We start from the raw sequence: 490,234 nt of genomic DNA on the forward strand, positions 1-490,234 counted from the left end.
TTCATGCCGGGGAAAAAAGTTTGTAGTTTGCTTGTAAAATAACACTGAATAAAATTATTTGTTTGTGATAAAACTACTTCTAGAAAATGACATCATCAGAAAAACCGTTCGAGTCTGGCATGGGACATTGTTGCACCTCTCTCTTCCTTGTTTCCTGTCATCTCTACCCTACTGCCATATGGTAAAGTCGTAAAACGCCTTAAAAAATAATAATAAAAGGAAGCACATGGAAAGTGGGAAATCCGAGTTTCCAAGTAGTACGTGAAGGCGGCGGGAGCGTCAAACCTCCACCCCTCGAGGAAGCCGAGCGACATCCATCAGACTCTCTGTCGTAGGTACAGTCGAGCCCTCCTCAGGCTGCACCCCAGCAAACACCCCGCCGGGCCACCGCGCTGAACTCAGAGCAGGGCTGCTGATCTCTGCGCGGATTTTCCTCTCGATCGGGACTGTGGGAGAGATGCGACGTCTCGGAGGAGGAGGAGGAGACCAACTGGCCAGGCAGCAGCAGCAGCAGCAGCAGCAACAGCAGACACCTGAGAGCAAGATCTGAGTTTGTTTCCATAACGTCACAGAAAGGTAAGTGCCTCAGAGAAAAAAAAGGGAAGAGATGTTTCAGGAGCATCCCTTTAGGCTCGGGTAGTGTGTGATGATGATGCGGGTTTTGTTGGTTGTTGTTTATTGGTGCGTTTCCGTGTTATTTGTCGTTTCCAGCATCAGTAGAAAGCAGGCAGCGGCAGGCTATGAGTCATAGCCCGGCGCAGGGCTGCTGGAGGATCTAGTGAGGAGAGAAGTGTCCGCAGCCTCCAAACCCACAGTCCTTTATCAGCCGCTGCACATGCAAAGCGCCGCGCTTCCCTGCTCTGTAGGCAAATGACTGCCTACTCTGCGTATGTGTGTGTGTGAGTGTGTGTGTGCGTGTGTGTGTGTGTGTGGGGACGTGATCTGTCATGCATGTGGCTCTCTAGGGTTTGCGCACATTTTGTTTGTAGTTGCAGTGTGATATCCACAGGAGTTCATAAGAAACTAAGTGTAAAGCATTCCATTAACATTAATAGAATGTAATTTCTGAGGCTCATACACCAAAATATTATTCATGTACTTTTGTTTAGGCTACTTTTGCTCTGGGGATGTGCAATGAAGGGAAATCTTAAAGCTACAGCATACAGTGATATTCCATAGTTTGTCTCCAACTTTGCAGTTTGGGGAACATGACAGTGACCCCGTGCACAAAGCCAGCTCTGTAAGGAAACGGTTTTCCCAGTTTATCATGGAAGATCTTGACTGACCCCAGCCAACAACTTTTGGATGAACTGGAACACTGATGTGAACCAGTTCTTATCCAACTCGTCAGTAGCCGACCCCTCTAATGCTCTTGAGGCTAAATGAGAGCAAGTCCCTGCAGCCAGGTGCTAAAATCAGATGGAAAGCCTGAAACCAGAAGAATGGAAGCTGTTACAGCAGCAGCTTAATGTCTGTGGTTTTGGAATGACATGTTCCACAATCACACATACACACACAGTGTATAGGGATGTACTTTATTTTGGTGTCCACATACTTTTAGTCATGTATTTATACAGTATTTCCTGTTTTTTTAATAGTCTGGATTAAATGTTAGAATTGTAATGCAAGACACTGAAAAAATGACTTCGACCAACAAAATAAATGTTCAATTCTTGTAAGAAGAGCTACATGTGAAAAATTGTGACCAATATAAACTCAATCAAGGCTTGTTCCTCAGTGTACAAACAGGTTTATGCAGGTTCTGCAGGTTTATGTTATGGCTTTCTTTCTGAGAAGTCTATTTTTCTGTCAGTATGCCATTGCGGATGGTTCTACTATGATACCCATGAGCCTCTGCTGCAGTTGCTATGGAGAAGAAGCCTGTCAGAGGCATAAATTCAAAACACTTGGGGCCACGGTTATTGAATTCATCCCTAACTGATCCGGAACCCACAAATGAACTGATGTAAACTAGTGTAATCCTTAGCTTCGACTTGCTGTTATTGGAGCGCGACTGGATGTTCCTTGGCAAAATGCACCTTGGGAGATGTAGTTAACATCTTCTCCTTCTTTTTAATCAAAGAACCAGATATTTATTTCCTTACACAGCCGTTCATCTCTTGCACTGATGATCTTGCATCGGGGGAGTTTGATGTCCATCCAAGCCCTGAAGTGCTCGAACTGTCAATTTTCCTTTAACTAGAGTTAGTGGCAGTCACAATTCGTGGTGAGTAATTTGCTAATGTGCACGATTTTTCATCTTCTGTTACAAATCAAATACCAGGACTTTTCTGCACTGGTTGCTTGTTTTAAATTCACTGTAAAATGGTCAGTGAGGTGACTTCCTGTTTCCCTGAATGTGGGATGATATTTCAGAAACACACATGCACAAGAAGCTCCCCTGCCACCGTGACAATAATGAGTATCTCTCTGCATCCCATAGGCAGACTCAAGGTATTTGTTGACTCATAAATCAGTTTGTAAACAAAGATGGAGGGAGCAGGGGTAATTAGTGGAAGCAGCCTTTATTGGTTTGGTAATGCAGTCGGTGTCCCTTGAGCTGCTGGCAGCTTTATTGTTTCACGTCTCTGGTATCAACCCAAGTGGATTCATCACTGATGGGCTCATAATGGAAATTACAGATTACATTCAGCTCGTGGGGTAATTATCTCTGCTGGTGTTAATATACACTGAAGGCCCCTGCTTTCTCCAAATCACTATTCATTTATTAAAGTTTCATAAAAAGATAAATTAATCAGCAACATTTGCACATTGTCGTTCAAAGTGGAATCGTGACTGCAGCAGACGAGTGTTTACTACTCTCCTGCTCTGCCTGATGTTGCGTTCAAGTCCTGCCAGGTTTACTGTAAATACAAACTTCTTCCATAGAGAACTGTTTACATCAGCCTCTCAGCTGTGCTGCTCTCCAAGCTTTTTGTCTCGTTAAAAGCAAAGAAATGTGGACTTGTGACTCTTAAGCCCCTTTCAGACATGCACCCCTTAACATGTTGTTCTCATGTCTGCTCACTTTTATATAAATGTCACAAGGCAATCTTACTAGCTCGGATCTGGTAACGTTTCCATATCACTTTCAACATGGCAATAGTCTGAAATGAATGCTGTCAGATTAACGTGAAGGCTGCACAAAGTAAAACATGCAGAGAGAGAGAGAGAGAGAGAAATGCATGTCATTTCGCCTACCTCATCGCTGTAATGAATGTAATACTTCAATCATCATTTCTTACGCTCAAAATCTGTTTAATGAAGTAGGAAAAAGCCAATTTGAAAGTGTTGAGGAAATCACTCTTCTCATATCAGAATACAGTACAGTGTCACATCATAGGGTCTACTTTTCAAAATAATGTCAAATAGGTCATCCATGCCAACTGATGAAAAATGAGCAGGTGAGCAAATAGAAATGAGGCCTAAATGAGAAAAGCAACTTCATCTCCTGTCATTCCGGTCAGACTTTATAAATGTAAATGATGTAACCGATGTGAAAATGTGTTGTTAGATTCACCAAGAGAAACACACTCACGATGGTCACTGATTAAGAGTTTAACAGCAAAACAAATTTTGAAATCTATCAGTGATGCAGCCTGAGAACAAACAAACAAAAAGTGTCTCTCTCTCTGATTCTTATCATATGAGCATTGTCTCTTTCCGTAAGCATCCTGTCATGTCTAAATAAAGCTGTTAAGTACATTAAAGGATATGTTCACAATTTTTCAAGTTTTAAAACAATAATCAGGAGCCCAAATGAACATTGACACGTTTTTCTTCCTTCTGTTCATACTGATCATCAGAAGATCCTGTCATAATGCACTTACAATGTAAGTGATGAGGGACAAAATCCACTGTCCTCCTTCTGTGCAAAAATGTATTTAAACATCTATCTTAAGCTGATATGAAGCTTCAGTGTCCAAATTAATCAAATCAAGTAGACATCTTACAAAGACTTTTTAGTTCCAACTTCCTTCGTTTAGTTATGATCCTTCCACTGCAGCTCAACAGGGAAACACTGTCCAGGGAAAGATAAAGAGGTAATTCTGTACTAAAAAGACAGTCACTTTGGAAGATATACACTTCATTTGACTAATGCTGACTGCTGCTCATATTAGCTTCGTTTTAATACATTTTTGCTCAAAAAGATGACTGTGGATTTTGGCCTCCATCACTTAAATTTAAGGCTCATTAGAATGGGATCTCTTAATGGTCAGTATGAACAGAAAGAATGATTACAGCAAGAAAAACCTCTAATGTTCATAAGGGTAGCTGACTGTTGTTATAAGACAGACTTTGAAAAATTGTGAACCTATCTTTTAATGTTAAGTAACCTACATCTGAAAAAGCCATCACTTTAACTAATAGATGAAGCCAGTGATGTAACGTATTTCATGTCTGTGAAGCTGTGAGCGGTTCAACCAAGGAGGGATTTTTCCATCCCAGACTGTTTCATTAAAACAGTCCTGAAGTGGTAAAATTATTCAGTCTTTCACAGTAGACAAGCATGGTCTTGATGAATAATAATTTAGTGCAGCAGAAATGTTTTTTTCTGAACTTGTTACCCCTCAGGTTTATCTTCTGACCCCCAGGTTGGGAAACAATGCCTTAGTGGTGATTCACATTTCTCCGTCTGTCACTTCATCTTCCCACAGAGGACTCTACATGTTCAGCCCTGTAGACCTTTCATGCCATTGTCATTTAGTCTCCATGAGGTGCGTTTCCATGGTAATGTTTGAAAATCCAGTCATAGTATTTCTTTCAGTAGTTGAGGTTTATCCAGAGAGAATTACAGCTCAGAGAATTCATGTTAGGTGTTTTGCTGTGATGCTTCTCTGTGACCTTTTGGCTCTGGGACGGCCTCCCTATAACCAGCGTGCCCTTTTCTTCTTGCTCACTGTCTTTCTCTGTCTCTCTCTCTCCTCCCCCTGCTGCTCACCTACAGTGTATTGACCAGAAACAGCAGGATTCAGCCTTCCTAAGATGATTAATGAATAGATAAGATTTCCATCTGATAGAGGACCTGACTGCAGTTACACACCTCTCCAAGTCAAGCGTGGTGTGTGTGCTTTTCCTGAGAGGATTGTATGCTGGCAGAATTAATCCATAGTGATAGAAAGGTTTCTTGGCAGAAATAATCAGGTTGGTTGAGTTAAAGCTTTATAGTCAGTTGGAGCCAAAGAACTTTTTTTCCCCACTGAGCTAATTTGTGAATCTGAGCTGGAATGAATAAATGCTGGTCAATATAAACTCACACCTTTGTTGGTTGTCTTGCCCTGACTGTCACCTGCTTTTTATACCCCATAATACAGATCCTCCAGAGTCTTGTAAAATTGTATTTTTCAATCATGTGCAAACAAAATATGATGTTGTCTGCCCAAGATATTATCTTGTGGCAACAAAAAACATTTACTATAAATTCATTCTGCACCAAGCGGTTTGCCCACTTCAGATGCTCGGAGCCACCTCAAAAACTTTTATTTTTATTTTAGAATTTCAAACAATGACAATCATGCTGCTCTAGCATAAGAAACACCAGACATGTCATGTTAAGAATATTCAATGCTAAGTGAAGGGCTACACAGATTTACACCAAGTCATTCACAAGTCATTGCATGATCTGGAAACATGTATAGTTCAGGATGTTTATGAAATGCCAAAAATGTCTTCAAAGTAAGCTAAGATGGATCCTGCTTAGTACACAGACGGTAATTATATATTACATCTGGCAATTTACATAATTGATTAATTGTTGAAGTCATTTTTCAAGCTAAATAATCCCCCAAAGTTGTCCCACGGTTACTACCATTACTACAGTAGGGCTCTGTCTGAAGGGCAGCTCTCCAGCTGAATGAGCTGCTTTTGTTGAAACTGCTAGTTTGGCATAAGTGACAACTACCACAGCATGAGGTTGAAGCCAATGCAGAAGTACTTTAAAGTGCCACTAGATGCTGGCTCCAAAGAATCCCTGGCTCTAGTTGACCCCTATTCAAAAAGCATCAACTTCTTTCCAGAAATACTAAGTCAGTCATTTTTTTCAATGAGTCATTATGGTCTAAGCCGCTTTATTCATACCCTCTAATTTGTGTGCTGGTGGTCATTTTGGAAATTAGTGCTCTGTTAATAAGATTTGAAGACTTATAGGAGGCTTTGACAGTGGTGATTGACAGTTGGCTCACCTGTTGTTCTCCTCGGCTTCAGGACTCGCACTGAGTCTACTCAGACTATTGCTGCAATATTTCAGCAAGTTTAATGTTACTTATGGTACTTGCCCTGTTAGCATAATTTAGCTCAGGCAGCTAATGTTAGCCGTTAGGGTGCAGCGCTCGGTGTTCCCAGTAAGCTAGCGTTACATTGGGTCTGAGGTAGCAGGGCGTGTTTCCAGAGCGTGAAAAGCGCCAACCATAAGCTGCAACTCTGGGTTTTAAACTGGCTCCAATACAAACCAATGGGTGATGTCACACCTCGCTACATCCATCATTATATACAGTCTTTGGTTTGGCATTAGCATGAGCCTGTGGACTAGCCAGCTAAATTGCACAGCCACCAGAAAACTCAGTGGGAATTTTCAGACTCTTACTTTATATTGATGGAGTCACAGACACGTACCAAGTGATTACTCAGCCTGGAGAGTTAGCTGGCTTTTATTTCTGAGGACATTGGAAGAGGAGCACTTGTTTATTCCACTCACACCTGTAACTCCATCTCATTAACCAGACAGAGGCACCACCTAGTTATGCTACCTGGTGCTACACTCAAACCACATTTTCTGACAGTTGACACCATGCATCCCTCATCTTCTCTGTCTAATTAATTGACAATTGAAATAACCTGTCACCTGTTGTACTGTGGATGAGTGATCACCTGTTACAGCTGGGCATGTGTCAGATCCATCGATGGCAGGTGATTATTTGAACTGAATCTCCATGAAACTTCGCTCTTCTCTGTATTGACTGACAGAACCCAAAGGCTTTTTTTTTTTTACAACAGTTTCACAAAATTTTGACTGGCTCAAATACAACACACTGTGCTCCTTATATTATCATGTCTGACAATTGTCAACACATTATGCTGTGTGTACTACTGATGCAGTTAGTTTAAAGTAATCAATGACTATTTAGATTATGTATTATTTTATTATTTAACTTAGTCGTTTTTGATTCCAGCATCTCTGTCAATTGGATGGATAATTTTAACTTACTGTTAAAATACAACAAAATAATGAATTTTAAAAACATCAGTGTTGACACTGTTAACTTATCATGACCATATGAAAATTAATAGTTAATAGTGGCAGTCAAATTTATAACCAGTACAATCAAGTGTATTGCTTTAAGCTCTCTGTAGTGTTTGTAGTTGTCCTTTAGTTCAAGGATGTAGTTGCTGTGACACATTCGGGTTAATGATTTGATCACAAGTGTGTCGCTCAGTTCAGCCAGTCAGTCTGTATAATTTACAGCTGGATAAACAGTAGAAGTGGTGAGGCAGAGAGAGGATTTTAAAGCCTTGAGATGACAAAGACAGACAATCATACACACACACACACAGATTCTAGTCTAACACATAGTCAAGAATCAAACACAAAGTATCCAACTGTTGAACAAATTGAGCTCGAACAACTTACTGTAGCAGAGGAACCAGAAAAGACTGTCCTCATTAGAAGAAGGAAAACTTTGTATGTTTGTTCAAATGCAAACATACATAAATCAAGCGATGTTACTGAAGCGACCTCTTGTGGTTGTGTGAATAATTACTGTCTCTCAGGTGCAAAGAAGGAATTAGCTGCTAGCTTGTCAATTCTACAATGTAGTTTAATATTAAACTATGTGAGTTGTGTTCAAATTAATTTGAACAAATTGTGTGTTAGTTCTCATTCTTGATTTATTTGAAAAGTACGACTACTTTGACATTGTTGTAACAGGAGACTGATGTTCAGCTCTTGTCTACCAACAGTCACCAGTGGTTTCTTTTAACCATGTCCACGATTTTTCCTTAACCATAACCAAGTAGTTTTGTTGCACAAGCTTGGGACAAACTTTAAGGCTAGGTTAAACCTGGACAAACCACACACAAACATGGTTTCCACATACTTGCACAGATTTTTGGGTCTTTCACAACCAGAATGGGCATAAACATTATGACTGAGTAATTACAATAGACAACAGACTGAGTGACTTGTCAGTAACAACTGGAGTTCTGGCAGTAGACAACCCTGCAAATTCAGCAAGAACAGCAATTGTCAAGTGTCCTTGTACCAAAACAAACAGCAACCAGCTGCTTGTACTGTTTATATGCAGGGAAATTTGCACTGAAAAAGCAAAGAAAGGTTTAGGTTAGATTGTGGATGGAGAGGCATGGGTAATGTGTACTGTAGAGCCTACAGATGGAATTGGAGGTGAGTGAACTTTTTAAAAAAAAAAAAGACTGTAAAAAAAAAAAGAAACACTTTGTGTAGATCTGTGATCTTTATGTTGTAGAGAAATTCAATCTTTTTACAGCTTGGTCAGCTTTTACTCCTTTTCATTTCTCCTGAGCACTCTCACACTACAAACCTTCCCCTCTCTCTTTTATTTATTAACTGGTACATCATCCTTGGGTGTCACACAAATGACGTCATTGCTCGCCAATGTAAGTCCCAAATATAAAATATTTTTTAAAAAAAAGGAGACAACTGGCAGAAACTGGATCTGAAGACGATGGAATCTTTACATATCTCATACTACATGATTTTATCTGCCGGCTGTCGGCATCACGCCAGAATTATATTCATAACTGGCTCAACAGTGGTCATGTGTGTCCCTGCCTTTAGCTAAACTTAACCTTAGTAGTGGCAGATAAGAAAGACACTGACATATTGGATATTGGATTTTTGAGCTAGATAATGACATTTTACAGTTAATAAAAATAAAATAAACATGTCAGCACTCTCTGGTGGACAATGCAGACAGTATTTCTAAATTAGCACAGACATATCTTTGATTTATTTCTACTGCAACTTACTACCTATTGTTACTTATTGGCTGAAACATGCACACATGCCCTGTTTGATTTATCGGTCTAGCTGTATTCCAATGTGTTCCTACTATATGTTAAAATAATAAAGTCTACCACACTGCAGAGCGAGACAGACGCTGCGAATGAGAAATGAACAGTTTGAAAAAATAAGAGCAGGAAATCTGGGGATGACTGTAGGAGATGCTTTTGAAAGCAAAGAGGGATCAATAATGAACAAGGTTCTTCTGGACAGTAAATCAGCAGTATATTCTCTCCTCTAAACTGACACTTTTATCCCTACTCATAAATACCGGGATTACAGCTTCTCATGATAGGGAACTCTGTGCTGTGTTTTAATGATGGAGGCTAAAGACTATGTTGATTTATATACAACAGAGGCACACTGTTGTCTGAGGGATCTGTAAGATAGATAGAGCCTGTTTCTTCAGCCCTTTTGCTGTTGTGCCAACATCAAATCACAAAACAGGAAGAACAGATAAATAACAGGATAACATGAGTCATTTGAACAAAGTCAATTGTTTTTAAAAAATGAATATGGTTTAATCAATGTTTCCCCCATTTATTGTTACCTTTTTGACTGTTTTCATGTCTGAGCCAAATTAAACAGGTTTTCAAATTAACTTCTGAGATGCTTTTTTTCTCTCAATCATTCCATTTCCATGAAAGCCACATTTTGAGTTTTCATTTGTGCCAGTGGGAAGCAATGAGACATTAGTCATAATTACATGAGAAACTTTTAGTATGTCAGCTAATTCTCACCTTTGTTTTCTTCACAAGTTTTTGATTGGTTCACAGGTCAGGTGAATCAACAAACTTACATTGTAAAATTGTTAAGCATTCACTTAACACTTAATTGCTGCTTATAATGAGGCAAAATAAGTTCAATATTTAATTTGTTGGATGCCTATTAGTTGGCAACAGCTACTCTTCCTGAGGTCCATGAATCTTGTTAAAGCTCTTGCCATCAGCTGTTATGCTAGATACTAGGAAAATTTACAACTTTCACTGCTAGTGCTTTGAAAAGTTACATGATTATGAACATGTGATACGTGTCATTGTGGTCACGTTCAAAAAGGCCACCATGTCCAAATTCATTGCAATGGTCTGACATTCAAAAACTGTACATTGGTTGTGGTTGGTTGTTGAAGGGTTAAGCATGACATGATAATTAAGGCTGGTGCCAATATTGATATTTGAGAATTAAAACATACGATAACACTATATTGACCAAGAATTTTCTGTTCAGGGATTGGTACCAGAATATAAAATATACCTCAGACATATCTTTTACATTTTCAGTTTCTTGTTAGTTACTGACTCTTTGTCTCCTGTGGGACATAAGACACACAGAAGTATATAGAGCAATGAAAACTTGGAATTCTTTACCACTGTTACTGACTAAATTAACACACAGAAATCAATGTTTAGAAAGCAAATAAGGAAACTCCTGGGAACAACATATTTGTAGGATGCTATGCATATGCTGATCTGTAGTTTTTTGCAGTGTAAGATTTACTCATACATATTAATGTTCTCTGATATATGTTTTAAGTTTGCCAGTAGTGTTGGGTGTAATGTTTAATGTATGTTTTTAAATGTGGACTCCAGGAAGACTAGCTGTGCTTTAGTGCACAGCTAATGGGGATCCTAACAAATATACAAATAAAACCACAATGAGCTCCCTCCGTTGTTCCCCATCCTTGACAACAGAACAATTCATCAAGCTCATATAAGCTAGCTCGTCTGTCCCAGCTCAGAGCAAGGTCATTTAAGGTCTTCCAGGTTTTTTTTTTGCTTGGATCCCTTTGGGGTGTGATCTACTTCCATTTTAATCACATGTCCAACCCATTGCAGTTGCGTCTGCCTTATTTCAGCCATGATGTTCTTGCTTTTGTTTTTTCTGTATAATTCCAAGGTTGTGATTAGAAATGTACCGAATTTCTGTGCCAATAAGCAAAAATTATCTGTTTGTTGTGACCAGTACAGATATGAGAAATGATGATAGTCATCATACAAAAATATGAAGAGAAAATGTGTTCTAATACAACACCAAAATTTAGCCCATTCACCATCCTTTAATATAGAATACACTTATTTATTCTAAACCCACATACAAAAACCACTAAATTAGCTAAACATACTGATGACCTAATTAATGGCTACTTGATGCCTTTATACTCCACTGTTGATAAAAAAGTGCAGGTCCTTAACAATAAAGTGTTCAACAGCCCTGCGGCTGTCATCATTCATCCTCCCCCAGCTGTCTGTCTTCCTCCCTCTGCTGCTGGTGTGAAAAGACTCACTATCTACTGCTGGTAGAGAGGAGTGGCTGGTTGGTCTGTAAGATACACTGCTAATAAAACTCAATTGTTACATGAAATTAGTGTTCACTTTTAGCTCGTTCAGAGCTTCTCTGTTAGCAAAAAAAGCTCTGTGTGGCTGTAAATGAGAAGTGACTGGAAGTTTATGCAAGTTAATGTTCTGCTTGTTCAGCGGGTGTTAGATAAATTGCTCTTACTGTCTACCTAGCAGATTTTGTTGCACTTTAAGTCAGTTTCATTTTCTCTGCTTTGGCCTCTCTGCTCTGAAGCCACGCTGCTGTCTGCTGCTGAGTGTGTGTGTGTGTATGTGTATGTGTACATTTTTGTTACCTCATTGGAACCTTTTCTGGTATAAACACCAACCTTGTTGGCACCAGTGGTCCTCATGGGGACCAAAGTCCCTTCCTAATAAGGTAAAACATCATTTCTGAGGTCCTGGTTAAAGGTTCTATATGTAGAATTGTGAAGCAATTTAAATGTATTAATGGTTTATTATTTGCCAATGAGTGAACGGGTTGTAATGTAACACAAAAAATGAGACCTTCCCCGACTTTCTCGATTGTCAGTAACAGCCTGTAGACTGACTTCTATGTGAAGAACCTGGGGCGGATTTTCTGCGAAAAACCAACAGAAGTAACGTTTTTGCGCGCTCCGAGTGCCTCGCCTCTCTCCCGCTAACATCAGCAAACAACCGGCATAATGACACAACAACACAACAAAAAGGGTGCTATCCGATAAGACACACCCTGCAGATATTAGTTCTCCAGCTAACAAGCCAGCCTGCTACCTCCGTCAACCACTACACATTTCACAACAAAACACCCCCGCAATGACGTGTTGCCAGCTCCCAAAGACACACAACTAAAACAACATTATTTCCTCAACAAAGGAGCAGAAAACAAGCTCCAGAGCGATAGCAGAACATAACTTACCCCGTTTGTTTTTCCTGTTGGCAGTCCAAAAGTCATAATAAGCACACATTTCACACTAAAACAAAAAAAGTTGGCAGTCTGCAGGTCGGGTGGTTGAGCAACGCATATTTGTGTGAGTTGGGTGGTGCAGATCGGCTTTCACTGGCCAGCGGCCACAACCAAGCAGGAGCCTCTGTGTGTGTGTCTGTGAGCATGTGTGCACAAGCACGAGGATGTTGACTGTAGCTTATTTAACAGCCACAGATGTCACTAATGAGAGGAGATTTCTGATTCCTACATATAGAATCGTTAAGGTTAGGGTTAGGGTTAGGCTGTTGACAATGAACGGAAGTCAATGCAATGTCCTAACAAGGATAGCTGCACGATCTTGTGTGTGTGGGTGTTCGTGCGCGTGTGCATGTGTGCACAGGGCACAAAATTAGCACCAGCCACCAGCCAAATACTGGTAAAAGATGCAAGCGGCTGGTCGATTTTGCTTCACTCATCAGCCAAAAAACAATGGCAATCTATAGAGTGGTTGGTAAAATTTGAACATTCACTAGCCATTTGGCCGGTGGACAAAAAAAATTCATTTTGCACGCTGTGTGTGTATGCGTGTTTGTGTGTGTGTATGGCGGAGTACAAACACAGGCACTGACTGGCACAGAGAGCAGAGGAGAGGAGGGAAATGCAGTGAGGCGTGACTGTACGCAGTAGCATAAACTACACTAAAACCACATCCTCTGCTCTGCTTCTGTCTGTCCCCCTCAGTACTGACAAAAGACCTGACCTTATATAATTCAGAGTGGCGTCTCTAGTCTGCATCCAATGTAAAAAGGCTCCCATTATCAGACGTAGTTATCAGCTGAAATTCTATTATTGGAACAATAACACTAAATTAATTTTCTTATTTATCGGCCAATGATAAAGGATATATTTACCGTCATTGCAAATCAAGGATATATTTTGCATCCTTATTTGTGATCTTGTTAGGCCAGAAGATGCCACATGGCCTTCTCATGAGTCCATTGTGGAATGCTTCAATTCTTTTCTTACCAGTTTTGGTCTCCTACCAGCTTGTATGTTGTAAATGGTGGCAAAGATGGCAAGGAAGTCCAAATCTTCAGGTGCCTGTAAAGCGTCCACTGAAGGTCCACTGAATGGTTTTATATCTGTGGTTTGATCTTGTCGACAGTGAGGAGGAAGAATACTGCTGAAAATATGCAACCTGGTCTCACTCCAGACTGAAGGAGAAACCACAGAGAGAGCGTTTTCCTCATGATGATGCTGCATTCAAAGTATTCATAGAATGCAGATGATAGATACAAACTTTAATCTTGTTGGTTAATTGGGGACATTGTGTGATAGTGATATACAGCGTCTGTGATAAGCTGATATTTGATGATAGTACCAAATTTAATGGTCTGGTTTCTAGTTTTCAGTTTTCAATATCAGTTTTACAATGTGTTGGTAATTATCAAAAAAAAAAGATAAGGCTTAAGCATAATCTAGTGATGTAAATGCAACACATGAGCAGAAAAAACATGTTGCATAATAATCCTTGTAACTAATGTCACAGCCCGGCTCATAGGCTGCGACTTGATAGTGAAGAAGAAAAGATCAGATCAACCAAGGAGCCACAGAGCCGAGATCAGTTTTGGATAATCTAACCATGAATTAATAAACTGAAAAGCAATGAGGTCTATACGTCACTGCCAAGAATGCACCATGAGACTAAACACAATCTGTACTCGTTTGTCTCTTTCTCTCATCTTTCACTCATTCTACCTCTGTGCTTCGTTTTATCTTTCATGTAGAAGACATTTTATTTGCTGCTATCCCAGGATACGTTATCCCCTCCCCTAAGTTGTATGTCCTCTGTCTTGACATTTTGATCTGCTCAGTTAAAAAAAAAAAAAAAATCATTACAGCCCTCTCTAATTTGACAGGCAGGAGTTTGGCAGGGGGGCAGAGTGATCCTCTATTAAAGTGCTGCCTTGACATTTTGTGATTTTGTACCATCCTTGTTTTTTCCCTTTTCCTTGCCATGCTGTGGGAGGAAAAGATGTCTGTTTTAGCACTTCAGAGGGACATTGCTGCAGAATATAATTCATGTTCTTTTACCTCATATCCAAATGAGCCTAATGGAAGAAAATGAGCACAAAATGTAAGACTATCCAAGAATTGACTTTTTGCAACTGAGGCCCACTTGTCTTTCTCCTTAGCCAATAACTAAAACTTTTTAGGAAAAAAATGAGATGCAAGTGCTCATTAGTATGATGGATTAATCTACAGACTTTATTTTTGATTGATCAATTAATTGTTTGGCCTTAAAAATATCAGAAAACTGTGAAAAATCTCTATCACAATTCTCCACTGTGGAAAAATGCCACAGAGCTGAGAAATAAAACTTAAGATTTGTACTATAATGTAATTTTCTTTTTGTTAAAATGGATTCATAAAATTGGTATCGAAAAAAGTATTGTACCGATACTGGTATCAAAACTTTTTTGAATGATATCCAGCCCTATTCTCAAGACAGTAGTCTGTTTTTATTTCTCTGATGTGCATAATTTACACATAAGAGATTCAGCACAGCGAGATCCTATCACTGCCAAGGTCGGAAGATCAATTCCCCAGAGCAAGGCTGGAAGTACAGTTCCCTAAAAGAAGGCACAAACACTGCCAGGTTTTGGAAGTTCAGTTCTCTAAATCAAGGCATTAACACCAGCAGGTTTGGAAGTCTAGTTCCCCAGAGCAAAGCACTAACACTGGAAGTTCATCTCGATAAAGCAAGGGACCCACAGTATGAGCTTTGGAAGTTCAGTTCCCTAGAGTAAAGCACGAACACTGCCACAGCTGGAAGTAAAGTTCCCTACAGCAACACACTAACACTGCCAGGGTTGGAAGTAAAGTTCTGTCAAGCAAGACACTAACTAGGGTTTGAACTTCAGTTTCCTAGGAGCTAACACTGCCAGGGTTAGAGGTTCACTTCCATAAAACAATGTATTAACATCAGTAGGGTTTAAAGATAAATTCCCTAGAGGAAGGCACTAACATTACCAGTGTGTGAGGTTCAATTCCCTACCAAGTGTGACCCACCATCCTTCCTTACGAGCATCGTGTGATCACTATAACGGCAAAAATATAGTCTGTTTATAAACTAGTGGACGGATTCTGTTAAATGATTAATAATTTACATGTTAAATAAAAGTATCAAACATTACATTTGGGGATTTGCATTTGATTTCTGCTTTTCTTTCTCTTACCCAGTTGGTTGCACCAAAAAAATGCTGATTTAGACACCACTTTGTGCTTTGGGAAATTTTGACCGGCATCTTATTACTACTCTGATAGATTACTGTGGTGACCAAAATTGTGTGTACTGAGCATATTTTATGTATATGGGAACGTTCTGAGGAAGTGTTTTATTTGTCTGGTAATCAAACTGTGTCTATGCTGTAAAAAGCAGCAGCGGATTAGAATCTAATTGCAGCTTATTAATAATGAATGTAACCAGCAACACTGGATGTTTTTTGCCCCAATGGGAAGTGCTCAGTTTGTGTGTGTGTGTGTGTGTGTGTGTGTGTGTGAGTGAGTGGGAGTTTTGTTTTTGTCTCAAGTGTTGGATCTCCTCCTCTATGGGGTATGTGATCCAGGGTGTGTGTATGAGACTGTGTTTGTGGATGTGTGTGTGTGTGTGGCACAGAAAATCAGTAATGAAGTTGCAGGGACATTGTTCTGTTACAGAAACAACAGAGTGTCCTCTATCTGTGTTTACTGCAAGTTTGCATTCCAGCAAACTGATGTCCAAAACATTGTAGCAGGGCATCATATGATTTTCCTACAAGTTATGTGACAGGTGTGTTTTTGAAGATTGTAGTACACATGGGATGCAAGTTCAAGAAATGAAACATGAACTATGAAACAAATTATAAAGCATACAAAGATGGATTTTTGGGGCAGATATGGACACCAACAGGAATAAAAAAATCAGATAATGATGTAGCGGCCATCATTCATTTTTAAAAATAGAATTAGACATTTGAAATACAGTTCATTGCTTTGAGCAGTATTGTGATTTTGCATATATTTGTCATATTGTCCTATATGTAGGTATCAGAAAATATCTTTATTATTATCTTGGTAATTTCAAGCACATTGCCAGGTCCTATTTTCAAAGATGACAAACTTAATAAAACAATAGCTTGTAAACAGTGTATTTCATTAGAAATGAAATTATTATAAATTATGTAAACACCCCCCTCAACACACACACACACACACACACACACACACACACACACACACACACACACCTGTGGACTGTAAAAAAACATGAACTGTAAACAACAAAAAACACACAACACAAAACAAACTACATCAAACTTGAATGAAGAAAATTTAAGGTCACACATACTAAAAAATGCAGCCTTTGAAAGATTTATAGCTTCAATTTACTGCACAGTAATTTGTTTTTGTCAATAATTTAGCATCACTGGTGTACCTCATGTAGCGTCCCTGTAGTCAAGCAGCAGATGTGAGTGGTTTTGTTTGACTCTCTGCTTCTGCTTTCTTTAAAGGGGTTAAAAGGACACAGAGCTCTCAAACCTGAAAAAATGATGGCTGCCAGTTATTTTGTTTGTAATAATGTATGTAATTTTTCTATTATGTCACCATTGGTTGATGTGTCTTAAAAGTCCTCTTTATAAACATTGTTTGCCTCATTAGTTCCATTTCAGTTATTTTCCATAGGCCAATTAGGGTTTGATTAAGTGATTGATCACATTTAGTTAAATTCTATCCAATGTGACCAGGACTGGAGCTATGGACACTGAGGCCATGACCAAGTATTTTTCTGGGAACTTGGGGATTTAAGCAACCGTGGGAGAATTTACATTCTACCACTGAAAAATGTGGTAAAAGGCTTAATCCAGAGTTTTTATATCCATTACTTTTTTTTCTTTTTTTTTTTTTTTTAACAAGGATTCAGTATTTCTCCTCCAGATGGGAGGAGAATTGGGATGAATCAGTGAGTAGAATTTCTGTCTGTGCTGAAACCAATCATTAAACTGGATGCCCATGCTCTACTTGAATTGAGGCATATGGTACTGACAGTCCATAGCTCTATTTATTAAATATGTCATGTCATGAAATGACAGCTTTTCAAGGAGTGCAGTTCTTTTTTTTTTTGGTGTTCTGCCTTTATTTGACAGATGACAGTGTAGAGAGTGACAGGACACAAGGTGACATATACAGGGGTATGACATGTGACAATGGTCCCTTGCTGGAATCGGACTTTGCTGTTATGTGGTATATGCCTTAATCATTAGGATATTGGGGCAACCAATGGTTTAGTTCTTTTGTTATTTTTGCTCATCTGTGAAAAAATATGTTTCAGTCATATAGCTTGTTGTGCTGCATATCATAACCTCTTGACTTTGTACTACATTGCGAATTTCTCAAAGAACTTTAGTACAAACTCAAGAGGTTGTGATATGTAGCACAACAAGCTAGCAAAGATCTGTAAATGGAACAGCGATCCTCAAGCGCAGTTAAGCGTCACAAGAGTCTGCATTACATGGAAGTACTCTTCAGAGAACTACTCTTCTGTTATTAGTCTTTGGAGCCGTTTCCAAAAAAACTAAACCACAACTCTTTGTGGCAAAGGAACATGTCACCCAGTGCAGTGGTGTACCTCACTGATGTGTTTTTCATAGTTTTTGATCAACAACGTAGGAATATAGCATGCTTTGGATACACACACAATACTTGTAAGTAGGATCAATTCATTGTTGGTTTGGCTCTGCACATGAGATTTGTTTTTAAGAATTAATATACAAAAATGCCAACCTTGTCCTTTAAGGTTCAGGAAAAATGAGCAGAGCACTAATTCACACAGGACAAGAATTAAATGATTGAGGCGATTAATCAGACTGTCATCTAGTAACTAAATTGATCACAACATAAGATGAGTCAGGATTTGTCTAATTCCGCTCAGCAGGTAACAATGATTGATCAATCACTTTTGCTCGATAAGAGGAGCAAAAGTTGTGCTGCTGGTTACTAAGCTGAAGTTAGTGTGTTAGTTAATTTATTTGTTGTTTACTCACCAGCTGGACATGTTTCACCCAATACAGCACTTATCACCTCTGCTAACAACTCTCCTGGTCAAAACCCTGGAGTTGCCTCAACAGAAACATAAAAATGTTAATTAGATAAGTTAAATGTTTCCTCATTATATTAATAAAATAAATCTAATCCTGAGTCTTGTTATGCTACAAAATGCATTTGGTAATGCAAATTAGTTATATATTTTTTGGAAACAGGGTTCCTACCATAGACTGTAAAAAATAATGGATGCAGCAGATGTGACATCACCCATTGGTTTGTGGACTCCCATTTTGAATCCTCAAGTTTGCATTTTGACCGTTGCCATCTTGGATTTTTGGAGCCAGAAGTGACCATATTTGAATGAAAGGGTGAAGTTGACCCTAAGGCAAGACGCTATCTGCTAGCTTGGTTATTATGGTGCATTTACAGTCTATGGTTAACTGTGATAATGCTAATGCTGATTTTCTCTAGCGAAAAACAGGTTTAAACCCATTACAACAAAATGCACTTACTGGAAAAAGCTAAACATCCGACTCGTTAGAGGGTCTTTTAGTACAAACAAATGCTGAACAAGACTCTTTTAGGCAACCAAAATGTTAGAATTGACTTTTATGAACTGAAAAAACACTGAAATAGCGAAAGTTATGGCTACGCCTATATTCTGTGAATCTGGGATTACACCATGGTTACGTTACCTAACCAGTGTTGCTGTGGTAGTGACTTGCCTGTTGAAGGCACCCACCTGTCATTCAAAGCAGCCACACCCTTAATTATGCATAACTTTAAACCTTGATAAAAATTTAAATGGGTGAGTTATATAAAAATTCACCCCTGTACAGTTGTCATGAATGGGGAAATTAGCTCTAGAGACCAAAACCGTGCTTTGTATCATGCTGTAAACACGTTTATTTCTGCTGTAAAGTTGGGCATTTTAACATGGGGGTCTATGGGGATTGACTTGCTTTTGGAGCCAGCCTCTATTTGTGGGAACCAAGACTGCAGTCTTGGTTCCCACAAATAGATGAAGCCAACAATGTTACACATTCCATGACTGAAAAGGGTTTTAGTGATGTAATTGCTGGTTTTACAGGCATTTTCTAAATTTCATAAGCCAGCACAGTTTAAGATGCAAACGCTTGAGATTTTAAATGTTGATAGTTGAGAAAAGAATACGATGTAACTGCTTTTTGCTCAAGTCTTTCTGAGCAGAAACAAAAACCCTTCATATAGTGCAGAAGCAGGGATGGAGGGAGGAGTAATGCATGAGAAAAGGGGGAGTGTCAAAGATATGAGAGAAAGAGATAAAGCAGAGGGAAGGAGGAAAGACTAGTTGCCTGGTGACGGAGGCAGAAAGAGAGAAACGAGAGAGAAGGTGAGGAAAGGAAAGAAAATGAGGAGGAGGAGGAGGAGAGGTGTGGAGTTTTTTTTCCAAGTGCAAAGAGTTACTGGTCACGATCTGCTGCTGCCATCTCTCCTACTCTGCTCTCCCAGAAGATGAGGAAGAGATGTTGGCTCTTTCTTTTCACGTGTTGTGTGTGTCTGAAAAATGTCTAATTGTTGTATTGAATGTATATTTTCTGGCAGCCCAGATCAGATTATTGTCATTGTCAGACTACAGTCAGTTAGCTATAATGAAGGATGGCATAGGATTTCAATTAAAGCATCACAGACTTCACCTCCTCACATCTAATCAACATGCCTTTCTCTCTCCAACACCCCGGTGTTTTGTTTCAACAGGACATGCATCAGAATCAGAATCCAAATGCAGTTTCATTTGCAGTTTAAACACCACTCATTTATATTTTCTATATTAAAAATGAATCAAATGACAACATGTAATGTAAAAAGGCCACTTGTAGTCAGTGTACGCCATAGCAGGCTGCTCTGACTGTAAAGCAAAAGTTAGCAATTAGGCAACGGTTTGCTAACATGATAGTTGAAACAACTTTATACAGTGATAACATTTCAGAGCTGTGTGTCTGTCAGTTTGTGGAGGAGTTATACTGCCTCCTAGTGGCTGGAAATCCACCACAGTTAATACAGTTCAATCCTCAGTTCTGAGGATTTAACTGTGTATCCCAGTGTAACTGGGATATTCCAATAAGTATGTCCTCCTGATGTCTGTCATTTAAACTGGACAATGACCGACCTAGAAAGCTACCTGAAGGTGACGTGAGTCGAGCTTGACGAAATGAACTGAGTGGTGAGACTTTGATAATGAAATAAACCAGAAACAATAAAGGGGAGAAAAGTAGGGTTTTCAAAAGTGAGTAAGTGATTTTCAGACTTCCTTGCCTGGGTTTTTCCTGTCAGGTTTGGTACTGAACATGCCGGCCAATCTTGAGAAAGAAACAAAATAATATGAATTGTTTTTTTATTTTATTTTCTTCATTCTTTGTTTTTTTTCTTGTAGAATACCAGATAGTTTAACTATTCTGACCCCCAAAAATAATTCCAGTGATCATAACTGCTCACCATTCACTGACATATGCAACGTGTGATGAGGGGTTGCAAGTAGCAACTGCTTAAATTTCAGGGGTAAAAAGGCAAAAAGGTGGGAACCACTGATGTAAGTTACAGTTAAAATTGCAATTTCGAAATATACACGATTTAGCCCTGACTTTCTTCTCTCCTTTTCTTTTGATGTCTTCTCCCCACAATCCTTTCCTTCCTTCATCGCACACTCATTAAAGTCAAAGAGATATTTACCCTCAGATGACTTGAAATTCACAGGCAGCAGCCTAACAAATGCAGTCAGACTCATTTTCATCTGTGGATGGTTTGGTGGAGGGATCCATTATTTATGACTGAGGTCGTATAGAGCTGAATCCACTGGGAGTCATTGTGGTTTCCAGCTACACATCCACATTTTAGTTCCTGTTTCACCCTTCTCCAGACCATTGAAGGATAATATTTTAATACATTTTGAATATCAAGGCTGGAAACAAGTTGAGAAACCTTCGATTTTGCCTGTGTTTCTTTGAGCATGTGCAGAAAGTATGTAGATCTTCCAAAAATAGAAAAAAATCAGAAAGTCTTTGCTTATACTAACAGATATTATCTTTTGAGTGGAGATTTTTTAACCACCTCTTGCAATTTGATTAAATACATCTTGAAAACATGTAATTTGTGCCCTCAAATGAATAATATTACTTATTTTGCCAGCTTAATTTAGTAATTCATACCCAAATTACTTAATTTTACCCCTCAAATTATTTGGTAAATTGTGGCCTGTCAGAAAGTACCTCTGTAGCCTGCTCCTCATCTCCCAGGTTAGTGGTCCAAGGCTACATTAGCCGCTACTAACATAACACACCTGAATCATGTTTTCATTGCATTGTGGGTAATGTAGGTGCCATATTTTGACAAGGAAGAAGAAGATGTGTAATAAAAAAGCCTATATCTTTTACTGTCCATCATGAGTACTATGATTATACTAAATTTGTGGAGCATTCTTTTAAACTTGGTAAATCCACCACATAGTAACTCATTTGGTCTAATAATGGGCCTACGTTTCTAGGGATTTTATTGTTTGAATTTTTGCGATAATTACTGCCAATACGATACCTACATTCCGAAACAAAATTCAAAACCTTTTTTTTCATTTAACAAAAGAAACTGCATCTCTGAATTGTATGTGTAGTGATAATAAGAGTGTAAGAGTGATTGTGTTTCCAGCTGAAACAAAGCGTGAGTTGCATCATAACCAGAACCAAATATGTATTGTTGCTGCATTGCATTCTGGTCTTTTTCCTGCCCCTGTGGGTGTAGAAACGGCCTCTTTCAACATAAAGTTGTCCCTGTATGGTTAACTGACACTGAAAGATGGCAGATTTGAAAAATATCATGTAATGTAACATGTATTTTGGTGCTGGGAAAGTTTTCAGATCCTTGTCAGTCTTTAGAAGAAATGAACCACATCTGCTGCTTCATCTCTTGAGATGACTTAGTGTATGTCTTAAAACATCATGAGGGGGTAACAAATCTGAAATGTCAACTGCTATATTTAAAAAAACAGATAAGGGATGATACCATGACATAGTCTCTGCTGGTTGTGCTACTTAACCCTACTGAAACCACAACATGTTTTTTACTTGAGTTTTTGTACAAATATAATTAGTTTTGCTACCTTATGACAGGCTAGCTGTTTCCCCCTGCTTTCAGTCATCGTGTTAAGCTAGGCTAACTGTCTCCTAGCTGTAGCTTCATATTTAATGGGCAGATAGGAGAGTGGCATCAATCTTCTTAGCTAATTCTCCATGTCTGGCAGGTTAATTTTGTTATGTGTGGTTTTCCACTTGTGATGTTTTAGTGAGAGCTTGTTGTAAGTGGAAGCTAAGTGATTTTATCTGATCTTTTGTGATGGAGCATTTGGCTGTTTCTCTTTTATCTGCTGGACTAAGCATCAGACTCTGTTAGGAAGAACTTGAAATGAATACTTGTACGGCTACCATCTGACACAAATCTCCTTCATCTCATCCTCTTTGTGTTTCATTGTCACGTCTTCTTCCCCTGTCTTTTCATTTTCTCTTCTTTTTCTTTCCATTGCTTCTAATCATCTTCTTCCTCCATCTATAGAATTATTTTTCTGACACTTTCTTTGTCCTTCTTAATTATTCTCTCCTCATTATTTTGCCTTTCTGTTCCTTCTCCTGGTCTGCTTTTCCTACATCTTCCTCCTCTACCTTGCTTCCTCTATTCTACCATCCTCCTATTTTTTCCTCTTTCTTTTTCTCCATCTCTTCCTGCTCCCTTATTTCTTTATTTTTATTTCCCCTCTTGCCCTCCTGTGACTTCCTTTCCTCTCCTTCCTTTCCTCTTCTTTCCCTGCTCTCTCCTCTCCATTTGCTCCTCCTCTAACTTATCTTTTTCCCCTCCTCGGCGGTGTAGTTGTTTTCTCCTGCTGCTCCTCATTTGGGGACTCGTGACTCATACACTGAGCTTCAGCTGACGTGACTTTATTATAAGTCAAACAGAGGCGTCTCTTTCTCTCTCGCATACATATCATCAGCAGGAAGTGTGTGAAATGTGAGAAGCACAATCAAATCCTCTGGTAAATAACTAAATGACACGCACGCACAGAGCAACAGCAGCACATGATGCAAGACAACTCAGCCGAATAATAATGAAATAATCACAACATCACTTGTGTTTACTTCATCCTAAACTGTTCCCCGTTTGTCTGTTCTTCATTCTGACTGGTAAATGCTAACACCGCAGTGCTCCACACACACACACACACATACACATACAGGCAGTCTGCTGGAAGCTGGAGGCTCATGCATTTTTAAACTGCAGTGTTGTCATCAGCCTGTTTCCTCTGTCTCTTCTGCTTCCTTACCGTCTTTTTTTTCCGTCTGTATTTCTCTCCTAAATAAAAGGTTGTCTTTTGGAGTTGATGCTAGTAAATGAAGGAGAGTGTCCTCCCAAAAAAAAAAGACTGAATAAAGGCGGATGGGAGGCTGTTGTAATAGAGCCACAAAGTTAGCGTAAGGAAGATGTTGGGTTGGTTGGATTGGTTTGACAGTGCATTGGCTGCTGGTTGCTTCCTGTTTTCTACTGATGGTCCATGTTGGTTTCTTTTAACCATGTGTGCTGAAACCTAACCAAACCTTAACCAAAGCAGTCAGAAAACAGTCACATGAATCATTTTTGCAACAGTAATTTCATTTCATTCGTTTTGGAAGGCTCTGACCAATAATGTTGTGTTGCCAATAGGATCAGAAAACACAATGTGAATAGTGGATTGTGGATAGTTGTGGTAACCAATGACAGATCCTGTCGTTCAGTTTGGGGAGCTTGTTGGAATGAAGGGATGTAGGAGTAAAAGCATTATGAAAGAATTCAATTTCCATTGACTTTTCTATCAGCCCTGTAGATGGGTTATTAAATGGATCCAATCAAACCAGATTATTGAAGAAGTTATGTTGCTTTATGTAAACATCAGTGAAATAATGCAGGCAGCAGATTAGTGTTTTGTCAGGCGGCAAAAAAAAAATTATTTTCATTGTCCGTTAATCTGCTAATTACTTTCTTGATTAATCAATTAATCATTTGGTCTATAAAATGTCAAAAAATAGTAAGAAATGTCCGTACAATTTTCTAAAGCCCAAGTTGACACCTACAAATTTCTTGTTTTGATTTACCAACAGTACAAAACCCAACTGCAAATCCTCACATTTGAGAAGCTAAAACAAGGAGATGTTTGTATTTTTGCTTGAAAAATGACTTTAAGGATTAACTGATTGTTAAAATATTTGCTGATTCATTTTCTGTCAATCAACTACTTGATTAATCAACTAGCCATTGCAGCTCTTGTATTGTGCATGTACACATATACAGTAGTACAAGAAGAAGCAGGTACTGCATGGCACAGCTGAGGCTGGTGGGAATTTTGTGGGAATTTGGTCATAAACCCAAATTATTAATATAAATTCAAGTTTTGATCTGATGGTGGCACTAAATGAAAAGTTAGGGGATCACCAAAGTGATTTTTCTTCTAGACAACATGGATATCTGTACCAAATTTCATACCAATCCATTGAGTAGTTGTCAAGATATTGCACTAAAAACCAACAATGTCAGCCTCATGCTGGTGCTAGAGGAAAAGTCAAGACATCACCAAAGTCAGTAGGATTCACACTATAAGGATTGTATATGAGTGTACAAAATTTCATGGCTATTCATCCAATATTTGTTGAGCTATTTCAGTTCAGACCAAAGTGGTAGACTGACTGACTGTCATTAGCCAGATCAGTGCATCCCTGTTCCCTAACTCTGAGGTTTAATAGTTATTAACAAGGTTCAGGAGTTTGGAGAGGCGGCAAGTGACAAAATCATCTCAATGTTTACAGATTATTAAGGTGTCTGACTGGAATTAATCACTTCTCCGCTGATATTTCAGAGACATTAAACTCTGTGGAAACTGAGATTGTGAGATTTAGTCTGGCTGACTATAAGCAAAATATGACATGTATAGATCAAGCTTTTCTATGTAATCAACCTGACTGACATGAATCAGTTTTTCACTTTAACCCTTCAAAGTGTTAAAATAACCAATAATGTGAGGAATATCAGTATACAGTAAGATATTTCTCGTTCCTTTGTTTGAGTTCTTTTGTCTCTCATTTGGAATGCAAACTCTTCAAACACAGCTAATGTGAAGAATTAATTAAAAGTCCTGTAAACACAGTCCTCACAGATTGTCTTGATCAATAAATACAAATGCTTTCATTTGTCTCCATTAATCGATTTGCTGTTGAACACAGCTGCAGTGTTAAATAATCTAAAAGAAAACAGGATGTGATCATTACATCAGCGACAGCCATTTCTGCTGACTCGTCGACTCCACCGCGGCCTGTGAAGATTGTGACCTTGTGATATGATGATCAGCAGTCGAGCTACAATGATCTCCATTGTACTGGCAGGACACAACAATCTGAGCACTCCCTGAGTCACATTTTGCAACAATTAATACCTGTTCTCTCCATTTTGTGAGAAGCTGTTGTGTTACGACACACAATTCTGGGCTCATGCAGAATGTCTCATTTTAGAGGTGATGTAATCATCAAGCTGTCGTAACATCAGCATAAGATTTATTTAATTACTCTTAACTACATTCACTTCTGAGAAACCCCCCCCCCCCCATCTTGTCCAATCCCAAGTCTCAGTTTTTAAAACTTTCTTAATGTTTTCTGACAGCTGTGATGTGTTTTTTTTCTCTTGAAATATTGATAAGATACAGAAATAAACTTTACTGACTGAAAGATGAGACCTTCCTATTATGTGTAATCTGTAATACACCTGCACATACATGCATACAATGTGTAATATACTGAATATTACATTTTACTTTCTCCTGAACCACATCTAGAGTGACATCAATATCTGAATGTCACAAAATTCCTTAAACATAAAAAAGAATGAGATCCTAGTGTTGGATCCAAAGGTTAAGAAGTGGCATGTCTGTGCATATTTGGAGTCCCAATCTTGACAACTGACCAAGTTTACAGCTGTGCTTACGGCTTGGTCAGGCTGTACTGCAGAACAGTAGTACTTTGAGCCAAATGCTAACATCAGAATCACTCACAATAACAACGTTGACTAAAGTCGGGCCTTAAACCAAAGTATTGTGCAAAACTGTGGGGGGCATGAATATGTGTACAGAATGTCCAGTAGATGTGGAGATGTCACTCTGAACCAAATAATGCTAAATGAAGTCAGGGAAGAATCCCACCTTAGGCTCCGTCCTCTTGGAACCATAAACTTCTGTACAAAATTTTGTGGCAATCCCTTAGATATAGATGTTGAGATATTTTACAGAACAAGTGAAAATTTGACCTGCTGGTGGTGCTACAGGAAAAGTCAAGGAATCACCAAAGTAATTAAAATTCATCCTCTGGGCACCAGAGATATCTGTACCAAATTCCATGGCAATCCATCCAACAGTTGTCAGGATATTTCACTAACAACTAAAAATGTCAACCCTGAGGTGGCACTAGAAGAGAAGTTAAGGGATCACCAAGGTCATCAGGATTTATCTTCTGGGGATCATAAATGTATGTGATAATGAATGTGACTATGAAAGTACAAAATTTTGTGGCAATTCATCCAATAGATGTTGCGATACTTCATTCTTTTGCCATCCATAGAGCTGTGTCACTAGCATGTGTTTACAGTGCTCATGCATCCTGCATTAAAAACCAGCAACTTCACATTGACTCCCCTAATAGAGACATTCAGCAACTGTACCTTGACTACCTTTGTCTGTATGGTATGTCACAGCTAAGAGTTGCACAACATTATTTCTGTAATGTTGGAGAGTTTGTGGATTTCCAGTGTTTAAGTCTGAGATTTTGAATACAATTGCTAAAAAAAACAATAAAAATATTCTCCTGTTGTTAAGGACCACCTCGTCTTCATGCTGGGAATTGAACTGCTGACCTTTCGCTTACAAGCTGTCAGGTTTGCTTCTCATATGAAAAAGACTTGGGTGTTGTGTTCTGCTGATAGGCGAGTGTCTGTTACTGGGTAAACTGTTTTAAATAGGAAAGGACATTCCTGGAGTGTTTTTAACAGGGCTGTAATAGAAACTGCATGACTGACTAGAGTTTTCTAGAGATACTGCAGAAGACTGTAGTTGAATCAAGAAGACATCCTTAAACTTTGCCATCTATTTTGATCCTTAAAGGACCAGTCTGTTGCCTTTGCATGTTTTAGACCACAAAGTACAAATCCTGTATACTTTTCATTATTGTTATTAGATTTCCTTCCAGGTGCCATAGGTTTCACTTCATTTCCATGAAAATCAACCTACACAGTCTTTAATCTTATTGCAGATAGATGAGCCATCACAGTCAACTTTTAGTAGTTTCATTGTATTTCTAAGTTCTAAGTATAACTGTTTTGAAAGAGATTTGCTCAAGGTTTTTTGACAGCGACATAATTTTGTCAAGAGCTGTACTGCACTAGACATTTGCCATTTAAAAAATGGGTGAATAACCAAATGAAACATTGTGATGTTGTGTTCTGAGATCAGTCAGTGGCTCAGCTGCCACACACACACATGCACACACACACACACACATGCGCGCACACACACACACACACACACACACACACACACACACACACACACACACAAACAAACACATTCCCACTCAACACGGACTGCACGGATGGTCCAGCGGTCAAATTGGCATGAATGATGCAAGCTGAAAATTCACTTTGCTTTCTGTTTGAACACACTTAATGGAGTCCATCCCTGTCTAGACAAAGGGATGGAACCACACAACATACTGCTGAGGAAGGTAATATTGTGTGGCTGGGTTTTTAGTAATCTGTGTTGTTATCTTTCAAATTCAGTAGCCTATATTTTTATCTGTGGTGTTTGTTTTGACTTGTGCACTTGGTCAAAATTGTAAATACCAAAAAAAAAAAGGACTCTCAGTTTTCAGAGACAGCTAATGCTAGCTACCCGCCCTCCTTTCTATAACGCAGGACAAACACAGCACTGAGTGTTCAGGAGCTGCTGATGACTCACCAGGTGATGATATATTATGAACAGAAAGTAAAGTCAGGTGGTAATCAGTGCTAATGTCAGCAAGCTAGACTACCTAGCTTCAGTTTTCTGAGCGGTATACACACTTAGCAACATAATGGATCCTCCCAAATGTTGAATAATGGAAAGGGACAAACTGCTTAAATCACTTACAATGCATAACCAACAATTTGTGAACTTTGTTGGGAAAAAAAGGGGAAAAAACAAGGTTATGACATGTTCCAGCCAGTATAATGCACCACAGAAGTTCATCTCATAGCAATGCAGACTCTCAATTGTCAGTCAAACTCTGACATGGGATACATCCACCCACAGGTTTTCACAAATATGTTAAAAAATATTTTTAATCCTCTTTTGAAAAATGGAAAAAATGCACAATAGCTGCAGTGCCATTGACATTCCTGTTTCATTTAGACTCCCTATAAATGTGAGAAATAATTATTTTTTGCCACACGTCTGGCAGAGAAGTATGAGGTAAATTCGATCAGGCAGATAAAGACCAGAGGAAATGTTTCTACTGCAGGTCACCATACCTTATGTTGGACAGCAGTGATTTGTGTCTTTCCTGTGTCAGGCTGTTGATTTTTATTATTGGCAGTTATGGCAAATGGTTACATACTTCATCTTGGACACACAAACACACACACACACACACAGAAATACACACAGCATTCCCACCATTCACATTCTGCTGTCAAAACTGATGGCAGCAATTACTGTCGTATGACCAGTGAACCCTGTTAAACTGATGCTAGTTGTCTGTGTGTGTGTGTGTGTGTATGTGTGTGTGTGTGTGTGTGTGTGTCTTAGTTGTGAGCATTTGTACTCATTTACATCTCTGTGTCAGTTGCGTATCCGTACTCTGTACCATCCAATACATTAACTCTATTAAGTGCTTCTTTCTGGTTCATTGGGAATTGTGGGAATTGCGGTTCTCGACTCGGGGCATGTTTATGCTGAATGTCAAAATCTTAGCAGATTGTTTTGGACCCAGTTGCCCTTTTCACATTCGGCTAATGAGGGTTGAGGGATTGAAAATGTTTCCCAGTATCTCACTGTTGATGCATATATAATTGCCGAGAAGAATGAAAGAAAGTGTGCAATATACCAACTCAGTGATGTGAGTGCTTGTGTTGTTTCTGTAATTCCATTGTTTGGACCAGCGGCCTTTCACATCTCTGTGTGCCCTCAGTGCATGATCCTATTAAACAAATCATGTGGAACAGAATGAAAGGCTAAACTATCCTGTACTAAATTTATATAGTAATGTCATTGTCCTGCTGATGCTGCCATATTGACCCCCAACAATATTCACTTAGTGACAGACAGACTAGGCTGCTTTCCGTTACAACAGTCATGTCAGAATCAGGAGGAAATTGGACCAATTAAATGTTTTTCTACCAATTAATAATATAATAATAATGATAAATAATATATTTAATATGTAGAGCATAAGCACGGGACATCAATCACACATTAGCAGTTAGCATTAGTAAAGCAGTTCTAAAAAGGTGAGTTTTGAGTAACTTCTTAAGCTTAGATAGATTGGAGCAGTCACAAATGTGTTTGGGGAGAGAGTTCCAGAGGGAGGTGGCAGCTATGGAGAAGTCTCTGCCTCCCCAGGTTCTCCATGACTCCACAACTAAGCAAACTCCATCTGCAGAGGAAAGCCGTGAGATATGCTTGAAAGTAACACCCGGTTAGTTGACCTAAAATTGAGAACGTCTTGCTTGGTAATTGCTGTTATCAAGGTCGAACGTAAACCTTCAAGCTCAATCTGTAGATTATTTTATTTTTATATTAATTTGTTAATTGTTTGGTTTATAAAGTCTCAGAAATTGGTGAAACTGGCATACAGATATGCATTCCTACTGATATTAACATTACTGTTTATTGTTACTGGTATCAGATGTTGGTCACAACCTAGAAATTATGTGAGGGATAATCATCATGAGTATCCTGCTTATACCATGGTCATTTGCCAATAATAAAAAATAAAAGCATTCGCAAATCTTGATTACAGTTTTTCACTCAAAATCGAAAGGTTATGAAGCAAGAACTTACCGTTGTCATGACAACATGCCACACTGTACATGCCGCCAGCCTGAACCGAGGCCTAAAATTAAGCCTAAAATTAATTGTCGTTAAGCATAACTGCAGAGTATGTCTTCAAATCATTCCTTTGTTTTTAGTAGAGAAAGTCTCAGTATATTAACTGCCCATTTTTTTTTGCCTTTTTTGTATTAATCTCATCCTTCTCTTCCTCTATCATTTTAAGCTCTTCAGGTGTCAATTCCTTCTGCTGTTTTTTGCTTGGTTTCTTTCTTTTCTTCTTTCTTTCTTTTTCCTCTGCTGCGTCCCATTCTTCAAAACTTCATAACGAGTAAGCTTTGACAGCTGTGCTCTTTAATGTTGCTATGGTTACAGGTTGGGTAATGGATGAATTTAGAAGGATGATTAAACTTGAGTCGAACTATGTGTGCAATACACGGATTTAATGCACATCTGCCGGCCAATCAGAAAAGAGTATTCACCCAGACCATGTATAAGTGCAGTTATGTAAGGGAATCAGAAATTAGCAATTCAACTGACTGGATGTAACTTTGGATAGACAGTATGAATGACATTAGATAAAAAAAATATGAACAGTGGAAAATGGATAGAAGATCTTTGTCTCCAGATCATACCAGGAGAAATGATATGTTCCTGACATCCAGATCACCCTAGCATCACCTTTAACATAAAGAATAGAAAAGAACCAGTGGAGATCCGCTGAAATGAATGTAAGATCTGATGCAACAGAATATTGTATCCTGCTGTCAGTGCCTCCTTACAGAGCCAGTGATAGATCTTGTTTTGTCATGGTAACTGTCAGTGTTGTGGTTAGGTGGCCTTTAACATCACCTAAAGGTCACCAACATGAGCTGCATGATGCTTCGCCGTCTGGACACATGGAGACTCCAGACCAACTGAGATGGGAGAGGAGAGATTTTCTCTTTATTTATTTAAGCTCTTTCAGCCACATCTCTCCTGTCATCACCTTTATATTGTCTCCAAAAATAATGCATGAAGTCAGACTCTGAACAGTGGTGTCTGAGAAGGACAAATTTCATAAATGAAATATACTGTATGTTTGGGACACAAGAGGTACAGTTTATTATCAAATAAGATATTTCATATAAATCAATTAGTCCTCATGTTTTCATGTGACATTAGTATGATTTCAAATGTTTCTGGTTATGGGAACTGCCAAGGAAACAATCTCCTGTAATTATGCAGGATCATTTGGTAACCATGGTAACATGCATGTGCATCAGCGTATGAGTGATGGGTTGTGGTTGTGGAATTTGGCAGTTCTTGTATTCATTTCTTTATTAGCTTTTTCTGACACCAGAGAAATCAAATAAACACATAAGGTAAATGGACATTGCAATGCATTTATGTAGCACTAATCCAAAGCACTTTACAGTTTGACACACACACACACACACACACACACGCACAGATGTTAGCAAACTACTATGCAAGGTGCTGGCTTGACCCTCAGGAGCAATTTGGGGTTTGGTGTCTTGCCCAAGGACACTTCAACATGCAGAGAGGATCGGGGAGCTGGGGACTGAACCACCGCCCTTATGAAGAGTGGACAACTTGTTCTACCTCCTGAGCCACAGCTGCTCATTGACTACAGTGCTGCGTGACTTGTTGTTGGTCACTAGAATTTGATTTATGGTAAAGGCTTGGTCACACCAGCCTTGAAAGCAGCCAAATTTGCAGCAAAATCAATTAATTTTAATGGAATTACCACAATCAGTGAATTTGCTTAAGGGGCGAAGTAAATCTGCACAAATGTTCAACTTTGGTGAACTTTGACTTCTTCTGTTAACCTTTGAGGGAACAGAGTGCTCAAATGGAGCAGCTGTCATAGCTTATTAGCTGTTTGTCACCTTCTCATTTTTTAAGTATTCTGTTGGAGTATAAACCGCTTCATAAAAGAGGAATGGTTTATAGACAGTTGTGACACAGGAGCTGATGGTACAAATAAGTAAACTACATGAACTTATTGTTCTGTTTGTGATCGAGCTTCTCAACTGACAGTTAGTAAGCTTGCTAGCTCAAAGAGGTTTTTATAACTTTATTGAGTGACTCAGTGGTGTACAAGGAGGTAAAGAGCTAGTTATGTGGATGTGGACAGCATGTTAGCGGCTAGCCTGCCAGCTACAGTAGTTTACCAACTAGCCCTGAGAACTGTCACTACGTCACCAAGCTTCTGGCACCACACATTAGACACACAGATGAATTTCAGTGTGCCACTTTCTGGTGTGACCTGTCCATAATGAACAATGACCACAAACACTATACAATGAATGAGAGTACCTGTCAGCCATCTTGGTTTGTTTGTAATAAGTCAGCATGAACCCAAAACAGGAACTAAAAGGCAACGATGTACCTTTTGTATCTTTTGTTTCTCCTTTGTGTTAACGAAGTGAATCAAACTACAGGTCGGAAAGTGACACAAATTTCAACCATAACTTTAAAAGTAGCAAGAAAACTAATGTGCCTTAGAGTGTGAAGGGAGGAGGAGAGAAGAAGAAGAAGAAGAGTTGTATTAGATGTTTTTCACTCCCCCACCCTCTGCGTCTCTGCTGTCTCTTTGTGTTATTGTCAGTGTGGATGATTGAAGTTTCTAATGAAGCTGTGATGGCTGCCGGCCAGCTGAAGACATGCTGCTGCTATGTTGTCGCTCGGAGCAGACTGACAGAAGCTCAGGACTGAAATATTTGTTTCTGTTTGAAACAAAGAAAAACAGATTGTAGCTGGGAAGAAATGCTCTGGAAGTAGAAATATTCTCATTGGCTGCTTTTCTTCTTTTCTCGTCTTTCTTGTTCTCTCCTCTTCTCTACAGTATGATGGTGAGAGGTGGTTCAAGGAAATGATGACAAAAAATGGGAAAATAAGAGTAAATTTAAAAAAAAACTGCAATTATTCACAAAGAAGCAGTTGCCAGGTGTTGTCTCACACTAACACACACAGTAGGCCTCATTCACAAACAGTGCCTACACACAAATCTGTGCTTAAACTGTGCTTGCGAACGTTTTAAGCACAAATGCGGAATTCATCAATATGTTCTCACCTGAATTTGTTCTTTCTCTGTGAACAAATTTAGAACTGCCTTAGACCATGCATATGTACAAATCAGTCCCACACTCTGAAAAATTATATAGTCAATTTTTATTCAATGTAAACAGTATATTAGAACCACAATTATTTAAAAAAAATATTTGGCCTAAATATACAACATTTAAAAGTGGGAAATTGCTAATAATACACAACTTATTTACTAATTATAAAATTAATAGTTAAGATGGTGTAATCCATAAATCATCATCATAAATGTAATGAAATTATTAATTTATTTTGTGCGCAAGTAAGAACACACATATTACTGAAGGAGGCTCAATGATATCAGTAGATAATGTACCTTGTTGTACATTTTTTCATATGTTAAATGGTAAAGCAGCTGTACAAGAACTTTGCCTGAATAAATACAACTCTAAAACTGTGAATTTAAATAAAAAAGTGAACAATCAAAATGCAATGAGCACTGCAGCCTCTAGGAAACAGATTCTTTTAGGCTATTTTGTATCTGATCTCAAGAGTAACCTTATAGTAGATTGTAATTCTTCACTTTAACTATCATCCATGAGACTCCTGCTTTTCAGTGATGAGAAACATTGAATGTAAAATACAATACTTCAGTGGGAAAACCAGCAGCACCACCCACTGCTCTGCTGAGTAAATATCAATTAATAATAAGATTTGTTTTACTTTATTCACAATCCATTTTGAAGTCCCTGTGAGTTTTGCGACATGTATCAGAGTTGACTTTTTGTTTAAGCTTTGGATGACATAACATACAGAATGTGTTTCCTCCATTCAAGAATGTACCTGGGGCAGTATTGTATCATTTTTTACCTACTTCCTGTTTTACTAGTGCTAACAACACACACACACACACACACACACACACACACACACACACACACACACACACACACACACACACACACACACACACAGTTTCCTCTACCAACATGACCTGAGGCTGCTCTACTCTGCTCTTACTAACTGATAAGGGTGTGTGTGTGTGTGTCCAGAGCTAGCTTACTGTAGCTCAGCCCCACCCTCTCATTACACAGGGAAACAGAGTTAGAGACAGACAGAGAAGCAGAAAGTAGCAGAGCGGGAAGAAGGAAGAGCAGAAAGAAAGAATCCGGCATCTGAACCTCAGTAAGTAACAAGCCAGTCAGTGAGCTGTTCAGTCAGTAAGGCAACCAGTCAGCCACTTTTAGAAATTTCTACTCAGTCAGACTGTAAAAGTCAGTAACTGAGCAAACAGTGAACTAGTCAGTTAGATGGTTAGTCAGATAATCTACCAGTTAATCAGTTAGTCACTTGATTAGTCAGTCAGTTAGGTAGTTTTTAGTGTTTTTAGTTGGTTGTTCAGTTAGTCATTCTTGTAGTCAGTCAGTTACAGAGCCATTGAGTTGGTTGGTTTGAACTGTCAATCAGTTGGTCAGTTACTGAGCAGTTTTTGAGTCAGTTATTTAGTCATTTTTTCCTTCATTTTGTCAGTCAGTTGGTCGGTCAGTCTCTCGGTCAGTTATTTTGCCAGGAATTTCAATCAGCAAGACAGCCACCAAGACAACAGCAGCAAGGCAGAGCCATTAAACTAGTCATCCATCCATCCCTCCAGCCAGCCAGCGAGTCAGCTGGTCAGGTCAGTCGGTGAGGGGAGTGGCTCTTTCTGCTCTGCTGCCTCCAGCTGAATGGTAGTCAGTCAACCAGTCATCTAGTGATCCAGCCTCCCACTCACTCAGTCAGTCAGTCAGTCAGTTGGTGGATATAGATGCAGGACTGCTGGTCAGCTGCTCTGGACGGCTCGTATCTCCCTCAGGATCTGACACAGTTGAATCAGCTGAGGAGCCACCGAGAGGTAAGAGACTCAGACGCTCGGAAAGATGTTTGTTTGGGTAGTTTGCCAAGTACATTTTGGAGCTGTTTGTTGAGTTTTGTAGGCATGTGACCAGCCACAAGGTAATCTGAGAGAGACAGGGAGGGTTTGTACAGAAGTAGGAGTTAAAACGAGATAATTTTGAACAGGGAAATGCAATCTGTGGCTGTGGAATGTGATCACACCCTTTTCTTCAAGTTGATAACTGTTGGTGAGTTGTTTGTGTTCAGCTGCATCATCCAGGCAGCTCGTTATCTGAGCTGTGAGCAGCAAACCAGTTGGGATGGAAGTTGGTCATGAATTTTCTCTCATGCTCAGTCTCATGATAGTGGTGATGTGATGGAAAGCAGGTTTTCTATGAAAACTTGTTTTTATTTATGGTTGACTTTAATCAACTGAGTGCTGTGATTAGAAAATATGGCGACAGTTTGACTTTTTTTTTGTTTGAATTTGAATTTTTATTTGAGTCTGAATTTTTGGAAAATGTCTTTTAGCATCACCTGAAGCACTGCTTTGCAAAAGTTGAAGAAATGAGTTTAATCAAAATTTTTCTTTTTCTTTTTCACTTAAAAAAATATATTTATTTGTTGTATAGAAAATCTGACCCACTGAGGTTTTGTGGATGTGCTCATGACTATTTTAGCCAACTTAATGATTGATGACTGATTACACCTTTACAGTACATACTGGGTCCTATTGTTTCAAATCTTCAAAATTTTAAATTTTAGTTTTTTTCACAGTAATAATCATATTCATTTTTAAGTCCGGCACTGTTTGAAACAGTAGTTTTAAAGAAAAAAAGACACAAAGACAAATGAAAAAGAAAAAAAGTCAGACAAGATGACATATGAAAACATAAAGAAAGACACATACAAACCAGAAAATATACACTTCACATTTTAGGAAACCCCTACAGAAGAAGACTGATTTGCGCTGATTTGGCTTCTCTGAGAGTTTTAGGGAGGCTGATCTAAAGTCGGAGCTTCCACAGCAAACATGTGATAATCATGCTGTGAACTTGTGTGTTCTTTCAATAGATTTATAGATGGCATAACGGCTAGCGACCAAAACCAGGATTCAAATTGATGCAGCAGTAAAAAATGATATAATGCCATATCTTTAAGTCCTGGTCACACCAGTATTTAAAATGGTGAAATTGGTGAACAGTAGTTAACCAACTAGCTCTATGACTAGTCACTACAAGCATAACGCTGCTGATATTCTTCATTTTTCTTGCTGTCAACAAATCCCACCAAAAGACCAAAACCAACAATGAATTGGTCCAAAACTAACAAGTGTTGTCTTGTGTAGCCAAATCCTGATTTAGCTAATTTCTCTGCACCATAGAGCTCCAAAATAATAGAAAAAATCAGCACATCAAACAGCCACATTGTTGAACAGGGTGAAAACACAGCCATTGTAATTTATTTTGAATCAATGCCACGTATACTATCCTGCTGCAATAAATACTCAGAGTACTAAATGTGTATTAATCCACTACTACAGAAAATAGTCCTCAATAAATGTAAAATGTACTTCTGTTAGCTAAAAACTACAGCGCCCAGCTGTTTTAGGAAATTACTGAGCCTTTAACAAAAATAAACTATATATTTGTGAGCTGCATTTAAAGATTAAATGGTCTCATTGGAACCAGTGAGTTTGGGCTCAGTGCCACAGACAGGGTAGGAAAGTCAGAAAGTATTGAGAGACTGACTGACATGCTTTGGTGTTTTCATTGGACCAGACACAACAGTTGTTGACATATAATTCCGTAATTTGCTGTTGAACAACACACCTGATGAATATAGAGATGCTAAATCAAGAAAACCAAGCAGTGATTGATGTATAAAACCCCAAAATGAATAGTTATAGCTGAATTTCTACTCCTGTTTCTGTTTGGTGTCTTTAATTATCATCCAGAGCACATTCTTTCATTTCACTGAATACTGTTTGAATGATACTGGTAAACTGGGTTGTGAGAAGCCACGAGCTTTGTTTAAACAGTATTATCTCAAAACTGGTTTAACTGCAGAGGGAGAAAACTGTTGCAGGACACTGCTGAATATCGTGTCATTTGAAGCTTGTAATATGTTAGAAAACGTCCATCAGCTGCAGGATTCAATGGATGTGACTGAAAGTGTTGATGTGGAATCAGGTGAAATTCCTGCATGGGAATAAATGTTTCCTCCTTGTGTTAATGTATCAAAGCATTTCCTCTTTCATGATTTACAACAGAGGTTCCGAGGTAAATATTTGAGTCTAGAAATGATGAGTATGTTTGTTTGTTACCTTGCTCTTGGCCAGACTTTGAAGCTCTAAAAGAAAACATAATCAGAAAGCAAAGCGTTACCTTTTCTGGCTATTCTGCTGATGTTATAGGGTACATAAGAACCTGAATGTTGCAAACTCATGTGTGTGATAGTTTGGATCTTAGTAAGGCACAAGAATAACATTAAAGCAATGATACAATTTTAAAAAACAACTATTAGTTCATTGTCTCAGACCTTGTTCTGAAGAGACAAAGTGGCTAAAAATTGGAGCCAAAAAATAGACTGTTCCACTACTCTTTGTCCCAAAATATCAGCTTTAAAAGGTCCACTAACAGCAATTTTCTTGCTTCTAAGGCTTTCAAAATGCCATGTTTACCCATGTCCTCATCAGGCTGTAAAAGGACCTACCTACCTTCACTTTGTAGTTTTTTGTCATAGTTTGCACTGCACACACATTTCTCAATAACAAGGCGTTCTACAGACCAATTTTAGCCGACTGTCTAATAACACGGCTCCTCAAGACCAACCTTTTTTAGACTTAAGTTTCAGAAAAGCTAAACTCAACAAAGATTAATTCTCTTATCGCTGTAAAAAATACCATGTTTGTTTTACAGTGAATTGTTGAACTTGGCTTTAGTAAAACCCACTATCGCCTTAATCTCCCTGCAAAATAAATCATTACTTTGAAAACAGTTCAACACATATCTGTCAGTGTAGGGTAAAATGGGTGGAGTACAGCAATAACACAAATGTCAGCTTCACGTCGTGGAAAATGACATGATTTACAGCTGCAATAATCCATATGGTTGGGGAGAATTCCTTTATTACACTCATACCAGCCCCCTTTCCTCTCTGTGTCTGTGTTTAACAAGTCAGTCATATGACATATTAGAAGTGTAAAACTCCCTTCTGTTTATTCACAGTGGAAGACAAAGGTGTGTGTGTGTGTGTGTGTGTATGTGTGTTTTATTATCCCTTCTATTCAACTACTGATTCCCATTGTGCTAAAAAAAAATCTCCAATCAGCACTGACAGAAGCACCATGAACATAAAAAACTACACAAAAATATGCAACAGTTTATGTAAACAGAAGCACAATCAAAGCAACATGAAGAAAGACTAAAACACAAAAACTAAATGAATGTAGAATTATGAACAAATTTTCAATCTTGCCTGAAATCTCATATGATTGGGAGCTTAAATCTACAATGTTCTTCTTAAACAAGAACATGAATCATTTAAAGACTGAGGGTTTGTGGTTTTGTTTGCCTAAAATGAGGTTTTCACTGTTGTTATGGATGGTGCGGTTTGGTAACCATTTCCTGTGGGTGAGCCCAGTGGCGAGCTGGTTGTGGTTAATATAGAGAGATGAGGCCAGTGGCTGCAGGTATCAGCTTTGCAGCACAGCTCTTACTGATTACATTTAGTTTAGTGAACTGGTACAAATTCAACCTCTAAACCTGCAGTCCTACTGTAGTGCTTTGCTTTAACAATATGTTGATAAGTTCCCATACTAGAGTGCATTCTCTGATTGATGATCCATTGTCTTTTGATGTAGATTTAAATCCACATGGTGCAGCTTCACAGCCAACATGGTCCCACCAGGTTATTTGCAACCCTGTACTCAGGTTGCACCAAATAACACAGAGACAATTGAAAAAGTGAGTCTTGGCCCTCAAAAAAAGAAGAACTATGTCAAAATTTGTTGAGAGTTGAAAATGTAATCTGGAGGAACTACAGGAAAATGTCCCAAAACAAATTGTTTGTCAAATGTGATTTCTGATGTTTGCAGACAAGGTTCTAAAGTTCCTAAAAAGGAGGATCTGCAGATTTTCTGTGTCTTTTAGACACGTATGATACGAGCACACTGCATCTTTCACTTACTCCTCACATGCACTTTTCAACACACCAGAGTTGTCTTCCGGGCCAAATTAACAGGTGGATAAACGAGTTACTGTGATGGTGGTCAAAGGTGAAATCATTTCCAATTTACCCTCAGACAACAGGCAGTGACTGGGAGTAAAGAGATTAACTCCCAAGTGAAATGTCGACTGTTTGAAAAATGACCAGTGACATGAAAGTAATACAGATTATAACTTGTATCCTCGTAAACTCTGCCAGCCTCACCGGTCAGCCCATCATTACAGACTCATGCTGTGCAGTGAATCTTTGTTCAAACATATTGAACGTGGGTTTCCATATTTCATGTGTAAAGTGTAAATATCATATAGTTTCAATACTGAGCTGGAACCAGAATGAAACACAAAGAGCTTGTCAGGAGGAAATTTAAGAGCTGAGATTCTGAAGTTGTTGTTTTGAGACATTTTTCTTTATTTTCTTTTTACCAAAACTGATATTCTTTAGATGCCGTAGAGATTTTAAATTGAAACCATTGCTGTAATGAAACAGTATTGCTCATATGGAGAAATTAGAACAGTTTTCTTCCCCGGGCCCAGAGCCTGTAGGGGTTTTTGGTAGATTTTATATTCATTTGCTTGACAAATTTGTAATAAAACAACAAATTAAGCTTCACAATAGCTGTGAATTATCTCATTGTTTTCCATATGAAAACCCACCATGGACTTTACTCGCTCCTGAAAATAAAATACATAACTCACAATTGAAAACTCTAACAGCAGGGATCATGAGAAGTTTTGACCCTAAAATTGGATCACAGGTTACAAAAGGAAACCCGTAATTCAATTGAGAGGCAGCAAACCAGAAGATGATGATAAATTATGAAATTGTATTGGTAATTTGATTTTGCTTGTAACACTGAATGCTTCTACATGGTATACAGACTTCAATTGTTGTCTACTGTAAAAAAAAAGAAAGATTTTTCTCGTCTTGTTTCCACTTTTTAGTGAGTTAAACACATGACAACCGTCTGTTATTGCCAGCACTAAATATGAGGTCAGAGAATGAAAAAGGGAAAAGGATATATTGACTTAAGCTCACAAACAGGATATAAACCTACTAAACTGTGTAATGGTGATAAAAAACATTAACAGTTAAATATACTTTTATAGATAACCAGTCAGGGCACATCATTTTAACTTTAAGACCCAGAGGAAACCAGAGAGCAGGGTGGGCGCTGTGGCTGATAATGATGCTGTGTGGTTTACTGTCCCGGGGCCAACAACACGACCATAAATCCAGTCAGCTGACCGATCACATGACCTTCAACTCAAAAGCAATGAAGCAGAGTAGATTCAAGAAAAAGGAGAGAATAGCTGAGTAGAATACAGAAGAGAAAAGTCAAATAAGAGTCAAATGCAGGAAGTCAGAGTGGAGGTTGGTATATCATTACATCAGAAAGGAGCTGAGTAACACAGAAAGAGATGAATGATAGACGGATACTGGCTCACTATTATGACTTTCTGGGACAGCCACTGCTATTAGTTCTACTTGTGTTATCATTACTGTTATTAATTTCATCTGTGCTATCATTAATATCACTAGTTACACCTCTACTGTCACACTGTCACACTGACATTATTAGTTACACCTGTGCTGTCATCATTGGACCAAGAGTGGGGTTTTAAAAGTCCAATTTGGATCCAGTTCGAGGTTGGCAAAATATCCTCTGACCATGAATGAACAGTGTGTGTTTTTGTAGATCAACAAGACCAATAGAGTGTCTGATCTTCTCCGGTGAAACAATCTAGCTGATTGTGTCACGGCAGCTTCAGTAGTCAGACTTTAAACACTGTCTCTCTCTTTTTTTGGTTCAGTAAGGAAAAATTCTTCGTTTAAACCTCAACAACTTACAACTGTCCCATCCTCTTGTTGTGTACAAGTCCACACTTGTTAAATGAAACCAGGTACAATCAAAAACGTCAGGGCTATTGGATTCATGAGACCCGCAGGTTACAGCACAATGCCCAGTTGTGTCTCTCCACATTAGTTTGAATTCCACCATAACGTCGTTCTGTTCCGATTGTATTCGATAAGGTTTCATGTGGCTCGATGTAATGGCATTAAGGTCCTGCACTTGAAAGGGTTTGTTTATTTCTATCAGGAGAGCAGAGGCCTTGAAAGACACTTTTGTTTAAGAATGAATTATTCGGAGGGTAATTTTCTGCTAAGCAGTTTGAGTCTGAGGTGACTTATTTATCTTATTTCCTTTGTTTGGCCACGGTGGGTATCACTGCTCATGAGACCTTCAGAATTACCATGAAACAATGAAATGTTAAAAACCATCACTTCCTGCGGGGCAGCAAAGAAGTACCAGACTGTGAGAAAGGGAAATGCTTTCATGAAGTTGACACGCTGAGTCAGATCACTGCTGTGTTAAAGCAGAACATATTGATTTAGATGGAAATGTCACAGGTTTTTACTGCAATACTGTAAACACAATCTGTTCTTATTACACTGGTTCTTATTTGTAGAGTGTTGAGAGAAAGAAGATATGTGTGGGCAATTTATTTGCAATTTAATGATGTGATACATTTCAATTAATGTATTTTATCAGAGTTTTGAGCAGTCTGTCCATTTACCTTTTGATATTTTATGAAATTACCCCTGATATTCAGCCACTGAGCTTTAGAAGAAGGATGACAAACATTTCACTTCTTTTCGCCTTATTTCTGCTGTCACAAAGAACAACTAGTGTTGAAATGTGATTTCAGGATATTCCACTTTTCAGTCATTTCTGGATCATGTCAAAATATTGTGTTTGTCCAAGTATGAATATGTCCAATAAATGTTAACTCCTTTTTTTTTGCATGTTTTTGCATGAGTGGCAATTTCCCCTGATGATGGCGTTAGAGGAAAGGTCAGGTGGTCATCGAAATCATTAAGATTCATTATATGGAGACTGAGAATATTCAGAAGAAGTTTCATGTCCGTCTGCACAGCAGTTTTGGGATAGTTTCCTTGAGTGAGTGAGTCACAGTCAAAAAGATCAACCCATCATCTGACGCCACCATCCCCTCACTTGCTGGTTACTGTGTACATTAATGAAAAATGATCCAATAATGATTCCATAATGACCCCCGTCCCCCTACTCAAACTAAAATAACAAACTTGAGTTCTTCCATCATAATATCCCAGTAAACTCCAGATTTTAACCCCCAACACTGCCAATGTTAGCGCCTTGCTCTGGACCTACAGCACAGGCCCGACCCCTGCTCTCTGACCTCCTCGCCCCTCCTACCCTGCCTCCCAGGATCCCTACATCCATGCTGACCTTTCAGATCCAGCTGTGTTAGCTGTCTGTACAGATGTTAGCTTACCTCCTGCTGTGGGATTAGAGAGGGATTGAGGAAGCCTGGTGAGACTCACAGATGGATAAATGAATACATACAGTACACCTGAGTTGAGTCTGTCATATTTTTACTCTGATGTGGTCCCACTTTCAAACCAGTTTAACGTACTGGACAGAAACACTTAAATCATCAAGAACACACTATATCATATTATGTGTGGATTTAACTGTATCTGTTTGTCGTAGGCATGAGAGATATGAGCCAATAAGGAAAATGTCTTAATCATGTTCCTGTTGTGTTGACCAGGGGAATTTTGAGGGTGCACAGTTTCACAATACATGTTAATGTTCACACCAAACCAAGTATTTGCCAGTGGTTTGGCTTCTATGATCAAACCATTAGTAACTATGTAGAACTGATCTAAGACACTTACTAACAATATCTTGTATTTAATGTCAATATTTAACTTCCACACTATGTAGTAATCTCCCATTGGAAGGAACCAAGTAGCCCAAACAGAGAGGGGGGCTGTGTGATGCAGGCAGTTCAGTACCAATAAAAACACAGAAAAGCAACTTTTGTTTATATGCTATATTCAGGTTTTTTTTTTTTAAGGCTAATTAAAAACACTTATTGTAAAGATAGAATTTAACAACTTCTAAAGCCATCCAATCTCACATATTTGAGGGGGGATATGCTGCCTCAACTTGAATGGACACAACATCACTGGTGTTCATCTCTAAAACGCTGAAGTACATATGTGTAAGATTGTCATTGCAAACCTGTTGAGCAGTGGGGCTCTGCTAAAAACTGCAGATCTTTCTTTTACATTCTTAAGTTCGGTTTCCAAAGACACCAAATAACTCTGGACAGTGTGGACAGCTAGTATTGCCCCGATAATGTGATCAGTGAGTCACTATTGATCACTGTCTCTGAAAAGCAAAAAGAACTTAAAACACATCAGCAACAAATATTCTTGTAATTGGGTTAAAGCAGTGCAAAGAAATCCACCCGGCTGCTGGTTAGTTTCTCCTCATTGATCTTTCTGCCACGTCATCTCTAATGTGCCTCACTGTTTTGCTAAGTGGGTCTGAAATGCTGAAAGGTTCTGGACAATCTGCGTGGTAACCCCAGAGGATGTCTGGATAAATTAGATAATCAAGGGTCAATCTTCATCCATGTTAGTGGTTATTGATTGTTGACTTCGGAGAATAGATTGGTAACGACAACAAAGACCCTCGGCAGTATCATCTGAACAGATGGAAAACAAATTAGTTGTCTGATCTGTTTAAGATGATCCAGAGGTCACAACAGTCAAACACAAAGGTCTCTGAAAAATATCTGCTGACCTTTTATATATAATAGATTACTGTGAAACTAAAGTTTTTAAACACCAGTTTGAGAGAGATATTTGAAATACTTATGACTAGCCTTAATGCATTTTTGTCCATGAAGTACTGACAGCTGCCATCAAATGTCTGGTCAGATTTGTAATGTTTACTCATTCGTTGTTCAGATAGTTGATTACATTTGAATCATAATTTAGCTAATTTTAAACTATTTTATTCAGTCAGAATTCTTGTTTGGCTGCTAGTTATTGTTAAAATTATAATTTCTTAGTTTTTTTATTATTTTAGTAGTAGTCTTTATTGTTAGTTGCGAACTCACTACGCCTGAGCATGTGCTAATGCAAATCAAACATGTCCTGCTGTTGCTGCTTCATAATAAAAGTGTTCAACTGGCGAACCTCAGGGTGGCTTTTTTTGTGTGAAGCAGCCAACAGAATTCTGGGACTGTAGTCTTGAAATAACCACAGGTATCAACCAGGACTGAACTCATAGGATTATGACTTTAAATGAAAGAATGTGTCTGTAAAAAGTTTCTGTAAGAGTTTATACTTCTTAAAGTAAGGCATCAAAAGATGTCATCACTTTGGTATCAGTACTGAAACTCAGTTATATTAGTACTAGTAGTATTGTACCAGTATCGAAGATTTTCAAGATCAACGATACCAAGCCATACTTGTGTTTACCAATACAGAGTATCATTCAATAATAATTAGATGTCACAATTTTAGACCTTTTAACCTATTCAGCAGCTTCTCTACTGAAGCCAGGTCATCAGTTGATTTGAAATATCTGCACCCACCATTTAAAGTCAAACTAAAGACAGATTTTAGATGCTTGTTTCATAAAGTTTAAAAACATGCTGTGGTGCTTTGAGTAGCTTTCATGATACGAGTATTAAAAGTCTTTGGGAAACTATTGTAAACCACAGCGAGCATTTCCAGTGAGAGGAGACAGATTAATCCTGTCAGTGTTGATCAATAATTAACAGCAGAGACTAAGCTGCCATCGCTCCCCAGCTGCTCTCAGAAATTTTGAAAAATATCCATCTATAGTTTTTCCTGGGATGTTCCTCTGCACAAATTAGTGTTGTTAGATTTAAAAATTCAGCTTATTGTCATTTGGCTGATTATGTTGAAACCTTTAACTGATGGGTTTTTGGTGGACTCACTTCAAATTCCTCTAAAATCAGTTTGCTTCTAGTCTAGTCTAGCTTCTATAAGCTTAGAAAACTATCATGTTGTTGTGCAGCTCTAAACTCTACAAAAGTCTTTTTTTCACTTGGTGCCATCTGTTTTTCTGAGAATACAGCTAATTTGGAAATCTAACTTGGATTTGTATAAAACATGTTAAGCTGATATTAATTATTTACAGATTTAATTAAAGGATCAAGGTTTCATTATGTATAAAGAGCTAATGAACCCCAAAGATACAACACCCTCTTTATTCATCATCATTAATGTGTAGCTAATGAGAAATAGAGGATAACACAAAGTACAGACTGTTGTTTCTCTCCCTCCTAGTATGGTTGAATATATAATACTGGATTAAAAAACAATTTCACCAATACGCAGTGAATCATCACTTTTCTTCCTCTGTCCCTCTCCCACTCCTTCTTATATTTTTTCCAAAGCCTGTTATTTAGGGTTCAGACACGTCTCTGCTATATAATACCTGACAATGCAGAAAAACTCATGATGAAAATGATTTATTAATACAGCAGCTCTTAAGTAAACAGCACTCTCCAGAGTTACAGTTTATACAAGACGGGACATAAGCAGCGTTAAAACAGCTGCGTACAGAAATGTTTAAGAGAAATCAACTCATCATAAAACATACATTAATACAAGAGTTAGCTATATTAAAGGTCATCTTACAATGAAGGAAAGAAAATGCACTACTTTCTATGAAAGGCCATTCAGTTCAGTTCATTCAGTTGGTTGCAATCTGCAACCTCGCTGCTAGATGCCACTAAATCCTACACACTGGTCCTTTAAGTACTGGTGATGCTGCTGTTGCTTCACATTAAAAGCATTCAACTGGTGAAACACTGGGTGGTTTTTATTGTGAGGAAGCCACAGGAAACACAATGTATTTGTCAAAGAGGTTATCTCTGACCACAATCATATTTTAGAAATTCAGATCAGTTTTAAATGTAGCATAGTAATTAAATTGAAGAAGGAGCAGTCACAGTTAGAAGAAGCACTGCAAGAGGCTGCAAACCTCCAACTCCTCATCAAGGTAACAAACTTTACTGTGTTCTGCTTCTGTGTTTGTTTGGCAGCACTGTAAACAGATACATCACTTGATCTACTTTTGTATTTCTCAGAAGGTAGCTGCTCACTGAGTGTTTGCTGTAGTATTGAACCACGCTTGCCTTTACTACAGTAACCACTGGTGTTGCCAAATCAACCAGGACTGAAATCTTTAGGATTACAACTTTAAGAGGGGGTTTAAAAGCAGAGGCAGTGTTAGCTGACCTGATGCTAAGTGAAAGGCTGATCAATAGCTGAGAAGGCAGTAAAGCAAAGTATTTACTCACTGTAAGTTTTTAATATAGAACAGTTGAAAGATCCAAGTTGGAAGACCTGAAAGGCCTCTTAGGACTGTAAGGTGTTAGAAGTTCAGTTATACTCCAATGCCAGACCAAGCAAGGCCTTGCATGACTTTAAAATGAGTTCTAAAAGAGATGAGAGATGTCTTGTTAGTATTATATTTTTAAAAATTATCATCGACATCTTAGACATATAGTGTTTTACATCATCTAACAGTTGCATAGATGCTAAACAGTGAAGCCAGCTTGCTAACGTCAGTATAGTTTGAATTCTCATTTTATATTCATGTTATTTTCATAATGGATTCATATCTGTACATCATTGCCACAAACATGCTGTATTACACACTTATCTGCACTTTCTCTTGCTTGCTTGCTTGCTCAACACACAACAAGTAATAAATCTGTGTGTGTTTAGAGCAGCACAAGACTGAATGGTTGAAATTACACTCAGGGTCTGTCAGGTGGATTTATGCTTCTCTGTAGAGGTGTAGAGTCTCTCTCTCTGGCGTTGGGACTGATTTATACAACAGTTCAGTGTAGGATTTAACCCGCTGATTGTAAAAGCAACACCACGACACAAGATGGATGTGTTGCACATTATCAAGCTTTGTTGTGCATTATGTGCATCCATTATATACCTGAAGTACTGGGATGGAGAGAGACAAAATGGTTGCACAAAATCAGAAAATATATACGTCCTCAACAGCTTCATGCGGGCCTCACTCAACAAGCACCACCTGCATCGCAAAACCAACAAGTCCTCCAAACTAAAATACTGTACATGCCTTCCAAAGCAAACCATTACTGTTACCAGTGACTGTCACAAAAATGAATAATTTGACTGTTTTCTAATCTGTCACATCTATGATTAAGGTTTCGTTCAGCAATTGAAACTACTTAGTAGATGCATCTGTTCCTTTTTCACATTTTTTGTTGTTAGTTTTCCTTTTTATCCTTTCATTTAAGTTTTTAATGTTGGTCAGTCAGTTGGTCCACTACCTTAAGCAAATGTTAGCATGCTAAACACACTAAACTAAGACGGTGAACATAGTAAACAGCATACCGGCTAAACATCAGCCTGTTTAGCATTTTCATTGTGTGTGATGTTAGCATGGTTACGTTAGCGTTTAGCTCAAGCAATCCTGTGCTTATGTACAGCCTCACAGAGCTGCTAGCATGGTTGTAGCATCTTAGTCTTGTTGGCTTGAACTTTCTTCAGAAAAGGTGTCTTTCTGTCAGTGTAACATGTATTTATCAGACTGCTAGGAAATTGTGTGAAAACTTTGAAGACAGAACAGGAAATCGGTATTTTTACGTCTGAAGCTCTGAGGTCGGTCAGTGACGTCAGAAAGATGCGGACAGATAGGAACATGCTGTTTCATATCTGCTGCTTCAGATGTGAAGGTAGAATTTAATATCTCTGTGACGATTGTGAAAGAAGTCTGTGATACTTTTTTCAAAAGTTGCAAGTGAAAGTGCTGCATTTAAAGTTTTACTTAGGTGACAGTGTGGAGGTATAGAAATGTGTCATATCTTAGGAGCTTATAATATTAAATAAAATTGACAATATTCAATAACAAGGGTAATGAACAAAAAAAAGTCTGTTTTGTGTTTCTCAGTTTGTAATGACACATGATACAACAGCAGATTCAGGGCCAAATGTCACAACAACTCAGGCGTTTAATAGATAACCCAAATCTATACACATGTTGGATTTATTTATGAAGCTGCTGACTGTTTGTGTTTCTGAGTCAGACTGAAAGCAGTGATGTCTGTTTTTATCTCACAGATATGATGGATAACAGAGGAGGAAGAGCAAAACACAACTTCCTGATAGACATTCTGATACTGACACTGATGATGTGTCTTTCATGTCTTCTCTGTGCAGCAGGACTGGATTGGTGTAGACTCTGTCCTCTCTCTCTGTTTGTTTCCCCCCTTTCCTATAGTGTGTGATTGTTCATACATTTTTAATGCCTCGGTGTATTTTATGGTTTTGTTCTTGCTTGTTATTGAGATAGAAGGTTTCACAGGCACTTGGGAAAATCTTTCCTCCGCAACCTGAATGTAACAAAGCTGAAGCAGTATTTCTGTTATCTGTACATATTTCTATTATCAGGTATTCACTAGCTAATCCTAATGTATTGTAATCGCAATAAAGCTCTGCAATAAATCCTACCCATTTACATCAACAAGGGTAGAATAAACATTAGAAAACACATCTCAGTATAAAGCAATACTCAGGATTTATTGCAGTTGTATCAGACTGGATTAGTTTTAGATAATTGGACCTAATAAACTGGAAACTGAGTGTATATGAAGTCACTATACACTTCTGTTAAAGGTACACTCGGGACCATTCAGGGGGCGTGATACACATGTGTTTTGGTGAGAAACACTGAATGTAAATATAACTTTATTTTTAAAAGAAAATTTCACAGGGTGCCTTTAATAAAAAACTGATTAAACTGCTAACCTTTCCATGTTATTTTAAATGCTGTTTCAGTGGCTTTTCCACATGTGAGGTTTTTTTAAAGACCATAGTACACATTTTGAGGTCATGGCCACTAATTAATCCGTAGAATCATCAAATCCAAAATTCTAAACATGTTGATGAAATTCTCTATTAAAAGAAATTATTAATTTGTAAGAATCTGTAAGAATTTGTGAATCAATTCAGAATAGAAAAGTCTTTTTAATACATTTTTCCTCACGTTTGCTAGTGCAGCATAAGGAAATATATAAAAAAAACACACATTTTTTAAAAATAAATCCCAACTTTATGCTATTCTATTTTGTTTAGTTGTTTGTTGTTGGGGTGACTGTGAGTGGTGCTGTTCCTTGCCGTCAGCTGACCGAGCTGCTGTTGACTGTTTTACCCTCAGGGAATCATGACTGACACCCTGATCACACTACAAACATTCCTGGTTTTTCACAAATGATGACAGATCAATAGGCTTGACAACGCCCCCTTGTCTCACCCCCAACCTCTCACCTCCTGAGGGCTTCATCAATACCAGGATGGACAGATGCTAAATGTGTCAGAGAGAGAGAGAAAAGAAAAAATAAGGTTTATCTGTTTACTGTCATGTGGTGCTCCTACAAATAAAGACATCTAACTGAGTTAGAAGGACTGTTTTCCAGACCTTGTTAAAGGAGCAGACCAGTGTCTTTTTCACATACTGGACATACTAAAGACCATTTTGAGGTAAACCCTGCAATTTTACATTTGTGTTTTTCTTAGACAGGAAGCCATTGGTTTCAGTTCATTAATCCATCACAGTGAGGATTTGCTAATGCTGTCATCAAAGTTGTGTTATCATTATGTGGTAATGCATTTGAAAAGATCTTCTCTTTGTTAATGTGCAGTTGGGAAAACAATAGAAACACATAAAGACAAATGTACTTAACTATGTAGCCAAAGAGCTGCTGAGTAAAAGACTGAAAGTCTGCAGCTGTTTTATTCTGTACACATCAGAAAATTCAGTTTTTGCTTCTATGAAAATGAAGGGACAACTTTGCTATTTGGAAGTCCTTATCACTAGTGGGTCAAAAATCTAAAGGATTTGTCTTCTGTACGGTGGAGGGCATCTCACATTCAGCTTGTCAGGTTCAGATCTACACCAAGCCCCCAGGAAGTGTGCCAGGCTTTGAAGCCAATTTGACATAGTGGCCAAACCATGGAATCACAAGTTCCGGTTCCGACAGGGAACCAAAAAGCATTTTTCCGACACACAATCGTTGGAAAAGGAGCAGCTTTAAAATGGTCGATAGATTATTTTGAGCGTCCCAACACCCGTGAAATGACTCGTTTCGGTGCTCGGCGCTGGGGCCCATAGAGCATGAGCAGTATGTTCTCATCTTGGTAATTTCTTTACAACAGGAAGTGGCTTTTTTGGCTTCATGCGCCACCATGGACGTATAATAAGAGCTGGATAGGGCACGGCTCCTCAGCCTTGCAGCCAGTTTTTCCCAGTGGCCACTTGCGGTATTGCAGCGAAAAATCCCTGTGCGGCCCAAAAATCATTTTCCCCATAGACCACCATTATAAAGAAACGTTTGTAAAACTGGACACCTCGAACTGCAAACAACGTCAATTATGACTCTTTCTTTTATGAACTTTTGATCCATGGAGGTTTTATATTTGTAAAACTCTCCTCGAGCTGAGAAAAGAGTTTTAAAAATCTGTGATGTCATCACAATGTAAAGTCCATGGGTCTAGCGGGAACTCGCGGGCGGGGCCAGCGGGGGAAACACTACTGCGCATATTCAGTGGGCCGCACAATGTGGAAGCAAACCCGGAAGCTAGAAACTTTTTTTGGCGCCAGGCGAGCAATTCCTATAGGACTGAATGGGTGCCATTTTTAGCCCGGTATCCAGCTCTTATAATACATCCATGTGCGCCACTGAGCAACTTTCATAGGAATGAAGGTGGCCCCACCTCCAAAGCTGTATCCAGGTCTCTTTATACATATATACTCTACGCTGTCTGACTTGCTGAACTCTCATCAGTTTAAGCTGGATTCTATTTAGTCTCAACCGTACCTCAACATAAATACTAATATTAGCATGCCAACATGCTGATATAAACATGCTCATACAATATGAATGTTAACCACAACTTAACTAATTATTGGATGTAAAACTCGACGATGCTACATGTGCAACGTGCTTTGCGTTTTTGCACGTTACTATGCTAACATTACCGTGTTAACGTGTGTAGGCTTACAGATGCAAAATGCTAACATTACGTTGATATGTTAACATACAGTAAATTTGGAAAAATGCTAACATCCAGTGTGTTAGTGTAACATGGAGATATTTTGGATTTCAGCACATTAGCTCTTTAGCATGCTATGTTAGCATATATTTCAGTACTTTGGGTTTGCTGTAGCTCAGGTATTAGTGTGGGCTGGACATTAATTGGCTCCTCCTGTCCATGTATCGAAGTGTTGTTTAGGGGAAAAATATAGGTCGCTTTGAGCGTCTAATATACTATTTGTGTGGACTGCACTAGCATTGCTATTTCTATTGTAGATTACTGGAAATAGCTGCTATTTATACAAACAACTGATAAGGATTGCTGATCAAATATACTGCAGTTTAAATGTCAGTCTACTATCTTTGTCTCAGTCTGGTTGATGAATGACGTCACTCTGATTGCCACTGTACTGTCTGATGTACAGTGAGGTTATTGTGAGGAGCTCCGGGGTAGTCACTGTCCTCTCTATAATAAAGCACAGTGTTATACATGCTTCCTCTCAGCTGAGTGAATTAGAGTCTTATGATCGTCTGTCTAAATATACCACGTTTGGCCTCAAGGCAAACAGAGAGAAGAGTATCCCAGACTACGACTCACTGTAAGATACATGAACATGTTTTTCAGGAATTTCACGTGAGAACTGCATTCCTCTTCGTTATAGATACCATCTCTACTAGCTGAGATGCACAGGGGTATTCAATTAACTAAAATAAGTGGATTCTACTGATAATGCACTTTGGTGTTGGTGAAAGTTGATCTTGTGCCTTTATCAAACTGTGCCTACATGGTTGGATGAAGTCTGGCGATGTCCGTCTGTCAACAACTAGAGGTCAGATTTACATAGAATTTACTTTGGATATTCATGATCCCCAGTAGACGTAGCCTACTGACTTTGGTGACCCCCTGACCTTTCCTGTAGCGCCACCATTAGGGCAAAATCTAAGAGTTTTGGATGTAAAATCTTCATCTGGAGAATATCTTGTAGCTGTCAAATAAAAGTACATTTCCTTCTGAAATGTAGTCGGGTAGAAGTAAAGTAAAATAGCATACTAGTAACTTGAGTTAAATACAAGCATATCAAAATTGTACTGTGCTTTGGTATTTTCCACTGGATTTTTGTCATGTGATTTTCACTTGTTTTACTGCTCAAAATAAATACAAATTCCTAGATTTTTGCTTTGAATAATATACATGAATAAAGTGAATCTGGTGTATGAGTTTATTTATATGCTGCACTTTTTCACACAGACTCTTTCCCACCACAAACACACACACACACGCACACACACACACACACACACACACACACACACACACTCATCAGCACAGTTACTATTTTCCCAGAAAGTCATGTTCTGAATAGGGATGCCCTCTGATCCTCACTCCCATAATTCAAAAGGGGGTAGTATAAGAACACACAAAGACGCAGACACACATCATCATCTTTCTGTCACTGAGTATGTTTTTTATTCATTTGCTAACTTTTGACGTGTCAAACTGATAATATCAGTGTTCGCGCAGTTTCCTCTTTTCTTCTATTTTATTATTCATGTCATTTGCTACTTTTTCAAACACTCATCTGTGGGAACTTGAGCTATGAGTCTGTGTGTGTGTTTCTCTGCATGTTAACATGCATCTCTGTCTGTTTTTGACAGGTTTATTGCGGTCATCACTATGACTGATGGGGATTATGACTACCTTATAAAGCTCCTTGCCCTGGGGGACTCCGGTGTGGGGAAGACCACCTTCTTGTACCGATACACAGACAACAAGTTCAACCCCAAGTTCATCACCACAGTCGGCATCGACTTCAGGGAAAAGAGAGTGGTAAGTTTCCCATCTTTTACATTAAAAATGTTTAGGAACAAAAGCAGAGAAATATGCAAAAGTTTCTGGTAGGTTTTTAGATATTTCTGTAGCTCTTTCTAGTTTTGAATTGCAAGTAATTCATCTTAAAACTTCATCTCAACTAGATGTCAGTTTTCTGATACAGCGACGTCCACATGCTCATATTATATGCAGGTGATGAAAGCTTGGTTACCATAGTTACCATGGCATTTGCCAGGCATTTTCTCAGGGCTTTACTTATCAAAGAACAAACAGTTGGTCAGGTCAGGTCTGAATTTTCTGCTGCTTTACTCCCACAGTGGCTGCTGAGCTGAGTCACAGTCGGGCTATTTTAACTTGTACATGCAGATCAAACCTGGGTCAAATACACCAGTAACCCAGGATGAATTATCTGTGAAAAATGGATTAGGTTAACTAGTTAGTTGTTGGAACAGTGGTTTCAAACCTTTTTGGCAACTCCTCATTATAGATTGTAGCAGGTGCAAACATGAGTTGTGAGCAGTTTACCCACAGGGTGTTTTTTCTTTTTTAGACTGTTTCATCTGAAGGGTTTTCAGAGGAGTTTCAGAGCTATCCTATATTTCACAAGGACCCCGGACTTTTCCTTTAGTGCCACCATGAGTTTTTTTAGTGAAATATTTCAACAGTTTGATGAATTGTCATGAAATTTGGTGATGTTCGTGTTCCCAACAGGATGAACTCCACTTCTTGTTATTTTGTCCAATACTTAAGTCTATGTCCAAATATCTGCAAAACCAATGACATTCACATCAGCCTCAGCTGTACTGTTCTTAATGATGTGTTTGGTGCTGATCAGGAAATGTTAGAATGTTAACATGCAAAACTAATATGGTTAACATTGTTATAATTACAGCAGCTAATCATCAGCATGTTAGCATTGTTATGTCATTGTCACATTAACTGATGTTAGAATTTAACTCACTGTGTCTAAGTACAACCTGACAGAGATGCTAGCATGGCTGTAAACTCTTAGTTTTGTTTCTTTCTAAATGTATTTTTTAGTATCAAAACCAACAGATCGTCCAAACTAAACAACAAAATAAGGTGATTGTCAGCCCATATGAGTAGTTTTGAAGTCTACTGGAGGTTTTTATACTCAAAAGATTGATTTTGGGTGTACCACTGTAAACTATTGACTGAGACTTGTTGAAAACATTTACTCCTTTTACTGGAACCTTGTCAGGATAAATACGTCCAGACATTCATGTGTGAGATTCAGTTATCTGAATCAGAGTGGGCGGAGGTGTCAGTGGTCACCTTGGTGCTGCTCTGCCTTCCAAGGCTGAAATACTGATACTGCCGCTTTAATCCCAGTTCTCCAGATGACTCATAGGATTGATTATTGTTCTTCACTTCCTCTGTGTGCATGTGATGTTGTGATGTGCTTGTTTGTGTGTGTGTGTGTGTGTGTGTGTGTGTGTGTGTGTGCGCGTGTGCGTGTGTGTGTGTGTGTGTCTTAAGGTCACACCCTATTTTCCAGCTGTTTTATCTGGAGTCAAACAGAAACAGACAGATGTGTGATCACAGCTGTAGTTCACTGCTGTCAGTGGTTCTTCCTCAGGGTCTTTATGGGACCTGAAGCTGAATACAAGTTTGTTTAGTCTTTGTCTAGAGAACCAGACTTTGTAAACAAAAGTCATGTGACTTCCAACCAGGTCAATTATTGTGTGTTTTAGAAATAGTGGTATTCATGCAGTTTACAGTGAGAGATAAATATCAGATTATCTCGTCATTTAGTTTAATGTTACTGGCATAATGTTTAGTAATTCAAGGTATATTGTGTTTTTTTCTTTGAAGTGTAATGTAAAGTGTCAGGACAGATATTTCACTCATATACCATGTATCCTCAGCTAGCTTACACAACAGTTCCACCTGGCAGTAAGTAGCTCTAAGTATTTAGTATCAACTTTACAACTCTTACAAAACTGTAAGAACTAGTTTGTCTCTACATTAGTTTGGTCTCTGCAGTGACAAGCTTAGCAGTAAACCTGAAAACATTACATTACGTACAAACCCCACCCTACTAGAATAAGTCTAACTCAACACATTTCAGGACTTAAACTGCAAAAAGATTTTAAATAATTTAAGACTATTCTGCTTACTTACATGGTCATTCATTTCTTCAGTTGCTTTGATTTTAACAAATTCAGGGAGACAAGATCATATCAGCCCTTCTCTGCCCTCTCTTCACTGGTTACCAGTCAGTTTTAGACTTAATTTAGACATTTAGACATTTTCATGTGTTGGATCCTAGCTATACCAGTGAATTCCTGCTCTCCTACAAGAGCACACATGTCTGATCCTCCTTTTGAATCTGATGTTGGCTTTTCCTAAATCCCAACTCAAGACTGAAGGTGACTGGGCTTTTGCAGTCAGGGCCTCTCTACCCTGATTTAATTGTAGTTTCTGCTGTGAAAACTGCAATTCAGTAAAATAAAAGATTTGTTTTTACCTTGCCTAATTTAAAAAATGGTCTCATACTTGCAAAAACCGTATTAAGGGATTTATTAGTGTGACAACCTTTGCAGTCTTATTTCTCATCAGCTCAAGCAGAAAAATAGATTGAATATCTTGCTTAGAAAAAGTTAAACAGTCTACAGCAAATGGTGTTTGACAAGATTATCTTGTAAAAATAAGATTTAATTGTTAAAGAAGAAGATATCTTGACTGTCTTGATTTGACCCTTTTTCAATATGAGCTGAGTACTGAACATTTGGAATATTGACACCAAATAGTCACTGAGCCTCTGTTTTGCTGACTTATTCTTTGATTGGATACATTATGATTTTAATAATAATATTAACTTCATGTTGTATTTTATGTAGACAAGGTTTTTGTACAGCTGATTGTGTGTAGACATTAAACACTGATACAAGGTTTGGTTTATTTTGTTTAATAAAAAAAACAAAGGAAAAATATGAAAAACATAAGCAAGGTATTGAAAAGTACATACAATTATGACATTTGTGCCAAAACCCAGCATCATATTGCAGTAATACTCAGCTCCAATAACAAACAGCAGCACAGGTCTCACTACTGTGACCTCACACTGTCTGACATACAAGTGTCATAATTTGCCACCTGACTTGAAAACCAGTTATCACCTGAAAAACTGAACCAAAAGCTCCACTCATGATTTTAAAACAGCTGCTCTCTCATGATTGGTGCAAACACACCCTTAAAAGAGCGTCAGAGAAAGTGACAGAGAATGTCTCATCTGTGAGAGTCCAAGGTGTGAATGACGCCTGAAGCTTCCTGCAGAGACACAAACACAAGCAGCTGCTGCACAGAGTTCATCATTACAGAATCAGGAGGACCACCGACCATATTACTGTCAGTCAGATCTGTTGAGATATTCACACCTCTACAACAGAGCAGTGATGAAAAATGGGTGTAAGGGGCCTTCAGACCGAACACAGTACTGTCATAAAAAACACAAGAGCCCGAGCAGATGAAATATAATCTTGGAGATCCATTATAGGAAATCATTCACTTTACACAGTAATGTGGATGCTGTAAAAGTTCAACACATTTAATCCATGTTTGGCTGAAATGTTGATGCTGAGGAGTGAGGAGACTATAAAATTCTTGTTGATGTATATCTTCAATAATATTGCTCATATTTACACTCAGTTACCAGTTTATTATGTCCACCTAACTACTGTAGGAATAATTCAGCCTAATGCAACAGCAATGCAATAAATCTACCTGTCATGTTACTTTTTGGTCATTTTGGAAGCTGCTGTTAAAATGTATTATGTTATGCTGAGAGGTGTTTCTAATATTTTGTCCACCCCATTTACTGTATATCATTTAGGATAGATTAAATATTAGAAAGACCTCTCAGTATAATATAACCAGATACAAGGTATATGTTGACATGGAAAGTGAAAGTTTCTTGATTTGTCATTAAGATTCATCAGTTCAGATTACTGTGTGTTTATTGTACCTGGTGAATATGAAAACTAAACTAATGTTGTTTCTTTCTCTTCAGGTGTACACAGCGTCCAACCCCAATGGGACGACCACAGGGAAAACCTTCAAGGTCCACCTTCAGCTCTGGGACACAGCTGGACAGGAGAGGTGGGCTGCTCGTCCCATTGGGACTGGTTCTTAGTTTCCATCATGGGGTCGTCTGTCTGTCTACCTGTCTATCCATGTGTCACTGGTAATATTGGACTGATATGTTTAGATGACTTTAGGGAACTTACATGGTTTTCAAGTGGCGGCCACTGCAGGTCAAAGTTAAAGGTGCACTGTGGAGTTTTTTTTGTAAACAAATAAAAGTTATGTTTACATTGAGTGCCACTTGCTATAATGCATTATGTATCCTTGTGGTCTAACAAATATGTTGAGTGCATTTCCTTCCTCATAAAACATCTGCAAAGCCAATTTTTAAAGTATTTTCAATCCTGCTTTGTTTAGATCCGTGTTCTTCTTCTCTGCCTTTGCTGGCACATTGCTGTGTTTCTCGTGCATTACAGTCACTTGTAGATCATTGGAATAGTGTGAATGTGCACAAACAAAATGGGGACCCACTCATTAAAAAACTGCCTACCACAGGGTACCTTTAAGGTCAAAGCTGAAGTGTGTCCATTTGCTGCTTCCCTAATGTCCAGTAGATGCTGCTACAGGAAAAGTCCAGACTCCAGAAAGAGAAAGTTTTTCCTTTACAAGTTAGTGTGTCAGTAGTTAAACTCTTTTAAAGTGTGTTTTGATGGAAAGGCAATATTAAAGGGACATTTCAACAATTTGTGAAACGTGTATTCGCTTTCTTGAAGAGAGTTAGATAGTAGCTAGTTAACTTAGCTTAGCATAATGACTAGAAACTGGAGGAAACAGCTAGCCAGGCTCTGTCCAAAGGTAACAAAACCCACACAATCCACACAAAAACTGAAATGTGAAAACACATTGTGGTTTTACGGGGGGTTATGTGCTGGACTATTTCTTGGCTGGATGCAGTGACTCCCAGACTCCCCTTACCTGACAACCTGGTGACAACAATGCTCCAGAAAGTCACTACCAAGTCAGTATCCAGTATTGCCACTACCAAAAAATATCGAATGATGCCTTTAAAACCTAATAAGAAGAATGGTTTTGGGCCTGTCACTTCATCTTCAAAATTTCAGAATTACACTGGTATGGCTTATTAGTGCAAAATATTCAAATTGGCAAGTCCAGCTTTGGCAAAGTTTGTAAAATGATAAAGCTTACTGTTGAAATTCAGCATGTTTTATCACACTGATCGGTTGGACAGGGAAACAACAGTAAGAGCAGATGATTGTATGAGCGTGTGTGTGTGTGTGTGTGTGTGTGTGTGTGAGCGTGTGTTTGTGTCGTCTTTAATTGGAACGAGCCTCAATCTGTTGAATCTGTTTATAAAGTATGACTCATTGCAGGATGAGTCAGTGTTAGTTACATAATATTAATTCCATTTCTTCAGTGTGTAACGGAGCAGATTTCTTTATATTTTATGAACTGATCTTCATGATCATTGAATCGAGTAACTGAAGTCATTATTCCACCTGTATGATCAGTTCATCCGACTGTTTGCTGTGGAAACACCCCTGATATCTGCTGCTTTACCCTGATCGTTTTCATATTACATATTTGCTAATAAAGCGTCATAAGTATTGTTTACAGAGTTATTTTCCTTGCTGTGTTACACTCTGAAGCCCAGCATGCCACAGAACACACAAATGAAGTTAAAATCCCTTTAACAGCTGGTGTAGATAAAAACGACAGCACACAACACACTTAATACATTTTCTTTGTTTAAACCAATCACAGTTAATCATTAAGGCTATCGGTCTCATCCAAATGATTTTTACACAAATATATTTTGAAAGTGTTCAAATTATTGAAATATTTATTAAATAACTGTTCAAAACTGTACAATGAAGTATCACCACAGACTGTGTGGGTTGTAGCTGCTGCTGTAGTGGACCAATCACCCGTTGCATTAAATCAAAGACCGCTTGCAGTGATTGGCTGCGAGCAAAACTACACAAATAGTCTTTTTTTACAAAAAAGATTGAATGCGGGTATCATTTGGCTGGAGGAGTTTCTATGCTACTTGGTACTGGGTTATTTTGGTAGATACCTTAAAGGTATTGAGTACTGATACCCAGCCCTATAATTGGCCCTACAAAAAGCAGGTGTAGATAGATAAGATAGCATTGTTCTGCACAGACCCATAGTCAGTGTTAGAGACAGTTGAACCACTGTAGTGTTATTCAGTTCAGTGGAAAAAAATAAAGCATTGAAAATGTGCAGTATGTCAAAATATAACCTTTTTTTGGTGTGTGTGTTCCAGGTTCCGCAGTCTGACGACGGCGTTTTTCAGGGACGCCATGGGGTTCCTGCTGATGTTTGATCTCACCAGCCAGCAGAGCTTCCTCAATGTCAGAAACTGGATGAGTATGTTGTTAACGTCTCATTTTCTTAACGTGTTTTGAAACCTGCATTGCTTCAGCTTGGGGTCCTGTCTACTGCTGTAGCAGCAGGAGTTACAGTTTCATGTTTTTATTCATGTCCCCTGATGCATCTGTTGCACATTAATGTGTACCAATATACAGTGTTTCAGAATTATATTTTTAACATATGATTTGTGTGTTTTTGCTGTTTATTTGTGTTGATTTCCAGGCCAGCTACAGGCCAATGCCTACTGTGAGAACCCAGATATTGTGTTGGTAGGAAACAAGGCAGACCTGGCTGACCAGCGTGAGGTTCAGGAGAAACAGGCCAAGGAGCTGGCAGATAAATACGGGTACGTTTATTGATCATGTACAGAATTTGTGTTTCTACACTTTACGTGCAACCTTTTATGTTTACAAGATAAAGCCAGGTTGACAGGAACTGCTCTTTCCACTTTTACTGATGACTCCATTACTCCAGTGTTGGCCTATATCCTAATTTTTATTTCCATATATTAAATAACCATAATAACCAGTGTCAGTGTTTCCTGTAGCGTCTGTATGTAATGTAAGTCTTTTAAGCATGGGCTTGTGACAGGTAAATTAGTCATTCATTCATAGATTACCACTTTTCTTAAAAGATATACTAAACCTTTGTGTTATTTTTGTGTTATTCTGGTTTCATTCTAATTTCAGTGCTGTTCTCATGTCTGTCACTATCCTGCCTTTTTGATGTTTTGTGCTTAATTGTAATTTAAAAGCACTTCATATTTTTGTTTAGACAGTGTATAATCAAACCACATTTACTGAGTAAATTTGTCAGACATATACACATACAGTACTAGAGCATATTTTCATACTTCTATTTATTCTAGTCTTTAAGAAATAAAGTTTAGGCACTACTCTACAAAGTCTTCCAATGGACCTCCAGGCATGATTTGCTTTGACAATTGTGATGCAGCTCTAGAGCGTCTCACATTACACACACACACAGACACACACTGTAGAGAGAAATCAGGATGTTTTATGAAACCAGGCTGACTGTAAAGACAGGCAGTGAGACAAAACACAACATCACTGACACGTGTGCAGCACTGATGTCTTGACAATTTCTCCTTCCAATTTTTAGCTTTTACCTCATCTAACAGTAGAAGTTAGATGACTAAAAATCATTTCCTGGTGTCATTCCAGTCAGCCAAGATCTCTGTCTGATGTTGCCTAGCAACAAATTTCTGTTCCAGGAAGTAATAAGTGCTGTTTTAAAGTCTGGGGATTTTCAAAATGTTGAGGGCTGTACAGTAGGTGCAGTTCGAACATCAGATAAGTTAAATATTGAGAAAACAAATAATAATGTATCTACAGATTACATACAAAATATAAATATGCATGATTTTTAAAAGGTATCACAGAGTGTTAAGGTAATGCCATTTGTTAGTTGTACCCACTGAATGAAAGCACAGAATAATAATCAGTGTCAGAATATTGTGAGAATACTATAACACACTTCTATCCTTTATGCAGCACATAATACAGTGGACGGACAATCATCCACTTAGAGCTCTTATCTGTACAAATCAGACACTGTGCAAGCCTTTTATTGTTAATGCATTATTTATAAGCAAAGATAAAGCACAGACGAGAAGAGGTATTTTGAGTGTTATATGATCCAACTTTTTAGACCTTGTGAGGACTCTGGCAGCTGCGTTATGGACCAGTTGAAGACCTTTTGTTGCTGTCTTAGGTAGGCCAGAGAAAAGTGCATTACAGTAGTCTATTCTAGATGTTATGAAGGCATGTATGAGGATTTCAGTGTCTGGATTTGGACTATTACACAAAGGTGGAAGAAGGCAGTTTGTTGTATACTTGATATGTGGCTCAAATGTAAGGGATGGATCAAATACTATTCCCAGATTCTTAATTGTATGGGTCTGAGAAATTGTGCAGCCATCAAGATCAATTTATTAATCTGTAAAAAGCGATGTGAATCTAGCTGGACCAACAAGCAAGTCTTGTGTGCGTTCAAATGCAGGAAATTATTGCACATCCAGTGATGGACTTCTGACAAACATATCTCTAATTTAAGCAGCTTGGAGGCGTTGCTGACCGTTACAGGAAGATAGATTTGTGTGTCCTCAGTGTAGCGGTGATGCATTATGTTCTGTTTTTTGAAAATGTGACCCAAGGGCAGCAAGTAAACACAAAACAGAAGAGGACCGAGTACTGATCCCTGTGGGACACCGTATTTGACCTTAGAGTAGGAAGTTATAATATTATTGTATGTAACACTTGGTGTTCTATTACTCAGGTATGAACAAAACCAAGTAAGTGCCAGCCTCATGAGACCAATAAGGTTCTCAAGACGTTGTAGGTGGGTGTCATGGTCCACAGTGTCAAAGGCAGCGTTTAAATCAAGTAACAGCAAAACAGATGAGAGATCAGAGTCCATTTCAGTTAATAGATCATTAGTTACCTTGGTCAGTGCAGTTTCAATAGTGTTTGGGCCTGAAACCGGATTGAAACTCATCAAGAAGGTTATTACTGGATAGATGGGCAGTGACTTCACTGGCAACCACCTTTTCTAACAGTTTGGACATGAATGGGAGATTTGAGATCGGCCTATAATTGTTAAGAGTTTGTGGGTCAAGGCTGGGTCTTTTTAATAATGGTGTAACTACAGCTGTTTTAAAAGCAGTGGGAACGATTCCAGAACTAAGGGATTTATTGATATTGTCAAGAAAAGGGCTTCCTATCACAGTGGTCTATAATGAACAAACCATATGTGGTTGGTTTGGAGCCAGTGACAGTTTGAGAGAGAGTGTTTGAATCAACTGGATCAAACTGTAAAAGGTGGCTGATGGTTCAGTAATCGGTATGAGAAAGAAGTAGAAATGAGAGGGATCAGAGGAGAGGGACACAGCCTTACCAGTAATATCATTCCTGATTAGCCCAATCTTTCCAATTAAAAAGTAATTAAAGACCTCAGCTGTAAAGCAGGAAACCAGTGTGGGCAGGGTTGTTTTAATGAGCTTATCTATGGTGTTGAATAGGAATCTGGGATTGTGTCTGTTGTTTGAGATCAAATCCAAGTAATATTTAGATTTAGTGTGCATATTTGTATTTAAACAAATATTTCTGCTCTTGTTGCTCACAGGATCCCGTACTTTGAGACGAGTGCAGCGACAGGAGTGGAGGTCGACAAGGCAGTGATAACACTGTTGGACCTGGTCATGAAGAGGATGGAGCAGTGCGTCGACAAACCGCCTGCTGAGCCGGCTAATGGCAACGGGGCCACAAAGCTTGACGCTGCGCCGCCTAATGAGAAGAAATGTGCATGCTAGATGAAGAGCCGATTCAGGAAATGACCAGTCAGCGCTCCTCTGTCGTCTGTCCTTTCTACTTCCCTTCTTTTTTTACTTTCTCCTTCTCTGTCATCTTTTATTGCATGTTTCTTTGTCTTCTCCTCTTCACTCCCTTCTCTCCAAAACTAAACATTGTCCATCTTCTCCTCCTCTTTTCTTTATTTTCCACCCTTTTTTCTTCCTTCTCCATCCAAACTGTCTGCCACTTTGGCAATGAAACAACCCTATCCCCCTCTAGTGGATATTCAAGCTAATACAGTCCCAGCCTGTCTGCCCTTGGGCTCTATCCATGCTTGAGCTCTGTTTAGGGGGAAATTAAAACAGGAGAGGACAGTTTCATCACTGTCAGACATATAATGTGCCTAGTTTAAAACATGCAGCCTGGGAATTAAGCTCTGCACGCTCCCAATTTCTCTGCTCAAAAGTTGTTTTAATGATTTTAAATGGACCTAAACAGGCAAAGGAACTTTAATTTGAACTCTTTAAAGTCTTATCTACTCATCACTTTGTAACAAGGGAAAGATTTGACTTCATGTTTAGGCTGTCACTGGATGACAGGCTGTGTAAATTAAGTCATTGTCCCCTCCTGAAACTTTTCCTCCTGGACTAGAGTGAGCAACTGTGTGACCAGTGTGTTTTTATTTTTATTTTTTCCCTGTTTCACACTGTTTCCTGTGCTGTACCTGTATTAGCCATGTGTTGCAATTTGTCAGTGTTTGGATACTTTTACATTTTGATTAGTAGCCCTACTTCAGATTATTCAGTTTGAAAACTTTTCTGACTGACTCAACAGACACAAATGTTTCAGCTAGCACTTGTTTGCAGCCTGGCTGGTTATATTTTGCTGTTGAACAAAGCTAACTCTCTTAGACCTCTGTGATGCTGCCAGACTTGGCTGACTGCAGATTTGTAGACATTATACCATTCATGTAGTAGGGCCAATATGGATACAGCATGGCACATGTGCAACGGAGAAAAAAAAGCCAACATTGTATATCATGAACATTTGTTATAGACCAGGATAGACGCATTGTTCCAAACGGATCTACTGCCTTGGCTTTTAAAGCGTTATTTCACTGTGGCAGGACAGGTTTTAATCTCTGTGGGAGTTTGAGACAAGTCAGCTAAAAATATAGGCTGCTCTGGGGACCATTATCACCATGACTTACTAACATTTAACTGAACGTGATGTTGTAATGCAGCCTAAAAAAGATAAATGCTATTTTACAGATAGAACTAACGTGGCATTTTGAAAATCAGATAAAAATCAAATGGGGGGCGGGTAGTGAGGCTGGGGATCATGAAAATAGACCTGAGTCTGGTGACATTAGATCCTCAGTGCAGCTGATTAAATTTTGACCTCATCTCTTTTTATCAAAAAATCACACAAAGTGAAATATCGCTTTAAGGCCCCATTTATGTTAGAATATAGAGTGACCAATAATTTATATTAAAAGAATTATAAAACATAGATTATTATTACTGTTGTCATTTTTTGTTACATTCTTTATATTTCACACACCTATTCTTTTGTTATTTTCATGTAAGTCAAGAGAAAACTATCTCAGCTGCTTTTATACTTATGATTTTCACTGCTGTGTTCTTGAGCTCAGTTGTCAAATTAACCCAGAAATTACAAATTTATTGACAAAATGTGTCTCTAACGTGAAGAAAACACACTATTATAAAATTTTAAAGAAGTATAGTAGTAATTGTTTAAGACATATTTTTATTGTGTTTTGTTGCTTAACACTATCATTGTTTTTCCATTTGTTTACCAGACCATTTAACAGTTGCTGTGCAGAAAACCCAGCGAAATTAAAACTAAACTAAACTAAATTTCTCTTAGTTCTATTTAAAAGGCTGCATTTTTTGCACCTGGAGCACAACGAAAAACATTCGTCTTAAGAGGCCATGTAGACTTTAATTGAGTTGAAAATTTCTGTTTCTTTAAATGTACAAAATCTGCTTCTGGTCCAAGATTATCTCCTTTGTAACTCAACAATTTTCCTTAAATCAAGTAACACCCTGATCTGCCTTACATCATGAAAAAATGTTGAGATGTTGATTTGCACAAGAAACAAGAGAAATCATCTTTCTGCTTGCCACCTGCTGGCAGCTAAATATTTATTTTAAGTGCATAATGTTAAGAATATTAAGATCACTGCAGGTTGGTTTTCAAAGTGTACTGAGAGTGAAAGCAGTGGCAGCAGAATGGGTGAGCAGTAATGTTAAGTATACCCTACATGTCGCAAATTAACAGCAAAAGACTGCTGTGGTCTTTTAAATATTATAAAATTTCAATATTTGATTAAATATGGGTTTTTTCAGTAATATTTTTTGTATTGTGCACTCCATTAAAAGACTCTCAGTTTAGATGCCATAATACTTTGGCTTCACCTCGCTGTCACCTTTAATCTGCCAGTGTGCCGAAAAAAAAGGAAACACCACAAACAAGCATTGGTTTTCTATAAACCCAAACCTCATTCTGCTGTTCACTCAGAGAAAATTGCCTTCACATTTTAAAAAATGTTTGTGTGTGTGTGTGTGTGTGTGTGTGTGTGTGTGTGTGTATTTTTTGTTTGAAAGCCAAGTCATATGCCAACATCTGATCACAGTGCCATATTAAACACTCACCACTTTTTGATTACAATTTATAAAAACCTTAACAAATTGATGTAAAAAGACTTAGGACTCTGGCTCACATTCTAACATTATCTCCCAGTTACTGAGCTCCATAGAATAGTTATGATTTTTTTCCAGAAAATATTTGTGTAGGTTTGTTTGTACTGTTTCAGCTAATCATCTGCTCACTTTTTACACTCACATCAGTAGATTTTATCTTTTTTTCTGGTCTGAAGTCATGTAATCATAATGCACTAACCATAACTTTACATATTTCTAAAGTGTTACAGAAGCAGCTTATGAAATCCTCTTAATATACTGTAGGTTTTATTTTTTGTTTCATGAACCAAGTTCTGTTACAGTGAGGCAAGATATTTCAGTAAAATTGTCTCCAAAGATTTACCAGAATGATGGTTTGACTTAAAGCTGCATTAATTGAATTTTTGTCCACTAGGGGGCAGTGGAACAGCATTAACATATTATCAGCTTTTAAAGTTGGTGAATATGTTAAACTAAAACAGTTGCTTATTTACACATCCACAGAGCAACATTATCACATCATTGGAGTTGTGTTTGTGTCCATCTGATGAATGTAGAGGCAATATTCACTCTCCTTTTAGCTCAGGTTGGTCTCCACCAACTACTGAGAACAATATCTGTCTCTCTAACTTTGTCCGTCCAGCATGTGGTGCTGAGTAGGTATGTACAGCGGGTTTATCAGAGCTTGTTTGCTGAATACAGCTGCATCAAGACCAAAATTATGAGCTAAAAGAGGCTAAAAGGCTCTGTATAATGCTGCAGAGGTGGGTCCACCTCTGTGGGTCCACTATGAGTGCCAACTTTCACATTACACATAGTCGTGTCATCCAATTTTTCTATGAAAATATTGATTAATGCAGCTTTAAAACGTCTTACAAGTGTCTTTTAAAAATCTTAATCTTAACAAGTGTTGATTTCATTAAAACCACTAATCAGGTTTGTAACTTGTTGCATGTTTTTTTGAAAAGTTTCCATGTTTTTGGTAAAAGTTGGATGAAACATAAAAAAGAAATATTGGTTACCCGAGGCATCTGTCATGCAGAACCTTATTGATTAAAAAGACTAATTTAAGCCCAAATCTGTTGCCAGCAAAATGTTTACTCAGCAATTTTAGTTTATTTTACAATAAAAAAAAGATGACATCTCAGCTCAAATAGAGAAAGGAGACAAAATGATCTAATAGAAAACATTAACATAACTTAACAAGCATTGACAGAACAAAAGTAATGCGTTATTATTGGCACTGGTTTTCTTAGTATTTGAGACCTGGAGTCAAGATTTCCAAATCGAAAACCATTTTCTAAAAACCTAAAAACCTTGAACCAATGCCTTTTTAATGTGACAATCTTCCGAACCAATTTGTCAGCTTTAATCTGAGCCTTCCTTCTTGCGTTGCTCATCATATTTTCTCAAATTTCATGAAAATGTGTCCTCTGATGCCTTTTTGTTTAAATTCAGTATTCAGTTATGCCACACTTGTATCTTACATTAACTTGACTGTGTTGAAACATGTTTTTCCTGACGCATCTCCTCCGTAAACCTTCTCAGTCTTAAATGTAGTTTATGAATTCACTTTGAAAGTTTACACTGTTTGAAGAGTCATGTTGTGCCTGTTTTTAACTCTTCTGTCTGATCCTCTGTAAAGTTTGTGAGCTACTGAATATTTTAATGCATTGTTGATTATAGATTACAAAGCAGACGCAAAAGAGTACGGAAGTCATGATGTTGTTCTTTTGTGCTGATATATCGAGACAACTAACCAATCCAAGTACCTCTAAGAGCTTTTATTTTTGGAAATCCTCTGTGTGAATTCTCTCTGATGCCTGCGGTTTGTGAACGTTTCAGTTTTCACTGTTTGTATCGATGCCTGTGTGTGTTTGTTGGGTTTGTTGCACCGTCAGCATGTTTGACACCATGAGAATGAAATGACCTGTGATGCGTTCGGTGTTTCTGATGTCAGAGCTGCAAATAAATCTCTGTGTTTGTTTTATCCTGCGAGTTTTTTTCCACTTTTAATGTGGATAATGTGCACTATGTTTTTATCAGAAAAGTTACAAAATTTTAAAAGCTTTTCTTTGATTGATTGATCTAGAAGAGTCTGATAGCAGCAGCGGCGTGACGTTTCTATGTTGATCAGGCATTCACGAAGGCTTTCTGCAACTCTGCACAAAAAACAAAATACAAATTTTCTGTTTTTATCATCCAAGTCCTGAAATATTCATTTTTTAGCCAGGCTAGTAGCCTGAATCTAGGGATGGCAATGTCAGATGATCAGTTATTTAGTCCACCAGTTCGGTCTAGACTGAAATATTGCAACAACTTTTGGATGGCTATTGGACTACTGGATTACCATAAAATTGTGTACAGACACTCATTGTCCCCAGAGGATTAACCTCACTGACTTTGTTAAACCTCTCACTTTTCTTCTAGTGTTACCATCAGGTTGACATTTGTGGTTCCAAGTGAAATATCTTGACAACTATTGGATGGATTGCCATGGGATTTTTTATGGTTATTTTCCAATGGATAAATTCCAATGACCTTTTTGTTTTTTATTTAAATATCTCAATAACTATTTTGCTGATTGTCATGGAATTTAGTAGAGACATGCATTGTCCCCAGAGGATAAATTGTAATAACTTTGACTTTTGACTTTGTTTGACATTGTAATAACTTTTATCTAGCACCATCATCAAGTCAAAATTTCAGTTTGTCCAACACTTTGGTTTATGACAAAATTCTTGCATAACTTATGACAGTCCCACCAGCCCCAGCTGTTCTTTGTGTTTAGTGCTAATTAGCAATTGTTAGCATGCTAAGAGGCTAAACCATTGACTGTATATAAAGACGGACATCATGGCAGCTCCCCCAAAAGTGAAGCCAAAACAGCTCCATTGCCCCCGGTGGCTGGCTATAGTATAGGTCATAAATCCCCCCACCCCTCCATGTTAGCGGGAGGGATGAGCCAAACTAAAATATCAAAGTTCACGTCAAATACATTTTTCCCAAAGATAGTTTCTGTCACTACATAGTTCTTATCATGCTGAAGTACATCCAAGTACTAATTTTTCTGATAAGTTTGTTCTCAATTAGTTATTTGACAATATAAAAAGGGGGTGTGATGTCATGATTGACAGCTATGACAGCCACTCTCAAACCTCTGTCGGAGGGCTGAGGGGGTGTGTCCTGCTGGCTATCATCCCTGTGCAGACTGTGGCTCCAAATGACTCACTCAAGCAAGATGGCAGCTCCTGGAGAGGAGATATTTTGGCTTCACTTTTACATAGTGGTAGGAAGTGGAGACCTGTCGTCCATATTATACACAATCAATGGGCTAAACTAAGATGGTGAACACCCTATTGTGAGCATGTTGCTATGCTGATGTTAGCATTTATCTCAAATAGTGAACTTGTGCACACAAATTATTACCTTGTTCACAAAGGCTATACAATAACGTAACCTGTATCTTGAATAATACCATATTTCTTGACTTCAGGGGCTCTGTACAGTAGTGCCAACAAATCACTTTTGATGTTGTCAAACTGTGCTGAGTGGGAGGAAAATTGTGGATTTTGAGGCACTATAACAAAATGAATATGTATATTAAATGCATCTTTAACTAAGTAAGTCACTTGAAGAAACTCAAGTAAAAGCCCATTACAGTACTCTGTAGATAAAAGTAGTGATGTAGTAGTAAAAGTATATAGCTGTAAATAAATTAAGTAAATGGCAAAAATGTAACAAAAACAAAGATACAAAGTACTGCAACACTTTTGAAGGGCTGCTAGTTAGTTGTAACAGCTGTTTCTCTGGTTTCCATAGCAGCAAACTCCATGTTGACAAAGGATCTAATGTTCAGGGCAGTGCTGTTATTGTCATACACAATATAACTGTCCCGAGGTCTCTATTTTTACATCAGTGGATGTTCCTCTTAGCTCTCACTTTGTTTTTTTTATGTTTTCTCAGTGGTGACCTCATGATCTGCTTTGACTCTGACATTATGTTATAAATATTACAAACACTCTATGGGGCCAGCAGAGTAAAATATGACTAGTTTTGCTGCTAACTGTAGCTACTTGAATATACAGATTCATCATCAAATTTAAAAGTGCAGTGTGTAGAATTTATAGGCTCCAGTTTTTCCCCTCTAACCTTGGCACGCTAAAGTGGTATTGTGCTAACATTTGTTTGTATGTTAATATTTTACATAACCATACATAAATATGTTAGCATGCTAAATATTAGCTAGGGCTAACACTGTAGCATTTGAAGAAACATTAATTGTTTTATGAAATAATTGAATGAAACTCGAAAAAACATTAGTTTGCTAACATACAAGAAAAACCTTGTGATAGGACACCTTGTTGCTCCCATGAAAAAGAACCAATAAAGTCACAGTAACTACAGGACAGGAACGCCCCGCCATGACAATGACTATCAGATCATAATCAAAATTTCTGACATATTCATAAGACGGCAGCTTTGATGAGAGTTTCCCGACACTGATTCAGCTTCTTTCCTCACATTTCATGAAGTGTGAATTTAATACATACTTCTGTTGCTTTCAAACAGTGTGTCCTGTTTTAGTAAAAATATTAATACATAATAAAATCATTATAAAATGAAAAAAGATGGCTTTTTGGTTATGAAAGTGTTATAAACTGCAACTGAACATGTACAGTATGTTTTGATGAGTATCTTTGTAGAGTCACTTGTTTGCATTTTATTCAGCTAAAGCATTTGCTGTAGATGATGATTGACTGACTTTGCAGTAAATTCATCCAAGCATTGTGAGATCTGACAGCTGATTAAAGATGATTTAGTACTATAAAAACTTTGGAATATGTTGTGTTTGTTGTTTTTGCCTGCAAACAGAACATCACACTTTATCTCTTCACTGGGTGTGTATGTAAGGACACAGCTGGTTAGTCAGAGCTGGCTCATTGATTCAAATAAATAGGCGTTTGTTCAGGTTTTATTATGGTCACCATGTTTAAAAATATCACTGGGTTCCTTTCAGAGTCAGAAGCTGGAATCCCCCACCCCCCCCGCCCAGTTTTGTTTACACTGTTTGTATTGAGAAACGTGGACATCATAATGATTACATTTTCAATTTCACTAAGTCAGATATGTATGTATAACATTCAGTTATATTGCAGTGTTCTAATATTAAGGTAACTCGTACTGTAGATTTAGAAGCATGTCTGGTTTGGTCAGGGTCTAAGTTACTCTGTTACTGCAGCAATTTGGTCCAGGGAGAGAAATCTCCTGACCATTCCTCATGCACCATTACTAGGCACATCTCCACTTGTTCACAAGGGGATGTCTGCTGTGGCACTTGGGTGTTTTTCCTGCTACCATATCAGCTCAAGTTGGCAAGTTCTTTCTTCTGACAAGATGTCCAATTGTTATCCTTTGACCTGTGGAGTTCCTCAAGGCTCAATCCCTGGACCTATATTATTCCACTTCTAGATGGCATTTGTATTATTGCTATGCAGATGATATTCAACTTTCTGTGCAGTATATACAAATCTGATTAGCTCTGAAATTATGCTACTTTACATGCCTTGATGAAATCAGTGTGTGGATGACTCATAAATTTCACAATTAAATTACAACAGCTGTGGAGCCTCACTAAGATGTAGGGGTAAAATCCTTGTAATTACTTGGCTCCACCATATCAGTGATTTGATAACTCTTAACAGATTGTTCATTAATTATTTAGTCAACAGACAGAAAATGAATAGGCAACTATTAATTAAATTGAATCATTGTAAAGACATTTTTATGCATAAATCCAAAAGAGTACCTTGTTCCATCTTCCCAATTGTAACAATTGGCTCTTGAACTGTTGGTTGGACAGAAAAATACATTTGAAGATGTCACCTTTGGATTTTTATGAGCATTTCTCCCCATTTTCTGACATTTCTTAGATCAAAAGATTAATTGGCAATGAAATGAAAATGGGATTATCTGCAGCCTTAATTGAGCATTTTAAAATACAAATTTAAGATCTATTTTTTTCATGAATCATACCTGCCCTTAACTGACTTTAGGCCCCCTACCTGGTGTGTGTTTCATATATTTATTGAAATGTATTTGATCTTCTCTGTTTGTTTGTTTGTTTTTTGTCTTACAGTATCTGTCATTTGTATCTGAGTCACTCTGTAATCCAGGTTTAAGTTTTACTTACAAGAAATTGTAATAGAGTGACATAAAATTTAAAGGACCATACCAGTATGTTCAGTTTTGGCTCCTTAATTACGAACAATTTTGCTAACCATTTTTCAACATATACTGTATAGTTTTGAATTTTTGTATGATTTTTTTTCTTCTATTCCAGGCAGCCATTGATTTCTATTCACTTCAATATGGTATAATCATCAGTAAGAAGACACTTGCTTGAGCTGTGAAACTGATTAATTTGAAAATTCTGCACTGCATTACCTCAAAACAATTATGTAACCCCGACAAAAATAATGCAGACTTGATGTTCACTGTTTCAAGAGTCCTCTTCCCCAAATGACTTTAGACAGTTCTCTAACAACTAGGCAGAAATAGTCATCTGCCTTTTACTTACGGTACAAAATAACAGCTCTTACAGTAAAGTAGCCTCTTTATGTGAAGGTTTTTCATCTACATTTGGAGGAGAATCCATTTTCATAAACAAACACACAAACAATACCCAGAGTTCACAGTGGAGAAGAGTTTATTTAAGAAAGTTCTCACCAAAAGAGAGAATGTGAAAAACAAAAATAAATACCCAAACAGAACATTAGAACCAGCAGAATGTGAAGTGTAGCTATAAAAATAAGTCTGTGTATTTCATTTCTTTTTACATAAAGTATTTGCAGACAGCGTCACTTTCTTTTGTTATGATGAGAGATAAACCAAAACACACTAGTGACACCATCTCCCCGACAGCTGAGAATGTTGTGAAACTTTCAGAGAAAAAACTAAATACACCAACAAATGTAAACATAACAGAGAATCCAAACTGCATCTGAATATTAGCTTCATGTGTTTACAACAGACGTCCCTCAAGCAGAGAACATGCAGAATATCTTCTTAACAGGACCGGCTTCAGTTTACTTTCAACACAGTCAGAAGGAGGAAGTCAGTTTCCTTTAAACTAAAGTATCAAAGAAGCTTTTGGCCATAATCAAACCAGCAACTGATCCTCTGAGGATTTAATGACCCGGCCCTGTTTTTGAGAGAAAAAAAAAACTTTGCTCTAAACTAGAAAACATTGAAACTGTGTTTCTAACATAATAAACTGTTTTTTTCTTCTTCCACACTTTACTAATTTACTAACATACATCTTGTATCCAGACAATATTTACAGATTTATTTTACTTCTGAGAGCTCAAATATCTCAGTTGTTGCACTTTAAACATTTCCAAACGTATTTTGAGTAAACATATTGCTCTCCATCCTGAATTGTTTAGGTGCCCACAGTCAAAGATGCACATTAAACAAAGTGTAAGGTGAGATTTTCTTTTTTTTTACTTTTTTTTTTTTTTTGGTTTTGTTTTCTTTGTTACTAAAAGACCCCAAAATCTTGTCACATAAACAGTTATGTGGGAGGCACAGTGAGTTACGTCAATACAGCAGCAAACCCCCTAAAACACTTGAAAAACTGAGCTCTAAAATCATACATTCCATTCTCTGAAATTATTTTGTCCCGCAAGCGATTGCAAATACAGAAAATTCAATAATCTTCTATAATAAAAACAACAAACACAAAATATTCAATATAAATAATCTCGGAATTGTTTTCTGTGTGTGAATCAAAAACAACTACAATCACATCCAAAAGTGAGATCACTTCTCCACAGTTTCATCTTGTTGTGTGTTGTTACCCTGTAATATGTCAAAAACTGGTGTGGAAAATGTTCAAATACTGCAGCTGGATGTGGCCAGTGCACATTTACATGTGAAACTAAACAACTTTTAACACAGAGAATCCCTCCTTAACAAAGACCTGTCAGCAAAGCTCCATAAAATAAAAAAAAATAAAAAAATGCTGATAAATCTGAGAAGTTTGTAGAATTTGCAAGGAACCAGCAATTCTTTCTTTCTTTTCTAAACGTCATCAAACTCAAGTCTGTCGGAGTCCATTCAGACTTAAAGGCCATAAAGTTTTTGTGCAACTGGATGTATAAATAACAAAATCCAGCTGTCTGTTGTAGCAACTATAAAAACAGATTTCTACCTACACAGTACCTTAATCACATCCTTATCATCACCTTGTTGTCACCAGTAGGTTCTCCCTTTATGTGTGTCAACATCTCCACGTACCAGACTCTTGTACATTCATTTCATGTTCTTTGGTAAACAAGTAGATCATGATTCTAGTGCATGTTTAATGTGATAGAACAGGCTGTATTGATGATGATGAGTCTTTCACAGTGACAGTGAGGCTGAGTCCACCAGGAGCTTCTCTCCACAGCGCCGTTGTTTCTATGTAAATGGATACTGGCTACTGTTGTACTTTATGATGGTGACCAGGAGAGAGCGATACATCAGTAAGGTCTTAATTTCCTAGAAATCCAGGGGAGAAGAATATAATTTGGTACAAATTATATGGAAAATACTGTAGAAGAAGTTCACTTGGTACACTTTCAATGAATCAGTTCAAATGAATTGCTAGCATGATCATGAAAGATCAGTAGGTCTAAAATATCATGCATAAAATGTCATATTTTTGTACAGGCGATGATACAATTCAACATACATGGAGAATAAATATAAAAGGAGCAGTTCTTTCAAGTAAAATTAAGAATTTTGTCTTTGTTTCCCTTATCATCAGTACCAGATTACATAGTTCTTTCCAGGAAACCTTCTAGAGAATTATTAGGAAATTACAGGATCCATCAAATAAAGTAACACCGGTGAAGGAAAAGATCCTGGAGGACATATGCACATCATCACATGTAGCATTTTTGTTCTTATGAAGAAGCCAAAAAACTAACAACACCATTTATTTCCTGTGGCTGAAATGAACATCTGTTGTTATTTCTATGTTCACTCCTGATGAGTGAATATGAGTCAGAGAGCAGAATGTCTCTGGCTCAGGCTTTTGAGAGTTGAACCTTTCATGTTTTGAGCCGCTCCGCAAGGAAACTTTTACTGGAAGAATGTTTTTTCTCTTGTGCAACTTGCAGACACTTCCTGTGTTTTAACTGTAAATAAACTAGTGGTGACAGGTTTAAATAAATGTTACATGTGATCACATCCTATCTGCACTGTCAGTGTAAAGATGTAGCCTGTTTTATGCTTTTTAAAAACATAATGTACATGCTGGTACACACACTTGTTTTGCAATGAGAGATGGTGGAGCGTGACGGTTTAGACTTTGGTGTGGTTGTTTGTTTGTTGCGGCAGCTGCTGATCGTCATCTTCGTCATCGACGCTCAGGTCCAACCGCAGGTTATCCAGAGTCTGACGGATCGACAGAGTCTCCTTACGCCTGGTGAAGACAGAGACAGAGATGATGTTTCTTTACTTTGCCACAGAAATGGTGTGAAGGTAAATAAATAAGAGAGAGGGAAATGAGTATAAATATCATATATTTGTGACTATATTCTGCTGTATAGAAACAGTAGACCCTAAAGAGAGATATTAAAGACTATCTGAGAATTTACATAGTTCTGCCTGTCTAGGAAGATGGAGTTGTATACCACCTGACCAACGTGTGCATGTGTGGAACTGGCATACAGCATAAAAGACATGTACTGTTCTGTCCTCAGACACCTAATTTTTTTATGTGATAATTTTTATGTGAAGTTATTTTATACATTTGTATTGTTTAGGTATAAACAAATCTGACACCAAAAGGTAAATAAAGGTAACAGAGAAAATATGGTTTTTGTTATTTGGGTGAACTGTGTTTTTATTGTTGGCTAATTTAACATTTGGCCAAGGGGCAACAGTTAAAATTAGCTTCTTGGCTACACCAGCACTTTTACACTGATGTTGATTAATGTGCTTTGCCCCTGTAAAAAAGAAAAAAGAATAAATAAAAATAAATGTGTGTATGTACTTTGTCTGCAGGTGTTGGTCCAGCAGCTGCCTCTGCAGTCGCCCGCTGGTCTCTCTCTCCTCAGCCAGCTCTCTCTGGGTGTGGCGGTGCTGCGCCTCCTTCCTGCTCGCGTCTTCCTCCGCCTCATTCAGCTGACGCTTCAGCGTGCGGATCCTCTGGGTCATCTGGAGGACCAATCGCAGAGCTCCGATTAGTTTGGACAGACATATTAAGTGTAACAAAAGAGACATAAAAACACATCTGCTCATTTCATTTGAGGTGCTAGCTGACATGTGTATGAGTCATTATGTCATTATACTGTGTGCATGAGTCATTATCTCATTATACGTACAGTAAATGTCTCTATGCAACCTTTCACTGCATCATATGTTGCTTCAGAATCATACAAATATATCTCTCTTTAAAATGCATCAACTTCTCCGTGTCCAAAAGAGTTGAGGGAACAGAATGCAAAAAAAAAAAAAAAAAAAAAGAAATTTCCAAAAAGAGCCTTACAACATTTTCTCATAAGATAGCAATTCCTAAATTCCTAAAAATCAAATATTCTCAGAAGAATATCCAAGAAAAAAACAACTTGTCAATGTCAACAAACAAGTGAATGTTTCCAAATGGGGAATTGAGATGAAAGGAGAATAAACAAAGAATATGCAAATATTGAAAGTCTAAAAAAGTGTTTGGCATAAACAACAAATCTGCGGTCAGAAAGTTTAAATCAACTTCAAAGTGAGAAATTAGGAATGATTGATCTAGAAATTATAATTTGGAAATGTAGATGAGAAAACCTCATTGGTAAACTATTCACACATGGACTCCTTATGATAATACAAGCTCAGAGCTTCTTCTCAAATCCAGGACACTCTTGAAAAAGATGATTTAAGTGAGGCTTTTTGCTCTGGTTTAATGAAGGTTTAAACAGACTGAAGACACATGATCAGACTGTTTTGCGATGCTGTACTGCCCTCATGTGGGGAGTGTGTGTGCGTGTGTGTGTATTACCAGGTCTTTCTGTTCAGTAGCTACTCTGTGCTCCTCCTCCATCTGATTGTTCAGCTCGTTGATCCTCCTCTCCAGTTTACCGATGGTATTTGCCAGAACAGCTTTGTTCCTGCACAGAACACAAACATATTAGCCAACAACTCACTTTACAGGACTGTAGCAAAAGCTAAGTATTCTGCAAACCATGCTGCTGGGGTTTTTCTACCTTTTCGAGATGCTGTTCTGTACAGAATTGAAATCAATTAGCAGGCTTTTGCAACATTAATGAGTTCTGTAATCCATCACACTTGACATCGAGTTAGTTAATTACTATCAAAGTTACATTATGTGTGGTGTGTGGCGATGTAGCTTAAGTGCAGACTGCTGTTCAATGTGATGGACTACACAACCCAAGCAAGTTTCAGTTGTTTTTCCTTTTTTACAGTTATGAATGGAAACTAATGGCTGTTTGGAAACAGAAATCCAAAAATCTAAAATCTACTGTCCAGCATACATTTGAGAATGGTCAATTAAAATGTAACTTAAACAAAACTGGTAGGTAGAACAGAGGTTTGTTTTTAAAAAAAAGTCACATGACTGACCTCTCCTCAGTCCTCAGAATGTTCTCCAGCTCTTTGACTTTGCTCTCTGTCTTGGAGATGACGTCCTCCTGAACTCTGGAGCTCTGAAGCTCCTCCACCTCCATACGCAGCTCACGGAACTACACATACACACACACACACACACACATACACACACACACATACATACACAGATATTTTATTAGAGACTAGGTATTAAAAGCACTTTACCCTCTATCCTTTTGTTCCATGATTCTTAATAATTTACATGCTTACACATGAAGTTTTACAACAATGTTCTTGATATCATCTAAGGTATCTTTATATTTGTTTATGTGTTTATACTCAAAAAGTGAATATTGGTTGTGATACCCTTCTCTTATTTTTCAAACTCTTAAATATCCAGTATACGTCTAAGGAGTTTGAATAACAGAGACAGAGAGAGGTGTTGAGAAAAAGGGATGTCATTGACAGAGATCAAAAGGTCTAACTGTGTTAAGTGTAGATAAAAAAAGAGATGATACATACACACACACACACACACACACACACACACACACACACACAGTACCTGTCTCTCCATGGTGGCCTTCTCAGTTTCCAGCTGGTCGTTCAGATCTTTCTCCTGAATCAGCTTCAGTTGCAGCTGCTCGGTCTGACAGCAAAGGTGGATATGTGTCAATAACCAACAAAATCACATCAGTCAAACTGAATAATGAATATTTTCAGTTTACTCATTGTGTGTTTTCAGTGTGTTTACCTGTTCGATAGCTCTCTTGTGCTTGGCGGCCCATCTCTGCTCACTGTCTTGCAGCTCCTCCAGATCACTCTCCAGGTCGATTATCTTCTCCTGAGAGAGACAGTCGCAAAATAATAAGTCATCATTCAAACAACTCCACTTAACTTTTTTCAAACAGCTTCTGATCTGAGGTCACTCTCTCATGATGACAACTGTTTGTCGTCTCATCAGCAGAACACACTCAGGTTATTTAGAAATGGGACAGATTAAGTATCTTTAGAAATAGCTACATGATGAATATTTGGGATTATGGAATTAGCGCGCTGATTGCTAAACAGGATTTGCATAATTAATACCCCATTAACCCCAAACTCTGATGGTTTGCATGACTGATTAATTCAAGTGGACATCTCTCTGTTTGAATGATTAGGTCATGTGAGTAAAACACTGTGTGGATCCTCTGATCTGTGGCTGGAAATAGAAAGATGGAAAACTCAGGAAATGGAAAAAAATAGTTGCTATTTTTTAAAATTTATCCAAAACAGAAAAAAAGTGTTTGAACTAAATTATTCTTTAATTACAGATATCTTTTTGTCACTGTCAGCCTGATTAGCAGTTTGCAATCCTACACAGGTTAATCATTTTTGTGTTGATGCTGCTCATAGCTGAGATTTATACTGATATTTAATGTATTTATAGGAGCAGTCTGGTGATATTCTATATTTTCCTCATGTTCAACAAATCCCATAAAAAGAACAAAGAAGTATTGTGTGTGTATCTACATCATAACATATCTCATTCCTCTGTGCTTTGGAGCTCCAAAGTGATTGAAAACACATCAGTCAGCCACACTGTTGCACTGTGACATGTTCCCTCATTACCATGAACACACACATTTTTGACACGTCATTTTCAGTCCCACACACACCATCCTGCTGCTGTAAATACTCACTAGAGCTCCAAATGTGTATTAATCTGCTGCTGAAAATAGTCCCCAATAAATACACAACTTTCTCCTGGTTGAGTAACGTTTGCTCAAAGCTACAGTGGCCAGCAGTTTAAGGACACAGCAAGCCTTTTTAAAAAATGAATCTATGTGTCAGCTGCTTATATTTGTACGATTTACATTTGGAACAAATGTGTTTGGGGCTGAGAACAAGGTAGGAAAGTCAGGGTATTGAGAGACTAACTAATACATGTTTGGTTTTGTTTTTTTCATGTTGACAATAAGAAAAAAACATAGAATAATGTCAGCCTTAATTACTTTAAGTGTTTCCCAGAGAAATATGGTGCAAAAGCATCTGAAGCAGTATTTATCCATCATTCCATTTTCTTTTCAAATTTCCTAGAAATGTATATTATGTGATTCAATTTTTCGCTTTAAAGCCTTTAAAAAAAAGCGCACAATAGACAGTTGACATGAAATGAGGGGACAGGTGGGAGTATGTGGTCAATGTGTTAAACCCCCAGGCCACCAGGACAACCTTATTCCTCTGTTTTTAATACTTTTACAATATATTCTAGCACATAAGCACTTTGAAACTGTCTATGAATTGTGAGATATTAATTAATTAACTAATAATTGAAACCAGAACCTGAGCCTGTTTGAGTTTATGGATCAATACCTGAAACTGTTTGACTTGTTTGGCCAGGTCATCTTTGGCCTGGTTGGTGCTGTGCAGCTCCATTTGGAGGTCGTCCACTGTCCTCTCCGCCTGCTTACACTGCAGCTGTATCCTCTCTCTCAGCTGGATCTCTTCCTCCAGCGTCCGCTCCTTATCAATCAGCTTACCAGACACCTGCACGCAAAGACGGGAAAACACACAGATCCTGAGGCTGCATTCATACCAAAGATGTTCTCAGCCTTTATTCGAAGGAAGTTTTTCATCTCTTAGTTTCATTTATCCAATGACATTGAATCAAGATGACACCAAATAACCAAGATGCTAGAAAATGTAACAGGCTACTTTAGCATGTTAGAGTGGCATGCTTAAATTGATTATATTAGTGTATTACAGTATGTCTTGAAGTACAGCTGAGGCTGACGGGAATTCATTCTGTCGTGAACTCAAGTGTTGTACAAGTGGAAATACCTCTCCCTGCAGTCTGTTCACGAGAGCCTGTAGTCTCTGCAGCTCCTGGTCCTTCTCCAGCAGAGACTCCTCCAGCTCTTCCACCCTCAGCTGAGCGTCCTCACGCAGCTTCTGCTGCAGGTTCATCTGTGCTGCAGACTGCGTGGACACCTGCAGGGCCTCGCTCAGCTGGAAACACACAGAAACACATCTGTAACTGCACACACAAACACATACACTCACTTGTGATTACCAGCACAGCTCTAAACAACCTTCCTTCATAGGAGCATGATAGTGTCTATTGTATGGATTCCCTGAGAAAAATGTGTTTGGAAATAAAGATTCAATCCTTGTTTGTTCACTAAAATTTGACTGATTAGTGGAATTATACTTTGACATTTTCTGGTTTTCCTTTGGCCAAATGAAACTGTCTCTGTACCTCGGTCTCCAGTCTGTGAATGGTGTTGTTGAGATCAGACGATCTCTTGTCTCTGGTGTCTTTGTCGACCTCCAGCTCCTCCAGCTGTCTCTCTGCCAGCCACAACTTCTCAGCCAGTGTCTTAGCGTGCTGCGTCTGCTTCTCTAGGCTCTCCTGAACACACACACACACACAAACACACACACACAGTTCAGAGCTCTGCTTCCTCATACAGCATGTGTGTGTTACTGTTTGACTGTTGGAGATTCCCATAAACACCTGAATACACCAGTAAGAGGGGGTTTTGGAAACAGCTCATGCTCACAATTGCTTTCCTACGCTGACAAATAAATCCAGGCATGATGTCGTGATAGATTATCTGAAACTGAGCTGAAAAGATTCATGGAGAACAGCTACAGTATGATGTTTTGACATCATGTCTTCATCTTTTTCAAAAATAGTGTGTGCCTCCTTGCCAGTGCATATGGGGATGTGCATACACTATGTCGTAGCTGAAACATTTAAAATCGATTGTTATATTTGGTCCTGAGAGTTTTACGCTTGTCTGGAATCTGCAACTATTTCATTGTGAAAAATGAAAACAGGAGATTCTGCAGTTTTTTTTAAAGAAACTTGATTACCTTGTTACCACTGTCTTGTCAAACTGTGATATTTCAGAGTTTTTCACGGTAAAATATCAACTTTTACAATTATTTATTGAATAAAAATATTATTGAATATAAAATAATATATTTCAAGATGTATTTTCATTTTTACCACTGCTGTACTTGACTCCAACAGGATGTAAAGAAGCTTTTAGTTGAACTTTACAGCCTTCGTTATTTTCTTGTCTGTGTTCTGGTATAAAATTGTATCTCTGCACAGAATGTGATGCTTTTTTTATATTCGTTTAATTATAATGAACATAGATGATAAAAGCAATTTTGTTTCTGCATGTGTTTCAGGTTCCACTGTGATCTGAAGCATCAGTCAGCACACATTTGTGTTTGTTATCTAACTGCAGGTGTGTATTCTGACCTTTAGTCCAGGGTTTCACTATTATATATTATATCACACATAGATTTAAGGGTGCACATTTTGTCATTTTCACAGTCTTCACAAAGTCTTTTTACACATGGTTCTGCAGCTTTCATTCTCTCTAGTTTTTGATTTTGGTTGCAGTTGTGTAACTCAGCGTACCTCAGCGTCCTGGATCTTGTTTTTGAGGGACTGCTGGAGGAAGTTAAAGGCGTACTCCTGAGTGTTGGCCTCCACCATCAAGTCCCGGGCCTGCTTCACCTCAATCTGCACACAACAAGACAAGAGTCATCATCCAAACACATGCATAACTATAGCATCATCCATCTATCCATCCATCTCTTCACACCTCCATCTCTCTGTATTTCTCTCCCATGGATTGACTCTCTCTCTCCATCTCCACCATCTGCTCTCTCATCCTCTTCATCTCAATGTTCAGCTGAGTGTTAGTCCTCAGCAGGTCCTCATTATTCACCAGCAGGCCACGCATCTCAAACCTTCAGAGAGAGACATTTATCAGACTGTTATGTGTCAAACTTTGGGTTTACACTGAGACCACAGAGAGGAGAGAAGGCAAAGAACGAGAGGAGTTCAAGAGTAACTTAATACCGTCTCACTACAGTAAAAAAACAGTGAACTAAGGGTGTGATGAGTACACTGTTACATCACTTGTGGGCATGGTTACAGGTGCAAAAAGGCTTAAAACTTTCAAGAGAAACTTAAAGGGAAACTCCACTGTACTCTTTTAATGACATTAGAAAGAGAAAAATTAGACCAAACAGGGAGGACAACAGGAAAGACAGCAAGTAGAAAGACAGACAAAAAGAAAAAGTGAGCAGGCAAACATGCAAACAGGAAAAAAGGAATAATTTCTGACCTGATCTGGTTCCTCTCCTTCTCCATTTCCACACTCTCTGCCTCCAGGAACTGGTTACGCTGGAGAGGACATGCAGTACACACCATCAAATATATTGTTATATATATATCCATCTAGAGTAACAATAGGTTCAAATCCCAAAACCTCTTAATGCTTCAGCATCATCTAGCCGACATTCTGGCTCAATATTCTGGCTGAAGACTAGTGCTAGGTCTGCTGAAATAGTCTTGTTAATATTACAGATCTTTAAAGCTTCATGTATCAGCGCCCTTCTCTCAAGCCTCAACCATGGTCTGGCATCCATATGACACTATGAGCCCTACCTTCTGGCAGGCGCCCAGCTGTTTGGTCAACTCCTCTATGTAGTCTTTTTTATTCGGCACCCCCAGAGTCGCAGAGCGCATGCTGTAGTGGGTGGTGGGTATCACCTGCGGCAACGAAAATATATATATGAAGATGAAAGTAAAGTGTGGAAGAGGTGATAAGAGTGTGTGTTATCTGTGTGTGTTTCAGTAAACGTACAGTGTTGTTGACCTCAGTCCTCCTCTTCATCAGGGTATCGTAGGCGGAGAATCGGGTCCGGGGAGAGATGAGGGTGGGTGTGGTCATGCCCACAGGACTGCTGCTACGACTGTTGAAGCTATACAGGTTCATCTCTGAGGTGGAAGGAGACAGACCACCCTGCCCCTGCTGAGGAGGAGGGGGGCACGGAGGAGGCTCAGTAACCTTGACTTTACATTCTATTTAAAATATCAGTCCTGCTGTTGAAAAAATCTGACAAAATATTGTACGTATTTGAAGGGGTTTCCTTGGTAAACCCAAATTTTACTAATTTAGTCAGTTTGAAATCAGTTTATCATGTTTATTTTACATTAAAGGAGACAGAATTTACACACTTCCAGATCTATAATTATATTCTGGGTCTCTACTGGAATATATTTGCATGTTTTACAGTTAAAAAAAACTCCTTTTTTAAAGTCTCTTTATGCAGCCCCTCAGTTCAGCCTCTGTCTGAAACAGGTGGTTTTAGCTCCTCTCTCTTTAAGGCCCGCCTCCCAATTGTTCTGATTGGTTAGCTTTCGGAAGCTGTGTCATGGCTGATTTACGCCACTCGGGAGGCTACGTCACAAATATGAAACAATCTATAGTAGCAGGATTTCACTACTTTTTTTCGTTCTTTACTTTAAATGTCAAATTCTCAAATACAGCTGTACATGTTTGAGCGAAAATCCACTCAGAAATATGTGAGTGTACAACACATACAACACATGGAAAGACCTTAACAAATGTCACAAATGAAGCATTCAGAGCAGGTTGAAGCCCTGGCTTTTGATATGCAGGGAGCATTTCTACATGCATTCAAGTTTTGGAACTTTGACCATGTTCAGCACATGTGTAGACATCCGACATCATAATAGTATATAAATGACAGAAAATCACTAAAAGCATAATATGGCCTCTTTAAGATTACTTCTAAAGCTAGAAAACTGAGGCACTAAAACAAACAAAGTAATCTATATAACACAACATTGTAATAAGACACATTTTCCTTTTACTACCACATTACAAACCTTGAACTCAGACATCCGGTACATGGGGTTGTAATCCATGGAGATGGCTGTGCTGTAGGGACTGTTGAACACTCTGGGAGGGCTGTCAACAACACCCTGCTGTAAACAAACAACACAACACCGATGTCATACCACCAATCAATAATGAAAGAAAACAGAGAGAGAAGGAAAACAGAAAGAAAGGACAAGAACCAAAAATCTCTTCAAGTGCACAGTGAGGGCAAATTCATAAGCGCAGGTGTAGCCAAGATTGTTGCTTTGCTGAATTTGGTTCTCATTTCAATATATGAGCAGAAATAATGAGAAGCAAGACTGCAGCAAAGACAGTGTTTTAAACTGCTACAATGCTGTGCAACAACCCTGTTAATGTAATGCATTTTAACACTGAAACACCATGATTATTACAAAAACAGGAAAAAATTATACTAATGGTAGCTAAACAATTATACTAAAATACATTCATTACTTTAACAGGATGGTGACATAGCTGTAAATTACAAATGATTACATGTGGTGAATTATTGTTGATCGAGTCAGTTTTAATTTATTTGAAACAGATGCTCATATATGATAGTAAATACTTGTATTTAGTGAACCATGCCATATTGCCAGTTTGCATGAAAGGTGCCTTTAAAATAGTTGATTACATTAGATTAGAGACTTGTGACTGTGCATAAATCTGAGTTTCTCAATCATAATTGAACTTGACAAAAAAGGATCTAAAAACAGAGTAAAAGGCCGGAAGAAGTTGAGAATAGGCAAACAGGACGGCCAATAAGAAACCTGATGTTTGTGTTCTCTCCAGGAGATGTTGATGTTCAATGACTGGAAAGGAAACATTTTTATCATTATATTAATGCTAAATTAGACATCAGTCACTTTAACAGGATTATGACATTAAAAGCTGTAAATTACAAAGACTTACATGTTCTAAGTTATCGCTGAGTCATGTGAGTCAGTGTAGTTACTTGCAGTAGTAAATAACTACACTAATAAAGGATACATTTCTATTTTTGTCATTTGCTGATTATTACAATGTTAACTTAGTCATGTTACAATGTCAAATTAAAGGTGCCATATCTATTTTTTTTTTTTAAAAGATGGATTTAACATGAATAGATGCAGGATATAGGAGTTCTTAAATTTACATTACATCACTAACTGTTTGAGGTCTTGGGAATTTGAGGATCTAAAAAACAAACAAGGTAAAAAGCCAGAAAAGGATGAGGAAATAGAGAAAAACCTTGTGATTTCCACAATGGAAAAGATCTCCACTTTTCCAAGTAAATGATGTTTATTATTGAGTCCCAAAAGTCTAATTCCTTGAAGTGAATATCAGCATTTTGGAACAAGACAGAATACTGGAATAAAGGAAAATGGCACTTAAATTTAACAACACTGGCAGAAGAAAATAAGACTTTTTGGTTTGAAAATGACCTGGTTAGATGGAAATGTTTGCAGTGCACAGCCATAACAGACCTTAAGTCTGTGTTTTGTCCAGGAGATGGCACTGTTTAATAACTGGTTCAGTGTTTCTGAATTCATTGCTGTTCAGCAGTAAAACAGAATGTGATTATCATAAAAACTATCTCTAATCTCGCTGATCTGAATCACATACACATTCTCACACAAAGTCCCTGGTCCACCTCACCCACCCGATCAGACATAGTGTCCCAGTCCCGCGAGGCCAGGGACTCTAGAGACCCTCGAAAGTGGTTCGTCCCCAGCCGGGAGGTCTCCCATCGTGCTGGCCTTGGGCTGCTCTCCCCCACCGACCCGCTGCTTCCTGGACCATCTGCATCCCTGCTACTCAACCCGTTGGTCTTCAGCTCGTTGTTGAGGAACAGCTGATATTTTGGGTTCTGGGTGGTTGGCGCCAATTTGGGTGTGGAGGGCTCCTCCTCTGATGGGCTGTCCAGCTGCTTGTTTGAATCTAATTCAGACTCCTGGAGGAGATAGGATGAAGGTTGGGAAAGGGGGATGAAATAAACCTGGAAGAAGGGGTGAACACACTCATGATGTGCACATAAATACGCTGATTATCCTAGGTACAGAGACATAATGACACTGACACTGAGGTACAATATATTATAGGGGAAAGTAAGAGAGAAGTTATTTGAAGTGCAAGGAAACTAAAAAAAATAGCAAGTTGAAAAAAGTGAGTTGACACAATGATTTAACTTTATCAGGGGAAAAAAAAGGAAAATTAATGAAAACCAGGTTGCACAACTCTACCTGTGTAACACACATATTTTAAGCTATAGTGCTTTTATCAAGGTGCTAAATGAGGCTTCTTTAAAGCTGCATTTACTGACTTTTGTGGCCACTAAGGGGCTAATGGCGCCACCACAAGCTGACAGACATACATCACTGAAATATTATCAGCTTGTATTTTGGGTCATGTGCCTACTTCCACATCCAGCAGACACAGAGCAAAGTGATCATCCCATTGGACTTGTGTCCACCTGATGAATGTAAGTTCAATATTCATTCTCCTTTTAGCCGAGTTTTGGTCTTCATCAACTGGGAAAATATACTTCAGCTGCTAAATGCTGGGAAGGTGGCAGTGGATTTATCAGAGCTTGTTTGCTGAGAACTGCTCCTTGCTGCTGGTGGAAATGAAGTTGATTACAATGCCAGACAGAAGTAAACAGTAAATGTGCTGTACAACCAAAACTATGAGCTAAAAGATGTTCAAACACTCTGTAGAGCTGCAGAGTTAGTGATAATTCTCTACTATTCTACTCTTTGCTACAACTTACATGAAGGGAAATTATCAAAAAAAACTTTTGGGAATTTGGGAGAAGACTTGATTTTTTAAAAATGTATTTCAAGGAAGAGGTGTGCAATTCATATCACTTAGGATGACTCAGACAAGAATCATGACTCATACAGTAAAGTACAAAAAGACTTGCACAACTTTACCACCAATGATTCATGACTTCACTTGGACTTTTGCCTCTTGACTTGTAATGTCTTCTCCCAACACCCAAAGAATAAAATTGATGTAACTATGTAACTCTTTATTTTCCTGACAACATACAAGGAAAAGGTGTGTTTGGCAGTGTAGACAGAACAATAGACACAATAGAAGACTTGGACTTGGCTTGGAACTTGTTGAACTTGACTCAGGATGTCACAGCCACAATTGAGACTTACTTGTGAGAAAACAATGACTTTTATTTTATGGTACTTTTAGGCATCAACTGTTCCTCCATAAAGTTTGCATTTTACTTTGTGTGTGATGTCTTCATTTGAAACTGATGAAAATTGAAGTTATTTTGCTCATACTGCAGATAATATGCCACAAAGCCACATTAAGCTGCTGGACTCCTGGTTTCACCACAAGTGTGATTGTCAAACAGAAACTCAAGCAAACAAGTTTTATCCATCCCAATCATATTTCATGCAGTATAAATCAACACAGTCATAGCATGAAGGTTATTATTATTATTATTATTTTGGGCCAAAGACAAAAATGGCAACATGTGAACAGGGAAACAATCAAAGAGAAGAGTGAGAGTTAGATCTGGGAGTGAATCTGAAGGAATTTTGATTGGTACGATTGTAGAGGACATGCTTTAGTGCCTCGCCGTGGTTTCATGCTTTCGAGTCATCATGTTGATTGAGTACGGTGCTTTAATCATGCAAAGAGATGCATTTAAAAAACCTGCAGTGCCATGCTGTCATGCTGTCTTCACGCAAAGAAGATGCACAACTTTTGGTCTCATGCAAGGACGGTCGATCGGTTGGGAGTTTTTTTGTTTGTTTTTTTTGCTTACCGATCCCATGCCAGAGTCAGCAACTGAGTCTCTACCAGAGTCTGTGGTTTGTGTTTTGCTCCTTGCATCTGAATCAGCCTTCTCAATGCTGCCTCCTACTGGACAGTCGATTCTTGCAGTTATCTGACTAGTTCTTCTGCCACTTTGAGCCCATGCGACCTCGTTCTGATTGGTTTCCCTGAACGGAGGAGTCACAGTAATTCTGGGAATTGGACTCTCGTCTTTTCTACTGATGCTCGGTGTGGATGGACTCGACTTGGACTTTGGAGACTCAAGAGCCTTAGTGGATGTAAACTTTGGGACTTGTCCTACTCCAGAAGAAGGGCTTTGTGGGGAACCAGAAGAATAGATGTGATCCGGACCCGAGAATTTACTGATCAGGTCTTTAATGCTGCCGGCTCTGCGCAGATTTGAACTACGTGAGAGGCCTGCAGCTGGTTTCTTCTCACTGACTCTCCAGGCCTGCCCTGCCTCTTCTTTGTTGGTGGTTTGGTGAGGACTAAGAGGTGACTTAGGTGCATGCTGAAAGAGGCGGACACAATAACAGATTCCCCAAAAAAAAGTTAAGCAGGAGTCTGAGTCATGAAGTCATAAAGTCTATTAGACCAATGTGAGCAATGTTGCAAATCAATTAGCAAGGCGTTTTTTTTTGGCAATGTTGAATAATTTGATGACAGTAAATTTACATAAACACTAAGGAAATCTTCAATGAGCTGTTAGATCCAAACACATCATTCCTTTTATTTAAATTTACACTTGAAATGACTTCCTGACCCTGAAAGCAGCACTTCAAAATCAAGTCTCTAACTCTGTGACCTTTGTGTTCTTCTCTCTGTCTCTGTCTTGACAGTGTGTAGATGTTGACTGTTGAAATGCATACATAATGACATGAAGCTCAGTGTGTGTGTGCGTGTATGTGTATGCGTATGCGTGTTATATCCTGACACAAATCCCTCTTGAGAAACTGCAACATCTGCTCGCTCATCTGAAAAATCACCCCCTCCCCCAACACAACACCCCACTTTCTCACACAGAAATAATTAGTTTAAAACGATATGTAGAGACACCGACTCCAAAAGTCCACTAGAACTTAGAAAGCAAAAAGGGAAAAGAAGAAAGGAAAATGGCAACAGATTTATTTATTTATTTATTTTTGCCAAAAGGCCACTCGAATAAATCCAACTTTAATTAACAATCATAACAAGAAGGCCGATGCCGCTTAGAGAAATGAAGTGGCTCGCGTTCAGGGGTTTAACTTTAGGGGAGTCGAGAGTCCAAAGCAGCGAGTGGCCTTAATCCAGGGACTCGCCTGGCCGCCTCCCCCAGGGACGGTGAGTCGAGGCTGGGGTGAGAGAGGAGTCAGGCCCTGGGAGAACTGAAGGGGAGGGGGAGTGTCTGGGGTTTAGGATCACTGCTAATCACTGCGGTATTAAAATGTTTACAGGCTGTGGTGGGATTAGCTGTGAGCTGATGATTTTTAATGTTATTATTTTTACCCTGTAAGCTGAGCGCGCTCATATTGGACTCTCTGAGCCTCAAGGAAGGAGGAGACGGGGACACAGTGGTTGGTGATGAAATGCGCGTGTTGTGACGTTTCTGTCAGTACATTTATAGTGATGAGGAAAATCCTCCATGTGGAGACACATCAGTCAGCTGTCTCCTCTTTCAGGTCAAAGTTTCTCAACCTCCAGGTCATGATGCTACAAGAGGTCACTTGATGAGCAGATAGGGTCACAAGAGGTTTTTAAAACTGATGTATTAAATAAATTATAATTTTTTTGAAATAATCATAATTTGTAATCCATTTTGATGTTGCAACTAAAATCAGAACATTTTGTTATTTTACAGCTTGAGACAGAAGTTTCCAGACTATGTGAGAAATGTTTGTCCTAGTAACATTTATTTTTATACACTGAAGACCATATTTCTTTCACATCAGCTTGTATTCAGATTTGACTGATCAAAGTGCTCAGTGCTACCTACAGAATGATGATTCATGTACAGTATATATAGATGTGATGTAAATGCCTTTTAATATGAACACGAAGGTTTACACATGATTTTGAAGCTAGTTGTTTCAGAAATTGCATACACAATTAGGTTGTTCATGAATAAGAACTTAAATTGTGTTCATGTTGGGAGATGAAGAAACAAATAAACAAAACAGTCACACAGAAAGGCGGTAAGACCGAGTTTCATTCAGGAAAACCAGGTCCACATTCCCCCAAAGTCCTGAACACACACATACACACATTGGTCCTCCATTCCCCGTGGCCTCACTACAGTACAGACATATGGTGGAGAGCTGTACACCATCTGACCCAGATATAAGACAGAAAAGCACCCTGGGAAATACAATGAATGCCTCACTGATGTTTGGTGCAGAAGCGCTCAGGGTTTTTCTCTTGGATAAAAGTTCAGGGGAGGCGGTCAGCACCGGGGATGTTTGAAAGGATTTTCTATTTTTACCTGACATGATGACATGCTGCTCTGATTTATTATCAAACAGTGCTGATGATCCGAGTATGAAAGACTATCATTTCAAAACCAGTTATGACTGATACAAATATCTGTTTTTTAGGTGCAGTATGACAAGTATTTTTTTAAATCATTTACAGATCCCTTTCAGTGATACTAAATGAGAGAGAAAAAAACAAGTCTTTTGAAATTAAACCTTACATTTCTCTATAACATCTATTAAAGGGGTCTTCCACAGATTTTCGTTGGGTGACTCAAAATTGAGGCAGAAGAGGGTAAGATATTCTGATTTTTAGTCCCAAGTATGGCTCAAGCTCCAAACCCTACATCCTACATTTCCCACAATGCAACTTGATAGCATATTTTTGTTAGACCTTTCCATATCTCACACCTCCAGTATGTAACACAGCCTCTCTGGAAAAATGTATAGTCTCCAAGCCCAAGCTGAGATAACCTTGATGACATCACTATGAGATCATCAGGCTCACTTTCTAAAAGCTCGTCCAGTCACAGAAGACATTATACAACTGTGATGTGCAAAATTGGTGGTGCCCCTTTAACTGTGCACCATTCTGGCTCCATCTTCTAGATATCACATTTGGTATAGAAGGTGGAAATGTTTGGTTTTATGAGAGATTACATAGATTTCTTTGATAGACAGGCTGGTTTACTCAGAGATCACGCAGAGATTCAGCTCAAGACCATCTGCACACCAAACAATAGAGAATATAATGATTTTTTAATTTGGAAACGATAAATTTGGTCAACAAACCTTCAAACATTTCATTATTTAGTTGTTTGTGGCCACCTGAGAAGCTTTGAGGATGATGATCTCCTTTTTCTCAATTTAAGCAAAATAAACATTTCACAGTTGCACCGAAAATGCACAAAAAAATGATTATTTACAGCTTTCAAATGCACTTCAGAAAGAATATTTTTTTATGAATGTTTTCTAATGACAGAAGAGAACTACTAATCTTAATCATGATTGTTTTCCTGCTCCTTCTATATATTTTCTAGATTCTTCTGGTTGTTCTTTAGCTTCTTTAGATTGTTTTCTTGCTTTTGTGGTTGTTTCCAACGTCTTTCTTTTTGCTTCTTTAAATTGTTATATTAACTTCAGGTTCATCAGGTTATTCTTTAGTTTCTCTGGGTTGTTTAACCTTCTTGCTTCTGTGGGTAGTTTTCTATTTTCCTCAGGCTGTCTTTTAGCTTTTAGTTTAGGCTTTTTAGGGTTGATATGTAGCTTCTTCAGATTGTTTTCTAGCTTCTTCGAGTTTTTTCCAGCTTCTTTAGGTTGTTCTTTAGCTTTCATTAGGTTGTTTTCTTGTTCCTTCTAACTGTTCTCTAAATTCTTTAAATTATTATTTTAGCTTCTGACTTCTTTGGATAGTTTTCTAGTTTCTTCTGGCTGTCTTCTAGTGTTTTAGCTTTTTAGGGTTGCTACGTAGGTGCATTAGATTGTTTTTTCAGGCCATTTTCCAGCTTCTTCAGGTTATTTTCCAGTTTCTTTGAGTTGTTTTCTAGTTTGTGTAGGTTGTTTTCTTGTGTGTTCGGGTTGTTTTCTTGCATCAATAGGTTATTTTTCTAGTTTTCCCTGGTTCACTTTTAATTGTTTTCTAGTTTCTCTTGGAAACTGTTTTCATAAGATACTTTACAGCAGGGAGCAGATGATAAAACGCCTGCCATAATAACATGTAGTCTGTGTATGTGTTTGATTACTTCTCACTGTCTTCAATTCAAACTGTATTTCAAAACATTCTCACAAGCATGACTTTTACCCTCAGTGTTACTTCAAGCTCACAACTTTTCTCACTTTGTATTTCACTTTTCTTCACTTTCTTCTCACACTGACACCTCTCACAATCTAAACACACACTCAAGAGTTATTAATGTGAGACACATGCATCACCGTCACATCAAACACCGCAATAATAACTGTGTTGTCCAGGTTGCTGGAGTGACACACAGATGTAAACAAGCAGATGCACTTAAACGCCACACCAATGCAAAGCTGTCACTGTAGCAGAGAGAGAGTGAACAACAGCATTATAAAAAATAAAATAAATAACCAATTAGTGGCAGCAGTCTTGTGTTGGACACGTACGTCTCTCACAGAGAGCAAAACGTCGAGCTACGTTTGGCCCGAAGCAATCTGCTTGGCAATATGTTCCTGTGTTGTTGTTGTTGCCCCCCACCCCTCCCCTCTACATGGCTGTAAATAACAGATTCATCAACCAACCGGCGGTCTGTCCTCGCCTTTAGGCCTGCCCGCTTTTACACTTTGCTTAGCCGACAATTATCCCTTCAACAGGAATATTTGTTACAAATCAGGCTGAAATCTGTCAAACAAATCTCTTTATTTATAATGTGGGAATAATAAAAATGAGCTCAGATATATGATCATTAGGTTTATTTCATTTGAGTAAGCCTAACAAATATGAAAAATCTATTAGTGATATATTAAATATGGATAATTAAAAAACAGCTTAATGAGGGTCCCTGCATATGTTGTCTTAGAGGCAGTAGATAGTCTCAAAGGATAGCCAGAGAGCACAGAGCAAAAGTGCAAAATGCTTATTTTTGGTCTGCAGTGTGAAAACCTTTAAATAATATGAAAAAAAGTGAAATACTGTATTGAAAAACATATGAAGAAATAAATGTATCATATATCTTGTAACCTGATGGTTAGATCAGCAAACTATGTGATTATATATCGTTTTTTTGTCAAAAATTGTCAATAAAATCTGAAGATGTATCACTTATGCTCTATCAAATATTAATGTAATGATTGTGAAACCATTCAGGAATATGTCTCTTAAATTTAATACTTTTTCTTATTAATCAGATCAACCAAATCCAAAGACTAATGAAAGCTGTAAAAGCTGTATATATTACTATATTAACCTGTACATTAAACTGGCTAGAAATGCAGAACAATAGTGTGTTGACTATTTGAAAGTGTTTTTCATGCACGTGAGAGCTTTGTCCTGCATCTGACATTAAAACTTTGAGTCCTTTTAAAACCCTACAATAGAACCAAATCAGAATATTATCAGACTAAAATCATCAGTCCCTCTCATCCCAGGCTGCTCTTTACAAAACATATTTTTCCAAAACATTTCCCCATGAGCATGAAGCGCTGCAGAGGTTTTGTCTGTTTTACAATCCAGATGTTCTCAACTGATGACTAACTACACCTGTGTCCAACCTCTGAAGGAGAAAGGATACATTTTATCAAACTAAATGTACTTTTTTTTAATTTGTTAGTTGTTGTTTTTTTTGAGGTTTTGAGTTGTGTTTTTTGATAAATACTCAGACTGTTTTTCTGTCTCTGGGTGCAGTTTTAATGAACCTGGCCTCATTCAGCTGCGCCGCTCAAAGGTCCACAATAGCTGGTCCAACAAGACTCACACTGTAATTTAGAGACAAAGTCCACACTTCAACTCATAATAAAGAGATTATGACGAGTCCATATGAACTTCCTGGGTCTTTGGATGTCTATAGCTTCTCTCTGTAAATAAATAATAAATTAATAAATTAATAAAGCTGTCTGATCTAATCTAATCTGATCTACGTGTGACACAGAAAGTTTTTAGAAGTCAAAAGATCCTGTCGAGCCTAACCTACATACACAGTATTTGGAGTTTGGAGTGGAAAACTTTAGTAAAATAGAATCAAAATGCTACCAGACCCTCATTTTTCACTTTTTCATTTCTTTGTGTTTTGGGAGAAAAATAAACTTCTTTTAGAACATTTATTTTTAAACCTTTTGGTAGAAGCTCTGGACTGACTTGTTGGTTTATTATTCTTACCCACAATGCAATTCTGCATTCTGTGGCTCAGGATTCAACCAATTTTTTTTAGCTTTTTAAAATGATGTGGATGTTTCAGCTTAATAAATGTTTACATAAATATTTTGATGGTGTAACATATGAGACAAACACAGACATACTGACTTCACATTCAGCAGACTGCACTGCATTTTAGAGATTTCCTCTGTGGCTGTATGTGCTCAAAATGTAGTCCAACATAAAATCACAAATCCAGGATGGATCACTGAATCTACAAAACCTTTTAATTAAATCGAATCTAAATCAATTAGATTTCTATCTAATCAAAATGATGTGTGATTATACAAATCCTGGCTCATTTTCGGACAGATTAGCCATAAATAATCTGATCTAAAAGGTTACTAAGTCTCTTTTAGGGCAGAGTGGCTCGTCTAGATTAGCGGGAGGAAGTGTGAGACCGCGGGTTAAAGATGTCGAGTGTTTGAATCCCCTCACGCTCCCTGTCCACCGAGTTCTCCTGAACAAAACGCAAACAGCAGGAAGTCATTTGCCTCTTGCTTCATGAACAAATTATTTTGGGTTAATCAGGGTTAAAAACTGCCACAAGCCAAATTCTGTCAGCTGTAAAATCCAGTTTTTCACTGAGTTGACCTATTTCCATTTAAATCCTCATTACAAGTGCTACAAAAGCTAACAGTTTGGTAACATAAAGGAAGGGGTGTTTGTATCTTCTTGTATACTGTACCCTTGAGGAGACTAGCTTAAAACAAGGCACATTTAGGTTAAGAGGCAAAGCAGGAGGAAGTGTGAAGTTCTTATTTGACTGTAAAAAGTGTCTTGCAACACATATTGGCCGAGTCGTAGAGCATCGCATCAATTGACACGCAGCACACATCCCACGCACTATACATACAGAAACAGTGAAGTTATAGTAGCAGAGTACTCCCGAGAACAATGACAGCATCAGTCATGCAGAAAAAAAAATACAAAAACAACATATGTTTACATTCAAGGTACAAAGACCTCTATCATCTAAGAATTATGACTCCTCTCAGTTGGGAGCAAAGGAAGAAGTAGTGTAACAGATGGGGCAAAAAAACACCAGACTTTTGACATTGATGGCTGCTGTTTGCTTCCAGTTTAATCCCAACAGTCAACATCGGTTTGTTTAACTATGAACACAATCATTCCCTAACCATAACCAAGTGGTTATTATTGTGATCATGATGACGAAGGTCCCTTGATGTTAACCAAGTCATTTTTTTAAAACCAAACCACGACCTTTCGCTAACCCTTTTGTGCCTAAACTGACCAGACCTTTACCACAGCAGTACAAAGGTGCAGGTGTTTTAATGCATCATGTCGCCGGTGTTTGTTGTCCTTTAGAGACGGATGTACAAAGTGTCTGACTTCAACAGCTGAGGCCTGTTTATGTCCTGTCTCCTGCCAGCAGTCAACATTTGTTTCATGTCTCTATGAGGGTGATTTTTCTTTATAGTTTTAGTTTTAGCCTAAAATTAACTGGCCAGAAATCTCACATATGGTTGATCTTTTGAAAGCACTGACACACATTTACTTTGTCCTTTAGGTATGAAGACTTGTTGAGTTAAAAATAACCTTCAACAACCAGGCGCCATCTTACCTGACGCAGATCTGATTACTGAAACAGTGTTACTCAGTAAAGCAAGTACAATGACTGACTATGTGGAGGTTTCTGATTCCTTCTATGTTAACACAATTCTTAGTGTCATTAAAACTTTTACAGTGTACAAGAATTTTGTTAAAGACAAGACATACTTAGCTTAGTGAACTCGACATACAGTAATCTTTCTATACTCTGAACAGTTCCAACTAGACTTTAAAGACTACTCCACTCCTCAAAGTTTCAGATTTTCAACAAGAGTTGTATTTAGTCATATTTTGGAGAAAATGTTTTGAACAGTCATGTTTTGATACTTATTTATCCACTGTGATCATCGTCACTCGTGACCAAAGCAGCTGTCAAATGTGAAGAATCAAACCACAAACTTCTAACTGCCGCCTATCAAAATCTGCTCAAATGTCACCCAAATGACGATGCAGTTTCACTTTTAACTCTTCTATAAAAATGTGGTATTTTTCAGTGAAAATCTGTACAAACTGAAAACCATGAGCCTCATCTATGTTCTTTGTTGTACTTCATGTTGTATTTCTGTGCGGGACACACAGCGTGTTGGCAGCCGGCCTGTCTGCTGTTTGTGTTTAAGCTTCTGGAGTTAAACTGTGATGACACTTTGACAGGTTTCCTGTTATAATAAGACTCCAAACCAGGTTTCTTCCCTCATCATTTCCTGTCACAACTGTGTCAGTCTATTATGGGTAGTTTTTTTTTTTTAGGGGAAAGATGCTAAAAGTGTGTGTGTGTGTGTGTGTGTGTGTGACAGGCATAGCCAGATGAGCAGGCAGATGTTTCCTCTGCCTCTACTCCGACTGTCTGAGAAAGACTGACAACAGCTGGACCAGTGCCAGACACACACAAACACACATGCACACAAACACACACCTCACACACACACACACACGGGACAATGTTCTACCTCAACAAAACTGCACTGAGAGGTTTCTTTTCGTGTTTTATTTTAGTTTTGTTGGTTATTTTTTGTGTGCTGTATGCTGAACTTCACTTTGTTGAGCAGAAATATTTTGGTACGTCACATTCAGTCAATGTCAAAAGCAACATTAGCTTTTGTTGCAGTTATTTCTGTCCAAACCTGCCCTGAAAGTTCACTTGTCAAATGATAGATGGATTTACCTCTTGGGCATTTTAAAGATACTTTAATAATTTATCGCTTTGTATCAAAGGGTTATAACTCAGACAGGTTTAGATGATGCCTTTACTCTATTTGCCATGTTTAAACAATTATGTTATAAAATTAAGCATGAATCTGCTACTTAGCCCGTTTGTTACTTCAAATGATTTCAGATACTAATTTTGTTAGATTAATAATTTGACAGCCGAGGGAGTCATGTGTCTGTCCAATCTGATGAAGGACGACTTCAGGCTGATATCTCAGTGAACTATTGTACAGCAGCCGACTCTAAATGAGCCGATGTATCTAGTGTGAACCCCAGCATGACATTTAGATTTCAAACCTCTCTCTGAGCCTCAGATTGGTCATGATTCTATGAAACATGATTGTTCAACTGGAACGTAGTTCTCTAATAATTATTCTTTTCATCAACAATTAAAATATTAGTTATGGATTTTGGTTGGGGTTGCTAGCGAGCCATGACGAGTTTGGTTTGTAGTTGGTGAAGTTCCCACAAAATCACATAAAAATTCTACTTAATGCGGTTTAAACTGCTTTTTTGCTCAAATTGTTTTAACAATTCTGTCAAGCCTGTGTCCTCCGTGAAAAAGCTACTGTCAGAATCAAACTGAGCCCAACTTGAAAAGATCTCTTGTGTTTCGAGTTTTAGCTGAATCCTAACCCTATAAAATGAAAGGTAAACATAGTGTTTTATTTACAGCAGCGTTATTTTAGCGTCAGCAGTAGCTCAGTTTATCCCTTGGTGTAGCTTTCAACACAAAAACCAAACCATGTGTTGTTGGTTTGGTTACAGACCGCTGTAAGGCCCAAAATTGCCTCTACAAACAAACAATAAATACTGTTAAGCCCTGTTTTTCATGCATTTTACTGTGCCAAGAATGAGATGGCAGAAGAAAACTCTGAAAAGTGACGTTAGACACAAAACAGAAGAGAGTTCTGGATGCTGAGAGGGGAGTTTAGATGTTAAGTTTAACTGTACCATGTTGTTTTCTTGTTCTGTCTCGTTTTTTCCCTGCATGCTGCGTCCACTCGTTGTGTTAGTGAAGGTTTCCTCTTTGTCTGACCTGAAGGACAAATAAAAAGTGAAATATTTCAATACGTCATAGCTTTAGATGGGAAAGCTTTTGTTTTAAACAACTGACTGATCACAGAAAAAGAAAACAGCTCTGTTATGTTTTATGAATAAAGTAAATGAAATAAACCAAAGTTCAACTTGTCAGAATGTGGTGTTCGGTACCTGTGGGATTGTTTGAGTATTTTCTGTGTGAAACAGGTCAGTCTCTGCGTCTCTTCCTGGTACCTCTGCAGGTCTTGGGTCAGTAGGTTACGGAGCGTGCTCAGTGCCTCCTCCTGGAACACCAGCCTCTCTGATTCGACCAAATGCTCGGTGATGGAAGCCTGAAGCTCCTGAAAAGCACACAACTGAAACTGGAGAAAGAGGGAAAATAATAGACAACAGTTTTATGAATAGGCTTCTCTTCTTCATGGGACATTTACTTTATTATTTTGAGTTTTAAAAACACTTCCCTGAGGTTGTCTCACTTCTCACTCAGAGAACAGTTTGTTGTTGTTTCCTCTTGTTTGACCGGCTTTTGATAATATTCTTATCAGCAATGTTCAATGTTCAATCAATGAATAACAGATAGTGAGATACTGTCGAAATCTGCTTCCTTTGTGACCTGACGTTTTGTTTTGGTTTCTTTTTTAACCCACCATGACCAGTTAGAGTGATATCAGCTTCCTGCTGTGGTCTCTTACCGTGGATGTCTGAAGACTGGAGCTCCTCTTCAGCTCTTGTTCTGTTTGTTTCTTCTTCTCCTGAAGATCAAACAGCTCAGTGTTCAGCGGCTGCTGGCGGCCTTTAATCCGAAAGAGTCTGACAACACACAAAAACATTTACTTTACAAAATGCACTTAAACTCCTGCCTGAATTAGAATTCATATCATTTACTTTTGTATGTGAATAGGCAACAAGACCTAAATAACACTAAATAATTATAATATATATAGTAACTTCTTCTTTTGTCCAAATTAATTACAGTGGTCATGGACTTTGTAACTATCTGCCTCATTATATGTGATTCAGATCATTTATTGTGGAAATTGTGAAATGAGAAAATTTAGCCAGCCGAGAAATTCATAAAATTCAGTGATTTGGTCAACTTTCTGTCCTTCTTTTATACTTTACTGCTAACTTGTGTACTGCACATGTAAACATTATTGATTTTACTAAAAATAAATAAATACTAGCTAATTGCACAAAAAGGACATTAAATGCCCACATGAACATGAAAAAGGTCTCTCAAAAACTTGTTTTTGGCTCATAAAACACACATTAATATACAGACACATATAATCAAGCTAACATGAAGCACATGCTTAAAAAGAAAGACGATGTCAATGAGCAACAATTGATAGAAAATAATGCAAACATGTATGATTTTATAAATGCACACTAGAAGCCTTTAGTCCTTCAGGTGCTGCTGTTTTATGTCTTTCCCCTGAACAACCAACCTGAGCAGCTCCTGAGCTCAGTCAAACAGGTAAGGACAGACTTCTCTGCTCTCTGTTTGTCTTCTAGCAGCTGAGAGATTTGCTTGAGAAAACATGCATCATTTTGAAATGACTGAACAAGCTTTCATACTTTCTTTTTTTTTTCTTTCTCGGGAGTTGTTCATGGATGAAAGCTTGTTACTCATGGTTTTGGGATTTGAACCATCAACCATCTGGTGCGACTTCCTGTTACCTCACCCCTTTCACTGTCCCTCACAACAGTCTCTGCAGGTCCAGAAACTTGAACAATCAAGTGTTCCTGACTGACATTAACCTCTGAGTTCCTGTCACTCTCTTTAACGTGAGACTGTTCTGTCCTTGAACAAACACAGTGACGCTGTCATAGATACACACTGAGATGAACAGCTCATGTAGAATTAGTGATTAATACTTCCTGTTTAAAGTCAACAGCAGTCAAATATTCACAACCACACACAGGTACAGCAGGTCATGTGACTGCTGTGACTGTGAACACAGCACGAGTCACAGCATCATGTATTAGTGATCGCAGTAGAAGCTGTAGCTGGAGTAACACTAGCAGCTACAGTACAAGCACTAAGAGCAGTGTAGTACTGGTAACAGTAGCATCAGCAACAGCAGTGGTGCTGGTGGTTCCACACTGCTACTACTGTAGTAGCAGTAGCATTACCAGTACTTGTACTAGCAGTTCTACGTGTTACAGTAGTAGCACTGGTGATAGTATGATTATCAATATATGTAGCAGTGTAGTAGTACTAGAAACAGTGGGAACAGTTGCAGCTGTAGTAGCAGTATTAACAGTATATACTAAGTATAGTATAGTAGCAGTATTGGTTATGATAGAAGTACTAGCAGCAGAAGCGTAATAGCCTACCATTAGAAGTGATAGTGTTTGTACTGGTGACACTGCTAGTTGTAGTAGTTGAAGTGTTAGTAGTGGTAGCACTACTAGTGGTACTAATTATTGCATTACCACCAGTAATACAACTTGTAGCAACAGTATAGAAGTATTAGTAAGAGTAGCAGTAGTATTACTTTTAATATTAGTCATTGTAGCAGTGTAAAGTAGTAGTAATAGTACCAACCGTACTACTATAGCTGTTGTAGCAGCATTAGTAATGGCTGTGCTATTAGTTGTAGTAGTACAAACCCTAGTACTAATAATAGTTTTCCTTGTAGCAGAGATGTAACAGTATTTGTAATGCTAGTGCTAGTACTTGTTCTATTAACACTGGCAGCAGCAGTACTAGTACTAATAACACTAGTAGGCAGAACAGGCTAGTAGAAGTAGCAGTAAACAGTGAGGAGTAGTAGTTAGACTAGCAGTAGTGTTAGTTGTAGTAGAAGTAGTGGATATAGTTGTAGTATTACTCATTCAGTTCTGATGGTATTAGAAGAGCGGTAGCACCCCTACTGACACTTGTGTAGTAGTAATAGCAAGTGCAAAAAGTAGCTAGTATGGTAGGCAGCAGTAGAAGTATTACAGTAATGAGTAGGAGTAGTGGTAGTAGTACTAGTGGCAGCTGTAGTAGCAGCAGAACAATGACTGTTGTACTAGTCCAAACAGGGAGCATAATAAACATATTGATTTATCTCCGTCTACATATCAACTCATATGAACTCTACAGTCAGAAGCAAAGGCCCTTGCTCAGTAAAGTTTCATTCAGACATCACGGTGTAAGTGACTATCTGTCCACTGGGAGGCGCTAAACCTCTGTACCAAAGTGTGGGAACAGCAGGTGATAAGACCTCAGAGAAGTGTTTTGTTTGTGAGGAAGAAGAGGAGGCTCATCTGAGGGAAGCCTTTGATGAACAAGCTGAAGAAGTGACATCAACATGTAGAGAAAGGCAAATTAGTAGAAACGACACAAACAACGGCACAGAAACACAAAGGCCCTCTGGGAAATATATTAACATTCTGTTAATGAGGTTTTCAAGGAGGCGTACTGACTCTCCTGTGTGTGTGTTTGTGTGTTAGGAGGACTGTTAGGAGGACTGAAGTAAATCTAAAACAGGACAATGATCTTTGATTTACTTTCACTCGGTTCTGCAGGAACAGAATGTTTACACTGATGAAGCAAATTTCTGATGACAAAAAATTTAATAAATGTTGGAGCGTATGTGTAAATTAAATTAAAAGACGTCCATTACAGGGAATGAACAAGTTTCTCTGAGGATCAGAGCATGGAGCTGTTTACAGTCAACAGCTCAGTCACTGAGGAAGAGATTTATTATTTGATTTTTTTTCTTATAATTTCTGCACTACTTCTTCTCCTTTTTTCTTCACTTTTTCTTAAAAACAACTCAGGATATTTTACTATAAATGAGGAACCTTTTATTGTGATATTAATATGGACATTTTCCAAAATCAATAAATGTAACAATATGGAAAATATATGCAAATCATCACATAAAATAATCAAATTAATGTGTTTTTATATGAATGTGAACCAAACATATACATACATACACATGTTTCAGAGCGACTTCTCAAAGAAACTATTTTGAATAGATTTTGATGAAAGCCTGTTTATACATTTGTAGATCCATAAGATGAATCGATCATGAAAGGATTTGAAATCTGCTAAACATAATGAAATTATCACGCAGTCAGTCCAGAATACTAATAGCTTTATATTTCAAAGAGTATTAAAAATGTTCTGAAAGCACAGATAGTCATATTCAATATATTGTCCTTTTCCACATATGTGTTCAGTCACAAATATAATAATATTTGATCCTGACGGCACTGCAAAGCTCCCTCTGCCTTTTAATGAAAACAGAGTTTCACTGCGGCCATGAAACTTTGTTGTGCAATAAGCAACAAGTAAGTCTTGTGTCCAGTTGCCTGAAGCATCTTGGGAAATATTTTTCATAGTAGTTTTAATAAAAGTAAGATTTGCACAAATTTAATGTCTGCCCTTGAAGAAAATCCTTATATTATAATCCTTATATCAAATCCTTATATTTCTACTTAAGTGCATTTTGGGGCAGTTAGATCAGTTTTCCAAACACATACAGATTCAAAAAAACTACAGCACTAACAATGAGGAAAACCACTTGATGTAAAATCTTTTCTTGAGTGAGTCTTTTCTCATTGATTAGCTGAATGAAAATGTACCAAGCAGAGTGTTTGAATAAAAAAAAATTAAAAAATAAAAGCATGCGGAGACTTTTATCCTGTCAGGTATTTCTGTCCACATTAATGAATTCAGACACTTTCAGATTTAATTTTTCAGGATCTGTCTTTTTTTTCCAAATTCATTTATTCATCAACTCAGGTTTCTTCTCCTTTGAGTCCAGCCTCATATTTCTTTCTTTTAAATTGTAACTATTTGTAGTTAATGATTGCATGATACAGATTTGAATGTTAAAATAACCATGCCACCAAATCACCACCAATAAAAGATTTCTGTTGAAATCAAGATGTGATTCACCTAAGCAGGAATGCAATACCATGACAACGGCTGCTTACCATAAGCCTACTCCTGCTGGATCGTGGGAAATCTCCCAGTAATTTAACTTTATCTCACAAGTCTTGCAAAGATGTTTCTGGTAACATCCTTCAGTATGACGTTAAGAAGAAATGAACGTTGTGAGAGAAATCTTGAGGAGATTTCAAGACTTTGAAGTTCATGCAAATGAGCAAATTTGTCACCTGTCAATCACAAATCATCTTAACCAATCACACGACTTAATTAAACCGCTGTGTGTGTGTGTATGTGTGTGTGTGTATGACGAACGACGAGGAACATCATCCATCACACTGAAAAGGCCATAATTGTGTGTGTGTGTGTGTGTGTGTGGTGTTGACAATTTCAGAATCACATACACACACACACACACACACACACACACATATTTAGGTGAACATGCAAACAAACAGGCATATGCCACATGGTAACAATGTGTCAAATCCCTCTCTCTCTCTCTCTCACACACACACACACTCTCTGCCAGCTGTCAGTGTGTTCTGATTAGGTGCTTATGTACTGAAAAGCGTGAATAGGGCTCCATAATTACGTGAATGTATGTGACAAACACATTTCACTCCATAATTGCAGGTGAAAAATGTGTGGGTGTTATTTTAGTCTTCTTTTTTTTTTTTTTTACATTAATGTATCTCACCACTTGCAGCCTGTCACATATAGAATTTTCACTGTGTCGAGGTTACACAGGATGTATACGCTGTGTGTGTGTTCATCCTGCCAACAGAATTCATTTTGATGCATAAAATCTACTCCAGAAAGTGTTTCAGTCATGGACAAAGGTGGTCCACCTGTATGTAAATGAACATAAATATTCATATCTGACTCCCCTTCTACTTCACACTGATTGTTAAAAATGTTTATGTGTACAACATATTTGCAATCACAAATAAAACTAATGCTCCTAAGTGTAAACAGAGGTTACATTTAAGTCATTCGTCAAACAAAAATACTGATTAATCTGTGGTTGCAGCTTTTCCAATGTGAGGTTTACTTTTTAAAATGTTATTAATTGATTATTTTTTCACTATGTGTTTTACAAACTAAAGGGTTCATTAATTTGTATGAAAAATAAATGATTTGTTCATGAAAATAACTGTTAACTGCAGCCCTTCATTGATTTTTTATAAAACGACGCAGCCATAAACAGCTTTGTTATAACTTCAAAATGGACAAAACTCGAATGGTTGTTGTGCTCTTAGAAAAAAAGAAGAGGATTGGAAATGAAAGATATAGGAGGGAGAGTGAGGGAAGAGTGAAAAGGATGAAATGTGTATGAAAGAGTTGAAAGATTTTTAGGAAAATAATAAACAGCTGAGAGCGAGGGAGGTAAAAGAAGATCAACATCTTGAAACAAGAAAAAGGGAAAGGAGGAAAACAGGATGAGAGGAATGCAAGGACGAAGCCAAAATGTTTTGACAGGGTGAGGAGGAGGAGGAGAAGGAGGAGGAGGAGGAGGAAGATTGCAAATAGAGGCAGTTGCTGATTAGGAAAGGAAGTGAAGAAAACTCTGCTGTGTCTTTAAATCAGAAGGAAAGAGAAACAGAAATCAACAATAAAAGGAAAGAGAGACAAAGAATGACAGAATAAATAAAGAAAAACAAACAAAAATGAAACAATCTTGTAAACAGAAAGTGAAAGAGAAAAAATAAAAATGGGAGTAATAATGAGAATAAAGAAACAACAAAGCTGCTTCATGCTTCTCGGAACTATAATTCCAGACTATAAATGTCATCATCTCTTCTCACATCACTGTGACCTCTGACCTTTGTGGTTCTGATGTTCTGTAGAAGGAAATTAAGCTTATTCTGGATAAAAGAGTCAGATGTACTGGGATAAATCAATGAGGCTTCAAAGCTTTCTCACCTTGTTGATCAATTTCATAGTCAATGTCATAAGAATTTGAAGATACAATGAAGTAGGAAAGGATGATTGTTCAGAGAAGAAGAAGAAGAGCAAGATTAGGAGGGGGTTGATGGAGTTCAGCTGGGTGTCTTCCAAACTGCCAGTCTGCCTGTTAGTCTTGGCAACAAGCTGAAGTCTCCTTGCGTAACTGGACTAAAGACTCTGTTTCTGTCTATCTATGGGAAAATACCGCTGAAAAACACATGAAATCCATCACAATCAGACTTCATTTATTCCTCCATCATGTGCTGCTCAGTCCATACTGGTCTGTACTGCTGTGAGCTTTTAGCCCATCATGCTCTGCTGCAGATAATAATGTTTGTATTATTGTTTTGAAATGAAGCAGGTTAGGTTGTGATTTGTTTTGAGATACTTCATTAAACTTCTTATAGAGAATATAAGTACTTCGATTAGTATTTGTCCAGGTTTTGACACAATCTATCTGTTGATTGCCTGTGTCTGCATCCCAATACAAGGGAGTTGAATAGAATTTAGTTTGTGGTGCTGACAGCACAAAAATTGACATTTAGAAAAGTCAACATGTAGAGCTGAAATAACTAGTTGATTCATTTATTAGTCTATAATATGCCATAACATTGACAATCCAATAATCATTTACTAAAGTGATAAACTGTCTCTGGTTCAAGCTCTGCGGTTGTGAGTATTTGCTGAGCTTTCAGCTGCATCTCACAGTCTACATCAGTGGATGGGGTTGTCATGGAGATGGCTCAGTTACATATATACTCCGCCAATATAAAACCACCTGTTCCTTATGATGATATTTTGTTTTCTGTCAAACTACTGTTTCCAAGGTCAGAAATTAACTTTCATACTCAAATTACTATTATCTGCATGCTACTTATTAAAGGGTCAGTGCACTCAAGTAGTCCTTATGGTATCTCCATGCAGATAGTTTTGGTTTTATTTGTCGACGTTTTGACATAATCTGTCTCTGGGATTTCTGCCTTGATTTCTGCTTATGTCTTAAATTGGACATCTTTAATCATTTGAAGATGTCTTGAACTTGGGATCTCAGAAATTGTGATGCATATTTTACACAATTTTCTGACATTTTACAGACAAAATGATAAAGAGACTGATGAAGAAAGTAATCAGCAGATTAACCGACAATGAAATGCTGTGTTTAAGTTGCCTCTTCTTTAACAAAGGAAAAAAACATTGGGTGTTTCCCAATGCTGGGTGTTGATAGAGAATCATTGTGAAATTCCAGTCCACCATGTAGCTCTGGATGCTTCCAGCAATAAAAACACTAAGTGTATTTATAAAGTGGATTTCTGAGAAAGTAGGAAGATAAACATCACAGGAATGGCAGCCATAATGAGAAAAGTTGGAATGTTTAGTGGTTGATTTATGTGTATCACCAGTTTAGATTCAGGCAGCTCAATTACAAATAACACAGAGCTTAAAGAAACAAAAGTCTTAAGAATGAAAAAGGAAACATGTCTGATTCCAGTTTTTGTAATTTTATCTGAACATGACAGATCTATGTCTTAAATGAGTATGAAAATCCATCCTGGCTTCATTTTATTCTACTCAACGGCTACCATCTCCTTTTAAGGTTAATTTTCTATAAACATACTAGTCTTTAAACCTAAATGAAATCTTAATGGAGCATCCATTTTCAAAATTAACACAAATTATTGAAAGTTGTTTTTGTGTTTAGAGCAAGACATTTTTCCCCATTCAGACAGGAAACAAGGGACAGTCACAAGTCAAAGCATTTAACTGTCACTGAAATTCACTTGAATATTAAAAACAACAAGCTGTTTTGTTTCTTGATGAGCTGTGATCAGATAACAGCCTAACAGCAGTAATACAACAGGAGGATAAAACAGGACACCGTTATGTTCTCCAGACAGCTGCAAACAGCAACGTCAAAGCAAAGTCAAAGGCGCTGAGGACTGGAGGTCAAAGCTGTAAGCCAAGCCTTTTTTGTAATATCAAATGGAAGTCAATAAAGCTTGTTGGATTGAACAGCAGTCTGCAAGGCCTTTCAACTACAAATGTCTATGTGTTGTGTAACCAGGCAACAAGGTCATAGTTTTCAATGGAGATATGGGCTCCAAAATGAATGAAATTGAATTTTAAATTCCCAAATACACTGAGCAGCACTACATTTTGCATTGTGAGGGGGTGGCTGTTATGATGGCGCCTATTTTGAGGTGAATTTTGTGCATCTTAGAATAACAGAAGTCATGTAACTACAGTATAAATTGTCCGATCCTACTGGGGTTGAGCAGAAACTTAGTTTTGTGAATGTTTGCATTCTGATGAAGACTTTGGTATATGAGTGCTTTGTAGAATTGTAATGCTTTACCTAATGCTCTTCATCCTACTTTGCCTCACTTAGTTTGAGGAAAGTTTGGTGCGAAAGCCCAGTAAGACCACATCAGCTTCAACACTTATCCATGGAGGTTACTGCTTGGTTGGGATTATGTTCTCACTTGTAAAGCTCACTATGTTCTCACTTGTAGAAGCACAGTTCTGTTGTCAGAAGAGTTGAAAAGGCATCATTATCACCTTTACAAAGAAACTCAACTGAAGCAAAGTTTAGAAAAACTGTTCCAGAAGTGAATGGTGTAGAAGCTGCTTGATTGCTGCTGCTTTTAAGGTTCACTCAAAAAAAAAAGAATAGCCTTATCTCCGTTCCTAAATGTTGCAGAGTCTTAGTTCAATCCTCTTTCCTGCACAAAACCCGAACCAGTGTTGGCGCTGTCATTACCACATAAGCCTCCCTTAAAGCTGAGGAAAACCCCAGTAAAATGAAAGCAGAATGACGTCTTCTTCCCATAAGCCAAGTGGAAGAGAGGAATGGATATCATTTTGGGCAGGGGAACAGGAGACATGTAACAGTTTAATAAAAAATATAAATCTTGTCAGATTAAGCCCTTGATCCAAGCTGTGACTGGAGGCTGTCAGTCTTGGCGATGAGCACCAATGTTGCTGAGAAATTTGAAGATTTTCTGGAAAATCATCAGAATAGTGTGTGTGTTTGTTTGCGTGCGGGTGGGTGGGTGTGTGTCTGCTGGCACACCTTGAATCCTGAAATGTGTTTTAGCTTGTCTTGTCTGACAGAAGTGAGACCAGTTGAAGTGTTGTTCTGCCAAACTACTCGTCATGGCAGGAGTACAGAGAGTAGGAGCGAACAGGGTGAGGCAGCAGCCACCTACTACCATCTGAAGATTTACTGTCAACACAGCACAAGAGGCAACGAAATCTGAAAATTCACCAGGAACTTTCATTTTATGCTTATATTGAAAGTGGACTTCAAACATTGTCTAACTTTTGACTACACTTTTACAGTTTTATGGTGATGGTGATTTATGGTGTTTGTCATAGAATCACAGACAGTTAATGATGATGATTAGGATAAATAGGGATACAGCAGACTGGTTTCAGCACCAATAATGACCCTACAAAGCAGATCCGATATCAGCCAGACATGACAAATAAAGTTAGACATTTTTCCATTCATTTGCTGTAGTGAGATAACACTAATGCTTGACGCATGAAGCTACTGCTGATACTACGCCATTCACTCAATGTGCTGCACAATAAATGCATTTTAGTGTGAAGGCAGAGGTAAGCCTTTAAGGCTTTCAAACAAACTTGTTTGTACAAAGTGTTGTCCAACCACATCTGACAGCAAAAGTATTTATAGGTGTTCAGAGTGTTCCTTTGAGGGCGAGATGCAATAATCGCTCAAATAAGGCTAATGATGCACACGTCAGGACACTCTCTCCTCGGAGGCATTTATGATGTTGCACATGAAAAATGGCAGGAGTACTAGTGTAAAAAATGACAAAAATAAGAGTTCATAACCTGCTTACTTTCTCACCTCTGCACACCTGGCCGATCACTTTGTGAAGTGGGCGTAGTTGTCAGATTGCCAGTTTTGGGTAAGTTACAAAAATGTTGGATGCAGCGCCCTTAATTCTGACATTGGAAAGGTGTGGCAGTAATGAGTTTTCAATGCGGTTTCATGATCTAACAAGCAATTAATTTGAAGCATTCTAACGCCTTATCTGTGAAACCACAAGTGTTGACACTCAGTTAATGTTACCAAAGATTAACTCCATTAAGTTTTTCTAAAACTAGATTCAGACATTTTTCGTTGGGAGGTCATTTTGAAACATTGCAAGATCAAAATAGATCTGAAAAACTCAATGTTACTGTTTACCTTATACCTGGTTGGTGAAAAGACGCAGGAGTCTAAAATTACACTGAATAAAGCCTTTTCCTTTACCTGCCATGTAGACACATGAAGTAAGTGCAACATCAGCTCTGATCATTCTTAATCACATCAGCACAGTCCTGTTTGTCAAGTCTGTATCTGTACACAGCACCAGTGATCGTACAGCATGAGCTGTGTGTTACATGTATCAGACAAGTTAAACATGATGGTGTTTCTGTCATTACTAGCTTGATGCAATGTAATGATACAACTTCAGAAACCTTCTGAACAATCTCATTACATTTGCCAAAAAGCCTGTAGGTGAATGAACTGATGTGTAGTTACACATAGAAGAATGATGTTAATCTGTTCCACACAGAGAGCTTATAGATTTTAAATTGCAGGAAAAAAATGATCACTGGTTTCACATCTGTGCTCATATCAGCTGATACAACTGTTGCATGCAACCACACAAGGAAATTGAAAACAATATATAGATTGAAAATTAAAAAAAAATTGAGCATAGACATTCATTTCTGACTGTTAGGAACAGGGTATGTAACAAAATCTCACGGTCTTCAGAAATACATAAATGTATTGCAATAAATACATTTATTTATATGTTCATATCTTTGACACACAAGACGTGAGGACTAGACAAAATATCCTCACTTACCCAGTCTTAATATGAATTTGATAGATTTACTGGAGCACAAAACCACAAATGCCTGAAAGAACCATTCACTTTCATTTTCCCTCTTTTCCTATCCTTCACTCTCTCTCAAACACACACATACACACACACACACACACACACACACACACACACACACACACACACACACACACACACACACACACACACACACACACACACACACACACACGCATGCACACACACACAGGCAGGCAGGATCCTGTTGTTTTCTCCAGCAGAGCAGAACCTGCTGCTGTTATGAGATACAGTAAAACTCCCACAGTCGTGTTCCAGCTCTGTGACAAAACCCCACAAACCAGCACAGAGCTGCCTCCTACTCACATGTTCACACACTACACAGCACGTCCTGATTTATATAAAGAGGAAAGTCCAGTTTCCTAACAATCAAGGGTTTTCCCAAAATGCTAAATTTATATTTTTAGGATCGTGAATATCTCTAAATGAAAAGGATTATCGAGAGAGGATGGAAAGTTGAGAAAAAGACTGTAAATTTGAGACCTTTTTCAGTAAAACATGAAGAATTTTTAGTTAATATTTTATATTGTCTCATATTGTGTTTATTTGTATCCATTAGTATTACAGCCAATACCCTTATTGTATGTCCTGCTTACAGAAACAACACTTTGACATTTGAGAGATAATTCTTATGACCAGAAACATGCATGTTAATTGTTAATTGTTAACATTTCTGGAGGACACAGAGCAATCTAATGGAATCAACAATTTATGTGCATTCTCATACATACAGTAGCTTCATTGTACCAACCACATAATATGTTACCGACTCACTGTGTGTGTATGTTGCTGAGCTCCTGCTCTGTCTGTCTCTGCAGCTGCTGGAGGTGAGAGGTCAACTCCTCACTCAGAACGGCAAACCTCCACAGTCCTCCTCTTCTAGTGTCCGACTCACTCACTGAACCCTAAGACAGAGAAGTTGTTAAAGTGAACAAAACTATGCTTGAGTGGAGACCAAACATTTCATCACTGATCCAACAAACTGTTTACATGATGTCAGTCTGCTGGTCATAGTAGCATTATTGTTGATGTGATTATCAAGCTTATATGTAGTAAGTTAGCATATTAGCATGGTAACATGAGTGTCAGCATCTCAGTGAGAGATGCAAGTAAATGATAAACATTGCATAAAGGCACATTAGTGTGTACATTTCTGTAGCCGCCATGAATGTGTGTTAAAAAAGGATATGAGAGTAACTTCCTGAGTAAATGTTGCTTGAAACATAGTGGTATATAAAGTAGACCTGGATGTTCTTCTGACTTATATTATGTGCTAACTAGCCTTTTGGCTAGTTTGCTCAGGTTTACTGAGTCATCTCATTTATTAGCTGCACTTGTACAAATTTAAAGGGCAAAACATGTCCATCATTTGATGCCAGTAACGTTAGCTCACACCGGACATGATTGTTAGGCTGGATTTATAGTTATAGTTCTTTCTCTAGATGACATATCAAAGAAGACATTTTTCTTTGTTAGCAGGGTGAAAGGGTATACTCTTACACACTGCATCTAAAGGGAAAAACAGTGTTCTCACACTATAACCACGAAACAGACAAATGTTTCATTAATCCTCATAGATTATACAGTCTGGTGAGCATTTGAATAAGAATGTACCTATATAACATTTCATCTCTCAGTAGTCTGTTGTCTCAGTTTGTCAGACATAGCAACACATTGAGTAAAACAGAAAAGAGAGATGAGTCACCAGTTGAGGGAAGAGAGGGGGAGCGGGAGGGGAGACAGGTAGAACAGCAGACAGACAGGAAGAGGTGAAAAGAGACAAACAGAGGATAACTAGAGGAGACACGTGAGGGCATGATGAGAAAAGATAAAGTTGGTGGAAATGACATGTAACGTGGTGTGTCTGAACTCGTCGATTCGGCAGAGTCGTTCAGTGAGCGGCTGTGGGCTGGAAGACAACAGACCGACTGAGTCATCCTGGCAGAACATGATGATCACCCTCATCGTCCCCCTACGTCTGTCTGTCTGTGTCCATGTGACTCAGTCTGAGGGGACAAACTGGCACTATGTTCACACAGCAGCCAAATCTGATTTGTTTTTCAAATGTGATCTTTCGTCCTCATTGTCTACATTGAAACTTGCAAGTGGCTACATAAAATTGTGTTTTTTTGTGTTTAGCATGGTCCAAAATGAGTAAAATTGCTGTGGCTTATTCAAAAAAAGCACAGGTTTTTTTTCTTTTACTTGCATTTCCAGATATCATGTTTATTATTATAATTATTATTATTATTATTATTATTAAGGCTTCAAAAAGAATGTCTGAGACTTATTCAGTAGAGTAAATTGGATTTGAGCTGCCTGTCTGAACATGGCCTCAGGAAAGCTCAACAAAGAGGAGAGGAAAAGGGTGAAAGAGAAAAATAGACAAAAAAAGACAGATAAGGACACAGATTCCCACAAAGAAATGGAGAGAAAAATCAAGCAACTCACATAAAGACAGTGCCGATAAAAACAAACTCCTGTGTAGACTGTAAGGAGGAATGCAGTTAAGGCAGTGTTGAGCAATTAGACCTGTACCCTCTAGCAAAGATTTACATTTGAAAAAACATTAGGTTAAAAAAAAACAAAAAACGACTAACTCCAACCTCAGCAAAGACACAATGATACTTGCTGCCTTTGCTGAACTGCTGATAATCATCTAACTGTTTATTACTGGAGGCGTCATGTTTCAGATTCCAGTAAAGCTGCTCTCAAACAGTTTCTGTCCACCTTCAGTTTAAATTGTAGATATTTAACTCATCAAAGTGTAAAGTGTTTTGTTCAGATCTGTCCGACTGGAAAACTCTTTAGGTGATGCTCAAACTCACCACTGAATATATTAAACTATCTATTAATCTATTAATAGATTAATATTAAACCTACATATATTAGTTCACACATTTTCTTTCCACTCATCCAGTCATCATTTGTTTCTGTGCTGTTTTTCATCTTAGTTGTATATTTAATTGAAGGAAATTACTCAAATAAATTACTTTACTGATAATTTTTTTTTAAAAAAAGAATAATTTAAATACACGGTAATAACATTATACAACTTGATTTTGGCTCTTATAAGTGGCAGGCGACTACTGCATGAGGAAGTCATTTACCTGTTGGTCCTCAGTGATAGTGGATTGTAGGATGTGAACTTTGTCTTCAATCAGTTGCCGTAGTCTGCCCAGCGAAGCAGGGAAGTCCTCTCTGTTTCTCTGGAACACTGGAGACTTCAGAGAAAGAGAGACAGACAGAGTATTTTGTTATTTTTATCAACTTTCATCACAGTGACCCTCATACAGTAAATCCGCCTGATGTTTCACAACCAGCTGCTGTGGCAACAACCAAACACCCCTGGGAGTCTGATCCAATTGGCCGCTGAAGAAGTGAAAACATCTTGTAAAGAAATCTACTATATCCCTATTTGGACTGAGCACTTTGGTTGTAGATTGAATGGATGTTCAGGTGGGCTGTGATCACACCTGCACATCGAAGAGCCGAAAAGGAGGCTGAGACTGATCAGAATTCTGTTGTACGCATGTTCAGTTATTTGAATTGCTCTAGTTTTTGTGGTTTGTCATAAAATATTTTTGCAGTCTATAAGAAATTGACTTTATTTGATACTATCATCTAAAAGACATTTTGCAAATTTAAAGTAAAGCCTCATAGTGACTGCTTTGCCTGACTGTCTGGATGCCATCGCCGACCAGAATACAGGCGACATCAAATTAGCAAAACATCATTCTCTGAATCTTGAACAGGTGTTTTTGTCAGTAAAGAATGGAGAAAGACAGGAATGATGGGAGAGAGAAAGACTGAAATGTAGTGAATCCAGCTCTCCAGAATCACCTGTGAGACTTCAAAGACATACACGTTAGCTTGCCGATGCAAAGTGAACGTGTCCTAAATACCAATACACAACTGTTTCCCATCTGACACATAAAATGCATCAGTGGACTTAAGTTTATCTGTGGTTCAGCCAGAATCAGATAGACAGAGTAATCAGATTGGACCAAAGAAAGTCTGGAAAGTTTAGAGCACTAAAATAGGACAGTGTACAATTTTGGGCTAAAATTGACTTGACATGATGGGACACAACACAGCACGCTACTAATCACCATCAGTTATATCTGTACAGTTAAAGATGCTAAACATTTGAGTAAAGTGTGTGATCAAAATAGCATTTTGGCATCAGAATCTATGAATATTGTGATCTTTGTTTACTATGTTTACTTGTAGTAAACATAAGTTGTATTCTTTCCTGTTGTAAATGCATCTAAATGTTTTTAATTATTTATAGACCCAAACAAAAAAGAAAAGAAGTAAAAATGCAACTTTTCAATCTTAATTAATCCAGTGATTAATCCAGTCAATTAATCAATTGTCACTCAGTCTACCTATCAGAAGTTCTGAGAACCAACAGTCTAAAACCAAAAGATATTCAATTTACAATGATATAAAACAGAGGAAAGCATCAAATCCTCACATTTGAGGAGAGTTGAGGAGAGTTTTTTGCTTGATTAAAGGAGCTACTCAAGAGATTTAGTATTGTACTTTGATAAAGTTGGGGGACTCACAGGATACAGATTAAAAAAGAATGGTCTAAATAAGAGGCTGAGATATCCGGTCTTTTAGTCACTGTGTATGAGTCATCTCCAAAAACAACAGATCCCACAGTACATTTCCCATAATGGAACGTCTTTCATCAGGCCGCCCCGCCTGATAAGCATCCATGTCTTTCAAACTCTACATCCCCAGGCTCTCTGTTAAAAATGTGAAGTCTCGAACAAAATCCATGATAACCCTGATGACATCATCAAGGTTATTTCCTGATTATTCTACTGACCTTAAATCGATGGAGTACCACTTTAAACCACAGAAGGGATTATTCAGTTATGAAAATAGTATGAAAGTAATCGACTCATTATTAACTTACAACGACACGAACAAAAGAAAACAATATATCGACACATGTGAACTAGTCTAAAATGTACTGTGTGACTAAAGATGATATAACAAAGTACATCAGATAATATCTCCTTTCTTTGGTGTCACTTTTGTTATTTAGGCTAGCCATTACAGTTACACTTGTCTTGAAATGAACTGCTGTCCTGACTAGCAGACACAGTAAATAAATACGCATGCATGTGACTGGCAGTTTGTCAAGTAACATGGTCTTTAGAGAGATTGTGTCCTGGTGGAGACTTCCTTTCTACCTTTAAGCGTGTCAGGTGAGTGACAGGAGACGGGGTATGTAAAAACATGACCCCTTGACCCCATGACAACCTTTGCTTTGACAAAGCTTTGACGTTTACTATGATGGATTACCTCGCTCTGTGGAAGCCATTATTCAAATGTAAGGCAGAATGAGTGGAAGCAAATGAGAAACACAAACTGTCATATAACCAACAACTAGGCTGACTTAAAGGACCAGTGTATAAGATTTAGGGGGATCTATTGGAAGAAATGGAATGTATGTTTTCATTAGTGTATAATCACCTGAAAATAAGAATCGTTGTGTTTTTGTTACCTTAGAATGAGCCCTTTATATCTATATAGGGAGCGGGTCCTCTTCCATGGAGCCCGCCATGTTGCACCACCATGTTTCTACAGTAGCCCAGAACGGACAAACCAAACCCTGGCTGTAGAGAGGGCTTTTCACATTTTCTGCGAGTTTCAAGGCCACTGTAGGTTCTCCTACATGCTTGGCAGGGGAGGGGGAGGTGTATTCAGTTGGTTATAATCTTCAACCTCACCAATAGATGCCACTAAATCCTGCACACTGGTCCTTTAATACAAAAAAGCACAAGAGGAAAACTAAAACAACAACAACAACAAAACCTGAATTTTCCCTCGTTAAAGCAAGAGAGAACCTTTTCAACATTTTTAAGTCAGTTAAATGTCAATGTTCTCTACTTTATAGCATCAGAAATGTTCAATATTGTTCTAAGATGAGGATTATAAATTGGGGATGTTGATAACCTGAAGACAAGTCTGTCCACCAAGCAGAATCTCAGCTTCCCACCCACCACTGTTTGAAAACCACTACAAAGAGCCATTGTAAGCCTGTACAGAAGCAGCTAACCTGGGTGGCTCATATGTGTGATTTTATCTTAAAGAAGGAAATCAAACCTCATACATATATCTTAACTACAGATGGACAGCAGGCAATTTATTCCTCACTCGCCATATGAGTGTATGCATTCGTAACATGAGTGGGCTGGGTGTTCATGACACAGTGAGTCTGTGTTGTCTGATTTAAATGCAATCAAAACAAGTCCATTGTGTTTTAATCCCTCTGAGAAAGATTACATGTACCAGCAGGAGCTTGAGGGAGCAGAAAGGGGTATGTACTTGTTAAATGGATGGTGGAAGTAAGGCAAAAAAAAGTTCACAATTTAGATTATTGAAGTAGCATATGACAGTCAGTGGACCCTTTCTTTTAAAAAAATCTCTTTATAAAAGTAAAAATTGTGCCTGATGAAAGTGGGATGCTGTAATACTCTCCCTGCTTGACTGTTACAACCCTGTCCAACAGAAATTATGATTTTATGATACTAATTTGTTTTCCCAATTATGCTTTGCTGGGAAACATAATTGGGAAAACAAATTAAGGAAAATATAAACTAGAGGACTAGAATTTCTAGGGGACAAGATTACACTGTCAGAATAACATGGATATTAAATCAAATCAAAAATGAAACATCAAGATCTTATTTCAATAGTAATGTCCTAAAAAGACTTAATGATGTCTCCCAGTATTGAGGCTTAAATGACCAAAACAAGCTAAATGTCATATCATTACTTTGGTATTAAAGCTATGTCAAAGTGTAGCCAAATGTTCCAATACCTACGCTTGAAAAAGACCAAATTTACTCAATTCTCTAACTATAAAGGTTTTAAAAAGACCAACTATAGCTAGGTATACCAACTGAAGCAAATGTTCCAAATGCCTTTAAAATATCAAGTGTAGCTACACAGAAGACACAACTGTCCTATCAGCATCAGTGTAGGCTGTCAGCCCTACATTGATGTTGTTAATGTTTGACTAAGTCACCCACTGGGCTTTAATCAACTTTAATGTCCCATTACTAACCTAAGTCATTCCAAACAAAACAGTAACGTAAACTCTTCAATACTAAAAAAGCATTAAAAAGACATAGTTAAGCTAACTGTAACTAACTGTAATTATAAGCCTTCAATACTAAGCTTTTAAAGTTGCTGTTTAAAGCCCGCATTTAGCCGATTGTCAAAATACTTATACTTGTAAATTAGCTCATTGTTTCATCAGTAAAGCTTTAAAAAGGCAAACTTTATCTCACTGTCTGATATTTAATAGTTTTTTAATCTGTAAAACGGTTCTAAAATACTCACAGCAGGACATGGAGAGAGAGGAGGATTCATGATGACAGACAGACTCAAAAGTAATTTCCTGACTGAGCTCAGACCACAGGGGGTTTCTGTGTGAGTGTGTGTGTGTGTGTGTGTGTGTGTGTGTGTGTGTGTGTGTGTGTGTGTGTTAGTGGGTGGGTTGCACTACTGTGTACATGGAGATGACCCTAACTACAACCTCCCCACTGCCCAGAATGGACAAACAGATAGAAAGAGAGAGAGAGGGACTGGGTGAGAGAGAATGCAGGTTTGTTAGTTAATATCCGGCCAGAGTTTGTCAGGGTTTGTGTGCCTGATTGATCAGGTTACTGAACCTCTCATTGCATGTGTGTGTGTGTGTGTCTGTGAGAGAGACAGACAGATAGAGAAAACAGAAACTATGAAGGAAGGGAGGAAGTCTGAATTTTGTCATTGCTTTTTTTCTCCAAAAAGTTAAACTGAACTGAACCAAACTAAACCAAAAAGGTTGAGTTTAGCCTCTCACTTTTGCTCTACAATTTCACAGTCTGCTTTACCAATTATGTTCACATATGACTGAATAATCCTGGGTTTTGGAGAAAAGTAGGTACTGGTGTTCTGTTTGTAGGTAGGATTATGTTCTTTGAGTTTATTAAAAACCTGTAGCCACACAGCAGCAGGAATGATATTAGCACCTCCAACTTAAGAATGGGGCTGTGCGCATTAACACACTAGGCACAGTAGGGGTATCTTCATTAATTATTTGTAATTATTAATAATCCCATCATGGCGACAGGATCAGTCAGGATCTAAGTGACATTCTTTACTTTTCTGAACATCACACATAAACTGTAACACACAGATTCTGAGTGTATTCGGTCAAATCAATTGAAAAAGCAGCTGTCCTCAAGATAAATCCTGAGCTCCATCAAAGCTGTTTGGAAATTTTTATATTAATGTGTGCTAATTATTAAACCTGGAGTACAAATATTAAATATTAGCCAGAGAGCACAATTTTTTTTTTTTCTTCCCAATGACATCCCCTGGGCTCCGCACTTTTGATCCACAATGTAAAGCAATGTATTGCAACAAAAAAGTCTTAAATCTGAAAAAAGTATATGTTTTGTAATGGAAGTATGCACATGGAAGAAACGATATAAAATGGCCTAACTATTTGTCCAATAGTTTAGAAAGACCATTTTGGTTATTACTGTACAAAAACACACCTTAACATAAACTAAACAGAAACAATTCAACAGTATGATAACTCACAGTCTTCAAGTCCAGTCATGTTAGCACTAAGACTGAATAAACCATGACTAAGGGCCCTTTCACACCGACCTCGTTTGACTTTCGGACTTTTCAGTTTGATCCGAACCAAAATTACAAGTGTGAAACATCCCCCAGTCCACGGTCCAGACCAAACAGCTGAACCTTGGTCCGATGAAAAGATTGTGGTCTCGGTATGGATCAAACTCAACCATGGTTTGGTTTGTTTCTTGTGTGAAAACATTTTTTGGATGGTTTGGACTTTCAGACCAATTACAGTAAGTTTCGGCAGGCTATCATTAGAACTGTAAAAAGCACATGGGGAGAGGAGGAGACCAAGCTTTTAATTTAAATATGGTCTGATGACGTTATAAAAAGTAAACTGGAAAAATGCTGACATTTTCCAGGTATTTTCGGGGAGGATGAGAGAGGGGATATGAGAGGACAGGAGATCAATGCCACCTGAAGATAAAGAAACTGTAGTATATATAGTATAATAATATAATATAGTGACTTTTATAGAATGTATAGACTTTAAGGTGTGAAAAGGCCCTAAGTTTGCGGTTAGTCTGGATCACAGGGTTACAGTTCTCAAACCCCACCCAAGTCAAAGGAGTCTTGATCCCCATCCCAGAGTGTGTCTGGGTGTTGCCTAATTACTGTGGCAGGACGCCAGGTCAGACACACCTTAACAAGCAGGCAGGTATGAGGGTGGAGCCTCCCTGCGTGTCTGCAACTCTCTCTGCCTTTTTGTTGACTTTGTTCTTTTCGGTCCTTATATCTGTCTCTTACTCACACACACTCACACATGCAGGAGTTTATGTAACAAGACAGAAAACTATACAGAAAACTCTGCAACAGTCATTACACTCAAAATTATTACAAGTTTACATACTTGTGATTAAGCCATTCTTGTCTCACCAGAAGTGGGGGCTAAAAGTGAAAAGTGTGCCCTGAGGGTGGCGCTTGAGGAAAGGTCAGGGGTCACCAAAGTGATTAGGATTCTTCCTCTGTTGGATATAATTATTCACAGCAAATTTTACAGAAATCTAGAGATATCTTGCTATGGACTAAAGCTTTGGGTGGACAGACTGACCATTCTGTACAGGGTTCTTCAATATTCAAGAAGTACTGTTAGCACCAACACGTTTGAAATATATAGTTGCTCTATTTAATATTCTGTATGAGTTAAAGTTAGTTCCACATGATTGCAGAGAAAAAGGAGCCAATGTGGCTTCCTGACTGTAAATATTTCAGGACAAACACAATTACTCTGCAGTGCTTTATTTATCTTAGAATTTACTACCAAACTGACGAAATGAAAGATCTTTAAAGTAACTCCAACTTAATTAAAATCTACTGATATGAAAATAACTTTCCCTCCCTGAACGCTCTGGCAGCAGCTCAGAGGAGCGTCTCATTCTTTTCAGATGAGACACCGCAGACTCTCCCTGTTTGAACAAATAACATTATACACTCAGGTGAGGCTGCTTCTCCACCCACAGGAAGTTATGAATTATCCAATTATCTTTGTGTAGTACATCAATACAATCTGTTTGTTAATTGTCACTCAGAAATGATAGGTTGTGCAGGTTGTTTATATATATATTTGATGATTTTTATTTATATGAAATTTTGTATTATTTATATCGTATTTTTATATATCGTATTCTTTCTTTTTATCATTATCTTTATCTAATAATGTCTTCATTTTTTAATCTTGTTTATTTATTATAATAGTTAATAATAATATTTCAAAGGCCTTCATTTCTGTTTCGAAATGTACATTTAAAATAACTCTGATTGAGATTGTAGGACTAAATGTTTTACATTCTAATCATCTGTAACTTTTAAGCAGATTAAAGGTCAGAGGTCATGCATCTCTGGACTTGCACTGTCATGATAATGACACTCATTACTCAGCAAACAGATCTGTGTTTGGTGAGGTACATCCATGGGTACATCAGGGAACTCCCCTGCCCAGCATGCCTTGCCAATGACTCACAGCTGTGGTATGTCACCTTGTATACTAGTGCACTTTGACCCAGCAGGCACTTTAAACTGGGAGTGAATTGCAGGAGACGCCCTGCAGGCTCATTTACTGACCAGGAATGTTTCATTATGATGGAAACAACTTTTAACTACTTCTCTGAATTCAGCAACACTGTAAAATTTACACAAATGTCACTAAACATGCATTTATCACCATAAAGATTCTATGTGGATGTTCATGATTAAACTTTCCTCCATCATTTTACAGTGAAGTTCCAAATGGTAAATAATAGTTAATAGTTTACTAAATCAGTGTAGGTGTCTGCAAAGAAAAGTATTTTGTTTTTTGTTTTTTTTTGGCAAATTAATACATAGAGTAAGAAAAATGCAATGGAATATTTTAACTGCTCACCCTCGTTACTTGTGAATGAAGTCATTAATCTTTGCTTCTGGCTGGTAGCCCCCAAAAGGACTTAAGAGATTTGAATGCAAAGAGAACACCCAGAGCCTGTTCCTTTCTTTGTTTTACCAATATCTACAAATATAATACTTTGCAGGCTGAATGTCAACTATTATAACCAATACTTTTTACCTGATTGTTATCTCATAAAATATATTTGTGCAACTCAAATTATGTTTAATGTACCACCTGTACTAACCAATTTCCTGTGGAACTTTACCATGGGAATTATTACCATGCTGGAACAAATGCCTGGCATAAGGCTTTCCGCAGGTTTGGAACCTGCCTGCAGCCATTTGCTTCCACAACACACAAGAGAGTTAGTGTTGATGGACACTGACACTGTCAGTGTTCCAGTTCATCTTCAAGATGTTGGGTGAGGTTGGGATCAGGGCTCTGTGCAGGCTAGCCAAGTTCTTCCACACCAAACTGGGAATACCATTTCTTTATGGACCTGACTTTGCACACAGGTGCACTGACATGTTGTCTTTCTCAAACTGTTGCTACAAAGTTAGAAGCACTCAAATACTATTGTATGCATTAAGATTTCCCTTCATTGAACTAAAGAGCCTAGCACAACCCAGGAAAAATAGCCCTGGAGCAAAAGTACACTTAAATAAATAGACAAGGTTGTCCACATACTTTTGGCCACACAGTGTTGGAAACTTTGGGATCGCGACTTGAATTTGAAATAAAGCATTCTTGAGTTTGTACAAATGAACCAAACATTTACTGTTCCTCGCTATACATTATAAGAACAGGGTAGGTTGGTCATACTGTATCACACAGTTTAATCTTGGACTGTGCAGTGTGCTGTATAGTGGCATGCACCTCTCTTTCTCTCTATAAACACACCAACTCTATAAAAGAGTAGAACCAGTTTGTACTTAATGATGCAGTGAATAACCAAAATATCAACTATCTTGTATTTGCTCTCTCACTCTTTTCTCCTGCCCAGTTAATTGAAGCGAAGTCGAACCAGTTTGTCCGTATTTAACAAATACACGATCACACCTCTCTCACTCTCTCCACTATCATTATCTCTGTAAAACTGAACAAAACAACCAGTTTTTGCAGCCTCTGTGTTTCTTCGAAAGCACTCACACAGAAAATGTGTTAATTTTTTTTTTGGTCATGTCCTCTGTAAGGTCTGACTGTGATAATCAGACTGCACCTGACTATTATAATGCATACTATAATAGTTATATCTAACTATTATAATGCATCACTTCCTAAACTACCTCCCTTGTTCATTACAGACAGACTGGATAATTCATGCATCTAGAAGAAGATGAAGTGAAAGGGAAATAAATTTTGCAACCATAGAAAGCTTACAGCCACAGTTACAGAGACCTGATTTTCAGGATTTTAATTTTCATTGAGTCTCAAATACAGTGTATGAAAGATAATGGAGGGTAAAATGTGCCAAAATTGAATTGAATTGCAGTCAGTTATTGAAAAGTATTAAGACGTGTTCTGGCAGTATCACTGTATGCCTCACACTTTGTGTACACTACACTGATTAATGGCATATTATTATTGCATAAAAGTGTTACCACAGGTTATCTGTTATCTTAGGTTTGGCACAACACACACACAAATACACACACAGGACTGGTTTTGTAACTTAACTGATCTCCTCCCAAAGTCTTGCCCCAACCCCCCCCTCCCCCCCCAAAAAAAAGGTAAAATATCTCTCAGCTGTCATTTGTCAGATAGACAAGAAAGGAGACAGATAGGATACAACAAAGAGAGAGCAAGTAGACTCGCAGACAGACAGAGAGAGAGAAAAATGGATATTCAAGCAGACATATACTTTTAAACTGTGTGATTAGGGTTAAAATGTTATGTTAAAATGTCTTTTGACCATAAAGTAGGTCTGTATACCATTTCATATGAATTGTTTTTGACATATTGGCATAGACAACCAACCTAAGCTGTCATTTAGGTATAAGGATTTGGAATATTTATGATTGATGTGATGTATGGTTTACAGCCAATGGCGATGTTCAGTTCCCAAGCATGTAGTTTAAAGTTCCCACAGTGTAGCTACATGAAATGCCATATTCATGTCATATCAGATTTATTCTAATTACCAGTTTCCGACTTGAACATCCAACATCCGAGCTGTTATTATGACTGAGAGGTCCGATATATCCAACTTGGCCATTGATAATAAGAAAGTGCCTTAAAGGGCAAACAAATATGTCCGCCTCACATCAGGCAACACCTGTCACTCAGGTATTTAACCCAGATTTAAAGGATATAGTGTTATATTGACAATGCACAGTATTTTAACCCTCACACGATCAACTCTGCAATCATACAACAGTAATGAGGTGTCCATTGGCATGAATGCTTGCAAATGGTAAACATGGGAATCATTCCTATCACTACCATCTTCCTACAACAAGGGTGTGGAAGTTGAGTGGTGGCGGAGCATGTAATGCATTTGATGTACATGACAAAGGCTTGCTTCACATCCACGTTCCAACTTGTTAATGTTGTGTGCAGGGTTTTTCGTTTGTTTTGGTTTTGTTTTTTTGTTTTTTACAGTAAATCACTTAACAATGGTCTTACCTGAATTTAACCACGTAGATTTTGTTTCCTAACATTAACCATGACTTAAACATATGCAGATATTCTGGTATATTTAACTGAAAAAGTTCAAAATCAATGGTCACAAATGTCATCAGTGAACATGATCTTGAGTCTGGCAGAATAATCTATAATCAATGTTCTGTGAGATTAGTGTGTGACAAAAATGACGATCACAAATTGTTTTATCAATATTCAGATCCCTATTATCACATCTATTCTTTCACCAAATGTTTTATTGCTCTTGAACAGTCTTAATTAAGACTAAACTGTCTTCAATTTAACACCGTATTTATTTCATAAGCCTCCAAATAACATTTCAAATTAATCAATCATTAGATAAATATTGGCTCTGAAATTTAATCAAAGCTCCAAAAACTAAAAAAAGAAATCACAGCATTACACATGATCAAGTTTAATTAAATGTGTGAGCAAAAACTGTGATTAATTTTGGAACAGTAATGTATACAGAAAGAATGTGTTTAAGAGCAAACAGACAGGCGGGTAGAAAGATGCACAGATGAGGAGGACTTGCTTTTTTAAACTCTTTCACCTTCTCATCTTTTAGATCAGTTTGAAAACTAGAACATCAACAAAAACAACAACATCTCTCCAAGCACTGCAGCTCCCACCCAGCACCCACCCAGCCTGCACCCGGCCCTCTGACGAGGCTTAATGAGTAATAAGCACTGGGTGACCACAGTGTTGGAGTCAAGCCAACTTCCCCAGATGCCAAATTGAAGCCTGGAGGTACTGTATAATGCAAAACAACACTCATTAAAACTTGGAGGAAAAAACAAGGAGCTATAAAATGCAAAAATGCACTAAGATGCATTTCAGGAGAAGCTCGGTGGCAGTTTCTAAACGACGGAGATGAATAATTAGGACTCTCAGGCGTCCATTAGCGGGAGAAATTACAAGATGTAGAAAATGGGCTCTAAAACACAATCATGACCCTAAATGGTTTGGCCTGAACATTATGCTAAGGTGCGGAATGTAAGCTTTGGAAAGGCTGATGAAATGGAGTGAAAGGCAAACAAAGTGAGATTTTCAGATCCAGAAACATATTGCGAAGCATTCAGATGATTCAGTTATATGTCAGTCTGCAGTTTGCTTAAGTCAGTATGTGTTTTGGAAAAGAGAATTTAAGTGCTGTAACAAAAAAAAAAGGATTGTTTAATGACAAAACAGGAAATGTTTAAACAAAAATGTAGGTGTACAAATAAGTACGTGTTACTGCAGCCAAATATCTATTGAAAGAACTGGAATATTGAATTGTTGTTCATGGCCCACTGTACTATTTCTTCATTTTAATCACTCTTTTCTACCAGTTTTTCTTTTTTCCTTGATGGTCCCAATCCATAATAAAAATCAAACATTATAATATTTGTAATGACAACAGTGGGCAGCGATTGAGTCAGAACCAAATGATTCAAATAGTTGCACACAAGATTTTATCTCCCAAATGTCAACACCAACTGAACCAGACTGGAGCAGACGTGGGTCAACTGATGTGATGCCCAAATCATAATTTACAGTCAACTCCACAATCCTAATTTATGTTCTGACCTTAATCAAATATTTTGACATTTTGGGAAGCATGTGTATTTGCTTTTCTTCTGAGAGTTATGAGAAGATAGAGAAACACTCTCATGTCTGTATGCTAAACATGAAGCTGAAGCCAGCAGGGAATTAGCTTAGCCTAGCATACAGTTTGGATCAAGAATTAAACAAACAAGATATAATGTGGTTATTTGTCAAATTTAGAGGTGCTAGTAGGTGGATATTTTAAAAACTTGGGATGGGCAAGGCTAGAAGTTTCCCCTTGCTTACAGTCTTAATGCTAAGCTAAGCTAATTGCCCGCTGGCTGTAGTTTCATATTTAGTGTACAACAGTACAGTAAGTACAGCAAGTGGTAGAAGAACCATAATGAACTCCGGTGGCCTAATACAGAAAATAACAGACTCGATGGAGAAAACATTGAGTTTGTCCTTGTTTGTCACCCTGTAATACATTATTCTTACTTAAGCAAACACTGTGATAAATTGCTGTAAAAATACAGCCAAATTCTAACAGTAAGGTACTGTTCTTTCTAAAGATGGTAAAATACTGTAAATGTTGATGCTTTTGGAGTCAAAACCAAGAATGGACATTAACAGCAGACTACTGTAAAATTTGACAGTAAAATACAGTATTTTGTGTTATTTTGTGTTCTTCAGTTTGAAGTTTGAATCACTGGTATTTAAACATTATTTACACTGCTGCTTGCAAGTCTAGTTTAAAGATTATTTTTGGATAACTGTTTTGTCTTGAACTACACATCAGTGAATGCTAACGTTAGTCCGGCCTGGTCTATACCTACACCTTGTTTATTCCACTTGCATTTCATAATTAATAATAGCCTTCTATCTAAAGCACATAACAATTGAAGTTTATTCAAATATGTAGCCAAATTGACTAAGTTATGTTGGCTGCTGAGCCCCGAAAGACAGAATATTGGTTATCTTAGCTTAACCCAAGTGTGTGTTACTAAGTTCTAGCCAGGTTGCTGCAAAGATGATGTAGTTTGTTGCCAAACTGTATTAAAACCTGGGACATAATACGTGATGTTACATGTTGTTCTCAGGTACTTCATTGTGATTAACCTGAGAGAGGAACAGAGGCCAGTTGGGGAAAGTAATTCCTAAGAAGACAAACAAGTTTCAGTGAATCCTCATCACCACTCTTCTGAAGAACTTGACGTCACTCCATAAAGGGAGGTTAGGTGTCCTTGTATAAAATGCTTATCTCTGCCATTCAGTTGTTTCATTTCTCTTTCTCTCATTCTTTTCATTCTTGTTTCTTTCTCACTCAGTGAGCTGTGAGCCTGGAGGCCTGGACGCCAACCTTCTGCCAATTAAAACAAAGGACATTGAAGGCATTACAAATTGTGTATCCTGCAATCTGTTTATTTGTGCTTTTATATTTTTTAAGCGGTAGTTAGCAAAGCAGTTGCTGTTCAGGATATTATAATTAACAGATTTACATTGACCCCCTTTGAAAGGGCATGAACCTTGAGAATGATTTTTTCAAACAGGCATACTTTAACATAATTAACATAATTGAAAGCCTTTGAACAAATGCTCAGTTCCATAAAGCCGTCACTTGTCTCATCCTCTTTTGCGCTAAATGTTAAGAGTTACACATTTTTAAATGTAAAACTGAGCTGATCTCATTACTGGACCATTATGATTGAAAACATGTTGTTATTTACAGTATATGTCTGCCATTTATAGTTGTTTTTATAAATATGAATAAGAAGAAAACTTTTCGGTTGTTTACTGCAACATTTACAGTAAGAAACTGTTCATGTAGATTACAATAGCAACACTGTAAAATACAGTAAACCTCACATTCTACAGCAGAATACTGTAATATTTTTACAGCAATTAACTGTTAAAGTAAATTATGGTAGTGACACTGTAAAAAATGGTAAAATGCTAGCAATTAGCTGCCAGTAGTTTACTGTAATTTTACAAGGAAATTTGTTACAGTGAAGCTAGATGAACAGGCTGTTGATGATTAGCAGTTTGTTGTGTTTAAATAGACAAGAAGAATAAGAAATAAGAAATTTAAGAGTTTGTTGAAGCTTTTGCATATGAGATGTTTTTGTTTCATACAGCGGTCATGTTTCTTACAAGTGATACAGTGATTTAGTCACCGGACACCTCTCTTATGTTTCTCCCTTAGGCTTTATTCTGTTTCTGATATCACCATTGAAGTCTCTGTTTAGTGTACAACTAGCCATTACCCCTTCTTTGAAGCAGAGTGCCCTGGTGAATCATTGGTATTCCAGGAAGTGTAAATGTCTCAGTGCCATCAACCTCAATACTTAAAGGAAAAATTACCCCTCAGATCATCTGCCAGGACTATATATCCTACATCTGTAAAGTTCAATGCATTCCAGGAGTTATTGTACTACTTTCTCCTGCTTCTGATTTAGAAATGTACCATGCTGTACATCAACACCAGCTTTTGTGAGTGTTTGTGTTTTTTCATGGATTTTTACCTAGCTTTCATGTCAGCAGAGTGTTACAAGATATTAGAGCATTATGATAATGACCCACCATATGATCAGAGCTGATATAGAATCTGCTCAGATCCATCAGAAGTCCACTAAGATATATTGACACATAGACCCAAAACTCACGGAAATACAAAAGAATCATACTCGGGAGGTTGGAAATTAGGAACTGAGCGGGCCTCTAATGTGTGTTAAAGTGGTGAAAATCCAAAATGGTGGTCCTAGATTGTACTGTAAAATGTGTGCACATTTGAGTGATTTACAGTTTTGAATTATACTTGATGTAAATTAAAAAAGGAACTTTTTTGGTAGTATTTTCCAAACATGAGAGTGGCACAGATGAAGGTGTGTGTCTGCTTGCATTTCCAAATTTCAATTTGCAGTGTGACATGCTGTGAACCTGTAAGACTGCTGCTGTTGCAGTGTGTAAGGGCCTTGAAACAAAGTAATGTATACATGTAAAGCCTGATTACAGGTTGAATCTGTGTGTGAGTTATGAACAGGTCAACCATAGAGTGTTTTTCTAGGAAATGTCAAAAGACATGACATGACAGCAATGTGAATTCATGCAAGGAGATCATAATAGAAAGGTAAGTTTCGCCCAGTAGGACTGTTTATCAGATTAGATAACAACATCCTTGCCTGTATTAAAAAACCTGATGTTTGAATTGCATAACACCACACTGATATGGTCACAACAAACATCACAGAGTTTAACAAAGAACTCTCATTTACAGGGTGAGTCCAACATGTCAACAAACACACACGCAAAAGCACACACATAAATTAATGGAAATATTCAGAGGTATGTCATGTTACCATTCCGTACAATTTTGTGTGCGTTACCATTTTGCTCACACCCTCATTCCTAACATACCTGCCATCTCCATTCCCCTTCCTACTTTCCCATGAGTCACTGTTGAGCTGCAGTTTGTGACATTTTGTCACATAAGGTCATAATCTTAAGGCCAGTAATAAAATCAGCCTGTGCAATGTTCGCTGCAACAGATCATGATTTTAGTAAAGAAAGTTTATCTTAACAGTGAGAAGAGAAACTAATCTATACATCATGTGACCCACATTACCACAGTAACACTTAAGTCAACTGTGATGAGTGACAGTAGCCTTACTGCAAACACCATACCATTCAGGTTGTTGAGTGATATAGACTCAGTGCTAACAATTTACATCCCCTCTGTAAAATGACAGCACACTATAATGACAATCAACCTTTCTCGAGTGAAAGAATAAACACTAACACCATATCATTGACTCCAGTGCTTCATGCTAACACTTTAGCACTCACTATTTTGTGTGATTCTGGATATTTCTTACCAAAATGCACTGTAGTTGACTTCTACCCCAATATTTCTTTGTACACAGGCTTGTTCCTTAAACCTTTTATCAAAGAACCAGATATAATCTAATGCAGTTGTTAATCTTTTGTACTGTGGATTCAGCCCCGAGAAATTCATGCTAATCCAAGCCAAAGTAGTGCTCCAACCATAGACGTAGCAAGGTGTGGTGTCACCCATTGGAGCCGGTTTGAAGCCCAGAGTTGCTGCTTACGGTGCCTCAGACCCAAGCTAAAGGTAGCTTACTGAGAGCACTGAGCACTGCACACTTGTGCTAACATTAACTAACTAACACAGTAGTTACTTAGTAGTTACTAGGAGCCAGCACCTAGCGACCGTCAGTGGTATTGCTCTTTAAGGTACTTCCACATTGGCTTCAATTTCAAGCCGTGGTTGTTGCTGCTTTGCTCCAACTGTGAATTATATAACATGTCTGGGGAAAATGAATTGTACTTTTACTTACAGAACCAGATGCCCCAAAAATCCTCCCACTTTGCAACTCAAAAACAAACACAGACTAACACTTTAAAATATACTGCATTGATTTCCCACAAGCTCCATTCTAAAACTTTATAATACACAGTGTTGAGTCATAGCAGGCTTCATGCTAACAATTTAACATTCACTGTCTTGATTAAGGCTATAGTATAGCAACCTCTTTGCTAAAACTTTAGCATACACTGTGTTAATTGATAGCAAGATATTTTAAGACACTGTGTTGATTTATAGCAAGATTTATGCTGACATTTTAACACCCACTGCGTTAATTTAAGTTCTATGCTAACACTTTAGCACACACAATGCTAGCAAGTACCAAGCTAACAATTAAGCGTTCACTACGCTCACAAGTCCTATTCTAAAACTTTATCATACAGTGCTTTAGACTTAATATTGACTCACTCATCATTACTTAGAGGTTTTTCTTCACATAGCACAATAAACTTGTCATTTTAATATCTTTCCCTTAATTTCTACACAGACTGATCCAAAAATTAGCATTTTTAGTGAAGCTGTTTATTTTTAATTGCTCCATGCACTATTGTTGGTACAGTTAATCTCTTTAGTTCCCAGTTTGGCACTAATGTCCTCAATTTCAAATGTTATTACTGCCAATCAGTTCATTTTCAGGAAAGCAAAGGATCAGTTTGAAAATCTCAGACTGACTTTGACAATTGACTATTAAGAATGAAAAAGTAGATTCATGTCAGATCTGTCACAGGGCACAGTGACCCATGAACTGCACAAAGAGGCTTTTTTTATGTGAACATTCTTCTGCTGTAAATGAATTCCATTGCGTTAATGATTGATTGGCACCAGATGCCATCTTGGGGTGTTTCTCATACCAGACGACAATAGACAGCTTGTTCAGTAAGACTTTGGGGCGGCAGAAGCTAAATACTCATACTGTTGTGAGACCCACAAACATGGGCAGAGGAAGAGGAGAAGCCCCACCCACCAACAACAACTGAAACCCTACTGGATTTAAGTGGTTACATTTTTTTAAAGATTTTATATCTTTATTTTTTAGAGACTTTTTCTGGCATTTTTGCCTTTATTGGACAGTGTGCAGCGAAGAGGCAGACAGGGACATTGAGTTTATGTGGCATGCACAGTAACCATTCGGCTACTGGAGCGTCAAATGGCATCAGCTGTTTGAAACAATACACTTCTGCTGGGATAAAAAATACATTTAGGGTTATTATTTTGATGATTTGAGATTTAGATCAACTAACATTTTTTAAATACTTAACTTTTTTGTGTTATTAGAAATTCTTCTGAGAGCAACATCCACTTTGAACAAGTGCTCTATACCTAATTTAATTAACATTTAAGAAAAACACTAATGTTTAGCACATCATTTTTCAGATTTCACATGAAAAGGGATTTTCAAACATGTTACTATATTTTGTACAAAAAATGTTCTTTCTCAGACTGAGTTCTATTGCTCAGCTCTATAATGGTTTTTATGGTGCAGGTATTTACTGTATGTTTCGGTTGGGTTGTGGAACATGTGCTATCACCTCTGTAAACATGAGAGAAACAGATGAGGAGCTTGAGAAACAACAAAGACAAACACAGACAGACATTCCTTCCTTTAAAACACACTGACGGCTGACAGACAGACAACACCCTGAACAAAAACTCATCACATAGCAATGGAAGTACACTACAGCATAATGATACACATTTGTCTTCTTGTCACTGTGAGAAAATTTCACTGACCTGTGTACAAATTTGATGCTTAACTGCTCCTCTCTCTGGATAATGTTTGTTATTAATATCAGATAAACTACGGATACTGCACATATCTGAAAAATGTTCACATCAAGGTTTTTAAATGTCTTTATTCCTAAAAATGATCAAGAAACAACTTAAAAAGACACTGAATACATATTTTAAAAAGCTGAGCATGCACAGATTTGGAGTGTTTGTGGCTGTGTATGCCTGTCTATGCATATAAACTACAGGCTATGTGTGTATATGTAAATAACCGCATATCACCACACTGACGAGGTGATGGGGCAAGTCACAACCTCTCACCGCTGTTTTCAGCCTTGGATCATCATTCTCCTTTATCACATAGCTAATTGCTAAGGTAATGGAGGTTTCGGTGAACGGGAGTACATGCACACACACAAAGCACAAAGACAGGTATGTGTAGGATTAGAAGCCAGTTTTCAAAAATGATGACATCATCTCAGTGCTTATTAAAGTTTCTCTCTCTCCCTCTCACACACACACACAACTGAACTTGTAAGGACCCTCATTGACATAATACATTTCCTGGCCCCTAGACCTACCCATAACCTTAACCTAATTCTACCCTTAACCCTAAGACCAAATCTTAACCTTCAAACAAAGACCTTCAGATAAAATGTCCTCACTCTCAAGGTCCAAAACTCATACTGGACCTCACATACATACACACAAGCGAATGAGTGTGTAATTCAAAGTTTGTCAGTTACATCACAGCCACAAAAAGTGCATGTAACCCTAGCAACAATAGTGATGCTTAAAGCTGCTATAATCAATATTTACATACTAAAGGCCCAAATGCACTGAAAGCGATAATTGATGCACCTCATTTGATGTACGTCAATTGATGCTCCTATGACACACTGCATCAGATTTGAAATGCCAACACCACAGAACCAACACAGATTTGTCCTGCTGTTCTTTTATTAACCACTGCATTAGTTGGATGTAATGAATGAATGAAAAGGAGAAATGCAGAGGAGGAAAATTAAACTGAAAGCGTCTGTTTCCACAGTAAATTATCTGTTGAGTGTTTGATGGTTATTTATTTCTGCTTTAGAATGTGACCACCATGAAACAATCAGAAAATAATGTTTCATTCCTCTTGTTCACCAGCTTTGTTCTCACCAATGTTCCCTCTCCTCACTCGACTCTCTCTCTCTTTCTTTATTGGCTGCAGAAAAAACAGCTTTGGTCGCTGGGTCCTCATTTGATGCTCCAAAATGGAAACAAGGTCTGAGTAGGGCCGTCAAGGCTGTTTGACGTGCCTCCTAACATTTTTGGTGCGCATTCAGCCATTTAAAACAATAGGTGTACTTCAAAACATGTGTGTCAGACACTCTCAGTGCGTTTGGACCTCAATAATTGATCACATGAGTATGTGAATTTGAAAGGTGTCACTCTAAGTGACAAATTCACAGACAGTTATCACCCAACTCTACAATTCACCTCAGGTCTATGGAGTGTTTCAGCGTCTTTCAACTTATTATTTTGGTTTTAAGCATCATACACAGCAGACAGCTGTAAGTAGTGATTGTGTTAACATTTGTGCTATTATTCTAAAGCACCATATACTTGTTATAATCATAACTTTAAAGCAGGCTATCCAGGTCCAGTCTGGTTATGTGTTGAACATGTAAACACCATATCCTGCTTTCAGAAACCTGGACAACCCTATCTCAGTTTAAAGAAACCTGGTTATGCTAGCTGGCATGCTCCAGCTGAAACTGAGATACTGTGGCATGTAAACATAGCCACGGGAAATAAGGGTGTGCGGGTGCTCCCCCAGGTGCAGCACCCGCACCTCCAGGTGGCTGGCAACCTATAGGCCCATTTGCGTTGTTGCAATAATTTATTTACTTCTATTGTGTGCGAGCCAGTCCGGCAAAACCCTGTGTGTAAAGATAGTGGAGTGGGGGAAAAGAGCCGGAACATGACGCAGCTGCTTACTGTGGACATTACACTCCACCTGTACCAGTCCCTGCAGGCTATATATATATATACATATGTATATGTGTCTGCGATATTGAAGCAGCAAAACTAAACACTGTAGTTATAAACTTGACAGGACAGAGGAAACTTTCCAGGGGAAACAGAATTAACCTTTTAGCTTCTGAAATAAAACATTTTAGACAGCTCTGATGGAGCTAGAGATTTATCAGGAGGACGACTGCTTTACTCCAAACAATTTCACCATATGACCCTGGACTGTGTGTGTATGTAACAGCTGACCTTTTGGATGTGTAGAAGAACACAGAACATTAATTACCATTAGATCCTGACATCTTTTGTGTCTGGAGATTTAAATAATCAATGAAATTACGCATCGCTGTGCTTGTCTGTAAGTGAAGGCAGCGTGTCTCTGCAGGGGGATCGCTGCAGGAATTTAACAAAACCATTTTTTCATTACTTGTTATGCATGAATGTTTGAATGTGTACACCTCAGGTATCTGAGGGTACAGAAATGTAATGGAATCACAACACACCTGTACACAGACGATCAGAGATCTAGATAACGATATGATCATGCTGAAGGCTATGTTCAGAGTTGTCTGACAGGTGAAAGTAATGTATCTATGGGGTAAACTTTCACACAGCTTACTTTAACATCTTGTAGTGGAGCAGAATATCAGACCTCATATTTTTTTGGTACTGACTAAAATGTGTTTGTGACACAGAGCATTGAAAACTGTCAAGTGCCTAAAGCTGGCATCAAATGTTTGCCATTACTTTGCCAGTTTGCTTTGCCAGACTGTATTGTATTCAGGCAAAGTTCCTGTATGACTGTGTTAAGACAATATTTAAACATCTTTAAGAGAAATAAATACATTTCTTAAAGTAAGGTATCAAAAACATTGATTTGGTATTGGTACAGTATATGTTTACAGCTATATTGAAAGAGCCTTAACGCACAGTGAAATGTCCTATTTAACATGTCTCTATTTCTGGACTCCTTGGCCAATGTGTGTGAGAGACAGTGTGGAGGCGAGAGAGAGAGAGAGAGAGAGAGAGAGAGAGAGAGGGGTGGGTGTGTGCTGGGCAAAACTGTGAGAGAGAAAAGTTGTGTTTTCTTGTTGGTCTGGTTGGTTAACTGTCTGGACTGGAGTCAAGGGAAAGAATGTAGCCCCATTAAAACACATTAAAGAGACTGAGAGAGAGAAAGAGAGAGAGAATGGGTGTGTGTCCTTGTGAGAGATAGAGACATGATAAGCTGAATGAAAACAAGCAGATATAAATTGTAATACAGGATCCACTGCCATACTCTGATTGTTGTCAGTCAACACACTCACAAACTGGCCCTGCAGATATTTGAATTTGAAAGAGTGACTTAAGGAGGCAATGAAATAACCAAAGGAATAGAAAGTGGTGTGAAGAAAATTGGTGAGTGATCAGGGAGAGAGTGAAATGTGGAGGGACAGAAAGGGAAAAAGAGACATGAGGAAATACAGGAAAGAATGTTAGTTGTGACATGGGGACAAAAAACGAGAGAGAAGGATGAGGAAAGAAAGAAATCATGAGAGAGCAGAAAAAAGGAGTGAAGAGAAATAGAGGGAAATGTCCAACCAGTAAACTGGTTTTCAAAATATAAAGTGGTGTTTAGAAGTTCACATCTGCTGTATATAGTAACAAGCAGATGCTTCCTCCGTGTACCGGCTCAGTAAGTGTGCAAATAATAAAAAACTAAAATAAAACGAATAATAAAAAAGGGAAAAAAATTAAATAAATTATCAAATATACAACGACAAATGATAATGACAGATGCAATCAAAACAAAGCAAAGCAATGTGTGCTGCACAGACACACAATAGCTACAACAAAACATCCTGATGGCAATAAAAAAAAAAAAAAAATGTATAAAATGCTGTACAAAATATGTTTGAGTGACAGGAAAGAAATATGGGGAGAAGGCAAAGAAAGTGAAATATGCAGGAAAATTCAGTGAAAACTAGAAAAAGGAAAGTGATGAAAGAGACGTGTCAGAAAAACACAGAGGCGGAGAAAGTGAGAGAAGAGGGAGATAATCTGAGCAGAAAAAGATGGGAAGAGGGGAGATAAGAGAAGACAGTAAAGAGCCAAAGTGAGAGAGTCAGAGATGCTAACAACTTATATTTCGTCAGGGTTACAGCATTCCTCGGCCTGAGATAACACTTACACATGCATGACTGACTCCTCTGTAAGCTTAAGTGTCAGTGAGACATCACAGCAGAATGCAGGACGACAGCTGTCTGTCTGTAGACTTGACACATACCTGTGCGAGTCCATTTAGCTGCTTTCATTCACAGGATTTGAATCAGATGCACTAACGCTACAATATTTATCCATTATGAAGAGCGTTAGAAAAAACTAAGTGTTGGAAACACCAGTTGAGTGTGAGTTTAAGTCCAATTATCTCCCTTAGGTCAAAGAGCAACATTAGCATCCCACTGGAAACATGTTTATAACCACCTGATGAACACAAGTCCAATATTCACTCTTTTAAGCTCTGGTTTTGTCTAAAACCTCCTGAGAAAGACATCTAGTGCTTAAATATTAAACTTTCTTCACCAGCTATATTGCTAACTGTCATTTGGAGCTGGGCAGGTCGTGTACAGGAATCGGTTTATCAGAGTGTGATTGCCGAAGGCTGTTGCCTGCTGAGGTAAAGGCATATATAAATGTGGTCTGCTCAGGTATTGTTATTAACATTGCGGTTGTCAATAAATAACTAATTATTGATAGCGCAGCTCCATATGCAGCTGGTGTAAGAGACATTACCTCTCTCGACCCATCTGACATGAAGATAATGTCTGTTTCTGCAGCTCTCTTATCGGAACACAGAGCAGAGTACAGTCAGACTCGCCCTTTGACTAGGCACAGATGGCACTTGCAGAACACACAACAACGTATTTCATCACTGTTTCATTAGTAGTGGTTGTTAAATTGCCACAAGTTCAGTCCTGCACAGATTTTCTTTTTTTCAGTCAGATTAGAACAATGCTAGTGATGGTGTGTGGAAACAGCTGCATCAATGGAAACAGCAGGATAACAATGACAAGATCACAACAATATCATATATATGGTGCTTTATGGAAAGTTATTTTAAAAGTGCTTATTGTTTTCTATGGTATTTTTTTTCACCTGTAGCATTCATATTAGTTTGTGGAACTACATGTCACGGCCAAAAGTAGGTGGACACTGGACCATTTCATCCATATGTGTTAGCTGAGTATGTAATTCCCAAAACATAGGCTTTAATCTGCTGCTCTAACAGACTCCTCTTTTCTGTTTTCAGGCTTTCCACCAGATGTTGGAACCTGGCTGCAGGGATTTGCATCCATTCAGCCATAAGAGCATTAGTGAGGTCCAACACTGATGTTAGGTGATAAGTTTTGGCCGCTCCAGTTCATCCCCAACATGTCGGATGGGCGGTGAAGTCAGTGCTCTGTGCGGGCCAGACAAGTTCTTCCATATTAAAAACTGGGAAAATAATTTCTTTACGGAGCTGGCTTTGGGGGCAACGACATGTTGAAACAGGAAAGTGCCTTCCCCGAACTGTTGCATCAGAGTTGGAATAACATCATTGTCTGAAGAATCAGTCTATGCAGCAATAAGATTTTCTTCCATACCTTTGGTTTGATATAGTCTACACTAGTCTAGACTTTGTTATGTCCTACAGGATTCATAAGATATTATACTGATGTTACCAAACTTATCAATTTTCTCATCCTCCATCCAGTGATAAGTCTTTGGTTTTCAATTGCACGCTTAACCTGACAATGAATGCTTTTATGCTTGTTACTACAGTCAGTCAATAACTTTTATGTTTTTTAAATCTTTGTTATGATTTTATTCTACACTCTGTGCTACTTTATGGAATATCACTGTATTTCTCAATAGGTTTATAATGATTTTATGAAAGTTGAAAATACTCCTACGAGATTCAAATAATATTTCCTTTGTGACTTTCTGTGCTGTAAGAACTTTCTGTCAGTGGTTCCCCCGTTACACAAAACTGTGATTATTTGGGACTTTTTCAAATCTTTGCCTTTATTGTGAAATACTGAATACTTTCACCTCTTCACGCCCAAACCTTCAAAAAAAAAAAAAAAACAGTATTACCATAACTTGTAATGTGAGGTCACAAGTAGACGTCTCCCAACAAAGGTTGGACTCATACTGGCTTACAACGTTTCTGTTGGCAGTGACAGTAACCTATGTACATGACCTACTAACTTTTATTATGCTTTATAGTATTTTAATCACCAGTGTGATTGTTTGTGATGGTATTTATGGACTTACAGTTTGTCTGTCAGTATAAAGTTACACATCAGCTTTAATAATTCTATTTGATATTTAAGGCTTTTTTGGTCCAAATCACCAAGTTGTTTTATTCTAAAGGTACTTAACAGCAGGCTATGTTTGTATACTGACCAGGATTTTAACATACTTTATAATCTTTTGTTGGTGTTTTTCTCTCCATAAAGATAAAATCTAAACAACATGTATATAAAAACTGTGACGAGACACTGACCTTGTCGCACTTTGTTCATGTCCTCCTTTCATAGTTTGGATCTAAAGCGGTTTCTGTGATTTAACAGTTTTTCCTGGCAGGTGTCTGCTCAGCAAGTGTCCCTCAAAAAACATCTCAGGAAGACTAACTTTTCTGACCACAATCAGCTTCAAGAAACTCGTCAACTCACTAAGTGAAAGCAGATTTCTGACAGCACAACACTGCGCCCCGCAAACAATGACGACAAGTGAGCGCAGCAGGCAGGTTAAAATCCAACATGTGTCCAGGTAAATCATCAGCCTCTTACCTGTTACTTTGTTCCCTCTGCGCTGCTCTGCTGCCGACTGACAGGCTGCTGTTTCTTGCTGACAGGAGTTTGCCTTGTGGGTGTGTCCGGGGCTACACCTGCGGCACACCGTGTAGCCGTGCGTAATGACCCCACGCACGACGCAGCTGACGCACGCAGAATAGTTTTACCTGGCCGCCTGTCAGAGCTGATGAACAGGAGGGAAGAGAGGAGGGAAAAGTGATGTGAGGGACAAAACATCCAGAGTCAAACACAGCAGTTACATTCTCTGGCGGTAATCTACTGAAACAGTTTCAAGAAGCATGTTAGCCTCTCTCTTTATCTCTCTCTCTCTCTCTCTCTCTCACACACACACACACACACTCTCTCTCTCTCTCTCTCTCTCTCTCTCTCACACACACACACACACACACTCTCTCTCTCACACACACACACACACACACACACACACACTCTCTCACACACACACACACACACACACACACACACACACACACACCATGTTTGGAGATATCAAGTATCAGTTTCTCAGCGAAATGCAACTATTATAACTATTTCAGGAATGTTTGCCTCCCTGGAGGCGTTTGTTTTCTGTGTTCTCACTAATGCCACTAATGATCTTCAGTCAAAAAATTACATCTATATAAATCGAAGACTAACACACAGGAAAGAGTTTTTTTTTAATTCAGGAAAATGTTCCTAGACAGCAAGAAAATCTAGTTAAAAAGTCTTTTGGCAGTAGCAAAGAAATAAGAGACGCTTTCATTTCTTCTCTTTGAATACTTAAATTACACTGCCTGTTCAGGCTGGCAACCCAAACAAGAGTTTTGTTTTTTTTAACATATCCAGACTTTTATCATGTCTGGGTGACAAAGTAACTGACTATATATATAAATACATGTAACAAATATATAATAAAGTAGTGTGAAATTGATCTGAGATTCTTCAATTAACCCCTTCCAAAAAGTATAGAATCATCTAGCAAATAACAAACTATGATTACATTGTTTTTCATGCTTTCTATAATTAACAGGCCATGTAAATTACTGCATTATAATGCATTAAAATAACTACACAGATTTCCTTGATAAAGACCTGATACTTTAAGATACATAATTTTATGAAAAAAAAAAAAATCTAACTACTGTCTGAAATGCCAATAATTTACCTTTAAACTGAACAAATAATCTTTTATTTATATCTCTTACTGCATTATCTTTGACTGATGATCAGTTCTTAATTGCTGTGAGCCCACTGTAACGGAAGGTGACTCAGAATATTATCATATGAGCATATTAACATTTCGATCGACTCAGAGCTAAAATAGGATTTTGAAAATGAGGGGGACATGTCCCCACCCATCCCCAGTGGAAATGAAGCCTTTGGTGGCAAACCAACATACAATGCTGTCATTTTTTTTGGGTAAGAACAGGCTGGATGCCTGACATTATACCTGACCACATGTATAAGAATAGCTCTAAACTTTGATCACAAGATAGAAACTTGTGTGATATTCCTGCAGTCTAAACACACTAGTGAGGTTTGGAGTCACCTGTAGATGAGTGTCGGTTAAACAGCCACTGGTTGCTATGGTGTCAGACTGAATGCAGAGCAGCTTTGTGTTGTGACACTGACAACCACGCCTCACATTCCTCTGAGCTGGAGCGGGGAACACACCCATTCAGCAGGTTATACTATGGACTCTCTCTCTCTCTCTCTCTCTCACACACACACACACACACACACACACACACACACACACACACAGGTATGCAAACGGCACTGACTAATATCCCATGAATATCTTTTGTCTTTTATGTAAAACACTTCAAGAGATTCAAGATTCAAGAACATACACTACTGTTAAATAGATAAAAACCTATAATACAGGGAAAAAAATCTATTCAATCGACAACGTGGTGCTCTAAACCTCCTCCCTGATGGCAGTAGCTGGTATCAGTGGGTATCACATAGGATGGGTCGGTTACTATCTTGTGATAAAGCTGTTAGTAAAAAGACTGCTTTCTGAGGTTCAGGTTCGGGTTCAGGTTAGACTCACCTGAAGAGGGTTTTAACAGATCTATCTTTCTATCTGAACTGATAAAAGTGCAACACGTGGCACTTTATCATGGGCAAACCAATGCACATGCCTGTTCATGAGCTCAACAGGAACAACTGAGACAGAAGCATAAAGCTGTATTTATATGAAAATGTCAGTGTTTGGATGTTTCAATGGATGTTGTGACTTTTTTCCCCAAACTGATCACTATTAAAATTCATTTTAATCCAATCTGAACACAGCATCTCTGTGAGGATACAGATTAGTGGGGTAGTCAGTTTAAATGGATGGGAAGTACAAGGGGCAGGATAGATCAAAAACCTGTGATGAGCAGGTCAGGAAGGAAAAGAACTATCATATAAAAGTACAAGGCAATAAGAATTAATTTAGTATTGCACTTTCATTAAGTTTGGGGACTCACAAGAGACAGATTAAAAAAAAAAAGAATGGTCAAAATCTAAGCAGTGGATATCATGACTTTTTGTCCGTACTGTAGTTTGGGTCAACTTCCAAAACATTTCCCTTAATTCCCTCAGTTGACACTCCCTGCTTGGTAAATACCCACATTTATCAAACACCACATCCCATGTGTGTAACACAGGCTGTCTGTTCAAAATGTAGAAGGCTCAAGCCTAATCCCTAGTGACATCATCAGGGTTATTTTATGCTCCTCCAAAATCACAGAAGACAAGATACAGTTTCTACTGGCTGAGCACCCCTTGTGACAAATAGTTTTTAAAAATATATTATAATATATTATATTCGAGGCACCACGACCGACTAAGACATCTTAAAATCCAAAATGATGCCTTTCTGTTGACACCAGCCCTCAAGCATTTTACAGCCCATTTGGTCTGTTTTACCATATTAATTTTGTTTCGTAATTTTGTTTTCCCAGGTCACCCATCTCCTCTTTCAAAAGGTCTGCATATTGTCCTTTTAAGGTGATTTCTTCCTGCTCTATCCACTGCTCCAAAGTCAGACCTCCAGCTGACGTTTTATAAGATTTAACGGTAGCTACAGAGTGATAATAAAAAGTACAACTGTCATTAAATGTCATAGCCATGATATACACTCATTATACCACGGCTATCAACCAATCAGATTACAAGATTTTAAATACCTGTTTTTGTTATTTATATGTGTTTGTATACAGAGCACCTTTGGCAAATTTTTCTTTCAGGATGAATTAAGTTCTATATTATCTCATTTTCAGCTTGTAACTTGAGTGTACAATGGGCAGCTGCGTCATTTAGGGAAATATAAGTAACAGACTGGACGGCAGATATACAATACAATATCACAAATCAGGGCCAAGAAAAAATTGTGACATCCCTACTAGTAGTATGAAAGAGCAAAAACAGATGTTACGGTAATAAATGTGGATAAAATCCTCCTCTGTATGAAATATTGAATGATAAAAAAAATTTTAAAGGGTCAATATTTGTTTGTTACATGATAATTAACATGCTGATTAAAAACTTCAGTGATGCTGATGTATCAGAAATTACAAACTGCAGAATTCTACTGGAGATCTCAAAAGTTTCCAAAGATACCAAATATGACAATGATGCAGCCATAAAAACATGAAGTTTTGGCTTTGACTATCAGAGCAGAATAAGAGGCTGTTTCCAACCACAAAGCTACTTAAAAGGAAATGAAAGGGAAAACCGCATTGTAAGGAGTTAATTTAATCACCTCACACACCTGTTTGCTGTTCTATGGTTGTGGATAAGTTCACACAGAGCTGTACATGTTGTGTTGTGTCACCTGTAGTTCAGGGTGTGACTGCAGCTCAGTGAAAAGCTGAAGATGGGAGCGTCCGAGTGACACAACCTTTACTCACACATTGATAACTCACGCTGCTGCAATAAGTTACATAAGACATTTGAGCTGATGTACTTCAATAGTTATGCAGATAAGTCAGTATTATTCTTGCAATTATTTCCTTATTCTCTTGCATTTGTGCAATGATTCTTTTTTTCTTTCCTTCTGTTAGGTTGCTTGGCGTGTTTCTTCTCTTTTTGTGTGTTATAGTATTGGGTGAGAAAAAACATTCAAACTGAAACTGACCCCTCTGTGGTGGGATTTACTCCTTTCAACCCTTTGTTTAACCAGGTGCCTCTGATGAAAACAGATTGGTCAGGAATGATGAAAGACAAAACAGTATAATCCTAAGATTGATATGAAAGTTACAAAAATACACCCTTCAGCAATGTACGAGGAAAAAAATGTTATCATAAACAAATAGGAGGGGAGTGTGATGGTAAACCAGCAGACTCAGAGAGATGATTTGTTCTGGGTTTATTCTTATCTGAAGGTCCGTTCAAAAACAATGTCAGTGTTGTGTCTGTCAAGGTCACAGAGATACAGCAGATACAATAGTTTAATGATGTTATTAGACAGAAGGAGAACACTGTTTTTGACCCCACTGTGTGACCCTTTTTTTTTTCTTTTAAAGATATAATAGCGAGTGGAATGCTGCCAATATACTGCTACAACTACCACTACTACTATTACTTAATTCTCCCTTTACTGCAGCTCATTCTGGTACTAGAACTGTACTTGAATCTGTAATTATTACCTCTAGCTTTCCTATCTAGTGTTGGTTGTATGTTCAAATAGCTTAAAACAACGTATGTTACGAACAATAACAAAACAGGAAGTCACATAAAACTCTTATAAAACGCTTGTAATGGTTACCACGATCATTAGTTTAGCATGTTAGCATGCTAATATTTCCTAATTAGCACTAAACACAGCTAATTAATTACAGTATTGCACATATTTGGACAAATTAAAATTTTGACTTGATGATGGCGCAAGCTGAGAACTCAACACAACACAAACACAAATGTCAATGCCGAATTTCACGGCAATTCATCCAATAGTTGTTGAGACGCTTCACTTGAAACCACTAATGTCAACCTTATGGTGGAGCTGGAGAAAAAGTCAGAGGGCTTCATTCTTTGGGAAACATGGATATTGGTACAAAATGTCATTTTTGAATTTACTGATCAATGACCCATTTTGTTGTTTAGTGATGAGGACTTGCTGTACTTCTATTGCTACTGTTAACACTACTATGAATATTCATGCAGTATTGATAATGTTGAATTGTTATTTTCATAATGTGGAATCATAGAGACAGAGTGCAACGTGCTCTGAAAACCACAACCACTGGAGGGGAAAACATTTGGCACCATAATATGCAACCGAGGGCTGAGACACTAACAAAATGCCTGTAGCTAGCTAAAAACATTACATGTCAGAATGTCAAATGGGTATTTTATCTCTATATATTAACTATGTCTACCAGAGAGGAAAAGGTAGTTTAAAGCATAGGCTGAAACCAGTTACATTGTATTTGCAAATATGCAATACATGAATACAAAGGTTGACATCACGTCTACAGTGGTGATAGCACAACTATATAGCAAACTCCACTACATAACAGCCTGGCATGACACTTTTCATAGCTGATACAGCGAGTACAGGTTGTAAACATAGGCAGGAAATTACACGCACAGACATGCAATCATTTCCCATTCAGGCTCTTTTTACAGTTAGCATTTCAGCTGGATGCAGGTTAGCTATTCTGTGATTTAAACGTCTACAAACACCTCATACCTTTAAATTAAACAACTGTTCTGTTTTTACTTTCATGTGTTTTCTCTGTGATTAGCAGCATGTTCAGGTATATGTATCATTTTCACTGAGGTTTTGGAGCTGCAGGCTGTTTTTCGGTTTGGCAGCTTATAAAAACTTAGTTCTGGGTTCTTTACCCTGTTGGTAGTGCATCCCACCACACGGCAGCTTTTTGGCATTTTTGTGTTTGCTAGCAGACAGAAATGACAAGGAGGCACCTTCACTCAATACAAAGTCACTGGAGAGCGATGAACTGTTTTCCCCTGCGGGGTGGGCAGGATTTAATTGCGCTCTGCCTCTATAGTTGCCCTGCATATTTATTGTTGGTTGGAAATTTAATGATAGCCATTCATGTAAAATAACACACTTAAGAGAAGTTAATGTCACAATTATGTAATTCCTGAAAAGTGGTTCATGTCCTCCAGAACGACACATAAAAACATTTTATGATCCGACTCCACTATCGTCAGGAAGACATCACTGTTTCAAACATAAAACCATTTTATGATCTTAGACTGCTATGGATAAGGTTTGTTTAGTTTCAAGTACCAACAAAAACTTGGTAATCGTTAGGTAAAGATCATGTTTTGGGTTAGACAAACTACTTGGTTAAGATTCTCCTTCTCAGACCTTTGCTTTGCCACTATTTATTTAAATGCAATTTTTAAACTTATATTTATTGTAAATGTGTTTATTTTTTTAAACCTGACTGAGTGATTCACACAAAAAACTCCAATATGCATGTACCTTGTGTCTGTGCAAATGGCATTAAAGCCTCTTGAAAAGTCTCTTGAGAATAGGGGAACAACTGGTCATGGTTAAAAGAAACCACTGCTGACTGTGGGAGGCGGGAAACAAACAGTGTGTCACATGTTAAAGTTTGATATTTTGTTGTCCTGTCCATCCACCCCAAATTCCTCCCTATGCTGACTTTGTGGTTCTATAACAACGACACACTACCTCCACTACTTAACTCCCGATGGACTCACTTGAACATACGGATGTGTAGTTTTGGGGCATTTGCTGAAACGACTCACTGATAACATCTATTTAGCCCAAAACAATATCAAGAGAACCACTAAAAGATGATCAAAGATGATCTATGATGAGAACAGTTCACCAGAACTGGAAAACATCCATCAGCCACACCTGATGATTTGTGACAGGAAACCTTGTAACTCTGCCAGGTTCAGGTGAAAAAATGTTCCAACAGAGCTGGAAAACAAAACCTGTCAGATGAAGAACAGCAGAGCTCTGGTCAGTGTTTACGAGTGGAGACAAGGCCAGAGCACCACCTCTCTGTGATTTATTGCTTCTTTTTTCCTCTGTAAAAACAGAAGTGGTGGAAGAAATATTCTGATCCTTTATGTAAAAGTAGCAATACAGCAATATAAAAATACTCCATTACAAGAAAGCTTACTTAAGTAAAAGATTTTGAATTTAGATTTAGAGAAGTAGAACATTTCCTCCAAATGCCACTGATATCTGTTTAACAGTTTTTGAGATTTCCAGCTAACTAGCAGAAAAACAGATTACACAGTGACTCACATCTGCAGTTCTTTGCTCTTTCCAAAGAAGTGACCTCCAGTGCATGAAAAAGCTGCTCATTTAGAGTCATCAGAGTGCTTGTAATCAGTATTTTAACAGTCCTGGTCTAGACAACCAGTTATCTCTAGAGTTCTGTTCTGCTACCACAAATGTCTGTATGATCTTTATATTCCAGCAACTGTGGCTTGTAGAAGTCTAGATATTTTTAATAAGTCAATGACACATTTTTCCTCGTGACAAAACCACAGAAGAAGGAGTTTTTTCAGGTGTCAGAGTTCCAGAAAAACAAAGTTCATGTCTCGTGATGATTGATAATTGGAGCACTTCAAGCTTGGACGGACATAAAACTCTCCTGGTTGAATCAAAAGATACACAACTGTGGTTCCTTGATGAAAAACATACAAGCCTGAGGAAGAAAGTTAACTACAACCTTGAAAGTGCATTCAGTAAGAAAAATACAGTCAGAGAGCCTAAAATTATGTTGTGTGTGCTGCTATGGGCCAGCTGAGGCTAACAATCACGTTTTATAGAAATCTGATAAAACATTCAGCAACAATCTTGGTCAACTTTGGATGAATTTGGTTACTTCGACTATGTGTTTTGTTCCCCACAACAAAATCTGTTGAATTTGCCACAATTCTGATTCATGATTTTCTTTTTTCGTCTCTATGACAGCTGATGCTCATGAGTATCATTCTATTTAGGAGCCATCCACTAAACCAAACTCAGAAAAACATGATTTCTGAGGAAAAATACTCCCAAACTGCTGCTATTCTATTCGTTTTTCCATAGAAAACAAGTTCCGTGTTTTCCAAGTAACTATGATCTTCTTCCGTAGGCTTAAATTAAAATCTCCCTGACGTCACTTCCCATCACTTGCAGCCAGAAAAAACATGAAACCACTTCAATGACTCAAAACAAAGAGTCATCCTGAGCTGAAAGCACATTTCACTACAGACACATCATCACCTCAACAGGCAATACATTCAACTGAAGAACAAGTTCCTCTAAACTCATGACGTGATGTGAAAGCCTGTTCATGCTTGTTACAGCAACCTGATCATATAAACCTGTAGATACATGGGATTAGTGTGAACTGATGACTTCATATACTATTTCATATACTGTTTCTGAATGAAACAGAAATCACCAGAGTCACAGAAAAAGTCGTAAAAAGTCAAGATTTAACAGTTGGTGTTGGGTTTGGTGTTACAAAATAAAACAACTGAAGAAAATGAAGATTTTCACAGAATTGAAATTGAAATCATCTGTCTACACTCTACTGTGCTCATCCTGTTCAGGCTCACATAGGACCTACAGCCCACTGCAGTATGCACTTGGTGAATGCATCCAATGATACACCCTGGATAGGATGCCAGTCTATCACAGGACTGGTACATATAGACAAGCATATTCACACTCACACCTACAGGAAATGTAGTATTGACCTTACCTGTGTTTATTTGGACAGTGGGAGGAAACTGGAGCACCTGGAGGAAACCTGCAAAGACACAGAGAGATCAACGAAGTCAAATAAAGCTTCTGCATTCATGTTAACTTGTGTTTTTCCTGATTGAAGTGTTGTTAATCAATGCTAATCAACCACTGTTACCTCAACAGGTGATGGGATTTCAAGCTTTCTTAACAAGCAAGCCGGTACCTCAAGCTATTTGTGTAAAATAACAAAGTACATTTACTCAGTTACTCTACTGAAGTACAGTTTTGAGGTACTTTATTTTTTACCTCTCCACTACAATTAGTAAGATATAGTACTTTATACTTCGCTACATTTATTTGACAGCTAAAGTTACTTTTCAGATAATACTTTTTTACATACAAAACACACATCACCTTATAAAATATGACACATTGTTATAGATTAAACTACCCAACAGTAAAGTAGTTAAAAGCTCCACCTTGACTAGCTCCAACATTGAAAAGCTGCTTAGGCTGCATGTTAAGCCATCAGAAATTATAATTCACATTTGTAATATGACTGTGAAAGGTCCTAAAACATATTTCTCCAATCATCTTCTTACTGTAAGTGTTGTGGGCTTACTGGAACACAAATGTTTTCTGTGTTGCTGTGTTTATTGGTGTTCTTCTCACTGGCTTGAGGTGGGTGGGACTCTGTTGAGTGATGTTTGGTGCTTCTGTGCACCAATCGGAGTTGACTCAAACCGCAACAGCTGTGGGTGTGTTTACACATGGTGGCAGCGCTGTCAATCAAAACTGGACAAACCACATCCACTCAGTCCTGATAAAGCAGATTAGCTGAGTTTAGTGTCACTAAATAAATAATACATAATAATGTTTTTGAATTACAGTTATCTGACTGAGAGAAAATAAAATTATGGATGATCTTCTTGGTATGGGACATACAATTGGGTCTCATCCGCGTAGCAATGGAAATGTCATGCCTATGCATGATTTGCCCCAGGGGTAGCATGTATATAGTGAATAAGAGGGAACCCAAAATAGACCCCTGGTGGATTCCACAAAAGAGAGGAGCACAACAGGAGCAGGCATCTCATTACAGAGAAGGACCTGTTCGACAGATGGAAGATCAACATCACACATGAGCTAGCCTCACAGAGATCAACGCTATCAAGAATAAAACCAGAGGACAGAACAATGTCCAGGGTGTGTCCCTTTAAGTGAGTGGGACCCTCAACTGACTGAGCAAGATTAAAAGAATGCACAGTGTCTATAAAATCCATAGCAAAAGTGGAACCAGTGGGACAGCATACATGTATGTTAAAATCACCTAAAATCAAGACTCTGTCTTGAGGCATAATAAAGCTAAAAGATTAGAAAATTCCTGAATAAAACCAGAGTTCGATTTTGGGGGTCTGTGCATCAAAACACAAAGTGGTAGGGCCTTTCCATTTATCATAAAACCAAGTGATTCAAATGAGGAAAAGTTTCCAAGTGAGTAAGGGGAATATTTAAAATTCTCTTTGTGAATCACAGCCAGTCCACCTCCATGACCTGAAACCCTAGGCTGCTAAAAAATGATTAAAACCAGGAGGACATGCTTCATTCAGTGCGACACAGTCACCTGGACTTAAGTCTTAGTAAGCATAAATATATCTAACTGCTTTGATACCATGAAATCATTGCAGAAAAATGTTTTATTTGCCAGTGATCTGGCATTCAACAACCAAAACACCACTGAGTTGGGAGATGGAGATGGAACAGGAGGCATGGGGTGAAGCTGCAAGGTCGACAGGGACCAGATTATTAGCATTCACTGTTCAGTTACACTTCCAGTGGGGGACTGATTTTGTGAAAAGAAAGCAAATAACCATATTTCCCAAAATGATGAACTATTCCTGTAACTGTATCTGTGAACATACATTTTTTTTAGTTTTTGTTAATCTGAGCAACATAGAAGAGTTTAACAAACATCCACCAACATGCCATTTTCCCTTTGCACTGTGAAGAATAAAAAGAAAGAGGCTTTCAAAGCGCTGCATTATAAAAATGGCACATTTATTGCTACAGAACGGTCATGAACATGAACTTCATTGAATCACTACAAGATGAGAACCAACAGGCAACGAATGGCCAACTGTTGGGCTGGTACGAGGAAGAATAAAACCTTCAGCACAGAAATAAAAAATAAGCTGTTCCCCAAAATCTCCACTGATCTGGAATAAAAAAGTGTAATAAGAGCAACATCAACAATAACAACAACCAGAACCAGACACTTATAATTATATAAAATAAAAAACAAAGTAAAAGAATGCAACATTAACCAGAAGTAATTATGAAATGGAAGTGTAGGAAAAACGTTGCACGGAAAAATACAATGAAATATTTGAAGATTTGAGGCACTCAGCCACACACTGGAAATAAAAATCGAACTGCTGTGTTTGTGTTATGTTTAAAAAAAAAAAAAAGGATGTTTTGTATCTTCCCGCTCTGTGGCCTCTAACCATGATCCATTACACAGAAAACCTCACAGGCTTGTCTTCATTAACATATGATTTAAATAAAACATATTTAAACATAGCAAAATAAACTAGCAAATTCTTTTAGATATTCACTTTTGAACATTTCCAAAAAATCTACAAAGTGGAATATTTCATATTTGGAATATTTGTAATTAATCTGACTTTTATTTGTTCTTTCATTTATTTTTGTCAGTATGTGTGGTATAAAATGATTGCCCTTGCAAAAAATAAGCCAAATTCATTGTAATATTCTATTAATTTAGTTTAAATTTAGCTTCTACAGGGTGCACTAAGTCTGCTCCATAGAAAAAGAGCACTATAGGAAAGGAAGCTTTAACAAAAAGCCCAGGCACTGATAACAGGATAAATCTGCTTTATGTATTTTTTCCTTTTCCACCTCTTCACTGAATTGCATCAAAAGGAACGAGAAGAACGAAGACAGAACGAAAAAGGCCACAGTTCATGTATTTTCACCATTACATGATCATTATAACACTGAAAAATGAAGCATGTCTTTAAAATAACTAATACTTACAGCGAACTGCAATGACTAAATAGAGATGAGTCAAAATCATCTTTACATTAGTGCTTGTTGTTCATACTGTTGTTAGAAACTACAGAGCCCAGTGGAGATGGGGATTTTTTCCCCCCAATATCAATAATTTATGTATTAAAATCACTTTTTTTACTTTTAGTATTTTGGCCCCCCAATTATAAAATCATATGTCAAGTGTGGATGAGATGGATGCAGCTGTACAGGTTGTTGTTAGTCCACTTACAGACATTGGAACTCTTATGTAAATTAACATATTTCTTCAATTAGTGTGGAAAAACAATATGTGAGCCAATGAGTTTGATTTTTAGGCTTACTATATCATATTCCCAAATCTCTTCTTATTTGTTGAGGGTAGTAATACGTCTTCTCCAAGGAAAGTCAAGGATTACATGATGTTGTGTCAAAATCTGAAATATATTCACATCTCTGTCAAACATAAAGTGGACGTTGACAAATCAATGGAAGGTGTTAATATTCATTTGGAAATAGCTCATTATTTTGTAATTCAGAAGCACAAATTTATAGTTTGAGGCACCTAGTTAAGTAGTTTAGAGAGTCCAAAGTAGTAGATTAGACCAAGGACCTGATTCAGTGACCAAATTAAGCTTTATTCTTATTCTTGCTGGAGAACGTGGATGATAAAGCAACTCTGGACAAAGTTATATGTAATTAATTCAGAACTTTTCAAGGAAATCATACAGTTTCCATCCATCCTCAGCTCCTCAAAAATTGTTAGTTCATCCAAATCACAAATAAACATTTTCCTAGGTAGCTGTGGTATCTGTATAGAAATCTGCCTCTGAGACATTGGGAGCTTTGTTTCTGCTGCTGAAAATCAGCATCAGCTCCAAAGCTGTCAGATTTACATGCTGTATCTTGTTTAATGAACAAATGTAGAAATAGAAATGGAGAAATGAGACACTGTGGCTTTAGAAGCGGTTAACATTTGTGCTATTTGTTGATATTAGCCCTGTCCTAACTCAACTATCAAGGACACTCAGCTGACTGATGGATTGCTGACTAGCTTTTTAGCTAACGAGATCTATCATATAAATTAGACAGCTCTGGAATGGTTGGAGGATGTATTTTTTCTCTTGTATTGGGCTAACAGTTTGCCCCTGGTGACGAAATAATTTAGAATGTATTGTCGTAATAACTGATTGAAAAACAATGGCACTGTCCATCAAAAATATTACCAATTAACACAATCCAAAAGCCAGATGTAGAAATTGCAGTAGAACCATAATAGAAAAAAAACATTGTCCCAAAAAAGCTCTATATTATTTTTTTATATAGTCATTCGTTCAGAGGCCATTATGGAATTTCATATTGTGTGAATCTCAATTTATGAACTGAACTGAACTTACTCTATATGTCTTTGTCAGCACAATTTAAGAAAAACTAAAATACTAGTGTGGTTAAGAAACTGTAGCCCTCAAGACTAAATTAATTATTTTGAGTCTGAGTTTTCAAAAGGTAAGAACTATACTTCAGTATAAAACATTTCTACTGATTTATGAATATGAAACTGATAAAATAACAATGTCATAAGTGAAATACTCAGGACGAAAAGATTGAAAAAATTGGCTGCAGTTTTAAGGTATGTTTTTTCATGGCAGTGGACATTTGTATGAATTAAACTTTCTGATATAATCACATGAAAACAGGCTCCTCTGATTGCTAATTTTGCCATTTTCTTTTGCAGGGACTATAGTGCTTTTCTGCAAAAGAAGTGCCATATTAACATCTATACTGGTCATTTGTATAAAATGTTTAAAATGTTTTTTTTCTGTATTCTTTTGTATGGAAAAAATACAAATTAATATGAGTATACTTAGTATAAATGTACCAAATTTCAGATTTGTTGTGCTACTGATGTTGGTTAGTGCTCTCTGGAGTGTAAACCCGGGTGTATTTGTTCAATTAAATGTTAGCTGCTGTATCATGAGGAAAAAACTTTCTGTTTCTAACACTGCTGGGAAAACAAAGGACAAGAGTGGCAATTTTGAATTCAACTCATTATTGCAGTAAAACTGGTACAGAGTAACAGATTACAAAGCTCATGGCACAGTCACTGAAAAAGAGAAATGAGGTGTGTATGTACAACAAGGAGGGAAAAGAAAAAAGTTAACATTTTGGCTAATAGAAACATCAGGGGTAACATAAAAATGAAGATACTGTAATTCGGGAGATGACTTGATTATACAACAAAGAGAAAATATGAAATGAAGCATCGCAAAAATAACATTACTTAAAAAATACATTTAGCACTTACACTGACAGATTCAAGCCTAGTGTTTAACCTAGGTCCGATTCAAAGCAGCTTTTCCTTTTGACAAAAAGCTCAATTTTTATGGCAAACACTAAAAACAAATGACTGAAACTGTCTTGCACATGATCTGATATCTTTTTGGGGAATAGCTGATAAGATTGTTTGCTGACGACCTGCTGATTTATATTAGCAACACTCCAATGTTTTACAAATTTTTCATATTTTAATCTTGAATCAGGTGCTGAGGGTCTTTCAGTTAATTCACATTTACAACCCATCTCGAAGAAATAAATGTAGAGGAGTCAGAGCTGGCCCAGAGCCACCAGGGGTTGCCAAAGCGCTTTGAATATGTGAAGTCTCAGTTTTTGTCATAATTTATGTAATTAAACGGTCATAACCTCATCATTTTTGTTATATCACCCTATAACACAACTTCTGAAAAGTTGCTTTGACAGATTCTGTTATAAAAGACATGTTATTGGATTTTTTTTGTTCTAACCATATTTTTGTTCTAACAAAATTTTGGGATTATCAAAATACATTTTGGGGATACCTATAAAACCAGGTAGTATATTTTAAAGTTTTTAAACAGATTTCTTATGAATTTTTGTATTTGGACGATTTACAATCCGCATTTTACTTCACATGGCCCAAAAAATGTCTTGGGCCAGCTCTGACAGGAGTGATTCTTGGTGCAAGCAAAGACAATAATTTGAGTCACACTTCAGATGTTCGGCAACCGAAACCACATACAGTACTGAGCACCACTGACCAAAACTAAAAGTTGGCACCTGGCTACTGTAACCGGACGAATATAACCTCACTAGAAATCAAAACAAATTCATCATCATCATCGCCTCTCACTGGCAAGTCCTCACCCCACAGAAACCCCACAGAAAATGTTTTATGACTATTTACACATTTCTCTGCAAAAAATACAATTAAAAATGGTAATGTCATGAGGCATGGAGAATTAAACAAATATCATATATCTTTTATGATTTGATTCCTCCCGAGAACCCTCAAAATGTTCCCCACAGATATAAACATAATGTTGAAAAAAAAAAAAGATTTCTGAACTTTTGACCTCACTACATTTTCAATGTGACACATTTTTTCAACACACACTGAATTTTACTTTTTCATCTTTTAACAAAAAAACCGATACAACATATTTCTAAAACACAAAATAACAACAGTCTACATGTAAAAATATAACTTTTACATACACAATTTCAAAATAATGGTTAAGTTTGCCATTTTGTTGCATACAATTTACAAACGTCTGTGTGTCGTTGCCTTGGATAGATAGCAGTGAATGGAGCTGTTGGAACTCCGGTCCCATTTTGTCCTGCGCAGGGTGCCGTACTAGTCAGAGGGTGTTGTCATGGCAACAACAGAGGACACAACAAAGTCAGTTGAAAATTTATAACACTGAGGGGCCTCGCCAACTTTTGCCAGTTCAGTCTTTGAGAAAATAATTCCTCCCCAAGAAAACACTCCTTTGCAACAGAAAATAAAAAAATAACAAAAAGCGGCACCCTCCTCATATATCGTATATACTTTTTTGTACATTTATATATAGATTGATTTATTCAAATAGATTCTTTTCCAGTTTCCGTGCCTTCCTGTTGATTGGGTAGGATTTTAACCGCGTCAAAATGACCACTGACAGAGAACAATGCTGACGGATAGCGAATTGTGATGTTTTTTTCTTTTTCTTTTTGTTTTGTTTTTTTACATTTTCTGTAATAGACATGTAAACCAGAACAGACAAATAAAAAGTAATAAGAGAAATGATTTTTCTTAAAAAAGAGAGAGAGAGAGAAAAAAAAAAGAAAATCTGTTTTACAACATACAACCACACACTTTGTACTGAAGACTACATTGGCTTACGGACAAGCCGATCAAATATTGATAAAAAGCTGATAAGCTATAATACAAGAAGAGACGCGTTGTTCACCATGGGAACAGGGCTGGGGCTTGGTACAGGGAAGTGGGGTTCAGGGTAATGTAGGACTTTAGGGGGCGGGGGATACTGGGACGGGGGCTTGTCTTGCTAAATCAAGCGTCTGTCCCATTGGCTTGAAGCCAGAACACGCTGTCTACTTACATATAAGCATACAGTACATTAAATACAGTTTAGTTTTTTATCCAAAAAATACTTTTTTTTCCTTTTTAGCTTTTTTTAAATTCCCAGGTCTGGTAAAAAACCTGACTGCATAGAACCTAACGACTAAGAACAGGTTTCCCTAAGCTTGCATCCTATTAAAAGACCAGGTAAATGTCCTCCTCTGGCAACTCGAATGATATGAACTCTAAAAAGGCACATTGGTAGAAGTGTGAATGTTCAAATTGCATCTGTGGGACCGCTTAGGTGGGACAAGAAGCTTGGGAGGGGGGCTAGGGCTCTAGCTTAGGGCTCATAAGGCTAGGGTAAGCAGAGAAGACAGCACTGGGACTGGGGATTAAATTTAGGGTCTGGATTGAGGAGGGTTAAAACTGGGGCAAGAGCAGGGGGCTTTCAGATTGACATCGAAAACAATGGACGTTCTCTCAGATATTCCAGCCTTGTCTGTTGTCAGAGAGCAGACATTTATTGAATAGCAATGCAATAAACATTAAAGGTTTCTTCCTGACCTATCCGGATTTTATTTAGTCCCCTTCCCACCAGGTCAAGGCTGTGACTCTTGCCACTGCAAAGCCCACCTAATCCAATCCTGCCACTTTCTTTCCCATACCTTGTATCGCTCCAGAGTCAATGTTGACGATTACAGACCTTCTACCCAAGAAACCTGGGTAATTCTAAGTACAAAAGGCAACACGTTGAAATGTTAAAATGATATATTATTGGCTGGGCTTCTAGCCTCTTGAACCTTTCTTGGATCTTGACTAAGGATCTGGCTTCAATTGATTAAAATATGCCTATTATTTTTTTTTACAAATATTCAGAATTTATATGTATATTGACCAAACCAAGGTAATCAAAATGACAAGACCTATCAGCAGACTACATCAGGCATGTCTGATTGCTGCATTCACACCAGATTCATGACTCATGAGAATACATCAGTGCTATTCTGGGGGCTAACACTGTCTCAAAGCAACTACGTGCTGCCAATTGTGCCTTCACTCAGCTACAATTGGCCTGACTCTAACAGGAATTACAATGCTGTTGCAAAGTTCCAGGCAATGCACAAGTAGGTTCTTGAAATTTTATCCAGACATCACTGCAACACCGTCAGGCAAAGGATTGCAAGGCTAATGAAATTTGAAGCAGATAAATGAGACTTTATTGACAGTCCCAACAACAAGACACCTCAACAATGACATGGAGTCCTCCAGACAGCAAATGTCAATCAGAAAGCCCCACAAAGTTTGGTACTCGGGGCAGGGGAGAGGTCTGAGGCTGTGGTTAGAAGTTTAGGGTTATGGTCGGCCAGACACTAAACTGGGAAATGAAGGAATCTAATGAACCCAACGCAGGAATGCTTTGACTACTGCTGCTTGGCCCCCAGAGGAAAAGTATATACCCTTCACCCTGATGATTGTTCCCTTGCTTTCCCCTGCAGCGTCATCATCACTACCGGAGCAAACTCTCTCTTTGTCCATTTAGAGCTCTGGATTATCAGTTTGTCTATCTCTAACTCCTCAGGAGGTTGGTCCACTTCAATCCTGCCATGAATCCCCCACCTCAGGACATCGAGAGCACTCGATTCCAAGTGGAGCGATCGCGATTCAGGGAATGTGCTAAACGTGGAATAGAATTCACTTCAGTGCTCAGTCCAGCCCTCTTCACTCTCATCCAGCCATCCATCTACCTATTTTTTCTATCATCTGCCCATCCTCTCAAGCATCTGCCCAGTAACCCTTTGATTTAATAATGTCTGGACACCAGTTTCAAACTTTGCCAGCTCTGTCCATGCTGTTGAATGTCCAGCAAAAGACTCTGATTGGGGATGTTTGCCAGAGTGCTTTCTTTCTGTCTTCAGTTTTTGCATTTGCACTATGAGACCACAGCAGCAGTCTCAAATGAAGATATCAAGAAAAGTCTTTCCTTCCTGCCGCATTTAGAAGTACACTTTTTCATTACTGCATGATTCTTCCTTCTGTAATTCCTCCGCCTTCAATAATTTAAATACCCCAGTCCCTCTGGAGCCACTCACTGATTGATTGATTAATTGATTCAATGATTGATTCTCTAGGTATTCTCTTCCTCTCAGTAGATACACACGGGCCATTTGGGTACAACTGTCCAGGGTTTTTGTATTTGCACTACAAAGTTATCATTTTGCACAATTTTGCAGTCTGTTTACAGAGTCAACGTGGCTATCATCATGAAACACTAGTGAATATACATAAACATAAATATTCCAATTGTTTTACACTGACAATTGAAATGTTTGCAGTCTAGGAGGGAATGCATTAGAAGGGGAAGAACGTGTTACTCCTGTTTTTCTTGTTAAGCTCCAGCTCTTTCTAGGCATCTATGATAGTCAAAAAGCAGATTTTTTTTGTTCCAATCACTCAGCAATTCAAGCACCTCTGAAAAGCAGAAGGGTTGCAATAGATTTGCTTCTTAATCTTTATTCATTTTAATTTATACTTTAATCTGAAATGCGTGGTTTGTAAGGGGATGTATGAGTGTGTAGCCTGCATCTGTGATACTTCCTGGCATTGTCCTGTTCTTTTTTGTTTTGTTTGCTTTGCGTATCCGTGTGTATCTATCTGACTGGTTTGCATCCAAGAGGAGATCAGGCACAGCTTCATCCACAGTGTGGCGTTAGATTGCCATTCAGTCAGAGATGCGCTGAAGCTGTGTTGAAAGACAGCTGCGCAATGTTGCTTTTTTTTTTTTTTTTTAGAAAAAAATCTCTTTTAACACTTTGTGATATGTTTTGTTTCGTTCTGAACAACCCTCCCCATCCCCTACCCTCCTCACTGCCTGTGTCCAGTTGCGCTTTTTTAACAAGTTTTTTTGTCATTTTTTCCTTTTCTCATATATATATTTATATATATATAGTTCTATATATATATTTATATATAGAACCCCTTTGTTCTTTAAAACTGGGAATGCTGATAAAACAAGTACAAGAAGAAGAATTTCTTGAATGACGTGATTCCAAACATTTTTGTCCATTGCTGTCACTTTGTGTCAAAAGCTCCCACAAACTGCCACTTCGTAGCAGCCATGTTACAGCGGCCATTTAACGTCTCCACAAAGTAGCATCCAGTTCACTTCAGCTGGAGATGCAAAGTGACGAAAGCGACTAATGTGACTCTGCAGTTCATGTTCTCGACAGAAGAAGTAGACAAAGGCGAAGAGGAGGATCAAAGACGACAGACGAGAGGAAAGAGAGAGAGGCTGATCTAATTGGTCAGGCCGAAGTTCCAGAGAATCTGATTGGTCAGGCTGATGCAACAACGGGACTGATCGATTGTTGGGTTGTCATGGAAACGTCGTCAGAGGAAGTGGTCACTCATCATCTTGATGAACTCTGGCACCTTGGACCTGGAAAGACAAAGAATAAAACAAAGAAAGAAGGCATAAGGAGAGAAATTCTCCACACACATACATACAAACAATTATATATTTGAAAAGGCTGCCAAAAAGTATCTGTGCTGCACTGCCAAGCAGCAACTACCACAGCCTGAGGTTGAAGCCAATGTGGAAGTAGTGCAGTGCCACTGATGGCTGCTTGATGCTCCAACTGAACCCCAGTCAAAAAGCCTCAACTTCTCTAGAAATTCTCAATCATTTTGTCAATGAGTCATTATGGTCTCAATCACTAATTTCAGGCTGTCTACTAAGTGTACTGATGGTCATTTTGGAAATCATTGCTCCTTTAATAAGATTCGAAGACTTATAGTAGCTTTGATATCTGCCGTGTGAGCATTGATGATTTTGACACACCACGTCATCAGAACTGACAGAGTCTGCTTGGATCTAGTCAGGTTTTAAACTTGCAGCAATACAACAGGATCCTACCTGACCTGATTAGACAAAATCTAATATGGTCCTGGACTGATTTGGGTCGTGGGTCGGGTCTCGGTTAGAAGGAACCGTGTGAAGACCTCTACATTAATGTGCTTAGTAAAATTCATGTTAACCAAGGCAAAATGTGTTAGCCTTGATTTTAATATTTGTTTTGCACAACTATACATTTTGGCCTGATGGTTGCAGCAGGAAATGTCTGAGGGTCAGCCAACTCATTAGGATTTATCCTCTGGTGACCATAAATATCTACACCAAATTTCATTCTGGCAATTGACATTCTAGCGGGTAAGTTCTTGAGATACCTTCCTCTGGAGACCGATTAGTGTTAGAAAGAATTTTCTCAAAACTCCTCTTGTTGGTATGTCCAAGAACTTTCCAAATTTAGTTTGAAAGTCCTTGACAGTAGTTCTTGTTGATCTGCAACAGAACAACCAAATTCACTGAAATTCACTATGAACTTTAATAAAACTATTATGGAACTTGAACTTGACCACTGCATTTGCAGGAATATTTTAATCCATTTTTTAAAAATTTAATTCATCAAGTAGGGTGATATTTTCACTCTCAGCGATGTGATGTCAAGTTCATGCCTTGACCTCTCTTCACTTGAATACACAGGAGATGTAGTCATATACAACAAAAAGCTTAAATGCTAATTTAACAGATTTGCCAGATTTAAATCCCCCAATGCTCCTTTCAGTACTGCAGATACTCGGCCAGACGTGACAATACACTTCATGTCATTCTTGCAAGTCACTATTATTCAGCTCTATGCGCAGTGTGCAGCAAACTTCAATATTGAATAGAAAATAATCACAACATGCAATAGCACAACGTGATGTCATCATAAAAATAAATAAGGTACAGTACATGCCTATTTGTCAGACTAAGAAAACAGTCTGCTTTGATGACAGACTTCTGTCCTCTTTTTATGCTTTCCTGTGAAGAGGTCATCCGTGGTCTGTCACCCCTCTTTTACCCACATCTGTGCAAATCTCTGAGCAGGGAAGGAGGCAACCCCTGGTCCATTTACTGTGTCATCACGTAGCCTAGACACGGTATGATCTCTATTGTCACTCACTGTCCAGTCCATTTCTGATTTTATTGCTGTTTGCACTAACGACTGTTCTCACATTGCAGCGCTTTACTGAGATTAGGTGCCAAATAGGTCACAAGGCTCAATTAATGGTTGAAATAGTACACAAATCATGCTATGGCCTTCACAGTCACCAGATCTCAACCCAGCTGAACACCTACACTGTGTACTACCACCATCATCAAAACATCAAATGAAGGAATATTTTTTGGAAGTACACTGTTCATCCCTCCAGTAGAGTCCCAGAGACTTGGAGGATCGATAACAATGAGCAGTGAAGCAGTTCTGACAGTTCACGGTGGAACAACACCTTACTGAGATACTTTATGTTGGGTTTTACTTTCATTTGTCACCTGTATGTACGTAGCTCATGAATGTTTTTCAGCAGATGATGTGTCAGTTTGGTGAATGCACCACCAAGGAGGATTTCAAGTTCTTCCATTTTCTTTGACTATAATATAGCCCTGAAAACATTTTTTGTCTCAGGTCACTCCTGCTTCTAATCGCTAACAACTTTTGTTACCATGACAGAACATCAGAAAATAAGCTCAATGAGACATTTAACCTGCTCCTTGATTCACATGCAACACAAATACAATTTGGCTGTTTAAGAGAAAAAAGTTGTACAGACAAGAACAAAAACAACACATATTTAATAAAAACAAGTGACACAACACGCAATCACACATTAAAATCACACTTACTGCCAATCTGTTGTTAAAATGTACCCAGACCAGACAGAAACTAATTCACGTTCTCTGCCAGACTTTGGCTGTCAGGAACTGACACAAGTTCATTCAACTAAGGGGGAGAAATTTTGCCTAAATTAAATTTTGGGCTACATGTTGTCTGTGTAAATTTAAACTTTTTTCCTGCATTAGTACCACAGTGGCAGACATGACAATACAACTGGATTGTTTATTGATTTACATCATGATGCCATGATGTAGTAGTAGAGAGTAGAGTATGAAGTATGTAGTAAGTAAATGAGCAGTACAGTAACCAAAGGGTGTCCCCTTCTTCTATGTATCACCAAAGATGAATATTAATGTGAAAAATCACCTATTGCCCTCATGTAATGGATCATAAATCTGTAATCATACAGATTATATATTTTTTGTAGGTGGAGCATTTCCAAATAAAATTCCAAATGTTACAAACTTTTTCATAATAATGATGAGATCGCATCTGAGCTCTCACTTTTTGAAAGCAATACTTAATTATGGACATATCTGTTTTTTTAAAAAGGGGCATTTCACTGGAAGCAGTGCTCTCTTTTCTGGATACAGTCCAATGATACTAACAAAATCCGTTTTCACATATGAACTCCGGACAATGTCTGGAGGATCAGGCCTGGACATTTTCTGGGGTTACCCTTTTACACATGTAGCACACAGCAGGAAACTGTCTGTGTCAGACGCATCAGTGACGTGTCAGTCTCTCCAATTAGCGCTAGCTTCACAGCTGAGTATTCAGGCCCAGTCAAAACAATGCAGCTTAGCTGCTGTGTTTATCCAGCGGCAGTCGCATGTGTAAAATAGCAGCTGGGGATAAAAGGGGAGTTGACTGTTGGAAGTCAAAGAAGTTGTATATAAGTTTATGTTCTGCTTGTTCAATAGTTGTTTGATAAATTGCGCGTATTATTGCTCCCTTACTGCTGGATTTTGTTGCATTTATGGCAGCGAGCAGTTGTAATCCACTTGCTCGCTGTGAATTCTCCAGAGAATTCACTGTTGTATTCACACATGGGCTCAATTGGACATTACACAGACTTGGTACGAGGGAGCTGGCAGAGTAAAGTCCATTTAATGTCTAGTCCAACTGATTTGGACATTTGCGTTCACATATACAGCTCCTCCGGATAATGTCCGGAAAATTTCAGGTTTGCAGTGCATGTGTGAAAGGGTCTTTAGTTACAAACTTTCATATTGGTTTAAATGTATTTGTAACTTTTAAGCTTTTGCACTTTTTTTTTGAAGGTTGGACACCAAACAGGTAGTACTGTTTTCATAATATCTGGCCTATAATCCTGGCCAGTTTAGTGCAGCTATCCCCATTAAACAGCTGTTGATCAAGTTAGGTTTTGGTTTTGTGATATAAAGGGGTATCTTTCTAGTCGTATTGTCATTTCAGCCACTATGATTCTATTCTGCAGTAAACTAATGGTTCAAAAGTACACGGACAACATATTAATACATGTGGATGTTGTAACAACTGATGGACAAAAGATAACTTGGAATGTCCTTTTCCAATTGATTCAGTGAAAGCCAAAATGTCAAAACATTTAAATTAAATATATCTCAAGTAGTAAGCTCAACTTACTTTCATGGGAGGCATGTTTTGTTTGCTGTAGATTTTAAATTTTGTGACAAATGATAAGATTTATAAAATTATTTCTTAACATTTCTGGACTGGCTTCTGAATTACGCCTCTTTGGTTTGAGTTAAAGGTACAACAGCAGATTAGTGAAGTGAAATCTTCTGACCATTCAGGGGGGAGGAGATGTTGCTGCGTTTTACATTTGTCCCATGGGGTTTGACCCGTCGCCCATGATGGCGGCGGCGGCGTGGTGCGCGGCGGCCAGTGAGAGGGGAGCTCCGTCTGATGTTGCAGTGACCTTCTCCTCCTCACGGCGCTTCAGACAGGCCGCTTTAGGGTTCAGGTTTCTCTCTGGAGGGAGAAAGAGAGATGGAGAGAAACTATTAGTATTTCTAGAGACACAAAACGTGTCCTGACTGAGTCTTCTTATCCTCTTTTTTCAGAGAGGTATTTCTTTATGTTGGATCAATAAGTCAGCAGTGAGACTGAAGCCAAAAAGCCAAAAACTTCAGCCTGGTTGAACACAATCAACAGGTGGCACTGCTGCCCTCTCCTGGAGCTTCAGGAACACTGAATTTCACCTTGACTTTCCCCTTAAGCAGCTTGTGCATCATTTTAAACACTCTTCCCCATAATTCAGCTTGACATTTTTGGCATCTTTGGGAACTTTAGAATCTCCACTCGAATGTAACATAAAGTTTTGCAAGTTTGAATAAACCTTTGCTTCACAGCATGCATTATTAGAGATGGTGCATTCAATCTGGTGCAGTATCTGTGGTTTATATTGTTAGTTATTGAGGTCAAAGGTCATGCTACTGTATTGGATACTGACCTCGGACTTGTTGCTCCAGACTGAGGATGACGGCCACGGCCTGGTGCAGGATCAGTAACTTGGTCTGAGGTTTGTCGCTCTTCAGGTGCAGCTGGACCATCCTGCCCAGCTCCTTGAACGCCTCATTGATGTCACGGACGCGCAGGCGCTCCCGCGCATTGTTGGCCATCCTCCGTTCCCTCTCTCTCTCCATTTTCTGCTCTGGAGACAGGTCCTCGTCGTCGTTGTTGCTACGGTGACCAATGATGAGGACGAAGAGGAGCAAGGGAGGAGGAAGCGAGGGATGAGGGTAGGAGAGGAGGATTTGAAGATGAAAGTTCAGTTCTATATTTCTGTGTGTAGAATCTCATTTTAATACAAACCTGCTGTCGATGTTGTATGTTTGTACAACAAGACGACCTTTACAACATGATCAATAAAGTGACAAAATAAAAGGGAACAGGGCTTGGGGACATAATGTTGTGCTGAATTCTGGATATTTCAAGTGCTAGTCTGCCATAGTAATCAGGAACTGCTGTGATATTTGTGAGTTCACTTCACTACAGGTTTTTCACTATAGGATATACGCTAAGACAAACTGATGTAAATCTTAAGTGCAGAATTTACAAGAATAAAGAATATAATTAGAAATAGGTCATAAACAGTGTTTCAAAATGGCTCGTCTTAGAAGAGCAAAATTCAACTGCCCACTGTTTAAAGGGAGTTTTGCAACTTGCTCTAACAGAAAGTGAATCAGTGTCATTTTTTACTACAGTTGTCAAGGTTAACAAGTTATAAAATATTTATTTGCCTTCATTCATGATTTTAGGCAGAATCATAGGTTAAATTAGTCAAAAATGAACTTGATCAAGGGCTCTCAGCCCAACAGTGCTAACCATTCAGTTAGCACTGGTTGGTAATATCTCATTCACTCATTTACTATTTGCCACCTTATAAATAATAGTTTACAGGGAGTAGTTGATCGAGACACTCAATTAAAATGAAAAGTAAATAAAGTACATTAGGTAACAATTAGTAACTATTGGCCACAAGCACACTGATTTACAGCTGCCAACACGTCCCCAAACCCTGTGACATCATCATCAAAATCATCAAAATCAATTACATCATCATCATCATGACCGCCACCATCATGTACAAATCTCTGGGTTTGGGATCCAAATGTTTCTGATTTCAGTCGACATGCAGGTGAAAAGTAAACATGATAAACGGTTTGTTTATCGTCGGAGGAGTGAAGGCTGCTCGGCTGCATTCAGGACGGCAAATCAACATTGTGACCAAAACTTGTTGACACTTTTGATTGTTCTATTGCTTCAAACCATTGTTTAAATTTACTGCAGGTTTGTAGTCTCTGGCCAACAGCAGGAATATCTCTGTTGGTGTGTATTTTGACGCCCTGAATGCGAGGCAGCACTTCTTTGAGAAAATTGAAGGTGGGCTCTACTCTGTTGTGTGAGAAACAGTTAAAACCAGGCTCAAGACCATGGAGAGACTGATGGTACCAACTAGGAGCTTCATATCCACCAGGAACCTCTCTTTGTCTTTACAGCGCTGCATGGCTTCTCTCTCAACAGCACTGTCTTTGCTCAAACAAACGTACAGCAGCCATGTTGAGGAGTTTAAAAAGAGAGATGTCTGGTGGACATGGAGATTTCATCTGTTAACTGATATATTTAGCTGCTTCTCGTCACACTTGGTCACTTCATCAAAGTCCAGAGGCTGGTTCCCAAAACACTGACAGCTTCAAGTCCTTCCTTGTGTCCTTACTCTCCAAGAACTACTCATGGTTTTAGCAGTTTTTACAAAATCCAGTGACGACCAATCAAGTGGCACAGTCTCTGTCTCCTAGAGATGTTTATGAATGACAAGTGGAACTAGGAAGGACTCTGAGCATGGAGGTGCTTTGGGAAAACGCATGTCCCAGCCCAGCTGAGGGGTTTGATGGAAGCGAACGTCTGAGATGGGCGGGGTTACCTAGATCTTGACCTATCAATAGCTTTGAGATCCTTGCTGTCAACGTCCTCCTTCTTGGAGTCCAGGGGCTTCGTGTCCTGCAGGAGGTTCTCATCTCCTTCGTCCTCAGACTTGATCTCCGAGCTGACGGAGGAGGTGCTCTGGCCCTGAAGGCCTCCGGACAGGGCTGCAAGGAGGATGGGGAAGCAGGAGGGGAGCAAAGGAGAGGAGGGGTGAAAAGGTGGATATTGATAAATACAACATATGACTTGTTATCACATGATCAAGTTGCACACCTAAGTCATGTTATGACACCTGACCCTGCTCCATTCGCTGAGTTGTGAATTCTGTGAGATGTGGTTGAAAGCTCTGAAAGCTTAGCGTACAAATACATAAAATATCAATTGGATTTAGCTTCCCTTTATGTGCAGGTTGAGGCCTAGAGACCACAGAGGAGGATTTGTTACAGAAAGGGTGCTGGTTGTTGGGTTGAAACCCAAAAAAGGGCAGAAAAGATGAAAGATGCCCTCCATGAAAAGGTTCTCAAAAGTGGGAATGAAAACCTGGTGCCTACATTACCCACAGTGCAACTCAATTGCCGATAGTTTGATTGAAGATTGAGGTGTGTTATGCTAGTTGTGGCTAATGTAGCCTGGAGCTGCTAGTTTCAAGTAGAGATGAGGAGCAGGCTATAGAAGTCTGGCAACCTCACTTCTTTCTAACTCCACACCCCCAGATTTTATTCATTTTGTAGCTCCAACTAACACTGACTCAAGTGACATCACTTGAGGCAATTTATCAGATTTCACACAGCGCCCCCTGGAGTCAGAAAAGGCTTTATACTACTTTTTCATATATGCAGTCGTACTTCCCAAGACCTGTACACAGACTTTGATGTGTAAAATTTCTGGACTTCCCCTTTAACCAAGTAGCCTTAGTTCCCTAAACATAATCACATCTTAAACACAGCAATGGCAAATGAAAAAAAACAAAAAAAGAGTCCAGACAGCGCTAAGGAAAACTGAGGCTTCACTTCCAAGAGTAAACATGTATGTGACATGTAACTATGTAATGAGATACTGCTAAATGTTTAAGAACAATGTGAAGGTCAACAGTTCTTACTAAATACTAATTCTCTAGTTGACCTCCAAGATGGCGGCATGGGAGAGTTGTGATGCAAACGTAAACGCCTCTCTACCCTCTGTCTGTCTCTCTCCTCAGTAGAACAGTGCAGTCTTTATTTGACGTCTGTATGGATCTGTCACTGGGACGCTGCCAACTTCTCAGTCAACACAAAACACTCCGCTCTGTTCCCAGACACACACACACACACACACACACACACAACCAACTGTCGGCCATTTTGAATCTCCGTCTGCCTGACTGGAGGCATTTTGTGTGCAGCTTTGAGTGACCGCCTGTGTTTGGTTTATGTGTGCGCGTCTCTTGCCATACAATCGCTGTGTGTTAGTGCATAAATAGTTGAATTTAAATAGCCTTAAAACTGTGAAAAGTGACTTTGTGCTTCTGAATGTGCGATTGAACCCAGACAGACACAAACTGACACTGGAGGAGACTGAGCACAAAATTTGGGGATACGCCTCAGTTTTAATTCATGCAGCTTTCCCAGTTCTTCTCACGACTGTCTCTTTTTCTTACTCACTTTCTTCAGTTTCTACACCGCCTCAACATTGCTTCCTGGCTTTCTTCATATCTGTGTCCCATTTGTAGACTATATCCTCTACAAAATTCAATAAACTGAAAGATGTCAGTACATACTGTAAACTAATAGGCTTGTTTTTGTGAGTACTATTGATGGACTACTGTCCCACAATGCATTGTCTAATGGAAATGGAGGAGTTGCTCAAATCTGTAAAACAGTGTTTTGTGTGGATGTGAAACAGCTCCGCATTTCAGAAAACACAAAACTATTCAATCTTTAGGATAAACTTTTTTCTTCCTCTTTGTTAAGTTTAAATGGAATTCCAAAGTCACAGTTTGCTTGACATTACTGTAAATACAATGAAATATTGTATACTATCAAGAACATATACTATGATAATTCAGCCCAGTATCCAAGAAACCACATTCACATCTCATGATTTATGTTCAGTTTTCAACCTTCAGTGCATGGTACATTTGGGTGAACTGACCCTTTAACTTATGTCTGCAATAGAAATTCAGTCTGTGTACTGTAATATAAAAATCACCAAATCTCCTCTCGAGCAATAAAACCTGTCGGAGAGATTATAAATAATATAAATGTAATATCAGTTTAAAGTTAACATACTATAAATACAGTATAAATGCTCACTGTTCATAATAGTTTCAAAACTGAGAGAGAGGAGAAGAAACCACAGCTCTGCCATGGTATTCATCTTTGCTGCCAAATACATTTTAATACCATTTATTTACAGCCCCTACACTACTACTCTACCCTGAACTGTGTCTGTGTGTGTGTGTGTGTGTGTGTGTGTGTGTGTGGTCGCCGCTGGCTGAACTTTGCTGCCAGCAGACTCATTTTCAGCCTTTAAAAAAGAGCTCAGGGCTAATTTGCTTCACAGTGCGCTCATATACACTTTCCTCCTCCATATTCATATCACACATACTGTATGTTTTTTTTAGGTTTTTTACGGCTTGGGCGGTGAACTCAGCTCGCCAGCTGAGATGTGCGTGCTTTATAGTTTCTTTCACTGTTTCTTCTGCTTCTCATTTGTGACTCCTTCGTCCCTTTCATCCTCTTCATTTCTTCCATTTACATTTTTTTTCTCTCTCGACTTCTTCATTATTGTATTTCCTTCCTATCTTTTTGTTTTTTTCCCCTCTAGTTCATTCTTATTTCTCCTCCCTCCTCAGCTTCCTAATTTTTCATAACTGTCTTCAGTCATCTCTTATTTTTCTTCTTATTTCAAGCAGCTTTTCCCTTTCTCTCTTCATTTTTGTCACCATTATCATCCTCCTTTTACCTTACCCCCCCTCCTCTTTGATTTATGTCCCTCTTCCTCTCATTTTCTCGTATATATATATATATATTCACCGTCTCACTTTCTATATCCTGTTCTTATACTTTTGCCTTTATTTTACTTTCATCATTATTATCATTACTACTTTTATGTAGGGTTGGAAATGTTCATTTTCTGTGTGTGCGTGTAAACAAGTGCATGATGGGATAGCAGCGGGACGCCTGTGCCTACATGGAAACACACGCACTCATGAACAAAAACAACAGATGCCAGCAGTTTGTCCATCACTGACTCTTTTTGTTTGTTTCTCTCTCTGGTTGTTGTTCACTAAATATAAAATCTGGTACAAAGTAAAGTCACTTATGTAATTTTTTTCTTGTTGTGTGCATACATTTGAATATGTGACTAGCAGTATTAGTAGGGGAACATCCCACAAACCCCTAACTGTTGACGCGTGGAAGCTCATCACAGTTTGTGTGATGTTGTTTGTTTAGTTAGTTTAGTTTACTGATGTTTGAGAGCGTGGCGAGACTTACCGCGGTACGGGTCGGGCTGGCTGAGGTCCGGCGAGGTGGCCGACTGAACGGGCAGCTGAGGCACCGGCACCTGGCCCGCCATCGAGTGTCCGCCACGCAAACCACCCACGCCGCCACCGTCTTCTCTATGAGAGCCCACCTGGAAAACAGAGAGAGAAAAAGATGGAACAGCTGTTCTGCTTCTGTCTGCAGGTAATAAAACACAACTGTAACCAAAATGATAACTCCTAAAACCAAATATAGTCTGGACCTCTTTCAGGCCTGATCTAGTGGGTTCAGGCTTCGCTGAGGTTCTTTATGCTTTTTGGCAGTTTCCCCTTCCCTTCAATAAAAGCTTGTGCCAATTTGACCATTTAGTTCTACTTTTGTCATTTACTTTTTCTGAATCGAGGGTCTGAGGTGCTTTACAGATGACTGACCAGCTGATAACAAGACAGCACTTCATGTAATCATTAAAACAACTTGAGACTAATACACACAAGAGATATAAATAATGAAAATATGATAATAAAACCATGAAAATAGATTTTAAAAAATGACACTGGCATTATTCTATAATTTTCTTCGTCTCAAAACAAATCAAAATAAACATACAAGTAAAAAGAAAAAAAAAACAAACGCCTAATTTCGAATAGCAGTAAATAGTGTATTTTGTTTATTTTCAGCGGTGGATTAATACATATTTGGCGCTCCAGTGAGTATTCACAGCAGCAGGATGGTGTGTGTGGGATTCAATCAAAGTAAATTACAGTGTCTGTGTTCATGGTAATGAAGGAACGTGTCACCCAGTGCAACTGTGTGTTTTATTTTCTATGATGGCATTGTGCAAAAAATAAAATTAAAAAAAAAAAAAAGCAAATGTGGTTTAGATTATAAAACTCTCTGAGACATTACTGTGATTTTTTTGTTATATAATACAATTAACTTGACGTGGCTCATGTATTACTTCTGGCTGTGGCATTTTGTGGTATTAATTATCAATCCTGTAATTACATAAATTGCTTTAATTATTAAATGTTTATTAATGTCTCTTGGTTTTAAATTTCAGCCTGCTTTGCTGTTTGTATTGTGAAAGTGATTAACTGACTGGTATGATTTGAATTTATTATTGTTTATATTTGTTTATTGCCCCTTTTAGTCAATTGAGTATATAAGTGAGTATGTGACTCATATCTATTGACTGAGTATTACATTCATATAGTTTCTACATGAGAACAGGAGAGAAAAACAGGAAAAATGTCTCTCTTCAAACACTACTGGGCACATGAGATGGTCATAAAAATCAACACTGAAGAATCAATATTACACAGCAGGATTGTCTACAAATATGAAATGATTCATCTTTTTCACTGCCTCTTTCTTTCTTTCTTTCTTTCTTTCTTTCTCCAGATGTAGTACTGTCTTTGGCCTGTTGAGGGCATCCTCTACCTTTCTAACACAATGGAGATTGCCCTCTCTCTTTCTCTCTCTCTCTCTCTCTCTCTCTCTCACACACACAGGCACACGCACACACACCCCATTCCTTCCGAAGTTTTTTTCTCCATCTTTTTTCCCCCTGTACAGTACAGCTCAGGTAGGAAAATTGTGCTCTGCTCTCTCAGACTGCCTGTGTCTGTGCGTATCAGTGTGTTTGTAAGAGTGTGTGTGTATCAGTGTGTTTGTAAGAGTGTGTGTGTATCAGTGTGTTTGTAAGAGTGTGTGTGTATCAGTGTGTTTGTAAGAGTGTGTGTGTATCAGTGTGTGTCTGTGGGTTCATATCTGCATGTCTGACATGTATATTTACTTTTTTTTTTAACTTGAGTGTGTCTTCTTTTTTTTTCATGTGTGTTTTCAGGGAAATACTGTATGGGTGTGTGTGTGTGTGTGTGTGTGTGTGATTGGCTGAATCCTATCCATCTGTCTGTCACACACACACACACATGCGCAAGCACACGCACACACGACAGCACAACAACTGACAATTATCTTAATGCCCATATGTTTAATTGTGGGATTTCTAATTCCCAGAGCACCAAGCAGCTTCCAGCAGGGACTCACTGTTTTGGTACGAGATGGGCTCCCTTTATATGTGTGTGTGTGTGTGTGTGTGTCTGTGCGCGCGCATGTGTGTGTGTGATGCCAGCTTCCTTGTGGCATCCTGTGGTTCAGAATAGTCTCTCTCTCACCCTCCTTTTCCCGAGCTTTGTTGTACTTGAACATATCAGCAGGACAGTTGGATATGAATCATGTTAGATGTTGTGAGTGGTGAGGTAGTATAGAAATGTGTTCAAGTTTGGAACAGCTAAATGGCGGGGGTGGGGGTGGGGGGGGGGGGGGGGTGGCAGTGTGGAGGGTCTTTAATAGCCTCATAATCAGACTGAATTGCCATTTTGTTTCATTATTCAGTCTGACACTGTGTTCATCGTTTGCCAATTTCATTTTAATGGCGGGGGGGGGGGTTTGCTTTGCCTTGACCAATCAGTAGCGTTTGCTGCATCTGTTCAGTCGAAGCCATTTTTAGTTGACACAGGAGCTGTGGTAGTGGTTGCTAGGAGCATTAACTTGTTTGTCACATTCATCAAATAAATTGGTCAATTTAAGAACAGTAATTTCTCTGTCCGTGCTCCAACTGCAACACTCTCATCTACACTTGTCTCCATTTTTGCTTTTTCACAGAAAAATGACACCGTCATTCTTAACCCCGCCTACAAAGCTCTGATTGGCTCTGTTGCTTTTCCAATTACCTGACCCCAGGTTTTCTCTGTGACAGTTAAAGGTAATTTTATTGGAATATGCACCAGAACAGTCCAGACTAAAATACTACAGATATTCAAATTAGAAGTTGACAAAAGGCCTCTCGACAAGGCAACAAGATCAGCTAGTAGTGCAGAATTTGTCTCAGCAGATACGGAAGTGGTGCAAATTTGCAATTAATCGGATTACTAAAACCAACTGACAAGCAGTGAATGCAGGACTTTTAGAGCCCCTGGGGATGTTGGGCCTTGGGGCAGTTGCCTGATTTACTGGGTTGGGACTCCAGCCACTGAGTGTAAAAGAATGGAGAGGTGAAGGAGAAACGTTTTTTTAAATTTTTAATTTAAACTATGTTCATTTTTGAATCCAAATCAATGCAGTAAAACTGGAAACTTGTGGTTTATTACAGCAGGGAGAATGAGATGGAGAACAGCGATGCTCATCAGTTCAGTCTGTTTGTTTTTAAAATGTACAGAACTATGAACAATTTAAATCATTTTATCCAACAGTGATGTTATTCTAATAAAATCTACTCTGTTCTTAAACTCAAAAGATGGTTACTATAGTGTAACATACAGATATTTTTAAATTGTAGTATTGCCTATTATCTGTTTTGACTTTTTCTGATGTATTGCATGATAACCACAGTGTAAATAAAGTGGTTTGAAAATCAAATCCTTCTGTCTGTCTGTTAATCCAGCTGGCTGACAGAGAGGTCTTGCCCACCACACCACATGCCAAACTCCCTTCTCGCTCCATGCAAATATCACAAAATGTCGACCGGCTTGTCAGCGTGCATGTGTGTATCTGTGCGTGTGTGTGTGTGTGTGTGTCTTTCAAACTGAGTGTCCTCCATCTATCCGTCCAAACTTCTGTCTGTCTGCTCCCTTATTTATTATTTGCCCCTCGTCTTTCTTTCTGTGTTTTCCTTCCGTTTTCTGCCTTTCATCACCGCCTGGATTCCCAAATGTAAAATGGCAGCAGAGAGGAGAGAGAGAGAGAGAGAGAGAGAGAGAGAGAGAGAGAGAGAGAGGGCGGCGTACATTTTTAATGGAAGGCTTTTATATTTTAACGAGCCTCCCTTCTCTCTTCCTTAATTTAGTTCAATGAGGAGGGAAGACGAAGAGACAGACGGAGGAGAAAAATATAAATAAATTACACGTAAACTGATCTGCTGCACGGGAAGCTTGTATAGTTGCCAAGAATCACAGCCACGCCTGCTCACCCACCGTCCATCAGGTTCAAAACATCTGATTGGACGGCGGATAGACTTCATTCTTGATCTCGGAAACAGTAGTCTGATAAATCTTTACTTTACTCAGTGTGTAAAACTCCATCCTCTGAGGAAGGCTATGAAGCTCAGCTGAAAAACTAGTAAGCGGACCTTGAGTGAAGATTATTTTTTGTAAGAATCTTGGCACTTATTTTGGTTTGTTCAAATTTTTGTTCGGTTGAATTCAAGGACACTCTGACGTTTCAAATCTGAGATTCAGCTGCTGGAGGGCATCGCATTCATCTGAGCTGAATCAAACCCAGATAACAAACAAGAGACACACATACACGCTGAGAGAAGGATAAAGAGATTTTTTTTTTTTCTTTAAAAAAAAAAAAAGTTGCTGTTCAGCAGCCAATTCTGAAAACTCAGATGTCAGAGTGTCCTTGAATGTACCAACAGGGAGAGTTTTATAAAACAGTCACCACTCTTAACTGAATTATCAGTCACAACTACATAACAAAATAAAAATTGTTATGAAAACTCTCTTTGTTGGTGCTTTCAGGGACCGTCCAAAATCTGACAGCTGGTTGCTGAATGACTAAATTCACATGATTCTTTTCACAACATTCTGTGAGCTACTTTATGTCTGTCAACATACAGTCCAGATACAGATCATGAACATTTTTCAGCAACCGATACATACATTTTGGATGTCGGCGCTTTCTGAATGCACCACGATAATGTAAAGATTGAATATACTGACTGTGAAGAGTTTCACACCTCTGTAAAAGAAATCACTGTAAATACAGATGGACTATTTGGAAAATGCAGAGATTTATTTGTGGTAAAGCAAATAAAAAAAAAGCAAATTGAAGTTTAAAAAGAGCCAGAGCAGGAGACAGAGGAGGAGGTGCTGAGTAACTATCATCTACAATGTTGTTGATCAGTGGGAAGTGTGTGTGTGAGAGAGAGAGAGTGAAGGAGCTGATTACACAGGAAGAAGAAGAAGAGAAAGACACCAAATTCTGGGTCAAGAGATGACACACACACACACGGCTTTTCAGTTCCTCTCTCTCTCTAACACACACAGACGCACACACACACACACAGATTTGTCATGCAGTTGTAAACAGTGGGGACAAGTCTGTCTCTGCTGCTGCAGTAACACGTCTGAGAGGAGAAAAATAAACTGTCAATTTGCTAACTCAAATTGTAAATTGTAATATTTCACCCTGTATTAGTCGGATTTCTGCAATTTCCATTTGTCGTTTTCAATTATCGTCGCAGCCGCCCCCCCCCCCCCCTCCAAAAAAAAAAACACACCTCTGCAAAAAGACATTGAGAGCAGGGGGAGATGAGATGAGGAGATGTAACATGAAGCAGGAGGTGCAGTTTGAAATCTTACCAGACACAAAGACACCACACAGCTGAATTTTATATACTCCAGACAGCAGTATAGCACTATCATACTTGCTACAGGAAGAAGTCAGAAGCTTTTAATGTAAAGTTTGTCCTGAGGGTGGTGTGAGAAGACAGGTCAGAGGGTCAGGAACATCTAAAGGGTTCATCCTCAGGGGAGCAGGAACGTGATCGGGAACTTTAATCAAAAACAGGACGTTAGGTTTAGATATTTCTTGTGTGCTTGTGGAACGTTTTGGTTTAAGCGTGGTGATAGAGGGAAAGTCAGCAAAATGATTAGTAATCCCAACGCTGAAGAGCATGAATACTCACAATGGATTAAATGAAAAATCAGTCCAGTAGTTGTTGTTGAGGTCTTATTCTGGATGTTTGTTTTCCTTTTTAGAATATTTAACACAGCAGATTTTATGAATGTTACAGTTCTTCTTCCCAGTCAGAGGAACAGTTGGTAATCATTTTTATTATATTAACAAGACAATAAGTTGCTGCTCATTTTCTCTTCAGTGTGCACAAAGAATGTATCAAAGAAAACTAAAACAAAGACAGAAGCGGATTGGAATCACTGCAAAATAGAAAAGAGGGGATATTTTCTCACAACTATGAGAATTACAAGATTTAATTATAATTATGGATCTCATATTTATACATTATGCATGTCTTGTGTGAGATCTTCATGAAGATATGCTAAACCGCTAACAAGTCATAATTACAAGACAACTTCCAAGTTTTTTTTGGTTCATGCGATGCATTTCTGTAGATGTGATAAACTGTACATTGGATATCTAAACTGTAAATAAAGCGGAGTAAACACTGGTCTAACACACACTCATTCATGCACACACACACACACAGTGGAACATTTCCCAAACTGCACAGCCTCTCCTCTGTGCAAACTGAACACTTGACAGAAAGCACCTGCTGTAGCGACGTCAACACACACTCATATACGCGCACACACACACACACACACACACACATAGAGCTCACTGTTGAGGTTGGGGACTTCCTTGGGAGGAAAAGTACAGCAACATTTTCCAGTGGTGTGATATGTATGTATTTGTTTATTTTCTGTGTAATGAACAGAGTGAAGGACGACAGACTCTGTTGCATAAAATGTCAGTGAAAAAATGAAAAAAAAAAAAAAAAAAAGAAACAGAGGAAAATGGAAGGTAGGGAAAGAAGGAGGCAATGGGAAATATGTCGTTTGGAAAAATGTTGTTATGAAGTGAATTTTCTGAGCCAAGTCCATCTGGATGATCTGTTATTACTGAATAAAAAAGGAAATGAGAATTTATTCTTTTGTCATGCTGCCTTTTTGCTTAGTTACATATGAATAATTTGAAATATTATAAAAAAAAATTGTAAGTTTTAAAGTTTGAATGCACTTTGATCTATAAATACATATGTTTGATATTTAAAAATGTGTGTGCAGATGTGAAAAGCTTAAAAAATAATTAATACCTCTATGTTTGAAATTCACATTTTCACGTTTAAATGTATGATTAATGTTTTAGTAAAAGGACATTTTATATACATACATTTTCTGTTTTTTTACCCCCATTGTTCTGAAATTCATTACCTAAACAAGGTCAATGTATGTAAAAGGTTCACATTTCAAATTTTGTACAGATAAATATTCTTTAATATTGGAGTGTCAAGCTTCATTCAGGATCTTGAAAAATAGTAGTTTGACAAAGATAATGAACAAACAAAAATAATGTACAGTAAATTTCATTCTATAAATATGTTATATTTTCTATTCTTGAATTATTTTTTAAAGTTACATGTATTAGTTTTTTCTTTTCACTTTAAGTATATTTATACTTTAATAACACTTCTTTATAGTGTAAGGTGTATTGATTTATTTACGTTTTGTCACAGTTGGTCTTCTATACTTACTGGTCAAGATTTTTGTATATTTTTTGCTCCACCTGTGACTTGAAACCATGTTGTATTAACCAATTATCACGGTTGTTAAAGTTTATTTATCTAATTATCTTCATGAACACAAGGCTGCACACAAATGTCCAATGACCACAATCCTTTTTCCTCATGAAAATTCATATCACACAGCTTTTGAATGCAAAGAGTGAAGGGAACCACAATATTATCATATGATAGTGCTGTACATTAACATACAGAAACATATGTGTTGAGGAGAAACACAGCAGCCCACGATTATTAAATGAATAGTAACATCCTGAAGATTTTTAAAGATTAAAACCCAGAATGGTTTTCTTAAAGCTCTGTTCATTTTTCATGGTATTTGCGGTTGTTTGCTTTGAGATGATCACCATCTGAAGGTCAGAGTTGACACATCTTTTTGTTTAGCATTACATCACTGAATAAATTAACAGAGAAATCTAATTAGAACACAAACGTGAATAAATTGACTGAGCCTACCACTCTGCATGCTGTATAACCAATGAATTCAATAAATTAAACGCTGTTTGTTTCCCACCGCTTTCCACCAATTATTATGCTACGTGGCGGCCAGAAGTATATGGACACCTGTACATTACAGTCACATGTGATAAGTGAACATTCCAAAACTACAGAAATTAATCTTTTGCTATTACAGCCTCCAGCAGCCTCTTCTGGGAAGACTTTCAACAAGATTTTGTAACATGGCTACAGGGATTTGTTGGAAGCACACAATTGTTTAAAACATTATTGTATGCTGTAGCATTGAGATTTTCCCTTCATTGGAACTACAGCCTAGCCAATAACAAAAGATCCAGACCAAGACGAATGTTTTGGACAGGGGTGTCCATATACATTTGGCCACATAATATGAGGACAGTTTTATAAAGACGCCATGAAAGAAAATGTATTTTTATGAATGTTTGACTGAAGTTAAATGGCCGACAGTAGATTTCCATCAGCTTATAGAAGTGAATTTAGCGAGTGAGAGAAGAGATGAGAGGCAGAGTATTAAAAGGCATTAGTGTGTTTTACAGCAAAGTGATGCAGATTACGATCCATTTCACTCAACTCTGCTTAGCAGAGAGAGAGAGACAAACATTTCTCTCTCTTCTTACCTTTCCCCTCATTTCAGACTCACCCTCCCAAACTGAGCAGTGATGAGGTAAAATAATTCAGAAAAACGTGATGTTTCTTGTGACTTAAACACATCACCAGAAGCAGACAGCAAGAACAAACTAAACACCACCTTGTGTTTGTACGCCTCCGCCAACCAGTCAAGTTGTAGTTTACACGTCTGTCCAGACTCATGATATTTGTAATGAAGACTTTAAAGGAATGTAATAAAAGGTATTAAGTGTATTTAGTGGCGAAAAGGAAGTTATTACTACATTGGCGTGTATAATTACAGTGAATAGTTCAGCTCTGGCTCTTCACCCAATCATCGCACGATCATTTTCTCAGCTACTGTGGTGAGCAAACCTCCCTAGTCAAGACGTTCCTATCGCTGGCGTGGAAGCATAAAAAAAAATACATAAAAAAAACCCTTCAGGGAGTCTGGAGAAGCCATGTGTTTTCTTCTTCTTCAACTTTTTAATTTGAAATCAGACCGCATTCACTTAAATGTCATATGACTCTACGATCACCTAATCTGACACAGCGACCTTCTCAAAAGACATATTGTGTCGTCCGATCCAAGCACGTTGGTGGAAAATCTCTACGTTCATGTCGTCTTTTAATCTCATTTAAGAAGTACATGTGGGAATGTTCATTCATTCTGAGAGGATTTTTTTTTTTTTCTCTTCTTTGTTTTGAGGAATATTTTAGTGCTTTTCTATTTCGGTTTGAATTTTTTGGGAACAAGTATTGCGTTTAATGACTGAAAATAAAAATCTATGACAAAAATGAGAAAAGCTGGAACATATGTGTGTATCTAATTCTGCATTAATGTGTTTATGGGTTCGAGTGTGTGTGTATGGTGCGTTCACGTCTATGCATAAGTCTCTCTCTCTCTCTCTCTTTTTCTCTCCCACATCAGTCTACCACCTGTTTTCCCAAAGTTATGACCTCAGCCTGCAGGCGTCTCTACCTAACACTGCTAAACTACATACAGCTGTGTGTGTGTGACTGAGAGAGGGAGGGGGTGAAATAAGTACATCTAGACAGGAAGATGAAAACAAAAGTGACAGAAAATATGTAATAAAGTAAATATGTAATAAAATGTGTGTCAATAATAGAGAAAACGTGTGTGTGTGTGTGTGTGTGTGTGTGTGTGTGTGTGAGACACAGAGCTTAAAAGCAGGAGAGAATAGTCACATCTGCCAGGAAGTCGATGGAAAAGACAGAAGAGAAAGCAGAGGTGAGAAAATAAAGAGAAGAAAAAAAAGAAGAGAGAGAGAAAGACAAGGAGAGAGACGAGAGTAAGGGAGAGCGACACGGGAAAGTAGAAGGAGAGAGAGAATGAATGTGCATGAGAAATAGAGAAAAAGCCTCAGCACAAACACAATGGCTTCATTTTACTTCCTCTCACTGTATTATTTCTGTTTTCCACTTGTTTCTTTTTTCAGTGTTTCTATTGAGTCTCTTCCTTTTCTTTTGGTTCAGATTTCCTGTTTACTCTGTTCTGTGTGTGTGTGTGTGTGTGTAAGAGAAGCACAAAGAACATACATACACACACACATACACACACACACACACACTGCTATTTCCACTGCTGGAACTTAACGACCCCTAATGTGGAGCTTCCCATAACCTGAACTTGTAAGTACCCATAAGGATCTGGTTCTGGGTCCTGGTTTGCTTTTCCACTGTGTTTTACAAACTGGAAAGTTAAGGTTATACGTCAGTGAGAAGACGACACCGCTTCAGATAGCAGAACAAATGTCATCGTTTGATTGTGGTTCAATTGAAGGCCACATAACAATAGAAAAAGTGGCACTAATTAACATTTTTTTCATGTTTACATGTAATTGCATGAAAATGTGAAACACACTTTTTTTTTTGTAGCACTTATCTAAACACAAGTCTGTGTTTAACATGATGCAAAATGAGCTGCTGCATTTCTTTTCCCCAAGAGAAGCTAGAACTGGATTTAATGTAGGGCTGCAACTAACAATTATTTTCATTATCCATTAATCTTTGGATTATTGTCTTGATTCATCGTTTGGTTTATAAAATGACTCCTAACACAATCACATACTATTGTAAAGTAATTTAAAAAAAAGTAAAGTAATTGTAATTGTAAGTAATTTTGTAGTTAATCTAATAGTTGGCAACTACTCAATTAACTCATTGCAGCTCTACTTTAGTACCATCTCTTGAGTAGAGCTGAAATGTAGGTTTGGGAACTTGCCCAAAAGGCGGAGCACAGTGGAAACCAAAGCACAACCTGTGACAAAGGCCACATCTTAAGTTATGGGTTGTTAAGTTCCTGAGGTATAAAAAAGGCCTATTAAATAGTACAGAGAGCTGAGAATCAATCATCAATACTTTTTGGAACTAATTGAAAATATGTCAACAATATGTCTGTGCAACTTCCTGATGTTGTTTACTTATTCTTTGACCAGACGTTTACTGATATAAATCAAGGTTTTGCCTTTTTCATATTGAACAGTAACTATGATCAAGATCAACCTAAACCATAGTTTATTTGCCATTACTACAAGCTTGTGCATATAGTAGAAAGCAAACATTTTTCAAATATTTCCATTGGATGTACAAAAAACCAGAACCAAAACCAAAACATTGCCACTGAGTGTAATCTAGAGTTTTGCAGAATCCTCCAATATGGACACTCTTGTCTGGCAACAGGGTTGAGAAAAAAGTATAGTTTTGGTGTTTTTACTAAATCTCTGGTTTTGTATCAGCATTAGTATTGAAAGTGTCTAACTGGCTTCTTCTCTTTTTCACCTGTGGAAACTGGGTATCACTGTACTTGTACCATCCAACCATATCAAAATAAAAGCTGATGGCCATGACATATAAACCTATAGTATCATTATATTATCAGGGAAGCTCGGGTGTTTCTATGTTTGGGAATATTGAGGAGATCATTAAAAGCAAACTTTGGGAAGTACATCTGGTAACAGCAGCTCCTCTGATTTCACTGCTCTACAGCAGTGTGTCCCTACAGTGTCAGTGGGCTGTCAGGTTTGGGTCCCTACAATGTGATGTTAACCATCACATGCACCCCTCCACGATGTGTGTGTGTGGTTATACAGCTGCTGTGTTTTTAGTCTTAATGAGCCTGCTTTTCTATTAGCCAAAAAGTCAGTGCCTGAATAAACACACACTCACACACACACGCGCACACACACACACACATACGGCAGGGTCCTAATGACAACAACACAAGGAGCGATTTATGAACTTCTGTGTGTGTGTGGAGCCCATAAATAAAAAGTGTTTTTAAGCACACGTCCTTCACTTCACTTTATTCTCTTTTTCCAGTGGTTACGTAAGTAAAAAAAAAAAAAAAAAAAATGCAGACGTACAGTATATTTGGAATCATTTCAAGATTAAACTAAAAAGTAGTTTCTAAAAACATTTTTCTTAACAAAACTTTGAATGTTTTCTTGGGCTAAACCTTCACTTCACTTCACGAAGCTGAATGCCAAATTTGTGTCTGTTGACAGCCAAAGAGCAGCAAAGTGCTTAGAACAACATCCAAATGAAGCTGAAAAGTTTGCAAATATTTCTCTTTCTCTTATTTTCTTTACCGCTAACGTTACATCAATGAATCCTGACACACTGTTTTCTTCTCTCCACTCCCACAAGTGAAATCTTTCATTAATTTGAAATGCTTTCTTAATAGTCTAATTATTTAGTGAAGTTATTTAGTTTCATTATTAGTTTCTTTTAGTGTGACGTTCAAATGACTTTGTAAATCAGAATAACAAACTTGTCTTTTCTTTCCTTCCTTTGTATACGTCGTTAAAAGCAGATACGTCTCATGAATGAACCAATTCTGTTAGTTAAATAAATAATTAATCTTGTTCTAATTACATTTTACCATTTGAATCACAAAACCAAGCCTGTGTGTTTCCTCCAGAAATGTCTTCCCGAAAATTTCAAATGTCTTTAAACATCTCAAGTTAACCTTCAAATTACTTAATCACACCAAATTCTTCTTTCTTGACTTTCATTACTTCTTCACAAGCTAGTCGCTAACTTCCTTCTTTGTTGCTAGGCAGACGAACAAGGTAGGTGAGAGCTGTGAGACTCAACCATACAGTACATGTGCCATAAAAAACAAAACTATGAGCTAAAAAAGGCTAAAAAGGCTCTTTGGAGCTACAGAGTTTGTGATAATTCTCTTTGAGATCATAACTTTGAGTGACACTTTGCATGTTTCACCGTCAATTGATTCATTGTTAAAATATATTGATCAGTGTAGTTTTAAGTAGGAAGAAGCAATGAGGACAACAAAGAACCTGCATGTGAGCTGAGAGGTAAACAAATGCGAGTGGAAAATGTGTGTGTTTATCCTAGACAATGATGCAGTACTGAGGTCCAGGAGAGAGAGAGAGAGAAAGAGGGAGAGAGAGAGAGAGAGAGAGAGAGAGAGAGACAGCTGGACAGATATGCGTGAGAAGAGGATAATCTCTGTGGGAGCCAGCCAGCACACACACACACACACACACACACACATGCATGCACACGCACGCACACACACACACACACACACACACACCCCTCTACCACAGGTGGTCTCCATTTAGAAAACAACACTTCAAAGTAAATACTTTAACAAAGAGCAGAGGGAGAGTCACAAAGCTCCTGAACTACTGTAGCGAGGAGAGTGTAAAGTGCTGCTAGTGCCTCCTGGAGCCTGCAGCGTTCAATACAGCCACACAGTATAAAAAACTGCAGGACAGAACGGCCCACCGCACATCACTCCTGTCAGTGATAACGCTACACTCGCCGCACTAATAGCTGAGATCTGGGAAAACGGTGACATCACTGAAAAGTCTGACATGTCAAGAAACACGAGCTCCCGACTGAATCTGAGTGAGCTCAACTGAAATGTAGCAGAAAGTTGGTCTGTAAACGCTGATGGATGTTTAAAGCCAACAGTTTGACTGCTAATTTTACTGTCCACCTTAGTTTTATCTCCGTTTGTCTGACCTGGAGGTTTGTTTCCAACCTGCTTCTTGACATCTTTTTATTGATGTTGCCATGTTGACTAATCTTAGCTATTAACGGTCGAGTACGATGTCATTATTACAATTACTGACACATCTACAGAAAGGGAACGGCGAAAAAAAAGCCTGATGGCTGATGTCACACGACGACGACGAGGCTACGGTTTTCTACAGAGAGGTGTTGAGGTTGTGTCTTGTGTGTGTGTGTGTTTGCGTGAACATCTGGTGTGTGTATGTGTGTGTCTACATGTGAATATGCACAAATGTACAACACAAATAAACAAAGTAGGTCTGAATGAACATGTTCGGGCATCTGAATGTGTTTATACTGACTGCGTTTTATAATACTTTCTTTCTTTCTCTCTCTCTTTCTCACTCACCCTCCTTATGTCACACAGCTGTTTGGTTCTTAATGTTTATTGTTTCAAGCTGACAAAAACAAGACACAAGTCTTAAATATGGAAAACATTACGACTGTCTTACTTCATGTTTTCAATTCTAGCACCTCTCCTCTTCTCTCCTCTCTCCTCTCCTCTCCTCTTCTCTCCTCTTCTCTCCTCCTACCTATGACATCACTCTTGCACTCATCACCACGGTATAAAAACGTGCTCTCAGGTCCTACCATGAGGGGGTGTCTGTTGGCTGACAGCAGTCCCGTCCCGTACCCGCTGCTCAGAGCGCCCATGGCGCCGTTGTGCGTATGTGCGGCCCCGATGAGGCTGTGCATGTCGCTGTGCCCGCTGCTCATGCCCGTCGAAGGTCCCACTGCGTGGCTCCGCAGTACGTGTATGGCATCGTCCAAACGCTCCAGACGGTCCTCGATACGACTCTGCTGCAGAATGTAAAGACGCAGAAAGAAAGAGATGAGAAACCTGCTATATCCTTTCCTATCTAAGTCAGTGACATTAGATAAGTTGTGTTTAAATACATTTAAATGCTTTAATCTCAACGGTGTCCAAACCTCAGCAAAACCCTTATTGGGTGAAGTCACCCTTTAAAAACCCTCCCATATATATTTCAGACATGTACACAATGTGGTGGTGTGTGTCTGGGTGTGCATACCAGTGAGTGCAGCGGAGCTTCGTAGTTTGGCGATGACGCTCCCTGTCCGCCATTCCTGGACCAGACAGCTGAACTGGCAGCTAGGAAAAAAGAAACAAAGAGACGTGATCAGGAGAGGATATGTCAGTGGAACATTAAAAACAAGGATCCTTCTCAGGAGTCAGAGAACAGGCAAACATGAGTCCCAGATAGGACGCGACGTTGCATAAGTAGATAAAAATGTTCTGAGTGAGTGCAAGTGTAAAGAGAAAAGGGACATCAGGCGGAGATAAAAAAAAAAATGGATGCCAGTAGCTGACAGGAGACATTAGTGGTAAGGAGATTGGTTATTAATCTGTAAAGTTAACAATCATGTTTAAGATTCGCGGGAAACCACAGTTGTCTTTGTTTAGTTGAGTTCAAACTGACATGACTTCATCTGTCTGTTTCGTATGTTGTGTGATTGACTGCCTGCCTGTCTGGAGTGTAACCTTCCTCTCACCCAGTGCATGCAGGGATAGGTTTCAGCCCCCTGTGACCATGCACAGGATAAGCGTGAAGAGAGAATGGTTGGATATCTGTGGGTGGATTAGAGCCAAAACCTCCTCTCCTTTTATATGTCGAAGAAAGAAAGCACTCCACACAGGACGCCAAACGCCAGACAAAACGTCTTTACACACGAGGAGTCTCTCATCATATCCACTTGTGGTGCTCGGACATAATAGACGCAGGGACGAGAACGAAAAGACAAAAACAAACCAACTCATATCTCATAACAGGAATGCTAATATCAGACTTTTGTCTTTGAAAAAGGTACAAGTGGTTGATTAGCATGGACCCTCTGCAGAACAAACAAAGCTTTGTGTCTGTTCTTTTCCCGCTTTGTGTGTTTGTTGTCGCTCTGAAGGGTCGTATCTGAATCAACAGGTCTCATTAGCTGGTAGACAGAGGAGAGACAGCGACTTGAGTGAATTCACATTATTATGAAGCTCGGAGTGATAACAGGCTGCTGTATGGAGGACTTTCAACAGTGTCTGGCTTCAGAGGTGGGACCAGCTTACAGATGATTCTTCTGAGGCTCAAGTAGGTTTCAAATACATTTTATCATCATATATTTCAAAACAAAAAAGCATAACAAGGTGCTTGAATTGTAAAAAAAAAAAAAAAAGTGCCAGTACTTTAAATCAGCAGCCTGCATAATATATAATAAGGCTGAAATTTACTATATTTTTCTTATTGTCAACAAATCTCATGTATTGTGTGTGTATCCAAATTCTGATATATCTTATTCCTCTGTGCTGTAGACCTCCGTTGTTGTTCAAAAACTATTAAAACATGTCCATGAGCCACACAGGTGCACTGGGTGACATGTTTCTTCGCCCCAAAGACAACCGTAGTTTGTTTAGAAATGGTCAGTCTCATGAGAGTAGTTCTGTGTAAAGGCCTTTATACACCAGGGATGTGATGAATAAACCACACAAAAACTTGCCTGCGAATATTTCACATCAAAACTATTCATACCGGCAGCTATACGAATTACTGGACAGACAAACTGCCTTCACCAGGCTGACTGACAGCAGAAATTTACTCAACCAAAATAGTTTTCATGTCGGCTCCACGGGAAGACCTCGAGAGTGTTTGTATTTATTGATTCATTGATTTTATTCCCCCGCCCACTGTAGTGAGTGAGGAGAATCCGCCTGTAGTGAAACAGGCGCCTTGATCAATCAATGTGGATATGGTAAATAAGTTCAAAACACATATACAGCAGGATATTTAGATATTTGTATGATTTAAACAGCTGTCTGTGCAGATTACTCTTCATTAAACGAGACAGAAATAGAGTTGGAATGTAAAAACACACACAGGGGGTCTCCATGTCCTTTGTCCTTTGTCATATAATACAGGGTGATGAGAAACATAATCAACAGGTCTGACATCGTCATTAGGAGTTGTGACGTGACATCGGTTCTACACAATGTGATTGGTTGATGCCTTTATTCGCGGTATGACAGCTCAGACCTCGTTCCAAAAAAAATGATGTCGCTTTTTCGCTGATTCACAATCTGTGTGAAAGCACTCAAGATGGCTCACTATTGTATATTTAGCACAAATATACACGTTCACCAAAGTTGAACTCACCAGGAAAAGTTCATGCAGACTTTGCCCTGCCAGTGAATCCACTGATCCTGGTGATTTCAATATAATTAACTGATGATACCCTCCAACATTTGCAGTTTTAACCGCTAGTGTGAGCAGGCCTTAAATCACCAGCTCTCAGCAACAGCTCCTCTGCTGATGCTGATGACATCTCTGTTACTGCATTCTCACAGAGAGTGTTTTTTTACTACAAGTGAAATGTTTGGAAACAGCAAATCAATTCTGGCCGAGTCAGAAACACTGTGGACAAATTGGTTTTGTAGATATAACATGAAGTACGAGGGCCCACCTCTCCTCTCATATTTGTTAAAAATAGCTGCCGTGTTCTGTTTGAAAACCAGAAGCAAAGACAGTCCTGCGAGTGATGCGTTCATCCAATGAGATGAAGGAAGCGTTCATGTTGATTCTGACGGTTCCCTTTTAATTCCGACCAGCTGGAACCTGCCCAGGTAGTCCAAGCAGCCGGCTGGAGCTTGATCTCTTATTTTTTGTTTCCTCTTCTTTTCTCCTCTTGGCTCTTGTTTTCTTTACTTGTTTCCTCTCATCATCTTTCTTCTCTTTTCTTAGTCCTCCAACATATCCCTTCCCTTTTTCTCCTCCTTTTGTTTCCTCTCCTTCCCTTTATCCTTCTCTTTTACCACCATCATATCTCCTCTCGTCATCCTTTATTCTATTTTCTCACCCCTCCATCTCTCCTCTTCCTCTCTGCCCTCACCGCTGATCTCTCCCTTGTAACTCTGATCTCATCTCATTAGCTCCTGTTTCTCTTTTTTTTCATTGTCTTCCCATTATGTTTCGCAGTCTTTTCTCTCCCCACTCCTTTATTCATATTACATGCTCATTTCCATATGCTAATTAATGAATAATCACCTGGGTACATTCATGTGCAAATACAAATATATGTATTAAACGGCAGGGTAAATTATTCTGAGTCCAACACTGTAAAACACCCTCGCAGAATTAGCCTTGGATATCAATTTGCATGTAGTTTGCTCTAATAGGCTTCATTTCTAATTTGTAAAAAGTGGAGTAACTCTGACACAATGATAAACACCAATTATGGTTTAGCAGGCAATATCCCAGGCAGCTATAATGACGAGGAGGAGGAGGAGGAGGAGGAGGAGGAACAGAGGAGGGGGCTTGTGTTCGCAGAGCCGGTAGGTTTGTGAACGATTTGTCGAAGTGGTGCTCGTAATTAAAGCTATCAGTCACGAGGCGTGGCAGAGAAATATCAAACGGTGTGTGTAGCAGCGACAATTAGAGACAAATTCAACACAACTATTATTAGGAAAAGTCATTTTTCACTTTAAGGAGCAGAGAGTACAGCATCAGCTGGGAGGAGGAGGAGTAACTGGTTGGAAATGAGAGGAGGAGGAGGAGGAGGAGGAGGAGGGGTACAGAGAGGAGACACAGCAATGATTGTGTTGTTGCTGTTACTTTTATACTAAGCTATTGCATATCTAATAAAGAACGCAATTTTCTTTTAAGTATTAAACCAAAAAGAAAAGCTTTAGATAAATGTGTTTGTGATTTGTTTATATATTTTTTCTCTTTTTCGTGACACTTCCTCTTTAAAGAGCTGTATTACAGTAGTTCAGTCCAAGTCAAGTCAAGTCTCAAGTCATTTAAAACAAGTCCAAGTCAAGTCTCAAGTCATTTAAAACAAGTCCAAGTCAAGTCTCAAGTCCTCATTTTTCAAGTCTGACTCCAGTCCACGTCTCTAGTCAGCTCTGCTTCGTCAGTCTGTGTTGATTCTGTGATGATGATGTAGCTGGTGAGTGGTGATTGGACGGTGAAGGTCGCGCTTACCTGTGAGGGAGGGCGGGGAGCCGACTGGGGTGGAGGGATTGGACGAGTAGCTGTTGTTTGTGTGGTCTGGAGAGTAGATCTGGAGGGAAAAAAGTGCTAAAAAGTCAAATGGCAAGCTGGAAAACATCATGAAGATAAAAAATAAATGAATATGATAAACTCAAAAATTCTTGAAAAGACTTGAAAAAAAATGTAAGTAACATGAATTATAAAATCATCTCACATTAATAGGAAACTGAGCAGGTCTCACATCGGTATGTATGTGTATGTGTATGTGTGTGTGTGTGTGTGTGTGTGTGTGCTGTACTTGCCGATGCGAGTGCTTTCCCTAAGGCGTCTCCTGTCTGAGAGCTGCTGGCTGCTCCGCTCTGTGCTCGGTTAGCTGTGACACACACATGCGCGCACACACACACAGGGGAAAAAAAGAGGGATGCAGGATGTATCCTTGTTAATAAGGATGTTGGCAACTAACATCTTTTAATTATTCTGTCTATAAGTACACCATCAGTCCATCATGAAGATTGCAACACATATTCATTAAGACTAAAAAAACGGCAACTTCAGCTGTCCAGCGTGAACCATGAAGGCCTGGAAACTGTAACCAGGTTAACTGCATGTTTCATCCACCAAAAATTCCAGCTGTGTTACTTTGTCTTCTTTGGCCACATGGACACACATTTTTACTCTTTATGTGTTCTGTCTTACACTGCAGGGAATAAAACATGTAGTAGATGTTGTGGTGGCTGACAGTAGTATATAATAAGCATTTTTGCTAGTAAAAAATGATGTTGTTACCCTCCTGTATGTGCTAATATATACTAATTGGATGGTGTGACACAGACTTTCAAGCTCCACCTTTCCTCGAAGGTCAGGTGGTTTAAAATTGGCACCGCTGACACGTCCATTCCATTCAAATGAGTTGCTTCAAGCGTCTGCCTTTATAAACTACGTGTGACCAGACTCTTATTTAAATAATGTGACAAGAAGCAGAAACTGGATCCAATAAGACAGAATCAGACTTTTAAATCCAACCTGACTCTAACCCCACGTCATCAACACTGCGCCATCTTACATTTTGTGACAGTACAGTTTTACCTACAATCAACATTTACATTTAATCTCATTGTAAGTGACTGACAGCATGTGCTAGTATGTGTGTGTGTGTGTGTGTGTGTGTGTGTGTGTGTGTGTGTGTGTGTGTGGAAATGCTGGCCTTAAATACAACTAAATCTGTTTCACACACTTGAAGAGCGCTGAGGCCAGAGAGGAAGGAAGTGACCTCACAGTACCAGATGAGCGCCCACACACACGCACACACACGTACACACACACACACACACACACACGTACACACACACACACACTGAGGCAGAGAGACTCTGACATGCTCACAGCTCATCTCTCCTGATAGCAGATCCCAGATGGAAAGTTTACGCTCGCACACACAAGTTAGACGCACGGACACACACGCGCGCACGCACACACACACACACACACACACTGCACAGCAAAAACACATCCTTTCATGGCAAATGAATCCATTACAGAGATTGGCAGGACTGGACTTCTTTAAGCTGTTAGATAGAGAGAGAAAGAGAGAGAGAGAGAGAGAGAGAAGGAGAAAGACAGATGAAGAGAGAGAGACAGGTAGAGAGAGACAGGAAGCAGCATATGTTTTGGGGTTAAAGCCTCATGTCTCACTCACGCCACACTACTGGCCTAATAAACCATCCAAGGGATTACTGTTATACACCATACACACACACACACACACACACACACACACACACACACACACACACACACACACAAAAACAAACTCAGATCCTGACTTGATGCATAATTTAGAACATATGCAGGAGAAAATCTTTTTCATAAATGAGAGCTTGTTACCACAAAGGAGGAGAGCGTTCAGAAGATGAAACCGACTTTCTATTATTCACTTTATCTGCATCACCAGTTCAAAGAAAAAGATCTTGTCATTTTATTATCTTATTGCATTATTAATGTGTGAATCAAATTATTATTTTGCTTTGTATGTATTTGATCATTATTTCTTTATTTATATTTTATAAAGCTTGCGCCCATTTGCTAAAAACTTGAAATGTCCAGTTTCCTTCACTGTGTCAGAATCCATACCACATACAAACTGTATACAGTGTGTACTATATACTTGTTTCATACTGTTTTTGTATACAATTAGTATAAATGAACTTTAACCTTTTGTGCTAATATGAAATTACGCAATATGTGTGCTGATAGTGTCACAGTGTCCATTTCCTCTGAGCACTGCATTATGGGATCATCAACAGCACAAAAATACATTCAACATTTTCAAAGCAGTAAATACTCAAAACCTAGTAAAGAAGGAGTCACTGGTGCAGGTGACAAACACATGATCCCTCACCTGCTTCCCACCAGTTGTGTTCATGGGAGCATATGACCAAGCCAGAGACTGAGTCTGGGGTCTCTGTGGTGTAGTTGCCCTCCTGACCCTTATCATTTTAAATCCAACAAAACTCCTAATCCTATTACTGGACTGAATGTGACCTTGTCACACTGTTCCTGTGGACTGAGAGGTGGCTGTAAAGTTAGTAGTGTAGTAAAAGTATCAATACATCACACAGAAGATTCACAGCCTACTCCTGCAGTATGGTCCACTCCTCCTATGACTCAGTATTTCAGCAAATCTTAATCCAACCCTCGTACTAGCTCTAACATTCAGACCCGCCCTCACCTTCGCCACAGTTTTTACTTCATCTCTCCTCTTCCCTACCATCCCTCTTTCTCTTTATTCTCTTCCCCTCGCTTGTTTTCTACAAGAAAACCAGAGCGAGGCGAATCTAAACCAATCTAAACACCGCTGTGCGTCTGTGTTCAAATGTTCATGTGTGTGCACACGTGTGTCATATGTTTATATTTAAACCAACAGCGTCATGTTTTTTATTAAGTTCATCTTGTGTTTACACTCATCCGCTCTAGCTTGTGTGTGTGTGTATGTGTGTGTGTGTTTGTGTGTGTTTGTGTGTGTGTGTGATATCTTTCTGGAATGTTGGAGATATCTTCCCATGAAAACAAACTTTCAATCTGTTTCTTATTGCTGTCCTATTTGTTCTACGGGACTCAAAGCAAGGGGTCCATATGGCATGCTGTGTGTGTGTGTGTGTGTGTGTGTGTGTGTGTGTGTATGTATGTGTGTGTGTGTGTGAGTGATGTCAAGGTCAAGCCAAAATGGAGTACTAGTGTTCTTCTCAGTTCAGTTTTTGACTGCCTGTCTAGTTTTTAAAGCCTCTTTCACACATGCAGTCTTTCCCTGAAATGTTCAGGAACATTTCCTGCATGAGGTGTGAACGGGAGCAGGGATCCATATTCAGGGAAATGTGTACCGCCAATTTCCCACCTCAACACCTAGTAACATTTCAGGGAAATGCCGGTACGGCTGTGTTGTGAATGAAAGCAGTAACGTTACAGGGACAAGCATGTAAAGGGTTTGTCTGATGAGAGATGCTTCCATGTGGAGCGAGCAAACCAATCACAAGACTCCGCTGATGACGTATTTGAATCTGCGACTTGTTTACGATTGCTTTATCAGTGCTTTCGTGGGAGATTTGATAACTAACAAGCAATACAACTTATTTTCTTTGCAAACATGCTACTTTTTTCAAGATTGGCTCGAAAACGGACAGGTTCTGAAATAAGGGAGCATCTCTCAGTCCGTGCAGAGCGGTTGGCTTCCGTAAGTGTTGCATGACCACCGTCTCAATCCCAGTAATTTAGCGGGAACTATGTGTGAAAGAGGCTTCAGTGGTTTAAATCATCTTGTGTCTAATCACAGCATGGACGGTTATAACGGGTTATGTGGTGGTAGATAAAAATGTGGATTAGCTGATATTGTCTTCTGACTGATGGACTGACTTAAATAGGAAAATAGTAGATGAACTGTGGATTCTTTTCAGAACACAAACACAGAAGTGCATCCACTCAAACATGAAGAAATCAGAATGATCAGTAAAAGATTCTCATCAACCCACAAAGAGCAAGTAGAAGTTACTGCTGGTAGTGTAAATGTAGATGTATAAATCAAATCAGAGCTTTTGAAAGTTTTTTGGGAAAGTCTCGAGTCAAACGTCTTTCAGTCTTTCAGGTCAGTCTGAATGACTAACTGCCCAAGTCAAGCTGCAAGTCTTCCTCAACCAGGTTAAAACATGAAGTCTGTTTGTGCTTTCAAGTCTGAAGTCAAGTCTTTAAGGAGTCAGGGTCAAGTAAGTGAATTCCCACAGCGGTCCAGTCAAGTCATTGTTGTGACTAAAGTCTGACTCAAGTCCCAGCCTGAAGTCTACAGCTCTGACACATTCATCTTGTTTGTAGACAATAAAACAAGTGAAATAAGTCATGACACATGACCTCACATCTGTAACCGCATAATAATCGCAGATGAGCAATCATCTCCGCTTTGTTTCTTAATGTAAATATCCAAATTCTTAAAAGAGGTTGAGTTAAAGAAATTAATTAAATCATCCTTAGTTTTTATTTTCTGTCCAATCAGATAAAAAAGAGGCAGGTCTTTGTTCTCTGTCTGCCTGTATGGACATTGTTAACCTTGTTTGCAACCGAAATGGCTGTTCTTCATTTAATTAATGGCATTAGGTAATGTCATTATCTAGCCACTGACTGATTAACAGCAGATGACTTTGCGGTTAAGGATGCCATCAACACGAGTGACAGTTGAGCTGTGTGTCTCTCCTTTTTTAAGGGCTGCAAAGTTTGTCCTTGTGTGATCAGGTGTAAAGAATTCTACGTCTCCTCAGCAGGTGTGAGTTAGCCAGCTGCAGTGGGCGGGGCTGAGCAACCATCAACGCGCGCTGATGGTTGATTCATTATCCAAAACTAGTGTTTTATCATTTAACTCAATTTGAAAAGCAACCTCATTCCTTCTTCATATGCTTTGCTTCAGTAAACAGGTATACGTCCACGCAGGCGTCTTACCCATGACGCTGTCTGTGCCGTTGGTGGGGGCAGTGCAAGAGGCGGTGCTGTAGTGATTGCCCCCGCCTCCGCTCCCTCCCCCTCGGTGGAAGCTGGACATTGGAGGAAGGCTGGAGCTGATGTCTGCAGACGAGTGCGCTGGGTAGCTCTGCGGAGAGAGAGAGCGACGGAACGAGATGAAACTTTAACGAGAGACTGACACAGCGCTGCAAAACAGAATAATAAAAATACAGAAGGATAGAACGCTCCGGTGATAAAGACCAAGCCTCGTCATTGGATAATTATACAGAGCTCTTATTGGTTAGCAAAAATTACAATCTAATGACCCTTGACAGATTTACAGCCCCACATGTGTGTAAAATTAATGAATGTATGTCATGTGCCCAGATGTGCAAATGTACATTCAGTAAGCATAAAGAAAGTTAAAGCCGACTGAAGATAATTGGAAGAATACAACATGTTGAATACATTATACAGTGATCCTATGGACTTTAACTGGTACTATTATTGACTACTGGTAGATTCAACAGATGTTAGTTTCTTATAAATATATGACTTTACTGCGGTGGTGACTATGATTTTAACTACCATAGCTTCAATTACTTGGGTATTTAAATTGTTGTTTATCACATATTTGTCTGGTTTCGCAGGTCATTGGCCAGAAAAACCGCCAACTATTCTCAACAAATGACTCAACATTTCCTTGTGTTGTCATTTTGTGAAACGAGGACTCAGTTTAAGTTGTTGCCTTTAAAGATGACTGGAACCTGAATTAGTTTTGTTCTTTAAATGTAAAAGTAGGAATATTTAAAGCCAAATCCTTGAATTTAACATCTAAAGCTAAGGATGAACGTGAAAATATGTCTGATAACTGTATTTCATGACTGGAGGTGAAAGAAAAAGATCACTACTGCCACGTATCATCCAGACTTAGGTTTTTGGACCGGATGACTGACGGCTCTGCTCACCAATCTGTCGTGAGGGTGAATCCCGCAGTAGGAGGAGCTCTGGGCGGGGCCGTGGGACGAGTTCCCACCCCCCAGCATGCTGCCGTGGTAACCCTGCTGGCTCATACTGCTACTACTGCTGCTCCAGGGATCGCCGCTGTGGTGACCATCTGATAGAGAGACACAGAGATAGACGAAGAGAGGGAGAGGTCAAGCGTGTGTAAAGACAGTCCACCAGGTAAAAACACACTGCGGTTTGTCTCCGCTCAACTACTGTCTGTCAAACCTTCCTGTGACTCACTCAGAGTGTCTACATATAGTTTAGTTATCTGACCCACTTTGAGCACTAACCTGATTTCACTAAACATCCATGTAAATGGGACACCTGCTTTCCTTCTTCAGGTTCAAGAATAACTCAGTTAACACAGATCAGTGCTGGACAAAGATGATTTCTGGGAACCTTTATCCATGTTTGTAAAGACTTTTGGGAGTGTGCGTATTCACACGCAAGACACCAAGGAGAGTGTCTGGAAGAAAATACTAATATTTGAACCATCATGAGCATTGTTTGTAGTGAACAGACACAGAGTTAGAAGAACTCTCAAACAGTCGGATGTGCTTCAACAAAACCAGTTATAAAACCATTACACTGTGTCCACACAAAATACTTGTCTGATTGGCTGGCAAGTGTCCATTTAAATGAAATAACAGAACACCTCAAACAAAGTTCTTAGCAAAAGTTTAACCACCTCTGTACATCAGCTCTGATGTATATGAAACTGCAAGTAAAGAACTGTTCTGCTTGGTTTAACTCTTACTTGTGAAACCGAAACAAACAAACAAACATTAAAATGACTCTTAAAATAGCTTCTCTTTTCACTTATGGTGAGTGACTACAGAATAAATATAATAAAACACAGCAAAGTGTCCTGATATGTATAAATAATGGCCTCAAAAAAGGAGAAAAACCTTGATCTGGTGTGGTAATTTTTATGGTAAGACACCCCTTCCAAAAGTGCAAGCATGAGGTAGAGCATTTGATATTTACCATCCTACAAATCAGCAAAAGTTCCAGTCCAATCAGAGAGAGTATACATACAGACAGTTCAAAGATGCACAAAATTAACTTGCAGCTCCCGTTAATGCCAGAATGATATTAGAGGCATGTTGTGGAGGTCAGACGTTTAATTCTCCGGGAAGTGTCGGATGCTACAGTACGGCTTCTGCAGCTGATCAGGAGAGTTATTGAAAAGACTGGTCTTGATCTGTGTATTATCGCACTTTAGATGTGAGAGCAGGAATACCTAACAACAGCTGCAAAGTTCGTAACAACCATGTTGACATCTCTGTTGTCTCCTGAAAAAGATGAATGTCTTATCTCGGTATCTATTACAACAAGCAATAAAATGCACGAGTGAAATATTTTGCTGATTTTAATCTGAGAACATCTTTCAGCTTAGGGCTCTCCAACTTATTTTGTCTGTGCTCCAGTATCCAGTGTAAGGGAGTTTTGATGAGGGACAGACCTGTGTGTGTGTGTGTGTGTGTGTGTGTGTGTGTGTGTGTGTGTGAGTACCTGGCATAAAGAACGAGCTTGGGAAGCCAGCGCTGGGAGGTTTCGATGAGGGATAACCCGGTGAGTCCCTGTTGTAGTCGGCTGTACTGGCAGACGGAGCGTACACCTGCAACACAAACACAGAAACACACACAACGTCATTGCGAAGTCAGAACACTGATCAAAATAAAACATCTCCCGGCCAAACACAAACAGCAAAACTTCCATTCTCTCATTTTTCTCCTTGAGGCTCAGCGGTGATCGTTTTCAGACAGACGTCGTTTCCATGATCTCACATCAACATCAGCCCTTCTTTCACCTGATTGGACGAACACAATACTTCCTGAGCTGTCGTTGGCCTCCGCTTCTGATCTACAGGCTGGAAAAATACTTCAGCTGTTCTGGAAACTTTGTCCAAATTCAACTAAAATCACTTTGTGAATAATAGAAAGACAGGTTGATTCAACACAGTCTGCAATTCTTTATAGTTATTAATGTCAAAAATATGTTTCTTTATAAATATTTTAGGCTTATTAACTCATTAATACTTTTAAAGCTAGGTTATGCATGAATTGATATCTTTATTATTTTACATTTTGTAACATTTTTTAACTTTTTAAAAATCATTTTCAAAATAAACTTTTTATTTGTACTGTAAATAAAAATTAGCAGATAAAAAAAAGCATTTTGAATAATAATAATAATAATATAGTATAAAAATATTTAGGTTTTTGGTAAAAAAAAAAAAAAAAGCTTGTAAATTATTATTAATTTTTAAACTAAATTATGAGAATAAATAAGTATTATTTTATTTGTTTTTTTATTTTCAAAAAAATACATTTTTATGCTCTTTAAAATAAGATTAAAAGCTTTTAAAACAGACTTTTGATTAAATGTTTAGCCTTAAACTTTATACTACAATTTTTTAATTTTGTAAAAACTTTCAGGTTTGTCAATGCAAACCTCAACACTCCAGTCGTAGCCATGGCGATCACTTCTATAGCATCTACAGCGCCCACCACTTTAGCTGCAACGACTAGAGCATAGTTCCTAACATAAACATCAGCCGCAACACGTTTTCTGTCAGTCGTCCTCTCGCTCAGACTAGTTTGACGGCTAAAAAAAAAAGGAACAAAGCGGTGATTCTTGTGAGCGACTCCTCTCAGAGGGGGAGCGGCAGCAGCGGCGCAGCAGTCATGCAGCAAACATGCAGTAAAACGTGAGTCTGCAAGCAGAACCAGCAGCTTGTCATCACTCAAAACAGGTGACGTTCTTCCTCACTAACACAGCGGCTGCATGAGAACACAATGCCTGTGTTTGGTCATGCCTTTGACTGGGGGTCCCCACAGCATGCCTGTGTGTGTGTGTGTGTGTGTGTGTGTGTGTGTAAGTGCGTGTGTGTGTGTGTGTGTGCATAGCGTGCGAACACTCAGCCATGACGCAAACCCTGGAACAGCTGTTGAAAGCTCTCTTCTCTACGTCTCCCCCACTGACTCACATTAAAATGAATAACACCGCTCCATAGCTACACCTAATCTACCTCTATCCCCCAAAAAAGACATGGGTTGCTTTGTTAACTTTAGAGTATTTGCATATGAATGGAACACAGATGTGGTAAAAAATCTCATGATAAAACACAGACAGAAGAAATAAAAGAAAAAGATGAAAAAACAATCACTTGGGGGCATTATAAAAAACATCATCTCACTTCCCACACTCCCTGAGAGAAATTATTAAAAACAGAAAACGGCTTAAAACAGTTTCTGTCAAACAGAAACCTGCTGACAATTTTCCAAATCACCAAAAAGGCTCAATGCTGTGCTGCCGCTTTCTGCTTTTACTTCAGAGAGGGAAAACTGGCACTGATTCCCTTTAACTAGTTGTGTTACCGTCCTGCACTCTTAAAGGTACAAGGTCTTAAGAACAAACAGCAACATGACGGTCTATGCTAGTTTCTGCAGCCAGGTGTGCACAGGTGTGAAAATGGATGGAGGCAGAAGAGGTAGAAGATGTTCTATAAAGACTGCATTGATTTGTACATTAACATGTTGTCTTCTCTTGATGAGTTTCCTTTAGTGAGGCCGCTCGCGATGTAATTTGGAACATAAAAGAAGTGGTCCTCCGCAAGGAAACAAGGGATAAAGTGAGGATGATGCTTACAACCAATAGAAAAAGCTTTCAACATTCTGATAAAAAGCACGGACTCTACACCTTTAGATGGTGTTTTCAGGAATCAAGGGAATAAAACATCCACAAGCTCTTCTTACTTCACCTCTAATCCAACAACATCAAACCCAAACTACATCTTCTGACCTCTTATTACACCCAACATCACAGGTGTGACTACAAGAATATTTCAAATGTTAAAAAAAATGTTCTGAAAGGTTTTTGCAGAATCATCCAAGGTTGCTTTGCTGCTTTGTTATTTTAACTTCAATGTTTTTCCAACAGTTTCAAGCATCCCTTGTTTTGTTGCATTATCATTAGGAGGTTATGCAATGTAGACTAATTATATGCACTGATGATTAAGTCTACACTCATCTGCACTGTAATGATAATGCTACTGACATAAATGAAAGCAGGCCTGATATTCAGTGTGATGGATTACACAACTCTTATTACTCACTTATTACAACAAGTAAGTTTCAAGAGGTTTCAACCGATAGCTGACTCGAATGGTAGGAAAAAACATATCCACAAATCTTCAACTGTACGGCATGCGTTCAAAAATATTCCGCACAAACAAGTATACGTAACTCGCGGTTAAGGAGCTAAATTTGCAGACACATATTTGTTGCACAGAGTAATTGTTCAGCTGCTCCTGTAAAGTAAAAGTTATGTTCCAGAGCGTGTCGACTGTGTTTACTTCCTGAAAACGACTGGTCGCGGAAAGACGCCAACACAGCGATAAACGGCACAACAATCAGGAACGCCTGAGGAGCAGGGAACACTGGGAACTGTGGGAATGAAAGGCTGAGGTCAGGAAACACCCACCCACCACCCACACACACTTACACACGCACACACACGCACACACACACACACACACACACACATGCACACACACACACACACACACACACACACAAAAAAACTTGACACTTATGGGGCTAAGATAAATTAATCAGCTGGGAGAGGTTGGTACCTTCCCAAAATGCACCTTGCACAAGTTTAGGGATCCAAATCTTTCAGTCTCAACAGATACATGCATGCAGGCACATACGCACACACACACACACACACACACACACTAACACACACACAGTGTCTGTAGATGTCATTAGAGCTAAACTAAAATCCCCTCAAACTTCCTCCTCCTCCTCCTCCTCTTCCCCTCCCCTCTGAGAACCAACTTTGTGCTCTGATCATAAAACCACATTTATTGACCCAAAGCCTGTACAAGAATATACACACATACATACACACACACACTACACACACACACACACACTAAAACACAGATACTTGTGTTGTTCCTGTTGAAAATATTTGGATTTATGTCTCATGTCCTGCAGACATATTTTCCCATCGAATGTGTTGTTAGACTGGTGACGAAAGGCTGTGATTTGTGTGTGTACGCACGTGTGTGCATGTGTGTGTGTGTGTGTTACAGACAGACAGGAACAGGTGCAGAGTGTGTTCAAGTCTGAAGAATGTTAGAGAGACACAATAACAGCCTCACTTCCTACACACACACACACACACACACACACACACACACACACACAGCAGTATCAGTATTCCCACAGTTAGCGAGCCGACCTCGAGCCAATCAGAGAAACCCTTGACAGTGTTGTCACTTCACTGACAAATGGCAAACCACAAACCAGAGAAAAATAATTGGAGCCACGATAGAAACCAGTCGAAACACTGATGGAAACAACAACTGTATCTCTGATCAATAACCTTCATATGTGGCTAATTTCCATAACATGTCTCATCCAGATATTCCCACCAAAAGTTTGTTTAATCCCATATGTCAAATAGTTCCTCTGAGAATGTAATCTTTTGATTAAAATATCAGCATTTTTACAACAATAGAAGTACAATAAAAAAAAGTGTAGTGATATAAAGTACAAACCAGCCAAATTAGATCACTTAACCACAATAGAGTCATAATAAACTCCCTGGAAACCAGTTTCACCAGTTCTCAATGTCTTGACAGAAAAACAACCGAAACAAGTGGAACCGCTTCTGCAAAATAGTTCACACAGTAGAAACAAGTGGGACCAGTGGTGTCAAAATATGATCTGAAACCCCCCCAAACCAGTTCTACCACAGTGGAAACTGGTTGTGTGATGGGAGTCTCATCGAAACCAGTTGAACTAATTCCCTGTGTAATGAGAGAACCATCTCTTTATTATATGCAGAGATGGTTGCACAGTTCAAATGGAAACCAGTTGGAAAAATGATGATGTGTGACACAGTGGAAACCACTCAAAGCAAATCAATAGTTATTGTATCACAGTTGAGAGCTAATAGAAACCAGTGGAATCAGTTCCTTACTATCTTGGAGTAACAACAACAACAAACAGAACAGTAAGAGCCCTTATAGAGACCAAACAAACACTTCTCTGTGCAGTGATAGAAGTCCAGTATAAACAGGTGGAACCAGTTGTATAAAATATTTTTTGCATACCAAACTGGCTCTTAGTACCAAACATGTGACCAAACTTAACAGAAACCAATGGAACCAGTTGTAAAATTATGATCTGTACCATCCAGAACACTAGACACACTAGAAAAACCAGTAGAACAAGTTCTGTACAGTTATGGTAACCAGTAGAGTCAGTCCCCTGCATTGAACCATAGTAGAAACCATCTGAACCCTTTGATAGAACCCCTAACAGAAACCAGTGGAGTCCTTTGAGGAAGATGATCATCTGCAGCCCAGTAGAAACTCTAATAGAACCCAGTAGAAGCTCTGTCGTGACGTTTGATGAATTCAGGGAATCTTCACAGAGCACAAAACATCACAGATTTCATCAAAGCGTCGCCCTTGGCAACAACAGGAGAGAATAAAGACACATTCCACTGAAAACTGATTCCTCACGGAGCTAACAGCACACACACACACACACAAAATTATTTCACAGCAACCAGCTGTTTAGCTCGCTGATCTGAACCACAGGTAGAACCACAGAAGAAACCAGTCTGACCAGTTACAGAACATTATGAGTACCAGAATAGAAACAGCAGCTGAACTTTAATTGGAGAAAGAAAATTGTGAATGAATGATTTTTTTTTTTTTTGGAGCAATGATTCGATCTTCAACCGCATTGCACAATCAATGTGGTATTAAAAGAATAAGAGAGAAAAGAAATCAAAAAAAAAAAAAAGAAGACAAACAAACTTTCTTTTCTTCGCAGTGTTTGAGAGAAGTTGTTGACAGAGATGGGAATGCTGCTGGGCCCTGGAGGGTTTTGTTAGAAAGAGGATGGAAAAGCAATAAACGGAACAAAATGAAATGCTAAAAGTTGGACGCAGATAAAAAGACAGTAAACGGAAACAAAAGGGAGAAAAATGGGAAAAGAGTAAAGAAAGAAAAAGAAGGAGGCTTTTTGTCTTTGTTTGGTGTTTGATGCTTCTTCTCCTCGTTATTGTCTCCAAATGTGCGGAGCATCTGCTCAACTTCTCTGTCTCTCCTCCTCCTTCAGCTCCTCCGCTTTGGTAGAAACGAGGAGGGGAGAAAGAGGAGAAGAGGGAGCTCCTCCTGCTCTTCCTCCTCAGTACTGTTTGATATGCCCCGTGGTTAAAACGAGCCTAAAATCACCTTTTCTTTTACGCCCGTAGCTCGATCCTCACACTATTATTCTTCCATAAAGTACGTTGTTCAAAAGTGGCAACACATGCTAAAGTGTTACAAAACAATAGATTACAAAATGATGACATTACTGGATAAATCTGTGGAGATGTGATGATGAGATGGCATCTGTCATCGATGCAAAATTAAAAAATGACAAACATTTGTCGTTCAAATTCCTCAAAATGACTAACGGTACATCTTCCAGGAAACTCTAGCGTCCTTGTCAGTTATGAAAAGGCAGAAGAAGTGTGATGTTGTTGTAGCATGACAAAACCTTTCGGTGGGGGGGCTGAGATCAGCCATGCGTTAACAAAAAGTGTTGTTTCAAGTACTGGTGCAACCATGTGTCCCAGAAAATACGTTTATATACTACTAATTTGTTTTTTCGGTTAGGTTTCGGAGGAAGTGTAGTGGCTGCCAGGATTGTGTTCACATTGTTTTTTTCAGTGTGTAGTGTGTATACAGAGTGCAGGACTTCACATCCTGAGTTCTGCTCTTGGTTAGATATAGACAACAGTGAATTAACCGTTTCTGTTTCGACCTCCATAGACTTATCATCTAGCACTAACCTTTACCAAGTACTGTGAGCCAATACATAACCATACAAACATCCATTTGTCGTCGACATACATATATATTCATTAAAAACATCCCCTAATTATGTCGCAGTAGTAATAGTATGTGAATATCATTTCTAGAAGGCATGGTTGACGAGAATTACGAGACAGGGTTTTTACAAAATGTAGAGAGATATCACTGCAGCTGTCATTTCATCTTTTGTTGCTATGACTACCAGGTAAACTGTAGAAATTTGGTTACTCATTACTCTACCATCAATGTGTGCTTGCATGTATTTGATTGGCCAACGTAGCATCTTTCCAGATGACACTGCATTGTGTTAAAGGCAAAAAAGTTGAGCCAGGTTTATGATGTATGTTCGGGTTTTTTTTGTAGGAGCCATCTGGTTTTCAACCCCCTCTGTGACAATGCAGTCATTTGTATCACAGTTTTTAGTTAAACTGTTGACTGATTGTTGTTCGGTTGATATGGGAGTCAGATTAGAAAATGCTAGTATGAATAGCTCTGGAGGACAGTGAACAACAATGTTTTGTAATGTTTAGTTGTTGGAAGACTTGTTAGCGACGGTGCTTAGCAACAAACTACCCGCAGCCTTCAACAGGACACACCTACATCTGGCTGTTAGGCTCCTAATGTCTTCTTCACACTTCAGCTTCCAGGTCAAACGCAATAAAATCCTGCTGCCCCTTTACATGCCACGCACAAGGATTTGGAAACCAAAGGAAGACCCAAGTGCCTGCTGAAATATCATCACACACACACACATATAATTCCTCATTATTCTGTCTTCACCGCATCTCAAATCTCCAACACTTGCAGGTTAAAAAGGTTCTGTTAGTGTTGTCGTTAATATGACTCCAAAAATACATTTCCACGGGCAGACAAATAAGAATACTGCCCAATAAAAGACTTTAAAATGTTCCTGTCATGTTTTTTCTTCTCTCACTCTCTCTGCCTCCCTCTCTCTCTCTCTCTCTCTCTCTCTCACACACACACAGTTTACCATGCTTCATCCAAAGCAGATGTGCTGGAATGTGAACACTCAAAGGAGCAGTCACGAAACCTCTTGACAGACACACACACACACACACAAATACATGCGCACACGCACACACACACACACATGGCTGCACCTGTGCCTGTCCAATTTTTTTCTCTCTTTGTTTTGCTCTCTCCCTCCCTCCTCCTCCTCCTCCTCCTCCTCCTCTCTGTCCTCTGCCTCTCTCATTTCTAACTGGCTGGTTTCACTTTCATCTCGTCTTTTATTCACCCTCACACAAACATTTTAACACCGCAGGAAGCAAAAATAACGGAAATGTCTACAACTCAAAACCTATTATACAGTAATTCTAATCAATGAAATCATTTTTCATGTCAAACATTCTGCGGTTAGCTTCTCGGATGGGAGGATTTTCTGCTTTTCTCAGTTACAGTGTAATAGCAGAACACAGAAATCATTACCGCGCTCCATCTATTCATTTACCGCATCTCTCTCTACCTGTCTCATTCCTCTCCACCTGTAGACGCGCTCGTTTCATCTCCATTTAGGGCTCATGCCGCTCCGCGCTCTGAGCCAGTCCGGAGGCAGACGTGGGAAAGCGAATCAAACGCGCCGCAGACGGATCAAACATATTTTTGGGGGGTTTCTGTTTTTTAGATGTATTTTTATAGCGGAGATCTGAGCCGCGGCCTCGGAATCCTCTGAAGGTTAATTATGTTCCTGATTCAAAACACATGGGGGGAAAAACTGTGTGTGTGTGTGTGTGTGCCTGTGTGTGTGTGTGTGTGTGTGTGTGTGTTTGTGAGAAAGCGGAAGGAAATCCCACCCACCACCTCCGAGCCGAGCCCTTTATTCTACCAACCTGCAATTGCACTAATGTGAACCAGATGTACACACACACACACACACACACACATACATACATAGAGTTTTGAGCATGGCTGCCTAATTGACTCCATATGATGCAGTACAGAGAGAGAAAGATTAGGAAAGACAAAGGGAGAGAGACAAATAAAGGGGCTGAGTATGGAAAGAAAGAGAGGATGAGGGAGAGGAAAAAATGAAAAAAGACTGAAGGAGTTACAAAATAAAATAAATTATAGACTGAGAAATAAAGAGAAAGAATTAAAAAAACAGCCAGCAAAGGATACAGGTACCTAAAAAAAAAAAGAAAATAATTCAAGAAAAATAAAAAAAATACAGAAAAATGAAAAATAAGAAAAACCGAAAAAGAAAAAAAGGTGAGAAAAAAGAAAAAGTTTTTATTTTATGCAAACAAAGAAATAAAGAAATAAAAAGTAGGAAACAAATAACAGACAGAGTGAGAGAAACAGGGTGATAGAATGAAAGATAGACAGATGATAAAAAAGATACACAGTGTAAAGACAGAAAACACACACACACACACATGCGTGCACACACACACGCACACACACACACACACGCACACACACACACATCTGCAAAAATACTTGTGTGTAATTGAAAACATGCAGAGCCATCACACACACAGAGTGAGTTTCATGGACCGAAACACATTCTTCAACTCACTTGTAACTGAGCGCGCACACACACGTACACACACACACACGTACACACACACACACATACACGCACACACGCTCCCTGTGGAGCTCGGGCTTCCTGTGGCTTGATTAGAGCCCCCTATGCGAAGACAAGTGGACTCAGCGTGTGTGTGTGTGTGTGTGTGTGTGTGCGTCTTAGCCATTCTGCACCTGTGACTGAAGGGGGGTCGAGTTACTTAGACAGAAAACACTGGGGGGGCGGACAAAGAGAGAGAGAAAGAGAAAGAGAGAGAGAGAGAGGTGTGACACATGAGTGAATGTGAGCCGCGGTTGAATTTTTTCCTGCGTTTAAAAAAAAAAAAAAAAAAAGCTGTGTGTGTGTGTGACTGGAGGATGAAGAGTGTGTAAGTGAGAGCAGGAAAAGGATAAATTGGCCTGAGTGTAGAAGAATACTTCAAGGAGGGAAAAAGGCGACTCATGACGTACACACACACACACACGCACACACCTTCATGACGCTTTTCCTTTCATAGATCAAATGAAGTTTCCATTAATTGTAATGAAGGATGTCTTTTGTCTCCTCAGGCAGCAGACTGTTTATCTATTATTTACTGGTCTTCTCCATCAGCGGTAACCTAGTTAGTCGCTCCTCTTTTCTTCACTTCAGTCACAAACCTGCTGCACTGCTGCTGAGATTTTCATTGATCTTTATACTCCAGTCGTTGACCCCGGTGAGTCGAACCGCTTCAACATCACGGCCGACGGCGAGGATGTTTATGTGTTTTTTGGTGGTACAGAGGAGGGTTTCCAGGAAAATATGGTGAGACACAGCACAGTGTTACCTTCAAATGACTCGTTTTATAGAGACAGTAACAAAATAGAAATATAATCAAATGTCCTGTTCTCAGTCTCACTTCAAGATGCAGTCATTAAATTAATAAAAAAAAGTCATTTTATTTCTAAAGAATTATAAATAAGTAAATAAACAGAAAAGGAGAATCAGTCAAACCACAACCAACAAAGTACCAAACCAGTAAAACGCAAAACAAACAAACAAGCAAACAAAGAACAAAACAGATGAAGACATCAAAATGAGTCTGCAGAAAATCAGTCACGTTCTTGCTTATGTAAAAGAAGAAAGAAAGAAAGAAAGAAAGAAAGAAAGAAAGAAAGAAAGTCAAGATGAACAAATGAAGAATAGATTTTAAAGGAAATAAAAAAGGAAAATAAGGGGAAAAAAGCATCATAACAGGTGAAACAGAAAAAAAAATGCTAAAAAATGATTAGAATAAAATCCAGAAAGTGATAATCTCAAGAAGTCACATCTGCTCAAATGAAAGACAGAAAGTAATGAAATTGCAAAATTCAAGTATCAGATCAGTGAAACAGATCAGTTGAAAGTAAAGTAAAGAGAGTGAGCAGAGAGAGAGAGAGAGGAGCGGGAGCAGAAGGTCCGGTTGTGTGGCGTGTTTACACTGCAGCCTGTAAATGAATTCAAGATGGCGTCTGGTCTCGCCAAGAGCCACAACATCAAAGAGTCAGACAGCCAGTGAAGTCACAGCGCTTTAATTGACCACTAATGACACTGTATTAACTCTGAGACTGAGTATGTGTGTATGTGTGTGTGTGTGTGTGTGTTTTCTGTGGCCTTACTATATGTATTTTGGACTGGACTGACTGTGTATTAACATGGAAGTGTATGTATACTCTATACAGCATGTGTGTATATTCAACTAACTGTATCAGCTGGTCATATATCTGAACAGAAAATAACAGCAGTTATCAATAATAATATCACCAGCTTGGCTTATTCTTATCTCTTTTTCCTGACATCTCCATCCATCCATCCCACACAGAACCTCCCTGCATACACTCTCACTGACTCTGATGTGCAGCCACCCGGTTAGCCCCGCCCCCTCCATCGAATTCAACACACCCTCACAAAAAAAGTAACAACCAAACACTGGAGCAGCTCATGAGGTCGAACGAACAGGACAGTGTGTTTTTTTTTCACCCTTTCATCCATTTCATTTTCTCTCTCACACTTCTGTTTCATTCATTTAACCCTCCTGGTGTCCTCGGGTCAATTTTGAAACGGTTTCAAAACAGTATCCTTATTTTAACTATAGTTGAGATCAGAGGAGAATATGTTGATGGATTAAGGCAGACTGGTATATGTAAACGTTTAGTCAGGATACTGTTTTAAAATCATTTCAGTTTTTTTGATGACAGCACATAATGACACCTGTTGTCCTCCCGGGTCAAAACTGACCCGAGGACAAACATTATATTTTGACACAAATTTTCTTCCGTACATGTCACCATCAAATCCTTAATTACTTGGTTTATCACTCATAGGCTAATATTTCAAGAACATAGTTACCAATAAAACATTTTTACCTCAATTTGGAGCAGATCCTCTCCCTGGATTAGCCTGATTATGGGACTGAATCGCTATTTTGTTTAACTTAATTCATCCAGCCTGACATCCTGTTAGCCTTTTTTTTTTTTTTGTCGTGAGTAAGTTTTCTGTTCTATTCATCCGCTGCATCCATCCCATTCACGCTCGTCACTATTTTTACGTCGCTGTTTTTCATCAGTGTAGCTATGATGATGATGATGATGATGTTCTACCTTCTTGTGGGTGGTGATTCAGAGGTACACATGTACGTTGTTCTTTTACAGATGCAAACACTACTGTTGTGTGGTTCTACAGCTGACCGCGATGACGCAGAATGATGATTAAGCGTCTGAAATCTCAATTTGCTGCTCACTATTGAGTAAAACTATTGAGTGTATGTTATAGTGAGCATGAGTGAATGAGAGAGTGAACTCAGCAGAACAATCTGTGTCATTATGAGCTGAATTCTAGAGCTGCTGTCACATTCCAGACTGTCACATCCTTCCAGAACTTAAAGAAAGATGATGAAACATTGATGTGAATTCTATCAAATATAACTGACTCTTCTCTGAGCTTTCTGAGCATGGTTAAGGTTTGTTAGGTTTAGACACAATAAGCACTTTGGCTTAGGTTAGGAATAGACGGTGTTAATGGTGTTAGAGGAAGATGAAGTGTGAAAAGCTGTCTACAGTATCGATGTCAGACACTTCAGCTGAAGCAAGAATAATCATTACTCTCACACTTGCCAGGTGACAGAGACGGAGACGAGAAAGACGGAAAGAATTAAAACAAAAGAACAAATAACAAAGAAGAAAGAAAGGATGAACATCCAGAGTTTACAGATTATTTCTTTTACAGACACAGAAAGCGATCGTCTAAAAACATATCTATAAATCAATACTGTCCTGATCAATACTGCAGCTCATCTGTGTGTTCTGTTTCAAATGTTTCACTGAGACTGATGATCTGTGTCTTCAAAATGCATCAACTAAACCACTCTGTATGTGTGTGTGTGTGTGTGTGTGTGTAATATCATGGCCTTTCACATCTCCTTTCCCAGGAAATTGAGTACGGTCTTCTCATCTCTCTCTCTCTCTCTCACACACACACACACACACACACAGACACACACACGTGCACGCACACACACAGGATGATTTCAGTGATGGGGGAATATGGAGGCTCATAGCGAACATAATGTGGCTTTATAATGTCCCCCCTGACACAGGAAATAGCCAGAGGTCTGGGACTCAGTGATGGTGTGTGTGTGTGTGTGTGTGTGTGTTTGAGAGGAGAAATACCCATCAGAGGAAGGAAATAACGAATCACACTGCGGCTGTTCAGAGCACCGAGGGCTCCATAACCATGCGCACACACACACACACACACACACACACACACACACACACACACAGAGACCAGTGTATTCTCATCACCATTAATCACATATTTTCAATTTTTCTCCAAAAAAACATGACAGATCTTTCTTTCATAAATGTTCCACCACGCAATTGATTTGAATGAAATCTTTTTTTTTTTGGACCTACAGTAGGCCAAAATAATAATCCAGAAACCATATTGAACATTAGTGGTGCAAATTCTCAAACTAATTTGCAGTTACTCAAAATACCAAAACCAGTTGTTGCAATATCTCATCAGGGTTTCACTCACTTTAATATAAAATCCACTCTGGTCTGAGATGAATGAAAAGACTTCATTACTTTCACATTAACATCAGGCTCAACACACACACACACACACACACTGATGTACAAGCATTTAACACAACTACACACACTACAAATATAGTCTGAATTCCTTCTTCACTGGTTTAAAACAGAAATGTCCCAGTTAAGCCATTAAGACGAATAAAACATGACAACAGAGAGTTCAACATTTTAGGAAAAATGGATCAATCAAATTATTTTTTGTTATGACATTGCTATTATTATTATTATTGTTATTAATAATAATAATAATAGCTTCATAACCTCTTTTTATTTTGCAGAAAAAAATATCTTTATTCTGAATCTATTGTGTGTAAATGTTTGTATACGTGTGTATGCAGACTACTACATCTGTGTGTGTGTGTGTGTGTGTGTGTGTCTGCATGCTTTCCCCATGTGTGCAAGCGAATAACGAGGCGGTTTTTGCACGTCTATCTGCACACGTGAAAACGTGTGTGTGTGCATGCATGTGTGCGTGCGTGCATGCGTGTGTATGTGCGTGCATGCGTGTGTGTGTGTGTGTGCGTGTGTGCGTGCGTGCGTGTGTATGTGCGTGCGTGCGTGCGTGCGTGCATGCGTGTGTGTGCGTGCGTGCGTGTGATTGCATGCAGGTTTTCAGGCCGGAGAACAAAAACATTACTCCACAGGTGACGGCTCTTTACGAGTCTCCTCCACACTCATTTTATTAGCCTCCCATTTTCCTTTCAACCACCGGGACTTTTTTTTTTTTTTTTTTTTCTGGAAAAGTCACCACACAGACGTTTGTTTTTTTTTTTTTTCTTTCTTTTTTACCAATTTCCTTTGATTTAATTACTGCCACATGCTGCCGGCTGCCAGCGATCGTTAGCGAGAGAACTGCTTGGACCAACGCAGAGTCCTGACAGGTCTTATAGGGAAGACACAGAACACGCACGGAAATAAACTAGAAATACTGCCTTGTGGTTATGCCTCCGCCAACCAGTCAAGCTACAGTTTACGTCCATTCGTCTGTCCAGACTCATATAATATTTGTAGTGAAGACTTTGAAGGGATTTAATAAAAGGTATTAAGTTTATTTTCCTTGTATGTGTTCACTATATAAAGCTCATATCATAAAGCTGATTCTGATAGAACACTAAGTTGTAGCCATGACAGCAGATGATGCTTCACACACATCTTCATCTATCTATATACAATCACCACAGTTTCAAGGTGAGCACCAAGATTAGTGACACCAATTCAGTATCTGACCAAATGTGAAATATGGTCACAATCTCCCCTTCTGTTCCTGAGTTATGGTGTTGAATAATGGCCAAAAAAGATGTCACAGTGAAGCTGACCTTTGACCTTTTGGATTTAAAATATCAAATACTTCATCATTTTATCCTATTAGATATTTGTGTGAAACTTTGTCATAATTAGTGTATGAATTCTTGAGTTATGGTCAAAAACCTGTTTTGTGAGGCCACAGTGACCTTGAACTTTGACCTTTGACCACCAAATTCTAATCAATTCATCTTTGAGTCCAAGTGGACACTTGTGCCAAATTCGAAGAAACTCCCTCAAGGCGTTCCTGAGATATTGCTTTCACGAGAGAGGATGGACCCAAAAACACACTGCCTCTGGCCACGGCATAAAAACATACTTACACACACACACACACACACACACACACACACACATATATATATTGATGGATTCACAAACCAGAATGTGTGTGTGTGTGTGTGTGAGAGAGAGAGAGAGGGAGAGAGTGGACTTTCTTGTGGACCTCAGTTGATTCCCAAAGGAGAAATGTGTATTTTTTCCTCCTGTCACTTTCTTTAAGAGGTCAGAGGTCAAAGGTCAACCACCTGCAGCTGATAAAGATTCAGTGTCTTTTGCGAGAGCACCGCAGCAGGCCAGATGCTGAGTGAATCAGGACTTTGAACTCTCACCCTTTGCTGCTTTATGTGTGTTTGTATTTATCCATTTTTGTTATGTTTGTAACAGTAGTTTGTCTCTATAAACGTGTCTGGTTGTTGTGTAAAAAGTGGATTGTTCTTCATGAACAGGCTCCTGGGAGCGATTGAGAAAAAGAAAGAAAGAAAGAAAGAAAGAAGGAAAGAAGGAAAGAAGGAAGCCATCGTCTTTGTTGCAGGGGCAAACAGGAAGGCAGACAAGTGGAAGAGAGATGAAAAAAACAAAAACAACAACAACACACAGCTCAGAGGTAAAGAGTTGGTGTTGAGCCAGTTGGCTGTCTGACAGCTCATTAAGTGCTTTTATAAATAATCAATTGATGAAGTAATTAACAACAATCTCTAAGTTTCAGAGAGACACACAGAGAGAACATTTCCATGGGACTTTTCTGTGGGGGGGGGGGAGGGGGTAATACATAAACTGTCCATCACTGATTCACACACACACACACACACACACACACACACACACACACACACACACACACACACACACACACACACTCTGTTTGCTGTATTTATGAAACAACTACAGAACATGTTGTTGAGCAGAAGGTTGCTGGTTTGATCCCCTGAGCTGCAGGATGAATCTGAGTGGAGAAAGTGAATCACTTGCCCCCAAGACTGCATTTACAGTATATAGTGCCTTCACTAACACACACACACACACACACACACACACTGATGACAGCATCTACCGTGCGAGCTACTGGCCAAACCATCAAGAGCATGTGGAGTTCACAGTCTTGCTCAAGAACCCAGTGATTAATGGAGACCTCTGCTTCCTCCTGAGCTACAGCCTCCTCAACCTGAACCCTGCAGCATGTTGCTCTGAACACAACCCCGCACATGATCAATACACAACACTTATCAATAAAAGTGTCCGACTGTTGTTATTGCCTGTAAAAAATCATTCAGGTTCATCACCATGATGCAGGCTACAAGCAGTCCTGCCAACAATGACGTCTGGACAACTGACCTTTGACCCCTGATCTGGATTCTTCTTGTCTTCTATAATTACAACGTAGAGAAGCCAGACAGAGAGTGAATCAGCACATGGAGTGGATTTTAGAAATAGTGAATTATAGACCATCTATTTTAAACAGTGGTTGACATCATTTATGGCCTGTGACCCCTTCAAATGAAGCAACGTCTACAGTCACTCTTTATGAGTTGTACCAGCAGAGCTTTTTCCTTTTATTAGACTTCATTATTAGACGCACTGTTAGAGGCCTAAAGAGGTGAAAATATCCAAAACTTTGTGAGAAAAAAAAAGCACAAATGAAGAGAGAAGCTAGAGACGGTAACAGAAAGGTTGTTTTGAAATCATCTTGTGACCCCTCGGATTTATCTCGGGACCCCTCGGGGGGGATCTAACCCTCAGGTTGAGAACCACTGCACTAAGAGACAGAGAGGGGATTGATTTCAAAAGAGCCCTTTATCACATGACTACAAAGGTGAATAAATTCAAAGAGCATCACCTGATAGTGATCATCATGTGAAAAAAAGACGTAGAAGACGGAAAAAACAAATAAAAAAAAGAGAAGAAGAGACGAACTTTAAGAGACAAAGAGAGAGAGCTGTATTTTGATTGGTTGTTTGCTGCCACCATGACAAACAGACTCATCACACACACACACACACACACACACACACACACACACACACATATACAAATGTGTTTTCTCAGCTGGCATGGTGGCAGCCGGCCCGACAGCCAATCAAAACGCCCGTTGCAGGGCACGCAGCCAATGAGACCTCTGCTCTCTGCGGCAGCCAAGCTGTCAGGGTGAGAACAAGAGTGTAGGAGGCAGCGAGTGTGTGTGTGTGTGTGTGTGTGTGTGACTAGAGACACACGCGTTTATACCTCTGAATCAGGCTGTCAGTCACTTTCCAGTTTCTAGTTAGTTCAAGTGAGTTCACTGAATATTTATGGCTTCAGTAGATTTTTCTTAAAGCTTTTGACAAAAAAATAAGAAAAAAGATGTTTTCAAAATATAACTTATTGTCGTCTCTTCTCTCTCTGCTTTTTATAATATGGTTTTATTCCTTTAATCACTTCATTTTTGTATTTTTTCAGGTTTTTATTTCACCTGTGATGAATGATCTGAACAGCAGCTGCGTTTATCGGTCGCGTTTGCAGACAGTTTCTGTGTCTTATTTTATTCTTATGTTTTATTTTCATGCGGTTCTTCTCTTTGATCTTTTGTAACTTGGCGCTGGTCCACGCTGAACCTGTTCTCCCATATAAATCTTCATAAATAAATAATCTCTGTGTAAATAAATTAAAACTGATGACAGATACATGAAGGTTAGGAGTCGAACACGTGGGCGTCACCTTGGATACACACGGGACGTCCGACATGCTGAGCTGCTGTAAACAAGCTGCAGGAAAACTGAACACAAAAAATGTTTTATAAGTTTATATTTTTAAAAGAAATTGATTGTTTAGAGATGAAAAGTTATGTATAATATTATAATGTGTGTGGCTGTGATGTGATGTGATGTGTGTGTCTTCATCTTCATCACCTCCTCTAAGATGGCTGCCATGCTATTTTAATCAGATTGTGTATCCCAACTCAGAAAGTTGTTAGTGCTCAAACACGACCGACGTCACCAGAGCAATGGGTCGCAGGGACCCCGTTGCCGAGGCAACGCGCCGGCAGGCACCTAAACCGAGCCAAAAGCTAAGATGGCTGCCGTGGCATGTTAATTATTGAAGAGGGTGCAGACGGAGAGTCGGGAGCAGCGAGCGCGGCTGCTCGCCGGGATGCTGGGTCACAGTGATCCCGTTGCTACGGTGATACAAGCTGGCGACGGGCACACGGGTGTCATTCACCCGTGTAACATGGCAACCGGAGCATCCAGCACCACGCACCAAACCCTAAACCGAACCCAAAACACTAAGATGGCTGCCGCGGGAAGTGAGTGACGAGCGGAAAGTCACACGTTCACATGCTGATGAAGGATTCACTCATAGTACAGACAGAAATAAAGAAGATAGAAGCAAACTGTGAGGAAAACTTTCAATCAACAGAGAAGTTCAGTCAGTAGAATGAAGCTTTTGCAAATTTCATGCTAAAAACAATAGAAAACCTATTTTTTATTTGTTAAATTGTTACTATTGTTATTATTGTTTCTTTTGCAGCTGCACATTAAATCAGTTGAAGCTTCAGTCATGTCACACATTATGATATAACTACTGTAAATATGAACTGACCTGTTCAAGACATACAGAACAGAAGGTAGTGACAGTATCATCATGTACATTTAGTGTGTTACATCGATAGAAATCTCTAGAATGACAACTAATGAATTAATCACCAACTATTTTGATAATTGATGAATCATTTTGAGTCTGTTTTTTAAGCGAAAAAAAGTAAAAATGCTCTTATTCCAGCTGTTCAAATGTGAATATTTTCTAGTTTATAAGTCTTCTTTAGGTTGTGGACTGTTGGTCGAGACAAAACAAGACATTTGAAGACGTCGTCTTGGGCTCTGGGAAACATTTTACACCATTTTCTGACATTTTATAGACGAATCAACCAATCAACTAATTGAGAAAATAGTTGAGGGATTAACTGATAATGAAAATAATTGATAGTTGCAGCCCTAAACGTACACCTACAGTTGTGATTTATAATATTGACCGATGGTAACATACATGAGGCTGACTGACAGTGTTTTTATGAATGATTTTAGCTTAATTATCCTGTTTTTTTTTAAAAATGTAAATGTATGATTTGGGTCCTGCTTTACTCTGTACGTACTTACTTTCTCATGTACATTTACATTAAACAGTCAGCCTCTCAGCCTTTTCAAACGACTGAGCTTCAACTTCTCATGTTGACTTTAAGGGTCAGAACCATTTTCAGTGTTAATCGTTCACATAAAAACACGTCCAGCTCAGAGTCAGAACACGCTTTAAATTCTGTGTAAATACACCTGTTTTTTTTTTTCTTCGTTATTATTTTACAGTAAAAGCAGGACGCAGCGACAGCTAAAGAGAGAGAGAGAGCACTAAAGCCATAAACACACAGACATAACACACTTAATCCTTCATCTTCCGTCATTTTTGGCTCGCAGGGATTTTAACCCTTGACCTCTTCGTGTTGAGAGAGGGTGCGCAGCCATTAGACCATCCGGCCGCTGCGTTACATCACCAGATCTCTTCATAGCGAGCTCACGGAGAATCATTTCAAAGGTATTTTATGTTGGGTATGATGGTGTTGACAGACCTGAAAGTTGGAATAAAGCTGAGGACTGATGAGCAGGTGGCAGCTATGTTAACCTGCTGACCTACACTGACTGGAGCATATCATGAGGACCAGGAAGAGGAAACAAGAAAAGTTGTGTCCTACAATATGTACTGTCAAATGGGTTTACAGTTAAAAGAAAGTTATTTTTAAATAAATTTTCAGGAAAGGATTAAGTTGAGATAGCTGCATCTGAGGGGCTTGAAACTCACCAAATCTGGACAAATTAAGCGTGATAAACTAACTCTGACAGAAAGTTTGTGTTAAATCAATCACAGAAGATAAGTCTTTCTTCCCACATTGAAATTTGTTTTGCATGTCACACTCCAGCGATAACCCACAAAACTTACAACTAACTTTAAAATCTAATTACAAACACCAGAAAAAAAAAAAAAATGGAAATGACTCACCATGCGAGATGTAATTAAAAATGCAAAGCGAGACCTCAGTCAGTGGAGGGGAGAACGTTTCCTAAAGTTGTTTATATCATCTGATCTAACATTTCTGCATCTTTTTCCTGCAAAGCTTCATCATAATCCAACCACTTTACTTCTGTTTGATTGCAGTTCAGTTTCAAAAAAAAAAAAAAGAAACGAAATTCTAGCTGATGTTCGAAAATATTTGGGAGAAAAGACCCAACAATAAATCAGTAAATAGAAGCCAGAGGATGCGGAGCGCTTGATGCTCTAATTTCTCCTGAGATGTTACAGCTTTAGAAGGCCGTTCCAAGAGCCTGACAGCTTAAATCAAGCGCACCTTAACTGGTTCAAACGGAGCGGACGGTTCCTCTGAACATCTGATTCTGATTCCGTTCAGCCTGGTGATCCATAAAAATGTTAATAAGGATTAGAGTATCGGCCTCCTGTGTGGACTGACTCACTGAGCTCTGGTCCTGTTTCCACTGGGCTTGAAAACTTCTGCTTTGCCTCCACAGTTGTTTTACTTTCTTTCTGGCTGTTGCTAAAAAATATCAAAATGTAAAGTTTGTCCTGCGGGTGGTGCTGGAGGGAAGGTCCAGACGTCAATAAAATCTTGAGGGTTTATCCTCTGGGGAGCAGGAATGTCTCGATCTTCTACACACATTTAAAAATCAGCCAAAAGTGGGGCACAGGAGTGGGAGGAGCAAGTGGCGCTATGCTAGGCTAGCTCATTAGCATCCCTAGCTGATTTTCTAACACTATGGAGAGTGATAGGAAGAGCAGAACTTTACTTCCTGTAGTTGCGGGCCATGGTCAGACTACCCCAAAGTCTTCCTTATGACATCATCAAACAGGGCGGGGTCAGTTTTGCGATTTCCTGACCAGGGCAGGCCACGAACTCCAGTTCTAACCCCCCCAAAATGATACTGAGAGTTTTTATCTGCACTGCTGACAACACTGTTAACTGAATTCTCAAACTTAACAACATTCTTTGTGCTGAAATACACTTAAAAACATTTCAGTGCATTCCTTAACTTTCTATAGCAGTTAGTGAGTTACCTGAGACTGCTACTCCTCAAAAACCACCACAGAAGAAGTGGTTTTCAGCAGCAGTGTGGAGACGCAGCCGGTAAGAGCCTCTAATAGCCAACATATGGAAGCTCGCTGGTTGCCAGCAACACAATCAGGACTGCATTATTTGGCCCACACTGGAATAATAAAGGAGCCAGATCAAAGAGCTGATTACTCCAGAACTCCGGAGCTGCAGGATTCTTTTCTGTTTGTTCTTTCTTTATGTCGTCCTTTATTTCTCTTTGTTGTCTTTGACTCATTCTTCTCTCTTTCTTTAATTCTTTCTTTGTTTCTCTCTTTCTCTCTCTCCCTCTCTCTCTCTCTTTCTCTCTCTCTACGACCAGGTATAACCCCTTTTGGAAAACGAGGTCCATATGGAAGCTTGGTTACATCTATCACCATGGCTATTGATGGATGTGTGTGTGTGTGTGTGTGAGAGAGAGAGAGAGAAAGCAGTGATGCTGTTGGCTGGAGTCGCATTTGAGTACAAACAGCAGCATAAAACAAATCTAAATGGATGGAGAGTGAAAACAGACAGCGCCATGTCCACCAGATGTTCCATCACATGTACAACCTTTTTCTTTCCATAGATGGATGTTTTTATTTAGCATTAATATGTTGTTTTGTTTTGGTTTTTTGAAAGAAAAGTTTTAAAAAGCTTGATCTTTTTGTTCAGAGGATGCAGAGCTGTGCGTTTACTCAGTGACAGCAGGGGATGTGGAGCTGAAAACAGTGTTATTGTGTGTGTGTGTGTGTGTGTGTGTGTGTGTGTGTGTGTGTGTGTGTGCGTGTGTGTGTGTGTGTGTGTCTGTGACCTATTTGCATGCAGCCTGGCAGAGCCAGCGCGGGACAAAATGGGCATCGAACCAACCGTCCTCTCAGTGTGGCACCCTGACGGTCACTACAATGCCCCAGTGTGTGTGTGTGTGTGTGTGTGTGTGTGTGTGTGTGTGTGTGTGTGATGGCCTGCTCACACTGAGCAAGGCACTAACACTGCAGGGATCGGGGTGCAAATATCCATATTTAAAAAAACAACACAATGTCTTAAACAGTTCATTTGTAACTATTTTGCAACAGTGGACGACATATTCATACAATCTCACTGAAAGCACTTGCAGAATATTCTCCAACAGTTCAACATCTGCAGATATCTGAGTTTAATTTAATAATTTTAAGGATCTTTTTAAAGAGAAGCCAAATTGAGAGGTTTTAAAATACATACTTGTTCTGTAACGCTCAGCTCCATTAAGGCTACATGTGCTTTAAGACAAAGAGGAAGGTAAAAATCATGTAAGCATCCTTTTATAGTCCAGGCTTTCATACATAAGAAGCAGGATTTGCAAAGAAAAGTTCACTTCCATGAGCGCTGACATTCTTAAAAACATCCATCTACACCACGACTCTAGAAATGTCGGCTATCAGTAAATCTCCACTGACTGAACTGTCAACGCCACGTCAGTGGGTTGTTAAGTTGGATTCCTTCTGTAAACATGATCGTACCTGAAGGCATCATTTGAGGGACAAACGCTGTACAACACAGCGAGGCCGTTCAGCTGCGCTGCATTGTGTTACAGTTTTGTTGTCTTGTTGTTTAAAGTGTGACAGCTGTCCAGTGTTTATCAGCCAGTCCATGCAGCCTCCCTAACAGCTCACCACAGCATGACTGACCCACTAAAACACACACACACACACACACACACACACACACACACACACACACACATACACTTGCTTAACAAAACCGACAACCACCCCCATTTTCCACTTTGATAATGAAGACTGGGTGGGTTTTATGTGTGTGTGTGTGTGTGTGTGTGTGTGTGTGTGCGTAGAGGGGCTCTATACTGTGAACAAGTGTGTCAGCCATGGTTTAGAGTGGTGTTTTATACACACACGTACACACACAGATTTGCTTTATTCTCTTGCCAAAAATGTTAACTTACTTAAGCTTGCCTTTCTGCACTGAAGCTTGTGCTTAGTACATATATGAGAATAGGCTTTAACACACACACACATACACACACACACATGGAAAACAGCAAATCAGCCATTGAAAATCACCAGTGTTCCCAGCTAACAGTAACCGGAGTGAAGGTCTGAGCAGCAGCAGCCACACAGCAGAGATAGCTCCTGATCACAGAGGAACCATGGAGGATAGACCATCACAGCACAAAGAAACAAGAAGCAAAGTGATAATGCACTACAGACAGTGTTTTACTACAGTACAGGACATAAAATCCCAGCTGGGGTTTTGTTATGTTTCATGAAATTGAAGCTGAGTGACAAAAACTCATAACAAAGACCTGAATAAATCCTGTGCTATAAGCATATTGTTACTTCCTCCAGTATTAAAGGTATAATGAGCAGGACTTTAGCTTACATGAATGGCTTTCAAGATAAGAAGTCTATTTCTATCTGATGTTGAAGTATAGCATGTTAGCTTACTAGCTAACATAGTACAGTAGCTAAAGTAGCAACAACAGTAGCCTAATCACACAATAGCAATATCCTCTCAGTAGCTGTGGGCACTTCTGTTGTTGATAGCCTTCCTAATGTTGTAGTAGTATTCACTAACACTACAATACCCATGAGCCTCCGTTCAGCCTTTGCCATACAATGGCTTGTATCATATTAAGAACATTTCGTTGCTGTAATCAGGACCAAAACGCTCCATATTAACTGCTAAAGCGATCAAAAGTTGATCCAAAATCACATTCTAAAAAGCTAATGTCACAGTAAGTATTACTGTTTGATTTACTGTGTTCATTCAGTCCCATGCCAAAATGGCAACCAGTATGATTCCAGTGCTGTGAGCAAATTCAGCACAGCTGGTGTGAATTTGCTAACATCAGTGTTTTAAAGATGTGTCTTTTGGATAATTTAATGACATTATTATGATGTTCTATGATGTGACGTTCCTCGCAATTGTTTCACAATATTCCACTGAATTACATATGACGTGCCAAGAAACGTAGCATAAAGTGCCAAGGCAGGAGAGAAGAATGGGAGCGAGTAGATATGGATGTAAATGCAAATTGTTCAAAAAAAAATATCTCAATCTCTAAATGTTTGTCAGACCTCAAGGATACACACAAATTCATTGCTGCTGTTTCAAACTCATCTTTTTCTTTTGTTAGTTTCTGCTACTTGCAATTTCACATCTTCTCCAAATACTACAATACCCATGAGTCTCCATTCAGCCTTTGCCATAGAAAGGATTTTATCATAATCAGAACACTTGGTTGCTGTAATCAGGACCAAAACACTGCACCACCACTGATTAATTGATCAAAAAAAAAAAAAACCCAGAGGTGAATTTATTCATAGCAGACAAAACCAATCAGCTAGATCCTTGATCAAATGATCAGTTCCCAATCAGAAACGTACAGACATAAGCCTATCAGCAGGTCACAGTCACTGCCAAGGTCTCTACACCTCCAATATGGCTGCCAGAGGCCCTGATGGTCAGTGTGTGCATACAGCCAGCCAACCAGACACATGAACCATCGTCTACTGCTGCTGATGCTGCCTGTCCCCCCCCCCCCGTCTGCCAGCTGACCTTGATGTTCATAGGTGTGATCAGGCTGGCAAGGCCCTCGGTCACACACACCGGGAATCAAACCTGTGACTCAGACACACACATAGATTCTCTTCCCATGGACAGTTCAGGGTGGAAATTCCCAGCTATCCAAAGAATGCCGACCCATTCTGCTGTGTTACAATCCATCATCCCATATGCAACACACACACACACACACGGATGACTCACTGTTTGACTATGTGTGAGTGTGTGTGTGTGTGTCATTTTGGCAGCTGCGACCTCACGCATTTAAGTCAAGAGTTTATAAAGACAGAGTGAGAAAAAGTGACCAGAGGCTGGACTGAAGGTCTCTGTTAAACAACCTGCATATTATCAATGTCATACAGTAGAACATGTGTTTATTTTCTGTTTTTAACGAATTCCAGTTGCATTCTGACACATAATCACTGGTATACTGGGTTTATGAAAGATATTTAAGAGCGAATGTAAATAAATGTAACTGATTATAGGCAGTGTGAAGAGAAAGATCTCAGGCAACACAAATGAAGCAATGTTTTATATGAGGGCTGCACTGTAAATATGAAGTATCAATAGATAAGTCAGACATCAACTGTTTGGCAGCATCATTTAGTCTGGTGTTGATCAAATGCAGGTGATGGAAAAGAATTAAATATGAAAAACCTCCAGACTAACTTAGAATATCTTTGAAATGTTGTTTTTTCTTTGTGGTGGTATCTAATTTGTTGATATTTCTTTTTAAGGCCCACCTTTGATTACATGTGTATTTCATTAGATTGGTATTTGTAATGTAAAAAATATGTCCAGCCTCCAAATCTTCAAAGATCCAGTCTAGGTTACACGTGTATTTTATGTTGAAAGGTTTTAGATATTTTCCTATGCAATAATATATGTGGAGCTTGTGATCATACGTTGGAGTCCTCCATATAAACACTGTGATATGATCTCAATTGGCAAACTTGCAGGAAATGTTATTTTAGGTTGCACAAAACTTCTGATTCTGCTGCAGGAGAACTCGCCTTATTCTGACAAAAAAAGAAAAAGAAGTGTACATTCAAGACAATTTAATAACTTCTAAGGTCTGATTTTTTTAAATAAAATTAATTCTAACATTTTCAGGCCCTGCAGACATGCTTTGATGGAAGATACATCTGTAATATAGAATACAGCACATCTGCAAAAACAGTATAAAACAGCTCATATTCATCAGGCCTTTCATCATACAGCCTGTCTCTTTTCACTGCAATTTTTCAAAATAATAAAATAAAACAAACTCGACGTCGCGTTTTTTTTTGTTTTTTTTTCCCTTTTTACGTCTGATGACTAATAACATCACGCATCGTTTAAATCTCACAGCCTCGTTTTAATAGGACACAGACTGAGGCTGCTTTAACTATACTGACCTGTAACACTGATGTGCAGCTATTAAATCTGACACCTTTACGCAAGATTACGAGAAAAGATGGAAAAAAAAAAACACACACATCCAGATCATCACCAACACATCATCAGCTCTTCATCAGCAGCCGCTCTGACACTTACATTTCAAAAGACGTGACGATTACGACATCACTAATGACCTACTAATGACCCCTACATTAGTAATGAAGAGCAGAAATATACAAGAAATGATGAAGGAAAGAAGAAAAGTCTCATCCCTCTATGAATGACTGTTGATATTAATCAGTCTGAAAACAGCACACGTCCAGAGAAACACACTGTAATCACTACAAGTTCACACCAAAGCTTTACACACAACAGGTAAACATAATAATAACTAATATTAGAAAATGATGCAAAGAAAAACAAGAAAATATCTGGGTTTTTTTAAACATGTGACACCAATAAACCCTTTTCTTTATCAATTTATCTGTTTGATGGTTTAACAATGACCAATAAAATGTCAAAGTTATCAGATATATTTTACAATTTCTTCTCCAGTTAGATAAAACCCTCAAAATATCCAAAGAAAAGAGATATTTTATCTTGATTATTACATAAAACCAATGACTTACTATCAGAATTCAAATTCACTCAGACTTCCTCATCCTAAAGGTGGGTCAGTGAATGCATCACTACATACTGTGTCTTTTTTTTTAACTACTTCCTGTTTTCTCTAAAAAAGAAAACAAGAGTTTAGTGTGTAAAGATAGCAGTGTGTGTGTGTGTGTGTGTGTGTGTGTGTGTGTGTGTGTGTATCAGCAGCATCAGTGTCAGATAATCTGATGCAGAAGGATTAAAGTTTAAGCCTGAACAGTGTGTCGGGTTTTGACCAGCCGGACAACACACACACACACACACACACACACACACACACACACACACACACACACACACACACACACACACACACACCCTAAACCTAACCGGAAACCTTAAAGAGACCGGAGAAAAACCCAGTGACCCCACTGAGACAAGGCAGCACACACACACACACACACACACACACACACACACACACACACACACACATATATAAAGAAAGATATCAGCCTATTTAACAAAACACACTTAATGTGCACAAACACATAAATAATGACATCATTTCATTGTCAGCATGGTGTGGAGGGAGAGCTTCAACCTCACAATGAATGAAAGTGTGTCATAAACTACAAACACACACTCATCAAACAGACACACACAGATGTTTTTCAGCCTTTTATGAAAATTTTGGAAAACACAAATATGAAGAAAAGAAACAAACACACACACAAATAAAAAAAATCGTTAAGAGAAATCACAAAGTTGATGCTCGTACACATGAACACACACATTTAGATAAAAAAATGACACCGACACACGTTATAAAATTGGATTTTTGAGTTGTTCAAACAGAACAACTGAAGCAGATGGAGATAGAGGCCTGCACACACACACAAACACACACACACATACACGCACACACCCTGCACGCACACACCCTGCATGCACACACACACACACACACACACACACACACACACACACACACACACACAAATGCACACAATGCGTCTATTTATAAAGTTATAATTGCATAACACGCTGTGCTCTAATTCCAGCCTACTGAGCACACAGGATGTCCACACACACTGGCTTCACCATCACACACACACATACACACTCACACACACACACACACACACACACACACACACACACACACACACACACACACATTTACTGTTGTTCAGTCTTTATGTATAGAAAAAAACTGCATATGAACACATGAAAAAGACACACACTCATTTTGTGCTTATATGTAAAAGAAAATGTAGGGGGGAAAAAAATCACACACACACACACAAACACACACACACACACACACACACACACACACACACAAACACACACACACACACACCCTCCACGAAATAACAGCGTCAATATTTGCTGCTGCGGGCGTGTGAAGCTTCTGTCAGTTATGTAATTAGTCATTTTAATATTTTTACCAGATATGATTTTGAAATGTTTCTATGAGTGGAGGCAGATTCTTTCAACTGACATAAACACAACAAATATTTTATCTTTTCTGCAATTTTAATCCTACATATTTGTTGCACTTCTATGTAAAAACACATTCTTTACAGGTTGATGTCATCATGTTGCTGTTTGAAATATTTTATATGAAGCTTTGTTAGATTTAACCCTCATGATGAAACAGGATTTCATTTAAAAAACACAAAATGTGTAAAAACTGAAATGAATCATTTATATAAGAGAACTAGATAAAATCTTATTGAAGACAGTAATTTTAGCAGGACAGTCTGGCCTTGACCTTTGACCTCCTCTGGATGTGCTGTGGTTGTGAATTGCAGCTACTCGCTATTTAACAGTGAAAGGACAAAAAATTTAAAAGAAGATAGTTTTTCTAATGAAACAGTAAATGTGCGGTTCTTAGCTGAAATATAAAATCCACTCCAATATAAATGTGAATATTTCCTTTTTAAATTAATTTGAAATGATAGAATAAACACATTATTTTGTGTACAGCTATAACTGCAGTACATTCACTGAAAAATTATAAATTCGATATAGAAATAAATTAATTCCTCTCATATGATGAGTGTCGTTTGTCTCTGAAAAGCAGTGAACGCAAAATCAATTGCAGACAAACAGCATCATCAGTGAAAGTGTTTAAAATGTGTTTCCTGTAGCTGCACATTGAGAGCGGACTGCAGGATTTTGGCAGACTGCTTCAGGACTCTCCTAATTAAAACTTACTGAATATTCAAATGCTGTGTTAGCATAACAATAGCCGGCTGGCCGGGCCGGCTTTAAATGAGGCCTTTTGTTTTAGCCGAGCTTTCTGCTGCCTCATTAAGCCGCTGGAGCTTAAGTTAGTGAGCCGACAGCCGCTAACCGAAGCTCAGGCCTCGGCCCTCACCCTCCTCCTCCTCCTCTTCTCCCCCTCCGCCCTCCCCCCACACGCTCTCCCCAAACCAAAGCCCCGATTCAGCCTCCTCAGTGTTTGGTCTCTCTGGGCCGTGGCTCGCTTGCTGCCGCAGCAGATCTGTCCGAGTGTTTCTGTCTCTTCTCTAAAAAAAAAAAAAAAAAAAAAACCCCCCGACCACTCTGCCCCAGTTTCCCCCTCGCTCCACTTTTGTGCCTCCGTAACGCGATGAGTGGCCTGAATCTGCTTTCACACAACCACAATATCACCAAAACACCTTCAACCCGAGCCAGCGAAAGCCACTAAAACAGGAAACAAGAAGACAAACAACATTACTTTATTACTGCGTTTTTTTTTTCCTCTTATCAGTATGTTTTCTCTTTCTTCCAGCGGACGGCGAGTGTAAACAAGCTGTGACACAGACAGACAGAGTGAGACAGGGGGGTAAAGTGAAGACAGAAAGGAGCTTGGCACCGGATCAAGACCGTCGGCACAATGTGCCATCCAGCAGCCAGCCGCCAAACAAAGCGGTGCCACGCCGAGCCCCGTGGCAGCGCTGAACTGGAGAGCTCCGGCTCCGAGCGAAGCTGGCGAGATACAAAGAAGGCTCTGAACTACAGGGAGAGAGCGGGTACAAAAAGCATAAGGCTCCGGAGCCGATGGTCGTCGACGTAAGGGCTAAAGCGCCTGACGGGCGAACGGAGGCCGGAGACCCGGCAGCCACCGAGCAGACAGAGGCCGACTGTTGGTGAGGGTCTGCAGCAAGCATTAAACAACAGAGGCTCTGTTTACGGCTGCACAGGTCACATCAGATACGAAAAACATCTGAACCCACATTATTGTTAGTTCACGTCTCTGAAGACTGGAAACTACAAGATTTAAGCTTGTAAACGTGTCAAGAAAATCAAAAAAAGTCTGTTTTTTCACATATTTTGCTATAAAAATAAACATATAAACAGAGAGGATGAGCACAAATATTTTGAAAATATAAATTAAACCACAAGAATTAAAATCAGATTCATAAATCTGATAGAAATCAAGGTCATGGACATGTAAAAACTACTACAAGTGCACCTTTAAATGTATTTTCTGTAAAAATCTTGTCATATATTTTCTCTATAAAATCAATAAAACTGTAATTAAATGTTTGCTTGCTATTTTTATTATTCTTTATTTTTGAGGATAATGTTTACAGCTTGTGTCTGATTGATTCATCATCTCAGAAGGCCTGAAAGCTGCAAGTTCAGACTCTTTAATATTAATTTAAAAACTGTGTAAGTGTATTATTGTTGAGATCTTAATTAACTTTCTTTTCCATGCTTATTTCTGTCATCATTTATTTCTCATCTCCTCTTTAATTTCCCCCCCTTTTGTCTCTTCAGCTCATGTAAAGCAGTGATTTGAGTCAAAGGTGAGACAAACGCAGACAGACAGAGAGGGGGACAGACAGTTCACTGACAGGTGGATCTGCAGGAAATTCCCGCCTTCCATCTTCATTTGCACCTTGCGACGTGCAGACATTCCTGCTTTACGCCAGGAACCTGTGAAATTCATTCACCTTCCCTCCGCTTTACACCCCCTGTTCCTCATTCCTAGCCTTCACTTCATCCCCTGCCGTCTCTCTCTAAATCACTTCGCCCTGGTGTTTTACAGGTGTGGGTTACTGGGAGACAGACAGACAGACAGACAGGTTCACAGGAGGTCAGACAGCTTCATACTTGCTTGGATGACTTTCTCAGATGTCATTTTCTTTTCATTTCCAGAGAGAGGTTTATGGTTTTTAAGACATTACAGAGCTAATTAATATTTTTTTAAGAGACTATGTCTTTACATTTAGATGCTACATATATATTATTTTAAAGGCATAAAAATAAGAATATAATTTATAATAGAATATCACTGATATTAATATTTAATGCAAATTAAGCACACTTATTTTCCAGCTCTGCCATATTTTCCAGGTTATTAGAAAATTAACTACTTCAATAAGAAATAACAAATATAATTCGAGGCCGGTGTGTGACAGAAAAATCAACAATTTAAGCAGTTTGGGGGGAAATTGAAAAATTTGAAAAGCCACAAGTCCCTAAATGACACACACAGCCGAACAAACCCCAAAACCACAGGTGTGTCATTCCGCCTGAGAGCAGAACGCATTGATTCATTCAGTAATAAGGCTCTTATTTAGATGCGTTTACGTCCATTTAGATAATTTGAAAATAAAGCGATGGGGAGAGAAAGGAAATAAAGCTGCGTGGCGGATTATTTCAAGTTCAATCTAGAAACGTCTGATGCGCTAAAAAAAAAAAAAAAAAATCGGGAGACAAAAACAGAATTTTATAAATGTAAATAAATATATATATATATTCGAGTACACACACACACACACACACACAGAGTAAACACAGACACGTCATATTTCAGAGGAGTCTGTCCAACCTATTTACCTCGCAGTCTCTAGGCACTACAGCAGCAACTGTCACTTTTCCCGCTCCACACATACACGCACACACGCGCGCTCTCTCCCTCTCTCACACATACAGCGCGCGCGCGCACACACACACACACACACACATTCACACACACACACACACACACTTTAATTTCTCCCGATAAACAACTGCTTTTTCCAAAAATAAACCCCCACAGACAAGCAGAAAGGGAGGAAGAGCTCACAATCCGTTCGCACTTTGACGCGCGGGCGGCGAACCGACGCGCTGTTAAGTTGGTGCGTAAAAAGCGACACTCTTCACCTTCACACCTCCTCTCCCTCTCTCCCTCTCTCCCTCTCTCTCTCTCTCTCTCCCTCTCTCTCTCTCTCTCTCCATTTCTCCCTCTGACTCCCAAACCCTCGCGGAGAATGAAAAAGAAACACTAGAAGGGATGGAAGAGTCTGTCTTACCGCTTTGCCGTTGTAGTAGTACATCAGTGAGCTGCCTGTCATCCCGGGGATGGTGTACGCACAATACATCGTTCCTCTCCTCCGCAGAAAGAAGAAAAACTCTATTTCTCCCTTTCTCGCTCCGCTCGCTCCCTTTCACTCTCTCTCTCTCTTTTTTGGTTTTAACGCTCCCCCCGCCTCTTGACTTTCCTTCTACTCCACCCTTTCTTCTTTTTCTTCTGGTGTTTTAACTTTTCTTGATTTGTTATGATCTCAAACTCTCGCCGCTCCGCTCGCGTGTCCCTGCCTGCGCGTTTTTTTCCCAGCCGACAATTCCTTCAGTTGCATTTTCCCATATGGCCGAGCCGAGGCACGCGGAATATGCAAAGTAGGCAGAGAGAGAGAGAGAGAGATGTGCCCCTCCCCTTCTCTCTCTCTCTCTCTCTCGCTCTCTCTCTCTCTCTGTCACACACACACACACACACACACACACACACACACTGAGCGAGAGAGAGACGCGCGCGCACGGAAAATGTACTGAAAGACAGAGGTTGAAACGCAGCTGACATTCCCTCTCTTGGACTCGCGCACATATAGCTAAACGCACACAGACATACTCACACACGCACACACCGCGCGCGTGCCCGCGAGCGGTCGCCGACACTCTTTCAACTTTCCACAGTAAACCTGGAAGCCATCCCTCCCTCCTCCTCCTCCTCCTCCTCCTCCTCCTCCTCCTCCCTGCTCGCGCGGAGCCGCAGTTCGCCGCCTGCCTTTGAACTGAGCCGACTGTTCACTTTTTCCACCGCTTTCATAGCGCGCGCTTCTTTCTACACACTCTCCTCTTCTCCTCCTTTTTTCTTCTCCCTCTCTTTCCTCTCTTATTTCCTCTACCCCATATCCTCCTTTCCTTTCCTCTCCTCTCCATCTTGCACTCAGATTAAACACATCCCGAACACTCCTTGGCCAAAATTTTGGTCATCTGCGGTCCCTGGTCGGAGGCTTTTTTATTTTATTTTCTGTTTTTTTTTTCTCTTTTCCAAAGTTGCAGTTTATTGTTGGAGCAGCTGCACAGAAAAAAACAGCGTGGTTTTGGGAATTTGCAAATGAGAAGATGCCTATATCTGTCTAATAAAACTGGACAGCATTTAAAAGTTTTACAGAATAGAATAAATGTCTTTATTTTCAGTACGAAGAGATTTAAGGTGCAACTTCCTGAAATGTGGTAGATAAAAACAGGATATAAATAGAACTACACGAATAGAAATGTAAAAAAAAAAAAAAAAAAACACTCTTGAATATACAGTTTCATATTCACACCTCAGATATACAATGTGCTGTCACACATCCAGGCTTGTGTGCTTCAATAATAATTAGACTTAGATGATAACCTGTATTTCAACAAGTTCTACAGGATTTTATAATAAAAGCATTTCAAAAGTAAGATGCTTTACATACATTACCTTGTTATTATATGGTTTTATAAGTGAGATGCTACTGCAGTCATAGTGGCCTGTTTACTTCCACCAACAATCCAGATTTGATCATTTCTGGACACATTTAAAATAAAAAGTGGACTAGAGATGTTATATATTTTTAGATTTAAATCTTACACATTTAAAACATGTGTAAGGAAGCAAAGAAAATACTTTAAAATGAGTAGATAGTATCATACAGTTTATTTTATTGTTATTAATCAGATAGATAATCTGTGACCATTTTATTTAGAACACACACACACACACACACACACACACAGAGGTTGTATAAGGCCAAAGAGTCTGACATGCTACATCCACCACATGAATTTCTAAAAATCAGTTCAAGTTAATTCTCTCCTCTTTTCTAATTTTTGCAGCCGTTCACTCTTCCTCTCTGCTCTGCTTCTTTGGGAGGTGTGTGATGGAAGCTCTGAAGGATGATGGGATATTTGGGCTGTATTCAGTTTCCTCTGTAGCCTTTAAGTTGAGTTAAAATCCCTGATGTTAAGAGTAAAATTAAACTTACAAATGGCAGAAGTAAGTCTTCATGTAAAGAGATATTTTTCTCTTTTACATGATCAAAAGTCCTGTATTGGATGTAAATAAAATCCATAAAACAGATATATTTTGTAAAACATTTAAAAATGGAATTATATAAGAAATATTTTCACTTTAGTAGAGTAAATATTATGTATCTTTACTTTTCTCTGCTCTAAATCCCAGAGCTACCATACACGGGTTGCCATGGTGACATGCTGTTAGCAAGCATCAGATGGTGGCACTATAACTGATCAAAGTTTAACTCATAAACCAAATGTCTGAGTGACAAGAGGCTCAGGAGACATGCTGTCAGCCTCCAATCTCCATATTGGATTTGTTATAAATTTCACTGTTAAAATTTTTTTGTTCTTCAGTCGAGCTTTCAAATTTTTTGCCTCGTTGACACCGGATTGGTACAAAGTTGAAGCAGATGTGGATACAGAAAATGAGAGTTATAAGAAGTAGAGAGGCAGTGTATAGCTGTCATCTCAGTCATGACCAGTTTTCACAAGAATCTTTAAATTCATTCACTGGACGGAAAAAAAATGTTAAAATCGCTTTTGAAAGTCTTTTGAAATCGGCCCACAGATGGCGCCACGGTTGCCTGAAATGTATGAACGTTTGAATTTTTCCTGGCACACAGTGTTACTTATGAACATCTGGCTATGATTGTGTAATGCAGCCTTTTATCTAAATATAATTGTTAAAACAAACATTGTGTGTGAGGAGCTGTTCAGCCGTTTATTTGCAACATGATCACAAAAGTTTCATTCAAACTGGTCAGATGGCTTTGTGAAAATTAAAGGTAAACTTAGTAATACAGCTGAGCCTCCGTTGTAAGTCTGACTGACAGACAGGTTTATGTGCGGATCCAGAAATACTGACTTCACAGATTTACACCCAGCCCTGCCATGATGCAAGCAACACCTGCCAGGAAGAATTATGATATTTTGAGTTGCTTATGATCAGATTCATTCAATAAGCTTTAACATTTTGGGATCTGTTCACACCAGGAGTGCTACAGAGATTAAAGGGATACTTCTCTTCAAAATAAGATAAGGCTAACCTGAAGGCTTGTTTACAACCTGAAACTGAATGAGAACAGTGCAGTTATTACTGAAACTGTCCCTTGTGAACATCCACCACAGTTTAACACACCGACTTCTTGCTTTCACTTTATTTTCCACAAAGTTCGCCTGTGATAATTTGGGTGTACTTACTTTCTGTTTTTCTTCCAAATACCTTCAGGAACCAGACAATGTGCAGACTCTTTGGTTTAAGCCGGTGATTTAGCATTGCACTTTTATAAAATTGGGGTAATCACAAGCAACTGATTCAAAAAAAGAATGGTTAAAATCAAAGCAGCAGAGACTGAAATATGACTTTTTGTCTCTAGTATGGGTCAAGCTCCAAAAACAATGCACACTACATTTCCCATAATGCAGCTCAACAATGTCTTTAAATTAGACCCTCCCTAAATGCCCACATCTTTCAAAGTCCAGTTGTTAATGCAGGCTTAATGTTATAGTCTAGTCTCTAAGCCCAGGCCGAGACAACCCTGATGACATCACTATGACATCACGCGGGTTATTTTCTCAGACGCTGCCTACAGAGCCACAGTTGACATTATACGACTGTATTCATAGGCAGAGCGGTGCTAACCCTGACAAGTACACCGATCTTTGTGCGCAAAATTGGTGGATTGCCCCTTTAGAAGACATCAAATCACACTGAAAAACAGAGGGAGGAGGAGAGAGAGCGATACAGGCAGTCACCAAAACAGACAGACAGTGTTTCGGTCTTCCAAATTTCATATTAACATCGTCATCATTCATCCTATTCAAACAAATAATAGACTCCAAAACAAGCGAGCAGACCTCCCAAACCCCTCTCGCTCTCTATCTCTCTCTCTCTCCCTCTCTCTCTCCTCTTCTTTCGGCTTTAATTTGATTAAAAAGCGAGCTGCAGGAAGGGGAGGGAGGGCTGATGCACATCTAATAAGTGGACCATCTGTCTGCAGCGCTGGCTGGCTCCCAGCATTGTACCCAACCAGACTGCATGGGAAATGAAGGGAGAGATGGAGGGATGGAGGGAGGGATAGAGAGAGAGAGAGGAGGAGGGAGGGAGGGGAGATGAAGTGCAGGGGGGGAAAATATAGAACCCAAAAAGAGTGACCCGGTTGAAGAAAAGAAGCAGAGACAGCATTTTTAATTTTGTCTGACGCTTGCTTGGTCAACAAACCTGCAGAGGAGACGAAGAAGAATGAAGAGCGGAGGAAAGCGAGAGGAGGAGGAGGAAGAGAGGAGGAAGGAAAGAATGTTAAAAGGAGAGCATTAGGGAGACAGTGAGGGGGGGAAAACGAGGAGAGGAAAAAAGGAGAAAGAAGAGGAGAGGAGGAGAAGAGGGTCAGCCGAGAGGAGGAGAGAAAACGAGGGAGAAAAAGGTAGATGAGAGGGGAGAGCAGAAAGGCAGGAATGGAGGGAAGAAAAAAGGAGGGAGTAGAGAAGAGTAGAGGAAAAATTAGGGAGAAAAGAAAAGAGGAGAAAAGGAAGAAATAGAAAAGTAAATAGGAGAGAATAAGGAAGGGAGAAAGAAGGGAGGAGAGCGGAGGAGTAAAGAAGAGAGGAAAGGAGAGGAGATGAAAAAGAGGGAGGAAGGTAAAGGAGAAAAAGAAAAGAGGAGAAGAGAGAGCGAGGGAGAAAAAGGAGGGAGAAGGAAAGAAGAGAAGAGATGTGAGGAGAGTAGGTGGGAGGAGGAAAAAGGAAGAGGGGAGAGACTTTTAGCTGAGTGTTCGTTTCTCTATTTAAAAATTTCAGCCAAACTGACCTTTGACCTTGAGGCAGTACAGTCTATTCCAAGCACATACACCCCTGAGCTTTGATGTCCTCATTATTTAAGGTGGACTGAAGATAGACTTTGGACAACGGCCACTGTTTAAACTAGCAACCACCAAACTACCTTAAATGTATTTTTTGATGCATGACCTCTGAATAATACATCTGTGAATACAACACAGAGGTCAGAAGTCATGTGACATGTTCTTCTCTTCGTCCTCCGTCTTCCTCCCTCCTTCCCTCTACTTCAACGACACCCCCCCCCAAAAAAAGTCTTCTTTCTTTTCCCTCTCTTTTTCTCCTCCTTTCCTCTTCCTCTCATTTTCTTCGTATCTCAAATCTCTGGTTCTTTTTGTCCCTCTCTTCCTTCCTCCCCCCTCCACCTTCTTCTTCTCTTCCTCCTTCCAGTCAACCTTCTTCCTCCTCTTTCCTTCCTCCTTTCCCCCAACTTCCTCACACCCTTTATCGTCGTCTTCTTCCTCCCACCTCCAGCTTCTCTCCCTCATTTTCCCCCCTTCATCCCTCTATCCCTTTACCCCCCCCCACCCCCTTCCACTTACACTTCTTTTCCTCCTATTTTCTCTCTTGTCACTCCATTCTTCCCTCTCTCTCTCTCCTCCCCCTTGTCCTCCTCCCTGGTGGTGAGATGACAGCTAATCCCCGCTTGAATTATAATCTCACATTTCATCCTGATTTCACGCAGACGGGATTTTCCTTCACATTACGACACCCAGTTGTCAATCTTTCTCTCTCTCTCTGCTCTTTTGTCTTTGTAGCTGTCTCTCACCCCTTTCTCTACATCTCTCCGGTTGTCTCAGCTGGTCTGGCTTCAGTCATTTCCTCCTTTCCTTTGTTATGTTGTCTTTCTTTCCTTCTTTCTTTTGTTCCTTCCTTCTTTCATTTGCAATAAGTCCTTTTTTTCTGTACTTCTCTCTCTCTTTCACATGGAGCAAAAGCTGGCCTTAAGGCCTATGAACACTCTCTCTGTGTCACACACACACACACACACACACACACACACACACACACACACACACACACACACACACACACACACACACACACACACACACACACACGCTTAGCACGACTGCACTTTGTTCTCTTCATACAGCCACTTCCTATGGTGAGCCTTTGATTTGAGTCTTTTTATGTTGCAGGTCTGAATGTACAAACAATAAAGTTATCGACGGGATTGAAGAGAGTTGAGAGCAGGCAGCCACACCCACACACACACACACACACACATACACACACACACACAGGAACATGAAGGCACACACGATTTCATTTGAAACAGAGGTCTATATAAGTGCTGAGAGGCATATTGATAGTGTGTAGGAGACAGGTGAGATCAATGTATTTCCATCCAACTGTTGCAGAAGTTTTAACCACTTCAACCCCACTGAATCCTCAGTAAAGTGTATAAAATAAAAAAGGACATCTATAAAAATTCAATTTGATTAATGAACCCATGGAACCTGATTGACAAAATCACACCCCTTATACTTTTATTTAGTTATTTGGATCCCTATTAGCTGTTACCAGTGTAACAGCTTCTCTCCCTGGAGTCATAACTCAGCCACTCTTTGCAGTGATAGTATTTCCAATGTCCACTGTTGATACATGCACTGTAATATTGTAATGATGTAACATATAACTTCAGGTCTCGCCTCACAATCATCATGTTTAGATGTTTTTGTTCTGTATGAGGTACATTCAGGACTCATCATGCTGCAAAGTGTAATGTAAACAACATGTGAAAATGAACAGTACTCAGTTACAGCAGCCCACACCTACATCACTGACTCCATGGCCTCATCCAAAGCATGACAATAGAGTTGCAAAGGGGCTGCTGGTTCTGGAAGTGTGAAACATGTTTGTTGCGAAGTTGTAAACAGGAACCAAAGTTTCTGAATTCACTCAAATGTGACCCACAAATTAAAGCTGAACCTACTCATGCTGCAGATGTAAAATCAGTTGTTTCAACACTGTAATCTTTAGCTTCCGCCAACCGTTAGAGGTGCTTGTGACCAAATTTTAAGCTCAGTGATTGGCTGTTTCTTGCCAAAATGCAGCTTGGGAACCATAGTTAACTTCTACCCCAAAATCTACACAGTTTGTACCTTTGACTTTTTTATCTAAGAAAAAGATGTTTTTTAATGTAGTTGTTCATCTTTTATACTGACAATTTAAGTAGGAGAGTCTCATGCTGATCCAAGCCGTAGAAGAGCTCAAACTGTGTCTATGGGAAAGATGAATGGAATTTTTACGTCTGGAACTGGGGGCGCCTGAAATAGCTTCTCCCATTTTGCAACTCTATTCAGGGGCAAGCTTATTTGCTGTCTTACCAAGACTTTGATGGAGGATTGATATTAATTTAGTCTGCATGCGTTCAGTGCAGGGACATGTTAGCTTAGTGTAGGGCCTGGACGTGGAGGAATCTGCCAGCCTTTGCCAGAAGAAGAGAAAAATGTGACTCTCTGTAACAAATAACTTTCCCCCCCAGTAATTCCACAGTTGTCTTATATACATGTCTCTTCTTAGCTGGCTTGCTAATGTTGGGAATCAGTAAGCTTGCATTCTGGAAACAGCAGGGTTTTGTTCAGAGTTGGAAGGTTTGTGAACCCCGCAGCTCCACTGTGAGGACAAGACATCTGAAGTGCTGCTGCTAAGCTAAGCTAGCTATTGATGGTCAGTAAATACCTCCGAACCGTTGGCCGGCTTATCTTAAACCAAAATTCCTCATTTTGCTTGCTCAACCCTGCTCACATTATGACATTTCTGAGTAGCTAAAATATGTAGTGACTGTCCCATAAGTTTGGATGGATATATAGGACAGACACGCTGGGAGAATAAAGGAATGAGAGAGAAGAAAGACAGAAAGACAGAGTTCTTCATTATCTCTCCGGTGTAATCAGGATAAAAAAAACCTGATGTGGCCTCAATTTTGACGGTGAAAATCAGATGCTAATTTTCCTCCAAAATACAAACTGAACAGAGAGAGGGAGAGTACAGAAAGTGTTTGGAGAGGGTGGGTAAGTGTGTCTGTGATGTGAGCGTTTGAGTGTCTGAAGAAGGTGTGTGTGTGTGTGTGTGTGTGTGTGTGTCTGGCATCCATCAGAACCACAGCTTGCCGAAAAAACAGTAAGCACAGTGCAGAGAGAGTGAGCGAGCGAGCGAGCGAGAGAGAGAGAGAGAGAGAGAGAGAGAGAGAGAGAGAGAGAGAGAGGCGAACGAACGAGTGCTGCTGCACACTAATTATGTATGCATGATTTAATCTGCAACTCAATAATATGCAAATATGTTAGTTTCTTAATTAAAAATGCAAAGCAGCCCTTATGGTGATTTTTCTGTGATTTTCTTTTCAGCCTAACAAACGGAACATTTCGAGAAATTCAACAAATTGGAGGGAAGCGCTACGGTGGGGGGTTAACAAAAAAAAACTTCCTACTTCAACTTCCTGTAGTTTGAGAATAAAGGAGGGGCAGGAGGAGGAGGAGGAGGAGGGGGGTAACGGTGAATGAGGGAGTTCGTAGTCATACCACCTTAAGAATATTTTAAAGGCAATTATTAATTTATTAGACTTAAACAGACATTATACTTTACATTGAGTTACTAAGGTTATGCATGAAGTAGGATAATAAACAAATATATCTTTCAAGTAGCCTAGTTCCATCCACGCCATATGGAGTTACTATAATTGTCAGTTTCTGACTTGTTCATGACAACAGCCAAGTTGTATTTAGGACAGATATCCAACTTGCTGCTATATAATACAGAAGTGCCTGTAAAATCAAACAAACACAGATGCCTCATGTCAGCTAAAGTCTGTCTTCCAAGGTAATTTAACACTAATTTAACAGATATAGTGATGTATTGACCCTTTCTCTACCAACCCTGCAATGATCTGTCTTGAGTTGTATGATGATGTGTCCAAACTTTGGAATCTTTCCCATCACTACCATCCATCCAACAGTACAACGCTCATGGGCTTTGTTAAATAAAAGTTACTAATTTGTCTGAGGGCTATAATAGTAGCTTCCAACCCATGCTAAGCTAACATTAGCTAATTACTTGTTGGAATCACCAACTGTACTTTGAGCATTAACTTCATAAGGTGTTTGGAAATTTGCCTTCACATGACTGGTTCAGAAATGTCATAAATTGTTTCACTGCTCCCACTGATATATTTAACCCTAATGTTATTACGGGTTTCACAAGACAGAAGGCCTTTCTTGATACAGAATTTGAACTTGCATGAATAAAAATGGAAGGATACAGTATACATCCAATTTCCAATGAGGACAACAACATTTTTGGATGGCATCACTAGCTCAGCTCAGGAGAATACAACACAACATGACTGTAAATGAGCTCAACTCAACAACAAGGTCCACTTAATGAACTTTTCCTGAGCTTTCAAACAACAATGAGATGAGATCAGAGTATTTCTTTATTAAGGTGTGGTATGATACAAGCCAAAAGTACAAAGAGGAAGTGCTATTGTACAATGTTAAATACCAAATAACAAACTCACTTCACCTTCAGCCAAACCCATTTGGTAGTTACAAATGTAAGTTTTCAACTCTGAGACCAAAGACTATCTTTAAAAACTAAGGAGACATCAGTGTCACTGGTAGATTACCAAATATTTTGTCTAGATAGGACTGTTCTCCATAGAGATGTTCACGGAGGCTGGTTGTCTCGAGAGCTTGCTGTCTCGAATTGGATGTTTTATCTTGACTGTGCAGAATGATGTGGGTTTGATATTAACAGGTGTAACTACGATTGTGATTCGTGACATCACAACTAGTTTGGAGCCAATCATGATCCTGTATGCAAATTACACACGTATGATGAGGAAACTTGAAGCCTCCAGTGCACATATACTGAGAATGGACTTCATAGTGACGTTGGAGACATCGTGTGTGTAGCAGTTAAACAAAATCAAATGACAACTATTACTAATAGCTTACAGATTGTGAAATTTTGAATGAATGAAGGAGAAGGAGACTTTACTGATTTTAACAAGGTAAACTGAGCTTTCTTTTATGTTTTAAAAAAAATGTCTGGTGGGGATCTTTAATTTTTCACCATAAAAATTTCAAGACTTGTAAGTAAAATATTTTGAAAGTTATGAGCCTGGCTCCTGTCCTCTACTATTTTTGCTGGTCGATGTGAAATGCATGCTGGGATACTGGTTTACCACAAGTTTACATAAGTCAGCTCCCAAAACATCCTGGATAAAACAGGAAGAGCAAGTCCACTTTTTTGCAAAAGTTCAGTGGCAAAGAGCTTGTCTTTCACATTTCCTATCTATTCTTGGTGCATATCTGTGCTTCACAAAAAAGCACATGTCAATTGAATGTTTTCACATGTTATATGTAATGTATTTCACATCATTCCTAAGGATACACAGATGTGGGCAAAGCCATCAAATCTTTCTTTCATCCTGTAAATTTGGTTCAACCTCCAGTGGTCTTAAAAAGCCCACTAAGCAGTTCAGAAAAGATCAGCTCAGTCTGTTCACCAGTTCAGCAGTAAAAACCTAAAATCAGTTTCTTGGGTCTGACTCTCTTCCTGCTGAGCAGACCATCCAGCGCCATCCAGTGCAACCTGCTGCTGAAAGAAAGGCCCGCTCAGCGCTTTGTGCTCAGGTATACTTTACACAGAGCGTGCTCAGAATGAAAACAATGATTAAAGATGAAGCTAATCCACGGCACCAGCATGCATTACAGCCACACGACAGGGTGCGTGTGTTTTATGTGTGTGTGTTATGAAGCTGATATTCAGATCGCTAAGACGCAGGCTTTGTTTAAGCCAGCGCTCTCATTAGAACAAGGTTTAAAAAAAAAAAAGCTTGTTTTTAATTGATCTTTCTTTCTTTCACTTTCTTTCAGTATTGTGTATAATGATGTTTCTCTTCATTCCTTTCTTCCCCACTAAGTTCTAAAGTTGATTTCTATGTAATTACTAATCTCTAATATAACATAGGTTGTGTTTTAGTTGTTTTAATATATGGAAATATATGATTCCAGTCCTCAGATGCACTATATGTCCAGTTCAGATTGCCGGTGGATTGCTGATGGAGCCTCTTCACAACCTTTCAAAACCTCCTCAACCTCCTGCAGAAACCTTTAAACTGGCTGCTAAAGCTGATAAAAATCATCAACTGTCTGATAAATGCTGCTAATTATCTCTCACAGTTTGTTTTTCTGGAGTGATGAATTATTTTTTTCTATGAGAAAAAGGTTTTGACAGCTTGTCATGTTAAGATCAGAGCAATTAGCTGTCAGCATGCATTCAAGGAAGCTCTGACATCTGAGTATTGACTGAACTGCAAAAAAAATAACTCTGTTAATTAAATAAAAAGTTGGTATTTAGGAGTGTAAGGAAACATGGTTGCTGTGAAAATGACTTGTTGGATGTTGCTGCGTCTTTGAACGCATCACAAAGACATTTCATTGTGGGGGAACATCATCTTCACTTATTCCTGCCCATAATAAGTTATCTGAGCTGTATTTTGCAAAGTTTTATAAAGATTTAGTAGCTTATGAGCAGAAAAATAAATATTTAATATAATTTCGCTTCCTTAAAGGTGCAGTGTGTAGAATGTAGTGGCATGTAGCTGATTGGACTTGGCAAAAATAGAATATAATATTCATAAATATGTTTTCATTAGTGTGTAATCACCTAAAAATAAGAATTGTGTTTTGTTAACTTAGAATGAGCCATTTATATCTACATAGGGAGCCCGTCATGTTGCACCACCATGTTTCTACAGTAGCCCAGAATGGACAAACCAAGTAGACTCTAGAGAGGGCCTTTCATGTTTTTCGTGAGTTTCGCGGACACCGTAGCTTCTCCTACACGCTTGGAAGGGGAGAGGGAGGGGAGGGGAGGGGTGTTCAGTTGGTTGCAATCTGCAACCTCACCGCTAGATGCCATTAATGCCTACAGACTGGTCCTTTAAGGAAACTAAAGGAGAAAAAAAAAAGACAAAGGCAGGACTGAGTTTCACATTATAGTGCAGCTGAGCCTGGGTAACTGAGAAATATTTAACACATTATCAGCAACTTAAAGCAGTTTTGTCACCACAAGAACAGGCTTATATGTGTGTGTGTGCGTGTGACAACATGTGATATTCATCGTGGCCTTGGAGCAAATCAGAGAGCCGCTCTCTGCTGCCTGTTACTGCAGCCAAATATTTGGGCTCAGGAATGCACAAGGGAACATTCACATCTGCAGCAGGCATTCATGTGCGTGTGTGTGCGTGTGTGTGTGTGTGTGTGTTTGTGTGTGTGTGGCAGTGAACATCTACAGGCTGAGGTCATTTCATTGACAAGGAACTTTTGAAGCACAAGACATATGGGGAAAGAAAAACTCCAATCCTTTTCTAAAGTAAAGGTCAGATGGAGGTGTCAACAACTAACTAGCCAACTTGGCAAGTCCAACAGCTAACTGTGTAAAAAGCTAGGGCTTAGTATAAAGTGCTTGTTAGAATGTCAAATAGCATCTGTAAACCCTCTGAAATTAAATTAAGTTTCAAGCATGATCCAAAATTGTGCGAATGCACCATGAGGTGCAAAGCAGAAAGAACAGGAAACTTATGATGTTATTTTGACTTGAGTGCATTAATGTATTATTCTGGGATGGAAACCCTCACTGCTAGCCTCATAGACTTTAGTCTCTAGTTTTCTTTATTTTGTTGCCTATAATTATAAGTTAGCTGAGTGCAAATTTATCTAAAAACATGCACAATGTTAGCAAAATATATCAGCTGACATGTTAAAGATGTTACCAGATTTTGACACTGTTCCAACCTAGATGATTAGGCGGGGCCTCTAAATTGGATAAAAATGTAGGAGCTGTCTTGAGGCTTTTTCCATTTCACTTTATTTTAATTAATTTATCAAATTACCACAAACTATTACTGCTACACAGTAAACCAAGGGCCTTTGGCCTAATGAGGGTCTGGGGACCAGGGGCAGTTGCCCAGACTAAGACTGGAGATATTCTTGCTTTTTAACCATGTGTTCGCGTAGACAACCAGCTGCATCGTGAATGGAATTGTTCACATACTTGTCTATATACTTGTGTGTTACTGGAGGATTCCACTAGAGGGCACACCAGAGAACTAAGGATATAAATAAAACTTCCAGATTTGCATGATGTCAACAATAAACAGGGCGACACTCAAGGAAGTCACTATTTGTTAATGCTGAGAAAAAAGCGTCAGCAGCGCCATCCTAGATAGTATGTAAAGCCCCTAAATCATATATGTCAAGCAATGACACAACGTACAGATGTGGGTAATTCCAGACTTAGTCAATTAACTTGTCTTCAAACCTTTCCACCATTGTTGTTGCTGCTGACATGTGACCCCTGACCCTGTTACATCTCCATACTACCCCTACCGCTCATGTGTATATTGCATCTTACGATCACGTAGTGTTAATTTCTGTGGAAGTACACAACCAACGCTCCGAACGGACACAGCGTACACATGTGTATAGTGTAAAAGCAAGTATATCTCTGGCCTAATATCAGTCCAACTCCTGGCACATAGCATTAGAGAGGCTAAGCTAATGGCAATACAGTATCAGCTAGCAGAACACAAAAGCTAGCATAACATTAGCAAAGATAAAGGCAACGCTTTATATAACAGGACACAAAGGTAACAGAGCGTTAGCAGGGCTAAGCTGCCGAACAGTACAACATCAGCTAGCTATCATGATAATAAACCACAATTCTTTTAGTAAAAGTTGTGACAAAAAGTGTGAAACAATGTAGCCTTGGGGAATAAATGTAAAGGGGAATCCTGAAGAGAGCCTCACATGATTTAAACTTAAATAAATGTTCTCTGCAAAGGTGTGTTTAAAAGCACATATGTGTAATTTAAGTAAGTTTAAACATGTATTTTATCAAAAGTAAGTCAACTAAATGTCCTCAGAAATAAAGTACCACTGTGTGCTTTTCTAAACTATATCTGTTTATGTACATACCATAGAAGTGTTGTGTGTGAAAGGTCTAGGCTTATGTCAAACAAATATCTCTTTGGGGAAAAGGGGCTCTGCACAAACAACATGTGCACACGCATGCACGTACACACACACTCATACACAGCACCACACACAAACGGATGCCTTGTAATTCAATTAGTCAGTTTCCCATCTGACACAAAATGGCGGCTGTGGTGCAGCATTTTGGGGCCGAGAGCCAAGCAAAGAGCTTATACACACACACACTCACTCACACACACACACACACACACACATGCACGCACAACACACATTCAATCAATTAAAGACACTTGTTTTTAAATTTTATGATTGATATAAACGTATTAAGCATGTTAGAACCGGTTCAAACTCAAACAGACTCGACATATAAAAGGGAAATCGACAGACAGACGGATAGTTTTTAAGGCATTTCTGTAGCTTTTTCAAGTGGAATGAGTCATTTAAGCATCCACACAACATAACTGAACACGCAGCTGTCTGTAAATGTGTGTGTGTGTGTATGTGTGTGTGTGTGTCTGGCAGTTAAACCATGAGGTCATCCCTGGCTGAAGCTGCTCTCTGGGTTTCTTCAGTATAAACACTGAAGCTGCTGCTGAGCGTCTGTGGCTGCAGGACAACGCCACCATTCACACCTAAACTCAAGTTGCTGCTTTTTCTCCACAGAGTGCGTTATTGTTTTATATGCGGACACGTCAGAGTGCGTTATAGCTCACATATGAGGATCCTACTCCGTGGTTTAAAAGGTGTTTGCAGTGACTTTAACCCCTAGTTTCCAGTGGGTTAGCTACACTTGTCACCTGTCAGCTTTACCATAAAGTATCAGGGCTGTTGCCATGGTTACCTGCAGTTTCATATACATTGCGCACTGACTTAAATCAAACAGTTGCTACCAGGAGAGGACACACATTACCATCATATGATGTTTTTTACCCCCCCCCCCCCAATACACGTCAAAGCTGCATACAACCGCTCTCTCTCTCTCTCTCTCTCTCTCTCACCCTGAGCTCCCTGTAACCATTTTTTCATTTCATCTTCTGCCAAGGCCTGGTACCACACCGTTAATTTGAGCAGCATGCTAACACACACACATGCACACACACGCACACACACTTCATTTTCAGCACCACTTCACACATGAGGAGGGAAGGTCGCTGTGTGTTTTTTCAGATGGTCGTTTATATAAAACTGCAGTCGGATAAAACTGAGTCGACACAGTTTTACATTTTGGTTTTATTCCCTTTTTTCGCTGACCTGCTCAGGTTTTAAGATGAAGTTTACGTGCTGCTGGGAATTTTCATGATGCACTTCCTCAGTGTCGTTTTATTTACCACTGTACACACACGTACACACGCACACACACACACTGATAAAACAAAATAACCAATCATTTTTTTGTTTATTAACGCTACACTCTATGATCCAAATGCCTGCTGTGAACACAGATTGGACAAATAAATACTAATATGTTATAATATAAATTATATGTAATTATGATCAGTTGAGACTCTAAATGTTGCTTTTTGTCGAAACTAAAAGTAAATTAAGTGGGCAAGACTGTCCATTTACTTTTGTGTACTTTTAGTCTGGAGCTGTTTTTCCTGGTTTGGGCCTCTTATCATGTTCTTCCAACTTTGTAGCAACAGTTTGAGGAGGACCCTTTCCTTTTTCAACATGTCATTGCCCCCATGCACAAAGCCAGGTCCATAAAGAAATGGATTTCCCAGTTTGGTGTGGAAGAACTTGATCTGACCTCACCCCCATCCAACACCTTAAGGATGAACTGGAACACCAACTGTAAGCCAGACCTTATCACCCAACATCACTCACCTCAAACACTTAAAACATCAAACAACTTAAAGACTGGACCTTTTCTTAAAGAACTTTGTCTGAATTTGTTTATGGATCTTTTTTAAAGCTCTTTTGTGAACCCAAACGTGGACTAGAAACAGTTAACAGACACTAGAAGCCCACAGTAGTTAACTGGTAGGGTCTTTGGCTCCTCTGTGGTACCCGGGGCTGCCTGAAGGGGGCAGTATGGCTCACCAAACCGATTCCCTGCACCCCCTCCTCACCACCACCCTCCACCCCCCCCCCCATGCCTCCTCCACCCGCGGCCCACCGGGGACCGCCGGCACTCCTACTGTGCCTTCTGCAAGACCTGGCTTAATTTAATTAACGCTGTCGACTTTAAACAAAACCACATCTGAGCCGAGGAGAGAGAGAGAGAGAGAGAGAGAGAGAGAGAGAGAGGGAGGGAGAGAGCAGGAAATAGCCAGAGACGAGAGCAGATCACCCGGTCAGATCGCTGAGAGGATTTAATCAGCTCAGGGTTTGAAAATATTTCACCTATGTGGGGTCTGGTTTCAAAATGAAACCCTAAACAAAGAAAAAGAAGAAGAAGAAATCTAAGGATTCCTTCTTTAAGTGACTAATATCAAAGGTGATATGAAGTGATATGAAGAAGAGCTGAAGATAAGACTCTTCCCACTCTGGATCCTCTAGATTAATTAATATTATTAATATTATTAATTATATCATTTATACTAGATTAATTGTCATGTTGAAAATTAGGTCTCTCAGTGTGTTTTGGTTTATACTTTAAGAAAACAGCACATAACACACTGCTTTCTCAGTGTTTCAGACATGATGATAAATGATTTACAGAAGTGAAAAGTGATGTTGAGTTGGGGGAAGAGGTGAACAGGAATGTTGAAATTTCTCAGACATTTGGATTGTGTAAATGTTGTGTTTTGTTTCCAGAATATTTTGTACATGAAGTAACTGAAGCAGCTTCTAGTTGAGAACTTTTGCAGACCGGATGCTCTGAATTTACAAAAGATAATAAAATGATGATAGAAATTTATCAGACTAGATACACAGCAAAGTGAGGAACGTAATGAGACACTTGTACAGTCTGGATTCTCCATATTTCACATATTCTGAAAGATAAATAACAATTTATATATGTATGTCCTTTCAGATTTATCCCTTATTTGACTTTGTGTTGTTATGGAAGTTAAGTCACACAACTGAACATAATTCACAAAGCAGATCCTCTAAAAATATTCAGCCATTATGTTTTTCACCTTTTCTCTCAGTGGATAAAATGCAGCATTGACAAAGCAGAAGCTTCACATATTTGACTTTGATATATTGAATTATTCATAATAAAGTCTTAATTCATCTCATTGTAAATGTTCATGTTCAGACTATAATAAATAAAAACATTTTAATTTTGCAGAAGAGTGTATATTGATATTAATGGAAAGAGCAAAAAAGCTGAATATCTGGATTTAAAAACATGATAATTCATCAGGATTGATTCTGTTGTTTTGCTTTGAAAATGATCAGGTTTTTTTCATGTTCACTAACATCAAGTTCCAACATGCTTTAAATAGATTTTACACAAAAAACAGTCAGTTTATCTCTGAAATGCATGATGATCCAGACAACATAACAACATTTCAAATGCCAACCAGCCTTTAAAAAATAAAAAACTTTTCCAGCTTTTCCAAAAATAAAAAAGTAAACATCATTTTTCATCCTGTGTGTGCAGCTTCCACTTTACTAAAATTACAGATATTAAAAATATGAAATAAAGCTTTTCTTCAACTATGTCTTAACTGTGTTACATATTCATATCCAACCATCCTCACATATAAACACTCCCTGAGTACAACCAATCACATTGATGGATTCACAAACCAGTTTAATGGCTGGTCCCAGTGTCACCGTGAGAGAGTGTGTGTGTGTGTGTGTGTGAGAGAGAGAGAGAGAGAGAGAGAGAGAGATGAATATTAAACACGCACATGCTGACACATATATGTCAATTTATTTCTATTTCCTTTAATGGCTGTATTTTCATGGGTCCATTACAGACATTTTGGGGGATAATCTTGATATATGTGTGAGCTTCTTTGTTTATTCAGTCAGCATTAGCAAAGCTCTGAGGACGAGTCAGAGACTCTATCAGCCCCAACAACAAATTAACTAAAACAATGATATCTAAAGAAAAAAAAAGCTGTTATACTCCAAACACCAACAAAGAAAAACAACAGCGAGATGGCTCTCTGCAACCTGCTAATGTTAGCAACTGATGCCTAATTTCCTTTTGATTACAAAGACGTCCCACGCTCTCCTCTCAAGTGACGTTTAATTGTTTCTCAAAGTAAATCATCAACTCAGCAAACTAAATTTGACAAACAACAATAACAAACTTGCTGCGCAGGGAGATGAGAAAGGAAAAGGGGGGGGGGGGGGGGGAAGACAAATGAATTAATTAAAAGAAAAGACCCATCGCCCGCAGTGGATGTGAAACAGAGATGAAAGAAAAAAACACGCAAGACTTTTTGCCTTAAATGAAGTGTGTTCACAAACTGAAGCATATGGGAGGGCAGCAACAAAGAAAACAAGTTTAAACACACTAAAACAGCACTTAAAATCTTTCTGAATTCACCAGGAAAAGTTTAAATGACGATGGAAATGCAAAAGCAGAAAAACTACTGTGTTCATGTTCTTTATGTAAAAGATCAACATCAAATAACATCATAAATATCAAGCACAGACTGATTGAAGGCTCTTAAACGTCAAAAAACTACAAATTTACAACCAAAATGCCACCTTAAGATCCAGTAAAGTGATCAGATGAAGCAAATAGGAGAAAAGAAAGCAGTTCAGTGTACAGAAAGCTGTCAAATAAACACAGAAAACAAGCTTAAAAGGAACTAAAATGACACTAAAACTCTTTTAACACTCAGCAGAAAAAGTGTGAGAGAATGTAGCAGCTCTGCTCAGCTTTAGGCTCATGGATATTTGGATTTTTTCAAGTTTATATTAACACAATACTAACATATGTATATTTAGAGAGTTATGGGTCAGTGTAATCATTCTTCCTCTCTGTACTAACTGTGACGCAATGTCTTCATAGCGTGTTACTACACTGTAAGAGGTGGAGAACAAAATCAAGTCCTTGTTCTGTGCAAGCATGCATTCTTAAAGATCCCCTCCGGACATGTTTTAGGACATATAAAAAATCATCTGCTTGGAATAATAAATTATGTCTCACATATTTTTCCACAAAACATGTTTAGTTATCATGTTAAAAATCCTTAAAATGACATCATCTCCTTCTACCTCATTAAAAATCCAGAATTTATTAATATGTAAATATGTTTAATTTCAAAAGTTTAACTGCTGGATACAAGATGTCTCCTATTTCACTGTAAAGTCTCAGTGTTTGTGCACTGGAGGCTTCAAGTTTTCACATCACACTTGTGTAAGTTGTAAATTGGACCAGAATTGACTTCCAAACTAGTTGTGATGTCACAAATCCTGCTCTTGGGGACGCTGCTTAACCCAAACCCTATAACCCTAACCCTGACCCTTCATTAGATGAATGTGAAAACAGTCTCCTGCACAAACATCATTCTGCACAGTGAAGCTCAAACATCCAACTGAAGGAACAAGAAGAAAAACACATTTTTGAGTGGAGGGGAACTTTAAATTTATCTGAAGTTAATATGAGGCTTAAGCTATCTCAGTTAGCCAAATAGAGTCATTCTGTTCTTCCTGGTAGTCGGGTAGGTTTACTGACGGTGTTTTGTCCCAGAAATGCAACTAAAATGATGTATCCCTCCGCCACAGCTCAAGGAAACAGTACATTTTGTTGCAAAAAGACTGTAACCAATCAATTAGGCTAAGTGAGAAGCTTCATACTGTCTTTGAACTTACAGTGAAGTCGTGGCACGAGGGAATCGCCTCATGGCCAGTGTGAACAGAGGATTACAGTGACCAAGAACTCTCTCAGTGTACAGATATAGTGGTAATATTGTAGTTTAGAGAATCCCAGCTTATCCTCTAAGGTTAGGGTTAAGGACTGGGGAATAAATTATTATCAATGAGGGTCCTCACCTATTTGGATGTACAAATGTGTGTGTGTGTGTGTGTGTGTGTGCGTGCACGCTGTTTGCGCGATTACGCAGTTTTCTCACAAAGAGATGTGTGTTAAAATAGAACCGCACACACTCACACACACACACTTACATTACAGGCATTCCTCTGTGAAGCTGTGTTTGTACTCAGAGCAGGTGCAGGCTGGGCAGAGAGAGAGAGAGACAGAGAGAGAGAGAGAGAGAGAGAGAGAGAGAGAGAGAGAGAGAGAGAGAGAGAGAGAGAGAGAGAGAGAGAGAGAGAGAGAGAGAGAGAGTGTGTGTGTGTGCAGTTACATTCAGTATAAAAACATGAGATTCTCTGCAAGAGCTCACAGTGCGTTAGATAATCTATGATGTCCAGCTACTTCATCATCATCATCATCATCATCATCGTCATGCAAACAACAGTAGGAGAGAATTCTACTTTATATATTTGATTATTTTGGCAGTCATAGTGTTTTCTGTTATATTTATTTATTTATTTTTTCATTGTTGAGCTCTTGTTAAGGAGTCGGTGTGCACCAGGTCAGCCGGTGCTCGCTTGTTTTTCAGATCCCTCTCCTCCTAAAAATCCACATCTTTATTTCAATCCCCTCAGTCTGGTATTTATCATGTTTCTGTCTTCAATTATTTTATCCTGATATAATAAATTGGACTACATTTCATTTCCACCACAGCCTGCAGGTCCTGTTGTAGTTGTTGTGTGTGTAAATCTGTTAATTTTATAGCTCAAATAACCAACACTTTTTGTAAATTCTCAGTATATTTATTAAAAGGAGATGAAGCTCAGATCATTTATATTAATAGAAATGACTGGATGACTGATTGAACCGTTAATAAAATGCATACAAACTGGACGAATGCTTCATGAGCTTCCTGCCAACATTCAAAAATCTGAAAATATACTTTTTATCTATCTGCATATTATAAGCACATACATAAGAAGTACATGATCAGAAGATGACATGACAGCATCAATCTAATGTCAGTTAAATTATGAAATACTGTATTTATAATAATAACACTAGTGGTAATATTAACATCAAATAAATATAAATAAACAACTACATTTAAAATATTTCCTTTAAATAAATAAAAAAAAAGATTTTAATAAGCTTCACTGATGTTGATGCTTCCTTCAGGATGAATACATGAATTAAATGGATTCCGTGGAAAAATTCCACCGGAGCTGTTTTTTAAAAAATGTCATCGTACGTCAAGCTCAATAAAACTGTTGAGACAAAACAAAAGAAGCATCAAAAGATTTAAATGTTGGATTTTCTGATTTGAAAAGACGATGACAAACAGCTTTGTCGGCTGCTGTGAGCAGGAATGAAAACACGTTTCAGCCTCATCGTTGTTGGCAGCAGGTTTGGAGTCGTCGTCCCCCCCCCCTCCCGCCCCACACCACCACCACCACCCGCAAAAAAAAAAAAAAACATTACAGAGGGGAGCAGGAATCTCTGAATGCCAAGCTTTAAAAGACAAATGAACAACTGACAGAAAAATCTTTGTGGGACTGATGATCTGCTCGTAACACAGCAACAATATTTTTTTTTTTTTGAAGCTTTTGATTGCCGACATGAGACAATGTGCCATAACAAATGTAACGTCTACTGTTGCATTCATGCAGTGTCTTTCTAGTTTTCTTTCTTACTTTAAAAAAAACAGTAAGTTCCAAAAATCCATCTCATATTGAATAATTTACTACTACAATAAGTACTTTACCAGTTCTAGACAGTTTTCATGACATAAAAAAAAGTTTTATACAATTTGAAATTGAGTGTTTGCCAAGAATTTTCAACATGTGACAAATATCTGGATATGAATAGACAGAGGGGAGTGACAGTGTTCCAGGGATGTGAGAACCAGAATGGTGGGACACTCTGAGTCTTAGTAATGTCATAAATACTGCTGCATTGTGTAAAACAAAATAGCTCACAGCTTTTTTTTTCTTCAGTTAGCTGTTACTTACTCGAATCAGCCTTTTTTTTTTTTTAAATTATGTTTCTTCACATTTTGCTGAATCTGCACCATTACCTACTAGCTGTTCCTGTCCTGTAACCATGGAAATATGACTGTTTTTGTTGTCCGTGTTTCACAGTGTTTTAGTCTTCAGGAAGCAAAGTTTAGAGCTCTTCCTCCATGACTTAAAACATAGAAATGAATCTAAAATCAAAACAGAAGTCATTATGAAAATGAGCACCTGTCAGCAATCTGATGTTTTCTCTGAATAAAAGCCAGAGCTCTGAACAAGGCCTCTGTGCTGTAACTGACTCCTGACACGACAGAACCTGGGCTGCTGCTGTTAAAAGAAATCTGATATAAAAATGGAATGGATTGTATAAAAAAAAAAGGTACACCTAAAAAGCTTCCAATTCACTCTCGGCTCTCTCTCACAAATGAAACTTATGCCAACAAGCCGACAGAAACCGCGTCTGAATCAATTTTTCTGCAGTCGAACCGCCTCTCCATTTCACAGGCAGCAGTTTCTCTCCTCATCCGTTTTCTCTTCATGTGAACGGGGGATGGGAGGGGGGGGAGTGAGGAGGATAAGTCACATCACAGAGGTGGAAACAGAGAGGGTTACAGCAGAGGGACGAGACAGCTCAGAGCACCGCACACATGCAACACACGTACAGAGATCCAAAACCCCGATCACATGACTGTCGACACAATACTTTTACAACCGTACTGGTTAGTCAGATTATTGATGTCAAGTTTAGGACTTTGACACCAGAGACCAGAGTTCATGTCCTCTGTCCCACCTGTTGTTAGGTTTAGGCTATTAAAACACAAAGGTTAAAGGTGCAATATACAACATTCAGCCCCACTAGAAGTCAGCAAACAACTACTTGCTATGTAAATATACAGTGTAGTAATGGTGTCCTGAGCAGAGAATGAAGTCACACTCCCTCTGTGTGTGTTGTTATCTGAGCCTCTCTGTTCTTTGTTTTGATAGCCAGTCTGGCTGCACATGCATGTTAGTGTGTCTAAGCGTGCATGTTAGTGCATGTGAGTTCCTCCATGTCTTCCCGCGGCTGTTTCCAACATGGCGACCACGTCTCAAAGTTTCTCAAATTACACCTAAACAGTAAAGTAAAATATGTTTCTGAAAACATTTGAGGTGAGAAATAGGCAGCGCACTAACAGAATCATGATCCATATTTGATGAGCACTGCCTAGCTTGACAGTTTGATCTGAGCCCCCCCCCACCCCCCAACTTTATTGAGTAAACGACACGCACAGTTGCTTGGAGATGCTGGTGCTAGTGCGACATCTAGTGGGGCTGAATGTCGTATATATTGCACCTTTAAGGTTAGAAAGAGATGGTGCTTTTGGTTACAGTGACTAGTGTTTCCACTCAGCGATTTTTTTTTTTTTTTTAAATAATTAACCACCATCTTACACATGTTTAATGAACACCACAAAATGTTCCCCAAATCTCTTTAAAGAATAACTTAACACCCTGTGGTTTAACTTCTCACCTTGCTGCAGTGATGTAGCAGTGTACTTCAGGACCCAGTGACATCACAGTTGGATGTGGTTACAGGTGCAGCATAGCACATTTCTGACCACATTTAACAATGACGCTGGGTATAGTCAGAGGTGAAACACAGAGGACACTGAACCACTGCTGCTGTTAAGCGATTTAGCATTTTAAAATGCTGTCAGAATCACGAAGGACTGTAAAAATAGTGTCAATATCAAAATTGACGCAGCATAACCAGAGACGTTGTCTTTTTAATTCCAGGCATAGTCGTTTTCCCTTACACCAACAAAACAAAACCATACAGGAGTACATCAATGTGATTTCTATTAGACAGTGTGGAACAAATAAAGTCTAAATTGAAGCCGTTTGAATGGTTTCAAGGTTTCACTGCAGTGGGGTTTAGTGTCTTTATTCCCACCATAGGAAAACAATGGCTCTCATAGAGTCTACATTCTACTGAAGCAACCATCAGATAACTGTCACAGAGTAAAAAGTAGAAGGATTTCAGTACTTGACTAAATGAATTTAGTTTCTTCCCAGCTCTGGAATGTATATTTCACTGGTGAAATAATGGTTGAAATAAAGCAACAGCCCCTATCGTTTGACATCACATCTCTCTCCTACACAGGAAACATTTCATCCTTCAATTCTTGATGCTTCCTCCTTGCTTTTTCTTTTTTTTTTTTGTTAATGCCTTCCCTTTCCTCTCCTGGTTTCCCTTCATACCCCCACCCCCCCTTCCTCCAGCTAGTGAGGGTGATGTAGACAGAGAGGCAGAGGGAAGTGGGGAGAAGTGGGGACAAAGCGAGCCGAGGCCACAGAAAGCCGGACTCCTGCCGAGTGAGAGAGGCGGCTGACACGCAGCACATTCAGCCGTCGTTAACTGGCGATTAATGAGGTCAGCCATCAAAAAAAAAAAAAAAAACAACCTCTCCAAAGTCAAAATTACAAATAAATCTAACAAAAACTAGAGCTGCTATCCATGTCAAAAAGGACAAAGCCAAATCAACCAAGCCAAATATAGATTCAATTTACAGTAAAAAGAAACAGAGAAAAACTACAAATCATCACAGAAAAATTTGTAATTAAAAGTGAAATCCATTTTCACAAAAAAACACACATTGACACAACAAGAGCATATAATTCTTGAAGCCTTCAATAAGTGTTAAAATAATATGAAATGTTAAACAGACTGAACTACTTTTAAATGACCAAAGAGAAACAAACACTACCAGAAGAGGTAAAGCAAAGACTCCAGAAAATAAAAAAGTGAAATATGTGAAACATCAGCAAACGTTCTGCTGCTTCTGATTCAAAGAGCAGCCGAGCTTCAGGCCTCAGAACAACAGCTGAGTCCAGTTCAAACAGCTCAGGAGGAAGATTTACCACAAATACTACAAACTGATCAGATAGAGAGATATTTACAAATTGGAAAAATAGCAGAACAGAAATAACTTGATTCATGGATGATCTGTTTAGTGATGCTTATTTTCATTTCATGCTTACTTTATTCCACAAATCATTTAGTCTATCAAATGTCACGTAAGAAGGTTCAGTTTACTATGATATAAAACAGAGAAATGCAGCAAATCATCACATTTCAGAAGCTGGAAGCTGCCGATGTTTGGTGTGGTGAAAGACTTTTTTAGTCAACGGACTAATCGATGCATCAGCAGCTCTGTTATTCAGTGGATGAATTTTCTTCTTCTTCCTCTCTAAACTAAAATCTTCCAACCATCAGCCGAACAGATCGACAGGTAGAGGTTTCACTCTAAAATACCTAAAATCCACCACAATACCCGATGAATGAATCACCTCACTAATCAATACAGTAATAGAGGAAATCAGCACACAAACTGAAACGTGGACATCATCAAAAAGAGCTCAACATCATTCTCTCTGCAACCACTCTTTCTCTTTCAGCAGATTTCTAAAAACAGGAACTGACAACACAAAGCCGGCAGCTGTTTGCGTCCAGCTCGTCTCCGACAGCAGCGTCGTCCTCATCTCCACTAATTCATAAAACCAGCACACCAACATTTGCACATTTTTTCTTCTTCTACAACTTTATGTCGTCAAAAAAAAAAAAAACAACTTCCAATCAGCAGCCGAGCAGATCGGCTGGGGACAGTTTCAGTACAAAATACCAGACGTAAATCCAAACCAACAAATGATGAATTCATCAATAAATGAATCAAAACCACGGAGATGCTGCACTTCAAATAGACCCAGAATGTTATTATGTTTTTATATTGATCTTTTCTTTTCCATAAATGTCATTGATATTTCATTTTGCACTTGTTTTAGTTCATTGTTATTAAATATGTGCTGTGATTCATTTAGAAAAGTAGAAAGGTCTCCAGTCTCTGCCAATAAATTCATTTATATTTAGAGGAATAAATGTCTTATTTTCATGTTGACTTATTAATTCTGGCTCGAAACTATAAATAGGAACCAACGAAAAAAAAAAAGCCGTGAGCTGTTTGTGTCCAGCCCCGCTCCGACAGCAGCATCATCATCATCTCCACCGATTCACAAAAGCAGGAAACGTTTGCACTTTTTCTTTTTACGACTTTTTGGTTTTTTTTTGGTCTCTGCTACGCAACCAATTAGGTGATTCCAAACATGCAGGAGCATCGGCAGCCCTTTTTTTTTTCTTCAGCAACACACACTTGTAGCAGCGATAATACCTTGGAAATAATAAAAAAAAAAAAAAAAAAAAAAAAGGCATGTTATCACTTACTGAGGACGGCAAGCCAGGAGGGACCTTCCGCACTTTTTTTGTGTGAATTTCTGAAAGAGAAAATAGAAGAAAACAATACATGAGGGTTCAACAGGCCAAGCATGCTTTTATTTCTCTTTTAAAAGGAAGTTCTGGCTTGATTTGTTTGAATTTAATCGATCACCCGTAGAGGGGAGAAGCGAGGCCACTTTTCCCACCGCAGTCGATATATTTACAAAGAAAGCCTTCACGGCAAACAAGCCGCCACACAATAAGATGCAGAAAATAAAAAGGCAGGATACAAAAAGCACAGGGTTGATTTTTTTTTTTTCTTTATGGTTTGATAAAAGGAAGGAGGGCAGCTTTTGACATGTTTATATTATTTTTCAGGGTTTCTCTCAAGGGGAGCCAGGGAGCAGCCTCTTAACTGGGAAGGTGAGATTTTGATGGAAAAATGAAAGAGCGCTTTTTTGGAAATTGGCCCAGAGTCATCGTGTGTGTGTGTGTGTGTGTGTGTGTGTGTGTGTGTGTGTGTGTGTGTGTTTGTGTCCTCTCAAGGCTAACGCTACCAAGGCTACACCGCGGCCACTATTGTCCTGCTTTTTAAAAGACTTCCCTGTATTTTTTTTTTTTTTTTTTTGCTTAAAGTCCCCTTTGAAAACACACACACACATACACACAGACAGGATGGTCACACAGAAACATGGATACACACTCACAATGACTTGCCCTCTGAAAAAAAAAAACACAACAACCATGTTTCAGAAAAGTCACAGGGGGCTGTGAACTGGCATCAGTCTGGGTGAAAATGTTAGAATCGCTGTTGTAACTTGTAAGTAATGACAGGAACGTCAGGGTGTATTTTTATCAGGTTCATTAAGCTGAGATGTGCTGTCAGAACGTTCTGGGCATCAGATGGAGTTTTGCTATTTATGCAGCAAAACATTGGAATGCAAATACAAAGACGGACAAAAATCCATCCTAACAACTCATTTTATAAATATTCAGGTTTCAAGAATTTTATAAAAACAGGAAAAAATTCTGTCAGATAATTGCCATTGTTTCCAGTGCAGTTTCCATTGTTCAGGGATGTATGAATCAAATGAGTGTGTATCTTGATCACTATTGTTATTATCATCAAGGAAATGGCACATGATTCTGGAAGATTTCTTACAGAAGTTTTAGGACTCAATTTTTTTTTTTCTTCTTTTGTGGAGAATTAATGTGTTGTTTATTAAATGGGTGAAAGCCAAACCCTCCTGTTCAGACTACACACTTTCAGGAAATAAAAAGGCGTAGCACTATGAGCACACTTTTTAATTGTTAGTTTGGGAGGTTCAGCTCTTATTACTGTCCAGTTTGAAGACGATGTAATATAACCTCAATTCAAAATGACAGTGTTGAGGTCAAAACAGCCTTCAAAACTACATACTTTTTTATTAATGTAAAACTAATTTAACTAAAAATTAAATATTCAAACTTTTACCAAACTGACTTGTTAAGTTTGTCTAAATGACGACATGAATGAAAGGCTCGCATGCCTCAAACATAGCTCTGGTCAACAGTTCATCCATTGGTCTAAATCAGTGATCAAGCTATGTCAACCTTCAGGTAACCATAGCAACAGTGCTGATGCTTCAAGCTCCTTTAGCAGTTAACTGTCTACAACCAATCAGAAAAGGTTTAGGAAGCTCTAACTCCTCCACTCATTGTTAGACATTTTGTAATGAAGAAGCTATTCATGTGAATGTCACTGTGACACTCTGTGTGTGTGTGTGTGTGTGTGTGTGTGTGTGTGACGCCTCACCCATGGAGTCCATATGCAGTGTTCTCTTCCGCGGGTTGGAGCTGTAGTGCTGGTAGTACTGACCGGCCGGCTTGGTGGGCGATGCCGCTCCAGGACTCCCCAAACCCATCTCACCACCAAGTATCGACTGGTTGGGAGACACCAACACACAGAGAGAGAGAAAATAAGAGAGAGAGTGTGTTAATTTAGCTGTTGATCAGGAAAAACCATGTCACTTTGTAGCTCAAAGGCAAAGAAGGGTCTACCACTCCTCACAAGGGAAAACAGGAAACATCAATAAAATATTTTTGCAGGTTTGTGAAGATATGAAGACTGTAGCTGAGCCAGTTAACATAGTTGTATAATGGTGATAAATCAGAGAGTTGAGTGAATCTGATAGGACTCCAACAGGTGTGGCACTAGTAATAAGATGAAAATCTTTCAATACAGGTAGCTAATATATAGTTTCAGTTTCAATTTTGAAAAAGGCTCAGTAATCTCCTAAAGCAGCTGGGCACTGTAGTTTCTAGCAGTGATACTCAAACAGGAGTAAATAGTGCCACCAGCAGAATAATAGGCATGGTTGCTCTAGTGAATACATATGCTGTACGTTAAGTTTGATGCTTGAGTTGGAATGTTGTCAGTAGTTTTGAAGAACGGTGTAATGTTAATGTAAGAATGTGGACGATAATATTAAAATAATGATGATAGGATTGAAGATGAGGACTGTTGAAATGTTGAGGAATATTGATAATCTTTCAAATATTCAGCACAGCTATCATGAGGATGTTACAAGAGAGATTATTTAATTGAGTCAAAAAAACATCAGAATATTAACAAATGTATTAAAGTATCTGAAATATAAGAAAGATGCTGACGGTTGAAATGTTCAGCACGGCTGTCGTTGTTGAAATATGGTGGAATGTTGAAGACAGTTACAGTGAATGGAACTGGAATGTTGATGGGAGTTGGAGTTATCCAGACGAATTATCTGGAATACTCATCAGGATGAATGTTCAGTAAGGCTGAAGTATTGTTAGTAGTGGAGCAGAATGCCAGAACGTAATGTATCTGAAATATTGAGTAGAATCTTAAACGGTGAGGACAATCAGGATATTGATTGCTGAACCGTTGGAATGTTGGCTTGTTGAAGAAAAGCTTGAGAAACATGTTTCTGATAGTCAAAGCCTGTCATTCAAGGTGATTTAACCTAGTTTTAATGGATATAGTGTTATCTTCACATGACCCACTCTTGTAGGAATATTCTACCAATCCATCACATAGTATGACATGAAGGCATTATAAGCAGAATATTAATGATGGGAATATTGACCACAGTTGTAATGGTGTCTATAGTTAGTTTATATTTGTGTGTGCATGTGTTTATGTGTGTTACAGTATTTATCTCCATGTATTACTGTCCTAAATAGCTTAGCATAGCATGTTATATTAAGATATTTACGGAAGTCCAAGTGTGCCAATATTAAAATCAAATCATTAATCAAACTGAAATTTCCTTTTAAATTTGTGTGTGCGTGATGTACAGTATGACAACATGAAAACTGAAATAGAAAAAGCTGGCTTTCATTTGAATGATTGAAAATGCATACTTACTGCCAAAATTAAAATTAAAGTCCACTGATGAAAAAAAAACTCCACTAACTAATAATTTGTAGTGTAGTCCAAAGCCTAATACTGCCTTAATGATGTTGTAATTGACTGTGACACACTGTAGATAGATTATCCATAGATACTGTAGAAGTTCTACATCAGAAAGACAAATGAATAAATAAATAACCGCTCTTTCGATTCAATTTTAAACTTCCAGGAACAAAGCCAAACCTAAGACACCTCGAACCGAGCTGATAATGATAAATGAAACCACGTCTGTGATATAATTTACCTCCGTGAGAGTGACCTCATGCTGCTCAGCGTGCAGACGTTCATCTCACAGCTCCCAGTCTAACTTCTCCTTCTCTGCTGCCTTTTTCCCTCTTCTCTAGCTGTGTGACTCTGTTTACGGCTCAAACTTAGCAAACGGCTCACACATTGTCCCGCTAATTAAGTTCAATGATTCGGCAGCAACAAGTGGCGTCTGGGGCTGATTCGGAGAGAAGAAGAGAACTCCAGAATAAAAGACAGAGAGAAGGATGGAGGAGAGGGTTTTTTTTTTTTTTTTTTAAGTGGCACAAAAAGTTAGTGAGGAGGAAAGAGGTGAAAAAGAACCTGCCAACCCCCCCCCTCCACCACCACCACCCCCATGTAAATAGACTCCTCCACTACTCCGTTAAAGTGTAGATTTTTTCCCCCAGCTTTCTCGTTAAGTAATTAGTGTGCAGTGTATTTAAAGCAGAGGGTGGAGGAGTGTGTTTGGAGGTGGTGGTGGGGGGGGAGGTTGGATGTTTTTCGGGCTAATCTGAATTCTGATCAGCACGTCCGTCCTCTCTGCGGCTGAAAACAAGAGTTAGCTTGGCACTGGCGGGCCGAGGAAGGCTTTTCTCATGCTAAACAGGGCCTAAGTAGGCCAATTACAGGGCCAGCCTCGGTCTCTGAGCCATTCTCCGGCTTAAAACAAAAGGGCCCTTGTCTTAAATAAAGTCAGTCACACACACAGAGAGGGAGAGGGAGTCAGACACAAAGGCACACACACACAATCACACACCGATTCAGTCATCCTGTTCCTCTGTCCGTGTGTGTTTCAGTATGTGTGTGTGTGTGTGTCGTTAGGGGGTAAAAGGGGGTTCCCACTAAAACAAAAAGGGTCTCATTGATTGTGGCGCTTTTCTTTCTTTTCTGCTCTTTTCTTCCTTTTTTTTTTTATCTTCTCGTACTCGAGCATCGAGTGAGGCCGGCCGGTCGCCCCGGCAACTAGGAGAGCTGGAGGAGAGACAAAATACCCATCTGTCTCTCTGACTGTCTCTCTTTACCTGTTTGTCTCGCTGTCTCCGCTTGTATTATACACACTGTCTGCGCGCTATAATGAAGTTACCGTGGAGATCACGATTAAGGTGATGGTCAGGTTAAGGTGAATCAAAGAAGCAGAGGCAGAAGTATCCTGAGAGGCCAAGCTTCAAAAACACTGGCTGTATTTCCCATAATGCAACTTGATTGAGCATCTTTTTCCCTGCCTGGTAAATGCCCATAGAGTATACTCCATACCTCATATTTGCAACATACTATAGGCTTTCTGTTATCAACGTTAAGTCGGCAAACACAAGAAATCTCAATGACGTCATTATGACATCATCAGGTATTTTTTTCTGACTTGACAAAGCTCCTTCAGAGCCACAAAAAACACATTATGCAACATTATTCACAGTAACTTTCTGGCAAACTTTCGCAAAAGACAAATGGACAAACTGTGTGTTTATTATTTGCTGGATTACACCACAGCAAAACTGATTTATTGAGAGGATTTTTTTTGCAGTGCGGAGGAAGTCATGTGTCTTTAACTTTTTTCTGTTCTCATGCTTACACAGTATAACACAATAAACCAGTTTGTGTGCAGGATTTATTAGGCAGTTACATTAACGACACAGAGGGTTTAATTCTCGTCAACGACTCATGTGAAAATGAAGGAAAAGGAAACCTGCCAGATCTTGACATGCATAAAAAAATACTGTTTTAAGAAAACAGACCCAATCTGAGAGATACACAAGGACACTCAGACCCAGTCTGAATAGATCCAATCCGAGTATGATGTGTCACCGATTAACAAGAAGCCACGGTCAAAATGTAATTTTTTCCTGCACTTCACAGTTTACACTCATCTCTCAATCTGGCTGAAAAATATGACAAAGAGTCTACAGCTAGTGGCTCAGAGAGGATGTACTCCAGCTTATTGCTAACATCAGTGTGCCAACATGCTGACAGTGACAACGTGAGCATACTGATGTTTGGCAGGTATAATATCTAACGTCGTTCATTTTGCAGGTATTTGGTTATAGATCAAACTTTGGACAAATAACAGTTTTGATCTGGGGTGTCCTGATAGCTGAATGGTCAGAGCACATGTAGACATAACCGCAACGTCCGTGGTTGGATTACAGCTGGACCTTTGTTGCATGTCATACCCCACTCTCTCTCTCTCCCTTCATTTCCTGTCTGAATCTATACTGCCTGCTTTCAAATTAAAAGCAAGAGGCAAACATTTTTTTAAAAAGCATTACAAAAAAAAATGACCCACTGGTGGTGCTTAAAAAGTTTTCCTCCACTTTTTGTACCTTGAATAAAAAGTAATCCGATTACACTATGTTCATGGACAGATGAGGAAGAGCTGGATCATGCTTCTTCATTTGCACATAAGTGTATGAGTAGAAGTATCGTTCTGTCATACTTTTACACCTTGTGTCTATTCCAAAACCACCTCCCAACAGGAAATTTGTTCGTCCAATCAGCTCGTTCGCGTGCGAGGCTGCAACAATATGTTGCTGAGACTTGGGAGGTGCGTGCGTCGGCTCCTCTGCGACCTACAGTCACCCATAGCTCCCTGCTCTGTGTAGATCCACAGAGACGTTTGTGTGTGTGTAGTCATAGAAGTATAATTCCAGCCTTACACTGTTGTGATAATGGTGATAATGGTCAGGTTCACTCCTCCTTTCTGTTTCCCCCTCGCTCTGTCGCTTTCTTCTTACATTATCTTGTTTTCGCTATGACCCTCTCTATGTCTTTCTGTGTGTGTGTGTGTGTGTGTGTGTCTTGCTCTCTCTCAAACACACACACACACACACACACACACACACACACACACACACACACAAACAGAGGTCTGTTTCTTGCAGAGCTGACTGGCCTACGGTACCCAGCTGCTCACAGAGACGATATTAACTAAGATAGATTACCAGAAAGAGAGAAAGATGGAGACAGAGGGAGAGAGAAAGAAAGACACATTTACACACACACAGCCAGAGAGAGAGAGAGAGAGAGAGAGAGAGAGAGAGAGAGAGCAGTAAAAAGAGGATAAGAAGAGAAAGATGGAAAGAACACGAGACCAAAATGGAAACAAGCAGACACAGACAGACATCAGAAAGAATGCAATCAAACACAATAGTCGTCATGATAGACGGCTGACTGTGATGTGAAGAGTAACTGGCAATCTTGTTTTCGGTTTAACCTTTCACCTTTACGCAGTGATGTGGAAGTGTACTTCAGGGTGTGTCGGTACGCTGTGACATCACTGCTGGGTGTGATCAGAGGTGAAAGTGGCTATAACCTCCAACCAGAGAGAGCAGGAAAACACTCAGCTTGGTGTTAAATTACTCTTTGGTTCATCATGCAGCACTTAACAGCATTTTAATAATACAGGTTCTGTTGGAAATGACACAGGTGTCAACTTGTGAAATATATTTCCCAGTTGGCCTGGGTTATATATCTCAAGAGTCTTGTAAAGCTCACAGATTAACACGTTGTATCATTTATTTTATCTGAACATTAACAGAAATGTAAAAGTAACAAATTATGGTTTTAGGATGCTGAAACTATTTCTTGACGATGCTCTCTGGCATATTTAGGTTACCATATCGTTGAGTGCAAGTTTTGCTTTTGGTGTAAAGGCATGATGATACCGAACCTGGCAATGTCACTGTAGAGCAGAAACAAGACTTCAGGAAACTGGTGCTTTTACATGTCGATTTATATGCAGAATAAAAAAAACAGCTTTAGAGGTGTTTATAGGTGTATTTTTGAACTTTGGACAGAGTCAGGCTAGCTGTTTCCACCTGCTCCCAGTCTTTATGCTAAGCTAAGCTAACTATGTCTTGACTCCAGCTCCATAGCCTACTTATTGCACAGAAATGAAAAGTAGTATCAATCCTCTAATGTCATTCTCACAAACACAACAGATTTACCAAAAAAATATTGAACTATTCCTTTCAGGATTTTAACTTTAAAGTCAAAAAAGGTAAAAAAAAAAAAAAAAAGAATATAATTGTTTTCTGTCTCCCTCTTTGTCCACCCCCCCCCCCCCCCCCCCACACACACACACACACCACACACACACACACACACACACCGCCCATTTTCTCTCTCTTCCATTTCTTTCTCTCCCACTCGACCCTCTGTCCTCATGTGACTGAAAAACCAAATGCTCAGATGTCATCAATTTCCACCATCACAAGGATGAGAGACAGAGAGAGATAGAGAGGAGAGAGAGGGAGAGAGAGAAAGAGGAGGGAGAGAGAGAGGGAGAGAGAGAGGCAGGAAGAAGTCATTAATTACTAGGAAGTGCTGGCGAGGCAGCGGCGCACCTGTACGCCAGCTTCGCTCCAGCTGACACACACACACACACACAAATGTATCCACGTTAACACACACGTACGCGCACTAACACACACACACAGACTCCTGAGGGAGTGAGGCCCTGAGGCTGCTACCAGAAACAGTAAAAACCAGCAGAGACAACGATGAAAACTGGACTCACGGAGCCACAACACTGTACCATACAACACCATACAACCTGTAATGTGTGCAAAGCCACTAGAACAGAGTGAAGCAACAGACTGCCCGGTAAGTGATTCAGCCTCAGCCATCAATTTCATCTGAGTGCAGTAACAACATATCTTGTGTTCTGTTTTTAATATAAATCACTGCTAAACTTGCAAATCAGACCGATGCTGCTAAAGCACACATTCAAGGTTACTTGCACAATGTCCAAAGAAATGAAGGCATATTTGTTTTAATAAAAGTCATGCCAAAAAAAAAGAATAAAAAAATGCAGGAACATTTACATTTTCTTCTTAGAAACTTAGAAGATCATAACACATTGACAGAAAGACAGTGATCCTAAAACACAACGTTATCAGTGAGCCACTTCAATGATGGAGAGCTAATTTTTGATCAAGTGATGAATTTGTTTCATGCCATCTGTTGGATGTGATAGGATAAAGGGGCCTTTTAAAGGGACAAAAACTATAAATGTATACATATTTTTTTTCTTCTTTACACCAGTGGTTCCCTCATGATGACAGCTGAGGGGGGAAAGTATATCCTTAAGCTCTACATCTCTGTTCAAAGACAATCACAAACTTCAAAGACAGTATAATTCCACCGTTAACTACACATTTTTTAACAATGAAGCCCAATAAAGATTTAAACAAGGCACTCATCTGCCGGGGTTAGAGGTTCACTTCCCTCTGGAGGGACAAACAATAAAAAGACAGTTAGTGTAACACAAAGACACAAAGTTTTTGCAAGTTACAACAACCAATCACATCCGAGATAAAGACTGAGACAGCTGATTACGTTACGCCATCGAGGTTAAAGACTGAGACGGCCAATCACGTCGCAGAACCGCCGTGACAACACAAATAGACAAAGAAATGGCCAATCAAATCAGCGCACTGCGATCTGTGAAACACCTGCTGCTGCTGTGTGTGTGTGTGTGTGTGTGTGTGTGTGTGTGTGTGTGTGTGTGTGTGTGTGTGTTTACTAGAACGATGTCAGAGAGAGAAAAACCTCGGGGACAGATCACAGCACACACACACACACACACACACACACACACACACAAACCGCAGTAGCACTTGAAGCAGCAAGGGATCGACTCGCCAATGACAACTTCCTCCATCTTCCAACCGCTCACCCCCCCACCCCCCACATACACACACAAAATTACACACACTCCTCTCAAAAACACACCAATCACACACACACACACGAAGCAGTTCAAAGCATTTCTCCTTAATTAGCGCTCAACGCTTGGCTTGACAAATAAATAGCGATCATTTAAGAACACTTAGAGAGGAATCAGACAGCACATTACACCTCACAATATCTGGCAGCTTCCTGCACGCAATTAGAAGCAGGGGAGGAGGGGGGAAGATGGGGGGGGGGGGGTGAAAGGATGAAGGATGAAGGATGAAGGATGAAGGGGAGAGATGGCAGTTCAGAGGGAGGAAGTAGAGAAAGGTGGGAAGGATAGAAGTAAAGCTTTGGAGTAAAGACGTGAAGTAATTTGGGAATAAAGGAGGTTAGGGAGGGGAGAAGAGAACAAAGGTGGGAGAATAACACGGGAGGAGAGATGAGGAGTGTCTGGAAAAGCGACCAAATAGGTAAGAAAGAGGTTGGTAAGAGAGGGAAGGAAGGAAGGATAAAAGTTGAGAAGAAGAGACAATCGAGTAAGGAAAGAAGGAGGGAAAGAGGTCAAAAGAGAGAGAGGGGTGGAGAGAAAGACAGTCAAAGGAGGAGGAACTGAGGGAGGGAGGAAAGATGTCGGAGAAAACAGTTGTTGAGGGAAGAAGGGGAAAGGACAGGGGGAAAAAAGGAGAGATGAGTAGAGGAAAGGAGGAGTAAAGGAGGGAAAGAGGAAAAAGAGAAGGAGGTGGAGAATGAAAGAGGGAAGCAGAGATGAGTGAAGGGAAGCAGGGAGGAAAGGAAAGAGGAAATGGAAGGAGAGTTTTTGAGGGAGGGTGGAAAAGAATGAAAAGTAGGAGGGATGGAAGTAGAAAGGCAGAATCAAATAAGTAAGGAAGGAAAGAGAAAGGAAGGAGAGAGTAACAGAAAAGAGAAGAGAAGGATGAAGAGAGGGAGGGAAGGAAAAAGGGGACAAGAAAGAGAAGTTGGAGGGAAAAACAGAGGAGGGATGGAAGAGATTGAAGCAGAGACACCGGGAGGAAGACAAGGGAAGGAGGGAATAAAGACGGCAAGAAAGAGGCAAAGAGATAAAGGGAGAGAGAAGAATGGAAAGAGGGGAAGAAATGGGTGGATGAAATGGGAGGAGACAGGAAGTGAATGAATGATAGATGGGGAGACAGATTTATATTTAGAGATGAAAAGAGAGATGAAAAGAGAATGAAAAATAGGCTTCCCTGCAGTGCCATCTTGAACTGATGACTCCCATCATGCCTCAGTCCCAGCTGCCTTCACTTTGCAGTCGTTAGAACCAGGAACAAACACAGACAGGAGTGTAGAAATAAACCTTGTAGACTGGACATACTTCCATATAAAACACATATTAACCCAATGAACATGTAGCGGGAGAACAAGAAGCCACCGCATGGCTAATCTTTAAGTCAGAGCCCAAGTGTTTTCAGTCGCAGTTCCTCTGATGTCCACTAGGTGCTACTCCAAGAAAAACTAGGACTGTATTGAAGTGAATAGGAAAAAGCCCTGATGTTTCTTTAGAAAGAAAAAGTTCCAGTATGTTTTTTCATGCACTTCTGTATTATTTAGCAACGTTGTACTTATCAGAGATTTCAGAAAAACAAAACTTTCCAAATTTGATGTTGACGTTAGTAAGTACAGTCACTCCAATATGACGTGAGGGTGGCGTAACTATAGACGGCTCTGATGGCTTCACTCTCGCACTCAAATTAGGATTTGAGTGCGAGAGTTTGGAGAGATTTTCTGTTTTCCAGTGACTGGCAAAGAGCTATGACAAAACATTGTCTATGGTTAATACTGGAGTATCTGAAATCACAAGCAGTTAAATGTTTGTTGATTTAAAGCTACGGCGTGTTAGTTTTTTCTCATATTTTAAGTTGAAATATGTCAATATATATCTATCTGCATTAGTTCAATCTAAGAGCTCTGTTACCTCCAGTCCCCGGAGAGAAATCAATACATCAAGGGCATGTGATTACGTAAGAGAGACAATGTCAGAATCTTAACTCTGTTTCAGTAACACACTGATTGAAAAAAATGTATGCTGACGATTCATTGGTTTATTCATTAATTCATCTGTTTTACAGCATGTGTTGTTAGCCATAAACTCTCTTTTTCTGATTTGTTGACCCCTGATCTGATGAAAAGAATGATTGAGAATCATGTTTTTGTTGCTTCCCGTTTTTATTTGTGTGTGTGTTGACGTGGGTAGTACGCTGTGAGATATCTTTTGCTTCCTCTTTGATTTATATCATTTGTCTTTTGAAAGAAGTTAATATGTACAGTTGGGTTTGAGGAAAATTATATTCATAGAATATATCAGTATATAATAATGACATAAATTGAGATAATCTGATAAACTGTCATTCACTTGGATTTGTCATTTTGGATTCATTTTCTTATTGCACTATGCATTTCAATCTAATTTTGCATCATTTTGCAGGTTACACGAATGCTTTCGCTCTCAATATGTATGTCTATATTAACCCTTGGCGTGGATGGAGCTCTGGAGAGATGAGGGATGAGGTGGTTTAAAGTATTTATGTGCTTTTAAGAGCTTTTAAAGCCATACGTCAATTTTCAGAACTTTCCAAAGCCTGGGTCGAATTTCTTTCTCGTTTAAAGGAAGTTTAAGGCCTGTGGGATCCAGGATGTTGTTGCTTCATCTGTCACAGATAAGAATCCAAAAGTCTTGCAGAACTGAGCTCTGATGAAGGAAACACATGAAAAATATCAACTCGTTTTCCCACATCGCATGGATCAAGACTGGTTTACTCATATGAACGAGTGTGTGTGCGCAAAGACACACATGCATCACTTGTGCATGCATCAGTATGTGTATTTCATGCTTTTTGAATGTGTTTATTGTATGTGTGTGTGTGTGTGACAGCATACTGTTTGATGTTAGACACATCAGAGTGGGAAGAGGGTTAACTTCACTGACAGAGACAGAGAGTAACGCCCTGCTTTGCCTCCGTGATGCCTGATGAGAACTTGTTAAACAAACACAGAGTCAACTGCTGCAAGTATCGATTTCATAATTTGACCCTTTTTACTTCTGCCAAAAATCTCAACGAAAAAAAAACAGAAAATAAAGAAACACATCAATTTTTATGTGGCACTACAGTTTTATGACATTGTGCTCTCCAAAGGAAGAGGGATCAATTGCTCTTTAGGGATTATAGATTGATTTTGCAGTGTTGCTCAGGATGAGAAGGTGAGTAGGTTATGCTATTATAGTAGTGTAGGATACAACTTAACCCTTTGTGCCTGAGTGACGCAATTTGCATCACAATTTGTACCCCTTAATCTAAAAATCATAACTCTGTCAAAGAGGCAACATACACATGCTGTAAACATTTTATAAATTGAGATCTTGGTTCATAATCATGAAATTTATAACTTTTTCTCCAGTAAAAGTAACTCAGTCAATCATTTTAGTGTTGAGAAGCAAACACAGCATGTAACTCAGTGAAGAAGATTCACCATAATTTAATAAAAGGAAAAAAAAAGACGTGACATCACAACTTGATATCAATCAGAATGATGTCACAAAACCTATTAATGCCTCGCTGTCTGATACAGAACAATTACAATCAACAAAAGTGATAAAATAAATGAAAAAGGTGTTTCTGTATTTTGTTCTTTTGGATCCATCAGTGCATTTTTTGACTTTACTAAGGCTCAGAATGTCCCATCAACATAGTTCTTATATCTTCGGACCCCAATCAATCTCCTCTATCCATTCATGTATGGATATTTGTCTTATTTTGAAAAATTGTGGACATAAAGACAAAAATACCCAAACTTAAATTTACAATATTAGTTATTTCCTAGAGCATGTATAGTACTACTCACATGCAAAATGATAATAACTTGTCCTGACAAAGGAACATATAGCATGCCTGAGTGACACATGTAGTTACTATTTATAAGTCTATAAATGAAAAACAAGCAAACACAAACACTATAGGAAGGGTTGATGCTAAATTTAGGATTGCTACATTAGTGAGGTAATGTGCCATTAAAGATGAGCTTGTTGCATGAGGTCATATTGTGTATTTCACTAAAATGACAATTGTTGTGTGCACATATGTTGCTGCCTGATGCTGTGCAGTGTTGTTGAGCCTGTGATCCAGCAGTCAAGACTTCTGAGTCTCTGAGCGACATCAACAACAAACAGAATTATCAGAATAAAGAGTTATGATGAGAACATCATGATAACTAATGTTCCAGCCATCCATGATCTTAATTTTCCACTAACTTTAAGGTGCAATGAAATGATTAAATTCTCGGAGATGCCAAAATTTTGCGATTAAAAATATGTGTATGTCTCAAAAACTTTATGACTATAGAAACCCAGTAGCTCCATCGAGTCATAATGACACTGGGTGGTCCTGACACTCAGAACGTTCATATAATGCATAACACACACACATATAAACTGTCAAATGTCATAGCTGATGTATCAGTATGGCGAAATTGAAAACACACACACACAGTTTACATAGTTTGTGTGTATTTGTGATCAATAGTAAAATAAAATAAAGTGTTGATCTATGTGGCCGGCAGATGAGACTAACGACGGCTGAAGGTCTCCTGAGAGCAACAAGCAGCTGGATCAGTGTGTGAGTGTTTGCGTGTGTGTGTGTGTGTGTGTGCATGTTCAGAGCTGGAGAGCAGCTGTGAGAAGAACATCTCACCACACACAAAGATGCACAGGATGAGTGGATATAAGAGGAGAGAGGAGTTATTTATGTCAGATTGATAGATTTTATTTATTTTGTATATATATATAATATATATTGATATTTCCCGTCATGTAAACAGTCTTTGACTTGCCCTTGTTTTTTTCTTCCTTGACTTCAAGACCAGCTGTTGAGGGCTTGTATTTCTGGCTGCTACGCCATTGGTCAGTACGGACTGAATGAAGTGATGAACACACACACACATACTCCCTTGGTAACCAGATTCCACTGTAAAGCCCACGCACAGGAACTGTCGGCCTTCCAAACACACACACACACACACACACACAGAGTTATGCCTGGCCTTCATACCGACACATTCCACAGATCTGTGGAAATATTGCATCTTGATAGAGAGAGGCAGCAAAGCAACAGGGATCAGACAAAAACACAAATTTGCAAATTACAAATTTGTTGTAAATCAACACCTTTCATACTAAAGCAGCTGTAATTTTGGAGATACCCACTTTTATTGTCTGACTCTTCGTCTGCTGAAGCTTCGAATTAGCTTCAGCTGAACCTAGAATGCATTTTCACACAGAACCAGGACTGTGGATTTTGTCCCCAATCTTTTACACTGAAGTTCCCATTAGACGTTATGGCTACACATACAACAACAAACCACTGAAACAACATGCTGAAATGACTTCATACCACATGTTTTCCTTTCCTGCCATTGCACAAAATCTCAGGTCAGTTTTGCAGAGACGATCGTACACTCCCATATAACCACTCAGACATATTAAAGGCTGATAAAAGGGACATACTGAAAAGCAGCAGAGCATCAAAGGACTCATTGTGTTTTTTATACCTCAAACAAAACCTACTTTTATAAATATATGGGGAGATTTAAAAAAAAAAAAAAACAGCAAATGAGAACTAGCGATAAAGACAGAGATAGAGACTACAGAGCCGCTGTCTGCTTCAGTAATAGGATGACTCTATCTCTCTCTGCAGGCTCTTGACCTGTCAGAGAGGTGTGGGGGTCAGAGGTCGGTGTGTTTGGAGAGCCCCTCAGAGTGTTTAAAAGGACCGGTTCAGCTTGTTAAGGACTGCTGAGGAGTGAACGGGAAGCTGAGGACGACACACACCTGCTGCAGTCAAAGCAGGTGATGGAAAGTCAACACAGCTCGCGCTTTAGATTTGAGTCATGTAGGTAATACTGAGTGGAGCTGCAGAGCTTTAATTACTAACAGATATACCTGCATATTCCATAAAAACATGAATAACATTTTTAATTTATTTTAATATAGTGTGTGTGTTTGCAAGAGAGTAAATGTAAGGTTGTGGAATAACATATCTACATACATGTGCTTAATATAAGTGTATGTATGTGTGTGTGCACCTTTTTTTAATAGGTAAATGCAGCTTCTAAGCTCCTCTGAAACCTCACACAGCTTCAAAACGGAGCCTTCAGCACTTTTTACTGACAGATGTGTGGTTGTGTGTGTCTCTGTGTGTTTGTGTGAGAGAGAGAAGGGTTAAAGGCTTTTTTTTCATGTTGCATTCCACCAGAACCTCACATCCAGACTGCTGCTGCCTCAGCTGTAGCTGCCGGCCGACAACTAACCTACTGATCTGTGAGGCGATAACTGGATGACAGGCACACTTTGGTGTGGCTGAGAGTCCGTGTGGCTGAGTGTGTGTGTGTGTGTGTGTGTGTGTGTGTGTGTGTGTACGGCTGACACAGTGGCTTTGGCTTGAATGAACGACAGAGTGAGGGGAAACTGAGAGAAGGAGAAAAATGTTGAAAAACAGCAAGACAAGAACATATAAAGAGTGTTTGTGAGAGAGGGAATGATAGACAGTAAGAGAGGGCAACAAGTCCTCACAATTAAACATCAAAATACATATTTTGTAACTGCATTTTCTAATCAGCAGGACGACGTCTGTGCCTTCCATAACTGTCACATATCGGACAAATACATCAGTTTTATGATCTAACATTTGGTTGGGTGTAAAACAAACTTGGCTATGTTTAGGGAAAGATCATGGTTTGGGTTAAAATAAGGTTACAAAAACTTCTTGGATTGAGTTAAAATTATCACTCTGTGGCCTGACTTCCTCCTTTGTTCCTGATGGACCAGAGTCATAATTCCCACAGGTGCTAGAGGGCTTTCTTATCTAAATGTAAACATATCTCTCAAAGATAGCAGTGGTGAGAACAAGAGAGAGAGAGAGAGAATGAAGGGGGAGGATCATCTTCTCCCATCCTTTCATCCAGATGATGTGGGTTTTTCTGCTTATGTAGACAAAATTTCCCTTTAGATAGCAGCCATAGAGAGGCCACATTGTGGGGATGTGAATCTGTTGACACAGTCATGTTGTGGGGACTTGCCTCCCTTATGACGTAAATCATTAATTTTAGGGTGAAGACTTGGTTTAAAGTTAAGGTTAGTTGAGGGTTATGTTAAGGTTAGGGTTAGGCAAGTAGTGGTTATGGTTAAGGTTAGGATAAGTCTCCAGGAAATTTAAGTCAATGTAATGTCCTCTGAAGTGATAGAAACATGACTGTGTGTGTGTGTGTGTGTATGTGTGTGTGTGTACTGTACATTAATTCAACCCATGAGGGTGTTTCAACGGTGGTTATGGGAGCTCAGGTGATACTCTCAGCAGCACTGAAGCCACAGAAATCTCCATAAAAACGCGGTGAGAACAAACAACATACTGATGATGAGGCTTGATAGCAATGAACCTAATAAATTAAGATTGTATTGAGGGTGGTGCTCGTGGGAGGGCCATGATGCCATCAAAATCCTAAAGGGTTCATCTTCTGTGGAGCAGAAATTAGATCAGAACATTTAAAAAAATCTGTTCATTTGATCCTGATACCAAATAAAAATAATCAAAATCTGGTCAATAGTTTTTGAGATATGTCACACATTTTCAGGTAGGCCATGTTCAACAAGCCCTTATGCCTAAACAACAAAAGTGGTCCGTTTTCACTGATCATTTTCTGATCTGCCATATAGTTAAAGTTTGGTTGAAGACATATATTAGTTCAATATTTTGGCAAATGCGCTCATTTGCCTCCTTTCTCAGAGTGAAATGAGTTGTCCAATATCAGTCTCATGCCTGTGTGTTAAAGGTGCATCCCAGCATTTTAGCATTGAACTGTCATAAAGTTGCTGGACTTACAAAAGACAGGTTTTTGAAAATAATGGTCAAAACTGGACAGCAGAGGCCAAGATATCCTGACTTGGCCTCCCTAGTATATGTCAAGCTCCAAAAAGCTGGATTCGATATTTCAGATAATGCAACTAAATAGTGACTCCCAGGCAGGGAAAGACTCCCTGCCGGGTAAATGCACATCCTTCAAACTCTGCGTCCCCCAGACACAGCATTTCTTTTAAAAACTTAAAGTCTCAAGCCCAATCACAGACGATGACATCATCAGGGTTATTTTCTCAGACTTTGGAAAACTCCCTTCAGAGACACAGAAGACATTACACAACTGCTTTCATAGGCTAAGTAGTACTCTTTATTACAAGTAAAAGGTGAAAAATCGGTGGAGTAACCCTACAACCCTACAAACGTGGAGTCAGGATGGGGTTAGCCTAGCTTAGCATAAAGACTGGAAGCAGTGGGAAACAGATTGTATCTCATTTGTTTTTGGTTTTAGGGGGAGTTACATGTTGGAATGATTTCTTTACAAACGGCAGTTTATCCATCTGCCCAGTACATCTTTGCAGCATCTCCACAGGTTGCCAGTTAACCTCACTGTGACAACGAAATCCAGGAAGCGACTTCACCCCACTGTTGTTAGCCAAGAAATAGTTCCGGAGCATAACTCCCCCATTTTTACCATCCCAAAAAGGTTGAACTATTCCATTATTGGTTATTAGGCAACAAAAATTACTTGGATAAGGTGGTGGTCATGGTTAAAAGAAAGTAATGTTGTCTACTGATAGGTGATAGGATGTGAACAGCAATCTCCAGTGTCAAAGATGGACAATAAGATCATGCGATATGATCGATATGAACCTCGAGATGATACTGTTTTGTCAACTACTGCTAGGTCAAGAATGAGTATTGTCTTTATGAACAAACATGAACAAGAAGTCCTTAAAGTTCTCAGATAAAATTAAATAAACATCTACACTTCTATGACAACTGAGCAAATCTATCTGCTGATGAAGATCATGTATATGATTAAAACCACCAGAACAGCTACTTCACAGACCTTGTCGTGGGACTGTTAACTGCACTTTCATGCCAACTCAATGATTAATCTTGCTACAAACCGCATGAGGTGAACAAAAATGAAAGTAAAAGATAGTTTCTGGTATGTCTATTACACACAACTACATTAAAATATGTATAATTTTGAATAAATGTAATTTCACCTGCAAGTTAAATTACAGTAAATACATAAACAAAAATTCATCCATGATGTCACCTGTAATCAAACAACAGACTCAGTCCCTTTCCATCCCTGGTGTTTTGAATGTATTCATGCCACCTTCAGCCAACAGACGATGGTTTTTGGAGGGTGTTTGGATGTTTTTAGGGGAGCAGGCTGTTGGGGGGTTGGGCTCGTACATTGGCAGGAGGCCATGTTTCCCAGCCCCCACCACTCATTTACAGCTAGGAGAGAATCACTATGGCACTGTCAGCTTCAAATACAAGCAGTCAGTTCATACCATATACACATCAGTAGTGGAAAAGAGAAGCTCTGTTGTGCAGAAAATAAACACTGTAGTGTATTTTTCTCTTGGACAGAAATTAGACCATTAGACACTGATGGACTATCCATCCATCCATTGTCTACAGTGAAGTCAGACAGAAGGGCTAGTTTGAAAGACCATGTGGAAATCAGTACAAATAAAATTATTTGAAAAACATCAAAATGATAAATAAAAATAAAATGATAATAAAGATAAAATCATTGTATCTATTTTGTTTAAGTGTTCTAGCACCTCCTACAGGCCATTAAGCATGGCTTATAAAGAGAACTGGATACAATGTTGGAGGCGGGGCCCCATTCATTCCTATGAAAGTTGCTCAGTGGTGCATGAAGCCAAAGAAGCCACTTCCCGCTGTAAAGAAATTACCTGGATGAAACGTACTGCTCATGCTCTATGGGCCCCAGCGCCCATGGGGCATGCTCACTGGAGACTTCCGCCGGTTGAGATGGCTAACGTCCAGTTTAGTCCTCCAGCTAACTTGGACGTTGTGACGCTCAGAAAATGTATTCACCGCTTTACAGCCGCTCCTTTTCCCATGATTGTGTGCCAGCCCAGAGGTTGTAATTTCACGGTTTGACCACTATGTTAAATTGGCTTCAAAGCCCGGCGCACTTCCTGGGACAGCATGGTTTAAGACCTCTGTTTTCATCCGGCTCCATCCACCTGCTTTTCACTACTACAACTAACTTGACCACATGGAATACAACAATACAACCAGTGCATGTTGACAAAACTCACTTTATGCTCCTTCGTCATTGACGCTACCTAGTGCTACTTCAGTTGAATCGGAGTGTCACGTTATTCCTATTGAAATGATGTAATACAATTTATCTAAACTTGCGCCTGACACAATCCTGAAAATAATTCTCTGAAATGATGATTAACATTTTCCTAAAAAGTTTTTGCACCACATAAATTCTGCATCAAACTGGATTAAAACCAATCAAAATTCAGTGACAGAACATTTTGACTATGTGATGACAAAACTCCCCAATCACATCACCAAGAGCTAATGGTATGGCAATGTCAGTTGGTCTACTGCTTTAGTCCAGACAGAGATATCTTGACAATTATTGGATCTAGACGCTGCCCACAATATTTTTAAATAGATCTGCTTTTGTGCCCAGTGACGGCTGTTCCTGTGGTTGGAAATACAATCAAGCCAATCAGAGCTCTGTAGGTGAGCTTAAGGATGTCATCTTCCTGTGCCAGAAAAATGTCAACAAACGTAAATGGGGGGTAACATGAACACAATGTCAGATTGAATAATATAGTGAACCAAAATTACAATTTAGTCTGATAATGAGGCTGAATGTTTTGGAACTCAGCTGGAGGAGATTTGCAGATTTGTGGTTTTTATTGAACACAATAACAAAATTTTGTAAATTTAAAACTTTCACACTCTAAAACAAAAACTGGAGCCAAGACGTAGAATCGAAACCTAAATTACCTCAAAACACCAATGGTACAAATCTATTTGGTTTGGTCAGAGAATTGAGGAATAAACTGAGGTCATTGGAAATCTGCCTGCTGTTAGCATTTGAGCTCATCCTCCCCTCTAAGTGTTTTTTTTTTTCTTTTATTACAAGGACAGAATTTTCACTAACAGCCGAGGATGAAGCCAGAGGATATTGGACTTCAGCCCAGCATGTAAATTTATCTGCCATTTCCAAACAATTTCCATCAGGAGCCATTCAGACTGTGTAGAAGGATAATTTGACAGCAGCCCAGTAGGAAAATGGCCAGTGAGGCAGTAATGTTTGATTTATTTCATATTTTTGTCCTCTAAAGTTTGCTATAGCCTCGTACAAAGGCCACAGCTGGATATCAGAGGTGGTTATAAATAAAAGATCAGCGAGTCTGTGATAAATGGAGGGATGGATGGATGGGTTGATGGATCAGAGAGCGATCAAGTCAACAAATGAGCTGACAGATGAACAAATGAATACAGTATATGGATGAATAGTGAACTAATGAGTGATCAGATGGATAAATGGGTGGATTTGTTGGAGAGTGGTCAAAACAACAAATGGACGACAAATGGACGAAAGCAACAAACGGACCGATGAATGAACAAATGAAGAAGGGATGAATGTGTGAATGAAGGAGTGTTTAGATGGGGTGATGGATAAATGGCAAACAGAACCTTGTAAATGAATAAATGAACAAACAACCAAACAAAATGGATGAATGGATGGTTGGATGAATGAATCATCTAATGAATGTATGAGTGAATGAATGAGTGATGGTCAGATGGTCCAATGGATGGATGGCTGAGCATAGTAAATGAATAAATTACCAAACTTCCTGATGGCTGTGTGTGTGAATAATTGAAAGAAATAATGAATGAATGAAGGAGTGAATGATGGAATGATCAGATGGACCAATGGATTGATGGTTGAACGCTGCAAATATATGACAAACTACCTAATAGATATATGGGTAAATAATGAATGGATGAATAAATAGAAGAATGAATGAAACACCTAATAAACGAATGAATGTATGCGTGGATGAATGAGTGATCAAACCAAAGTATAGGTGGTTGAACATAGAAAATGAATTAATTAACCACCTCCCTGATGAAAATATAAGTTAATGAATGAATGTTTCACTGATTGAATGGACAGCCCATGTAACAAATGAATGATTGTATGAGTGCATGAATGAGTTATCACATGGGCCAATGGATGGATGGCTGAGCATGGTAAATGAATCAATTAACAAATTTCCAAACGGATATATGGGTGATTAACTGAATGAATGAATGAATGGATGAATGAATTTCCAACTGAATCAATGGAGTAATCGGATGGACCAATGGATGGATGGTTGACCCCTGCAAATATGAAACAAATATCTAATTCATATATGGGTAAAGGAAAGAATAGATGAATGAATGAAACACCTAATAAATGAATGAATGTGTGCATGAATGAAAGAGTGATCAGCTGGACCAATGGATGAATGGTTGAACATAGTAAGTCAATAAATTAACAAACTTCCAAATGTATACAGGAGTAAATAACTGAATGAATGAATGAATGAGCAGTCAAATTAATAAATGAACAAAGAAATAAATGCATATTGACACTGATGAGGTAAGAAATGGCCAAAAAATCAAACAAATGAATGAATGAATCAAATCAAACAGATTAATCTCAAGTACCACAAGAAAAAATGAATCAGTAAATGAACAAACCGAGGAGTATTTGAATGAATGACCAGATACATGAACGTATAAATGATCCAAATGAAAGAATAAAAGAGTGAATACATGGAAGACTGCACAAATAAATGAACAAATCAGCAAATAAATGAATAAACAACTGATTATTCTGACATAAGAATTCCCAAAGTGCTGAGTGAGAAAACAAATGAAGTTGTGAACTGAGTGAGGCTGAGAGGATATTTTAAACAAACTCAAACTTGACCAGCAGCTATATATAATTCCGCCAGTGAAAAAAACATCGGTATGAAAATTATTCCAATACAACTGACACACTTGTCATGAGGCAGACATGACCATCATGTTTCTACTCTTTGTGTGTGTGTGTGTCTGTCTGTCTTTGTTGAGAAAGCAGTCAGGGCCAAATCCTGTCCTTAGGACAAACAGAAAAAGATCAAAACCAAAATGCATCAAGGTCTTTATGGTACTAAAGTCCAAAAACTATTACGAGTCCTTCAGATACCACACTGGGATTCTTGCTTTCCTTCACTCTACTTTCAGTATTCTCTTCATTCACATGGCTTGACAGCAACAGCTGTCCAGTTACCCCGGGCAACCACATTTGGACCACCGTCAATCATTTTGTTTGGTTTGATCACCCCTGTTGGCAACCATTTCTGCTGTTATTAGACAGATCCTCTGTATCATCATCACTGGTGTTCATCTCTAAGCTTCCGTCAAAATGAAAGGGAAAGACATTACGTGGAAAATATCTAGTAAATCCAGTTTGATATATTTTTCTCATTTTGACATCAAAGCTGAAGTTAGTTGATGTCATTAATAAACATTTTGAAAATCTGAATCTCAGTAGAAGTGTGTTTGTATATTCTGTACAAACACACTGTACATTCTAAACTTCCTGTAAACATCCTCCCTGTACTAAGCAGAGACACTCATGCTTCTCTTCAAGCGCTCGTCTTATGCTGAAATTAGACCCAATAATTTGTCTTTTGAGACGGTCACTGTGTCAGATTAGGCGTAAAATAGAGTCAGAAATTCTTGCAGAGACTTGGCTGAGACATGACAGACTACAAGTTGGACCCCAGTGAATCACACCGTTCCATCTTTCACCAATTGTGTGATCGGTGAGCAGTGGTGGAGGAAGTACTTTCAAAAATGTCACTTAAGTAAAAGTATGTAATAGTAGCAAAATGTACTTAAATATGAAAAGTAACTTCAAATTCAGTAAAAACTACCCCTCTGAGTATTATACTATTATACTGTATATAAAACTATTGGATTGTTATAGCTGAAGCATAGTGTATGTAGCATTTTAGCATTGTATTTCAAAAATATTGGGGACAATCCATAATCGCTGGAAGTTTAAACTGCATTGAATAATAGTAGTGTTAGGTTCATTCGGCTGAATATTTTGTTGCTGTTGTAGGTTTCGACTTTTGTACTTGATTTATTCACAGAGCATCCATTCCCCGCCTTGGGGTCAGCTAATTTGCTAAAAAAAAAAAAAGATAAATATAGAAATGCATTTTCTAAATTTAAGTGAATATGAAGTTAATCGTGTTTATTTTAAACATTTAATTTAAATTAGAAAACTTAAGAAATCAAATTGCTTCAATTATGTTGAGTGACCTTTGACCTTCAAAAGACTGCATGTTGATGAGATTTGGCATTAGGGGTGTAACGGTTCTGAAACCGAGACCCAAACCACCATACAAACATCCACGGTCATGCGGAGGAGGAGTCCTTTGCAGATAATTCAGCAAAACCTGCTGAATGTCTGGATCTCAAGTTATCAGAGAAACAAGCTGAGCAAACGTTAGCAGCAGCACAGCTAACAGCCCCTGCCAGACATCCTATGCCCACCAAACAGTGTCAGAAAAACACAACATTTTTTATGTGAAACTGCTTTATTTAGTGTTTTTACCTGTTTTAATAACCAGATCAGTTTGTTCTGGAGAGGAGGAGACCTCTGCGGATAATTTGGCTCCCGGTAAAAACATCCTGAACGATGAACACTTAAGTAATCCAAACCCGAAGAAACTGGTTGTTAAACAATGAAGACAACAACTCCCATCATCCCACGTTACTTCAAACCATCTTTTGTTATTGTTTTGACCGAGAGACCCTCAGCAACAGAAATTACATACTCTGTGTTTAATAAAACCCAGAATTTTTTCCCTATTTCTCCTTATTATCATTACTCACAGGTAACACTACAGTAGGTGCTTTAACACGTACGACCCTCTCTGCAAACTTTTACTCGTGTGAATCTGGATTTAATGTTCTCATTTGCATGAAATCAGCCCGGGCTAGAAGTGACGGATGAGATAAGACTGACAGTCTCGACTACAGTCCCGCCTTTCGAGTGCAGTACAATGTGCGGGGACAAGCAGCTCATCAGACACGGTGAGTTATAATGAACATCAGTGTCAACATAATGAGCTTTAGGACTGTGGTAGCATAGCGGTGACTGTATAATAAAATATTCTTTCATAACTCTTCATTACAATACCTGTCTATTATTAAAAAGGTTTCCAAGTCATCATTTTGAATTGCTAGTTTATGTTTGTGCAATATTATAACTTCTGCCGTCTCAACCCAGACTATTAAAAGTGTTACTTTCTACATGTCACACAGTTCCACTGCAACTATGAAAGGCGTAGTGATCTATATATCTGAATTACTGAGCAGTTAAATAATTTGATCTAATTCCCCACAGTGATCAATCACCTTTCATCTGATCGGAAACTCAAACATCATGTTCTGCAAAAGGAAATGTAATGCCTTCATATATTCATCATAATCCGTAACATCTTCTAGCGTGACTTTGACTTTCATAAGCAAGGAAATGCACTTTCTTTGATAAGCTTTAATTAATAGATGTTCAAGACTCAAAGATAAGGAAATCCATAACATCAGACTCAGCCGGTACGCGGAACAGCCTGCGTTCGAACGGAACGTATGTGATTTTTTAATTTCAAAAACCAAAAGGTGGTTGTCAATTTACAGCGAGCACATCAAGCCCGTCTCTCTTTAATATTCCGCCGACAGAATCAAACACCAACATATGTATATTTTCTTAATTATTGCCGTGCATCTTCTCATGAATGCATATGGTCCGTGAGAACTGAGCGGGAAAACTGCAGTGTAGATTCAGACCCAGCTATTACCAAAGTCCTCACAACACCTGGCGCCACCGCCACAGATACATATTCCTTTTAGAACAATAATCCTTAAAGTTAAAATTAATATCTGTTTGTTTTATGAAGTTGAGAATAAGTGATAAAGTTAGGCATCTCTGGAAAACATAAAAACATAAAAAAACGTACGACAGCTGTTGTTTTTAGTAGCCATGAGAGTGATTGACACATAAGAAGCTGTGAATGCTCTGTGTGAACTTTAAATAAATGATTATGCAAGATGATAAAACAACCAAATCACCTGTTGGTTCTGCTACCTTTAAAGACACAATATGATACATAAAAAACACATATCTGCAGGTAACAATATCTGCAACCAAGTCAAAGACCCTTTAAAGCATTAAAAGTGAATGAAATTACAAATACAATTTCTTGAGATGAACCTACATAGAATTATCACCAAATTTGAAGCTTTACTGAGCTTTTAGCCTCTTTCAGCTCAAAATTTTGGTTTTCCAGCCTGCGTACTCTCCTCTTATCAACCCTGTTTCAAGCATCAACAGGCAGCTGTTCTCAGGAAACAAGGTCTGATAAACCTACTGTAATACTTGTCTGGTGCCAAACTGCAGACAGACAAAGTTAGTGATTATGGTGAAGGAAGTGGAACATTTGACTGATTTTTTTCCCCCCCGAGTGACCAAAACAGAGTGATAAGGAGAGTGAATATTGAACTAACATTCATTAAGTGGAGACAAGCATGACTTCAGTAATGTTGCTCTGTGTCTGCTGGATGTGGAATTAGGCTAATGTTTGCCATCTTTATAAGATAGTAATATGTTAATGTGTTCACACCTTGGCCGCTGCACCCAAGTGGCCAAAAAACAATCAAACAAACAACAACCAATGCAGCTTTTAACAAGAGTATTTCTCCCATATAAAAACATATGGAACAGTGATCACAGACAGCGATGTAGCCTTCAATAACTTTCAATACCGAGTGAGTCTAACAGCAATCAGAGCTTCTTTCTGCCATTCTCTGCTTTCAATGACACACTACAATAGCAAAAACCATAGGTTACTAGCCACTCTATAAACGTTTAACAAAAGCAGCACCTTAAAACACTTTAGGTCTGTCCTTGCTGCTTCCTATTGGTTTAGACCCAGATATTTTCCATCTACAGGATGTGAGCGTTCTTGCCTTGCTAAAGTTCAGCAGGCTGTGTGCTTGGCCACATGAACACATTTCCTGCCGTCCACTTTTACACAACCGTTCACAGTCATTAAAGTCCAGGGCCAGGGATGAAGAGTCAAGTGCTTAAATCCCTCGTCTCCGGGACTGAACATCCTCTACCACTGACCTCAGAACAAACCCAGGCAGAGTTTTTCTCTCCTCTGTCGCCCTCACTACATTCACTGCTTCCACACAAAGAGAGCACTAAAGCTGAGTGACATGCCCACTCTGCTTTAAATGAAATAAGGCATTTAAAGTGAGACTGACCTGGTGGCAGTGTGGGTTGGACTCTCTGCCGTACGAGTACGAACTCCTCTCTGTTTTACCTGCAAGAGGAGGAAAGAGAAAAGAGAGGTGACAGTTAGTAGAGGGAATATATAGTATAAACAGGTAACAATAAACAAGACAACACAATACAGCATGATTATTCAGTCATTTGTCCGTTCATACATTCATTCATTCTTCACTGACTTTACTTAGATTTAACTTAAGAAGCTGTTTGTGGAAAATTGGGCAACATAAAACCTGCTACATGAGCAGCTATTTACTTCATCCATTCATTCTCTCATTTAGTCGCCTCTTTAAATAACTTAAATGTATGAGATGGTAAAATTAGTTTGATTATTGATTCCTAAATTGACCAAATCACTCAACACTCACTGATGTATAGGATGCACTATATTTGCACTATGGATTTTGACTTTACCCAAAAGGGACATACACACACCAAGCAGGTTATTTGGAACACCTATGTCATCTAATGCAATCCAATACAACAGCTCTGCCTTTATGCATTTTCAGTTCTTGTTGACATTGTCAGAAAGGTAAAAATAAAGTATTATACTGAAAAGTGCTCCTACTATTTTGTCCACCCCGTTAACATACATGAGGGGGACAAAATATTTCACTGGGACATTAAAAGCATATTTCTTTCATAAGGTTATTCATTTGCAATTTGTTTTGGAAACACAGTGAATGATGTTCAGTAGAAAACAGCCAAAGCCAGTTTTCCTGATCACAGTCTTCACAGTTTGTGTTATGTATGTTTTCTGCTTGCGGATCTCCCAGTAGCCTACTTTGAATGTAGCTACAACAAAACAGACATCTGCTGTGCCTGCAATGCATAGATCCATATACGGGGGAAAAGAACTCTTTATGCTACAAAATCCAGCTTTGAAAACCAAAATAGCACTTTCATTCTCTACATTCTTTTAGGTCTGTTTAGATTTTAGATTTAGTCTTTTTGCATGTACAGACAAAACAAAACAAATGTGAGACAAGATCTACAGTCTTCAGGTGACAGTTAGAAACATCTACAAGAAAAGAGACAAAATCCTTCTCAGCTAGCTGTTGATGCTATAAAACCATTGAGTTTGTAATGTTTTACAGCAGAAAATCATCTATTCAAATCACCCCGAGTGATCTAGACGAAAAAATTCAATTCAACTCAATACAACACAACTTTATTTATCCTTGTAACTGATCAACAGATACACACACAACAAATAGACTATAAACTTAAAAAACTATATGTAGAATTGGTAAAAATAATTTTCATATCTAAGAAAAAAAAAGACAAAACTCAAGAATAAAGTACACTACCCGTTCTGAAGGTTTGCCATACAGTCCATGGCATTGTTCTCTACTTCCCTCACTTTCTCCCACTGGACAATTGTTGGTCCATGGAGACTCAATAGTTTACTGGACAGGCAACCCCCTTTTTTAGGGGACCACATAGTGCATAAATTTCACTCTAAATGGTCAGACACTAAAATACAGTAGTGAACAATAAATATAGTGCACTGTAGTAAATGAGGAGTCATTTCAGACATGGCCCAAGCATTTACAGATGTCCTACCAACTGCTTGAACATTGTAGCAAAGATGTAGCAACCATGTATGAACACAATCGCAACTACCTGGAACACTCTAAAACTCATTAGCAACTAACATTAACACCATAGAAACCACTGAACAACCACCTTGAATAGAACCAATCACAATGTTTGTTGGTGCAACGTCACAGTGATTTGGTCTACACCCTGGTGGGTATCTTATAAAACCCTGCAAACCACCCTAAACGTCATAGCAACCACCTACTAGTAACCTACTGTAGGAAAAATCCATCCCACTCACTCAATTTTATTATTACAATATTGATATATAAATGTACATTGATATATAATATAAAATATAGTAGTGTTTTCTGGAAAATCAATTGGAGACTTTTTGATATAAAATGTTTTATAATAATAATATTTTTGGAGGGTAATCCGGTTAAGTAAAAGACAAACTAAGGTACTTCATCACATCAATGCAAAAATAACAATGCAATACTGTCATAGATCAGTGATGCTCATTGATTTGCAACATTACCTATGATGGCCAACAGAGCAATAATATCATCAGCAGCCAACCCTAACCTAGTGACACCCTAGCAACCTACTTAAACACTTCAGATGGTGTCTGTACTCCCTTTGCAGCCACACAGAAACATCTAGCAAAGCCCTGAGGCCACATTATACTTCTTATAGTTCCAGCTGTATGCATGCATCCTCAAACTGCAGGAGTTGTGACATTTTACTTTATGTTTTTGTATGTGCAACTGCAACATTAGTGGTGAATTTGACATTATTTACAAATCATCTCCATACAGAAATTAATTGTTCAATGTGACTTGTGCGGTCATCGCAGTAACCCCGACCACTGTTTAAGTTTGGAGATGGTGTGCATACCACAGATACTGTTGTAGCATAAAATAAGCTTCAGCCTCCAACCAATCAATGCCCCATGATGTGATTCTTAGTGTTGCTTTTATGGTACAAGAACTAAAGATGCTCTCTTGACACTTTCTTTTTGTAATTTTCACCATATGAAGCATTTAGTGAACTGTGATTTTCTATCAGTTTGTATCCTTTTTGAAGTTCTGTCCTTTCCAGTGTGCATGTTCCTTAAGCCTTAACCCTCCATCTGACACACATTTAGTGGATGTGAGAAAAAAGGCTCCCCTCACCTTCCTCAACTCTTTATAGAACATCTTGGGTCAGACGTTTGTTTGAATGAAATCAGACACCGGAACTCTTTAAATGCGGGCCAAGGATTGATCAGTACATGACAGGGAGGTGAAGCCTCTTTGGCAGGTAACCGACCATCATTTTAAAACACAAACTGAGTGTGAGTGGCTGGGAAAAAAGGGCGTCTGATGAATTTTCGAAAATGCACCGACTGCGGCGGCGTATAGACAACAAAGCTAATTTCCTCTCCAGCTTCTGAACAGGCTTTCCTCTTCTCTGAGCTGCGGGACCACTTTCCAGCCTATTTTTACCACACAGACCTTCTTTTTGGATAAAACCTTAAATCTTCAGCCAGTCTAAATATCAAACCACGGTTAGTGTGTAATTACATTCTGCGGTCGGTGCAGCCGTACGAGATGAAATGGAGGGGTTTTATAGCGAGCGTGTGTGGAGGAAAATAAAGCGTGTACGTGGTGAAGGGTTTGAATCAGGCGTGTATAGACCAGCGCTGAATACACGCCAACGTGGTAGTCGATGCAGAAGAGGTTGATAATTACAGGCGTACAGAATGGGAATGTGGTCGACTGTGTGTGTGTGTGTGTGTGTGTGTTTTTTTGTGTGTGACCGATACAGCGGCCTCGGCTTCAGCTACGACTGATGCCAGCTGGACCGGTTTGGCACGTATACAAAGACTCCCACACACACACACACACCACAGCATACAACACACACACACACACACACACACACACAGAGAAAGTACTGGAAATCACTGGCACAGATGCACACACGAACACACACACACACACACACACACGCGTAAATGTGTACAGTATACATATATATAGCCCCGTATAGACACACAAACACACATATGTAAATGTACTTTTGCACGGTACTGAAATAGTGCATATCCATACACAGAAGCACGTGCATTTAAAAATACTTATTCAGGACCACACACATACACACACACACACACAGATCCACTTAAATTTGACATTACACACACCTCAAAATACCAGATCTCACAATGAATCCATAAAATCATTGAACCATTGCACAATTTAGATGCACAATTTGCACTTAGATTTCTACAAATACATTGTTAAAAAAAACATTATATTCAACACTAATGATTGTAGAATTCTCAGTATCAAAAGGCTGCACTGTAAAGAAATTAATGAATGTTTTATATCTAAGATATTTTAAAGGATTCATCCATAAAATAAATATATGAGGACAAACATGTATTTGATTATTTTTTCAGTTTCTGTTTTTCCTCTCACACACCCACAGATGAATTCATTCATTCTTCATTGTATCATATCAATTAAATTTTACTGTAAATACTGTGTATAAAAATGGGAATATATATATAATCAGTGGTATGATCAGTTATTAGCTTCATTCATTCATTCTTTCTAATATACAACATGCTATTCAGTATGACTTGAAGACAATGAATGGAAATTATTAAAATTATGATTCATAATTGCTCACTATGTCACACTGATTAATTTAATTTTAAACCAGTATCAATGGCAAACTTTAACTTTCTTCATTTATTCATTCTTTCACTCATTCACTTATATCTTTAAAAAACTGCTTAAAAGTCCTTTAATTCCTTAAATAACTTTTTTTCTTGCGAGACGGTAAAGCCATAAATAAGCCTGATCATAAGACAAAAATAAAGGAGATAAATAAAAATCAATAAATTAATATAAATCACTGAAAATTCTGCATTCTTTTTTGCGTCTGTGAGACATCTCTCTTCTTCAGTACTGACAAAAGAACTTTATTAAAGCCATCACATACGCAGCGCTGAATCCACTCTTCACATTACTTCTGTCTGGTTGCAGATACAAGACCTTGTAATGGAGGAGGGGGGCCGGCTTTGGCAGGAGTTTTGTCCCTTCTGCCACAGCAGCCCTGAATAAAATATCCCGTTGAGCACCGTATGTATGTATAGATGCAAATATCTGTATGTGAATGTGTGTGTACATGTCTATGTATGTGAGTAGATGTGAATGTGTATGTTTAAGTGTACACAGGTATAATTATTGTGTGTAATTGTACATTTTTAATGTGAGACACTAACATAACATAAACACACCAGTGGAGCTGATGAATAGGTAAGGTTACATGCTTTTGAAGGTCAATAATGTCATTTCTACATATTTCTTTCTTTTTATTTTATTTTTTTTTAATCTCTATTGGCAGCCACCACGACAGCTGCTGCATTACAAAGAAAAGAAAAGAAAAAAACCCCAATAACCTACATGTATAACTGTCTCCACTCTCTATATAAATGATAAATTATCCTCCCAAAAAAACACACAAGACACATTTAGACAATATTAATATTTTGCACTCTGTCAATATCTTACTATTTTATATTTAATAGAATAATTGGGCATATTGACGTCACATTTATAGCCTTTCATCAATTACCCAAATCACAGACGATGTGTGACGTGTCATTACAATTACTATACATATAATAATTAATAATCACCTGCAAAGAATTTATGAATGTGTGTGTGTGTGTGTGTGTGATCATGTTTTGTGGTTGGAAAACAACAATACAAAAGATTATCAATACAACATCAATATCAATACCTGATCTTTCCATATAATTGTGATACAATTCATATAAGGAATTATTATAAAGGATTGCTGACAACTTAAATTTTACCAAAATGAACCAGATTTAAATGCTTGAGAACCTACAATGCTTTTGCAAATTGAAGGATTTCTTTCCATTAAAAATCACAAAAATAAACAATGTCACTAAATGCTGTTTATCATGGAATTTGGATTGTGTTGGTCATCATCGTCTTTATTACATATCAGTGAAGATAACAATGACCCCAGTAAATAACCCACTAGATTCTGAATTGAGGATCTAACAACTGTACAACCACAGGTCTTTACTTTGGTCCAAACACGGCAACCTTTTCACCTCCACCGTCTCAGCCGGCCGAGCTCATGTTAAGCACACACGAACAAAAATCCCTGGTGTTTTAATTTGGACGTTTAAGACAGAGCAGCATTAAAAAACAAAGCAGAACAAAAAAACCCTGTCACAGTAGGCGGTGATTGGACACACACACACACACACACACACACACACACAAAAACTAACAGGGAAGCATCCCATTTCACTGCCTTGAACCACAGAATGCATTACTTGATAAAAAAGGAGAGTTTATAAATAAAAGACATGACAGCACAAAATATGTCTCAGTAAAAAACATGATATCCTTTTGTTTTTAGATTATTTCTTTGAAAGAGGCCTTTGACAAATAATGGGTATTTAAGTTCCTCTCAATTATGGCCACATAATCGATTCAGATCAGATCAGATAACCCATGTTATTATGATCTTAGACCAATAGTATCATCCATTTAACAAAAAGAGAAACATTAAACAAAGTGAAGTGAAGAAAAGCACACAGGAGGCAGTGAAAACTCCTCAGTAGCTACAGAGTTCATCCAGATAATCTAATATTTACAATTACAAAATACATTTAGCAGTGCAGCTGAAGGACATTACTGCGGCAGTGTTTTTTTAAATTCCTATGTCAATTTTATACACAATGTTCCCTGATGCTATCAGACTACTTTGGACTGAACCCCAGCAGAACCTCCTCTCTTCTCTCCTCCGCTCTTCAAAAGAAAAGAATTTCAAAAAACCTTTCTGGGTTCCTTCAGATTGTGCCGAATCTCATTTCGAGAAAGGCTTACTAAATAGGAAAGCACTTCAAGGAACCTCGTCAACTTCGGAGGGCTCTTTCACAAACCCCCTTTTTTTTTTAAAGCTACACCTAGCACAATCATATCAAGACATTTAAACATCAGAGAGGATGTCCTCAAGAACCTCCACTTCAAGAAGAACTGAGATTTTAACCATTAACAGCAAAGATGTGAGCAGGTACTCCTCAAACCTCAGAGCATTCATCCAAAACCCTACTTAAAGGTGTTCTCAAACCATGTCAGTGCTTCAAGGATCCTTGGACATTTGCATTCTTATAAAACCGGCTTCATGAATGGTTCTCAAACCACAACAATGCCTCAACGAACACTGAAAACAAAGGTGTTCTTCACCCATGGAAGACACTTTTGTAATCAGTTGTTGAACTTTGTCAGTTTCTAGAAACCACCAACAATCCTCAAAAGAACAAAGAACATTACTTGTTTGAGAGCTAGGCTGTGCCTCTGCCAATGCCTCTGTGTAACTGCTCCATAAAAGATTAATGAACCCTGTTGTTCCTTCAAGGAACCTTGTCAGCCTCAGAAGAGTCATGACAAACTTATTTTCAAAAACGTTGACTTGATCTGACAATACTTCTAGGAACTCATATCAGGTGTTAGAAAATTCAAACATAGAAGCAGTGGCTCTGAGACCCGATATGTAGCCGCACATAAAAACTTCTCAAACCCTGATGCTAATTCTAGGAATCTTTGACAATTGTGAGTTCACAGAAAAAAACAACGTGCTTCTGTGGACAGTCACTATATGGGGGTTCTTCATCCTTAGAAACCAACTTATAAAGCAAGCCTGTAATAGTTTACCCAAAATCTCCAAAAAATGGATGTTCCTCAGTCTTTTGTGGATTGTTGAGGAACTGACTGCCAACCTCTACGATATGGGCTCTGAATGCTCTGAACATTCTTAGAAAACCCTTCTCAAAAGGCTTCTGAAACCAGTATGGTGCTTCCAGGAATCTCCGATGATTTTGGGAGTTCTTAGAAAACTACCTTCATGAAGGCTTCTGAAACCACAAGACAACAGGGGATCTTAAACCTCCGAAAGCTCACTGACAGTCATCTTTGTAATTGTTTCCTGAACACTGACAGTTTCTAGAAACCTCAAACAAATATTCTTCAGTTTTTCAAGTTTCTTCACCAACTGCTTGGCCGTGTGTCTGTTAATGTCTAACATTAACACGGTTGCTCATCCTTGACGTGTCCTTTGTGAAACCGTTTTTTAAGGGCCAATGAATTTTGACGGTTGTGGGGCAAGTGCATTTAAAGCAAATGGAAAGATGCAACTAGACATGAATTTGGTCTAGGTGGTGTGAAATGTGAACGGCCAATCACACCTTAACAGTGTGTACCCTGGAAACCAATGCTGAAATGATTCTTGGATTAACCAATTTGTTGATCAATGACAATATTAAAAATCTACTCAGAGCTTAAGTCCCTTTTCAAGGGACAATTCCAAAAGTGTGCTCATAACAGCTTCATGATTTCCTCCATTTAATATCTTCAAAAACTGAACAGCTGATATTTTGGGGATTTTGGGGAAATAAAAGATGAAAATAACTGCTGGTAACAGCCTTACATGCAACCACATAACCATGACGTAAGAGGTTTGAATCAGACACATGATCATTCAGCTCTGTCTGTTTCTAAATCATCCCTTTTTTTTCTCCACTATCAGCTGTCACATAAAGATAAAAGAAAGCCTCAAAATAATCCAAACACAAACATTGGACTGTCTCAAATCTCAAAAGAAAAAGAAGGTTTTCAAACTCGACTCTACTTCCGTTAACCTCTACATTTTTCAGAGGAACCCTGTGGTGACATTTTTTTTTCCCTGGCGATGGACCCAAACAAGCTCATTGGCTGTGAGGAGGACCCCCAGACGAACCGCTGCTCGTTAGAGTGTGTTGGCTGCAGAGGTACAAAAGGTGGAGGAGGGGAGGTCAGCACACTCTGCTGTTTAAAGCCCATAGAGAAGTCGGTGAGCCAGGAGGACCAAATCCCTGCTAATCCACAACGCCGAGAGACAGGGAAGAAACACAAATCAGCTCCATTACAAGCTGAGAGCTAACAGGAACTGGGATGCTCTGCAGACTATTAGCTAGTATCACACAGGCTCTTAACAGGCCCTTGACTAAACTAACTCTCATTAACTCCATCATAATTCAAAATTTGATCCTATTGCAAATCTTGATGTGAAATGATCTGGCAGATTAGACAGTAAATGTGATCTTGTTGAGATCATCAGATGCAGCAAGGATTGTGTTGACATCTGAGTAAAGTTCATTTTCAAACACTTGTAATGAATTGAAATTTAAACCTAGTTTGGGTTTCAGGAACAAAAAAGGCCCAAAATTTCCATTCAAGTGTGATCATCAATTCAATGATTACTAAAGCAAGTTTTATAGTAGATCCATAGCACAATGCGAATGTATGTGAATTCTAAAAATGAGCGACATTCCCCTTTAATACTCAGAATGACTTTGTCTATTAGCTAAAATTCCTTAACTAAAACCAGACATTTGAGTTAAGATGAGAATCTATCATATGTGAAATACTATTTCACATGTAAAAAAAATCATACATAGGCACATGTGATTATCAGATATTTCACATATGAGATGTAACATCACTTGTGAAAGAACTGATTTTATATAAAACACCAAATACTATGTTAACATTTAACATGTGGTTCATCACATGTGATAAAAACACATACACTGTTTTCTGACCATTCTCATGTGAAATGTATTCAATTATTTTAAAATATAAGATGTGTGTTTTTTTGTATAGATTAAAAAAGGACCTGTTTCAGGGCAATTTGTGGATATTTTTGGTGATATACGTTTTCCTTTTTCCCTATAAACCAGAACCCTGGTCTAATATCAACATGAGAGTTATTTTAACATTAACCCTTCCTCTACTCTACTTATTTTTGTCCTTGTGAATACATTAAATTCTTATTTAGTGTGAAAATTCAACAAAGAAACACACTGGCTTCTTCCTGTCTGTTTTTCCTCCTGTATTCGACCCTGACTTTGCCACATACGGAACAAACACAAAAATACCTTGAATTCAGGCGACTTACAAGCTACAGAAATCTCTCTGCCTCTCTCCGTATTTGGATGAAGGCCAACCTCAGAAACCAAAAAAGCCTGTCTGTCTCATCAGCGCCTCAGCCTTCACAAAGAGACCGGTTCTCACTCTCTTTAACTTCACCACCAGTTTTTTTTTTTTTTTTTTTTTTTTTTTTTTAAAGGTCATTATCATCGATTTACTGTTTTCTTCTGTGTTTTTAAGCGGCAGGTTCATTGGAAAGTGTTTCACAGAACAAGGCCGACACAACACACAACACGATACGAAACGGAGAAAGAAAACACTCAATACATGATCCAAAACCAGAGACACACTTACTGCGTGTGTGTGTGTGTGTGTGTGTGTGTATAAATAGAGGATTTTGTTGGACTCGCCCACGCAGCAGAAGCCCACAAACCAACATCGCTTTGTATTCTGGTCATGTCTGCCTCCTCGAAGGCCGAATAAACTCTCAGACCTGTAGTGTTGTAGTCTTTTTCATTTTTATTCTGGCGTTTTTATTCTTGGCATTGTTGCTACATGAGATTTTTGTTGCTGTTTGTTTTCTTTTATTTTTACCATCCTTGATTTTCTGTCTAACTTTAGTGATTCATGAAGTTGGGGGACTTACAGCAGATACCTGAGTTTTGTTATTGTACCTGAAGGTCACCATCCAAAAAAACACTCAATACTACAGACTTCCAATAATGTGACTAAGTTTCGTTAGACCCTCTCTGACAGGGAAACACCCAACACCCATTTCAAACCATTGAGGGTGGACGTATAAAGCTCACCACTTTGACACCAGAGTCCAGCGTTCACCTCCTCTGTCCCATGTTTTGTTAGATTTATGCAACTAAATCACTTCAGGAAAGATGGTGGTTTTGGTTAAATACTAAAAAGTAAACAGGGAGGGAGTTTATTGTGATAAACTGAGAATCAATCAAACACCAAACAATATCTGATCAATATACAAGGCAACAGTATAAAGGAGAGCTGGCTATTTTCCTCTTCCTCAATTAGCTCCTCCATGCTAATATTAATCTTAATTACTTTAATAAAGTTTTATTAACTGCAGCGCAACAACAACTAAACAATCACATCAGTAGTAGTGAACAGCAGTAAGTGCAACCTTAGCGGTCGACACAACGAACCACAGACGAATTCATCTGTCAATCGTTCGGATCAGCTGTTCAGATCAGTTGTCAGTAGGGAAGTGAAGAGAAGAGGAAAGGAAACAAAGACACGAGAAGCGAGTGAGCAGGATAACAGAGGAGACAAAAGAGAGAATAATAAAAAAGAGAGAGAGAATGGATAGAATAAAGGACAGACTAGAGAAAAGAAGAATGACAAGAGAGAAGAAACAAAAGAGAGGATATATAAAATATAACAGCACATTATTCCACTGCATTATTGAATTATTACATTTTATTTATAGGGGAGCAAATTCACCAGATGAGCTTTTTCCCTTCTTATTTGATTTATTTTAGTTTATTGTTTTATTATTCCGATTCACCAAAATGTAGTTGTTCTAAGAGTCAGATCTAGACTTCATCAGTTTAGCATCTTTTCATCCAGACACTGTTTCTCATTTAATTCCTTCAATTCTATTTATTCATTTCTATATTTTGTTGCTTTTTATTCAGATTCTCCAACATGAAAAAAAAGATGCCGTTGTTCTAAGAGTCAGTGACGACGTCGATTGATTTCCTCCATCACTTTGACATCTTTTAATACATCCTGACAGTTGTTTTGTTTGGTTTAGTTATTTTTTTGTTAGAGGAAGAGGAAAAAATAAAAGGATGGAGTTTATCTTTCCCTACATCAACTTATTTTTCATTTTGTGTTCATTTTTTATTCTATTCATTGTTTTCAATTTAATTAATCAAGAAAAACAAAACAAAGGTGACTTCTTTCTCTTTGCTTCTATCTAATTTGTCCATCACATGTGATTATCTTTCACTTATCAGTTTCAGGTCTGATTCATCAGCAGGAGGACAGAAAAGCAGCGAGATGGAGTTGTTCTAGGAGTCGATGTCGAACGTCTAGACTCTTTCTTTCAGAGGCTGAGAGACACGTCGAGTCTTTCTCTGCGTGAAAGGAAACACTCACAAGACGTGATCTCCTCTGACATCCATATAATGAGTCCATTTTAATAAACTATGTGACTAATAGTGCGATTTGATGAGGATGGCGAGATGACGGGAGGAAAGAAAGAGGAGAGAGAAGAGAAAGAGAGGTGGGGAAGAGGGGTGGGGGGGGGGGTTGAGAAGATGGATAGAAGAAGGGTTAAACTCCCTCTTCTTGCATGCTGTGTGTGTGTATGTGTGTGCATGTGTGTGTGCGTGTTTGTGTGTGTGTGTGTGTGATGGGGGGAGGGTTGGACTGTGCAGACATGAATCATTCTGAGCGATTCAAGCGTTTCCATGACACCGCCGGGCACCGGTCCAGAAGTTTCTACAAAGTCTGAAAGGTACCGGCACACACAAACACATTTACACACACACACACACACACACACATTACTAACAGCATCACACACTCTCTAACAGACACTCTGAAACGTTTCCGCCAGTGCTGAAATTGAAATAATCTATATATTTATTCATGGCGTTGTCTTCCCGTGTAAAGCGTAACATTTTTTTGGGATCAACATTAATTTAACAGACGATGGTCGATGAGTAACAGTCGTCTAACAGACACCCCCCCTCCACCCCCCCCCCTCCCTACTTCAATCCCAGCAGGCATTTATTTCTTGGCACCGGAGTGAGTGAATACATCAAACAACAGATGAACGTATACGAGCGTCGAGGACGACTCGAGAGACGCAGCATCCAGCTCACATCTGTCGGCTTCTACCTTCCGCCATATCAGACCAGATCAGACTGCTGATTGGACCACAACGCTGATTCTTATCTTCCATTTATTTTTTAATCTTATTTTGTTTGTGTGTTTGTGTATCTGAGAATTTCATAGAATCATTTTTGAATGTAAAAAGTAACTTCTAAATTTAACTCAAGCATTCTTTTTTGTGAAATAGTGAGAATATTGGCAACGAACTTGAAGCAGAATCTACTTTTAGCTGTTTTCTGTATCAGAACCAGTGTTTTGATTGGTTCCTCCAAATATAAGACAAAGTTTCTCTAATTGTCTGCAATAAAAAGTATTTTAATATCCACTTGGAGCTGAACACACACCTGTTATCTTGTGTTCATCTTAACAAATGTAATTTGTAAAAGTGTTAATTTTGTAAACAGCACAATGAAGTTACTTGACATCACAATTAGACTTTAGACTTCACTGGGCAGACCTCTTGAATAAACTTTTAATACAAATATAGTGATTTCCTATATTTTTAGGACATTTGGTCTGAAAAATAAACAAATAGAGTGTTGTTGTGTAGACAGTTGGATATGAAGCCAACAAAAGGATAATAAAACAGTGGAAAGTGTTGGTGGTTACCTGAGGAAACTTTTTCTTGCTATTAAAGTATTAAAGTTATAAATTGAAGACAGTAGCTGTTGGTTTTTGTGTACAATACACACAGTGTGTCCTGCCCACACAGGCGTAACAACACAACAAAACGACTGAAACCAGACTCATAAAAGAAGCAAAATTACGACACAAACTCTGAACAAGTTGAACAAAATAGTTCTTCTCTCGGAATAAAAAAAACAACATCTGCTACAAAAAAAAAACCACATTCCTACCCCCATAAAAAAACACAAAACAAAAAAACAATACCACAATTGACTAATGTTTGAGACTCCAGTCAGAGGAAACCTACAGAAACATGTTAGTGATCTGATGAAATCGTCATTTAACGAACAATAAAACAGAAAGTGAAAGTTCGTTTCTAATCTCACGCTAGCCCTCGCTCACATAACGCGCTCGACAGTTGACTCCATTTACACAATACTGAGAAGTCCAGTGAGATTTCACTCATCACAATCATTATCATCTCACACCATCACTAAATGATGTCATGTAAATCACTTAATTAAAGTAAAAAGCAGCGTATGTGCCGTCAACGCTGCTTTTTTTGTAGCATTGTGGGACTTTTTTAAGGCGCCGTATAGTATGCGGTAAAGTGATTTTGGACACAGAAACATCCTCTTGATTTTTTAAATGTGCTGTTGAGTGATATTATTGTCCCACAATGCAATACAGAAAGGAAACGGATGAGATATTTACAGCTGCAACACAATAAAAAAAATAAAATGCTGATGGTAGTGAAACAGCTCCAGGAAGATCTCAGGAAATCATTTTGCTTTAAACTCCTGTAAGTTTAAACGACAACTTGTCTGCACATGTATTATATTATTACTAATTAGTAAAGTCATACAGTGCATTGATTTCTTGTATACTATTAGTAAGCAATATTGTACTGGGACACAATGAGAGACACGACTCTCTGTTGAAATCCATGCATCTCCAATATGCCAACTTTTTAGAGAGAGTAATGAATATTTGTACTTTATCTACTAAAATCAAAAAATTATATTGAAAAATTGTGTGTTTATTGTTTCAAGGAGAGGCTATCTTCACATGCACGTATTGGAAAGAGTTGGTGTGTTTGGTGTGGTTGCAGACAGATTAAAATTCAGCAGCAGCCATGACACTTGTTCCCTGTTCATGTGAATGAGACCCAAAGAAAGGCCCCCCCCCCTCCCTCGTTACCAAACAGCCTTCATTATCCAACACCCCCCACACCCCACACCCCACCATCCCATCCCAACACACACACACAGTCACCCCTCCTCCACCCTGGATTTAATAGACAAACAACACAAACAACAACGAGGCGACAAACAGGGCGACACCACCGAACCCTCCAAACAGCAGGACTTCAACAGGAGAACTACATTTTTAAATGAATATCCCAAAGCAGCGTGGTGTGTTTGTGGCACTGCAAAAAAAAAAAAAAAAAAAAGAAAAAATAATTGTCCAGGGGTGTCTCTGATCTATAAAGAAGAAAATAAATTTCCTCCTTTGATTTGGATTTTATTTGACTTCAATTTTTGAACATTTTCTTTCACGAAGCTTCGGTATCGTGCAGGAAAATGTCGCTGATTTGAGAGTGTGTCTGTGGCGCGAGTGTGTGTGTTTTTTTTTTCAGTGTGTGTGTGTGTGTGTGTGTTGGTCTCAGACAAAACAGGGGCTGCTGAAATGCGGCAGGCACTGCAGATTTTTGTTGGCTGGCTGACAGCGCCGTGCTGGTGCCAAGCCCCGACGGCGGAAACGACTAAAAGACGCATAAGGCTGGCATTAGAGCCCCAAATCTTCTCTCCCCCTCCATCCCTCCTTCTCTTTTCTCCTCTTTTCTCGCTCTGTGGCACGGCGTTTACTTTGGTCGGGGTCTGACTTCGATTTGGCAATGTTCACACCCGTCCGTGAATTTATCAATCTGTCTTTATTTCGCTGTGATCTGATGGGAGGAGGGCGGGGAGGGAGGGGGGGGAGTAGAAAACATGGCACCTGAAACATGGCAGGAGGTTTAGGTAGACTGCCGCGTTGACGTGGTTTTCTTTTCTTTTCTTTTTTTTTATTTTTTGGATATCACCTTGTTTCGTGCTTCGGTTTAACCCCCCTCCCCCCAACCCCCCCCCAGGTCCTCCTTTCATAACTGTCGCCGAATGAGAATTTCGAAGGATTTGATTCTTTCCAGGGTTTATATTTTCCCCACCATATCTGCTGCCTTTGTCTTGAGGATTTCGGGCAGCACTTCCACAAAAACCTCGGACACAATAGCATCTGGAGTTACATCCACGAGGCTCTGAGCCCATGTTTCTCCTAAAACCTAAAACAAATGACGAAAACAACATACTCCAATTATGCTCCCGAGACAATAAAACACAGTAAAAAAGAAAAAGAAAAAAAAAATCTCCTGTAAAACATTCAGGATTACCTAAAACTAAAAGCCTGATTCTGTGTTTGGAGTCCATTATTGATGGAACAATATTTAGCTGCAGAGTAAACAAAGGCGGGATGCTCCAGTCGTAGATGTAAATTGTGTTTGGGTATTGTTCGTCAGACAGATGACGACTGCTAATGTTGAATTAAAAAGGTTCTTAGAGGTGGATTTAACACGTTTCCTCTTGTCTTCGGGGTTGAGACGGAAGGCAAACGACGCGGGGAGACAAAGGGAGAGGTAGCGACGAGAGAAAAAGGTGTGAAATTCTGAATTAGCGGCACAATATGGAAGTATTAAAGTGCAGCACAATGACACAGTGTTGCTCACTGACACTGTCTGACTAAATAAAGACGCGACGTTCAGGCTCACCAGCCTTTTCACGCGTCAAACAGAAACAGGCCCAGAAACAAACTCTATGTTTCACACCAGCATGGTTAAGCTTTAGCAAATAAAAATAGATGTACATGTTTCCTGACCTCTTTTCTGCAGGGAAACACTTTCCATGTTCTGAATATCTCACTTTCATATTAACCACTAAAATATTATGAAATACCATCTATGTTTAAGTGAAGTACAGATGTCTTGATTCTCACTCACTTTATTTATAGTCTCTTAGCAGAGATGCTACATGTCATATATTGTCATTTTCAAGCTAAGTTGGGCCACTTAGAAATACCATCAATTTACATGTGAGTTGTACCACAAATGTTCTATAACAGTTTTTTTTAAAGAAATAAAAATAAGTTAATTAAATTGGTTTGAGTTTTCTGCCTTTATGTCCACAGAGTTTCAACATATTTGTGTTACTGTTCAACAGATATAAGAACTGTGTTGTTTTTGCTTTTTCCTTACATCTATTTGGGCTAATCGTGTATGACGTTTTGAAACTACGCTTCCCATAATTCTTTGGGAGAAGCATGCAGCAGGTATTGCTATTGTGTATGGGCTACACCTTGAGCCTGTATTTATTTACATTTTGCCAGTTTTGCACCATGAAAAGTGCTAATTTTTACATCATGACGAATCAGCTGTTAGCAGTTTCGGTTTTCTCTGTGACCGTGGATGTACAGACAATCACTGGATTAGTTCTAATATAGAAGAAAACTTGACGGACATGTGAGATTTGGATATTCCTTGCAACTGTAAGTCATGCTGAATCTTAGAGTATTTGTAGTATGTTGTATGTGTAAGAATGAATATAATATGGTGTCAACTGGTTTAATTTAAGCCTGAAACTTGAGCTTGTTTTGATGAATGTTAAACTGGTTTCCAGGCAGGAACAGAAAAGCAGAGCTAACAGATCTAACAAATCTCTAAGCTACAGTAGCACATACAGTAATGCAATTTTCCACATAGTTTTATGTTGACAGTTTGAACATATCGAATCAAAGAGCAAGCTTTACATCTTCATGATAAAGTGACTAATTACAGTAAAAACAACCTCTAACAGTCTTGAGTTTGCTCGACGGCTCTGATTTCTAAGGTCTGAGTAGAAACTGTGAGAGTGTTGTTCAACCTCTCTCTCTGTGTGTGTGTGTGTGAGGAGAGGAGGAGGAGGAGGGGTGACCCTGGAGAGATGGATGATGGGTCAGGTGCTGTCAGACTGGAGGGGTCAAAGGATCCTGAGGTTCAGCATCACACTCTGATTTTCTCCTGTCACTGTCATGGAGACATGTCTGTCTCTAATCCTTTCTCCCCCCTCCCCTTCTCCTCTTCCTCCTCCACTCTTTTCTCATCCTATACTCCCCTTTGCTAGAACGATTTTTTCTTTTTATTTCCTTTATTCATCTTTTTTCTTCTTCCTTGCTGACTTCCGTTCTGCCTTTTGTTTGTCTCTCACTTTGTTTTATTGTACTTGAAAGCTCTTTATGTCATGTTTGTATTATTTCTTCCTTCCATTATGGTTTGGGTGAGTCGAGCAGAGAGACAGTAAAGATAAAATATATATATCTATACTGCATCACTCTCTTTTTTATTTGCATAATGTGTTGTTTTTAATCAGATTCTTTGTTTGATATTTCCTACTGAAGAACAGCACAAATATAATCCACGCCTTTTACTTCCTGTAGTAGTATTTTGATGGGTTTTGGGTGTGTGTAAATGCAGAATGGATAAATGTAGTGTAAGTTTAATAATAATATAGCAATAATAAAGCATTGCAGAAGACGAGGGTGCAACGAGATGAGGAAAAAATCTTGGGAGAACATGATGGAAATATGACACTTGTGTTTGTTTTCTTTATTATTTGGAGGACATTCTGCTTTCTGCATTCAGCTTTGATAAACCACATTTCCCACCTGAGCCATACATGAAAACATTTTTGCAATATCTTGACTTTTTTCTGAATTTCTGCCATTTTCACTCAGATCTTTCTAAGCATGAAAATGCGCATAAAAACGTGTGGATGGAAATGCACCTACAGTGTCCTTGTCTGGCTCTAGTTTTAATATACAGTCCTTCTATAAGAATATGAAAATGTTAATCTGCTGTTCTCTGCCACTGTAAGGTACTATGCACTATTCACTTTTGGATGGTGGTGCATCAGAGTATATAAATAAATATATATATATGTGTGTACTCATGGATCAGGTCCAATATTTTGGATCTGTGAAGACTAGTTTGAACTGACCTCCCACGTGTGAAATACAACATTTCTCCTGACTTTCCTCTCCCGTTTTCTCTCTCCCGCCATCAATGACAGACCTCCTCCTCCTCCTCCTCCTCCTCTTCCTCCACCCTGACTACCAACTTAATACCTGTATTTAGACTAATGTGATAGCGTTTGAACACCTGGACGCCTGTAATATGAGTGGTGTGGCCGCAGATCTGGGAGCTGCATCATACCGCTGATGTGCTCTGTGTGATTTCAGCGCGACCACCTGGCTGCAGAATAATGACATATCTGCTCCCACACACTGTTCAGGAGCCGGTGATCAGAGTGGCTTCATCACAGCGGGGCAGACCCCACCTGACATCACACAGCGAGGGAGAAGAGAGGGAGGGTGGAAAGAGACGGACGGCGGGAGAAAGGACGGGGACAGAGGAGGGAGTAGTCATCTGAGCGCCTACATAGAAACTCTGAGAAATGGTAGTCACCTGCTTCCTTTAACAAATTGCAAAATAAACCAAAATTTTAAAAGTTAATATCCAAACAACAACAAATGTGAGCTGTGGGTTCCATTAAGGCTTAATTAAAATCCATTCACCACAGGTCAGAAATTAAAATCAGTAGCAACCAGCTCTTATTAGCTCAAATGCTCAGAAACAACAATGACATAATTCCCTTGCCACCTGCTGAAATGCAAAGAAACAAAAAGTGTAAGAATAAAAAAATCTCTAATTGGGTGAGACCTCAATTTACCTTTTCAAAAACCCATATGATTAACAAAATAAGCTACATGAGGATGCCACACTGGATAAGATCAGCAGAGGGTCAACAGGGCAGACTAAATCATCCAGACTGATCAAAATATTCAAATTCATGCTGAAATTATTCTTCTATCACTTCTGCCACTAGTTCTATGTTAACATTATATCATTCAGACTGTTATTATGACCAGCCAAATGGGAAATACTGTTCAGTCTCTTAGTTGTAACTCCAAGTTGGAGATATTGGTTATCTACAGCGACTGCATTTGGCCAAAAGAACAACAAAAGTATCAAGAAAATGGTCAACATGTCTTCAAAGCCACATTACTGGTAATTATAGCTGAATAAAATGCAATATAAACACTAATACAATCATTTCAGCTAAGTGAAAAGAAATTATAAATAAAATGTTTTTCTTTTGTTTTGAATAAATTATACATTTATGAACTACAAATAAATAGTATATTACACACAATTATCACTATGAAGATTAAAACAGAAGGCTTTCAATTATCATCATCATCATCATCATCATCATCATCATAATGGAAGGATAAGTCCTTTTGGAAGCCACAGTGCTGGTGTATAAAGTATCTGTCTAAACGTTGTCCTTGATCTAGTGATCTCACTGTCACACTGTCAGACTTGATGGACTTGAGCAACTCAGCCGTCAACGTCAGTGTGTCAATACGTGAGGATCTGATGATGACTCTGAAATTGGTTTGCTTGTACGTATGGCTGTAGTGGTAAATAAAAGCTTGGCTAAACCCTACCTTACCTCAGTTACACCGTCTATATGCTCCTCAATATAGATCTATGTTTGTAATATAACTAAATAACAAAATGGACTTATGGGGGATTAATGTGCTTAAACTTAAAGCTAAATCAAGACAACAGTTTGACTTCTAGATGAATCAGCATTTTGTCAGTTTTAGTGCTGTATTTATAAGTTACTGAGGTCAACAACCTCTTAACAGCTTAAGAAAACATCATGTTTAATAGATGCCTGCATTCACAGATCTGTAAGTCCTTTTATAGCAAGTTTCAATCTCGTGCTTTGACTTTTGTTTGTTAGGATGTCCTTTAGTTTACATTCCGATAACAGATTGTGCTTTTAAAAATATTTACATAGTAATTCATCTAGATACAGGTGGAAGTCAGACCGTACCAGTTTTTTCTGCCTCCTGCTTCGAATGTTTTCATGTCTCTCTGTCACCTGACGCCTGGGCTGCTGCTTCTATGTGTTTCTCTCTCCTCCTCAAACTTTTTCTATTAATCTTGAATCAGTTGCACCTTCTTCCTTTTGAATCAGTTCTTTACTTTCTCCTTGTTTTTCTTTCTACACCATTACATCCTGCAATTCTTCCTCTTCCTCTCTCCTGATTCCTTTACTCACTCTGGAAATGTAAAAAGCTTTCTGAACTTTAACTTGTGTGGTGTTAATTACAATAATGGTGACGAAATGACACACAGTCTGAATGCATGAGCAGTCAAGCTATCCAAACTATCCAGCTACATCAACATCACTGTAATGTAAAGCAGCAACACTATTGTTAATTTAAAAAACTTTAGCTCCACTGAAGAGTTTTTCTAGCTACTTACTTTGTTATGTTTTGTCTGACATTATTATTTAATGGTGCACATGAAAGCAGCTCCAGCAGCCTGCTAGCTTCAGCACGGCAGGTTTTGTTTGTTTTGAAACCAGCATAGCACGGGTGGGCGGTAGTGCTAGCTAGCATTAGCAGCCTTCAGCAACCTGCTAATGCTAACTAGCAGCTTTTTGATGTTATTTTTTTTATCTCCAAACCAATCAGCTGTACTTCAAACGTACAAACTTTTACCTGACAGCATTCTGTCTTGACAAATACCTCGTCTTTATGCTACTTATTCTCAGTTGAGTTGTCTGATGGCTAACCTGTGTGTTTAGCTGGATCAGACTGAGCTGGTTAGCCAACAAACTTCCACATACACGATTAAAATGTGACAGAATACAAGTTGATAGAGACTGTAATGGAGCAGTTAACATTTGTCATGTTGATCGGAAAAATATGTCAATTTAAGAGTAATTATTTCTGAAAGCTGACTTGATCTTGTCCATGCTAAACACTATTTTCGTGACCGTTTTTCTGTCATTATATATTTTTCTGGCTCCGGCACAGAAAGATGACATCCTCATTATTAATCTCACCTACAAATCTCTGTTTCATTGATTGATTCTCTAATCAAGAAAACAGTTGTCACCTTCTTGGACAGACTGTTGTTCTTTAGTGGGAGCTGACCCACCTGACAGTGTCACTGCCTTGCTCCACCTACCGAGGTAGAGCGGGAATTGAACCAGTCACCCTGGTTAGTTTGAGGCAGTTTAACACTAACAGCATGGTTTTTCAGCTCTTTGTCAGCTCTGTTCCCATTCAGAGTGTGCCAGCAGAGACTCTGTCCGCTGCTTTCACATGGCACTGCCCTGAAAGCGTGGGAAAAAAAGGGGAAAAGCTACCACTTTACTCTCGTCTGCTGCCATGGAAACCAACTAACGGTCGGGACATTAAGGCAGTGATACGCAGGGAAACTTTGTGGGTGACACGGGCAGCCTGGCTGCTCTGTTTTTTTTTTTTTTCTCTCAGGTTCCCTGCTCTCTGCACCCGTCTCCTCCTTTAGTTCTGTCTTCATTTTTTAGCCTTTTGCTCCTCACTCTGGTGCTCCTCCATCATGGAGGTCAGCCTGCACTCTGTGTGGGATGACTCATGAGCAACACTGTGCAAGCTCCTCACTGATGGATTTTTCACTTGATTTCTTAATTCTTTTCTTGTTGAGTAAAGTATTTTTGAAAATTTTATCTACAAATCTATCATCTTCTGGATTAGAGCGTAAAACAATGAGGATTTGTTTACCTTATTTATGTTATATATTCATGTATTTTTTACATTTATGCTAGCAACTAACAATTAACTGTTAATCAGATGGTTATTTTGCGTACAAAATTGTGAAAAATGCCAGTGCAGTTTCCAAATTCTCAAGTCTAAAACCTACAGATAGTCAGAGAAGCAACAAAACATTTTAGAAGCTGGAGCAAGTTTCTGTGTTTTTGCACTGTGATATATGACAAACACCTAACCAATTGTCAAAATGTTTGTCAATTAATTTTCTGTTGATGGACTAATCAGTTAATTGGCTAGTTGCTTCAGCATTACATTTCTCAAGTTATATTGGATCTAAAATAAAGGACTAAATTTATACCATTAATTATCAAAATGAAAAAAAAAGATCTATTAATCACTTCATTCATTGATCAGTCACATGTCACATGTGTGTGTGTTATGTCTGTTCCTGATCGATCACCTCTCTCTGGTTCTGTATGCAAATCTCTCCTTTTTCGTTTATTCATGTGTTCAAATGGATCCCCAGCCAGCGCCCCGTCTCCCATAATTACACTGTGTGTGTGTGTGTGTGTGTGTGTGTGTGTATGTGCATGTAAGTGTGAGTGTGTGTGTGTGGGGAGCAGGTGATTGGTTGGCAACAGCTGGAGAGAGAAAGGAGAACACAGCTGCAGGGAGAGAGGAGAGGAAACCAGAGGGAACAGGAGAGGAGAGGAGAGGAGAGGAGAGGAGAGGAGAGGAGAGGAGAGGAGAGGAGAGGAGAGGAGAGGAGAGGAGAGGAGAAGAGAGGAGACGAGAGGAGAGGAGACGAGAGGAGAGGAGACGAGAGGAGAGGAGAGAGGAGAGGAAAGAGGAGAGGAAAGGTTTACAACTTTACAACTTGAATGTGGAGTTTATGTTTACATTCAATATTAGTCACTAAATTGTATTGTGTCCATCCATGAGATCTTACAAATCTGTTGAGTGCATTTCCCTCCTCATAACACATTTGCAAAGCCAATTTTTTAAAGTTAGAAACCTGCATTGTTTACATTGTTTGGGCTGCTAGCACTCTTCTTCTTCACTGCCTTTTTTATGGCAAACTGTGTCATCAAAGTCTTTCTGCCACATGACGATCAGTGGAATAATGTAAAATATGCAGAGGCAGGAACGTGGATCACGTCACCCACATGTTTATGTGCATACATGTGCATCCTCATACATGGAACCACAAGCAAACAAATCAGGTATCCACTCATACAAACATTATTCCACTGCACTACTTGTGGTCAAACACTGCACAAGGTACTTTTATGCCAGTCCCCAAGGAGGAAGAATTTTACTCTTTTGCCTGCTTATGCTGGGATCGTACTCCATGAAATGTTTCCATTTTGAGATAAGCACACGCCAAGCCATGATAGAGTCTCAATGACTTGGCCGAAAGAAACTGCAGTTATGGACCTTCTCTTTCACGACTTCCTGCTAGTCTTTTGTCAGGACATCAGGAGGTGTGCTGCATCGGTTTTTCTTTTACTATGACACACTGGTATACTGTACTCTGATCCTGACACACACACACACACACATACAGAGAAGTAGAGTGAGAGACAAGATAGATTTTTGATGGATTTGTCAAACAGTTTTGGTCAGTTGTGTATGGATGTAAGTTAACTCAGGGGAAATGTTAGAAATGTTTCTGCGCTGTGATGCAGATGACAGCGATGCAGCAGTACAGTGTGTAGGAGGCAGAGTCGAGTACCATCAACAGTCCCAGTACTCCCAGAGACTCCAGTAAAGAACGTCCTCATGGGTATTATGATTTTCACAACATGTGCTATTTGAGAGGTTTACATGAGATTTTATAGTGAAGGAGACTGTCACAGATGACCATATGAAGGGATTTTGCACCAATTTTAGCATGATTTATCCTGCTCTAATGTCCATTTCTGTGATTTAATAACAGTGTTTTTGTATCAAACTGCATATGTACAAGCTTAAACTTGATATAGTTGATACAACCGGAACAAAAACCAGAAGAACCGTCAGAAAACAAAAAAAGTTTCTCTCTGCAGGAATGAAAGCACCATCTCGTTTTGACATACAATCACTGTCTCTTGTCTCATGTCTTTGTTCCCGCTCTCCAATCACTCCACTTCTCAAAAAGGGACGCAGGAAGGATGAGGACGAGAGGTAGAGGAGGAGACATCCTGTTCCTGTCTTCTGCTCTTTTTTTCCTCCTAAACCCAGTTCTGCTCATCGTTTTGTTTCCGATAATGATTTTGAGGACGGTGCCAAGGATAACAGAGGGGTTTGTGCTCAGTGAAAGGAGGATCGCTGATTGGCTGCAGGGAGGAGGAGGTGTCCAACCCTGATCAGCATCATGACTCAATCATAAGGCTTTCAGATAGTCATAAATATACCAATGATCATTAGCACACTCACACTGACAGACAAAAGGTTTGAAATAAAAACAAAAGGGAAATATATTTTAAATTCATATTATTCAGTTTCTATTCTAATTTGACAGCAACAGATATTAAAAAATCACTTACTACTCATAATACTTCTCAGCTCTTTATCTTATCATTTCAGTCCATATTTGTTCGTCTTTTACACAACCTGACCTTTGAAGTCCTCATTATGAGTTATATTGTTTATCTAGCCAGCTGGTGAAATGATTACCATCTATTTAAAATAAATCTCTACGGTTTCAAGTATTAATCTGCCATGTCTTCAGAGTATTTTCCCTAAAAACCTAAATTACTTAAGATGACTAAAATCTTAATGTTATTCTGCATAATGATGGTCTGTGACTTCTCTGTATATTCACACTCAAGTCACTAGAAATTGTCACCAAGACACCAGTTGACCCATGTGATTGGCTGGTTTGATGCTATTTTTCCATTTCTAATAAACGGAGCAGAGGAGGGTATATATGTGATCAGCTGATCATCTCTGCCTTGTTTTATTTGGGTTGCAGACAAGATGCTGGAAATCATTGTTGAAAGAAACCTCTTCAGATTAGATTCACCCTTCTGTACCAACCAATCAGATCGTCCAAATGAAACCACCCGGAAGTGACCACCACGTCGACCAGGATGAATGACGTTCAGTGTGTGTGAGAGAGAGAGAGAGTGTGTGTGTGTGTGTGTGTGTGTGTGTGTGTGTGTGTGTGTGTGAGGGCACGTTAGGGCTTATTTAGCTTCATGATCCCTCATCCCACAGCCGAAAGCATCAGCAGCCATCATCCCACACGCACACGCAAACACACACGTACCGAGACAGCGAGCAGCGAGCTAGCGCTTAAAGCAAAACTGGGCTTCCATGGCCATCCATTATCACTGACAAGCTAAATGTACCATGGTACACCATATGGTACAGACAGAAAGAGAGAAAGGGAGGGAGAGAGAGACTAAAGTAAACCGGAGAGAGAGGCTGAGCGAAGCGAGAGAAAGCTAAAAGAATGAAAAAGAAAGAGAAGAAGGGAGGATTGCATACTCTAATACAGTTAAGGTGTGTTTTTTTTTTTACTTCATTTCACTGTTGTCTTTTAATATTTCATAATATATTTTCACTGAAACGTATATCCCTACAAATAAATACAGTCACATTTAAAGCAGTTTCTTTTCAAAGCTAAAATTAGCATTAAAAAGCCCAAAACTTAGAATATGTGTGACTTTGAATTGTGAACTTCTCCTCCTCCAAATTCCCAGAAATATCAGAGGACACTTGTTTCTTCGATGTTAGCTTCGACCCCGACAAGGCTGCTCATTATGCCCCGCGCAATTTGGCAGAGAAATCCAGTATTCTGTTGTCCAAATTTTGGAAACATAATCAGTGTTGTCTTTAGTATCCCCAAAAATCATTGCAAGCCAGTCACGTGTCATGATCAGGTTAGTGGCAGAAACTCACAGTGAAGTTTTTGTAGATATTTTAAATGTATTTACAAAAGAGGCGAAACATGCATAAATATATATATATATTCTGTTTCAATCAGGCTTTTTAGTGTTTGGTTTGTTTTCTGTGAAAAGTAGCTCAACCCCTAACTGAATTATTCAGGCAGAGTTATTCTGTATGTGTTCATTGTCTGGTACAAGTGATTCTTCTTATTACTTCTACTTGATGAATAAAAAGAAAAGAAATCTTTACAGACTGCTCAATTTGGGAGGTTGGCCCACCCTCCCTTCAGTCCTCCTGAGGGCTACACCCTCTGAGTTTGGACAAAGCCCCATGGGTACCACCTGGCAAAGCTCTCCAGCCAATCACAAGACAGAGCTGTACCTGTCACTGTATTTCAAACACAGCTTGACAGAAAATCAGAAAAAAATATTGCCATAAAATTAATAATCTAGATGCAAAACCCCAAATGTAATAATTCTTTTTTTTCTCATTACTATAAACTACACACACACACACACACACACACACACACACACACACACACCGTGTTGGGGAGGCTGTTACCATAAAGCTTGCCGCAGGAAACATCTGTGCAGACAAAACAGACACATTCAGTTTAGACAAAACCACAAAGAGAGCACCTCTACACACACACACACACACACACACACACAAACACACTTAGAGTGGTAGATATAATGAAGTGAGACAATTCCTGCAGTTACAAAATTTATCAGAGATATTCATGTAATTCTGCCTCTACAAGAGATACCTTTATTTTTTGATTATAAAACACATGTGTCAATCAATCAAAATCAAACAAACTAAAAAGGAGAGATGTGATTATTTCAACATCTTAATGAGAATATTGATACTTTTTTGTTCAGTCTGTTCCACATAGAGAACATCAGCAGACATTAGTGAATTTTTAAATAATTCACTTTCAAAGAGAAGAAGAAGAAGTGTTTCAGGACAGCCATTTCAATTTACAGACACCACCTTTTATTATGGTTCAGTATGCTATCATTCATATAATCTGTCTTGTTGTTTAACACTGTAAACACTGATGTCAGAGGGTAGAGGTCAAAGGTCAGTTACAGGGAAGTGACCCACTATTATACATAAAGACTACAGGTTCATAAGAAAAGAAAAGATCAATCGATTGCTATCTGTTGCGAGTTTGGAGAGGAGTGAAGGAGAGACGTAGAGAAGAGGTAATAAAACAGAAGGAGGTGAAGATCATGAGGAAGGAGAGAAAAGCCAGAGTGAAGGAGGGGAAAAAGGGTACAAGACAAATGAATGAAGGGAGGGAAGGACTGATGGAGGAAAGGAGGAAAAGAAAGCAGCAGAGCAGACTGATACAGAGAAACAGAGGGCAGGAGGAAGAAATGAAAGGAAGGAGAGAGGAAAAAGAGGCAATAAAGAAGGGAGGAAGAGTGAAATAATCGATAAAGATGAATGGAGAGATGGAGGGAAGACAGAGAAAGAAAGAGAGAGACTGATGCACATGCTACATTAGTTTAGCCCCACCCAGCTCTGATTATTCCATATCTGAGGGAGTAAAAATTCCCAAAATGTCCCAAACAAATGTTCCAAACAGTTATAAAGAAAAAAAACACCATGTCCAAAATCTGCCAAAATCAATACAACACACACACACACACACACACACACACGGAGACAAAAAGCAGGACATGTCGAATTTTCACATTTCAACATCCAAACGCTGAGTTTGTCTGAACAAACGACTGGTTTGTTTCAACATTTTCACTTTTTTTCTTCTTTTTGGATACCTCTTTTTCCAGGGCACGCACACACATACACACACACACACACACACACACACAGACACACACACTAAATAGCACACACTCACACACAGAGCCAGTTTCACAACAAAGACAGAGACTGTGCCATGCTGCTGCAGAGGGGGCAGTGCCACGTTGGCAAAGCCCAGGGGGCAACTGCTATCTCGTGCCAACACTAAACACACACACACACACACACACACATGCAGAACATATCAGTATTCCAGCATCGTTGCAGAGTCGACTCCTCCGCCTGCTTGTGTGGCTTCATGTTCGACACTCTGCATGATTTTCTACAGAACCTGCGTTAAAAATGTTCATATTCTACCTGTGCAGAAACATTTCTACATGTGTATTTTAGGGAAAACATATAACTCTAAAGTGAAGAACCTCCGATGCTTATATTTGAATAGTCTCTCTGTAAAACTGTACAGTTTAGAGGAAGCTAAGACGATGATTACTTCACAGATCTGACATTTACAAGATAAAGTCTGGAAGTGTTTTGCAGCTCCAGGTCACCAGATTAAACATCTGTATTAACATTAAAGACTGTGAGAGAAGATGTTCTATTTAATATTTCATCAGAATGAGAGTGTTTATTGTGTACATGATTAGTGTCGTCAGTGTATTAAATGTATTTTTGACTGTTTAACTTTAAACAGACATTATCAGGAGGTTGAAGCCGACAAACAAACAGCACTTTACAGAGATTATCCTGCTTTAACCTGAACTAAACCAAAAGCATCTAATCTGTAGAGTGTTATTCTTCCTATGGATTAATGTGCAGATCCCTCCTTTCTCTCTTTTATCTACTAAACTCTATATCTCCACAAATAAATTTGACTGGATACTGATGCTTTTTGTGTTTAAATAGCTCACACACTTAATTTATACAGTAGAGCACGTTTCAAGATCAAGACACTAAAGCAATTTTACATATTGAAAAAATGCATTCAAAGCTACAGAGTTTAATAAAGTGACTTTTTATATAATTCACTAACTCAAAAAGTAAACTAAGTGACAAGTTACTGCTTATAACACAGACAATACTTCTACTTTTTATCTTTCAACACCTGCACAGCTAACTGTGTGTGTGACTTGTGCTCAACTATCTGGATTTATGTTCTAGACACACACACACACACACACAATATGCAGTATCTAATATATTAACTGTGATATTGTCCTGTTTGGAAACTCCACATCAGCATTGTCTGAAAACTGCACCGAAACCTCCGTTGTTGTCCAAAAACTATTAAAGACGTGTTAATGAGCCATTTCATTGGTTGATATGTTCCTTCATTATCATGAACACACATTGTAGTTTGTTTTGAGTCAATCCCACACACACACTGCCCCGCTGCCAGAAATACTCACTAGAGCACCAAATGTGTATTAATCCGCCTCTGAAACTAGTCACCGACAAACGTTCCTCCTCTTTGAGTATGGTTTGTTGAAAACTGTGGTGCCCAGCTGTTTAAAACCTACTGAGCCTTTTTAAAAAAATGTTTTCTAGTGTTCTAGTGTTTTGTTTGTTGTTGCTCAACCATGTAAAGTGAAGGAACCATCAACCAGAACAGAAGAGGTAAAATAAACCTGATCAACCATCGGACCTGATCGAGAGGTTCTCCAACCAACCGACGCACACTGATGGACACGACAACCACATGTTTACTGCAAAACCTGCAGGATGTCGAGAGCAGCGCTGCCGATCAAACTGACATCATGTTGTTGAATATTGTTATTACAGAGGGTGAAGACAATTACAAGTTGCTGCAGAGTGAAGAGCAAAATATCACTATTATCTGTGTTCAGGTGCCAAACCACAGATACTGCATTCTGTCAGTATCATCACCAAGACAACCCCAACCCCCCCACCACACACACATACACACACACACACACACACACACACACACACACACAAGCTCTTAGAGAAGCTCTAGACTCCACATTTTCACAGGTGTACAGCAGCATTCTCCAAAGACAGTCTCCCCCCCTCTCTCTCTCTCTCTCTCTCTCTCTCTCTCTCTCTCTCTCTCACACACACACACACACACACACACACACACACACACACATATAAGCATGCTACATAATGTTCAAACCAAATAGATTTTCTAGGGTAATACTTAACTTATTATACACAACTTGCACATCAAAACACCTGAATAGACACATGTACACAGGAATTAAAGCAAGAAAAGAAAAAATTTGTGAACCTGAAATGTTGTCCAGGAGGAAATATGTACAATGTATTGAAGTAAATATGATATGAATTTAAAACTGCTCTATGCCTGAAATCAGGCGTGATTGTAAGACCTTTCTCTTCTTCACCACAAATGGCAGCTGACAAAATTCATACAATATGTCTGGACAGAGGAGAATGATTCACTAATCCATGAAATAATATACAATTTCCTTGGTATGAAGCAGTGATGAAAGGCCACAACATAAAAGTTACTGCCTGAGCAAACTCCACCGATTAAATGGGGCTATTAGTCTCACCAAGATCATTCATTCCACCGTAGCCCCACCAAGAAGTTACCAGATGTTTGATAAGTCAAATTCAGTCTGATTTCTTTTATTTGGGGTGCTGTTTGTCCCATTCTGCAACAGTATCCCCACTTGTAGGGGTGTGCCTGAATACAAATACATTATTCAGCAAAGCACAAATAGTGGGTTTGCTACGAATATTTGTTTCATACAAATATTTCAAAAATTATTTGTTCTCAGGAAGAAAAATAAACCATGTCTAATACCAGAGTGCAGGTCGGTTACGTCGCTATCTCAGTGTCTCTCCTCTGCTTCGCTGTGACGTCTATCAGTAGGTCTCAGTGAGGGGAGTCACATCCACCTGCTATGTGACGCATATTTCCTAATTTGGACACCACTCTCAGAGTTGGGAGTGTTCCCCAGAGATAAAGCTGAGCTATAGACACACGCTTCATGAACACTTATTTTAATTTACGCTTTTTAAAAAGCGTAATAAAAACAAAAACAGGATTTTTAAGCCTCTGTCCACTTTTATTCGAATACAAATACAAATAATTTTGCTGCCTTAACAAATACACATACAAATACAAATACTGGACTCTCTGCACATCCCTACCCACTTGCCACAGCAATCTTATATGCACCGGAGTTCACGTTGCTCTTGACACACGAGTTGCACTGTTTGCTTTGGTACGGTAGCAGCCTGAGAAAAATGCATTGGTTTGATACCAGTTCTGTCAGAGTGCTGACTAATATTACAGAGGCGAAACCTGCTGTATAAAAAGTCAGCGAAGCACTTGCTGCTGCTTGTTAAACTCATTGCTGGGAGCACACTGCAACAACCGACGCAAATCATGTCAACATTTTTATCACCAGAGAGACACCAGAGAGATTTAAGCGAGTAAATCAAACTGAAACTGTAAAAGAAGAAGGGACAAAATCAGGATTTATAAAAATGGATACAAATCAATACTTATTAAATAGACCTAGTAGTAGTATCACAGTAACAATACTTTTGGCATCGATCTGTCCACTCAAATGTTTTCTTTCTCTCCACCATTCGCTCTCTACGTCGCTCTGTTTCCCTCAATTCATAATCTTTTCTCATCTCCTTTCTTTCTTTAAATGTATCTCTTTTCACTCTGCACGCTTTTCTGTGACTTCCTGTATCAGTACTGGTGTCCCTCTTTTTTCCTCCATATCTCTCTAGCTTTTTTCTCTTTCTCTCTCTCTCTCATCTCCGCTGTTTATCTGTCTCTCTCTCTCTCTCTGCCTGTCTTCCTTTCATCTCTCGCCATCTGCCTTCCTCCATCTCCATTTTCTCCTCTCTCTTTCCCCTCTCTCTCTCTCTCTCTCTCTCTAACTTCTCTTCTTGTCTCACTCTCTCTCTCTCTCTGTGGCTCTCACCCCTCCCTCTCTTCTCCCTAAAAACTTGGCAGTGATCCCTGTCGTGTTTTTTTTTTTTTTTTTTTTCCCTCCACTCGTTTGGGGGATTGCGAATGAATGCGATCCAATCTAGACCTCAGCTAAGAGACATGAATTTTCATTAATTACAACCTTGTCAGCAAAAGCATTATGGGAGCTGAATATGAAAATGCTAATGAGGGGAGCTCATTTGCATATTTTTCTTTGTTGGAATGTCATTAATTATTACGTTTTATGATGATGAATGCAGCTGTCGATGGCTGGCCCTCCATGCCTAATTAGCTATCAGAAAATCCTCCAATCAAAAAAATGGATAGGGATCCCAAACTTTACTTTTCATTTCACACCTCTTTCACTTTCTCTCTTTGTCGCTCTATATTACTGTATTCTTTCTTCTTTTCTATCATTTCCCAGTGATACAACTTTACACGTCCTCTCATTTATGATCATTATATATCAGCTGTTCTCCCTCCTTGTTTCTATGATTTTCATTCTTTGCCTTCTTTTTTTAACACATGTAACTCTGTAGGATGGGCCATAGTGCAGATTCTTTGAGGCGAGCTGTCTTTGGTTGCTGAAGATTTAAATCGGCCGGTGCTGAATGTGTTGCGCAGTGTGATATAGCACCTTATTCTGGATTGTTGACCAAAGATTTCACCATATCTCACATGATCATCAACTTTTATCTGGCGCAGCACAAAATCAATCTTTTGCTTTAGCTCTAGTTGTTTCTAGAACCACCTCTAGTCCTTCACTTCAAGCTGCTTCAGATAGTCCTTTAGCTGTAGCTCCTAGCCTTCTAAACTAAATGCCTGCTCCTTTGGTTTGTTAGCCCTTTTAGCTCTCATCCTCCAGTCATCTTTCACCCCTCGCTCCTTTTCATAAGGCTACATATTTTTGGTGAAAATGTAACCCTTTAGTCTTCAAGCTCCTTTAGTTGTAGTCCTTCAGTCTAATCTAGCTGCTTTTTTAAGCTCCATTAGCTGTTTTTAGTCCTTTATGTATTAGATCTACACCTTAGTTTAGATGAATCCTTCAGTACTAGCTTCTTCAGGCTTGATTTTAACCTCGACTGTTCTTAAAAGCTTCTTTAGTATTAGGCCTTTGGTCTTAGCCTTTTAGTTCTGACTCCTTTAGTCCTTGCCCCTGTAGTCTTGGTTCGTTACATCTAACCTGTCTCCCATGGCGCCAGTTACTTTTATTCATTTTTAAGTCCTTTAATTCTGCTTTATTTAGCTGAATTAATTGGTGATAGCTCAGTTTGTCGTAACTTCTTTTCTCCCAGTGAATTCATCCTTTGTCTGATACTTCTAGCTTGCTTAGTCTGTTCCATTCAGCTTATTGTTTTAAAACTATCTTTTCTTTACTAGCATCTACTCTGATACTCTATTCTGTGCTGTATCAGAAGAATCCACATGGCACACTCAAGCTAAGCTGTGCAGTTGTAGTTCTATGTAGTTCTTGTTTAACAACTAGCAGTGTAACAATTACAGTTAGCTAATCACATGTATTTTTAACATAGGTAGCTGCTCTGATTATCTCTAGATTACCAACTAACTACAGAGAAGGTCAATCAGATGGATTGGTGATGAAATGAGGTCAGGTCTGTTGAGATGGAAAAGTTAGCGATTGGCCAATCAGCTGATGACATGTATTGTTGCCCATAAGCTGAGGACGTTCTGAGACCACATAACATCACCTGTAAGTCCTGTGTTACTGCCCATGTCTCTCCTCCTTGTTGTTGTTCCTTCCATCTCTCTTTCTCTATTGTCTAAAAAGTGTAACAATGAAGACTTAACAAATTCCCCCTTCCAAAAAACCCACTAACGAACACCCCCCTCTATAGGCTTAATGAATGCCAGGCTTAATTAGAGCACCATGATGTCAGAGGCATTAATTATCAGTTGGCTTCGTTTCAGAAAACACACACTGTCTCTCTGTCTGTCTCTCTCTCTCTGTCTGTCTCTCTGTCTCCATTTCCCTCTGCATCTGTTTTTTTTTTTCTTTTTGTCTCTCAGTCACGTTCAGACTGAGCTTTCTGTCCCTGATGTTTAACTCACATTTGTTCATTTAGTAGAAGAGACTCAGAGTGAAATCATTCCAGATTTACACACATTTTTTGACATGCTCCTAAATCTGATACATATCTCATTTGTGGCGACGTCAGTCTGAAAAGTCATATCTGAATTCATGTGACTTTTACAATGCTCGAGCATTTGTGGTCTGGCATACATGATGATGCTGGTGCTTATAGGGAAAAATGAAGGACAGCTGACGGAGGTCGTCAGTGGAGGGGCAGCTGCCAACACAATAAACATATTATTTTATTAAGTTGTAATGTTGAATGTGTTAGCAAATAATTGTCTATTAAAATGTCATTATCATCCATTTGGAGTCATGTTTGTGTCCACCTGATGAATACGTGTTAGATATTCACACTCCTTTTAGCTCTGGTTTGGCTCCTAAGAAATATATCTTGCTTTTTACAGTAACTACGAGATGTTAACTTTGTGTAACTATGTCTGCTGTTTGGTGCTGGGTAGTGGAGGGTGGATACTTGATCCAGGCCTGATGGGACCTGACAGGTTATAAAAATGATGTTCAGATTTTGGTCACGTTCGGTCACGTCAGCTGGGCTATCCTACTTGATTTTTGATGACATTGTGTAAAGTGTGTGTGTGTGTGTTAAAATAATCTACCTATAACCTATATAAAACACTGCCTTTTGATGGTTGTTTACAAGATGCCCACACATGTGTAATCAGGGTAAACAGGCATTCTGTAACCATGGTAACAACACTTGTCTGACAGGGTAACACAAACTGTGTCGGGCTCAGTTACTACTCTCTTGGACTCGGGTTGGGTTCAGACAGAAATATAGCAGGTGGCTTTATCAGAACTTATTTGCTGAAAGCAGATACCTGCTGATCCTGGAAACTGGGTTGATGAGCGTGCAAACCCATGTGGTGAAAGAGTCTAACAATATGTAGAGCTGCAGAGTTGGTGACAGTTCTCTGCTACAATTACACATAGTCACTTAACCCATTGTTAACATGAAAATATTGACTAGTGTGTGTGACACGCAAACCGTTACACTGGCGGTATAGACAGCTGTAGTGATTAACATAGAATTGTACTGTTCTGTCAGAAGCGTGTGTGACGGATGACTCAAAAATGCGGCTGAAATGCTTTAAAAAATACGTAAAAGGTCCCAAAATATCCAAAGTTTGCTCCTAAGCTATTTAGGTTCTTTTTTAGTGCAAAAATTCAAAATTATTATCAAGAAAAGGTGGATTAAAATATATTCAAATAACACTGGTGGGTAGAATGTAATCACCCAAAACAACAGATCAGAAGAACTACATGGCCTAAAGTATGTGGACATCTGAATATAACACATTACAGTACATGTGATGGTTGATTATATCATTCCAAAACTATAGACATTAATCTGCTGCTAGCCTCTGCTCAGGTTCATTAAGCCACAAGAGCTTTAGTGAGGTTGTACACTGATGTTGGGCGATAAGGCCTGACTCACAGTTGGTGTTACATTTCCACCAAAAGGGTTTTGTGCAAATTCATCCACAGAAAACAGGGAAAACCACTTCTTTATAGCGCTGTTGTTGTGCATGGGGTCAATGACATGGTCAAACAGGAAAGGGCCTTCCTCAAAATATCATTGTATGTTGTAGCATTATCATAAGAGCTTAAAGCCCAACACCATAAAAACAACAGCCCTAGACCAACACAATATTTATCAAAACAAGGTTCTAGCTTCTAAAAAAAGAGGGAATTTTCCTTTAAGGCTTGTAATGTAAATGTAGCCCCTCTCTCTCTCTCTCTCTCTCTCTCTCTCTCTCTCTCTCTCTCTCTCTCAGATGATAAAATACAGTTCATCTTTGGCCTCTGGGAGCCACAGTTATAACTGAAGAGCCCTCTCTCTCTCTCTTTCTCTCTCTCTCACAATAAACATACTGTTTTATGCCGCACATCTCTATCTCTCTCTCTCACCTCTTACACACAAACAAGCACTCTCTCTCTCTGCCCCACACACACAGACACACACATACACACACACACACACACACCGTAGCGTGGCTGGCCAGATGGGACTCTTCCACATGACCAAGCCGATCAATCAACACTGAAGGGCCCAGGTGCTACTACGCACCATTTCACAGTCTGTCACACACACACACACACACACACACACACAAACACACACACACACACATATATATTATATACACGCACGCACAAGTTGTACACACACATAGCAGCAGAGACATGCAGAGATAGAAAGATAAAGGACACGCACACACGGAGGCAGGAAAGACACACACACACACACACACACACACACACACACACACACACACACACAGTGTAACATGAATGACCCGAGCTTGGTCTCTAGAGGCCTCATCTGGATGGATGACAGAAGATGGAGAAGACAGACAGATGGATAGATAGACGATGGATAGATGGATAGATGGATAGATAGATAGATAGATAGATAGATAGATAGATAGATAGATAGATAGATAGATAGATAGACAGACTGAGGAGTCATACTGTATGACATAATATTTGCATTTTTATTGGCTGATGCAGGAGCAAAACGTTCAAACTGTTTCCAATTAAAGCTGATAATTTCTCGCAGCTTTTAAGTTGTTTCCAACTCTGACGGGTCATGTAAGAGTTTCATACATCAATTTGAAATAAGTTCAGGTTAAATTAAGTTACCAAAAACCTTTTATACCTGGAACAGAAGCTTTCTTGCCACAGCTTTGACAAATGATTCACATCAAACACATAAAGGGAATCCTCAGTCTGAGGAAGTCCTTGTGGAACCCTTTCATGTAATGCTAACCAACAATGACAATGACACCCATGGTTGACTGTTGTCTTGTTATTTTATGGGACTCTGGGACTCTTTTCACCATGTTGGAAGGAGGGTTGCATTAGCTTTTCACTTTTACAGATTTTGCACTCTTCTTCATCAACATTTGGTGACGCTGGAATCAGAAGATTTTATCTGCCATCTGAGTGATTTTAAGACATTAAGCTTCAATGTTTTCACATCCTAGATAGCACAACTGATGTACAGTAATCTGTACCTATCACAGTTTTGAATGGGGTTTTCAAGATCACATGAATTTCAGATAGAATATTCTGAGAACTTATTTTCCGTTTGGATTTATAAGGTTATATCTGCTGAGGCTTCACAGAAAGCAATGATGATGAGGGCTGATGTTTAGGGGATTATGATATAAGACATTTTTGTATTAGTGTACATCTGATGCAGTACACAAGTTAAACACACACATTCTCAGTTGGGAGCACGGTGGCGTTAGCATCCCATCACTAAACTGTTCACAACAATTACTAGCTAAAAAGATGAATTTGTCTCAGATTAATACATGTTAAATGTTTTGTCTCCATTGCTGTCATCTCTAAAGTAGTCACAGTCATTTGAGTTACTAATAATAACGTTAATTATTGTCAACAAAGAGTAGCGTAAGCTGTGTAATTAACATTAGCATGCTAACTATCTAGCATGGTGGTTAACAGCAGATTTAGGCTATATTCAAACATATAAAAGGATTTTAAACTTAGCTGCTATTTGTGTCAGTGTCATTCATAATGTTTTTAATAAAACTGTCAAATCTGACATTTCTAAACTTAAGGCTAAGCAACATTTTATGATCTTTTCAGCTTCTTTAACCTCAGTTGCAGATAATTTTAGTATCTATGACAGTTTTATTTAGTACACCTGTGTTCACACAGACATACAGGCACAAACATGCTCAAAATGCCTCATTCCTGCAGTCTTTTTCTTGTGAAAGAGGTCAATTTTGGCAATAAATCCAAGTAAATACTAAAATCTCAGTTTGTAGACTTGAACACCACTAACACCACCTGCCTCTAAAACTGAAGACCTACAGTATAGCTCTTCCCCAGCCTCACTATTTCCTTTCTGACTCTTTTCAAAAAGTGATAGCTAATTAACTGACAGTTCCTCAAGAAACCTAAAAGGGCTCTTGACAAAATACTCCAGGACATTTTCCCCCCGCGGTCAGGAACGCTGAAGTGCTCCCCGATGAACCGTTCTTTTCTGAGTGTATGTTTTACATTTCCACCCTCCGCCCTCTCGCCTTGACGAGACCTATTATTATGATGTCAGATCTAATTACACAGACAATTTACATGTGATACACAGCCCCTTCAAAACAATAATATAGCAAATACTCCACAGTGGCTTACATTGTGCGTCCGTGTTAATGCGACAAAGTCAGTTCAGCGCTAATCAATGCATGACATCCATTCAAAATACTGAATGAGACAGTGGCTGTTCTGTTTCAATCAGCAGAAACAATAGAAACAAAATCACTGACAGCGGAGCAGGAAATACAGGATATTAAAAGAAAAAAAAACTCTTGTTTTATTCATATTTATTTTATTACATTCTTGACTGATACTTGAGACTCGAGCATGGAAGTTCATTCTTGACCCTTGGGAGCACTATGTGTAACTAAAACAATCTCAGCTCAAAGGTCTACTTAATAGCTTTTCAGAGCTTTCAACAGCATCTCATGGACTTCATTCACTGTCATTCATTGATTGATAGCTGATCATGGTAAAAATTATGTTACCAGATTCTCCAATGTGAGTTTTTTTCTGATTTTCCTCTCCTCCCCTCTCCTCTCTTCTCCTCTCCTCTCCTCCCTTCCCTTCCCCTCCTCCCCTCTCCTCCTCCTGTCCTCTCTTCTCCTCTCCTCTTAAACATTCTGCACACAAAGACCCAGACCCAGCAGGGAGCGACAGGGGGATGACCTTGGCACCACACCCAGCTGAGGTGAGGGGTTCCTGGGGTAGAGAGGGAGACAGGAGGGCCTGGTCTCCGTGGAGGAGAGATGGGGTGAGAAGAGTAGATGATGACACAGAGATGGGGAGAAAGAAATTTTTTTTTTTAAAAAGAGAAGAGAGGAGAGAGGATGGGAAAAGGAGAGAATGGGACAAGAGGGGAGAATGACAAGAGGGAAGAGAAGAGACATATATGATTAACTATGATATGATATATCTAGAGAGGAACGAAGAAAGATACAAGGAAAAGGAAAACAAGAAGAGGAAGAAAAGAGAAAAACAAAGAAAATGAAACAAAGACTGGAGGAAATTTGGAGTGAGCGACAGACAGAAGAAAAGAGAGACAGAGAGAGAGACAGATATATATTTCTATATAAAGTGTCCAGATGTGACCTCCGCAGAGGGGGTCCAGCCTCATGGCTCAACACTCATTAATAAGGTCACACAGAGGTGAGACAGACGGCTGACTCACTGCATTTCAACAAAAACAACAAGAGGAGGAGGAGGGAGCCAAGATCATCAAGTTTATACCAGTTTTTTTAATATACAGTGCTGTTTAATGCTGCTCTCTCATTATATATAACAATGTATTCATACATTTAATGATAACGACTTTATATTTTAAACTTTTAGAGAATTAGAGCCTGATATTTATGACTGTTTTTAAAAAAATACAGTATGTGTTAATTTTCTTATCCTATTGTCTTTTCCAGTAACATTTACTGCACAAAATTCACTCTTTATTGTAAGTGTTACTGTAAATTTAAATAATTAAGTTTACTATTCATCTAAAGTGGGTTAAGGTTAGAAGAAAATACACTTTTCAACAACTTCAAAGCTATCTGATTTAGATGTTGCATTGTGTTTATTGAACAGGTTTAGAAATAGAAAGCAAGCAGGTTATTATGATGAAATTAGCATGTAGCTCAACGTATCACCGTTGCTAACTGTATCCTCATAAAGCTGCTAGGATGGCTGTAGACTTCTGATGGGCTAGCAGTTTCCCTCTGCTTCCAGTCTTTGTGCTACGCTAGGCTACACATGCACTGGACCTATCTCTGTCTTGGATGCACAGAAGAAGCCAAGAAAAATAATGTCCTTTAAGATGCCCTTGCAAAGCACCGAACGATCTGAGAAGACCCGCTAGCTGACAACCACATTACAAATTTTGACGAGTGCGACACAGAGGAATTCTTGGGGAAACATCCTCCGTGCTCCGTCACCTTCACTTGGGCAAATTAGATTTGAAATTACAGAACGGAAGCGGTAGAAGCTGGTAGTATGAAGCTGCTGTGCATCACAATCAGACTGAAGCCACATCAAATCGTTTATTTATAACAGAACAAAATGTGCTTACGAGCTGAAACCACTGAGCCTCTCATTTACTATGTAGGTGACAGTTACTGGGGCGGGAGGCAGGGTGGTGCACCTGCTCTGCAAAGCAACTAGGATCAGGTATACACATACACACATATACTGTAAAACCACATATACACACACATATATGCTAAACTTAAATACACACAAACCAAAGTGCATAAATACACTCATTCATACAAAAAACACACACACCTCACTCCTAACATCATACATACTGTACACACAAATGCATGAAAGCCAGCATCACACACTAATACAGTCACAGACAAAAAGTCACACAAACACACACACATGCAAGCGCACACTCACGCACAACTACATACACAAAAGCAGCAAAGAAAAAATTATGCACACACACACAGAACATGCAAAAAATATACACAAGCACAAGTTTAGAGAAATATTCATTTACACAACACACACACACACACACACGAGAAGCAACCATCACCAACAAATGTCTAAATGAACTTGAACACACACATGGAACAATTCACTAGTACAAGAGCACATCCACTCATTTACACACACACTCCACACATATAATCACATGAAACCACATCCATACAGAAGCTTACATCAAACACTCAGACGCTGACACAGTAACCTGCCAGCCCACAAGTAAAATACACACACACACACACACACACACACACACACACACAGCGGTTGGCTTAAGTCACTTTTGGGGACATTACATCGACTTACATTCATTTCCTGGTGACTTACCCTAACCTTAACCACTGACCCAAAAATCAGCATTTTACCAATTGGGGACACAGCTTTTGCCCCCAGTCACACAAGTCATCCCCAATCAACTGGTCTTAAGTCTGGTGTGTGTCCCTGAAAGTGACTTAAGTCATACCCACACACACACGCACACACATACACACACAAATCTACACATTGAGACACACAAATTTACACACAAACCACTCCAAACCCAAAGCAAACACATGAAGATACACACCAAAACACACATACATCCATCACAACTGTGTGTGTGTACTTATATAAACATATATGTAAGTGCAAGCTCACATTTACACACATCTTTTGATTGCTAGATCGCTCTGTGTGTGTGTGTGTGTGTGTGTGTGTGTGTGTGTGAGGCGGCAGATTAATCTAGTAGGGTCGCTGAGATGACACTAATCCCTTCGCTGATTATCTAGAGCATAACATCACTCTAATCTGATGGTGGGGGGGTTAAGAAAGACAGACAAGGTTAGAGCGAGGGAGAGAGAGACAGAGAGAAAGAGAGAGAGAGAGAGAGAGAGAGAGAGAGAGAGAGGCTGTGTTCACACTCAACACGCTCAGGTTGTTCAGGTTCATTAAACAGTCTCAGTCTTTCTTTCTTTTTTTTTTTAGTTTTAGTTCATTTCAGGTGAGAATCATGACTGTCACCAAATAACAAATCTCCAACCTCAGAGTATTTCAGACAAACTGTAGTCATTCCCCACAAAATGCAAGGGATTATAGTAACATTAAGTCCAGCCATCCTGACCACCTCTGCACTACATAAGAACAACGTAATAAAAGTAACAGTAGTTGAATTTGGGACAGCACTGCACTGTCAAGTATGTTTTCAAAAGCATAAAGCCACACAAAGATGCGATTCATGTTTTAAGGGAAGTGATCTCAAGCAGAATGTTTCAGTTTAAACATACAAAAGGCTTAAAGGATGAGGCCTAACATATTAGTTTGGCAAATATAAGCTGGGTTAACTTTCCCACCTCCAATAAAGAACAGAGCATAGCAGCTTCCTTAAACTTTTTAACACGAAACATCCATGACTGTCTCCTACGCAGCGGATCAGACAGTTCCACATGGGGCCAGTAACACCATAGCAAACACCCAAACAAGTGTAAAAACTCACCAACACATGACACCCCAGTAGCTGCAAAGCAACCACCTAACAATACATCAGCAATGACCTAGAAAGCCAAAGCAAGCACCTCGCAATGCCCTGCCAAGGAGTTGTTAACTGTCCAGCAACCATTAAGAAACACCTTAGCGACACACAGTAATGCACTGCAGGCAAATCAGATTTGTTTCTCAAAGCAGATCTTTAAGACAGACTGTCCACACTGTTATTAGCAAGTGATCAGATCAGATTTGTGTGTCCAGACATCACCAACCTATCTGCATGGGTTGCTGTGGTAACGACGTAGGTGTCAGGAACTATGTACGTCGGTGACGTGGTTTTCTAATGTGGAAGCGTGTGAAATGGAGAGCCATCATCGGACACACCGTCTCTGTGTTGTCCTCCATACTGCTCTGCTAGTAGCAGCATGGATTCTGCTCAGCCACTCTGATGCACTTCCATCACTCTGGATTTAACGTTGTCGTTGTATGTCGCATTGCGAGTGACGCAAAAGACACTTGGTCTGATGGTTTTTTGCTGTCCAGACTTTCTAAAATCAATCTGGATACAATCTGAATATGCAAATAAATGGATTTGGGCTGGCAGTCTGAACAAGGCCAAAGTGACTTTAGTTTGGTCAGAGAGAACAACATACATACACTTTTTTTCAGAATCTTTTTAGCATATCACGATAGTTTTAAGCTGTCAACACTGGAGAAAGTCAAGTTTGTGCGTTAAAAATTAAAACCTCATGAATATTTTCTCCCTCTCTGTTTGTGTGGCTAACATTTGGGGGAATAAGTAAGGTCAGATCACTCTCTGGAACTTGCAGCTGGGCAACACAGCCTCACTGATTTTAATGAAAGCTCTGTGGTTTTAATATTGATACTGAAACACTGCATTTGCCATCAGGACACACAATGAGTTAGAGAGTGACAGAAAAGCCAACAGACGCAGAAGACAATCAGATTTTACCAGACCAGCTGACTGAGAAATGATTCTGTTAAACCACAACAGTCACGGGTGGAAAGTGAAGAGCATGTTTTCTGGAAGACTGTTGGCAATGGTGGAGTGCGTGTGTGCGTGTGTGTGTGTGTGTGTGTGTGTATGTGTGTGTGTGTGCTCCATATCCATGGCTGTCTCTGTCTCTTAGTGTTATCATTATCAAAGTAAATTGCGGTTCCCGTGTGCCAGATGAAGAATAGAATATTTCCATTTCTGACTCTGGGCCGTCTCTTCCTCTCTGCCTGTGCAGCTACAAACCATAATCACAACACTGTCACAACACATCGCACACACAATGGATCATTCCTGCAAAGGATCCTGAACTCTGAAGTTTTATATTTCTTTATAATATATATATATTGTCAATGTGAATTCATGACTTACTAGACAATTTCCAGAATTATCATTTTCCTAATTTTAAAAACGTTTATACTTTTAAAAATATTTATTTTTATTCATTTTCATTTGTGTTAATTTGAAGTAACCGCTGGATTAGGGATGTCATTTTCGATTAATTTTGCTTGTGACAGACCAACACCCATTATCTGAAAACTAAATCTTTGAGAAATGTTGTAATACAATGTTAGTTTTCATCTGTGGTGGCTGTTCAGCAGTCGGTGGTCAGAGCTAGCTTGTCTGCCCTGGTTAGCTTGACTTTTAGCTCATCCTTCTCCTGAAAGTGTTTTCACTGCGTTTAGTCACAGCTCTCGATGGTATGACGTAACGTTACTCAGGCTCGAGTTACAAATATAATATAATATAATATAATATAATATAATATAATATAATATACTATAATACAGGCTGTTTTTGGAAAAACGTTACTTTTTGAATATAATTTATATAATAGTATAGTTACATACTCACTCAGTCTCCTGTCAGGCTCCTGGAAGCAGTTAAAAATTATTTTCTCCAGTAGTTAGCATTTGTAAGACTTCCTGTTTGTCTTTTTGCGCTCCTTATCATCTGTGACAGCGGTATTTGGCAGCTTGACATATTCTGTGTCTGCAGTAGAGACGTCGGCAGACGCTTTGGACTCGTTTTCACTTGTCATGAATTTATTTCCTCCGTGGCAGAAAAACACGTAACACGAGCCTTCAGAAAGTGCTGCAGGTTAAGCTGGACTAAGGAAACACTTTTAGTGCTGACTGACTCTAACACACTCACTGTAAACAGACTTTAAGACACTCGCTAGCCTAGCAACATTAATGCTACAAACAACCCATAATGCAACGCTCCGTGTAGAAGTCAGTTTTACACTGGTACTTTCTCCATTCAAAAAGAATATCTGATGTTGTGAACAGGTCATTGTCTAGTCGTTAGCGGAGTGTGTATACAAAATAAAACAGGGACAGACATGCGTAACTGGTCAAAAATGTTTAACGGTTAATTGTTGACATCCCTACACTGGATATTTTGAAAGAGAATCTCAAGTGGCTTTCATTTTTACACACAGAATTTATTTTAATGTGTACACAAATGAAAAACTTTTTGTTAGCAATTTCCCTCATAATGAAAATGTAGGGGGAAAAATTGCTTTTTCCATTACTCCATGACTCATTGATCTGTCTGAAACACATCTAAATGGTTAGAATGGTTTAAATATTAGCTGTTATCCACCCGAACAATGTCCCTTTTTTTTTAGTTCCACTGAAAGTTAATGTTTGGAGATACAGCCAACATTAGAGTACTTTTGGTCTGGAGCTGTTTTTCATTATTTGAGTAAATTGCTTGGATCCAATGGAGGGAAATATAAATTATATTTTAGACATATTTTAACAGGATAATTCCAACTTTGTGGCAACAGTTTGGGGAAAGCCCTTTCCTGTTAAAGTGTGACAATGACCCTGTGCACAATGCCAGCTCCATAAAGAAATGACTTTTCCAGTTTTTAATGTGGAAGAACTTGACTTGCCTGCCCAGAGCCCTGACCTCAACCTCATCCATCACTGAACTGGAACACCAACTGTGAGCCAGACCTCATCATCCAACATCAGTGTTAGACCTCACTTATGACATATTCAACTACTTCACATAGAGCTGTAATGAATTTTTGTTCACATACTTCTGCACATATAGTGTATATATGAGTATTGTCTTGTTGCCAGTCTATCTAAAATGACAAAACACACACATACACACACACAGACACCTGTTTACCACTTTCTGGCTTCAAAATAAAAGGTTTTCGCACCAGACCTTAAACCAAAATCAAGAGTTGAGAGACTGAGAGAGAGCAGGTAGAGTGAGATAGCTAAGAGCTGACATCTTCCATATTTGATGCATCCAGTCAAAGGTAATTAAGCTCTGTGTTGTGTGTGTGTGTGTGTGTTTGAGTGTTTATATGTCTCTGTGTGTGTGAGTGAGAGAGAGAGAGGCAGATTATCTGTGTCAGTGGCCATTTGCTCACAACTGGCGCCACATCAGAGAGAGCCAGAGGCAGAGAGCATCATGGGTAAATGAGCACACACTGCCTGGCGTTTTCCACACGGCGGGCAGGGAGATAGAGAGAGAGAGGGAGAGAGAAATTGCATGCCAGATGACCTGTCTCCTCCAGTGTACACTAGTGTTTCACTAATTCTCTGCACGCACACGCACACACACACATACACACACACACACTATCAGAACAGAACCCAACACAGCAGTGAATCCGAAGTTCACTGCAAGAAAGAAGTGCAATGTAAAATAATAACAACACACACGCGCAAACACACACACACACACAGTCGGCAGCATACCTGTTAGCCTGGAGTTGGCGTACGGAGGTGAGAGGCTGTCATGTGATGCCATGTACTGAGATCCATCTGCATAACTCTGGAGAGAGAGACAGAAACGTGGGCTGAAAAATGATTTCCACATTCTATCCTGTTGTAATTATTAATAGCAGCAGGAATAGTAGTGATAGTAATAACTGCAATTGCAGAGGTAACATATAGCAGCAGATATCAGCAGTACTATCTTTAGTACTAACAGTGACAGAACTAATTGTAGTACTACCACTATTAGAAATACTGCTGGCCTGATCAGGCGTGTTTTGATTTAAGCTGAAAGGAATAATTTGGTATTTTGGGAGCTACGTTTATTTGCTTTTTTTGCTGAGACTTACATGAGAAGATCGCTACCACTCTCAACCTGTATGCCAAATATGCTACAGCCAGCAGGTGGCTAGTTTAGCCTAGCCTAAACAGGTAACAGGTAGCTTAATACCACTGGAATCACCACCTAACATGATGTTTAATCCATACAAAAAACAAAAGGTACAAATGAAAAGTTTTGGTTTTACAGGGGATTATGTTGGGGACTACTTCTTGGGCTGGGCACAGTGACTTCCTTAAGTCTTCCTCTGGAATCCTCATGATGACAACAAGACTCGAGGAAGTCACTGCATCCAGTCAAGAAATAGTTAGACATGACAAGATAATATTTTAATTAGTGAGTTTTAGGTCTTTTTTTTAAATCTTTGGACAGAGCCAGTGTGTTTCCCAATGCTTCCAGTCTTTATACTAAACTAAGCTAAGCTAAGCAAAGCTAATTGCCTGCTGGCTATGGCTTCATATTTACTGTATACAGACATGAGGGTATCAATCCTCTCATCAAACTCTAGGCAAGAAACCGAATATGCATAATTCCCAAAATGTCAAATTAGTCATTTTATATTATATTAAATATCAAAACTATAAATATGTTCACAGCCATGAAAAATATTCTTTTCTCTGGACATTAAAGTGGTCTTTTCTGATATTTATAAGCAAAAATACAGTAGATTAATTAGAGATGCACTGAGATCTGACAGCTGAGTTTTCTATAGATGTTGAAAATATGTCAGTACATGTGCTGTGGAAGTAGCTATATACAGGGTCTTGCCCTGTGTAACAGGACACTTCAAAAATGATTTCATCAATAGTTTAACCACTGTTCATGCTAAGGGCTCAAGGTGTAAGTTAGATAGAGCAATGAAGTGACGGTCGTTATTTCAGGGTTCTGGAAACAAAAGGCTGATGAGCAACTATGTTAGAAAACATCAGGTTCCTTGATAAACAGTCAATGGTTATAGTAAAGTAGAGCTAATACCAGCAAGTAGTAGCAGTTCTGAATAAATGGCAACAAGAGAAATAATAATAGTGCTAAAAGCAATTACATTTAACAGTAGTAGTAGTAATCATTATTAACAGTAGTATTGTTGTTATAGCAATTTGTTACCTTGGAAGAACGACTTCCACTTGCCCATGATCCTGCACTCGTTCTCTCCTCCATATCTGTATGAGAGAGAGAGAGAGAGAGAGAGAGAGAGAGAGAGAGAGAGATTAACATTTGAATGACAGGAAACTAAACACAACATAGCAATGATGGCAGTTTAGGGTCAGGAAAGTGAAACAGAGAGTTGATGATATGGAAAGAAGAAACATTTACAGTACATACAGTACAGTCTTCTGATCATATTGGTTGAAAATTAAACCAAGAAGCAGAAAAATAATTTAGAAAAAACCATAATAATAATAATGATCAGCTAAAGTAAACAATGAATTCATTAAATAGAATGAGAAAAAAATCCCCACAGCATTTCATTATACTTGATGTTTTAAACCACTGATTTTATACATATACGTCGTTTTTGTTTTCATTTACTCAGCAGCTGACATACTAATCCTTAGTCCTCATATCCACATTTTTATCACTCACATAATCAATATCTTTCATCACTTTCACCATAAACCTGCACCAACACTTAATACTACATGTTATTGCTGCATTGTGTCTATAATCAACTACAGCAGCGTGAATCATTATCTCTCTATGCTTCATGTCATTAAACATTATTGATTATGATTGCAGAGCCTTTAATGTGTCTCTGAAATTTAATGGTCTGCTTCCTACAGACCACTAATCCCCTCTGTCATCACACTGCATCCAGGATATCATATCGATCAAAGGTCAGTCTGTTAACTGAGGTCACAGGTTTGATTCCTGCTACAGCCACACACTGCTGGAGTGTGTTTGAGCAGTACTTCTGTGTACTTCAATATGTAGGTAAATGAATACCTTACTTCATCGGACATTCATTTGGCTTTTACTAAATCTGGGTCTTTTAACATCTTGAAACTAGATTCAAAATGGAACCAGCAATCAGAAGCCAAACATAGATGCGACTATTGATTATAAAGTTTCCCATAAAGAAATTTAAAATTACGCAGCATTCTAGAGTGTCAGAAAGCAGAAAGGGCGTCAAAGAGATTATGAAATCAAGAGCAGAGCTGTTAATAAAACATATAGAGGAGAACAAGAAGAAAGAAAAAAACATACACAGACATACACTGTATATAACCCTTTAAGGAAATGGAAAACATAACATTTCTGGTCTCGTGAATGTTCAGTGTGTTTTGAGTGTTCATGTTTTGAGGTGTAAAGCTTAAAAAACTGGTTGTATTTTATTTGTGCAAAGAACATGATAATTATGTGAGAAATTATGACAATACATGCATTTAATGTCTCTCTGTGCATGTTTAAGCTTGTGCTGCTGCAGCCGTTTACATTCATCTGAGTATTCAATCCAGACTCGTGCCGTGTTGGAAGTGTTGTAGAAATGTTACCAGGTATACGACTACTATCTTGACTTTTACATAGAAGTGACTCGAGCTCTTATTTATACATGAGACCGACATTATAGATTGCCATCACATATACTTAACGAGGTGCATGTCTGACATATGAAATAAAGTCTAATGTTCTCTTGTAGGGTTGGTCAATAACAAGAAAAAAACATAGCAGGAGACCAGTATGTGATTAGATTCAACCCCAACTATACAATCATACAGTTCCACCAACAGTCAACGTTATTTTCTTTTAACCACGACCACAATCTTTTCCTAATCTTATCCAAATAGTCTTAGTTGCCTAAACTTAATCAAACCTTAAGTAGAAGTGGCAGATCAGACAACATCATTTTCGCAGCAGCCATAACACACTGACAAACAACCTGTCTTGTCGTTTGAGTATGAAGACAGATGTAGAGAGGTTCAGACACACTGACATCAACAAAGAGGGATGTATTTTGTACATGACAGGTAGATCAGTTCATTCAGGTCGACTGAAATGTGCAAACACAGCTCTCGCTTACAGTACACACGCATATACACACACACACACACACACACACAGTCGTCTCATGTATTGTAATGCACAAATCTCTCTTCAATAGGCTCTCCATTGTGTCAGTGTGTGTATAGTGAGCAGCTTACATTCATTGTCGAGTCATTTGGAATGTCAGCTTATCTGTGTGAGAGGGTGTGTGTGCGTTTGTGTGTGTGTACGCGCTGGTGCGTGTGTGCTAGCACAATAGAAATAAAGTGGTTCAGTTACAAAAAGCCTTTTGAAGTCAAACCACAAGTCTCTACCTCAACACCTCTCAAAACCTCTCAGCCTTTAGGCTTTCTATTGGTAGAACAGAATGGAATAGAATAGGATAGAATAGTATAGAATACAATAGAATACAATAGAACACAATAGAATAGACTAAAATGCAGGTTTAGTGAAGATTAGGCAAAAACACTTGATGGTAAATTGGATTTAGGGAACACACATTTGATAACAAATCCAACAAATTCAAATTTAAGGAACTCACATGAGATTGGATGGATTTAGTTATTAAAGACTTGATCATTGGAATTTAGGGAACCAGGTAGATTTAGGCAACATACACTTGACTGACTGAATTTAAGGAACACACACTTTAAAGAACATATACCTTTAAGTTAGGTGAATTTTGGGACCACATCTGAATTTGGGGAACACATTACATGATTGGCTGGATTTTGGAAACATATAGTTAATCACTTAGATCTAGGGAACACACACTTGATATGTTGGATTTAGGGATGACATTATGATCAGTTGGGTTTAGGGAATACACACACTTTCATAGGTGGATTTGATTTCCCTAAACACCAATCAGATTGATTTTGGTAGCAGACAGTTGGTCAGTTGGATTCAGGGAACACACATATGATGAGTCTGATTTGGGGAACACACTTGATAAACCAGATTTAGGGAACACACACATGATTTGTTTGGAATCATACTTTATCAGACACACTTGGATCTTCGAACCCACAGTATTGAGGAATTTAGGGAACATTCACTTGAGAACAGATATTTAATTGGTAAGATTTAGGGAACACACCATGGATCGTTTGGATTAGGGGACCGTACAGTTGACATATCAGGTTTAGGGAACACACACACTTTATCAGTCTGATTTTGGCAACATAATCTTGATCATTTAGATTTGGAGATAACACACATGTTCAATCAGATGATTTGATCAGATGGATTAAGGAACATTTGAATATTTGATTCGTATGATTTAGGGAACATACCCTGAATTGGTATCGGATTTAAGGAACACACACTCAATTGTTTGGGAACATATTTCGTTAGACACTTTACACACACGTTGAGCACACATTCTTGGGGAACACATTTGATCAGCCTAATTTAAGGAACACACACTTGATCAGATGGATTTGGAGAACAGACATTTGATTGGTGTGATTTAGGGAACACACCCTGGATCGTTTGCATTTGTTGAGATCACTTTAAGGAACACACTTAGTTAGACATTTTGCACACACTTTGAACACACATTGTTCGGGAACACATTTGATCTGTCAGATTTGGGGAACGCACACTGGAACAATCAGATTTAGGGAACATATACTAGATCAGATGAATTATTAGAATATGATGAGCACAAAATAGTATTTAACAAGTAAAAAAATTAAGTTAGTACTGAAATGGATGACTTGCTACCAGTATCAAAACCAAAGTTTTAGTGTGGTGAGATGAAAGATTTGTTTGAACCAAACTTCATTGGCACTGCTGACCAGAACAATTTCAAACTGTCAAACCGAACAATATCTACTAATAATAACTAGAATATTCAGGGGGTGAATGAGACAGTTTTGCTATCTATTAACAGATATTGTACCATGTTCTACTACCTTGGAAACACATATTTTTGTTCAGCAAATAAAGTCTGAGGAGAGGAGAACAGAGGAGAAATAAAATTAAAGTAGAAGAGGAGAGTTTGAAGATAGCTGGTCCAGATGCAAGAAAAGTGGAGGTGAAGATGGAGAGGATGAGGATGAGGAGGACAGCAATTAAAGAAAGAATCCTTCAGTATTGAAAAGTAAGAGGAGGGGAGAGATTGGAAGAGAGGGAGGAGAGGAAAAAGAGTAGAGAAAAATACAAGTTGGTGTGCAGGAGTTGAAAGACGTGGAGGAGGAGGAGAGAAGGAGGCGTCCATGTGTCCTGCACCTGATAAGGCCTCCGATTGAGGGCTATAAATTACACCAGAGAGAGAGAGAATTTACACACAAGCAGGAAAACACATTCTTAAAAGCACACATATTTCTCTCTCACTCTCTCTTTCTCTCTCTCTCTCTCTCTCACACACACACACACACACACACACAGTGCAGGTTATCTATCATCAGTTAATGAACTTAGACTGACAGACAGCTCCATGTCTCTCACACTGATCCTATTAAGACCTGCCTGACACAAAACAGACTCTTATTAATACAGTTAGCCTGTGTGTGTGTGTGTGTGTGTGTGTGTGTGTGTGTGTGTCTGTGTGATCACTAAGGATTTTTATTGACTTATTTATATTGATTTATATTGATTCATCATTGTGCATGTACAGAGCAGAGACAAAGCATGAGAACTGTGAGGTTTTTCAGTGTATATGTTATACTATATATACATAGTTCCTCGATTGTAGGCATCAGAACAATGATTCTAAACATACAGACGAGGCAACCAAAATGTCTTTGTGGCCAAAAAAGAGAAATCATCTGGTCTGGTCTTAAATGTCAGTTGCTACAGAATCATGGGAAAAGCAAGCTGTTAAGGACAAATTACAAAACCACTGACTGAATGCTAAGATTATGAGGTCACTTTCACACCTGTAGTTCGATTGTGTTGGTCCAAACCAAAGAAAAAAAATGCATTTTTGGCTTTTAGTTCTGGTCCATTTTGAGTTCTTACTGACTTATTATAACAGAGCTGTAAACATAAAGTCAAGTAGGTAACTCATTCATTGGACAGTTATGGTGACTGTCATGCTACACTTTACTGAACATTTTTGTGTTTATTCATCTTCCCAAGTGTCACAAAGAGCAGAAAGACATAACTGATTATGAGCAATATTAGTCCAGACTACAACTGCATTTCATCTGTTAAGCAAGTCTAACAAATAAACTACAAATATGCCATTTCTAACTGCCCTTTAAAACTATACATAGAACTGTCTTCTGATCTCACACAACTATCAATAGGAGATCATTTGTCTGTCAATTCCAAAACCATTGAAAAATAAATCTCTTTTATGGTGTGAGAAGCTATGGTTCTGGATAAGTTAGGTTTAGGCGCAAACACAACTTGGTTAGGGAATGATCATGGTCTGGGTTAAACCATTGTCTCAGGAAATGACAACAGTCATGGTTAAAATGAATCCAGTGTTCAGGGTTTTTGGAAACAGCAAACAAACAGTTGTCTCCCATGTTAAAGTCCAACATTTTTTTTTTAACTAGTCCAACCACCCTGACCCCCCCCCTCTACAGACTTTTATTGCTCTATAATCACATCACCTGCCTTCCTCTTTGGCTCCCAACAGACACGAATCATAATTACTAAGGCCTCTAGGGGGCGCTGCCACTATAACGTAAACACATGTTGTTTTGGGGCATCTGTTATGAATAATGACAAACACGTAGAAACAGAAAAACGGATTCTGTGTGGTCGCTTTGTTTCACTCACTTCCGAATGAGTAACTGATAAAACATGCAGCCCACCTCTGATAAACTGCTTTTCACTTTGATGAATCAGGGAAAATTGCTGATTCATATGCTGATGCACATATGTGTTACCACAGTCCCGTAGTTGTTCTTTTACACCACGAATGCACCAGTTCGCTTGAGACTCTCCTCTTCAAGCGGTCTAAGCCTGGTTGTTTGGTCCACAACAGAGTTCAGTTGACAGCTTTCACAGCATGAACTGGACCACACAGGAAAATGCACTGCATCTCATTTGAATTGTACCAATGGATCTCTGTTCACATGCAATGTCACACACCTGCTTCTACATCACTGCTCTTTTTTTTTTTTTAATCTTGTTCCACAGCTGTAGATGCATCATGTACCAGGTGACTGGATACACAGACAAAGAGCTTCTCCTCAATGACCACAAGATGACCAAAGTAAAATCTATCAGAAATCCCACCTGCATTGAGCAGCTTTACTTTTAACTGTGTGACTGTGACACACATTCACCATGAAGACTTTTCAACATGTTGTTTATGTAAGGTAATGATAACTGAAGACCTTTATTCACACACGCATAGCACACACACACACACACAGACAGACACACACACGGTGATGATGGTAATAAATGGTCTCTGATTGACAGAAATGAGGACAGTGGTCATGCTGCGAAAAAATCAAGTGTGTGTGTGCACCTGTGTGAGCTGTATAGCCCCACTGTTCTCATCTGGTCTCCAACCAAACTCTATAATTAACTGCAGGCCAGCCCCATCCCCCAACACACATACAAGAAACCACACACAATCAAATAGCGTGATGATGATCGGAAAAAGTCCCGTCATCTAATTGATTTAGGTATTTCTTAATATCTTCAAATCAAACAGACTCGCTCAAACATTGAAATGTTCCTGAAAATTGAAAAATAAAAATACAGTAATTTTCATTCCTTGTTTGGAATGAAAATCATCATCAGAAGTAGACATATGGGTCTCGGCTCTGTATAGAGACTCATTGAAACACAGCAGATAAAACTCAGTAACGGTCGACATAAAGAGAGCTCTGCATGAACAGTGATATAAAAACATTCTGTTTTTTATATGAGATGAAAAAGATACTGGTGGTTTTCAAACCTCCGTATTCACTGAAGATACTCTGAAGTCTTGTTTTCAGCCAAACCCTGCTGTGTAATCAAACATTTTACACCTGTCCCAACTGGGAACATTTCAGACACTACATCTCCCATGGTAATGGTTGCAGCCATGATGAGCCATTACAGCCTTGAAGTCAACGTTTACTGGGATTTACTTGAAACATAAGAGCTCTGCCTCTAAATGAAAATAAAGCAATGTTCAACATTTCCAGCTGGTTTGAAAGTGGACACCACCAAAGCTGAATGTTCATGTCAGATCTGAAGTGCTTTGAGCGGCAGTTGGCTACTAGATGCTGCCTCAAGAAGACTGACTGTACTGAAGTGAACGGAGAAGCTTCCAACTTCTCTCCATAAATAAGAAGTCAATACACTCTCTCCACAGGGTGTTGAACTGTTTCATAGCTTTTCTTATGTGTTAATGTGTCACTTCCAGCTCTTTTTATCACTTCATTTCAACTGCCATGTTAACTCCTTTCAGTTTCAACTGCCACTTCAACTTCTATCAGTAATTCAGTTTCAACCATAGACTGATGTCACTCGTTGGTTTGCAATAGAAACCCAGAGTTGCAGCTTCATCTCATCCGTTTGGAGCCAGGACCTTCCAAATAAGGAGTGTGGGTGTTGCTTTTCACTATCTGAAAGCACACCCCACTACCTTGGACCGAAGCTAACGCTAGCTTATTGGGAGCCCTGGGCGCTGCACATGTTGGGCATGTTTTTCAGAATGAAGAGAGCACCGTAAATTTCTTCTAAAGATTTTGCCTTTGAAGCTTCAATCATTGCTAAAGATAGAAGGCAAAAGGCTTTTATCATTAACAATAATAGAGCCCAAACTCCACATTTCAAAATATCCCATCAGAAACCTGCCATCAGTGACTACAGTCATGTTTTTATATTGTCTACAGGATGGAAAAAAAAAACACCAGCAGAAGAACTTTGTAGCTGACATGAGCAGTGATATACAACATGGCTTAAGAGAACAAGGCATCAACAGAAATTGAAAAGAAACAATCCCGCCCATGCAGTTTGATTGACAGGAGACAACTCGGAAGTGAATGGACAGAGATGGAGAAAAAATGAAAAGGAAAGGAAATGAGAAGTGTTAAATCTTTATCAAAAATAATAATAATATGTTAACAACAACAATTATGAAGCAAAAAACAACAGCTGACATAAAAGATGAGTGACAGAAAAAGATGGAGGACGGCAGAGACACAAGCATCTAATTCAATCATTTTATATAATGCAAAGAGAAGCTTCTTGTACTTTCACTGAACTACATTCATGTTATTATCCTGGGTAATCACACACACACACACACACACACACGCAAAGATGAGACAGTAAGAATTAAGAGTCAGATTACGTCTCTGTATCTTCTCCTTTAAAGCCGCTTAAACTGTCTAACACCCACAATCCTACTAAGTGTGTGTGTGTGTGTGTGTGTGTGTGTGTGTGTGTGTGTGTGTGTGTGTGCGCGTGCGTGTGTGTGTGAGGCTGGACAAGCAGGGGAAGTGATGTAATGATCACATCCAGGAAGTCTACCACGTCCTGTTTTGTTACATGATTGGTGCTCTCTTTCCTCATCTCCCTTCTTTCCTTCCTTTGCTTCCTTCGTTTCTCCCTCACCCTCTTTTTCTTTTCATTTCTTTCCTCCTCCTCTCTCCTCAATCTCCGTTCCTCACTGCCCTCTTTTCCTTCATTTCCTTCTATTCATATTTCCTTCCCTTCCTCTCATTCTTTTTATATATCATTTATTTATTTCTCTCCTTGCCTCCCTTCCTTTACTCCTATTCTGTCTCCTTCCCTCATTCCCTCCTCCTTTCTTTACTTTTTAAAATTTCCATTTTATCCTTCTTTCCTTCCCTACATATCTCTCCTTCCTCCCTCCTTCTCTTCCAACTAATGCTATGGTTTCTTTCTTTCTCTCCTTGTTTTCTTTCTTTTCTCCTCTTCTTTCCTCTTCCCATCCAACTTCCTTACGTTTCTCCTTCACCTTTATGTTATTTCCTCATTCTATTCATTGTCCTTCCCTTCCCCTTTTGATTCCTTCCCTTCATCTCTGTCCTCCTCCCTTATTTTATTGCTGTTATTTATTTATTTCTCTCCTACTGAGAAATCAAGGTCAGAAAAGAAGGATTATGAGCAGTGTTGCTGTTTTGAATTGAGAAAACCTCCCTCTAACCCTCCCCGAGGAGCCTTTGAGCAAGGCAGGGCAGCAGACGGCAACTCCATCTGAGCCTTCATACACAAAGCTTGAAAAAAAAAAAAACCCAACTCTTCTCTCTATCCGTCTCCGTGGTTACAGAGCTCTGATCGAGAGGACAGTTGGAGATGAGGATGGAGATGCCACATCAATTGACATCTTGTTACCATGGTAACGAGGAGAGAGAGAGGACAGGAATGACCATCATCAAGGCTACTACTGACCAAAAAGCACGCGTCTGTTATGAAAATAAGTTTCCATAGGGCATTTTTATTGACTGGTGGTTACTGATTATTACTGATGGATTTTTGTTGACTTGTGTTTCTTTTTTCTTTGTTCTTAAAGGACCCAGGGATCATAAAACCCACATGAAAGAGAATAAAGCAAACCTTCCATGAGCAGAAGAAAAAATACTTGCACAATATTTTTTCTCTGCAACTGAATGCTGATTTATTTTGGCGGTTGTTTATTAGATCCAGTGATGGAATCCGATTTTTCTTTTTTTCCTCAAAGGCCTAAAGGTTGTGAACAACTATGAGTGAAGTGAATACAAAACTCACAGGAGTTACGTTTGAAATGTGCCTGAGAGCTGAAGGGGGAAAAGTAAGGTTTTGATGATCATCACATCACACGCAGGTTATAACTGCAGGTCATTACAGCCTACAAAGCAGGCTGTAAGAACTGTTAGACAATCCATTGGGTTTTATATTCTGTATCTTTGTCATGTTTTCATACAATAAGAACATTTATCTTGACACGAGACAAGGCTACAAGAAAGGTTTGACTTCTTTAACCAAGCCAGACTCATAGGTGGATCCATGTGTAAAAAATATTTAACCCGACAACAATCTTCCCCTAACATAACCACACACAAGATGTTAACCCCAGTTTCTAGTGTCAGAGTCCTGAGCTTCGTATGCCAACCATTTAATCCGACCACTATGACTTGCTGCTTTAAGTATTTAACCTCAGTGCTTACCAAAATGTGTCTGAAACACTGAGTATCAAAAGATGTCAACTGAAAGTTGGCATCAAACATCTGATCAGATTCACAATCTTGATCACTTTCTAATAGTTCCTGAGCACAAAACTGAGCACATAATCTTCTTGTACTATCTTGACCAGATATCAAAAAGTGAGGTTTAATAGTCCCTCCCACTCTCATCACTGTGGGCTGATCACCTGGAAGACATGTCCTGCATTTTCATCACGAGGGTCAACATTACAAGGGTGTTTTTTTAATATCTGACAGGAGGTGGGAAGGGAAGCACACTTTCACTGTCTGTGTAAAACTGTACCATTCTTTTTCAGAATTTCTATTTCATTTGTTTTCTATTTATTTCAAATGTTCCAGGTGGAAATTTTCAGCAGCATGCACACACACGTTTTCTTCGGAAAACCCTTTTCTAGTTCAGACAAAGTTCTTGTACATTTAACATTTGAAAACAACTTTGATTATTACGGTAGCTAAATGAAAAAAGCGTGATTTGTAGAAAAGAATGTATATATTTTTCAAACTGAGGTCATGAAAAAGAGTTCAGATTTGATCATACTACCGAGATTAAGACATCACTTTGAAACTAGCAGCAAAAAAATTTCAAACAAAACAAAAATAAATGCCAAATAAAAATTTTACGATGTTGAAATATGTAAGACTTAATTTATGGTAATAGTGCATCCATAAAAGAACATTAAGTCTTGGTTTTGAATATTTCACTAAGTGTAAACATCATATAGCTTCAATGAAGAGCTGGAACTAACTGATAAACAATATATATATGTTGCCATCGAATAGAGAGAGGGAAGGTTTGTATCAAACTTTAGAACTAGTTAAGGGATAATTTAAGGAGGAAATCAGGGTTCAAGAGGTTAATGATGAGAATTTCATTCATGTTTCTGTCTCACGCACATTCAGTCAATGTGTTAGTGTGTCTGTCAGTAACTTTCTCTCTTGCACATGCATGCACACACATACACATGTGCACATACACAGGGGCCAGCGCTTCCTGTCATTAGGCAGCAGAGCTGTTCTATAATTAGAACATCTGGACCCAAGTAAGTTTAGTGCCAGTGCCCTCACACACACGCACACACATGTGCACACATTTTCATAAGCATGCAACCAATCATACAGACACACAAGAAAACATTTGCAGCCACCAACACACACACACACATACACACACATAACAAAAACAGTACATGGCTTATTTTTAGTCACTTGTGTCTTTTTTTTTTTTAAGTTGCCTGTTTTTCTGCTCTTTTGTTCAAAAAAAGCACATTCAAGCAAGAAAACAAACAACAGCTTGGAGAGCTAATGGCACGCTAAATGAAGAGAGAGAATAGCTCATGTAGACAGAGAGAAAGAAAGAGAGAAAGAGAGAATGGGAGGGAGAGACAGAAAAAGTAAGAGAGAAAAAAACATTAGCAAGTTCAAACATGGCTTTCTTGAATCAGCGGCGTTGTGTTTTTTTAAAGACAGCCGAGCTCAGAGCCTACAGATGCCTTTCCAAAAAGAGAGATTAATATTGATAATAAGAAGGCCGTTCCTTTTTGTTTTTTCTTTTGTTTTGTTTTTTTTTCTCCATCTCTGTGGTGGAGGAAGAATAAGCGGCGCAGGCGATTCCTTTGACAAACCCCCTCGTCTCTCCACACAGGCCCATGTGAAGCCGAGCCAACTGTGGCTTAGATCTCTACACACCATCACAACCAGAGGAACAAAAGGAAATTCAAAAAAAAAAAAAAAAAAAAAAAAAAAAAAATTGTGCAAACTGGTCGGAAGCTAAAAAGCAGCAGAGTTAGCAAAACTTTTATAAAGACTAAGTGAGAACAATGCACATGAAGGCACAGTGCCAAAGGCTGGCTGGAAACTAGTTGCAAGCAGAATTAAAAAAAGAAAACAGGGTTTATTGAAGTGGTTACTGATTTAAAGCTGGGGTAGGCAGATTTTTTTTTTTTTTTTTTTTTTTTTGGCGTCATTGGGCAAAAATTCCATAATAACCTTTCAGCATATTGTCATTCAAGTGGTCTGAGAGAATACTAGACTTCCGCACCTCCTCTTGGCTCTGTGTTCCGGCTTTAGAAAATCTAGCCTGTGACAGGAGATTTAAGCCAATCATGGGTCATTTCAGAGAGCAGGCGTTCCTATTGGCTGTTGTACAAATGCAGATGCATGTGCACGTCCCTTCAGATGGTCTGATTCAATGGCGGAAAATCCTGGAGAAAAAGCTGTTATTCCAGCATTGGCAACAACTGCCTACAAGCATCAAAGCAACCGCAAAAAAGGAAGATGGACTTATCAAAAAGAGAGTCTAAAAGACAGTATGAAAATAAATGCAATAAAACACGTGTCAATATATCGGCAAAGCGTTTCAGAGATGGAGAGAACTTTGCATCGACCTAAAGTTGGATTCTGAGCTTGTCGTTCTTCTCCGGTACAGGTAAGCTGCTAACTTCATTTTCCCGCATGTGTTGTTTACCTCCGGTAAAGACGTGTGTACAGCGGAAACTTCCCAAAATTTTTCAGTGGGCTCATGCAGGGCTGTTGCCCAAAAAATTGCCCAGAGTATCCCTAATCCAAGAATAGTGACAGACTAAGCAATAATACAGACAATTTCTGTTGTTAAACAGTACCCTAAGAGTTGCCTCAGCATATTGGATAGATTTTCAACCCTAGCACTCACTGCTGCTTGTTGCCTGCAGCATTGCCCATAAAATTGTTGAATCTATCACTACCCTAAGCTCAACCAACATCAATAACTGAGGGGAGTTTATGCCTTGTTAGCTAAAGCTAGATATTTTGCTAGTGCCCTTTAAATATAAAAAGAAATCAAATGTCTTTTTGAATCAAATATTATTTATATTTACAAAAGTTGATATTGGCTTTGTGGCCTGCTAGCTTGTTCATGTTTGCTACCTAGCAAAGTTTTAGCTATTTTAGCTAGGCACACTGTAAAAATATCAACATCTAAATATCATTTTCAGTTTGAACCAGAAATATAGCAATGCTCCTCAGTTTTGGTATAGCAATTCGACTAACTTAGATCATCTTTGCAAGCGAATGTTAGCTTACTTCCATAGTGGCTAATGCTAATCTAAAAAGCAATTATGCATTTTAATATCCTCATAGTAATATAGCTGTACTAGCAGACTAGTGTAAACTAACTAATAAATTTGAAAACTTTCATGTTGGTCTCAGCTTGTAACTTGAGCCTCTTTGCACAGCTATTTTTACCTGACATCAGAAACACTGATTGGCTGAGGCAGTTGTTGTCCCAGGGCTATCATACAAAATGTTGATCTCAGGACAACAACCACTTGGCAAAATCAGGGCAGTTACACTCGCAGTGTGTTTAAGGCAGCAGCAGGCTAATCGATTCGTGATTGGTGAGTTGTATTTTTCATGTCCACCAGTTGAATGTGTTTTAGTATCCACCAATTAGGCACTTCTACTGGGACTCTGGTTGTCGGTCACCACTTTGTGCGGCTTGTGTTGCTTTCTTCAATTTACACAATGATCTAGCTACAGTCAGGGGTAAGTTTTCATTCCTTATCAGACGTGTTTTCATTGCAGATATTGGCCTTTATGGATTTTCTTATTTATTGATATTGACTACTGCATTACTTTTTGAACTGTCTGTCTCATTTTACCCAAATTGTCTGTGTGATTTCAATCATTGCGGACCGGTGTTTTGCACCATGTCACCTGCCACCACGGACCGCTACCCGAGAGCCACAGCGACATCTGGACTGAGCAAGACTGCACACAGGACCTTAATCTGTGGCTGAGGGATGTGGAAAAGTTTTTGCCTTTCAGGTAAGTGTATAGTTCATTTTTAGTAATAAAGTGTGTGTTCATAATCACATGGTTCACTTTGGACATATCAGGTGAAGAAATAAGAATGTATTTTATCCTTTTATTATTAGAGAAAATATATTTAAAGTGTTTTATAATTTGCCATTTGTACTACATGTAGATCAACTGCATAACTTGAGTCATTTCACAGCCACATCTTCATGTGCGCTTCCAAGAGGTTCTTCTCCAGCCCACCTGTGTATGAGGCCTGGATTATAACCATCATGTCCATAGACCAGCAATGAAAAACAGGATTGACGTTTTGCTGTACGTTATACCCAATTACGTTAATAAATCCCTGACTTACATGTATTTATAATTACAATTACAAATTCAACTACTACAAAAACTACTACAATCAAAGGTGTCATCATGTACTTATTGTTGTGTCATGTTTTATCTTTTTTTCTTTAGGTACTGCAAAGTCTGGAGCTTATATGCTATGCAGTTCCAAAGGACTATAGTTACATGCCAGACCTGCAGAGCCCCATCATGAGAAGACAGCTGGCTGATGACGAGGGGATGCCCAGAAAGACAGTGATGCATCCCTCAGACCCATGACAGCTTGGGCTCATCTCTGGAGTTCCAGCTCTGACCACAGAGCAGCTCCTAGAGCATCAAGTCAGCAGGTGACTTGGAACAGGTAGACTGACATACTTTACTGGAGCAACACACCTAAACAAGCGAGCAGGGCACCTGCACTGTAATAAGTGTAATAAAATTTAACGGCCCTATGAAACGGAAGTTAAAGCATCGCTAGTTTCTGTGTTGTGATGTATTTCCCAGTGTACAGCGGTGTAAAGTTACAAGAGGGATTTCAGTCATATCCTGCATTTGATTGGACTACTGAAAAGTGGGCGGGCCTTAGAGTTTGCATTGCCAAACTGTAACACTAAACTAAGGCTAACTACGATCTCTTATTTCATATTGTGGCAACTGTTTGTAAAAATGTATGTAGTTCTTACCTGTGAGGATGATGTTTTACAAGTAAAGCATGATGTAAAACCCAACAGAAAAGCTCTGTTACTTCCAGTCCCTGGAGAGAAATCAATACAGCGGCTGCGCGAGTTCACAAGGACACAGGTGAGGGGTGGGGCGGAGCTACGGAGCAGAAACAGGGAGGGGGGGGGGGGAGCGGAGCTGCTTCCGTAGGAGTCTCATGCTAAAGCTAGCTTTATTTCCAGAAGTTGCCTACCCCAGCTTTAATAGCGACATGATTGTGGAGTAATGACTGGAACATTAATGTTTTCAGTAGCAGGAAGTTATGCAGCCTTCTAAAACTTTTAATTAGTCCGACTACTTTCATCACAAATTAATTTTAGATACAAATATATTTTAAAATAACAATAAAAATGATAATAATAATGATAACTGTAAAATATTTGCTCCTATCTATCACATTAAACCGAACTTTTATGAGTCAGGACACATCATCAACTACTAACAGTAATAAGCATTATGATGTATTTTCTAAGTAACACCAATTCCAAGCAATATACCCATTTCTGGCAGGTAATTGTAACAGGACACCTGAAATATACAGTATGCTCCACTTATAATATCAAGTGTCTAATATCTGGATAAAATTCTAATGAGATCCTAACACGCTTTCACTTAAAGTGGGCACGTTTGTGTATCTCTTTCCAGAACTGTGAATCTGATCAAACCCACCTTAGTTTTCTCGGCTACATGCAAATCAGGGTCGGCTCTACTCCAGTCCAGAGAGTGGTGGTTATCCACCCGAAGCTGTTTGGTAACAGCTACAAAATGCCAAAAGTAGAAGTACTTGTGCTAAAAAAAGTTAAGCTAGCTAACGTGTTCATCAACTAACATGTGGATGACTTGTCAGACAAACTAAGAGCGAGAAAAAAGTTGTGGTCACCATGATGCTCACTCACACCTCTCTCGTGCACACAGGTCATGCAACACTTGCACTGATTATTATGTCTTCTGTATGACTGTATATATTAAAGTTGAAGCTACTTATTTCGTTTTCACTTTAACGGGACTTAAACACCTTTACTACTCCCAAGTGAAAGCAAAATGACACTGAAATGACTGAAATGACTCATCTTTCTCTCTGTGACATTAAAGTGATGGGAACACAACAGAAAGTTACAGTTACATTTTGAGAACGTGTCATCCTAAAATATGAATTAAGAAATACAGTCAAAACACTCCAAAAATGACATACTCCCTGGAGGCAAACACCTGCGTCACATCTTATTTTCCAACAACTCGTCCCTGAATTCCCCTTAAACAGTCTCAGTGGACGCCAAAAAACAAATGAAAGACAGACGGATAGACAGACGGGTGGACAATGAGGCAGTGAGACAGTTAAGCTGTCACAGAGACAGACAGACCAAGTTTCGGATGAGTTTTTGTCTCAAACCGACTCTGGGTAGATTTGTGTTTGACAATTCAATTAAGGCTCCTGTCTCTCTGCGGAGGTTTTTGTGTTTGTTGGCTTTATAAAACTCTATCTCATAGACACCTGCCAGCTTAGAGCTAATGCAAGCAGAGGGACGAACAAGACTTAATCATACAGAGAGAGAGAGAGAGAGGGATTTTTGAAACTGGAGAAAGTCCAGTGGGTTGGATGAGTAGAAGCAAAATGGTCTCTCAACAAGTGCAGAGAAGCCTAGAAAGAAAATCAGGAAACAGTTGTGCTGCGTTAAACAAGCTCAGTTGTACCTTGACATCTGCTTTTAATTAGCAGGGAAAATAAAAAACAGCCTTGCATCTTATTTTCTTCTTTTTCCCTCTCCTTCCTTCTTTCAGCAGTGGCAAAGTGGCTGATTCCTCCCTTCATCCCTCCTTTCCTCTCTCCGAATACAACAACAGGTCTGGAATATTAAATCTATTGTGTTTTTTGTTTGTTTTTTAGTAACAACTTAAAAAAAAAAGCTGCTTAATCCAAAATGCTCAGAACGTTCCAGTACTTGGAGACCTTGAAGGGTCCTTCAGGGGGTTCAAAAAGTGTCAACAGGAAATGAGGAATCATTTCATTTGATTATGATTCAATTCACAAGACAGTTGTTCCAATTATCGTATGAACAAAAACATGTTGGTTGGCAACTAAAACTATGTGGTTAAGGTTCGGGAAAGATGGCGATCATGTATTGAAGAAATCAACACTGACTGCTGCTAGACGACGTGATCTTCAGGGACAAAGTCAGACGCTTTGTGCATCCAACCATCTACCGCGACTTCCTCCTTGAAAGGTTTTGTGGTACTGTAACAATGTCTTGCTATGTCCTCTTTGAAAGGAAAATGCTTGCCATTGTATATGTTTGAACAAAGAGGGCAGGTGCCACATGCATTAAAACATTAGCCAAGTAATATGATTAAATACACCATTAGCAGTCACCAAGAAAGACTTAAGCAAGCCAGTAGATCTTCTCTGCTTTCCTGCTTTCCCCTCACTTATGCATCAGACTTCTTTTCTCTTTTGAGAGTCACTTGAATTCCCATAATGCTGCAGCATTTTTGAAAAACGTTATGGCTGTTTTCACATATTTTTTACCTATTTTTCACCTGCTAGACACATGGTTTCACTGTGGGGGTGTTTGATTTGTATCACTGGGTTGCTTGCTGGGCGGTACATTAATTCTGTCATGACAAAATGCATTACATTTTTCTTCAGTGAATAAAAACTAAACAATATTGTGAAAGACGGATGAATGGACAAATGAACTGAATTAATGTCTTAGTTCAAAGTTTTATTCAACAACCTGCATGCCTCTGCGGACCCTTAAGGCTCTGGCTTTGGTTCCATGGTTAGGTGCTTCCCCATCTTTTGAACTCTCTGCCACATATGAAACCTTTTTCATGTAACCTCGTGCGACTAAGTTTCATCAGTTGCTTTGTGTATCGATACGTGCCGTGGACCTTTTCTACAGCAGAAATTCAAACCAGTCATACCAGGAAACACACCAGTGAAGCTTGCGACATTAATGATGACTCACATAAACGGGATGCAGCCGATAATATTATAAATTACACGTGTGCTTTTAATGCTATAACATCTCAAAATATCAGCCATGAAAATGATGCATTAGCTGATAATTGCAGGGGATGATAATTGTGACCTAATTCAATTAAAACTGAACTTTTTTACATTTCAGTTCATACAACAGCCAATCCAATTGCAGGTATGGTGTTTACATGATTTTCAGTTGGCTGGTTATTTACTATGATCAACTGACGAAGCATAAACAACAATAAATGGCAAACAGCTTGTGAACCATGAGGAAAAAGAAACACCTCGATTGAGTGAATCCAAGGTTTCCAGCTGAATGGTTTAAATACATTCCCAACAGCACCCTCCTATCTAAACGCTGATGTTATAAAACTCAACTGTGTGCTAACAATTGCTAATGCTAACAATCCTATAAAGAGCAGGTTTTATTTAACTGAGGCTTCTAATGTAATTTTAGCATGAAGCTTTAAGGTTAAATTTGTCATCTGAGCATCACCGACACTGTTCATCCTGAATCAACCCTTTATCAGATTTCATTAACACTAAAAACAACCTCTCCTCCTCTCAGTCCTCTTTCCTTTCTTCTCCTCTCTCCCTCACCTTCCTCCCCCCCTCCTCTCTCTGCCCCCCCCCCCCCATCTCTCTCATTCCCTCTCTTTACTTTCTTTCTTCTCTTGCCTTTTATCTTCCGCCTCTCCTCGCTCTTTCATGGCGTCCTGTCGTCAAGTGTAAACATGACTGAGCGCCGAGCCAGAGGGGTTCGACTCCTATCAGCTCTTCCTCTGCTCTCGTCCTCCAGTCAGGACCCTCCCGCTGATACCGCCGAGGAATTGGCGAGGTTCACTCCAAAATAAGAAATCAGCCGCTGGAAAATGTGACAACTGCTTTTATGAAACAAACAGCTAGAGAGATCTAAAGAGGAGCTAGTGCTTTTGAAAAGGAAAGCAGGGAACTTGGTTCATTTTTAAAATCTTAACAAGCTGAAACCTCTGTTCTAGAGATGATTTTACTGTCCTTTTAATTAGTTACTTACTTGCTAAATCACCAAATGGCAGTGCCCCTTCATCATGTTTTTTTAGCCTCTTGTAGCTCATAGTATTGGTTTAACGGCACATTTACTGAATAGTTCAGTCTCACAGTTCTCAATAACCTTGTTTCCAGCAGCAGCAGGCAGCTGTTTTCAGCAAACAAGCTCTGATAAACCCAATGCACACTATCAGCCCAGCACCAAACAGCTAACATGCAAATATAAGAACTAGCTGGTGAAGAAAAGTGAAACACTTAGCAGCTACAGAGCTTCGGATATTTTACACTGTAGTTGGTGGAGACTGAGCAATAACCATTCTACTGAGGTAGAATGAAGTAGAAATCCTGGTTAAAAACTCATATTTATGACTTGGCTTGTTAAAAAAAAAGTCATTTGAACCTGTTTTACTTTCTTGCCATGTCCATTACACTGTCCATTGCATGTTGTTTGCTTACTTATTCTTCCAATGTCATCGATTTGATCTGTTTTAGCCATAAACATACAATTAGGCATAATGTCTAGTATTATTATTATTGTTTTTACATGAACTGAATGTTGAACTTCCCTTTACTGTTTTGAAATATGTAGCAGTAGATACAGCTACTGTAGATATAGGTTCTTTTCTTTCTAAAATAGGTAGAATAAATATGATTTCCATTCTCCTGTGACTTTTACCCATAGCAGTATACTGTAATGACTAATCCACAAGCATTTCTGACATCCATTACTCTTGTGCTTCACCCCCGCTGCTGTGGCCATGGAAATATCAATGAATCAATAAATACAAACAGGGTCAATTTATTCCCGTGGTGCCTTCACGAAAACTTTTTTGGTTCCGTAAATTTCTACCGTCGGTCAGTCTGGCCAGCCGCTGTCCTCTCAGCACATCAGGAGCTGCTGCTGACAGACAGCTGGTTGTGTGGACAGAGACGAGACATCCGAACGCTGGTCGGAGTTGCTGTGGATTGAATGGATAGAACGCTTCAGTGGCACTTACGCACCGCTCACATCTCGATTTTGAAGTGGATTTCCAGTTAGTGTGTGTGTTTGCAGTATATCATGGTGATAGTAGAGAATAAAGACTTAAACTTCAAAGATCTGACATAAAAAATGAATTGGCATTTAATTTACTGAACTATCATTTCTACCTCGCTGTGACCTTTGACCTCCTTCCTAATGGCTCTAATTTCTTGTTACTATACACAATCCTTTAGACTCCACATTTCAGCAGATTTCAATTCAATGAGTCATAATGGTTTAAATGCTGTTTCCTTTATATATTGTGACTGTAACACACACACAAGCCTCTAGGGGGCGCTAACACGACTTCATATTCAACTGTAATTTTAAAGGGGACCTATTATGCTCATTTACGGCTCTATATTTTTATTCTGGGACCCCACTAGAGTAGCTTTGCATGATTCACAGTTCAAAAAACTCAAATCAAAAATTTATCTTGCACTGACCCTTTATGCAGCCTCTAAGTTCAGCCTCTGTCTGAACAGGCAGTTTTAGCTCATGTCTCTTTAAGGCCCCCCTACCAATGAGACTGACATTAAACATTAAAATATGTACAGCATATGCTAAAGCCTGCCACACAAGCTGTACATAAATCTATCAATGACAATATGACATAAAACCTAAAGATCAAACCCAGTCATCAATGCTTAAAACATCATCCACCATGAGAGACTCTCTCACCCTGTTAGACCTGGCCTTTGATAATCTGAATGTCCGTCCAGAGGGAAGCTCCAACTCTCCATACGGAGGATGAATAGGACAAAAATGGCTCGAGCCTTTGAAATTGCTCACTTGTGGAAAATGTCAGACAGGTCTGGCAGTTTAACACTGATGATCTCACTGGTTACTTTAACTAATTTTGGTTTTAATAATTGACTTTAGAATAAAAGATGTTCAAATATAAATTAGCACACATTATTGGCCTCTGAGAGCTCCAACACAATCCAGTGAGGACATTTCAAAATATCCATTCAGATGAACCTATAAAGTTGAAACCAGTTACCAGTTTTTTAATCCAAAATGCTTTTATTCCATTAATACTTTGTGTTTTTAGCTACTTGTGAGCCACATTAAAGACAATTTCAAATTCTTTGTAATGGATATTCCTTGAAGTCAACCAGTTTTTTCCAGTTTCACACGAATCTTAAATTTACTAACTGCTGTTACCAGTACCATCATGTTTCACACAGTGCTACTGAAAAGCATGAGTCATTAATTCATCTATCCAACATCTCTGTTACGTCCGTTGCACCTTCTGGTGGTTGAAAAAGAAAACAAAACGTATGATTTTCCCAATCATTTCATCTCAGAATGAAGCAGCAGTGAGACTCTTTTCCAGTAAATGTAAAGAAAAATGTGCTGCTGCTGCTGCTGCTGCTGTGGCTACCACAGCCTGACAAGATAAATTTGGGTGTCGTGAATCTTTGCGGTTGGGATTGGATTAAAAATAGCCGCACGCGCACACACACACACATACACACTCTCACACGCGCACCACATGCACCTGTACAGGAAGAGCCCTGTGCATTAGTTATGTAGCAGTTGGTTTGCGGCAGTGATGGGGAAGTGAGAGCGGGCCTCAGGTGAATTCCATCAGCTCTGGTCCAACCCGCTAATAATAGATGACCACTGAAAGCAACACAGCATTAGCAGCCATTTACTGAGAAATCACTCACACAGAGTCAGTGTGCGGAGAAAGAAACATCCTACAACCTACACACCAAGAACCCTCATTTCTCTTTGTTCCTCCTGATGAGGCACTAAATACTGAACACGTCAGTCTCTGTCCTCTAAACAATTTACTCTGTGGGAAGTAATCCCAAGACACAAGGAATTGTGGGTTAAAGGAGACAGATGCAGTTCTTCATGCTTAAAGAGTCAGGAAGAATTGACTGCTGCTCAGTGGTTTCTTACAATCAAGTCCATCATGCTAAATGCATGTTGCTTGGAATGACTTGACAACTTACGGTCAGACGCTACACTGTGCTGTTTTATTTTACATAGTTTGGATGCTCATGGGTAAAATACTTGTAACAGGTAAAAACAATAGGTATTTTAATTAGATGCAGGTGGGCCAAAAGACAAATAAACTTGAGAAACAGCCAACCAGACTGACAGTCTACAGCCACGCTAGCTGCTCTGTGAAGCTGCATTTAGGTACAGTGGTGCTTTAAGCTAAATGCTAACTTAGTAGGTTAGTATAAAGTTTACCACCTTCATGATCCTAGTTTAGCGTGTTAGCATGCTGACATTTGCTAATTAATACAAACTACAGCTGGAATTGATGGGTGTGTCATTAGTTTTGCAGGAATTTGGTTGTAAAGTAAAGAACTGGACAATTGATGATGGTGCTATATGGAACATAAAGGGATCATCAAAGTTGTTCAAATTCATCTTGATGGGAGCGTGAATGTATGGATCAAATTTCATGGCAATCTATCAAATAGTTTGTGGAGACATTTCACTAAAAAACAAAAATGTCTTTTCATTTCATGGCAATCCTTCCAATAGTGGTTGATATATTTCAGTCTGGACAGTCTGGTTTCAGTGGTGGAAAAAGAACGAAAATTATTTAGAAATAATTGTAGTTATGTGACCATGATACGAGAACCAAAACACAGCGCATGCTGTTGCTGTTGCTGCCGCATGTTACAAAAACAGAACAGCACGCTTTGCCTTCACAAGATCCAGAATATCATTTTGTGGGCTAGACACAAGTATGCACCCTTGTTTGTTACTTTGTCCATAAATAAATCCTAATCTGTAATACCTCAGCAGGTTGTAAATCAGAGTGTTGCTCAAGGACATAGTGAGTTGGACATCAAACCTGCAACCTCACAGAACAGTTTAACTGTTTACCAGCCAAACATCAGCACTACACACAGACTGAGATGAGGAAGACTTGGTTTAAAGCACAATTAAAGTACAAGACCTGATGAAGAGCATTTAGAATAGAGCTTCTTGTTACAAAAAATGCTCAACAGGCCTAGGTAACCTTTTCAAATCGTTTGTTTTGTCTAACCATCAGTCCAACACCCGAAGATGTTCAATTTACCACAATTTTTCTTTTATAAATGATTTTAACAATTAATTGATTATCCAAATCATTGTCTATTTAATAATTCCCCATCTATTAACTAATAGATTCATTGACACATTGTTTCAATATTCATCTAGATGAGTCCATTTTCATACCTGGAGACTGCTATCATTGATCAAAGACAAAAGAAAAACAGTGATTAAACAAAGACAGGAAGAAAGAAAGACTGAGAGTAAGAGACTCTGTGTTGTTAACAAAGTACTAACACTGCTAATTTGGCCTGCACACTCTTTCTCTCGCACAAACACGGTGATTATAAGTGAGACTGAAACTAATGTGTTTGTCTGTTTCTCTCTTCCAGTAATTATTTAGAAGCCTGTCAACAGAGATGTGAGGAGGAAGAATCTGCACCTCCCCCCCGCCTCTCTCTGTACACCACATGGCCAAAAGTATATGGACACCAAAACGTTACACCAATCTGGGGTTATCTAATATCTCATTACAAAGCCAATTTTCTGCTACAACAGCCTAGACTCTTCTGTCTATTTTTGAGCCTGGCTGTGGGGATTTTTCCATAAGGCCTTACTGGCGGTCAAGTGTTGGATGGAGTTGAGGTCAGGCCAGTCTAAACCAGCCTCAAACCTAAACTACATTACGTTGTTTACAGATCTCATGTGTCCTGATAGCTACAAAACAACATTTGAATGTTTTTTTTATCAGCTTATCATAAAATCTTAAAAGGGGACATATCATGCTTTTTGTGATTTTCTGTCTTATATTATTCATTGGCTGTTATAGTGTCAGATGTTGGATGTTAAACATGGTCAAAATTCCAAAACTTGAGGTGACCATATATAGACAAACTCCCTGAAAGTCAAAAGCCAGGGCTTCAGCCTGCTCTGAACGTTCTGTTTACAAAGTTACCTCTACTTCCTCATCAAACTGACATCAGATCCCTTCCATAGTCTTTGTTGCTAAGGTTATTGCGATTGCTTTGGGCTCAGACGTCAACAGATGTATTTGAAAAGTTTATATTTTGAGTATAGAGCAAGAAAAAGAAGGCAAAATCCAACTACTACTGTCTGTTTACATAGCCTCCTGAGCTGCCGGGAGTCAGCTGAGATGCAGCTTCCTTAAGCTGGCAAATCACAACAGAGTAGGCTCATCTGGAGGAAGGCCTTAAAGAGACAGAAGCTAAAATGACCTGTGTCAGACAGAGGCTGAACTGAACTGAGGGGATGCATAAAGAGCCAAGATAAATAAGGAGCTTTTGAATGGTAAATCATGCAAAGATATTTCTATAAAGCCCCAAATTAAAAATATAGAGCTGGAAATGTGCATACTTCCACTTTAGCGAAATACTATGAATAGTCTGACTTACCAGGAACTCACTGTACTTAAGTTTCCACTTAATGTCAGGTCAAGATAAAAAAAATATAACTGTTATGACATTATTTCCTTTCCTCTTTCTATTTGTTGCATCGCTTCACTGATTCTGCTGAGTCAAATCTAAGACACTGCAACATCTGAGTCAGTGGAAAATTATATCTGCTGCATATTATCTGCTCTTGCAGTATGTAAAGCACTTTGTAAATTTAAATTATTATTGTTACTATTTTCATATGCTGTATATTTTCCTATCATTCAGACTGATGGTTTTTCGGGAAATTCTGACTAGAATTTAAATAATTACTCATGATTAGATACTGATTAGTTCAGTATTTATAAGTGATTATTGAAAGGTGTCGCTGAGAAACAGTAAAAGGTTCAACCTTTCTGTAAAATGCAGATTCCGTGTTTTCTCCCCTGACGAGGTTGTTACCAACGGCGACCGTTAACGCCGACTGGGGAGAGGTGCATCGTGGGATTGCCACCTGGATGGCACCTCCTTTTCTGGAAACGAGGAGTGAGAAGCCGCTAACGAGTTAGCATGTCTGCATGGGTGCAAGGCACACACACACACACGCACACACACACACACTGACACACAACCAGCATGACACACACACTCAGACCGAAAGAGCAAACGCACCCACACAGAGCAAGAAACACAACATACACACACTCAGAAAGAAGCACACACACACACACACCCACACACACACACACACACACACACACACACACAGATATGTAGCGCCTGTAGAAATTCACTCAGTTTCTTTGGACTTGATTAGATTTCTGAAGAAGAAGAAGAGTGTGCTCACTTCTATCAGAGTGACAACAAACACTGCATTATGGGACATTTTAAAAATCATTGTTGTCTCATATCTACATCCAGATGTTATAAAAATACATTTAAGGAGCAATTATTCAGATGTCTATATACCATTACACAGAGACAGCAATGACTCAAACGCTCCACCAGCAGCTGAGAGTTCTGACATTCAGAAATCACGTTCTGACCTGTCACTCTGCTTTCAAAAAAACCTTCACAAAAATCTGCACACCTTGAGGAGCCTCCTCATGTTACAAATTCCTCCTGGATGGACCACACTGCAGACAAATGCATATTTAAAGGAATATTCCACCGAAAAACTGTTTTGAGAATCAAACATTGACCCCTTGTAAGCCTAAAAAAAAGACAGCAAAAGAAAAGTATTTCTCTTGCTGCGCCTTGAAGGACGGCAGCTGCTGTCAGCTTGGATTCACTACAGTTACACTGGATTCTAATGGAGACAGAAAAATATGCATAGAGACCTCTCAAACAACTCCTTCAGCATAATCCACTTCTGCACTACCCATCTGCATCCTCAGTGTGTCCCAAATACTCAAAATACACACAGCCCCAAAAACCCAAAATATGGCTAATTACACAATAACTTCTGTTGATAGAGTTGGGTTACATTAGATATTTGGTTGAGTATTCCCTTAAAGCTGCTGATGAGAGGGAAACATGGCTCACCTGGTATCTGGATTGGCTGAGGTCTTTACAGTGAAGCACCTTCTCATTCTAGATACAAGCTTTTGGTCAAATTGAGAACATCTGTGTCATAAAATGATGCAAATGTGTCAGATGACCAAGAATAAAATAAAAACAAATGCACCATTTTGGTCACTTTGTAGGATATTGTCTTGTTAAATAATAAAAAAAAAATGTTCTCACACATCAGTACAAGCAGGAAAAGCACAGGTGGAACTGATAACATTAACAACACCTCAGTTCCATTCATACTGTTTTTCCTGCTTTGACATGTCAAAGTGTCTGCTGTGTGAAGTCTATTACAAATCAAATCAATGGTTCCCAACCTTTTATTGGCTTGATACCCCTTCACACAAACCAACATCTACTTACAACCCCTCACAAGGCTGCATATGTCTTTGTCTGTGTGAGCAGTTAAACCAAACTGTGATTTTCTCTTCTTAGATTCTTTCACATGAATCATATTCATCCCATGGAGGCAAAACTATCAACAAAAAAAAGCAAACATAAGGAAAGAAAATGTGGGTTGCAGAAATGTGTGTTTCAGTTCTTCATTTCATAGATCTTTAATCTTTATATAAGATGATTTTTTCTGCAATTACCCCATCAGTAACCTATTTTTGTAATATTATATGTTGAGTTACCGTGACTAATATATATAAATCATACATATATATAAACATAACATCCTTTTTAATACAATATATAGCTATTTGCGTCATCCTTCGACACAGCTGGAAGAACTTATTAACCTTAAAGATACCCTGTGGAATTCTGGACTACTGGCAGCGCTATAGGGGAATGTCTTACAAGTGGGTCCCCCTTTTGTTTATATCTTGCACTCACATGAGGATACACATGTGTGCACAAGAATACAGGTGATACTTGCTGCGGGTGTCAAGGAGCATAGCACTGCGTCAACAAAGGCTGTGAAGAAGAAGACTGCAAGGTTTACTTAGTGCATTTAAAAAATGCAAATAAATCAATAATTATGAGAAAGGAAATGCATTAAACACATCTGTTAGACTTCAAACATGTAAATGCACTGCGGGTTTTGATTGGTGGACTCTCTCAATGTAAGTTTTATGTAGTATGCTGTCAGTGCTGTTGACTAATTGAATTTTACCTGATAAAGATCTAAGAACAGAAACATTGCTATTGACTGACAGTGTGTGAGACATGTTGGTTCCTACTAATCATCTCAAGACCCAACAGATTTACTTCACGATCCCTTGGGCGGTCCCCAATCCCCAGGTTTGGCACGCCTGCTCTAAATCAATGTTACACTTTAGGAGGTGATGTTAAAAACGACATCTTTCTGGTGTTAAAATCTCACCTTCCCCTCACTTCTATCTCTCTCGCTCTCTCTCTCTCTTTCTCTCTGGGTCTCTCACCCCTCTGCCTCTCTCTGATTAGTTAATCATGCTCTGTTTCTGTTCTTGCCTTATTAAGACCTAATGCAGAGAACAACAGCTCTGGTTTAAATCAGAGGCTGAGACGAAAATCAATAAACAAAAACCAACCTCTCTCTATCTCTGTCTTTCTCTCTCTCTCTCTCTCTCTCTCTCCCTCTTCACTCTCCCCCAACCTCCCCCACCATCACCCACTCTGTGTTTGCTGCAAATTGTATCCCATGTCTTTCACTAACTACATTAGAGAGCAATTACAGCTTAATGGCTGTCGAGATCCATTATCGACATTCATCTAACCTTTAAATATTTCAAGATAATACCGCTTTAATTTGTGAAATTTAATGGAGAGACGGAGACTGAGAGAGAGACAGTTTTCTCTTCTTTTCCCTGGTGAGATCTCTCTCTTTCTCTCTGCTTCCACCTTTTCCTTTTCCCCTCTCGCCGCTCCTCTTACTCTCTTTTCCATTTGTTTTTATTTCCTTCTCATCCTGGTCCCTTCCTTCTGCTCCTCCCTCCCTCCCCCATCCTTTCCTTTTGCTCCTCTTTCCTCTCCCTCCTCCTGCCATCACTTGTGTACTTTCAACAGCAAACTTTGAGGAGTTGGTGCATGAAAAATGCCTGAAATTTTTAAATATCAGAGCGATACTCAGGTTCATACAGATACCTACAGTAAAACACATGTGACAATAATATCATAGAGACGTCTGCTTCGGCCGTCTCCACTGCGTCTATTGTATCTAGTGTTTGTGCTGACAGTGAGGAGACTGAAACCTATAAAAGACCTCAGAACGAAGTTGTTCCTCATTTGGCCTGCGAGTCCCTTACTGAAGGACCCTTGGGACGTCCTGAAAACCCCCAACTTCTCTGAAAACAACCAAATAACTGAAGCTACTGTAAGCAGCGGCCACTTCATGAGAACTTAACCGTCCACGATTTTATTAAATTCGGTAACTCTGTAGGGCTAAGTTTATCTCACATAAAATCATTCAACCGTTTAACCATTTGACTTTGAAGGAAAAGACTGGAGTGTGAAAATGCAAATATCAACCTTTACTAATGAAAAGTGAGAGAAACGTTCTTCCTCCGATGGGAAAGATCAGTTGGAGGTGACGTAAACAGAAACAGGAAGTAGATAGTTATAAAGAGGGTGGTGGAAATTTATCGTCACCTGACCCGACTTTCGACCTTAACACGGACTCAACTCGTACAACCTATAAGTGTCACACGAAGGACTACCATCTTTTTTTTTTTATAAGTGAGCAGTCTCCACTTTTACCAGAACATCAGTAGATATGTTGATAATAAAGTCCACAGCAAAACTAGTAAGAGGTACAATTTTCTGGTGCTAAGTCTCCACCTTCCCTCCTTTATGCAAACGTAGAGCTGCAATGATGCTAATGATTGTTTTCATTATTGCATCTGTAAACTGTGAAAAAAAATGTCCATTTTCATTTCCCAAAGCTCAAATTCCTTGCTTTGTCAGACCAACAGTCCAAAACCCAAAGACTTTAAATGAGAAAAAAATTGAGGAGGAACTGAAACCAGAGAATGTTTATTTTTGATTGATAGGTAAAACAATGAATTGTTGTCGACTACAATCAACTTTTCCTTCGGTTTCAGCTTTAATACATGAATACTATAGGAATATACTTCATGTTCCTCCTTTGACTCAATAAAATAAATATACAATAAATTTTAGGGGGGGCATTTTATGTCTTTATTTGACAGTCGACAGTGGAGAGATGACAGGCAATGAAGGGAAAGAGAGATGGGGACTGAAAAGCAGAAAAGGTCCACTTTCATAAAGTTGAAGGACTCACAGGAGACAGATTAAAAGAAGAAGGTCAAAGTCAAAGCAGCTGAGGCCAATATATCCTGACTATCTCAAGTCTCAAGCTCCAAAAACACTGGATCCTACATTTCCCAAATGAAACTGGATAGTGTCTCTTCATTAGACACCCACATCTTTCATACTCCATGTCCTGAGTTTGTGAAACAGATTTCTGTTATAAATTCCAAGTCCAACCTGAAAATAACCATGACAACATCAATATGACATCATGATGAGTGATTCTGTCAGACTTGACAGAGAGCCACAGAAGACGTTATACATCTGTGTTCACAAGCTGAGTAATGAGTATTAAACTGATTTTTATGTGTAAAATCAGTGGAGCGGCCCTTTCACTTCACTAACCGGTAAAAATAATAATAATAATAATTTGCCTCAAAACAAAACAAACTCTTAATTTCAGTCAAAGTTCCCACTATCAAACTCGGATTTCACTGTGACACTGTGTCTAAACAGAAACAGAAACACAATACATGAAAAATGGTTCCACTGGAACACAGTTTAGTTTGTTTGAGTCTGCAAAGAGAATCTGCGGCAGCCTCAGCAGAGTGAGAATGCAGCTTGTTAAGGAAACAGGTAAACATTTCTAGTGCTAATTTGCTCCAGTTTGTTTGCCATCAGGCCAATTTGTATTGTTGCAAACCCAAACTCCACATCCTACCACAGATGAGATTCATAAAGTGTGGCTGAAAACAGCAGCAATCCAATTAATTCACACTTAACATGCTACACGTGTGCGTGTTTTTTCATCCTCTGAGAGACTGCTGTTATTGCAATGGGCTGCAGTTACTTTTAAAATATCCACAGTGAGAAATATGCTGCAGAAATAATCCCCAGGATGGCGTTTTTCGTAGTGATTGCGGGAAAACTGTGGTGTGTGGAGGTACGAAGTCCTCCCATTAATCCCAATAAACAGCAGCCCTCAAGGGTATTTTGGCTTTTATGTGATGCTACCAATGTGCACTGCTTATAATGCTTACTGTGAAGCTGTGTATGTACAGAACAACAACAAAAAAGTACCAGAGCTTGAAAAAGCTAACTAGCTAGCTAGTTTCCAGTAGCTGAATTGGGATCTAAAATAAAAAGATCAGTAAAGAAAGCCATCTTGTATCAGTAACAGTTTATAGCCCTATTGTTTTACACACAACTACACAATTCAGAGAGGACAAACATCCTGAACTATACTCTAAATTTCACACTCTTAAGGTTTTGGTATAGGCGTTGTTGATTCATGTTGTAGAATAAAAAACAGATAGGATAGGAAAGAGCGTAGACAGGGTATGTAAACTGCAGGAGCTAGCCATGCTAGCAAATAAAGTGTTTACATATTAATTACTTTTAATTACTAAAGAATCCAGTCAATTTTAGACTAGAAGATGTCTTGTCTAGTGAAATGCAGTGTGACAACACTATTCGTCTGCATCTGTACAGCAATTTACACCTTTTAGGGCACTTTTAAGCTAAATACTGCATGGTTTCTATGGAATGTGCACTTCCCTGTTTTTAATTGCTGGGTGACATTGCACGGAGCAAAGTTAAACCATTTTGCTGATGATGCAGCACTTCATGTGGTGGCAACACAGCAGTCATATTGAAATGAATGACGAGTCTGCATTGTTTTGTACAGATGCTACTGTCAGTCTGATGCAGCCTTAGCTTAGCACTGTCAAAGCATCATGGGAGCTGCAGTAGTTGAACACTAACAAAAATTGCTGTTTGAATTTTGTTAAGAGACAAGATTTGGCTGAAGAAAATCCCAGGAACATCTTTCAGGATTTCAGAAGGACTGATGAACATTTTATGAGAACATACACTGAGATATAGAAGCTCATGGAAAAGAAGCTAGCTAGGTGAGGATGTGGAGCTTTGGCTGTTTTGAAAAACAGCTGCTAGCCTAACATTTCTTCAGGAACAGCGCTGAGCTGTGAGGTAATTTTGGCATAGTGGTCACAGTCAGTATTGCAGGTCACATGACACAAATGGCCCAAAAAGACTCCCCATACAAAACCATTTCTGAACAATCCAAACACTCTTTGTATTATCAGAAAGGCCTGATTCAGACAGGGAAGCTGCTGCATGATCTACACTGTATAGTTTACACAAAGTTCCTCTGGTGGTGCAGCAGCAGTACAGCGTGCATGCTACACTCAAGAGGAGGTTGGTTTACAACAAGTACAAGAATATTGGCAAGGTCTGTCACACAGACGCAGAATGGTTAGTTAATCAAACACAGACATGCATGCACTTTAACACACTTACACACACATACACACACTAACACACATACATACGGGGGGACTCCAGAGGTTTCAGGGACCAGATGTCACAAGGGCAGAGCGTGACACTTGACTAAGAACAGGCCTCGCTGGAGAGAGTGTGTGTGTGTATGTGTGTGTGTGTGTGTGTGTGTGTGTGTGTGTGTGTGTAGTCAAAACCCGCTGCTCTCTATAACTGCATTGATCTCAAGAAAACACCCACACCCATTTTACACACACACACACACACACACACACACACACACGCACACTAAAGTGAAGGCTTCCCCTTTGAAAACCACATAATACTTGTCTGGGCACGCAGGAAGGAGAGCTCTGCTGCTCTCTCTAAACATATTAAAGCATGTCCATGTGTATGTGTGTATGTTTGTGTGTGTGTGTGTGTATGTGTGAGTATTAAACTATCCAAAATGACAACAACAGCACTCATTTAAGGACAAAACTGAATTATGTTCCAAACAGACCGCTGGTCTTCCTGACTGACATAAACACTAACTTCACACAACAGGTAGTGTGTTTTGGTTAAAGTAATGTATGCTTGTGAGGACACTGCTTATGATCAAATAAAATAATTCTGCAGTGCAAAAAGCTTTTCCACATACACTACTATTGTAAAAGAAATGTTTTTAAAACTATTGACAGGACACCTCTAAATTTTTTGAATTCTGATGGTTTAATATTTGTAAATCTTTTGCACTACAGTAATACACATTTGGAGTGTGCATATGCGAGTTGATTGGAGAAGTATTTTTATTTATGGTGAATGGGTATTTATGGAGAAGCCAGCAGTTAGGAGGGAGACACTAGACACAGCACAGTGACAAACAATGTAGTTGTTCTCTAGAACCATTCCTGTTATGGACTGTATTAATTGTTTTATTTTATGTAAAATCTTTTCTGTACAGTTTTCAGCCCTGTACTGTATGTACTATGAGAAGAGAGAACTTCTTTGACTGGTCAGCAACTTTCATTTAAATAAATAGATACCATTTGGAGTCTGGTATCCAGCTCTCATGGTACTTCCATGACATTGACCTACAAACACTCTATGAACCTAGGGTTGATATAATTCACATTTATGCAGAGCTGCAGTAACAGTAGGTGGTAGTAACCTGCTGTAAGAGGTAGGAATGTGCCAATAAAGAAGGAGATGAGGAAGAAGGCCGCAAGTTTATGTAATTATGCAGGTTTAAAAGAAGGTTTTGCAAATGTAGGATCCAACAAGTTTCTGGGGATGAGATTACTGTCAGCAAGGCAAAGTGCATACACACCATTTTTGAAAAAAAAAAACTTTGAAAAGTAAAGTTCTATAAAGCTTACTTCTGCAAACAAGTTGGTAAAAGATTCTGCAAAAAATGGAAATTAAACTGTGTAAAGGAAAAGGATGATAAACAGAGCACATGTTTATCGTCGCTACTTAGGAACTACTTGGAAAAAAATAGGATTTTCAGTTAAATTTCATGAGTTTGTGGTGGGTTTTTTCCAAAAGGATGGTGTTACTACAAAACACGGTGTGAGTTTGAGTAAAAATACACAGAGTGGGCTGCATAGACTGTGTGTGTGTGTGTGTGTGTGTGTGTGTGTGCGGGGCTGTCAGACTCTATAACTGCAGTCATTATGTTAACAAAGAACAGAACCTGCTGCTTCACATTTCACATTATTACTATTAAGAGAACCGTGGTCTGGTGTACACACACTACACACACGCACACACACAAATGACCTTGCTGAAAAAAAAAAAAACTGCATTCACGTGGGCTCACAAACACAAAGACAAAAACAAACCACAGTTGAAACAGTATTAACCACGTATATATGATTTGCTATATATGGTTAGAGGAGATTTGAACAGTGGAGAATGAAACCAAACAACCAGTAGATTCAGGAAAACTACAGTTTAACGTGACCTTTGACCAGCTGACTGATTTAAAAAATGTACACCACAAACAGAGCTCACAGTAGTTTCTGAGGACATTTTCTGGTCTAAATACAAACTAATGTGGTATGTTTAGAGTAGAGAGTCATGGTGCAGCGATGCATGTGGTTCAGTGCTGCAGCAGGATCCTGCAGGACACACATGTTGCAGCACAGGCAGCATCATCAAAGTTCATTCATATGGAAATCTGACAGGCTGTAAGTACACTGTGTTCCAGTAAACTGTATGTCCTCAAATATGGCACCAAGTTTCAGTCTTAGTTTGAGTTTCTCTCTCTGTTGCTCACTCTCTCGCTCACTCTCTTTTAGACCGGTTACATGAGTGTAGCATAAACATTAATAAAACAACTTAAAACATCTGAGTTTTCTCCACTGCTTGCATAATGATTAAAAATCCTGCGTGAGTCAACAGGATTATGACTGAAAAAAAAAGCCACACTCACCCAGACGTGTAGTGTCTGCAATATTACCATATCACAGATATATCTGTGTTTGTCCATCAATAAGTGATAAATGATAGTACCTCTGAGTCAGTATGTATGCAGGAAGGATGCATGTAGGATGGCAACAAACAAGTCAGCAACTCTTTTTCTCCAGTTTTTTTTGCCATGCAAAAAACTTTGTTGATCCCTTAACTTTTCATCAAGTCAAAATTCCAAATTGTCTAATACTTTGTCTTATTACAAAATATTTGCATAAATAATGACATTTCCATCAGCCTCAGCTGTACTTTGTGTTTAGTGCTAATTAGCTAATGTTAGCGTGCTAACACGATAAGCTAAGATGGTGAATATGCAAAACATTACACCTGCTAAACATCAGTATATTACCACTGTCAGTGTGTTAGCATGCTGACATTAGCATTTAGCTCCGCTAGCTGTCAACCACAAACATGTGAAGCTCATAAATATGTATCCTGATTCTATGATTGTTGTTTTTTTTAATCCTTGCATAAGACTTCAAAGTTACAAAACAACATGCTGCCCTGGAAGAGTGACGAGGCTGTCGATACTGAGGAGACAGGAAAGTGTCCAGAGCAGAGCAACAGAGTCATTTCAGTATCTAATTGATGTATGGATCTCAGTTTGAGTCATTGCTAAAAATCACGGAAGGTTACATCAAAAACAACTATTGTCCGTAATAGCAATATGTTAGATACAATGCATGTCACCTCAAGGTAAGCTCATCTTTAAAAAAGCTTGTGTTTCTCCAAAAGTTCATTAAAAAATGCTGATTTCACTTCTGTTGACAGATCCAAAAAAAGAGAGAGAGAGAAGGTGTTGTGAAACCTTATAGGATGTACAACAGTTAGATTTGGTGTGTATGAACATAAATAAAACATGAAGTCATATTTACCTTCAGACAAAAAGAAGAAAAAAGATGACCTAAGACTTTAAGACAAGATTTATGCAAGATGACTGCCACTGTACACATATTCATTCACACACACACACTTAAACACACCCACATTTCTAACACGCAGAGCTACAAATTAGAAAGAGCTGAGTAAATGTGGAGCAGGGCCGGGGGTAGAGGGGTCTGCAGCCGCGTGAGCGTGGGCCGTGTTCGGAACGGAGAACAGTCACTACTTGTTTTATTGCCTCATGATGAACACCTGCACCGACTGAGGGGGAGAGAAAAAAAAGAGGTCGAGGGCAGACAAAAGGCTTACATCTGAGAGAGAGGGAGAGAGGGAGAGGTAGTGTGGGAACGCCTGTGTGTACATGTGTGTGTGCATGTGTGTGTGCGTGTGTGTGTGTGTTTCTCAGGTTACATTCTTGCAGACAGGCTGCCAAATGAGACCGTCTGTACACATGCAGCTTGCACGCTACGACACACACACATCCACATACATGATAGTAGCTGGAAAAAGCTACAATGCACAAGTAAAGTGCACTATACGGCCAAAAGTATGTAGACACCCTCGTCCACTTACTTTAGGGATTGTTTGACCTGTTTGGGGCTTGGCCTTTTAGTTCCATTGAATAAAAATCTTAATGCTACAGGATACAATGATATTTCAGACAATAGTGTGCTTCCACCAAAGTGGCAACAGTTTGGGGAAAGCCCTTTCCTGTTTCAACTTGACAATGACCCCGTGCACGAAGCCAGGTCCATAAAAAGATTTTCGCAGTTTCATGTGAAAGGTTTTCGCATTTCATGTTCAGTTTCATGTGAAAGAACTTGACCTTCCCACACAGACAGCTGACCTCAACCCCATCCAACCTTCAGCATGAATGGAATGACATGTTCAACAAACACATATGGGTGTAACACATGGTTGTCCACATACTTTTGCAATGTACGGTACTTAAAGGAACGGACATTTTGGGAAATAATCTTGGTCTCCGACCCAGAGTCTAATAAAAAGACAGATATCAGTTTCGTCTCTGTGCCTCCAGTGGAGATGTTGAAGATGATAGCATGTTTAGCCTAAATGATGCTGCATGCAGTCATCACACACTGATGGAGCTAGCTCCTAGTTGCATTTGTGCTAAGCTAGACTAAACACCTTCTTTCTCTGTGCTGGACACAAGAAAACGAAACTTACATCCTCTCATCTGACTCTGGGACAACAGAGAAGAAGACTGACCTAAATGTCGGAATGCTCCTTGAACAGGTACAATCTCTGATGGGGAATGTGTTGCTCTAAAGACGTAAGTAATGTGTATGACTAGAGTAAAAGTGAAAAATATTATCAGATAAAAATAAAAAATAAATTTCTTGCCATTTCGGAGCATAAAACCCTTCGCCTGTGTTTGAATTTCTATCTTTTCAGTTCATTTCCCCAATAAATCTGTCCTCACCTATAGCTCGACTAAGTCAAATTACTCTTCTAATTACTTTTTTTTGTCCATGTGTTCTTGTATGTTGAGAGCACTGCACTCAAGAACATATGCTCTTGATCCTCAGTGTGTCTCCTCCAAGTTCAAGTAAAGGCTGAATTCAAATTTATGTCTGAAATTCAGGGTACATTCAATGCACCAGAAAAGGTAAAGACTTCACAGCTTAAACACTCATTCAGTGGCGGAAACAGTTTATTGAGGAAACAGGGAGTGGAGCGCATGTTTTCCTGAAAATATGGCCGTGCCTCATAGTGAAGATTTACTGATCTTTGTTCCAGATTCCTGCTTCCCAAACACAGACCTTTTTTCCAACGAGGTACAAGGAATGATTAATTTGGGGCAACAAGGTGGTCTTAATCAAATTGGACTGTTTAAACAGTCACTGAAATACACTGGGTTAACGCTCACAGATGTTATTACCCGACACACACACGCGCGTGCTGAAGTGACAGACCCCTGGTCTCGCCTTGCCTCCCCTCTTACAGAGTCACTGAAGCAATTAGTTCTGCTTCCTCAGTCAGGACTGAAGTATTTAAAACCTCTGGCCGCACCCAGAGCCTTCTGTATGAAAAAGTTACGCCAGTGGAAAAACAAAAAAAAGAAAAACCTCCAGAGTCCCCTTATATATACATCCTTACTGTATGTTTAATCAACTGATGTTTCCAAGAGACAAATACAACTTAAAGTGGTTTAAAATAGAAAAAACTGTTCTGTCCATAGAAAGATGCTCTCAATAAACAGCCGGTGCTGCTCCAGACTGCAATCTTCAAACAACAAAAAAAAAGAAGTATGGAGCAGTATGGAATATATAATAAAAAATGTTTATTGGTTGCATGGCTTGGTCATGAGACGATTTAAGAAATGATCGGTTTTGACGGTGTGAATGTTTTAAACCCTGATGAAGACCTCCAGGACGTTTGCCTTTTGTTGTTTGAGGAAAACCTGTTATGGCAAAAATCATGTTTGGACCAGAGTTCATCTACAGGAATGATCAATAAATCTGTGAAACATAAAAAATATTTAAAATTTAGAAAATAATCATTACCTAAAATTCATTTGATATGTGTGTGGACACCGCTATCGACATACATTTGGCCTCGGGCTGTTTTTCATAGTCTTGACTGGTCTTTTTTATTCTCAACAATCTAATATGGGTGTAATGTTCATGCGTCCATATACTTAGAAATGTAGTGTATGTATTGTGTATCAAGATTTAAGTTTATTTTCACTTTTGGTTTTAGATTGGCAGCACTGATAACGAAGCATCGTAATGCAAAACTGTTTTTTTTTATTGTTTGTTTTGCGAAAGGAGGTGTCACATCCTCACAATTGGTGATTATTTCTTTTAAAGCTCCAGTGTTATAAATCTTGTCGATATACACCTCTGCCTTCCAAGAACACAGCAGCCGGGAAACAACTTTATAAAGCCGCATTTATTGGATAATTGGTCCTTCAAATGGCTTCAAGCTGTCGAAGGATGGCCATCCAACAGGCAGCAGGCTGGAAAATGAGAGAAAAAGAGGAAAGTCGGGGGGGAAGAAAATCCCCCGAAAACTAACTAATGTCCTCTTAAACGTCCTCTTAACCAAAGGCTAAAAACACAATGTGAAAGTGGAGGTTTCTGCCTGGAGTTATTGCAAACACAAAGCTGTCAAATAAGACAAACAACCACAAATACACAGCAGTAATTCTCAATTTTTCAAATAAACATTCTGTGGTGATGCATGGATAACTCAGCCTAGCCAGGCAGCCAGTTTAGAAGATTAAGAAAAAATGAGTTTGAATCTCATTCTAGTCCAAGTCACGTCTGATATCATACAGGACAAGTCAAGCTATTTGAGACAAGTCCAAGTAAAGTCTGAAGTGATTTGAGTCAATTTCAAATCAAATCAGTTTTTTTTCAAAGCATGTCTCTGGTCAGGTCCCAAATCTGAATCAGGTTTCAAGTTTTTCTGTCTCAAGTCAACGCTCAAGTCCTTCGGGACAAGTCCATGTCAAGCCTCAAGTATATCAGAGGAGTCTCGAGTCAGGTGCCAAGCCCAGCGAGACATGTCCAAGTCAAGTCTGAAAGGATTTGAGAAAATTCCACGAGTCTCAAGTTTGTCAGAGTAAGTTAAGTCTAAAGTCAAGACTCTAGTCCTTTAGGACGAGTCCAAGTCAAGTCTAATTATTTAAGACAAAGCAAAGTACATTTTCAAGCCCTTTAGGCTATATCCAAGTCACATCTGATGTAATATGAGTTTAAGTCAAGTCCCAAGTTTTCAGGGACAAACTGCTTGTCAGAAGTCTTTCCGTGTCCTGACTATTACATTTTTATTTCATCATGTCTCTTTAAAAGTTGTGTTAAAAGTGAGTTTTATACCACTGGATGTAGTCCTTTTATATACAAGTCTAATAATCAGTATTTAAGATGTGTGACTCAGAAGGGTCTCATGTTTACAGCTCAGTTCCAGTCTTTAGAGTTTCAATGCATTGGTGTTGATATTGTGCAATTAACTGAACACTAATCACAATCAGCTAAAAGCTGTCCGTTTATGATGAAGACAGTGTATGAAATTTGCTATGAAGTTTAAACGGGAGTAAGGGAGGGAGACAGAGAGCGAGCGGGGAGAGACAGAATGAAAAGAGAGAAAAGAAAGTAAGAGGAAAGAGAGAGAGGGAAAAAATGAAAAGACGAAGGAAGAGAAAGAGGGAAGAGTGACAAAATGAAAGAATGGAAATAGAGAAAAGAATGAAAAGAGGAAAAGTGAGGGAGAGAGAAAGTCAGAGAGAGAGAGAGAGAGAGAGAGAGAGAGAGAGAGAGAGACTAATGTTTGGAGTGAGGAGTTCTTGCTATTCAGAGTCCTGACAGTTTGGAATGTGAGAGGGGAGATCAATGTGGTATCTCTCTCACACACACACACACAAACACACACACACACACACACACACACACACACACACACACACACACGCATACTCAGACTGCCAGATGTTCTTTAGCCAATGAGGAAGAAGTGGTCTGGTCTCCTCAGGTCAACCTGCATGTGTCTCAGAAACACACACACACACACACAAACACGCACGCACACACACATGCACGTACGCATGCACAAACACACACACACACAGTCAAGATCTGACCCATTGTCCTCTCTTAAGCTTTCCTTCCAACATTCACTAAGTTTGCATTTGCCAAAATTCACTATTTTATCAATGAAAGGTTCAGTTTGCAGCTCAGTTCCCATACACAAGGCACTAACTGTCAAGATTAGAGGTTCAGTTCCCCTGAGCAAGGCACTAATATAGCCATGGTTAGAAGTTCAGTGGAAAGTTATGACCGACCATTCCTTCCTTTCTCAAGCAACACTGTCTTTTATTATCAACGGCTGCTGAAGTGTCCTCAAACAAGCACTTAACCCAGTTGGTTATTTTACCAAGCAGAGTGTCAGTGTGCTACTGTATTCAAAATTTAAAAATGATAAAATGTAAAATAAAATAATAATAAAACTACCAGAAATAAGGTTTAAAGAAATAGATGTTAAAACAAATAAAGACAAAAAAGCAAAGCTAAAACAATTTCTACCGTCCCTTCCTCTCATATCTCAGGCCTCCAGCAGCTTGAGCTAGTCAAAACAAATACTCTGGTAATAAAACTCAAATCATCAGAGGAGAAATCCACAACATCAGAGGTCAAAGGTCAGGTCAGCTACAGAAATGTATCAGTGAAGCTTGTAGAAAAATCACCGACTTGTTCCAGGACACTTCAGCAGGGCTCACAAATCCCCTGCCTGTCATGTAGGAGTCCATTAGAAAAATGTCAAAAACAAGAACTAAACTAGATTCACACTGGACCAAAACACCAATCAAACATCAGGGAAGGACATCCAAATGAACACAAACACAGCCAGAGATGGTGGCATGAATTTCTGCTGATACTGTTGTGTGTGTGTGAGAGAGAAAGTGTGTGTTTTGGACACTATATTTGTCTTCTCCCCCCCCCCCCCTTCTTTTTACTTTTGCACAGATGAACAATCACACAATAATGCCACACACACACACACACACACACACACACACAAAACCATAACACGTATGCACACTTCCCTCTTCTCCATTTTCTCTCTCTCTCTCTCTCCATGCACACACACTTACAGTACACACACACACATACACACACATATACACTCTGTCTGGCCTGTCACAAGACCAGATGGCACTAAGGGTGTTCCAGACAATTTACAGTGTGTATGTGTGTGTGTGTGTGCTTGTGCATGTATGTCAGTATGTGTGTGTATGTGTGGAAAAGGGGGGGGGGGGGGTTGGTTGGAAAATATCTCTCTCTCTCTTTCTCTCTCTCTCTCTCTCTCTCACACACACACACACGCACACACACAGACACACGCACACAGGGACTTGGCAGTGCCACTCTGGTGCCAGCGCTGCCAAAGACTGAGAATAAAACAAAAGCTGGGATGAACCATTGTGCTGCTTCCCTCCTTTATCCCACCCCTAACTCTAAACCAGATGGTTTAACCCGCTGGTCTCTGCGGTGTAAAGATTCAGTGTGTCTCTGGGAAGTCAACTTACGTCACATTTGTACATTAAACACCCTCAATAAACAGACTCAGACTGCATATGCTCTACAATGAGAATATACGTTAAACTTGCAAATCTGCGTTTGTACGAGTTCAGGTTCGTTTCAGTCTAAGGTGAATGACTTGAAGTAGGAAGGGCAGAGGAAGAAATGGAGGAAGCAGAGGATGAACATAAGGGAGGAAACAGGATGTTTTGAATTTGAATATGCTAAAATAGCCTTGATTATTTCCAAGTTATATCACGTAGAGGTCTTGTTTTGATGTAAGCTGCAAAATGGCTTTTGGTTAAGTAAAAGAAGAAAATGTAACATCTGTGCAAAAAAAAAAAAAAAAGCATCAAAGGTATTGTGGTCAGTGGTGACCAGCATGTGATGTGATGTGTGATTTCCTCTCCATCTTCATCATACCCTCCCTCCTCTCCCTCTATGTCTTTGCATCCTCTTTTTCTCAGATGCTGCAGAATAATTAACCCCTTGAACTGTATAAGCAGTTTGTGCTCAGTTTTGACTTGCTTTATTCACATTCATGTGGGATAGTCACTACATGTCTTAGTTAGGCTTGCCATGTATTTTTATTTTTATAAGTTTGGCTGCTCAGTTATGCATGCGCAAAATGAAATGGCAAAACTTTCCAAAACACTCCTATGGAAGCCCACTTACGTCACATTTTGACCTATCATTAGGCCCTGCGCTGGGTATCAGGCTGTGCTGTTATAAATCTCTTGAGCCTTTCTGACAGGTGACACCATTCTCTAGCCCTGACCTACCTTTAAGCTGCCTTTCAATCCTACTCTCACCCAAGCAAAGAGCAGATACTCAGCCATGAATGAATGTGTGTGTGAGTGTAAGGGCATTTTCAAACCTATGGTTTGTTTGCTCTGGTCTGAATCAGTGAATGAGTTGATGAATTTGGTGCATTTTCCACTTTTCAAACAGAGAAAAATCCAAGTGAACCAAAATGCAAAAGCACTACAAGCCACGTAAGAATGTTCACTCCACTTATTGTTCAGATGTGTCTGGGGCAGGAGTAAGGACACAAACACAGGAGGAAGGTCCTGAAGAAAGTCCACTGCTCAAATACAAAGTACTACATTGCGCCAGTCCAGGTCGGATCTTGATTCATTCTCCAGCTAACCGTTAGCAACTGTTAAATTTCCTAATCTGGATCCCAGTATGCAAAGCACACCTGGCTGCAAGAGCTGTTTTGCTCAAACTTATAGAGTACACCTAGTAGTTGGATTGTATCAAGGTTGGATCAAGTTCCCAACACAAACAAACCACTCCAGAGTTCATTTGGGACCTGACCGAGACCACCTTTTCTAAAGGATCTCTTGCAAGGTTATTTTGCCCAAACGAATCACACAAAGGGGGAAAAAGAACCATGGTCTGATTCAACTGCTGCAACTGCTGCTTGCTCATGGGGGAATTGTTGGGTCTCTGTAAATTAAAGAGTACGGTCTTGACCTGCTCTATGTGAAAAGTGCCTTGAGATGACTTTTGTTGTGATATGGCGCTATATAAATAAAAATTGATTGATTGATTGATTGATTGAATTGAACTGGACTAAAAACGCAGATCTGAAAATGCCCTAAGAGCGCAGGCGTGTCTACAGGGTCTTCAGGTGGGCGCCCAACAGTGTTTTCCAGTGTCCCAGAAACACCCCCTCTTTACCTGCACCCACACACTCAGCACAGCCCTCCAAAGCAAGCTATATCCCTTTCTCTAACATCACCGGCTAACATCATCAGTGAACAACATGGTAAGCTACGCAGCAGGTTGCTATCACCTGCAGCATGTTGCTCACACCACCAAGCAACAGTCAGATAATCAGTCCTCACCTAGCAGGCAACACAGCTTACAATCCAGTCAGATTTGAATGCATAGCCTACAAGTTAAGGTCAAAGAGGAGGAACTGGAATAGGAAGTGTGAAGTAAGAGCAGGAAAAAACAGTAAATGTTGAAGGTTGGAAGGAAATATTAAGTAAAATGAATAAAAACAAACACGCCACATGATTGCAGGATGTTTTGCACTTAAAGTACCCGAAGAGCCTCAATAGGAGACTAATTTTGTCTGCAGTAACTGGCAACAGTATGAGGACAATGTGTGAGTGTCAACAACAGTTTGCTGGTTTAGCTGAAGCTGGGAAACTCCGAGGAGGAGGAAGATGAATGGGTGGAAGGAGAAGAGGGAGAACAATTTAAGGAGAACAAAGGGGGGGACAAAGAAGGAAAAAGACAAAGGTTGAAGAGGAAAAGGAGGAAGTAGGATGAAGAGGAAGCAGAGAGAGAAGGGATGATGTTAAGGAAGAGGGAGGAATAAAATGGAAATGAGGAGCAGGGAGAGAAAGAGGCAGATGAGGAAGAGGAGAAGGGTTATGATGTAGAAGAGGAGGAGGGAGTGTTGAAAACAGAGAGAGAGAGAGAGGGGAGGGTGAAGAAGACGACAAGTAAGGACAAAAAGGGGATGAAGCAATAAGACAAAAATGAGGTGGAGGAAAACAAGAAGGAACAGCGATGGGGTGAAAACAGTCAGGAGAAGAAGAAGAGGAGTATGAAAAGAGCCAGCTGAGGGACAGGGGGGAGAAAGAGGAGGAGGATGAAGAGAAGCCAGAAGAAGATGAGTTGGGAGGATGATGTACATGAGCTGAAGAGAGAGAAGGAGGCAGTGGAGGATGACGATGAAGAAGAGTAGGTGGAGCGATGGGGCATAAATAGTGGAGGAAGAGGAGGCTGATGAAGAAAGGCTGTAAAGGGAGGAGAAAGAAGGGGGTGATGAAGGAATAAGACAGAAATGAGGCCGAAGAGGAAAAGACAAGTAAGAAGAGAAGATGAGGTTTATGAGGAAGAGGAGGTGGAGGAGATGGGGCAAAAACAGCAAGGAAGAGGAGGAGGATGGTAAGAGGACGAGGGCGTGGGTGGAATCATCTGCTCTGACTTCGTCGCATTTGATTCCAAAACCCTCGTCTTCTCAATTAACAGCCACCATTTTCCCATAACACACCTCTTCTGCCTTCATTTTAGCCACATTATTACCCCTCGTCTGCCACACGCACCGGAGACAAATACACGAGTTTCGATACCGACACTATACTCCCAAAACAATTTAGCTTGTCACACACTTGCACTTACAAGCATAAACACACACACACACACACATACACACTGCCGCCTCCCAGAATAAGTTGGCTGCCTCTAATTGGAGTGATGTTTGTTGCGGAGAGGTGTTGAGCGCCGCTGTAATTGCCAGGCAGGCTGGTTGACGTTCCCTGTCTCTTTATTTTTTAAGGACTGGGTAATTAGGCTCGGTGACTGCGATTGTGCCGCCGCCGCCGGTACGAGTGAACAGGTGTGGGAGCGAGCGGCGAAACACACAACACCTCGTCGACGTCACAGACCGACCGCCGAGCGAGAAGAAGGGCTGTTTACCGGTGATGGAGCGGCCCAGAGCCGTGAGGCTTCACCAAAACACACTGAAGATGGAAAACTAAACCACGTTCACGACAGGGGGGAGGGGTAGCAATTCAGTAACCGTTACCTGATTGGAAGAGAGGAAATTAGCAGATTGTGTGATTGAGCTGGAGAAAGAAAGATCACTAATAACTCACAGGAACATGTTCATGCTAGCCACATTGAAGCTTCTTATTTTTCAACAAGGGAAGTCAAGTAAACAAGAAGCTCAGCATTCAAGTGGTTAAAGTTATCAGAGCGGTGTCACTAGGTGACTGACACAAAAATTAACGTTGCCTTGGTGACGGAGTTTAGTGATTTTGGTATTTCAGTGACATGTTTATTTCATGGGCAAAGACGGGTAAAAACAAGCATTCAAGAAGTTGTGAATACCTAATCTGTGAGTGGTTTAAACATTTTCATAAACACAGAAACACGACCGCAATTGAAAGCATCATACTGTATTATGACCATTGACAATGCTGGTTTCTGATTGGCTGGCAGGTGTATGTTTAAAATCTTTTACTGGGACACCTCAAACAAACGCAAGCTGCATTTGAAATCATGAAAACGTACAAGACTAGACGTACATGACCAATTTGTTCAGAGATTCAAATAGGTCTGGTGTTGGACTCATAATGGCTGTTTCTGCCATTTGAAAAAACAACCTAGGCCAATCATAGCTGTAGGAGGGCTAAGGAATTGGGCGTCTTTTTATGCCATAACCAGAAAAAATATTGGCAACAGAAAACTTTGTGCAGTTCAGTTTGATAATCAAGCTAATTTCTGTCAGGTAATAAAAAATACAGCCATGCTAGTGGGTCTGAGAGGCTGCACTAGTGGTTCAAGCTAAATGCTAATGTGAGTAATGTCAATGAAAAAAAAGTGATGTTTGGCAGGTATGATGCTTACCATGTTCAACGTCTCAGTTCAGTGTAGCACGCTAGCATTTGCTAATAAGCAAGAAATCCAAAGTGAGGCTGATGGGAATTAGCTTTGCAGGTATTTTGTTGGAAACCAAAGTATTGGAAAAACTGAGGTTTTCACCTGAAGATGATGCTAGTTGAAAAGTCATGGGATCACCAAAGCAAGGACATCAGTGTCTATACCAAAGTTCCTGGCATCCATCCAATAGTTGTTGAAACATTTCACTTAAAACCACAAATGTCAACCTCATAGTGGCACTATAGGGGATCACTCAAGTCAGTAGGATTCATCATCTGGGAACCATGTCTGTGTACAATTTTGTGCCAATCCATCTAGTAGATGAGATATTTGACAGGATAATTGAAAACCTTGATTTGCTGATGGTGCCAGATGAAGGAGATCACCAAAGTCACGAGCATGCATCCTCTGGGGACGCTGAATGTCTGTGCAACATTTCATAGCAATCCCTCTAATGGTTGTTGAGATATTTCAGTCTGGACCAAAGTGGCGGACCGACCAACAGACTGAACGACCAGCCGACCATTCCTGGAGCTAGCATGTAAGCAATACATAGAAAATCAAATAGTTGATAGAGAGTTTATTCATAGACATATACCTTTCTATAAAAGGTATGGACAGCTAGCCGCTCATTAAAGTTTTCTGCCTGTCTTCCATCACTAACCACTCTCTGCGGTTAATGACTGGCTTATGTATAAATCCGACAGGTAACCTGCTGCAGGTGTACAACAGATGCCTCTAAAAACAGTCACTTCTGACTACAGCAAAAAGCTGATGAAGACCAGCAATTAAACACTGACAGTCTGTCCACATTTAGTCAACTTATTATGAAGTGCTTCACAAGGCAGCAAAACACACAAACTGACTGCCGGCACACTGCGACACACACACCCAGACTCTGACATCCAGTTATAATAGTTAAAATAAAAGTTTCAATGGCAAGTGAGAGAATTGGGCTAAATTTTTGTCGAAATGTTTTTAGACATCTAGGTTGTATGTAACAGTCGTTCCAACAGAATTTCAATAAATAAATTTAAATGTTTCTAGTTTTAACTTGTCCGCACTCAAGTCAAAAGGTTACATGATGTAGGCATCTAAAAATGTTGACAAGTCACCCAAATTTAACCCAACTGAACTTATTTTTGTGGTCCTCTGATTGGATACTTAAGTTAGTATCTACCAAAACCAAGTTTAAGATATAACCTAAACTAAACTAAACAAACACATCTAAAGCTACAGTAAACTAACCTAGCTATACCCAATAAAACCAAATAGAAACCTGCCCAAACATGTGCAAGCTGAACTCAAACACAGATCTGGATTACCAACCAGGCAAAGTGGACAACTCTCCTAGAATGTCAGACCCTAAGGTGCCCAAAGGCCCCATATTCATTGGTTTGTTGTTTTTTTGATTAACTTCAGTTTTTTGGGGGGAATAAACACCACAAAAGCACCATAATCAACTCCAATGATAAGTTTCTTAAGGTCCTGTACTATTACCTGTCTTGTAGAGAGGCCCTCTGTCAAAATTTACATGAATATGACTATGACTAAATACATTTGGGTTTAACCAAATTAAAACAGAGTTTCAATGGGGGCCTGCAGCTCATTTTTAATATTACTGTAGTTGAATACAGGGCTGTATACAAGTTGCTGCTGAAAGAAAAGCTTAAAACACACCAAAAACTAAAGTTAAGAAGTCAAACTAAAACAACTTATCTTGATTTCATTTGAGTCAAAGAGACCAAACTGAACAAAATATAAACTAATCTAAACTCAACAGCCCAGCTCAGCACATCTCAGCATCGTCTTTAGGGAAAACATATGGAGATTCGACTCGGTAGCGAGTCGGCCCGCCGAAGCAAGTGGCACGTCAATCTCCTGAGCTTTGAAAAGGAAAAAAAAACATAAATCCATGCTGAGTTCTAACAGACGTTAACCTTGAAATCACTGCCATTATTAGCAGAGTCATTATTAGCATTAGAAAAGCAAATGGGGCTAATAATATTTGCCATTATGGCTAAAAACGCCTATTAATCCCTAATCCGCACCACAATTAAGAGCATGGTTGGGTGTTTTTGTTAGTCGTTCTGCATCGCCTTGCTGGGGAAACGAGACAATTTAAGAGCCTCAGAGGCAGAGAGAAGGTGGGAGGGTGAGGTATTAAGCAACTGGCTCCTGCTCTCCATCTCTATTTTGAAAGCGATCAGTCGGGGTGTTTTTGAGTGACGGGCGTAACGGAGGCAGATTTGACTGAATAGAGACAAGAGGGTGGCGGTGGGGGCGTTGCTCGCTGCGTTGAAGCGCGTTATCTGTCTCGGTACAAGTGCATCAAATCAAACGGGAGAGGGGATATTATTAAAGCAACCCCCTTTTTACTTCGCTGTGAACTGTGACTTAATAAGCTATGCCAATTAGGGGAACAAAAATCAGGCGTGCCATCGGGGCTGTATCTGCCCTAGCCCAAATTTCTCTGCTTATGCGTGAAGCCTCGCTGGCAGAGGTGACAGTGCTGCTGTGTTTTTCTGTATGTCTTTGGCTTTGACAAGAAAAAGAAGAAGAAGAGGTGGAAGGTAGGACAAAAATAAAACAGAAAATGATAATTTGGTGATGGTCTCCATGAGAGCTGATGGTTTTAAAGGATAAGGCTAGTGATATTCTATACATATATTTTTTACTGTCAAAAAATCCCATAACAAGAAGCCAACAATGAATTGATCTCACTAAAAAGTAATGTCTGTGTAGCCAAAGACTAATATATTTTATTCCTCTCTGCCAAAGAGCTTGATTTTTGTCCAAAAACTGTCTATTACCATGAACATGGCCATTTAAGTTCAGTGATTTCTTTTTAGCTTGTGACCCTTTAAAATGAAGTAATTTTCCTTCCTCAGATGTTTCATTTAAATCACTTTAGATATCTGAAAATGTCTGAAAACTATCCAGTATCTCATAAAAAAGTAAAGACTGGGGAAAAATACCTGAATGCAGAAATGCTTTTTCTTTCTTTCTTGAATGTTATTAATCATTTAGCAACCCCTTTGTCATGACGATAGATTTTGTAATGTGTACTGATCTACAAAATTCTGTTGTACAAATCAATTATTCTGAGGAAGTTGTAAATAAAAACTAGAGATTGTTTGTTTTCTCCAACCAACAGTCCAGAACCCAAATATATTCAATTTACTATATCATAATACAAAGGAAAGTAGCAAATCCTCACAACAAAGAAACTAGAACTTGAGAACATTTTTGCGTTTTTGCTTGAAAAAAATGCTTCATACTATTATTTGATTATCAAAATATTGACGATTAAATTTCTACTGATCTACCACTCGACTTGACGTTTATGTCAAAGCACAATTAGTTATTTTTTGTTTGACACATGTAGAGTTTGGTTTCATGGAACACAATTCATTACTTTTAGCATCAGTTCAATTATTTTATGCAATTTGGAACGCATTTGCCCAGAATCCCAGTCTAAAAGGTCAAAACCATTATTGTAGTTTATTTTAACTCAATCCCACATACACTGTCCTATTGCTAGAAATACTCACTAGAGTACCGAATATGTATTATTCCGCCACTGAAAATAGTCCACAACAATTTCTCTAATTATTCCGGTCTGAATAACTTTTGCTAAGAACTACAATGCCCAGCGGTATGAGGAAATTACTGAGACATTTTTAAAGATTCACATCATCAGCAGGAACCAATGGGCTTGGAGCTGAGAGCCACAGACAGGATAGAGAAGTCAGAAAGTATTAAGAGACGGACTAATGCATCTTTGGATCTTTTCATGAGAAAAAAAGAGAAACACCTGGACAACAACAACTAGACTGTCTTATGTCTTAACACTCGACTTATCCTTTCCTTACTTTATTTCACCCATTCTTACTTTCTTCCTTCTTTCCTTTTCCTTTCATTATTTCTTTCCTTTGCTTCCTTCTCACCTTTCTTTTCTTTCTTCCTTCCCCCTTTCCTTCTTTTCATTTTTTCCACCCCCATTTTCTCCCTTATTTCCTTTCCCTTCTCCCTGCTTTTTCTTTCTTCTTTCCTTTCTTTCTACCTTTATTCCTTCCTTCAACCTGTCCTTCCTCTGTTCTTTCCTTCCTTTCTCCTTCTCTTTGTTTCTTTCTGCTGACTCTTTAGGAAACGTTTCCTCTATCTCTCATTGCCAACTTTAAGTTCCATGGCAACGGGGATGAAATGGTTTGCCCTCCAACCCCCAAACCTCCTTTTCCATCCCCCCATTCGGTCCCAACTGCACACACACACGAATGCTCACATATCCTTGTTTGTTCGCACACATATTCAAATATCTCTTCAAATCTCTCAGGAGCACTTTTATATGCTCAACACTCATTCTCTTACGAACATGCGCATTTACACTGTTTCACACACACATACACACACACACAAACACCTCGGACCCCTTCCAACACCGTTGACAGGGAGACAAACAGCGCATCTGAGAGGTTATAACAGTGTTAGACAAAAACAAAAAAGAGGAAAAACACCAAAACCAGCCAAGACCTGAAATAGACGAGTGGTGGTGGTTGACAGGCAGAGTGAAGCCGCTCGCTGAACGGCTTCATCCAGGAGGAGATTAGAAACACACACAGAGTTTGAAGTGTGCATTATCTTTCCAGGGATGATCCCAAAATAAACAACAACGACGGCAAAATCTCCCAATAATTAAAATGCCTAATCCACTTCCTGGTTGGTGATGACCGTGGGCTGAGCGTGTCACCCGGGAATCGTGGGGGAATTGTGCGGCATTTATGTTTAGATGTTTTTTGCGTCTTAAGGTGAATTTATCCCCCAAAATAGGTCTTAACATCGAATGTGGAGAGGGCTTGAAAACCAGAATTTATTCACAGCATTGTGTAAAGATTGTCATTTCAAAATTCAACCTTTACATGTTACACCAAATCCTCAAAAGCATCAGATAAACCAAATCCTAAAACCTGTTTTTATGCATCTGCCTCTCTGTCTGACAGGTTTTTCAACACAACACTTCTGTGTTTCTTGCCTTTATCCAAGCTTGTCTTCTTTACGTCCTGATTTTGCTGCTGATGTTGTCGTTTCTACCCGTGTTTAGCTACCTCTACCTCTTTTCTGAAGCATTTGGGAACTATGTTTTTTGTGTTTATAAATATATGTGTAGCAGCAAAATACCTCTGTTAATATATGGAACTAAACAAGAGGAAATGTGTTTAGTAAATCTAAATCCCTGTGGAGAAAAAAACTGTTAGGTACTGAAAACTGACATCAAACATCTGCTTGATTCACATTCTTGTTTAATTCTTTGGCCTTTCAGTATTTACTGATTTATAACAAAATTTAGCCAAGTTTAGATTATATTTTACTGGGAAAAGTTTTTGTATGGCTGCCTGTATTAAAACAAGGACATCATTTTCAACCACTGTCTAAGTCACTGGTCATAGTTTACATTTTAGCAAGGGGTAATAAAAATGTACCAACATTTGTTTGAAGGGGAGCTATTATGCTTTTCCTTATTGCATATACATAGACATATATATAATGTTACAATGCTGGATGTTCATGTTAAAAGTGGCCAACGTGTCAAATAATGAGGTAAACATAAATAGAAGTAATCCCTGAGAGCAAAAAGCACTGACTACAGACTGCTCTGAATGCTTGCTCAGCGTTGCCAACTATTTTCAGTGGGAAGTAGCTAAAGCCTGCAGGAAGTCGCTAGATGTTGCTCGATGATGTCACATGCTAATTTGCATACCTATGGCATCATGACGTAATTACATGCATATAAGATTTTAAGAAATATAATGAAAATTAAGTTAAATTAAACTAAACTTACTGTAACTAGCTGTATCATTAGTTTTTTTTCCAAGCAGCTCCTCAATATGCATCTAAATCTACCTCTAATAATAATATTAATGCAGACTGTTGTATTAACTCTAACTGAAGTATCATGAATAGAGAGATAATCATGCACTGGAATAAATTCACTGTTGTTAACTCCGTCTATTTTGACAAAACAAAATCAAACTTAGTAAAGTTAAATCATTTAGTATAAAAACAATGAGGATCAATGATTGGTCATTAAGTACACACATTCACAGTTCATTCATGTCTGTCTGGCTGATGATTGGTTCACTGAACGTACCGCGGCTCTGTCCCACCCACTCAGTCAATTCAGAGAGCCACATTAGCTCTCATTCACTGAGAAATACTGGCGACTCCCTTCAAGGAGAGGAGTATAAGTCTGTCCAAAAGGTCGCTAGATATGTCGCTAGCTGCTTTTATGAAAAAAAGTCACTAAAGGAGTTCAACTAAATTAGTGAGGAACACATTTCACTCCCTGTAAATTCTTCACAATAACTCCCGTTATTTAGCCATTTAAAAGCCTTTAATATAAAGCAGTAAAGCAGGAAATGTTGGGTTTGCATCGGCGGCAACTTAACATGTCCGTGATACAGCTGCCCCTCAGCAGGCTTCCAGAAATCTGGCCAATCAGAACAGACTGGGCACATCAGAAGGGGGGCCTTAAAGAGACAGCAGCCTGTTAGAGACAGAGGCTGAACTGAGGGTCCACATAAAGAGCCAGTATAAGATAAATAAGGAGTTTTTTGAAATGTGAATCATGCAAAGCTACTCTAAAGTCCAAAAATAAAAATATAGAGCTGGAAATTAGCATAATAGGTCCCATTTAAGCTACCACTAATAAGCAATAGTAAGTCATAATAGTTTAATATATCTGCTAATATTTCCCTCAAGACCATCCATTCAAACCAATCCTCTCCCAGTGTCTCTGTCTCAAACACTGGGTAACCAGGGCAACAACTGTGCATCATAGTTTAAGAGTCTGGCCAAAATGACACCTAGTGCTCCACATTTTTAATCACAATAGAGGTAGACGTGTGGATGTGATGATGATGTGATAGAGATTGTCTCAGTCAAATTTTAGCATGGTGTTCCCAGAAAAATAACGTGTTATTTTAAAAATGTATTTGTGGATCATTACCAGGATTATTGCAGCAGGACTGCCAATTCATGTCACAATGAATATCACTATGAAGATTAATTGCAATGAAGGAAAATGAAGAAAAAAAAATACAACGTGCAAAACACCAGACCACATTTTAAATTCTATCTTCATTTTATTTGTGGCACTGGTGAGGTATTTAGCTGCAGGTGGTTATTGTATAGATTACTGTGATGCCAAGTAAAATAGCACACTATTAAGCAAAGAAAACAGCATGGCCGTCAAATCTTCAACATGTCCAGTTGTGTGATTTCAACTTATATGTCAGTATATCTGATAACTCTTTATGTCCCAGACAACAATAATTGTCCTCTGAGGAAAACTCTCCAGGATTCCCAAGCTGTCAGTTCGTCATGACCGGAAAGCCCTGTGTTTAAAGGGATGAAAGTAGTGAATGTCATTGTCACAGCCTCTAACACATCCACCTGTAATGTATGATAATGTATTCTTTCTGATTTCACCCCGTATCCAGGTGCGCCGGGTTAGCCTGCCATCGAAAAAGTGCAATGGCACACCCGGTGTTCACCAGAAAAAGAGCCCTGTAACTCCAGTTTTAGGGGATTTTTAAGGTCTACATGCTCGTCCATTGATAAATGCAATTTTTATCCCCTTAAACCCACAAAAGTTTATCAAATCCCGTTGCATAATAATAACAACAACATACTGTCATCAAGCTGAAAGGACTTTTTTTTCTTAGTTGTGAAAAGTTGACATCTTGGAGATACAAAGTTTTTGTTGTTGTTTTCTTCATCATCATCTTCTTGCCAAGATAAATTAACCCCATGCAGGGAAATTGCTGAGCATAAATGATGAGGAGCAAGTAGAGAAGAGTATGAATATAACATTTCCTGCATCTCTAAATGTATTTTTAAACCTCTCTGATTTCTACACCAAAGTCATGACTGTTCACACAAGGCATGTGGACCCAGTTCAGTGTTGGCGTGTCCCAGCCTCTGGCCTCGCCCCAGCATTTGGAAACCACAGCTCTCATGGTTGTGTAGGTCTATAGAGTTCTAATTAGCTGCATTCACAAACAGCGCCGGGCTCATCAAAATGCCGAGGCCTGCAGAAAGCCACAGCAGGGGTGAGCAGAGCGTGTGTGTGTGTGTGTGTGTGTGTGTGCGTTGCATCTTGTGGGTGTTTGGTTGTTTGTGTGTGCGTGAGATTTGTGTACAGGGATGTCTATGTGTGTGTGTGTGTGTGTGTGTGTGTGTGTGTGTGACACCAGTGTGTGTTTCTTTATAAAAGAAAAAAAAAACAATCCCAAAATGAAGATACACATCGAACCAGCAAAGCGAGGCCTAACAGCCGCTACTAATTCTACAAAAACGGAGCCTTTTTTTTTCCAAAATCGCAACACTTGTCGTCCTGTTTCACATTTGTATGCGCGGCACGGGAGCAAACAACACCACCGAAACCGCAGTGCACAAACAACAACAACCAAACGACAACGCAGTAAACAAAGAAGACGTCTCTGCATCTCTCTGTTTTCCAGCCAACAAACAAAATGGCTTCCGAACGCCGCTTAGAGGCAAATAACATGAGCGGGAGCAACAGAAACGACCCGGGTGTTCTCTGTGAAAACCTTCCAGGAAAGATTTCAAACAGAAAGTATCCTTCTGGTCTGATGGGCAGAGGTTGTGCTTGTTTAGTACACACTGATCAGACTGGATGAAATACAGCATGATGCAGATACAGTATGATATATGATCATAACAAGGAGGTCAAATATAAAACTGGACAGCCAGCCACAAGGTAGAGAATCTGTGTTTTATAATAAAAAAGATTACACCTACAGCTAGTTTTACATCAGTCAACAGTTTTCTCTCTTTGTGATCTGACACTACTGGAGCTGCAGGGCTGCATATGGTGCAGTACTTTTTATCATCACTGCAATAGTCATTTCTGCAATATACTCAATGTAAATATTGTCAATATATAAAAAAAAAATGCTCAAGATTAATTTAGCAACTTCTTCTTTTTATTTATAAAGAAGTCTGTTCCTTTATCTAGTGATTGGAGCTGATCAGCTGACAGACTCACTGGCTGAGCAATCAAAAAACTCAATTTATTGAAGGCTTTAACAGTACATTAAAATAATATAAGCAACAGCTCTCAACTATAAAATGAATCATATAACATGAGCAATTATCAGCAGTCAGCATTCCAGTCAGCAAGTATCAGCAAGATTTTTTTTAAAGGTGGAGGAACTCAATTACATTATAAAAGTTGGAATGCTTACACTTATACACTCACTGCATACTGTATATACACATACAGTAGATACACATAGATATAACTCAGTCACTTGTTTACAGCTCACTGACTGACTGAGTCCTTGAGCACCCGACTCACACACTCACTATGTGACTGACTGACTTAATCGTTCAATAAAAACACTTACACTACTGAACTGTTGTGTTTTCAGACCACAAGAGTGCATGACGGGCCAATGCTGTATGTGTAAAGTAAAGCTATTTATGTTTCCTTAACATTCCAAAATATGAAGTGGTAATTGTTTTACTTTACTTACTGTAATAATTATGTTTATGCTTTATTACTAACAGGTAGTAAAAGCTGTCTATCAGTCAAACTGCAGCAGCGAGTCTGAGCAGGAACAGTATCCACAGGCTAACAGGCTGACTAGCAGTGAGTCTTACTGTCTGACTCTGGTTCATGAACGAATCTGTTGAGCCAAAACCTCTGAGAGGACTCTTCGTTATTCTTCGGCAGGGCTGTTATCAGCAGCCGTGGAGTCGAGTGTACAGGTTCATAGTACTGAAAAATCTGAGCGAACGGGAAGCCCGGAGGGACAAACATGTTTCAGTCAGTAACCACCTGCACTGCTTAAAGGAAGCTAAACTTTGTCACACAGTACTCAAGTGAGTTTTTATCACAGTTTAAGGTTTTAAAGTTTCCATTTTGATCACTGGCTGCTAGTTTAGTAACATAGAAAAGCAGAGAAGAAAGTGTTGGACTGTGAAACTCCGAAAGTGACTGGATGAATGAATTAGGCTCAGCGTAGGAGTGAATGAATGGCAGATGGACACATGAAGCAACAAACAAACTCACTGACTAATATAGTAACTGACTGACTGGATGGCTGAAAGCATGAATAATTGAGTGAATGAATGACACTTTATGCAACGAACTCATCTCTCACCCACTTATTAGCAAAGTAACTGACTGGATGAACTGAATCAGTAACACACTCCACATACACTGACTGACACACTGAGGCCCAATCCCAATGTCCCCCCTACGGCCTAAACCCTGAACCCTCACGGACTGAATTGATATCACCTGGTAAGTGCTTGAGTGTGAGAGGCTGCACCCGCACTAATCGTTTTTTTTTTTTAATAACGCTTCCGGGCTTCCCCTGGTTACCCCGTATTTGTGTCACAGCACTATGAACTGTGGGTAATTCCCTCAGGCAAAGTCTGCAGAAATGCAGACTTACAGAAAGTGTGCATAAAGGGTGACTTTGACAGTGCGACAGCCCTCGCGGACTTCGCAGGAACGCGCCTCAAAGTCCGTGCGTCCGTGAGTGTGGACACTGGGACTGGGCCCAACAAACTGGTTGCTTGAGTTAATGACTCCTTTACAAACTTGATCCACTAATTAACTCACTATTTATCTGATTCAGCACTGACTAACTTTCACACTAACTCTCAGACCGAATGCACTGACTAACTCACCGCTGACTGCACGGCTAAACTTTATATCTATAAACACAGTCGATGCCACCATGTTCTACCACTGATAAAACCAAACTGTGCCTGTTCAACACCAACAACACCCACAGTGTAGAAAAACACAGTGAGCTGATCTCCACAAAACACACACACACACACACATACACACACACACACACACACACACACATACACACACACACACACACACACACACACACACACACACACACACACACAGAGGCAGGAAAGAATGAGAGCAGCAAATCAGAAAAACAGGAAGTCTCCTTCAGGAATGAACACAAGAAGGTAAAAAACAAACTTGTTGTCCGAAAATAAAGAAAGATGAAAAATCACATCATGACAGTATTTTATAACACAACCTTCATATGTAATTTACTGTCATATAGAGCAGAAATGAGCACAGTACAAACAGGTATGTCTCAGGTAATTTGAAAGGATACGTCACACATATTCACATAATAATCCATCTGTTTGGTCAAACTAAGCATCTATAAAAAATATCTCTGCCATTATAAAATACAAATGTACTTGTTTTGCCTTTGCGTGAGTTTTTATTTGAACTTCTTAAAGTGAAGTTGCTTCATTTCCAAGAAGATCTATTTAAAAGGTTGACACTCTGGTGCAGTGTGGTAAAATGCTACTAATGCTCTAGACTTTTCTTATTGTCAACAAATCCCAAGGTAAAAGCAAAACCAACAATGAATTGATCCCACTAACAAGTATTGTCTGTAGTTTGAGTCAATCCCACATACACTGGCCTGCTGCTGTAAATACTCACAAATGTGTATTAATCCACTTCTGAAAATAGTTCCCATCAAATACACTGTTTACTCCTGTTTGAGTAACGTTTGCTGCTCAGCTGTTTTGGGAAACTATTAAGCCTTTTTTTAAAAATGAAACTATACATTTATGACCCATTTTGTAATATTTACATCCTCAGTAGGAAGCTGTGGGTTTGTGGCTGAGAGCCACAAAAAGGTTAGGGAAGTTTTCTAATGAGCAAAAACACAATCTAATCATAAACAAAGTCATATAATCAGACCAGGCCACTTGGGTGTTTTCACAACATTCGATGTATGACGCAAATTTTTTTGTAGAAAAAACAGCGAGCAGCTCAACAACAAGGCCGACCAGAGAATACAAAGAATTTATGAGCATGTTAAAATCCTGCAAATCTTCAAGTCTCCTTCAAATAAAAAGTGATCCACAAAGCAAAAACAGCAGAAAAACCAAAAACCTGCATCTGCATGTACAGAACATGGTTACCCACACAAGAAAAAAAAAAAATTCAAACAGCAAGCGAAGCAGCAGCAAGCAGGTGTAAGAGGAAGGAGAGGAGGACGCTTAGAGGGGATTTAAGAAAAGAGAAGAAGAAGAAGGAGGAGAGAGAGAGAGAGAGAGAAAAAAAAAAAAAAAGAAGAAGGCTGACGTACTTGAGCCGGAGAAATGTCCGCTCCCCAGGGAGGTCGGCCCGTTCTTTCCACTGCTAACAGGAGGGGAAAACATCTACAAGACAAACAGAGCGCACATTACCTCCGAGAGCACTGACACTGCAGACAGCAAGACACATCTCCACAGAAGCATCACTGCAGCTACACATGAAAAGCTTCATTCCAAAATGCTGGGGCGACATTTGGCTGAAAAATGCTGCTGCCAGATTCACATCACATTAGGATTGTTGAGGAAATGTCTTAAATTGAACGGTGACATCACAGCATCAGATTGTCTTGTCGTTTCAAATGGTAGATATTTTGGAAGGAAACTCTTTGTGTTTTAACTGGATAACACCATCATCAATAGGGCTGGGTATTGTTCACCTTTGTTTGCAACATTTATACTCATAAAATACTTCAATTTTGGTCCCAATGACACAATTATTTTTTGATATATTACTCTGAGAAATATAAATGTTTTCCTCTTTAAAAAAAAAGAAGCCAAAGTCCTGAAATATTTTCTTAACATGAGCATTCATACAAGAACTTTGCTTGAATAAATTACAGTCTAAAAATGGCAACATTCTGATTGAAATCTGGAACTGTCTGATCAGTCGGAGTGAGGATATGATGCTAGCAGAGGTGGAACAAAGTCTCTGTTTTATGAAAGTCTCAAATCTGAGTCAAGTCTGAAGTGATGACAGTTAAGTCCCAAGTCAAGAACAGAAAGTCCTGAGTCTGAGTCAAGTCCCAAACCAAACCAGGCAAGTCCTGAGTCAAACCCAAGTCAAGACTAAGTCCTTAACTTCGTGTTCTGAGTCTTAAACGAGGAATTTAATGTGGTTTAAATTTTTTTAAACAGAGTAACATTTGGTATGAACAATTTACAGAAATGAATATGCCTAGCTTCTATTTTGTATTTCTATTTATTACTTTCAAATACATTTTCTAACATTTAAATTCAAACTGAGCAGGTGTGTGTGTGTGTTATTCCTGTGACACTGCAGTTACATTAAGTTGTAACATCTGAGCTTTATGTTTTGCATGTTTCTGTCTGTTTGTTGTTGACCAGAGCAGACTCTTTACATCTGAATGTGATAATCTGAGGTGTCATCTGCTGTCTGTCTGCTGCTCTGCAGTGTTACATGCACCTTTCTCTACTGTTCGTGCACCCGGATTGGCTGCTGTCAGACACCCATTGTCAGGAAAATTAAGAATTTTTCAAAATAAAATAATGTATAATCTTTAGGTTTGATAAGGATAACAAGTCGAGAGGCTAGAGTCTAAGTGAAGTCACAAGTCACTGGTGTTGAGTCTGACTCAGGATCATGTCACATGACTCCAGTCCACAACGTCTGATGCCAGCTTTCAGACTGTTCTAAATGCTCAATGCTATGTATGGACACATTTTGGTCGGTGCTCATAATGTATGGTGGTTTGATACCCAGACCTAGTCATCACACAGACTCTCACTCAGAGCTGTACACAGATACCGCTATGAAGAGTTCATCTTCCAAAAAAAAAACAGCAGGAATGTGTTTGGGAAGCAGAAACAAATCAAATTCCTCATTCAGCATTTGTGAAAAATAAAAAGGATCCGTTCACTTTGGCCAAATGTTGGACATCTCATTTTGGAATGAAACTCTTCATATCTACTTCAAATCTGACTTAAACATATGAGATAATCATCAGAACTAGTTACCATCTGCTCTACAGATCTACAGGAAAATCAAGCCCACGTTAAGACAGAGACTGAAGCTGAATACTGATTCCTGCTGTGCTCCATCTACATGCTGTCTTACTGTACGAGCTACTATAAGCTTCACAAGAGGACAGTTCATCTGACCCCCGATGGATAACCTCTCTGGATAAACATCAGGCCCGTGTGTCGGTGTGTTTGATGGTGAGATCTCAGTGATGATGAGCGCACGCTGAGCTTCACATTTTCAGATGCTAAAAGCTTTTCACGATTTAAGGTTTTGAGGGATTTTTTTTTTTTTTTCTCTTTTCTTTTGAATCGACCGTAATTAAAGTCGATTAAAACCCTGACTCTGATTAGACGACTGAAAACAATAAATACTTGATTTGTCATTGTGCTTAATACAGCCTGTTGGGCCTGTGAGTGTGTATGATGGAGACCGAGGTTGCTTGTGCATTCGATCTCCCTCACAGCTGCGGCAAATAAAGAGAAAACAAATGTTCGGGAGATAAAAGATCTAATTCGGATTATTAGCAGGTCTATCGATATCTCTGTCGAAGCACTTTGAGCTGCTGGTGTCAGCTTGTGGGCGTGCAGAGACAGATGATCGCATAAATTAATGTTTGGCCTGCGTTTATAATGAGAAGAGACATTTTAGCTGCTGCTGCTGCTGCTGCCCTCCTTTGTTTGATTTTTTTTTTTCTTTCTAAGAAATTTAATTTAAGACAAACTGACTGGCATTTCTGGAAACTTGTTCAAAATGAAACATAAGAAAAATGTCTATAATATTAGTTTTATATATCTCAGGGACTCAAGAGCATGTTTGTGCTTCTAAATCATGATTTATTTATTTTTTTGCACTTCTGTCCCAAAATATATTCTTATAATATTCTTAAAGTAACTTGACAGTACATGTGTCACTAAATTATGAGTTTTTTTGTGATTAATTAGATTTTTTGTCACCTTTTAATATTACTATAGAGTGTTTTATAGTATTGATTAAATAAACAGACTCACTGTACTGTATGTATAGCTATATACAGTGTATATTTGCATCTCTAGAATATTCCTACAGAGGCCTGTTATGTCTATGTGGTTCTCAGTGATGAATTTAGTGATTGTACTTTAAGCTTTTTTGTAATAAAGGTCACAAATGTTCCAGTAATCTTCCTACAATGTTGTTATAGTAACTTTAGAGTACATGTGTGCCACTAAATTAAGTTTATAGTGATTTTATTGGACTTTTGTGGTCCTTTTGTCACCTCTTATATTATATTTATAGGGGCTTTTTACAGTGGCCTCACTGTATTTATTGTATACACAGGCCTTTATAGCCAATACATTACACCTGTTTTATTATTATAGTATTGTCATAGAGGCATATCATTTGAAGCCCTGAACTCTGACGGTACAGTGACCTTATTGTGAGCCCTTTGTTGAAAATCTCACAATAACAGTCCTATAATATCCCTGTACTATCCAGGGATTATTGTAGTGAGTTGATACCTAAGCTATGACCTATGTTGTCCTTATAATATTTCTATAATATTGAAAAATTAGTATAGTGCATCTAAAGGAGCTTATAGTATGTGTTGGATTTCAATGGTGATGTTCTTTTAATAGCTTTTGAAATCAAATCTCCTGTGATATCTTTATAATATTTCTATGAGACTCCCATATAATCAATTACAGTGTGCAGGCCTCAGCTGTGATCTTATATTTGTTTATTGCAATAAGCTGCAATAATTCCTAAAGAGGCTCAAATGAACGTTTGTAGGGATTTTCCCTCATATTTTAACATCTCATGCAGCATCACTAGCCTCGTCCTTGTCTGATATGTTAATAGTGCCTCCTATGACATTACTAAAATATTCATATAACACACTTACATATATATAGTCACTTGCATTGTGTATGCAGGCCTCAGCTGTTGACTTACACTACTGAAGATAACATTTGTATTTTTTTTTTCTCTCCTATTTTTGCATCTCAATACGGAATATTATTATTTATGGTGTATATTTCCTGATATCATGTTCATGCTGTCTCTACGTTTCATAACAGGATTAATATAAGTCCGTTTTTTTTTCTCTCTTCATTTAGGGGTGTATCTTTTTTTTTTCTCTCCTCCTCTTCAGACCAAAGTTGCTCCCAGAGGGAGGAGAGGCGCAGAGAAAACATGGCCGAGAGCGGGGACACATTTCCTGTCCGTCAAGTTCACAACACAGGCTGTTCTCTCTTTAAAAAAAAACACTCACTTTGAGACAGAGTCATGAGTTTGGACATTTAAGCGGCTGGTGAATGAACATTTAAAGTGCGGAGAGAAAGTGTGACACATTTCCCTCTTTTCGGCTGCCTGTCTGTCTGTCTGTCATGCAGGTTCATGATTCAACATCGAGCCTTTTGCATCTGAAACATTGAGTAAAGCACGGTGCAGGGTGCATGGAGCAGCCTGTAAAACTCACACAGACAAAAATAACAAAAAAACATTTTCATTATCCTATCATGGGCAAAAATCAATCAGGCTACACATGAAGGAAAAAAAGGACTTAAAATGAGATATACTACCATGGATGTTGGGAACATTTTCAAATCGCTGTTTCGCATCTATAAGACAACAAAATTACTAATGCAGCATCACAATTCTCTGCACACACACACAAACAAAAATGAAATTACAAAACCAACAATATGCACTGACTTTTCTGCAAGTTACTCTACATAAACACACAACTCGTGTGCAAACAGTTGAAACACTTGAAGTGAAAAAGCTAAAATATGCAGGTTATGTGCCGTGCAACTCATACATTAAAAATGTAAACAGTGGTCGCTGTATGAAGCCTACAGGACGCGTTTATTCTCCTCTACGGCTTGTTCTGTCATGATACTACACATCATATTCATTATAACAAAAAAGAAGAAGAAGAATTTCCTTACCGCGCTGAAATCCAGTAAGTCACTCAGTTCCTTGTCTGTTCCCAAAGCTGCCATCCGCTGTTGATGATGCATTTTAGCAAAATCGCACGGACCTAAAACATGGAAACAAATGGAGAGATAGATAGATAGAACAGGATGGGTAGACAGATTGATAGATGGAGAGATAGAGGGAGAGAGAGAAGAGAGGAAGAAGACCTCGGCTTTTTGCGCACCGCTCCGCTCCGGATCTCTTTTCCTCCACAGCGAAATAAATCCAGTAAAACAACCTCAAAGCCTCGATCACAAATCTAGTTTTCTTTCATCCTCAACGGAGTAGGGGGTTCAGTCCCGGGTTCCTGGTTTGGCAGCAGGAAATAAATCGCAAGAAAAAACTGACAGGAAATAAAAGAGGGGGGCGACAGGACGGGAGTCTTTTTCGCGTGTGTTTTGGTGTGTTTTCCCCAGCCAAAGAAGTCCGACCTCTCCGCGTTAAGACGCAGTTTGTCCACCGCGGCTGACTGTCAGGCTCACACACGATATAAATAAATAAGACGGCGAGCCTCCGTGAGCCTCTCAGGGAAGAAATAAGATCACCTCAGAAATGTGTGGTGGATGTTCAGTGTGTGTATGTGTATGTGTGTGTGTGTGTGTGCGTGTGTGTGTGTGTATGTGTGTGTTGTGTCAGAGGAAGAGTCCAGGCAGGGTGAGCGCTGCTCCTGACCGGGCTCAGGGTGCCCTCCGCTCGGCTGCGGGTGCTGAAGATCCCTGGGTACGCAGGACGGAGCCCATGTGCGTCTGGCACAGCCTCGGTGTGATAAATGTGTTCGTGCGGCCACCTAGCTTACATTCTCGTCTAACACCATCGAGCACCGAGCTGCTGCTGCTGCTGCTGCTACAGGAGAGAGCGGGAAATCTGCAGGAAAAATAAATAAATTTTAAAGAAAAATTGGATTTTTGGTTTGATTGACTGGCTGATTGATGCGTTGATTGGCTGGTTTGATTTGGATTGGGTTAATGGGACTAATTGAGGCTGGAAAGGATGACTTCTTTTTTCTTCCTAATATGCCTGAACCTGGAGAAAATAAAACTTTTTATTAATTTTTTTTTTGAATGTGTCTGAAATAGATTGTTTATTTATTTCATATTTGACTTTTTAAATGATTTGTTTTATTAAAGTTTATTCCTATATGTGTTTACATTTTCATATTTGTTCTATCTATTTCATATTGATTTCTTTTTTTTTTTTTTTTTTTAATGTGGCTATTGTAGGTGTTTGTTTTTTTCCATTTCATTTTAAAATTTCTTTAGAAAGTACATGGTAACCCCCTATGGGTCGCAACTTAAACCACAGCAGCACCAAAACCCTCTCTGGAAATACTTTGCTTTTTTTGCAGCCCTCAGCCTGCAGGTATAAAATGACTGGCCTATTTCTGCAAATTACACCCTGCATGTTGTGAGGGAAATTATTATATGAATATGTATAAATGCTTGTGTGAACTTGTGAAAGGTTAAAATGCTTAGTGATAGTCATAGAAACCATGTTTGTACGTCTGAACAGTATGTTCCTGTGTGAAAGAGAAACAAAGAACATCTGTTTATTCTGAAACAGATCCTGCCATGTCTGTTTGGGTATAATCATGCATAGAGTAGTCACAACAACTCCTAGAGGTTGGTGTGAAACAGATTAAGAAGTATTCGCCCCACTGTTCAGGGCTCACTCCTCTACAGCAGCTCGTATGTCTGAGTTTGAGTGTGCCTGCTCTGAGCATTAAAGAAAGTGTGACAATACTATGTAGAGAGTTGTGTCTGTCCTCATTGAAGTCAAGTGCAAGAGGTAAATTGCCACAGCAATGCGGGGGCTCGTCCTGGATGCCAATCTCATTCAATCCATTCTCCTAACAGGTCAAATCTGCGCAGCTGGTGAAGGGACTACAAGTCGACTAGGACCCAGGAAGTCAATCTCCCCTGAGGAAGGCTTGTAAATGACTCCCAGGGTGAGAAGAGACTGCCTGTGATGATTATAGACAGCGGGTTTCTCTTACAGAGAAAAAGCCAGTGAAAACACACAGGTGCAGGTATGACATAAAGGCTTATTTGTTGCAGTACAAAGTGGTCCTGCCTTCAATCTCAAACAAACTAGTCGCCATGTAACAGTTTATACAAAAAAAAAAAAAAAACAGCAGCAGAGACCATAGATCCACTTGTTCTTGTTACAAACAGTTGCTGTGTTAAAAGTGTTGGCAGAACAATCTTGTCAGATGAAGTGGACAGTAAACACATCTCAGCTCTCTTTATCCACTTCCTCAAGGCAACACACACCTGACAGACATTACATAGTGGAAACTGCCCCAGACCAAAAATCCCAGATCCTGTGGGTTGTGGAATTTTGAGTAATTGCACATTTGGTAGGGTATTTGCACCAGTAAAGTAGAATATAAACCAAAGGAGTTCCTGGACCCTGTCATGCAGAGGGGCCCTCAAAATGTCCTCAGTAGGGGCCCAACAACATTTTTTTGCCAGCCTGGCCAGCCCATGCCTTTTTGGGTCCCTAAAAGAAAAACACACCACACCACATCACAACCCTTACACTATGACAATACATGAATTGAGTGTTATACTGTCAGTATCACACTCAGCACACACACACAAAAAAAAAAGTTTTGCTATATTGTCAGGAAGTCAGCCTGGAAGGAAGGAAATCCATCTTAAATGTCAGCATGTAAAGTTATGCAAGTTTGAGTTAATGCAAAATTACTAAAAGAACACCTCACCTAAAGGACATTAGTCAATTATTTAAACATTTCAAAATAGCCCGTAAGGGGGTTTTCTGACCTGGTTCTGCATCAGTTGGACAAAGACACAACAGCAGTACATGTTTCTACTGCTACTAAAACTACTTGGTTATGGTTAGAGAAAGTACAGCTTCATGGTTAAAAGAAACCAACAATGAAGAAGCACTAAGTTATAACCCTACAGATTTCAGCTCTGGTTGATTTGGTTATTGGTGGTAACTAAAGGTGTTTTAATGATACAGGTCCCAGAGCCATGTTAGAAATGACTTGTGTATCAACCACTGAGGACCACAAACAGCTACTCTGTCAGAAATACAACAGAAGAAGAGTAACTGTTTACAGCATAGTCAAACAGACTGGGGACTGAGAATATTCGTCACTTTGTGTTGTTTTAATAAAAAGTCCATTGTTGACTATGACAGTCAACAATGTCGTCTGACAAGGACATACTGAACTCATGATCAAATGTTGTCTTCTGTATTATGTAAAATGTGCACAAGTATTTGAGAATACAGTGTGTAGTTAATTGCAGAAAAAATATGACCACAAATACTATCTAAAATGGGGTTTGAAGAATATCTTAAAGCTGCTCTAATCAATGTTTTATATTAACAATGAATCGAATGATTTTGTGTAATATGATAAATGTCGCTCTGTGATGAACCCACAGAGAATCATCACCTCTTTGAAGTTCCCCTACACAGCTTTGCAGCCTCTTTTAGAAGGTAGTTGTGGTTTTACGAGACATGTAGCGCATGGATCAGTCTCAGCTATCTCATCAAACCTGTCTCTATCAACAACATCCTGCTGGTTTTAGCAAAAAACTTTGATAAACCCGCTGATAAACCCTCTCTGTCCCAGCTCCGAACAGCAGACAGATAAAGTTAGCAACTAACTGGTGAAGCTAACAACTGAGCCAGATATTTTTTCAAGATTTGGTGGAGACCAAACCTGAGTTAAAAGGAGGCAAATATTGTTAATGTATCAATCAGGTGGACACAAACGACTCCAGTGGGAGGATAATGTTGCTCTGTGTCTTCAGGATGTGTAAATAAGAAATTGTTTAACAACTTTAGATTTCACTGTTGTGTTTACAGCATGTTCCACTGCCCCCAAGTGGCCAGAAAAGAAGAGAAGAAAAATCTATGAATGTTGCTTTAAAGGCCCCAAAACACTATTTTCTTAATCAGGTTCTTCAGGTTCTTCACTATTTTCTGCTAAAGTTACAACAGTTTTGGTCATTTCTCAGGAGAGATTTCTATATATCCAATTTTTCCCCTTCTGCTCTTCTCACTGGTTGGAAGTTGGTGGGGTTCAATCAAAAAAGGCAATGTCACATATTCGTACACCAATCAGAATTCAGTGACATTTGAATCAGAAACTGATGACAGTTGGTTGGTTGTTTGGTCACTGTCAATCAAATCTAATTATAATAAATTTATAATAAATAATAAACTATACTTAAAGATGTTTTTACCTTTGATTGTTGTGTATTTAATCACGAATATTTATTATTAGAGAGGTATACTTAAGATTTGAAGCCAAGTTTACAGGGGCTTTGAGCTTATAACATAAGTAATTTTAAGCCATTGGAACAAATGACTTATGGCACTGGTAATGTTCGTGATGAGGACAGTCATAAAAGAATGAAATGAAGAAAGAAAAAGAAAAGCAATGAAGAATCAAAGAAAAAAGAAGACTCTGGGAGAAAAGTTAATCTGTTAAGCTGTTGTTCGAGCTGGATTTTAAAGAAGATTGTCACCAGGTTTACATCATCTGTTTACTTCTGGCAGAGATCAAGAAAACATTTAGCTTCTCATGGCCTGTGATCCGCTATATTCTGTATTATATTTGCATATCACCTACAGTATATATCGTCTTTTTCTCTGTGACTAAGACTGAGTAAAATGTGAGCAGATTATTACAAACATTTGCTTTCTTAATTTCTTTTCCATCAGTTCAGAGGATTGCATGACCCTAATAGACATCTCAGATTCGACAAACAAAAAGAAAAAAAAAAAGGAAAGAAGCTAAACTGAACTGTCAACGTCTCGCTGCTTTTCTTTCACTATCAGCATGTGAACACAGGGAAGAGTTATGTAACATTCAAACAACATATCCTGGTTTAGTCTGAGCGTTTTAACCTTGAAATAGAGCAGGAACACACAGTTATGGTCTGACACAGAACATAGTACGTCTGTCACATCTGGGTCACAACTGAGCTGCGAAAATCATCCTTGATAGACAGAAGTTATTACATAATGAGCTGGAGGAGAAGGGACATGAGGGACATATTTCCTGGTGTGACTCAGTTAGTGGGACAACATAGAAAATAACACCTAAAGTGAGAAAAAGCACAAGCACTGTAAAAATCTCATAATTAACTCTATTACTAATGTTAAAGAAGCCATGGTTGGAACTATTTCTTGACGAAAAACAGTGTATCCATCCACCAAGCTCTCAGAATCTGCCAGAATCTCTGGCTATAGGCAGGTTGCCAGAGGGTTGTTCTGGCTTTGGTCTCATACAGACACAATGGTACCAAACCTGGCAACCTCACTGAGAAGACCCTGAAGCTCACTGCACCCAGCTGTTGTTTGCTCAAAAATAGTTCCAGCACATAACTTTCCTTAAAACCCTTTTTTTCCCCCTAATTTTTTTTTTTTTTTTTTTACATTTTTAGTTTACATTTTGGTTTTGATTAAACAAATAAGATACTATGTGTTAATCAGTGAGCTTTAGAGGTGATTTTTGGTGTATTTTTAACTTTGGATTGAGCCAAGCTAGCTGCTTCCCCTTATTTTGAGTCTTTATACTAAGCTAAGATAACCACGTCCACATACTGTATCTAAGAGATTAATATCAATCTCTCCAATGGGCCACTTCTCAAAGACTTCACCCAAAGAAGATACTGGAGCACACGATTCACTTTAGCAATTTATTAAGGTGCAAACGACTAACGTGTGTCTTCATCAGAGTCAAAGAGTAATGGCATAGATTAAAAAACTACCACCATACACAGAACAAACTCTAGTTAATAAGGTTGGGAGGTAAGCAATCAATAAACCAATACCTTGACAGCACTCATTCAAAAAAGGAGGTGTTACAATGTGAAACAGCAATCAACCCCATGTTACTCATTACAGAAACTGATAGGTAGCAAAATCTTAAAACAAACACAAATTCCTCTTCTTGGAACATAGACCACTGAAAACATTTTTTACCTGTGTGTGGGTGAAAAAAGTGTTCAGTGAGTTGGAACAGTGAGTACAGTTACCGCATCTATAGAAACCAGAGTGGGCAAACTTTTCCACTCAGTTTTAGAAAGAAAGTTGAGTAATAGTATTTCGCCAGATGTTGAACTATAAATATTCCTACTATTCCTTTTAAGCATTTTGCATTTACACAGAATCAGAAAGGAAATGCGAGAGCAGAGAGAGGGAAATGACACATAATTTGAACGTTGTGTGCGTCTTACACCACTATGCCATCATGGTGCCCTTAAAAATAAAATCTTATAAACAGACAGTGCAGTTCTTTACTTTTGTCTTCTAACAACTTTGTTAGGAACCAATAACTAATTTATTAGATATATTAAAGAGCCCCTCCAGACATGTTTTAAGACATATAAAAATACTCTGCTTGAAATAATAATAAACATGTTTTTTCCACAAAAAGTTAAATCACCTCATTAAATTCTTAAAGTGACATCTCTTCCTTCTTCCTCTCTGAAAAATCCAGAATCTATGAAAAAAACAAGATGTGTCCTACTTCACAGTAAAGTCCATTCTCAGTGTTTGTGCACTGGAGGCATCAAGTTTCCACATCACACTTGTGTAAGTTGCATACTGGACCACGATTGGCTCCAAACTAGTTGTGATGTCACAAATCGTCTTAAACTCAGATTTCAGGTGAACACAGAGAAACTATGGTGGCCCTGAAAGCTCAATGCACTGCAACTTTAAAAAAAACACACACAAAATAGATTAAACAAAGAGCAAATGGAGAACACACCAATTTGACAACACATGTGCAGCATTTAGGAGAATACGCTGCAAAATGAGAAAACACAACACAATACAGAAACATTGTAAGTCACACTGAAGACAAAGGAAATTGGCTATTAAGCAACAGAGGTTTATGCCAGGCATTTGCAGCGCTTAATATCTGTATTTTGTTGTGTGTGTGTTTTTGTTTTTTTTATTATTTGGTTGTATTTTCTGCATTTGGAGTGCTTTTCTATCATTGGTTGTGTTTTTCTTTGTCTCCTGTATTTGCATTGTGTTTTCTAAGTTGCAGTGTGTTGAGCTCTCAGGGCCGCTGTAGCAAACAGTCTTCTAGTGTCAAACTGCACATACACCATTCTGTACAGTGAAGCTATCTAGGAACAAGAAGAAAAACACATTTTTGAGTGGAGGGGGACTTTGAGTTGTGACAACCATGTACCACAGCATACCAGCTGGCAGCCATATTTGAAGTCTTCTGCTCTTGAGCAACACTGGATGCTGATTGTGTTTATAAATGAAACCAACATAGACAAGACAGGAAGATACAAACTTGAATGAAGTCTGAGAGACAGACGGGAGAAAAAAAAATGACAGGAGTGAATTTAAGGAAATAGCAGGAAATAGCAGGGCTGAGTCACTGGGAGGAATTAATAGTATAAACACACACACACACACATGAACACACACTCCTGCAGGGAGTCTGTGCAAGCAGACACACACTAAAAGCATGCATCCTCACATGCATATTCATTTTTTTTCTGTCTCACACACACACACACACACACACTCACACACACACACACACAGCCCCTCTGCGGTCTCTAACAGTGTGTTTTTGCCAAACACCTGTGTAATCGTACAGCTGTGGAGAATGCTGGGAAAGGACCGGGGGAACTGAACACCGCACAGCTAATACCCTTTGATTCCACCCGGATCACTGAGTGTGTGTGTGTGTGTGTGTATAAGCATGTGTGTGAGTATATGAGTGTGTAAAAGTGCGAGTGCTTTTGGAAATTGGGGAGAGAGCGAGAGAGAGGGGGAGGAAAAGCAGAGAGTGGATGAGTGTTGGCTCAAGTTTGTTTTGTGTGTTTTTGTGGTGTGTGTATGTGTGTGTATATGTGTGTGTGTGTGTGTGTGTGTATATATGTGTGTGTGTGTGTGTGCATGTGTGTGTATAATCTGTCCTCAGTATCAGCATTCTGGAACATTCCTACATCCTCCTCCTCCAGCTGAACTCATTGAGCGCCCTCTTTCTAAAAACACTCAAACCATCCACCACAGAGGAAGAAGCTGCTGTCACAGGTTTTTTTTTTCTTTTTCACAAAAAACTTGTTCATATATATTTATGACTGTTCAGCTATATTTAATTAGATATCAATTTCTATGTATTTAAAATATATTTAACATGTTTTACAGGATGGTATGTTTAAAGATCGCGTTATGAGACATGTGAAATAGTAAATTAACTGCATTTATAAAACGCTCTGCTAACGTTAGCAGAAGTACTTTACAATGTGCCTTTAATTCACCCATTCACACACACACACGTTCTGACACTGATGGTGGCAGAGCTGGGCCAGAGAGGCTGTTAAGCTACTGTATGTGGCAGGCACAGACAACAATGTTAAAACAATAGACAATATCTTCACAGGGTTGCAGGACCATATAGACTGCTGATAAAATGCACTATGAAAAGTTACCTCTGATACACGACTATCAAATGTAGCATCTTTTATATGAAAATGCATGTTAGAAAAGCTCATTAAACCATGCAGCAAAGATATTAACATGTTGGCACAGCAGCAAATGGAGAGAGATGACATGAGTTAGCATATATGAAGGTATATAAACTGCTCTGGTCCGACCACATGTTAAGCAGACTGGACTGATTAAATGCCTTGGGGCCCTGCATGACTTGCCCTCACTCACCAGAATCTAGTTCCCCCACATGGATCAAAGTAGCACTGATACTGCACGATGACATCACCAAAACTATCCAATCAACAGGTTACTTGTCAGTCCATTTGACTTCATGTTTACACTGCTAGATTTGTTGGCAAGTCAGTGTGCAAACCAGAGCAGACCAGTACTAAAAGGCAACACCTTATCTTTTTTTTTTTCCTTGGTTCCTTGGTCTTTTTCCAAAAACCTCTCTTCAAAACAGTACTTATGGTGTAGTCATGCAATATGGCACAGAAAAAAAATTGAAAATGCAGAAAAAGAAGATTCTAAAATGAAGATTTAATGACAGCATTATCTACGGTACTGTGCGAAAGTTTTAGGCACTAAAAGTAAAGTGGGAATGCTTTCAAAAGTAATTCCATAAATAGTTTCTATTTATCAATTAACTTCAAACAAGGTTTTTCAAGGTATTTGGCAGGTCAATTGTTCCTGCATCTTGGAGAAGTTGCAACAGTTCTGTGGATTTCGGCGTCTCAGTTGCTTGTGTCTCTTCATGTTAATCCCAGACTGACTCCATGATGTTGAGATCAGGGCTCTGTGGGGGCCAGACCATCTGTTGCAGGACTCCTTGTTCTTCTTGTCACTGAAGATAGTTCTTTATGATTCTGGCTGTATGTCTGGGGTTGTTGTCATGCTGCAGAATAAATTTGGGACTGATCAGACGCCTCCCTGATGGTATTGTCTTATGGATAAGAATAAAAACATATAACGTACTTATTCCCTAAATATAAAGGTAGACTGCTCTGTCAAGGTACAAAAGTTAAAAGGCCTTTATTATAGTTGCTATATAATGAAAACAAGACCAATGTGTACCAACTGCACACTGGTCTTCCTCAGGGTCATATGATCACAGACAAGTAACGTGTGTGAAGCTTGTACTTGATTTGTCTGAGTATGTGATTGTTTGAACCTTTTTTGTGGACATTGGTTGCCACTGCATCAAGAGCACCTGTTTTGTGTCACATTGATGTCAGATCTGAGAAGCACTCCCTCATTTGTTATTTAACTGCAATATCCTGAATGAAATTAAGGGATTTTTTTTGGTGGTTGTATCAGGCATGAACACAAGCAGCACTGTGCCAGCACTTCAGGAAAATACGTTTGTGCAAGGCTCGTAATCTTCACTTTTCTTAGATGCAGTTTTTACCCAATACACTGCATTACTGCTACCCTGAGTAGTACAAAGCACAACTGATCTCTAGTGTTGGACAATCTGCTGAAAACATTCTTTCTACATGGTGAAGAGTAGCTCAAGCTGGTCAAAGGTCTCTGTGGCAGCCATGTTTCCATATGTTTTTTATGAGTTGGACTTTTGGTTCACACAGAAGCTTCTGTAATACAAATTTCCAACTTCCATATCTGACTGGAATGTGGCTTAGCGGCCCCACCTGCTCATTCAGGTAAAAGTGATGATTATCAACAGTTAAAGACCTGAAGAGGAACTGAGGTTCTTTTCATTTGGAGAAACTCAGCAGGTCTCAAATCTCATGTGTTTAAGCTTCTCTCCCGCAGAATTCTTGGTTTGTGTGAGCCCATGTGTGTGAGAGTGTGAGGGTGGATGTTTCTAGAAGGCATGTGTGTGTATGTGTGTGTGTTACGCCTGGCCTGGGTGTTTTTTTGGGATAAGGAGGCGGGTGCCAAGCAGATGGTAGCAGTGGTTTACACAGGTGTCTCCAGTATGTATATGGGTGTGTGTGTGTGTGTGTGTGTGTGTGTGTGTGAATCCACCATACTAAGATTCTTTCCATGACCAACTCCATCTGCATGGAAACAGCAGTAGTTAAAAAACATCTTCAGTGGATAGGGCATACTATCCGCATGCCTGACCACAGCCTATCCCACCAAGCCCTCCATGGGCAACTCAGCAATGCAAAACGGGCTGCCGGCAGACAAAAGAGGTGCTATAACCAGTATACCAAAGACCTCCTGAAGGGCTGCAACATAAACCAGATCCATATTGAACTTGATGGATCATCCTGGCAGGTCATGTTTGCCAGGGTGACCGAACAAAAACATTACACCAACCAACAGAGAAGGACCGGAAGACCGGAAGACATGCCCAACGACATCAGAGGGTTTCCGGCATTACCCAGACATCTGGGTTCCCTTGCCCCACCTGTGGACAAGTGTGTGACTCATGCAACCGCCCCACCAACAATGAACAGCTAACAGTGTGTGTGTGTGTGTGTGTGTGTTTGTGTGTGTTTAGGGCGAGAGAGAGAGAGAGGAAGAGTGAGAGAGGGCTTGGAGGAGGCAGCTGCGGTCAAGTTCAGGCCGCTCCCTTCTGTTTTTCAAGTAAAGTTGTTCTTGCAGTAAGTACTCAGTAATTTGTATCCTCTGGTGTTTATGTGCATGTTCAATATGCCCATAAAATTTTCTGAATGGAAATACTAGAAAGTTGAAGAAATGTCTACATATTGCAAAAAAAAAAAAAAAAAAAATCATACACTTAACTGTGGTGGAAAAGTTGGCGTATGGTCTAAAGAATAATCACAGTTTTTTTACATCTTGGGTCTTATTATCTTAGTTTTGTCCAACACTTCTACCAGTGACAATAACACCCCAAAGTAATTGTTGATATCTGGGAACATGGTGACATCACAAGAATGAAAAACGAGAGCATCAGTCTTTTCAGCAAATGGCTAAAAACTATATATGTTCACACTCAAGTGATAAAGCCTCGCTGCTGTCCGTCAGAAGCAAAGGAGCAAGTGGTTTGACATTATAGAGCCACAAAATCTGTCCCGTCCAAAGACCTTAACACTGGAGACAGCCGGCCGTTTCCTCTCACTCCCTGACCTTAAACCAAGTAGTTATTATTTTAACAAAGTAGTAATTTGAACCCAAACCACAATGTTTTTCTAACCTTAACCAAGTCTTTACTGTCAAGGTCTTGGGTAAACATGTGGACATTCCTGAATAGAAGGAAAAGTGTTGTTGTTTATCCTGTCAATGAAGAGAGTTGAGCTGTTGATGATTAGACTGTCGGTTTAAGTTCTTGTTATGTGTATGTGATGTTTTAAGGCTGAGCCGGCCCTGACCGATTTGGTGCCCTTGGCAAGATTTTAGCCGGTGCCTCATGCATCGCCACCACCAATGTTCATACACTCACACAGAAACTGTGTAACCCCACAAAATAAAAACAGAATTAAAGAACATGATGCTGCATTGCGGGGCTTGTCTGAAGTGGAGGGGACAGAAGTGTTTGATGCTGGATCGTTGGAAGGTGCTGAGGTGGAGAAGGTATCTGCAGGTGGCTCAGGATTTACAAGGGTAGGATTAAAATATTTCAAAAGTGAAGATGAATATATGTGACCATTGGTTACATTATATTAATTTAAAAAAGCTGCTGATGGTGAAACCCACTCAATAATAACACCTAAGCCCTATTATAGCCTATAACATTCTAAACACAAACAGCTTCAATGTGGCTTCAATCACCATCATCTTCACCATTATCATCACCATCATCCTCATCAGTCATCAACTCCTCTTTATCCATCATCCTAATGTAAATGTCATCACCATCATCATAGTCATTAACCTCACCATCTCTATCCATCATTATGTAAATCATCATCATCATCAGTATCATCACACTGCTAATTGATGACATCATCGCCATTGTCACTATCACACCATCATCATCACTTCTATCATCATTATCACAATCATCAGCCACATCATAACAATTACTGTCTTATCTACATCATCATCATCGTCCTGATATCATCATCATCATCCTGACATCATCATTACCATTAACCCCATCAGATTCATCAACCTTCATCATCACCAGTTTATAATCTAAGCAGCATTATCGTCATTATGGTACAAATTGGGGTCATCATCTTCACTTTCACCGTAATAATCACACGCCGATCATCATCACCATATCACCATCACCTTCATCATTCACATCTTCATTACTATAATCGCATTATTCAAAATCAACATCATCAGTCTTCACTATTTATTATTGTTGTTGGGTTGTTTTTATCAATACCATCATTATAAGTTTCATCTTCAGCACCATCATGACTGTTGTAGATGATGCATGTTTAACACTGACTACATCATATTATTTATGTTCTCCCATCCTTCTTCATCTGCTGAGTCCACTCTAAGAAGGTAGACGTGTCCAAAAAAATCATCCTAAAATGACCTTTAACCAAAAGAGCAGTTTATTATTTTTACCCTCTCATGATTTATTAACCTCAAATGTAGGTTGCTGTGTTCGACTCAAACTTCTGCTGACTGGATTTGGAAGACTCACAGCAGCCATGTGGTAGCACATTTGAATATAACTATTGTGCTTAAGTGCAATGTTGAGAGTAGTGTGTGTGTGTGTGTGTGTGTGTGTATGTGTGTGTGTGTGTACATGTGTGTGTTGAGAGGTTTAAAAAGGAAGGCAGTGGTGCCGAGTCAGCAAACAGAAAGGGGAGAGAGAGGGGAAAGTTGAGAGATATTCTGGGAGAAGGAGAGCAAGGAAAGAAAGGGGAGAGAACGAGAGAAGGAATGACCTACAGAGAGAGAGAGAGAGAGAGAGAGGGAACAGTAAGAGTAGAGAAAAAGGAGAGAGAGGAGAAAGGGGGAGATGGGGAGCAGCCTAAACCAGGGATTTGTTGGTTTCCACCAAACTCAAGTCAACACACACACACACACAAACACACACACACACACTCATAGATAGATGAAGAGAGGCTGTTTCATTTTGCCACCACATGCAACCCGGCCACGGCTGCCGCTGAGGTCTGCTCTTTGTGGTGAGTGTGTGTGTGTGTGTGTGTGTGTGTGTGTGTGTGTAGCTGTGCTGTGCTCTGATGCTGTATAAAAAGAACAGAGCCACTTCAGTCGCAAAGCTCAGCCTCGACTGCTTCAGTTGATACAAGGAGTGTGTTTGTTAGAGCCGCAACACACACACACACACACACACACACACAGTGCTCTCCTTAGGGTGTACTCAGTGTTTTGAACTACGACCCTTCTTATGATGTACACCACATCCTGTGAAAACACACTGATACGCACGTTCACATCACTGCTGATCGCAGTTTAAACTGCAGGTCTTGCTCAAATCAGATACATTTTGCAGCAAAATCAATTCCAATGGTGTAGTTCAAATTAGTTTGACATGTAAATACCCAACATTGGCCAATAATTAATAATAACAATGATTGTACTTAATCTCCTCCGCTTGAGTATAAAATGCTTCACAAAAGAGGAATGGTTTGCAGATAGTTGTGACAGGCTTTGATGGTAGAAATGCATCCTCTTTGTATATCTGCAGGTTTTTTTTTTAACCTTGAACTCAGGACTGACAAGTTTTGACTCCAGCTTAGAGTAAGATTTGTTAAGATACAAGAGAAACAGAGAGACAGAATCTCTTTCCATATATTTTCTGCTTTTTCATAAAAATATAACAGGTGCACACGAGTCCCTGCCTCTTTACCACATCTCCTGCACGTGTCATTGTCCTTTAGTTTGGCCAATTTACAGGAGCTCCAGTAACTTCTATCGGTTATTTTATGAAGTATTAGCTGAGATTGTGCTTCATGGAAATAAATATGCCAAGAAGCTATAAAGTTCTTCCAAGAGTCATCAGGGATCCCTTGACCAGCATCTTTTTCCCCAACCCATTTTTAACCCTGCCAACCGTGGCGATTGAGTGCCTCTAATATATTCATAAAAATGTGTAATTTGTTAGAATCTGCAGAAGTCTGAGGTAGGCAGATTATACTTGTTTTTAGGATCTTATAAAGATCTAACTCCTCCGTCCTCCACAAGGTCATCAAGAATCTGTGTACCCGAGCTGACCCATCTTTCCCAAAAAAGATAGATTTTCCATCTATTAACAGTTTCTTGTTGTACCATACAGAGGCGCTTGCTGTGGCATATGGATTGGACCTTGTTATCTGATGTACCACCCTCCATGTTTCTTGAGTGAAAGCTAATGTAGGGTTTTGAAACCGAACTGTAAGGCCTGGTAAGGGGTTTTTTTTGGTCGCTATTTTAACACTGAATCAGAGCCTGCTCTCCGCTCCACTGCTTTTCTATTTTTTAAAGTGTCATGCTGTAATAAATCACACATCAGCTGTATTGTGTAATGAATTAGTACAGTTTAGGCTGGGTTTAGTTTGCACCTTCCACTGTTGGACCACCAGAGGAAACATTTATTTTTAGCTCATCTCTTTTATAATGAACACACATCTAAATGAACGGACTCAAATTTTTTGGCAGCCGAGAGCCTGGGCACCTTCTGTGTGTTGATATTTAAACAAAAGGTCATTCATTGTTGGAAAGCTTAGCTTCCAAAATCTAATCAGAATATGTGTGTGTGTGAGTGTGTGTGTATGTGTGTATCTGTATATATGTGTGTGTCACTGAGCAGATTGCAGTATAATCTCCTGTTGATCCTTTTTCCTTTTTCCTCTTTCTGACCGTTAGTTCCCAAACTGAAATAATTCTCATTAATTACATTTAGACTTTTCATAATAATCAGTATTGCTCAGTTTCATCCTGTTACACTCGGTGTAATCCTGTGAATGAAGATGAGTGTAGTTACTGTGGACCTGCTGTACTGAAATAAACTGTAGTCTCTTGATTGTTAATATTTATTATATTGTTATCCACTCTGTCCCTGTACTCTTCCTTCTTTTCTCCATAAGTAGTCAGAAAGTATTAAGAAATTCCACACATATTTGTACTTATATATTTCAGAGAACACTCAGTGACATAATGCATTCCCTAACCTCTGACCTGAACATTAACCTTCTAACCTCACAGAGCATCTACAGATCGGTGACAAATTAAAGGAAAAACTGGTCCATGTCTGAATGCTTGACCCCTACAGTGAGGGGATCTGGTGGTTCTGTTATGCTGTGGGGGGATTTTGCTGGCATGGTTTGGGTCCACTTGTCTCCTTAGAGGGAAGAGTCACTACAAAGCAATATAAAGTTGATCTGAGTCATCACCTTTATCCTATGATGAAACGTTTCTATCCTGATTTAATTACCACAAACTACATTCCATTCACCTCCATTGAAATATCAGACACAAATATCACTATACCTGCACTAATAAAACTATCTGCATGGATGTCACTTGGTGAGAAAGTCAAGTGAGAAAATATGTTTTTGTGATTTGGGTGTACTGGCCCTTTAAGCCTGAAAAAACACTTTGGTGTAGTGAGTACTGGGCAAACTGTCCTCACTCTCATGGTGTTGGACTTTAATGAGTCCTGACGAGGACAAGAAGTACACGGGAACACACACACACACACACACACACACACACACACACACACACAGAACTATTTCTCCCTGGTTTGACGTGAAACTGAAGTTCATCAATAATCTTTCTTCATAAGAAACACACTACTGACCTTCTGACAGACAAACACACAGACATCATTTCTGTTTTTGTCACATCCAATCCTGTACTGCGTCACTATCACACACACACACTCTGACACCTGTGGAAGCAGCCACAGTCGGTCTGTCCTCTTTCAGAATGTTCTGTCTTACAGTCAGCGTGAACCCAGCACACACACACACACACACACACAGACACAACATTCATTCATTATGCAACACAGTTACAGAAAGTGTCTGCTTTCTCAGCATTAGAAAAACAGAGAAAGTTCATGTCACAGGTGGAAACTGTAATATCTTAAAGATAAGAACAGTGCAGTGTTTTATACAAGGCCACACCTGAGAACTATGATACAACACTAAAACATTTCCGCTTTTTGTTGAAAAAATAACACGGCTACTTCTTCTGTGCTTTGAGTCATTTTATAGTATGGTTCTTTGCCAATAGCCAGCAACTGAAACAACAGTTCACTCAAAACCCTGCACCTTGTCCATTATTTTTGTGGATTATGTCATAATTTGAATCTTCCATCATGGTATCATTTTATATTATAGCAATATACTGTATATCATGATGAGGTAGCTTTTCTGGACGTTTATTTAGTAGAAAAACTGTTTATATATCAAATCACCATCAAGATATTTTATACCACTGATCCACAAGGACAGAAAATAAGACACAAAGATGTTTTATTATGTTTATTTCTGTTCTTTCCTTAGAGGAGCATGAATGTTTCAACTAGACTGAATGGCAATCCATAGTTGTGTCACTTAAAACCGAACCACTAATGTCAACTTTATCATGACACTAAGGGATCGGAGTCACTGGGGTTAATCCTCTGGGAATCTTAAATGTCTGTAGCTTCTTAAGTACTGTTGCTATGTTTGAAAGTGAAAATGTAAACACCGCCAGTGTGATTGCCATACCAAGTGTCACTTTTACATATCCCAGAGGCATTTCTTTGGACTATCTTCAAAGTGTCTTTGTAGTTTGTAAAGTATAGCATCAATGTAGACCCTTGGCAGTCGAGACAATGGATTGAAAAGATTATCAAGGTTGTACGACTTTGTTTCCCTGTGATTGGTGGATTGAGGGAAGGAAGCGGTGCTTACAATCAGTCAGTTATCAAGTCTGCAGCTCAGCTTTGTAGCCTTATTTAGCTCATCATTTTGGTTTTATAGCTCATTTACTATGTGGTTCAATCTCAGCACTTCCAACAACCCTGTTAGCAGCAGCAGGCAGCTGTTTTCAGCTTGTCATGGTGTTCTTATGCCCTTAGTGGACAAAAAGTATAATTCTTAAGGGAAAGCTACCATATAACACTGTCCTGATGAAGTTGAACCACTTATCCAAACAAGTTTTTTACTCCAGATTTAGCAAATGAAGAGGACGACGAAATTAGATAAACAAAGGCAGCAACAAGAGTGTGTGTGTGTGTGTGTGTGTGTAAGCCCTACAGATGTTCAGGTTTGAGCTCCGAATCATTAGCATCACATCAACTAAACATAATTAGAAGCTGTAATACAACTGCAGGCAAAAAATCATCAATGACTTTATTGTGAGTCATTTTCCTTTTTGTTTCTGCTTAATATACTTTTTAATCATCTATTCATCCACAGAAAAACAGATGAAAAAGCTTTTTTTTTTCATAGTGTGTTATTATCCCAAAACTATACAGATTCATACTTGTCAGTTTGACTGGCGATGGCCACAAATGAATAGCAGAGAGGCATGAGAGTCAGGTAGAATGCAAAGAACCTGTAGTGACATTTATTGACTTCCGCAACTAGCTTTACCTTTCATACCTTTCCTGCTGCAGATTATTAGTTGGAGGAGACCACGACTACATTAAGTAAAATTATGAAAAAACAACATCAAATATAAACAGAATGTAAATAATAAATATTTACATAAATACAAATCACAAATAATTAAATAGTACACCGCAATCACATAGTTACACAAATCTGTATTGTTTCTGGCTATACTCCCCCCTCATTGCAATGGTTTGCTACTGGATTGTAGCAAACCATTGTTGCTCGTCTGTGCAAAATGTGGAAGCAGAAGCTTGATGATGCAATGACAGGGCCAGTTGGTGAACCACTATAGCTGGTGAGCTAACCGCTAACCAATTACCCAACATGGCCCGGTTAGCACTAGTCAGTCACAATATCTCCCAGAGCTTCCCTCTATTGTTCTGTTCACCACTGCATGCCATTTTGTTCAATGAAAAGTTAGTGAAGACGGTTAATAAAGCTTGCTGTGCTAACAAGCTTGCTAACAGTCAGCTAGCAAATCCATCAGCTCATTAGCATAGCTCTGTCAGGACAACATGTTCAAACTGTTTATCCAAAAGACATACTTGTACCATTGACTCCTTTCTCCTGTCCAGTAAACCATTCCTCTTTTGTGGAACAGTTATAGTATAAATGAAGGTGAATGGTGCAACACAGTTAAGGAGCTTGCTATCGGTCGATGGCGCATATTCATGGGTTAGAGTCCACCAAAGATGATCTTGATGAAAACTATGCAAATTCACTTTGCCACTGTAAGATTATCCAATGTTTCGCTGTTTTAAATGCTGGTCAGGCCTTTAAGCAGGTGCTCAGGCCTGCTTCACTCCCACAGCCTGCCGAGGAGACAACAAGGAAGAGGCGAGAACCACAAAATCACTTCATTTGCTTAGCGAACTTCAGTTAACTGTTGTTGAAATGTCTTAAGACTTTAGTTCACAACACAACATATTACATCTCAGCTGTAACTGCTACAGATATAAGGTTTCTTCTCTACACAGGTCGGATTGCAAATCTCCCCTTTATTCCCCAATCAACATCTGCAAAACTCCAGACAGTAACAAGAATGCTCAAAAACCTGCGGTGGTCAGGAAGAAAGGCATGGAAAAGATATTGTTTATCTCTGTTTTATATGTCTTGTTAGAGAGGGCGTTCAGATGAAAGTGAATATCACGTTGCCTCATACAGTACTGTGGGGATGTGCAATACACGGCAACATCAAAGATTTTACTGTGCCGTATTTTCTGTAGGAAAATGCAAAAAATGTTGTTGAATGACTAGGACCAGAATCAAGTGAAATTAAGTGACAATACATATCATTTATAAACTCAAAAAATGGATTCAGTGTTATGTTTTAAAGCTTACTTTAAATAACAAACTTGACTCATAATGTGCTGCAAGAAAACAACTAAACTATCTGCTTCTCATTAACCTTTTACTTTTATAGGTTCACATGTGCATTCCTTTTTGCTGGTCAGAACAGACACACACACACACATATTCTAAAGTACACACATGCTCTAAGGCAGAAGAAAAGCCTTGTTTCACAGCGACTAATGGTTTTAATAATGTGTGTTTGTACGAGTTGGCGTGTGTGAGGGAGAGACACCAAAGCACTTTGCAGAGATTGCAGGCAGCTGCTGGGAAAATACCTTAACACACACACACAGACACACACACACACATTGGGGCCTTTGAACAACCAGATGTGGCTGTGCAGCAGGTTGGGAGCATCAGTGCACCAAAAACAGAGTTAGAGGTGGGCTGGGTCTGAAACTAAACCAGTTACAGTAATGGAATACAGATTTCCTCAACCTGCTGCAGCCTGAGGACACACACACACACACACACACACACACACACATATGCTGTTGTCTTGAAAGTCGAAGACTGATCTTAAAGGATAATTCCAGTTTATTATAACTTGGGTCTTATTTTTGCTTTGTCAATCATTTCTATCGATTATTATGTTCTCAGCTAATTGCTGAGATCTGGGATCACAGCAACAAAGAACCCGTCAAGAAACACGAGTAGTCAGACAATCAGACAGGTTGTAAACAAACCTCCGGGTTAGGCAAATTTAGAGAAAACAAAAGCCAAGAGTAAAATTTTTACAGAAATTGTCTGTTGTAAGCATCCGTCACAGTTTGTGACATTCAGGGCCATGACTGACGTAGTAGCCAAGCTAATCTGCTAGCATGCTTGCTGCCAGCTGACCACTGCTGGCTTTGCCAGCTGTTATTACAATGTTCTCTCATAGACCACACACACTGTGGCTTTGATGATGTTGTTTTATAAGTTTTTAACAGAAAGTGGTTGTTGATTATTATGTCTTTTTACAACAATGTCATTCCGCTCTTTTCATTGTCTTTTATTTCTCTACAGACATTCTGAACAGAGCTGGTGGAAATCTTTTTCTGGGTGACAGACCTACACATTAAAGGTCCTTTGAGACATCAAGCGGTTGCTGCAAGCAGAGAGGGGGTGGCTGCTGATCCAGTGAAACCTGTGGGTATTTGCCACTGCCGTCAGAGTTTATGATTTCAATTTCTTAACCTTCCGCTAAGCTTGACTCAAATATGACAACCACAGTGATGGAAACAATACACAAGCTAATTTACTGGTATCTGAGTTTCCTAAATTTTACACCTCTTCACCTCCAGCAGACAGCAGACAATAAAGGTCACAGTCTGGGATCAACATCAAACTTTGTTTATCCAGTCTGGACCAATAAAAAACATTTATAATATTAGTTAGCAAAACTTGCTATATTAATTGTATCATATTGCTAATCCTTTCCTCTATTTTAAGCTAAAAATTGCTCTATTTAGAGAACCTGTGTATACTGCTGCCGATTCAAAATACATTAATACATATAATTTTCATGAATGTTCATGAAGGGTATCACGTCATATTTAGGGGGGAGGCTGGCTTTATTTAGTTTGTTTCTTTCATAATAATTGTTGCATTAATTACAGTAGAATCACAGTGATAGTGTGCTGCTTTGTCAAACCTAAATAGAGGTGAAAAAAATTAAGAAACACCCTTTGCTATAGAGACTGTAGAAGTTGTCTTATGCACTTCTTCACTGATAGTACAACTAGATGAGCTAGCAAGGCTGCTGAAAAACAGCCGTTTCTGTCCATCACTGCACGTTAAAGTAGTCCCTTGAGAAGCCCCCAGAACTTTACAGACTGACTTCCAGCTTCAACTTTGACCTACCATACTCGATGTAGTTGAGTGCACACAGTTTTCCTGTGCAGTGAGGGATTATTACTGACATTTCAAGCGGTATTACCTCTAAATAAAGTGGATTAGATAACCTGGATAAACTGCTGTCTTGTTTTAAAAAAGTGTCTAATCGTCTGACTGCGTGCGTTTCCTGACTCGTCTGATTTGTTTTTAGTGATGTCACTGTGTACTCAGGTCTCCGCCATGATCTCGGTGAGAACAATGTTAATGTTTTGATGTTCTTGATAAGGAAGTCAGTTTACATCAGGATCTTTTATCAGTGAAGTTGTTTAATTTCAGCCTTTTTCAGACTTAACTGAATCAGGAAACAGGTAATGCGCATCTACTGGATTTTGTTACTCACACACACACACACACACTGACAGACACTTCACCTTTCAGCAGAGAACAAAGCAGTGTAATTAAAAGTGCACACAGTCAATTACGTCTTATTTTGAGGTGTGTTTTCACAAAGCCCGCTCTGTCAGGAGAGAGAGTGAGGAGGGGCGTGTAGGCGCATGGAGCTCTGCTCTGAGCTGCAGCAAATGACATGTTACAAGTTATTTTCTCTCTTCTTTACCTTCCTGAGTGCTCTTCTTTTTCATCTCTTCCCTGATTCCTGAACTTCTCTCTGTTGATTTTACTCGTCCCTCTTTTAAATTTGCTCATCTACCTTTCATCTCGGATCTCCATGGCGTTATTTTCTCATCCCGCTAGTGTCTTCCTCTTCTGTATCACCTTCTTTCTTTCTCATCTCCATTTTTTTTCCTACTCTTACTTATTCTCCTCTTTCTTCTTCCTTCTCCTCCTGTTCCTTCTGCCCCTTCTCCCTTGACCTCTTCTTCATCCTAGAAAAGATCAAATTTGATTCGTAGCAAAGGAACTTTTTTGTGGATATTTTGTATATATGTGACACTAGAGGAAAAGTTCAATTCATGAGGATTCATCCTTTGGACATCATGAAAAGTCAGGGAATCACCAATGTCAGAAGGCTTCATCATCTGGGGACCATGAATGTCTGTAGAGAATTGCACAGCAATCCATTCAGTAATTGTTGAGATTATAAAGTGGTGAAGTGACCAACAGACTGACAGACCATTCATAGAGACACACCTCTAGCATGTCTAACACCAGAAGGGACAAGAGTTAACAGCAGTAGATTGAGTTTGAGAAATATAATAAGAGTGCATGATAATAATAATTTTCAGTCTGCAGCAGTAAGGAAAATTGGGATGACTGATGGAATTAGATTTGTTTTATTTCCATTCTGTTCTGTTAAATCTAAAAAATGCAAATAAACTGCACAAGAAACTCATGAATACACCCAAGAATATTACAAGTTATTACTTTTTTTCTAATAAGCTCAGCTGAACACCCACTGACATATTAATTGCATTAACGAAAGCAAAGAGAACGACGCAACAACAGCAGCATGAGAGGATGAACAGCAAAAGGAGACTAAAGCTGTGAAAGTGAGACTTTCTCACCTTAACAGCCTCTTTCTATAAAAAAAATAAATAAATAATCCCCACGTTATATAGTCATTCAAACTGCAAAAGATCATTCAAAACTTTCTGGGTGATTAGACTTGTTAAAATCAAGAGAAGCTAAGTAGAAATGTCATTATTCATTCATTTGATAAACATTTCACTTACAAAGTTGTAAATACATGATGAGTAACTCAGTGTTTAACCACTACCAGACCTTTTGGATTTGAAAAAAACCCCAAAAAACAGTGTAACTTTTGTATTCTTTGTAATGATGCATCACGTTCTGACCAGAGTCAGTTTCACATAACACTTAGAAAGATCCAAATTTTTAATTTGTTTGTAATTCAAGACATAAATATCTAACAAAAGTTTGTCTTTGCAGATATTTCAACTTCTGGTCTAATAACACTAACATGAATCAACTCGCAAGTACAGTATAAAAAAATGAAGAAGATCTGCAACAATGCGACAATAAAATGTTAAGTCCAAATTTCCTGAAACAAAGCTAGTTAGGCTCTGAAAATAAGTCTGAAAATAAACAGTTTGAACAGGCGATAAAATTCTCTTCTAAGCTCGTTATCGTTTCCTGCAGCGAGTCAGCGAGCTGCAGCACACCTTTGGGGGAAACTTGGCAGAACTGATGAGGAAGGTGTGAAGACGAGAGGAGGAGAGAGGGAAGGAAAGAGAGGCTCCCTTTGGGTAGATTTTCACCTCTAATGAGGGAGGAAGGTGAGAAAAGAAGAGAGAGAAACTCAACGAGAGGAGGAAGAAGAGAGGGAAAGCTCGAACGAGAGCATGAAAATCTCAAGACTGAGCAGAATAAAAAGCTGCGATGTGAGCTGATAATTTGATCTCTACCGGGGAATTATTTATTTCCCCCCGATTATCATGTTGTTGTGAAGGTGTCAGAGAATAATCGTCCACACTGCTCATCTGAGTGGAAAACTGTTTATTAGACTCTAATAAGAAGATGACACCTTTTAAACAAATAAACACATTTCTCCGTAACAAGCTACTGACTGCAAATCGTCATCATTTACACATGTGTCAGATGTTCTGATGTACAGAGGTTTGCAGACCTAAACCCTCCTGCAGGTATTTATAATGTATTAGTGCTGTACTCTAGAGGGGAGGTAGCAGTACAGTAGTAGTGGTAACAGCACTTAGCAGGCTAGTTCCACCAAATAATCTTAAGTCCACTTACTAGCTTTTTCCAGAGCTTTTGACCACATCTCTTCATAAGCAGATGAAATTTGGTTAGTTGTCTTGAAAATCAATCATCACGTGCCCTAAGTATGGAACTTTGGAGTATCAAACCATGTGTATGTTTGACGCTCTTTGGTTCCATACTTATGATGACAATGATAAGGTAACTCTGTATTATGAGCATGTAATTCCATATCATAATAATGTAGTTCTAGCTCATTATATAATGCTATGGAATAGTTAGGTATGATAGTGTAGCTCTATAGTATAGAATTGTAGCACTAACATACCAATATAATTCCATAATGTGATAATGTAGCTCTATCATACAATGATGTAGTTCCAAGGTATGACAATGTAGTTTATTAAAGTAGTTGCTATGGAACACTAATGTACTTCTACAGTATGATAGTGGCTCTATAGTGTAGTTCTATAGCATGACTATGTAGTTTTATAATATGATAATACATTTCAAAAGTATGGCAACAATGAAAATGTAGTTTATAGTTCCATAATGTGGCTCTGTGGTATGAGAATATAGATTTATAATTTGATAATGTAGTTCTATTGCATAATGTAATGCGATGGAATACTATTACTAATACTACAGTATGACTGTGTAGCTTACCAATGTAATTCCATGATATGATAATGTAGTTTCATAGACAATGTAGTTCTATAGTATGACAATGTATTTCTATGGTTTGAGAAAGTAGTTGTACTATAGTTTGCTAATCTAGTGCTTCTGTAGTATGACAATGTAGTTTTATGGTATTATAATGTAGTTCTGTAGTATACTAATATTGTTCTATAGTATAATAATGTAGTTCTAGCATAGTATTAGTTCCATGATCACGTGGTGCCACGGGGTAACAATGTATATCTACTTTGGTGATGTAGCGCCAGTCATGTAGTGTAGTTTAATTGCATAATAATGTATTTCTGCAGTATAATAAATTAGCTCGAAAGAATAATGTAGATTTCTAATATAACAATGTAACGCTTGTTGTTACATATAGTTCTTCATTATAATAATATGATTTTACATTATGTGTGTAAAGCTTTTGTCCACCTGACAGCTCAAATCTTGTCTGAGTCAGCCTGTCAAACAGAACTTCATTAAACCACAAATTACAGGCTACAGACCATCTGTGTATGTGTGTGTGTGTGTGTGTGATGTGAAGTCCATATGAGAGCTCTAATAGAGTGGAGTGTGGGATCAAAGGGCTCTGCAGCCGCTGTGGTCTGGTTCACCACCGATACTGACGTCAACACACAGGGAGAGAGGGGTGGGAGAGGGGGTGGGACTTCATCAGGCACTTCATCAACACACATGCACGCACGCACGCACACGCACACACACATACACACACACACACACACACACACACACACACAGATTTAGTCAGTGTAACTCTCATTTTCTCCATTACAAAAATTACATGTAAATTCACCATCTGACAAATAGCATTTCACCTGTTAATTCATATTCAGACACATGGATTTTGGGAGAAAAAATATGAAATTTAGTGAAAAGGTGAATTTTTTATGTAATACACATCTTGCATTTTTTTACAAATCTTCTTCAAAAAGGCACTGGTAAGCTTTTCATTTTTCTTGAGCCTCATTCACAATGTATTCTGGGAAATGTCTTCCAACACTGGCTTTGGTTTAGAGTCTGCATGTGGAAATGTTCAGTTTGGAGGAACATCTGGAGGGCTTGATGACCAGTAAACCTCCATCCCAAATAAGGGACACCGATGGGAGGGGGACAAAATATGAGAACATGCACTAAAACACATGAAACCAGAAAGAAGGACATGAAACACACAAAAATGTACTGAAACACACAAACCACAGAGTGAGATGTCCAATGAAAACACACACTGATACATACACACATATTGCACCACACAGTCCACAGGTGGCTGCTTGGGACCAGAAAAAAAAGCTGCTTATTTTAGATCCTGTCAACCTTGGCCCCCGGGCATTCACACACACACACACACCCAAAGCCTGTGAATGAACTCTTGTCAAGGGAAAAATACCTGTGGGTGCACAGTGAGTTGAAAGGTTTAAATGTGTAAAAAAAAAAAAAAAAAAAAAGGAACCATTTTTATTTCCCATTTATACAAAGTAGCTCAGTGGCTCTGAGTCAGGAATGTGAACACTGACTTGGCGCCACTGGGCACATCAATATTAAATCAATAATACAGAGAGACTTGAGAAAAACTCAAACCTTAAACTTTAAACTTTAAATTAGTTTGCTCTCAGTCTTTCACAGAGAGAAGGAGACAGGTTCAGGTCACGTTTAGCCTAGCTTTGCACAAGACTGGAAGTAGGGGGAATCTGCTAGCCTAGCTCCATCAAAACTGAGTCAACACTAAAGGGCAACACTGGTACTCGTTTTTTTATGTAAGCCCACACACTGGGAGTGTCTAGACGCACAAGTGGACACATGAACTCATCAGGATACGCTACTGTCCTACTTCCCAGTCTCATTGTGCAGCAACAGCTGACTGCTGCCTAGTCTGCCTGTGTATGTGTGTGTATGTGTGTATTAACCTGTTATGTCTTTGAGCTGCCTGAGAAGCTTGATTGTGGTGGCCAATCTGATCTGGAGCACCTGGGCCCAGTGCTTCTGTAGGACATAAAAGCTCCAGTATTCAGTGTGGCTCTCTCTCTCCTTCTCAGGCTACCACCTCTTTGCTTTTGCTGTTACACCCTACAACATCCTTCATCACCTTATGCACACAACCACAGTTATGCTACTGATGCCATTGACTATCACACCTCACATTCCAGTTTGCTTCAGTTCATTTTCTTCATTATAATAAACCTTAATTTACTGGCATTTTTGGCGTGCCCGTCGTTCTGGTTCTTTGTCATGGCCTATGGGCCGGGTTATGACAGGAAAGTAGTTTTATCGCATTTGCTCCCCAGGTCAACACAATCTGGCGACTGTGCCTTGACAACTTCTTCTATCTGTACAACGCAGGCGGTGTGTGTTGAAATTAAGAGTCTACGCTAGAGGCTCTGTGAGACTGTCTATGTCAGCATTCTAATATGCTCACAATGCAAACACGAACATGCTGATGTTTAGCAGGTATGTTTACAGTGGTCACCATCTTAGGTTAATGTGTTAGCATGCTAACATTTGCTAATTAGCATTAAACACAAAGTACAGCTGAGGCTCATGGGAATGGCTTTAGTTTTGCAGATATTTGGTCCCGAACCAAACTATTGGAAATAGAAAATTGCATGGTAATGTGTTCAACAACTGTTTAGATTATCCAGTTTGGACTAAAGTGGCGGACTTACCCACAGACAGACAGACATCGCCATCCCTAGAGCCACACCACTAATGTGGCTAAAACCAGAAGGAATAAGAGTTAACATCAGTAGATTGAGTATGAGGTATATAATAAGTCTATACAGTATATTACAAATCATTATAGGAAAATGTGGAAATGCAGTCATCTTAGTTCAATGTGTTAGCATGCTAGCATTTGCTAATTAACACTAAACACAGTAGTACAGCTTAGGTTGATGGTAATGACATTCGTTTTGCAGACATTTGGTCTTGAATCCAAGTATTGGTCGGTCCAAAGTGAATTTTGAACATCTGTACCAATGGCAATCCATCAAATAGTTGTTGGACATTGCCATCCTTAGAGCCACATAGGTATTGTAATTAAATTGGTTTAAAGCAATTTTTTTTATGCAATAGTGCAAGAAGCAGGAAATCCGTTTTTAATGTTGATGCAGTTCCTGATGGCCACCAAAAGAGGTCATCAGAGGTCGGAGATCAAAACGTGAACCTTTGCAGGACAGAGCTGTTTGAGGGTTGTGAGAGTATTCGCTCCAACAAACAGCATAAGAGAGAGCACGCATCCTGCTGAATGGTGACCAGATGGGGACAAAAATGTGTGTGTGTGCCACAAGTTGGGTTCTAGTTGCCATGAATGTCTGTTTGAAGGAATACATGCTTTGAAAAGAATTCAAATGGGAGACAGAGATGATGATGGTGCGGTACTGTACGGTGTAGCTCAGGGGTGTTTTGTGTGTTTGTTCGTGTGTGTGTGTTTGCATGCTCGTTTGTCTGTGTGTATGTTTGATATGTTGACCACGAGTGTGTGTCTCCGCGGGGTTGACGTCAGGTGCAGCGCAGGTGGGTGGCAGGGGGAAGGGATGAAAAGGTCTCCAAAATAAACACACCTGATCTCATTGGACTCGTAACAGCATGTACGACTGCTGTCATGCTTGGATGTTTATTTTTCGCAGTAAAAAAATAAAAATAAAAAAAAAAACCTGAAACAGTTTGTAAAATTGTTTTTTTGCTTCAGACTAACAGTGTAAAGTGCTGCCAGCTTCCCCTGGAGGCTGCAGTGTTCATTACAGTCACAATATGAAAGAGTTGGACAGAACAAACAACATACAGATGATTTAGCTTTTCTTACCAGCAGTGGAGCTAAGAATGTAAAGTTGGTCTTAAAGATGTGACTGGGGGAAATGTCACAGGGTCTTTAAAGTCTAGTCAACTCATTCATGGGGCACCTCACATCAAAAGCAAATGTTGTCCCAAGTGCTTTACAGAGAAATTTAAAACACAGTCAAATAATTCAAACCAAAATAAATACTGGAACATAAAGTAATCTTATAGTCATATTAATAACTGGCTTTGGAACAGACAGCTGTTTGTGGTCATGTGCGAATGATCTGACGTCAGTTCGGTGGGGAAGCAGAGGTTACTTCAGGCCAGGCCGAAGCTCTGGCTTTTAAATTAAGGCAGCATTTTTACATACGTTCACCTCATCCATGTTTAACATAGACATCTGACATAAAAGTGTATGAATGATAGAAAATCACAAAAAGCACATTACGTCCCCACTAGCGAAAACACAGCCATGTGGGTATTATCAGGGTATTGCTAGCCACTGGCAATTGTCTTTTCTGCTTGTAAGGAACAAGTATTTTAACATTAGAATAAAAACATATTTTTAAATTGGCTTTTAAATAGTAAAGCTCTATATTCTTAACCCTCAACCCTATCCCAACCATGTCATCCTTTATCTTTTAATTTCAATGTAATGTTATTTTTAGCCATCTTAGCAGCATGTCTGTCGGCCAGTCACTCCGTCAGTCCACTTTCATCCAGACTGAAGTATCTCAACAACTACTGGATGGATGGCTATGATGCCCAGAGGATAAATCCTACTGACTTTGGTGATCTCCAGACTTTTCATCTGGTACTACGATGAGGTTTTCATTTGTGGTTCAGAGTGAAATATAATGGATAGCCGTGAAATTTTATATTCAAGACCCCCTTAGGATGAGTTCCTCTGACTTTGGTGATCCTCTGACTTTTCTTCGAATGCCACTAATGTGGTTGACATTTTTGATTGGTTTTAAATATCTTAACAACTACTGAATGGATTATCATGAAATTTGGTGCACACATTCATCGTCCACTGAGAGTCAACTGTAATAACTTTGACCCCTTGACCTTCATCTACCCATCATCAGGTTGAAAATTTGTCCAACAATTTATTTTATGACCAAAGACCTTCAAAGGACATCTTCCCCAGTATCTGTTTAAATCCTTCACATTTAGAACACATTTTAGTTTTACTTTTTTTTTTTTTCCACTTGGTTTCACTTGAAAACAGGAAACAACAAACAGAGTGAAAGTGGAGTGGGGTTATTCATGATTTTGTGTGTGTGTGTGTGTGTGTGTGTGTGTGTGTGTGTGTCTGCTATGAGGACAAACAGTGCCCCCTGGGGATGAGTCTCCTTCCAGTCTCCTCTCCTGTTTTTTTCCCCTCTTTCATACTAATGTCGCTTCCTTTTCACCTTCTCTCTTTCCATCTTTCCCCTTATCCTTATCTCTTATCATCCTCTCCACCTTTTCCTCCTGATTTTTCCTCCTTTTCCTCTTCTCATATACCCTCCCTCTGTCCTATTACACGTAATGTTTGCCATCAGAAGAGGAGGAGAGAGAGTGACACACTGAGGTCGAGAGGCAGAGCGAGGTAGACACAAAAAGAAAAGAGAGATAGAGAGAGAGAGAGAGGGGTCATCTGGCCAAGAAAAATCCACCTGCAGCCTCAGCAGACTCATCTCAGACCCCCTACCCCCCTCTCCCTCTGTGTGTCTTAGTTTGAGTGTGTACAGGTATGGGTGTTAGTGGAGTAAATGGAAGGGAGGGCTGAGAAAATTTCCTTGATTCTAATATATCACACACATTTTGATTAAAAGCAGCTAACAAACTGAGACATGGAAAAGGTTTGAAATTAAGACACGACGGAAGCAAAAAACCTTTGACAGAAGTGACAGATGGATAATAAAAAAAAAGCATTTTTAATTTAAAAATCCACTCAATATCTATAAAGAAAGAAGAGGATGGATGAGGAGAAAGGGATGAAAAAAATGTTTAAAATATACAGACAGTCAGATTTTAAGACGCAGCAACTGAAGATGGAGAGATCTTGGACTGATGAGAACAAATATGAAAATATTTAAACACAAGGCAAAATATTTCAATTTTAAGTATATTTTATAAAAGCAAACTTATGAAAGAAATAATGTAGTCTCAAAGTAATGGGACCAATTATTCATAACTACAGGTAAATAAAAGAAAACCTATTTGAGAGAAATGGGAATAATGAACTAGATCTCACATTAAAAGAAATAGTAGGGTTAGGTTAGCTGAAAAGAAGGAACTGATTGAATAAAAGCAGGTGGATTGTTTTAAATTAATGATACAATTTAAAGGAAAATGAATAAAATAGTGTGAAGGAAAGACACTAAAACCTAATCTTGTGGTAATACATAATGATAGGAAGCCTATATTAAAATAACACCCACAACAATAAAAGCAGACATGATGGATTAAGCCTACTGTCAATCATGTCAGGTCACCACTGCTGTGAAATAACCTGAAACCAGCAGCTGTCTGGGGGCTGGAAAATGTTGCTCGGAAATAAAAAAGAAAAAACTACTCCATGCCTTATAGGAAACAGTCAAGTTTCAATATGAAATGATAAAATAGTTGTCGGTCCACGCACTCCAGAACGTCACATAGAAGCTTTTTCTAACCTTGCGGCCCAATCAGCAAAGATTAACAGGATGACATCATATTTATCTCCTTCCAAAACCATATGGTTAAATACAGTTTATGAAATGACAACACTATGGTTAAGACTGGTTATGTTTAAGGAAAAAATGATGTTTTGGATTAAAATTACTACTTGCAACAATACAATAATACGTTACGGTCACAATAATAACCATGTGGTTAAGGTTACGCAATGATCTTTTTTTTTTAAAACAACGCTGACTTGCGGTTGGAAACAGGAAATGAACAACAATTTCCCGCTTTTGTCACAAACATATGTCGCTTTGGGACACTTGCTGAAATAACTGATTTTGTCATTGTTCTTAGTAGGACAAACTCCAAACAGTTCAGCAGTGAAGAAAACAAGAGGAGATTCTTAATTAACAAGCTTAAACTGACCACAATTGGGGAAGAATTGGCTGGTATGGTCCCTTCCTAAATTTCCTTCAGGATTAATAAAGTATCTATCTTCTTTAAAGAGAAATAAAAAGAATGGTTGAAATAAAAGACAGCAAGTGGAAGCCACAAAGCAACAACTGGAATCAAATCCAGCATCTGATTTCAGTCATATTACAGATTTGGATTATTGTTACACACCAGATTTCACTGCACAGTTTTGTCATTTTTTATATTAATCCTTACTCTTCACCTCGTCTGAATTACCTCCTTTTTTCCTTATCATATTATATACTTAATGTTCCTGATTGGTGGAGCACCAGAGAGCTGAGAGGGCCAACAGGTGCATGCTGGGTCTCGATTAGCTAAAATGCTCCTCAGTGGTGACTTTTACCTTCGGTTAGCTGAAGGCAAAGGCTTTCTCTGCTTTTTGACAATCCCTGTCACAGTCATGACTGCCGTTTGCACGACACAGTGCCCTCAATATGGAGCAAAATATAAGTAGTATGTACACAGCTTGTACACTACATTTTCCTAACAATCTCACAGTGAAATGCTTTGCTTTAAACAGTTGTGTAAATGACATTAATTACAGATTTGTAATTGTCCAAAATCCCAATTAACTGCTCACTGTAGAGTAAACCTCTATTCTTTACATTTTATTTGTCCCCGAGGGGAAATTTGCAGAGGCATGTAGAGTAGCACAGTCAACAGAAAACACAATACAGGAAAATTTTAAAAAATTGTAAAATGCAAAAATAATCTGTACACATTATGATAATAATGAGAATGATATGAGAATGATAATATTGGTGCAATTTAAGCATAATGCAGTATAATACAATCATAATAAACATATATAAAGATAATTAATGATGAAAAATAGTGTATAAATATTCACTATATTAATTTAAAAAAATATACAGTATATACAAAGTTTCAGCTGAATATATTTGTGGGGATTGGGGAGGTATTTTTTAAAAGAAACCAACAATTAAAGAAAAGACTGCAAAACAAAGGACACTAAATAATTTTTGTAGCAGAATCTAGATTTTCTTACTATCTGATAATCACCTCATGACACCGGGGGGTCACAAGCCCCTGACTGGGAACCACTGAGGTAGTGAATGAGTGAAGGAAGACGATGGGAAAGGTTTTGTCTAAACAGAGGATGGACAAGTATGTACACAGACGAGGAGCGAGAAAGGCACTGATGGAGGGAGTTAGAGGCAAAAAAAAGAGGAGAAAGAGGAGGTGCAGGGAGGAGGAATGACACACCCCAACCCCCCTCTTCCTCCTCCTCCTCCTCCTCCTCCTCCTGCCCTTAAATAAATTCCACTGGCGTCTTGTAAATTTTTGTTTTTGTGGCGCTGCCGCTGCTGCTTTTTTGGCTGCGGGCCCCATCTGTCGGCCAGCTGCTAGATGTTTGTGAGGAGGAGGTGCGTGTGTTTGTGTGTGTATGTGAAGGGTTAAGGGGAGAAAATACACACGCGCACACACACACACACACACACACACACACACACACACACACACACACTAATACAGGGAGGGATTAAACACTATTGGATGGGAATGTTTGCAGGTTTATGAATATGCATAATGGGCAAGAGAGGTTTAAATGGGTAGGAAAGGAAAGGAGAAGAGAAAGGGGGGAGGAGGTGGAGGAAGAGATGGGGGGTTGGAATGAGGGATGAGTAACAGATAGGAGGTAAGGGGAAAGAGGGAGAAGAGGAGGAGGGAGAGAAAAAGTGAGAGGAAGAAGAGAAGAAACAAGGAAAAGGAGGGGGAGAGAAGAAAAAGAGAAGGAAGAAGACAGAGGGGGTGAGGAAGGAGAAAGGAAGCAAAGACAAGAGGGGGAAGGTGGAGATAGAAAGAGAGGGAGGAGAAAGAAATGAGAAGAAAAGGGTATGAAGGGGAGGAATGAAAAAAGAAAGAAAAGGAGTAGGGAAAGAGGAGGAGGCGGAGAGAAGAGCCAGAGGAAGCAGGGAGGAAGGAAGAAGAAAAAAAAGGAGCAGGAGGAAGAGGAGGAAAAAGAGAGATGTGTTGAGGAAGGAGAGAGGAGAGAAGAAGGGAGGATAGAAGAGGACAAAGAAGGAGATGAGTAGAGGAAAAAGGAAGGGAGGGGGCGCAATGGGGAGGAAAAATACTGAATGGTGGGGAAGGAGGAGGGAAGGAAGGACAGACGGGGGGGAAGAAGAGGAGGGAGGGGAAGAAGAGAGAGGAGGGAGGGGAAAAGGAAAGAGGAGAGAAAGAAAGGGAGGGAGAAGGGGGAGAGGGGGTGAGGGAAGAGAAAAGAAGGGATGAGAGAGAGAGATGAGAAGAGGAGGGAAGGAGGAGGAGGTAAGAAGAGAGAAGAGAGAGAGCAGGGGTGGGGAAGATGAAGGTGGAGGAAATGGATGGATGGATGGATGGATGTGTTTGGGCGTGGTGCCAGTCCCAGGACGGGGAGGACCTTTGGGCAAGGCATCAGGGGGAGAGAAACAGATGGTTTGTGAACCTTTTATCAGGCGATGGAAAAGGAAAAAAAAAATCACAAAAAAAAACATTAATCAAGCGCACCCTGGAAACAGCAGCTATTTTCTGTCCCTCAGCAGTTTTCTGGAGGTGCGTTTGTTTTTTTGGAATTTGTCCTTTTTCAGAGGCTTTTTAATTTCTTTGTTACCTGATTTTGTTTTTGAAAGTTGTCTTTTTTTTCTGACATGCTGCAGACTGAAATACTGATAAAGACATGCACACAAACATTTGTACTGTCAAGATGCATAAACACTTGATCTTACATTTCCCATAATGCAATTCAATAACGTCTTCCATTAGATCCTCCCTGCCTTTTAAACATCCATGTCTTTGAAACCAGTTTGTGAAGCAGGCTTTCTGTTAAAACTGACATATCAAGCCCAAACGGAGATAATCCAGATGACACCACTATGACATCATCAGGGATTTTGTTTTCAGACTTGACAAAACATCTCCAAAACGTTAATATTGTCAAAGACAACAGAGTAGTACCAACCATGATGCCTAAACTGAACTTCAGGCCTCCACAGCCCTCGCTTTCAAAAATGTTCTCACAAAGTCTAAATGCCAAACAGGTCCTCACAAAGATATAACTACAAGAATACAAATACACTCAGATGTAGCTTTAATATATTGTAAACACACACACACACAATTCTCCAGTTTAAGCTTGGAGTAAAAATATTTGGTAATCAAAAAGACAAAGATACAAGTACACAAACTAAAAGACATAACATGAACACAATTACGTTGTACAGCATGTGTGCATGTGTGTTATTTTTTGGACCGGGTTGGACACTCTTGTGTATATGTGTGTGTGTGTGTGTGTGTGTGTGTGTGTGACCTACTTTAACTGAACGGACATCCTAAAACACAACATCCTCTTTCACTCTCTCAGTGGGTTGATAAATCCGTTTGGGGTGATTCTTTCTTTCTTTTTTTATTTGTTTGTTCCTCTGTTGCTGCTTTAGACAGCAGCACACATGGTCTGTGTGTGTGTGTGTGTGTGTGTGAGAGAGAGAGAGAGAGAGAGAGAGAGAGAGAGAGAGAGAGAGAGAGAGAGAGAGAGAGAGAGAGACAGAGAGAGCCTGGTCCTATTTGCGGGACAAAAGCCTTCAGTGACCCAATAAGGGAAGCAGAAATCAGAGCGTTATATTGTGAAACAGCTCTGCTGCTTTTATCAACAAACCCTGTTTACCCCCAACAAATAGAAACAGCCCTGACACCATTTTTCACAAATTGCTCACATATATTTTACCCAGGCAGAGAATATTTTATTCCCAAATGGAATTAAAATAAGAGCAAACACAAGGCATTAAACGCAATTTGAACAGTTTTCTGCTATTCTTTGCATATTTTGTTCTTGGTGCATTCCTTTTTTTTATTGTATCTATTTTCTTGATTGTGTCTTGTGCATCTGATACCCCCAAAAAAGAGAGGAATCATCATACAATCAATTATAGCTTAAGTGTCAGTTCACCGGAATTACAACAAAAAAAAACTAATTTCTCTCATAGGAGTGCTATGCAGATAGGTTGAGCTGACACTTCACGTCCTGATTTGTTTACATATCACAGACTTCACTGGGAACAGTTATTATTGGGCCAATTTTTAACTGAATGTAGAAACAATAGTTAAAACTCAAAGACACAACCGGCCATTATTACAGGTGGGAAGCCAGTGAGGGATTATGTCCTTGACACTGCACTAGTGACTCCTACTGGTTGGTCTTGAGTCTGCAGCTTTGTAGGATGGATTTAGGTGGATTAATGAGAAACTCGGAGGTATTATGCCCTCTAGGTATAGCCCCTCATCAGCAGGTGAAAAGAAGCAGCTGGAGACACCATGTGTGACAGTGGTAGAACATGTTTGTCCGCTGCCTTCACAGTATAACGCAAGAGTTAAAGTGACAATGACTACAGCCCAGAGGGGAACTGGATATTACAAAATGGGAGAAGATGGGAAAGAAAAAAAATGCAAATATTGTAAAAAAATAATGAATAAATAAAAAATAAAAAAGTAACAAAAGAAGAATGACAAAAACAAAGACAAACATATTACTGCCAGCAACAACTTGGACCTGCACACATCACTATCACTACACTTTCACTAAACGTACTTTGTGTATTGCAGAATCATTTAATGTGGACATAACTCCGAGGGAGACAGAGCTGCGGTTCTCATCTCACCTTGTTTGTTTGCTTGACTTGAAAAATGTCATCACTTAAAAAAATGACCTCCCTTTACAAAAATATCCTCACTTTTGCAAAATGTTGTCACTCCTCAAATATGTCTCCTCTTTCCAAAAATAAGTTTTAAGACATGCTGTCACATTTCAAAAATGTCCTCACTTTCCAAAGAAATTGCTTCACTGTCCTCAATTTTCCATCAGAAAAAATTAAAAAATGAATTTTAGCTGAGGGGGCGTTATGTGCTGGACTATTTCGTCTCAGGCAACCAGTGCAGGGAACGTGCATTTTTACACTTTTTATTCATTTCTTGCACAGATTTTGCTTCATATTTAACTGATAGTATTTACCAAAATGTCGGATTGTTCCTTTAAGAACAACAAAGAACTTAATATTTCTCAGGATTTGGACATTTTGGACAAACCAATTCTTGATCCAGTTCTTTAGTTACTGCAGGTTGACCTGTGAAGTGACTGAAAAGCCTCCATGTTTGAATCAGCAGAAGTTACATTAGAGACTCTTTCAGGCTTTGGCACCATAACACAGCAGGTTCTCTCGCTGCAGGATGATTTAACATAATGTAGTTCACCAACCAGCCTTTGTAAATCGCTGCCTTAAGCAACACCTCCATACACACACACACACACACACACACACGTACCCACCAGCAGCCTCTTTTAAAATTTCCTCTTTTTTAAACATATTTTGCTGGTTTGAACGTTTGGACTTTCAGCCTTGTTTTAATTAGTGATTTCCTCCGAGAAGAGAATCATTAGTCAAAAATCCATCACCAGTGCCAGTTTTTTACTAAAATAAAAAACCCTGTGGGTGCACCAACCTGGCATTACCTGTGCAGTCATTTTATTCCCGTTTTCCTCTTTTTTTTCCAGTCTCTCTTTCACTTAACACAACTCCCTTGACTGTACGGGAGACAGGCCCTAATTGGAGGAATATTAGAAACTATTATTCCTAATTAAACATCACAGAGCACACTGTCAGAGTTGGACGGGCGGAGTAATTTAAGACGTGCTGAACCTCTGGCATCGTAACAAAGTCTATTAGCGGAGACGGACGAGGGACGCTTCAAATTGGCAAGCAGACGAACAGGCACAACAGAACTCTGCCAGGGTTTCACTAAAACAGGTGTGACTGTGTGTGTGTGTGTGTGTTTACATGTATGTGTGACTTCACTGACAAAATACACACACACACATATATATACAATACATACACACCTTTCCTCATACCTGTCTGTCATTGATAAGGTTACAGAAACTGTTTAGAATTAGTGCTGAAACGTGTACACTATAATGTATGCCTGTTATATATAAATATACGTAAATGTATTGTATGTATAATAATTTACCATTATATTATGTATTTTTATATTAACAATGAATCAAGTGATGACATGCAATATCACTTGAGAATTATCACCAACCAACTCTGTAGATCTATACATTTTTTAGACTCTTTTTTATGTTTTTATGTCACATTTACTGTTTGGTTCAGTCTCTGCGTTCTCAACAACCTCATTTCCAGCAGCAGCAGCAGGCAGCTGTTTTTAGCAAACAAGCTCTGATAAATCCACTGCCTGTCCAGCACTAAACAGCAGACAAAGTTAGCAACTAGCAGCTAAAGAGCCAAGAGGTATTTTGGCACAAAAAACTACTCCAATGGGATGTTAATGTTGCTCTGTGTCTGTTGGCTGTGGAAGTAGCCAAAACAACTTTATAAGGTGATTACATGTCAGAGCTGTGTCTGTCAGCTTGCTGTGGAGTAAGTACTCTGTTATAAGTAAAATTTCTGCAAGTGAACAAGTATTAGAAGTAAAATGCATCAAGTATGCATCATAGACTGTTGGTGCATTACCACAGTAGTAGTACTACCATACTATTTAGGATGCCAAAAAAAGATTTATTATGTCCCAATACATAGTAGGTCAAATGCAGTATGCCAAAAATACCACAGTGTCCTACTACATCCGGTCGCATTTTGCAGAATGCAAGGCAGCATGTATTTCTGGCTATTCTGACTCACGTTCCTCTGCACGGCGGAAAATACGTCATATTGACTGAGCCGCCGAAAGAGCACAGACTAATGAAAGCGCATTGACAGTGCAACAACAGAAACCATAGTGCATGCAACAGTACGCACTATGTATATATGTATATAAAGATAGACGACATGACAGCTCCTCAGAGGTGAAACCAAAGTATCTTGATCACCCCCTGGTGGCTGGTTGTAGTATAGGTCACAAACCCCGCCCCCTCCATGTTAGCAGATATATGTTTCCCAAAGATGGTTTCTGTCATTTTAGGTGGTTCTTATCAGAGGTATGTTCAAGTGTTCATTCTTCTGATTAATTTGTTGTTCTGCTCATTCATCAATGAACCAAGCTCAGGGGTGGACAAGCCATGCAGGAATTTCATTACCTCATGTTGATTTGATTAGTTATTTGATGATATAAAAGGGGTGTGTGACATTTGAGTTTTCGCACTACTATGGGTGGACACTTGAACACTCCAGCCATGAGTTGAGCATGTCATTCCAAAACCTTGGGGATGTGCAGCGCTGCTATATCAGCGTCCATTGTCCACATACTTTTGGTCATATAGTGAAACTCTGAAGTTCGACACTTTGACTATGTAATAACTGAGCTGATGTTGTTCCAGTGTTGGTGATTGCAAACTCTCCTTCTGCTTTAGTGTCTCCACGTGCCTCAGTCCCAGCGTGATGCCCTCTTGATGATTTCAGGTATGGGTTTATTGGTGCTTTATGGCTGCAGACCTGCTGTCACACACATTAAACACACACACACATCACAGGCAACAACATACACCCACTCACACCCAACGCTACACATTTACATGTGAATCAGGCAAATCGGCACACAGCCACAAACACGCACAAATGCACATGCTCGCTTCGTTGTCATTCTGCACCACAGTCTCTTCTACCCTTTAATGGCACTTGCAACAACATAAAAATACACACACAAAGAAACACACAGGCTGCTGATGGAGACTGCATTGAAAAATATTTGATTCAGAAATTACATCAGAATGGATGACAGCTTCACTGCAAAATTGAGACACGTCAACATGTCATATAAGACAAAACAAATATCTAGCAAGTGACAGCAGGTGATTACTGCATAGTGCAAGAGTGGGAAGCAGCTTCTTGACACTTGAAGGATGTAAAATACTTCTAGTCACGTCAAACACAACGTTATAACATCCTCTGTCAGTCTGACAGAGCGTCTTCCTCAACCACCTTTTCCCTTCTCCCAGTCATTTATTAATAGATCCATGCCAATTAACACTAATGAGCATTAGCACTAACAAGCATCCGCACTGACAAGAGCTTGGTACAAAACGTTGTCAACACAACCTGTGTAAGAGACTGTTAGTTTCTTCTTATTGCTCAGCCAAACATGGAGAAATGAGTGTAAATATGTCATCTTGGTATGTGTGAATATTAGTGGTGGAAAGACTGATTCTAAGCTTCTGTCCAACAATAATCAACACAAGCATTATAAAACAATGAGGAACTGGTTCACTGATGTAAAAATGACTTTCAAAGCCAATATTATTCCAGATAGAAATAACATATTATTAAGCAGAGGTAAATAGAGAGCTGAAGTCTCGTCCCCTCCAGGTCAGCTTCTGTTCCAGTCAAGTATCATAGGATTAACATCCATATTGGCTGATTCTGCACTTTACAATTTACATCCAATGCCACGTTCAGTGCCAGTGTAGGGATTAGTGTGACATTTATGTAGCAATGTGGAAAGTAAGGGTGTGGAGGTCAGTGGCAGGTGAATAGGTGGATAGGTGTGTAACGCATCAGACCAGAATTTGTATCTCATCACAGACTAAGAATTAACGTTCATCTTTTTCATAATTGTAATCACAATCTCTCCCTAACCTAAATTGCCTAATCCTAACCCATTTGCCATCTGCTACAAGAACTAGCTTAATCTGGGTGTGTAATTACTACTACTACAGTAGCTGCTGTTTCTCACTGCATGTACTACATTAGCTAGCTAGAACCAACAGATGTCTATCAATGTGTGACAAAAGGTTTTGGAAATGTGAGTTTGAGTGTTAGATACAAGTTTACATAAAAAAAACATAATTTTCACCCCTTTATGAAATGTGTCCATTTATGAAAACCCAAATGACATTGTCAAACCCACAGTCTAAGTTGACATGGTGGTCCACTGACAGTAAACATGCTAGCAGATTAGCTTGCTAGCACCCCCCTCAGTCACATGACACTCATTGTAACTGTAGTCTCCCTTTTTACTAGTTCCTGTACCTCAATGGGAGCTTTCTCACAGCAGATTTTTTGCAGGTTTTCTGAAAACCATATGTTGTCATCATTCAGTGCTGTTAGGTTGAGCAATATGCTCTTAATCAGTCACATTATCAGTTCATTCTTTTTGGCTGATTGGCAGAGGGCAGGGCTTATCAATTAACCCAGTGGCCCAGGTGTGATAAGGCTTCTGTGTAGCAGCGTCCAGAAAGTGCTTTTGGCACTCAACTACCATGAGATTGAGAGTGACTTGAGACCTACAGTAGCTACCTCCACCGACCTCCAGCTTTGTTTTGGTTTTGAACTAACAAACAAAACTTAAACAAGAGTCTTTTACTCATGCCATCTGGGCTGGCTGCTCATGGGGAGCACTTGGTTTGAGCTAGTCGCTGTTGCTGGCTGGAGGTAAGCCCCACACAACGCTCTGCCAGTCAGCCTTCACTTCCTACGCTGTACTCTGTAACATAACTCTTTTCCAAATGCACACTTCATGTTAGAAAATGAACTTAACCTAGACATGCCAGGAGCCAAACTGCTAGTCATTCTCGTAACAAATGCTGTCAAAATATCCATCTTATCTTTGTTAAACCTACTAATTTATCTTGTGAATATGGACAGAAAAACCTAGTTATGCCGACCTATTATGTTTCAGCTTGTCAGAGAAAATACACCCAAAAGCTAATGGAACTAAACCGAGCTAAGAGACAGGACGGGCCTTCAGCTTTCTATAGCTACAAATGGCTATTTTTCATCAGTATGTGTGTGTGTGTGTGTGTGTGTGTGTGTGTGTGTCAGGAACGCACACACTCATATAGACACACTCTGCCAACCATTCAACAGGTGCAGGGTTGTGGTGGAAATGACGGGGGCATTTGTGTGGGAATGTTAATTTCCTGCCTTTTTTTTTTTTTTGTAAAATTGGCTGCTGAGAGCCAGCCAGCCGATGTCAAGGTCTTTCTCTCACACACACTTAAACTCCACTTGGACAGTTTTTTCACTTTTTCTCACTTCTCATTATAAACACAAGCCTCTCATATGGATCTGGCATCTCTCTCTCATTTCTACACACACAAAGCATAAACATAAACTACTCACTACTCACTTACTCACATAGACACACACACACACTGACTGACCACCTTCCTGCCAAAAAGCCAATTATCCAGTCTGCTTTTTAAACAGAGTGTGCTGCATTAGCACGGGGCTGTGTGTTTAAACAGGACTAATAGTTGAAAGGTTAATTACTGATGCAGCAGTAAGCAGTCTGTAGTAATCACCAGCTATTACCTAACGCTGTAATTACTCACTGCAACATCAAAAAACTGGAGCAAGACTACCAAATGTATTTATATTTCACAGAGAAAATGTGATGACAGACTGTAAATTATATTTATCATCACTAGTGGTAGTAGTGTATAGTAACAGTAGTAATGATGGTATAATGGTATTAACATATGGTAATGTAACAATTATAGTTGCAGTGTTAATACTCTTAGTAGCAGCAATTTTAGCATTATGGTGTGGTCATACGGAATGCAAGGAACAATTTAGAGGAGGCGTGATTGCATTCAGTCAAGAGATGGATGCAAGTGGGCGTGCTTAGACGTAACTTCATAAGGGCGGCTCAATCTGAGGCACAGATGCATGCATGCAACTTGAAATGTTTCTTAAGCAAAAATATGGCTTTATAGAACTACTTCATACAACTACCATGGCACCACATGACAGGTGGAAGGACCTTAAAGTGCAATGCCACTGACGACCGCTAGATACTGGCTCCAACTGACTCCCATTCAAAAAGCCTTGATTTCTCTAGAAATACTAAGTCAATCGCTTTTTTTTCAACCACTAAATTCAGGCCCTCTATTAAGTGTGCTGATGGTCATTTTGGAAATTATTGCTCCATTAATAGATTTGAAGACATATAGTAGCTGTGATTGACAGTTGACTCACCTGCTGCTCTCCTTGGCTCCGAGACCGCACTGAGTCGGACTATTGTCACAATATTTCTGTAAGTTTAATGTTACTTGATTATGATACCTGCCCTGTTAGCACAATTTAGCTAAAGTAGGTAATGTTAGCGTAAGTGTGCAGTGCTCGGTGTTCCCAGTAAGCTAGCATTAGCTTCAGTCTGAGGTAGCAGGGCATGAAAGGCAACACCCTGTTTCAACCTGTTCCAATGCAAACCAATGGGCAACGTCACACCTTGCTTCCATGTCCATCTTTATACATACAGTCTCTGGTAAAAAAAAAAAAATGGACATAGCCACCATGACGTCACCCATTGTACCTTTTTGAAGTCTTACTGCCATCTTGGATTTTTGGAGCCAGAAGTGACCATATTTGGACGAGAGGGTGGAGCTAACCCTAACGCTAGCTGCTAGCTTGGCACGGTGCATTTAGAGTCTATGGTTAACTGTAATAATGTTAATGCTAATTTCGCTAGCGAAAAACAGGCTTCAAAGTATTAAAACAAAATGTACTTACCAGAAAAACTAACATCTGACTCCTTAGAGGGTTTTAGCACAACCAAATGCTGAAAAAGACTTTTTTAAGTGACCAAAATTAACTTTCATAAACTGAAAACACACTGAAATAGCAACGGCTATGGCTATGCCTATACCCTGTAAGTCTGGGGTTACGCCATGGTTACATTACCTAACCAATGTTGTTGCCATGATAGCAATTTGTCAATCACAACATAGCCAAGCCCTAAAGAATATCCTGCTTTATCATCTATTTTACTCCAAATGGGACCATAACTTACAAAATGAGCACCATGATGTATTGAAGAAGACTTGAAACTAGTGATTGAGACCATAAATTCATTACTGAGGTAATAAATCAAGTGAGTAGTAGGGTCATTTTTTCATAGACTTCCTTACAATCGGACTTCATTTTGGTGCTAGTGGAGTCACCATTAGAGAATTGAGTTAAGAGAATGCAGGCTTTAGTCACTTCTCACAGTTGGTGTTCCAGTTCGTCCCAAAGGTGTTGGATGAGGTTGAGGTCAGGGCTCTGTGCAGGCCAGTCAAGTTCTTCCACACCAAACTAGGAAAACCATTTCTTTATGGAGCTGGCTTTGTGCACAGGTATCACCATGTTGAAACAGGCAAGGGTCTTCCCCAAACTGTTGCCTCAAAGTTGGAATTACACTAAATATCATTTTAATGTATGCTAACTAGCTTTAACAGCAGTAATCTCACTTTCTCCTTCTCTCTTTGTCTCTAAACCTGATTCTCCCTCTGTGCATTTACTCCTCCTTTTACCCACCACCTTATCTTTCTCCCCCATCTCTCTCTCTCTCTCTCTCTCTCTCTCTCTCTCTCTCTACACCTTTGCCAGCTCTGTAACATATGTGAATTTCTCAGTTCTGTTTCTCATGGCCAAGAAAACATATTTTAGTCTCATGAAGAAATCCACATTACACCACCTATTAATTTCCTCTTGGCAATGACAGTGTTTGTGTAAACATGTGTGCAAGTATGCATGTGTGTGCTATGTAAGCGTATTTTTTAACACAAAGGAAGTAGTGAATATGATGGTATCCTGTGTTCATCCGCTCTCAGCATGGTTACTAAACTGTTGCAAAACACACACACACACAGAAATGCAGCAGGGTGCCAATAGTCATGGTGGAAAACTTGTTTTTCCTTCGAAAGGTAAAAGTAATTTCAGTATTTGTTATTATTATTATTATTATTATTATCATTAATTCCATGCCTTATTGTTATTATTGTTTAAGATGATTTTATGTTTTCAAAGCACTGCATTGACTGTCACCAGCTTACATTTCTCAATACCTCATGTTAGTGCTTATCATATTGGACCAAAAATATTTTTATCCAGAAATTAAGTTTGAAAAAGAGTGTGCCGTATTAAATTGAATTCTTTTTAATCAAGACAGTACCGGCTTTAAAAAGAGAGTTAGAGAGAGAGTTAGTAAGTCCAGTTTTATTCCTGATGAGTATAAATGAGTAAAACATGAGTAAAACATCTGGGAAGCAGCTAAGAATTGCTAGTGTCATGAAATGTCATTAGGAGAAGCTTATGGTAAAAAGACACAAGCTTGAGAAGGTGCCAGATAAGATCATTCGGACCACTTAAGCCTGGCAGCTGAGTGTGTGAGTATGTGAGTGATAAACAGAATGAATAATTGAACAAACTATTATGTTATGTTTTAGTATTTCATCTTCACAGGAGAAAACACTTCAAGAAAGCACTTCGAGGACTACTGTATCCTCTCCCTGGAAGTTCAACCCTGCCTGGTTTTTATTTGGGAGTGTTGCACTTCCACCTCCGATTTTTGATGACATTCAGCTTTTGTTCCTACTGAGTTTTAGATGCACTCATGGTAAGAAGATTTGGACAAAAAGCCAAGACTACAAGTGAAAGGATTAAAATCTGGGGGTGTGGAGTTAGAAAGACGTGAGGTCACCAGACTTCTGTAGCCTGCTCCTCATCTCTGCTTGAAACTACCAGCTCCAGGCTACATTAGCCGCGACTAGCTTAATACACCTGAATCTCTGACCAAACTGTCAGTGGCCAAGTTGCATTGTGAGTAATGTAGGCGCCAGGTTTTTAAAAGGAAGAAGAATGTGTGTAACAAGTAACAAGTATTTGAACCTCTGAACAAGTTAGAAATGTGGGCAGCGATTCTCTGTAAAGCACTTTGGTCAAAATTTGTTATATATTTTTAAATGTTTTTTTTAATAAATTGCCTTGACTTTATTAGCAGTAGTAGTAGCAATACATCTAATTTGCTGTGGTAATTTAAGACAAACTTTTAAAAGAGGAGAGTGAGAAAGAAGGGAAGGATAGAAAACAGGACAGAGAGATCCGAGTAAGAGAGTGGGGAGAGGGGAGGGAGAGAAGAGGAAGAGGAGGATAGACTGAGAGAGAGAGATAGAGAGAGAGAGAGAGAGAGAGAGAGGGGGGGAATAACGGAATGAAAGAGAGAGATTAATAGATGACAGAGGTAGTTCAGAGAGGAATGCTGACAAGTCTCTTTCAAGTGTTGGAAACCGACACACACACACATACACACATACACACACACACACATACACACATACACACACACTCACATACTCAGGTCCCAGTGGAGGGCAGGTGTAGACAGCACCACCATCTGTGTATCAAAGCCTCAAATATTACTACTGACACACACATTTTAATATAGGTGTGCATTTGTATGTGTGACGCACATAAACACAATCCTATGGATATGTATATGAGGTGTAAGTAAAAGTATGTTTTTATGCTTTAACTCCACCTCTCTCTCTCTCTCTCTCCATCATCCCTCCTTTAATGTAAATCAGTCTGAATACACCACATCTAAACCAGCCATCTGCTCCACACACACACACATCTGTAGTGAACACTCATTATGAACCATCTCAAACTTTCTGAAACCTTTTAATGCAGTTTATTTATTGACTTAATTAATTGATGGTTTATTCATTCTACAGATATTAAGCCGCTTAATCATAAAACTCTGATTGACAAGCTCAGACACACGTTTAATCAAAAGGTAGGATAATGATTTCTTGAATTACTACTGAAAAGCATCGCACTTTGCTTCTTTCTTCACTCTTTACAGTTTTTCCTCATTTGCATAACTAGTGTAGTTCAAAATGTGCCTGTTCGGAACAGGCCAATTTCTCAATACCTAGAGAGAAGACCCTAAACGCCTCACACGCAGGCCATCAGTAGACTTTACAATTTACCCATGTTCCCGAAATGCCTCACATGCAGAATATCTGCAGACTCTAATTTTGAGCTGTGCTGAAGTTGATCGGATGAACTGTAGTGCCCGTTCAAAACGTGCCTGAGACATCCTGCACTATGTCTTGAACATATTTATGAAGTTCCTGCACTTGAGGAACAGGAATAGAGCTTAACTCTTAACTTTTTCAATTCATTCTCTATGGTAGTTCTCATCACTACAGATGTAATCCCATCTCTGACCACAATGTGGGTTGCAATGGCAGAGTGGCGCTGTCCGTATTTCCGCTCGTTGACTCCACAAGCAGAAGAAGCAGAAAATCAACGCTATCAATGTTATTTATGAAGTATTTTTATATATTTCTGGAGAACCATCCAAACAACTTCACACATCGACATTGCACTTACCCGTTTCCCCAGCAATCCACCCACCAGGTATGAAGTAGATCGGATGAACGGTTATTGAGATACACAAAGGACAAACCCACATACATACATACATACATACAGACATACATACACACAGACAGAGATTCCTTGCTTTATATAGAGAGATAATAGCCTACACTGCCAATCTAGAGTAGCTAACACTGTGGATTTAAGATTTGGCCAGAATTTTAGTTTAAACATTCAAAAATTAACTAAAATTATCAACAGAATGTGAAGAAATAACAGTTTTGACGTTATGTCAAAGACATTTATGTATTGTGTCGCAGAGACATGTACTGAAGTTAGCATACTACTTTGTACCTTAAGGGTGATAGTGAGTCACTGTAGCGTCCAGTCTGCTTTCAACCCAACATGAGAGGAAGAAGAAGTAGCGCTGCCCTGAACTACCACAGCAGCAATGGCAGAGATTTTGAGCCAGGCTGAAAGCTGCTGTAAGTTTTGCTGTAGGACTGTTAATATGTCACTTTATTTTAAGTTTTGATATTTTTTCAGGCGAGAAAGTAACCATTTAGATTCCAAATATGTTGTCAGTTTATCCACGTGATGCCTATTTAGAAATGTGCAGAGATGATATAGATTACCAATAGCTAATAGAAATATCTATAAGAAATCCTTTGTCCAAAGTGGTGTCAAGGTAATAAATGAAACGAAGATCTGGTAAGTTAACGTGATATTGTGTGCAGTGTAGACTTGTGTATTGTGAATTGTATCCTTATGAATGTGTATACTGAGATGATTCATATTCATATTTATTTATAGGTTATATCACGTGCGTATATGTATAAAGTGTGATGACAGTTTAAGAGTCCTGAGCACTTCAGTTTGGAAAGAGTTACTTGGATGCAGGTAATAGATGCTACACTTAAGGTCATAATAAAATGCAAATACTTCAAGTGTCCTGCGAGAAACCTTTCATGCTTAATGTTAAATATTTGACGATATGTGTGTGTGTGTGTGTGTGTGTGTGTGTGTGTGTGTGTGTGTGCATGTGTGTGTGTTTTCTAACTCCATAAATTAGAATGAGATGAATAGTTAAATATGAAAATATGACAGGCTGGTCGTTTGACGTTTGTTCACATTGACAAGAGACATCTGCTCTGGCCTGTGGAGAGAACAAGCTTAGTGTGTATGTGTGTGTGTGTGTGTGTGTGTGTGTTTAGAGTGGGGTGGGGTGGTTGCACAGAAAACTTCTCATTTACATTTATTCCTGGGCATTTAGCCGACACACTTGCATGTGTGCAGTTGCATAAGTGTGTGTTTCTTCTTGTATTTTTGTATGTGTGTGTTTGTATGTGTGTGTGTGTCTGTGTGTGTGTGTGTGTGTGTGTGTGTGTGCACCAGCTTCTGTCAGAAGAGGGGATGAAAGGATGAGGAAGTCTCAAGAGAACAAACGGATGAGCAGACAGTGAAAGATGGCGAGAGAGGGACGGGGCGCGACACTAGGCTCTATGAACACAGCAGCATCGGTCTGATTAAAACACACGTTTGTCTATCTAATACTTTAATGAAATATTAACACAGTTAACTGTAATTAAATTAAAAGGAGAGCCGGCAGAGAGATTAGCGGTCGTGTCAGAGCAACCTTAGGAGGATAACCTCCCCCCAAATGGATACCAGAGCATTAGCTTAGCCGCTCTGCTGTCACACACACACACACACACAGTCAGACTCATAATGAGCGTGTACACAGATTCACAAAGTTGGAAACACACATGCACATGTTGTACCACAGGAACTCAGAATTCATTAAGTACATAGTAGGTATTTTCAATAAATGTGGCCCTCCAGTCATGAAAAAGTCACCTCATGTGTTGATCGAATTGTGAAGAAGAAGAGGAAGAAATTTAAAAAGTTTTCTTTTAATGATTTTCTCAATGTTCCTCTACATAAAAGTGACGCAAATGAGTAAAAAAAGTAGTTTTTTGTTGTTGTTTTTTTAAAGGAACTTTTCACATTCCTCTTTAAAACTGTACTTTTACTTTTTACTTTTTTGGGCCAGTAATCTACTTTTAACTTTGCTACATTTGCCATTTATACCTTCGTTACGACTAGTCTGTTATCTACTATGCTGTATTTACTGAAATGAGCTGTCATTCAAGCTGTGTGCATGCTGTTATGCAGGAGAGCTTTAACTGGTCTCGCTTGCGGTACAAAGAGACATGCGCTTGTGCCAGATATTAATGAGTTGGGTTAAGGTTTGGTTGTTCTACTAATGTGACTCAAATCCAGTATCTGCGCACTATGCCACTAGTGGATGTGGAAAGCATGCTTGCATCGCCCTTTCACAAGTCAGCAGAAATACATTCACTTTCCATTAATGGTGTATTAAAAGCATATTTAGTCTATGCAGAACAAAGGACAAAGTGCAATCTTTAGCTTAATGTTATAGCACTAAATCAATGTGAAAGTTGAAAATATTGCACTTATCAACTGCTGAATAAGTGCAATATTTAGCTTGAAGGACCAGAGTGAAGGATTTAGTGGCAACTAGCAGTGAGGTTGCAGATTGCAACCAACTGAGTAGTGGTGACCAGTTCAGGCAGAGACCCAGAAAGCAGCTGAACCAAACAGTGTTGTCTACATTGTCTAGTCTCCTTCATCTTCTGCTATAAATTGTTTTTCATTGCCATTTATAGCACTCATACATACAGTATATTTATATGTTTAACTGACAACGAAATAATGTTTTAACCATGTACTTGAATTAACCAAATAATAAAACTTGATTTGTATTTGAACCCCACCTTCAAAAAAATTAGAGCTGTGAGGCTGTTGCATGATTTTCTTTAAAACTGGAGATTGTGAATATAAGGCCAAAATCATTTGTGTGCTGCTACATGTGGCTAGTTGTTTACTTTCATTGTCAGACCTTTAGAATAACAATCTGAGTTTGTCAGTGGCAAAAACAAGCACTTTTAGTGAACGTACTTTCACGGGCGCAATTGCACCCAAGGATTGCAGCCGGCTGAAGTGATCTCTCTCAATACTGGACCAAAAGTTTTCTCCCCATTAGTCACTCACACCCCAAATGATTGGAAAATAAGCTCCAGGTTGAAAAATACCGAAATTATTCTTTAAGATTTTGAGAAGAAGTGGTGTGATGAAAAAAATTAGGTGACAGGTCGGGTAAGGGCCAAGGGTGAATATTACTGCTTACTGTTTTCACTACTAACACACACACACACACACACACACACACATCCATGTATATTATTGAAATTGAAATGAGAAGATTACCTTTGTGTGTGTGTGTTATAAAAGGTGGGCTTTTACTGTTAATCATGAAGGGTATTAGGCTCTAAATAATAAATAACTTGACTAAATAGACCCTGAATGGCAGTAATAACATTAAGTGTGTGTGTGTGTGTGTGTGTGTGTGTGGGATAAGTCGGCCTGATGCTGAATTAAAGCTCCCAATTAGTCAGAACTATTTGCTTTCACCGGGCCTGCCCCGCCACACACACACACACACACACACACACACTTCTTCTGACACACCTCTGACAGCATGTTTGCGTAGATTGCGTGTGCATGTGTGTGTGTGTGTGTGAGAGAAAGTAAAAATGCGGATGGTAAAGAGAGATGAGACATAAATGCCTGCTTAATCAAAAACAAAAGAAAAAAAATTAAAATTGATAATTATTATGTAAATCCATAAATTTCAGTGACATTCACATATGAGTTGTACTCGTATAGAGAGAGCCGGAGAGAGAGAGGGTGAGGTTTAACAGAGGGAATGAGAGTGTTTGCCTGGTTTAACAACATTATCATAATTAATCAGATAACACTGACATTATTGGTGTAGCAATTACCATTACAGTTATCTGTCGCCTGCTGCTTGTTATTGTCCTTTCATTGTTCCTGTAATCATGGCCATCATCATCATCATCCTTTATATGCTGATTAGTAATATCGACAATTAATTTACTCTCTGTAATATTTCATTTATTTGTCCTAAACCCTGATCTGAGCCATTGGTGTGAAACCATTTATCTGTGTCAACTCTGTAATTGTCTTCAGTTAAAATTAAAGGATGAGGCTTGTGTTCTATATGTTTCCTTTAGCCAACAAATCCCATGAAAAGACCCAAACCAACAATGTGTTATTCAGTCTCTCAGTACTGTCTGACTATCTTACCCTGTCTGTGGCATTCAGCCCCAAGCCCACTGGTTCCTACTGAAGACATAAATCTTTAAAAACACTTCACAAATATTTTTAAAAGCTTAGTCTCTCCTAAAACAGCTGGGCATTGTAGTTTTTAGCAAGCATTAGTCAAACAGGAGTAAAGAGCGCATTTGTTGGTGTCTATTTTTTGCTGTGGCTCTTTTGCACCTGCTTGTGTGCGTGTGCATATTGACCTTGCATGCATGCACAGTACAAACAAAACGGGGATCTATTATAGAAACATTGCTCCATAGGGCTACCAGTGGTCAAAAATTCACAGATTCATGGATTTTGTAGTCTGGTCTTAGACTACAAAATCTATTTTTTCACCCTAAGTTATGCCATGCTGAGATGATCCAGTAAGGGTGAATTCTTTGATTTATTGTTTGAACTGCGCAACAATTTGGGCACTTCCAAATTTTTACTCCTAAAATAAAACCTGAACTGCCTACATCAGCAGTATGAGGCTACCAGCTGAACAGCTACTCAGCCTTGAAAGAGGATGTTGCATTGTGTGAGTGATGCGCAGGTGTTTTACTTATGCTGACTGATGAGACCTCCTCTCATTGTTCCACTCAACTTCAACCTGAGCAGAGGGCTCATTAACCAGAATAACTGAAGACACCAGTGTAAGTGCACAGCCATGCTAGCGGTTTGAGAGGCTTTAGGCACACAAGTGCTATGAGCTAAATGCTAACATCAACATGCTTACAATGACAATGCAATGTGTAGCAGGTATAATGTTTACCGTGTTCTCCATCTTAGCATTTAGCATTTTAGCATGCTAGTTTAAGCTAATTAGACCAAAACACAAAGTACAGCTGAGGCTGAAGGGAATGTCTGATGGATGAAAAGTCAAGGGATCACCAAAGATATTACAATCGTGAATATCTGTACCACATTCCACGGCAATCCATCCAGTAGGTACCTGTCGAGACATTTCAGTCTGAACAACAAAATGTCAAAATCATGGTGGCGCTAGAGGAGAAATTCATTCCCAAGGGCACCATGAAAATTTGTGCAAAATAACATAGTAAACCATCCAATAGCGTGAGATATTTCAGTCTGGGTCATATGCCTACTGGTGGAACCAACACTGCCATCCCTTGATCAATGTGCTAGCATGGCTAACAAAGACAGCTCAACTCTGCCACAGCATATTTTCCTCAATTGGTGTTTTAATCAGGTTCAGGCTCTTTAAATGCTCCAGTGGTTCAAGGTTGATGAAAAATGAACTGAATGTATGTTGTTTGTAAAGTCTGGTCTTAGACTACAAAATCTATTTTTTCATGCTATGGCAACTTTAAACACATTAACTGATTTGAGGAGAAGAGTTTTTTTTTTGGGGGGGGGGGGGGGGGGGATTTTGCTGCTGAGTGCAATATTGATCTGAAACATTTTATAAAAATGGAACCAAATTTTCCCAACATGTGAGTCTGAAACAAGAGTTCAGGCATGTTTAATGTTTCTGCTGTTGTCTGACAGCATTCAGAAGAAGCACCAAAAAAATTGTTTTCCTTTGTGTCCAGATGGATGTGTAGGAACTTTGCCTCCTGTTTTCCACTTACAAACTGTCCACCTTGCTTGTCCTGATAAAGCAAGACGTAAATCCGTCGCCTCCCTTCTCTCCATTGGTGGAAATAGCTTGTTCCACCCGGCGACCGGATGGTGATGGATGATGATTGGCTGGCCGGATCAGGGTCTGCCGTGTATTTCCATACATCATCTGACTCTCTCTCTCTCTGCCCCTGACGATCTGCACCTGCGCCGCCTTGCTTCCCCCGAAAATACCTCTGATTAATGTCCGGAGCCGGAGAAGGGAGCAGAGCAGAGTGGGGAGATGCTGTGGTATTAATTAAACTAACCCTAACATCCCCACCCCCATCATATATGTGAGGGAGGAAGAAAGATAGAGAGAAGAGAAAGAAGAAAAAAAGAGGGAGAAACAAATATCAAAAAAAGACGGAGGACGCAAAGGACAAGAACGGAACACTGAGAAAGAAAAAAGTGGAAGGGAGCAAAATGGAAAGACTGATGGCTAGAGATACTGGCAATGGAAAGAGTGATGGAGAGATATGAGTGACTCAGAGAGAGAGAAAGGAAAGCAGGGAGATAAAGAAGAAGAGACTAAGAGGAGAAAAAAGACAAAAAATGGGAGTGAGACAAAAAGAGAAATTGGGGAATCCAAAGAGAGAAAAGTGGTGAATCAGACAGAAATGGAGAGAGTGACGAGACAGAGCAAAAGTAAAAGATAAAATATTGATATGAAGGAACAAGAGGTGAAATAGAAATGGAAATAATGAAAGACAGAGAAGGTGAGGTAGATGGAGATTGGAGAGAAGGAAACATATACATGTATTAGCAATCGTACTTGTTTTTGTCAGGTGACATACCTGCTAATAATAAAATGTGCAGCTAGCTGTTCAGATAAATAACCCTTATCTTGTAAACTTGCATGCTGTAAATATATTGTTTGTGTAACATCTGCATTAGCCAGGTCACATTAGCCACTTAGTCTCAAAAAACATGTGGGATCACTGAACAGAAGCTGCTGTCCTGTAATAAAGGCAAAGGACGTATAAAGTTCTTCACTAGTCCACCTGTTGTACAGCAGTGCCACCCTGTCTCACAAATTAAATGTATGTCATTTGTTTTGCCAAATACATTTTGTGAGGAACCATAAGTGCTGCCTGGATTATGTTCCGTAGCAATGTTTTGGAGTTTTTTGGGGGTTTTTTAAATTGCGGAAACTGTTATGTTGTGTTGCTGCACAGAATTTGTGGGGAGGTGGTCGAGGTGGATGATGGGTGAACAAACTGCAGGACACTGACACTGGAAACCACCAGTTGCATCCTGAGTTGGCCCACATCTGCTGGGGTGCTGGAGTGAGCTGCATCCCCTAGACCAGTGCTCTCCTCCAGGCCACACACACACACACACACACACACACACACACACACACAGATCTAACTGCACTCCAGACAGAAACGTTTTTCTAACATCTGACTGGCTGATCAGGGAACATAAAACTCAGAAACAAGCTATTAATGCTTTTTTAATCATTTCAGTTTCTCTACTCATGCTGCATCTTCTCTACATTGGTGCATGTGTGGTGGGACTGCATAGCGCACGTGGAAGTGCTTCACAGCTTTGACGTTCCTTTTACAACTGTGTAATCCCAACTGCTAATACCAGCTCCCACTCTGATGCTTCTCCAGTCAGACAATCCACCAGAGCTCTCATGAATGATGCTGGTGTTGGTTCAGACTATAAAACTAACTCATCAGTTTGCCTTGATGTGAGAGGAACAGGTCACATATGACTCCCTGTACTGTGTAGTGAATGGTGGACAGTGACACCGTATCATCAGCCACTTGTGAACAGTGACAACCTCAGAGTCTTGGCTATTTCATCATGACTGATGAGGGGCTGCCAAATCAGGCTCAGCTGATCTTTCAACTCAAAGGAGATACATACCAAAAGCAGAAAAAGTTACTGTAGGTTTTAAATGTTGAGAGTCAGATTCTGTGTTTTAGTGAGACAGACAGAAAGAAAAAGAGTTTCCTTCATTTAAAGCAGCAGAAACATGAGCAAACAAATCTAAATGTTTATGTCACTGAAAGACATTTCTAACTTTTTGAAGGGCAGCAGCGTCTCCCCGCTTTCTGAAATAATACTAATATTAATCCTAAAAATAATGAGATAATATATCAGCTTATTAAAAAGCTCAAACGATAATCTGGAATGAAAACAGAGAGGAATGTTTTTGTTTTTTTTGTTTTTTTTAAAAAGCAGCCCCCCCTGTGTGTTAGCGTCTCTGCAGTTTACACCTAGCAGCCACTGTCTACAGCAAACACATTTATTTTTCAGCAGCATTATTTAAAAATGCAAATAGATGCAATTACACTCGCCTTGTTTATCAGCAGTTATTACCAGTATTTTGGCGTCGCCGCGCTGAAGAGGAGCCATATTTCAAAGCGTTCGCCGTCGGCCGCTCGCTAACGCAGATAACGAGTTTCCCCCCTCGCAGATGTAATTACAAAACTATTTTCTGGAAAACAACTCTGGTCCTACGACCCCCACAAACACACACACACACACACACACACACACTTACACATATATGTATGGTTATATATGTAGAAACACACACACATACTCCCTTGCAGCAGTTCTATAAATAGCCTGGTTCTTACAGATAGAGATCAGTTGATGGATTCATAGTGAGGCCGTTATTATTGGGATTAATAATAATTTACTCTGTGTGTGTGTGTGTGTGTTTGTGTGTGTGCGCATGTATTAAACTTTATCTACGTAGACATTTGTGTGCTTTCTGTCTGTATTAATCACATTATTAACGCTAATCATTTTCATAGTTTTTTTCTCTTTTTTATTTAAAGGAGATCATTTGAAATTGTTTTTCATGCAGAGTGTACTGTAGGTCTCTACTCATGTAAGCTAAGTGTTTTACATTGCAAGACGACAATGATTATAACATTACAGTTATTACAGTTGAAGCAGTTAACTCAGAAAGACCTTCAGAGATTCACCTGAAGGCTAGAAAGAAAGTTATCAGAAAAATTTAAAAAATATTCTAAAGTTTGGTGATGCAATTGTTTTTTTATAATCAAATTTTCACAGATTTGTGTATTCATATACTTTTTTTTTACATTCAAATATACACCAATAAATGACTGCACTATAAAAACTAACAGAAACCCCCCCACACACACACACACACAACTTAACTTGAAACTTGAAATAATGAAATTCCTACATAGAACTTTGTCCATCCTGTGTTGAACTTAAAAGCCACAAATCATAAAGTCAGATATAACAGAAGTTGTTTCTCACAGGATTTAACTCATTTTACATTCAAGTTTAACATCCTGGTGATAAACTGGGAAATGCCCGACTATAAAAATTGACAAGGAGCACCTGAACACGGCGTTAGAAGTGTCTTATCGCCTTGTTTAAAGGAGGGATCGCTGATTGACTGCAGCGAGTGCAAGGAGGGTAATGACAATAAAGTGATACGAGGCTGTATAAGCTGATGTTCTTAGGCTGAACTTTATGCTGACAACACTGCCAGCCATGTTTCCTGAATACATTTCAACACGCCGATTCTGCTCTGACCACTCCGTCACACCCTGATCATTATATTTAATGTGATGACCTCACTTAATTACCATGAAACCTGAGCAGAAGTTTAATCAGCTAACTGAGAACACCTGTCTGCTGTTGTTTGGTCTGTTTTTATTCTAGTCTTATTCTACTACTATTAGTTTCCACTTTATTGCGTGTTTAAATGTTTGATTAATTTCTTTGGGTTAAATAAAGCAGTTTGGGTTGTCGCTGGCTTTTTTCTTGTGTACACAATATATTATCGTATGCACAAAAAAATATTATCTTTTGGGACTTTGGGGGCTCCGTACTATAGTTTTGTTTTAATTGTTTTGCCTTTGTGCTATTTTATTGTATTTTAAATTAGGGCAATATCAGTCTGAGAGGGCTTTAGAGTTTGTGGTATGTACAGCTTTTATTCTTGGACCCTAAATTCAGAAGACAACACATCCAAAAAAAAAAAAACCCCTAAACACTTGACTTGTATTTATTTCCTCTGTGCTGAATCATGTTGCTTTGCTGCTGCAGTGATAAAAATACTCCACACAGATCAATGAAGTTTGTTTGAATTTGCTTCATTTTATGATTTTTTTTTTAATCATATGTGCTTTAACACTGTTATGTCAACATGTAAAGTGTGAAGTGAAATTCATATGTTCATCATCCGCCATCTGTGCATACGTCAATCTGTCATACAAACACAGATAACACACAACAAACACAGTCAAAGCTAGTATCAGCCTAGACACACACACGCACATCTGCACACACACCTGCATAGATGTACATGTGCACATGCTAAAGTGTCACAGATATGCATCCTACACACATATGAACACACATATGAAAGCACAGATGCACAGTGAAATATATTACACACACACACACAAACACTCCTGCAGCGAAGGCGTTGCAGTGCAGATGTGTGTGTTGAATGCACAGGATGAGATGCCACACATGAGTGGTTGTCACGGCGTTTGGATGACAGATGTAGTACTCTGGTCTAGGCTCGGTTCCAGACACACACACACACACACACAAACACACAGCTAAAGCCACTCTTCATTTATCAATAATTGGTTTTTAATTCCATTTGGCAGCCAGCAGCGCGAGCGGCAGAACAACGACAATAATTAGTCCATCAGAGAGAAAGAAAAAGAGAAGAAGAGATGGGAGGCAAAGTTTTAAGGACAGAAACCCACCTGAACTCTGATCTGATGAAAAGATCCATTGGCATTTTTTGAAAACATTATTGTGGTAATTTTTTGGAGAAAGAAACAGAGAATAAATACTTAAAACACTGCAGTTACATGATGTGTATTTGATAAAAGAAACATTTTAGCAGAGGTTACTCTCCACTTCACAATACTGATTGTTTGAAAGTTTGAATGAGAAACAATTTTCCAACAGGTTTGTGTACTTTCTTCTCTGTCCCTTATTATTTACAATGAATGTACTTGTACAAGCCTTTCCTACAATTCTCTCACCTCTTAAAATCAAGTTCTGTCCTTATATTTTACCTTGAGTAGCTTTAAGGTTGTTAAAATCATGATATTCCACACAGTACATACAGTGTATCATTTGTGGATTGCCATGAAATTTGGTACAGGATTTCATGGTGCCCTGAGGATGAACCCTAATGACTTTCTTGATCCCCTGATTTTTCCTCTAGGGCCACCATGAGGTTGACATTTGTGGTTTTGAGCAAAATGTCTCATCAACTATTGGATGAATTGCCATGAAAATTGGTAGACATTTATTTTCCCCTCAGGATAAACTGTAATCACTTTGGTGGTCCCTTAACCTTATTTTAAATTAGTAATAGTTTGGTTGATGACATGTCCATCATCCTCAACTTTTGTGTTTACTGCTAATCAGCAAAAGCTTGCATGCTAACACACTAAACCAAGATGTTTTAGCATTAAGCTCAAGTACAGCCTCACACAGCTGCTAGCTAGCATGGCTGTAGACTCTTGTTTTAATACAGTTTGGTGGGTTTGAACAATGTTTCGCACAGCATGACTTTCTACTGACTGGCCCACTGATCAGTCAGAAGGGTTGAAAAATGAAAAATGTTATGAAACTTGTCAGTTTCAAATATTCCAGTCACTATAATCCCGATTAATGAACAAGAAACCCGTCGACACATTTTCAGTCCATCCTGCGCTGAATGCGGGACTGGCTCTATTATCGGTTTACCTTTCTATCTGTTACAGTTTAAATACACTCTTGCCAGAAATATTAAATTGAAGAAGAGACTTTATGTTTATGTCCTCAAAACCAGAAAATATCACAAATTCAAAGATGACTTCCTTGAGAAAGATGCGTCACTGGAAAAACAAGGTGCAGAGAACCCTCAGCAATGGAAGACAATGAAAGAGAGGTTCAACTTCACACAAACATCTTTGAATGATCTTATTCAGGCAAGTACAAACCATTTAGCCTGATCGTTCTCATTATTACAGCAACAAAAGTCTGTGATTTTCTGTTTTGTTATGGGAGTTTAATATCACAAACTATTTCTTACATCCAAACTAACCAAAGAACATCTCCCACTTTCTGTCCTGATGATGAGCTCATCATGTCCCTGCAGTTATTATGTCATTATGACATCACATAATCAGTGTTAAACTGATTTAGCTTTTAATCCTCCACATAGATTATTCCAGATTGTTGCTCTGCACTGGCCTCAGTTCATCACATTTGATTCTTATTAACTCTATAGATTTGACTCTAATTCATTTCATTAGTAAAAATGGAGCTGCAGAACATGGCACTGATCAGCATGACCTTTGACCTGTAGATTCGCAGGACAGCAGATTGCAGACAACACTCAGTCAGTGGGATATGACCTTATTTAGAGTTTTAATGTAACTCACGCACACACACACACACACATATATAGGTGTTTAAACCTTAGCAGCTGAGAGTGTGAACAAGCGTCAACGCTCTCAGAGAAGAACCACAGAACTGTCAGAATCACCAGACTGACGGGGTGATGACTGATTGAGAGATAAATAATAAATAAGAAAATATTTTATCCAATCCATTTACAGCCTTTTTAATCCAAATTAAAAAACCCTGCACAATGGCATATTTTAAACAGACAGTGATCACCACGAGGCTGTTTGAACAGGCCGCCTGCTAAAAAGATGGTTTTTGTATTGTATCATCATTTGTGTTCATCACATGTGACTTTCACTACGATTATACCGCATTCTACGGAAATTCAAAAAGCTGAATGCAGTGATGGATTATTCCACAGGTCATTATAAATTTGCTGCTCTGACCAACATTGCTGTCCGACTGTGACTTAAAATCAAGTGGAAGAGAAGATGATGCAACCAAACTGTCAGCTCTCCATACTGTAAGAAAAAAGGTGGTTAGATCAGCCAGCAAAGTCGCCTTGGATGCAGATTCCTCTGCAGTTCGCCATAATGGCTGTTCCAGGTGGTTATTTTCTATGTTTACTTTTAGTCTGACTTGCACAGCTTGCCATAATATATGTTGTTTTGCGCAAATCCTCCTTTCCCCAGATCTCTATAACAGAGCTGGCGAGTGCAAAATTAGCATGACCGGTAGATCCACAATGGACACATTTTTGGGAAATGTGCAAGGTTGAAATAAACCACCATTATCCCTTGATATTTTATTCCTTGCTGATTTGGCAACAACCTTGGTTACTGATGGTAAGAACAAGTGTGATTTAATACTTTGTCAGAAATAAAATAGAAGAGCAACAGGTGCATCATTCCCTGTGAATCCCTTATGCCTGTGAAGGCAGTTATCCAGCACAGGAATGACAGACTCCACCACTAACAATGAACACTACTGTATAGATGGATAATCATAGAATATAAATACATTGATACTATTTATGATGCTGAAGAAAAGTTGTGCAAAGACTTTTTTTTTTTTAACTCAGCAATGGTCTTAACCCACCACTATTGATTTGTCCATTTAAAACCATGATCAAGTTTCCATCCAAATATAGTGCAAATTTTAACTGAATTTACAGAAAATCTCTAAAAGAAAGTGCTAATGAATGCTTGTCCCCATCCATCACTGTCATGCAGACATTATGATTGGGTGCATCCAGATAAACAGTTGGTGGTATTTTCCAGTCGCACTTTGTCACAATGGAAACAAAGAAAATTCTTTCAAACCTCAACTTATAAACCTCGGCCAAGCATAACTTTTCTACAATATTTTGACTTTGCCGATTTCATTTCTATTTTAATGTACAAATTGAAAATGCACATAAAACAGGTGAATGGAAAGACCTGCAGTTAGTGACATTTTTATACAAAAAGAGCACATTTCCAATGAGATCAGATCATGATGTTCTGTAAATACATTTGTCTGTTTTTGTCCTTTTTGTTTTGTTTTGACTGAACTCCTGACTCAGATTATAATTTTAGTCTCGTTTTGCTATGAATCGCCTCACCTGCCCAGCCTAGACAGATTTAGGGAGGGAGAGAGTGAGTGTGTGTGTGTGTGTGCGCGTGCATGTGTGTGTGTGTGACGGGGAGTCCTTTCGTAGCCGCAGGGCCAGATGTTCATGGTGAATGCCCCTCCTTCCCTCATTTTTTCTCTCTCCCTGCTCTTCCTTTACCTTCATCCATTCTTCCTTCTATTTTTTCATTTTACATTTATTTAATTTCTCATTCACACTGTTAAATACAATAACAATAATTTTGCATACTAAAAAGTAAACTGATGTGTCACAACAAAGGCACACATATAAACATTTAATAGCAAACAACAAACAAACACAAAAGGTGAATGTAAAGGTTAATGACAATGAAACTATAAACCAATTTATTTTTATTTGGAAAATAAATTTAATTTCTCAGAATCAAATGAGAAATTCCCTCTCAACTTGCCAGGATCACCTCTCCCCTCACACACATGCACACATGCATGCACACATGCATACAACCCAACCCCCACCATCATCAGACTGCAGGTGCAGCTCATTTTCAACTTGCTGCTGGGGAGAAATGTGTGTGTGTGTGTGTGTGTGTGTTTGTGTGTGTTGACATCGTCCCTGACCTCTGAACTCTAGCTGTCATCACTCTTACATCACATTAGATACAATGAATCAAACCAAACCCTCACACTCTTCTATTTGTCTCAATAAGAAAAAAAAGTCATGTTTAAAATGTTTATTTTAAAACACAACAATGTAAACTCACAACTTACAATATGCAAATATACCGCAAGACCGAGCGGTTATCTTATAATGTTTTATGACTCTCACTGCTAACTCAGATGTTCACAAAACAGAACACAAAGTATGCCACAAGACAAATGTTTCTGCAAACAATAACATCCCACATTTCAATCTCTCAAAGTCACGAATAAGTTCTACAGTGCCCTTAAATAGCTGAAAAAAGTCTCTGCACACCTGAATATGTGAAAGGTGTCTCAGAGGAAAGCACAACTTGAATAAAAATGAGAACAACTCACACACTGTCTCATTTACTGTTAGAGTATTTATTATTTACCAGGTTATACCTGATAAAGGTCCAACAGAGTAAAACGTCTAGAACTAGTAAATGCTCCAACTGTAAGCAAGACAGTTTGGAGGATTTTTTCTTCTCTTTTTGTTCAAATTCTACACTATGAAGTTTCTGTTACACATGACATGTTTCTTATTATTTTTCCATTCACAGCCATGAAAATGATCATGAGCTTGCTACCTTCGGTTTAAGCTAGCAAAGAAAGAGAAAATAGACTCACCAGAGAATAGTCCTCAAAAACAACAAAAGAATCCTGAAACACAGTAACTGTCCTGGATAACTTAAACATCAAATTTTAAGTAGTAAAAAATCTTTTCTCCTCTCACTGTTTAAGCTAGCTTGCACAACAGACGATGCTCGTTTTCTTCTGCGTTCTTTCTATGGATGTATTAAGAAGAACTGGATACCACATTCAAAGATGGTGCCGTGTTCATTCCTATGAAAGTTGCTCAGTGGGGCATGAAGCCAAAATATTGGCTTCGCAATGTAAAGAAATTACATGGATGTTGCTCACGCTTCCGCATTTTTGGGCCTATATTGGCCAAGCTGGCTAACCACCGGTTGGCTCTCTGCTCACTTGAATGGGGATAAAATAATTTAATCGTTTGGCTCTTCTAGACTTTCCAAATGTTACTGGACCAAATGGATCATATTATGATAATAAATCAAGTCATTTCACGGGGGTTGTGAAAATCAAAAAAATGTATTCAGGACCTGGAAGTCGCAATTACACAGTTTGGCCACTATATCAAATTGGCTTCATGGCCTGGTACAGTTCCTGGGGGGTTGGTTCTTTCAATTATTCTACTTTTTATACGACTCTACTTTTACAGCATCTTTCTGCAGGCACCTGGCACCCTCTGTTGGACATATTGCAAAAATGCGACATCAATGCTACCATTTAACTAATAATCTGTTAAATTTATGGGGCTTTCACTTAACTAGTATTAATGCCACTAAGTGCCTGTATTTGTGCATATATTGAGCATATACATACTGCAAAATATCTCACTTTTGAGCATTCAACAGTTCCTTTTCTTTCTTCTTTTAATGATTAGATACACACCATGAACAATCAGTGCTCTTCAACACTGAGTGAACTGTGTGTCTAATATTGTGATATATTGGTAGGTTGTGGCTTTGAGGAGGAAATGTAATGAAATGTAAACCTGCCGGTTTTAGGATAATCCATTTCCCATACAGTCAGCTGGTGAGAAAATATGCTCTGCTATCCGATCCCTCACACACACACACACACACATGCTGCAGGGGCGAGTTGAACCAGCTGTTGTGGACTGAGAGAGAGACAGTGTTGGTCATCCTCCACCACCATGGGAAATATTTCTTCCTGCGTTAAACTGTCTTTCCACAATTACTTCATTTAAGCATAGACTGTAAAAAAAAAAAAAAGGATGTAGCCACCGTGACGTCACCCATTGGTTTGTGAACTCCTGTTTTAAAGCTTTGAGTTCAGCATTTTGACCGTCGCCATCTTGGTTTTTTGAAATGACCATATTTTGAGAGGGTGGAGCTGACTCTAATGCTAGCATTACCAGCTAGCTTGGTTAGCACGGTACATTTACAGTCTATGGTTGACAGTGATATTTCTAATTCTAATGCAAATTTTGGCTAGCTAAAAATTTTTTAAAATGTACTTACCAGAAATACTGAACAGATGACTCCCTAAAGGGTCTTTTAGTACAACCAAACACTGAACAAGACTTTTTTAGATGACCAAAATGTTACAGTTAACTTTCATGAACTGAAAAACACTGAAATAGCAACAGCTACGGCTATACTCCTATTCTAATCTGGGGCTACGTTACGTAACGTACGTAACCAACGTTGTTACCCTGGTAGCAACTTGTCAATCACAATGTAGCCAAAGCATTCCCTGCTTTATTGTCTATTTCTCTCTAAATGGGACCATAATTTACAAAATGAACATGATGCTGTATTGAAGAAGACTTGAAACTAGCAATTGAGACCATAAACTCATCAGGAAACTGTTTACTGAGGTAATAAATAAAGTGAGAAGTAGGGTCATTTTCTCATAGATTTCTATACAATCAGACATCTTTTTGGGGCAAGTGGAGTCGCCCCCTGCTGGCCATTAGAGAGAATGCAGGTTTAAGGCACTTCTGCATTGGCCTCATTTTTCAGACCCGGGGCTTCCCACTTGCAATTAAGTTGAGAAGAAAAGTTTATTGTCCTCATGTGTGAAGGACATACTTTTATATGTCCAGGACTTGACTGATATTCAGATTGACCAACCACAGACTGTTGCTGTGGTGTGATGTTATACAGGGGTGAATTCTAAAACTCAGACCAGAAAAACAGACCCACCAGTGTGATGGCTAAAAGAGGAGAGTGCCCTCAAGAATAAAGTGTCAAAATTTGACCAAATATTCCCAGGAAGTTTCTTAATGCACATCTGTGTGTTTGTGTTTTCACCACATCTAAAGAATTGTGAGGCTGAAGCAAATGAAGATTAAGCAAATAAGACTAACAATATGCAAAGGGACTTGTTTGAGATGTGATTTTTGCATGAGACATGTTTTGATTTAGTATATAACCACGTACAACTCACACAAAAAAACCTGCATGAACTGGGCTCTACAGGAATATCTTTGCATGATTCACAGTTGAAAAAAAATCCTTATTTTTCTTGTACTGTCGCTTTATGCAGCCCCTCAGTTCAGCCTCTGTCTGAAACAGGCTGTCTCATCTGTTGTCTCTTTAAGGACTGCCTCCCTAAAAGCCCATCCAGACACTCACTCTTTACTCAAAATGTCAGCTGCTCAAATTTATCCGTACATGTTCGAGCCAAAGTCCAATCCAAAATATGAGTGAACAAAGCAAACAACACATGGAAAAACCTCAGCAACAACCTTTGCAACCAATGCTATGGAACAGACAATCGTTTATGGGCATGCATGACAAGGTGATGGGAGCTCGGAGGCAAGGTAGAAAAAACCACTGCAAACAAAGTGTTCAAAGCAAGTTGAAGCCCTGGCTTTTGACTTGCAGGGAGTATTTCTACATGCATTCACCTCAGGTTTTGGAACTCTGACCATATTTAGTATAAATATCTGACATAACAGAATATAAATAACAGAAAACCACAAAAACCATAATATGTCCTCTTTAAGTATATGACTAACTTGTTACAGTGCAAACAGTTACCAAAAATTCTGTTTTGATCTAAACTAACCCTTGAGAAAAACATCTGGTTCTTTACCTGCTAAATGTTCTACTTTGTTCACCAGCCAGCCGCTAACTTTGTATGTCTGCAAGTGTACACTGGGATTTTATAGCTTCTTCTCAAAACACAGCTGCTTGCTGCACTGGGAAATGATGCTGATGAGAGTGATGTTGTGGATATTTTGAGCGATGGTCAGCACCTCAGTGGAGAAAACCGGACACAAGCCTTGTTTATTGAAGCACTTGATCAAGTGGAGAACTGAAACAGTACACATCAAGGTGTTCTGGCCAAGATGCTGTCTCTTTCTGTTCTGCCCTCTGAAGGTCTGACTCTTAGTCTTTAACCTCAACAGATCAGCCTACAGTATGAAAAATTAGTCTAACTGGTTCACTAGGTTCTAAACAAGGAACTGCATTTTACCCGTGTTAGTTCAGGTCACGTTGCATGGAACCTCAGGTCACCGTCAGCACATTCTGGTTTGAATGTCTGATTGTGTCAATAGAATCTACGCATTCACCTATCTGTGTTGTCTAAGAAAGCCCCCTCTGACCTTGGTAACCAATGCAATGCTGATTTACCCTTTATCAGAGAGGCTTCTGCTTCCCCAAAACATCACAGAGGGTTCTGGAGTCTCAAAGAGAGGAGAGAATGTCTCCTTCCTGTTTAAGAATTACAATGTGACCTCAAGGCCCAGGCTTGACCCAATGTAACCCAATCTGTAACCCGTAAAGATGGAAAATTCCATAACAAGCGGTGACGGTGAATCAAAACAGTGTTGCGGACTGTAAAACGAAAACAATTGGTTAACAGACCCTGAAACACTCCGTAGAGTGGAGAAGACGCAGAGTCCAGTGATAAATCTTCACTCTCACATTGCATAATGTCATTTGATCCATTGTTACTATAAAATGTTGATTATTGCAGGTTTTGTTAAGGCACAGTAGACTCACTGACAGCTCACTACACCTCATCCTCCTTGTACACCTGTCAAGCTTTGAATTCTAGCCAGGCAAATATGGAGTTTACAATGAGAGCATTGGGCAGATTTCCCACTCAAAATTAATAGCAATTTTTATAAAAAATGGCTCTTTGAGACAAAAGTAGAGCAAAGCAGGCAGCATACTGTCCTGCAGACTTAATTATGTGGCAAAACTGTAGCCAACAAATGCAACAAGGGCTGCATTTGTTAGCTACATGAATGGCATCATGGTAGCTCGGTGCCATATTGATGCAAACAAAGCAAAAAGTCAGCAACCTCACTAGACGATGATCCATGTAGACGAACATCGAAGATTAGGCAAACTAGTATGATAACAGATTAAGGATTTTGCTTGAGATGTATTTTTTACATGAGACAAGATTTCTAAAATAGTATTAGAGGGCTCTGGTTCTTTTTATGATTCATTATGGAACCACATCATTTAATGAAAGTTTTGTTTCATTTTGTTGATTTAGCTGCTTTGGTGTCATGTCTCTAAAGCTCACTGAACTGAGAGACAGACATGCAGATTGGACAGAGAAAGTCAACCAGACTTGAAGACATACAAACAGACAGACACATGGAAATAAAGATAGACAGAGAGACAGACAGACAAGGGTCAGGAGGGTGAGACTCAACCATCAGCCATCAGTTCACCAGTTGAACAAACTCCCCACATCCTTAAATATTTACCCGTTTCCCAGGACAACGGACATTCTTCTTGTCCCAGTATTTTGACATTTGGGTTTCCCCGTCTGGAAAACTTTGCACTGATGAATGAGGGTATCAGATTCAAATCTGACCACTGGTGACGCTACGTTTTTGTCTCTCTTTTTATTTTTCCTTTTATGTTTTTTTCCCTCAAGCTGAGACAGGTGTGCGAAAGAACGTCGTCATCTTAAAGAAATGTTGGACGGTCAAAGGTTTAATCTGCCTAATGTCTGCTGCAAAGTGTATTTTTAGATCTTTTAATCAAATTTATATTATATATCTTTCAAAATATCCAATCAAACCGTCGGATTCTGGAGTATTTCTGTTCACCTACCTCAAGTGACAGCTTCTGCAAAATGATTAGTATGTATACGGCAGCATTTTGCTGCCATCATGACGAAAAAATATTTACTCAGCTTTTCTTGTTTTAACCCGATCCTTTTCATATTATAACAAGATATTTTTCATGTTATTCAGAGATACCAAAATATTCCACAAGAAACTTTTCTTGTTATAACATCATATCACTTTATCTTGTTATATCACAAAACTTTCTTATTTGCAGTATATGTTAGTTGTAGTATGTAATTTTAAGGTTTTTGTTATGTTACATTATGTTATATAATTATGTTACAGTAGGTAATGTGTTATTTTATGTTACTGTATGTTAAGGATGGGAATCTCAGCATTCAATTTGATTCTGCTTCAATTCAATTCTCAATTTAAAACAAGTCTTGTTTCAATAAATAAAAAAGGGATCTCACTCCATTGTACTGTGTGCCATACTGCTGACTCATGTCCTTTGTCCACTGAACTGCAATGTGATTTATTTAAGTTAACTGCATTCATTTGGAAGCATCTTACACTCTTATGTCTGAATGAAAATAATGGAATGAAAGCAGTATCTACTGACCAACATCACTGGTTAAATGTTGAATAGTAAAAACAGAAGTAAGTGTGTGTGTGTGTTCAGAGTAACACGGAGTTCCCAGCCGTTGAGAGCAGCCTCTCTGCTGCAACACTACAGGATAAATCCATCATCATTAAGAAACACTGTACGGACGAAGAGGTTTTGAAACGTAACAGACTGTGGACCAAGTTATTTTTTTCACCCAGTCAGAGTTAGTTTAAATTTCATAAAGTCCTGCATTGTGTGTTGGTTAGTTTTGTTGATGAGTGCTGGATTTCAGTGCTCCATTCTGCTAACGTTAGTCTCTGAGTGATGGAGTACAAAGAATTCACAAAATACTTCTTATTATACTCATTATTAAGTCATTACATCCAAAATGCTTCCAAATACTTGTCTTTTTTAAATATGAACTACATGAAAACTCTAGCGTGTGCACACTGTTGTTGTTGAACTGCCCTCACGCTTGAGTTCTGCCTTTTTCATTCTACCAACGTAACATTATTAACTAATATTATTATAAAAAAATGATGTTTAGTATTTGTGAATCGATTCAGAATCATACAAGATATGATATGATTATGCCTCTGCATTGCGTTGTGTTGCATTGATCAGGGAGGTTAATCATCTGTACCAGAGACTACTCAGCTGAGCCCTTCAGTCAGCTCCAATATCTTTTATTAGCTTCCTAACAACAACATTCAGCTTGCTTTATAGGAATGGAACTAGTCACCAAAATTCACTGAATGTATGTCTCAATATTTCCCACTTGGCTGTGGTGTAAAGCAGCGTTGTCCACTTTTACCATTTGTGTTAGCTATCCAGCCATAAGGATAAATCAGTATGAAAAGAGTAAAAGAGAATATAATACAGTAATTTAAAGACTTTGTGTTGGAAGTCTTATTATTATGACCTGGCTCAAGTGACCACAACAAAAAAGAGACACACCAGTGTTAAGTTTGAACAAAAGATAAGTTATGGCGTGTGGAAATCAGTGGTATCAGTAGTGTATGGTGTGCATGGGTGTAAGGTGTGTGTGTGTGAGTGTTGTAAGGTGCAAGAGAGCAAAACAAAGAACTAAAAGCAGCATTAGCAAATCAAAAGGGTGCCTGTGGGAGAGAGCAGAACTGCGGCAGCACAGCAGCCGAGTGTCAGAGAGTCAGCGAGAGCGTGAGCTGTGCTGCAGCCAGGACTTAAATAACCTGGGAACAGCGTGGGCCCTCAGATGTTCCAGGTTACAATAATGATCACGTACACCTACATACATACATACAGGTTAATACCAAATCAAACTCCAAGATGACACCAAGGGTCCTCACACTCGCATAGTGTCTATGTTGCTTAAAACTGAAATTGAACAGCCTGGTTTGCACCGTCTGATGGAATCAATATCTGTCAGAAAATGTGTGTGTTCTGTGAGGTGTTTGGATAATTCTCAGATATTTTCTGGCCTCCTTAAAGAATTAATTACCATGAATTTCAAGAAATTCCGTAGCTAGTTGGAACCCAGGTATGTAAATGACTTTATATAATCTGTTTTAGGAAAGAATCAGTCATGTCCTTTTGCTGTCACTGGCTGCAAGTTTAAAAAGTTTAAAAAGTTCCTATTCTTTAATCTAAATTTGAGCTGTAGTTCCAGTGCTGCACAATTACACTTGAATCACATTAGTGTACAATAATTGTACCAAAGAAAACAAGACGATGGTAAAAGGACAGAAAAGAGAGAAACTCATATTGGTAAATTGTGAAATGAATCAGGTATTTTGGACACTTTAGCAGCTGGATGAGACAGTGAAACTCTGAAAAAGAGTCACCACTAAAGTACAGTTTTTATGGTAAAATATATATTTTTCTTTCTTCAGTCAGCTCTGCTCTTTCCTGACATCACTGTCTATCTTCATGCAGGAAAATGACAGGAAAATTGAAAATGTGCATTAGAAAGGTCTTTATTTTCCAAAGAAAAACACTAGAAATATTAAGCACCCTGCTGTCCATCACGTGGAGTCTGTGCAGATGAAATGTAACTTCTTTTCAACCATGACTGGCACCATCTTGAATTTTCCAGTGTATCACTTCCAATATTTGCCATTACCTTTGTTTTCAAGCCACAGAATGGCTTGCATTTATTTCAGCAGGTCCAGACTGAAACATATGCAAAGACAATAAGCAATTCAGAAGTTCAGAACCTTGGCTATCAGAATCAGAATTATGATAGTAAACATCAAATCTGACTCAAAACTCAGCCTTTCTGTACAATATGAATTTGTGATTTCTTGAGTTTTCTTCCCAACACATTCCTAATGAATTCTGCATATTCCTCCTTCAGTCTGATCTTATTTCAGTCTGTGGATGTTAATTGGAGCCAAAGATCGTCTTAGTGCAGAAACACTGAGCAAGAACACAGAGATGTGGGGTGAAGGTGTGCCTTGTCAAGATCACTAACATCACTAAAAAAAACTTGAAAACAACCCAAAATTGAAAAGTCACAACACTAAAACATTTAATTTATTTGGGAGATTATCTATTAGTAACAAGTATCATTTTCCACTGGTTGGTGCACTTCAATACAAGTACATTTTTAAGCTGTACATTGCTGTTTACGATAAATTAAAGCTTTTTTTTTTGCCATATTTGGTGAAATATGGCACCAAATATGGCTTATAGCTGGACATAAGGTGAAAAGTTGGTTGCAAAATAAAGCTCATCTGCAAATTACACAACACTTTAGCTTTGCTGTGACTCTCCTGCACTCTACAGACTGGACATTTGATCCAATTGAGCCAGTCAAATAAGGCACTTTTCAAAGTGCTTAGTAGTCATTAAAAACAGAAAACATCTTCAATAAAAGATGAGTCCTGCAGGTGAAACCCATTTAAAAATCTTAAGCATGCAGTGTTCAGGGTTTGTGTGTCAGCTGCAGCTGTCATCCCGCATCGAGCTGCACGCTGCAGCGGAGCGGCGGCAGCTGTTGATTGGCAGCTCTAATGACAATATTCAAACCAGAACGCAGGAGAGGAAGAGGCTGTTACTTGGATGGGTGCCAACGATTCTCTCTCCTTCTCCTCCTTTTCTCCTTTGTCTCCTTTTTCTTCTTCTTTTACTTTCTCCCTTTACTCTTCCTTCCCACCACTTTTCCCACCCTCTCCTTTTCCTTTCCTCCCACATCTCCCTGTTATTTTCTACATTCCTTCTCTCTCCTTTTTATTTTTCTTTCCCTCTTTATTTTTCCTTTTTTTTTGTACTTTCCTCCTTTTTTTGTATTGTTTTCCTTTCATTTCCTTTACTTTATTCTCTTCTTTCCTTCCTTTTTTTGTATTTTTCCCTAATCCATGTCTCCTCCTACTCTCTGCTCTCCATTTGTGTGTGTGTGTGTGTGTGTGTGTGTGTGTGTGTACATGTGCGTGTGTGTGTTGCTGACAGCTGTAGATCATTAGTGTAGCAGGTAGAAACACACACACACAAACATACACATTGTGGACATACACACTAGCACACCTGCCCTATCGCATACTGTGTGTGTGTGTGTGTGTGTGTGTGTGTGTGTGTGTGTGTGTGTGTTCGTGTGCAGAGCTGACCGTGACAATAAATAAACATTTTTTTAAAAAAAGATTTCAAATGTGCTTATTTTTAGATGAGCCAAACACACACACATGTTCAGACACACACCATAACCTCTGTGCAGTTAAGAGACCCAAAACAGGGCAAGATTAATGTTGCTACCCGCCACCAGAGACTACTGCACATACCCCACCATGTGCAGGAAAAACACACACACGCGCTGTATCTGCTGACGTCTACATTTCCATTGTGGAATTTATGCTAAATATGCATATCTTAATTGCATTATCTGAAATAATTAGCCGGTGTATTTTTCTTTCCCTCTCGTCCGTCCACGAGCTGAGCAAACAGTGCCGCGCTGCAGGGGACGCCGCCACTTCGACCAAATTAATCCAGTCCCTGTTTGCTAATTATTATCAGTTCTGCTATTCGGTTACACAAACTGAGAGCCAGGGGCAGGATAGGAGCGAATGATCCTTCCTTCCTTCCCGTCCTACCTCCTATGATAAAAAGCAATAGAATAAAAGTGAAAAAGAATCAGAGGAAAGGAGGGTGAATGGAGGGATGGAGGGAAGTCATGAATGAACTGTGAAATAGGGAAAAGTTTCTTTGATATGTATATAATTGGTTACAATGACAAATTATGAACTATTAATAATTTCTGAATTTTGTTGAAGTTTTGTAAATTGGTATTCTTTCGTTTTGGACTCATTGCTGCATTTTATGTTATAGTTATGTATGTATAGCATGATAATTAAAATGTCATCATCATTATCAATTATGTGATGATATTAAGAAAAAAACAAAACAGTTTTAATAAAGAGAATCAAAGAGGTTAGGAGGGGGCGCAAGGGAAGGAAAGAAGGGAATTAAGAAAGGAAATGAGGTAAATAAGTGTAAATGGAGGCGAAGAACAGGAACAAGAAAAAAGGAGTTGGATAGAGGGACAAAGGAAAGGACTGATGTTAATTAACTGACTAGTAAACAGAAAAAAATGAAAATGTTAGAGGGATGAAGGAAGAAATGAGTAGGGAGGGATAGATGTAGAGAGGGGAGCAAAGAAAGGCAGAGGAAAGGAAGGGAGGGAGGTGACATAAAAGCGTAGGATGGAGTGAGGAAGTGTAGGAGGAACGTAATGTTTACTGAGAAGGAAGACAAGAATGAGAAGGAAAGATGTCAAGAGTGCATGTGTGTTCAGAGGAAAAAGAAGAAGAGTGAAATATAAAGCAGGTAAGAAACAAGGCTTAGGGGAGAAATATATGCAGTGAGGAGAGAAAAAGACATAAGGGTATGAATTTAAATATTAGATACAGAATATTTTAGAGATATTTCAAACACTAATATCAAAAATAATTTATGCTGCTTAAGTTAAAAGACAACAGTGTTTTTAAAGTGTAAAATATCAACAACAGCTTTTTCCAGGAGAGAAGAAAGACAGAAGGAAGGAAAACTTTTTTTGAACTTTATATTAAAAGTGGAAAAATAAAAAATAAATTAATTAATTATATATAATATAATGTCAAATATTACATATTATTTTATATCCTATTAAACCGAAAATTGTCACAACCAGTTTCCAAGCAGAGCGGAGATGAAAATAAATCTCCCTTTTAACATTCAGTCTTTGGTTTATTTAGCTGTTTGCTGCCTCTGAGGAACCAGGAAATGGCCTAAATACATCACACTCAATGACACCAATTAATCACATACACAGCTAATGAATATTTCCTTACTTGCCTTTAGTACCAAACATGTGATCTCGTCCCTGAAGGTGGACAGGTCAGTATGATCTTTTAGGCCTTCAAAAGCACCTCAGGGTTTCTGAAGTGGTAAAAGATGCCCTCTGAGGCCTTCAGGGACACCCTGGAGACTCTAAATTGCATTGCACTGCTTTGCGTTGTGCCACGCATGTGATGACAGATCATACAAGTTGTTTTATCTCTTAGTGGTTAGTGTGTTAACTAGATGATCTAGATAGACTCATACCTGTAACCATTTAACTCTGCATATCCTGCTGAGGCAATGACCTCACAGGGGCTTCTCATCAACAAATCAAAAACAATAGGTATCTGTAAGTTATCTTTCTTTGCTGATTTCGCCTGAAATATACACTTAAAAAAAAAAGAGCAGCAGAGAATTACAGTAAACTGAGTTTTATATCCCTCGTACACCCAAAGGTTGTGTTTCCTGCTAGAAGAAGACACTAACAATGACACGAGTGTGAAGTGTGAGCACTGAAAGGAGTTGAAGGGTCTCTTGACATGTACGAATGTAAAGGAGCTGAAGCAGCAGTGAAAAAGTCAGCACCAAAAGTACTTTTAAGTGTAAGAATGTAAAGGAGTTGCAGTGACAGTCAAAGTGTAAGCACTAAAAGGAGCTGAAGTGGCAGTTGAAGTGAAAAACATGGGATCAAAATGACAGTTGAAGTGTAGGGACCTAAAGTTGAACTGGCAGGTCAAAAGACACCACTGGAATGAATTCATGTGGCAGTTGTTGTCTAAGCACTGAAAGAAGCTGAAGTTTGAGCACTGAACTACAGGTAGAATTAATACTGCTAGTTGTCATAACTTTAGTATTAGTACCAGTCGTAGTCACACAGGTATTATTGTTTGTGGTGGTAGTGAAGCTTCTGAAAATGTAATGTTGAACGTGTCACGTAAACATTTTTTGACATGTGATGCCAACAAGAATTCACTGTAGATTAACCGCAGTAGGTTTATTAAGCACATCAGATAAATCTAACTTGGTCCAACACAACAGCCCTGTGAAGACTTTATGAAGTTTGTAATGTTCTGGTTTTGTTGACACTGTCAGAAAGAAGTTGCTTCAACGGTGTGGTCATTTTTCAGGTTTTAGTCAGTGTTGTTGTTGAATTGTTTTGCATTATATTTTTGACAGAAATCACAGGCAAAAATGGCTATGAGTATGATATGTGATGTCTGGCTAGGCCTATCAGCTGTGAGAATTATGGATCCCTCCCGCCGCTCTGTGTACATGAAGAGATCGCTCAGAGTGAAGATAACTCATAATTTTGGGCCTTTAGAAAGTGTGATTGGAATGGACCTTCAGTCAGAACCTACAACCTGATGTAGGTCAGATCCACTATTTTGCTCTGAATGATTATTGGCTGTTCAGCTGCCATGACAACCAACCAAGAGGCCTGGGAACAATGTTCCTGTTTTAGAGATGCAGACCAGCACTCCTGCATCCGATCACAAGTTAATGGCTGTTTTACATGGTCACCGGCGCCCTAGTTTAAGGTGTTTCAGCCTCACTGGGCCACCTACCGCTCAGACTCCATCATGAGCGGTCCACCTTAACAACACTCTGCCTAGCACTCAAACAAGCTTTGTTTACTGACAGGATTTGGCAGTCAGCCATTTTGTTTTTGCACATTTACATAAACACCAAATGGTGCCTGTTTCCTGTGTGTGTGTATGTGTGTGTGCAGGGGCCCCAGCTAATTCCCTCCCTCATCGCTGCAGATGAAAATCGGAGGCAGTTTGAGATTCATTAAAGCGCGGCGGCTGCCTGGACGCAGTTTTCCTGCAAAAGCCGATGAACTTGACACAAATGCTCACGAGCTGCAAGTTCATCTCTCCGTACCTTAATTTAGTTGATTACTAAATTATGCAATGACCCAGCCAAAGACATCGAGGGGGATGTGAAGGGGGGGAAGGGGGGGTGATTTTTCGCTGCCAGTGATTTTTCCAGAATTGCTCTGTTTTTAGAAATACTTCCTGCTCGCCGTCACCCCGGGCTAAACATGTGTGCCAGGCAGCACAGCAGAAAATAAATGAAGAAGTTTCTCTCTCCCCGCCTCCCCTCCAGTGGACTGCAATATAACCCTCATACATCAGGTGGACAGGGATACATAACATCAGCTTAAATGTTCAGTATTATTCATTTTACCATTTTCAAGCAGCATGTACACCTATAGATAAAGTGAATATACAGCAATCTGTATTTAATGTGTAACATTAAACCAGGTTCAAACTGCTTGGAACTGCTTGAAGAGGAACTATTTACTCTCAGTTGCTCCATATAAGAACAGGTTCTCTAAGAGTCATTTTTCAGTTATGGCATGTGTCAACTGAGTTGATTTACTGGTTCAGTCTATTATTTAACTGTTCATTCAGTTCTTATATAGTCTGTATTCATTTAGAGTGTTGTATTCATACACTTGCCAATATTAACTGTTTTTCTTACTCTTTTCATGACATTTATTTATCCAATATATCACCTATTGATTAACTCTTTTATAAGAAACTTAGATGCAATGCCTCTAAAGAGAAGACCAATAAAATAGGCAATACAAATAAAAGAAACCCTTAAAAAGTGCGCAAAAGATGTGTTAGAAATGAATGCAATGAAAGTGGAAGTGGCAGTTGAAGTGTTGTAAAGTAGGGAAGCTGAACAGTAACCACTGGAAGGAGTTGAGGTGGCAGTGAAAGAGTAAGGAAATAAAGCAGTCGAAGTGGCAGTTGAACTATAGGGCCGTAAATACGTTGAAAGGTCACCACTGAAAGGAGTGAAAGTGGCAGTTGAAGTGTTAGGAAATAAGGGAGTCAAAGTAGCATTTTAATTGTATGACCATAAAGAAGTTGAACGGTAAAGACTGTAGGGAGTTGAAGTGGCAGTCAAACAGTAAACACTGAAGAAGGTGAAATAATAGTTGAAGAGAAGGAAATAAAGCAGTTGAAGTGGCAGTTGAACTACAGGAGCCTAAATATGTTAAATTAGTATATAAATTCATTATCAAATGTCAGTCATAAAAGACCTTCTGAAACAGCATAAAGACAGTAATTGTTATCATTCACAGTTTATTCATCCTTTTCAGCTGTCACATTTATTCACCTTTTACCCAATCTGTTTTCTCTTAACTATTAATCAATAGTTAATTCTGTTTTTTCACTCCAGACAACTGTATCAATTATATTATTCAATTTATGTTTTTCAGAACTTTGCATTGCAAGGTTGTAAACTGTGATACTGATACTGACGCCATAGTTGTATTTATGCTATTTTTTATTGTTTTCCTTCATTCTTGTATCTCCACTGACACTATGTACCATGAACATTAATCTCTACAATTATTTCGTTCTTCACAGTAAGGTTTATTAATCATTATACTTGGTCACTGTAAAGCTTATTCACAGCATCTCAACACACTGTGACCTCTACATCGTTTCATATCTGACGGCGCACCACTTATGCGAGGCACACACTGTGGTTTTATTGCTATGTGCTGCAAAGGTTCGTTTTGGCCCCATGTAACAAAAGGTGTGTTCCCCATCATAGGCACACTGAGCAGAGACTATTTAAGAAGGTACAGGGTAATCTTGGAAGAGAGAGAACGGGAAGTAAAGAAAAGGGGAAAGAAAGGAGAGGGTAGACTGATAATCTTTCCAGACTCGGAAAGAGAAGGGCAGCAAAGTCTGCTGCAGGATTAATATTGAAAAAAGAAAGAAGCAAGTGGAAGTGGAAAAAAGAAGGAGAAACAGAGATGTAGGGTAAGAGATCTGGTTCTGCCTCCTCCATATGCTATCTCTATGCCCAATGCCCCTCCTTCACCAACTTACTTGTTAAATTTTGCCTTACAACTTTTGTATGGGATTTTATCATTTTTCAGATGTTGATAATTCACCATCCATCTCAATTTATTCATTGAAAGTTTGTACATTGTAAAGTTTATTGGTCAAATGTATCCACAGTCAGGCTTGTGTCTTCATTCCGGTCTCTCTCTGCTGAACACTGTGTTCACCATAAACATTATTCTCTTCAGTTTTTATTCATAGTAAAGTGCATTCATTTTGTCACTCTTCATGTTTATTCATAGCTTCAAAACACACTGACTTCCACTTGTTGTTCTCAGTTGTTAGATTTGATCATTTTCTAGATCTTGGTTAAACTGCACCTGAATACACTTGTGTCAAAATTTGTTTATTTCCAAGTCCGCTGACTGTCTAGTGTGTTGTCTGGATGGTTGTTTTAGTTTGGAGGTGAGATGTTTTTTTTAATAAACCTCCTTGGTTGTTGTGTTTTATATCATCATCAAAATTCATCTTCTCGGTTTTATGTGTTTTTGTGTTTATTTACATGTATGTGCGTATGTATCTGCTGTTGTCTGCTTTTGCTTTTCACAATAGATCAGCAGGAAGGTCAAAGAAGTGAAGATTCCATTATGAATGAATGTCATATTTAAATAGAGTTTACCAAACTGCAAAAACTAACATCATTTCTGACCTAACATCAGGTCAGCTCATAAGTCATTCCTTCCTACCTTCACTTCTCACATCCTTCTTTCCTTCCCTACTTCCATCCATCCTCCCTCCCTGTTTCCGCTCTGATGAAGACTCTCGTCTCTTCAGGCTGTAATTAAGCAGCTCTGCCTCTGTCTCTGCGTTCAGTCATGGGTGGATCATTGTGCACATGGATTCCTCTGCAACGCTTAATTGGCTAAACATTGTTTAGCCCACTTAGTCAGTTTTTCCTCCTCTACTTTTATTCTTTTTATTATTATTACCATTATTATGACTTTCATCCTGTTCCTCTCCGCCTCTCCTCACCCCATTTTCTCTTTCACGCTCATGAATCCTGTGTTTCTTCACTCCTCATATCTTTGCCACTTCTCTATGGCTGCTGTACCTCCTTTCTCTGGGTCTTTAGGTTGAATCTGTTCTCTGTTTCCTTCTCTCTCAGTTTCTCTCTTTCCTCCTCTCATCTGGCGGTGCTCCAGATCCAGCAGGGCTTTAGCCTGTGGTCTTAATTGTCAGGACGAGGGTAGATCCTGTGCGAGACGGCCATATGGTGCCTGGCTACAGGGCTAAATTCCTCGGGTGTTTTACGGTTACCTAAATCAAAAGAGTTAGTCCTCTGCATGGTGGCCTGCTTAGGACATCTCAGACTCAGCTTGTCGGGCTCAGCTCTACACGGCCAGACTTGGCTCAGCTTTTATCAGACTAAGCTGGAGTCAGACTGGGCAGTACTTAAAGCATGTAGCATTAATAAGTATTTTTTGTGATTGTATTTTTATTTTTCATTAGTGGAGGACAAAGTAAATGTATCAGGAAATTATGAGATATTATGCTTGAGGCATCAATTGTGCATTCCCTAGCAACATTAATATGAGCTAGAGAGAGCGCCAGAAAATATTATACTGTATCTAAAAATGACAAAATACATTGAGTATCATTAACCTCAACAAAGTGTTTTTTGAGATCATTTAAAGGGGATCTATTATGTCTTTCCTTGTTTTCATATATATAATTACAATGTTAGATGTTCATATTAAACATCGCCAAAGTGTATCATCGGCAGTAACTTAACACGACTCTGATATGGCTGTCCCTCCACAGGCTTCCTGAAAGCTGGCCAATCAGAACAGAGGGGGATCATCATGAGGGGGGCCTTAAAGAGACAGGAGCGAAGCCTGACTGTTAGAAACAGAGGCTGAACTGAGGGGCTGCACAAAGGGCCAATATAAGATAGTTTTTTTGAACTGTGAATCATGCAAAGCTACTCTAGTGGAGTCCAAATATAAAAACATAGAACTGGAAAAAACATACTATGTATAACAGTAATATTATTTTAACTGGAATTCAGTTAGGAAATTCAGTATAGGAAATAAGTAATTAAATACTATTTACTTATATTTAATTTTTTTATTTTTACCTAATGTCTGAATATATCATTAAAGGCTCCATGTGGAGTTTTCTTGTAAACAATCAAAATTTGGTGTTATTCACCAAAATGCATTGTGTATATCCTGCAGGTCTAACAAACATGTTGATATCCATTTCCTTACTCAAAAAAACATTTGCAAAGCCTATGTTTAATATTTTAAATTGTGCCTTATTTACATCCATTTTTACTTGCTAGCACTCTTCCTCCCTACCTTTTTTTTGTGTGTTGCTACATTTCTTGGTTCACCACTGCCACCAACTGCTGGTCAGTGGAAGAGCGTGAAACAACAGGATGTGACTTGCACCACCCGCATTCTCATGTGTGCTAAGCAAGACTGTTTTCACCTATTTGCATTACAGGCAACTGCAGTGGGCCCCCTAACCAAATGGGGACCCCTGTGAGGTGTTTTTTCCCCCCCACAGACAGGGCGCCCTCTTAAATGGCTAAATAGCTATATTATATTTTTTTTATATAGCACTTTTATCCTACTCTTCTGCATGTCAGAATGATTTTGTTAACATTAGTTTATCATTGGTTAGATAGCTTAACGAAAGTGCCTGTTGGAGGAAATATGTTAAGTCCCGCCCCTTTTTGAGAGTCCCTGAAGATACTGTGCCTTGGACCTTGGATTCTGGATTCTCTGCTTGATGAAGGAGATGGCGAGCTACCATTTGTACCTCATCTACCTGAAGGAAGACACCTTTCTTTCATAGCCTTATGTGGTCACACCAGCATGGTAGGACTGTGTTACAAGCCCCACAATCCCTTTGCTTTTATTACCGGGTGCACTCAAAACTCTAAACTGACCTCAGAGCTAAGAATGGATCTAAAACTGACTGAACCTGAACACTGAATAGACTGACTACAACTAAGGACTGAGAAATGAACTTTGTTACACCATAAGGGACATTGCTTTAGAGGAACTTGGGACATATATATAGTTTATTAAGAGGTTGAAATATTGTGGAGAAATATGGGTTTTTTTATAGGCTTGCTGTGAAACTAGTGCCACGCTGTTGCACAATACAAACTAACAGGGGCCCACTTCTAAAAACATTGTTCCATAGTGCTGTTGAATAATATGGCAATTATTACTTATTGTTGGTTGTGTTTATATATTTGAATAAAATAGCATGCCTAAATAACACCAATAACAAATTATTAATAAAACACTGTAATTAAGGATAATTAAGTATTGTTTTTGATAGAATTTTTGTTGACATTTTTTGTTGATTTTAGATGCATTTTCTATATTTTTTAAAACATTTTCAATGTAACAATACATAACTAATTAGAATGGAAACATTGCCTTTAGTGAGTGCAGTCATTACTTTGAAATGTTACTCATGTTAAACTAACAGCTTCTGCTTCCATCGGTTTGTGCAGAAAATAGATAGAAAAAAGAAAATTGTACAGCTGAAGTTTTTCTTCCCCTCTGAACTCTGGGAAACCTTTTTCAGACATTTGTTTAGAAAATAAAATCTGTATGTATGTGTATTTTACCTTAATATATGCAGGTAATCTCCTCCATATGTTAACGGCCAGCAGTTCAGCTCTGCTAAAATCTACAGAAACACACACTCACTCACTTCACCAGCACAAACATTACGACACACAACCTGTTGGTCTGTGACATGCACACACATGCGCAAGAGCTGTCCCACATGACATCTGCCTGTGTGTGTGCATGAGCGTGTCGTCCACAGGTAGGACTGGTGGTTTGCGTGTGTGTGTGTGTGTGTGTGTGTGTTGTAGACGTTACACAGGTCCCACCGGGAACTTAGGATCCAGCTGCTGATTTCAGAGCAAATGGCATCTGCTACACACAGACACACATATAAACCTCCTCACCACCACCATGAAGAGTGTACACAAACACACATGCACATGCTAACCAGTGGTGCGACACACACACGGCGTGTAACAGATGTAGTGTGGGCCTGAGACACATGCTTGCCCTCCTCCAACTCAGGTGGTGAGAGAGCACAGGATGTCACTCACACACACACACACACACACACACAGAGTGAAAAAATGTTCAGAAGACATCTATTATTTTCCACTTTCTTATTCTGAGTCTCCACAAAATGTTCGCTTCAGCACACCATCCCCAAACTCAAAGTGTGCAACCAGCCAGCAGAAGCAGCACAAATCATGCGATCTTGATCACGTCATGGCAAAATGTGGAATTGGAGGTAATGAAATAGCGAAGTGGTGGAACCATCTTGTCCAGTTGAGAAAGCAAAGGCTGACCAAAAAGATTGTCTCCTCCTGTCATAAAATGCCTCTGCACTCTTTCTGACTTGCATTTGATTTTCAGGAACAATTTTCAGTGTAATTTAATAATCAATCAAAAGTCATTTAGGAGGAGCCAGTTAGGAGGAATAACCAGGGGGATGATATCTGAATTAAGCCAAAGTTTAAAAACGACATCCAAATTTAATAAGATTAATACACAGAACCAGATATTAAACATAATTTAAAGAGAAGACAGAGGATTATTGTCCACTTGTATCTGGAATCCAATTAAAAAATACAGTTGAAGAATCCTAATTTGTTTGGTTATCTGATATAAATATATTGAGTTGTTTTTTTTAATGAGGAGGTTTTTTTTTTGGCAAGATTTACAGAATGAAATATTTAGATTTTAAAAGGATGGCACCTACCTCTGTATGCTTAGGCAGGGGCAGAGTGGGAATAAAAATCAGCCCGGGACTTTTGAATCAAACCGGCCCAACATAACTCATCTGGAGATACGGAACCACCCACACAGCCCATGTCACACTTTACAGGTATTAAGAAATAAACAAGACTTGATTCTTTAAATTAACTATGGTATAATTTGTAGAATTATGCAGAGAAAAGAAACACGGTGTTATATAACAATAATAATACATTTACATAATTGTGTAATGAATTACTTGTTATTTACATTGTAAACACATTGTGGAAATTCTAGATTCTCTGGATATTTTATTTTACTGCTTGTGGAGTTGTGACACTTTTAATATAATACAGCCACTATAACACTAAAACAACACACAGCAGTTTAAAAAAAAACATATAATAAATATAAATAATATAAATATAAATAAAATATAAATCATATAACTGCGACAAAGAAACAACTAAAGCTGAAAAACTGAACATTAATAAGTAAAGTGACTGGTCATCTTCACATTCCTCTCCTGTGTTAACTACTAGTAAGCACAGAGTTAGCCTATTAGTGTAAAATCAGAATTTAAACTGAACGGTACAGCAATAAATGCAGTTAAGTTCTGTAAAGTCTGAGATAATCAGACAAATAAAGTAGTGTGATTAATTAGGTTAATTAACATGTTAGAGTTTCTGATGAAACCAGAGCAGAACACTGAGCCAAAATAACATTAGCATTACCCTGCTAACAGAACCCTCAAGCTACAGGACCTTGACTGGTGTTTCCATTGGACTCTGAACCCACTCCGCTGCTGTTCCTTCTCTGTCTGCCATGTTATACGGTTGCCATCATCTGAGGTTCACCTGCCGTTGCCCTTAAGCAAGGCGCTGGTCTCAGGACTAGAGTTGGCCTACAGGTGCTGTGCTGTGACTGCCCTGCTGCTCTTTAATATATACAGTTATTCTGAATTCCCCTCATGGATTAATAAAGTCTAACTTAATTTATCCAGACATGATGTGTGTATGTGTATTTCCATACACAGGAGCAGGTATGGCCTTTATTTTGGGTTTATTATTTTTGATTAAATATGTGTATTTATGTTTCCACGGAACATTTATTCTATATCATGTCACTGTTTTCTGTTTATTCCTCCGTGTGTGTGTTCATCTGTGTATGTATGTGAGAGAATGTACAACAGTATGTGTGTGTGTGTGTGCTGTTGGTCTGGATGTGTTTTATCCTCTGTGCCAAAGCTTGCATATCCTGCTCATTTTTACATTTATCTGTGGTTTTATGTTTGTGTATGAATGTGTGTTTGTGTATGTGTGTGTGTGTGTATGGGGAGGGGGGGGGTCAGTGGATCAGAGTGGCAGGTGCAGGGATCGTGGCGATGCCCCTGGGCCGACCGCGGGGCTCGGACGCTCGCCGTGGCGATTAATCACCCGGCAAAATGCTTCTGACGTGCCGAAGAGGGAAAGAGAGGAGCTTCATGTTTCTGCATCCTTCACTGAACACGTGTGTGTGTGTGTGTGTGTGTGAGAGAGTGTGAGTGTGAGTGAGAGTGAGAGAGGATGCGGATTGCACACACACACATACACACACCAATGAGTATCTGAGCATTAGGTGTGTGTTGGAGGTGGGGGTGTTTGTGTGTTTGTTTATTTGTGATGCAAGTTTTTCTGAGCACGTCCTCAAACCTGGACAACAAAATAGGATGTTTTTCCATTTGTTCCAAAAATGACTCACTGATCTTATTTTCATAGTTCTGTCCATCATTTCTATCAGAAATAATAACATTAAACTCACCAAGTTAACAGCTGAGATCTGGGAATACAATGACATCACTAAAGAGAAGCCTGACGGGCCAAGAAACACGATCAGATTATTCAAACTTATTTGGAAGAGCAAATGAAGGTAAACCGTAAAACGATTACCCAAACTGTCCGCTTTAAACGTCCACAAACACCCAGTTTACAGAATGACTCTTCTGATTTCAGATTCAGTTTCACCTCCAAATAAATTGCTTCAGATAATCTGGATAAACTATCAGCCTGATCTCAACCTGGAGAACTCGGGAAAACATCACACTCCTGTTTTGTTACAGAACATAAAACAGCGAGGTTATTGTTCAGACAACTTGAACGTTTGCAAGATCAGTAAAATACACAAAAGTTGTTGTGTCCCACCATGAACCTCAAACAAGAGCAAGAAACATATTTTTTGCACCGTCAAACAGCAAAACAGACACAAACACTAATATACACATCAAGATGTGCACACTGACACAGAGAGAGAGAGTTGAGGAAAGAGAGGAAACGAAAAATGAATGAAAACAGATGCTGGTAGCTGAATATGTGTTGATATTCTGTCAGCTTGATATTTCTGTTAGTTTTCATCTGACATATTTCCATCGTCTTTCAAAGGCAGCTAATAAAGTAGCAAATCAGACAGGGAATAATAATATTTGAGTATCAATATGTGCAAGTCCAAACAATAACCAGACTTCACCAAGAGTCTTTTTTTACTACAGTAGAATCAAATGTGACTTAACTGTTATACGCCTAAAAGCAAAACATGAACTTTTTATGATTCTTCTTGAAAATAAATAATAATTAAAACGACAGGTCCAGTCTGTTGATATCAGTTTGTTTACAAATGGCTGAAATTGCTACAGCCATTGTGAAACATCATTTAATTTAACTTGGTTATTCCTTCTGAATTAATTTGGCAAAATAATACCTATGATTTGTGAGACTGCACAAATCTTCAGATCTTCATTTAGATAAATGTTGAACCAAACAATTTCCAAAAGACTCTTCTGTCATTTAATACTCCTCATCATGTAGTCAGATTGTTAGGATGGTTAGGATTTTTACGATCCTTTAAAAAGGCTCCTTTCGATTATACACACATTTATTTAGGAATACGCACCATGTGAACACAGATTTGAACATATTGCCACTCTGCAGGGCAGGGCCACAAAACTAAGTAACAATGCAGAACCCAATTTATATTTAAACCATGCAACTTTACAATTAACGTTTTTTTTCCATGGTTGGAAATTCAGCCTTGTGAATAAGTAAAAGTTTAAACCTTTTACTTAAACCGACCTTTATTTAAAGCTGCATTCATAGATTTTTGGCTACTTTGGGGCAGGTTGAAAACATAACAGCTGACATATCAGCACGTTGTAGCATTGTTTTAGTGAACATGTTAGCAAACACTTTCCTACTTACACGTACGGCAAACACTGAGCAACATTTTCATCCCATTGGAATTGTGTTTCTGGCCACCTGATGAATGTAAATCCAATATTCACTCTCCTTCTAGCTCTGGTTTGGTCTCCACCAACTCTCCACAACTGCTAACTTTGACTCTCTGCAGTTTGCTGCTGAGCAGGTAATGTACAGTCAGTTTATCAGAGATTGTTTTAAGCCATAAAACAAAAAATTCTAATAAAAAAAACCCCTCTATATAGCTTAAGGGAGCTTAACAGTTTGGTGATAATTATCTGTGGTTCATTACAACCAGGGATACATATAGTTGATGAATTGTTAATATATAAAAATGGCTAAGGGCAGCTTTAAATAAAATATAATTCAATATCTAGTATTTTTCTGTTTAGCTGTAAAAAGCAAAACCTGCTGATTTTGTGTCATACATGAAAACCTGAACAGTGACAGCGAGATAGAGAGAGAAGAAAAAGAAAGATGGAGGAAACAAACCTTGTGTGTTTAACATCTGATATTGGAGTCGAAACGAAAGAAAGAAAGCAAGCAGAGAGAGGGTACAGAAATAAATGTGGAGGAAAAGAAAGAGAGAGAGAGAGAGTGAATGGAGGGATGAGGGAGAGAGAGAAGAGTTTTATTATTTGTATTTTTTTTTTTTATTGTTTGGGCCTCAGCTGGCAGAGTACAATGTCTTCTGTGTGTGTGAGAGAGAGAGAGAGCGAGAGAGAGAGAGAAATGCAGAAATGCTTTTCCTGTACACACACACCTACATCAGTACTAAGTGAAACTGCCCCCTGAGGTTAAAATTTACATAATGATCCTCTATCAGTTTGATTTATCGGTTGAGATCCACGCCTCCTCTGTTTTTTTGTTGTTTTTTTATCCCCTGTGAAGCCGTTTACTGATCCGCTGTCCCTAATCGCTGGAGCAAGGCAGTAACACGGCCAGGGTGAAGGTCCGATTCCCAGCGGGGCCCCACATGCTAAAATGAGGACCGACTTATTCCAGCTAAATGGGACAAAATATCACAAATGTTTAATCATAATAAAGCAGTTGTATTTGAATATGAGAGGGAGAGATTCAGAGTCAGAAACCTCGGGAGACAAAGAGTGCCAAGGGAGTTTAAATGTTGTGAGAAATTAGCGGCTATATCCAAGAAATGTATGATAGTGTGGGTTAAACATAAAGGACAAAGCATTTTAATGGAAAAAGTAGAAGTCTTAAGGGAGCATTTTATCTGGGAAAGGTGTTCCTTTGCATTCATTCTGCAGCTATAATGTAGTCTTATTATATATTGTTCTTTCTTTAGCATCATTCACTGAAGAAGAAAAATAATCAGATTTTTTCTTGTAATTATGACTTAAAAAATAAGGTTGGCATTATTCTATAAAGACCTAAACCAAAAACCGTGTCTGCAGGTAGAAGAGGGCAATCCAGCCCTGCAGGGGTTCCTCCCAGCTGCACACACACACACACACACATTTTAAATGCTTTATTTGAATCCACCAACTCACACACAGATTAGCGTACAGAGCGTATTTAATGTAATTGCATCTCCAAATCTCTATGATGTACGAGACCCATGAGCTCAATGATGAATGGCTAAAATCCAGAGCAAAAAAACGACAAAGCAAAATCCCAAAATATTCTAGAAGTGAAGTGCAGTGTAGACTGTATTTAAATATGTATGTAAATGAGAAATGACCTGCAAACCTGCCAAGTCCCTTACTTCTGATTTTCCTCCATAAATTTCTAAAAAAAAAAAAAAAAAAAAAAAACACTGTGTGATGATTCCAAGATTACACTACAGAGGTGATAAATGAGGGCAGGTTCGCTCCACCTGCAATTCTTTTAAAACACAAACCTGACAGATCCAGTGGGTCACTGCTGCACTTTTTATCATATGTGCTGTGTCAACAGACGTTGTTTATTGCCGTCTGTGTGTGTCTATGCAACCCAAAAAGGCCTCCAAATTAAAAGACAAAATGCGTCATTGGTCTATGCACTCCAGAGCGACGCCCCTATCAGCAGGACAACATTATTTGTCTGTGTCTTCAAATACTGTTACAAATATACTGTTGAAAAATACAAATGTTTTATGATGTGACAATGCTATGGTTAATGTTTGTTTTTTTGTTATTACTGTTCCCGACATCCCCAGTATGTGTTCAAGTACTACAAAAGTGGCAGGTGAAAAGGCAGCTGGAGACACCAGTGTCCAAAATTCATATTTCAAAGCATTCTATACAGCATACTAGTCAAAGAATACTGTTCTAGCAGTCAGTAGATGAAAAAGGACTATATATTTTATATATATATAAAAATTAAAACATACTTTAGCACTTTACACTAATAGGAAATGATTATAGGTGTGAAGTCAGACATCAAACAGCATCTTTAGAATGTGGCTGCTAATTAAACTTCACAAAGAAAGAGCAACCAACCACAATCTGTTTTACTGTTTTCCAGCTGTGAGCAGTTCCTCCATTACCTTTGTGCATTGCATTGTGGGAGAATAATGTGCATCAACAGCACACTTAGAAATCAACTGTATTAGGTCTGCATACTGTCTGTTTTGTGTACATTTAATTTTGTGACTGTTTCACAGTAACTGCCCTTCAGAACGACACGTAAAAGCTTTTCTGATCTTGCAGCCTGTATCAGCATCAGCATGACTATGTCAGAGATGACTAGGTTAGGATAAGGGAAAGTTAGGTCTCCTGTCCAATGTTTTGTTGACTTTGTGGCTCTGTAACATCACCCAACTTTCTCCTTTGCTCCTGATGGACAAGAGTCATAATTCCTACAGCTGCTAAAGGGGTTTTGTCACTTGAAAGTAAAAATATGTAATTTTTTGACATTTGCTTTTTTTCCTGGGAAGATAGTCTGCGTTTGTCTGGTATTTTTTTGTGTGTTAAACTACAAAAGAACCAAAAAATCCTGACATTTATAAATTATTTTATTTTGTTTGGCTCTGACAAAATGTCTTCATATTTTAGATGAGTCCAAAAATGCATTGATTTCTTGCAAGTGTGGCCTATTTGAAAAAAAAAAAGCCATCCAACTCCTGGAAACCTTACAAACTTGCAACCAAATTTAGATGACACATGAACATAACAACTGTGAGAAATCCTGCACAATTTGAATGCATGTCACCTGTGGGTGGCACTACTACAACATGATCAATTTAAATGATTGTAACTCAGCAGTCAGGAGTCTGACTCACTTTGAGTTTTACACATTTCATCCTTCTCTCCTTCTCCAGGTAGAATTTAGGTGTTCTCCAAAAATGATGGGAGCCATCAGCGAATGAGCACAACTGTCTGGCTAAATTTTCTGTTATTGTTCACTTCATTCACACACAGTCATTCGACATTTACTTATTCATTCGTTTGCTGTCTCTTATTTGTTCATCCATTCATTCATTAACTCTCTCGCTCATGCATGCATTAATTCATGTTCATGTTTTATTTTTTTTTAAACATGCATGTTGCATGCATTCAATGTAGTTGACTTCAATCAAATATACATTTTACTTTAATGCGTTTGATCAACACTTTAATTCATTCATCTGTTCCTTCGTTTGTTCATTCGTTGGTTCCATACTCTCCCAGTCAACGCGATTTTAATTTTTCAGCTGTGATCTGTGCAGGTGTCTGCCATGAATATCAAACTCACCTCAAAGAGAATAACGCTCCTCTGAGGCCTCTCACACACACATATGCAAAACCCCAAGTGTCAGCCTGTGATTGGATGAAGTCACAAGATCACACATCACACTAATTTAATCAACTTTGTTGAGAAACACCAATAAGAACATAACTAAATGTGAATACATTTTAATAATTTCAAGTTGTCATTGCTCTCAAAGGGATAATGTATTTATTTATCCCAAATTAGGTTCTAAATTTTGTGTGTGTGTGTGTCTTTAGTCAATAAATCAATTCAACAAACAGCCAATGTATGAACAATAAATCAGTGTATATACTCTGTTTCATTAAATCTGTCACTTTCATAAGGAGAGGTTACACATGAACAAAAAATAAAAATAAAATGTGTGATTTTTTTTTGTGGGAATCAATAAGCATGTTTTCCATTAGCATGAGCAAGCCTTTTCCTGTTTTTCTGCACTTCTCCCTCTGTGTGTTTCTATAGTAACCTTGGCTAAAATCCAAACAGCCGGTAGGGCCCTCTGAAGGGCACTACACAGGCAAGATGAAAGATTTCCACCAAGCGACTGCAGCTTCCAGGCAACAGATAAATGTGATTTTTAAAGGAGGACATGGTTCCACTGAGCAGAGGAGCGACAGTGAATATCAGGGTGAGAGTGGCTTTTCCAACATCTTTATATTAACTAATAATAGCCTGGTTCTATGTTAGCCACGTTTACTTACATGCCCAACTGCCTCTAATCTGATCAAATCATACAGTCATAGAGACTGGCTGGCAGCAGCACAAAATGTAGCAGAGCTGTGATTGCTGCCAACTGTGGCTGTTGCAATGCTTTAGAGCAGTGGCTACTATGGCAGCGAAGGATGTCACTCTGTATGATGGACAACTGCACAAGACAATTTTGGCCCATGCCTGATCTGAACCACCCCAATTAATTCAAACCATTTTCCCCGTTCACTTCTACACTGCCTGAGTTTCCTTGGAGCAGCATCTAGTGGCCCTTAGAGGAACTGCAGCTTGCAGGATATGCATATAAGAATAAAGCATTATACACAAATAAACAACTATACAAAATTAGGGAGGCATGTCTACACCATACCATAATATCAGCATTAATCATAATCTAAGGTTTAGTAGCTAATATGTATTAGTGATAATGAGTGTACCTGATGTGTAAAAGGAACCAAATCCAACCAATCCAAAACCATCTCAAGTACGAACTCAAAGAAAAGGATGATAATATGTTTGCATGCAGATTTGTACAACTGAAAGTCGATTCCTCACCAGGATTGGGTTGCACCAACTCTTCATTAACCCATATAAGTCCTTCCTAAGTGCCTGGTGGTTTACTTCATTCAGTTGTACCATTAAAACTTGTCATCAGAGACGGAGCAACTGAAAAATGTGTGCAAGTCCTCAGAAGTGTTAGCAGCCTTTTTTTCTCTTTTCTTTTTTCATTTTTTTTTTCATTTTAACCAGATTTGAAAATACTCACATTTCTCTGCTAAGACTTGAAGTTGCATTCATATAATGTTTTTTGTCAAGTAAACAAGACTAGGTCAAAACCTATTATATGGTTGGACCGTGTATGGCTAATGTGTGAAATTATAATTAATTAGATATTTGATGATATAAAAAGGGGGTGTGATGTCATGATTGACAGCTTTGAGAGCTGCCGCCCAACTCTACTGCTCAGACTCTGGCTGCAAATGTTACACAAGCAAGATGGAAGCTCCCAGAAAGGAGATATTGTGGCTTCACTTTTGCATAGCGGCAGGAAGTGGAAACACGTCGTCCATATTTATATACAGTCAATGGCTCTCCCTCATGTCCGTATCTGTCTTCTTTTCTGCCTCTTTCCCAGTTGATGATCATGGAGGCTGCAGTGGAAATTGTAAATGAAAGTTTTGACAGCATTTTAGGTGCAAATTCGGGAGGCTTATCTCCACCCAATTACTGCAATTACAGTCAAATCAAGCACACCTTCAGAGCAGCTGCCCGATGCTAAACTGATATAACAGCTACATGAGTCGCATGTTTTACCCGCAAGATTCTATTTTAATGCTGTTGTTCATCGATTGTGATGTGAAAACATCAGAGAAATAAAAAGTGTGCGTCCTGGTATTAGTTCAGTTAGAGAGTCTATCACACTGGATGGCAAAAGAGGAGACACTGGTGTCTTGAACAGGAATTTAGCTGATTTTGCTGCATTTAACACCCCAGCTGAGAGCGTCAGAGCTCAGAGCAGGAAACACTGTCACACTGCCTCACGCTGCTGTCCTCCACTTACATCTTCTTGCATTTTGAAAGAGCAACTGCCAGTGGGGAAACTCCAACACGGCCGGCCGACCAATGGTGAAACTTCATCATTCACTCAGGCACTCATTCACTCACAGACAACCGCAGATATAGGGCTGTATAGGGTATAGGGTATAGTTATAGGGTTATAATATTCTTTCTTGTAATGTGCTAGGTGTGAAAGAAATTACCATGAAGTTACAAATTGGTTGTGTTACATTAAGTGAAGGTGATGTTGGACAAGCTAACATTTATGTTATCTCTATAAAACCATGTCAAACAGGTTCTAATAGTATAATGCATACAGTACCAGTCAAAAGTTTGGACACACTTCTCATTCAAGGAAATGGGAATCTCTAATATGCTTCTAATTCAGTTTTTCCCACACCTTGCTAATGTTAAAATGCTGCTGTTAACTTAAGATGAAGTAATATTTGCCCAGTAATGCTTGAACATTTCACTCTTGTGTGGCTTTTTGGAATTTTTATTTCACTTATAGCAGTACACTTAGAACAGTATATTTACAGAGAAGTTACAGTACTGTTGCCCTCTCATTCTGAGCCAAAGGGAGATGAATAAGCTATAAGAGTAGACCTGTTTGCTTTATACTTTTGTGGCAGAAAAGAAAGTAACACACTTAACCCATGGGATCCTACTCTTTTCCCCAGTGGCTCACAGACCTGGGGTCCCCCTATGCAAGGTCCATCTTTCAACCCACTTGGTTGGGTCGGTTCTTTTACTCTAAAAAGAAACTCAGAAAACACAATTATTGTCACTTAAAATAACTGTTATTTCCTCCATACTTAATAGGCTTAACATTTCAAATAACCAGTCCTCTATAGAATAACAACATGCACTAACAAACCTTCCAATTCATCAAAACCATTCTCTTGGCCTCAACATTCAGCTGTGATGGCTGCCGTTTCCTAGAACCACCTCAAATAAAAACTATTACTGGCTGTTTAGCTATCATGTTATCTTATTTTTAATTGTTTTTTTAAAAGTGAATTTAATGATGCATTTGTGGTACCAGTTAGACTATTCATTTTAAAACTTCCAAACTCTCAAACTTAAAAATCCCAGGTAGCCAGACAAGTCAGGATGATTGTGGCTCAACACATTTTACTGTTTTCTGGCATTAGTAGACCCAATGTGAGCCAGCGCGGGGCCAGCTGCTGCCAGATTTGGCCTACTTTTGGAAGGTGGGGACTGGAGCTGAGACTCAGCAACAGTTGGCAGCACTATAGGACCAGCGTCTAGACCTGGAATCAAACCAGAATAGGGACAATTCCTGTGAGTCATTCATCATGAGTCTAGCAGTAGTCCAGCAGCCAGGCGTCTTTGATTTAGGCTGCTGTTCATGAAATCCAGCTGAACTGATTTTAAAGACCTAACAGAATTAATGCATCGTTCATGCAACTGTGCTTTATAATCACTAGGCAACAGAACCCCTTACAGGTCAGTGGGACATCAACAAACAGAATTTTTTGGTTTAACCATTACAAAAAATCGGAAAAATCTTAATATACCAACACTGTCCAGAGATTGACATATGAGAAGAATATCCGTCAAGTGAGACTAAAATCCCTGTGACCCTCAGAAGTGCTTAGAAAAGAAATATGAGGCAGGGTGAGATTATATTCCCACACCCACTTCACTGTTTGCTCATTTCCCACAAACTCAGTTTGGCTGTTGGAGCAGCGACCATCGAAGGAGTTTAGAGCTCTGAACATCAGTGTTTCTGTTTGTTCCCTGAAAGATTCATAAGCGCCACATCCACATGAATCATTCACTAAGGAAATGATTGTCGTAAACATGAAGTGCCATCTCTGCCACTGTGTGCTGAAAAATTCATGCTTTTTAAGTCATAAATTATGACACGGCACTCTCTCCCTCTGCCAGGGGGGCTGCAACTTCCTCCTCGTCAACCTTCCTCTTCCTGACCGAGGTTTGCTGTGACACACACACGCAAAATTAAAGGAGCGAAGTGTTAGAACCATGACAAACCAGAATGAGACATCAAGGAATTGTTTCCATTGGTGGAAAAAGTTAGAATATGGAAATAGAAACATTCTCCATCACCAAGAATGATGGAAAAACTGACTGACGGACTGGGTGGTCGTCAGAGGCAGGAGAAAGCTTCGGAACATGTCTCAGGTTTTGGAGAGGCAACTTGTGAGCCGCCCAAGTTTACCTCTCCTGCTGGTCCATCGGCTGTCCTGAAAGCCCCTTGTATGCGACGTGCCCCACAGCTGCTGTTTCTATTCCAGTCATTCGACCTGGTCCCCCTGGTTCTCCCTTTGTAGCCACTGATACAACCCGTCTAGTTGCTGTCAGACAGTAGCAACATCGGTTCAACAGAATCAGCCATTCACCTGGACAAGCTCAGCTGCCTCCCCCACCTCCTTTAACCATTGTCCTTGGAAGCTCTATTATGAGGAACGTCTCAGACCTCATGGAGCAACTTCCCCGTACACTACAACAACGTCCCAAGTGCACCTGAATCGTACATACATACATATCGGGTCAAATAACACTCGGAAGCATCAGTCTGAGCTGTTGGATGATTTTAGACTCCTCATAACTGTACTTCTATTTTCCAGGAAGGAGATCCTAATGGTTACAGGCCACTAGGTGGTCTGTATTTCATTGACAATTTTGATGTTTTCTGGAATCGTAGTGATTACTACAAACATGTTGGCCTTCATCCGAACTACATGGGGGTGCACATGCTCTCTACAATCATGAACTTTGCCCTCTTGGGTGACTGAGAAAAATACCCACCATGCCCCCACAAGGTAACTGCATCATTCACCTCCCACCCACCAAAACCCAAGTACAGAAATTTAATTTAAAAATACAAGCCAGTTATGTTATATGGACACAATAGATTAAGACTCTAAACCACTCAAGGGGCCTGGCTAGCTTCATAAATCATATTCTTTTGACTCTGCCAGTCAGTCAGATTGTCCTCTGGATGGGTTAATCCCAGTCAGGATCAGCAGCAGGCACATATTAAAATTATACAATCTGTGAACCATCATGGCACTCTTGTAGAAAATCTTACTCATATCAAACCTGCGACATCTAAGTCTGTCACCAACACCTCTACATGTGCCTTAAAAATGGCATTGCTCAGTGTGACATCTTTAGTTAACAAAACCTTCCCTTTAATAACATCATATGTGCCAATAAACCTGACTGTATTCTGCTCACTGAGACCTGGCTTGACAGATAACAAAGAGGTGATTGAAACAGCACCCGCTAATTTTAAATTTTCACATTGCACAAGCGGTGTTCCCATCAGAACTAAAGAGACCAATGGAAAACCCAAAGTTCCTTGGAGAATTGGGGAAAAAGTGAGGATGCTAAAAAGATCCTGTTTAAGGGCTGAACATAAAAGTTATATGCTATAACAAAGAAATGAAAATTTCAAGACAGAATCACATCTCACAAATGATAAATGACAATAAAAATAATACTTGCTTTTTGTTCTCCACAATTGATAAAATGATGAATCCCACCAGATATAATCAGAAATAATACTTTAATATTGTGCAAAGGCGAATCTAACCTATCTTTCCCCTCACAACAGCGTACCATCCTGGTTACTATGTGTAATTTTTCACCCATTAACTCCAGTGATCTTGACGAGGTGATCCAGCAGTTTAAATCTTCTACCTGTTCTCTTCACCCTATTCCCCCAAAACTGTGTAAATGTGTCTTTCACTGCCTATCAGTTGATTTTCTGCATATCATTAATGCCTCCCTACAGTCTGGTGTTTTCCCCACTTCTCTCAAGCATGCTGTTGTTACTCTATTACTGATAAAGAGTAATCTAGACCCATCCATGACTAGCAACTATTGACCAATCTCCAACCATCCTGTCATTAGTAAAATTCTTGAAAAGGTTGTCTATATACAGATGCACAGATGCCTAACCCTCCACAACCTGTATGATATGTTCCAGTCAGGTTTCAGAGTGAATCATAACACTGAAACAGATCTTGTCAAAGTAGTCAATGATCTTAAAATCAACAGCGCTGCAAACAAACTTTCTATTCTAGTATTGTTAGACCTGAGAGCTGCTTTTGATACTGTTGATCATGACACTCTATTAATAAACTTGAAACCTGTGTTGGCTTATCTGAACCTGTTCTTCTATGGTTCAATGGTAAAGCTTGGCAACTTTACATCTGAAGAATTTTCTGCGGTCCACTTAGAAGAGGACATGATGATGCATCCAGTGGCTACTGGTGTTAACTCTCTTTTAGAACACAAATACACCACTAATCTCTGCAAGTGCTTCTCCATGGGCAAACTCTCAAAGGCCCACTAGGTTTCCTCGTTTCAGACAACTGACCTGGGTCCAAATTAGATACACTGGAATAGGTTTGAGGAGAGTCCTGTTCCATTTCCACGGGTCTTATGATACCCCAGTGAATCTGAGAGGATTCTATCAGCTCGCATCATGTGGTGCGTCATATCAACACAGTGTCAGATGGAGAGTGTGAACTGTGAAGTGCATGAAAGTTTTGAGCAAATCTCACTGGCATGAAAGGGGCAACATATCCAGTTCTTTTCAAAGAGTACTCCACCAGATCTAACACTGCCCTCCTATAATGTTGTAAGAATCAGGATGGACAGTTAAAAAAACAAGGATCAAAATTGATGAAGCAAAAACAGACATCATCTTTTTTATTCCATGCATTCACCTTCCTTGTCAAAACCTTGCATTACCCACAATGCAACTCAGCTCACTTCATTCAATTGTACAGATTTGAGTGTGTTATGCTAGTAGTGGCTAATGTAGCCTGGAGTTGTTAGCCTCCAGCACAGATGAGGAGCAGACTACAGAGGTCTAGTAACTTCACTTATTTTTTCATTTTCAAATTTGTTGTCTTCAGCCCCAAGTTGTGAGGCAGTTTATCAGATTTCACATAGCTCCCTCTGGAGACACAAAAGGCTTTATAGAACTTTTACACATATGCAGCAGCCCTCCCCAACACCTGGAAACACACACTGATGTGTATAATCAGTGGACTTCCCCTTTAATACATCAATGGGTAGACTGCAACTTGATCCATTATCCTCAGGTGTATTCAGGTCTGACCTGACTGTCTTCAGGTCTCTTTCTTTTGAAATTGATTGATTCATGACGGGTCCAGAAAGGTTTTTGGTTCTTCTGGGAGGGGGGGCAAGGGATAATAAAAATAAACAGAGGGAATTAAATCAAACTCATTCATGTTCAGGACAGTGCAACAGACAGAATTTCAGATTTACAGTTTAAATCTTTAAATTTAAAATTTCTCTCTCTCTCTCTCTCCCTCACTCACTCAAACACACACACACACTCTCTCTCTCTCTCTCTCCCTCACTCACTCAAACACACACACACACTCTCTCTCTCTCTCTCTCTCATTACCATCATTATCATTGCAGGTCCTTAGTCTCAGTTTTTCATTTTAAAGTGTGTGTGTTCCTCTCCATCTCTTTCCAGCTCTCACTGCCAGGTCCTGATTTTTTTCTGGGGAGTGTGTGGTCCTATCTGTGCGAGCATGTTCCTGTCTTTGTGTGTGTTCCTCTCTCTCTCTCTCTCTCTCTCTCTCACCGTATATTCGGCCCTCACCTCGAGGCGAGTCGATCCTCTTACAGTAATACCATTGCCTAATCTCAGAGGCGTATCAGAGGGAGCTCAGAGCGCTCAGCACTAATAGGTTCACACAAATGGGATCTAGTCAAAACCCCCCAATCCTCCTGCCACTGTAAATATGGAGAGCATTATCTAAGTCCGCCTGGAGGCCTCTGATGTGGAACTGATGCAGATTTGACAGAGAGACTGAGAGATAGCAGCCAAAAAAAAAGATGATTTAACATGCTGTTAGCAGTGTTACAGCAGTAATTTTATTGGTTGTACGGATGAATCGAATAAAATTTCAACTTTTAAAATCCCCATGGAGTCTGATGTCATTACTGCAGGTTTGCTTTATGAAACAGAACACATTAAATGTTAATAAGAAACATTTTAGGGGGCTTTTAAGGTATAAAATTAAGTGAATTGTTATGTTTTGGGGTTGTTTTTTTTAACTTCTAATTAATTTGCTACTTTCAAGGCCAATGAAATGTTTCTTATGCTCCTCTGTCTGCCTTTCTGCTATTTTTTCTAATTTTAGGCAATAAACTCTGCAGTGTGTCTATAGAACATGAAATATTTCAAGCAGGACTTTGATAAAACCTTGAGTACCTCAGCTACTCTATCGCTACCACAGGGGTCATGATGGATGGAAAGATGAATTATCAGTCTGTATAAAAACAATCGTGATTCACACACTGTCTATATGATCTTTATTGGATGGATGAATCAATGTTTGGAATATAACAGCATAACAAAACTGATGGGGAATGAATTTATTTAAACTTAGAACCAACTGACTTGTAGATGAAAATCAGCATTTCGTGTTCATAAGAAGTGAAACTATCTGCCAGTTTTACTGCTGTTTAAAACATTTACTGATGTAAACAAACCTTTAACACCTTAAGAAACCTATAACGTAAAGATAGTTTATATTTATATTGAAATGTAGTGTTAGTCCCTATATTCAAAGAGCTGTTGATCATTTTAGCAGGTTTTGAGCTGGAGTTTTGAATTTTATTAGTGGAGCTGCCCTTTTGATTAAATCCAGAGGCGGAGAAAGACAAGAATAACCTTTGGTCCAACAATAACACGAGGGAAAGAAGCAGCGCAATAGCTGGATTTCTGGAAAAATGACAAGCGTTTTCTAATCTGGCGCCCCGATCAGCAGTAATCAGAGCAGAACATCATTTGTCTAACTGTTACTGTTAGAAAATAAGTTTTATGGTGTAACAACACTGTGGTGACGGTCTGGCACAAAAAATACTTGATTAGGTTTAGGGAAAGATCATGGTTAGGGTTCAAAAAAAATAAAAATGTTTGTACCAAAATAGTCATGCAATAAAATATCTTGCATGATGGCTCAGAGCAAATTACTCATGCTTGTTCCTATACAGTGTAGACACGTGCACCATATGTTTTTTACGTGCGTCTAAACAGTGCTGCAAAACCGTAGGAGCGCTCGAAACGGTCTGAGGCAAAGGAGCGTTAGCCTCAGAACATCTCAAGTGCTCCTAGTTACCGTACAGAACATCAGCTATTCAACATCACAGCTCTCCGCTGAACTGTATATGTGACATAAAAAGGCAATTTGTTATTTTGGCCGGTGGTTTTTTCATCTACCAGTCCCCTTGGCAGGTAAGTCAAAAGTTAATTTCGGATACTGTGTGTGTATGTGATATGTGTGTATTTGCTGTATGTGTTTTGAGAAATGATAGTTGAAGAGTTCCACCTGTAATTGAATTAGAGAGTTGCACTAAAATTAGAGGATGAATATGTTACTAATTGAATTTAAACATGAATCTGTCAGTTTTTTTCATGATAATACCAGATTACTGACACATTTATCTTTGAAATGGTTGTGACAGTTGGCTTTAATATTTCGCATGTGAGGACTGACACGTTGAGCATTTTGATGAGGACATCCGAGAATAATATGGTTCAATAGAGAAGCAGTGTAATCCATTTTGGTCACAGAGGCTAACTCGATGCATTACTGGATCAGCGCTCTGCAGCAGAGGTCGCTGCTGCTGTTGCTCAGAGAAAGTTACAGTCTTACTTAAAGGATTACAACTTTAACCTTTTATTTAAATCTTAAATATGTTGCATCTGTTTCTCTTTCTCCACTTTCACATTTGCCCTCTCTCCAACACTTCTGTCTCCTCTCTCCTTATCCTTCTTTCACTTTCTAGAAATATAAAATGCTGAAATTTAAAAGTTCTGACAGTGCACGAAGCAATATTCAAACTTGCGTAGTGTTAATTATAGCAGGGTTCAGTGGGAAAAAAGTGATGTCACAAATTTCCATGCACCACACAGTTTAGCAACATCTAAATAAGAATCTGGTGACTGTGGTGGTGTCATTTATTTATTTTTCAAGCACATTGTCACTCAAAATCAGAGCAAACACCCACACAATCCTGATGAGACAGTGTCAAAGTCTTAACAATCAATAACTAAATTAATATTTCATGTTATAAAGAAATGCTATTAGAAACCAGGTTATCAGGGTCTTTGTGGGCTAATAGTTAGTTTCTTTGACAGTTTACTATTTGAACATCCCATTTCAGATAATGGCATTTGTTCATTTCCTGAACCCAAATTCATCTGTCTTCCTCATGAAAGTGGCTCCAGTCAGTATGCATGCTAGCTTCAGCAAGAATGGTTTGTTTGTTTTAACTCCCTCGTAGCACGTGTTGGAGTGCATTACATTGAAAAGTGTTCCTAATTTGTCCATCCCATTAACATACATGACAAGAGTAAATTATTAGAAGCAATAATATACAGTACACCACTACCATCCACTACCACCTCAATAATAAACATAAAGTAAAATTATCACCTTTCTGAGAATGTCAATGTAACTACTTGCTATAGTGAAATAAGTTAAAATAGTTAAACACCGGTATCTTAAGTCTAGGCCCTGTGAGGAGGATAATTAGCAAGACACAAATACTACTTTGTGAAAATAAGCAGAATACATTTATCCCAAAAAAAGATTACTGATAAATAATTTAAAAGTAATTTTGTTCAGTGCTTCTATTCAGATAACCAAACCCAAAAGAGAAAAGTTAAATTGTCCACTCCTCAGTTTCTATTAATACCCGGGTAGTGTAACATTTTTAGTTCAAAACGTTTTCTTTAGTCCATATTTATTTTTTCTTTGGATGCAAGTTTCATTTTTCTCCTTGAAATTTATCCATTTCAGTCAAGTCAATAAGTTTTTTTTAGTCAACTACATAGTTTTAGTTCAGTTAGGGGCAACCTACATTTTTGTTTATTAATCTTACCTGTAATCCAAGTGGAGAATCCGGCACGTCCAAATCCATGAAGCAGCTCCTCTGCCCCTCCACACGCAGCAGCAGCGGCCTTCGTTGAGCCTCCCGCTCGCTGAAAATCCTCAGTCGTCCTCTCTCAGAAATCGACCGTACAAGAAACCAACCTGCATATCGTACAGTTTAAATTACAATAAATGTCAATTTTCTACAATATGCAGAAAGTTTGCAGTTATCTCATAGTCTTGTATCATCCGCATTACTCATTTAAAACCAGGACACGAAATAAAAATGCAACAAGACTTAACGTTTCTGAAGCAATAAAACTTCATATTCAAATCTCTTACACACAATAATTTCTACAGTGCTGAGGTTCTATTACACACTACATATTTCTCAGACTGTTTTTCCCATCCACGGTCATGACCATGTTTGGTTTAAGCTAGCAAAGAAAAGAAAACACTCACCGGAGACATCATCAATCATCACAATACATCAAATTCTGGTCCTCCGTAACCTTTTTGTGAACAGCAAACTACCGAAACACGGTACGTCCGTCCTGAACAACTTTAATATCAACTTTTAAGAAGCAAAACAACTTTTTTATCAGTGGATGTTAGCTAGCTTGTATACCAGACATAAATATCTCCTTTCCGGGAGCTGCCATCTTGCTTATGTGACGTCATTTGGAGCCAGAGTCTGCGCAGTAGAGTCGGGAGGCGGGATGACGGCCCCGCGGAACACGCCCCCTTAGCCGTCCCGCTGCTTGACGGAGGTTTGAGAGCGGCTGTCACCGCTGTCAATCATGACGTCAGCCCCCGTGTCTATATCGTGAAATAACTAATTAAAAACAAACTTACAAGAAAATTGAGCACTTGAACATACATCAGCATGATAAGAACTACCTGAAATGACAGAAACCATCTTTGAGGAAAATTCATTTGACGTGTTTTTTAGTTTGTCTCATGTCCCATCCACTAACATGGAGGGAGCGGGATTTATGACATATACTGCAGCCAGCCACCAGGGGGCGATCGAGATGTTTTGGCTTCACTTTTGGGGAGCTGTCATGACGTCCATCCTTATACACAATCTATGAGCTGAATATGGACCCTTTCTACAGGCGCCTAGCGCCCTCTACGGGATATTTTGAAAACTGCAATATTAACCCTACAATTCAATTTGACTGTTTCCTGATAGATTAATGGGGGTTACATCAACAGAAACTGAAAATGTGTAAGCTTCGTAAAAATAGAATTTATAATAGATAATAATAATATATTTAATTAGTTCTGCACTTTCATTCGTAATGAATCTCAAAGTGCTACAACATTAAAAACATACAACACACAACATAAAGAAAATAATAAGTTAAGATGAAAAAGGCTTCCTGAATAATAAGGTTTTAGGCCTCTTTTTTTTAAAGAGTCTAGGGTCTGTGCTGCCCTCAGATGGTTAGGAAGGCTGTTCCACAAGCCTGGTGCAAAGCTGTTGTATTGGATTGCATTAGATTGCACAGGTGTTCCTAATAAAGTACACAAACATTTAGTAAATGGTTTATAACACACTATAATGTAGTTATAAGCAGATGTTATATTGTTGCAGCTGTGTTTTCCTGTATTGTCATTATCTGTTTAAACTCCAGCCTCCACTTCAGGGCGCCCGCAGCAGAAGTTATAGTCATTGACAAATACAATAATAAAAACTTCTATCTTCTAACAGTTACATTATGGTGCATTATAAACCATTAATTAACTGTTTGTACCCTGATTATAAATGCTAAAAAGGGAGACTTACAGTATAATGTTAATACCTAATGTTACTGTCTACAGCAGGCAAGACAAAATATTCAAGACCTTTGTAAATTAAATGTGAGACTTTTTAAAACCTTCTACCCTTTTTTTTTTTTTTTTTTTTAAAGAAAAATCATTTCAATGCTTTAAGACTTTTCGAGACGTGCAGATATCCTGACGTTCCGACACTGCTGATGTCAAAACATCCAACTGTAGCGACCTTTGTTTAACATTATTGTAGTAGTATTTTACATGTTGTGGATAAAACTATAGTCTTAAGTAAGACTATGCTGAGTTATAAATAAAAAACAACTTTGCTGCAAAACAAACAGACCTTTTTGATTATCCGCATCTTTCTTTTTCTTGCTTTCTGTTTAAAGTCGAATTGCACAAAGCAACACTGTCTCTCTTTTTTGTCTACATTTTTAAGGGGGCAGCTCTCTTGTTTGAAGAAAACTTACATATTTACAAACCTTTTCCACTCACAGTATACATTCAATAAAACATGTTCATAAAAAGCATAAATATGTCAATTATGGCTGTATAAAAGACAGTTTGATTCCTAAAAGATACAATAGATTTTGGGACGACATTCACTGTCACTTGTTAAAAAAATGCCACCTACACTCGTCTTATTGTGTCTATCTTACACTCTGCTCTACAAAATCCACTCATTAATAATTCTATTTATGTCTTGTCATTGTATTATTTATTGTTGTCTTTTAATTATTTTCTCTCCTGCATACCTTTGATTATGGAAGTTTTATATGTTATAGTAAAAACTCCCAGAGCAGAAATGGACTGATTGGAGACTGTGCTGAAAGCAATGACTGTATATGATTCTATTTTGTATATATGTAAATAAGATAAATAAGCACAAATTAAAGATGCCAAAGCTAGTGCAGAATGAGGGAAATGTAAGGACATTACCTGAGTTACAGATTTGATTACAGAATTTAAAGTTATGAATAAAAGATATATACTGTATATTTAGAGTAATTAAGAATGGCTTTTCCCTGCTGCACATACTCTGAGCACAAAAACAAAAATGTCAAATCTGGTTAAAAAAATTTAGATTCTTCATTGATGGAGAGAGGACTGTGTGATTACAAACCCATGAGGGGAATGTCCTCACCAACAGCCTTAAAGTGCACTGTCAGGTGGAGATACAGGAATACATGAGAAAATATGAGCAATGAAACCTATTCAGATGTTTTGGTGTCATGCTCTGTTCCTGCAGTTGAACTCCACACTGATTTTCCTCTGGAGTCAAAAAACTGGTCAGAGCAGAGCTGAAAGAGCCGACAGACGCAGTCCTGCAGTGACACCCAGAGCCTGCAAACAGTACTGACTTATTAAAATACACAGAATGCCTATGGTACTAGAAACTGTATTGTAATAGACTGTCAGCAAGGCCTGCATTCAGTGTTTGCAGTCAGATGAAGAAACAAACACATTTTAAAGCTCCATATGAATTAATGTCTCATTAGAAGTGACTTACGCTCTTGATAGTGTGACAGGAAAAAGAGACACATATGTCAAGGAACTGACCATTTACAGCAAATGGTTATACATGCTCGGCTGTTTAGGTAGGAGCGACAAGGATTCTGCTAATCCCCCAAAAACACAATACTGCTTGATAAGATTTAACAGGGAGCACATTAAAATCGAGTTGGGACCAATCCGATGTTTCGGCCAGCTGGGAGAGAAGCAGGATTAAACTAGCTAACTGTATATAAAGTAGTTCAATCTAGCTCCACCTTGAGCAGCTCACACATTGATGCAGACATTAGGCCTAATATCCTTTTTTTTTTTTTTTTTTTAAATCATTCACAGAGGTCATTTTTAAGTAAATGTAGCTGATAATTCTTCTTTACTTTTGCTTAAATTGAATTTTAAAAACAAGACTTTTTCTCATAATGGAGTATTTTGACTTGAGTAAAGGATCTGAGTACTTCTTCCACCATTGGGCGAAACACTAATCGTAGGGTTAAGGTTAGCATCCAAATCTCATCAGAGTTTCGCAAATTGTCCCTCCAGCCCATCCAGTCTAGCACCATACTTATGCTGCAATTCATTGTACTCGGAACTCGACATGTAAAAGTGCAATGGAATGATCATTCAAGTCAAGGTTCCAAGTTGGAAAATCACGATTCATCTAGCCCAAGTTTGCCAACAAAAACACACCTGATGTCACAGCAATATGGCGGCATACATAGTGAACAGTAAGATTAACAGAATTAACTTTTCATCAATTTTTACTTTATGTAGCAACTTTGTAGTTGTCATTTCCATTCAGTTGATTTGTGTTTGATAGAAGTCTTTGTGAGCATGCGGTACTAGCCTTCTCTTCCCATCTCTTTTAAAGTGTGCTATTTCGAATATGGATGTTTGTGAAGTTCAGAGACTTGCCATACAAACATCAGTTTGCTGTGGGCATCCATGTTTTCCCAGATGCACTGAGACGCATTTAGATTGGAAGTCAGGAATACCGACTTGGAACTATCGACTTCTGACTTGCAGCATTAACTCAGACAAGAAATATGGCAAGTTAAATTCTGGTGAATAGGCCCTCACAGAGTGGTCCTGGTCTGAGAGCAAACACAGAAACCCAGACTGGCTGCCTGACAAACAGCTGAGCCAGCGAGTCTCAGGATGTGGGCAGCGGGCAGCAGCAGACGCCGGTGGCTCTGCAGCAGCAAACAGCAATAGCAGGACAGTGAACATCAG

The 490,234-nt window shown here is 39.0% G+C and overlaps 3 protein-coding genes and 2 long non-coding RNA genes across 26 annotated transcripts; 2 read left to right on the forward strand and 3 right to left on the reverse strand.

Moving 5' to 3' along the window:
* The first annotated feature begins 306 nt into the window (after positions 1–306).
* On the forward strand, positions 307–67,879 carry rab27b (RAB27B, member RAS oncogene family). 5 transcript variants are annotated; one of them, XM_067574067.1, is made up of 6 exons: positions 307–576; positions 53,237–53,408; positions 57,445–57,533; positions 59,767–59,870; positions 60,096–60,219; positions 63,018–67,879. In XM_067574067.1, the coding sequence occupies exons 2-6, from the start codon at positions 53,256–53,258 to the stop codon at positions 63,202–63,204; spliced, it is 657 nt and encodes a 218-aa protein (XP_067430168.1). In that variant the 5' UTR covers positions 307–576; positions 53,237–53,255; the 3' UTR covers positions 63,205–67,879. The 5 variants fall into 5 exon arrangements, with proteins under 5 accessions (XP_067430168.1, XP_067430172.1, XP_067430169.1 ...); XM_067574071.1 differs by lacking the exon at positions 307–576 and adding an exon at positions 34,654–34,712; XM_067574068.1 differs by lacking the exon at positions 307–576 and adding an exon at positions 34,725–35,418.
* A 4,701-nt stretch (positions 67,880–72,580) lies between these two features.
* LOC137170422 (cingulin) lies at positions 72,581–117,358 on the reverse strand. 6 transcript variants are annotated; one of them, XM_067573794.1, is made up of 24 exons: positions 117,291–117,358; positions 113,033–113,146; positions 110,697–110,827; positions 98,828–98,945; positions 98,307–98,497; positions 98,049–98,133; positions 87,988–88,509; positions 85,861–86,151; positions 84,989–85,030; positions 84,206–84,304; positions 83,157–83,321; positions 82,958–83,062; positions 82,635–82,693; positions 82,107–82,254; positions 81,920–82,024; positions 80,741–80,893; positions 80,323–80,490; positions 79,855–80,028; positions 78,251–78,340; positions 78,062–78,145; positions 77,512–77,630; positions 76,931–77,039; positions 75,935–76,098; positions 72,581–75,361 (listed from the first exon to the last, which is right to left on the reverse strand). In XM_067573794.1, exons 1-24 carry the CDS (start codon positions 117,318–117,320, stop codon positions 75,241–75,243), a joined length of 3,387 nt encoding a protein of 1,128 aa, XP_067429895.1. In that variant the 5' UTR covers positions 117,321–117,358; the 3' UTR covers positions 72,581–75,240. The 6 variants fall into 6 exon arrangements, with proteins under 6 accessions (XP_067429895.1, XP_067429894.1, XP_067429900.1 ...); XM_067573793.1 differs by having other exon boundaries at positions 83,157–83,324; XM_067573799.1 differs by lacking the exon at positions 87,988–88,509 and having other exon boundaries at positions 83,157–83,324.
* Positions 117,359–148,786: 31,428 nt separating this feature from the next.
* Positions 148,787–387,402, reverse strand: LOC137170309 (transcription factor 4-like). 9 transcript variants are annotated; one of them, XM_067573567.1, is made up of 21 exons: positions 386,735–387,402; positions 386,540–386,631; positions 386,171–386,209; positions 381,904–381,976; positions 324,615–324,670; positions 323,153–323,228; positions 277,941–277,999; positions 253,099–253,225; positions 251,313–251,362; positions 193,750–193,855; positions 192,195–192,343; positions 191,227–191,374; positions 186,552–186,622; positions 186,241–186,319; positions 182,293–182,372; positions 181,853–182,062; positions 167,797–167,935; positions 164,319–164,484; positions 162,345–162,574; positions 161,713–161,863; positions 148,787–157,611 (listed from the first exon to the last, which is right to left on the reverse strand). In XM_067573567.1, exons 2-21 carry the CDS (start codon positions 386,609–386,611, stop codon positions 157,563–157,565), a joined length of 2,130 nt encoding a protein of 709 aa, XP_067429668.1. In that variant the 5' UTR covers positions 386,612–386,631; positions 386,735–387,402; the 3' UTR covers positions 148,787–157,562. The 9 variants fall into 9 exon arrangements, with proteins under 9 accessions (XP_067429668.1, XP_067429671.1, XP_067429669.1 ...); XM_067573570.1 differs by having other exon boundaries at positions 161,679–161,863; positions 386,735–387,401; XM_067573568.1 differs by having other exon boundaries at positions 164,331–164,484; positions 386,735–387,399.
* LOC137170311 (uncharacterized) lies at positions 335,504–343,093 on the forward strand. Of its 3 annotated transcripts, none has more exons than XR_010924596.1 (4): positions 335,504–338,407; positions 338,598–338,713; positions 338,861–339,089; positions 341,228–343,093. It is a non-coding gene; the product is annotated as an uncharacterized lncRNA (long non-coding RNA). The 3 variants fall into 3 exon arrangements; XR_010924597.1 differs by having other exon boundaries at positions 338,861–339,075; XR_010924595.1 differs by lacking the exon at positions 341,228–343,093 and having other exon boundaries at positions 338,861–341,005.
* Positions 387,403–477,267: 89,865 nt separating the features above from the next.
* On the reverse strand, positions 477,268–486,412 carry LOC137170962 (uncharacterized). Of its 3 annotated transcripts, none has more exons than XR_010924692.1 (3): positions 486,179–486,412; positions 485,727–485,878; positions 477,268–478,066 (listed from the first exon to the last, which is right to left on the reverse strand). It is a non-coding gene; the product is annotated as an uncharacterized lncRNA (long non-coding RNA). The 3 variants fall into 3 exon arrangements; XR_010924691.1 differs by having other exon boundaries at positions 477,268–478,757; XR_010924693.1 differs by having other exon boundaries at positions 477,268–477,545; positions 486,179–486,409.
* Between the last annotated feature and the right edge of the window lie 3,822 nt (positions 486,413–490,234).

The sequence above is a fragment of the Thunnus thynnus genome, chromosome 19, assembly GCF_963924715.1.
Source record: "Thunnus thynnus chromosome 19, fThuThy2.1, whole genome shotgun sequence".
Taxonomy (NCBI): Eukaryota; Metazoa; Chordata; class Actinopteri; order Scombriformes; family Scombridae; genus Thunnus; species Thunnus thynnus.

What these genes read in the sequence shown, in the direction of transcription:
- rab27b (XM_067574067.1), top strand. Translation starts at nt 53,256, where the DNA reads ATGACTGATGGGGATTATGACTACCTTATAAAGCTCCTTGCCCTGGGG. An exon ending in CAATGTCAGAAACTGGATGA is followed by an intron (nt 59,871 to 60,095) that starts GTATGTTGTTAA and finishes GTTGATTTCCAG; the next exon opens with GCCAGCTACAGGCCAATGCC. An exon ending in GAGCTGGCAGATAAATACGG is followed by an intron (nt 60,220 to 63,017) that starts GTACGTTTATTG and finishes TGTTGCTCACAG; the next exon opens with GATCCCGTACTTTGAGACGA.
- LOC137170422 (XM_067573793.1), bottom strand. Translation starts at nt 117,320, where the DNA reads ATGAATCCTCCTCTCTCTCCATGTCCTGCT. An exon ending in GGGACACTATGTCTGATCGG is followed by an intron (nt 85,031 to 85,860) that starts GTGGGTGAGGTG and finishes TTTCCTTTCCAG; the next exon opens with TCATTGAACATCAACATCTC. An exon ending in GACCAACACCTGCAGACAAA is followed by an intron (nt 75,362 to 75,934) that starts GTACATACACAC and finishes TGTCTTCACCAG; the next exon opens with GCGTAAGGAGACTCTGTCGA.
- LOC137170309 (XM_067573567.1), bottom strand. Translation starts at nt 386,611, where the DNA reads ATGCATCATCAACAGCGGATGGCAGCTTTGGGAACAGACAAGGAACTG. An exon ending in AAATGTTCCCAACATCCATG is followed by an intron (nt 381,977 to 386,170) that starts GTAGTATATCTC and finishes TTTGTCTTGTAG; the next exon opens with ATGTTTTCCCCTCCTGTTAG. An exon ending in CTCCTGGCTTGCCGTCCTCA is followed by an intron (nt 193,856 to 251,312) that starts GTAAGTGATAAC and finishes TTTGTGTTGCAG; the next exon opens with GTGTACGCTCCGTCTGCCAG.